The 552,750-nt window shown below is 42.2% G+C and overlaps 6 protein-coding genes and 1 long non-coding RNA gene across 18 annotated transcripts; 4 read left to right on the top strand and 3 right to left on the bottom strand.

Moving 5' to 3' along the window:
* Nucleotides 1-22,869: 22,869 nt before the first annotated feature.
* rhbg (Rh family B glycoprotein) lies at nucleotides 22,870-41,394 on the top strand. Its single transcript, XM_079561940.1, has 10 exons — nucleotides 22,870-23,185; nucleotides 30,286-30,472; nucleotides 30,671-30,821; nucleotides 32,123-32,270; nucleotides 32,413-32,579; nucleotides 34,353-34,490; nucleotides 36,860-36,993; nucleotides 37,349-37,470; nucleotides 37,542-37,615; nucleotides 40,816-41,394. Exons 1-10 carry the CDS (start codon nucleotides 22,999-23,001, stop codon nucleotides 40,888-40,890), a joined length of 1,383 nt encoding a protein of 460 aa, XP_079418066.1. The 5' UTR covers nucleotides 22,870-22,998; the 3' UTR covers nucleotides 40,891-41,394.
* A 101,401-nt stretch (nucleotides 41,395-142,795) lies between these two features.
* Nucleotides 142,796-175,847, bottom strand: LOC306967087. Of its 5 annotated transcripts, none has more exons than XR_013793148.1 (5): nucleotides 175,833-175,847; nucleotides 154,721-154,769; nucleotides 151,593-151,840; nucleotides 146,704-146,921; nucleotides 142,796-143,562 (listed from the first exon to the last, which is right to left on the bottom strand). It is a non-coding gene; the product is annotated as an uncharacterized lncRNA (long non-coding RNA). The 5 variants fall into 5 exon arrangements; XR_013793149.1 differs by lacking the exon at nucleotides 175,833-175,847 and adding an exon at nucleotides 156,461-156,599; XR_013793150.1 differs by lacking the exon at nucleotides 175,833-175,847 and adding an exon at nucleotides 156,261-156,597.
* Nucleotides 143,920-419,024, top strand: mef2d (myocyte enhancer factor 2d). 8 transcript variants are annotated; one of them, XM_079561919.1, is made up of 12 exons: nucleotides 143,920-143,929; nucleotides 257,687-257,782; nucleotides 293,075-293,408; nucleotides 310,710-310,913; nucleotides 345,070-345,207; nucleotides 363,160-363,376; nucleotides 370,632-370,688; nucleotides 386,869-387,047; nucleotides 390,747-390,776; nucleotides 395,340-395,454; nucleotides 399,374-399,551; nucleotides 418,374-419,024. In XM_079561919.1, exons 3-12 carry the CDS (start codon nucleotides 293,355-293,357, stop codon nucleotides 418,780-418,782), a joined length of 1,581 nt encoding a protein of 526 aa, XP_079418045.1. In that variant the 5' UTR covers nucleotides 143,920-143,929; nucleotides 257,687-257,782; nucleotides 293,075-293,354; the 3' UTR covers nucleotides 418,783-419,024. The 8 variants fall into 8 exon arrangements, with proteins under 8 accessions (XP_079418045.1, XP_079418047.1, XP_079418044.1 ...); XM_079561921.1 differs by lacking the exon at nucleotides 143,920-143,929 and adding an exon at nucleotides 194,515-194,752 and having other exon boundaries at nucleotides 390,747-390,767; XM_079561918.1 differs by lacking the exon at nucleotides 143,920-143,929 and adding an exon at nucleotides 194,515-194,752.
* A 15,467-nt stretch (nucleotides 419,025-434,491) lies between these two features.
* nes (nestin) lies at nucleotides 434,492-449,816 on the bottom strand. The gene is made up of 4 exons (XM_079560708.1): nucleotides 448,886-449,816; nucleotides 443,893-444,017; nucleotides 439,943-440,016; nucleotides 434,492-438,509 (listed from the first exon to the last, which is right to left on the bottom strand). The coding sequence occupies exons 1-4, from the start codon at nucleotides 449,726-449,728 to the stop codon at nucleotides 435,223-435,225; spliced, it is 4,329 nt and encodes a 1,442-aa protein (XP_079416834.1). The 5' UTR covers nucleotides 449,729-449,816; the 3' UTR covers nucleotides 434,492-435,222.
* A 4,159-nt stretch (nucleotides 449,817-453,975) lies between these two features.
* Nucleotides 453,976-465,658, bottom strand: LOC306966073 (NACHT, LRR and PYD domains-containing protein 12-like; the record flags this gene model as incomplete). The annotated part of the gene is made up of 7 exons (XM_079560707.1): nucleotides 453,976-454,276; nucleotides 456,005-456,172; nucleotides 456,250-456,336; nucleotides 457,676-459,482; nucleotides 460,418-460,468; nucleotides 460,562-460,639; nucleotides 465,331-465,658. 7 exons carry the CDS (start codon nucleotides 465,656-465,658, stop codon nucleotides 453,976-453,978), a joined length of 2,820 nt encoding a protein of 939 aa, XP_079416833.1.
* A 13,523-nt stretch (nucleotides 465,659-479,181) lies between these two features.
* LOC306967028 (sialic acid-binding Ig-like lectin 5) lies at nucleotides 479,182-499,368 on the top strand. Its single transcript, XM_079561914.1, has 8 exons — nucleotides 479,182-479,335; nucleotides 481,339-481,758; nucleotides 484,255-484,566; nucleotides 487,595-487,861; nucleotides 494,580-494,852; nucleotides 498,163-498,265; nucleotides 498,347-498,512; nucleotides 499,021-499,368. The coding sequence occupies exons 1-8, from the start codon at nucleotides 479,197-479,199 to the stop codon at nucleotides 499,165-499,167; spliced, it is 1,827 nt and encodes a 608-aa protein (XP_079418040.1). The 5' UTR covers nucleotides 479,182-479,196; the 3' UTR covers nucleotides 499,168-499,368.
* A 2,271-nt stretch (nucleotides 499,369-501,639) lies between these two features.
* Nucleotides 501,640-541,376, top strand: xrcc1 (X-ray repair complementing defective repair in Chinese hamster cells 1). Its single transcript, XM_079561906.1, has 17 exons — nucleotides 501,640-501,930; nucleotides 502,016-502,108; nucleotides 504,315-504,419; nucleotides 504,511-504,669; nucleotides 507,372-507,449; nucleotides 508,932-509,043; nucleotides 510,325-510,431; nucleotides 514,135-514,291; nucleotides 514,363-514,606; nucleotides 516,954-517,070; nucleotides 527,822-527,903; nucleotides 527,998-528,088; nucleotides 533,324-533,372; nucleotides 536,744-536,886; nucleotides 537,114-537,204; nucleotides 540,316-540,391; nucleotides 540,829-541,376. Exons 1-17 carry the CDS (start codon nucleotides 501,880-501,882, stop codon nucleotides 540,934-540,936), a joined length of 1,863 nt encoding a protein of 620 aa, XP_079418032.1. The 5' UTR covers nucleotides 501,640-501,879; the 3' UTR covers nucleotides 540,937-541,376.
* The last annotated feature ends 11,374 nt before the right edge of the window (nucleotides 541,377-552,750 follow it).

Below are 552,750 nucleotides of genomic sequence, written 5' to 3'. Positions count from 1 at the left end.
TGTATACTGTATATATGTGTGTCCGTAATATGTATTTATAATGATAATAATGATTATTACTATGCTGTAGTACTGATCATTGAAATTATAACCAAGTGTATAATGATGATAATAATGGTAGTAATAATAATAATAATAATAATGATCATAATAATAATGATTTACATTACCATTGCTGTCAAAACGTAAACAACTATTCCACCATCTCACTCATCGCCAGAAACACTTATCTTCATATTTCGTTCATTACCATATTTTCAGTCTGTCTAGTTTCACCCCCGTCCCTCCCCACATCTACCATCGCCCTCTCTCCCTATCATCATTCATTTATATCTTAAATCTATGTGTCCACTATCCCATTTATTTTATGTCACTCGTCTCTTTATTTATTGCAATTTACTCAAAGTACTTATTTACCTATGTATCTCTGTATTTGTCTCCCCTCAACATTTCCCTACAGCTGTCTTGTGTCACCGTACTGCCTCACATGAGCTAACCTACCCCCCAGCTGCCCAGACTGTAAGAACTACATTACCGAGGACTTCCAAATGCACGCAAAATCACACTATACACACCTCACTACACACCACACCTCCACACATGTCTTACTTAAGCTTTGTTTTGTAATGTCCTATATGATATGTATGTAAACGTAAAAAAAAAAAAAAAGCGTTAACCAAAAGTGTTAGCCTGCCATCCATGAGGCATTGCATGGGGTTATAGTGCGTAAACAAACACGCAGAAAAAAAGGGGAGACAAAAAAGCAACGGAAAAGAAACAAAATTAAAGCCGCAAGCGGCATCGAACGGCCCTCGCAGGCCGTGCCTCCTTTAGCGCCTCTATTGCCGCGTCATAACTCTACCGAGGGCCCAAGACTACATTGTATTGCCCTGATGTGCCATTAATCTTTGTCAGCAAACATCAAAACTACATTTTTCTCCTCTCCATTTGAATAATGGCTCCAACCTGGCAACCTCTAGCGCGCCCATAATCTTTTTAATTTCACAAGTAGCATCAAACGGCCCGAACGGGCCGTACTTCCATGACCACTGTCCACAAGCTCCTGACAGGGGGCGCTAACGCGCTGTAATTTTGTATAATGTGAGATTTATGTGTCAGCCCCATTAGGATTACATGGGGGGCCCCGGGCGTCACTATGGCAACACCGTACAAAATACGATATGGGTCTCATTGGCTTTTTTGATCGGGATGCCATCACCTATTTTTACAATAGGCCCTTGCGACGCCAGGCCGCTCGGGCCTAATAACGAAGGGGGGAAAAAAGCAATTAAAAACACAACAACAATTTGACAAAAACGGGATTAAAAAAAGCAAGTATGTGGAGTGTTTTTCCAATTCACTTGTAAGATGTGAATATTGTAATTGCTTGAACCGGACCCCGGGAAGAGTAGCTGTCCATTTTGGACACAGCTAATGGGGATCCATATAAATAAACAGACATTACTGAGTTAACATTAATCTCTCTGTTTTGGCCAATAACATTCCCTCTCACTGTAGTTGCCAAAGATATTTAACATCTTTAGTAGTTGCTATAAAACTGTAGGACTGAGTTCATCATGTGGCTCCTAAAGAGCGTCATAGCATAATGCTAGTACAGTAGCTTAATCCGATAGTATTCTGGTTATCCTAGAGTTGTTAAACTTAATTTGTTCCATTTTGGTCTTAAATAGTCGTGAAAATGTATAATAGAATTTAAAAAATGTATGTAAAAATGTAAAGTGAAAAAAAAGAGCCATGGTACAGCTCTGTTAGCTGCTCTCTACCATAGCGATATTATCCAAATCTTGAAAGTGTCCGTCTCCTAATGTTTCTGTGTGAACTCCAGTATTTTTACCTTCTAAAATCTCCACTAGTTAATTATGAAAACCCACTAAATTAAATTTTGCTTTGTGATGTGACATCATCGTTGCCATGGGGACCAGTGTGTTAACAGTATATAAGGCTCAGAATTCTCAGGGCTCAGTTCTCACTTGGACTTCGAGTGTCGCTGCTACTGTACTGGTGAGTATCATTTTAGCATGTTCTGCTTTAAATACTGTCTCCACATTTATATGTTGGTAAATTAGAAGCAGTTTAACCAACAAATGTTTCATATTTTTCCAGGTTTGTCAAAGCAACTGTGGAAATCGTTGAAGATGGCTCCGTTGGACTTCGCTCCGGACCACGTCGTGGACCTGCAGGTTGGAGGTAAGTTTCCCGAACATCCTTACTTATTATTGCTTACTTATTGTAGAATATGACAGGTTGTGAAAGATAGTTTTCCTAAGAAGTCTGTTTGAGCTAGGCCATTGTAAGGTTTAGATATGTGCTAACTGACATTAACACTAAGCTAACGCTAGCGATTTTTTTGGACAATGAAAAGAAAAACCTGGTGAAAACAAGTAAAATGTAGAAAATTATCAAAGTAATTGCAAATGTACAGTTATATTTCATAACTTTGCAGAGAAAAAAGGGACTTGTGGGGCTAAGAAGCTAATGTTAGCTAGTTTGGTTAGCAGACAATTCGATAGCAGACAGTTCATTCGACGATTACTTCAAAATGGCCCTATAAAACCTGGATAAAACATCAACATTTGAAAGAAAAGGGCACAAACTAGCAAATTAGCGAAGAATATGTGGGAAATTGTTTGGATTTTTTGTGCAGGACGTTGCTGAATGTCATATTTTAGTAGCAACATTTCTCAACAAAATGGCGCCCGCTTTGGAATGTTTGCTTTCAAATGCTCAGATGAGCAGACAGTTCATTTGACGATTACTTCAAAATGGCCCTATAAAACCTGGATAAAACATCAACATTTGAAAGGAAAGGGCTCAAACTAACACATTAGCGAAGAATATGTGGGAAATTGTTTGGATTTTTGTGCACGGTGTTGCTGAATGTCATATTTTAGTAGCAACATTTCTCAACAAAATGGCACCCATCTTGATGTAGTATTTTGATGCAGTAGTGTGTACAGACTTCAAATGATTTAGCATTTTGATTCAAAGATTCTTTATTTGTAAATGATTTGAAATGATATTTCTCTCATCCTTGATGTGGAAAACAGAAACAAATTAAATACACTAAAAAACCTTTTTGACATACTTTTCTAAATAGTTGCAGTACAAAGCCGGTTTAGTCGGACTAAGTTTATAAGTGAAAAGTACAAATCAGAGCCGACTCTGACTCATGTTTTGTGTGTGTTTAGGAGACGCCCCCTGGCTGCCGCCTGTGGACCCTCCTCCTCCTGCGGTCCTTCCCTTCGGTGCTGGGGATGGAGGCCCCGACCCAGGTCAGCCTCTCCCTCCGTCTCCTCCGCCGGCGGCTCTTTCTTTTCTTCCCCCAGGCCCTCCCCCCGGTCTTGCTACAGGCCCTGGTCCTGCCCTTTCTTCCCTTTTCTCCTCTCACTCTGTCATTTCCTACTTTTCCCCTGATTTCCTCCCCTCTCCTATTCCCTCCTCTTTGGATGTGTTTCCGGACCTCATCTACCCTCTTCCTTCCCCCCTTGTTCCTGTCTCTCTGTCTCCTTCCTCCCCTCCTGCCTCTTCCCAGGTGCATCCCGTTCTTCACGGCGTCGGACATCCCCAAGAGCCCTTATATTTTGTCCTGGCTTTCCCTTTCCCCCCAGGTCCTCCTGCTCTTGTCCGTCCTACTCCTATCTTTCCTCGTCCTGTCTTCCCTGCAGAGGCCCTCTCTGGCCCTGCCGCCCCTTCTCTTCTGACCCCGTCCGCTAGGTCTGCCTTTTCCCCTTTCTCTCCCCCTTCCCCTCTTTATTCCCCTATTTCTTCTTCTCCCCTTCTCTCCCCATATTCCTCTCCTCCTTCCTCTCCCTGCTCACTTTCTTCTTACTCCTCTTCCTCTCCACCCTCTCGTCCTTGGTACGAGCTTCTACCATCTTATGTGTCTCCGGCCTCTTCTCCCTCCTCCTCTTGTCCTTCCTCTCCCTCCTCACTTTCTTCTTACTCTTCTTCCTCCCCTTCTCCTCCTTCTTCTCCGTCTCCTCCCTCCCCTCGTAAGCGTTTTAGGGAGGACGATGATGACGCTGACCCTGCTGCTAAGAGGTCGCGTCGTAGGTTTTAGATCCAAAACTTTTCTGCTGAGGACATGGTCCAAAGTAGAGTGTAAATAGTTTGTAAATAGTTGGTTTGCTGTGCTGTGTTTTAGTAAGTAAGTTTGTACATAGTTGGTTTGCTGTGCTGTGTTTTAGTCAGAGGTAAGTAAGTGCTTTATTTGCCAATGTTCAAGTCTTGTTTCTCGTTTGACCATCAGGTTTTAATTTTAGGGTTCTGGCTCAGTGGCGCCCTCCAACACTCTAAAGTATTTCCTCTGTTTGCCTCGCTGTTAAAATGTGTGTTATTTTTCCTACAGGAAGTGACGGCTGTTCCTCTGTGGTGCCTCCATCAGCACACGTTGTTCACCTGCCCTGGAGTGATCCCACGCAGCCGTCAGAGCAGACTGCTCTTCATCCTCCAGGCCTTTTAAAAGGTAGAATCGTTTGACCATTATGTTTTAATTTTAGGCTCCTGGCTCAGTGGCGCCCCCTGATGCTCTAAATGTTTTCCTCCGTTAGCCTCGCTGTTTAATAGTGTTTTCTTTTTCCTACAGGAAGTGACGGCTGTTCCTCTGTGGTGCCTCCATCAGGACACGTTGTTCACCTGCCCTGGAGTGATCCCACGCAGCCGTCAGAGCAGACTGCTCTTCATCCTCCAGGCCTTTTAAAAGGTAGGATTGTTTGACCATTACGTTTTTATTCACGGCTCCTGGCTCAGTGGCGCCCCCTGACGCTCTAAAGTATTTCCTCTGTTAGCCTCTGTTAAATTGAACCTGGTGTTGTCTTTCCTACAGAAGTGACGGGCTGTTCCTCTTTGGTCGTCTCCAACTGCACGCTTTCTACACTTCACCTGCCATGGAGTGCGAGTTAAACACTGTCCACGTCACGACAGAGAATCTATGGATGGGTCTCGCTCTAGCGGAAACTCCATGCCGCAACAGCGGTCTGCAGGAGAAAAGCCACTGCTGTGCATCATCTCACCACAGGAGCCTGTCCAACCCACTTATTGCACCAGGTATGAAGCTGAAGATTGTACAGAGCGCCCCCGTCTACAGTCTGAGATTACAAACACAAGAGTCTCCTCCTCCTCCCCGTGTCCCCACCACACCACCGTCTCATTTTCTTAGTGTGCAATAAATAAAGTCTGCATTTGAACTGTGACCTTCGTAGGTTGGCTTTGTCGGGTCAACGGGCAGCTAAGGTTTCTCAATTGGTCTGTGAGTTTTTATTTCAGGAGTTTTACAAAGGGATAAAGCAGGAGAATATCGTGATGAAATTCATTTATTTCTGTAAAACAACTTAAAATGTGAAACATGATATAGACTCATGGCATGCAAAGTGACATATGTCAAGCCTTTGTTTGTTAGAATTTTGATGATTATGGCTTACAGCTTGTAAAAAACCCAAATCTAAATTTCAGAAAACCCCGGGAAGAGTAGCTTTTTTATTTTGGACACAGCTAATGGGGATCCAAATAAATTACCAAATAAACAGACATTACTGAGTTAACACCAATCTCTCTGTTTTGGCCAATAACATTCCCTCTCACTGTAGTTGCCAAAGATATTTAACATCTTCAGCAGTTGCTATAAAACTGCAGGACTGAGTTCATCATGTGGCTCCTAAGGAGCGTCATAGCATAATGCTAGCACAGTAGCTTAATCCGATAGTATTCTGGTTATCCTAAAGTTGTTAAACTTAATTTGTTCCATTTTCGTCTTAAATAGTCGTGAAAATGTATAATAGAATAAAAAAAATGTAAAGTGGAAAAAAAAAGAGCCATGGTACAGCTCTGTTAGCTGCTCTCTACCATAGCGATATTCTCCAAATCTTGAAAGTGTCCGTCTCCTAATGTTTCTGTGTGAACTCCAGTATTTTTACCTTTTAAAATCTCCACTAGTTAATTATGAAAACCCACTAAATTAAATTTTGCTTTGTGATGTGACATCATCGTTGCCATGGGGACCAGTGTGTTAACAGTATATAAGGCTCAGAATTCTCAGGGCTCAGTTCTCACTTGGACTTCGAGTGTCGCTGCTACTGTACTGGTGAGTATCATTTTAGCATGTTCTGCTTTAAATACTGTCTCCACATTCATATGTTGGTAAATTAGAAGCAGTTTAACCGACAAATGTTTCATATTTTTCCAGGTTTGTCAAAGCAACTGTGGAAATCGTTGAAGATGGCTCCGTTGGACTTCGCTCCGGACCACGTCGTGGACCTGCAGGTTGGAGGTAAGTTTCCCGAACATCCTTACTTATTATTGCTTACTTATTGTAGAATATGACAGGTTGTGAAAGATAGTTTTCCTAAGAAGTCTGTTTGAGCTAGGCCATTGTAAGGTTTAGATATGTGCTAACTGACATTAACACTAAGCTAACGTTAGCGATTTCTTTGGACAATGAAAAGAAAAACCTGGTGAAAACAAGTCAAATGTAGAACATTATCAAAGTAATTGCAAATGTACAGTTATATTTCATAACTTTGCAGAGAAAAACATGTTTTAAAAGTGACTTGTGGGGCTAAGAAGCTAATGTTAACTAGTTTGGTTAGCAGTGAATTCGATAGCAGACAGTTCATTCGACGATTACTTCAAAATGGCCCTAGAAAACCTGGATAAAACATCAACATTTGAAAGAAAAGGGCACAAACTAGCAAATTAGCGAAGAATATGTGGGAAATTGTTTGGATTTTTGTGCACGGTGTTGCTGAATGTCATATTTTAGTAGCAACATTTCTCAACAAAATGGCGCCCATCTTGATGTAGTATTTTGATGCAGTAGTGTGTACAGACTTCAAATGATTTAGCATTTTGATTCAAAGATTCTTTATTTGTAAATGATTTGAAATGATATTTCTCTCATCCTTGATTGTGGAAAACAGAAACAAATTAAATATACAAAAAAACCTTTTTGACATGCTTGTCTAAATAGTTGCAGTACAAAGCCGGTTTAGTCGGACTAAGTTTATAAGTGAAAAGTACAAATCAGAGCCGACTCTGACTCATGTTTTGTGTGTGTTTAGGAGACGCCCCCTGGCTGCCGCCTGTGGACCCTCCTCCTCCTGCGGTCCTTCCCTTCGGTGCTGGGGATGGAGGCCCCGACCCAGGTCAGCCTCTCCCTCCGTCTCCTCCGCCGGCGGCTCTTTCTTTTCTTCCCACAGGCCCTCCCCCCGGTCTTGCTACAGGCCCTGGTCCTGCCCTTTCTTCCCTTTTCTCCTCTCACTCTGTCATTTCCTACTTTTCCCCTGATTTCCTCCCCTCTCCTATTCCCTCCTCTTTGGATGTGTTTCCGGACCTCATCTACCCTCTTCCTTCCCCCCTTGTTCCTGTCTCTCTGTCTCCTTCCTCCCCTCCTGCCTCTTCCCAGGTGCATCCCGTTCTTCACGGCGTCGGACATCCCCAAGAGCCCTTATATTTTGTCCTGGCTTTCCCTTTCCCCCCAGGTCCTCCTGCTCTTGTCCGTCCTACTCCTATCTTTCCTCGCTCTGTCTTCCCTGCAGAGGCCCTCTCTGGCCCTGCCGCCCCTTTTCTTCTGACCCCGTCCGCTAGGTCTGCCTTTTCCCCTTTCTCTCCCCCTTCCCCTCTTTATTCCCCTATTTCTTCTTCTCCCCTTCTCTCCCCATATTCCTCTCCTCCTTCCTCTCCCTGCTCACTTTCTTCTTACTCCTCTTCCTCTCCACCCTCTCGTCCTTGGTACGAGCTTCTACCATCTTATGTGTCTCCGGCCTCTTCTCCCTCCTCCTCTTGTCCTTCCTCTCCCTCCTCACTTTCTTCTTACTCTTCTTCCTCCCCTTCTCCTCCTTCTTCTCCGTCTCCTCCCTCCCCTCGTAAGCGCTTTAGGGAGGACGATGATGACGCTGACCCTGCTGCTAAGAGGTCGCGTCGTAGGTTTTAGATCCAAAACTTTTCTGCTGAGGACATGGTCCAAAGTAGAGTGTAAATAGTTTGTAAATAGTTGGTTTGCTGTGCTGTGTTTTAGTAAGTAAGTTTGTACATAGTTGGTTTGCTGTGCTGTGTTTTAGTAAGTAAGTTTGTACATAGTTGGTTTGCTGTGCTGTGTTTTAGCCAGAGGTAAGTAAGTGCTTTATTTGCCAATGTTCAAGTCTTGTTTCTCGTTTGACCATCAGGTTTTTATTTTCAGGTTCTGGCTCAGTGGCGCCCTCCAACACTCTAAAGTATTTCCTCTGTTTGCCTCGCTGTTAAAATGTGTGTTATTTTTCCTACAGGAGGTGACGGCTGTTTCTCTGTGGTGCCTCCATCAGGACACGTTGTTCACCTGCCCTGGAGTGATCCCACACAGCCGTCAGAGCAGACTGCTCTTCATCCACCAGGCCTTTTAAAAGGTATAATCGTTTGACCATTATGTTTTAATTTTAGGCTCCTGGCTCAGTGGCGCCCCCTGATGCTCTAAATGTTTTCCTCCGTTAGCCTCGCTGTTAAATAGTGTTTTCTTTTTCCTACAGGAAGTGACGGCTGTTTTTCTGTGGTGCCTCCATCAGGACAAGTTCGCTGTACCTGCCCTGGAGTGATCCCACACAGCCGTCAGAGCAGACTGCTCTTCATCCTCCAGGCCTTTTTTAAGGTAGGATCGTTTGACCTTTTCGTTTTTATTCCTGGGTCCTGGCTCAGTGGTGCCCCCCGATGCTCAAAAGTATTTCCTCTGTTAGCCTCTCTGTTAAATTGAACCTGGTGTTGTCTTTCCTACAGAAGTGACGGGCTGTTCCTCTGTGGTCGTCTCCAACTGCACGCTTTCTACACTTCACCTGCCCTGGAGTGTGAGTTAAACACTGTCCACGTCCTGAGAGAGAATATATGGATGGGTCCCGCTCTAGCGCAAACTCCATGCCGCAACAGCGGTCTGCAGGAGAAAAGCCACTGCTGTGCATCATCTCACCACAGGAGCCTGTTCAACCCACTTATTGCGCCAGGTATGAAGCTGAAGATTGTACAGAGCGCCCCCGTCTACAGTCTGAGATTACAAACACAAGAGTCTCCTCCTCCTCCCCGTGTCCCCACCACACCACCGTCTCATTTTCTTAGTGTGCAATAAATAAAGTCTTTGCATTTGAACTGTGACCTTCGTAGGTTGGCTTTGTCGGGTGAACGGGCAGCTAAGGTTTCTCAATTGGTCTGTGAGTTTTTATTTCAGGAGTTTTACAAAGGGATAAAGCAGGAGAATATTGTGATAAAATTCATTTATTTCTGTAAAACAACTTGAAATGTGAAACATGATATAGACTCATGGCATGCAAAGTGACATATGTCAAGCCTTTGTTTGTTAGAATTTTGATGATTATGGCTTACAGCTTGTAAAAACCCCAAATCTAAATTTCAGAAAATTAGAATGTTTACATGAAATCAATAAAAAACAGGATTTTAAACAGATAAATGTCAGTCCTCTGAAAACTATCATCATTCATTTGTACTTAGTTATTGGTTTAGGCCCCTTTTGCTTGAACGACTGCCTTTAGACTTTAGAACAACAGAGAACAAACAGTTTGGAGTACATTCAGCGGGGCCTGTTTTTAAGAAATTTGATGACTCAGGCTTCTTTTAAAACGAGCCTTCGCGCTTTAAACATCTGACATAAATGCAGCGGCAACGCAACAAAAAAGTTCAGATCAGTCTCATAGGTCTCCATCCATCCATCCATCCATCCATCCATCCATCCATCCATCCATTTTCCTCCGCTTTATCCGGGGCAGGGTCGTGGAGGCAGCAGTCTCAGCAGAGATGCCCAAACTTCCCGATCCACACACACCTCCTCCAGCTGTTCTGGGGGGACCTCGAGGCGACACCAGGCCAGCTCGGAGACATAGTCCCACCACCGTGTCCTGGGCCTTCCACGAGGCCTTGTCCCACTAGGACATGCCTGGAACACCTCCCGCGGGAGGCGACCAGGAGGCATCCGGAACAGATGCCCGAGCCACCTCAGCTGCTCCTTTCGATGTGAAGGAGCAGCGACTCTACTCCGAGCTCCTCTCGGGTAACTGAGCTCCTCACCCGTTCTCGGAGGGTGCGCCCAGCCACCCTGCGAAGGAAACTCATTTCGGCCGCTTGTATTCGCGATCTTGTCCTTTCGGTCATTACCCAAATCTCATGACCATAGGTGAGGGTGGGAACGTAGATCGATCGGTAAATCGAGAGCTTTGCCCCGACTCAGCTCCCTCTTCACCACGACAGACCGATACAGCGACCGCATCACTGCTGATGCCGCACCGATCCGTCTGTCCATCTCACGCTCCATCCGTCCCTCACTCGTGAACAAGACCCCGAGATACTTGGACTCCTCCACTTGAGGTAAGGCCTCCCCACCGACCTGAAGAGCGGAAGCCACCTTTTTCCGGTGGAGAACCATGGCCTCGGATTTGGAGGTGCTGATCCTCATCCCGGCCGCTACACACTCGGCTGCAAACCGCCCCAGAGCAGCTGAAGGTCCTGGTTCGTTGAAGCCAACAGAACAACATCATCTGCAAACAGCAGAGATGAGACTCTGAAGCTCCCAAACCGGACACCCTCCGGCCCCTGGCTGCGCCGAGAAATTCTGTCCATAAAAGTAATGAACAGAACCGGTGACAAAGGGCAGCCCTGGCGGAGACCAGGTCATAGGTCTCAGCTTTCAAATACCATATGAATGTTATGCGCATTCATAGCCTACCCTAATCCTAACCTTAACCCTAACTTGAAATCCCTAAGAAGATTACTCATGCATTCATAAAGGTTTAGATGTCTGGTAAATCCCAGTCTTGCGATAGTTAATTAAGTTAAAGCTTCTATACAAGCATGAATGCAGATTGATAATTAAAGGAACAGGCCACTGTTTTTTCATGCTGATGTATGTTCTTACCTAAACTCAGACCTGAGCTTACCGTACCTGTCTGGTCTTTGTGCGTGCCCTCAGTCACGCGAAATGACCAAAGATGTTGTTAGCATTTGGCCTCTCCCAATGTATTGCTATAGCTCCAAATGGGGGTGAAGTTGGAAGCTACCACGCTCTTCCACGGGCACAAAGACCAGACAGGTACGTATCAACTCGTCTAAGCTCAGGTAAGAACATATATCAGTATGTAAAAGCGGTGGCCTGTTCCTAATTAAAGGTGAGTTATGGAATTTTCTAATGTGAAAACCAAAAAAAAACAGCCAGCTGTGTGTGTGGTCATTTATTTTCAATCACCAGTGGCCTCTATGATTCTCTGAGATCAATTTTCTTTTCAGATCTTTTGAGAGTTTTCCCTGCTGACGGACCCTCTCACCAGAAAACCTACAAAACTAGCAACCCTGAATCCATGCAAACCACCCCCCCACACACACAATGTGTCACAAAAAGGTAAATTATGCTCAAATATCATTTTTTTCTCCCCCACATAAAAAGTTCCACAATGCACCTTTAAAAAAAATAGAGAAAAAAAATAGCATTTTTGAATCAGACTTGTAGCAGACAACAAAAGTCTGACACAGGAGCAAATGTAGGAACATAAGCATGAACAAAGGATTGTGGATACTTCCTGAACCCACTGCAGTTGATGTTCAAAAATTGTCATTTTAGAACAAAAAAAGGGATGTATTTATTCAATTTATTGCACTTCTCGCTTTAAAAACATAGACCCATCTTTATAGTTTTGCAACAAAGAGTGAAAACATGTTTACACGCTAACTGAAACCTGTGATGTTTATCAGGCAGAAAACCTGCTGAGTGTTGGACCTTTGTTGTGTGTGTAAAAAGACCTGAACTTGTCTTTACCCCTGTTTTTGCACTATAGGCTGCAATTCCAAAGATATTATATTAAATATTTTGAAAAAAGGTCAAAAGGAGTTGTGCTTGTAGATGAAACTCCTGAATGCTCCGGTTTCATCATCCACTACATGCCTTTGTACAACGGCAATAGTTACACTGCTTTAATGTTTTTGAACATTTCGGCGGCGTGACCCTCTGACCTTGAGTTGAGTAAGCGCCGAACCGAAGGGGGCGTGGCCTCAGACATGTGCGGCCTTGTGACAGTCACAGGTAGATTGATATCAGAGCGCAGATGGGAGCGCGCGATAACTCTGCATTCCCACAGTCGTGTTGACTCTGCAGCACATTCCCAAAGCGCTGAAGCAACGCCGGCTTCTAACTGTCAAAATATTCAGAGACGTGCGCCGTCGTTTCTGTTGGCAGAAGTATAGAGACGCGATCAGGTGTTTGACAAAGTGTGCAGCTTCTTAATGTAAGTGTATTGGTTACATACTGTACGTGACAGGTCTGGTCTTGCATGTGTATCGCTTGGATCTGGGGCCAAAGCTCTGAAAGCCAACTCCCCCCCCTCGCATTCATCTGATACTAGTGTGTTATCAGCGCTGCCCCGGAGCCAGTCTGCCCTGAGCGAGAGGCGAGAGACATCCTCTCCCACTGTGCCGAAGCCTCCTGGCATGCACACTTGCACTTGACAGATCCGCAGCAATCCAGGCTTTGTTAAACGATTGTGATTTGTGGTTTAATTAGACATGTTGTTTTGGTTCAGCATGTGTAATGACGGCAGTAAACTCGAGAGTCTACTGGGGGCATTCGGCCTGGCTTGGTGTCAAAAGTAGTGCTGTCAATCTATTTTTAATCAGATCAGTTGCACTTGTTCATTTTTCTGTAGTAATTATATGCATGATCAATACTTGGCCGTCATATAAAACACTCATGTTCAAAGCATTTGCTCACATTTCATTAACCTCTTGACTCCCGCCTGAACCGAGAGGATCTTTTTCCTCACGTCATCAGATTTGTTTTCCATCATTTTTTTTTGCTGGGTGTTCAACTCATTTTTGTAACTTTTTTGTCATTTTCTTATTTATTTTTTCGTCAATTTTTTTTATTTTTTTGTCAAATTTTTTGCACATTTTTTTCATTTTTTTGTCACATTTTTGTCATTTTTTTGTCATATTTTTGTCATATTTTTGTCATTTTTTTGTCAGTTTTGTATCAATTTTTTGTCCGTTTTTGTCACATTTTTGTCATTTTTTTTGTCCCATTTTTGTCATTTTTTCTTCCATTTTTTGTATTTTTTCGTCAATTTTTTGTCATTTTTTCGTCAATTTTGTATCAAATTTTTGTCCTTTTTTGTCACATTTTTGTCATTTTTTTGGTCACATTTTTGTCATTTTTCCTTCCATTTTGTGTCAATTTCTTGTCACATTTTTGCCACTTTTTCATCCATTTTTCTGCACTTTTTTTGTCAATGTTTTCTCACTTTTTTGTCACATTTCCATCATTGTTTTCATCTCAGTTTTGTTGCTATTTTCACAGCTTTTTTCCAGAAGCTTTTGGACTGGGGTAAAGCCAAACTGGAGAAAATGTGCTCGGTTCAGGTGAGAGGTAAGGGGTTAACCAAACATTCAGTTTCAATGATGGAAATTATGATTCATTTCAACTGTTATTTTTGTTGTGGTTTCAAAAGTGTGTTATTCCAGTCCTGAATCATCCCGCTTTGTTTTTTGTTTTGTTTTTTGAGGATGACATTTCTGCTCAGGGCGGTAAAATGACAAGCAGCGGCAGTTGTTGATGCTAATTTAGTGTATCTAAATCAAATCTAACAGTGAGTCATTATCTCTGTATATCTTGTCCACTGTTTACAGCCTAAATGTCGTAGTTCTTGGAATAAGGCCCTTTTCTACTTGAACTACTTCCACTGAAAGAATGATAGACATGCGGTGACTCCATCGTGAATCAGTAGGTTAGGGTGACGGCATTTGAAACATCTGAGCCATCGTTGGTTATCTGTCATCTTCGACAACAATTACAGTCACATGTTGCAGGTTTGGACACTTTGTTGTTCGTTGATGAGTGAGTAGCGGACGCAAAGCAGCTGATCGTTTTCATAGTTCCTCTGGTGGCGACACAAAACCGGCTGACTATGTTGTAAATGATTATGAGCTTCAGTTTGACCAGATTCCGGTTTTGTTGAAGACCATAGATTTACAACCAGCGGCTCAGTCGACATAATAGTTTATTATTATAATTCGGACAGTGCTCGTATTTGCCCCGAGGCAGGTGGTCCAGAAGGGTTTGCCATTTCAATGTTGAGATTTTTAGCTTCTCCCTTAACACGGATTTCCTGACAGAGTAAGAAAAAAGACCAAACTCACCCTTTACAATAGATACAGACGGCATCTCTGGAATCGCCCATATATGGTCATTTTTGAAAACAGTTAAGGGAGAAAACAATTTTGAAAACATGTAAATTTTCTCTAATTATTCAGAAACTACTACTACAAATGCTGAATTATGAATATAGTTTCTACTAAATAAAGATACAAAGACATGGAGAGGAGCAAAGTGGTTCAACATCCCATAAATACATGAATAACGGAGAATGCTAACTTGATGCTGCATGTTAGCATCGGGCTAATGCAACTGCCGTTTTTTCAATTCTACTGAACAATCTGTTGCGACAAAATATCCATATGGGCCCGATTTACACTTGACTTTATATATGTGTGATAAATAAGTTGATATTCCACCAGAAAATGGCTAAAAAGAGGGAAAATTGTGTTTCTCTAAAGATTCTATTTTCCCCCTTGGCGAAGCCACACCCCCTTGTATGACGAGATGCCGTCTGTATCTATGCTTATTTTATTAGGTTTTGTTGCTAGGGAGACGTAGATATCCAGGAAGTCACTACAACATCGCTCCACAATGGCTTTTTATCCCACGTGTATTCATTCATAAATATAGACATATAAAGTATCTACGTGTACTGTGAAAGGCCGCCGAGATGACGCTGTAATCCAACTACCTCCATTTTCTTTCAGGGACACATCCGCGGCAAAAGATGGGAGAAATGCACAAGCACATGAGCAGGTGTGGCAAAACTTTACACCTATTTTCTCAAAATGAGGTTTTCTTTACACTCTGGCAGCAAAATCTCCACTTTAGTAGCTCCTACAGGCTCCAAACGGCAGGGGTCCTCAAACTTTTTACTCTGGGGGCCACATTATCGCTCCTGACTGTGATGGGGGGCCGGGCCGGGTTGGCTATAACACAGAATTGTGTGACCCAGACCAAAATGCAGCAGAGCCTCATTGTGAAGTAGAGATGACTCGCCTGCACAGTCGTCCACACGACTATATCCACAAGATCAACACTTGATTCCAGGCACATATTTGTTTAGCCGTAGTAGTTTGCAAAAATAGAAATCAAGTCTTCACACTTTCTTAATTTGAAATACCACATGTATTCCATTTATTTTTATTTTCAAATAAAACATCATTGTGTAATGTGACCAAAGTAGTAACTGCTTACACTTGTATTGTGCTTTACAAGCCTGGGTCACAAGTTTCTCAAAGTACTGTAGTCATTATTCATTCACTCCTCACTCTGTAGCGGTAAGCTTCATTTACCACGTGACTATGATGTGTTGTTTATGTCCTGATCTCTTATGTCAGTGCCCCTGCTGGACACGTGTGGAATTATTTACTTTAAAAAAAAATCATCACCCTGCACAGGAATGGGCTAGAGACTTTTTTTTACATCTGGGATTCGAGCTCTACAAGTCAGGGGCCGGGTTAAATCATCACGGGCCGTATTTTGCCCGCGGGCCATAGTTTGAGGTCCCCTGCGTTACAGTCTTGGACTTTGCAATATTTTGAATTTTTAATATCTTATTCCTACTTGGATTGACTGGGTTGGAACAAGCGGAGCAAGCTTCTTCCAAAACCTAACTATCCAACATGACCAGATACAGTGATAAGTTCCTACTTTTGCACAGAAAAGCAAATCATAGAGGTGAACCTTCTGCGTAAACAGCAGGACATGCTGTAGTCTTTCGTTTCAAATCCTGCATTGGTTCCCCCTGAGACAAGACCCAACAAGTCCTGGGAAACAAAATTTGCGGGAGAATTCATCTTCATTGGCCGTGCACTAAAAAGTTAGATAAATGTCTCGATTGAAGCGGCATTCCCAGCACATTTAAAAAGAAAGTTTCCAGTGTGGTCTGATCATTTGGAAAAGCAAGGCATGATTCTACACCAAGACATCTTTATCCAAGCTACTTATGAGATTAAGACGCTCCTCTCACCGTGCACACTTCCATCGTATCCCGTTGCCTGTATCATCTGCACCCGGAGGCCCCAGCTAATTGGCCCATTGAATGAAGCGGTTTGCCTTTGAGCTTGTGTTGCCACTCAAGGTGACACTTGTAACTCAAAGTGTCACAGTGAGGTTCTGAGAAAGAGGGGAGCTGCTGGTGGAGGCAGGATGAGGCGTGTTGGTGCAGAGGTCTCCCACTACACGCCCTGGGGTCTGATAACTCTTAAGTTATTGCTCTGAGGAGAAACTGACAGTGGCTAATGGAGCCGATCCAGATGCACTTGACTTATGTCACTTTCCCACATAAACACAGTGGCAGCACTTTGATTAATGTTTTAATGTACAGTGGGTGCATTAGTTCATCACATGTAGACGTTTGTGCTGTAATCCAGGTGGTGCTTTTTGCCTGGATCATCTGTAATAGTAGACTTTGTTGTGTTAAAGATCATTCCCTTTTTTTATATTTTTACTGAAGTAATGCTTGTTGTGAAAGGTTTTGAGTATTCTTTGGATCTTCACTGATGGCTGTTCTTCACATCATCGCAGGAAGTGAAAGTACTGAAAGGTTGCTACTCGTTCATAACGCACTGTGTGTCCAGCATCAACTACTTTTTTTTTTATGTTGTCGCCAAAATACGGCCATGTGTTCAATGAGAACGAGAAGTGGAAGAAGAGATTAACCCCTTAACGCCCACGTGAACCGAGCACATTTTGGCTTTACCCCAATCCAAAAGCTTCTGGAAAAAAGGTGTGAAAATAGCGGCAGAACTGAGACGAAAACAATGATGAAGATGTGACAAAAAAGTGAGAAAACTTTGACAAAAAATGTGACAAAAAATGTGACAAACAATGACAAAAAAGACAAAAAAAATGACAACAAAAAATTGACAAAAACAAATGACAATAAATTAACAAAAATGAGTTGAATACCCCCCCCCCCAAAATGGAAATAAATCTGATGACGTGAGGAAAAACATCCATTTAGATGAGTTTTGCAGGTCTTAGCTTTCAAATGAGGTGTTACACTGGCTACAGGATTTGGGTAAAACTGAACTGGAGAAAATGCTCTCGGTTCAGGCGGGAGTTAAGAGGTTAATAGAAAAGCAATAAAAATGCTGTAAATGGACTGTGCCCACAGCTGCAACTTAGCAACTTAGTGAGAACTGAGTAGATGTCAGAATGTAGGCCTAGTTTGATGCATCTGTATCACTTTAAAGGTGTGCTCAATGAGTATTAATAAGCATTAGTAATCTTTTTTAGGGCAGGGTGAGGGTGAAGGGGAAGGTTAGGGTAGGCTATAAATGAGCATATTATGCATGACCTTTTTGCATGGTAGTTGATAACAATGTAATGATCAGCCTATTAATCAATCAATTATTATGTATAGCCAATATCACAACAGTTGCCTCACAGGACTGCACAAACATTAGGACAATGAAACCAAACAATTAGCAAAACAGTGTAAAGTTCCGGCAAACATAATAATCAACAACGGCGATAATATATTTATAAACATATTATTCATGGTCTATTTGCATGGCAGTTGAAAACAATATTATTAATGGCATAATATTAATGGCATTGTATGTTAACAGAAAAGTATAATAAGTAAAGGAAAGGACTTTATTTGTGCAGCGCTTTTCAAAAAACATGGTCTCAAAGCGCTTCACATGAGAAGACCTCAGACTCCGAGCTCAAGTGTAGGGCTGGATTCGGTCAGCAATGTAAACTGGAGCCTGTCCGTGAAGCGCCTGAAAGTCAGAACCAGTTATTTGTTTTTAGTGGTAGGGGATACTTACCGGAGAACCCGAAGGAAACCTACGCAGACACGGAGAGAACATGCAAACTCCACACAGAAAGGCCCAAATCCAGGTGCGAATCGAACCCGGTACCTTCTTGCTGTAAAACAAGAGCGCTAACCACTGTGCCACCTTGCCGCTCGAGCAGCCTTTTACTACTTTACAAGCATAATTACTAATGCTTTTTAATGTATTATGAATTCTCAACGAGCACACCTTAATATAAAGCATTACCGATGCAACCACAAAAGAGAAAACCATGGAAGAGACTTGAGCTTGGATCTCATTCTGGAAGAGGCTTAATCTATCTTCCATTATAACTTCTTGATTGTTATTATTGCCTAAATGTAAATCAGGGCTCTCCAAGTAGCTGAGGAGATACCAATAGCTCTTTGGTACTTTCCAAGTATAGCCCCCCAAAGACTTTCTACACGTTCCTGTACTTACTTTTGTCCTGTCTGTAGAGTTGAAGTCTTTTTCCCCACACGGAGTCCTCTAAATTGAACTTAATAGTCATTAGGGAGCCCATAAAGGGACTCAGAGCGTTGTATTTGGACAGTCTGCGAATGTGCCAACTCTTTTTTCATTGAGGCGGGTGTAGAGGATGTTGCAGTCGTGTAACTGTGAAGGGAGCTGAAGTCGAGGTTCTCACTGACGGCCGATTTAGCTTTTGAACCTCTGCATCAAGCTTTATACATGCACTTTTCAAAGCATCGTAAACATAGCACTCACCTTGCATACTTTGACAGATATCATCAGAAAGTTGCAGATAAAGCGTCCTCATTCTTTTGCACAGCCGGCGACTGTTGCCGTAGCATTAGTTGCAACACGCAGAAGCAGCAGGATGCCCCGCAGACGCTCCTGACGCCTCGAGTCTCAAGTGGTCATAGTTCACATTCCCCAAAACCACAGCAGCATTCTTCAGCCATTGTGAAAAAGGACGTTTTCGTAGATGGAGGATGATAGTGGGGTGAGTGACATCTTATCTCGCGGCAACACCTTCCCCATTGAAGGGCTACGCGCAGAGAGAAGTGTAGAAAACAAAATGAGATGGCCAGTGTGGAAGTTGCAGTGGAAAGGGTAAAAGTGCGAGCGGTTGGTAAAATGTGCCAGTTTTGTTGTAAGCACTGGATACGTTTTGGGGGAAATCGGACACAAGTGAAGCCTTTCCAAAGCATTTTTACTGTAAATCTGACAGAGGCAACACGGCCTTCCCAATTGTAAGTTATTTTTGAAACAAACGCTACAATAGTTGGAAACAAAACATGCCCCACATCCTCCTCAGTTTGGCCTCAGTTGGAACGCATCATGTGATTGCTGGCTATTGTCTCGAGTCCGGTTATCTACTCACTTCATACTCATTTTCCTCAATATGTGTCCGCTCTCTCAGCTAGAGAATGCTCCCATGTCATGTTGTCATGTTGAGAACACATTAAAATAAAGGATAAGACAAACGGAACTAGGCAGAGTTAACTAAGAGTTATTTTCCAGATTTGCCAAAGTTTTCAAAAAGGTCATCCGGAGTGTCCAGATTGTTGTATGATCATATGACAACGACAGACCACAAAATAAAAGAAAGAGATAAACATGCCGAAAGGTAGAGATCATTCATATGAGCTCTGAGAAAGAACAAAGAAGAACTCTGATGAGGATCTCTACAACAGAGGAAGATGTGTATGAGAGGTGAGAGATGCAGCCAGTTGTGCCGTTAACAGTTTGTAACATGTTTGTCCATCTCTTTTGTCTTTCAGCGTGGTTCCTCCCTGGGGGTGTTGACTGACCTGTTTGATCTTTAAAGAGGAGTGGGGGACTGGACCTGAGGGCAGCTCAGAAGAATACGTTTCCACAAACAGTCAGCTCCTGGAGAAGACAAGCCCACTCCCGTCACCGCCTATTTATCATTTTGCAAACAGTCAAAGCATAGTCACAGGTGAAGAACTGTCAGTTGTTTACAGAGTCTTGGATGCGACGACACCAGGACACAGCTTTTTCTGCGCAAATAGATGAGCAATTCCAAACATATTGAACCTGAACAGCTATTCAGTTCACAATTGGGTTGTGTTTCCAGTTAAAGCAGTACTAACTAACTCTTGCCCCTAGAGGCCATAAGAGCAACTGCAGGTGTCGGAACAAGTTGCGATTTTTTTCACTTATTAATTGTCCGTGAGAGTAAATACTAAGCTGACAGAAAAGACAAAGGAAGAGAGGGATATTGTTCATCCAATTACACAATGGAAATATTTTTTTTCACTCAAACTTGGCTGTAAATACTATTTAAATTGTGGCTAGCCCGGAGTTAGCTTTGCCCGTTAACCTGTTAGCTTCTTCTTTGTGATTCAATTAGTGTGTTTTGGTGCTCCGGTCTGGTGGCAGTCAAGTTGCAAATGTGGTTTTCTAGCCAGAGACGCCAGGGGGAGATGAATGACCCTCCAATCATCCAATGTATTTATTAAGGTAAACAAGTTACTTAGTGTTGCATTAAAGGAATAGGCCACCGTTTTTACATACTGAGATATGCTCTTACTTCACTTTAGCCGAGTTAATATATCCCCGTCTGGTCTTTGTCCGTGCGCTCTCAGGCAAACGGAGCACATACGCAGCCTCTCCCACATGTCACATAGCTCCAAAAAAGCTCACGATAGAAGCTACCAAGCTCTTCCACGTGTTCCCTATTTAAATAAAGTTACGTGAAGTGTTTTCATGCGAAGTATATTTACACAGAAATGTAGCATGTCGATTTTATAAGCAAATAAAAAGGGGGACTATATTGTGAGGCGTAATGATACGAGGAGCAAAACGTCCGCGCAGTAACTCCTAAAGACTTCCCCCGCTCAGAGCTTGGTAGCTTCTATCGTGAGCTTTTTTGGAGCTATATGACATGTGGGAGAGGCTGCGTATGTGCTCCGTTTGCCTGGCAGAGCGCACGGACAAAGACCAGACGGGGATATATTAACTCGGCTAAAGTGAGGTAAGAGCATATCTCAGTATGTAAAAACGGTGGCCTATTCCTTTAAGATCTGGTTGAAATAAACGATCAATATTTATATCTTGGGATTGACAGCTCTGACATTCTCAGCAACCGTTCTGACCTGGGGCTGCTGCAGTTGGTCAGGTCTAGATTCAGCAACACTATGAGCCCAAAGAATGAGATCAGCTGACGACCTGTACACCCTGAATGACCGGGTTATTCCATCAGTGGATTTCTTCATATTCTTTAACATTCCCAGATGACGATGCCAGGATTTGCTGGGCCCACATTTAGAAATATTGGTTCACGAGACATCATGTTCACACTACACATGGATTGTCCACCACAGAGTCCAGATCTTAACCCCATTGGAAATCTTTGGGATGTGCCGGAGAAGGTTTTGCACAGTGGTCTCACTCTCCCATCATCAATACAAGATCTTGGTGGGAAATGAACGCCACACTGGAACGTTTGACATTGCTTATTCATGAAACAATTCCACTGCAAATGTGAGCAAAGCCTAGAGCAGGGATCACCAACCAGTAGCTCGGGAGCCGCAGTATCTTGCCGACCCTTTCACTCCCCAAAGGCTCTCTACATTTCTGCATTTCTTTATAAGTACATTTTTAGATCTATTTGTTTTGAACATGTTGAGCACATTCCCCAAACATTTAGGTACATATAGTAAAATTATACGATGAAAACTACTACCCTACCTAAGATGCGTAGAAGAAGATTTTCCGTGAAGAATGAGTAGCTCTGCCATTTTTGTTGTGTAAAAGTCGTTCCCGGGATAAAAAAAAAGGTTGGAGTCTGTAGAGCACGTGACCTTTTTTTTTGTTGTGACTTGTTATTTTGTCGAGCAAGGTAGTATGGGATAGTTTACTATATAAAATTTAAGTATAGTGGTATCTTTTTATTTTATTTTTTATTTTTTTACAAATGACATAATAGCAGTGGATCCTTTAGTATTAGCCATGGGACTGCTGGAATATACAACCTGTTCTCGTACATGGGGCTGGGTACAATACCTGTTTCAAGGGGCTAGATGCAAGTTAGCCATTTTATACTCACTACTGCCACCTCAGGTCATACTTGTAACTGCACCTTCTATATGAAGCTCGTGCATGACGGCAATTCGGACCTGAAGTAACACTGTTTTGAGTGACAGTGCAGGATTTTAGAGGCAGTTGTGGTGAACAGGTTTGAGCTCATTCTACACAGTAAGACATTGTTGGAACATGAAGGGGGAGGAAAATACATAATTTTAGCATTTATAAACTCTGTATAGTCATATACAGAGTCATATATATATAGTCATAAGCAGGAACTGAAAAAAAACCTTTTATCTTTAGATGCAAGTTTTGACTCTTGGTCCAGGGACAGGAAGTGACTTGTTTTTTTCAAATCAAATAAATGATTTTTTCCCCCCTGTTTTTTGTTTGTTTTTTTTTTTCAATTTTTTGACCAATGTTTGAGCAATTTTTCCCATTTTTTTTTTCATTTTTTTTTTCTTATTAATGTCCCACATTTATCTAGTTTTATTTTTTTGCCAATTTTGTATCAATTTTTTGCCAATTTTCCTCCAATCTATTCCCAATTTGCGTTCCATTTTGCCCATTTTTTTTACTCTCTTAATCTTTTTTTTAATCTAATTTCCAAACTTTTCAACACATTTCTTGAACCAAATATTGTAAACTTTAAGATCTTCCACACATTATTGTTCTGTTTTCTGGTTCAAATATTTTAGTACAGGTATCCGAAAAAGCATTGTTCAGGTATCGGCATCAAAAACCAAGTAACTGGCATTGAAAAAAAATGTAACGGTGCTGAGCCCAACCAATCACAAAGTCACAAGGTCACAAAGCAGCACAACAGTACAAAGCCCCGCACCTGAGCAACACTCCTCCTGCCTGTCTATGGTCTTCCTGGAGGAGGCAGGCCCAGGTGGGAGTGTCCCAGCCGGCAGCACAAAACCCCACTGTCAGTGTGTGCGCTCCGCTCCTCACCACAATCCTACCTCGCTACTTTCTGTCACAGTGGTCCTGGCTGACTACTCAACACCGAGTTTTTCCTTCTTCTTCTTCTTCTTCTTCCGGGTCGTCTCTGAGCAGCCCTTCGCCATGACGGACGCGGCCACCAACATGCGCGTGAAGCTGCCCATCACCTGCCTCATCCTGCAGATCATCCTCATCATCCTGTTCGGGACCATCGTGCAGTATGACAGCGACACCGACGCCAAAGAGTGGCACGAGCACATCCACAACGGGTCCAAAGACGCAGACAACGAATTCTACTACCGCTACCCAAGTGAGTCACGACAGCCGGGCGAAAAAATGTGTCCTGACGAAACAGTATTATGCCGTTAAGAGTACTATAGGGTTGTAGAAGAGACATCAGGTTCTCGTTCTGCATCCCAAGTGACTGCCATGACAACCAGTGGTCACGATGTCACCTGGCAAGAGTATTATGTGTGTGGATGTATGACAGAGTTTTTTGACTTCAACTACTATTTAAGCATTTTGAAGTTTTACAAACATTTCTCTTCACATTGTGGGAAGAAATAAAGCTTTGTGTTGATCTTTTTTTTAAGTTGTGGTCAAGAACTTTTAGTAAAATGCTTTGTTGGCCCCCTTCTTTTTTAACGTGAGTACAGTACATACTTCTGATAGTATTACTTCTATGGCATCTCCAGGGAGTGCTTTCACAATAGGTCAAAACGCTGCCGTTAATGAAGTAAAGTGCAGTATACAGCAGGTAGTAGTGATGGTGACAATGATGCATATACATCGGCTACTCTGACTGGATAGGCGCTGTCAACAGCAAAATGAAACTGCTGTGAAATGAAGTTGTAGTAGAACGTGTTTTTATTTCCACTGCTACCACCGCAAAGTACAGTAAAGAGTGCTGTAACAGTTGGAGAAAAAGCATCATGCGGTGAAGGCTAAATCACCTTTGCAATAACTACGTCAGTGTCAGTGTCAACATTTGGCCAACGACTGTCGACCTCCGGCTTTCTGTCACGCAGTTTGGCAGTAAGTTGCAGGGCTGTGGTTGTATTGTAGCATTTGTAGCATTCATTCCAAAGTGCAGTATAGCAAAGTCACGCTTAGTTGTTTTTGAGTGTAGTAGTAGAGACGTCGACCCCTCCTCCTGCTATTCCACTGAGCTTTATGGCGACGACCTGTCAAAGTTTTACATGTCAGGCCATAAAGCGGAGAACTACAGTGAAGTCTGGAGTAGCATAGTACAGTCATGTATGGCCTGGTGGTAAATAATGTTACAGTTGCATTAGCATGACATCTAAACACTACTGTATTCGCTGCGTCCCGTCGTCACAGCCCTCTCTGTGCCGCTTACATAACCGTATCTTTCGCGTGAACCCCCACAACCCCGGGAACAATCTGGGGAAACGCTCCATTGAATTTGTGTGGAAAACATGGCCCAGCAGCCTCTATCCGCTTTACTAAGTGCTCCTTTATTAGGAGACGAGGCGGTGCCGGTCCCCCCGGTGTCCAAAACAGACCCATCCCTTCACGCATGTGGTGACCCGGGCCGGGGACAAACTCTTTATGCTAGGGTCGCAAGGTTAATCACAGCTAAATTGAAATTGAATGTGTGGAGGGTGGAAATTGGCACACGTCCTCTGCAAAACCTTCAACATTGCAACTTGAATGGAAAATCAGTGAAAAACAACGCAGTGATGTTTAGTCGTGTGTGTCAAACCCCACAAAAAGTAGAAACTTGACTGGATTTAAGTTAGCATTGAGCTCAGAGGCCATGTTTAAAAGCTACACTGTGTTCCAAATTATTATGCAAATTACATTTTTCTAAGATTTTCTAAATTGTCAACTCAAATGAGAGTCAGCATAATTTTCAAGTCTTTAACTGGTAGAGGATCATTTAAATGTGGTGAAAAAATTTTCCTAGTGATAACAGTATTTTTTTCAAAAATAAATATAGTAAAAACCTCAAAATCCACTGTTCCAAGTTATTATGCAACTCATCGTTTTAATACATTTTAAAGCTCGTAATTAACTGAAAATGGTCATTTGTTGTATTTGTAGCATTAGGAGGTCATATTTACTGAAATCAAAAGCTATTTCAATCAAAAAAATATCAACAGGTCAAGTTATATTTTAACATAGGAGCCCTTGTGTGATAGCAGCTTCAACATTCTTATATCCATTAAAATTGTAAGTTTTTGGACACTTTCTGCTTGGATTTGTTTGCAGGATGTTAGAATAGCCTCCCAGAGCTGCCGTTTGGATGAAAAGTGCCTCCCACCCTCATAGAAGTTTTTTTTGTTGAGGCTCCAAAGGTTCTCAACAGGGTCGAAGTCAGGGGAGGAGGGGGTCCACATCATGAGTTTCTCTCCTTTTATGCCCATAGCAGCCAGTGATGCAGAGGTTTTCTTTACAGCAGGACATGGTGCGTTGTCATGATGAAGATGATCTTGTTCGGGAAAGCACAGCTCTTCTTTTTGTAGCATAGAAGACAGTGGTCAGTCAGAAACTCCACATATTTTTCAAAGGTCATTTTCACACCTTCAGGGAGCCTAAAAGGGCCTAAAGGGGCCGACCAGCTCTCTCACCATGATTCTGGCCCAAAACATGACTCCGCCACCTCTTTACTGACGTCACAGCCTTGTTGGGACATTGTGGTCATTCACCAACCATTCACTACTCCATTGATCTGACCATCCAGGGCTACACGGCGCTCATCAGTGAACAAGACTGTTTGAAAATGAGTCCTCATGTATTCCTGAGCCCGTTGCAGCCGTTTCTGTTCATCAGCATTCAATTAACCATTTAGGGGAGGCCCGGATAGAAGGTTTATGCACAACTGCAGCCTCTGGAGGGTCCTACACCTTGATGTTTGGGGGACTCCAGAGGCACCAGCAGCTTCAAATACCTGTATGCTGCTTTGTGGCATCTGTTCTCATAATCTGATGTGTTTGTCTGGCAGAAACCGTCCATATTGTGCCCTTGTCGGCACAAAACGGAGTGTGCTCTGAATCATCCACAGATCTCTTATATGTATGATGATTAAGCTTAATCTTTCATGAAATATCGAAGGTTTTCATACCTAGACCAAGGCATTCAACTATTTCACACTTTTCATCAACAGAGAGACCCTTTTTCTTTCCCATATTGCTTGAAAATGATGATCTGCATAATAAAGTGGAACACCCTTTTTCAGGAGTTTTTCCCTTAACTGGGCTTAACCTGAAAACTAATCATCCCAGGTCTCTGAGAATAATGTCAGTGATTCATAGAGCCCCAAGACACAATACCATCATTGAGTTTCATTATTTTTTTTATTTTTTATACCTTTTTGACACAAAAATCCAATTTGCATAATAATTTGGAACGCAGTGTAATTTGCATCTGAAGTAAAATCTCAAAAGGTCTGTGCTTTCATTAATGATTTCTAACTAGGCTTTGACGTCACCTAAATGTGGTCGATGGGTTGACAAGAGCCGAAAACATCTGGGTCGTTCATAATTTGCCATGATTGATGATTTATGCTAACGGCTAATGAATTGTGTACAGTCTCCCAGACTAGCGGACTCGCTAACCGTCCGCCTACGTTAGCATCGAACGCCGCTTCTCCTTTTTATTTTTATGGCCACTACTTGTTTGAGGAGAGAGAGAGAAATACATTTCAGAAGTTAACGATCAAGCTCCCTCTTCCCTGACAGGCCGGTTCATAGGAAAGCTCGTCTCATTGGTCAAAGTGATGGCACCGTGGATTCTGATTGGTTGCTGACATCAGTAAAGGGAGGGACTTTAAAAAAAATATATACTTATCTAATATTACTTATGTTTCCTTCAAATTGCAGGCCCAGGTCAATTATACACAATGATTTTTTTTTTTTGTAAATCATTTAAACTCACAGACGTCATTTAGCAATTATTTTAGTCCTCCTCCAAAGGCAAAACCTGCTTGAATCTTGTTTAAAATGTGCACCTGAATCCCCTTTTACATCTCAAATCTAATCACATGCAGTATGTTCTTGGGAAAATCATTTAAGCGATACAAGGAATTCCTCGTACAAAAACATACAGTCTCATGCATATTAATATTCACTGTAGGCCTTGAGCTCTTCTCATTCCAGTCACTTGCAGATTTACTCGTCTTCTCTCTTGCCAGCAAGTCTGAAGCTGTGAAGAAAAAGCTATGACTCAACACTTTTGACTTGCTCATGTCGCTTCAGGGCTGCTGGCACTTCTCAGAATGTGTATAGACCGGTTTACTTGTAAAGTCCACTGCGCTATCTAAAAGTTGACTATGTGCAATACTAAGTAACTCGTTTACCTTTATAAATCCTTTCCGTAGTCCCTCTGGGGGTAATACAAGTGTTAATGGGATGATTGGGGGGTCTTTCATCTCCCCCTGGTGTCTCAGGCCAGAAAACCACAATTGCAACTTGACTGCCACCGGACCGGAGCCACCAATACACACTAATAAAATCACGAAGAAGAAGCTAACAGGTTAACGGGCAAAGCTAACTGCGGGCTAGCGCCACTTGGCTGCATCAGGAGAATGTCAAGTAAGGTTGCATCGGAGGGGGCATACAGTGTTCAAATTTGTTCAAAAATACAGATACAGACGCGTCATACTGGGGGTGTGGCCTCGCGAGGGTTTAGGAAGTCTGTTTCAGAAAAGCAATATTTTTGTTTCTCACTCATTTTTAGACGTTTTCTGGCAGATTATGAGCATACTTAGCACACACAAATAACGTCGAGTCGAAATCGGGTCCACTAGAAGTTAGCCTGTTACCTTATAGCATGACACTAACATTAGCACTATGGCTAGCATTCTCAGTTATTTACGTATTTATGAACTGTTGAACCACTTTGCTCCTCTCGATCATGTCTCTGTATTTTTATGTGGTAGAAAATACATAATTAATTCAACGTTTGCTAAAGTAGCGGTGGAGTAAGAGGTAAAAGAGTTTTTCCCCCTTGACTTTGAAAATGTGTGGGTGTTCCTGTATATTAGCTGCTGTTTGTATCTATCCTGAAGTAATGTTATAACTTGTTTTTCACAAGTTTGCCATAACCTTTAAAGTTGCTATACCTCATGTTTACCCCATGGTCAGATTTTGACTAAAATGGTATTATGAAGAGAAATGCCTTTTTTGTCTAAAAGGGCACCTTTTGACTATAAAGGCAAATCCATACATTTTGCATCCTTATATGCTCCCAATAGTCATAAGGCTGGCCAAAAATATGAACTAAGTGTACACCAAATACTACTTTTAGGACAGAAATAATGTACCCTAGAAAAATGTTGCTTTCAGAAAATGACATTACAATCAGTTCTTCTTCTTGGCCAGCCTTAAGACTATTTCCATAATCGCCATTTTGAGGTGGGTGTGTAGGCCTCAACCAATCACAGCACTTACACATTTCAAATAAAGTTGCTATATGCGCACTAGACGGCAGCTTTTTGAACGGCTCATAAAAGAAGCGTGCACAAAGACTCTGGGGTCAAAACACGGGTCTAAGGTCCATTAGCTTCGATAGTTTGCAGATAACGGTTAACCTTGTCACGAGACGCCTTCATGTATTTACACACGGCACATCCTGATTGCATACCTGTGCGTTGTGTCCACACCTGCTCAGACAGTGGCCGTGTGTCTGCAGGTGCGCAGCGCTGTGGGCCGCGAGGCAGATAAGAGCACTCTCACAGACACTGTATGTCTGCATGTGTCGCTGATAGCATCGTATGTGGCCGCCTCATGACACTTTCTGCAGGAGTTATGAAAGGTTTGTTTTGCCAGGTTTGGGGGGAGGCATCTTGTCCCATGCGAGGAAAGGCTGTTTAAGATGAGCTTAGATTTTGCTTTGCAGCTCGGTAACAACATTGTAAAAGGATGAAAAGAGCTTGGGCTAGTAGATTTTGCAGCCCTGTTTCTTTATCAACAAAGTGCACATTATTATTTCACTTTTTGCTAACGGGAAGTGAAGCTACCAACATCTCATTTATAAGTTCAAACATGCAAAACTGCAAAATTGGTGATTATATTGTAAGGCAAGGCAACTTTATTTATACCGCGCATTTCGTACACAAGGCAACTCAATGCGCCTTATTGTAGACATAAATAAAAAAATACTGTTGGCCAAAAGTAAGATGGTAATGGTTGTTTACATTGTTTACATTTATATGTGGGGCTTAGTATCTTTAATACCTGTATGGTGTTGGAGGAAAAAGGTGCTTCTGGTATTGAAAAAAGGTACTGAAGACAGGTTCCAAAGAAATATTTTTTCTTTATTTGAAAAGTCATGAGGAAGCACAAAACAAAGTTACTTTTATGGTTATGTATTATGGTTCTAGATAATGAAAAATAGCAGCATTGGCACCAAGAAATAGTTAAAGTATTTTGAAGTACTGGTATTGAAAAAAAGGAAGAGAGGTTTCATTATCCTTATTAACATTCCACTAAAAGACGAACAGGTTAGAGGGTAAGTCCCTTTTGCAGCCTCAGCAGATATACGGTGGACTGAGATAAATGTGCCTGCCATTATACGCCAATGGCCACCACCAATCACAGTCACTTAAAGCATCTAATAATAATAATGACAATAGTAATGTATTACTGTTGTGTTGCACTTCCCAAGCCTTTGTTACCAAGTTTCTCAAAGAGCTACACTGTACTCATTCATTCACTCGGTGGTGGTAAGCTACTATTGTAGCCACAGCTGCCCTTAGGGTAGACTGACGGAAGCGAGGCAGCTAATCTGCGCCATTGACCGCTTCCCCACTACCAACCACGCAATTGCATACTACATGTTTTTAGTAGTAGGGGAAACCGGAGTACCCGGAGTAAACCTACGTACACACAGGGAGGACACGCAAACACACAGAAAGGCCCCCTCTGACCTGAGATCGAATCCGGGACCTTCTACATGTGAAGCACGAGCGCTAACCACTGTGCTACCGTCCCACCCAAAATACATACAATGTACATCTACATAGGTGATAGGTGAGTGAAGTGTGTTGCTCAAGGACACAATGTTGGAAGTACATTTTTTCCTCTGCAGTGCTCAGTTCCATTCCAGCTGAAGTATCACAGTAGTGGTATTATTTCAGGTTTCATTTCATATTTATTTACAGCTAAACATTATGAATTTACTGGTCAACAGTGTGTGTACTTTTTTTGTACCAAACCACATTGTACACATTCTTTTCAATCACATTAACTCGAAATGCTCTATCCTACTGACAGCCATGTCTAAACTGAAGCCTACTCTTTTTCAAATACACCTGGTTTGCTTTTTGGCTCTTTTTTTTTTTTGATGAACCATATGTTGCACAGGAACCCCACACATCTCAATAACTAGACTCTGCCCTGCTTTATGTTTGAGTACCTCTTTCCTAATTCTTTCTCCTCTCTGCAGGTTTCCAGGATGTGCACGTGATGATCTTCATTGGTTTCGGGTTCCTCATGACGTTCCTGCAGCGCTACGGCTTCAGCAGCGTGGGCTTCAACTTCCTGATCGCCGCCTTCGCTCTGCAGTGGGCCACTCTCATGCAGGGCTTTTTCCACGGCATGCACGGAGGGAAGATCCACATAGGAGTGGAGAGGTACTTGATATACATGGGGGACAACAAGAAGTTACGAAGCATGTTCAAAGACAGACCTATTTAACCCAATGGGAAGGTGGATTTAATCTACTTTAAGAAACAAACTCCCAACACCACAGCCTTACCTTTTAGCTGAAAGTTTCTCGTTGGTGGTGTTGAGGAGGTTGTTGATCATTCTCCCTTTCGCCCTCTCTCCAGTATGATCAACGCTGACTTCTGCACCGGCTCGGTGCTCATCTCGTTCGGAGCCGTCCTGGGGAAGACCAGCCCTGTGCAGCTGCTCATCATGGCCCTGTTCGAGGTCACTCTGTTCGCAATCAATGAGTTCATCCTTCTCACGGCTCTGGGGGTAAGAAAGACTGACTCTTGAACAATGTAAAGTACGTTCTTCTATATTATGAGTGTTGAACTGGCATCCCGTTCAAAAGTGTCTTAATGGTCATGGTTCAAGTCTCTTAATGACTTCTTAACCTCTTAACCCCCGACTGAACCGAGGACATTTTCTGCAGTTTTAACCAAATTTAAAAGCATCCTGACTGGAGCTTTCAGCCTATAGGCCAGAAAAACTTTTTGGTTGTATTTTTGTCACATTATTACCACTTTTTCATTGCTTTTTTGTCACTTTTTTGTTGCTTTATTGTTGACTCTTTTATGAATGTTTTTTGTTGTGTTTTTATCCTCGTTTTCGTCGCTATTTTGACGCTTCTTTCAAGAAGCTTTTCCATTTGGGTAAAGCCAAACTGGTGAAAATGTGATCGGTTCAGGCGGGGGTTTTAAGAGGTTAACCCAGTATGAACCCTGAAGGCCTTTGAGATCTACTGGCAGTTCCCAAAGTACGGTCTAAACATGGTGAAGTCGCTTTGGCCTTTTTACTTCCCACCTATGTAACTCACCATGAACTAATCCTCGCCTTGAGACCTGATTTGATATTTCTAGCTCTAAATTAAGAACACTATACCGGATTTTTGTCTCGTCGTGGAATATAAAATGAGTTTTGTCCTTCAGTATATTCACTGCAAAAAGTATTTAACTAGATCAGTATAAACATCTCAATTTGAGCATAATGATCCAAATTGTAGTTTTGACTAGTTAAGAAGTTGTTGGGCATTTGTCCTAGATTATTTCACTTGTTCTGAGTTGTTTCTGACTCATTTCGATACATTTCGTCCTTATTTCAGGTCATTTTCTTTGCCAACGGGGTAAGAAAATTGGTCTTATCTCATTGGCAATTTTACTTTCTTATTTCAAGCGAGATTTACCCTAGAACTGGTCTGAAATGTCCTCAAACAAGCAAAGTAAACTTGGTCCGATCAGGAAAAATGTCTAAATGAGTGAAAACCGCTTAAAACAAGATACATTTCCTCAATTCAAGTCATTTAAGCCAATGCTTGATATTTACTTTTTGTGGTTATGTAGAAAGAAGCATTTGTGGGAATAAAAAAAATCTTTGTGTGCCGTTTTATTTGATCTTCAACTTCAACATCACCATGACGTTTTTGGTCTCTAAAAGTTGAAGTTACTACGATGTTGTTACTTTCGAGTTGCACCTGTACATTAAAGGTGCTCTATCTAAATTGACTTGAGAGCTGTGTAAAATAAGAAAAGAATTTGGCATGCAATGTGTTTTAATCCCTCTTTAAACTTTGTCAGGCCAAAGACGCTGGCGGCTCCATGACCATCCACACCTTCGGAGCGTACTTCGGCCTGATGGTGACCCGGGTCCTGTACAGACCAAACCTGGAAAAGAGCAAGCACAGGAACTGCTCCGTCTACCACTCCGACCTCTTCGCCATGATCGGTGAGTCGTCCGGTTCTCCTACGACCGGCTCGAAGGACCATTTTGAGGGATCTGGAAATGTTCTTCTCATGGATGTTTGTAGGAAAGTAGATGGAAATGCTTGGTTTCACTGCCCCATTGTCAAACCCATGTATCTGTGTAGGAACCATCTACCTGTGGATGTTCTGGCCCAGCTTTAACTCCGCCATCACGGCTCACGGAGACGACCAGCACCGCACGGCTATGAACACCTACTACTCCCTGGCAGCCTGCACCATGTCCAGCTACGCCTTTTCCTCCCTCACTGCCCACGACGGGAAACTGGACATGGTACGGACGCTTGATGTTTGAATCTTCTGGCCTGAGTGCATTAGAAAAAGGCAAAAAAAACGAGTTATGTAGCACAGAACCGAGACGAGGCTGTGGAAATGAAACTGAAATTGGCTAAAGGAGTACATAAGAAGGCACTGGAGCTTGAGGTGGCGCAAAATTCTCACATGATTATTGTTTAATACTTGTGCACTATAGCATGATGGCAATTACTGTAGAAGCATGCCGTGAATGGTGACTGCAGTGCCATATATGCTTCTTTTGCAAAGGTATTATACTTATCAATTATGAAAGACTCTGACTGAAAATTTCTTCCTCTTCATGTCCAGTACCTTTGACCTTAATGTCAACCAATTTTACCTTTGAAATCATGAGTAAATTCGAATAGAATGTGCCATCAATGGTGACTGTATCGCTAATCCGCAGTGCCATGTATGCTTCTTTTGGAAAAGGATTTTAGTCATTTCTTTTGAGGGGACACAAAACTCTCACTAGATTATTCATCAAAACCATGTCCAGAGTCAAGGTACCAAATCACATCAAAAATTTCTGTAAAAATTAGTGAACTCAAGTAGGGCTGAAACAACTATTCAATTAATCGATTACTAATCGATTATTGAAAGAGTTGACAACTATTTTAGTAATCGATTAATTGTTTTCTGGTTCACACAGACTAAAATGGAGCAAAAATGACATAAAAATGTTTCTTTGTTCATATAGTTAGGGTCTGTGTACATTTTGTTCATTGTAAATTTCATGAATAGAGCCTCCAACAAACATTTCCCTTTAGTTTACTCCAACAACACATGTTCAAGCAGCGCACTTAAGCTATATGTGATTAAAAAAAAAATTAAAAAAAATACAATTTTCCTACACCATTCACAGCCAAGCGATTACTCGATTAATCGTAAAAATAATCGATAGGTTAATCGGTTACAAAATAATCGTTAGTTGCAGCCCTAAATTCAAGTTGATGCTGTGTGCCATATACTGTATGCTCCTTTTGCAAAGGCATTATAATAATCACTTCTGATGTGGCACAAGTCTTTTGTTGAATTATTCTTCCTCATCATGTCCAATACCTGTGTGTACTTTATCACAACCAATACTGCAGAAAACATGAAAAAAATACTGCAGAAAACATGAAAAAATTGAAGTTGAGTGTGCCATCAGTTGTGACTGTATAGCTAGTTAACAGTGCCATATATGTTTTGTTTTGGAAATGGATTTTAATGATAATGATTTTCTAAATGAGTAATGACTGTAGATTTGACCTACCACATACCAGTATTGAAATAAACTATTCTCTGATATAATCTCACAGCTAAAATGCTGCTCACTCTCAGCGATAACGGAATCATCCCTTTTAATCTGTACTTGGTTGTAAATCATTTTGAGCCTTACATACGGGCCTCGGGGGAGAATAGTTCACTGAAGCCTAATCTGTCATCTCCGAGACACGCCTCTCGCGTCGCGGTCACATGCCTCAGGTTCAAGAGTTTACGCCGCGCACTTTTCAACTCATCGCCGTGTCTCAGACCGTTGTCACCGAGCGCTTTGTGCCGGTGCAAAAACACCTCAAAAGTCAGAGCGTGCACACACCGTGACCAGCCTGACGGGCGCTCCGATCAGCGCACAGGATCAGTGTGCGGCGGCCCCGTGTCTATAGGCGTACAGAAGACGAGTCGGGGCGTGCAGTGGGAGTCTGTGAGGGTGGTCCCCCCCCACCCCTCGCGGTGCGTTTGCTGATGTGTGCTGTTGTGTTTTGTCCAGGTGCACATCCAGAACGCGGCCCTGGCCGGGGGAGTGGCTGCGGGCACGGCTGGGGAGATGATGCTCACTCCGTTCGGGTCCATGATCGTGGGCTTCCTGGCCGGCATCATCTCAGTGCTGGGATACAAGTACCTCACTGTGGGTTTTGATTATTGTTGTTTTGCCTGTGCAGACCTGATTCATTGCTTGGTAGATTTTATTCATCAGTGATTGTAGTTCTGAACTCAAAAATTCAAAAGTGGAAAATCGTCTGCCTGCTAATCCAGCTCCCCAATCTCTTCTTTTCTTCCAAAGCCATAAGGGTCTGGCATCTTTCAGGCATATTTAAATTCCATTCATTTATTTATTTCATCCATAAGAGACAAAAATACATAATAAAACTATGCAGCTTAAAGGCGCACTATGGAACTTTTCATGTGAGAAAAAAACAACTTTTTTTATTTGTGCGTATTTGACCTTTCAGTGATCCAGCGGCTGCATGAGAAGTTATGGCGCCTTTCCTTTCGCTCCAGAATCAATTGTTTCTAGAGTTTCTGGAAGGTTTTCACTGCTGACGGACCCTCTCGCCAGGAAACCTACAAAACAATTGATCCTGGAGTGTCGTCGAAGCCACCGTGATGGAAAGTAAAGGCATCATGCTGACCGCCCACACAGCCTGGGTCACAAAAAGGTCAATTATGTGCAAATATCAGGGTTTTTTTCCACACAAAAAAGTTGCATAATGCATCTTTAAATGACAAAGGAGCAGATTTTGCTGTATTTACAAAATATTAACATGTTATTATATATTCAACCCCTTAACTCCCACCTGACCCGAGCACATTTTCTCCAGTTTGGCTTTACCCCAATCCAAAAGCTTCTGGTAAAAAGCTGTGAAAATAGCAACAAAACTGAGACGAAAACAATGATGGAAATGTGACAAAAAAGTGAGAAAACATTGACGAAAAAGTGACGAAAAATTGATGAAAAAGTGGCAAAAATGTCACAAAAATATCACAAAAAATTGGCAAAAAAATTACATAAAATTGACCAAAAAAAAGACAAAAAAATGATAAAAATGTGACAAAAATGTGATAAAAATGTGACAAAATGTGACAAAATGTGACAAAAAAATTACAAAAAATTGATTAAAAATTTATGAAAAAATTACAAAAAATGGACAAAAAATGACCGAAAAAAAGACAAAAAAGTTACAAAAATGTGATAAACAATTGACGAAAAAATGACAAAAAAATGACAAAAAAGTTACAAAAATGAGTTAAATACCCAATTAAAAAATGATGAAAAAAAAATCTGATGACGTGAGGAAAAATATCCTCGGTTCAGGCGGGAGTTAAGAGGTTAAAGCACAGTACTCATCTACTTTCACCAAATCTGTCAAAGCCATTCATTGTGCAGTGCATCATTCAAAACTGAATGCCCCCCCCCCAAAAAATGACCCATAGTCTTTACATTTTAGAGGAAACTGTGTTCCAGCCTGTCCATCCGCTTTACTTTCTCCATTTATTCTACTCAAAGTAAGACAGACTCTGGTAGTGCTTTCATTGAAGGCTCAGGATGCACTGGAGGGAATCCAATCTCTATGGAGCAGTGCCAGACTGTCTTACACTGAATAGGACAGGCTAAAAGGACTAAGTCAGGCCCATTTTTCTATTGGTCTCCTTGAGCAGAATCAGAATACAGGGTTGTTTTGCCAGTCAATGAAGGTACATTCACAAACTAGGGATTTTTTGCATACCAATTAGCTTAGCAGTTATATGTGTTTTATATGTATATACAGGTAGAAAAATAGACAACAAAGACAACCATATCTTATACAGTATCTATTTCCTTCAGGTCTTGACATTAACATTTTTTGGAATATTTTAACAATTTGTCTGCATGTAGCCAACAAAAGGCTTTTATCATATGTCTGGTAACACGTTATTGCAGGGGTGTTCAAACCTTGTTCACTGAGGGCCACATACAGAAAAATAACTTCACCTCTATTGTATTAAAGTTAGCAAATTCAATAAAATGTTAACTATGCTTTACAATTTGCAGCGGGCCAATTAAAAGTGGGCCGCAGTTGGCCCGCAGGCCGTAGTTTCGACACCTCTGCTTTATAGTAACTACACTTAATTTAGCCTTAATAAATGATGAGTTAACACTTAACAATTCCTTAATCAACTGTGACTTACACATAATAAGTACTTGAATGAATAAGTGAAGTACTATGTGAAGAACTATTCAGTATGAGTTAGGCTTTAACTGTAGTAGTTGAGTGGTTATTAAGTGTTAGTCACACTTAACTAATGAAATGTTCATGAGAATGATGTTAACTCATCATGTATTAAGGCTCCATAAGGTGTGGTCATTACCAAGTGTTACCATGAATCTAAAATAAGCAAACTAATGGTACTGTGGATAGTAAATAATCATCAAGTGTCTATTGGTACACACTGGGGGGGGAATAGCTGCTGTTTACCCTGTCATGACCATCCTAAACCTGTTTCTTTATTGCGCAGCCCATCCTGGAGGAGAAGCTGAAGATCCAGGACACCTGCGGGGTCCATAACCTCCACGGCATGCCCGGAGTGCTGGGAGCAATCGTGGGGGCGGTGACTGCTGCCCTGGCAACTCCTGACGTGTACGGGAAAGGGTAAGCTCCCAGGGGAATCCTGTCAGAGAAAGACAGACTGTTCTGAAACCGAGACGAGACATTTCACCCCGAGGAAGCAACAGCCCGACAGCCTACAGCGGAGCCAGACTTAGTGTTGGGTGCTTGTATCACGTTGCAATGGATCATTTCACAAATTACAAGCAGAAAATCACAAAGAATACAATTATCACCACTACATATTTATATAATGTCGTACTTTTTGCATTATTGGCTCCTATATCAGATACCAGTACTATCCTTTAGACCACATGTTTTGTAATAAACAATCAATCCATCAATCCACTCCCATAGACTGAATGACCTTCCTCAAAATACACCCTCTGTGTCTGTGCAGAATGGAGGACGTGTTCCCGGACATCGCCAGTGGGGACTTCACGGCCTCTGTTCAGGGCGTGCGTCAGGCCATCTCTCTGGCCGTGACCCTGGGCATCGCTCTGCTCGGAGGGCTCATCGTCGGTATGTACGAGTGACAGCGGCGCTTTAAACATCACTACACTCTCTCTTCATGAATCATGTCCCCTCGTCAGGTTTCATCTTGAAGTTGCCCATCTTTGGAGCTCCCTCAGACGCCATCTGCTACGAGGACAGCATCTACTGGGAGGTGAGTCTGAGAGATTTATAGGAGCGGTGGTTTTAAAAAGAAGAAATGAACCTTTTTCCTTTTTATTCAGCCTGCAGTTATTACACTTTGTAATTGTTGTTTCGGAATTTATGTGTAAAAACATTAAAGATGGTTTTGAGTGGAGTGAATTATTTTGGGAAGGAACTCTCTGGACTTATACATGGGAGAAAAATGTCATAGATAAGAAAAATATGGATATGGATATGTTGCCAACTAAAATGTTTCAAATCGTGCATTAACCTCTTACCACCCGCCTAAACCAAATGCATTCTGTCCTCTTTGGCTATTATCATGGCCTGTGTAACACCTCATTTGAAAGACCCACAAAACATTTTTGTTGAGTTTTTGTGACATTTTTGTTGAATTTTTGTCACATTTTTGTTGAATTTTTGACACATTTTTGTAGAATTTTTGTCACATTTTTGTTGATTTTTTGTTGAATTTTTGTTGAATTTTTGTCACTCTTTGGTTGAATTTTTGTCACATTTTCGTCACATCTTTATTGATTTTTTGTCACATTTTTGTTGAATTTTTGTCACATTTTTGTTGAATTTTTGTCACATTTTTGTTGAATTTTTGTCACATTTTGGTTGAATTTTTGTTGAATTTTTGTTGAGTTTTTGTCACATTTTTGTTGAGTTTTTGTCACATTTTTGTTGAATTTTTGTTGATTTTTTGTTGAATTTTTGTTGAATTTTTGTCACTTTTTGGTTGAGTTTTTGTCACATTTTCGTCACATCTTTGTTGAATTTTTGTCACATTTTCGTCACATCTTTGTTGAATTTTTGTCATTTTTTTTGTTGAGTTTTTGTCACATTTTTGTCACATTTTTGTTGAGTTTTTGTTGAATTTTTGTTGATTTTTTGTTGAATTTTTGTTGAATTTTTGTCACATTTTGGTTGAATTTTTGTCACATTTTTGTTGAGTTTTTGTCACATTTTTGTTGAGTTTTTGTCACATTTTTGTTGAATTTTTGTTGATTTTTTGTTGATTTTTTGTTGATTTTTTGTTGAATTTTTGTCACTCTTTGGTTGAGTTTTAGTCACATTTTCGTCACATCTTTGTTGAATTTTTGTCAAATTTTTGTTGCGTTTACATCCTTGTTTTCATCCTTGTTTTCTTCTCATATTTTGTGGCTATTTTGGTGTTTTTTTCCCAAGAAGCTTTTTAATTAGGGTAAAGCCAAACTGGAGAAAATGGGATCCGTTCAGGTGGGAGTTAAGAGGTTAATCACACAAAGGAACACTGCAAAGTCTTATTTCCAACCACCAGAGGGCGCACTTGCTCCATTTAAGAACTCACATCCCTCATCTACCAGAACCATCCTATGTCCAGCAGGTGGCGCACAGATATTGCAGTATTCTGTACTCGTGAAGTCAGGCCTGCAAGCTATTTTTCTTTGTAGATGATGGCAGGAGGAGACTGACACCGAGGTTCTCTTGGTTCTTGGAATCTTGTACAAAACAGACAAAAAAAGCATTACCACATATTTCTTTCCCAGAATCAGATGACCATCAAATTTAAATTGTAGTATCCTCAGTGGAAGTAAAAAAAAAATCTTTTATTATGGCGATATTATACACATAGTATTTCTTCATTGAACAATAATAAAACCAGTCAAAAGAATAATAATGAGGAGGCCAGAGTGCTGCTTGGATGTACCTCCTGTCCTGCAGAAATCAGGGATGGTTTGCCCTGATAAAGGCCTTGTGTTGGGACGTTCTGCCATGATCTCATCCAGTCCAGTCATTTGTTCATAAACGCTCATTATTGATAGTTTTCTTGGTGAGTCACTTGACAAACAAATAATGTTTCTAATGCAAATAAAGTCAAACTGAACCTGAATTGACATCACAAAGCTACCAACTGCTCACCGCTCCTGCCTTCCTCGCTGTTTCACTGTCACAGAGCGGCAACAGGAATTTTTAGTGTGTTTTTTTTTTTTTTTACTGAATGAGATTTAATGTGCCGTGTTGAAAGTCTCTTAAGAAAATACCATAAAGTTCTATTTTATTCAACCAATGCAGCATACATTGAAGCACACCTACTTAGCTAGATTACAAAGTATGCATTGCATGATTAGCCTACGGGTCTAACATTCTGCAATATAACAAAGTCGTATGTAAACAAACGGCTAATGCTACAACAGTTAGCCAATAAGATGCGTTGATCTATGGAACGGTTTATCTATTCAACTTAAGGGCTCCAAAACTATTAAAGCATTAGAAAAGAAGTCGATCGAGGATACATAGAATAATTTCTGATTGTTGAAGTTTACGTTTTGTGCTTAAGTGTTTCCATTGTTGGTGTTAGAGAAAGTGTATAATGTGTCTCTTTGGACACAGAGTCACAGTTTGTAAAAGGGGTTTAGGCAGAATAAGTCTTCAGCCTAAACCCCTTTCGGTCAGGCATCATTTAGATTAAATTCTTAATGTATGTGTTTTCTTATTGTATAATGTCTAAGATCTTTGGAAAACATGTGACATGTGATTTAAATGTTCATAATGACCGAAGAAAATAAACTAACTAACTAACGTTACCGTATGACGGCTACAAACTCTCTTACTATTTTGCCGTCTCCTAAAGACAATGCATAAAAAGTGTGTCCACTTTTTTTGTTCATTTCATGCACTTGTTCATGGTTTGAGAGATAAAACTATAATTAGTTAGTAGGAAAACTTAATTTTAAACTGTCGTGTCGTTATAAATCGCTAAACAACCCAAACCTTTTTCTAACCTCCCCCAAACCATTTTCAATTGTTTTCTTGTTTTTAAACTTAAGTGTTGTCCAACTCCTGGCCCTAAACTTAACCAGTTAGATGCTGTCAAAATCAAACCCATGTGACCCATGTGACCAAAAGGCTGATGCAGTGGTTTTGTTAAAGTCTTACCTTTAGCTACGCTTCTCCACTGGGGGTCGCCATTGCTGTCTTCATCTCGTGTCTGAACTCGGAGCACTCTGATCATCTCCGAGATTAGAAGTTGTAATTACCAGGCGTTCCGAGGCGTTTTTCCCAGTCGGAGGTGGGAAATTTACCAGCTACCTGTAGCCTGGAACGCATCATGGAAAGCTTTCATCTGTTCTTTCTGTTTATCCCCCAGTATTTTGATTTTTTGTGTGTTTTTTTCTGCTTTTCGGTTACCTCTGAGTTGCATTGAATTGTGTTTGCGTGTTGCAGATGCCCGGAGAGGAGTCCCATGACAACCAGCTGACTGCAGTGAGGACGGAGGAGGTCGAGAAACTCAACGGGTAGAGACCAAGGAGAAGACCCATCTGAGAAGACCCACTGTTTGACCAAATGCAACAAAAAGGGGGGGGGGGAAATGGTTCTGTTAATAATACGGGAATGTCCAAAGTTGACCTAAATTGCTGTTTTTATGGATTGGACAGGGATATTTTTTTTTAAATAGGCTACAAGCAATATGTTCATCTTTCTTTTTCAGTTTTAAGGCCACGTTCGTCTTTGTTTTTTATACATTTTTGCCCTTTTTACTGATAGACATTTGATCAACTTCCCTCTCGCCACCACTAGAGGGCGGTCCAGAGCTGCCACGCCGAGCCGCAGGGCCTGAGGGAAGGCTGCAGGAACAATGGTGCCTCATGTGTAAACTGACCCTCGCCCCTCTGTTACAGGATTGAGACCATTCTTTTTCGAAACCAAAGACGATCCTTCTCCTTTTTTTTTAATGTTAAACAGGATGCTCTTTCATATATTTCCAATTATTATTAGTTAGAAGAATGTGTAAATTTGGATTTATCTGGATACTGGGCATTTTCTTTAAGCTCAATATTTTTTTTTTTTTAGTAAAATAAAATAAAAATATATCAAGTTCAGGGGTTGCCTCAATTGTGTTTTTTGCCCCACAATATTAGTAGACGATATGCACGGTTAGCAATTGATTTTTTAAAATTTTGATAAACAAAACATGGCATTATAATTTTTAAAGGCACTGTTTTTTGTTGTTTTTTGTAGTGGAACGAAATGTCTTTTGTCCTCCTTTGGTAAACTCGGACACTTGTGGTAAAAACAATGCGCATCTAATTATAAAGCATGAATTTGCAGATTTGTTGTCGAGGATTTTTGTGAAATTTGACCCCGCCAGTTGTGAAATGTGCCTTTTAAGAATTGTAATGCAACCATTTGTTGGAAAAGCTAGGAATGAGTCTGGACCACAACTAACCCTTTAATTTAGTGGCATCCTCTTTCATGCCTTGACTTGACTGACTTGAAAGCTAAGACCTACAAAAAATGATCAAAACGTTTTTGTCGCGTTTTTGACCATTTTTTTTTTTACAGGTTTTTGCTGCTTTTTTATTGTATTAATGTTGCTTTTCAGGCACGTTTTTTTGGTCACATTTTTGTCACATTTTTTTGCGTTTTCGATGCTTTTTTGTCGCTGTTTTTGTCCCCGTTTTGTCACGTTTTTGTTTACAGCCTATAGGCCGGTGCGATGCTTCATTTGAAAGCTACGACCTTGCCGTTTCTTAAAACATGTGTAAGATCTATGTGAGTAAAACACGACTTACTGGTGGTGGATTCACGAAAAGCAAGGATCAAGTCGCGGTGAGATACGATATCGAATAAGCAAAACGAGATCTCCATTGTGAGATCAATAAAATCTTATCCTTTCTTTTAGGCAATTCATTTCTGACCTATTCATTGGCTGGTGGGCGGGATTAGAACTACTTAAAAATTCTAAAAACGTGAATATTTTTTTTTTACATTAAGGGTTTGAATAGGGCTGCTCGATTATTGAAAAAATAATAATGACGATTATTTTTGTCATAATTGAAATCACGATTATTCAAACGATTATTTGTTGCCATCAAAAAAGTGACAAAAATCCATCAAAAAAGTGACAAAAATCCAGCAAAAAAGTGTCAAAAATCCAGCAAAAAAGTGACAAAAATCTATCAAAAAAATAACAAAAATCCAGCAAAAAAATGACAAAAATCCATCAAAAAAATGACAAAAATCCAGCAAAAAAATGACAAAAATCCATCAAAAAAATGACAAAAATCCAGCAAAAAAATGACAAAAATCCAGCAAAAAAATGACAAAAATCCAGCAAAAAAATACAAAAATCCATCAAAAAAATGACAAAAATCCATCAAAAAAATACAAAAATTCATTAAAAAAGTGACAAAAATCAATCAAAAAAGTGACAAAAATCCATTAAAAAAATGACAAAAATCCAGCAAAAAAATACAAAAATCCATTAAAAAAGTGACAAAAATCCAGCAGAAAAAAGACAAAAATCCATCAAAAAAGTGACAAAAATCCATCAAAAAAGTGACAAAAATCCAAAAATTAAAAATTAGAAAAAAATAAGAAAAGAAAAAAAATATTTGAAAAAAAAAATAGAAAAAAAAAATATATATAATCGATTTTTTGCGATTATGCTAATTTTGTAATCGTTTACTGTTGTAATCGAAATCGTAATCGAATTTCGATTAATTGCACAGCCCTAGGTTTGAATACTATTATCAGTGGAATGAGATTTGCTTTGTCCTCCTCGACTATACTATACAACTATAGTTCCCTGAAAGTTGTAAACAAGCTACCAAACTCTACCCCTGTGAAGGATCTGGACGTCAAGACGTGTCTCAGGAAAGGAATGAGTTGGGACGACGGCTAAATGAGTGAAACATTTCTTTCATTGTTTGCAAACGGAAAAACAGGGCCATTAAGTTGCCCGATTTTGCGGTGTATTTGGTTGAACACAAGAGCTATAGTTAATGGACTTTGCTGCTAATGACGAGGATTTCCTTCTGATAATTCCGTGTAGTTTGATCACATTTGACACAAAGACGCCGTCATTCTTCTCCCGTCTGAACCAAGTCATGTTTTTTGTTCCATTTTTCCCTCCACAAAGTCAAAGTCCACCTTGACATGCACTTCCTCTCCTCTCCGCAGATAGCCTGATTGATTATCCATACTCCTCTGGGGGGGGATTAATTGTTTGGGGCCCCCCGTCACAGGCTGCAAAGGGGCCACTCTTCATTTGCCCCCCCCCCCCAGCGCACACGACGGCAACCTCTGCGTGAACGGCCCCCCCGGCCCTTTCCCAGGAACGGGCTGAACAGGTGGGCAGCTGCTCCCTCAATGGAGCTTAATGGAACTTCATAAGACTAATTAAAACGCGGGCGAAAAAAATAATCATGATTATGCTAACTACTCCATTGTCTCAGGCCGTGGGCTTTTTGCACGTCGCGTCCCCCCCCCCCCCCCCCCCCCAAACCAAAAACAAAAAAAAACTCTGGGCCAAAACAGGACATTTGTTTCCATGGAGGCCATTGTCGCCGGAGCTCGTCATGCTAATTGTTTTGATTGTGCAGCGCTAAGCTAACGTGCGTGTATCAGAATGAGCTGGCAAAAGTGAGCTCACGGGAGAGGAATATACTAGGTGTCTGTCGTTCGGAATGTCAATTAGAGCTGCCAAATGTACGGGCTTAACCTCTTAGCCCCCGCCTGAACCAAGAGTATTTGCTCCGGTTCAGCTTTACCCAAATCAAAACGGTTACAGCCTAATAGCCCAGAGTAAACGCCTCTTTTGAAAGACCTACAAAACTGATCTGGAAGGATCTTTTCCCCCGCATTGTTGCCGCTTTGTCGTCACTTTTTTCACATTTTGTTTCATTGCGTTTTTTGCGACATATTTTTGTCAATTTTTCAGCATTTTTGTCAGATTTTTGTCACCTTTTTATCATTTTTGGTCACTTTTTTTATCCGATTTTTATCATTTTTTTGCCACTTTTTTTATCGTTTTTTTGTCTGTTTTTTTTTTAGTTTTTGTAATGTTTTTGTGGCTTTTTTGTTCCATTTACGTCCGTTTTTCATCCTCATTTTCTTCTTGTTTTTGTCGCTGTTTTCACATTTTGTTTCATTGCGTTTTTGCGACATATTTTTGTCAATTTTTCATCATTTTTGTCAGATTTTTGTCACCTTTTTATCATTTTCGGTCACTTTTTAATCCGATTTTTATCATTTTTTTGCCACTTTTTTTAAATCATTTTTTTGTCAGATTTTTTTTTACTTTTTATAATGTTTTTGTGGCTTTTTTTGTTCCATTTTTGTCCGTTTTTCATCCTCATTTTCTTCTCGTTTTTTGTCGCTATTTTGACAAAGTTTTTTTCAAGAAGCTTTTAGATTTGGTTTAAGTCGAACTGGAGAAAATGTGCTCTGCTCAGGTGGGAGTTAAGAGGTTAAACGGTCACCTGGGAACGTTGTGTAAAATACGATCAAACATCAATCAATACTTCAGTTTGTTTCTGCACTCAATATCGCAGCAGCAGCAGCAGTGGGCCTTTACAAAATGTGTCGATTTGAAAAAAACAACAACTGAGGTCTGTAGAATTTCACAACTACTTAAAGGCCCTGTACCTGATTTATTTGATATCAAACAATGAAAGTAAAATGAAATGAAAAGTCTTCCTCACTTTCCGAAACATATTTGTACCGCCCAATTCTTCACAGGCAGATTTCACAACTTGCAGGGTCACTTTCCCGATACACTTTGACAGAAATGCTAATAAACTAACCTGTAAGTTCATGAAATTGTTCCAAATGCTTCATAATTAGAGGCACAGGTTTTTTTTTCCCACCACAAATGTCTGAGATTACAGTGGACACTCGAGGACATAACCAATTTTGTTCAACTACAAGAATGTGTATTGCCTTTAAGACACTTTAGCCTTGGTATTTTTGAACCAGGGCTAAATAATTCTGATGTATGTATGGATGGATGGATGGATGGATGGATGGATGGATGGATGGATGGATGGATGGATGGATGGATGGATGGATAAAGAACGCATGTTGATTGGTCTTCAGACGTTCTCAAATGCGATTATCACCTTCAAAGACCGGGGCAGCAGTGCAAAAATGAAATTTAACTTCAAAATACGTGTAGCTATAGGCACTGGAACAATTGCTAATCTCCTCCCAAGAAGGATTGACTGCATAGACAGGACATGAACAAGTTTCAAAGCTCGGAGGAACTTCGGGGATGTCTCTATGTGACGTATACCAGAGTGTGGGCTGTCGTAAAAGAATAGAATTGTGTGAATGAAACGAAACACAGGCTCTAATGAAGTCAAACCAAAGCCAGGGTTGTGTCCAGACTTTTATTTTGGAGGCACCAGGGTCTTGAAGGCCTAAGCCACAGTTTGGACTTGGACGCATAGATGTTTGTTCATATTTAATGCCATTTCCTCATATTTGCCGCAGGACATTTATGGAGGGAATGCAGTCTATGTCACAATGTGCTAAAAGCAGCCAAACGAGTGAGGGTTCTGTTGAGATTGTAAACGATGCAAGTGCAGACTCTCTCCAGACCTTTCCGTTGTTTGCCTTGCGTCCATTTTGTGTGAATGCTCGTTCCGCTGTTAATGAGGTCTCCGATCACCACCGTACTTCACACTGTCGGGCCTGTGAGATTCCTGTGGCCAGTCCAGCGTGCGCATTTTAATTGATGCGAGTCATTACCGATCTTTTTTTGTTGTTGTTGAAAGAACCGAACATTCGTTTGCCCCTGTAAATCTCGAGGGATCTTTCTGTTTTGCTAACCAACCATGAACGCACAGAACACAGGTCGGAATGCTATCATGCTTCTTGCCTTTTTGGTTGCAAAGTTACCGATTGTTGAAGCTTTTCCGTTTTTTTGTCGACAATGCTACTCCATTTGGACTGTCCCTTTCATTTGGGTTTATTTGGAGCTTTCCCACACAGACCTCCTCCTGGGAAAAGAGCCCCGGGCCCGGCTGATCGTCCTTAACCCTGCTCTGGACAGTTCTGAGTGGGACATAATGGGTTAATAGAGTCCCCCGAGTGCTCGCCGTCTCCCACGGGACCCCTCGGCTGCGCCCTGTCCTTTGAAGGGCCATCACTCTGTGTGGCTCTCCATGCTTTTATCATTCGGATTTCACACTTGTTTTCAATCTATAACAGTTAAATGTAATGGACGGTCCAGAGGGTTCAGAAAGTATTCATACTGCTCGATTTGTTCCTATGTTCTCCAGTTGATGAATAGTTTAATTTAATGTTTTCTAAAGCAAAACGCCACAGGGTGACTCGGGGAAACATTAATTTAGAGATATCAACTTGACTTGTTTGCTGTACATTTGTGATATAAATATGAGGAAAAAAATGTATTGCAAGTTTTCTGCCATTTTATGTTTTAATATAAGGCGCTTTATGCGTAAAATTAGAGGTCGACTGATATATCGGGCCAATATTTGGGGATTATATTATATCGGCCGATCTCGCGCTGATAAAAGCCACTATTTCTGGGACCGAATGATAGAGACTCCCCATTTTTTGCATTGGAAAGAGTGAACTCGGTGCTCAGGAATAGGCCTCGATTTTTTCCAGACAGTGATATGTTCTTACCTGAGCTTAGTCATACTAACTTCACTCCATTTGGAGCTATAGGAATATGCTGGGACGAATGCTAACAACATCTTTGGTCTTTTTGCGTGGCTGAGGGCACACAGTTCTTCCATACAGTGATAGTTGATACGTACCTGTCTGGTTTTTGTGAGCGTGCCCGTGGAAGAGCGTGGTAGCTTACAACTTCACCCCCGTTTGGAGCTATTGGAATAGGCTGGGAGAGGCTAAACGCTAACAACATCTTTGGTTGTTGTGCGTGACTGAGGGCACACACAAAGACCAGACTGGTACGCATCAACTCGTCTAAGCTCAGGTAAGAACAGGTCTAAGTATGTAAAAACTGTGGCCTGTTCCTTTAAAACGAGTCTCCCCACAACTTTTTTGTTTTTTTGTTTTGTTTGTTTTTTGTTTGTTTTTTATTGCAAAATCAAATGACAATGTATCTTGATCAAAAAAGGCAATACAAATGACTGCTGTGCATGAAAATCTAAGCAGCATCAAAAAATAAACAAAAAATAAACAAAAAAAAATCATCAGGGCATTAGCTCATATATCCAGATAATTTTTCACATAGTTTTAAGGCACTTTCACATTATAGAATTTTAAGAGACTTATACAAGGACATCAGTTCATTTTTAAAAGGAACACATTTGGGATTTACATTCAGAAATCTACATCTATGTAAATAAAATGTACTCAGAATTATCAAATTATTATACATATATTCTATCTTTTTGTCTTTCATAAATACTCCAAAAGTCTCCCCACAACTTCCTCAACCTCAGGGCAACAGAGAAACATCATAATTAAACCTTAGCTACAAGTTTGTTAAATACAAGTTTCACTAAACCTCTGTCAATATGGACATGCTACTTGTCATATTGAAGCACAGATTCAATCGCTGAGTCGTTTTAACCTCCACAAGTGTGTATGTTTGTTGTCTTTTGTTCCCATACTAGTTTTCTGAGGGGGATTTGGGATATAGGCCTATTGATTAGAATTGGAACGAGCAATGTGACAAAATCTTAACACAAAAACATCGCCTTGTATTTTACAAATCAAAGCTCAATAAATCAGGCTAAGAATTACATATTTCTCCACGACTGGAAAGTTTGGAGTCTGCAGGAGCTACTGAAGTGGGGGTGTTGTTGCATGAGTCTAAGGCCCTGTCTATACAAAGTCAATGATTTGATCAATCCAAACGAGGTCTCAGAGTGGAAAGATCTCAAAATGGAAAGATCTCAAAGTGCCGTTTACGTGGCTCCATCGTTACAGTGTCTCCACAACTTTTACTAAAACCATGACAGGACAGTGCCAGTGTTGTTTATGTTATCCGTAATCTCCTGACCTTATAATGAGTTTTTCTGCACAATCCTCCGCTCCTCTGCGCCACAGCGAGCCACAGGTGACAAAACACTACAGATAAAGCTTCCATTCAGTCTGTGTTTTTGGACTGACAGTAAAAGTCCAATCCTAGACCTCCTCATCTCTTCCATAGATCCTAAACCCATTGAGAAGTTTCATATTTACCAGCGGAGGTTTTTTTTGTAATCCAGAAAGTTTACTGTGCATGCTCTATCTACAGTCTTCTATTATCTGTAGTAGCCCCACAGCGACTCACACAGGCCGATGTATCGCGGCGTTTTCACAGAATAGAGACAATCCATGTGGACGCACACATTTACTGAGGTGGCTCTGTGTTCATGGGGAAAGTATCTGAAATTATAAGTCACTTCTATTTGTGTGGATATACGGAAAACCTCATTTGGAAAAAACAGGAGCTATGAGCTAAGGTTTCGTAACGTCGGCCCATGTGCTTGTAAATTCATCCTGTCTTTTTCCGCTGCTGTTTCCCAGAAAGGAAATTACTATATTACAGCACCATCGCGGGCACCTTTTGCGACACTAAACAAGCACAGGGTGAGATGACACTTTTTCTGTTTTACTCTGACATGAAAACAAGGATGTTAAGGGAGAAAACTAGCTAAAAAATCTCAACAGGAGAGATGTATGTTTCCACCTGCTGAGTCCCACCTACCACAGACCTTATGGCAGAGAGTGCATTTTTCTTCACCCACTTCACTGTCTCCAGTGGGCAGAGTAAGAATGTTACTCATTCTAGTGTCTGCTTAGACTAATACCACCCAAACACTTACATTTTATCATATTTTTATTGGTCACAACATGTAAACATTCACAGGACAGCGTGGAATAAGTAAGTACACCGCCTGAGTCTCATCTCTTCCTGATCGTTGTGAACGTCTAATCTGCAACTACAGGAAAGCAGTTATCGCTGCAAAAGAAGGGTCAGCCGGCTATTTAATACAAGGGTTCACTTACTTATTCCATGTTGTTGTGAACGTCTCAGGTTTTACTGCAAAATATCTTGCTAAACGTATTATTTTTTGATGATCGCAGGTTGTCCGGATTGCCCTCCTGTACAGCAACACAACGGGAACGAACCTTCTTCCTTGTTGTGAGTCAGTGGCATTTGATAGTACATCTCCCACAGCGCCATCTACTGCCTTGGAGTGTGCATATAAGGCTTTTAACCTCTTCACCGCCACGTTAACCGAGCACTTTTTCTCCAGTTATTATCCAGGCATTACCCAAATCTGAAAGCTTCTTGGAAAAAAGTGTCAAAGTAGCGCCGAAAACGATGTAAACACTACAAAAAGTGACAAAAACGCAACGCATGGAAACACGAGGAAAAACTGAACTGGGGAAAATCCGTTACAGTGGGTGTTATGAGGTTAAAAAGAACAAAAGCCATAGTCAAGAAGGGGAGAAGAAAGCCTGATATTCATCTTTCAAATAGTAAGTAAAAAAAAATATCATTGAAAACACTACTCTAGTAAAGTGTAGATCCTCAAAAACTTGACTTAAATGTTCTTTGTTTAGGTCTAAATCTAAATAAAGGATAAACAAACAAACGATTGCGGACAAGCCTCCCATTCATCAGCGAACGTCAAGTTTAGCCAGTTAGACGCTGCCTGAGGATTTTAATGCGTGAGGTCAGGGGTCAAATTTTCCCCAGAGGGAGACGCGGGCCCAAACAAAAGGGAGGTCAGCGTCTCTGTGTGAAGAGGGCGAAGTGTCTTGCTCGGTGCCGGTTTTGCGGGTGAAAGCTTAAGCCACTGGCGGTTGGTTGCCCCTAATCCCTAAACAATTGACAGTAATATTAGGATAACTGACACTTGACTTTTCGTGCATGGCTGGACAAGTTTATGTGGTGAGAACTGTGGTACTGGAGATCGTTGGAGTTCGGAGGGGCTGCTTGTTTTGTGAAACTGAAAGCTTTTTGTGCACTTGTAAAAATCATTTGGCAGACAGTAGCCTATTTCATACAAGGTTATGCTAGCCAGTGATAGGTTCTTAGATAACATATGTGTTCTGACTGGTGTCATGACATCAATATCAAAGTGCATCTGTCTTCTGAAAACTCTCTTTGATCAGACTACTATAAAGTCTCCTTAAGGACTGGTCTACAAACACGTCTTTAACACCATCTTGCACTTTGTCTGTGTAGGCACTCAGTCGTACAGGAGTTTTCCATCTTCAGTGAGGGTATCTTGAGTCATCTTCTGTAGTTGAAGTACTGAACTTTTTGCCTCTCGTCCAAAAGGCTTCATCCGCACAGTAAGGATTCAGCTCAGCCCGCAGACTATATATAGACCGCTGGGAGGAGTTCAGCTTGGCTCAGTCCCTCCCCTCCATTAATGGCTGCTCCCACCTGTGGTTAAACATCTTGACACCTGAGTTTCAGTCTGATCACTGCTAATTACCTGCCTATTGATCTGTCCTGGGCTGAGTTGCAGCCTCATTAACATGACAGCGCTCTCCAGGCCTGGGTGCCGCAAGAGGTTATTGTACAGTGGAGACAAGTGAAATCTGAGTTCGCCATTCCTGTTCATGGATGGATTCTCCTTCTTCACAAAAATTGCTTCTTTACACTTTGTTGGTCACAAAATGCAATATTGATCTAAATCCGGTAAAGCAAAAATATCCAGGAAAAATAGCTAAATATCTTGATTTTCAAGCTTTCTCACCGTAAACCCCTCCCGCCCCACCCGGAGCAATTTCAATGAATTTTACTTTGCGATGAAAGGATTAAGCTTAGGAAGAGATGGAGAGGTGAGGAAAGTATTTCCTTTGGGATTTTCTGCTGCGATGCTAAGAATAGCTTCTGGGGAAGATTCAAAGATTCCTCAAAGATGCACGAGATTCTTGGTAACATGGTAAGAAGCAAAACAAAACAAAACAAGATCTTATAATGAATAGCAGCGGTGATAATGACATGGTAATATGTATTGGGTATGGAAGTGAAAAACTATAGAAATGCTATTGTTATTTTACTAAAAAACACCAAGCTATGATTTGTAAATATAAGAAAAAATATCTCCGTGGTCAGCTCCTCGTCTGCTCCATTCTGTAAAGAAGAGACAGAAAAGGAAGTGGAGTTTAATCGACCAATCACAGAAGCGTGTGTCACTGTCACTTTCCTCAAGTACACATTGTAAATATTGTATATAAATGTGCATATCTGTAAAAGATCTTCTCACAAAATTTTATATAAGTTTATATTGTTTATTGTTTATTGAAAGGATCCCCATTAGTGCAGTCATGCTGTCGCTATTCCTCCTGAGGTCCCACTAAATCACTCACAAAATGTAAACAGTATTTAAATCCATACAAAATGCAAATCAATACATTTGTATATCCAATTATAATCCAATAAAAGCTGTATATAAGAACAGGACATATTTGCTTTTTAAAAAAGGAATATCACATAACATGTTCATTAGCTCAAGTCATTACATATTCGTTTCTAAGAGTTTTTTCAGTAAAAATGTAAATCTCTTATTGTCCTCCACCCGCGTTTGACTATCTGGAAGTCCATTCCATGCATAGCTCTAAAGGTCCTCATAGTGCTATTTGATCTTACTGTTGGCAAGAGAAATGTTCTGGCCATTGCATGTCTGGTTTTGCATGTCTGGTGAGGCCCCTGTTGAAGAAGAGCAATTTGGACTGTAATGATTTTAACAATTTCAGACCAGTATCCAACTTACCATTTTTAAGCAAAATCTTAGAAAAACGTGTCTTTATCCAACTTAATGATTTTAATACTGCACATAATGTCCTTGAGAAATTCCAGTCTGGCTTTAGGGTAAACCACAGCACCGAGACCGCCCTCTTAAAGATTTTAAATGACTAAATGATTAAATTCTGACTCACAGAAGGTCACAGTGTTGGTTCTCCTGGATCTGAGCGCTGCTTTCGATAGCTGCTTTTATATGTTGTAATCTGTAAAGCACTTTGTGATACCTTTCGGTTTGAAAAGCACTTTATAAATAAAGTTTGATTGATTGATTGATTGATTGATTGATTGATTGATTGATTATATTTGTGTTTCTCGTAGCTTAACAGGAGATTTTCATAAGTAATCCTTGGATATCTTTGCCCCGACAGCCATTTTAGTTTACTCAGCATATCTAAAGTCACTTTTATTTTTCTTTTCCTATGCATGACCAAATTTCCTAAAATCGTATATTGCTGCTAGCATATATCCAATTCTTAATCATTTCTATATTGCGAACCCATAACCTTTTTCCTGGCCTCTTTATTGCTAAAATGCACATTTACTTCTTCCTATCCGTCATCCTGCGGGCCTGGTAATGTATGATAAATGAATATACGTATAATGTGATTGCATACATTTAAATGATAGGTAAACATTGCCTCATCAAAGCTCGTGCCGTCTAAGTCATTTACTCCCTTACGGCGAAGTGATATCTGCTGATTGCATAATTATCCACATGCTTATGTTTCTGATCGGCTCCTTCACTGTAAGATTACCCGTCGAGATGGCTCTGCTTTTTGCAAACATCAACACCCGACCGCCGGCTCATCAGCGCTAATTTCAGCGTCGTTAGGGACTCTCCAATCAACGCATCAGCAAACTTTAGACAACGACGGGAGAAAAAATGTGAAAAACCCGAACGAAACAAAACGTAAGTCTTCCATTTTGTGGGCCGATGCCAGGGGACGGAGAGGGTGTTTGTCGGGAGGGGTGCGGGCAGGAAGTTGTTGAGCTGGAGAGGCTGTGGGCCACTTGACTGGGGAGGGGGGGGTTAAATTCGGCCTTCAGCGGTCCACGAGTGCTGCTCTTAAATGTCCCCTTAAAATACGACGGGCCGTGTGAATGTACAATCCACAAAAGCCGAGGAGGCAGTGTTCATTTGGTGAGCGGAGACGTGCCTCTTCCAGGGATCGGCAGCGCTCCACAAATCCAGCGTGTGAAAGTGAGGAACGGGCCATCTCCACCACAGGCCACTTGTGCCCGCGGACAATGGCGAGTGTTATAGCTCTTTGGGGTTCAAGTAACACAAGCAATTATTTGGCGGGATCGGCAAAGTGTACAGCCTGAATATCTGCGTGACGCCTGTAATGCGGTTTAAGGGTTTTGCAATGTCGGGGCTGGGAAATTATCGAATTATAGCCGAAATCGCAATCCCTATTTTGGTCGATCTCAATAATCGTTATGGGACTTTATAGTTGTCGGGTTTATAACCATTTCATTGGCAGAAACTGACCTAGTTTTGGAGTTTGGACGAGACAATGGGGAGATTTGTGTGTGTGGAAAACGGGAGGAAAGCGTTTATTGTTTGAGCTGAGGTTTGTATGAAAGATGTGTTCAAGTTCATGAATCCGCTATATGTATTTATTTTTATTATGAAAAAATCAAATCGATCAATATGAGAACAAAAAAGTCTTTTTTTTATTGCAATATCGTTCAAAGTTTTTTGCCGACCTCTGGCTGTGGCCAAAGTGTTGAAGCAAGACTAATGTGACGTGAACAGACGCTGGCCTCTGATTGGCAAACAGGAGAGAGGACGGCCAAGTCATACGGATTTAATATTTCACAACATTGTACCGCTGTTCTAAAAGGGGATTTTGCTGATATTAGCATTTAGCCAATGTTAGCACAACTTTAGTTGGTGTTAGCGTAACGTTTGCATGTAGCTTACATTCATAGTTTGTGTTTTAGCGGTTCCTTTCCTCAAGTATTTGCCTTGGCACCTCTGAATGATTCCATCACCCCCACCAGAAGGCAGCATTTGTCCACATTTGTTCTCATCGGGGCTTGCAAAACTTTTAATGACAATCTGTACACAGTGCACATCTGTGGGGGCGCCGCCAACAACAACTGTCATGCACTGGGTAGAGTCAATACGTGACGAGGCGAGTACACAGACCGTGGAGTGCGCGGTAGAGCCGTCTCCAGTGGAAAGGTGGCCATGGTGACACATTGGGGCGATTTGTTCAACTCAGTTTGAGACCAAGGATGTGTCCAGGGGCGTAGTTTGCCAATAGGCAAGGCAGGCATCTGTTTGGGACCCATAATCGGCAGGGACACCCAGAAGAGAGCAAGCCCAATCAGAAGGTCATACAAATCAACAAGTGACAGACGACTGAACTGGTGCAGTTACATCACCTCACCACCATCAAACTTTGCATTGCATTCAGCTATGGTTCCAAGTCATTTTCTCAACATTATCATGATCCAGAAAACCCCAGACCTGAGACTGAGGAGATATGCATCTTGGGACATTGTCAGTGATGTGCTTCAATCATGTTTTCTAAATCATCACTTTTTTTTAAACTATATTGTGCAATTTCATATCGTAAATTTTGACTGAAAAGGACCTCAGAAAGACTATAGCGGCCATTAAATGGACAGCTAATGGGGATCCAAACAATAAACATTTCCGAGCATTTTCTAAAATGCAGGTGATCCTTGCATTAATTTAGCAGTAAACTCACACGAGTGGTAAGTTTATACAGGGTGAATCTTGATACAAAATTCACGAATTTTGCGGTTGCAGTCTTACAGTCTTGTCAGAAAAATTGCACCCGTCCAACAAGTGCATTCCCTCACGTCGCTCTTGTCTCACTTGTCATCTGTCCAGAGCCCCCTGATCCCCCCCGGTGCACCACCAACCCCATGAATGGACTCACTTAATTAACCGGCCATGGAACCCCCGACCTGTGATGACCCCCGAGAACCTCCCCCCTCCCTCCAGCAATGTGGAAGCCAGTGAGGCAGTGTTCATTTGGCAAAGAAATGTTAATGTAGTGGTAATAATCAGTTTATCTTTGGTTTCAGAAACCAAAGATAAACCAACAGACCAGAACTTGACCTTTTTTACAGTCGCAGGACTGTAAAAATCAACGCCATTTGGTGGACTTTAGACTAAAGGCCTATTCATACTACACAAGACGCAAGAACTTTGTTTCTCGAGGCCAAAAGAACAAGAACAAAGTTTGGGCTCCAGCACTTCATACTCCATAAGACGTGTTGTTGCTGAATTGCCATGCTCGATTTCTCGCCAGGAATTTTTCGCCATGTGTGTGTCCTTTTAATCTTTCAGCGAGGTATCGTAAAGATATTTATACTGCTAAACCATCTCCGTCAGCTGTGCCTCAAAACTATCCATTTTTGTCTCTTCCGCACCGACAAGGAAGTAAACATTGAATTCTTGCTAACTGGTTCTGGCAAATTAACCCCGCCCACTCCTCAGCCCTGCCGAAAAAGTTCTGCTTAGCAGAGGTGTCAAGAACAACCTAAAAGAGCTGCCGAACAGGCGCTGCAAGAACAAAATGGCATCATTCTGTTCTCGAGTCTTGTGGAGTATGAATAGGCCTTAAGGCTGGACAATATATCATAACAGCACTAAAGTCTTCTTCGGACTGAGATGGACATATTTTTTGCAAACTCAGCCATAAATAAACAATGAACAGAACTTATAAGTGTGTAAAAGTTCAGTTTTAGTTAAACATTTCCTAATTTAGTTCAATTTTACCCTTGTTTTGATCTTGTGTTGAAATGTTTAGGTAAAACATCACATTAATATCGTTATCCCAATATTGCCCCGCCGTATCGCAGATCGTGCAATATATCATGCAGCCCTTTCTTTAGACCATTCAAAATCATTCAAATCATAGGAATTTAAAGGAGAAGTGGCGTTCAATACAAATGTATGTGTACAGCTAGCATGAAAGTTAGTCAGAGTATGTTCGCCTGCTCAAAGTACTTCTCCTTTAACCGTTAGCATTTAGCCATTAACCACATTTAGGTGAAGTCAAAGCCGAGCTCGTACTTGTTAAAGAATGTACAGATCTTTTGAGATTTGACTTAAGTTAAGAATTGGCGTATCAAGACGTCCTCTGAACTAAATACTAAATCATTCATAAAGTTTACAATAACAAGCACAACTGTCACTTATTGTATGGTATCTCTTGTTTTATTGGGAGACTTCAGCTTTTCAGAGGATTTTGTTTTAAAGCTGCACTTCCCATTTCCTAACATTTTTTCGTGCCGTGAAACTCCGAGGTCATTGAGCAAAACCTTTTAACTGATGCCCCAAACTCATTTCTGGCTCTCACGATACCACCCTCTAGCACATCCTGATTGCTCACATTAACGGATGGCTGTAGAAAAGCATCAAGCAAATGTATTTTTTCACTTCTGATGGTGATAATGGTTGATAAAAATGGCCCTTTAACACACTTTTTGGGGAAAATGTGTCCTTTATTCCACACAATATGTTGCTTTGAAGAATGAGTAAAGCCTGTTCACCAAATCTTTCATAAATGGGCCCAAACCTGTGAAGTGGGGTGTGGGTGTGATTACCAGGGACTGATGGGTCAGGGGCCACCCGTTGTCCGACCAATGTCCACCTCTTCCCCTTTGGCCCTGCTGTCTTTGATAAGTAGTGAGTAATAAGTGTCTTTGTTGGTTTTTGCTCGTGTAATGGCTCCGGTGGTAGGGGGGCTTGTCAGTGCATGGGGTGCCCAGCCGGGGGACATCGCCGCTGGGACAGGGATTAAAGGCCTCACCCCCGCTGGTCCCTAAATGTGATCCGGCCCCCGGTCACAATGCACATTCATGAGACCGGCCTGGACATAATTTCCTTAGATCTTTATAAATCTTTTGTTCCACACGAGGGTCTTAATTTGGGGTTTACTTAGTCATGTCATGCAGAGTGAAAGGGCGACCCGGCAGTTTGAGGAGGGGGCCGAGGAAGTGTGAATTACAGAGTGGAGCATCAATGGCTCCGTGACCTTTCCAATCAAAGACCGACGAGCCAGAGGAGCACTGCGTAGTTAATGAAAGACCAGATCTATTAAATCACATCTTTAACTTTCAAAGGGGCATGTTTTTCCCCCTAATCAAACGGTCTCTAACTAAGACAGTTTGATAAAGGGGGTGAGGGTCTGAGGACATGCAGCTCATACCAGTTTTTCAATAACTTACAACGTCATATTTCACTGTTGCTAAATCATCTTAAAACTTAAAAACTAAACTGAATTTATTTATCGTTTATTTTATTGATTTGACCTTTAATTAACCAGGAAAGTCCCACTGTGCTTCATGTGTCTCATTTCCAGGGGAACCTATTGTACTTTTTTTTATGACAAAAATTAGAATGAGAAATGTATTCATCCATTTTAATTATTTAACCATGAATCATCATGCTGTTGGACATGTCTTTAGTAGAAGGAGAAAACAGAAAAACCAGGAGAACATGCTCATCCGTCGCTGGGTCAAAGGGACATCAGTTTAAGCTGCCCGTGTCACTCTGCACCAGCCCGGCCTGGCTCCTCCAGCAGGCTGGATGGTCCCCATAACACTCCTTTGGGCTCAGCCCAGCTGGGCCCCACATACGGGCTACCGGCCAATCCCTCTGTGATTGGAACAGTTTACCTTTATGTTTGGTTTATTTAGATCCTCCTTATTTTCACACCTTAAAACGCCTTGTTTATGTCACTAAGTTTGCCTCCCTACCCCCTCAAAAACGAGATGGCACATCTCAAGAGACACTCCATTAATAAACTTAACTCCATCCAGATGATGTAACAGACCTTGTTGATCGATCAATCAATCAAGTTTTCTTTCTAATGCGCTTTTCAACAACCAAAGTCGACCAATGTGCTGTGCACAATAAAAAATACCATTTAAATTTCATTTTTCATTTAAAACAGACCATTATCACATTAGTAACAGTTGCCACAGAACTATGTGTCAAATGCTTTTTTAAACAGGTGATTGTTCCAGAGTTTTGGACCTGCCACAGCAAAAGCCCGATCAGCCCACTGTTTGTAACGTGACCTGGCACCTCCCACAGGTGGTGTTGGGCAGAACGTAGGGCTCTGCTGGGCTGGGGGTCAGAGTCTCACATAAATATGCAGGTGCATATTGGATGAAAAGGACCGGCCAATGCAGGGAGTAAAGGGCAGGTGTGATATGGTCATGTTTGTGAGAGTTGATCTCTTAACATAAGGGGCTTCTGAGCCGCTCTTCATATGACGCGTCAGCTATGACCTGTTTGCCCTCAGAGAACAGAGACATGAAGCTCCAAAAAGAAAACAAAGCTCCTATAGGATCATTCTCAAGAGAAATGATGGTCATGGTCACTTTCAGCATCGCACACGCAAGCAGCCGATGTCCAAAAGTGAATTTACTCAAGATAACGTTTCGGCATTGCCTTTTACAGATCATTCTTTCTTTTTTCTTTAGTGAACTCAATTCTTTTTTGAACCACATTTCAGTGCTAGGGCTGAGTACTGTTAAACGATACAATTGTGGTGTCGGAAAAAAAGCTTAGGTACCGTACTACTGATATCGAAGTATCGAAAAAAATGAAAGTATCAAAAGCAGATACAGGAAAAAAAAATATATATATAGCTTTAGATCCAAATTTTGATGATCTTGGTCCAGGGACAGCATTAAAGGAGGTGACTTGTTGTTTTGCCCCTATTATTTTTATTTATATATTTGTCCAATTTTTTTATATTTTGATTTTTGCCCCAGTTATTCTCGTTTTCCAAATTTGTCCAATTTTTTTATTAGTAAAATTGTACCTACTTTCCCCGAATTTTCACTTGATTTATTCCCAATTTTCCCCCTTCAATGATTCCCAATTTTTCACACATTTCTTGACATAGGAAATGAACCCGATATTGTAAATGCGCATTTCTTCCAAACATCATAGTTCTGTTTTGTGGTTCTAGACATATATTTTAGTACAGGTATCGGAAAAAGTATTGTTCCGGTATCGGTATCAAAAACCAAGTATCGTCGAAGTACTGGTATCGAACAAAACGTAACGGTACCTTGATTTATTCAGTGCAAATACTTGTAATCAGAATCAATCCGGCTCCAGAACAACCTGACTGAGGGTGATTTTCATTTTAAAGTGAAGTTGCCCCTTTTTGCCCCCCCCTGTAGAACCGGCCCTGCTTCTACCTTCCACACCCCGCTGTGCCGTGCATGCTCCGGGATGATGAGAGGAAATCAGCTCATTATGTCGTGAACGAGGATGCTCATTTTTCGCTTCTCCCCATTGCCCCTTGATAAATAATAGCTCCATTTTTCCCCTCTGCGCCCGGAACTAGCTTACCGTGTTCTTTGGCAATCGCTCTGTCGAAAACAACCGTCCCGAACCCCGCTAACCCCTCGCCGGTGCGTGTCGTCTCATTTGGCAACGCTAGCGCTGCTCACTGTACCCTACTGTACGTGCACCGGGGGACCCATAAAACAGGCGCGCTCATTGTCACGTCATGTCGGAGCCCCCTAAAACAAGAAGAATCACCAAAGCTTCCCCCCCACCCTTTCCTCCTCCCCTCCTCCTCCTTCCTCCTCCTATCCAATCGGACGGAGGGAAAGGGGTGCTTGTTGCCTTTATGCAAATTGGCATCCGATGTAGCTTTTTTTTTTTTTTTCTCCGGTGGTTTCACAAAGGGGGCTTGTGACGGCGCAGAATGGGAGAGGTTAGGAGGGGTTATGGGGAAAAGAGAGCGCCTAAATTCCCATCGGCTCGTCCTGGTACTCGGGGTTCCTTTCAGGCGTTCGGTCGGCGAAAAAAAAAAAAAAAAAAAAACGCAACCGGGTTATTAATTTGGTGCGTTCTCGTTTGTAACCAATAGGGGGTGGGGGGCTCGTCTTTTATCAGCGGCAGTCTTTTCGCTGCGTTTCAGCCGATGAGGTAATGTGGTCGGACCCCTCCTTCCCATAACTATCCCTCCCCCCCCCCCAAGGGCTTCTCCCAAATCGTATAGAGAGGGATTAACAAATTGATATATGGGTAAGGTCTTGTGCAGCGGAGTTCGGGATTAGGCTCCTGTGCGGCTAAGATTAGCGCTAAAATGCGCGGTCCTCCCGTTAGATTTGTACTTTTTAATTTCAGGCTAATTTCAGGCCAAGTGGATTGCGTACGGGGCTGAATTTCTCATTAATTCGTCCGGCGGAATGACTACAGCCGCTTTGCTCGACATTGTCTCCGACAGCGAAACAGTGGAATTGGGTTGAGACGCGCGCACCCAATTCCACTGTTCGCCACAGCATGCGGTCATATTTGCCAACTAGATTTCATTATAACGAGCGCGGGGGAAAAAAACGTTTTGCTTTGCTGAATGGACCGCTTTTCATCAAAGAAGTGGTTTTCCCTTTCAAATCTTTACTAGATTTAATGGTTCCTTATACCTTTTGCTGCAAAAAACTGAATGTTGAGCGTGGTTTTAAATGGTTTTAAATGACTTGAATGCAGGTTTAGATCAATATGAATGCTCCATTGGCAGATAAATCAACTTGAAGAGAAGGGTCTGGATGCAGCCGATGGATGGCGTGTGATGAGAGCCCTACAGGAAGTGACATCACCTCCACAGGACAACGCAAGATCCAAACTATCCCTAAACCTAACCCCAACCTTAAAGGAACAGGCCACCGTTTTTACACACTGAGATATGTTCTTAGCTGAGCTTAGACGAGTTGATACTTACCTGTCTGATCTTCGTGCGTGCCCTCAGTCGCGCAAAACGACCAAAGATGTTGTTAGCATTTGGCCTCTCCCAATGTATTCCTATAGCTCCAAATGGGGTGAAGTTAGAAGCGACCAAGCTCTTCCACGGGCACGCACAAAGACCAGACAGGTACGCATCAACTCGTCTAAGCTCAGGCAAGAACACATCTCAGTATGACGGTGGCCTGTTCCTTTAAAGCAGTACTAAGTAACTTGTTTACCTTAATAAATCCTTTCCGTAGTCCCTCTGGGGGTGATACAAGTATTAATGGGATGACTGGGGGGGGTCTTTCATCTCCCCCGGTATCTCTGGCCAGAAAACTACAATTGCAACAAAGCTGCCTACAGGTCAGAGTCACCAATACACACCAATGGAATAGGCTAACGGGTAAAGCTTACTGCGGACTAAGGCCACTTTAACAGTATTTACAGCCAATTTTGAGTGAAGAAAATGATCTCCATTGGATGTACATGTATATGCTCTCACGGCCAATTAATGTGTAAAAAAAAAAATGCTACGACACCTGCAATGGCGCATGAGTTACTTAATACTGCTTTAAGGAGAGTTTACTAAAGGCCTCTTATTGAGACTCATTTAAATAAATGTAGTGGGGGGAAAAAGTGGAGGTGGCATCATTCCGTGTGGAGAAATGGCGCTCCATTACGTGACTCTCCATCGGCTGCATTCAGTCCCCTCTTGACTTGAATAGGTTTCATTCATGTGACGTCACAACATTGAATACAGCCTGCAATTTAAAATTGAGTCGGTGCAGATTTCTTTTGTTGTAGCTGACAAAAGCTGTCAAAATGCTGACTTGGTTCATGGTCAATATCTCTGTAGCGGCTGAACCTATCCACAGGAAACAGAACCTGTCACAAAGTCCAACGGATTCTCCCTATTGCACAAATGAACTGAGGTCACATGACTGTCTCGTATATGCGTCCAAAAGCCCATATTGACGATATTCAGCCATAAGATGAATGTGGCAGGTTAGTGATCACTCTCAAATAAAGTCTGTCTTTCCAATACAAAGTCGGTTAGTGGGATGGGCACCAGGGCATCAGCTCGAGGAGACTGTGAGGTTCCACACAGGAGAACCTCCTCTGGACAGACTGTGCTCTCTGTAAAAGGCACCAAGTACTGGAATAGTCTCCCTTTATCAGTCAGAGAGACTCCAACTCTGGCCACTTTTAAAGCATGTTTTAAACTGTGGCTAAAGGAAAACCAGGCCTGTGAACACTTTTAGTTGTTACTGCATGTATTGTTGTCACATTATGTAATTGTGAATTGTAAATTGTGTATGTGCTGCCTGCCTAGGGACTACAGATGGAAACTAGCATCCCCGCTATAATCTGGCATATTTACAGTGGTCATCTGCAACTGTTCATCAATATGCATTGTCCCTATCAAATAAATAAATAAATAAATGAAAATTGAGTCGTATCGGCCTCTGCTCCAACTCAAATTATGACTTGATGCCGTTGAACGCAACAGAAGCAATGCATTAGAACAAGCCCAAAACACACTGAAGGTCAAATAATGTAGATCAGTGGTTTTCAAACTTTTCGCCTCTTAAAATGTAGAACTTCCAAGTACCACGAGGGCTGGGTGCTGTTAAACGATCCCAGAGTGGCATTGAGATGATCAGGTGCTCCTGGTATTGAAAATATAAACCTAATGGGAAAAGAAATGTGATAGCTTTAGAGACCAACTTTTGATGCTTGTTGGGTTCAGGGACAGCATGAAAGGAAGAACCTTGGTTGTTTCACTACACTACTATGACTTTCCTATTCCAAGTACTACTTCTACTCCAAACTTTGTCAATAGTGTCACTCTATACTCCGTTCAAAGTCATTATAAAATGTTCCACATGGTATGCCGCGCAGAAGAAACATAAAGTGAGCTCGGTCGGGTTAAACTTTATTGTCTGTAAGGGTGAATGTGTCCTGGACTTGGCCGTGCCGTGCTTCCTGGTGCAATAACCCTGAGTGCGATGGGAGGAGCTCGGGCTAACCATTAACAAAATCTTCAAATGTTAATATCAAAAAATCGTTTCATTCACCGCACGGACACACACACAGTCCTGCTTTGGAGCGCAATTAAGCCAGGAGGTGCCCGACACAATGCGCTTTTGTCTTTGCAGCCCGGCGGAGGAGGAGGAGGGGGAGGAGGAGGGGTGTGGGTACGGGGCACTTCGGCGGGGTGAGGGGAGGAGGGGGGTGTTGCATATTAATTAGGACGAGCGCGGTGCGGAAGCCAATCAGGCGTGTTAAACAGATGACACGCAGGGACCAAACAGGGGCACTACTTTTCCCCCGCCCTGTTCGTCGCTCCCACGCCGGCGGAGGGATACATCGAGGAGGAAACCGCCGGGGCTGCCACTTCCGGACTCGGCGAGCTGCCAACCGGCGGGGGGTGGGGGGGGGGTGGATGGGTGATACCGACAATGTGCCCAGGCTGTGGAAGGAGGAAGCAAGGGGAAGGGAGCAGGCCGGTAGGGAGCGCTGGCGAGTCGGTGGGTAAACATGGTGCACAAGCCATCTTTTGTTTTTTGTTTTTTTTTTGGGGGGGGGGGGGCGTGAATTCAGCGCCGCGGTGTAATTAATCAATGCCAATCCGAAACGCAGTCTGGGGGTTTTACGTTTCAATAGAGTCGATCAATCACGGGAATCTAAACGGATTCAAATGGATGTATAGTGACTCGTAAATGATTGTGGGATTCATGCGGTAATCATGCTCTTTATATTACACTATTGTACATCACACTAATGTAAAGAATATACTGTAAATGTACCGTAAATGCAAGTAGATTCAATGAAATGGCCGAATATGTGTAGGAAAATAGGGTTTGGCTACTGTTAAATGGTGCCAGTATGGTAACAGAAAAAAAAAAAGTTTAGGTTCTACTGGTATCGAAAAAATCTTTAGATAAAAGTTTTAAAGCTTTGGCAGCATTAAAGGAAAGGAAGTGACTCGGTTGTTTCAGCTTCAATTAAAGATAATAAATAATGTTTCCCATTTTTTTCCAAATTATTTTTTTGACCCCATTTCTCACAATTTTTACATTTTTATTTTTTTATTTTTACACATTTTTCTCCTCTTTTTTATTAATATCATCACTACCCCCTCCCCATTTTTCCCAGTTTTTGCCCCCCTTTATTTTATTTTTTTTACACATTTTTTTTTATTATTTTTGCCACAATTTCTCCCATTTTATTCCCATTTTTGCCCAAATTATTCTGCATTTTTCCACACATTTCTTGACATGAGATGAACCCGCTATAGTCAATTTTGCATGTCTTCCACACATTATTGTTCTGTTTTCTGGTTCTAGATGACAAATATTTTAGTGCAAGTATCGAAAATAGTATCGGAAACCAAGTATCGCTAAAGTACCGGAAGTGAAATAATTTAACCCCTAACCCAGACATGTCAAGCTCGCGGCCTGCGGGCCAAATCCGGCCCGCGCGATGATTTAATCTGGCCCCTGACTTGTAGAGCACAAATTCCTGAGAATGTAAAAATTAAGTCTTTAGCCCTTTCCTGTGCGGAGTTATGAATTTTTAAGGAAATAACCAGTATACTCATTCCAGCCACTAGGGGCAGCTTAAACAAAAAAAGGGAAGAATTCCACACGTGTCCAGCAGAGGGCACTGATATAATGAGAGATCAGGATATATACAATAAAGCCACGTGGTAAAAGCGCAATAAGCCATTATTATTATTTATTGCAATCCTTTCTTGCTTTTATTTTAAAGTCACAGCTCATTATTATTAATTTATAAGAAACATATTTTCTCAATTTGGTATTTTCTTGTTAACATTACATGTGACACGCGACCCGCCGAGGAAGCTAGATTTCGGCCCACCACCCAAATGACTTTGACACCCCTGCCCAAACCCAAGAAGCCTTTAAAGTTGGGCTTAATTTAAAAGCTTTGAAGAAAACGAGGAAATTAAAGTCGTAAAAGAGCAACAAAAAAGTGACAAACAAAGCAGTGACACAGACGCAAGAGCGGGAAAAAAGTGATGACCAGGTGAGTAGAGAAGCCAAAATGTTTACTCAAGTAAGAAGTAATGACCCAAACAATTACTCAAGTAAGAGTGTCATGCCTGTGACCTTACGTGATACTAAATGACAAGGTGAAAGGGTCGGTCGGCTCATTTTTACCGTCATGACCGGCTCCACGGTGACGGCTCACCTTCCAACAGGACAACGACCCGAAGCACAGCCAAGAGAGGCTTCAGGACAAGTCTGAATGTAAGGCCGATGCTCTGTATTTTCAGGATTACGTTCTGCTGAGTAATGCTGAACGTAATCTTACAGCTGCAGCTTCCTCTCCAGCTCTGTGTGGTTTCGTAGAAAAGCCTCGGATCACAATCTGACAGGGCCAAGAGTTAGAGCGTGTCCATTTCCCGGTCTTAATTCATCATGAGGTCCTGGAGGCTGTGGCTGCTGTGGCTCGTGCTGCTGGACGCCTGCACCACACTCACCGCTGTCAACATTTATAAGCAGCCTAAAGGAGCCGATCTGACGGTCAAGTGTTGGTCTAACGCAAGTCTAAAAGGGACTCGGAGGGTCTTCTGTAAAAACGACTGTGAGGAGGCGGACGTTTTGGTGCAGACCTCAGGAAGACGCGAGACAAATGGCCGATACAGCATCGAACATGAGAAGAAAGGCTCTCCTCCGCAGGACATCATCAGAGTGACCATCTCCAACCTCACTCTGAAGGACTCAGGACGATACCGATGCTTCTGGGACAGGTCTTTCTCTGAGTTTAGGATTGACGTCACGGACAGTCTGGAGGAGAAATCAAAGAGTGTGATCTCGGTCGCTGCAGGAGAAGACTTCAGGCTCTCTTTTAGTTTCTCTGAACCTGGAAAGGAGAAAGTCTTCTGTAGGGGCGTCTGCTCTGAGGAGGACATTTTGGTGGCGACGACGGGAGACGAAGCAAAAAGCGGCAGATACAAGCTTGAGTGCAAGAAGTACGCAGACGACCTGAGTTATATCGACGTGACCATCAGAAACGTGAGCGTCGCTGACTCCGGGGCCTATCGCATTGGGCTGGACACAAAGTATCGGGAGTTCTGGATCGATGTGGCTCCGGCGCCTCCCAGTGGTGTCCCAGCGACGTGGCGTCCCTCTGCACCGCCCCCCAGTGGTGCCCCAGTGATGGTGCGTCCCTCTGGAGCCGCCCCAGAGCAGGAGCCGTCGGTACGCTCAGTAGGAGCTCCAGAGACCCAGAACCTGGCGCTGATCCTGGGCCTGGTCCTCATCTGTGTGGTGAACGTCATCATCACAGGAACTATACTGACCATCTGCTGCAGGAGATGGACAGGTCGGGGGACAGGTCGGGGGACAGGTCGGGGGACAGGAGCTGGAGGACGTCGAGATCCTGAGAAAGAACACGCAAACTGTCCAGAGTCTGAAGAATTTACGAAGATCTGTGTCTGGAGGAAATGGAGCCGACCTACATTCACCTGAGCCAGGACTAAAACAAGCGTCGTACAAGGGGGCGTGGCCTAGCCGAAGGGGGCGTTACTATTTTTATCTGTTTTCTGTCGTATAAACATGTTTCCACACACCGATAAAGTCAAGTCAAAATCTGGTCCATGTGAATGTTTTTTAAGCAAACTGTTCGGTAGAAGCGAGAAACGGCGCTCATTGCTCACGTTAGCTTCCTGGTTAGCATTGTCCGTTTTTTAAGTATTTATGGGCTGCTGAACTACATTCCTCCTCTCCGTGTCTCTGTATCTTTATCTAGTAAAAAAAATACATTCAGAATTCAGCGTTTGCTAAAGTAATGGTGGAGAAATGGGAGAAAGTTCAGTTTTTTCTTTGAACATGACCCTATATATGATAAACTCCTAAGATGATTCCTGTTAGCATTAGCCTGTTCTATGTAATATTGTAAATTTGGACCATTTCAATGTGTAAACTGTAGAGTGAATCATTTTTATATGAAAACGTAAAATAAAATAACATTTAAAGCGAATAAAAGAAGTACAAAGTGTTCAAAGATTACTCTAGTGCATCACTAAGTGTAACTGAGTACTACCCGGTAACTGGTGACGTTAGCACGGCAACAATGCAAGGAAAAAGGTCTGTAGTTTTGTAGGTCTTAGCTTTCAAATGAGGTGTTACACTGGCCTTTTAGATTTGGCTGACGCCGAACTGGAGAAAATGCACTCTTTTAAAGGGACTAGATGCAAGTTGGTCATTTTTATACTCACTACTGCCACCTCAGGTCTTACGTGTAACTGCAGGTTCTATATTAAGCATGACGGCACTTCAGACCTGAAGTAACACCTTTTGAGTGATTTTAGAGGCAGTTGTGGTGAACAGGTCTGAGCTCATTCTACACATCAGGACATGGCTGGAACATGTAGGGGGAGGAAAATACATAATTTTAACATTTTTAAACTCTGCATAGTCCCTTTTTGGTGGGTGGTATGAGGTTAATGTTGAACTGATGAATAATATCAATGTTATTGCCAACTATTTGTTGCTTCAGGCTAGGGCTGAAACGACTAATCGATTAATCGACAACTAATCGATTATTGAAATAGTCGACAACTATTTTAGTAATCGATTAATCGTTTTCTTGCTCACACAGAATAAAATGGAGCAAAAATGACCAAAAAATGTAGTATTTTTGATGAAAACCTACTTTGATTTTATATTTAGGGTCTGTAGTGGTTTGTACAATGTAAATTTCATGAATAGAGCCTTCAGAAAACATTTCCCTTTAGTTTACTCCATCAGCACTTCCTTAAACAGCGCGACTTAAGCTATAATGTGATAAAGAAAATTGAAAAAATAAAATTTGACTACACCATTAACAGCCAAGTGATTACAAAATAATCGATAGTTGCAGCCCTACTTCAGGCGCAGTCAGGGTCAAACAAAATTCCCCTAAGAGTTTCCTGAGAGGCTGGCCACACAAACTATGGACTAAATACTTTTCATTATTAGTTTTGCAACATTCATGACAATCAGTTTAAGTCAAATCTACCAGAGCTTCAACAAAAAAAGATATTTTTAAAGCTTTTTTTTTTTCCAACACCGATGGGATGCATATAGTGTTTTTGTTTGTTTGTTTGTTTTTTAATGTATTTTTCTCTGCATAAAAAATGTCATGTGGCGCAACCGAGGTTTTTCTAAAAATTGTAAGTGAGAGTGTCAGAGAGTGTAGTGATCAACACACACTATGTTTGTGTGTTTTTGCTTGTGTTTTTGTATATGTGCAATAATTTAAGATGGCTGCATTCTAATAATATTTACTTTTTTCAACATGATTTTACAATTAAATACAAAACATATATATCTAAATATGCAAATGATTACATTCAATATACCTTTTCTTCATCATAGCTCTTTGTTCACTTAAATCTATGTTTTATGACAACATGTATACTGTACCTGGTTGCACCACCTGACAATACTAGTTGCAAGAATTCCCTTCAGAGGCCAAAAATATTCCAAAAATGGCCCAATTTCTACACCCCCCAAGAAAACAGCAGACAATTCAACCCCAACGACAAAACACACACAAAACAAACCGTTACTTTCCAAGAACCAGGAAGCCGTCCTTTCTCGGCCCATTTTCTGAGGCTTTGAATGGGTGAAAACAATCTCGCCCCGGCCGGAAAGACACAGAAACCCCAAAACTTCCCTTCTTTTTTCTCCCGCCTGTATAGAGCTCGCTCCTGGCTGCCACTGTACCCCCCCCCCAATGTCAAACAAAAACCGTTAGCCGCAGATTTAGCGCCGCGCGGCCATTCTCCGCCGGCGAACACATCTGTTTAGTTATCAATAATGGTCAACACCCCCCCCCCCCCACTACATTCAGAAACAGAGGGACAATTCAGGTGCTATAAATCATTTGCCCAGACTTTTTTCTGAGAAGAGGGGGGGTGACAGGCTGTACAGTGGCACCCGAGGGACCTCTCTCTCTCTCTCACACCTTGCTTTATAGTCCAAGGCCACCCAGTTTTCTCCTTCTTCTGCTCTCCCCCCCCAAAAAAAAAACGTGGGCGATCCCTTTTGTTTTTTCCTTTTTTGCGCTTCTCAATTTCCATCGTGGGGGTACGGAATTTCCGAAAGTTTTTTTTTTTTTTGTGGCACTTCCGCTTCTCTTTCATGCCCCCCTCCCGCGCCGCAATTGAATTTACCCCCTTTTCTGCCGTTAAGCTCTTTTGCCACTTTTTTTTTTTTTTTTCTAGCTATGCCAACCCGCTCCTTTCTCTCTCTCTCCCCCCTCTCTCCCTTATTTCTTAGTCATCGCTCATGCTGCCATTTTGGGTCGGGAGGAGGTGGGGGGAGGTGGGGTGGTCGTGGTGGCTCTAAAGGGGGCACTTTGCCGCGCCTGTCTTCCCATCTCCGCTGTTGGCACGCAGTTCTGAGCGGCTATCCCCTCCGACCCCTAAAAAAGAAAAAAAAAAAAAAGAAAACAGGGGGGGGAGCGTTAAAAAAAGAAAAAAAAAAAGAAAAGAAAAACCTGGGGTGCCCATGCCTGCCCCCGGCTCCACAATAGCGCTTTTCTTTGCCCGTCAATGCTCTCCATTAACGGTGCGCCCGGGCGGCCGGGGGAGGGCCCGCAGAGATGGCACACAGCGGCGGTCATTAAGAGGCAGGAAGCCGGGGGCACGTCAGGAGCTGTGCCAGGATGAGGCGCTCTGTGTGTGTGTGTTTGTGAGGGGGGGGTGAAGGGAAGGGACGGACGATGCCAGGCAAAAGGAGGTGGTGAGGGGGGTGGGTGGCGGGGGCGATCGGGAGGCATGAGGCGGCGTTTTGTGTTCTGACCCCGAGAGATCGGCATCAATTCACACACAAGTGAGCCCCCGCTCCCTCCATAAAAAAAAAAAAAAAAAAAGGCGCACTGGTTTGGCGGCGGAGCGCGACCGGTAACTGTTGTGGGATCATGTTTGGAGGTTCTGCGTGTGAGATATTAAAGCACAAAAACGGTATAAGTGTTGATTTCTCCTCATATCTCTGGATTCGGGACATAAAAATGGCCCAAATTGCCAGTGACAAAATCGAAATAATGGGTCGAGCCAGAATGAATGAGAGTGAATGAGTGGAGGGCCCGATGGCACAGATTGGAAACTTCGCTTCTCAATCAATCAATCAATCTTTATTTATAGAGCGCTTTTCATACACAGGTGCATCGCAAAGTGCTTTGACATTAAAAAAAAAAAAAAAAAGACATTAAAACATGATTGCCCGACAAACCCCCCCAATATATACAGTTGTTCTGCCCCAATGGCTCTGACTACAACAGTAGGTTCATCCCTGAGTATGATGTGAATCAATCATGACTACAGTGTGGCGCTTTGAGATACTTGGTAAACTGGGTGTGTAAAGTGCAATACAAAGGTGAGACATTATTTTTATTAAATGCATGCATGCTTTTATTGTGTGGATATATCAGTTTCAAAGATTTGCAGGTTTTCGAAGGTTTTTTTTTACTGTTCAAAGCTCAATGAATCAGCCCGGAATGAAATATTCATTATCCTTCTTAAAGGAGCAGGCCACTGCTTTTACATACTGAGGTAAGTTCTTACCTGAGCTTAGACGAGTTGATGCGTAACAGTCCGGTCTTTGTGTGTGCCCTCAGTCACGCTAAACGACCAAAGATGTTGCTAGCATTTGGCTTCTCCCAATGTATTCCTATGGCTCCAAACGGGGGTGAAGTTAGAAGCGACCACGCTCCTCCACGGGCACAAAGACCAGACAGGTACGTATCAACTCGTCTAAGCTCAGGTAAGAACATATCTCAGTATGGAAAAAAGGTGGTCTGTTCCTTTAACAAACCTTCAAAATATTCAGTCCAAGACTGGAAAGTTTGGAGTCTGCAGGAGCTGCTGAAGTTGTTGAAAGAGTGGAATGAAAACCTCATTTTGAGAAAAAGGACTCTAAAGTTTTTTTAACGTCTCCCAAAAAGGAAATGGCCATATTTGGATGAGAGCATCACATCGGTCGGATACCAAACAACAACATGTTAATTTTTGTGAATTAATACATAAAAATAAGCATCGCAAAGGGTGACTTTCATATTAAAACTTTCCTGCCATACATTTATAAGATCCTTTTCCAAATGTTTTATTTTGATGAACCACTTCAAAAATGTTCTATCTAGTTGAGCATGATGAGCATGTTTGATTTGAGCTTTGAGTTATACTGACGAAGCACACAATGTGGCTTCAACACTGCACAGTGAGCTTAGACAATGTTTAAAAGTAGAAATTTTATATCATGTCCTCTATGTTCTGGATAATTGTTCATATACTGAAACTAAAACGAGCCTCTTTCCTCGCCAAATGATGTCAGCCATAGCTATAAAAGAGGAACATTAACACCCAAGCATTATATCACATTCCACTGGGTTATAACAGCAGCCTGAAAAAAACAAAACGAGTCAGAGCAAGACGTGTTCCTTTCATGGGCGCACGTTAAACATAAGTTTGACAAAAGCCATGGCTTCTCATCCCACAATCCAGCCAAGGTTCTCCAGTGCCATCGCCCATTGCTTCGGACAGGTCTCCATAAGAGTGCTGGCTGCAGGATGGGTCAAATGGAAGGACAGAGGGGCATGCCGCTCGCCAAATGTGCGTAAGCAAGCTCAGAACCGAAGAGTCATGCACTGGCACTAAATTGGATCATTTTCACATTAGTATAAGTATTCAGTCCTACGTACACAACCTTTTCCTACTTCTTAATTAGTTTGACTCTATAGTTTTAGCCCGAACACTGACCTTGTTAAACATCCACACCCTTCGCTTTAACATCTACAGTTCCTTCCTCCCCATCCTTGCCCGGGACAGCGCTGTCGGCCCGAATTGGAAGGGGGGGCTTGAGGGGGGGCGGGGGGGGGGGGGGGTCCCTCCTGTTCTCATGCTGGGCGAGCAGGTGGACCCAGTGTCCCCATGTCCACTGATCTAATGACCAACGGCACCGCGGCTCCTTTAAACCAGCGCCAATTAACTCTGAGGGAGGGGAGCGCGAGATGGACAGGCCTATTATCAAGGGGCATCAAAGAAATCTAAGAACCCATAGTCTTCAAGGAGTGGCAACGCAAAAGCGATCGGTCCGGTATGCTTCAGCGGGCCAATTGTGCTCGGGAGAAGAAAAAAAACGCGGCGTCGCTGTAAAAATGTCAAACACAACAGCACAATGCCACTGATGCAAGTTTTCAGGGGGCAAGGGAGAGGAGACCCCGAAGCCCCCTTTTTGGACACCTTCGTTTGTGAGATTCATCAAAGGAACAAGGCCAGAGAGCGCGGGGCTAACGCAGTTTTGGCTCGACACGGCTTTTAATTAGTGGCGTTAAAGAGAGCTTTAGAGACAAAAGGGAAACGTGGCAGCGTTTGTAAGAAAGCAGTCTTCGAGATAGAGTTCGGTCGGAGCTGCTTCTTGTCAAAGACCAAAGTGCGGAACTCCGTAGAAGAGTCAGTTCTGTCTGTATCGATTTTCTGTCCTTGGCTTGTTTCCATCCGTTGTCCCACCGAAGTAATCCCACTCTTCCTGGGCTATCGTACGTGTTTTTAGGGGAACGCTGGAGGACGCCTACGCAGACATGAACAAGAAAGTTAGACACAGAAAGGTCCCGTCCACCCGGAACCCGGAACCTTCATTTTCGTCTTAAAGGAACAGGCCACCGTTTTTCCATACGGAGATATGTTCTTACCCCGTTTGGAGCTATAGGAATACACTGGGAAAGGCCAAATGCTAACAACAACATCTATGGTCGTTTTGCGTGACTGAGGGCACACACGAAGATCAGACAGGTACGTATCAACTCGTCTAAGCTCAGGTAAGAACATATCTCAGTATGGAAAAACAGTGGCCTGTTCCTTTAAGTGTTTCGTGACTAAGCGTGCGAATCATTGCCCTAACCGAATGGCAAGTCCATTATCTATCTGACGAGTATCAAGGAACAAAAACAGTTGAAAAATCTGTACACAACAATCAAGATTGTCCTCAAAATGGTCTGGGGCTGAAACTGCCCAAGCAATGGGTCTTTGAAGACCTTTTGTTTCACCATCCTGAATGACCAGGTTATTCCATTGACAGATTTCTTCTTCCCTGATGGAACAGACATTATTCCAAGATGACAATGCCTGGATTCATCGGGCTCACACTGTGAAAGAGTGGTTCAGGGAGTGTGAGATTTCATTTTCACACAAATCAGCCATGGTTTCATCAGCAGAGAAAACCTACCAGCAACCCCGAAAACAGGTGATCCTGGAGGCGAATTATTTCCCCCCCCTTATCGACTAGCTTTTTTATACTCCACTATCCAAAAGGTTAGAGCTAAGGTAAGGTCAAACTCCACTATCCAAAAGGTTAGAGCTAAGGTAAGGTCAAACTCCACTATCCAAAAGGTTAGAGCTAAGGTAAGGTCAAACTCCACTATCCTCAAGGTTAGAGCTAAGGTAAGGTCAAACTCCACTATCCTTAAGGCTAGACCTAAGGTAAGGTCAAACTCCACTATCCTTAAGGTTACGGCTAAGGTAAGGTCAAACTCCACTATCCTTAAGGCTAGAGCTAAGGTAAGGTCAAACTCCACTATCCTTAAGGTTAGAGCTAAGGTCAGGTCAAACTCCACTATCCTTAAGGTTAGGGCTGAGGTAAGGTCAAACTCCACTATCCTTAAGGTTAGAGCTAAGGTAAGGTCAATCTCCACTATCCTTAAGGTTAGAGCTAAGGTCAGGTCAAACTCCACTATCCTTAAGGTTAGAGCTAAGGTAAGGTCAAACTCCACTATCCTTAAGGTTAGAGCTAAGGTAAGGTCAAACTCCACTATCCTTAAGGTTAGAGCTAAGGTCAGGTCAAACTCCACTATCCTTAAGGTTAGGGCTGAGGTAAGGTCAAACTCCACTATCCTTAAGGTTAGAGCTAAGGTAAGGTCAAACTCCACTATCCTTAAGGTTAGGGCTAAGGTAAGGTCAAACTCCACTATCCTTAAGGTTAGAGCTAAGGTAAGGTCAAACTCCACTATCCTTAAGGTTGAAGCTAAGGTAAGGTCAAACTCCACTATCCTTAAGGTTAGAGTTAAGGTAAGGTGAAACTCCACTATCCTTAAGGTTAGGGCTAAGGTAAGGTCAAACTCCACTATCCTTAAGGTTGAAGCTGAGGTAAGGTCAAACTCCACTATCCTTAAGGTTAGGGCTAAGGTAAGGTCAAACTCCACTATCCTTAAGGTTGAAGCTGAGGTAAGGTCAAACTCCACTATCCTTAAGGTTAGGGCTAAGGTAAGGTCAAACTCCACTATCCTTAAGGTTAGAGCTAAGGTAAGGTCAAACTCCACTATCCTTAAGGTTAGGAATAGGGTCAGGTATACGGTTAGTTTGGATTAGATCAAACTAGAGTTCTTTGGGGGGGGAACTCGGAGTAGAGTCGCTGCTCCTTCACGTCGAAAGGAGCAGCTGAGGTGGCTCGGGCATCTGTTCCGGATGCCTCCTGGTCGCCTCCCGCGGGAGGTGTTCCAGGCATGTCCTAGTGGGACAAGGCCTCGTGGAAGACCCAGGACACGGTGGTGCGACTATGTCTCCGAGCTGGCCTGGTGTTGCCTCGGGGTCCCCCAGAACAGCTGGAGGAGGTGTGTGTGGATTGGGAAGTTTGGGCATCTCTGCTGAGACTGCTGCCCCCGCGACCCGGCCCCGGATAAAGCGGAAGAAAATGGATGGATGGATGGATGGAGAGTTCTTTGTTGAGGTGAGGTCATGGTTGGAGCCCCACTCATCATCGGCAGCCAATGTCGGCGACTGGCTTTACCCATCCTGGGAAAAACAAAAAAGTTGCAAGCATTCTCGAGGCCACCGTGAAGGAAAGTAAAGACGACCTGCTGACCACCCATACAGCCGCTGGGTCACTAAAAGGCCAAACCCGCACTAATATCAACTTTTTGTTTCCACATCCAAAGTTCCATAAGGCACTTTCAAAGTAGAAGCCAGTTTCTTTCTTTTTATTGTTTAGTTTTAAGAGCTTTTGACTGCGCAGAACCTGTTTTTTTGTTTTATTTTATTGGTAAACAGTCGGTCTCAACCAACTCTCCTTCCAAACAACCTCTATTTGTCTTTCCCAGTGTTTTATTTTGTCATTCCGTGTGGCACCGACGCGCACAAACACCCCAACGGCACGGCGGCGCATAAGACGCCTGTGCCTGCGTCTCCCAACAAAGGCAGAGGCCACATCCATGATGGTAAACCCCGGGATAATCTCATGTGCCGCGCTTTTGACCACTGTCCCCTTACTTTATCTATTCTGTTGTTCTTAAGGTATATATATGTGCTCCTCTTCTCCGGCGCGAGCATTAGCCTAATCTCTGCATACATAGGCCTCTCTCCGATAAAGCCCCGCATGCATCTGCCACGGCCTCTCGGTGCCGATGAACGAGGGTTTTGGGGGGGAGTGGGGGGGGGAGGTGGAGTAGGGAGGGGGGCGAAGGGAATGCGCAAAGGCGAAAATAGCAGCTGTTTGTTTACGCGTTCCCACGACTCCATTGCCAATTAGGCGTCGTCATTTCGTCAGCCGCTTGTCTCCTCTGATTAGACAGGCCCCGAGCAGACGAGGCGCGCGACTGAGGGGCCCGAACAACCAGAGAGAGAGAGAGAGAGAGAGCGATGGAGGGGCCCTGTGGATTGGAGAGGCGCAGTGAGAGCATGGGCTTTTATGCATGAGTCTGCAGACCGGAGCAGCTGCACATTCAGGACCACATACATTTCTTCTTCTTCTTCACTCCGATCTGTGGGTCCTGGGTTGTACTGCATCCAGGGAAATGACAAAAAGTCTGTACATTGCTGCAAGTCATTCCCACTAGGGTTGGGCCTAAACATGCATCACGATGTTGGTTGGTATGTATCACGATATGACGATATGATATAATCAAATTCACTGATTTGTATTTTATTTTCATTTAACCAGGAAAGTCCCATTGAGATAAGTAATAATTATTATTATAATTTCAAGGGAGTCCTGGCCAAGAGGTAGGGATGGGCGATACCACATTTTTTGGAATCGATGCGATACCGATACTTTTGGGGTCTTTTTTGTTGATAACGATACCGAATGATAGGCCTGGCTCAGTTCAATCCTTTGCTGTTGTGGACTGTTTTGGCTCAGAACAAAGAAATAAATCATCCTTTTGTGTTGATAATTGCAGCCCCGCCTTCCTTTTACATATGCATACTAGTATCGATACTTTATGCCCAATATCGATACTTAAAAAGTAGGTGTTTGGTATCGATATATAGATACTTTGGTATCGATCCGCCCATCCCTACCAAGAGGCAGCAAAGGAGTTGAACATATTCCCCTCTTCATGTCTGGGCAGTGGTCAATCCTCTGTAATGGGCCTAAAGCTGCTGCTCCTGCTCGTAGTGATATTCTTCCATCTGACTCTTTCATAATAAAGCTCTTCCAGCGGCTGGATTATTTATGGCTTTTATTTTGTAGGGACAACAGGAAGCGTTTTGCTGCTGTTAGCAGATCACTGACATCGTTGTCAGTGCAGATTTGTGTAGTTTAGTTTTTACCGCGGACTCGGATTATTTGCTGTTTTCTGGTGTAAAAGGCGAGTTTGTGTTTGTGATCGGTCATAAAACTGACCCGAGAGAAGACGAGACGCTGGCGTTGATCAGAGGAGTTATTTTGAGGCGTGGGACTGACCTGCACACGGAGCAGCTGGATGTGCTTCCAGGACGCAACCTTGCTTGTGCTTGCAGTGGCGCAGCTGGTAGAGCGGGTCGTCTCATAATCGGAAGGTCGGGGGTTCGAATCCCACCTCCTGAAAGTGCACACTGTCGTTGTGTCCTTGGGCAAGACACTTCACCCACATTGCCCCACATTGCCCCCAGTAGTAGTAGTGTCTGCGTACATTGGAGTATGATTGAGAGTATGGATGGATGGGTGAGTGGATCCTTACTGTAAAGCGCTTTAAGTGCCTAATGTAGGTGGAAAAGCGCTATATAAGTTGACACCATTTACCATTTCTTAAAACCCTGGAGGGTCACACAACATTTGTTGCTTACCCTGATCCCAAAAATAGTCACAGGAGGTTTGAAAAGTGGCTTCCCAGGCCCTCAGAATAATGTTTTTAAGCCACTTATGAAGATTATGTCCTCTTTAAATGTCTTGTTACAGGAAAGGGGTCACAAACAAGAATGTGTGAATGTGAGGAGCAAAAGTGTCTGGAAGAAATGGTCTGGAACAGTCCTGTAACACTCTGAGCAGCAGAGCAATGAACAGTTTACAGAAGGTAAAGACGGTTCATGTGTGTTTGAGCGTATCCACGTATGTTTCAAAAGTATTAACCATTAATAGTCGCACAAAGTCAAGAGAACTTGAAAAGAAGAGCATCTTACAATTTATAATACTGAAAAAGACAAGCAAAAAGTAACATACGATTTTAAAATGCCCGTCGAGCTTTTCGTTTATCATCGTACACAAGTTCATTTTTAAAGCAGTACTAAGTAACTTGTTAACCTTAAAAAATCCTTTCCGTAGTCCCTCTGGGGTAATACAAGTGTTAATGGGATGATACCCTGATGTCTCTGGCCAGAAAACCACAATTGCAACTTCGCTGCCACTGGGTAGGGGTCACGAAGAAGAAGCTAATGGGCAAAGCTAACTGCGGGCTAGCACCACTTTGAACAATATTTACAGCCAAGTTTGAGTGATAAAAAAAAATCATTTTTGTAACTGGATGTACAATATCCCTCTCTGCCTTTGTCTTTTCTGTCAGCATAGTATTTACTCTCATCCACAATTAATAAGTTAAAAAATCGCAACGACACCTACGGGCAAGAGTTACTTAGAACTGCTTTAAATAAAAAAGACCATATCAAATGCTTACAAATAAATGAAAAATATTCCATAGTTTTTTTGACTAAGGTCATTTGAAAATAAATTAGAATGAAATGTGTATATAATATGTAAACAGATTAAACAGACTTAATTTAGTCGTGGTCCACTCCTGATTTGGGTCCTGGTTTAATCCTGCAAATCATACTTACATCCTGGCTCAGTCTTTGAAGTCAATGAAATAAGTTACCAGGAGTGTCCTCCATATTTTCTTTTCGTCAAAGTGCAGCGAACCATGTTTTCATGCCTTGCAGTATTTGCATATGAAACAGGCTTGAACCTCTCCCTCATTCACTTAAATGTGTGGTTGTAGAAGTGCAGCCCTGGATAAGCTGCTGCTCCGGTCTGCAGGAGGGGACTGGGGGGGGGGGGGGCACAGAGGAGCCACCTCTCCCTCCTCATACCTACCGCTCGCCTCTTTCTACTCACGGCACTCGGGCGCTCTAATCCACTTTAAGGAAGCGTTTCAAACCGTTTGTGGGTATTATACAAGAGCGCCGCGGGCATGGGGGGCGAGGTGAGATCATGAAGGGGCGAGGTGCCAGCCCCGGGGCCTATCTGCCGGGGAGGAGATACCACACAGGAGCACATCCGTGGACTCAACAACTGATCAAGTAGAACTGCAGACTGTTTCACATGGGTTTAGTAGTGTTTTTTTTCTCATTTTCACACAGTTACAGAGAACTACCACGCCATGATATTGTTTACAACAGCGACACCCTGCATCAAGGCACAAAATGGATTCCCCTATGTCACTCTAATTAAAGAGGGGATGAAAAAGGGTGCAAGTGTGAGTGGGACTGGTGCAGTGTGTGAGATGGTTGCATAAGTGGGTAAAAGTCATGGAAAGAGAAGCACATTTTTTCATATAGATACAGACGGCATCTCGTCATTGAAGGGGGCGTGGCTTCGCCGAGGGGGAAAATAGAATCTTTTGGGAAACACATTTTTCCACTCTTTTTAGCCATTTTCTGGTGGAATATGAACTTATTTACCACACATAAATAAAATCAAGTGTAAATCGGGCCCATATGGATATTTTCTCACAGCGGATTGTTCAGTAGAAGTGGAAAAACGGCAGTAGTAGCTAGCGTTAGCAAACCGTTAGCACTAGCCCAATGCTAACACGGGGCATTCTGTTAGCATTCTCCGTTATTTAAGTATTTATGGGCTGTTGAACCACTTTGCTCCTCTCCATGCCTTTGTATCTTTATTTAGTAGAAAACTTTATTCATAATTCAGCGGTTGTTAAAGTAGTTTTTGAATAATTAGAGATAATGTTAGAGACCATATATGAGCGATTCCAGGGATGTCGTCTGTATCTATGGGATATCGGTTCCATGAGAGGAACATGAGTTGTTTCGGTCGTTGCCATGGCGACACTGTCAAAAATATGGCAAGGGTTGCATTGACTTTTGTGATCGGGATCCCGCAAAGACATTTTCAGCAAAATTTCATCAATTTCCGAGAGACAGATTTTTGGACCGCCCCATGCAAATGTTTGTCTCACTCTGTAGGGGGCAGTGTCACGCCCAACGTCACAGGGGTGAAGGGTCAATAAGTGGTTAACATTTGGATTTAAAGGAACAGGCCACCGTTTTTCCATACTGGGATATGTTCTTAACTGAGCTTAGACGAGTTGATGCGTACCTGTCTGGTCTTTGTGCGCGCCCTCGGTCACGTAAAACGACCAAAGATGTTGTTAGCATTTGGCCTCTCCCAGTTTATTCCTGTAGCTCCAAACGGGGTGAAGTTAGAAGCGACCAAGCTCTTCCACGGGCACGCACACAGACCAGACAGGTACGTATCAACTCGTCTAAGCTCAGGTCAGAACATTTCTCAGTATGGAAAAACGCTGGCCTGTCCCTTTAAATGGAGTTTGTTTGTGCAAATGAGCTATTTTTAGTTTACGGAAAATCGTGAAATTCTTTGTAAAGTTTGCGGCTTCACTGTTCGCAAACTGTGCCCTCTTCTGTAGACCAGGTACGGTGATTTTGACCTCGTTCGCAGAGATTTTTTTTAATGTTTAATCTAAAATGGTGGTCTTCCGTTTTGTCAGGGGGCGTGGCTACAACAATAGTGGAGACCGGGGTCAGTTGAAACATTTTTTGCTTTTTTGCTGGAACTCACTGATCTTTTGAGCTATGACTCGTTTACACAAAATGCCCACACATGTCGGCTACAGACTGAACCGAATATAATTCCTGAAACATTAACACAGACGCCATGAGATGGAGTCAAAAGAAAGAAATTCATAGCATTATGTGTCTCTGTGTGTATTTTGTGTCTCGATGTGAACATGTGTCTTTGGTGAATGAATGAGAGAGTGAATGGGTGAGTGGTTCTTTGATGTAAAGTGCTTTAGGGAAAAGCTGTAGATAAGTTGATACAATTTACCATTAAAAAAACATTGAAACAAGAACTTGAACTTAAAGGAAGGAAAGGAAAAGGAAAGGAAAGGAACTTAAAAAAAAGAAAACATTATTTTCTTTTTTCTTTTTTTTTTTGCACTGCGGACATGCTTTACATGATTTAACCCTCGTGTCGCCTTCGCGGGTCTTTTTGACCCGCTGTCATGTTCCGGGCATTTGGATACAAGGTGACACAAGGGGGCGCCCTTCCAACCTTCTCAGTGTAAATGTGAGTTGACTTTCTTCAGAGTTAGACTTTCGGTCAGACACCATGAGTGACAGTAACATGACGCTAAATACAGTGAGCTCTTTGTTTGCAGTAAAAAGTCATGTTAAAGTCAAAGTTATGTCATATCAAATGTTGTAATCTGTAAAGCACTTTGTGATACCTTTCGGTATGCGAAGCGCTTTATAAATAACGATTGATTTATCATATTCTGAAACTCAAATCTGTAGTAAAAACAAAATATATGTAAATAATTATTACAGTTACAAAAAGATAAATATTTGAAAATCATGTATCTAATCAAAAAAAGTTTTATTTACTCTCATTCAAAAAATAAATAAAAAAAATACTCACCATTTGTATCTGCTGTAAAGTCATGTTTGTTCCAGTTCCTCTGAGTCATGGTGGGTCATGGTGGACCATGACAGATGTGGACAGGACTGTGGTAGATCTACTTTTACTTTGGAGAAAATAGTTACTATAGTAACTGTTGAAGAAATGAACCTCACAAGCTTCTCCTGTAACATCTGTCCACATCAGTCCTGCTGCACCACGACTCAGAGGAACTGGGACAAACATGACCTACAGCAGTTACAAATGGTTAGGGTTTGTTTGGGTTTTCTTTTTTAGAATGAGAGTAAATTTTAAAAAAAACTATTTTTTATATTAGATACAGGATTTTTGTAATTGTAATTATTTTCCATATATTATGTTTTTACTACAGATTTGAGTTTCAGAATATGATCAATCAATCTTTATTCATAAAGCGCTTTTCATACCAAAAGGTATCACAAAGTGCTTCACAGATTTGATATGATGTAATATGACCACTACATGCAGCAGAATTCTGAAGTTCTGTCTAAAGCAGAAGCTCCGTGACTTCCTTCTTCACTTCTCAGTCTGTGACTGAAGAGCAATGAGGCCTCAGCCTTTTTACTGCAAACAAAGAGCTCACTGTATTTAGCGTCATGTTACTGTCACTCATGGTGTCTGGCCTAAAGTCTAACTCTGAAGAAAGTCAACTCACATTTACACTGAGAAGGTTGGAAGGGCGCCCCCTTGTGTCACCTTGCATCCAAATGCCCGGAACATGACAGCAGGTCAAAAAGACCCGCGAAGGCGACACGAGGGTTAAATGAAGAATTAAGCATGTGTTTTAAAATGGTTAAAAAAACAACATTGTTTATAATGTAATCTGATGTGTTACCACCGACCCCGCCCCTGTTTATTTTGTTTAATTAACTGTATCAGCGCTAGCATGAAAATAGAAAATGCATCACACTTTGTCTGAGAAGCTGTATTTGAATATAATATACGTCTGGTGACCTCCATGAGCTCATTTAAAGCCTAAAACACAAAGTCAAGTGTGAGCAAAAAAGTGCATTTTTGACCTCAAAATTGTTTTTTTGGAGATAAAATCTGCAGCAAAGACTTTCAGACTTGAAATTTGCTGTGTGCGATCAGAAAGAGAGGCGCTACAGACTGATGGGATCTGGTGCTGTTCCAACTCACCCTGGTCTCCCCTGTTTTTTGTTTGCTGTCACGTGACCCATGCCTGTGCAGTGTTTTTACGTTACGTTGGCCCCGTCCCCATTGTAGTAATGTTTAATCACTTTTTTATAAATTTCACTGCTATGAAACATGTCTTATTGTTATTTCTTTTCTTCACTGGACCTGAATCTTGTGCAGGTCCTGTTTTTGATCAAGTCCATGGGGTCAAATTCCTGCTCAAAGAACAAAGAAAAAAAAGACAAAATTCTCCACATACTGTATTATATATTTATATACTCAAGACAGACTCTCATTAGTGTTTCTGCAATAACACGAGGGGTCCATACTAGGGGTGCTTGATCACTGTGAGTTTCCGACAGCACAACACAGGACGTTACAATACCAACACCCTGACACTTTTCTGGGCGATCAGGCTTAACAAGTGCTACATTTATAAATACAGTCTTCCTCTGGCTTGGAAATCAAACCTAAGACCTCCTTGTTTTCTGAGGGTGCCACTCAGTTACACACTGTATTACGTTGTGCATAAGAGTTAAGATTTCCACTTGCCTTTTCCCCCTTTCAATTCAATAGTAGTACTTGTTTTAATGACGAGTGACTTTTCTTTCTTTTCTTTCTGTTCATCTAAAGTCTCTTGAGGACTCCATGTGGACCTCAGCCCTCGGTTTGCCCGTGTCCTTCAGTCTGACCATGCCTGTGCCGGCCTGTGATTGGATCCTCCACGCTTTAATTCCTCATCATGGCTCCGCTGACTCCCCCGGCGCCCCCCCCCCCCGCACATGTGTGTGAAATGACCAATCACTCCTGCACTCTGTACATGCTCCGTTCTTCATTACGCCTAATCCTCCTGGCAGCCGTGTCCTTCCACTATAGACACTGTGAGGCACTCGCTCGGCCCCGTGTTCTCCACCTCGTGTACCCACAGTCAGGACTCGATGTAGGGGCTTCTTCTACTTCCTGCTGTACTGCTTTTCTTTTGCCCACTTTGACCTCCAGGGCCGGACTGGGACTGAAAAACAGCCCTGGACTCTGACCAGCCTGGCCCAAATCAGCGTAGTTGTGCAATTCCACAAATACATATTTTAACCTCTAACCCCCCGCCTTAACCGAGAGCATTTTCCCCAGTTCGACTTTTTTATTTTTTATTTTTTTTTGATTGGTATCATCAGCAAAAAGAACTGGAAAGGTGGTCGTAGAAACACAAGCAAAATCATTAATATAAATAATAAATAATAGTGGTCCCAAAATTGAACCTTGTGGTACACCATACTCCACGGAATTACTTTTAGATTCATGTTTTTTTATACTGGGCTTTACCCAAATCTAAAAGCTTCTCGACTGCAGAGCAAAAGGAAAGCTAAGACCTACAAAAGTGATGGTAACTTTTTGTCACGTCATTTTTTTCTTTTCTTTTTTTTTTTCTTTTTTTTTTCTATCATTTGTGTGTGTTTTTCTCACGTTTTTGTCGTTTTTTTTGTCCGTGTTTTTCCTCATGTTTTTGTTGCCTTTTCATCACATTTGTTGTCACTTTTTGTTGCTTTTCCAGCACATTTTTGTTTTGTTTTCGTCCTCTTTTTCTCGCTATTTTGATGCTTTTCTTTTTAGCTTTTAGATTTGGGTAAAGCTCGGTTGAGGCGGGACCGGGGGCCCTAGAGCCAGTGGCCTTTCTGTGCTCTTCCAGAATGGACACATGGCCAGTCCGCCCCTGGATGCGAAGGTCCCGGGTTCGATTCCCACCTGGCTGTTTTTGCGTGTGGAGTTTGCATGTTCTCCCCGTGTCTGCGTAGGTTTCCTCCAGTCACTCCGGTTTCCCCTCCCACTATAACATGCACAATAGGTTCCCCTCTAGAAAAGATATTCTTAATCTCAGTGGGGCTTTCCTGGTTAAAACCTCTTAACGCCCGCCTTAACTGAGCACATTATCCCCAACGCGGCTTTACCCAAATCTGAAAAGCTTCTTGACTGGGGCCAATGTAGCACCTCATTTGAAAGCTAAGACCTACAAAACTGACCTAAGATTTTTCCTGCTTTGTCACTCTTTGGTCATATTATTGCTGCGTTTTTTGTTTTTATTGCTTTTTTTTTGGGTCCCTTTTTCTTTTCTTTTTTTTTCTTTTTTGTCACATTTTTGACATTTGTTACTTTTTTTTGTGGCTTTTCTTTTGGGTCGCATTCATCCTCGTTTTCATCTCATTTTTGCTGCTATTCTGATACTTTTTCGAAACATTTTTAGAGGGATTTTTAGATTTAAAAAAAAAAGAAAAAAGAAAAATGGACTGAAGAGTTTAACTGCCAAAACATTTTGTATTATTATTATTTTTTTATTTTTTTTTGCGAGACAGCAAACCATCAAAAATAAATACATTAAGGGCGAATTACAGGCTTTTTTTTTCTTCTTTTTTCTGAATCAGACTCTTAACAGGACCAAACGTGACTAAAACAAGAGTCAGCCCAGAAATCTCTCAGTTCTGTTAGACTTTTTTAACTTTAGTTTTGTTTATTGTCACACACACCTTACACACAGCATAACTTTCAGTGAAATTTCCTTTTGTACCGTCCAGCTGCACAACAACAACAACAACAACAACAACAACATAGACAAGACAATATTACTACAGGAGGAGGAGTCAGATTTATTAAGCAGTGTCCTCTCAGTTGTGGTCTCGAGAAGGCGGCACCACCTCTCTGATGGGAGCCGAGAGCAGGTGGCTGGTGTCTCTCACGATCTTCTCGTCCAATTTAGGAAAGACTGATCCTCTGGTTTTCACTTTCTTGAGAGCCAGGCGATCCTCCTCAGTGCAGCCCCCTCATCCACACTGTGAGGCTCCTGGTCAGGATGCTCTCGGTGGTGCTGGGCTGAGAGTCTAAAGTCTCTCAGTCGTCGGAGATGGTACAGGCGTTGGCGAGCCTTTTTTTTTTTTTTTTTTACAAAAAGGAAGAATGCAGGGAGAAATCAAACTAGAATTGAAAGACTCTTAGCTGCCGAGAAGCGTGTTTACAGCTGCCATATTAAAACCTTTGTGAAAGATGGAAATAAAATCCGATTTTGTTTTGCTAAATGCTGTGGGAATTTCATCTGTAACTCCTTCCTTCTTCTTCTTCTTCTTCTTCTTCTTCTTCTTCTTCTTCTTCTTCTTCTTCTTCTTCTTCTTCTTCTTCTGTTTCTTCTTCTTCTTTTTCTTTTTCTTCTTTTTCTTCTTTTTCTTCTTCTTCTTCTTTTTCTTTTTCTTTTTCTTCTTCTTCTTCTTTTTCTTCTTCTTCTTCTTCTTTTTCTTTTTCTTCTTCTTCTTCATCTTCTTCTTTTACTTCTTCTTCTTTTTCTTCTTCTTCTTCTTCTTTTTCTTTTTCTTTTTCTTCTTCTTCTTCATCTTCTTCTTTTACTTCTTCTTCTTTTTCTTCTTCTTCTTCTTCTTTTTCTTCTTCTTCTTCTTTTTCTTCTTCTTCTTCTTCTTTTTCTTCTTCTTCTTCTTCTTCTTCTTCTTCTTCTTCTTCTTCTTCTTCTTCTTGTAACTCCATGTCTTTTATAGGTCATTGCTGTATTTCTAAACAAAGACAAAAAAATCCTCCCCAAAAAACGAACTTTTATTTAAAAAAAAAAAAAAACGAACCCCAAGTACTAGCCGGAGTTCTATTCTTCTATTTTTCATTTATTCTTTTTTTTTTTAATCATTTGATCCAATCGTGGTCACTTGTGCATCACGTGACACCTCAAAACAAAGCCCAGTTTGTGCCACTACACGTTAAATGCTGCGTGTGCTGGTGCGGTACCGCCAGCGTCCAGTAGATGGCGCGTGTATAAAAGCAGATGCAGACGAGCTCCGCCGCTGCCTCTGTACAAACGCGGGTCTGCGCCGCAAACAACGTGATGCTCTCAGACTGACTCACGCTTTGCCATGAAGGTGACAAACACGGGCATCATGAGGGGACGCGCGCCCATATTAGGAAGTTCCTGCTCTGCCCGTTTGCAGCTGCTGAGCTAAAAAAAGGAAAAGAAAGAAGAACAAAAAAGAAAAGCATTTCCATAAGTGTGCTGATGAATGACCAAAACAACCACTGTATTACGCTTTGAGAGCGGCTTTGGATTTGGACCGATTTCGTTTCTGATGTTTTGGATCGAACACTGAGCTGAATCCATGCGTTTGCCGTGCGCTGTCCGTGGTGCTGAAGTCATTTACAGTGCTCTTTTTGTGTTCTGCTGGCTTATCAGTCAACAGTAACGAAAAAAGAAAATCAAATGAATTGACACTACACTTACTTTATTTTGTTGTGAGCGGGGCATTCACTTTGACCACAACTGATGCTGTACATACATTACATCATTACATCAGGTGGATTAAGGAATGTAGATAATGATTTTAACATAATTTAAACTGAGGTTGATGGGCCGTGGTTTGTTCTTTGTATGTTGTCAATGTTTGGATCTGTCTGCTGTGGTCACTGGTGTATTTGTGTACTCACTGCAAATGAATTTCCCCACGGGGACAATAAATTTCTACTACTACATCCTCTCATCCAGATATGACTGGACGGACGCTGTAAACCTGTGTATCCAGTCAGAAGATCTCAAAGGACTCCTTTCCCTGGATGTCATTTGCCTCAAAGGGATTGGTTGCTCTAGGTTTGGCCTCTTTGTGGATGTGGATGTCTGAAAAAGTCTTACACTGTACCTGCTTTGATATTTCATTTTAAAGGAAGCAGCATGGACTGTTGTGCAGGAAAGAATGAAGGCTCAGCTGCCATCATTTCCCCATATTTACGCTGATTAGGTTGATTGGCAGAAGAAATGTACAATATCATTATGTTTCTTGGGTTTAAATAATAATGATTACTGGGGGATAAAAGCATTGTTCAGGTAATGGCAGCCTTAACCAAGTCCTTTTACAAGTCCCTACTTCTAAATGTATGGGTTAGAAAACAAGAGCACGCCCTTCCCAAAAGGCCTGCTTTGAAGTATTTGATTTATATGTATTTATGTATTTATATTTCTTTGTGTTACAGAACCACACCCATAAGGACAACTATTGTGAGGTCAAATCCTCACAATAGTGCATAATAGAGAGCATAATAAACCAGTCAAATCAGCTCTCCCGACGTATTGGTTCATTTTGTTTTCATTTTTCAAGACCATACTACTGCACTTCCTAAAGGTACAAAGAAAAAAAATAATCTCTACATCCTTAAAACGCCAAGCTGCCCAAAAGTACAAGCTATGGAGTAATTATGGATATGAAAAGCGGAAGAACTTCACTACTAGTAATTATGGCGGTACATCTTAAGTAATAACAGTGGTACTTAAAGGATGCTATAGTGGTATATATATGATACTTCCAGATACAGGCGGCAGTAACTCTTAGTAATAAAGGTGGTACTTCCTTGGTGTTTGCCTTGGTACTTTAAAGGGACTATACGGAGTTTAAAAATGTTAAAATTATGTATTTTCCTCCCCCTACATGTTCCAGAAAAGTCCTAATGTGTAGAATGAGCTCAGACCTGTTCAATCAATCAATCAAAGTTTATTTGTATAGCACTTTACAGCAACACCAGGAGGACCAAAGTGCTTCAGAGAAAGATAAAACACATTTAAAAACACCAAAATAATTACAACCTCGACACAATTCAGCGCTCTAAGTATTAAAAGCAAGTCTTTAATCTTGATTTAAAAAGGGACAGGTCCGTGAGAACACGCAGACCGAGGGGCAGGCTGTTCCACAGTTTAGGCGCGGCAACAACAAAGGAACGATGGCCCCACTGTTTGTACCGGTGACCTGGGCACGTCCAGAACCATCTGATCGGCAGACCGGAGAGCTCTGCTGGGGCGATGTACGGTCAACAACTCAACTCAGACCATGGAGGGCTTTAAAAACAAGCGTTAACATTTTAAAATCAATCCGGAAACGGACCGGGAGCCAGTGCAGGAGGAGAGGACGGGAGTGATGTGGCTGAGTCTGGATGAACCGGTGAGAAGGCTGCTGCTTCTGCGCTAACTTTAACCGGTGGAGTGACGAGTGTGGGAGGCCAGAGCGTTGCAACCGAGAACTGATACATGCGTGGGTCGCCTTCTCGAGGTCTTGGCGTGAGAGAAAAGGCTTCACCTTGGTCAAAAGGCGCAGCTGGAAAAAGCTGGCCTTGACCACAGCATTTATCTGTTGTTTGAAGTTCGGTTCTGGGTCAAAGATGACTCCCAGGTTCCTGACGGCAGCTCGGACTGGACCCACGACCCTGGACTGAATCTGAGGAACATCCTTGGAGCCAAAAATAATACATTCAGATTTAGTTTCGTTGAGGTGGAGGAAGTTCTGCGCGAGCCGTCGTTTAATGTCCGAAAGGCAGCTATGGAGGGAGTCACCACGACTGCCTCTAAAATCCTGCACTGTCACTCAAAAAGTTGTTACTTCGGGTGCAGTTACACGTATTACCTGAGGTGGCAGCAGCGAGTATAAAATGGCCAACTTGCTTCTAGCCCCTGTAAGTTCCTCATTTTGGTCATTCCAAAGATCTGCCCCCTCCCGAGTCAGGAACAGTCTCTTTAAGGAGGTGCAGACCGGTTGTTTTTTAAGGTTCATCTTTCCTCAGAGATTGTATCGTTTATCTCTATTGCTGAACATCTTCTGAATATTTGAAGGAGGCTGATTATGTTTGACTTTATACATTATCGGTAGAGTTTGGAATAAGATCAAACCTTCTACTTTTAATGCACTCGACTTTAGAAAAAGAGGGTTTGTGTGATCACGAAACCCTGTTTTATGAACAATTCTCTGAGCTTTTTTTTCTAAAAGGATGCTGCAGTGGTACGTATGTATATGATACTTCCAGATACACACAGCGGTAACTCTTAGTAATAAAGGCGGTACCTCTTGGTATTTGGTACTTTAAGTGGTAGTTTCTAGTAAATAAAGTGGCTATGTTTACATGGAGGCCAAAAATCTGATCATAATCTGACGTAGTTCTCAGATTATTGAAAAGACATGTAAAGAGCATAATCTGATATACATATAATCTGACTTCTTCCTGATCTTTAATAAACTAACCATGATGATACAGCAGAATGACCAAGATCACGTCAAAGATTACAAGATCAAAATAAATAAATAACACACTGAATACAAATACTAATAAATACTGTAATCACAAAAAGCACCCATGTCATACATTTCAAACAGTAGAGTAAGTGTGCTGCAGACAGTCGAGTGGTTAAGGCTGCAGCACATATGCAGAACATTACTACTTCCTGAGTGTCCCTCCATTCTTCTCACCCTTACATTTTTAACAGAAGTCTGTGTTTTACTTTCTTTAATTACTTCAGAAAACAATGTGCAGTGAACTGGAGTTGAACCCCAGACCTTTGAGTTGCTAAACCTGTGCTGTATCCACTCGGCACTGAGCACAAGAAGCTGCTGCCACGTGGACGACACATTGACTCCAAGTCCAAATTCTGCAGGTGCTGAAGGAAGGGGCGGGGAGATATTTCAGTTGCTCTAAAAATCCAAATCTGCACAGGCTCATGTAGAATCAGAGTTTTGGATTCTCTGATTTCTGAAGTGGATATAAACTCATCAGATCTGATTATTGGGTTATTTGATCTTCCGGACCATGTAAACGAAGCCACTGATACATCTTTGGTACTTACTGTGGTACTTCAAGGATATTACAGCACCGATTCCGAGGTAATAACTGTGGTGCTTCTGTACACAGAGGTCATTTAATCATTTAAGGCGAGACACTGCAGGTGAAAAGGGAAAAAATGTATATTTACAGATATCAATTTGAAACTTTTGCTGTCGATCACTGGCATAAATGTGAGAAAAAAATACGTTCTGTCATTTTATCTTTTCAAATTTCCCCAAATTTCCCATCTTTTCGGCGACGAAATCTGAATAACGCATAGAGCTACATTCAAATGTATGATTTCATTTTATTGATTAATGAGTTGCCAAGACTTTTTCAGAGTGAATTTTCAGAGTTTAGTTTTTAAATAAGCTGTTTTTTAGTGGAAAAATTTGTAAACACTTAATTTTCACCTTATTTTTTGACATTCAAAACTCAATAAATGGGGCTTAGGGATTAAATAACAAAAAACCCCTCTGAAAAAATCTTCCAAATATTGTTCAGTCCAAGGCTGGAAAATTTGAAGTCTTTAGGTCCGACTGACGTGGACGTAGTGTCGCTACAATGACAGAAAAATGTGTTTTGAGAAATAGGCCCTTGAAATTGCATTCTCCCATATAAGTCTATGGGGGAACATTGAATCAGCGCAATATCTAAACATGTTATTGTGAAGATTAGGTATATTTTCTGTTTCCGGGTGAAAGCTTATATGTTCAGAGACCAATTTGGCCCAAAACCTGAAAACTGAAAAAATGGAGTTTTGCCTGTAGTGTCTCCCCTTAGAGCAGTCGGGGATGAACCCTTCATTGCGATGTTATTCCGAAGTGACACACGTTTTCTGTCCATGGAAACAATCCTAATATGAAACCCATGGGCTTGACCCGTGTGTTCCTTTAGCGCTCGGATCTCAGGCCTCGTTTGTCATAATGGCGTCCCCTCCTTCCACCTGCCAGGACGCCCTAAACGGGGCCCGGGGAACCTCGCGGGGCTTGTTTGGCTGCACGGCATTAACATGAGAAAGCAGGGCCCCGCTCAGTGCACTTATTTGACCTCTGGCCCTTTGCTTTGTGGCCCCCAGACTGCAAATTGCTGAGGTAGAAGGCCGAACCCCACCCCCCCCACACACACACACTCCCTCAGACGGGCGCTCCAGGGGTCCCCCGACGAGGAGATGGTGAGGACTGTTGGGAGTTTTCTGTGGATGAAGGATGAGTCAGTAAACAGCGCTAACTCGAATCAAATGAATTTGAAACAAAGTGAATGCATTCCACGTGTTGAATTGTTTTGGCCCGATTTCTCCTGGCGTGTGGTGTGTCCCCCCAGGACAAACAAGCCTAAACTAACTAAAATGATTTATTGGTATACCACGTTTGATAAGCGTGCTTTTCTCCACACATTTTCTGATACAATACAAAACACTGTGCTAAAATGGCTCTTTATCAGGTCACAGCACAGTGGCACAGTGTTTAGCACTCCTGGGTCCTGTTCTCTTGAGGGAAAAGTTTGCAGGTTCAGCTCCTCTAGGTGCTCATAGTCCATACCCGGGGTCCATACCCGGGGTCTCAAGCCCTTTTTAACCATATTTTGTTACTGTATTTGTCATTTTACGAAATGTGTCCTCCGCATTTGACCCATTCTACAACGCCACTGGATGACCCATTCCCATCTACATGATGTGGAGCCAGGCTGATGGTCAGAAACACCTAGCTGGAGGATTCACCTATTGCACATGTTTTTAGTGGTAGGGGAAACCGGAGTACCAGAAGAAAACCTACATGGGGACAACATGCAAAGTCCACACAGAAAGGTGGGAATCGAACCTGGGACCTTCTAGCTGTGAAGCACGAGCGCTAACCCCTGTACTTCCATGCCGTGTATGAGCTATTTTTACACAACTTAATTCACAGAGAGCTGTTATGTTTTAGAGACTCTTTATAGTCTCTGGTTGTCAAGATGATTTCAACTCATGAGAGTTACTGCTGTTTCTTATTTACAGTCCGTAACACACCAGCCTGGGGTATTTATCCCCCACCTCCCTCTTTTATACAAATAACTTTACACACATGCATGTGATGTCATAACACAGCAAAGTGTAAAGTGTAAAGACCATAGAAATCGCAGAAATACTGTTAGCGATCTGAACCTGTACTTAGGCAAAGACTTCCTGCACCTGTTTGAATTGAACGTTCTCTCCCCATTGAAATGAATAGTGAAGCCAGTCCCTATGTTAAAGTGTGGCATGTCCATTTCATGGCATCATGGTTTCCCCATCATTAACATATTATAAGGTGATGTTTAGTGGCCTTTGAATCTGAGCCCATGAAAGCAGAAACTTAACTGAATATGATTTAGCATTTAGCTATAGGGGGACACTCTGGGACTTATCTAAAGTCCCAGAAGATCTGTGCATTCATTAAAGGGTTCTCAGTAACCCCCTTAAATATGGTAGTCCCAGTAGCAGAAAAATATATTGTCCTGAGGAAATTCATCACATCGTACACACACATTGTACAACATGCAAAGGCAACAGGCTTGAGCACAAAACCACGGCCATCCCATGGACCTCAGGGCTCACTGCCAGACGCCACAGTGCCCAAAATACAACTTCACGTATGTTTTTGGCAAATGAATAACATTCTAACATGGTCACTAGAGAGAAGAGGTTGGTTTAGCCAGACAGTGATCCAGTAGTTAAGGTTATTTCTCGTTCCTGAACCCTTTTATAGAACCATAACTCTTTTCCTATGACATCGTTAGTACCATCATGCAAATTCGACTTTTGACGTGCATTTCCATTCCCCAGGATTTCCGTGACTTTCCGTGACGTCCTCCATTCTCAGAGCTCAGTGGGTGTCTCTCAGTGACCCTCCTCGCTCTAATAAGTCAGCCCCCATATCCCGCACGCTCCCACACTCCTAAACAGACTTCAGGCACCCCCTTTTCTTGTCTGGCCTATAATGATGAAGACGGACGCACCCACGTCGGAGCACCCCCCCCCCCCCCTCCCTTGTCACGACCCCTCTATGGGTGTCTGGGTGCGCGCTAATCCCATGCGATCCCATAGTTACAACATATGCGGCATATTATGGGTCGCATGGCATTCAAGCGCCTGCATCAATGGCGTCCTGTGTTTTTAGCTTCAAAGCCTGGGAAGGGCTTTGTTAGCGCTGCGGCTAGCATATGGTAATCGGAGGGCTCGAAGCTGGGCTTGATGAGCACAATGTTGTTTTTCAGATTTTGGCGGCGCCGCTGATATATGCCCGCTTTTAATGTGAGACCTAATTACCATCCAGAGAGAGTGAGAAGGTATAGCTGTTAGCTGTAGCACGTTTACTTTGTAGTAATATGGGACTTCATTTAGCTTGAAAGTTTAGCATTTTGATGTGCAGTTCAGTGGAGATTATGTTATGAAAGGAGTGTTCTGATTACACTTGAACTGAATATGAGGGAATTGTCTGTTGTTGTTGTTGTACTCCTCCTAAAACCCACAGTTGCATCGGGGATCGGGACACTTCCGGGAGTCATGAGGCCAGGGTTGAAGGGTCCTTTGGGCAGCTTTTTAACCTCCTACTCCCCGCCTTAACCAAGCACATTTTCTCCAGTTCCGCTTTACCCAAATCTAAAGTGACCAGGGTAATTAACTTAAGTTAGTTTGATTTACATAAAACAAACCCAATGCCCCTCGACATAACCAGGCAACATGGGTACGTTTAACTAATGGACGGAGACATTTTATTTAATTTAGGAATGTTACTCTAACAGAAAACCCAATAAGTATGACAGTTCATATGGTTGACAGTTCATATTTCACATTTGCAGGTTCACAGTCCATAAACCAAAAATCCATCCATCCATCTGCTTCCACTTGTCCGTTGCCGGGTCATGGGGTCAGCAGTCCGAGCTGCCCAAATCACATTGCACCAGCCCCTTATGGCTCCTCCTGCAGGTGGTGGGTCCAGGGAAGGACGGCCTCACGTTTATTGGCCTGTTGGTCTCTCATAAGGGGCTTATGGGGGACCCCGGACCTGTTTGCCATGGGAGATCATACCAGGGGCATGAAGCCCCCGACAACAAAGCTCCCAGGATCATTCGGGTGCTCAAACCCCTCCACCACGTCAAGGTGGCGGCTACAGGAGGGGTAAACCAAAAATAAACCTTTCAAATGTCCGTGATGTACGTCCTCTTGCCCGTTCCCCAAATGCTTTAACCTCCAGGTTCTAGACCACCAAATGAACGCCTATTTATCCACTTCCACACGACTACGTGGAGTAATCTGGACCATGTGCCTGAAGCCAACATGAGTGCTCTTTAGCAGCAGACGACATGGAGGATGTGCAGGAACAGAAGTAAGGAGATACAGTTTACGCAGTGCATAGTTAGTACTCTACATTAATGATCACATCACATACCAACAAGTTGATATACACATTTCTCAAGACGTGACCTACTCACCGACGATTCCCCACAGCACTGCCTGCTCCTGGGTCTCCAGTCTTGCACCCATGGTGGCGTGGCTACAACGGCGTGTGACATCGAGGGTTGAAGGTCAGCTGAGGGGGTGAACAAAGATAGGCGGGTTTGAAGGGCAGACAAACCCATAGCCCTTTTCTACCAAGCTGGTGCCGGTGCTGGTTCTGGGCCAGTTCCAGTTTCAGAACCGGTTCTTTCGTTTTCCACTGAAAAAACGCTTGCTCTCGGTTCGAAAATCTGGTGCCGGTCGGGAACCAATTAAAAGCTGGACCAAGAAACGAGCACCAGTGATGTCAGCGGCTGGGGGCGTGGCTCTCTCCTCCAACAAACAATCAATATTAGTTAGTTTGTGCTTAGAACTTCCTGGAGAAGCCAAAACCGTCTCTGTGGAGGAAACTGTTGTTTTGCTTTATGCTCTTCAGCTAAAACAAGAGTTAGAAAGGAGAAATCAGAATATTAACGGCTGCTGTGACTGAAACATAAACTTATTTTTCTGTATTTTATAACCAGAAGTGGCTGTAGTAAGATGTTAATATCCATTTTTGATGCTGACTTCCCAAAGCGTTGCCATGACAATAGGCACAGCTCTCATTTTGGTGGAAAACCAAGTCAGTATGGAACCAACCCGGCACCAGAACCAGCTCTGAACCAGCCCAGAACCAACACCTTGGTGGAAAAGCCCTATCATAGACTTAAAGCCTACAGGCCAGGGTAACACCTCGTTTGAAAGCTAAGACCTACACAACTGATTCAAACTTTGTTGTTGCATTGTCGCTGATTTTATGTCATGTTTTCATCACTTTTGAGTCGTATTTTGTTGTTCTTTTGTTGCGTTTTCATCCTCATTTGCCCCCCCCCCCCCCCCCCCCCCCCCCCCCCCCCCCGCTATTTTGACACTTTGTTCAAGAAGCTTTTAGATTTGGGTAATGTTCCACTGGAGAGAAAATGTGCTCGGTTCAGGTGGGGGTAAGGAGACTAAAGTGCATATGACACATGAGACACATTACCGACCATGTTATGTGAATGGAAAATGAGCCAAACTGCTGTGGAACTTTATCTCCTGGACAATCCCCAAAGAGTACACTTGATTATGGGGGTCATCTCTGGTCCTACAGCAACTGAAACACTATAGACAGTATACAGCGCATTTCCCCCTATAAGTGTTACAGCAAACGTGTATTTAAGAAGTGTCTTGATTGGGAGCTGTGTCTTACAGTGTGAAAAGTTGATTGTGGGGGAAGTAAATAATACAGTACAGGTTAATTATAATAACTGTTTTGTTCAGTGCGCAGATATCAATTATGAAGGGAGGAGTAAACAGAGGAAGTTGTTTGTGCATTTTATAGTGGTTCTATAGAAGAATATGGAGCAATACAACTAATGTAATCTGTTTATCGTGAGAAGCGTGTACGATCATCCCAGCAAACTAGAACTGCGGCGAGTTGGACATCAAGGCTAGTGCTAAATAGCGGGGACAAGCTGAAAAGTGACTTAGTGATGCACGGATCTGAAGGTCAGTGGTTCAAATCAGTTCGATTATTAATAATGTAGTTGGAAAAAGTGCCATTCCAGGTTCCGGTATCGTAAACAAAGAACCATTTAAGTGCTGGTATCAAGAAACAACTCAACTGTCCCTCCCCCCATCCATTCAGGTTAAAGGGACAGGCCACGTTTTTTCTATACTGAGATATGTTCTTACCTGAGCTTAGACGAGTTGATGCGTACCTGTCCGGTCTTTGTGCGTGCCCGTGGAAGAGCGTGTTAGCTTCCAACTTCAACCCAATTTGGAGCCATAGGAATACATTGGGAGAGGCCGAATGCTAACAACATCTTTGGTCTTTTTGCGTGACTGAGGGCACACACAAAGACCAGGCTGGTATGCATGAACTTGTCTGAGCTCTGGGAAGAACATATCTCAGTTTGGAAAAATGGTGGCCTGTTCCTTTAAAGGGCCTGGGTGTCATCCTGGGCAGAACACACTCTTTCCAGTCTCATATCAATAGCATCTGCAATACTTCCATTCGCAACATCTCTCAGCCCTCACGCTACCGCCATCTTTGTCCCTCTTGTCACCTTCCGGATTGAGCGCTGCAACTCACTTATCTTCTGCCTCCCCAACAAATCCTTCCAGAAACTGCAGCTCCGCCAAAACCCTGCATCACGGCTCATCACATGGACCCTACCACCCACTCCCTCCCTCACTCACTGCCACTCTTCAGATCCAGAAGCTCACCTGAGTGTGTACCACCTAGCTACACACTCACCATCTGAATGTTGAATGTTTTTAATATTTCCGTTGTCTCCTGGGCGTATTATTATTGTACTGAACATGTTGAACGCAATCTGCAATCTGCTGTGTTTCCCATAAGCATCTCTCTGCCATTTTTCTTACACAAAACATTGGACATTTCATCAATGAATGAACCAAATGCCAAACCAAGCGATCACTGAAAACAACCAAAATGGCACAAACCCAATGGCATTCCCTTCACTCACAGTGGGACAATATCGATGGTTACCGTATATTCTCTAATACTGGCCTGTATTCCATTAGTGGCCGGGTCTCTAACAGAGGCCGGGTTTGCGGCTGGCGGAGGCAAATTAAAGCCGGTCTCTAAAACAGACCGGGGCTTTTATTAGAAACTATAGCGGTAGAAATATTCCCCATGTTAGGAATTTGTCTCATACTCATGTAAATGAAAACTCACGCGCCGAGAGTAAACAAACGGGAACCCGGGTCGATGGGGGGACGCTGCGGAGGAGCTGATCCAAGCGTAACTTTGACACAGATTTAGCCACTTTTCAAACCTCCAGTGACGATATTTGGAAACAGGGCAAGCAACAAATGTTGTGTGACCCACCAGGGTTTTAATAAAGTCACCATCGCAGAGTGACATTGATGTCAATGCTCTGCTAACAGCAACGAAACACTTCCTGTTGTCCCAACAAAATAAAAAGCCGCTGCGAGAGGGTTTGAAATGTTAATAAATGAACCTAATATTTCAGGTGCAAATGGACACAAATCTTGTTTTTCTTCGTTTTTCTGGTCGTCCGTTTTGCTCAAATAGAAATAAAGGCCTGTCTCTAATTGTGGCCTGGTTCCAATAAAGGCCTGGTCCGAGATGCCCTTGAGTAAATAAAGGCCCCGGCCTATATAAGAGCATTTACGGTATTTAAACAAATCCCAAAATACAGTCGCCAGTTCTTGAAATATATTATGTCAAAGAATATTCCTTGTGAAAACTTCTGTGTAATTGACAACACATCTAACCTCGAGTCCACCCAGTCCTGGCTGTCAGAAATGGATGTTGCCATTGTGGCCCAGACCAGTTTGGATAAGTGTCTCCTAATCACCCACACTTACTTCTGATTGCTCATTGTCCCGCTGCCTTCCTCGTTCCCAGGGGTGAAGTCAGTCAGTCACACATGTAGAGGTCAAGTGCCCTTCCTTCCCCCAGCACTTTCACAAGTCCATTCTGCCCGTTGCCTTGTTCCTTTTTTTTTTTTCCGACCGTCGGGTCAGGAGAGCATTTGTGGCAGCCTTGGACTGTCGTGGCGAAGCAACAAAGCGCCAAAAAACCACTTCCGGAGTCCGTTTCCGTAAGAGCGAGGTGCTGTTGAGGTGTTAATGACCGGGCGGTTGCTATGACGCCTGAGGAGAAATGTCACTTGATTTGGAGGGATGGACGGCGTGAAGAATGGGAGTGAGTGGTGTGACCTTATGTGTTTGACCTCTCGGGCTTTGACGTATTCAGCGTTGTGTTCTTGGACTTCCGCTGAGGGTCCGTCTGAAAGCTACGGCCGGACAAAGACTAGAACTTGGTCACACGGTGTGCAGGTCGTGCTGAAGCTGAATGTAGGTGTTCCCAGGCCGGTGTCCCCTGGGTATTCCCTGATCGGATCTCTTGCGATGGGACATGCCCAGAACGAGATGCCCACCTCAATTGGCTCATCTCCACTCTGAGCTCCTCCAAGGTTACCATTTCCTGTTATTCACTCTTTCTACTCAATGGAGCAAACTAATTTCAACCACAACCACAAAATCTCCCCCTCCCTCTCGTCACTCGTGAACAGGGCCCCCGATGCTTCTTTTCCTGAGGCTATATCCACATGAAGACATAACAGATATTGTTTCAAAACGTTCTCTCAGGAGTCAGCCCCAGTAAATGTGCCACATGAAGCCAGTCATGTGTGTAAAACCGCTGCGATTCACCCACCAGGCCTGTGCGTGGAGCTGTGATGGAGCGGCTTCACGGGGCGACGGCGGCGCAGATAGTAGCGCAGGGGGGGGGGGCATCTTGTGACCGGAGTGTCAGCATTTGGAATCCCGCGGGGGCACGCTGTCGTCGTGTTCTTGGGCAAGAGACTTCACCTAACGTGCCACCAGTGTCTGAATGTATGAATGAGAGTGTGAATGGGTGACTGGTTCCTTGATGTAAAGCACTTTGCAGGTAGCAAGGCGCTATATAGATGTGACCTTTTACCATTCATGGATTTATGCTCCACAGAAGAGGAGATGAAATTATTCCTCAGACGTCACGGGTCAAGAGGAGAATTACTGTCAGTGACCGGATTTTTACTGGCAGTCCAAAAACATCGACTGAATGGAGAATGACTCTGATGATGCTGGGTTTTTTTCCTTGTCACCTCAGGCTCGCGGTGGAGCTGAGGAGTGGAGTAACGTTATAGTCAGTAAATGCGAGGACAACATACACAGTGGTGGCGCAGTGATAGTTTTTGTCTTACGAAAAGCTTTCGTATGGATGATACCAGTGTTCATTTTGACAACATATTTTAATTTAGTTTTAGTCTTAGTCTTTTGACGAAAATGTAATTCGATTTTAGTCTAGTTTTAGTCGACTAAAATTGCAAGTAAATTTAGTCGACTAAATTTAAGACGAATTTAGTCGACTTTGCATTGATAATATTCATTATAATCATATTTAATCTTGTTCCTCTGCTTCATGGAGCTGCTCCACATGAACCAAGCTCAGAGCTGATCATTTGGCAGTGAATTGACATGATCTGAGGCTCTTTCAGACGGTCAATAGAAGTTTGAATGATTTTAGTCTCTCCCTTTCATTTTTATTTAGTCTTATTTTAGTCGACTAAAATATCTGGACATTTTAGTCGTAGTTTAAGTCTCATGAGAAACTTTTAATTTAGTTTTAGTCCAATTTTAGTCGTCAAAAATATCACTTTGACTAAAATTAAGACTAAATATTTTAGTCGACGAAATTAACACTGGATGATATTCTGGATATTTTTGTCCTGAGTTTGACTTCATGTAGCCTGGTTTTACCGTACCCTCGTACTCATTGCGTTTCGTACAAGGGTCTGGACCTTCACAATTGAGCTCCGTTATCAGGTGGGAGGGGTGAACTCCTTAGAAACGATTAGATCAGATTTTCGCTAGCGTTTGGTCGTGACATATATAACGCGCCCGAGTGAGTGAAGCAGCTACCATAACTCTATTATGACTCTATCTTAACTCGATCATAACTCTTGAGGGCCTTCCTTTCACATTCCAAGGCTTCAATTTTAATTTCTGGATATTTGGGAGCCGAGCCAGAAGGGATTGAAGAGCTTCCATTACTTTCGCATCCGCCGCCATTGCCAAACTACAACCAGCAAATGCTTGACGTCACCTACAACACCCGCCTCCTCCGCTCGCTGAATGGTGTTGAAATTAAACTGATAACGCGGCCACTGAGATCAGACCCAGACGTACATGTAGGGTAATTAGAATTGACCGGAGTTTACGGATGGCTAAGGCCAGGCTAGACTTTATGTGGACTGGGCCTGAGCCTCTACGTTGACCCGGAGAGGTCAAGCCATCGTTCTCCAAACAAGAACCGTGTCCTTCCATTTGGAGGCGCTGATACCACCACCGTGTGTACTGAAGGTCCTACGACACACGCTACTTCATCTGCAAAAACAGACGGTAAAGCCAGTCACATGTTACAAAGCCTGGATTAAAAGGGTTTCATCTGAAGCTGGTATCATTTTTTCTTAATGCAAGCTATAGAACACAAAGGTCAAAGCTACAGCCGGCAAAAAAACACTGCCCATGTACAAACACCCGCTCTGGATGGCAGAAATCTCACATACAAGAACGACACTTCACCGTCTCATTCAAAGAAAACCGCAAAGCACTTTGTCCGCGTCGCTTTATTAAGAACAATGCATATGTCAACCTATTCACAAGATGTTTTCATCCCGAGACGTGACAGGCGGCTTGCTGCTAACGTTTGGTGTTATTGCTATGGCGACGGAGGAGAGCGAAGGGGGAAACAAAGTGTGGAAGCGGATACAATGAGCAATTAAAGCGTATTACTTGCAGCGAGCTCTCTGACAATGGTTTGCTCGACGCACGTGTAATGGGAGAGAATGGACGCAGTTAATTGTGTGATTGGAACCTCTGACCTCTCACATACTGGACTGTTGTCTCTGCAGTACTGATCATTTACCCAACGGATTTTATGGTGAACACGAGTGCGGAACGTACTGTACGCAAACCTTTCCATGTACTTCTCCACTAATTGTTGTTATGGCATACAAATTGACAGGGAGATTAATGGGTAAAGATTATTATTGCTTTATGATAACATTGACTTGGTCACCGGTTTTGTTCATTACTTTTATGGACAGAATTTCTAGGCGCAGCCAGGGGCCGGAGGGTGTGCGGTTTGGGAGCCTCAGGATCTCATCTCTGCTGTTTGCGGATGATGTTGTTCTGTTGGCTTCAACAAACCAGGACCTTCAGCTGCTCTGGGGCGGTTTGCAGCCGAGTGTGTAGCGGCCGGGATGAGGATCAGCTCCTCCAAATCCGAGGCCATGGTTCTCCACCGGAAAAAGGTGGCTTCCCCTCTTCAGGTCGGTGGGGAGTCCTTACCTCAAGTTGAGGAGTTCAAGTATCTTGGGGTCTTGTTCCCGAGTGAGGGACGGATGGAGCGTGAGATCGATAGATGGATCGGTGCGGCGTCAGCAGTGATGCGGTCGCTGTATCGGTCTGTCGTGGTGAAGAGGGAGCTGAGTCGGGGCAAAGCTCTCGATTTACCGATCGATCTACGTTCCCACCCTCACCTATGGTCATGAGATTTGGGTAATGACCGAAAGGACAAGATCATGGATACAAGCGACCAAGATGAGTTTCCTTCGCAGGGTGGCTGGGCGCACCCTTCGAGATCGGTTGAGGAGCTCAGTTACCCGAGAGGAGCTCGGAGTAGAGTCGCTGCTCCTTCACGTCAAAAGGAGCCAGCTGAGGTGGCTCGGGCATCTGTTCCGGATGCCTCCTGGTCGCCTCCCGCGGGATGTGTTCCAGGTATGTCCTAGTGGGACAAGGCCTCATGGAAGGCCAAGGACACGGTGGTGGGACTATGTCTCCGAGCTGGCCTGGTGTCGCCTCGGGGTCCCCCCAGAACAGCTGGAGGAGGTGTGTGTGGATCGGGAAGTCTGGGCATCTCTGCTGAGACTGCTGCCCCCGCGACCCGGCCCCCGATAAAGCGGAAGAAAATGGATGGATGGATGGATGAATGGATAACATTGACTGTTGTACAATGTTCTCTCATCCAAAGCAGACCTGGAGTTGTGTTCTGACCCACTCGTGCATCTTTGAGTTATCGTTTAATCTTCTCCAGTGGTTGTTTTTAGCACCGCCTCTCTATCTCTTACTAAACTAATCTTTTCATCGCAAAGTCAAAACACTTGCCATAGTTTCACTATAGCCACACAGGCTTCTGGTTCTATTTCTTTAAATTTTTCTCCTCTTTGTTGAAACAGCTGCACAGCGAGAGGGAGCAAGAGAAGTGGGAGTGGGCGGGGCTTACGGCGCGATCACGTAAAAATCAGGAATTGAAACTACTGGATTTTTAGTTTCAGCCATTTTAGATCAATATTGCATTTTCTAACCTACAAAGTGTGATGATGTGTTATTGAGATTATTACCAAATGCCTGCAATTTAACATAACAACCTCAACTCGTTTCAAGCTCTCACAATACCAGCCACAAATCTCAATTGTTAAAGTCCATTAGAGGGACACTGGTGTGAATGTGTGTATCTGGGTGGATCGGCATAGACTGAAAAAAAAAAAAAAAAATCCACTGTTATGTTGATGATGGTAAAAAAAAAAATAAAAAAAATATTACAAACATATGACAAGAATCCCAGCTGTAATAATAATGTGATGCTAAACATATGAGTCTGTCCTGCTCTCATGTCGTCTTCTGTTGTATGTGTGGGATCGGGAGCAGGGCGGTGGTGTAATCCAATCACAGATGTGAATGAAGCAATGAGGAGCTCTGCGCAGGATTAACGTACAGCCCCAGCCCTCTGTGGATTAAATAGCAGCGCACAGGCCCCACACCCTGACAGGGGCCCACGGAAGAGGCCCCAGCACTGCCACCGCATGCTTGTGAAAGACGTGACCAAACCGAAAATCCACAGATGTTGAACCTTCTTATGTCCCTTTGTTAGGAATTGGGTTTACAGATTTACCATATTACTGTCGGCGTCTTTCAGCTTCAAACCATCGTGCTTCTATGATTTAATAATTCCACCAATTTTTATTGTGTTATTACAAAAATCTGCTTTTTATTATCATTATCATTATCATTACACCCTCATCTAATACGGATCAGTCTTGTAATCCATTTGAGCTTGTTTCAGTGATACGACATATTCAGTCCATCAAAAACGCCAGCCCACACGCCATACATTCCTCGCCAAACTTGCTCAGATTCTATCTGTGGTCAAACTGTTGCTTGCACAGATTAGCGCGGTTGCTATTGCCATTTTTGCTTTCTTACACTGGGTTGCATAAGTATCCGCCCCCCTTTAATTGAGTTAATACTCTACCAGTCCTGCACATCTTGAGACTGGAGTTTTTACCCATTCTTCTTCATTCTTCAGTTAGATTAGATGGAGAGCGCTTGTGAACGGCAGTTTTCAGATCTTTCCACAGATTCTCGATCGGATTTAGGTCTGGACTTTGACTTGGATCAACACATGGATATTTCTTTTTTTTGGTCATTTTTTTGGTAGCATTTTTTGTCTTTTTTGTCATTTTTTCGTCACTTTTTTGTCAAAGTTTTCTCACTTTTTTGTCACATCTTCATCATTGTTTTCATCTCAGTTCTGTCGCTATTTTCACACCTTTTTTCCAGAAGCTTTTGGACTGGGGTAAAGCTAAACTGGAGAAAATGTGCTCAGTTCAGGTGGGAGTTAAGGGGTTAAAGGGGGGCCGATACTGCATACCACTGTACTTTGGTCATCAGTGGATAAGAAGCAGTGCGCCCTGCCGACATTCGGAATAACTGCATACAACTACATCTTCATAACTATGGGGATTTTCTAGGGCCGGGCATTTTTCCATTAATTCCGATTAATTAATGACAGACATGAATCAAAATCAATCCCATTTTACTTCAAGTAAAGGCCCTTTTTTCAGTTTCCTGTTTCCTGCTGCCGTTGCTTAGGGACAAACACGGCACAAAGCCAATAACAATTTCACTGTCAAACTTGTTTATTTCCACAGTTAAGCCAAGATAGTCTTATTTAAAAAGGTCATTCTCCAAAATAAATCAAGCTGCTATTGTCTTTGAAGAGTTTGAAATGATCACACAGACCTCACGTCTCCACCAAAATAAGTTCAAAAGAAGCATTTGATATATAAAACTAAAAAAACAATTACAACCCCGAAATAAAATATGCTTGAATGTGATTAATTGCGTTGAATTTATTACAAAAGTCATATTTAACTTGATTAAAAATGGTCATGTCCCACAATTAGTATTTTCTAAACATTTCATTCAGCCTACACTTCAATACCAAGGCTAGTAAAAGCCTAAATATCACATAATATATGGGACTTTCATGCCTTTTTGACAGAATTCTAAAATGAAAAATGCCAAAAAGAATCAAAACAGTCCACAAGAAACAGTGAAGCGTCTGAAATCCATGAAAGCAGACTCTTCAGAATGTTACGCCGTCGCATGAAGGGAAACATAAAACACAACAATAAAAACCCTATAGATAAACAGCCGTTTTACTGAGCAAACCAAGGGCAGGGGCGTTTAGATTAGCATCGTTAGCCTAGCATATCAAGATAAAGTATAGAGTAATAAAGGTTAGCATAGCATAGTATATGACTATGCGTGATGGATCATCAACCAGGCCCCTCCCGAGAGACAACCTTCACTTTAACGACTTTACTGGGACAGAGCCAGGGCGGCATTATGCTCCACTGTACCGCTACAGCTGTGTGGATCTGAACTCCAGGTCCCAGGTTTGATTCCCAGACAAATAGTGCCTGATTTGATGCACAAGAAGAAATGTTTTTGAAACGAGCAACGGCGCTGACTTAGGACAGTGAAGCGGATCAAACAAACGGAGTGTCCCCAATGAACAGTTGGTCGCGGGGTTGCAGCAGATGGATGGTTGCCCCAGGCGTCCCCTGTCCTCAAAAACCCAGTGGGAGAAAAGGGAAAACTCGAGGAAAAACACATTGAAGGAGAAATCAACTCACTTGGTCGGTCAGGCTAAGTACTAAGAAGAAATGGGCCCAGAGCTGATGGGAGTCTGTTGAATCTGCGCTGAAGATTCCACTACAAAACCCAAGCTACATGACGACTACGTCTAATGGCGGTGCCTTTCGGAGCAGCACAACTCCTGGCCAGCAGGGGGCAGGGGGTGGATGACTATGCATTGTCTGGCTCATGTTTGTTGTGACAGTCGGGCAAGCTCCGATGTCCCCCAGAGTCAGAAGCAACAGAGGCCAGACATGGGCGGGTCCACTAGCATGCGGCACTTGCCTTGGCTAAACTCACGCCGTCTGAAGCCTGAATCTGCTACGACAACCCTTTGGTCATAGCTACAAGTCTCAGAGGAGTGCAGCTCACGATTTTACAACCCCCACGTCGTGGAATGTCCATCCATCCATCCATCCATCCATCCATCCATCCATCTTCTTCCACTTGTCCATTGCCGGGTCGTGGGGGAGGTTGTTGGAGCTCCCAAATCACATTGCACCAGCCCTTATGGCTCCTCCTGCAGGTGGTGGGTTCACAGAAGGACGGCCTCATGACTCAAACCGGGCCTGTTGGTCTCTCATAAGGGGCTTCTGAACTGCTCTGTCTGACCCGTCACCTATAGGACCTGTTTGCCCTGGGAGAACCTACCAGGGGCACGAAGCCCCCGACAACAGAGCTCCCAGGATCATTCGGGCGCTCAAACTACTCCACCATGTTAGGGGGTGGTTCCAGGAGGGGTCGTGGCATCCCTATCATAAGATACACAATTCCACCACTAGAGGGATGTGACACCTTTTATCCCCTTCTGGTGGCGCTTTCTTGAGTTATGGTTCCCAGATAATCTAGCAATGGGCCTCTCGGACAAAACACTATATAAGAGGAACTAGTTTATTGCAACATCCTCCAGGACCCACAGAACCTCAGACCTCTATTTTTTATACATTTTAGACAAATGTTTGCAAAGAAGTGCACGCTGGGAGTTGTCAGGTGACTCACCTTCCTGCTCCTCGTCGTCAGTGGGCGCAGTTTGGAAATCTTCTCGTTTCCATTGAAAGGATTTACAATGTTTGGCCTTTTTGGTACTTCTATTTTCACCGCACACCTCTCTAACTCCGTGGTGAGTTTTACCTTTTCATTGCCTAAATCTACAGTGGGATCATTTGGTCGGTTTTGAGAAGTTTATTTGAGTTGCAGTCGCGAGAGGAACCTCATTAACGGAACCTGCATTTTAAGATTGTTTAGTAATTTTGCACAAGTTCCATCAAGTTGTAAACGACAACATTAAAGTCTTGAGTGCTATGAGGGGTTAGCTTGACTTCGGCAGAAACAACATGCAGCTATTGTCCGCGATTCATAGCGGAGACAGAGAAGTGTCCGCACGAGTGAAGAAAGGAAGGGAAAAAGGCAAGTAAAAGACAGGAAATGTGGACAAATAATATATATAATCATCTACATAACTTGGTGCTGACTGTGGAGATGTATCAGGGTCGGACTGTGTGTGCAGCGGCCTTTGGGAAAAAAGAGGGAAGTGTGTTTGATCTCTTTTGATCTTGCAATCTCTAGCTCTTGAAGCCAACACATTCTATAACTCAGTAGATACGTTGGCCGGTCTAAATCGATGCATTCCTGGACACTAAAGTTAGCTCCCCTGTCAACACGACGTTGTGCTGACATTTCGTTTCCAGGGCAGGGACAGCATGTGCAGAAACTTTGAGCCAATTACACGCTGCTCTACCCAGGCAGGTCGCCGATGGGCTCAGGAAAAGTCAAACCATCGCGAGTAGAAATAAAAAGTGCTGTGTGATAGATCTAGTCAAAGAAGTACAATATCGCTGTGTTCCTCTCCATTTGTAAATGACCACAGGTGCTCAAACACCGCTCCAGTGTGAATCAATATTTGCATGTTGGTGATAATGGATGGGGTCAGCAGTGGTCTGGGAGGGTGGGGTCATAAGGCCCCGGGCCCCGCTGCTGTAATTAGGGCCCCATTCACTCCGGGGCCAGCAGGTGAATGCCATTAACCACAATTAGCCACTCGGCACCGCGGACTGACAGGGATATCTCCATATTGTTCTGGCTGAAAAAAAGAGAAAATAATTTTCATTTTCATACGCTAATAAGGAGTGGCTTAAACTCGCTTTTTTTTTTTTTGCTTCATTTGCCTCTGAATTGTGTCTGCGATGACATTTAGAAAAAACATGAGAGAGATCCCCAAAAGCCTTAATGCATAGATGGAGTCATTTAGAGCAGTAATTATCACAGTCTTACAAATTCAAAATGTCACTCACACAGCTTCATTGTGGATCTGTCATCTTAGAAGCGTTGGAGATGGCAAAAAAGAGCAAAGTCTCGGGAATATTGTGAACAAAAGACGAAAACATTACATAAATTGGAAAAGGGCCCGTAACAGGAAGTGTAAAAGTGCTGTTTATCATGTAAAACGTTACGATGATCAGGGACTTACGTCAACAATCAATATGTTAAACCGGTCATGCTTTTTGACAGTGGCAATTTTCACAGCTACATTTACCAAAACGGGATGGAAAAAGTATCCAAGCAAAATGTGCCTGTGCCAAGAGTTCAGGGATTAAAGGAGTGAAGAGTGGGTAGAGACATTCAGCAAATTGTTGGAGCCTTGACATGAACCAATGATGCTGAGGGAAGAACAGTTTTTCCGTCATATGTGCCGCTGCCACTGTTGGCTGCACTGTGTCATAGAGTGGTCTGTGTCACTGCAGAAGGGTAGAGGGTGTTTTCCTCTGCGGCCGCATCACCTCATCATAGAAATATGATGAAGCTGCGTTCCACAGTGTCTTGGTGTGCGTTGGCTTTAATGCCTTACACAAAGCGCTTGGACTGAGGGAGGTTTTGACAAATTGAATTCACCTGCGGGGGAGGTAACGGTGGGTTTGGGTGTAGTCCTGCATCATCCCAGTGTCCACTGGTGGTCATGCTCATGTCCACACGTGTCTAATACGCTGCTGTCTCCTCTATTCGGGTCGGACAGGGTCCTGTGTCCCGCAGGAATTCCCGTCCTGTGCAGGTCTCTAATCCTTAGTCCTCGACAAGTGCACTGGGGAGAGACCTGACATCTAGAAGAAGAAGAAGAAGAAGAAGATCTTTATTTATATAGCGCCTTTCACAGACATATAGTCACAAAGCGCTTTACATGAGACAATTGTACATTCACTCCATACTCGGTGGTGGTAAACTACGTTTGTAGCTTCAGTTTCCCCTGGGGGAGACTGTCAGAGGCGCTTTCGCGACTACACACGTCTGCGCCAACAGTCCCTCTGACCACCACCATACATTCACTCACATCATTCATCCTGGCCTATTGTGCATGTTTTTAGTGGTAGGGGAAACCGGAGGAAACCTACGCAGACACGGGGAGAACATGCAAACTCCACCCCGTCCAAGTGGGAATCGAACCTGGACCTTCTAGCTGTGAAGTGAGAGCACTAACCGCTGCGCTACCGTGCCGCCATTCAGTTGTTTGTTTGCATTGTAATAACGCACAACGTTACAAAGGCTATATATGTTGAGATAATCGATATCTGTATAGCGCAGCAATTCAGAGATTGGAACCCCCCCTAGTGTCAACAAAATGAACCCAAAAAGTGATACTGGAACACAAGTAGACACAATGAACGTTACGAAGTTGATGGGAACCCCCCCTCCAAATGTTGCTGGGTATTTGGCACACTGCGTACTGGTCTATAAGTTGCAGCTGTTCCAAGCGCATTCGAAATACTGGACTTTTCTCTTCATGTGCGGTCCTATTTTCGGTGGCCTACAGGTACATTTACTTTTATCGAAGTGTGTTAAGAACTTTGATTAACTTCTTCAAACGTGCGCGTGTTCAGTGAGGCCAAAGCACTGCCGCACAGCGACCCCTCCTCGGGAGTGTTTAGAACCGCCCTCTTCGGGATGTTAGCGCACACACACACACACAACCTCGGGACGTCAAGGCTGGCTTTTGAGACCAACACTTCACTGGACCCTCCGTAATATTTCAGCAGTGAGAGAATTAAACTCAAAGCCATGTTCGCTCCAGCACGGGAGGGCATCCTGCTGCATCCGTGGACAGAAGACAGCGATAGAGTAACACATGACACAATATTCAGTATGACCATAAAAATCAATAAATCAGCCACACCGTTTTTTCAGCCGCAAAGGTTCAAAGCATGGGAAAAGTAGCGGCTTATTGTTCGGAAATTACGCTACGCTTTTCAGTAAAAAGGTTTGAATTTGAGAGCATTTCATCTTTATTTTGAACACAATACTCTACTAATCGGTCGATCACAATTTTGAAAGGATCCCCAAGTTGGGGGGTACTCTTGAGTGTGAATAAACGACTCGAGTGACAAATAAGTTCAGGGGCAGACAAGTTCGCTTGATGGAGGGCCGATTTTTTTCATTGTCAAAAGACCAAGACCCCCCAATTATAATCCGAAGTAAAGCATCACTTTCTACAAATACCTGTGTTGTGCGTCATTATGGCCTAAATGGGTGTTTTGCAAAGGAATTTTGATGGAATTGACAGTCATTTTCTAATTTTTAGAGCACTTTGTAGGCTCTGATCTCTGATTTGTGTAATAATTTCCACCTGTAGTCCCTTGGGTAGGCTGAAGTTTGAAATGTGCACACCAGTGTTAGAAATACAAGCAGTCGAAGCAGTAGTTCATTTATAGTCCACACACACAAACATGAAGATAACAAAAATACAAATAAAAAGTGAGATATTTGGATCACAAGTTTATGGGATTATTTAATACTTCTTAACCTCTTAACCCCGACCTTTACATTTTCTCCAGTTCGGCATTATCCAAATGTAACAGTCAGTTGAAAGCTAAGGCCAACAAAAGTCCTCTAAGCTCTTTTCTCCTTTTTGTTGTTGCATTTTCATTGTCTCTTATACGCAATAAATGCAATGAAAAACAACCAAAAAAAAGTCCAAAACGTGACAACAAAAACAAGGAAGAAGCTTAGATCAGCTTTGTAGGCCTTAGCTTTCACATGAGACGTTACACTGGCCTATCCACCTTATTCCTACGTCCCATGAGCCTTTGCGTGAAAGATGGGGCGGGTTTTTGGTATGACCGGGGCTGAAAATCGCTCTGTAGTAGAGTTTTCTGACCCGAGGGCGTGTTGGCCGAGTTGTCTCCACTTAACCTCTGTGGATATTTCTCATTCTGCGATCTTTCACAAAGACTTTACTCAGACGTGGCGCTTTAGCCTTAAAGAATGAATTGTCAGCATAAAAACAGTCTTTTTGTTTCGTGTTGATTGATCAAATATCCGTGGAGATCTTCACATTTTCAGATTAAACTGAGCTACAGTTTGTTTATGAAGCCTTGTTACATACGCCGCATTTACGCGTAAAAGAGCCATGTCTGCAGTTAAATCAGGTCAAAGGTTTTGCACGAAAACGACCAGAAAATTGTTGGAATGCACTTGTGTAACTAAGAAATTTAAAATGCACTGTATTCAGACCCAGTTGAGCTTGTGTGGCCTCACGGGGCTCGGTTCATGTCACTCGTACAGTGTGAGCGGGTCAGTCAGTCGTGTGTTAACAGTGTTTGTTTTAGCATGTTCAAATCGGCCCAAACATGTCACAGTTTGAGCCCAGTTTTAGCATGTTCCAAACACTGCATGTTCCAGACCGCGAACAGTGAATCGTGTTCCAGAGCTGTGCGAGGACATCTTTTCAAATGTTGCGAAGGCTGATCGTTTAGAAAAAATCATCTTAAAATGTGGAATTAAATCGCTATGTAAAGCGAAAACTCGCCCTGGAAACCAATGTAAACCAAACCAGTGCGACTTCCGGCATCTCACCCTGAAATTCCCCCCATCCTCGTTTCTACACGATCCACCCCCGGAATAAGGTGGGTGAGGCTATATCCACACGAAGACAAAACGCTTATATTTTCAGAAACTGTTTTTGTAAGGACGAAGCCAGCTTAGTAAATGTGTGCGTCCACATGGGTCGACTCAGGTCTGTGAAAATTCATCTTCCAGGCCTGTGTGAGGCGCTGTGACACTAACACAGATCATAGAGCAAGATGTAGAGGCGCATGTGCAGTAAACTTTTGTGGAATGTAAACAGTGAAAATGAAACTGATTCATGGATTTAGGATCTACAGAAGAGACGAGGAGAAGAGTTTATTCTTCAGACGTAAAAACCTGTCAGTGACTTTTACTGTCTGTCCAAAAACACAGACTGACTCGGCCGTGTTTTTCTACTTGTCACCTGTGGCTTGTGGACGGCAGTGGAGCAAAGAGTCAAACCATCACATATCCATGAGTCAAACTCATTCTAAGGTCAGTAGATTATGGTTAACAGACACCACTCTGTTGCTGTGATGCCATCATTTTAGTAAAAGTTTCAGAGACGTAGTATCAACGGTGTCCCGTAAACGGCGTTTTGAGATCTTTCCACTCTGGGACCTAGTTTGGAAAATGGTCGTTTACAGACCCCCAAAACACCGGCTCATATGGACGATGCACTGGATTGATAAAATATCTATACCAGGGTTGTCCAAAGTGCGGCCCTCAGACCAATTTTTGGTGGCCCTCAGCCTTCTTGCTGAATCGGTACATATCATCAGAGATGGACCTCTATACAACTCTAACCAAACAACTAAAATGTTATTGTGAGACAGCTGGCATGAAGGTTCAAAGCTTAGGTGTGGGGCGCAATTAACCTCTTAAGCCCCGCCTTAACCGAGTGCATTTTCTCCAGTTCAGTATTACCCAAATCCATAAGGTCCATAAGCCTATGGGCCAGTGTAACTCCTGATTTGAAAGCTAAGGCCTTTTTCCTTGCGTTGTCTCCATCGCTTTTTTGTGGGTTTTCATCACATATTTTCTACATTTTCATCACTTTTTGTTGCTCTTTTGTTACTTTTTCATTGCTTTTTTTGTGGCTCTTTTGGTGCGTTTTCGTAACACACTTTGTCACTTTTTCATTGCATTTTTGTCACTTTTCTGTTGCTCATTTTTGCCCCTTTTGTTGCATTTTCATCCTTGTTTTCACCTCATTTTTATTGCTATATCGACATTTTATTCAAGAAGATTTTAGATTTGAGTAGAACATGTGCTCGGTTCAAGTGGGGGTTAAGAGGTTAAAACCTCTGCTAGTCAAAGGTTTCACGGCACTAACCAACGACCTGTGGCCCTTCACCCCGTGTACGCTTCTGTATGCGGCCCCCCATGAATAAAGTTTGGACACCCCGATCTATACATTTGATCTTCAGCTTCACTTCGCATGGACAGGGCCTTAGATTTGGGTAACGTCAATCTGTAATTTTGAGGAAAATGCAGTATCTTGTATTAAAGTTCAATTTTGCTGTCCGCATAGATAGTCTGAGAAGCACTGTTTCGGAATGCCTTTTATCCGTGGTTCTTCAGTATCTTCCGGGATCCAGATGGCGGCAGTCTGCATGTTGTCCTGAAGCAGCATGGCCCTGAAGTATCAGTGTAACACCGGGCGTAATGCTAATCCAGCACTTCTCACATCTCCATAAATGAATATGTGTTTGTCCACGCTGCACCGCACCAACACACACACACATGCGCGCCGGAGCCAGTCGTCATGGAAACCAGGAGCTAGCATGGAGGCTACGAGCCGAGGTGGGCAGACAGCGACACACTGACACCATTTGTTTGTTTATCTGCTGTAAGGGCATGTGGTTGCGGCCTCTTCATGCACTAATATGTGTTTTTGAGACGAGTTTTGACCGCGAGTCAGACTAAAAGGCATCGGCTAAAAGCATGCTTCCATTTCTGTTTACCCCGGACTTTTCTCTTTTTTTTGTGCAGGTCGTAGTTTAAATCCATGAATGCTGAAACAATTTGGCATGGCTGGCATGATGGATAGTGTTACATAGCGTATAATCCTGACAGCTCAAGTGGACTTTTTGACCTACTTGCTTGACTGCATCGTAGCCTGTATGTTCACATTTAACAAACACACAAATACACATGTTATAACTGTCTTTACTTTAACCATTGACAATATGTTACCGACCCATCATCACTTTATGTTTTTAAGGTGGTAGTGCCCAGGCTAAAGGTCAGAATGTCCTGGCTGGAGGATACACCGTGTTTGTATTGTGCATTGGGCCGACTTGTTGACCATACAGGAACATGTCCTTAAAGGAACAGGCCCCGTTTTACCATATTATTATGTTCTTACCAGAGTTTAGACCAGTCGATACGCACGTGTTAGCATTTAGCCTCTCCTCCTCCTCCTCTCTTCTATGGGGCCAAACAGGGGTGAAGTTAGAACCGACCAAGCTCTTCCACGTTTTCAATATTTGAGAATATGTGGATTTTCTAAGCGGATTTAAAGAGGTGCTATATTGTAAGGCGTAATAACACCTTAGGAGCGCTTTGATGTTACTGCGCGGACGTAGAAGTGCTCCTAAGGTATTATTATGCCTTACAATATAGTTGCTCTTTTTATCCACTTAGAAAATCCACATTGTTTAATTTTTCACCCCTGTTTGGCCCCATAGAGGAGAGGAGGAAAGGCTAAATGCTAACAACATTTTTCAGTTCAATTATTTATTCATTTGAGCAGAAAAGTATTTCAAACATTTTTTACAGAGGAAAACCAAAAAGACTTTATGCTCAAAAGGAGTAGGAGGAAGTTCAAAGAACTTGTAATAAAGCGTCATTCAAGTAATCATCACATAAACGTTCAGCTACACTCATGCAAGAAACCAATGTATGAGTCTGTGCTTATGTATATAATGATATAAATCATTTATGATCGTACAAAATGTCATAAAGGATTTATCATTTACACTTGTACAAAAATAAATACACCATATGGTACTTAAGATATACCAAGGCACTTCTCTCTTTCATTGTGATCATACAAAAATATACACACTTCAATATCGCTCAGCCCTGCCTATACCAAATACACCCATATGTACAAACTCTGCATAACCATGTAGAAATAGAAACTATTTGACATGAAAAGGGAAAAAATAAAAAAAATAAAAAGAAATAAAAATGGCATGTATACATACAGTATACATAGGCATATGTAATCAATGAACATTTAACAGATATTGTTGAAAAATAAATGGTAACGTTATGGTAAAGGTTTTCGTTTTATTTATTTTTTTACAATTACAAGAGGGGCAAAAGTTTACACTTTTGTGTCCAAACCATCGACTGTGAAATTAAGAATGGACTGAGGAAGCGTTCTGCGCAGGCTAGCTGAAGCTCAGTCATGCTAGCCACTTGACTGGCTTTTTGGAGCCATCTCCATTATCTAGAATAGGGCCATAAATATAATAGGACGATGTTACGGCAAACCTCTGAAGGTTTGAATGACAATCGCATTTCCTTATGGTTACAGGAAGAAGTTGGCCATAAGTCCCTTCTTCATTTTACAGTCTATGGTCAACATTCCTGATGCATCTCTGACAACCCAGCTCTTCACAGGGATGAGTTTTTAATTATGTTTCACAACTTTCAGGATCACTTTTCAAGCTAAATGTCACAGTAATGCTAAGAAAAACTCACACGCAAGCTCACATTGTATAAAAATGCTTTATAACTCACAAAACTCTGCATATTCAGTATACTGAAGGAGGACAAAACCAATTTACTGGGATTATGATACTGATTGAAAGAATGAAAGTCTTTGCATGTTATTGTGCCAAATGTTTTTTTCTGATCTGGCAACCCAAAATGTGCGTTTCATTCTGTTTTCTGATTGGATAAAGGACTTGAGAACTACAACAAAATGTAAACATGACCAACTTTTGCACAACATTACAATTGTTATTATTATAATCAGTATTTGTTCATAAAAAATAAATCAAAATCATACACTTTTCTGCACTCTTTCCTCCACCAAGCCTCCGTGTCCACTCCACTTGTTCCTCCATGTTCACGTAGCCTGCGTAGCCTCACCCCGGACGTCCCTTGCGGCCCCCGTGGGTGTGTGGCCGGCGGCCGTCGATCAGGGGTCAGGCGTGGACATGCTGTGGACACGCTGTGGACATGCTGCGGCTTGTCTCGTCCATTTGGGAACAACAAAGCCAACACAAAGACGCAAGACTTCCAGCCAATTGACCTCCCATTGTGGCGCGGCTGGAGAGGTGGCGGGGGTCAGAGCTTTTTATTTCCGGGGGGGGGGGGGGTCTGAGTAAACTGTGACCTCGGGCTGGTCACACGAGAGGAAGCAAACATATGGTCGTGTTAAATGGCTTTTAAATCAGGACGGACAATGGGAAGCGAAGTTCATGAAATGGATTTGAACCTCGGCTCTGGGGACGGACGGCGTCAGTCGGCTTAAGTCAACACGAGCTCCAGATGAAAACAGGTTATCACTTTAGAGTTTTAATGCCAGCATCATTGTTAGTTTGAGATAATGAATAATGTTTAGGTAATAAAGGCATACAAATAATGAGATCAGTGAATTAGTTTAAAGGAGTGTTATGGCGCTTTTTATGTGAAAAAACAAGAATAAAAAAAACAAGTGCATATTTGAGCTTGTAGTGACCCAGCAGTTGTGTGAGAGGTTAGCATGGCACCTTTATTTTCCATCAGGGTGCCTCCAGGGTCAATTGTTTTTAGAGTTTCTGGTAGGTTTTCTCTGCTGACGGATCTTTTCACCAGAAATCAGTTGATCCCGGAGCGTTGTCGAAGCGATCGTGATGGAAAGTTAAGGCCGCCATACTGACCAATAGAGCCACTGGGTCACTTCGCTCACAAGGACCACAACCTCAGGTGTTTGGTTTTTTTAGAACGTTGCGTTGGCGTTTTGGGGCTTCAAATAGGGAAGCTCACGGGCTCTCGTCCCCTACCTGTCGGAAAAGCAGAAAAATATTAGTAAAAGGGAGGGAGTGTGGGGCCGGAAACTCCGAACGAGAGGACGAGGTTAGTAGACGGGGGGCTTAAATAGGCCGGCGGCCGGAAGAGGCGTATAGGAGGTGTGGTCCGGCTCTCGAAACCTCAGATAAATATGAATACTTATCTCCATAAAAAGTGACTCTCTTACCCCCGCCTTAACCGAGCACATTTTCCCCAGTTTGGCTTTACCCAAATCTAAAAGATTCTTGAAAAAAGTGTCAAAAACAAGACGTGACGATGACACAGCGACAACGTGAGGAAAAGTCTTTGATCAGTTTGTAGGTATTTCAAATGAGGCCTTACACTGGCCTGTAGGCTGTGAGCTTCAGTCGAGAAGCTTTTAGTTTTGAGTAAAGCTGAACTGGAGAGAATAGGGTTAAGGGTTTAAAATACGCATAAATATTAACTTTTTTTTGCATAAAAGTTGCATAATGCACCTTTTAAAGATACAGTTTGACTCATGTAAACAAGTGCCTTTGAGGGTTTGCTGGTTGTTCTCTGGAAATGGAGTGAATAATAAAGATAATTTTTGACGTCTTCTGCCAGAGCTGCGCCTGCTGCGGCTGAGTAAATAAAATGTGTCTGGATTTTAATAACGGAGGAAACTCCACTGAAGGTGAAAGGTGAGAGCAGGCAAGAGGAGCGTGAGTCAGTCAGTTTCATACCTGTAGTGATGTTAAAAAGCTCATCTGAGCACATTTTCATTTTAGACCTGTGCGCACTGTTTACAGGTCCAGAGGTCTTTGGTTTACACTGATAAGAGTTGGTGAGGGGGTGTGATGAGGTTCAGGTCAGTCGAACAGGTGCGACTAAAGCAAAACAAATGCGCTGCTGAAAAGAGCTGAATTTGACATTTCAATGTTTTTTTCGTCAGATACTTACTGGAAAAACAATGCATTAAGAACATGTTAAATTCTGCACGGATGCTTTCACCAGATATCAATTGATCCCGGAGCGTTGTCGAGGTGATCGTGATAGAAATTCCGCATGGGGATTGAACCCGGGACCATCTTGCCTTGAGGGGAGAACACAACACCGTTGATCACATGTTTGTCACTCTCCGTCTCGAGGACGTACTTACATGCCATCGTACTTTCCACCTTGTCCTTATGTCTCCCAGTTTGGACGTTCACGACTAAGGAAAACTTGAACCTGTGGCACAACAACAGAGCATTTAGGATCCACCACAGGCTTCCTGGTTCGACCCGCCATCGCACTGCTCTATCACAGTCTGGGGCCTTGACTTTCCAGAACTCGAGCCGTGGGATTAAGCTCTACTTCCATCTGCTCATCAACTGCCCAATGTCTGACCTCACTGTCTGCTCTGGTCCCGAGACCCAGCTCTCGACCCGAGTGTTCAACCAGATCCACCACAAATCAAATCTCACCCAGACCTAACTACAGGACAAAATGAGTCTCTATGGGGGCTGGGGGGACGTGCATCAGTTTTCATTAGACTATCCCCTCGTCCCCCTGTCCCTCCGGATTTGTCCACGCTTGCACAGTGGTGGAGCGCAGAGACTCTTGGACATGTGTGCTGCTGGTGCGTCCCGCTCGGTGCTGAATTGTTTTGGCACGGCGCCGTGGCCTCTGACATGACGGAGAGGCAGAGAGAATCCACTTAATTGGTTCATTATTCCATCTTCAAATTATCTAGCGCACAATCAGTGATGCAAATGGATTTAGATTTAGATTTCCCAACACCGCAGCCATGTCTTTGAGCGTGGCACATGGGCACATTTGGAAGAGGACGTCACGATAAGTGTAATTTCTGGCGTGCACAATGGACCCTAGTGCTGTGGTTTGCAAGGGCTGCCATTTTGCTGTGAGGGAACGGGCTCCGCTGAGGTTTCCAGTTCATGTACACTTCCTCCAGCTCCTTCAGGGGGATCGCAAGGTGTTCACAGGCCAGCCAAGAGACACTTCCTCCAGCGTTTGTGAGGTCTTTGCTGGGGCCTTCTCCTGGTGGCATGGGCATAAGAGAAGCACACTGTGAGATCTTCCAGCTCCAGATCTGGCACATTAAGTGGGCTGTACATGGGCTGGACGAACAGCCGTGGTCAATGGCGATGTCACAGCGCCTCTCGAAAGTACTAATGCGCCTTGAACTTTTGCACATTTTGTCATGTTTGTTTGTCATTTTATGAATGATGGAATGAACCGTTTGCGCCGTGAGATGTTTAAATCTTGGGAAGTCTTTGTATAACTTAACGCTGCTTTAAACTTCTCCACAGCTTTATCCCTGACCTCTCTGGTGCTCCTTGGCCTTCATGATGTTGTTTAGTGACCAATACACTACACGACCATAGCTCTGAGGCCCTCACAGAACAGCTGTACGAACTAAGGGTAGATCGTAGTAAATGAAATCTATTTAATGGTTAAGGTAAGGTGTGAACATTCTGCAGTTTGCTTTCACTTCACAGTTGAACTTTCTGTCAAAATAAAATCTTTATGTTTATGGTTGTAAACATGACAAAAGGTCAAGGTGTATTAGTACTTTCGAGAGGCACTGTGTATAGAACAGTCTTTTAACTCCCGCCAGTCCAGAAAGGGGCGAGGGAGAGAGGTTGGGGGGAGTGAGGATGAACATGTGTTTTTATTTTTGCATTTCAGCAGACCCGCACCAAAGCGCGACGAGCTGTACATCTCTTCCTCTCAGGACAGTGTTTAAATAACGTTTTTAGTTTGGCCTGATCGAGCTCATAAAAGCCTAGGAAGAGCACGTGGCAGCGAGATCTAAACTAGGAAAGAATGTGAGGCTGCTATAGGAGAGCAGCCCTCTCAGCTGCTTGTAATAAACCACGGTCACAGTCACATGGCACAACAGCAGCGCACATGCAACATGACTGTCTTGTTTGAAGCAATGCTGTCCTTGCGCCGGGCTGAAGATCACACCCAATGTCTTTTAAATTTGTATCATTTATTTGAGCTGAATCAGCCAATGTTGTCCCTTTTTTCGGTACCTGCTTTAGGGGTATTAAGTTACCTTGTGTGTGAAATGTGCGGCATAGATAAAGTTGCCTTGCTTTGCTTCCTATACAGTAGTACCTAAGCTTTTTTCGATTCCATACTGGTATCTTTTAACAGTACCCAGGCCTATTTATAATATTGTACAACAGATACGTCTTTGTCTACTCCTCTGACACAAACATTTCCATATGGATTAATGAATTTCCATCTCATCTCATGCCTACAGTTCAAAATAAGTAAAAAAAATGAATACTTTTTTTGTTGTAACACAATCATCAAAGCGCCGCTGGGGTCAGAATTCCAAACCCGAACGCGTGAGAATGCGCATCATGTGTTTACCTCCAAAGGCCGTCCGTGAGCTCGTCCATTGGTATGGATATAGCTGTCTAGATTCCTCCAGTCTAGACGGATCTGTGAGTGACTGAAGACTTCCCGATGTGTCTGGCACACGCCTCCTCCTGACCCTGGAACAAGCAGAGGCCAGGAGCAGTTCACCATCGCCCCATTACCATAACACCAGCGTCGCCTCCTCCGTCTGAGAGCAAACTCCGTGACTCCAGGGAGTCAGCTAGCACGGTCAATAGCTGAGAAGTCAGGCTACTTTCAGTTGACATATTTCAACTAATAGGCTTATTTAAATGAAAGACGGGATATTATAGTTTTTGCAGGTGTTTGGTAATCATCTCAAACACATATTCATCATGATCAAGGTTAGGCACTCTGAGAGATAGGATAAAAGTCTTTTATTAAGCAGCATATTCATTATGTTTGAGATGATTATCCAGGCTGTTGCTCCCAGGTTTTGGAACGATCTTCCCCCTTTTTTGCACTTGACTCTGTTGACACTGTCTGTAAAAAGTGCTATAATAAATAAATGTTAGTTACTTACTTACTTACTTACTTACTTACTTACTTACTTACTTACTTACTTACTTACCGACTCACATACTTCATCACTATCTTACACTTTGTTGGTTGGAAAATGCAGTATTGATCTAAAACAGCTGCAACAAAACATCCACTACTCGCTGATGCCCCCCCCTCCCCCCTCCTCTTGCTCCCCTTTGCTACACCGCTGTTTCAATAAAGAGAAAAAAAATGCACCGCTCTGATCGTGTTGCTATGGTGAAGCTATTGTAAGTGTTTTCACTCTGAGATGAGTGGATTAATCTTAGCTAGAGACTGAGAGGTGAGGAAAGCTTATCCTGGACACCGGTCGAAACAAACGTTTTGTTTTTTTATTTTGTTTTATTCTTCAACCTTATGAAGCTCCATGAGAAAAAGCCATGAACAAAGAGTAACTAATTAGAATTCAAAACAAATTGAGTTATTTCACCCTTTGTTTCCTTTATAATACCATGTCTTCATGTAGTTTTGATGCCTACAATGTACAATAAAGAGCGTTTCCACATTTTTTTATGAGTACTGCAGGACCTGAGGAGGAGCTTTTTTTTGGAAACAGTTTGTTGATTGATTTTTAATCCAATATCCGAATGGTTTTATGGGTTAGAATTCACATTGTTGCTTGTGTCAGTGGGTGCCCATACCTAAGGCAGTGTAAAGAGGATAAATTAAATGCAGAGGTCAAACTTCCCTTTGGAGACAAATGCATTTATTATACATAAATACTAAAAGCATTAAGAAATGAACAAAGCTCACAATGTTTTTTATTTTTTAGTCTTCGTCATCATTCATCATTCAGAAATGACCCCAATTCTCACTGAAGAAATAACTAAAGTAATAACTAAACCAAGACCTTGTACTGTACGGCGTGTTATTCTAAACCTACTCAGAGAGCGGCGTTGCGCTACATGCTAATGCGCCGCCGTTTGTCGCCGCTGAACATCGCATGCAAAGTGACCGGGCGGCGGCGGGGGGGGGGGGGGGGGGGGGGGGGGGGGGGGCGTGGCTCGGCCTTGAACTTGAACCCCCAGAGGTCCCCTTGACCCCTGGCCTGTTCCCGTGCTCCGGTGCCCTCAGCGGCGGTGGCGGCCATTGTGGAGCTGTCGGCATTAACTCTTGCTGCGCCCCATGCCTCCTCCTCCCCCTCCCTCCTCCTCCCCCTCCCTCCTCCTCTAGCCCTGGCTCTCCTGGTTTCCCCTTTCGGCCCGGCCTGGTTATTCCACCCCACGTCTCGCTCCTCACCCCCCCATCTGCTTCGTGGTGGTGGGGACATTTTTTTTTTTGTTTTCCCAGAATGCTAATCTGACCCACGGGGGGCTGGATTCCCGCATACTGAGGTTTTTTTGTTTTTTGGAGGGGCTGCGCGGCTGGAGGCCTGTCATCTCCTGATAAGTAAAACTGTAGCGGCGTCCTGTGAGGAGGGGAGAGCGCTCCGGGGCGGCGATTCATATTCATATTTGGGAGCGGATCAGAGGCAGGCTTAAAGATACAAGTGTTAGCCCTTTGACTTCAGATGTGTCATACAAGGCATTGTCCCAAACTGTACACACGGCATCATCAGCGTCGGCACAGTTTGTCAGAGGGTGCCACCAAAGTGAGTCAGCGTGTCTGGATTTGTTCTATGTCCTCTTCATGCGAGACACGGCAGGTGAAAATATAGATTTTTCACACAGTTGTCCCATGTTGAGAGTTTTACCTTAACCTCTTAAAGAAACGGGCCACTGTTTTTGTACGTGCCCTCAGTCACCCAAAACGACCAAAGATGTTGTTTGCATTTGGCCTCTCCCAGCATATATAGCTCCAAACGGGGGTGAAGTTGGAGGCAACCACGCTCTTCTAAGGGCACGCACAAAGACCAGACTGGTACGCATCAACTCGTCTAAGCTCAGGTAAGAACATATAACTGTGTGGAAAAACGGTGGCCTGTTCCTTTAACGTCCACCTACACGAGCACATTTTCTCTCGTCCTTATCCAAGCATCCAGGCACTACCCAAATCTCAAAGCTTCCTGAAAAAAAGTGTCATAATAGCAAGGAAAACAAGACGTAAGTGAGGATGAAAAAGCAACAAAAAACGTGATAGAAAGTGACGACAAGGCGGCAACAATGCATGAAAACACGAGGGGGAAAAAAGAAACCTAGATCAGTTTTCAGTTTTGTAGGTCTTCAAATGAGGCGTCACATTGGCCTGTAGACTGTAAAAAGTTTTGGGGATTTAAGTAAAGCTGAACTGGAGAAAATGGACTCCATTGGTGGTTAAGAAGTTAAGAAGAAACGTACCCATTACAACGCCTATTTTGTGGCATTTTGTCCTCGACTGAGATGACGCTGTAATCCAAATATGGTTCTTTCCTTTCTGAGAAACAAGAAAAAAGGTCTGCACAGCTTACTTAGCTCCAAAGCACAACAATGTATTGCTTAAACCTAGGTGACTTTCAGGCGTCCTGGCCCTTCATCAGACAACATGTGCCACAGATGTACCTGTATTTATGTGGACTGATTGGCTTGGCATGTGACAATTGCAGGCCAGTCAGAATAAAGGAACATTTTTCATTTACAGTATTTCATTTTCATAAATAACATACAAAGAGTGTGTGTCTCTATGCAAGTTGCAGTAAATACATATTAACATCGAGTGGATAGAAATACAGACATCAGGATGACCAGTATTCTATTGACGATGCATCTTTTACACCAACAGCTAAAACAGGAGAAATACACACGTGAATGTGCAGACAATACAAAACTTTTAGGCCGTTCTCACTCAAGCAACAACATCTCCACTTTAGTATTTCCTACAGACTCCAAACTTTCCTTGGACTTGACAATATTTTGAAGGTTTATTCAAAGGGATTTTTCCCATGAATTCCTGCTTGATTTATTGAGTTTTGAACTGTAAGAAACAAGGCCAAATTTGAATTTAATTGAATTTATTCAAAAACAAAACAAGAGTCAAAAAAAATCTTTATATCTACAAAATACACCCATAGATTTACACCTGGCTCCACAAGAAGCTTCGAGGATATCTGTGTTGCAGACAGTGGCGGGAAAAGTACTTGATTTCATGACTTGAGTGACCTGCTGTTGGTCAGGTCTAGGTTCAGCAACACCGTGAGCCCAAAGGCTGAGATCAGACGACGACCTGAACATCCTGAATGACCAGGTTATTCCATCATTTCATTTCTTCTTCCATGACGGCACGGGCGTTTTCCAAGATGTCAGTGCCAGGATCCATCGAGTGCACACTGCGAAAGACGGAAAAAGTGTGTGACAGTTTATAAATTGATCATGTTTATATTCATCACTAATACGGCAACATCACGGGTACAAAACATGCCACTCATTTTATTCGTTTTACTTTGGAGCAAAAATCACACTGAGCCTATGTCTTATTTTTTTCAATTATATTCCATCCTCTCCCCTTTTCCCATCTGGAACCAATCAGCAGCGAGCGTTTAATCAACCACTTAAATGCATTACAACTGTACACGTTTGTTTTTATGCCACCGATACATTACATTAAGCAAACCCGGCGTACAATGAACTGTCTAAATATTTAAATTTTATGTCTGGAGCCCAGATCGCGCCCCTTTATTTTGAGACGATTTACAGTCGGGCCAATACCATTTACACTATGCCTATCAATTACAGACAACAATGGATACATGTCTTTTTACCCGCGCATAATGTTACCGTAGCACATGCATGTAATTAAAACAAAGCAGCGTCTGCGGGGCAAGTACAGTAATCCCCTCACTGTCACGGCCGTTAAACCCCCCCCGCCCCATCCGCCATGTGTGAACTCTGACCCCTGACCTCATAAAGAACTCCTGACAGCCTGCGATCACTCTGTTATTGGGTTTTACAAGAGCGTAAACCCGTGACCGGATAGTGCCCCGTGGTGACTTGGTTTCCCCAGAGATTTGAACCAGTCGCGGGCGGCGCTTGGAGACGGAGTTCCACATTAACGGAACATCGGGGTCCTGACATCCCGAGTGATATCGTGTGTGTGTCGCCACCAGGTTGACAAAGTTCGTCCCCAGAGGTGGAAAGTACAGTTCAACCTCTTAACTCCCGCTTGAACCGAGAGCATTTTCTCCAGTTCAGCTTTACCCAAACCCCGTAGGCCAGTGTAACACCTCATTTGAAAGCTAAGACCTACAAAACTAAACTTTTCCTCACATCATCCGATTTTTTTTCATCACTTTTTCGATTTTTTTTGGCCATTTTTTTGTCACTTTTTTGTCCATTTTTTGTCACTTTTTCGTCCATTTTTTTGTCAAATTTTTCTCACTTTCCTTGTCCTCGTTTTCATCTCAGTTTTGTTGCTATTTTCACACCTTTTGTCCAGAAGCTTTTGGATTGGGGTAGGGCTGGAGAAAATGTGCTCGGTTCAGGTGGGAGTTGAGGGGTTAAAAAGGAAGCTTGAGAACATTTACGTTTTTGAATGTTGCGTTTTGGAACACTTTCGTCATGGTTTCAATAAGCTTCTGTAATGTCAAAAGATCCAGTGTCGCATTCATTTCCCACCAAGCTCTTGTATTGATGATGGGAGAGTGTGACCTCTGCACAAAGCCTTCTCCTGCACATCTCAAAGATTCTCAATGGGGTTAAGATCTGGACTCCGTGGTGGACAATCCATCTCATCCTCCCTGAACCACTCTTTCACAGATGAATGAGCCAGATGAATCCTAGCATTGTCATCTTGGGATAAGCCCGTGCCATCAGGGAAGAAGAAATCCACTGGCGGAATAACCAGGTCTTTCAGGATGTAGTCGGCTCATTCTCATTCTTTCGTAGGCTCATAGTTTTGCTGAACCTAAACATTATCCCTGTGGTAACTTTTCTGACACCTGCTCCTTATGGGTCGCCCCAGCGGCATCGAAGGCTGGGTCAAATTCAGAGAGCGACTTTCCCTACGGGGACAATGAAGTCGACTTTAAGGGGAGACACTACAGGCAAAACTCAATTTTTTCAGTTTTCAGGTTTTGGGCCAAATTGGTCTCTGAACATACAAGCTTTCGCCCGGAAACAGAAAATATGCCTAATCTTCACAAAAACATGTTTAAATATTGCGCTGATTCAATGTTCCCCCATAGACTTATATGGGACAATGCAATTTCAAGGGCCTTTTTCTCAAAACACATTTTTCTGTCATTGTGGCGACACTATGTCCACGTCAGTCGGACCTAAAGACTTCAAATTTTCCAGCCTTGGACTGAACAATATTTGGAAGATTTTTTCAGAGGGATTTTTTATTATTTAATCCCTAAGCCCCATTTATTGAGTTTTGAATGTCAAAAAATAAGGCGAAAATTACATTTTTACAATTTTTTTCCACTAAAAAACAGCTTATTTTAAAACTAAACAAGAAATCCTAAATCCCCTCTGAGAAAGTCTTGGCAACTCATTTATCAATAAAATGAAACCATAAATTTGAATGTAGCTCTATCCGTTATTCAGATTTCGTCGCCGAAAATATGGGAAATTTGGGGCATTTTTAGGCATAAAACACCTTGTTCTTATATGAAAAGATAAAATGACAGAAAACTTGCAATGTATTTTTTTCTCACATTTATGCCAGTGATCTACAGCAAAAGTTTCAAATTGATATCTGTAAATATACACTTTTTCCCCTATTCACCTGCAGTGTCTCGCCTTAACATGACAAACTGCAGCAACCCCAGATCAAATGGTAAATGGACTCAACTTATATAGCGCTTTTCTACCTTTATCAGCCCCAAAGTGCTTTACAGTGAGGAACCAGTCACCCATTCACACTCTCATTCATACACCAATGAAGCAGACACTGAAGGCAAGTCAAGTGAAATGTCTTGGCCAATGACAGTGTGCATTTGCGGGAGCTGGGATTCGAACTCACAACCTTCCCAAACAGTTAGTTCATCCAGGTAGACATGTTTACCTGGTTAGACCTAGCTCAGGTTTTTACTTAAAGGCCCTGTACACTATTTTTTTGCAACAAGTAGTGAAATAATGTGTTGTCTTGTTTTTGATGGACAGATCGTTTGACAGATTGAATTGAGAATGTGTTTCTATGGCCGTGGTCTGGGAGCTGTCTGAGCCACTCCCTTTGTCCGAAAGTCTAGACGGGCCAAACTTCATGGAAGTTGTGAGACCAGTGAATGGATTTTTTACAAGTGGCTGAACATGTCTGACCTGCCTCACGCAACGTCATCCGCCCCCAGAGCCCCGAGACGACCAAGCGGCCATTGTGAAACACATTGTTTGAATATTTCCAATACAAATACGCGGCACCTTTGTTTAGGAGTTTATATCTGAAATTAATTCATGATGCAACACACGAAGAAGATCAAAAGAGTAAATACGTGAAATAAACATAAACCTCGATACACATTCACTTAAAGCAACAGTCTGTAAGATGATTTTTTGAAGTTCGAGTTTGAAATTTGATGGAATAATATTCAATAACAAAATGTTTCCCTTCATTTGCTGATTTTAGCAACTAATTAGAATTCCCGGTGCCATCACTTTGACCAATGAGACGAGCTTTTCCCGTGATCCGGCCTGTCAGGTCCAATCAGGAGGCGAGGGGGGAGGAGCTTGATCATTAACTTCTGAAAATTTGTTCAAGCTCTCCTCATTTTGCAAACGAGGAGTGGCTTTCTTGTCAAATAAGGGGAAAAAATACACTTTTTTCCACACCAAATAATAAATATAGTCTTCAAAAATGTGCATATAAATGTAATGTCGGGGATCACTAACCACATACACTAAAGCTGTTTATTGGTTTTGTTTGATGGCTGAATACATTTTGTTTTTAAGGCGAGACACTGCAGGTGAATAGGGGAAAAATGTAGATTTACAGATATCAATTTGAAGCTTTTGCTGTCGATCACTGGCATAAATGTGAGAAGAAAATACATTGCAACTTTTCTGTCATTTTATCTTTTCATATAAGAACAAAGTGTTTTATGCCTAAAAATGCCCCAAATTTCCCATCTTTTCGGCGACAAAATCTGAATAATGGATAGAGCTACATTCAAATGTTTGGTTTCATTTTATTATTTTTGGATTTCTTGTTTAGTTTTAAAATAAGCTGTTTTTAGTGGAAAAATGTGTAAAAAAATAATTTTCGCCTTATTTTTTGACATTCAAAACTCAATAACTGGGGCTTAGGGATTAGATAATACAAAATCCCTCTGAAAAAATCTTCCAAATATTGTTCAGTCCAAGGCTGGAAAATGTGAAGTCTTTAGGTCCGACTGACGTGGACATAGTGTCGCCACAATGACAGAAAAATGTGTTTTGAGAAAAAGGCCCTTGAAATTTCATTCTCCCATATAAGTCTATGGGGGAACATTGAATCAGCGCAATATTTAAACATGTTATTGTGAAGATTAGGTATATTTTCTGTTTCCGGGTGAAAGCTTATATGTTCAGAGACCAATTTGGCCCAAAACCTGAAAATTGAAAAAAATTAGTTTTGCCTGTAGTGTCTCCCCTTAATCAAACCCAAAGTTGATTCATTGAGGAAAACAATCACGCTTTAGTCTCTTCGGCCGCACCACCAAACCCTCCTCTTTGGACAAACCTGCGCCACCGCTTTTCACGCTTGTTTTTACCCATCTTCATAAATCACAAGCGATCACGTCAGCTGAGACCGTGCAGCTTTGGGGAGTGCGGGGCGTCAGTGAGTGCAAGAACGGGGCGGAGGGGCAGCGGCCGGGGCGATTGATGTGGGGCAGCGGCGAGGGACAGCGGCAGGCAGAGGAGTGATTTAATCTGCTAATTTTTCCCCGCTCTTTTGCTTGTTGACAGGCAAGCGTAATGGTCCTTCAAGTAATGGAATCAGCCACTCAAGCAAGCTCCTCCAGGCAACCCCACCCCTCTCTCCCCACGCGGGCGCGCACACGAACCGGGGGTCTGAAAGCACGCCTGTTTTACATATGAATGACACTGAAGTTTTTTTTTTTCTTGTTTTTTTTTTTTTTTTTGGCGGGTTGGCGCGGGGACGGAGGACGGAGGAGAGAAAACATTAGTCAAAGGCACTTCCCCGCTTCCAGTCAGCCGGACCATGGGAGAGGTACTTGGCATTCCAGAGCGGCGCTTCCCCCCCCCCCCGGGTGGCTTTGCCCCTCGCGCACACTATAGCGCGGCGGGGGGGTGCTTACTTAATTATTTAGTTAACGAACAATAACGCCGCCACCAATCGCCAAACATTTACCGCGGGAACAAACGGAGATAGTGTCAGAATAGGACAATGTGTTTTCCGGTGGTGCGGTGATTAACGCATGTGCCAAACCAACCGGAAGAGGCGCCGGTACAAGACTCCACTGTGGTTATTATTCCGATGATGAAGATTGGCAACATACAGGGCTGGACTGGGACTGATCAGCAAAAGTATCAGTATCATCAGCAAAAAGAACGGGAAAGGTGGTCGTAGAAACAGAAGCAAAATCATTAATATAAATAATGAATAATAATGGTCCCAAAATTGAACCTTGTGGTACACCATACCTACCTTCACAATTCCTTTTAGATTCATGTTTTTTTAATACTGGGCTTTACCTACAAGACCTACAAAAGTGACGGAAACTTTTTTTGTCATATATATTTGTCATATATATTTTGTTGTTTTTGAAATTATTTTTTCTATCATTTTTTGTTGTCTTTTTCTCACGTTTTTGTAGGGTTTTTTTCCCCCCGTGTTTTTCTCCTGTTTTTGTTGACTTTTCATCCTCTTTTTCTCGCTCTTTTGATGCTTTTCTTTTTAGCTTTTAGATTTGGGTAAAGCTCGGTTGAGGCGGGATCGGTGGCCCTAGAGCCAGTGGCCCTTCTGTGCTCTTCCAGGACACATGGCCAGTCCGCCCCTGGTAACAAACTGATGTTAAAGTGAATATGACACATTCGACAATTTTTGCTAAAACACAATTATGTTTAAGATTTTGCTAAAATTGTGCCCAGTTTAGTTTGACAATTTGTGTGATGTTTATAGTTTCACTTCCTCATTGGACAGTGACGGTGACCATTTTAAACTGTTGCCGTGCCAACCGTGTTATGTCAATGGGAAATAAGTATACTATGAGTCCTATGAACTTTACCGTTTTCTGTCACTTCCTGTCAGTAGAGTAAAAATTCAAATAAAATGACTTTCTTCCCAACGTTTTTTAATTAAATTCACTGAAATAAAATTATAATTATTACTCACAACAGATGTTATCCATCTAAATAGGTCAAAAATTATATCTTCCCAAGCGTTCAAACCTACAGTGTTAATTTCGTCGACTATACAAGTCTTCATTTTAGTCAGTAATATTTTCGCTGTCTACAATTGGACAAAAACTAAATTACAAGTTTTTCATGAGACTAAAACTATGACTAAAAAGACAAAACAAAAATGAAAAGAAGAGACTAATATCATCCAAACTTGTGTTGACAGTCTGAAAGAGCCTTATATCATTTAAATTCACTGCCAAAGGAGCAGCTCTGAGCTTTGTTCATGTGGAGCAGCTCCATGAGAGAGGAAGAAGATTAAATATGATTATAATGAATATTATAAATGCAAAGTCAACTAAATTTAAGTTACTAAATCTCGACTAAAACTGAATTACATTTTCGTCAAATGACTTAGATTTAAACTAAATTAAAATATGTTGTCAAAATTTACACTTGACATTGGCCACTGCTTGCAAAAATGAAAGTGCATATGACCAGATTTTTAGCTATAGTTTTATCCCTGAATATCTTAGTTTTAAAGGCAGAGTTTACAAAAAGATGAAACTTACCCTTTAGATTGTTTATTTTATGATCTTTTGTCCGCTAGTGAGCCAGAGATATCCAGAAATACTACAGTAGATCATCGCGCAAAAAGGCAACCGTGATGATGCTGTACGTGATGATGCTGTAATCCAAATATGGTCATTTCCTGTGCGGGAGACAGCGGCGGCTAAAGACGAGAGACATATACACATGCATGAGCAGACGCTACAAAACGGTACGAACTGTTTTCTCAAAATGAGGTTTTCATTCCACTCTCGCAACATCACTTTACTAGCACTGATTGGAAAATATTTAGATTTTTTTTTCTAAGTTTATTATTATTATAATCCCGGCAATTCCCGCGTGATTTATTGAACTTTGGAAGAGAAAAAAAAGGCACAATTTTAATTTGTACAGATTTTCTCACTTATTCAATAACAAAACAAGATCCGTTGTATATCAAGAAATTAAAACCATGCATTTAACCCTGGCTCTATCCATTATTTAGATTCCGTTGTTGGAAAATATAGGCACAAAATGTCTATGTTTACATGAAAACATAAAATGACAGAAAACTTTCAGTAGCCTACATTTTTCCCCCTCATATTTATGGCAGTAGTGTACAGCAAACGTTTCAAATTGATATCTAATTGATATCAAATTGATAATTGATAACTTTTTACTGTTTTCCCCCTATTCACTTAGTGTCTCACCTTAAGGCATATATCCATTCACTTCTCTGGCAGTCAGGCAGGCGGAAAAAATCTTTTGGTCAAAACTAAAGGGTTTGGGGGGGGGGAAAAACCTCCATTACCAACTAATGTGGTTTCAGTATCCTTCAACGTATCATCCCATGCCCCACAACCCAAACAAGAATTGTATATAATCATTTTCGTTTTTACATGCATGTGATCAAAATACAGTCTTCTCTGAGCTCTGCTACCGGGATCATTTGCCGTTTGTTTTTGTGATTTTTGTGACTTCAATTAAAACGCAATAGACCTAGACTGTGTAGCCCGAGTTGAGCAAACGTGTGTTAATTCGCTGTAATTGTTCGCTTAAAGCACTTGAGCTGACGACCACAGCTGACACCTTAAAAACACAACATGATTCACTTCTATTACAAACAAATTGGATAATTGGGCCGGCTTTGCCATTAAGCTAATTGCTACAAGCCTTACATTACATTAACTGTATTTCATTTGCAGCCGTAATGTTTGCTGTCACTATCAAATAAACACAAAATATGCATGTCTCCTCCCATACTTATGCACTACCATAGCTGTACTGCGTATCACTTCACCCATAAGATGTTTTTAAATGATGAAAAATACCTTTACCACCGTCATTCCAAACTAAGGCCATCTATGGTTAGCCTGGTCCAGCGTGGCTGTGAAATGACAGTGCGAGTGTTCTCCGTCACTCCGGCCTGTGTCGGTGAGCTTGACATTGACATGCGTTTCATTTAGGCCTATAGCGCTCCTTTTGGCAGCCGGACAAAAAGTGTGAATCAGATTACGAGGCCTGTATAAGCGAGGCAAGGAGCCATATATATATAGCCATGGGCCAATGGGCACCGCTAGCTGGCTACGCGCTAACACGTGCGTCCTTTTCCAAACTGCTAGCCTCGGGATATGAAGGGACTTTTTTTGTTTGGTTGTAACGTAGCCAAAGGTACTGTAAGATGCTAAAGTGAAGAAAAATGCAAAATAGGCACAAAAAAAATATGTATGTATTCTAGGAAATACTGTATCTTGCTAACCCTTGTTCGAATGTCCATTCCCATTTTGTAGGGGTGTCCAAATGTCCAGAGATAAAAAAGTAGTGCACTCAACGTTTCCCACAATGCATTCTGAATAGTAGTGAGCAGCGAGACGGCATCTCTGGAATCGCCAATATATGGTCTTTTTTTGAAAACAGTTAAGGGGGAAAACAATTTTGAGAAAAATCTAAACTTTCTCTAATTATTCAAAAACTACTTTAACAAATGCTGAATTATGAATATAGTTTCTACTAAATAAAGATACAATAACATTGAGAGGAGCAAAGTGGTTCAACTGCCCATAAATACATTAGAAAAAGCGGAGAATGCTAACATGATGCTACATGTTAGCAAAGTGCTAATGATAGCGCTAGCTAGTGCTTATAGAGTTCGGGAATGTGATGTCATATTGCTAAGCATTATGGGACTAGCAGCAATTGTAAACTAATGGAGATTTTAAAAGTTACAATACTGGAGTTATTGTTCACATTAAAAAACACTTGGAAACCACAGTGTGTTAGATTTACCAGCAGCAACTCAGCAGCTAACGGACTTTTCTACGGCTTTTTTCTCCACTTTTTATACTGTTTTTAGCTAATGCTAGTCAACGGAAATGTATGCTAACAGCTACAAAGGTGGCCGATCTCCATGGTAACTATGGACTTTCCCGAACTCCATTATGACTGCCGTTAGCTGCTTACCTAGCTCGAGCTGTTAAATGATCGATAGCTTCCTCTCTCAGGCAAGAAGGCATGAATATGAAATTATGTAGTATTTATCCATAAATATACCACTTTGTTTGTCTTTATCGCAGAAATAGCCTACATTATCCCCGGAATTTAGCAAACTTATAGTAGCTGTAGTCACTCATTCTGCTGGCGTTTCGGACACCGGGCTCCTTCTCTCTTCACACCGCACGTGACAAGCAAGGCAAGGAGAATATAGTGGGCTGCACGTCCTTATCGCCAACACAATCAGTGCACTATGTAGTCTAAATAGTGTAGGCCTTATAGTGAATGAGGGGTTAGGGACTCAGGTGGACACAGCCTATATCTCGCTGATCATTAGGAGCACATTTTGGTTTCGCTATCCACTTAGTTGCTCTCGACATATAACCTGATGGATGTAAGTTGTTGCTTTACATGCAATCAATCCCGCTCAACAAACGGATTCAAATCCTTTGGCGCCATTTTGTCTGGGCACCAGTGGGGCAGCTGCAGCGCACGGAGGTGGACCATGCGCCTGGACACTTGCCCACTTTTTCTTGGCACTGACCACGGTCCAAACCAACGGCACACACATATCTTTCTTCCCCTATAGCGACGCCTTTTCCCTCCCCAAAAAAAAAGCCACACAGAGGAGGAAGGCCCTCCTGTAGCTAGCATTCCTGCATACCAATGACCGTTCGGAGAAACCAGAGAAAGAGTTTTGGAGACCTTTGGGACCGGAGGTTCGAGCCACGCCTTCCCCCCGCGGCGACCCGTACATTTCACCGCCATGAGGTAAGTAAGGCGCCATCTTGTAATTGTTCCACAGCGCAGGCCTGTGAAAGGACGGCGAGGGCGGCCATTTTGTTAGCTAACGCAGGGGTTCTCGGTGCATAAAGACGTCACGGTCTACTTTTTTTTCAAACCATGCTTATTTGACCACCTGCAAATTGTCTTCAGTGCACAGGCCTTTAGTGCAATTTGTAAGCGTAGGTTAGTGTTGAAAAATGAAAAAAAAAAAATGAAAAAAAGACCTTTTAAAGTTACTTGAGTGATGTGATTTTTGAAATATGACTGTTCTTGTAAAATGGTTACTCCTCCCGCTATGCGTACGTTTTTGAGTGACAAAAGCTTCATGTTATAGAGGAAAACAGTGTAAGTAAAATGTTTGTGACAGTATGAATGTTTTAGCAAAGTTGTTCTCCGGCCATCCACTGGGGGCGCTACACTTTACTCTAAAAAGCCCTAGTTCCCCATTGCTCATTCTCTAGTCCGTGCACTTCCTCTGCTTTGGTCCCACTGGGAGTTGCTGTACGAGAACGGGTAAAGATTGGTAGCCTTTCATTCATTCCAAATAATTATTGAAGTAGTTCTGACCCGAGCTATCCCCTGCAGTATTGCTTTGGTTCTGGGGATGAGCCGACAGCAGCTGTAGATTGGGTGTGTGTGGTGCTGAAGGTCCAGTGTAGTGCTGAGCATTTGCCCTGTAAACGGACGTAGGAGCGCCCTGTCACCTCTATGTAGTACTAGGTTAGTATTCAGGTTTAACAAAACTTTTTATTTGGGTTCTGCCCTGCAAGAGCTCCATTCCCAGTATAGACCCACCACGGCTGCCTTGCCACGTCACCTTGTTGTTTCCTGCCTTCACATCTATCAAGTCATGTGACTCAATGGACTCAAACAATGTAACCTTTAAATGGTGCTGTTCGGGGCAGCAGTGGTGCAGACGGGAGAGCGGATCATCTCATGATCGGAAGGTCAGGGGATCGAATCCCTTCTTCCTGAAGGTGCACACTGTCGCTGTGTCCTCGGGGAAGACACTTCACACACCTTGCCTCCAGTGTCTGCGTACACTGGTGTAGCTGGTGTATGAATGAGAGTGTGAATGGGTGAGTGAATCCTTGCTGTAAAGAGTGCCTCATGTAGGTGGAAAAAGCGCTATTTAAGTTGAGACCATTTACATGTGTACGGTTTAAAATTTGGAAAATGTTGTCCTGTGTCCTTATTTTATTTTACTGGTAAGACCTAAGGTAAAGCTTAAAGGGGCTGGATGCAAGTTGGCCATTTTATACTCACTACTGCCACCTCAGGCCATATGTGTAACTGCACCTTCTATATAAAGCTTTTGCATGACGGCAATTCCCGAAGTGACACCTTTTTAAGTGACAGCGCAGGATTTTAGAGGCAGTTGTGGTGAATAGATCTGGGCTCATTCTACACATTAGGACATTGCTGGAACAAGAGAGGAAAATACATTTTTTTAAAATCATTTTTAAACTCCCTATAGTCCCTTTAAACTACTGCAAGTTCTTGAGCAATGCTCTCCACTCATCTTGCCTTGGTATGACCACAGTGTCGGCGCAGATTGACGGCCCAGCTTTCATCAGTTTACCCAAGGGCATAAGTATCTCACCTTGGACTTAATGTCAATAATGAAACCGATCGATATCTATCCCTAAAAGTTTGAAATTGCATAGTTGCACCGAATTTTGTCCAGCAGCACTTCCAAAGGTTTCAAACCTTTACTCGACATCCTTTGGTCGCCACAAGACCTTTTGTATTGCATTATTTTAGTTGCTGATCATTCATTAGCATTTTAGTTAAAATATTACTTTTTTTTTGGTTGTAGTAATTCCTGTCGCCGCTCTTTGACAGTAAAAAAAGAAAGCGATCACGTCAGGACAGATGACCGGTTGGTACCTTTGTGATCCTACATAACTGTGAACAAACATCATGTCGTTCCGGGGAATCAATGTACAGTCTGGCGTCCATCTTGTGCCTGACCTTAACCGCCTTCCCTTTTCCCTCTCCCACCGTCATTCCAAACCCAAACCATCCACCCGCACATTAGCCTGGTCCAACATGGCTGCGGAATGACAGCGTGCGTGTTCCCCGTCACTCCGGCCCTCCCGTCGGTGTGTGCGCCTGACATTGACGCGCGGTTTCATTTAGGCCTATGCCGCTCCTTTTGGCAGCCGGACAAAAAAGTGTGAATCCGATTACGAGGCCTGTGCTATAAGCGAGCCGAGGAGCTATAGCGACGGGGCCGATGGGGAGTTGTCAAGGAGCCGCGCGCCGCTATAGCCGGCTACACGCTAACACACCCGAGACATAATGTAATTGCAGGCTGCCCCCGTTTATTAATAAGGCCAATGGAATATTTGCATGGAGGAGCTCATTTGGACGCACCGTGAGGCTGTAAACAACAAAAGGGTCTTGTAAAAGCGTTCCGAGGGCCTCTCGTTGAATTGCACAGGACTTCATAAAAGGATGGAGTGAATGGACAGGGGTGGGTACAGTAACGGGACGCGTTTTATTAGTTTTAGCGGGATTGGTTTTGGCTATCAGACTATGCTCATTATTCCAAAGGGGAACATGTGTTTTTTGATGAACTATATATTTGGGGCGAGCCTACGAATGACCCAGGCTACTATATGTTTCTGATTGTTGATGGGGTCTCATGTAAGAGGCATTTTCGTTTGACTTTTGGACAATAGAATGACAAATAAAACAACTTCTTTATGACATGATTTTCATTTTATCCAAAAGGTTATTTACAGAGTTCCCAATAAACGCTTTACTTGCTGTGGCTTGTAATGAAAGGAGCCCTTCATTCCAGTGAGAGGGTGCACACGCTGGAATAGTCTTCCCAACTTTATTCTTTAACTAAATTCTTAACTCGAACACATTTTCTCCAGTTTTAACCCAAATCTAAAAGCTTCCCGACTGGAGAGATTGCAGCCTACAGGTCATTCTAGTGCCTCATTTGAAAGCTGCTATCACGTTGCTTTTGTCACATCCTTGTCTTTGTGTGTGCAAAAAAGCAACAAAAACGTGATGAAAAAACATAACCGAAAAGGAAATACGAAAATACATAAAGTTATTCCGTCTTATGCTTCTTAGACAGCTTAAAATCAAGATAATATGATTTTTTTTAAATATATATTTGAACTGATTTCACAAATGATATGCTGTTCTACGAGAATATACAACAATACAAGTGGCATTTTTATTTTTATTTCATCTTGAAATCATCTGGGGACCCCCACCCAAGGGCTCGCAACCCCCACTTTGGGAGCTACTGCCCTAACCCGGATAACCTAAGTTAAGTTAAAAAAAAAAGTCTCTATATAAACATTGAAAGAGGCTACAAGTGAATTAAATTGTTAGATGTGGTTCAGACTCAGTGTTAACTCTCCTTACACATTTCTAACATCCGTGTTCTAAACAGGGATGAGTTTGCAGCATGTTTCACAACTTGTAGCAGGGTCACTTTTCAAGGTCACTGTCACAACATGCTAGAGAACTCGCCTGCAAGTTCATGAAATTGATACGAATGCTTTATTATTTGATGCAGAGTTTAAAATATACTGGAGGGGGACAAAAAATGAATCAGGTTTAGGGCCTTTGACTTTTACAATTCAGGAACAACTATTTGTTTGCCCTAACTCACATTTTTGCCAGGCATTACCAAAGCACCTCAGCCCCTTTACCAATGCAAAGATCCCACAGGCCCCTCGATGTCTATTCACTCGATTAAAACAAAATGCTTTACACCTTAACATTACAAATGTCAATCACTGATATTAAAGGCACTATACCCGATTTGTTTTTTCTTATTAATTTATTTTCTAATAGTGGGACACATTTTATTTTGTCCTCTTTTAGTATATTGTAAACTCACACATTTGTGGGGAGAAAAAAAAAACACTGTGCCTCTAATCACAAAGCATTTGTATCAATTTCATGAACTCTTAGGCTTGTTTTCTAGCATTTCTGTGACAATGACCCTGAAAAGTGACCCTGCAGGTTGTGACACATAAACTCATCCCTGTGAAGAATCTGAATGTTGCAAATACTGTATGTTAGAAAAGTTAGGGATGAATTCAGACTGATGGTTCTTGACTTCTGAAGTCCTATGTAAACTGATAGGAGAAAAGGGGCGGGCACAATTCATGGCGGTGCCCACGGAAGTGTCTGGAATATTCAGTTCATATTTTGTGAATTGGACTACAGCTGGTGTCACGTCCGCTCATTGCTGTTTATTTCACTGACAATGTGTGCGTCAGGCCCGCCCGTTCAAACAGCTCCAACTGCTCCGTGACCAGACTAACATGGCAGAGCCAGGTAAGGCGTGGTCAGGTGTTCACATCATCACTCGCCGCCCAAGTGCTGTTCCAATGTTCAAGTGGTCCAGAGTCCCAGTGTCCTCCCTTTGGTTAGCATGTGGCTAACGCTTGTTTCATGGCTCTGCAGCCCATCTTCATTTCATTGTACTTGTAGTCTTTTCACAAAACAAGCAAAGGTTTTTTTGTCAAGATTTGGTCAAATAATGATTTTTTGTAATAATAGAAAATTGTGTTTTGTTTACTTGAAATCTATATTATTTGATTCAGACATTAAAAAAAAATGTCACTGTTTTATGGAGCAGCAAAGGACATGATTTGTTTTGTTTATTTCTAAGGTTTTTAGTCCCCCTTTTGAGTTTTATTTTGTATTTTCAGATCATCATCTCTGACTGCGTTTTATTTATTTTTAGTTGGTAAAAATATAATTACTTTCACCCCCTCAGCAGACCCTCCCCTCTCCCACGGATGAAGCATAACCTCCTTTTATATTTAGTGATGTCACTTCCTTTACCTCTGAAGTGTGTTCCATTCGCAGCTCTTTTTGGACCAAGGCAGGACCCTTACCTTGGACTGGCAGGAAGTGAGTTTGGAGGCACTGCCTTCAACACCAAGGCAAAGCACCCAGGCTTTGGGAAACAGAGTAAGGACCTTTATACATTTTTTCCCCAATGTACATAATTCGTATAAACAGTGGCTCTGACCTCACTTTGGAAACCGTGTCGGCTAATGTAGTGTTGCAATGGCTGTAACCTAAGTGAGCCATAGTCACAGCCTTCAAGTAAATACTTATTTCTATGATACTGACATGCACAACCTCAACATGCAGTTTAAACCTGTGCTTCCTGTGTGTCCTTCCATGTGGCCGGTGCTGTTCTCACATTCCACCTCTGTAAAGCACTGTGAGTTTCTTTATGTAACTCTATATAAATAAACTCCTCCCCCTGCTTTGCCTGTATCGCTTTAGTACAGAAACACACCGTAGTCAGGTTTAAGAGGAAAGATGCGTTTCCATGACAGACACTGAATTACCACAACTACAGTAATCCCAGTCAGCTATTTGGCCGGAGCCGCCGTGCGCCTGTAAACACGAAAGAGGAAGCACCTTGTAAAATCCTCTTTGCATTAAACGTGCTGTTTGATTGAATTACAGCGAGCTTCATAAAAGAGGTGGAAATGGATGAAAAACGGCCGTGTGATGTGGGCGTACAGTACAGCGCCGTATTCCATTTGTTTTACAGTGGGATTAGCCTCGTTTACATGACAATGCTAATGAATTGCGAGAGGCCCATATGTCGGCGTTGGCGCGGCTGCCATATGGGGTCTCGGCAGAGGCGGCCGGCGCTGCGGTTACTCGGTTACTCTTACTGGAGTAACTTATAGGCGTGTGGTCACATCAACGCAGCATCAATACATGAATAAATACAGCACACTCTAGCAAAAGTTATTTTTCCAATTATGATGGTGTGGTTCAAAAATGAATGTTTTATCAGATGTTTTATCAATATCGTGTAAAGAAGGAGGAGCTGATGCCTCTGCTGACCCACACATACACACTGACCTCCCACTTCGTGCCTTTTTTGTCCTAAAAACCTAAAATACATTTGAAAATGTTTTTTTTTCTTTTGTTGGGGGTTCACACTCCAATGATGCGAGGAGGACAATGTACCACACATTTCTACAAAAAAGGAAAGGAAAGGTCTTGCCACTCCAGCTGCCATCCCATTGATGTCAGCCAGGTTTTGTCCTTGTCTGGAACTGTCTAAATTCTAGTGTAGTCATCAACCTGGCACTTTTAGTACTTTATTGACAGGACAAAGAACAACTTTATAGCTAAATAAGGACCTAAGTGTCAACTCCTATGGCTCCTTTTTATTTATTTATTTTTACAAAATGTTAAATTTTTTCTTGAGTAAGAAGCCCCTACTTATATTATGGACAATGCTACTATTTTAACGGCAAAATTGCCTTGTGATCAAGCAAAGCTTGGGTACTCCTGCTATAAACATTCGACATTGTAAAATGTGGAGCCACCCCAGAAGTTATCCCTGACCCTGCTTGCCACTCCGTGATTTTTTTTCTAGATCCGCCCCTGCCAGTCAGTTATATTTCTCCTCTTAAACCTATACATTTCTCTTTTAAAGATAAAGGAATGCTTCAAAGGGAAAACTTTATTGACTAGGCTGGCTTTTTCAGGATGAAATGTGATTCTCTATATACTGCATTGTGCAGTCAGGATTGTCATCAATTTATCACGCAGGCGGGTGGGGTTTGCTCCTTGTGTTTGTCATCATGTGACTTTCACAATATTGTGAAAATACATTTTAAGTTTACCAGCTACAAATCCCACCAACACTGCTGTGTAGAGTTTGCGTCAGTGGTGATCTGGGAAATTGGTAGAGCCAGGACATTTCCTAATGGGACACCAGAAACACTTATGGACTGTCATTGGGTTGTTATTCACCTTATTCCGCCCGCCCACTTTTGCCTCTTTTTGCTTTGTCTCTGCACTTCCGTTGTATTGACACTTTCGGTAGGAGAAAAGGGGCGGGCACAATTAATGGCGGCGCCCACGCAACATCCGCAATAAGGTGAATAGGCCAAAAGGTTGCCACAAGAAGCCTGGATTACTGTTTAGAAAAGTTAAGAGACATTACTAGACTTGCACCATTCGTTGCCATGTAAACCTACCAAATAACGACTTGGGTATTCAGATCTGAAAGAAAATAATTGCCCTTTGACGTCCTGCCACACGGGCTCAAGTTGGCTGAGTCCATTGCTCTCCATGGATGCATAACTAGTGGGGTAGGTTGTACATATTGGAGTATATTGGAGTAGAATGACGGAAGCAAGGCTGTCATCAGAACCAGACTGATAAAGTTTTGCAGAGTGTTGTGGTCTCATTCTACTTCTCTGGTGATCAGTTAATCTGCCAGATGTCTTATAACCAGCTCTAGCTCAGAACACCAGTGTTCTCCACCCGTCGCTGCATGATCAAAGCCTTATTGTTTCATTCCTATTGCAGCTAACGGCGTGCTAATGCGCCGATGTATATTGGCCCATTTTTTATATCGCTGCAAAAGGAGATTAAGATTTCATCACTTGCTATATTGAGCGCACCGCGGCCGTGCTACTACTGTCTATACCGCGGTGGCGTCTGCCTCTATGGTGATGAGCGCCACATGCTTCAGCAAATAAAGCCGCGTCCCTCTTGGTGATGTTGTGAGACGCGTTTGATCTCGGGAGAGCGGTGATAATCTTTTCATTTGGCCGTAACGCTTTATTGGAACAGCGCTTGATTTCTCTAGATGTGATGGATGTAAAAAGCAAACATGTAAAAGAGTGCAGCAGCCGTAGCACTGTGGAAGAGTCATATGTACAATAAGCAGGGTGTTCTAATGGATTAGAGTAATGATATATGACAGAACATGAAGTCCAATGTGGTAGCACATACATTTGGAATGTTACAACACACAGGAATTCTATTTCCAATAAAGATTCTTGCACACAACAAGTTGACGTAACTCCTTCTACACCAAAATATACATTGAAAAGGGGTTTTCTGGGCGCTATAAACTTTTAAATGTTTTTTCCATAGTCAATAATAATTGATTAATTTTATTTTTATTTATTTGACCTTTATGTAATCAGGAAAGTCCCACTGAGATTAGGAATCTAATTTCCAGGGGAGTCCAGGCCCCAGAGGGGAACTATTGTAGATGTTTTTAGGGGAAACTGGAGTACCAGGAGGAAACCTACGCAGACACAGGAGAACATGCAAACTCCACAGACTCTGAGACCTTCTTGAGGCGCTACCTGCTGCACCACCGTGCATCAGAGCATGAAGTACATATGCACCTCAGCATAACCGGGGTCCCATTGAGGACAAATTGTATGTGTATTGTAAGTGGTTTGAAAATTCCCCCTCCACCACTGGCTCTGGTCAAAGGGAAGTCAGTGCCATAATATTAGTTTATTTGCTCTTTGGCGGCACAGTGGAGCTTGTGCTTCACAGCAAGAAGCTCCCAAGTTCGATCCCCGCACGGGGCCTTTCTGTGTAGGTTTGCTCTGGGCACTGCTGAGCGTGAATAGCTCAGGTTGAGTGAGTGTGTCTGTGAGTGCAAGTGGAGGACCATGGATGGAAATGAGCCCATAGCTACAATCCAGTGTGTTTACATGCATGCATGAGTCCCATGTGTGTTCATGAACATGCTCTGTCCCAACCAAATAAACAATAAATAGAAAACACATCCTTCATGTTCTGACAGAGAAACTGGTCCATATCCAGGAGTTAACCATGACTTTGTTCAATTCGGTTTCAAACCATGTTTGTTTACTCATGTTGAGACGGAGATGTGGACTTAAATAAAAAAAATGAAACCATATTGCTCCCCAGGGCTCACAGACTTACTCATACAGAAAGATATGGCTGTGTGCAGGCAAGGCATAAGATTTTGAGATGCAATGCACTGGATTGGCCTTTTCAGTTCTAGAACAAGTCCTTAGTCATTATACCTCTTGGTTTTAGGTTCTTGAATAAATTCTGGCTATGTTCAAAACAATGAATATTTCCTTTGCATTGTAAATGTATGTCCACCCAGAAGCAAGAGCATCTCCTCAACACTGGACTATGTGAACCATGCCATTGAAGTTGAGACAGATCAGTATCTGTAATCTTGAATGTTCATCGGTTTTAGTGCATTGCATTTGTCTGGCTAACACCATTTCTCCAACACATTTGCTGTTTTCAGTGTAAACCTTTATTATGATTACAACATACAACAATTGTCCATTCACAACAAGGCACATAGGGTGAAGACTCATTCACAGATCTTATTACACACATATCACAGACAGACGATGTGTTGGATCTGGATCTAAAAGGAAAGACAATCTAATTTAAACCTGACTTGATAGTTTCCAAGCCTCTGGCCTGATATGAGAAGAGTGACTTTTTGTGCTGAAGATTAAAAACATCATTTCAAGCTTATCCAGACAGATAAGTAATTGTCTCGAGCACTGCATGATTATCAAAAGAATACATTTTCCAAATTAGGCCAAGATAGTCCTCCTTTGAATCAATTGCACACGCATAGATTGTTTAAAGTCATATTTAAAAAGATTTGCATAGATTATAAATCGTAATAAAAAATTTGCCACTTCCCGAAAAATTAATATCAAATGAATTAGGCCATGATAGTACGCGCTTTATTACATTCCGGTGTGTGTATGGGAGATTTTAATGCCAGGGACAGGAAATGAAGAGACTACTTGAAGCCGATGTATTTGTCATTTGTCCCGCCCTGTATCATTAGAGGAAAGCAGGTGTAAAGCCCCAACACTCAAAGCACGCTGGGAAGTGTAGTGTACACATGATCAAACGCGCCCGTGCTGTCAGGAATATTAAAAGCGCGAGCCCGGCGCACGCTGATATAGACCGTCTCGTGGGTGCAGCGCCGGAATCAAAGTCTGTTAAGGCGGAGAATGTGGGAACCAATATATCTGGAGATGAGACTGCGCTGTCATCTGTCACACGGCGGATTTTCATTTCTGTTCAACTATATTAGGCAATGTAGCACTCCGTAATAAAACTGGAAGCCCCAAAAAACAAAAGTGATTAATGCCTTAGGATTCGACGGTCAGAATCTCAGATGGAGGGGCTGGGGTGTAACTATGTAACTTTAAGGATGAGCTTTGAGAGGCCTGTCAACACGGGCTTGTAAAGCGCAGATGAGGTGCTACCCACTGTGGGCTGCAATAGCCAGGGCCGGCTCTGGGAATAGGCGATCAAGGCGGTTGCCAAGGGCCCCATCTACGGGGAGGCACAAAATTACACATTAAATTTGATGCTTTTACTTTCAGCTCAGTTTTTCTTTTACTTCTAGAACTGTCCTATAATGCCTTAAAGGGACTATACGGAGTTTAAAAATGCATTTATTTTCCTCCCCCTACATGTTCCAACAATGTCCTAATGTGTAGAATGAGACCAGACCTGTTCACCACGACTGCCTCTAAAACCCTGCACTGTCACTCAAAAAGGCATTACTTCGGGTCCGAAATGCCGTCATGCACGAGCTTAATATAGAAGGTGCAGTTACACGTATGACCTGAGGTGGCAGTAGTGAGTATAAAATGGCTAACTTTCATCTAGCCCCTTTAAGGTTACTGATACACTAGTATGCCAAAGCCAAAGCCCAATCTTACCCCGGGCACCAAATTGGTTTGAGCCAGCCCTGGCAACAGCACCAGTATGGTGACAAAGACTACATTGAGCTTTCTGCCAGCGTTTGTTTTATGTGGATCACCCCTGTAGCTACAGGGATATAACCCAGAATGCAAATGTAAAACATCAGATTGTTTTTTTTATATTTAGTAGCAAATCCAACCGGAGAATTCTGACCTCTCCTCCTTTGCCATTTTAAAATATTTAGCATGTTAAAATGTGAACCTATTTGAAAAGGAAGCAAAACAATAAGGAAAGTTCAGTTGCATAGAGTATAAAGGGCGACAGCTCACTCCTTCGCCATTGTGTCATGTGACACACGGAGCCGTCCAATCGCAGTGCAGTATTATTCACTGCTGCCGTGGGTCTCACATTCACTTGTCCTAGCAACTAAACAACAAAAAACAAACTCGACAGGGCTACTCTTCAAATAAACAATACAGGAGCTAGTTGTTAGCTTAGCTTAAATGACGACGCATAAAACAAAAGGTTAGGTTCACAAATTCAAAAAAAAGAAAACAATTCATCTTCGCTAAATGCAAGTGTCCATATAGCTGTTGGCGTCCATTTTGTCTTGACTGCCATCCCGAAAAAGTGTCCATCCAAAGATTAGGCTACCGTTTGTCCAGCTAGCACGCTCTGAAGCTAAAGCGTAAGCTAGCAGCCCAAAAAGAAGATGTCCTCTTGTCCCTCTTCACGCGATTGGTCCATTTTTCTTTGCGTGCGTCCAAAGTATTCTGAAACCCAAAAAAAGGAGAGGCATTTTAGTTATTTTTTTTGTGTTTGTGCGCTATTTTTTTTCTATGTATAATTGTGTGCGGGGGTGAGGTGACAGAGTGCACTGTTCTAAATGAGCGGGGATTGGGGGGCTGAAGTTGAAAGGCCTAGCTTACGGGCGCCTGGTACGCTACGAGCTGCTAATACAAAGTGGAAGCATGTGATTCGCGGTAAGCTAGGCTGAGGGTGGACTTCACAAGCCTATTCTGTAATACTTTTTTTTTGGTTTGCGTTTTTTTTTTTTCTCCTCCCGGCAGCTCAGACAAGCAACTTAACATATTATGGAAGGTCACGGAGTGCAGAGACTGAACCGCTATCACGGCTCGTGTTCGCGGATTATAGAGGCTATCGCGTTAGCATGTAGGGCTACACAAGTTAGCAAAAAAATAGATCCGTGTGTTTTTTCTGGAAATTATTTATTATTTATTACTTGAGTTTGGTTACTCTTTTCACTGTGACAGAAGCTTCATGTGATGTATGAAAATGACTTAGAAGTTTAATTCATTAATCATTTATTAATCATTTGGTTGGGTCTTATAAGACCCAACCAATATATACCATCTTTTTCTGGTATGTTCTTTTAGAAAATTCACGTTTTTTTTTGTATTGTATGTCTTACCCGTCCAATTACACTTCATTGAGTGAATATTTTGGCTACTCTACCCACCTTGGCTACAATGCTACTGCCTGAATGCTACAACCTGATATTTCTTGTAGCTTTGTACTGGAATATATTAGAAGAAGTATGGGTATTGTGTATCTTAATCTTAAGCCCTTGCCCCGTACTCTTCAATGTAAATGAGGCAGGCAGACAGACAGGGGATATTGATGGGACAAATTACAGCAAATATGCTCCAAATCCGTGGGTAAATGGGAGGGCTCGGAGGGAGGGGCCCAGACTGGGGTTGGTGGCATAAAGGGTAGTTTCGGGTATTGGTGTCGCTTTGAGTTATCGGCTTCATGCTCTTGTTTTGTTGAGAGGACTACAGTGAATAAGCTTGTTAATGGTAAATTTACAGCCCCAGCATGTGGCCTAATAAAACCAGGGGATGGAGAGGATGATGAGAATGATTGGGATTTTGTGCGTGTGTGTTGGTGGGATGTGTGTGTGAGATGGGTGGGGGGCTCAAGGGGGGTATAGTTGAGAGAAAAAAGGGGGGAGAAAGTGGAAGGTGCCGGTAATTAAGAGTCTAAAAGAGTGTGAGAGAGGCGCGCACCGCTCAAAGCAAACTTTGAGCCTGGAATCCTCACTTTTTATTTATGCACCCCCATCCCTCTTCGCCGTGTCCCCTCCCCGTCTGAATGAATAGCTATCACAGCTCTGTCCCATCCTGCCGTACTCCTCCCCCAGTCCTCCAGAACCACTCTGAATAGGGATCCGAATTGAGCAAACAGTCAGCCTGTCAACTCAATAGGAGGTCTGGCCGTGAACTTGAAGTCCTTCCCAGGCCCCGAGCCTCACATTAGTGTGAGAGAGGAGGAGGGGGGTGCAGAGCTGGTTCGGGGAGACAGGAGGGAGGAGGGCCAGTCTTGGTGGCAATGGCGGAGATGGGGGGTTGCAGACAGACTTTTTTTTTTTTTTTTTTAGGGGCCCCTCTGTGCCAGTGTTCAGGAGACCCCTGCCATAGGGGTTCCCAAGGCTGGTGCTGAATGGGGGCAGGGTGCCCCAGCTGCCTGCCACCTCCCTCCCTCTCTCTCTCCGCCGTCTGATGGGACAGTCTGCAGCCCTGCCAAGCTCCTCCAGACCCTCGCACTCTCCCAGCGCACAAGCAGACACCACAACCCCCTCGACTCAGCCCTCCCAGGCTTCTTCTCATCATCTCATTAGCCAACGCCAGCCACTCCACTGTCTACTGTTTGTATTGTTTTGGGCTCTGCATAATTTACACAGTAAATTGAGAACGGCCCTGGCCCCTTGGCTCAATCTACCACCTGTTTATGGAGGCCTTTCTGTGATTAGTGCACACTGCCTTTGACACAGTTACCAACACAAGTCTCAGCAAAGCAAAGCGACGCCTCGACAACAACAAAAAATAATTTTGCAGAGCTTGGCCTCATTTGATAACAAGATATTGGATTCCGCCAAGTGTTTTGGCCAAAAACTGATTCGCTAAAAGACAAAATGTGTGTTTCCTAAGCTACGCCGATGTGCCCGGAGAGATAATACATTCTTATTGATAATACCTTTCTGATCAATGTCTGCCCTGACCTCTCAAAAGTAGGTCCCTTTCCCAGAACAATAGCAGGCACTGTTTACGGCTTGGCCCGATTAATCAAGTCTGGGCAATACTAATTGGTTGTTTCGGTTTAAGCTGGTTTTTAAACATGCAACTTTTCTGGGAGGAATAATAGGCTGCTGAGGCAAGTGCACTCGGGAAGAACAATACTTGACTTGTCAGCCAGCTCCAGCCACTAAAACTAATCTTCCCCGACTCAGACTATCAATGTCCCACTTTCCAACTTCCAACTGCCATTGATCTCCTTCAGTTGACTATTTTTAGCGGTGATTTTATATTGGTCATATTCACGTGGTTATCGCTCTCTCTTCTTCACACAGTGACCTCATTTCCAGGCACACGGCGGAGTCCGACTGGCACGATTCTGCGCGCGAGGAACAATTACCGCAATTACAGAGTCATTCCTCTTGTGTAAAAAAAAAAAAAGAACCGCCATTCTACAGTGTTGCGCCCTTTCCTGCAAAATGGCAGCTGCCGCCATGTCGGGGCACGTCCTGTGTGCGAGGCTGGCACCAGAATTCCCAAATGAGACGAGATGGCGTTTCAGAGCACAGATGCCCAATAAAGCCTCCTGAGAGACTGGAGTGATTGGAGTGATTTAATGCTAACGAAGATACAAAAAAAAAAGAAGAAATCGCCCCGCCCACAATCACGCCACCCCCTCCCTCCCTCCCTCCCCCCGCTGCCACTGAATCGCGCAATTAACAAACGGTGATTAGGAAAACGAAAACCCCGCCGAAAACAGCGTCGGCGAAGGGCTGGCGAGGAGAGCGGGTCGCGGGCTCTCCCGAGCGCCGAGACGATCGGGGGGGACGCGATGTGTGGCCGTCGTGGGTGTTGTTTTTTTTCCTTTGCGAACGTTACCTGCTCTGGTCCTCCTCTTCCATTTCGTGCCAGCGCTGCTCTAAGATGGTGGCGTCTTGTTGTAACAGGAAAGAGGGGCAGTGCGCTGAGGACGGAGGAAGCGAGGGAAGGGAAGGGGGGGGCGAAGGGATTGGAATCAACAGCAAACCCCTCCTCCGTTTTTCCGTTGTTCCCCTTTGCCAGCTTCCCTTCGGCGGCGTGGGCACTGGTACTGTAGCCTGCAGAGCAACACAAAAAAAAACACACACACACACACAAAAACAAGAAAAATTAGAGGGCACACATTTTAAGCATCGGGTATCCGCTCTGTGTATGGCGCGGTACAGATGCGAGGCGACCACGCGCACACACACACACACACACACACCTTTTCATGTCTGTTCTCATGGTACAGTCTGCCCCTGAGCATGCAAATGACTTTCATTATGCAAATGCATGCAAATCAGATCCAACCATCTGAGAATCAAGGGTGGGAAAAAAGAACTCGACACAGAGATTGAATGAAAGAATGAAAGGGAAAAAGGGACACAGGGAAAAACCCGTGTGAGTGGCAGGAGGCGGTAAGTTAGGTAAATGCTCGCCGGAAAACAACAGTCGTCCAATTGGGCAAACATGATTACATTCTTTTATTGTGTCGAAGACTTCATTTTTTTTTTTTTATGTGATTCTCTGCATTGCTGTGATTTTACACACCGCCGTTAGGTGCTTGAAGATCGAGCCTTTTGTTGCCGAGATGTAAACATTCGATTACCAGGAACAGAAGACATCGACAATCTCCTGCGGACTTATCACTTTGTGTTAGATAAAATAATCCCGCTTTTTCAGGATCACAACAGATGCAAATAGTAACTACTGAACAGCAGAGCAAATCAGGACTCGCCTTAGCCATGGCAAATCCAGTAAAAAACAGACGTGCTGTCGATTGAGGCGGTGTGTGACAGCGCCTATATCCACCTAATAGGATGTGGTATAGTTGGATGTAATACCATTAGCACCTACAGAGAGTGATGAGTGTGGAAATCAGATGTCTCTACTCTGCTCATGCAAGCCTCGCTGCAACAAAACAGCCCTGCCTTTTTTCCCGTAGCAGGTGGAGTGTAACTCTCAGGTTAAGCCACATAGATACTTAGCGCCTCTATTCAAGCAAATCAACAAAGGAAACGGACTAATCGCACAACAGAGCCTGCTGTCTGCAGGAGCCAACACAGTGCAGCCGGAGAAAGGATCCTCCATTAGACAGCCGAGGAGGGAGCAGCTTTTGTCTCCAGTGTCTGTGAGTCTGAAATGGCCAGAAGAAGGTGACAGAAACAGGGGTGACTTGGAGTGTAGCTGGGGTGGGTAGGCAGCCAGGGGAGCGACAACATACAGGGGTGGGGTCCTGCTGAATTGTGGCAAACCTCTCCTAATTGGCACTTGACATTTTTTGCCATTGGAGCTGGAGTGGGCCAGCTTTCAAGCCCTCTCTGGGTTCTTGTTGGAAAAGTGCCTTATGCAAATATGGCGAATGGGTCTATTGTGGAGCCTCTGATATTAACAGCTCGCGCAACAATGAAATTGTGTACTTACTCCGGACTCGTAGGTGTGAGAGCGAGCTGCACAATGGCAGCGGGAGCAGCTTCAGTCTGAACAGACCCTTCACCAGACACTTTGCCAAGTCATTTCACTAGAATGAGCTTTTTCTGTAAAAGCTGTACGACTGAAACAAACAAATGCATGCACTGTTTTGCTGAGCGTCTGAGAGACTGTTTGTCCTGCAGCTCAATGGCTTGATTTATTGTGCTCGACGGTGTTGATAAAAAGAGGTTCACTTATTCTCTTAGTGAGATATTTCCTTTCCTCAGCATCGGTGTCTGGCCTAAATGTGGAAATATATTCATGCTTTGGCGCTGTGCAAAGCCCACTCTTACAGTTTCTCTTTCTCTGTGTGTGCCAGCATTGTTTACCCTTAACTCACTCCCCTGGGTGAGCGCTGCTGAGATCTAAAGATATCTGCCGGATATCTTTAAAGAAAACTTTGTAAATCATAACCAGTGTTGGGGGGGGGGGGGGGGGGGTATGCTATGTGTGGGCTTTGAGAGGTCCACTTTGGGCAGCTGGACCAGCCATGCTTTTGACAAGATTGACAAGGCCTGCAACAGTCCAAAAGCACAAAGCCAATTCAATCTTTATCTCAGCGAAAATCCCAAGTAAATGGGAGCAAACAGCGCGGTGGGTCAGCCAGAAGAAGTCGCCCCCCGTGTGGTCCAAACACAGTCAAAGTACACCTGTTACTGCCAAGTTGCCAAACCTAATCTCCTTTGTCTGGGGGGGCTCATTGACTTTTGCAACCGCCTTCGATACATTCATTCGGTGTTGAGGGAAAAGGGGTGGAGGGAATGCCACTGTTGTACAAAGTAACATTCTCTGGCCTTCTGCTCAGGCCCAACAGCGAAGCCATTTTCCAAACCCTGTTGGTGTGGTCCGTCCGGAGAAAGCGAGGCAGGAAGAGGGGGGCAAGAATCAGAGGGTCTTATTCAGAAAACTGTCTGGCTGCTCGGACCCGGCTGGGCTGAAAGGGAGGCAAAGGGGCTGCATTGTCCCTCCGTGACAAGTGGACTGGCTCTATTGACTGTAAAGTGTTCTGATGAGGGGGGCAAGTTGGGCCAGTCCACAATAGCTGTTTTTCTATTTGACACTTGGAGTCTAAATCTGCTTGCCCAGTGCATGAAAGCAAAGACAAATCCACCAAACACCTCCTCCTTCCCCCTTTCCTTCTGACTCGCTTCCTCCTTGTTTCGTTCCAATTCTCTTTCCAGCACTATACCGCGGGACGCACAGAAAAAGGGGGGATTGGAACGGGGAACAGAGAATGGGCCCCGGAGGTGGTTTTTTCCGAACTCTCCCATCTCCTTTTGCCGTTTGCAGGGAAACACAAACTAGGACCTTGGCCACCCCCGGGGTACGCAATGTGAAGTGTTAGTGAGATAACAGTGCCACACAGCGAGCTAGCACAAAGACTTAGCAACATGACATGCATCTCCCCGGGCACTGCTCAGGGCGCGATTCAATATGTCCATGCAGGACTTCCATTTAGCCCTGAACAATGTTCCTAATTACAAGGAAACTGCGAGGAAGACGGAAATCTTAATCTCTTCAAGGTCAAATAACTTTTTAACATTCATTTGGACATAAAGTTTGCCCATAATTAGCCACAGATTGTGATATATTCTGCATACATTTGAATATCTAACAACAAGCCGGTCAAACTTAACCAACTCGCTATTGCATTGCAGGAAGCGCAGCCTGGACAACTCCAAATAAATTGCAAGACTAACACATGTGACAGCTATTCACCCTCATTTTCAGGGTCACGAATTCACAAAGGGACATGCCACACTGGTCACAAACACCAGCGTTATAAATAGCTTAGTGTAATTCTCAAGTTTTTCAATCCATGTGAGGAACCCAAAAGTTTGACGAGCTCAGTGCATTTGATTTCAATAACTCCAGCTCATGTTTGATGACTATCTGGCCTCAGAAACGCGTGGGTAAGGTGTTACGTTGCGGCGTCCCTCGCTGTCACTTCCTGTCAGGGCCCTTGTTTCTCTCTCACAAGAGCTCAAATCTCACACTCAGCACCTGCAATGCACCAAGACCAACTGCTTCAGCTGCGGGGCTCGACGAGATTGACACAGCGAGGGGAAAAAAAGGGGGTTGCCATGCGCGCATTTGGGGAATTTAATTTCGCCGGGCTAGAATGTTCCAAAACTCGCGCCGCGCCGAATATTTGGACTCTGGGGGTTGATGCTTTAGCCGCGGCGTGTTGAGAAAGCATTGTGGGGCATGTATTGGAGCTTGCTGCTAGCTTGTTCGCTCCAAATCAGGAGGGGAAAGCCTTCAGACCTTGGGAACAATCGTGGGCGCAGCGGGAGTGACCCCTCCAGCTTTGATGGTCAGAGCAGAAATCACACCTTCAATCAGCCATCACGGGCCCGGAGGTTCGAGACCTGATTGACCAATTACTCCTCACCGCGGGCCCAGGCAAAGAACCTAAAGGCTCAGATTGTTCCCCTTCTCTCGCCCGTGGACCTCGTCACTGGGGGTACTTTCTGCTTGATTGCCCCTGGACCACTCCTCCACCCCACCCCCCGCCCCCTGCGCTTTCCTAAGTCTAAGCGGCATTGGAGTGTGATCCCATCAGGCCTTTCCACATGGTAGCGCCTCATGCCACGGGAGCGCTCGGCTACTGGCCCATTCACGGCCCGAAACCGACTGTCACGTCAAATCAAACAGCGGCCCGGACCCCAAATCAAACATCTTTACACCGCGACGGGAGGCAGAGGAGTAAGGTGGGAAGGGGGGTAGGAAGAGGGAAAGAAAAATCCACAACGGCCAACTTAACAAAACTGGCCTTCAACAAATTCTTGCCTTTTCACATCAATGCCAGCAAGGCGCTCGGATTAACTCGGAAGGGGTTTTTCTTTACCGCGAGGCCTGCGTTCCCCTATACCAAGTCAGCACACATGCATAATTCAAAAGCGCCGTACGCACCACCACATTCTTTTCGCCTGACACCGATGAGGCTAACTGATTACGATGCCAACCGGGCTAGCCTTAAACAACTTGTCAAAGTCCAGCTGCTTCAGAAGTAAAAATGTGGGTTTCGCATGTGATGGTAAGACTAAGCCTCGGCATGCAGCCCCGTACACACGGATCACAAGGCTTATTAGATTAGGGGTGATCCTGTTGCACCAACGAAGGAGCATGGCCGGTGGCTGCAAGTTAACATTTCTATGACCACGACCATATTTTTTTACAAGGTCCCAGAATCAACACGAGATTTGTATGGGTTGCTTTTCAAAGTCATTTAAAACAGTTTTCGATTCCATCCACACAGTAACACAACTCACCTTTGCTTGCAAATGTGCTCCAAATCCATTGAAACGCCGTTGGTTGGAGATGTTTTTGCAGAAGACGTGAACTTTGGGCTCTTGAATGCCTTATAAGGAGCGTAATGGGATTCTTGTTACTTTCGGTTATCTAGCTTTATGAAGAATGTATAACACTCATACAGCTAGATAACCAAAGATAACAACCAACCCCGAAGGCTACCCATCCTCTCAAGTCGCAGCCGGAGCAACATGGCCAACAATTTGACCTAAAAAGGAGAGATGCGTTAATAATGAGCACGAATGGTTTAAAAATGTAAGATATTAAAAGAAATACATGAAGTGTTGGAAGGAAACGCCATTCCGAGATGGGACGGAGGAGTGCCGGGCACGGACAAACCGCCCCAGTCTTTGGGTTTGAGGCCCACAGCATCCTTTAAATCTTTCACCCCTCGTTTTATGACATCGCCGAGCGGCCCCCACGGCTCCGCCTCGCGACGCCGCTGCCAATCAGAGCGCTCGCTTCGCCCCACAAAAGCCCTGATTGGATTGCCGTGCTAATTGTTCTTTACAAAATCAGACAATTAGGAGAGGGGCACTGGATTAACAAAAAAAAGAAAAGAAAAAAAAAGCGCATCCAAGTTCAGCCGCGGCGGCGATGACGGCATCCACGCTTTCCGTCAACCTGGCACCCGGCCACCCCTACACCCCCCCACCCCTCGCTCACGCACAAACCCCGGCTCTGACTGGCACTACAGGAGGGTGATGGCTTCAAAGGCAGCCCCCCGCCATGGCCCAAATGCATTTTTAAATTTAAAAAAAAGATCCGTGCTGTTTGGATGCAAAATGTCACCGGAAAAAATAAGCAGTTCTTTCTTAATTTGTGCTTATCTTATCCATCTATCGTGATGCCAGGCGAGTCTGAAGCACGACACGGCACACTGAATGGACAGAACTGAATCCACAACCAAACACACCAAAAACTGTCCAAGGTAATGCTCCAGTCGTCCGTAATGTTGCATTTTCCCTAATACGCCGGGCCCGCTAATGAGAGCTACTTGCTAATTGCTATTCTAACTAGCAGCTAGGACTAATGGGGGCGAAGCAAAAACTATAGCACTATTTAGGTTCTTCAGTATAAACTTCACAAACGACAGATACAATTGAGTAAATTTTGTGAAGAATCCCGAATCAGCAAGTCAAGCTAACTGCGTTTGTCACACGACTAGCTAATAGCCTACCTTTCGTTTTTTTTTTGCTAATTGGGTAGCTAGGTGTAGCCGCTAAGAACAAGCAGCTTTGTGTTAAGCTAGCAACAAGCTCGGCCAATTCTGGAACAAACGAATTAGCCTACACTCATAACGTTAGCCACATAGCGTAATTGCCTAACTCATTTTTGTTTTGATTTTGGAAAACATGTAAAAAGACGTTTTATAGGAAACACATTGTTTTTTCTCTTATTGCCATTTTAACAATACACAATGACTTAGGCAGTGATGCTATGTGGCTAACGATAAGATTCAACATTTTTATGACCGGTCAGTTAGCGACGTCTTGCTTTTAAGAATTGGCCAGTCGGCTAGGCTAGGAAAAAAAAACACACAGATTTCCTTGCAGCTATATCGGCAATCCCTCATTACCACCTCGATGGCACCGGCCCCTGTCTAATTCCTGGCGCTGCTGTGTGCTGTTATGGTTGAGTCTAGTCCCCGCCCACTCCAATCGCAGAATGATGGAGAGACGCAGAGAGCAAATGAGAAAAGGGCAACGGAGGGGGGTGAGGCGCTAGGTTTTTTTTTTTCGTTTTTTTTCTCCCCCTCATCACACAAACCACATACACCTCGAGAATGCACGGGACTGATGAGGCTAAATGCTAGCCAAATCAGCGTTAGCTAGCATCGTTTCCCAGCTAACTGTGTGACGTGTGGGCAATTAGCCACGTTAAACCGCTCTCGCTTTGCACACACACAAAAAAAATAATAATAATACCACTCACGCAACACCTTGAACAATGCTAATCACACGATAGAAAATATTACCACTATTCTCAAATTCTCAATTCCTTGTAATATAGCTCTCGTCATATGCCACATGAAATAAACCTGCTGCGTTTAAGAACCCACTGCGATTTCTGGTCGCTGAGAAAAATTGCATTCGGTTAAAAACTGCTCAGAGATATTTATCCCAGCCCGCCTCTTAATTCCGCCGGCTTAATTCTGGCTAATTCATCAGGCTAACGTTTAGCAATAGGAATTTCAGCGCCAGCTCCATGACTCACATCAGATCTGGGCCACTCTCTCCATGGCAGCAGGAGACAGAGCGATAATTATATGCAGATTGCACTTATTTCCCCATTATCATTAATAGTCCCTTCATTAACGCCGGCTTATTCCGTGACTGTGCTGTTGTTATATAATCCTAATGAATTTATTCCATTTCGATAATTGACTTCAGAGCGTTTTTTACTGCTCCGTGCTATATGTGTGTGTTTTAAAAGCGACTCATTTAGGTTGGCTGTGATAGATGGTTTTCAGAATTTCTTTTAATTCTGCCCGGGCTCCTTTCTTTCTTATCCAAAGCCATTATAATTTTTATACAGTCATTTAAAGCTTACACTTGACCAAAGCTTTCGCACCATAATTTGGTTAAGCATTATGACCCCTTTAAATTGGAACATAAAGCACTTGTAGGCCTGTTGATGATTACGTAGGAGTTTCATCTTAGTTCTACTTTAAATCAGTGAAGAAAAAGTACATTTAAGATGGTAAATATATTTTAAAACATACAAGAGCTGTCATTTTTACACACTAGATTTGACATCAATATTACCTGCTGTCACCTTGAATAATGCAAGCATGGAAACCTTTTTTTCTTTTTTTTTTAATCTGACCTTTCTGTGTGTGTTATAGCACACACATATTGCCATTAAAATGGTATATTCCTATCCAAAGTAGATTGGCTATATCTAACAATACGCCATAATTGCAAAACCACATTATTCCAACGTTTCCACCACCAAAAATGGACGCTTTGTATTTATTTTACGAGTCGAAACGTTCTCCATGTAAGTCCATAAAGCAGAGTGTGTGCTGTGTGCGTGAGTGTGTGAGTGTGTGAGTGTGTGAGTGTGTGTGTCAGAGAGACAGTACCTCAGTGAGCCACGTGTTGAGAGGCCGCTCAATGTCTCTCCGGGGAACCCTGAAAAGCAGAAGAAACAAAATATATATATTATTCTCCACAACATTAGACAACAAAGTGCCCCAGTTTACGAACACAACACACAACACACCCTCGGACAATTTACAAGGTGCATGAAAAAAAAAGACTTTGATGAGGGACTGCGAAAAGAGTGTGTGTTATCGCGGGGGAACAAACACAGTGAAGATGAAAATCAAAATATTACGCACAGCCTGGCGCCATTATCTTTGCACACATTAGCACTAGCTTGGTGTGTGTTGTCTTGTCTGCGAGGAGTTGGAAAGTAAATCAGTTTAGAGATCACAGCATCGCCGCCTTGTTTTGTTTTTTGCTCTGTGTTTCCCAAAAGCTATAGGGACAACATTTTCAATAACGTTCGTAAAGATATTGAAGGTCGTGGGTGAAACAAACTAGAACATTGTCCTCCCACAAACAATGGCCACAAACTCATCCTGTGATCCACCATTTGAAAACATGACTGATTTTACGCAAAGCAAAATTACCCCACACACATCCCTCCCCGGTGTACAGCCTAACGTTGCGTCATGCCCTGACTCTTTTCCTCGCGTTTGGATCCCTTCCGCGCGCGTGTCAAGGCCCTCGGTCCTCGGTGCCCACGTGCGCTCGCGGATCTTTGGCCTTGGGTTGTGAAAGTGCTGATCCGCGGACTCCGGGTGCGAGCCGTGCGCGCCGCTGCCCGCCACTCCACTTCCCGTGTGCCATTACGCGCCGATGGGGCCTGGAGTGCGCTCCCCGCGTAATCCTCGTATCGCGAGCCACGTGGGGGGCTGTAGGGCTCCAATTAACACACACACACATGCAACACGACGAGAGCTGCGCGCGCGTGCGTGTGTGTGTGTGTGTTTGCTTGGGAGGAAATGGGCTGAGGTTTTGCCCAATTCAAAGGAAGCCTAATTTACACGGGAGATGGTGCCCATTTTCGCAATGAATCGCTGCGTAATCAAATTGGAAGAGATAAAACGCGCTCATGAGTGTGTTCGAATGACACAGTCTTAGTCCTATATAGGCTTCATCTCACTAGTCAACGTTGCGTTTTGTCCCATCAGCACAATGCATAACTTTTTTTTTTTTTTGCTTTGTTTTTAATTTCTGTCTTTACGTAGCCATACGGTTGATTTTAAAGTTCAAACTCTGTGCGCACGATCATTTCATCTTCGGGGCGCTCTTTCAATACTCGCTGCTGCTTGAAACAAACTTGGAGGCACGTGTTTGAATTAATAAAGCACTGCATGGCTAAGCGTCAATTCGTTGTAGGAATATTATGGTTTCACACAGCGCAACTGTCATTGCAATCCTCCATAGTTCCACACGCCTGGCAAAAAACAACAACAACGTTTAACTGAAGAAAAATCACAATGCCTTTCCCCCACGCATCATCCACACACTCTTAATTTGAGGCGCGTAAACTGGAAGAGCAAAGAGTGGAGGAGAAGAAAAAAAACCACCCGTGCCACCAGCGCTCACACCTGCCTCCTACATGTCGCAACAGCGCTACACGTCCTCGCCGCGCGGTCCCCCCTCTCCTCTCCTCTCCTCTCTCCTCTCCTTCCGAGCGCGCTCCCCCGCTCCGTCTCTCCATCTCCATCCGCTACACCCTCATCAACCTTCTCGCGCGCGCCATTCCCTCCTCAATCACGTCCCATTACATCCCATTAGCGGCCAATACTCACGTAACGAAGCCCGTGCGCGCCGCTGCCGTGTGTCCTCCTCGGCGGGCGGACGGCGGAGAAGCGCTCGCGGTTGGCTCTCGCGCTCTTCATGGCTGCGCTGCGTCGTGACGTGGCGCGGGCTCCGTCCACTCAGCTTCTAACGGCGCGCCCTCCGCGAGGAAAGGGAGAAAGGATGGGTGTCTCTTTTGGGGTTTTTTTTATGAACGTCCCCATTATTTCAAAAAAAAAAAAAAAAGAAAGGAAAAAAAAGAGTTGGATCAGTCAAGCCTCAGTCAGAGCCCTTTCCCTGAGCTCTGCGCGGCTCCCCCATCTCTCTTTCCCTCTCTCGTGTCGCGCGCACTCGCCAGTCCCCCCTCGGAGTCAAGGATGTGAAGTTTGGATCATGTCTGCGCGCAAAACATATACAGCCCTATAGGACCCTCCCCTTATGACATGGCGCAGGTTCGGGCAGAGTCTCCACCCCCTCTCGTATTAAAAAAGCTTAAAAACTCAAGGGCGAATAATGATGAGGGGTGTAACTATACGTGCAGACGGAGCAGATGCGCAAGGGCCGAACAAGCAGGGGGTCCCCATACTGAGGCAGCCATAAGAGGCGGCGTTCACACGGTGGGGAAAAAGTGGCCTGCGTGGTCGAGGCTTCCAGTCTGGATGTTGGTATTCACAAGTGGACAAAGTGATTAGGCACATCCGCTAATAAAGCTTTTCGACATACCACCCAGATTAACTATAGCTAGCTGGTCCCATTCCCTAGAAATACGTCCCCACCAAACCGTCAATCCGTCTATTGACTTAGATAGATGGCGAACAGTTCTCAACGTCAAAGTCGGCGGGCACCCCTTGACTTCATCTGTGCCGGACTTACTGTCGCTGAACTAACTTACAGCATCAGTTTTCCTCAACAATTTCACATGTTCTAAATTGCTCCGGGTTTACAGAGCTTCGGTCGCTGAGTTCAAATGTACGATGGTTTTGAAGAAATGAAAAGCCGTGCATGCTGCTTAGTTGTTTTTTTTTCCATTCTGAACCCTGTGAACCCATTCCCGAAGCTTCTCTAATGTGATCGGGTGAAGGGGTGGGATCCTACTGTGGATTGTTGAGACACGAACTGCCAAATAACGGCCGCGATAGATGCTTGACCGTGTATTAAATGGAGTAATTGAGCAAGTTCTCTTTGAAAGAAAACGTTGTATATAGTGCTGCAGGACAGGTAGGATTCTGGACTCCTGTAATATCTATTCATGTGTCGCATACGCAGTCACATATGGTAAAAATGTACACTGACATGTAGTTTTGTCTGTCTCCAAAAGCCAACAAGGAGAAGAGTCAACCATTTAGACAGCAGATCCCCGGATTATCTTTCAATGCTCAAACCTGATGAAGTTTGGTTTGGAGCAAAGCGCTGCAGAAATATGTCACAAAAAGTGAGATTTCTTTTATGAGATTAGTATTCTAGCCTTATACACACCTGTTGCTTCCTAGGTGTGCCAAGTTCACCTTGAAAGAACTGCTATAGTACAGAGAGTGTGCACTGACCGACATGTAATGTTCAAACAGAACCCTCGACGTTGTGAGTGCCAAAATAAATAAAGCATTTCTTGACTCCACAGTGACCTCCATTTGGCTTCTGTGTCTGTGAATGCACTCTATGCAATGAACAGAACCATATTTTGTAAACGTTTGGACAGATATGACATATAATACCTGTCAATTTTGGTATTCATGCCTAAAGGTAGCAATTATAGTTCTCTTTCTACGCTCTCCAGTCAATACACAAGATTTGGATATGCATGATTGGAGAAAATAACTCTAACCCTAAGATGTCAGTTAACAGGTTTAGCTATTGGGGAACCTATAGTTGGAGGATTGGCCTATTGTGTACATTTTGGGTTGATGGGGGAAACAGAAGCATCCAGAGGAAACCCAACCAGACACACAAAGGACATACAAACACCAAACAGAAAGAACAACATGGAAATTGGATCAGGGAACTTTTTGATCTCAAACACCATGTTGCACAAACTTGTGCTTTGTGTGTGTTCAGGTATACCTTTTGGGCGTATGTCAATTGAGCTCTCTCAAAGCCATTTCCTTAGGTCGTTTTGGGGATTTTATTGTCCGTTACCAATTAGTTTTCCCATTCTCGACTCATCTCTCTTCAGCCTCATCCCAGGCAGCTCCTAATTTCTCCCTCAGCCATCTCCGCCAGTCCAAGGCCAACCAACATCCTCCATCTTGAAAGCATCTGATCCAATAATGGGCCGTAATAGACGGCGCGCCTTCTCTACTGTAGCTCTGCTTTACAAATCAAGTGGGATTATAAAAGTTTCATGTAATCTCGTCAGGTTACTAGTATTCGTTTGACACAAAGCCACCTTTTTTTTTTTTCAACCCCCTCTCCCTCCAAAATCCAGTCTGCCTCCTTCGCCTTCACCGGCGCAGCCTGCGCAGATCAAGTGCGCCACATCCCGCATGTTCTGGGCCTCATTGTTGCCTTTCTTTGATGGCCAATAGTCCAGGAATGTGACCAGGGAGGCTTGAAGACCGTGCAAATCGGCTTTCACTGTCCCAAGAGCGCGGGGTAGAGCCGTGGCGGAGGGGGCCCGGGTTCCCAAATTATCATAATAATCACATCGTGGGGATAAAACTCTCCTTTGAATAAATTAGTGCTTCAATAGGAGGCGCGACTGCCAAAGAGACAACTTTGTCAGCCCCCCAGGTCCATGGTGAGAGAGAGGGAGGGAGAGGGGTGGGAAGGGTTTGGAGGGATTGTCTAAATTGCGCGACTGTTGGGATGCCTGGAGACAGCGGAGGGCACGGGAGAGGAGGAAGGCTGGAGCAGGGGCTGGGGAGTGGCACAAAGACTAGGCTAGACACCAGGCATTAGAATGCACCTCCGGTTGGGGATAGAAGAGTGAGAAAAAAGCGTCTATGTGGTCAAAGTCTTCAACGTTCGCATTTGCTTCGTATTTTGTCAGTCCCTTCTCGGGTCACACACAACAACAAACTGTTGGGTGTTGACGGGTCAATGGCTGAATGTTATAACATCGCACTGTCTGACCCCTCAATAAAGTGGATTGGACTAACTGTTCTGATCTGGGCTCGCTGCAGTTGGTCGGGTCTAGGTTCGGCAACACAACGTGCCCAAAGAACGAGATCAGCTGACGACCCAAACATCCAGAATGACCAGGTTATTCTATCAACAGATTTCTTCTTCCCTGATGGCAAGGGCCTATTCTAAGACGACAATGCCAGGATTCATCGGGCTCATGTTGGGACAGAGAGGTTCAGGAAGCACAAGATGAATTGTCCACCCCTGAATTCAGATCTTAACTAATCCTTGGGACATGCTGGACAGGGCTTTACACAGTGATCACACTCCCCCATCATCAATACAAGGTGAAAAATGGACGCAACACTGTATCTTTTGACATCGCAGAAGCTTACTGAAGCAATGCTACAGTAAAAATGTGCTGTAATCAGAGCTAAAGGTGCTCCAACCAACTTTTTTTTCTCGGGCATTGCAAATGATTGAATTCCCTTCAATTCTGCTCGAAAGACCTTCCATCCATTGACCAATTAATCGTAATCCGTCCACTTTGTGAAGCTTAACATGTCGTTGACCAAATCGAGCTCCTTGAATGGTCAAAGCTTGCTTGCGATCTCCTGATGTGAGGTACAGACGAACCCAAATTGACTCTTGACCTCCCTGTCAGGAGTAGAACTGCAGTGCTGCACCCAGAGAACTTTCCCCATGTCAGTTTAGTTTCTAATAGGCAAACAGACATCGACTAAACCAATCAGGCAATACATCACCATAGAAGCGGCACAATCATGATAACGTGCGGAATTGGTCCCAGTCTATATCTCCTTAAAGCAGAATATGCTCTCGGTAGCTCCCCTTGGTAGCTAGAGATTTTGACCTATGAGGTAATCCGCTTCCATTCGGCACGTCCATCAGCGCATCGAACAAAGATGATTCCGTGATAGTTTTTGTTTTGGTGATTGGCTTTGCTATAGTGGAGAAAATAGTGGTAAGCTAGTTCTTTGACCCTGTTGCAGTGACAGAAACTTGGCAGCCAGTCTTTGCCGACGGCATCTCCAACCAGTGCAACATGTTCTCTAGAATAGTTCAGAGACCCATTACTTCCCTCACATTTTTGTGTAGCCTTGGTAACATATCCACAGTTTTCTGATCCACTCTATGTGACAGGTCATCGGTCATCTTTAACAGCCATTCGCACACGCAAGATTTAAAAATGTCTGCATATCTCATCATATATTAATCTATCCACGTGCCACTGTAACCAATGGGCTTGTGCTCGTCTCATGTCTCCATCAAGAGTTTCAAAGTATACGGTCAATTTTCTGCTCGTGCCACGTCTCTTAGCCACTGTTAGCCTTTAGCAACCTATTCTTCCGTTTGTCTGTTTCTAGCCTTTCCCATTCGAGAGCCCGGCTTCCTTCGGTTAGCTTATTACTGCAAAATAGTTGTAGCTAAATGTCATTTAATTAAAGCGTTATCTGTTATGCTTAGCCTCAGTGTTCACTGCTGCGATGGTCACACACACAGTCTGGTGTCTAAACAATAAACATGGAGCAAAAATACCCACCAAGAACTGTCAACAATCCCAACAAATCATGATGTACATTTTAACAAACACATGTGGGTCAATTATGCTAATTTATTGCAGAATAAAAAAAAAATTTTATATGGAGCATTGCCTGCCTGTGATTACATATCAGAACAAACCTACAGTATGAGCCTTTTATTCAATAGTTTGATTTGGGTTTTCTTGCTAGGTGAAATTCTTGGGCTGGCATTGTGTAAATAGTTTTAAGCCCCGCCTTTTGATTGATTTATTGACTGTTTATTCCGAGCTCGATGTACTTTATATATACACAACCTTTATGCATTACCATGTGCAGTTTTTACAACATATTCAACATACATCCATTCATCCATCCATTGTCTTCCACTTGTCCGTTGCTGGGTCGTGGGGGCAACTGCTGGAGCTGCCCAGATCACACTGCGCCAGCCCCTAATGGCTCCTCCTGCAGGTGGTGGGTCCACAGAAGGGCGGCCTCACGATTCAAACCGGGCCTGTTGGTCTCTCATAAGGGGCTTCTGAACCGCTCTTTGTCTGACCCGTCACCTAGGACCTGTTTGCCATGGGAGACCCTACCAGGGGCACGAAGCCCCCGACAACAGAGCTCCCAGGATCATTCGGGTGCTCAAACCCCTCCACCACAATAAGGTGGCAGTTCCAGGAGGGGTACTTTCAACATACAATACTGTACATCAGGGGTAGGCAATCTGAGGCCCGGGGGCCAAAATCGGCCCTCCATCATCAAACTCTGGCCCTCGAGATGATTTTGAGAAATATTATGACCCAAATCAGAGATCAAATGCCTGTTAAAGTATTCTAGAAATGTTAAAAATACTGTCAATTCCTTAAAATGTCTTAGCAGAGCACCCTTTTAGGCTATAATCCTAAAAGACTACTCTAAGAATACTAAGAAATGATTTAAATCTACTGGAAATAAGAGATTAAATCTAAAGATTGAGTGGATTTGGTCTCGCCTTAAAACAGATAAAACCTATTCTTGCCAATGGAACAAGCACAAGTTTTTTCTTAAAGGGACTATAAGGAGTTTAAAAATGTTAAAATTAAGTATTTTCCTCCCCCTACATGTTCCAGCCATGTCCTAATGTGTAGCTCAGACCTGTTCACCACAACTGCCTCTAAAATCCTGTACCGTCACTCAAAAATGTGTCACTTCGGCCCGAATTGCCGTCATGCACGAGCTTAATATAGAAGGTGCAGTTACACATATGGCCTAAGGTGGCAGTAGTGAGTATAAAATGGCGAACTTGCATCCAGCCCCTTTAATTCAGATTATTTTGTATAATTGGTCCTTTCGGCCCTTGGTCTTTTGACAATGAAGAAAACCGGCCCTCCACCGAGCAAACTTGCCTACCCCTGCTGTACATAAATAAACTCAAGCGGGTTCGGGTAAGGGCGGGTTAGGCAGTTCCCACCCCTGTAAGTATGATAATTCCATTAATGTGAAGCCAATAGCAGGACAATGTGCAATAACATGACGACAACAATCGGCACAATGATCCCAGCCAAGCCCAGATGTCGCAGCACCTCAAACCACGACGCGCAACCACACCGGAAGCGGAAGTTCAGGTACACAACTGGAATTACCTGAAGACCTCGGAGTTTGTCGATTTACCCAAAAGGTAAAAATCTTGTTGAACTTTACGACCTGACACGGCAGATTTGCATGGGTCGGTAAATCTAATCCTTGTGCGAATAGAGAGCCGATCTGGTGGGCACACTGATCCAACACACACGAGCTTCTCTTGAGTTACAGCTAAATAACAGCTACGGCGCGAGCACAGTATTACGCCTTATGTATTATTCAAAACGCCTTATTGTGCACCGTGAAGAGGACCAACCACACATGATGAGGCGAGCAGTGGCCTGGGACCAATAAGTGGGATAGTGGGGAATTATTGGGGTCATCATTAATACAAAGCGCTGCAGCCATCGAAAACAAAGAAAGGGCTGTTAATGGCGAAGGCCCTGAATATCTCTGTGACCTCCTGAGAGCCGTGAGATGTGCACGTGGCTCCCAGAGTACGGACTGAATATGGTGTCTCATTTTTTCCGTTATGTTTCCCAGTTATGGAGCTCACCGTGGAAATGAAAAACAGAAGCGGCGTTCGATTGTAAGCAGACAGACCAGAAATATTTTTTATAGCATCCGTTAGCCTGCTACCCTATAGCCGTTAGCATTTAGCCTTCAAACACTGCAAATTATGAAGGTTCCATGGGTTTTCAGGTGTTGTCAACCCATCGACGATTCTTTGAGATTCTACTTTAGATGCAAATTAGCATATAGGCTACAAGTGTCCTTTGAGCCAAATGCTAAATCAAATTCAGTTTCTGCTTTTTGTGGTGTCGGATACACATCCAATGGCCACTAAACATCATCTTATAATGTGTTGATGACGGATATGAATATCATAGCTCGCCATACTTTGGCTTTATTCATTTCGATGCAGATTGAACCCTCAGTTCAAACAGGTCCAGGAAGCCGTTGGCCGACAGAAACTTGTAGGAACCGGCTCAGAAAGCTAACAGCGTTTCTGTAACTTCTCTGTAACTTATTTGCCTTGAGACCACAATTTGTATTCGTAATTCAAATTGTAATGAAGCTTATAACGGAGTCTTATCTATTCTATACCTGAAGCACTTTGAGTTGTATCTGAAAGGTTGCCTTGAGCTGAGTTAAGTTGATTAAAAATGTCAGCCATAATTCTGAATCAAGTTGGTGTTGATTTGTTTTTTAACTTTATGAGCATTTTGAATGAAAGTAACAACAATGTGCTCCTTGTGGCTGACTGAGGATAGTCTCGCCGACCAGACTCCGCCTCTTTACAGAAGAGGGTCTGGCAACACTCCATTGCGCGCTTTCAAAGGAAGTGACGCAGCGATATGGAGCCTACTGACCAATCAGAGCAGCTCCCTGAACGAGCGTCACGTTGTTGTGCCTTTGTTTTGTAGTTTTTCAACACAAGCAACCACTTCACGTAATGCTCCGGTATGCTTTTATTCTTAAGTTTTTCTGACATAAACGACAGAAGTCATTTACTGAACTCCGTGTGGCAGGAGCGCCATTGTTAATGTCCGAATGATACAACTTTCATGTCGCTGTTTCTGTCGTCACATCCGCCATGTTCTCATTGGCTGCTCTGCGCTTCGGTTGTCCCACATTAGTTCCGCCTCAAGCAGTAGCTTTTCTACGACAGGGTCCCCAGACTAGTCTCCTGCTTATTAATTAATAAACATCGGAGATTAGTCCGGATGCCAGGCTAGACTGAGGATCCATAAAACGGGTGGGAAATGGAGATCCTGGTCATCAAAGTACAGGTGATGCAACTCAAAATGAGGGAGTGGCAATGCACACTTTATTTACTGGCATATTTGGTTGGGACAGTGCATGTTCATGACGAGCCCACGGCTACACCAGATTGTAACCATGGGCTAATTTGCATCCAAACACACTCTCAGTCATCCTGGCTTATTGTACATGTTTTTAGCTGTCAGGGAAACCGGAGTGCATGGAGGAAACCTACGCAGAACATGCTGTGAGGTGTGAGGTATGTGTGTGAGGTACGAGCACTAACCACTGCGCCACCGTGCCACACTTATGCTCCTGGGCCTGGTTTAAAGATATTTTGCAACGATGACAATCCGAACACAGCGACTGTGGCTCAGATGGTAAAGCGGGTCGTCTTATGCCTTGTCTCCAGTGCTTGTGTACACTGGTGTGGAGAGCAGTGTTGGGGAGTATCGGAATACGTGAATTAGTAAAACTTATTTTGAGTGACAATACAGTTACTCTTTTCTTTGAGGCAGATTACAGTTACTTTCCTAAACTCAAAGGAATACATCGAAGTACTCAATCAATCATTCAATCAATCAATTAGCAGTAAATGTTTTATACAGTGCTTTTCTGGACACGAAGAGGCTTTACATTGCATTATTCATTCACTCCATACTTGGTGGTGGGAACCTGCTATTGTAGCCACAGCTGCCCTGGGATATACTGAGGGAAGCAAAGCTACCAGTCCCTCCGACCACCATCAACTCACTCACTCACTCGCTACATTCACCCAGACTTCCTGTGTTACCAAACGGTCTCCATCCAACCAGGCTCTTCCTGCTGAGCTTCAAGACCTGACGGGATCAGCAGACATGGTAGTGCTCATTTACATTTACTCTACTTGACTAAATTGTAGAAAATTTAAGAAATTAGAGTATTAGAGTAGTTTTATGATACGGTACATTTTACTTCTACTTGAGTAAAACGATTATGAAGTATCTGCACTCTTACTTGAGTAAAAATAATTGTTACTTTTACCGCTCTGAGTACATATTTAAGTGGCAAATGTTTCATTTCGTCTCTCTCGTGCTCCCTGGTCTTTATTATTTTTACGTCATTTTCTTGGAATTTAGATTTATCGCGATCTCCACATTATTTATATTTTGTTTCACACTGATTGATGGCGTCGTGGAAAATAAATCAGTTACTAAGTACTCAAGTAACACTTTCTCCAAGTACTGTTTAACTTTTACATGAGTGATTGTTTGGATCACTTCTTTTTACTACTTAAAGGGGCTAGATGCAAGTTCGCTATTTTATGCTCACTACTGCCACCTCAGGTCTTACGCGTAACTGCACCTTCTATATTAAGCTCGTGCATGACGGCACTTCGGACCTGAAGTAACACCTTTTTGAGTGACAGTGCAGGATTTTAGAGGCAGTTGTGGTGAACAGGTCAGTCTACACATAAGGACATTGCCGGAACATGTAGGGCGAGGAAAATACAGAATTTTGACATTTTTAAACTCCGTATAGTCCCTTTAAGTAAAATTATTTGAAAGCAACTTTACTCTTCAGTTAATATTTTGTCTACTCTACCCATCTCTGATTATTATTATTAATAATAACATGTATCATTTATACAGGTAGTCTTTTGAGACTCTGTGAATTTGAAAGAGAGACCTGTTTGAACAGTTTTCTAAATTATTCAAACATACAGCATCACAACAATAACAACGTAAACATTCATCCAGTTAAAACATTTACAACAGCATTAATATAATAGTTAAAAACAAGACATTCGCATGGTGGATGGTCCTTTACAAGGGATTTAAACTGTTCATGACTGTCCAGACGCAAAGCCTTCTGTGCCTCATCTCAAACATACGGCCTCCTTTCCCCATTCCTCAACTGGTTAGCATCTGACCTGACATTTATTCAATTTAACAATCAGGCAGGACACCAAGAAGTTTACAACAGGTGTTCCAACAAGCGTATCCTACAGGTGTATAATCAAACGCCACACAATTCAGAATACAGTGCTCTGATTGGACAAAGTAATGGAACACGTTACAAAATGCATTTTACGATAAGTATTAAGTAATCAGGAATTAAGTACAATTTCTGAGTTTTCTCCCCAACACTGGTGAGAGTGTTTTTGTGAGCGGGAATGCAGAATGAAAATGATCTCATCCTCTCATGGCTACAATCCAGTAGGTGTGTTTGTGAGCATGAGTCCCGTGTGTCCCCACTGAAGACAGTAAAAAGATAAGGCATTGTATTAGTCCTATGTTTTAAAACTGTTAGCGAGAGTCTGTCCGGTCTCTATAGTGTCCTGTGTCTCAGTGAGCGTTAGTCCACATCCTGCGCTGCATATCAAACACTGAGTGAATGGACCGGGCCAGTTCAAACCAGACGCTTTACACCACTCATTCATTCACTCGGTACTGCTGTTACAAAAAGAATATTGTTTCTGCAAATGTTTACTGTAACCTAAGCCAGTACACCAAAGTGAGAGCTTAGACTTCTATTGTGGTAAATATCTATCCACATGAAATCTCTCAGCATCTTCTTTCTCAGCGCAGAAGCATTACTGTCTCACAAAGGTGTCCAAAAGTGGAGACGATATCCAGAATGATGTGTTGGTCAGATGAAAGGACTTTCAGCCACAAGATGAAGGTTTGTGAATCCAGTAACAAACATTTGCACATTTTCCGTTTGGAGATTTCTTTCCAAACGATAGCATGTCGTAGAACATCGCGAACGAAGCCACTTGTTCCAATTTTTGTGCCAAGTCTACAAGTTTGTAGATATACAGACATGTCGACTGCATCTGTCAGCCATGTTGGAGAGTTCACACACTGGCCTTGTCATATCACTTTGACATGATGGGTCATGACTGTATTGCATGACTGTTTGTTTGTTTATTTACATGTTTATCTGATCGGGACAGAACATGTTAATGAACACGTATGAGACTCATACATGTAAACACGCCATGCCGGATCGTAGTCTTGGGATCATTTCTATTCATTGTCCCCCACTTGCACTCTCACACACACTCTCACTCAGCAGGGCCTCTTGTGTATGTGCTCATTCCATAAAGTCCATAATAATAGACTATTTGCTGCTACCCTTGCAAAAGCTTAGACATTAAAGGCACACTGCGCAACATTTTGGACTGCACTGTACCATCAACACAAAACTTGCTCTCAATGACCAGCTCGACACAGAAAATGCTATTTTTTTTGCAGTGGGTGATCAAAGAATGGATCTGGACGAGGGCCTAGCCTGTTTAACTCTCAATTCTACTGACTTTAGTCGACGTCTCCATGGAAACCAGCCAGAGACGTACCCACTCCCGGTAAAGTTGTAGTCATGTTATAGCAGAGGTGAGCCGCTCAGAGCAAAAGGACGTGAAAATATCTATCATAAAATAAATGCTTGGATTTCAATTTTGTTTATTGGGTCAAATCTTACTCGGTGTGGCTTTAAAGCAGTACTAAGTAACTCTTCCCCCTAGAGGCCATAAGCGCAACTGCAGGTGGCGTAGCAAGTTACGATTTTTTTAACTTATTAATTGTCTTGGAGAGTAAATACTACGCTGACAGGAAAGGCGAAGGGAGAGAGGGATACTGTGCACCCAATTATACAACGGAAATATTTTTTTTCACTCAAACTTTGCTGTAAATACTGTTTAAAGTGACGTTAGCCCGCAGTTAGCTTTGCCCGTTAGCATTTTAGCTTCTTCTTCGTGATTCCATTAGTGTGTATTGCTTTCTCCAGACCGGTGGCAGTCAAGTTGCAAACATGGTTTTCTGGTCAGAGACACCAGGGAGAGATGAAAGACCCTCCAATCATCCCAAAAACACTTGTATTACCCCCACAGGGACTACGGAAAGGATTTATTAAGGTAAACACGTTACTTAGTACTCCTTTAATGATGCACAGCTTTTTTTTTCTTTTTCTGACCAACGCCACCCCAATGCAAATCAAGCCTGACCCGAAAAAATGGGTCTCAATTTTTCGAACCCACACATTTAAAAGATGCTGTCATACAAAGGGGGGGCGTGTCACGTGGCCACGAGTTTACGCTGTGGAGAAACGGCGCTTGTTGCTACCGAGCCTCTGAGGACACCTTTATAAATCGCTCATGGACTTATCAGGAAACGAGGAGCAGAAACTTTCACGAGGCTTCACTTTAAACACGTCACGGACAACTCTTTCTGTCCAAAGTGACCCGGTAGCAGCCGACGTGATGCCGCGAGAAGCTGCACCCCAAAAATAGTAACGGAGGCCTAAGCAAATCAACTCTTCCTCCACACATACTGTAAGGATGCTACAACATGCACGGACTGAGAGGAAGTGGGAGGAAAACGCCGCCTTTTGGAGCGCAACCGCCATACATCGACGACAGCAGTTTAACAGCGCCATTACTTTCCACTCCTGCTCTAACTTCTGCCCCTGGACAAAGCTGCTTGACATGTTTACGGCGGAATCCGTCCCCTCCTGCATCTGCGAAGCCCGGACAAGTCTCACGGTTTCAGCCCGTGGCGCGGTCTAGACCCCGGTCCCCGATCCCAGCCTAACCCCAGTCTGGGGGCCGTGACGTGCTCGGAAAGTCAAAGTCCAAGGCTTTTGTCCCAGGCTGATGCGCGCATATTGTTGGGGCTCGATTGGGGGGCCACACAGCCAGACAGTCCACCCCCACACTCCCCCACCGCCACCCCTTCCTCTCCCATGTCATTCGCCCCAGCGCTAATGCGACGCAGCATATTGTGGAGCTAACAAGTGTCCGAGCGTAGATGTCGAAAGTCCTCAGCAACAGACTGGACCTGCCTGGCTTGAGGAATACATGAATACACAGTCTGACCACATTTTAAAAATCACCACAAAAAGAAAGGACAGATGCTTTAATATTTGGTTGTAGCGTCTTTAGCTTTGATTCGAGATAATAAAAGAGGAGTGTAGCTCGATGAGTAACCCCTTCTGGCAGCTGGCTGACCAAACAACCTTTTAAATATCTACATTTACACACCAAGTATATTATTTATAAACCCTTTTCCCCCCATCATGCTGTGGTGGCTTGGACGCTGCAATTTTTGGTGGACCTCAGGCGTCTTGTTTCGCCAGAGATGGTCATTTTACTGCAATCCTAATGATTCCACACAATTAAAACCTCAAAAAGTGTATGTATTGTTAGACAGAGCTGGCATTACAGTTCCAAGCCTAAATAAAAGTGTGGGGAATGGTTTAAAGGGACTGTACGGAGTTTAAAAATGTTTAAAATGATGTATTTTCCTCCCCCTACATGTTTCAACAATGTCCTAATGTGTAGAGTGAGCCCAGACCTGTTCACCACAACTGCCTCTGAAATCCTGCACTGTCACTCAAAAAGGTGTTAATTCGGGTCCTTGAGCTTAATATAGAAGGTGCAGTTACACGTATGACCTGGGGTGGCAGTAGTGAGTATACAATGGCTAACTTGCATCTAGCCCCTTTAAACATTGCTTAGGCCTATATACATGCAGTTGAATGTTTTAATGCGTTGACCACCGATCTTCCATGCCGTATACATGTCAATATATGGCCTTAGGTGAAAAAAGTTTGGACACCCTTGGTTTGAACAGAACAATATACGCCGCATTTAATTTGGACAATCATAGTGTCTACAATTACTCAACCCCCAAGTTCCTCCCTTTTTTGCTTCTTCTTTCTCACATTTTTCTGTTTTTCACAACAGTCCAACATTCGCATCACACGTACACCACACACGGAACATTTACACAACCAAGACAGACTTCACAGCAGCCTGAGGACCACGGCCAAAGTCTTCGCGTGGATTTGGGGACCAATCGCAGAACGAGGAGGGACGGCAAGACGATGACGCACTATTCCACATACGGAAGTTTGAGAATCCAGCAGGCGCAAATCATTCTTTCCCTTTAGACCGCGTTCTAAATAGTTTAGCTCGAAAGTTATACAATTGATACCACTGGCTATGGCAGACACATGATAGACATTCATAGTGCCCAATAAACGGCTATGGACGATTATAAACCACACCTCTTCTACGAGACAATGAATTGGGGGTCCCCAGACTAAATATGACTTATATTTTATATCTTTGGCTAAGATCGCTGTACAACCTACAAGCCGTACTTTGCTTTGCTTTCATTGTACATCTCTTGCAGTACATCCTCCACACCCTCATCCCTAACCCTGTCCCTCCACATTGCAATGATTTATCGTGTGTAACTCTTCTTGTCACTTGGTGTTGCTTAAATAAAGGAGAATACATTTTATTTCTAAAAGTCAAAAGATCCAGTGTTGCGTTCATTTTTTCACCAAGATACTTGCATTGATGATGGGAGAGCGTGACCACTGCACAAAGGTTCTCAGTGGGGGTACGATCTGGACTCAACCTGAGATTCGTTTCTGTGACGTCAGATACCTAGGAGATCTCAAAGACACTCTATACGACTCTTTGAGATCTCCTTGGTATCTGAAAAGTCAGGGACGTCGGAAACATTGCACAGTTTGAGGACAACAAATTTCACTTTCAGACTGCGTAGACCTCTCGGAGACCGTGCCGAGACGCCGCTGAAATCGAACCTGTTCGTTTTCACCGAGACTACCCGGAGACTCGCCTTGTTGCATTGACGTCTCCGTGACTAGCGGCGAGTCCGGTCTCCAACTGGTCTCCAACACCGGTGCTGATGATTGTTGGATGGCAATGGAAACATTCTTAAACAACATCAATCTAAATGCCAGTCCAGCTGATTTAGTATTTTTTGCTGAACATAGCAATAGCTCGTAAATGTTCTCCTTAAAAAGTTGACACCCCGATATTTATTGTACATAACGACGTATGGATTCAAACCTTTTGTCACACATACAATTTAAGGGTCAGCATTGGGAAAGAGCGACATTATCTCGATTGGATGTGGCCGACAATGTGGAAAGAAAGAGGTTCTGTCTGTCATGCTACTGACTGACACAGGAAGTGATGAACTGAAGGGGTAGATTCTGCTGTTCTGGTGATGGCCCAGAGGAGAAGGCTGGCAGGATAAGGGGAGCTGATGATGACGATTTAACCATGTTGCTGCAACCAAACAACCCTAAATGCTCACCGAGGAGTATAGTTTCTAGGTTCACGTCACATCCCCTACTAAAAGTGCCATTACACTACATTACACGACAAGTGGCTACGGCGCAGTCACCACGGAACTGTCAACACACCCGCTTATCTCCAGCTTTCACTCTGACATCTTTCATTCCATGCAATTTCATCAATGCTCCACTTATATTCCACACGTAGTGCCAGAGGGCTATAGGCAGCTCCTTTTTATGTAGTCATCAATCTATGGCTAGAACGGTGGGTATAGCGCATTCATCATTCACCTATCTAACAGCAGGCCCACATCCTCAATGTCAATGTATATATGACAAGGAGCCAGTCGCTAATAGCCACATAAAATATGCATTGCGTCAAAGGCTGAATAGAGTGCGGACGGGGTTTTGGACAGTTGGAACACCACGGGTTTTGGCGCTGGAATCGATATTCTTTAAGGTTGTGGTAAACTCAGCAGCCTGTGCACTTAGCTATAGCTGAAACAATCAACTATAGCATCACAAAAATCACAACAGTGTTTGAGAACAGTCATCCAGTCCAGAACTAGAACGAAACCTCATAAGGTCAGTTATTTTCTCATTGGATATCGTGTTTAAAATACGCTAACAGTTTCAAGCATAGAGATCACAGAAACGCTTTTAGCTAACCTGCTTCTGTTTGCCAACGACTTCTCAGACCCGTTTGAATTGTCCGTTTCATGACATTGATCAAATTTCTCCATCAGTACCATACTATGAGGCAGGGGTAGGCAACGTCAGGCCCCCCAATATGATTTTGTGAAATATTATTATGCAAATAAGGGATCAAATACCTGTTAAAGTACTCAAGAAATAGTGTCCTTTTACATTGTATTTTTTAAAGCAGTACTAAGTAACGTGTCTACCTTAATAAACCCTCCCCGTAGTCCCTGTGGGGGTAATACAAGTGTTTATGGGATGATTGGAGGGTCTTTCATCTCCCCCTGGTGTCTCTGACCAGAAAACCATGTTTGCAACCTGACTGCCACCGGTGCGGAGAAAGCAATACACACTAATGGAATCACGAAGAAGAAGCTAACAGGCTAACGGGCAAAGCTAACTGCGGGCTAACGTCACTTTAAACAGTATTTACAGCCAAGTTTGAGTGAAAAAAAAATTTCCATCCACCAATTGGATGTACATTATCCCTCTCTCCCTTCGCGCTTCCTGTCAGCGTAGTATTTACTCTCCAAGACAATTAATAAGTTAAAAAATCGTAACTTGCTACTACACCTGCAGTTGCGCTTATGGCCTCTAGGGGGAAGAGTTACTTAGTACTGCTTTAAATGTCTTTGCAGAACATCCCACTTGGTCATATATAATGTAAAACAGTGATTCTCAACTGGTGGGTCGGGACTCAAAAGTGGGTCGCGAGCCTGTAGGGAACTTTTTTTCAATATTTTCCATCTGAAACTACACAGAAACACACTGGAGTCTGTTAAAATGAATATTATTGGGTTGTTTTGATCATAATTTCAGTCTTAAAAGCAAATCTACAGCTTGTTCAATAAAATATTTTATGAGATATATGACAAATGACAGTTTTATTTGGGTCACAGCTTGTCATAAAGGTAATGGCGGGTCTCGGAGCCGGACCACTTTAGAACCACTGATGTAAAACATTGGCATTTGCAGAAAATGGTTCTTAACTTTAGGCTACAATGGTGAGGGTCGGCCCTTGTTGTTTTGGCAAAGATGAAAATCGGCCCTCCATGACACAAACGTGCCTACCCCTGCTATAAGGTGATGTTTTGTGGCCACTGGATGTGTGTCCGACCCACAAAAAGCAGAAATTTAATTGAATATGAGTTAGCATGTAGCGCAGAGGCCGCTTTTATACGCTACGCTAGTTCTTACCTAAAGTAAAATGTCCAAAGTTCTGTACATTCGTTAACCAGGCTTTGACATCACCTAAATGTGTTCGAAATGGTTGACAACAGCTGGAAACATCTGGATTGTTCATGTTTCATTGCTATAAATGCTTATGGCTTTAGTAAAAATAAATTGAGCAAGCTAACAAACGCTGAAAAGTTTCCCAGACTCGCCGGTTTGCTAGCTGTCCGCACTGTTAACATACAATACAAACACACATACAAAAATCGCATTGACTTTTTGCAAAATTCTACTATTAAGTGTTTAAAAGCACAGCGGAGGCTACGTGCTTTTATAACATGTGATTTTTTTAAAGGGAGTTACCGCATAGCTGATTAGCTGCTATCATTCTTTTAAACTAGGGGTCCTCAAACTTTTTTTCTCTGGGGGCCACATTATCGTTCCTGACTGTGATGGGGGGCCGGGCCGGGTTGGCTATAACATAGAATTGTGTGACCCAGACCAAAATACAGCAGGCCTCATTGTGAAGTAGAGATTACTCGCCTGGCACTGACGTCCACACGTCTATATTCACAAGATCAACACTTGATTCCAGGCACATATTTGTTTAGCTGTAGTGGTTTGCAAAAATAGTAATCAAGTCTTCACACTTTGTTTTAATTTGAAATACAATTAAAAAACACAGGTATTCCATTTATTTTTATTTTCAAATAAAACATCATTGTGTAATGTGACCAAAGTAATAACTGCTTACACTTGTATTGTGCTTTACAAGCCTGTAGTCATTATGCATTCACTCACACTCTGTGATGGTAAGCTTCATTTACCACGTGGCTATAATGTGTTGTTTATATTATGATCTCTTATGTCAGTGCCCTCTGCTGGACACGTGTGGAATTCTCTTTTATTTATTTAAGTTGCCCCCTAGTGGCTGGAATAAGTAACCCTGCACAGGGATGGGCTAGAGACTTCCTTTTTTTTGTTTTTTTGACACACTCCGAGATTTGTGCTCTACAAGTCAGGGACCGGGTTAAACCCTCTCACGGGCCGGATTTGGCTCTGATGATTGGACCACTTGGATCTTGAAAATGTTGGCGTATTTTAAATATGAAAAGCAGTGAAAAACAAACTGACATTGTGATGTTTACAATTACCTGGAAAAAGAATTCGAGAACAAAGCCTGCAACACTCTCTACACTCCCATTAGTGAATGTCAACCTGAGCAATGAAACCCCTTATTCACAACCTTAAACACACAATCCTTCATCTTGTAAGTACTGACCAAAAACCTGCTCATGATTCTGTAGAAATTGTAGAATCTATAGCTGTACAGACTCCTGAATGAGAGGGGCCTTTGTCGCCAATAAGTTTTCTCTTCATAGTACATTTAAACAGAAACTTTATGCTTTTAATTTCTGCGGTCAAAGGAAACTCACAGCATTAAATCTGCTTTCTTTTTTAAGGCAAGGGGGATCATTGCCTATTAAGGGACATTACAATAAAAGTGAATACAGTATACCAGAAGGGCTCATTTCAATCTGCAGACCCCCTGCAGGTGATGTTACAAAACATGAAAACGTAAGAACACATACAAAGACTCTATGTGTATATACAGGTGCACATAGCCTGCATAAAAAAAAACAAATGAAGCCAGAAAGGGACAAATGATAATCTCCCATTGTGCAATATTCCCCTGTTTATATAAAGCACACTACGCTGACAGAATAAAGCAAACATAATGACTGGTGCTGCACTGTCCATGCTTGTAAACAGTGGTTTATAGGTCACACACGCTCACATGTTTGTGTGTCTCTTCCCCACAGTTTAAAGTGTTCGGGGGAAACACTATTCCAGATCTTTGACTGGCCGTTTTGAGGAAAATTGATGGCAGTTCACAATAGTGTGTCATTGCTCCGCAGTCACATTCCCCTTAGATCTGTGTCAAAATAAACCTTTCACGCTAAAAGACGAATATCAAGAGTTATTCCAAATGCACAGTTCGTCTTCACCATAGCCTAATATATTCAGCTTGAGCTCACTGGGTGAATGTTCTTTGACATTAAGATTTCTCCTTTTGGCTCTGGCTTGTTAAGGGGATTTGGAGAGGTGCCATTTGCTACCATGGAGCCACTTTGTACAGTGTTACTCCATTTTACGCGGGTGATGTGCCCTCTTCAGCCGAAATACACAAAATGAGTCTTTTGTGCGGATACACTGGCAGCAAATGTGACTGCACTGTATTTAAAGTTCCTCGTTTATGAATGAAATGCTTCCTATAATAGGCTATATATATATATATATTTGGCACATCCACTCCTCCTACTTCACATTTAACGACCTTTATTCAGAAGTGTCATTCTTTTTTTTCCCCTTCTTGATGAGCATGCCTTTTTTTTTTTTTTTACGCGCGGCCACTTCGCGTATACCCCCGCGTTGTGCCACGGTGCCACAGGCGTGCGTACCAAAAAAAAAAGGCACCACCACTCACCTCCAAGTTCGCCTCCTTTCTCCTCTCTTTTTTTTTTTTTTTTTTTTTTTAACTGTAGCGCGCGGAGAGCACAGTGGAACCGGGGGGGGGGGGAAAGGGGGCACGTCTTTTGTCCCGGCTGGCACGCAGCACGTCCCCTCTCTCCCTCTCTCTCTCCATCACTCTCACTCTTCCTCTCTTCCAAATTGAAGCGGGATTCCATTCCGATGAACGCCTCGGAAGAAAAAAAAAAAAATAACCCGCTTTTTGTTTTCGCGCAACAACAACTACAAAAAAAAAAAAAAAGAAAGAAGAACGAGAAACGAAAGGCATCCATACAGTATAGAAAAGCCTCCGCCGAAACAAAACAACATGGCGGACTGGAGAGGGAAAGGGGGTGAAGGGAAGAAAAAAAAAATCTCCCACGCCACAGTCATTACGCGTGCAATTAGAAAGTGATTTGCATAAATGCTAATGAGGCAGAAATGCATGTCCGCGCCGGAGGGAGACGGAGGGGAGCGCTCTCCTCTCTCCTTTCTTCTCCCCCTGACTTTGAACGCGCTGATGGATGCTCTCACGCATGTTACAGGCCCCAAAAAAGAAGAGAGTCTGCGCCATCCGAGGGCTCCCAACGCGTAAATCCACGAAATCTATAAAAAACAAACAAAAAAAACGCACGTTTAGTAGGCCTATACTGTCTCTTTTTAAAGCGTAATTTTTGGGCTCAAAGGTGAATGGATGTGACGGGGGCTGCTCTAATGACAGTGAAAATGATGTGACCAAAAGCGGGCCGAACACTGTGTTCCTTACGCAAACGAGTCGCAATTACCGCCTCCTAATCTGTTTTAATAGGACGCCCTCGTTGCCATTTGCGGGCGCGTAAACAAAGAAATAGGCCTGAAGAATAAAGGCTGTAAAAATGCAGCTACACCTTTAAAAAAAAAAAAAAAAACGTGCCCAAGGCCCCGGCGGTAAAGCGACCGAACACGCGAGTATAATCACTGTAAACGCGTGGGAAACGATCTGCTTTAAAGGCACACTGCGTAACATTTTCGACTGTTCCGTTGCCAGCTATAACAAAAAATGTTCTCAAAGCCGGGGTACCTGGCTTTTTCTTGTTGTTGTATATAATTATTTTTTTGCCGTCACAGAGTATGTTGTAAACACAGCAACAACGATAAAAACTGGGAGGATAAATGGAGAAACTAAATTGCGAGGGCTGGACACGAGTTTGGGCCAAAACTAAAAATGAAAAAATGTGAACAGGAAAAAAAAAAAGAAATCAGCTTTAATGACCAGAGAGACACAAACACAGGTATCACGATCTCTAATGAAGCACAATTCTTGTTCATTTATTCCGGTCATGAAAATGGTGCAAATGTTACACGGTGTGGCTTTAAATTTGGAGCGTTTGAGAATCACCAGGCCGCGAGTGCTGGAGGCTACAGTTGCAGCGTTTTTAGGTCGTGTGTTTGCGTGTGGCACGGTCACAGTCATGGGAAATGGATGATACTTAACGAGAGACTAGCGGCGATGCTACACGGTATATAAGGTTTATGTTTGTTTTTTTTTCTTTAATGATGTGTTGAAGAAGAAGCTACAGGAGGATCATCATTTCATCTCATGCACAGACAAATGTAACTCCTCCCACCATAACCAAGTGCATTTTCTCCAGTTCAGCTTTACCCAAATCTTAAAGCTTACAGCCTATTTAAAAGACCTACAAAAAAATGATCGAAATGGATCTTTTCCTTGCGTTGTTGTCGCGTTGTCATCAGATTTTTGCCACTTTTTCATTGATCATTTGTCGCTTTTTCGGGGCTCTTTTTACTGCATTTTCGAACCATTTTTGTCACTTTTTAAATATTTTTGGTGTTTTTTTGTTTGTTTGTGTTTTCCTTTTCCCCAAACCTTTAGATTTGGAGACTTGGTTAAGGCTGGGGTCAAGAGGTTAAACAACTACATCATAATAATATTGCATAAATCCTCCTATAAAAGAGCCAGAGGTTTGTTATGAAGGCCTGCAGTGATGAAGCTCCCTGAATGCCCTGGTCACGGTGAACCTCCGTCTGCCCCTGGGCCTGTCCGTGACACCGCTGTCATTTTTTTTTTTTTTTTTTTTAATTCGCTTCATTTCTTACTACACTTCTTCTACTAATTGAGCGATAGGTGAGCCGCACATGCGCAGTGGGGGTCCCCCGCGGGGAGGCAGGCCGCGTGTGGAGGAATGACGAGTGTGTGAGAGACGAGGCTGTCTGTGCATGGACTAACCGGGCGCAACAGCTCCGGAGTGTTTCCGCGCGATGTGGGCGTCTCATTTACGCAGCGCAAATACACACTCATGTCGAGGTATTCAATGATCAAAGACAATAAAAAAAAATAAAAAAAAATAAAGATAATTATGTGTTTTGCAAAGCTTTACACATCTATGTTTAAGATCTTGTGCACGTGGATGAGCTTTTACGCGCAGCCAGTGCCTATAGAACAAGCCGGAAAGCAGCGCTGATCACATCAATTTAAAGTGCAAACCGTTATTGTGTTTAATGCAGAAACCTCAAATGTTTAAATCCCACGTGTTTGGGCTGATGTCTATTTAAAGGTCTCCTGAGACCTGTTCCTGAACGTGTCCCCGGCCTGGGCCTCTGTCGAAAGCAACGAATGGGTAGAGTTGGTGACGCATAGCCTAAATAAATGATTGGCTTTAAATGCGTAATTTCAGTTACAAGTTAAAAAACACAATCACAGTCAACAGGTCTGTTTTAAAATAGGTTCAGTTTAGCTCTATTTGGTGATCATTCAGAAAGGTGACTGTGACTTGACAACATCGCACTTGGACTGAATTATGAATGGTCAAAGCGATTACTCTAATGTAATGTAATGTAATGTAATGTAATGACCCGCACTGCTTTACTCATTCATTACTCTTCCGTTTTTATTTTACCCATTTTCTTGTTTTATTATATACCCTGCTATATTTATATATATTTTTTTATTTTGTCTGACAATTCGTCTTAGCCGCTGCTGACTTTAAAAACACGTTGTATTCGTTTTATAAATGATATACAATATCCCAGATGAATTTTTGGGTAAAGAATCATTGTCGTGATGAACCGATCCATCCAAAGTCTCCCTTTCCTGTTCTATGAAAGATCGTAACTTGTTCCTATTGCTTTACGTTTCTTTCTTGCGGCCTGTTTCATATACAGTAAGGACCAATAATAGTTTCCTTTATTCATATTTTATGTTGCCAATGTTTAAGCCAATAATCCAATCGCCTTTACGTTGAACCCCCTCGTGTATTTTGCGCGTAAATCCATTCATCCAGCCCTGCTTCAACTTTCCTCATTTTGTTCTGGTTTGTCTCATCTAAAATGTGATGTCGTCTCGTGCATTTTTATTTCCATAATATTGTCTAAAATGATGCAACCTCAGTGAAAATAAAATAAAATAAAATAAATAAAATACAGTTTCAGGTAGGCTATAATAAGCACCAAGTTTGGCGCTTTACGCACGGCCCTTTGGGAGAACGCGCTCCTCACCCGTGCGCGCCTTGATGTGAACGCACGCTCGACGGTGCACTGGCGTGCGCGCGCATTTGCATGTCGTATCCCACGGTGTAGACGACAATGGGGAGCAATTAATATGCGCATAAATTAAAAGTGAGAGGAAAGGAGGGAGGGGGGGGTGGGAGGGGTGTGTGTGTGTGTGTGTGTGTGTGTGTGTGTGTGTGTGTGTGTGTGTGTGTGTGTGTGTGTGTGTGTGTGTGTGTGTGTGTGTGTGTGTGTGTGTGTGGGGAGCAGCTAAAACTCCGCAAACAAGCTGCGCTCTAGAAAACGCGCGAGGGCCGCCCTGTTCACACGGGACACGCGCACGGGCACGGGGGTAAGCAGGAGGAGGAGGAGGGAGGGGGGAGAGCAGAACACGTGAGAGCGTAAAAGGGTTGAGACGTAGAAAGGTGATGCCGGGATTGGTTCCACGTATAAAGACACATTGTTCTGTTAACCTCTTAACCCCCGCATGAACCGAGCTTGTTTTCTCCAGTTTGGCTTTACCCAAATCTAAAAAGAAAAAGTGGCAAAAGAGCGACAAAAACGTTCCGGAATTGCAACAGTGACACAATAAAAGCGACAAAAACACACGACTAAAGAGTGACGAAAAAGCAGCAAAAAAACAGCAAGACCCGAAAGAGTGAGAAAAGAAAATGCGACGAAAGAGGGACCAAAACACGACCAAAGGAAAAAAACAGAACGTGACAAAAAATACGAAAAGTTCAGTTTTGTAAGTCTTAGCTTTCAAATGATGCGTCAAACTGGCCTACAGGCTGTGAACTCCTGTCGAGACGTTTTTAGACTTGGGTAAAGCCGAACTGGAGAAACTGTGCTCTATTATAAGGTGAGGGTGAAGAGATTTAAGGGCTCACGTTCTGCTGAACTGACTTTTTTTTAAATGTCGGCGTTTCGTGTCATCATGTTGCTCGTCATCGGACTATACCTGCAGTTGTGCATGTGTGAAACAAAAAAGAAACCCTGCACGCTAAGTCTGTCTCTTTCCCCCGAGGGTGCTCGTCCACCTTCTGATGTCATTAAGTGGTGACCTCAGTGCATTCTTTTAAAATTCAGACACCTCAGGCAGATTTTATTCCCTCATTTTTGACTTAATTTAAGGTGGTATTCTAATCAAAATCCAAACTGTTCAGGTTGACGCACACGACACCCTAAGAAATGAGAATATGAGGTATATTAAATCACACCCTGAACTTCTCCATATCTTGGTGCAAAGTTATAATACATTTCTGAAAGGCAATGGTCAGAATGTGTCTTTCATTCCATAGAAGTTAAATCAAATTTGGTAATCACTTCTTTCTTTCTTTTTTACCGTAGTGATTTCAGTAGTGGTGACTGGACTGTGATTCACTCGAGGGCAGCTCACTTCCATCTTCAGAAGCTTCATCTCGTTCATGAGTCAGACTGGCGAGACACACAAGAGGCCCTTTTAAACTCTGGTCTCAAGCTTGTATGTTTAATCAGAGAAAGAATCTACTGAAGACCGAAGCCAACAGTCCTCAACGCTATCAACCCAGTCCAGTCGACCATATTTAAACGCCTATTACAAGGTTCTATCCACTCCTTTTTGATCATGGACATGTTTGAATTATTGCAAGAGTGGCATGAAAGGCATAAAAATGTAAATATTTCATTGTCTTAAAAAATACTTTATTAAACTTTAGACTTTATTAGAATATATCCTAAGTGTTGGCTTTATTTTAATCCAACAATCCAATACAGGAAATGCCAAGTGATTCCTTCCTTTAATCTTGAACTGGTCTGGAGCCTTGAGAATTTTTAATATGATTGTTATTTAAGGATTTTTTCATCAGAAGGTATTTCAGAAATATGTGGCGGTGCTGCTGGATTCCTTGGAGGAAGCCACTGTCAGGATGAGGAGTGGTTCGGGCCGGTCTTGTGCCGACCGTCACGCTCTTTCGGCGTCAGGGGGCTCAGATGAGAGATTACTCACAGCCAGAGTAGATTAGAGACCCACGGTTCAGCGGTGTCGCCGACAAAAGGCACCAAATCCTCCTCTATCATTCTGTGCCTAGACCGGGCCATCAGTGAGATTTACTCAAGGCCATCAAGTAACTATAACTGGACTTATCTCACCTGAGGCACAACAAGAAAACATTGGCTTGTCAGGGCTAAAAGTGCAACCCTGACTCGTCCCAAGAGTTCATGGTTTGACTTTCTTGCACCTTCTACTAAAATTCTTTTTTGTTTTCCCTCTTTTTTCATGTTGTTCTTATGAATAACAGAAGTAGTATAGTAGTATTTTAAGTCGTATTTTTACCGCATGATTTTTCATTCACTCATTGGCTTCTTTGCACTTCTACTTGAACCATTGTTTTGATGTCTTAACCCCCACCTGAACCACATTTCTCCAGTTTGGCTTTACCCAAATCTAAAAGCTACTTTATAAAAAACAAAAAAAATTGCATCGAAAACGGGGATGAAAATGCAACAAAAACTAGACAGAAAAGTTGCAATCGGTTTTGTAGGTCTTAGCTTTTAAATGGCTGGATGTCGAGAAGCTTTTTAGATTTGGGTAAAGCCGTACTGGAGAAAATGTGGTCGGTGTGAGGTGAAAGTAACACAAAAAAAATAGCTCTCCATCTCTCACTGTTGGCAAACTGTCGTACATGTTTTTAAAGGTGTAGGTGGTCAGGACAGATGATCGCAGTACGTGTCTTTGTTGTAGCACGAGATGTACCGTCAGAGCAGCTCCTCAGCGCGTTGACCGGGAATGCAGCGCCACCCACAGGGCACTCTGCGCACAGTTTCTTTTAAATATATATAAAGCAACACCACCCTCTAGTGGCGATTGTTGTGCAGTACAACATATGAAAACTACTCAGTTCACTTTATTTGCACAGAGAGAACGTGAATCAAGTGGCAGCTTCAATCAAATTAAAACCAATGATAAAGTTGCGGTTCTGGATCTCCATTTGGGGGGGAAAAAGAAAGAAAGAAGTAGACTGCTGATGTGATGAATAGTGTTTAGCTGTTGTTTCTCAAGCATCTATTCTGGCCCCTTCATGTTTTGAGAATCATGACCTTATTAAAACACTAAATATATCTTAAACACCGGACCTGATGAAAAAGTTTAACACTTTAAGAATTTACTGGAGAATGATAGGTCAGACTCATGAACCATAAACTTCCATATATGAACATGACAAGGGCGTCATAATGTACTTTTTGTAGTACACTGTACTTTTTACTTTTTAAAGGAACAGGCCACCGTTTTTCCATGCTGAGATATGTTCTTACCAGAGCTTAGACGAGTTGATACGTACCTGTCTGGTCTTTGTGTGTGCCCGCTTCTAACTTCACCCCCGTTTGGAGCTATAGGAATACATTGGGAGAGGCCAAATGCTAACAACATCTTTAGTCATTTTGTGTGACTGAGGACACGCACAAAGACCAGACAGGTACACATCAACTCGTCTAAGCTCAGGTAAGAACATATTTCAGTATGGAAAAACGATGGCCTGTTCCTTTAAGCAATATCATTTTGAAACAAAAATACTCTTAAATAATATATACCTGTACGTAAAAACCTTTATGTGACACATGAATACAAGTTATATGTCTTTTAAACTTTACTGTTATCTAAAATAAACAATCTATTTGATTTAAATAGCTTTTATTTCCTCCAATTGCAGAATTTTGTACTTTGTTTGGTTTGTCTGATTACATCATCACAACCAAAATCAATCCCTGTTATTGATCACTGTCATTCTCCGCAATCATTTAGTTATAGATGAAATTATTTGTAGAAACATGTTGTTGACCATGAGAGAGGAATATGAATTTTTGTGTCCATTTTGACTGTGACACACCTTCAGCTCAGAACAAAAGCTGAACCAAAAATCTACATAAGAAGGCCTTAAGAACAAATTTGTGTAAGAACATTTCATAAATGGGGTAAAACATTATCAACTCCTTTATTTTTTTTTTCCGAGGGAAGGACCGCCAGATCCCTACACAGCCACTTGCATACAAAAACAATGATTGAATTCTGCACTTGTTTGCTATACTCAGTGTTGACTCATCTCCTCTCTCAGTTTTTAACCAACAAACATCTTGCCCTAAACACCTTCTGTGCTTTGGATCAGCCCCGGTCCAACATGCAGACCTCGCTTTCCGTTCCGCGTGACGCCGTGTGCGCCGCTGATTTCCTGATTGCCTCTCTTTAGGCCTAATTGAGGGGTACCGCTCGAAGAGGATGGAGAGCGGAGGGGGCGTTTGTTGAGCCCCGGTTGCTGTGGAGACTGGCCGTTGCTAGGAGACGGGATGGATGCTGAGGAAGAGGAAAGCAATGGAGCAGGGGGTCACAGAGAGAGGGAGAGAAAAACATGGTTCCAACATGCACACGGGCAAACAGTGTAAACAATCGGACAGGCTGCCGGATGAAAATAGTTTTATGAAAGGCGAGACGATGCAGGTGGATGGAAAAGAAACACAAAATTGTGAGTTGTTGATGTTGTTAAGTTTAGCTGCGTGTATTTTCAAGGACAAAAACTGATGAAGGGTTTTTAAATGATTGATTCATTTTGTTGATGCAAATGTTTTGAAAGTGCCAAACTAGTCTTTTTTGAAATACCAGGGGGAAACAAAGGTTATAACATTTGGTTCTATACCTTCAGAGTGTGAGAAAAATACATCTTCATTTTATAGCTGTGCCCTGACAATGAAGTTTCGTTTTAATCATGCCAGTGTCTTCACAAGACAGAATGATAACATGTAGCACTCCAGTTTGTTTTTGTGAGGAACACTGTCATTTCATTTTCAGATTTCTTCAGTCTGCAAAGCTGAAGATCAGAGTTTGTAGCACGGCCTGGTAAAGGGTTCCCTCTGACATTGACAAACATGGCTGTAGCACTTGACTGTCCTGGCTTCCTCAAAAGAAAAGGCAAAGCATCATTATGAGCCACCTGCTGCCTGTGCATATTGGCTTCCTCGCAATAAGTCCCGAGGTGAGCTGTGTGCAGGGGAGTACAGTATGCTTTGAACAGAGTCAGCTTTACATTCTCTGTATAACAGCCAAACCTCCTGAGTGTAAGTCAGGGCACTGTCTGTAAATGTACTCATCCTTTATTTTTATTTATTCATGGTTTATTTGGTCGGGACAGTGCATGTTAATGATCATACATGGGATTCGACTCATGCGTGTAAACATGCCACTTGGGCTAATATCCACCTGTTGTCCCACACTCTCATTCATCCTGATCTTGTACATGTTTTTAGTGGTAGAGGAAACCTACGCAGACACGTTGAGAACATGCAAGCACCACACAAAAAGGCCCCGTCCAAGTGGGAATCAAACCTGGGACCTTCTAACTGTGAAGCTGCACCACTGTGCTGTACACCATCTGACATGTCCTCAGTGATGATGTGGCCAAGGTGCTTGATTTTGTTAACAACATGAGGTACATAATTTAAATACATTTAAATGATGTACTGTATATGACATTTAATATGTCATGTACTTATCTTCGTTGTTTTTTTTACAATCATACCCATGCTTTTAGTAGTATTAATGTCATGCTCCAGACCATGGGCTGATCTATTGCAGTCGACCAGCCGTACTTGGACTAAACACAACTAAATCATCTGCAAACAACAGAGGATTTGGAATAGGGATTCAACCAATAGCCCGGGAGCTACCAGTAGCTTGCCAGCCCTTTCCAAGTAGCTCCCCAAAGGCTTCATTTCTACATGCTCTTGACAAGTCAGATTTTAGATGGATATTCTTTTTGTTTTCAGCATGTTGAATACACTCCAAACATTTACTTAAATATACTAAATAATTAAAGTGGAAAGTCAATATATTTTCTTCAGTTATGCTGAAATATCGTTTTGGATCTACTTAAAGGAATAGGCCACCGTTTTTACATACCAAGATATGTTCTTAGCTCACTTTAGACGTGTTAATATATCCCCGTCTGGTCTTTGTCCGTGCGCTCTGCCAGGCAAACGGAGCACATACGCAGCCTCTCCCACATGTCACATAGCTCCGAAAAAGCTCACGATAGAAGCTACCAAGCTCTTCCACGTGTTCCCTATTTAAATAAAGTTACGTGAAGTGTTTTCATGCGAAGTATATTTACCCAGAAATGTAGCATGTCGATTTTATAAGCAAATAAAAAGGGGGACTATATTGTGAGGCGTAATGATACGAGGAGTAAAACGTCCGCGCAGTAACTCCTAAAGGTTATTGACGGAAGTGAGCGGGGAAGTCTTTAGGAGTTACTACGCGGACGTTTTGCTCCTCGTATCATTACGCCTCACAATATAGTCCCCCTTTTTATTTGCTTATAAAATCGACATGCTACATTTCTGGGTAAATATACTTCGCATGAAAACACTTCACGTAACTTTATTTAAATAGGGAACACGTGGAAGAGCTTGGTAGCTTCTATCGTGAGCTTTTTCGGAGCTATGTGACATGTGGGAGAGGCTGCGTATGTGCTCCGTTTGCGTGACAGAGCGCGCGGACAAAGACCAGACGGGGATATATTAACTCGACTAAAGTGAGCTAAGAACATATCTTAGTATGTAAAAACGGTGGCCTATTCCTTTAAGTTGCGTACTATTAAGAGTTTCATCAAAGCATAATAAGCTCTCTGCCACATTTGTTTGCCACATAGAACTAGCTCACTAGCTCCACAGGTTGGAGACCCCTGATTAAGAACAATACTTCTGGCAACAGGTGTTACAGGTGTGAGTTTAGTCGACAGTTTATCTAAATGTAAGTTAAATAGCACTGGGGACAGAGTACACCCCTGTCTGACCCCAATTCTAACTTTAGAAGGGGCAATTAAGGAAAAGTACCTTGAATTCACAACTTTCCATTCTATTGAAGGAAGAAACATTGATTCAACAAAGTAATTAAACACTAAATTGTGTAAACGTTCAGAGCTGGGACATCTTGATCTTTGCACTGGATTAATGTCAAGCTAACCTTAACCCTAACGGTTTTCTGTCGAACTTGAAATGTTGTCTTGGACAGGTTTGTGAGTCTTGCGTTGTGAGACTTCATTTTGTGACACTGCACTATTTCAGCCAGCATTGATACACTGATTCCTTTTTAAACTGATAAAGTGAGGCAGGTGTTGGTGCACAGCTCTGCTTCTTTACTGCTTAAAGGCAATGCGTGCATAATCATGAGGTTGCCCAATAAAGACTTCTTGCACAATAAACTGCAAAACGTCATCGAGAAAAAGTACAATTTTCTTGAAATAAGTAAACTTGTCCTTTTGAGAAAGTAATTTTGAGAAATCTGTCAGTGGGCAGGTTTTTTAACACCCAAATTAAAGGAATGAGAATTTACTCTAAATTGTTATTATCGATAATCTTTCCAGTTCTATTGTCATTTCAAAAATTCAAAAGTTCAATTCAAAAGATTATACTTATTACAAACTCCAGTTCCTCTATATTTTGTTTGGCGCCTACCACCAAAGATAAAAAAGTAAGGGAGTTAAACTAACATGGGAGGAGATGGCTAGCCCTTGACAGATAAGAAAACTAAACATGATCAGGATAAGGGGGTAAAATGAGCGCCTGGAAGTACATTTAGACCGACACTCAGCGTATATAACTGTGGTTTACTGGTGTGGCTTGTGCACATTATTGGAGGGTCAGCGGCGCACGCTTGGGTCAGGGACACTGTGGCTGAACGCTGAAGTGCTTTTGTAGCGTGCATAGATGAGCTCTAATCCACAGCAGCTCCAAATATAGTTTCCAGTTTAGACCTTATATCCAGACAAAAACATTAGTTTGGGTGAAAGTTTGGGTCAACATGGCTAGCCTACATTGCATAACACTCCCTGCAACAGATGTTATGTAATCATAGAAGGGCACTTGCACATAATTTATATAAAACGTTAATCGTACGAGATATAGGAACCGTGTTTAATGACATCAGATTACACACATTAAAATAGGAGAGTTTTTGACATCAGCCTTTGTTCTATTCATGAGTAAATTACAATGTTTTGGACAAAGTTAACAACCCAAATTTCGATAATGCAATGTAAACTTCCACATTTCAAACACAATTTGTAGTTCTCTAAGTCCAATTATTAAGACTGGCCCCCTTCCATTATGAAAGCCTGAAAGAGTATACTTACATTTGTCTAGCCTCTCTGAGCCTGAGTCTCGGGGCGTATAGATCTCGGAAACAGCTCTGAAAAAGCTTCAGAAACGACTATAATTATACCACGAGGACATGAATGATTATGTTCAAGTGGAGTTCTCAACCGATCAAAGTGCATTCATAAAAATAACTGGACAAGGGCGCTCCATAAATGCACCATCCAACTTGATGTGCAGACCAACCTCGTAACCTGTTTTTATCCTGTTTCTTCCCCCTTGAAGAACATAGTACATCATCTTTGTGTAAGGTTTTATTGTATTTTTTCAGGCTTTGAGAATATTAGTATAATCAAATTTGGTTTGGTCTAATATGGATATTGTAATATTTCCAAAGAAGGCATAAAAAAGACAAAAGAAATCATACTTAAAGGTGCATTATGTAACTTTTTATCTAAAAGGCTGTATGGATGTTCAACAATACATCCCATCCAGAAAACCTACTAGAAGCCCCAACAAATTGATTCTGGAGTGTTGTCAGTGCCATCGTGATGAAGAGTAAAGGCATCATGCTATTACGCACAAACATCAAGTTTGGGTGGTTGTTTTTTATTCAGTTCATTGAGTGAAATGTTACACTGTGTGGCTTTAATGATAATATTACTCTCGTAAAGTATTGATTTGTCGACCCCATGAAGTACAGGTATTTCAAAAGCTTTTCGCTGTTCGTCCCACAGGTTCGTTGTCACATACAGTACCTCTCCATAGCCACAGGGGGCTCTGTGACTTGATATTGTTATTGAACAAATCAAGTTTGACATCCTGATTCTCCTGCTGTGATCAATGAAAGGAGAGCACTTCTGTGGTTAGTCCTCATGGCAGGGTGCTGACATTGCTGCGATACCATGCCCTAGTGGAGAGGGATGACTCCAGAAGGCTCGCTGAAATATGGAATCCTCTGGGGACTTTACACGTGTCAAAAACAACTTTAAAGAATTCAGAAACTGTTATTGTTTCTAAAAATAGAGGTTCCTCCGTGACAACACTGAGAGGAGTATTGTATTTCTCACCACGCTGTTTTTTGTATTTAGTTTAGTATATTTAGTTTTCTAGCTGCTGCTAATTTCACGCCTTTATGAAACATGACTGAGCTGCCGTCATGTATTCTCTCTCGACTGGTGTTGTTAATGTAAACAGGGGGGAATGAGGAATGACGGTTTACTAATAGCTAATATGTTTATGGCTGTAGTACATTTTCATTCACTCAAAAAAACAACATTAAAATAAGGATTTGTCTCTTTCAGGGGTTTGACTAACTTTCCAATGTTCCATGTTTTTGTGTTAAAAGCATGTAGGTCATTAGTTACTTAATCATGTCAAAATCAATGATAAATTTTGAACTTTCAAGCTGAAGTCACGTGAGAGCTAATTCAAACCTTCTGTTAGGTGGTCAGTTGGGGCTGGTTGTCACATGGGGTGATAATGGTGGGAAAATGTTTGTGCTTAATATGTTTTTGATCATAGAAACTTTACTATTGTTTGTTGAGTACATACTCGGGCTGGGCAATATGGACCAAAAGTCACATTCTGATATATTTAGGTTAAACATTGATATACGATGTATATTGTGATATTTTTTCTGCAAAGTGAGAGCTGAGAAATTATATGTTTAGTCAAAATCAAACCCAAATATGAGTAGTTTTATTGAAAACTCACTATAAAATGTAAGCATAGACACTGTATAACAAAGCTCTGTAAGGTGCACATTTAAATAAAAAAATATCTAAAATAGAAATAGCCTATAAAATATAATAGGTCAATCTTTTTCTGAGGGCAGCATTTATGTATAAAGAGATAGAAAAAACAAAATAAAGTGCTCAGTTTAAAGCAGTACTAAGTAAATTCTCCTTTCCGTAGTCCCTCTGGGGGTAATGCAAGTGTTAATGGGATGACTGGAGGGTCTTTCATCTCCCCCTGGTGTCTCTGGCCAGAAAACTACAATTGCAACTTGACTGCCACCGGGTCGGAGCCACCAATACACACTAATGGAATCACGAAGAAGAAGCTGCGGGCTAGCACCACTTAAAACAGTATTTACAGTTTGAGTGAAAACAATTATTTACATTGTGCAATTGGATGTACAATATCCCTCTCTCACTTTTGTCTTTTCTGTCAGCGTAGTGTTTACTCTTGTTACGACACCTGCAGTTGTGCTTATGGCCTCTAGGGGCATGAGTCACTTGAGTCTTTTTTAAACCTCAGCTTGAGATTGCCTGTTTCTTTTTGTTAACTTAATAGCTTATCTGAACAGTCTCAACCAGTTGCACAAGAAAAAGACTATTAGAGCGCAAATTTGAACGATATCGATATATACGATATGGTCTAATTCCATATCTCATTTAAAAAATACGTCGATGATATCTTAAATATATCGATATATCGCCCAGCCCTTATACATACTGTATGTTAGTGCACTGGGTGAATTCCTACATTTTTCAGCTCATAGTATTAGCAGAGACCAATTTCAAGTACGTGTGACTCTGTGGGGCGTTATCATGAGCAGTGGAGTCTAAAACATAAGTGTGAAATAAGTATGAAACTATCGCTCCACACGCCCTGCTTTTATCCGGAGCACTCCGAGTTGCATTGACAACACTCTGTATTCTCAACCATTCAATCAAACGGCGTTTCCGCTCGATTGCATAAGTACATGCCATTTTGTGTGTTGCGACCCTGTGACCTCCCACTCATTATTAGCGGGATACTGAATCTGGCGGAGCGGCGTTCGTTGAATATTGCGGCCCCCCAGAAGAAGGAGAGCGGAGGGTTATTGAGTTGTTGTTTATATCAGGGAGGGAGACCAGCTCTAACTAGCCGGGCTTATTGTTCATCTCTGCAAACAGGCGCTAAGGCAATAAAGCAGCGCTCAGCCTGGAGCTCAGACAGCCGGGAGAATTACAGGATGTACTGTCATTGAGAGAACCTTATCGGAGAATAATGCGGATGCTGTGCTATAAACCAATACGGTGATCAAGAAATGTAAGAGGAAATTACCTCATCTTTTACTTTCTCCATGTCTTTCCCATTCCCTTTCTTTATTTTTGATCATAATGTGTGCATAATCATAACTCTGTAATAAGAAAAACATAAACATAAAATAAAAAATAAAAAAATACATGATCAAAAGGGAGTAGGAAGAAGTTAAACTTATTTCTTCCCTTTCGAGCACACCCCAGGCCCACACATGGTCCGGGGATAGAACTTCCTTGCTTTGAGGGAAGAGAACTTACCACTCAGCTACTGCACTAGTGTGGGTGGGCAAACGTATCACTGTAAAGGTCGCCATGAAATAATAAGTACCACTATTTTTTAAGCAATACTAAGTAACTTGTTTACTTTAATACATCCTTTCCGTAGTCCCTCTGGGGGTAATACAAGTGTTAATGGGATGATTGGGGGTCTTTCATCTCCCCCTGGTGTCTCTGGCCAGAGAACCACAATAACGACTTTGCTGCCATCGGGTCGGAGTCAAAACACAATAATGGAAATCATGAAGAAGAAGCTAACATGCTAACGGGAAAAACTAACGCCGGGCTAGCACCACTTTAACAGTATTTACAGACAAGTTTGAGGGAAAAAGATGATCTCAATTGTGTAATTGGATGTACAATATCCCTCTGTCCCTTTATCTTTTCTGTCTGCGTAGTATTTACTCTCACGAACAATTAATGAGTAAAAAATGCAACTTGCTACGACACCTGCAGTGGCGCTTATGGCCTCTAGGGGCATGAGTTACTTAGTACTACTTTAATAAACTAAGATTCCGGGTGGTCATTTATAAAGACATGTGCTAAATAGCAATTGCAAGCTGGAGAATAGCATGATTCACCTAATTTGCCTTTTGAAATTACGCATTAGAGTTTTAGAGTCCCAAATCTCAAATGTGAATTAGATACTTCCGCATGAGTAAAAAAATGCGCAAATGAGTCTGCTGCTGCTGATCCACTTTGGCACTTGAGCACTTGTTAAATGACCCCCCATTATGTTTTGCACTTGAAAATATTATAAATGCTTATTACATTTTACAGCGGTGGGTCCTGGTTTGTTGATTTTGTGGCTTACGGCTGTGGTTAATCCGACTATGGTACGTGTACCAAAGGTATGTGGACTTTTTCAAGTGGTATGGGGTCATCTGCAATGTTGGACTTTATTTAGATCATTCCCTTTATGCTTTGTAATGCATTTTGCTCAAGTGTTTTTCTCCATTTTAGATCTATTTTATGCCATAGGGCTTTAGTTATTACTGTTACTGCTTTCTTTAGTTTATTACATTTGCCTGACTGAAAAAAAGTGCCTTTACCTTTAAGCAAGACCACAACTGAAACTTCAAAAAGTTATGGAACCGTCAAACTATTAAAAATCGAATGTATATGTATTAAGAAAAGTACAATTTAAATAACTTTTTTGTTTATACAACTGCATGTATTACTGCTTCAACAGGGAGCATGAGAGAGAGAGAGAGAGAGAGAGAGAGAGAGAGAGAGAGAGAGAGAGAGAGGGCGGAAACGGGACGCCAGCACTCGTCTCTCTCACACACACATCCCATGATAATCCTCTTATGTAAAGCATAAAACAGAGTGTAATCTCCCGCACTCCCTCTGTCAGCCCCGAGCCTGAGCCCTGGGCCCGCTCTCCGTCTGGACACCCTTTAGACGGAGTTATTGATAAAGATATTCAATTCGACCTTGGCGTGCACAGGCTTCACCTTCCACCTGCAAAATAGTCTTGTGTCTTTTGAGTCATTTGTGCATATTTCAGGGCACAACTTGCCTTAAAACTGGCATCTTTCAGTTTGTCCAGTGCTAAAGACTGCTCATTTCAACACACAAGTGTCCCGTGTTGTAGAAGACTATCTACAGAGTTGCATCTCAGACTGTTAAAAAAACGTCACAATTACTGTTGCCGACCTTTGAAAGACTTGCCAAGTAGTCTTCTAAATGAAGTTTTGGTTTTATATTGTAATATTAGTAACAATAATGACAGCACTTTTGTGGAGTGAGTCATATCATTTTGGAAATCTAAGCAATCATGCTACTGTAATGGAGGGCAAAAAGACTCCTTTGTTGTAGTTGACAATCTGCGAGGTTATAAACAGTTATATCCAGGTGCACAGGAGTGTACAAACATACTGGTCTGATCTGGAGTTGCTGCAGTCGGTCAGGTCTAGGTTCAGCCACACTATCTGCCCAGAGAATGAGATCAGCTGACCACCTAACGAATGACCAGGGTATTCCTTCAGTGGATTTCTTCTTCCCTGATGGCGCCGGCATATTTGAACTTGACAATGCTGATGGTTTGGGATGTGCTGGAGAAGGCTTTGCACAGTGGTCATGCTCTTCCATCATCAATACTTATCTTGGTGAAAAATGAATGCACTGCATTGACATCGCATAAGCTTTTTAAAACAATGCCACAGTGAATGCTACTGCAATCAAAGCTAAGAGCGCTCCAACTAAATATTAGGGCATGTGACCCGTTTTTTTTTGCAGCATCTTTTTCTGGCATCAAGCAATGAAACACGGGGTCCCAAACCTTTTTGGCTATAAACATCTCGGGACCCCCATTTCATAAAGTTTTAGACATTTTAAAATTAAGTTAATATGTATTTAAACTGTTTATTTGGGATATTTTGGAAAGATTTCACAAATTCTATGCTATTTTACGCTCAAAAATAAAACTGTAGCATTTTCTTATTATGCTACGGACCCCGAGGGTCCCGACCCCCACTTTGGGAACCACTGATAGATAATGCCCTATGACTATTATCTGACAATCCAAATATAAGTGATCAATAAAATGCAGGCATTGTTATGATTCTATAATTAGTCTTTCTTGCATAATATCTAATTAATTACCCTGGTTTAGCCACTTTGGCTTCCACAATTGCTTCTAATTATGGCCAGATTGGCCTAATTGATGTCACTGTCATTCATCCACACCAGACAATACGTCTGCTGTTGATGTACAAGAAACTATAGCCTATTGGTTACAACAGAGCTGTGACAAAAGGTCCAAACTAATGTTGTAATGAGATTTGATTGTTTAAATGCATAGGCTATTTACAACATAAATCAGCCTATAAAAATATATATGATTTTTTTACACAAGAAAAGTAAAAGTATTTTTTTTTGTACTTTTTTTAATTTACCATTTCCAAAACACTACCACACTACAGCACACATCAAATGTTTGCAGTGTTGGGGAGAATGCTGAATACTTAAAATGTATTTTGTGATGTAGTCCGTTACTTTGTCTAACCAGAGTGCTGTATCCTGAATACTTTGAATATTTTTTAGAATACTTTGACATTGATTGTCATTATATTTATGTATAAATATGGCGTATTATTATAAAAATGAAGACAACGATTGATGGAACACCTGTTGTAAACTCACTTACCATTCATTAGGAACTCTTTAACTCTCAGCAGCAGATACAGCGTCATGTGACACATGTGCAGTGTTTGTATGAACTGTGGCATAAGGCGTTTTAAATATTTATTTTATTTTAGGGGGAAAAACAGGTCAACATTACAAGTTCTTTCTCATTAATGTCGCGTAATATGGAGCTAAAATGGAATGATTGATACTGGGATGTAATTCCCTTGATATTTGGAAAATGTAACTTTACCAGAATAGTTATTCAAAATGTGTATCCTCTCAGTTACTGCCCTGCACTGACTACAGCGCACATCAATTGTGTGCTGTGATGTTGGGATTAGATGCGAGTTGTGATCCAAAGATAGCCTATCAGCTGTATGAAAGACCCCTCCAGAGTCTGAAAACGACACTTCTTTCATAATCTTGAAAGCCGCCTGTAATAAAGCAGTCGAAACCACAGCAAGCGGAAGCGCATCCTCCTCTCGCCGCGCGGTGTCGCCCTCGGCCCTCTCTCCTCCGCCGCGCGTCTTCCGCCTTTGCTCCGCGTGTGCGCCGCGATTGGCGGAAGCAATGAAGGCATCACGCCGATTGGCCGAGTGGCTGTCAGTCCTCCCAAAGCAGTGCCACTCATGCTCGGGATAGATTAGGCTCCATTTGCGCACAACTAAAAAGAGTTCCCCCCCTCGTAACGTGGAGAAAGGGACGTTTTTCTAACTGCTTGTGCGCGCGCCTCGCTTTTCGGGGTTTTGTCTATCCCGTCTCCAGCGCGCGTGGCTCGTTTTGCATCCCCGACGAGTGCTTTTGAGAAGTGCTGCGGGCTTTCGTAAACAGATGTGGATCCTCGGCTCGGGTAAGTCACTCTCTCTCTCAGTTTGTGTCGTACATGCCAACATTTCACGCTTTTCTCCTGCACAACAACCCCCCCCGCGCGCGTCTGTTTGTTTGTTTTGTGAGCCCTGACAAACGCGTCCGGGCGACTCGTCGGTAACTGCGTGTTTTAAATCCAGATTTGGACGCGTGTAGCCCCGTGCTGCTGCTTGTGACAACTCCGAAAGAGAGGAAGAGGAGGGAGGAAGGAGGAAGGAAGGATGCGTGCTCCCGCTGTAAAAACCACGCAGTCTCTCTATCCCTAATGTTTTCGAATCGCTTCTCGCTTACTTGTAGTTTGGCCAAGTTCAGCCGCCGCCTCCCGCACGAGCTCCTCGCTGCCCTTTTCTTGCGTGCGTAACAAGAAGAAGAAGAAGCCGTCAGTCAGGAGCTGTCAGGAGCGATTTACGGCGAGTGTCATCCGGCTTTTGACGCGATTTCTCTTCATTTCGGCTAATGGATTGCGCCGGAGCGGAGGCACGTTCGCACCTATTGCTAACTTTTACCGCGCTATCAATTGTAGCGCGAGTGACAGCTTTATATGCTAACCAAAGAGGGCAACGCGGTTTGCCTTAAGGGAAAAAAAACATGCTTCTGGTCAGATTGTGTGGTTCTTAGCTTCAAATGTTGATATCTTACCCTCTTTGTCACGCTCTGAATCACTGCAGAACGAGCCAAGGGGTTGTTGTTGTTGTTGTTGTTGTTGTTGTTTTTCACCACGCTCGTGAGGAGAAACCCTCAAACTTTTTTTTCAAAACACGATTGCAATTTGGTCAAGGGACGTCCAGCAAATCCAGTCAAGTCCTATGAAAGCCAAAAGTCCAAACACAAGTTCTCATGACAGGCAAATAGTTGTGAAAGTAAGTTGTAGACTCGTTTACTAGCCTACATGTGTTATAGCTAGGGCTGCAACTAGCGATTATTTTGTCATCGATTAATCTGTCGAATATTTTTTTACGATTAATCGCTTGGCAGTGAATGGTGTAGGAAAATTGGATTAAAATGTTTTTTAAAATTATCACATAAAGCTAAAGTGCCGCTTGAGGACGTGTTGATTGAGGAAACTTAAAGCATTACTAAGTAACGTGTTTACCTTAATAAATCCTTTCCGTAGTCCCTGTGGGGGTAATACAAGTGTTTATGGGATGATTGGAGGGTCTTTCATCGCCCCCTGGTGTCTCTGACCAGAAAACCATGTTTGCAACTTGACTGCCACCGGTCCGGAGAAAGCAATACACACTAGTTGAATCACGAAGAAGAAGCTAACATGCTAACGGGCAAAGCTAACTGCGGGCTAACGTCACTTTAAACAGTATTTACAGCAAAGTTTGGGTGAAAAAAAAATTTCCATTGTATAATTGGATGCGCAGTATCCCTGTCTCCCTTCGCCTTTCCTGTCGGCGTAGTATTTACTCTCCAAGACAATTAATAATTTCAAAAATACTTGCTACGACACCTGCAGTTGCGCTTATGGCCTCTAGGGGGAAGAGTTACTTGGTACTGCTTTAAAGTACATGTTTGTCGGAGGCTCTGAGTGCTAATTCTGCTTTCTGATTGAATGAGACACATACGGATATTTATGAAATTTACAATGTCCAAAACACTACAGACCCCTATGAAAAGCAAAGTCATCAAAAATACTACACTTTCATGTCATTTCTTCTCTATTTGAGTCTGTGTGAACCAGAAAACGATTAATGGACTACTAAAATAGTTGTCGACCATTTCAATAATCGATTAGTCGTCGATTAATCGATTAGTCGCTTCAGCCCTAGTTATAGCATTGTTTTCACTAGCTTTTGAACCATAGCCTTTGGTCAATCGTCGCTTAATATTTTTGCCTGACTCATTTGTGTTCGCCATCAGTGAAGTTGTCTGTGTTGCTGGTTGTGTCTGTAGTCTCTAGTGTGCGATATCACTGTTTCAGCTTCTGCCGCTCGTGCCAAAGCTAATAAACGAGTTATGCCACACAATTATTTGTTGCCGGGCCAACCCTTGATGTTTTGGTAAACATTTTAAAAAGAAATGACCTTGCACCCAGATATGAGGTTAAAGGAACAGGCCACCGTTTCCCGATACTCAGATATGTTCTTACCTGAGCTTAGACGAGTCGATGCGTACCTGTCTGGTCTGTGTGCGTACCTGTGTATGAGCGTGGTAGCTTCCAACTTCACCCCCGTTTGGAGCTATAGGAATACATTGGGGGAGGCTAAATGGTAAATGCTAGCAACGTCTTTGGTCTTTTTGTGAGACTGAGGGCACGCACAAAGACCAGACAGTTACGTACGTATCAACTCGTCTAAGCTCAGGTAAGAACATGTCTCAGTATGGAAAAACGGTGGCCTGTTCCTTTAAGTTCTCAAGGTGATCTCCCATTTTTTTTTTAAAGAACGGGTTGCCAGATCCTGTATGGCAAAATTGTTTCTTATTTCCACAATCCCATCACCTGTCCCCAATCAAGTAGCGCTAGCGCAGTCCAGTGACCAAACTCCGGGGGTTCTTAGCTTTCAGTTGAAGAGTGCCGTGCCCACATATGGTGAAACGTCCGACTCATCCTCAGCTCGAAGCAATCCAGGTTTAGTTTTGTCATCTTTTTAAAGGGAAGATTTGGATTGGCAGTGTGCACATTTGGTAGATTCTGTTGCTTTTCGGTGGGCATGTTTGGTTTCCTTTTGGTTCTAGCGCTGACAAACCAAATTGTGCCAATGCGTACGGTTTTTCTGTAGCACTTTTCCTGTCGCTTGACAATCCCACGCAATATTCTGTCCCTCTCCACATTCGGCGGCGGTACTGGAGCTACTTCAGCCACTGCCGCTCGTTGTCAAATCTGTCAGTTTTAGTTGAATAACTTGATTCGGCGACGCGACGGGGACAAACATTCTTCCTCGTTGTGAAATCAGTGGCATTTGACAGTAGCTCTTCACAGCGCCACCTACTGTTCTGGAGGGTGTATTATGAAGCTTTTGAAATGAGCATGAACCAATTCACTTTTTACTTTGAAACCTTTTTAGAAATGTAGTGGAGTAGAAAGTACAGAGTTATAATCAGACTTTTACAAATGTTTACATATATATTTACTTTAATGTTTTAGACTCGTGTTACTTCTACTCTACTCTGGGTTTTAGCTGCTCTTTGGTCTGCCTCCATTATTTCATCTTCAGACAAAAAAAAAAAAAAACAGTTGTCGCCAAAACCATATCTGATCCTCTCCCTAATATCTCCAAGCTCTGGTGTCAGTGGGATTTGTAAGTCTTTTTCACGAGCCCATTTCCTACGATTGTGCTCTCATTGCAGTGTGTGTAATTGCTTTTCTCCCGGGAGAGTGTGCCATCAAACTTCTAATTTCCTCCTCCAACCCGGAAACCATTTTGCCCGCGGTGGATGCAGTTCTCTAACGATGGCATCAATAAAGCAGATTTCGAGCTTCCACACTTGTCAAATCATTTCACGGATTGTTTTTGCTGCATGGAGAAATGTTTTGCTTTCCGACACGAAGAGGTCTCAAAATGACTGGTATGTTTGTTTTGAATGTAGACCGTGGACTAAAAAAAGGAAAGGATGAACTTAGGTTGAACTAAGCCAGGACTAAACCAGGACAAACCCAGGTATAAACAGGCCCAAACAAGTCTATGGCAAGTTCTATGGAAGGGCAAAACCAAGAAACAGCAGACATACACGAGCCAGAACTAGACCAGATGTGTTGATAAGTTAAAATGACTGGAGTTAAGAATATTTTACATGAGTGTCAGAAATCTGCCAATGGAACGACAAATCTTTGCACATAATATATATAGTATGTATTTTTATACTGAAATTAGGCATTGTACATAAACATGACCTAAAAAGATTATATTTGTGTGAAAAATCTGAATAGTTTAGAGCCAGGGTTTTAATTTGTTGCATTCCTAACTGCCCCTTTACATCTCGGATGAACTCTGACAAGTTGTAGCATAGCCTATTAGCTTCACTTAGCATGGCACCAAAAACATCGGCAAAGAAAACCACTACATAAAAGTTAGAAGTAGGGATGCACCGGACCGATACTGGAATTGGAGCCCATACCAGAAAAAACACAATATTGCCATCGGCTACAAATATCCGATACTGAACCGATACCAATTTTGGCCCTCAACGCTTTATAAACACTTTCTCCAAGAATTCAATTCGCAAAGGCATGTTTTTCCACTAATAGGCAGCCTATAATTGATAACATCATCTTTGCAAGAAAAAAAGAGACTTTATTGATCTCACACTGAAGAAAAGAGGACAACTTTTTTCATTCACTTTAACTACTTTAAAGAAAGTCAATTGGTATCGGTTAGTATCGGATATCGGTAGATACTCAAACCCCCAGTATCGGTATCGGAAGCAAAAAAGTTGGATCGCTGCACCTAGTTAAAAGATAACATGCCTTTTATCTGTGCCGTCTTCATCCCGATTTCACACAAGTCTCAAGATTAGCTCATCGGCCTCTTCTTCTAAGTGCGTAACCACGTGCTCTTGGTTGCAGTGGCACTGGCAGCAGTGAGGGAGAAATAGGGACATAGACACTTTGAAAATGCAAAAATGTTATGTTGCAACCAAACACTTGTCAGATATGTTTTTTGTTCTTTTTAAATGGCTTTAAAAAGCCATGAAATAGCCTTAAAGGGGCTAGATGCAAGTTAGCCATTTTATACTCACTACTGCCACCTCAGGTCATACGTGTAACTGCAGCTTCTGTATTAAGCTCATGCATGACGGCAATTCGGACCCGAAGTTGCACCTTTTTGAGTGACAGCGCAGGATTTTAGAGGCAGTTGTGGTGAACAGGTCTGGGCTCATTCTACACATTAGGACATTGCTGGAACATGTAGGGGGGTGAAAATACCGATTTTAAAACCCTGTATAGTCCCTTTAAATACATTTACCCCATATGTTATTATTATATTATATCGCCAAATCAAGTTTCGATCATGATATTAATTTTAAGCCTTATCACCCGGCCCTAATGGGGATTCAAATGTGAGCAAATAATCTGACGAGAGGAAGGACTGGAAGCATCTCAGGAGGAGAGTGTCATATCTGTCAGAGCGACGGGAGAGTTCTCTGTTACATCATTATCCGGCGCCGAGGGACGATCAGCGCCTGCAGGTGATGTCCGCTGTGATGGGCAGGATGCTGGCACAAGCTCACCGGGGACAGGCCGCACAGAGCCACCACTTAGTGTCCCAGGACGGGAGAGGAGCGCTCCGATTTTCAGCCAACGAGAACTTTTGGAGTTTGTAAGCATTTTGTCAAAGTTTAAATGCTTGATTAAAAAAAAATATATTCATGTTTTATATCTTTATGCGGCAATAATAATGAACCCGAGGGGATGAAGCTGCAAACATGCACGATATTAGCTAAACTCAACAGTGAAGGCAATTTGAGAAAGTCGGATAAAGGGGTTGATAAAATAACGACCACCACATGACAGCAGCAGGTGGGGTGGGGGGGAGTGGGTGTGTGTATGTTTTTAGCTTCTTTTAACCTTTTTTTTTAATGACATAGTAAAAAAAAAAAGAAAAGATGAAACTTACCTTGTACAATACATGTTTTATGTTGTTTTGCTGTTAGCGAGTTGGAGATTTCACGAAATACACAAATACAGAATCACAAATATTGACACATTTAGTGCCCATGTCTAAAACGAACGGCGGCTGAGATGACGTTATAATCCCAATATGGTCACTTCCTTTCTGGAATACAGTAGCGGCTAATGATTGGAGAAGTATGTATGTACGCATGCGCAGATGGTGCAAAATGAGGAATTTAAGATCTGATTTCTGCCTGATTTATTGAGTTTTGAACCCAAAAAACAACGTGAATTTAAAATGTTGAAAAATATGTTTTTTCTTATAAAATGACTTGGAAAAAACAACAACTTGCTATTCACCTTATTCCGGAAGTTCTCGTGGGCGCCGCCATGAATTGTGCCCGCCCCTTTTCCCCTATCTGTTAACATGGGGCTGGAGAAGTCCACATAAAATCAGTTACTGCACGAAAACACATGTTGGTGCAAATGAACATTGGCCATTTTACACAAATCAATCGACTAAACCAGTGTTTTTCATCCTTTTTTGAGCCAAGGCACATTTTTTTCATTGAAAAAATCACAAGGCACACAGAAAATGTTAAAAAATGTAACTCTGTAGCCTATATTCAGTCATTCTCATCAAATTGTCTTGAATAGGAACACCGTATAGTCTCGCTAGCCACAGTGCCACAGTCACTGCTACCTGCCGCATCCATGCATCACTAATAATAATAATAATAATGCATCGGTTTTATATAGCGCTTTTCTGGACACTCAAAGATGCTTCACATTGCACTATTCATTCACTCCATACTTGGTGGTGGTAAGCTACTATTGTAGCCACAGCTGCCCTGGGGTAGACTGACGGAAGCGAGGCAGCCAGTCTGAGCCATCGGCCCCTCCGACCACCACCAACCACTCACTCACTCACTACATTTCTCTTGTCTCAAAGAAATTAGCTTCCTGATATGGAAGAGTATTATATGGTTACTCTGCCGATCACTAGACAGTAGAGACACTTGAAAACGGTACATTATTTGCGGATAATAATGAATTTGTTTTCAAAAAATTGAAATTGGATAATTTCCCAAGGCACACCAGAGAATATCTCACGGCACACTAGTGTGCCACGGCACAGTGGTTGAAAAACACTGGACTAAACATCAGATTTGAGCGGAGAATATTTTCCCTCGTTCCCTCGTTTAAATGAACGGGCTTCGCGCTCGACCGTCAGTGTCTGTACAACGGAAGTGCCGAGACAAAGCAAAAAGTGGCAAAAGTAGGCAGGGTGGAATAAGGTGAATACATTTTTTCCTCATTCTTATATCAGTAATCGACAGCAAACTTGATATCACAAAATATATTTTTTCCTTTTTGCAGCGTCTCGCCTTAACTTTTGTAATGCACAGAAAGCAGCTTGACATGCGAAAAAGTATTTTTTCTTACTTTGAAATCCGAGTGATTCATCATCATCAAAGCATTTAAAAACACATTACGGTTTTCTTCTTTTCTCGTCAAAGTTGCCAATTATCTCCCTGTCAGGCAATTTCTCCCACTTCAAAACTCCGTAGCTTCTCGCGACCCGCGATTTAACTTATCAACACACGTCTAACAAATGATTTGCTATGAGGCGTTGCCACGGGAGACGGCACGCCTTGTGTCAGAAACTCATCTTGGCTGGAAACTTGGCTGACGAACGCGAGATAATGCGATGCTATATCTGCGACGTCTTTATTTTCAATCTTTTGTGTCGAAAGTGGCCCATTCTACTGTATCCACTCGGGCCGAATCAACTTTCTTGCTCATAATCTCCCCAACAGCTCTCACTTTCACTTTCCCCGCTCAGCCCAAATCCCCAGGGACTCCCAGTGACACCTAATCCCTAAATTGGACAAATAAATGTGACTGGACTTGTTCGGTGAAAAAAAAGAGCTTAAGCTTCAGATAACGCACGGGCTCAGCTACAGTAATGGGCTTTTGTGTGCCTTTAGAACCGTGACTGCAGGCTGTACGCACGCCGACTTAGAGCGCCCAAAAACTCCACCGCCTGCCTGTCTGCGCGGCTAACAAGCATCACAAGTCTCCGAGACGTGGCTCTTTTCAGTGGCAGCAGAAGTGGACAATATATAACGTCTGAAAGATAGTGTCAAAATTGTTGTTTGGAAGATATGTGGATTTACAATATTGACTTTATCTCCAGTATCAAGGAACCCGACAAAAATAATGCGCAAAATCGGCTGCTTGAATTGCAAAGAAAATATGTTTAGTGCGTTATTCAGCTTTTTGACAAAGACTAAATTAAGTCGTTTGCCAGAAGCATTTTTCAGATGCTTTGCAAGTAATATTGCAAGGTTGTAGTTATTGAGAAAGTTGCCCAAAATAGTGGTTGTCAAAAGTATTCAGTTTCTTGAGTAAATGTACTACAAATAGGGGAGGGAAATATGGCAAAATTAGAATATCATTTTTTTTAATAAACTCTTTAAAAATGTAATAAATATTCTCATTGATTCAACTCTGTGATAATCAACACATGCGGCATCGCTGTCGGACCCTTTCACAATAAGAGTGTTTCTAAAACGATAACATGCATTGACTTTTATTGTGTTAAACTCAAACAGGAAGCAGTTTTTCCTTGTTAGACGACTTGACGATAAGGACGTGAGAGTCACGGGCCCCTTCCGAAACGAGCAGATTGTTTTTGAGGTCTAACGACAAACCAGATGTGCGTCAGCGTCCGCCATGATAAGAAGCTTCCGAATAGTGCCGTCATTTAGGAAGGAGCTAGGAAAAGGAGCCTCAATGCTAACTATCATAGCTACTTTATCATAGGGACCTCTGGTGCTAACTAACCGGTGATTAGTTAGCACCGGTGGCTTATGGTGGCATACTGTAGCTTTATGAAACAGCTGTTGAGGGAAATCTGGATTTTTTTTTCGTCCTTAAATGTCTTTATTTTGACACTATGTTGTTGCATATGTTGCATGGCAACATAAGCTTTTGTTTGCCTGCAGTCTGCCAGTAACCTTAAAGAAGAAGAACGGCAGCTGTCGGTGATGTCACTTCCCCTTCCCCTGGGTAAGGACCCCGTGAAAGGTTAAGGATTAGTTGCTAGTGTTAGTACTTAGAGGCTATAATTTGATGGTTTAATAAATGAGAAGGATGCAGCGTCTGACCGAGCTGTAAGGACGAAGGACACACTTCTTCACACATGGTCCAGGTGAACAAAAACCACGCTAGAATCCACGTGTGGAGGAGCGGTGTTAGGGAGGTAAGACACCGCTGAAATAGAGACAGAAGGCTGGGTTTAAAAGCTCTGGAACGAGGAGCCTGGTGGTATATGCACTCTGTAGAGGACCGGCTCGCTGCCAAATGAGTAACTCGCATTAGCGTCCAACAGTGTGTAGCAGAAAGTTCGCGGCTTGGGTTTCCTTCACAGACAGTAGCGAGAAAAGAGTCAACAGTGCAGGAGTGCTTTGAATGGAGCGGGATTAACATTGGACTTTTTTTTTTTTTTTTAAATAGGAGAAATAAATTGGGGGGAAAAAACATTTATTTGAGCTGAATTCACTTTCTTTAATGCTGTCCCTGGACCAACAGCATCAAAACTTGCAAGTAAATAAACAAGATTTTCCTGAGCCAGGATCTTTGTCAGATGGGCGGCGGGAAGCTCCGCCCAGAAAGAGCCCACACAGTTTGGGGACTCAGACGACCTCCTTGCAGGCGTAAGTGAAGCTTGCGGTCAAATTCTCCAAGGTCAGGTCGTCTTTGAGATGCCTCTGTACAGTCGACTCTCATTTGTGGGGGCATCAAAGCGTCTTCCCCTCCCTCCCTGCCTTCGCGTCTCCACTAATTCGAGGAAACAATTAGTGTCGGTGCTGAATTGCAAACACGCAGTCAGCTGCTCCTCTCGCCCCGACCTCTCCCGGACTGTCAGTCTTGTTGGAAGACGGATGTGGACAAATGGGCCAAAGTGAGTGTCCTGCTGTGCATACTGATGAAAAAAAAAAAGTTCCTCGTTGTGTGATTTCATGAGTTGTATCACGATTAGATTGGCAGTTTGTGTTAGGAATAGTGAGGTCAAGATGAACCATTTATACTATTGCCACGGATTTAAAAGGTCACGGTAGGCTATTTGTAGGTATTTTGGACCCACGGTAAACCACTGTCACTTCCTGCATTCTTATTTGTCCACACAAAGGCCAAAGAAACAGCGTCCAGTGTAACTTAAATCCACCCCAAAAATGCAAGTCAGCGGTAGGTTCAATAATCCAATGTGCAGAGAGCAAACTTTATCATTTTTTTTCTATGATAGTTGCGTAACGTGGCCAAAGGAAGAGTCCCAAAAGAATCATGTGGAACACTGCATTTATTTTGTCAAAGGAAACATGAAAGTACATAAAAAACGGCTGATAGCTGATCTAGGTCTCACTTTTGTAATTGTTGTGCATTGATAAGATAAAATGGTTATTTTTGTTGGGATCTTGAGTGTTTTCCCCAGGGGGTGCCCAGTCAAACAACCAACCCACCAAATAAAAAAAGGATAATTGTCACGCTCAATCTTACAACCTTCTGTTTGTAGGTCGGACGCTCACCTTATGAAGCTAAATGGGTGGTTCTTCTGCATATGAGTGGCCGCTCTTGCAACTTCCACAGCATTGAATCATTTTGTGATCAGGGCAAATTCACCTGGGTGCCCTGCCCTCTGGATCGCACCTGTCTAAAAAAAAAAATAGGCCTAGTTGTATTGTTTTAAAGCCCATTTTGAGCATTAAAAAAAAATTGTTTAGCCTTAAAAGCCTGGGTTTGATACAAGGGACTCACTTGATTGATTGATTGGGCTGTTTACCTCGTCCAATCACTTTAAGTTTTCACAACACCATGCCGAAATATGGTTGGGCTGGATAGAATGAGAAAAGATGACATTCTTTGATAACTATCTTTAATATTCCAAAACTCGTATTATTGCAATAATCCATCAACACTGTCTGCTGCATCACATTTAAACAAACATTGTTAGCAAGTTGTTTTTTTCAGCAAATTGTAAAACAGTGAGACTTGTGGGAATAATGTAATGGGCTCCGAAAGCCAAAATAATCTTTTCCTCCAATTTGGGATTTATTAGGTATGAAACCTGCTAGCGCACCTCTTCAAAACATGTTCTGAAGTGCATGTGACTTTTGTATTATTCCAGCACAATTAGCAGTTCATATTTCAATCCCATCTCGAGGGTTAGCGCTTCTGAGCTCGTTCCAATGTCAGAAAAGAGTTGTATTTGGGTGATTTTCTAAGTGGTGTCTCGATCACCATCTCTCTCTACCCTTCAGTCTGTGTTTTCCGAACGTGTACGTACGTGACCTGTGACCCTGACCCGCCGCGGCTGAAAAACGCCTCTTGTAAGTCGGTCGGTCAAGTGAAAGGGCTTACATCCGCTCTGGGACCTGAAAGAGCCAATCTCCAGGGCTGAAAGACCCCTCTTATTTCAATAATAGAATATAGAAATCGGTGGCAATAGCTGTAGATTGGCTCAATAACATCAGTAGGCTCCAAGATCTGAAAGTTGGTCCTTCGGTTCATCGCTAGTCCTGGAAGGAAATGCAGAACAACTTTGTATTTGGTGTTCTAGTTATTTGTGTTTTTCATAGCAAGGTAGTGACGGAAATAAATAGTTGCTATCCTCAGAGGCTTAACAGTCTTCCTCGTGCTGATTAGCATGTTTGCCGCTACATAGTTCTTTTCTAAATATTGCTTTGCTCAAAAGGAGGAAGTGAACCAATAAAAATCCCATGAGAATTATGTTATTTCCAAACAACAAACCGTAAAATTAGAAAGCAATAGATCGGAAGAGCTTAAGATCTGTTGCTTTCTTGGGTTCTTATGACCATTTGCCTTCTTAAGTTCTTAAAAAAGCCAAAGGTCATAAGAACTTAAGAAAGCAATAGGTCTTAAGGACTCTGTAAATGGGCCAATCGACGAGGAGCTGAAGAAATCGACACGGCGACGGATGGGTCACACAAAAAGAAAAGACAAGCAAGACAAGGCGCACAAGGGAAGACACCAAGAGTGCGGCCACACAAACACTTGGGGACGAGAGCTTCACATACCGTAAGAGAAACGAAAACCTCCCGGGGCGAAACAAAAAAAAAAACTGCCCCAGACGAGACCCGTTCACCAGATTGTCAAATAACGGTCAGAGCTGAACGATGAACCAGATACATTTACCTTTGAGAGGGATATATATGACCTGCCACCTGCGACTTCGATTAGATTAGCCTGTTTCAGTCCTTGTTAAGTCTACTGTTGCGCAGCGACAGTATACAGGTCAGACGCCCCAACCACCGCTGACGACGTGAAAGGTCTAATCGCACCTGCCTCGCTCTCATAAGAGAACCACGCTCTGACACCGAAAGGAGCAATTACTACCTGCGCCGACTGGTGTTTCTCCGCGGCCTCTTTTCAACGCGCTGATTTCGGGGGCCGACTTTAGTGCTGGGCCGTCTCCATGCTGAGAGCGAAGAACAGGAAGAGCTCAGGCGCGCAGCGGGCCCCCAGCCTTCTGCTATTATGGCGCTGATTCAATCGCGCTCTTGCCTGGCACATTGGAGGAGGCAGGCGGATAGAAAAACAGCTCTCGCCGGCCTCCCGGTTAATGGAACTTATAGAGCCAGAGGTGTTTTTTTTTTTGCCTGTGTTAGCGAGAGGCACTTAATGTTGGGTAAGTGGCATATATAGCCTCGCCCTTTCACTGTGGTTTCCAAATGGACGCCCCCCCTGTGCTTCATCTGAAGGGGGTTGACATCTGAGCACCGCTGCTGAGGAGAGGAGCCGGAGAGAATAGGCCTGTGACAACGGGGCATGTGCTCCCTGTGCCCGAGACGAGCTATGGCAGGTTACAAATCCACTCTTTGCTGATGATTTGTTGTCTGTTTTTATTGGACTGGTGCTCAGTGAAGGGAATCTCTCCATGAGTTGTTTCAGCGTTGATTCACAATCAAAACAACAACAATTAGCATTATTTTTTTTTACCTTTCACGCAGAGTTTTGCATTACACATTCCCGCGGGCAAGCTGGTGGGAGTTTTAGCTCGAGTAAAGCTCCACTTTCTACAAATGCCAGTGTTGTACATCAAAATGGGGTTGTTGAAAACGTTAACAGGTACCAAAACTTGTCTCTAAAGAGATCATATTTTCTTTGGTGTCTGTTTTTGATGCTTTTTTTTTTTTAATTCCATAATGGTTTCGTTTTGTCTTCTTGGATTGATGGAATAACCTGGTCATTCAAGGTACATAGCGTCGAACCTAGACCTGACCAACTGCAGCAAGCTCAGATTAGAACAGTTTCTTAAATCTAGCTATCCTTTATTTTGTGTGGTCTGGTTAGGCAGTGTACTTTTGAGGTTACATATGGATTTCGAAGGGTAGAAACTCTGTGTTATGAATATACATTATGTTCGCCTCAAAGTCCGACCTTTTTGAAAGTCATAGCCGCTCTGTCGTCCAACATGAGCAGTTTGTAGCTGCTACTGACACACGATATTTTGCAGTTTCTATAGAAAGTCGCCAGGCCTAAATAATTGCAGTCGTTACAATTTGCTAATTGCGTCCATATTGCAGTGACTGAGTCTTTGGTCTGTGACTGAAAAAGTTCCTTGCGTCCTTAACTCCGAATATTATGAAGAACAATTTCAGCCATAGCTTGAGAAAATCGAAAAGAAAAGCGTTCTAAAGAGTGTGTAATTAAAACACATTGCGGCACATTTTGGCGCAGCGTGTTCCTGTGCGTGCTGCGCGCTCAGCTGTGATACTCCTTCAGTTCATTTACAGAGCAGCTGCTAGCACTTGAAGAAAGGGGGGGAAAAAAACCAAGCGATTTGGAGCGTTTGGCCAGTTCGTGGTTTGTTTGGGCGCCTGTTTGAATTGCCAGCTGTTGCACGCGCTTTTTCACACCCACTCCAGTCTTTAATTCTTTTGTCTCGGGGCTGGAGATGCGGGAGATTTATTTGATTAGGCTATTTGACGGTGGGCAGATGTCATGGAGGCAATTGCCAAAAAAGATCCAGGGTATCAATGACTAATCGCGGGATATAGGTTTATGTAACAGTTGGCAGTGGAGGTTGAGGTTTGTAAAATGCATTAAGTTAAGTCTTCTCGTGCTGAATCGCCCGTTTCTCATAATGTAGTTGGTGGACGTCCTGAATGTTACAATGCTAAAGCAATCTTGTAAAGCTGTCCACTTATGGCAGAAGTCTGTTTTTCCAAAGAAACCGAGGTAGACAAGATGAAAAGTATATTGTATATGGGTGATACTTGAAAGCCACTCAGAAGCAGAGAGAAGGTTGCCCACTTGAGATTGTAGATTCGATCCGTGCGACAGGCAATGCCAGAGACTCCCGCTTGTGCAGGCCCTTCACCGCTTTTCAAAATGGGGGTGGAACAAGTCGGTTCTGCTGGATATGCCCTGTGCCTCCTCCATGATGCGACTGAAAAATGCACTACACGTAAAAGCCTGGGCGATCCACCACGCGCAACACATGTGCCTTCACTTTTCTCTGATTTGGAAGACGGCGAAAAAACCCGTCTTACTTTGCTGCACAGTGACGCCTCACTACAAACGGTAATCTAAAAAGAAGTACATTTGTGCTCGTTTTAGTAACTTTTTCCAAGAAAGTCGTTTTTACACTTGAATTAAGGCAAATATACTCATTTAGAGAAAATTATACTTATTTGTTGATTACTTTTTGCTGGGTAGTGGAGGCTTCGCAGCAAGTGTAGGTCCTGTGTTTGATTCACGGACCAATGGGGCCTTCCTATGTGGAGTTTGGATTTTTCCCTGTGTCTGCATTGTATACATGCGTATCCCGTGACGTCACACATTGTTGTAGCCGCCATTTTGAATACCGAAACAAGATTATTTTGAGCTTCTTCACCTGATCTATCTTGGCATCCGAAACCCATCCTGAGATAAAGCAGCGATGGGCCTCCGTGCTCTTAAAAGCCTTGAGGGGTTCACCGGTGTATGGCGAGGGATGATGGACCACATAAATGTAGATAGATGTCTGCAAATGTTAGATGCGGCGAACTGTCACTGGTTTCAAGTGGGGTTCAAAAAAATCTCCAGACAGTTAATAAGGATCAAATCCCAAGGTTTCGATCTTCATTGTGTATCTGTTCAGCTCATCTGCGGTCAAGTGTGCAATTTTTTTGACGTAGCATCTTGAATTCAACTAGTTGAGACGCAGGTAGATGCACTGTTGCACTAGCCAGAGGTGTTCAAAATGGCGTCTACAACTACAAAAGTCACATGATTGAAACACATAGGTTTCCTTCAGGTGCTCTTGTTTTCCCTACCACTAAAACATTTACAATAGACTTCCCTCTAGGGCAAGAACTTCTCTGAAAAGTGAGATTCTGAATCAGTCAGTGGGACTTTCCTGGTTAAGTAAAGGTCAAATTTCTTGCAGCACGAATACATATTTTCACTCCCCTCCCGGCACTAGGAAGAGCCCCTCATGTTTTCAGAAAAATACTGATATACGCTGGACTTTATTGGTATCTGCTGTTGAATCGCCATCGACAGCAGCCCAGAAAGGAGCCACGTGTGCCGTTCACACAGCCCTGTACATCGTCCGTCCTTGGGAGAGACAGTACTCTCACCTTGCCTCCAGTGTCTATGCGCTTTATGAATGACTGAGGCCACACTCAAGTGCCTACATAAATCTCATCGGCTTGTTTACGGTGTACATGGCTATTACAAGAAGCGTCCACTTCTGTGAAACCCTATATACCTGACTACATAATATTGCGTTGTTGGATGGACCCCTACAGCCACTATTGTGTCTCTGACCGGGCTCTACGCAAGCCGCTTGTCCTTTCACCTCTTGCACTTAGTCGGATTGGAGCTATTTGCCCAACACACTGTCCCCTGCTTGACCCCAGAGGGCAGAGTGAGGGATTAGAGTCCAGGGAGGCCACACTTAACACCACCCTCATCCCCCGTACGCCAACAAGCTCTTAATTGAACCATCATCAGCCGGCGAGGCGAGGGTTAAACGTCAATTACAGTAATGAGGGGAGGGGGAGGGGAGAGGAGAATTTCTTTCAGTCATCCACGGCCCGCAACATGTGGCTTTCAACCGTTAATGCTCACTCCACTTTTTCTTCAAATTTCCCAGCCTCCTCAGCCTCTCCGTGAGTCGGCCCCCAGGGGAGAGGTATTGGAACAAATCGATCATTCCCTTCATCTGACCTCTGACATATGAGAGAGATCAGCTTTTGAGCGTCAAGGACCTTCTGACTGTCATGAATCACTGACCGACCGACCGACCTTCAGGTTTGGGAATCTGAGCCACTTCTGAGCCACTTCTGTCAAAATAGAAGATTTGGAAGACTGGTAGATTGCAGAGTTCAGACGTTTTCTTGCAGCATGAATGAATAAGAAACGATTTCTGAGGCATTCTGTTAAAGACGGCGTTCTGTAATTTGAGGCAGCACCCGTTGCTTACGAAAACTCAAACGGGCCCGCGCCATCAGATTTGTTTATTTGCCGTCAGGTGTTGTCGCTCTAGGGACACGGAATTGAATCCAATTGGCGGTAAATGACCAAAAACACATCAGCAGTAGGTTCGTGATTTCATAATTCTGCTCACATGTTTTTCTGTAGAACCACGAACAACACCGCAACAACAACACACATCTGACCCCGACACATCTGTCACTCATTGGTTGCGCCGCTTCCGGTTTGCTCGCATTTGCTCCGCCCCAGAACGCAGTACATCGCTGGTACACCTGTCTGGAGTCTAGGTTTTTCAGCAAAGAAATTGGATGTTAAATAACCCTTCAGAATATTGTTAAATCCAAGACTGGAAAGTCTGTTGGAGCTACTAAAGTGGAGATGTAGTTAAAAGAGTGGAATGAAAATCTCAGGCCCTAAAGTTTTGTATTGTCCATCTTTAGCTTTTTCTCTTATTTTTAACCGGGGCTATGGCCACGGCTGTCTCCCAGAATACAGTGGATAGCAACCATGTGCACCACAATGTTTTAGTTATTGTGGTGCAAATCTCCGGATCGCTAGTGGACAAAGCGTCAGAAAATGAGCAAAGGGTGAGTTTGGTGTTTTATTGACGCTGTCATTGAAACTAAGATGAGAGAAAACTAGCTAAAGAACCAGATAACTAATTATAATGACAGGCTATGGACATGTGTTGAGGAGATCTTTGCAGCATGGTGTTGAAATATGTTTCGAGTTTTGTTCGTATCATCGAAATCGAATCGTTTTCCCTCGTTAATTCTCCTCTTTCCGCCCGTACATTAAAATCAGGCTTCTGCTTTTGGCTTTGAAAACAGAACAGCTGCCAATTATCCCGGCAAAGCGAGCACCATCAAAAGGCGATGTAGAAAGGACGCAGACATGATTCGCGCCCACGCACTCTGACAGGTGATCTCCGGAAGCCAACCGTACCAGCGCGAAAGCCAAAGGGGGCCGAGAAAAGCCACGTTGCTCAAATATGAACTCTCAACAACGCTCTCCCTCTCGGCTTCCGCGGAATAAATTCTTTTGGTATTCAAATGAGATCTTTCCGGTTAAAAGGGGCTGTGTTGTGTCATACCGCCGCTGGGAGAAGCACGAAATTTCAATGCTGCGGGAGTAAAGGTTGAGGACAATTATTGTTTTAGCCGAAATATCAGACACTGTAATTTGAGAGAGATTTGGGATAATCATTACAATTTGCCCTGTAGCGTTCCAGTACAGCAGTAAAACATTTAATCATATTTTTTTTGACTTGGCTACCAGAGCTGCTTGATTTTTGGAAAAAAATATATGTCATTGGGACATTTTTCAAACAAGTATTTTGATGGTGGTTATGTTGTTGTTCAAATCCAGGTTTAATTCAAAGCGCACATTCATGGACACAAGTAGGGCTGCAAGGTTTACCGATATTGAATTGCAATCAAGGTTTTAACTACTGCAATTATTTTTTTCTTTTGTCTCTGGCTTTTGAGTGATAGATGTTCACCATTCAGAATCGTTGAGGTCTGAGTTTCCATCAGGCAGAATCTAAAGTGTTGAGATAGACGCTGTGTGATTCTATCCCTGACTTAAAAAAACATATTTTCGAATGTAGATTATTGTGTATTGTTCTAATGTGGGGCAATTTGAGCAAGAATATGTTGTTTGAATAAAGTCTAAAAGTAGCATCTAACAAAAATAGCATCTTCACTTATCATTTGAGCAGTTTATGCATTTAAATGTGTGAAATATAAAACTTGGAAGGGAATAACCTGGTCATTCAGGATGTTCAGGTCTTAGGCACATAGTGTTGATGATCCAAGGCCTGACCAACTGCACGACCCCAGATCGTAACAGTTAGTTAAATCCTTGTGGACACTTTGTTTTGGCCAGACAGTGGCCAATGAACGAATTGACAAAAAAGTTGTGTAATGCCATTATATATTATTACTATTTATTATTTTTATTTTTATTGTTATAAACTTTACTTTTAATGCTAGTTGGAATCCAATTTGGAGTCCAAATTTCAACATTTATGGCATTAAATTTTGCACAATTAGTTGAATGGCTTTTCAATTTTAGTACCCCGTGGACAGCGTTTGGGGTAATGTATTACAAAACAGAAGTAGCGAGTTACATATTACTTACACAAAATACGGGAATATATTAGTTATTACAATTGAAGTAACTCGAGTTATAAGTGCATTTAAATGTACAAATGAAAAAATGCCAAATAAAATGCAGCATGTCAAATCTAATACTGGTGTATAAGATTTGCAGTTGTGTGTTGTTAATGTCGTCAAAATAACATCATCAACATGAGAGAATGGAAAGGAAATCTATGCACTGTTGTTCGGTGGCATTATTACTATTTTCACTTTATATTTTGCCAAAAATAACTCAAAAGTAACTCAAACTACATTTTTGAATCAGTAATAACATATACATTTTTTAACGCTGTAATCGCTAATATAGAATATTTTACAATGTTTAAGTAACTTGCCCAACACTGCCCGTGAAAACCCTGTATGCGATTTTGTGACTGCAATCCTTCGAAAAGTTGTGAAATTGGCCTCACTATGGCAAGAGAAATTAGATCTGTTTTACCAGTGCCAGTGGAATGTCAAAAGCTTGTGTTAAAACCCTTTGCAATGCTAAAATCCCTATTCAATATTTAACCGAGATGACTCAATCTTTAAATCCATAACTATTTCATAAAATCTTCAGACGACTGAGAGACGCTGTAAAATCGGGCCTGGCTTTCATGTCCGCCGTACTTTTTCATGCCGAGTGAAAGTTCGACACCGCATTTTGTTTCACGATTCACAAAGCCGTCATGTTTTTGTGACGTTGAGTTGTTAAAAAAAACAGTAAAATATTTACATTTGATCTCGAATTTCAAACTGGGGGACGCGTGCTTGTATTTTACAAGACAAGTGTGGGGAAAATGGTTTTAAGAATGCAGAAAATTTACGAGTCTTTGTTTTAAATTTAATGAGCTTGAGGCTTAATGTTGCGGTCATGGCAGTAAAATATAACAGGAAGAAGCGGCGTCTCCTGTTGCGCAATCACAATAATAATAATAATAATAATAATAATAATAATAATAATAATAAATAACATGGCTGCAAATCTCCTAAAAGAAAACTGACCTTCTAAATGAACATATTGTACTACGTTGTAAAGAGGCCTGTCAGTCCGGTTCATCGCAAACAAGTCCAAATATATTGAAATGGAAGCAATTATCTAATTACAAAGGCTACAATTATGTGATTTATAAACTATCCTCCACAGAGAATCCAAATGTCCTAACAAGGTATGGAAGATTTTTTTTGTGTCATCAGAATATGAATATTAGTTTTCAGTGAATTTTCTGCTTTTTTAACACTGACATAACATGTTTGATCTATTTCTGGTCCTCGAGTATCAGACACAGAATATTCATTGCAGATTTGTTGTGTTTTAAATTCAAAATTAAATATTCACCTTTAAATATATTCATTATATTGTCAATAAATATTTCCAATTCAACAGTCTAAATTCGTACTGTATAATTGGTAGTAGACAAAATCCAAAAGTCAAGTCCTTAAATCCAGCAGTAGAAATTCAGAGTGACATTCGCAGAGAAAAAATTCTCACAGAAAGTCCTGGACATCAAGGATGAGCAATCGATCCAGAGTGAGTCAAGCCAAATTCTGGTTCAGCAGCAACCAGGGCCAAGGAACCAATCAAATTTCTCAGATTTGACTCTTCGACTCCTCTTTCCTCATCTGTAAGTCCCGCCCACAAGACACAAACCAATAGCTTCTCGGTTTTCAGTCACCCAGGATCGATTGCTCATGTCTTGATGTCCAGGATGTTTTGTGCCAATTATTTCGCTGCGAATTTCATTTTCTGAATTTAGAAAATGTTGGAAAAATAATGTTGTGAATATTCAAAAAGGGACACTCTGAAAATTGTGTAATGACTTTTCAGTGATTGACATTCAGGGACCAAAAAAAAAAAAATCAATGTTGAAAAAATAAAATATCACATTTTGATGACAAAAAAAATCCTCCATAAGTGTCTCCATGGAGACTCAGGCTGCAGCCGAAATCAGCAGATTGGTGAGAGGTCTTTGTCCAAACCGGATGGGCGTCCGCGTCAACCATGATAAGAGGCGTCCGAATCGGCCTGTCAGTTAGGAAGGAGTTAGGGAAAGGAGCCTCAATGTTTTTCAATCATACCTCCTTAAGCATAGGGACCTCTGATTGCTCCCCATTGGTGATTAGGATCTGTATTCAATCCCATAAACCACCACACCACCAATCCCCCCATGAAGTATAATAATAATAATACTAATAAAAAACATTCTGGACAAGCCAAACTTTATAAAAGTGACAAAATACATGTGAGAGTCACCACAGCACAGTCACTGTTATTGAGATGTCTCAGTAAATGGCCTAATTGAAGGCAGTTTGTGCTTTTGCTTTCATTTAGAGGAAACTTAAAGCCACATGGATCATTTGCAGACATTGCACAGCGGCGGAGCAGACCTCACTGTGTGTTAATGCTGCATCTTTCTCTGACGATGAACCAAAGGACAGGATTCGGTGGAATATTTGACCAGAGCATTTTTTATTTCTGCGATGAAGCTGTAGCTGTGGAGGATAAATCTGAAACAGCTTTTAATCATCGTTTGTTTTCTGTGTGGCTTCATATCGTTATTGTGGTTCATTAAAGTCAGTGGCAGCAGTAGGAGTGTTTTGTTTGTAGCCCAATACTATATGGGTGATGTATTTTTTCATGAAACAGCTGTTGGTGATGTCACTTCCCCAGTGTTTTACGCCCTGGGTAAGGACGGTCGGACTAGGCAAATGCTGCAGAAGCTCTAGTTCCTAACTGCATAGGATCCAACAGTTGACCTTATCACGTGACAAGGGTTAGGAGCTTGGATCAGGACATAGATGCTACGTAGTTGAAGATTTCGGATGGACTCTTATTACTGTACCTGCTAACCCTGAAATGTAACCCCCCACAAACTTGTTACAAAATAAACGTGATTGCATTAGTTTAGCACATGCCTTTTCTATGGCTCATATACATTTCAAAATAAAATGCAGACCTTCTGGGCCTGATTATGTGTGAACCTTTGCACAGGGAACGAGGAGGGGCTTTCTGGTCCAGGCAGGAGAGAGGGAGTTAGATTGTTGTAGCACCCTCTCTTTCTCCTCATTTTGTCATCTTACAAATGTCTACATTAACCAGGACAGTCCTAAGGAGAAGTCAGAATAGCCTTTTCAGGAGAGTCCTGGCCCCAGAGAGAGTAGGCCTACGTGTTTTTTTTTGTTGGGGAACATGCACAGCAGGAACATGCAAACTCCACACAACGAACAAAAAAACTTTCCACCCACTTGTTGCAGCATAAGCAAGATAAACAGAGTGGAGTTTGTTGGATAAATCACCCAAAATACAAGCACTAATATTTGAGAGATGGCTAATGCATTTGTGCTAAAGTAGCATGCGATCAGTTGTACAAACACAACATATCTTGGAAAAGTTTGATGCTGTCCTCGGTCCATGGGGAAAAGGGGCAAAACTGTTCAGAAACATCCTAAGACTTTTAGCATTGGAAACTCAACCCCGGGCTCTTCTTTAGAAACGAGGAGCGTCTCAGGTGGGCTGCCTGGGAAGAATGGGTCAAGTCACTTGAATAAATGTTTTGTCTGTTCGTCAGGCACGAAGAGAACCGAACTAATGAACTGCTGAGCTCATGAATGAGACGAGTATTGTTCATGCGGTGCTTTTACTCAAGCCTGCTGGACCCCAACCGGAAATCCCTGAGCAGGTTGTGCCGCCACCATGAGCTTGGTTGACCCTTCAGTTTGGCAGTCTCAAAAAGTGTAGACTAAACTAAAAAGGGCACAATGAGATGCTTAGGTTTGATTACGACTAACATGCTGCATGTTTCCCTTGACATCTGACCTCTCAAGTCTTTATTATTTCAGATCGGATGTGAATAAGCCAAGGTTTAGCATCGTTTACACTGTTTTTACTCTGCATAGAAGGTTACGGTTAAAGATAGGAATATGAACAGCTAAACTAATTTGAGAATCACTTGTCTACAATGTTTTCAGCTTTTACACCACAAAAAGTGACCTAAAAAGTAAAAGATATCACTTTTCTTGCAGTTCATACATGATTAAACCTAACAGACACATTTTAAAAGACAGAAGTATTACTTATCCAAACAACCAAGTTCAGATTATGACTTCTGAAAACGCTAGCATGAGCTAATGCAAAAACGGATGCCCTTGTGCTTTCGTAATTGCAACCATTTACATTTTGTTTTGTTTAAATGTTGTGCTTCCATTCCACATTAGCCATGTTGATTTTTCACTTTCTCTCTGCTGAAGCTCGAAAGCATTTGACACTTGCCTGCCTGTTAAAATAAAGCATTGCTGTCGACTTTTTGTTGTTGCTACAAGGTCATCAGTGTTTTGCGAGTGTCTTTTTCATGCGCCGTGATTGTGAAAAATGGATCGGGGCTTTTGGCACCGTATGGAAAACAAATAGTGCCTCGTATCCGTCGGACAGCGGCATTCAACCTCCAACCCCTGAGGGAAAGCCTGATTTACCGTTGTTCGCCACTCCGGCCAAATCGGGCCTCCGAGGTTTACCGCGCGATTCCCCATTCATCTCTCGGAGAGAAAAAACAAAACTCCGAACACCACACAATTCCTCTTTCACGATCCCCCGATGATGGATTCTTGTAAAAGTAGGCCAGCGGGATGCCTTGGACTAAGACCGTCTCCTAATCTGAAAGGTCGCAGGCTTTATCCAAGCCGCCTTCCACAGTGTGCCCTCGTGCCAGGCGATCAGGTTTATACCTGCTCCATTTTGGGGGGAATTTACATTGATCCTATGCATGAAAGTGTTTGGACAGACAAAGCTTTTTTTTTTTTTTTTCATGAAAGACGGAGCACTCAAGCAATAGATTGATAGTTCTCTACTTTTTCCTTTTCTCACGCATTTCTGACATCCCAACATTTCACAGGAATGGGTTTACAGGATGTTTCGCAAATAATACTAACGACAACTAGTTCACCATCGATAAAAAGTCTTTATTCTCAAATATCTGCTTTTGCAATATGACAAAACTAATTTGACTTCACTTCTGTAGAAATAGTTATTGCCGCGGTAATAGCTAATGGGGATCCATAATAAAGATTTGAGCATGCGTACATTATCTGACTAAACAGGACTCCATGTTTAAAGAGACTAGAAGCAAGTCTTGCAGGAAATAGTAATAGTGTAATAGTGTTTGCTTCTGTTATTATGTGAATAGCTCATACAGTGGTTGTAAGTCAAAAAGCTGTTCTGAAAGGAAACGAGTTCTTCATTTTTTGTTTTGTTTCTTTGCTATTGTTCCTTGTTGTTGTTTTGTTTACACTGATTATACTATGAGAAATGAAAAGTTCATCATTTTGAGTTGGGGGTAGGCGCTCATAAGCTTTTGCTTCAGCCTACTCCTTTTGAGCAAAAATGTATGCTCAAATAAATAAATAAATAAAAATAAATTAAATAAATAAATAAAGTTGGTCATTTTACACTCACTACTGCCACCTCAGGTCTTATGCGTAACTGCAGTCTCTATATTAAGCTCGTGCATGACGGCACTTCAGACCCGAAGTAACAACTTTTTGAGTGACAGTGCAGGATTTTAGAGGCAGTTGTGGTGAACAGGTCTGAGCTCATTCTACACATCAGGACATGGCTGGAACATGTAGGGGGAGGAAAATACTTTGTTTTAACATTTTTAAACTCCGTATAGTCCCTTTAATAAACCTAGAGAGCTGTGTCTCGCTGAAAGAAATATATATTGTTTATTCAAGTTTTGTTCTGTTTAAAAAAAAAAAAAAAAAAAAAAAATGTTGACAGGAAGTAGTCTGTGCCCTACACTGGCCAACAGGAAGTTAGCCAAAAAGATTCTGTGCACAGAGCCCATGGGATGTATGAAATGTGGAATTGGGGAGGTTTGGATATAGTTAGCATCGACCACAACGGTTATAAATTCCCACACTCACTCTTTTATAGTTTGTTAGTAAAATAAGAATCCATGTAAAGGGCTTTTTATTTAGATGACGACATGCAAAAAATACTTATTGATTTACTTTCGCTGGTGCAGAACTTGTTGGCGTATGTTGAAAAAGAATTAGCCAGAGTGAAAAGCAATCAAGAGAGTTAAGGGAAATATCAAAACAATAGCTTTAGCCGCTCGCAGGCTAGCATTTACAAATACTAAAAAGTACATTCATTGAGTGTCTTGATTCAAACTTTAGCTATTCCACCGCTTTTCTTCTCATAAACTAGGTCACAGTCAACCAGCAAGCTATCCGTTCTGCCGTGCCTTTGAGCCAGACATTTACCACCTAGACTTTACTGAAAGCGTTTCCACGACGGCGAGTTACGCAAGCACTTCCGGAATCTAAGGGGGAAAATCCTGACTCGTAGAATTTTCACGGCTAAAAATAATCTGCTTGCTAAAATTATCCACCCCTTATCACGGAGAAAGTGGTTGCAGCCAAATAAATCCGGGCTGACCTCATTCCGGCTGAGGTAGTTGTGAAACACGAGTGCCGTGTGTGTTTTGATGAGAGATTATGAAATATGTCGGAAGCCGGCCAACTCGGTGCGCGTCTGTTTTTGGGGTATTGTTTAAACTATTTTATTCCACTGCTTTATCAAAGGTTACATCTCCCTCTTATGCAACTAATCCATGACGGCTATTGTTACATGTTAGTATGATTTTTAAAGCGTTTGTCAATCAGTGTTATAAATAAATGATTGATAAAAAAAAACAAAAAAAATGTAGACTTTTGATTGCATCATTTTGTGACGCCTTTAGTTGCTAATACTGAAATTACACAGACATATGGTAAATGCAATTTAGGATGCTCTAACACACTATTGATTGATTCATTTGTATTTCATGGCAAAATGTGTAACTTGTCCAATTCCTGGTTGAATTTAGTTGGTCTAATACGCAACATAACCACTATTTGTTCATTGGCCATATTTATATATATATTTTTTTATTTCATAGAAGAATATTTTGTTTGACTAAGTTTTCATCTACGTTGAGAAGCTTCTCTTGCTTGTTGTCAAATGCAAGACTGGTAACGCTCAAGCTACAGGCCCAGTTGACGATATTTTAAAGGGGGGTATTATGCAAAATCGACTTTTTCAAGTTTTACATCATGTTATTATGTCATTCCCTCATTAAAAAATGCCTGAAGTGTTGCCTTGGCACATTCACGTATTTTTGAGTAATCTGTAAAAACTCTGATGGCGGCCATTTTAGGGATAGGTTTGCCTGAGTCCTCCTAGGAACGCCCCCACCTCCTGGAGACGCCTCCGACCTTTCGTCACCAGCCGAGTAACCAACCACTGCTCCTCAGCAGAACCCCCTCCTCACTGATGCCACAGTAGCGTGTGGAGGGGGTGTGTCTGAAAGTTTCAGAGGTTCTTAAAGAGACAGGGGTCTATTTCAAGACATTTGCTACAGCCATTTTGAGAGAACAATTTTATACAAGGCAGTTATTCTAATTTACTGCATTTACAGACCAACAGAAGGTTTCGTCATCATTGTAGTGTGATATAGACTGGTGCCATGCGATATCATAATACCCCCTCTTTAAGAATGCGGTGTTCAATCTTAACCAGCTAGTCTGCAAAACCTTTCAGCGTTCGTTAGCCTGCTCAATGCATTTTTCCTATAGCCATTAGCCTTTAGCCATCAAACATGGCAAATTATGAATGATCCAGATGTTTTAGCGTGTAAAGGTGTCCTCTGAGCTAAACGCTAAATCATATTCAGTTCAGTTTATGCTTTTTGTGGGGTCAGACAAAGATCCAATGAACACAAAACACCATCTTATAATATGTTTATGATGGAGAAACTACAGAAATGAATGAAACGGACATGCCATACCTCGCCATACATTAATATAGGGCCTGGCTTCACCAATTAGACAAGTCCAGGAAGCCGTCGGCTAACAGCAGTTGTAGGAACAGGCTCAGCTCGCTAAAGGCATTTCAATGATTTCAATGGAAGATACTGTTAGTCATCCGTTGATCTAAATGTACCTGTGATTTCCATGTTTTTGACACACGGTTTAATTGTTATTGGCAATATCTTCCCACCTTTACGTCGAACTTCCAGTTGCATTATCTTAACATAGTCCCTCTGATCCATTGTTATCCATTGCTGCATGGTCCGGACAGTTACATTTGCGCTACAGCCAGATTAAGTTGGCCGTCCTTATGCAGCCGGTCATCTGCCGGACATGTCGCCAAATGGGCAGTGTTTTAGGTGTGTGCTTGTGGATCAGAGGGCAGCGCTCTGGTGTCAAGACACTGGCTACGCTATAGATGTAGGTTAAACGCAACTAAAAGCGCTCACCGTTTGTCGGATTAACCCCAAACACCGGGAGTGGAGCGCCCCATCGTCCCTCCTATGATTCCTCTGCTTCAGCGATATTTTTTACCAGGCTGACCTTCAGACTGTTTTAAAATCCACTTCAGTCCAAATCCGTTTTGTTCACTTTGGAGTCTTTTTTTTTTTAAGCTTCGGGAAGAAAATTGAGGAGTTTCTGACAGCCAGTGCGCAAACAAAAGAAGGGAGGACTCGCTTTTGTTCAGTTGATTTCGTGCGAACCCGCAGGAGCAAAAAACAAAAGGCATTGCGTTGAACGGTAGAAGAGTAAGCCTGTATTGATTTGAAATGAGAAACCGCCGGAGAGGGTCACGGGGTCAAGGTCGGCCTGGAGAAACAATAGCAACCAGGAGCCAGTTCCTCGCCTCGTGTCCCCAGGGTTTGACAGCATAATGGAGTGAGATCATTGGTGGCACGTTTGGACTCCGCACTGATGTTTTCTCGGTCGTGATTATGATATATCGCTTTGCTTCACAATGGACACTGATGTCATGGATCATTGTTCTTTTGTTGCACCCACGCTGTGAGGGAGAAGCGGCGCGGCTATGCTAACTGTCGGTTAGTTAGCCAGACATTGTGAATTCTACAATATGCTGTATATATATATAAAAAAGTGTCTCTCTCTTACTCTTTGGGCAGAAGAATGAGTTTGCAGAAATCTCTTGTTGCAACTTTCCTGGCACGTGTTGCGTTTGTGTGTGAGATTTCCTTTTAAAGTCAGAATTGAGTTGAAGATATGTCCAGGAACATAGACATTGGAGAGAGGACTGACGTATGAACTGCTAAACTAATACAACAATCACATTCAGAACATGTTCGTGTTGGTCTTAACTGAAGGGTTTTCTGCCGAGAACTAAATTACATGGCCTGGACAGTTGGTTGTTGTTGAGATATTATCCATCCATCCATCCATCCATCCATCCATCCATCCATCCATCTTCTTGCCGTTGCTGGGTCATGATCACATTGCACCAGGCTATTTGCAGGTGGTGGCTCCACGGGAGGATGGCCTCATGGTTCTAACCGGGCCTGTTGGTCTCTCATAAGAACCGCTCTTTGTCTGACCCGTCACCCAGGACCTTTTTGCCATGGGAGACCCTACCAGGGGCACAAAACCCCCGACAACAGAGCTCCCAGGATCATTTGGGTGCCCAAACCCCTCCACCACGTTAATGTGACTGTTCCAGGAGATACCAGGTGTTGTAAAATTTAAAGTTTGATATATTGGGGCAAATTATTGTGATAAACAATAAACGATAATAGGGCTGCTCGATTATAGAAAAAATAATAATCACGATTATTTTAGTAATAATTGAAATCATGATTATTCAAACGATTATTTGTTGCCTTAAAAAAAAATATATATATTTATTCATTTTTTTAATTATTTTAAACAACAACTATGGACTACATTTTCTTTGGACAATAAAAGCATTTTTTTTTTTAATATGCTCACGTTTCTAAACTAGTCCTATAGGGACACCTGCCCCCTGCTGGCCAGCCCTCACACCTGTCCAACAGAGCCGCGCGGCCTGATGACATCATCACACAGCGCTAATGTTTTTATGTCAAACCAAAGCCTGAGCCTTTAGCTCGTGAAATGCGAAGGGAACAGAAACAATCATCTCAGCAGCATGAAGTAATAAGAGTTTGTTTGAGCTCCGTTGATCTGCTCCTGAAGAAGAGTTTTAGACTTTTCTACTAAACAAAACCAGTGCCTGAGCAAAGGATGTCGAGGCTTCTAAACAGCTTTTCTTCTTTCAGCACAGGGTGAGCTCTTAACTGTGGCGTTATCTCAAGAGTTGGGTATAAAAAATCTTAGTACGATATTATTCACAGTTCTGTCATGCTGCGCTGGTATTTCAGCTGATCAGATGCGTCACACAAACCGCGCAGGACGGACTTTTTGCGCTTTGGATGGACGAGCGGGAGGGCATCCTTAATAATCGTTTGTTCTCGATTATGCTATCTTTGTGATGGTCTAGTGTAATAATCGAAATCGTAATCGAATTTCGATTAATTGCACAGCCCTAAACGATAAACAATATGAAGACCTGTATAATTCCAAAGAAACTAGCTTTAAATCTTAACAATGACATTTAAGCTCCTTAAGCTTAAATTATCACAATGCACATGAAATACAATGAGACACAACTTATTTGAGGGAAAAAATAGGATGGGATAGGATTATGTTTGAAAAATTGAGAATAAATGCAAATAAATGTACCGACGACGACGGAGGACAATGGATCAAGCCGTTTCAATAACTGGGCCAGTAGTAGAATAGAAAATACCAGAGTGTGTTTTTGTGGAACCTGAAGTTGTAGGCCTACTTCTGTTTCTTAAGACGAGCTGCACCCGCACATGTATCATTCAGTTTGTAGAGAACACTGCACTCTCAGCCTCCACAAGTCTTTCATAATCAAAGGTTTGCAGATGACTCAAGACGTCAGGAGATGCTGCTGTGTGTTTGCGCTTTCAGATGGTATTTTGCAGTGCCAGTAATATTGTTAGTGGGAATTGTGTTTTTAAAGCTCCTCAATCTTACTTTTTTCCATCGTGTCGCACTTTGTCAAAGCAGCATTTTGTGGAAGAAATGGAGAAATGAGACTGCGACGTGCCATCTGCAAGATAAAGCTGGAGGAATGCGCTGGCAGTTTTCGATGTTGCTGTGATGGCGGTATCAATGTTGTAAAACGTGCTTATAAAATCATGCTCATGAAGTATCTGCATATGTGGAAGGATTTGTGAGAGCAAAAAATAAGTTGGGGCAATCAGTTTGAAGTAACCTGGGTGAAGAAGCAGCTGTAGTATCAATACTTTGGCTTTTTTACTATTGGCTGCTGTTGTAGCTTTTATTGTCTTGTCCCCAACCAGCCCCCAATGGCAACCAGTCAGGAGCAGTATGCGACCACATGCAACATTTGTCTCTCACTTGTCTCTTGTCTCAACTGTCTCATCATAAAATAAGAAAATCCTTTTTTTAACTCACTATGGAGAAAGTCATAACTGTCTATAGGGAGGTTTTTGCCTTTTAGGTTGGTGGAGGAAACCAGAGTTCCCTAGAGATAGTCACCCTGACTTTGGGAGAACCATAGACGATAAAAAAAAAACATGGACAGCATCGGTATTAGCTGCTGAAGCCTAATAGGAAAAGCCGAATGGCTCCGGAAGCTCCTTGCTGTAATGGACTTTCCATTGAAACTTTTGTGCCTCTTTAAGTCATTATTGGACACAGGCTTGTCATCGTCCTAGTTTTTTCTTTCGCTATTTTTATATTTTCTTTTCGCTCTATTAAAAATATAGTAACTGGCTCCAGTAAACAGCCAAATTGCTAGCGTGCACAAGCTTCAGTTAGCCAAGGTTGTCTATGGGGAGAAGACTCTGCAACGAAAGGCTGTACCTGTCCCGGGTTATGGAATAGAAACAATAATGGTCTCCATGACGAAGGATACAGACGACATACTGTATCTTAATAGGGGGCGTGGCCGGGCAAGGGGAAATAGTTTTTTTTGTTGCACTATTTTTAGTTTACTGCGACAGACTATGGCCATATTTTACACTTGTTTTAGTTTAGTTTTGCGCAGACAAAGTCAAGTCAAAATCAGGTCATTAGGAATGTTTTTACAGAGCAATGCACTAGAAGTGAAGCTAGCTGTTAGCTGTAGCATGAAGCTAGCATTAGAATTATAGTTTTATTGCACTCTGTTATTCATGTATTTATGGAATGTTGGATCACTTTGCTCCTCTCTGTTTCTCTGTATCTTCATTAGGTAGAAAATACATCCATTATTCAACATTTTTTCATAGTATTGGTGGAGTAATAGGTAAGAGTCTGCGGGCCCGATCTTGTGCATCAAAACGGAGACGATAGCGTGACATTTTGCGCTCAGTAAGAGCGCACTTTGTGATCTTGCCACTCCAGACTTAGCGCATTTAAGTGGGTGGAGACACACACATTTTCCTCCAACCAGATCGACTCCGCGTCCAGGATAGTGGTTGTGTGGTTGTGTGGGGTGAACATGTGCTTTTGTTTTGCTTCGCGTTCACGCCAAGCGCGGGCTGATCTGCGCCACAGCGGACGCTGTAGCTCTTTTTCTCTCGAGACGTGAACATCGTTTAGCTCACGATGGGGTAAATAAAGTTTTTAGTTTGACCTGTGAGAGCCTAAGGCTTAAGAAAGAACGCAAGCCAGCGCAATGTAAACGAGGAAGTGAATGTCAGCCGTGTTTCCATCAGTGCAGTCACCTCCTCTTGTGACGCCCCCTCACAGGTGGCGGAGGCGAATGGCACATATAGCGCCGCCACTCGGAAAATAATTCGCCAAGAGCCTGCGGCGCCCCGTGCGCCGCCACAAGATCTGGCCCTGCATGTCTTATGCAGAAGAAGTTTATTTACCATCAGTGTGAGACCCAGGGACATTGTGCTAGTCATTCAAGTCCAGCTGTGCTTCCACATGAAGAGGGATGAATAACCTCTGTTGTGCGTCACACTGATATGCAAACCAAAACATTCAATGCCTGAGAGCCAAGATACCACAGAGATGGTACAACCGGCCATCACCCAATATGATAGTAATTTAATTTTATTCTCTTAACAGCGGGAATCAAAGTGATGCTTAATGAGAAGTCGGTCTTGCTATAGCTGTGGGAGAAGGAGTAGAGTAGCAGTGTTTGTAACAAGCAAGTACTAGTCCCAGCAGTTACAACAGATCAACTTTTTCATGCACACAAAGACCTCCGACGTTGAGTGGAAAGTCGTGCGTTGGAATAGACGTCACCTCTGTTATTCTCCGTCATCTCCAGATTTTTTGGTCAGACCGCATTCTTTGACTTTGTGTGTGTGAACGCCGGCGCCTCCCTAAATACCAATCAACTCTGTGTTTGGCTGGGATTCTCTTCTTGTTTTCTCTTTGCTGTAGTTGGCTCGGCTCGCGCTGCCTCGGTGCCAAAGCCGTGAATGACGCGATTTGATGATTTACTCAGTTGTGCCTTTTTTTTCCTTTTTTTTCTTTATGCGCTCAGATCAAGGTTCCACACAGAGTGCATCAATCCTGTTACTGACAAAGTGCCGCGGTGCTGGGAAAGAGCAGTTAGTTGTTACTAGAATATGGATTTGTCGTCCCCGTCTGATCATGATTTGCACATACTGTAGTTGCAGCTTTTATTTTGCCCCAGGCTTTGACCCATAAGTGTATAAGTGTGATATAATGGAAATCATACAGAGATTAAGTCCGATTATGCGTCAATATGCCTTGTAGCTTGCTTTTGGGTCAGTCCATGTCAAATCAACAATTTGTTTTGAAGAAAATCCAGCAGCACCATCAAGAATATGCTTCAAACTGGGCTCTATTGTTGTTGATGTACCTTAGGAAGTGTGCGTAGTGTGAAGTTGGTATATTTTGCGGAATGTGAAATATAAATAAGGTTTGTTAAAATAAAAGTGGGTGTTTCAAGCCAAAATCATGGCTTTTAATCCATCGGTTTCATAGAGTGCTTTTCTGGACATTATGGCATTATTCATTCACTCCATACTTGGTGGTGGTAAGCTGCTATTGTAGCCACAGCTGCCCTGGGGTAGACTGATGGATGCGAGGCAACCAATCTGCGCCATCGGCCCCTCCAACCACAAGCAAACCACTCACTCACTCACTCACTCACTCACTCACTCACTCACTCACTCACTCACTCACTCACTCACTCACTCACTCACTCACTCTTCACCAGGCTTCCTGGTGTTCCCAAACGGTCTCCCATCCAAGTATCGACCAGGCCCTTCCTGCTTAGCTTCCGAGGTCTCACAAGACAGGTATGGCTTTTGCAAAATGTCAGTGTCAAGCAAAACATATTGTTATGGGGTTATTTCTTCACATTATGCTATACTCTGCTGCCAGAATATAGGATTCAATTTTTCATCATTTTTTTTGGCCTAACAAATCTAAAATAAAAAATCCAAAATGTATTCCATGATTTCCTTGGTGTGCACATCACAGAGAGGCTCTCCTGGACCATGCACTCTACATCACTGGTCAAGAAATGTTCTCAGCGTCTCTACTTTCTCCCCAAGTTGAGAAGAGCCAGAGTCCCAGCCTCTGTTCTGTGCAACTTCTACAGAGGGACGATCGAGAGCATCCTGACCAGCTCCATCACTGCGTGGCATGGCACAAGCACTGCCTCCTGCCGAAGGAACCTCCAGAGCATCGTGAGAGCAGCGGAGAAGATCGGCAGAGCTCCTCTCCCCTCTATTAAGGAGATGTACTCCACCCGTCTCACACGCAAAGACGTCAATATCGCCAGGGACCCTTCACACCCATCACACAGTCTCTTACACCTTCAGGGAGGAGACTGCGGAATCTATGGGTCAGTTCCAGTCGACTGAGGAACAGTTTCATACACAGGGCCATCGGGAAGCTGAATTCCCTGAACTCCCTCCCACCCCTCTTCCCCCTCCCCCCGCTCCACAATCAAGGATGAGAGAAACATAATTTCAAACCATTCACATGGTTTGACAAATAAAAAATCTTGAATCTTGAATGATTTTGACCTACACGGCTTTACAATAAATAAAAAACCTGTCATATAAACAAACTTAAAGCTTTTCATTTTTGATGTATTCAACATTACAATAACTAAGAAATTTGATCTCTGGTCACCTTTCAAATCTACATTTTTTATTTACTTTTTGTCAGAATAGTAACAGGAATACCAAAATGAGTTGTGCAAATTGTAGCTACATTTCTTGTGGATGTTGATTTAATATGTGCGAATAGTCAAATATTTGGAAATACATGAAATAAATTGGTAACAGGAGTGACATCACATGGACGCCCCCCTCTCCAAATGTCCGGAAACAGTCCACAGTGCAAAATATCGAAGAGAGAAGTCACTGATTTGCTCTGGTCGCGTGGAATGATTTTCTGAATGAAACAATTTCATGACAACGCTGTATCATTAATATAGCTGAAATTGTTTTATAATCATGAAACATTACAACAGACAATCTCAATAATATTATGCCTTACATATTATTAAGTTCATCGGCTGCAATTTGTTCCTCTTTGGACGCAGAAAGAACAGAACTTTACAGTAAGGTGCAATGACCCATATCCCACCAGAGCACAAGTTCTAAGGGAAATGTGTAAAAGCTCATGTTGGTGCATTGAGGTTAAATATCTTGACTAATTTAAGATTATAGTAGATGTTTATATATAGATATAGTATTTTTTACATGTTTCCCCATGTTTTATCAATACACCATACAAACTGTTTGACAGAGCACAGCTGAAAGCACAAGGCGCTGGTTTCCCTCTTACTTCGCTTCGCCACCTTCGGTCTCTCTTTGAACAGAATTCTTCAAACCTAAACCCTCCCCCCCCCCAGCCCCCATATCACAAGTACAATCCTCCCACACCCCACTGCCTCGCCCCCACCCCCCTTCATGGCAACATAAAGGTTACAGCCTTACTCCAATATGCTGGAGTGTGTCTCTCAGCCTCACTAAGGGGATCATCTGTGTAGGCTCATTAAGTTAGTCAAAGGCTAATGTTGAGAACAGAGAAGAGCTGGAGGAGGAGCGCAGCCAAGGGGGTGGGGGGGGGGATTCTAATATGTGTCTTCCTTCCTGTGGATTTGCTCTATTTCGAGTTATGAAAATAATAACGCATCAACCTGAACCTTTACCTACTTCCTGTCTCCTATATATATATATATATATATATACTATATCACAGCCTGATATGATATTTTATCTACTATTTTTGCCCTCTCTCTGGTTGTAAGTTGTTTGTCAACATATATTTCTGCCAATTAAAAATGCAGAAAGAAATATAGGATTAGATTTTTTAAAAAGAAGCATGGACAGATTAACCTAAGTAATAATAAAAAATGAAATAACAGAAGGGAGAAATGGGGGAAATTCAACATTCTGTGAACAAAGCTGATCTTTTGTTCACTTTCATAAGATTCCTGAAGCTCTAGTGTGATTTGTAGCGTGTTTTGACTCACAGCTGCCCTCAGCCATTCTTTTGCCATCCACTGCTCTTTCCCCCTCTCCCACACCCCTCACTTCCATCCACACGCTGCCCTTGTGATGCATTCAAAGACAGAAGGGAAGTATCAATAATCTTGTGTGCAACACACATATGTCAGCAGAAGAAATAAGTTCTGTAGCAAGCAAACATTTCAATACTTATATGTATTTGCTAAACTGTAACTTTCATGAAAGTCTGTGTCTTTTGGCCTTTAGAACATTTACGATGCAGCGCTTTTCTTTCCTGCAACCCTTGAACGCCTCATAAACTTCCCTTTGAGTGCTTGACCTGACAGCTCCCTGTAGATATTGGATTATTCAACAAATGGACATTTCATGAGGATCGCTCAGATGATTCTTTTGTAAACCTCTGTCATAATGCTAAACTCTGCCTGCGTTTGCTGTTAGCGATCCCTGCACAGGTTTGTGTCGACATGGTGCGGGGGCAGGTGAGGGTGAGTTGGGGGTCTCTGCTTCAGCGGGACAAAGTTAACTTGCTGTTTCGAAGGTGGCGCATCTCGCGATGCAATGTGGAGTAGCTGAGGGCGGCTTCAACTTGCATGACTTTTTGTCAACTTCGAATGATCTGGAATACGAGAGGAGCCCTGGCCTCTGGTGACCCTATTGTACATGTTTGTAGTGGGAGGCAAAACTGGAGTGAAGATTGAACCAAAGACTTTTTTACTGTGAGACGGCAGTGCTCACTCCAGTCGGATCAGAGAGAGTTGTTGGATCATTATTGGTGGCTGACAGAGTGGAGGAAGGTTTTAGTTACAGCAAGAGGAACGCTGGTCCAAACTTCCTGAAGTGTGAGTGTATGTGGTTAATGCGACTGCAGCGGGTTCACACATGCACAGTTTATCATTTCATATTAGGTGGCATGCTGTGGGTAAAATTCTTCCTATATTTCAAAGTCATACAGTTTCAGGACACTTTATTTCTTGTTTCAATTATGTATGTGCTTGTGATTTTACCACCTTTACAGATTTTAGATGTGTTTTCTTGCAATTACTCTTTATTGTTCTTTATAAAATAACTTTTGTGTTTCGTTATAAGACTGTTGATTCTTTCGTAATGTCTAAAACGCACCGACAGAGACCACTTTGAATCATCCCATTGGTGGGAGGGAGAAGTGTCTTGCCCAAAGACACAGCATTACGTCCGGGGTTCGGTGTGAAATTCTCGACCAGCGCAGCAACAAACGCTTCACAGAAAATGGGATGCTTTTGTAGTCTGAGCCATTAAAAAGATGCACCAAAAACCTTCCCGTGGCTTTGTTTCATTTGTGTTTTTTAGCAAAAGCAGCCTGTGTGAGTCACAGATGAAGGAACCTTTTGATGGGAGTGTTTGCTGCATGTGTCACAGCAAAAATAGGTTTCATTTTTGTATCTGTGAAAACAAAACAAAAAAACGCACACAAAAACAGGATGCGTGTTTAACAACTTTGGTGTTGTGTTAGCTAATTCTCTTTCTTTCTCTGGTACTATTAGCTAAAGTCACAGTCTAATGTTTTGATTGCGCATGAACGGAGAAAGCAAAAGGCGATGCAGTTCTAGCTACTCAGAAACGAAAGTGATAATATTTTGTTCATATCACTGACAATTTTAAGGGAACAAATTTGGTATCTGGTTGATGTCTTGATTGAAATTCAGCATTTTCCTTCAGAAATAATGGAAAATATAGACCATTGCATTCTAAACAGCCTATATTTTATTGCTGAGTTGATGCAGCTAAGAATTATCTTGTTGTCACTATAGTAACTGTCAAAACGTTGAATTTTGGACTTGTTTTATGGTCTCTCTGTAGTGGCTGGACCTATCCAAATCAACTCTCATAAATGTGTCCAATAGTGGTGACAGTATTCCAAAATGATGTGCTTGGTCAGATGAGAGGACTTTCTTCGTCATTTCTAAAAAGTGACCAGGGAAAATGTTTGGGCATTTTCTAGTGATGGGCGAGAGAAACCTTGTGACACTTCAAGGCTTTCCTGGCAAATGTCTCATAGAAGATTCAGAGCTTCAGAGCTGCTTCATTCTGCTTAAACACTGACACCTTGTGGACAAACGTAAGAGTGCAATAGGAGTTTCAAAGAGGCGTGTGGCGTTTTCACAAAAAATCTGATATGGGTGTTTGACTGATCGGAGGCCAATGAATAAGTGTATTTTTATAATGTGGTTCTGTTCCCTGGAGCTCCAGTGGGCGGAGCCAACTCAGTCAAGGGAAGGCATCAGTTTGCAAACTTTTTGTTCCATTCAGTCAGAACTAGATTACCCAACTGTTTGCATGGCCATGGGAAACGTATGGAGTGCGATCATAGACAACTTGCGCCATGTGAACCCGGGTTAATGTGAAAATGGAGGAAATGCAGCACATTTACTTATTGCCAAAGTATGGACCAGAAAACATCTGTGTTTTTACGCCTCACCGCTCAAAGCTGTCCAAGGAAACACTCTGAACTAATGAGCTCTGAACATGACTCGCAGAGTGAAGCACTTTTCGAGACGCTCAAGTCACGTGACCTGCTCTTGTGAAACAGGCTCCTGTGCAGTGTTTCTTTTGCCCATCAGTAGCGTTTTCTGTTCGGAGATTTCTTTCCAAAACTGTATCTCTTCTATCGAGTTGTATCAGCCCCTGCTCCAACTGAGATTGTCGCATGACATACGAGAATGTCGTGAACCTTCTGCCTTGTAGTTGTTAGAGACATTTGTGCACTAACTTGAAAGATGCAGGATTGAACCCCAATACTAGCCTGGTTTTACCAAACCCTCGTGCTCATTTCGGTTCGTACAGAGGGTCTGGGTCTTCACAATTGAGCTCTGTTATCAGGTGGGAGGGGTGAAATCCTTTGAAACGATTGGGTCTGATCTTCGCTAGCGTTTGGTCATGACGTACATAATGCGCCCGAGTGAATGAATCAAGCTATCATAACTCTATCATAACTCTATCATAACTCTATCATAACTCTATCATAGCTCTATCATAACTCTATCATAACTCTATCATAACTCTATCATCACTCTATCATAACTCTATCATAACTCTATCATAGCTCTATCATAACTCTATCATAACTCTATCATAGCTCTATCATAGCTCTATCATAACTATATCATCACTCTATCATAACTCTATCATAACTCTATCATAACTCTATCATAACTCTATCATAACTCTATCATAACTCTATCATAACTATATCATCACTCTATCATCACTCTATCATAACTCTATCATAACTCTATCATAACTCTATCATAACTATATCATCACTCTATCATCACTCTATCATAACTCTATCATAACTCTATCATAACTCTATCATAACTCTATCATAACTCTATCATAACTATATCATCACTCTATCATCACTCTATCATAACTCTATCATAACTCTATCATAACTCTATCATAACTCTATCATAACTATATCATCACTCTATCATAACTCTATCATAACTCTATCATAACTCTATCATAACTCTATCATAACTCTATCATAACTCTATCATAACTCTATCATAACTCTTATCATCACTCTATCACAGCTCTATCATAGCTCTATCATAACTCTATCTTATACCATGGTCTGGGTGAATACTCGATTCTGATTGGCTGGTGGGGGCTAACAAGCGTGCATTATTTTGGTATAACCGCACACGTAGTCCGGTAGTTAAATCACTGGGATATCACTCCGCTGTGGGCATCGCTATAGCAACGCATGACACAGCTGAATCAGATAAACACGTAATTAGTGACTGACAGGAACGTATGAGATGGATTTTGTTTAATTTCAACGTTTTTGGCCAAAACAAAATGTTTGATAAATGGGAAGTAGAGGAGAGTGAGCAGCTAGGTTAGCTACTGTTAATAAAATATGAGCTTTACATTTCTATTGAAAACGGTTAAGGCACTATTCATGATTTTCAGGCGTACATAAAATGATCTCTGCATTTAAACATATTTGGCTGGATTAGTAAAGTCAAACATAAAAGTTTCAGTTGGGGGGGCCCAGGTGTGAGCGACTCCACCGCAGCTGTTTCCATAAACAGTTGAGCTGGTTGAGCTAGCTAGCTAGCTACAGGTTAAACAGCGTAAAAGTGAAATAACTCCTGCCCACGAGTGCCGCACATCGGTGTTTACTTCCACGGAAAAGTGCCGGGTTAGTCCTGTTGTGTTGTGATTCTGGCGATGCAGCGTGTGCTTATGTTGTTTCGTTGCGCCTGACTGAGATCCTCGTAGCTGCGGAGAATGACTCGCTCTGAGACGAGCCTTCAGTGACCGGCTAATAACCAACATAAAATAGTCCCGGTGGTCTGGCATATTTAGTGACTTTAGTAAATTAAACAAATATTTATTATAAATGTTACGTTTGTGGGACCCTGGTATAAGCGGATTAAACAACTCGGAGCCGTGTATTAGACGGTTATAATGCACTTCGCGGAGTAACACCACTCCGCTGCGCGTCGTGGTGTTCTTGACTCCGCGTCGTGCATTATAACCGTCTAATGCACGGCTCCGAGTTGTTTAATCCTTACATAACTCTATCATAACTCTATCATAACTCTATCATAACTCTATCATAACTCTATCATAACTCTATCATAGCTCACCTACAAGCCCCGCCTCCCCCGCTCGCTGAATGGTAGGTTGAAATTCTACCGATGTAACGCGGCCACTGAGACCAGATCCAGACGTACAAGTAGGGAAATTATAATTGACCGGAGTTTGTGGATGGCTAAGGCCAGACTACCCCAATACAGGCATACTAGATCGAAGTTGAGCAGCGCCTTCATGAGGTCTAAACAAGGACTAAATCAGCTCTAAACTAAGAATAACCATGTTGTAAAACAGAACTAAGCCAAGGCGGGGGATTGGTTCACTTGTATTGATCGTGAACGGGCAGGCTATAGTTGTTTTCATTCCTGTGATAGTATTGCTCCTTGACAGCAACAAACTCATCCCTCTTCAAGGGCTGTTTTTTTCAGCAACTAACAATTTGAAACGTACACATTCCCTCTTACCTTGTTTGTGAAAAAAAAAGAGGAAGAAAAACATATGCTGGGCCTGTAAGCCTGCTTCAACCAACACCCTGAACGGAAACATCTCTGATTTCATCCATCTTGCCAGCGTGTCTGAGCATACATCATTTTCACTGCCAGTGCTTTCTGACCCGTGGCTGCTCATGTTGGATAAATATTCAAGCTTTTGCCTAAACATTTCCTGGCACGCAGCGCTTCCCTTTAGCTTCAATTATCAAGGTCTTCAAACTTCTCCAGACTTTACGCGCACAACATTTCGAAAACCCCCAACCGTCCACCCAACGGCATTTGTTTTTTTTCTCCCTTCATTTCTAAGTTGTTTTTTTTTTCTCTCCCTTTTTTTTCCACAGATCTGGAGTGTACTTTTATTGTGTCGGGCCGTGTCAGCGCTGCATTAGATAACAGTTTATTTGATGGCGTTGAATGGCTGACTCCTGCTCACCTCTCCTTGCTCTACAGCCCACACACGCTCCCCATGTTTCAAGCGATCCACCCACGGACTCCTCTCCTGCTCTCTCCTCTCCATCCCTTCCCGTTCCCTCCGGAGAATTCCGCACACTCTGTTTATGTTATTGAGCCGCCGTTATCGCATTACGGGCTGCAGTTGGAATCGGCGCTTGTGATTTTCGGGGAGAAAAGGAGCGAAGACGGCAGCGGCGGTGGCGGCGGCGTTGTGATGATCATGGAGGGGAGGGGGGTTATTAGCGGACGGAAGTGGAGATTAGACGCCGCTGAAGATGTTTGCTCAGGGCTCATTAGCATTAGCGGCAGGCTGCGTCAGGACAGGCTGCGGAAATGGCATTTGTGAAGTGCAGTTGGCGCAAACCCACAAGCTGACGGCGTCTGCGAGATGTTTCTGAGGTTTGTTTGAACGTTCTCAGTTTGTTTTCAAGCCCAGAGAATCGTTGCTTTAACCCTTTAATGGTTCGCCCAACCGTTTGGTAGAGCCCACTTTATCGAATCATGTTTTTCTAATACTGCCACTACCATTCGGTTCAAGTTTGTAATACTCAAAATATCCAGTTTGGACTAGTATAGGTTGGGGTTGGACTGGTTAGGACTGGTTTATGCTGGTTTAGAGCAAGTTTGGGCTGTTTTTTTAAATTTAGTTTGGACTGGTTTAGAGCAGTTTTAGACTGGTTTGGACCAGTTTAGAGCAGGTTTGGACTGGTTTATGCTGGTTTTGACAGGTTTAGAGCTGTTTTTCACTGGTTTAAAGGAGGTTTGGGGCTGTTACGACCTAGTTTGGACCGGTTTAGAGCAGTTTTGGACTAGTTTAGAGCAGTTTTGGACTGGTTTGGACCGGTTTAGACCAGGTTTGGACGGGTTAGACCAGGTTTGGACTGGTTTGGACTAAGTTTTGGACTGGCTTATGCTGGTTTTGACAGGTTAGATCTGTTTTTCACTGGTTTAGAGGAGGTTTGGTTCTGTTCCGACCTAGTTTGGACCAGTTTAGAGCAGTTTTGGACTGGTTTAGAGCAGTTTTAGACTGGTTAAGACCTGGTTTGAACTGGTTAAGGCCAGGTCTGGACTGGTTTATGCTGGCTTTGACAGGTTTAGAGCTGTTTTTCACTGGTTTAGAGGAGGTTTACATCAGATCTGTCTGGACTGGTGTGTGCTGGTTTAGATCAGGTTTGGACTGGTTTAAGGCAGGTAACTCAGAGGTCTATCAAAAAATAAACATAGACTAATAACATTGATGTTTGTCCTCCAAATGCTTAGAAAATACAATAAAAGGGTGTAGGGAGTAACATTAAAGGGTTAACCGAGTCTGAGGGCGTAGGCTGGGCCACATTGTTTTCGGAAGTCGTTGGTCCGTCATTTGGGCAGCCCCCCACCGCCATAAAACGTGGAATTCATTGCCATCAAGTAGAATGAAACATAAAAAAAAGTTTAATTATATTCCCGCATTTTTTATACAGTAATTCTAGCTGTGACTGGCACTTATTATTTCAGCCCTGTTGCCGTTTAAAGGCCTGTCCAGCTCTATTGTGCTGTACTATTATGAAGGCCTGACGCTAAGCACACACCAGAAGCTACTTAACTCTTAGCCTGCCAGCCTTTTTCTCAGAATCAACTCCCAGCCTGCCAGGATTCGTGCTCATTTTTCAACAATCTTCGCCGTCCCACAGAAAATGTTGTACTTCTCTAATAACCACATGCTCCGTACCAAAGCAAAGATCGGAGTCTCTACTTTCATTTCACAAGTATTTTATTATAGATGTTTTGGTGACTTTTTAATTGGCAAAGGAATGACTCTGGTTTTCGGTTAACCTCTTACCCCACGTCTAAACAGAGCGCACTTTCTCCAGTTCGGCCACTGGCGGAAATAAATACCATCATAACAATGCCAAAGATGTAGCCCATGTCTGAACATAAGGACGTATTTTCGCTCGATTCTACTGGAGTTCTGACTCTTTTACAGAATCACTGCAAAGGTAGTTATAATTCACTGTAATAGTTCAGTTCTTAGCAGGTGCAGAGCCTCCTCAGTGAGAGTATGAGCTGCTAGCCACGGTAGCATGAGTTGCCGTATCACGATAAGCTTAAAGGGATATTTCAGGATTTTGGACATAGGGCCTCATTCCCTAGTCATCGTATTTTGAATTCATGCAGCCCTTATATTTGAAGAGTTTAGTGGTGCTAGGCTAGTGTTCGGCTAGCGCATGTCTATGGTAACTAGTAGCCAAATCACTTATACACCAGACTACTGATATAAATGTCTGTGTTGACTCGATCATTTTTGAAATACAACCATTTTGCATTATAAAGAACCGCATCAGCTTCCTGGTTGTAAGCTACGCAGCGGAGGAGTGATCTGCTATAGGTTTGTTCAAAACTCCAGAAATCAACAACTCTCTGGATAACTAGGAAATGAGGCCCTATGTCAATAATCCTAAAATATCCCTTTAATATTATTGATTTCTCAAGGAAAATTATCAGTGGGCCAGACCAGAAAATCACTGGAGTCTTACATTTGACTGAGATTTGCACATTTTTACCATAGCAAAAGTGCAAAAGTTCAGTTTTATTCATGATCTTCCCAGTTGTCGTCTTGTCTTGTATTGACAAACTTTATGTGGAACAACAACCATTTTCATGCTAAAATTAATGGATATAAATTAGCTACAGAATAAGCCAAAAATCTGTGTTTCAACTTTAAACTATGGGCTGTTTTTGGAATGTTTTTCTGTCATGTTTCATACTCTGGCTTTATGGTGTGCCTACATGGGAAAGAAAAGAAAAGCCATTAGTTTTATTATGGAAAGCCTAGCATATTACAGGCTGACAGTTTGTCTGTTCTATTGGCTGTATAATGCAGTACTCTGTGTATTATGCGTCCTCCAGTCTCGCATTTGTAGTTTTTAATGAGTGCTTGTTTTGCTCTGACATTACATCTAACTCATCTTCAAGTAAAAGCAAATAACAAGACCCGCACATGCCGCCTTTTAAAAGTTATCTCACTTCTGAAGTCGTGAGAGCTGAAAATGTTTCTGCACACATAGCGAGAATGTGTAATCCAGATATTGTGTCTCTTTTCCACGCTATGGTTTTCTGCTCCAATCCAAAGAAACGCTGCGCTTTCAAATCCCCTCTGTTCTTCGGAGCTCAAACCCATAGTGGTGCTTAAAATCCTGCACGCGTCCCACCACCACCACCACTGCGGCGGCGGCGCACTGTGCGAGAAACTTTGTCTGACAAAAGCCTTTGGAGAGTGTCATCCGAGGTGTCATCTCCGACTTCTACCACAGAGACTTGAGTAGACTTCCCTCTTTAAGGAGTGTGAGGCGGGGTTCAAAGGTCTGAGACTATCAAAACTCCACTTATAGAAGCTTTGTAATATATTTTACCTATTGCTGTCACGTGTTATGGCATTCTGAGCCTGTAGCTTATGGTAGTTATGGTCTAACTGTTGATTGGGCCTGGGTTTTGTTTTGTTTCTCAGGAAGTATTGGGCTTATCCAGGTAAAGCAAGAACAGGAAGTAACTCCAACATCGTGCTGTAGTGGCCTTTTTCTTACACTTATTCATTCACTAATACTGACATATGTGACATCCACGTGTATAGCGAAAAGAAACATAGATGACACATTAATCCAAATATGGTCATTTCCTTTCTGGGAGACAGCCGTGGATAAAGACGGGAGAAATATACATGCGTGTGCAGACAAAGTATGAGGTTTTCACTCCACTCTCGCAATAACATCTCCACTTTAGTAGCTTCTACAGACTCTAAACTTTCCAGTCTTGGACAAGTCTTAACAATTTGAATGGTTTTTTTTCAGGGAGATTTTATTTAGTCATTGAAAATGCAGGCAATTTCGGCCATTTTCATGCATGAAATGTGTTATTGTTTATATGAAAACATAAAATGATAGACAGCTTGCAATGCATTGTCTCATATGATGCACAGCAAAAGTTTAAATTAGAAATCTGTAAAATGTGTTTATTTTTCCCGACTCACCTGCAGCGTCTCGCCTGTGTCTGTGAAATGGCAAGTTTATGAGCCCGGTGCAACAAACTGTCAAAGATTCAGCATTTTCTTTCTCTGCGTCTGAAATTGTTCTTGTAAACGTACTCCATTACAAATAATTACTAAGTCTCTGTCTAAAATACGCTTTTATTCTGGAAAATTAAATTCCACATAATCTGGAAACTTTTATGTTAGCGAGTTACTTTATTACTGATTGAGCTTTGTTGCACAGAAAAGCATGCCGCGCAAACGCAATATTTGTTTTCATATACTTTAGCTTCTTGTTGATGCTTTATCTTTAAGATGCTAGTCTGAAATCTACATCTTCATGGTCAGGTGCCTTGGTGACACATGGCTCTATTTCTTAAGATTTACATTTGTTTTTATTATGAGTCTTGTCCCTCTTTTTTTAAATAAATAAGCAGATGATCACTGATTCACTCACTGAATATGGCCCGAGTGATCATCTGGTGTCATTGGCATCATTCACATTGAAATAAACAGGAAGTCCTTTTGGAATGAGTGTGTTTGACCAAGGGCTTAAATTGTAGTGCTGCCCTCTACTGTCCTGACTGTAATCTTGACCATTATTAGCCTCGACTGACTCTGACAGCAGTAGCATGACGTTCTATCATGCGACTGCTTTCACACTCAGTAGATATCCGTTTAGAAAGTATCTGTATCGCATCGTGCCGCAAAATATCGCAATATATCACAAAATCGATGTAATGTTTAACCCCTACTCTACAAAAAGTAAATATCAAGCATTGGCTTAAATGTCTTGAATTGAGGAAATGTATCTTGTTTTGAGCGGTTTTCACTCATTTAGACACTTTTCCTGATCGGACCAAGTTTACCTTGCTTGTTTGAGGACATTTCAGACCAGTTCTAGGGAAAATTTCGCTTGAAATAAGAAAGACAATGAGATAAGACCAATTTTCTTTCCCCATTGGCAAAGAAAATGACCTGAAATAAGGACGAAACGTATCGAAACGAGTCAGAAACATCTAAGAACAAGTGAAATAATCTAGGACAAATGCCCAAGAATTTCTTAACTAGTCAAAACAACTAAAATTTGGATTATTATGCTCAAATTGAGATGTTTATACTGATCTAGTTAAATACTTTTTGCAGTTTAATCAGGACAATGTCAAGAGACTTCCCAAAAATCTGTTGCCAGGAGGATGGGCATGTATGAATTTGGCTATAGAGTAATAAACTCACTGGATTTGTATCCAAGAATAATTGGTGACTCGTGTTGACTCTTTGGTCAGTCATTCTACGCTGTCACTTAACCCCAAGATTAAAACCTACATCCTCTTTGGCCGAAACTGCCATCGCGTATAATATGATTGTGATTGCAGCGAAAACCTTGCTTCGAAACAATGACGGACGGATTACGGCAGCTTCATGTCCTCCTCGCTGCCGGCTCCAGTCAGGCCCGGTAAAGGAGCTTAAGCGCTTTCAGCCCCGCAGCGCTATAGTGCAGCGCGGCATCTGTCGCTCTTCCAGGACACATGACTGCCACCGACACATGCCGCGGGGGCCCGGAGAGCCTCGCGTCATGCATAATGTCCGTGCGCGCAGCCCCGGACGTGTTGGCGGCGAGGCAGGCCCGTACAGCATGAGGCGCAATTCCTCCGGAGTCACAACAGGTGAAAGGGGTTTATGAGCTGCCATCCAGGAGGGGGGAGGGGGAGAGGCGAGAGAGAGGGGGGGGGGGGGGGGGGGGTCTTATAAGTGCCCCCCCTGCCCGCCCCCCCTGGCCCCACCTGTAGCCTGTGTCAGCTGTTGTAAGCCTGTTAAAACGTCAGCTGTTTCCGAAGTGTCTGTGCGCTAGTCAATGTCAGAGGGCGCTGATGAAGGGCTGGGGGAGGACACAGGAGCTGCTGTTTGATGGACTGATTGCCAATATTAAATAGATAGTAAGATAGATAGTAAGATAGATGGTAAGATAGATAGTAAGATAGATAGTAAGATAGATAGTAAGATAGATAGTAAGATAGATAGTAAGATAGATAGTAAGATAGATAGTAAGATGGATAGTAAGATAGATGGTAAGATAGATAGTAAGATTATCACAGTTCAAAAGAGAAATATCATGATAACAATATGTGTTGTCTAGTTGATACTGGACAAAATATGGGGCAAGGCAACTTTATTTATATTGCACATGTCATGCACAAGGCTACTCGATGCGCCTCAATGCACAAAAAGAAGCTGTATGACCAATATAAGCATTTGTGACACGTGTTTGGCCCCAACGTGACATTTTTGTGGTTTTCAAAGCATCCACCATTCTACTGTACATCTGAGATCTTCTTTCAATATGCCCTGACAGCAGTAGTCGTATCCTACATTTGGACAATGGATGCATTTAGTATTAGAACTTTGTCCATCATACAAATTATCTGTTGAAACATGCCCAAGATGTGTGACACAGTTTTTTTTTTATCATTCATTCAAATCACCAAACATCAGACATCTGTCCTCCTATAGTCCAGCAAATCTTAATTACACTATTTGTGGAATTCGACCTCACATAATGCTGTTCCCCAAACACAGAGCACACATTTAGCAGCTGCTGGAGACCGGCTGATCTGGGACCGCTAGGTCGTCTTTTGACTGTTACATCTCCGACCATACAGTCACCTTAAACACATGTTTAACTGCTGCGAGAGGTCATTCGTATAAAGAGTAAAAAGAGCAGGGGATAACGAACAACCCTGCCTCACACTGTGTAGAATAATTTCCTTGGCCTATAGCTTAAACTACATACCGTGTGGAATTTAAACAAGATGTTATAGAGAAAATCAGCCCATAATTATTTGATTAAAGAAGGGGATGCCTTTGGGTAAATCACACTTTTGTTGAATTTTGTATAACCTAATTTAGAATCTTTAATAGAGCTAGTAAAGAGTATTATAGAGTCATTGTTTCGCAACTGTTGAAATGAACCTATTTAGTAACCTATTTACACACCATAAAATACAAATTATATTATTTTATTATTTTGTATTGTAACTGATTTTTTACCATGGCTTCTTCTGGAAAACGTTCATTTGGAGTCACATGTCTAGATCATGTATATGTGTATCATAACGCTACACAATCAAATCGAGAAAGCTAATTTCTTGCATGGGCACAAAATCGCAGACTGCAATTATTTACAATGGCCATGTTATGTCTTATGTAATGAACACATATTCTGCTGTCATTGTGCTGTATATTGTAATTGCACTGCTTTCAATGTACAGGCATTTGTGACATGATACGAATCGTGTTTACAGTCTTCAAGCTTAAAGAGAGTTTCCGCGATCCTGTTGTTTTACCCCAGTGTCTGTAGTTTTGAGTGAAGCGTCGTTTCGTCTGTCTGGCCTCTGCAGGAGGGCATGCTGGGAGTCACAGGTGCGGAGTGATTTATGGCTTTAATTTCCCTGATAGATTAAACATCATAGAGCAGTCAGGGAGGAGCATTAATTGGAATAACACAGCGGAGTCCGGTGTGGCTCACGTCGTGTGGCGGGGAAATGGAAAAAGCTTACTTCAACACTATAGTTTACTAAACACAATTTGGGACTACACGGGGAGTTGGGATTCAGAGGAGGATTCTGCTGCTATTAAAGATGGAGAGTTTGGCCTGGCAACGTTTGGATGCTCGGAGATCAGGTCAGCAATAGTTGACCATCATAAAGAAGTTTGTTGAGGCTCTATAGCAGGGGTCCCCAACCTTAGGACCATGGCCCAGAACCAGGCTGTGGGCTGTCCGGTACCGGGCCATTACCGTGAGCTGGATCCGAAATTACCCCGCTCACTTTTTAAGTTTAAAGGTGCACTAAACAACTTTTTATGTAAAAACAAAAAGTTGATTTTAATACGTATTTGACCTTTCAGTGACCCAGCGGATGCTTGGGTGGTTAGCATAGCGCCTTTAGTTACATCCCGCTGGCCTGTAGGGCTTGATCAATTGTTTTTTTTAGGTTTTCACTGATGATTGAACTGTCTCCATGGTTACATATACATTCTATTCCGAAAACCTGTCCGAAATCCTAAAACCTGAATAAAATGTATCCTAAAGCATCATAGGAGCCACTGGGATTTAAAGCGAAGATGCTAAGCTCACCACCCATACAGCCACTGGGTCACTGAAAGGTCAAATATGCACTAATATAAACATTTTTAACATAAGCTGCATAGTGCACCTCGAGTGTAATCGACAGAATCGGCACAGCCTCGAGCCCAATGTGAATCAAAGAGCCGATCTCTACGCTTCAGAAACATGACCCATGGTCTTCCCTAAACTTTTTTGGTCAAGAAAAAACCCCAAACTTGCCGCTGTAAAAGAGTTTTTACCTTTTATTCTTCTTTAGGGTGTCCAAACATTCAACATCTGGTTTTCATGATTGATTGGTAGGAAGTCACGGAGCTTCTGGGACTGGGACAAACATGACCTACAGCAGATACAAACGACCTGGGTTTGTTTTTGCAGAATGAGAGTAAAGGCCCAACCAGGGACTGGCGTTGAAAATTAGCACTAGCTATAAACTCTTTTTGCATCGCATCAGTAACAAGCTTGTTTTGTAATATGTTGACTTGCAATGTCCCTGCCAAATTAATCAATAAATAAAATAAAAATAACACATTTTTTGATTAGATACATGATTTTCAAATATTTTTCTTTTTGTAATTTTAATAATAATTGTCCATATATTATGTTTTTACTACATATTTGAGTTTGAGAATATGATATGACTCTTACATGCAGCAGAAGTCTGAAGTTCTGTCTAAAGCAGAAGCTCCATGACTTCCTTCTTCACTTCTCAGTCTGTGACTGAAGAGAAATGAGGCCTCAGCCTTTTTACTGCAAACAAGGAGCTCACTGTATTTAGCGTCATGTTACTGTCACTCATGGTGTCTGACCTAAAGTCTCACTCTGAAGAAAGTCAACTCACATTTACACGGAGAAGGTTGGAAGGGCGCCCCCTTGTGTCACCTTGCATCCAAATGCCCGGAACATGACAGTGGGTCAAAAAGACCCGCAAAGGCGACACGAGGGTTATCCCCATCAAAAGGAACATTAATTTGTGTTCTGCGCATGTTCTATCCACAAGGATTCTTGGCCCATTGAGCTGTACTCAAGTGCTTGTATGCGCCGTCTATGTCTGGCTAGACGTAGTGAAACTCAGATGCAGCACAGCAGCACACTTTTGGAGTGAGGAGGAAACCGAGGACTTTATTAGTGCGATGAAAGACATGATTATGTGTCATGATGTTCTCTGTGCGTCATTACAAGTAACTCTGTCTGCTCATGCATGTAAACGGGTTGTTCCGAATGTTTCAGAAACTGGCCTATTGACCTGAACCCAAATATTGACGGCATGTGAATGTAGTCAATGACTGCTTGTCACAAATTGTATACTGTTTTACTTGACAATCTATAATAAACAGTGGCATGTTCAGTGACCCACACTTTGCCTTCATTTATACTGGATTATTGTATGTTTGCACTTCAACACACCACAATTAACCACCAATTGAAACATGCACAAGTATGATCACACAGTAAAAAGTTTAACAGTAAAAAAGAGTTTAGTTTCCATGAGTTCTGGAGTAGAATGGACAATCCCTCTGCGGCCGCCAAACTGCGTAGCGCTCCTGGCATGCCGAGTCTTTGTGGTGGCAGCTGAGCGCCGCAGACAGTTGAAGGGAACAGGTTGCTCCGTCTGTCAGGGCTCGTCTCGCTGCTCTTGATCTTTGACCTTTAGCCGTGGCAGCCCCCGGGCCCACCAGATACCGAAAGTTCCACTGTTTACCAGAGCCAGCGCGAGCTAGATTAGCCTGGTAGCTACACGCTGGCCAAAGCAATGTGGCGCAAATGAATGACATAAGGCTTTCCTGGCAGTGGCAGTTTGTGTTGTCTCAAGTTGTCCAGCTTTTTCTGTAAGTGTTGGTAGTAATAAAAAAAAGCAGTGTCCACTTGTAAAATAAAGAAAAAAAAACATATCAAGACCTCCGTGCGACTTGATGACACACAGTTGGATTGCTCCGAGATTTACTCATGAGTCAGAACTATTCTTTTAAAGGATGTGTAAACAGTCATGGTTAAATATTGGATGCTGTTGCCATAATAATGCTGCGAGTGCAAAACTGTAATATAACATTTCTACGTCATTCAGACCATGTTCATTGGAATGGTTTTATTTTGTTGACCGAAAAGTACTGGAGTTGGAATTCTGTTTATACTCGGCCGTTGGAAAGTAAAAGAAAAAGTTCCAGTTCCGAGTTTGCATGACCACTGAAGGATATAATAAAATTCAATTTATATTATACGTTACCACATACATACAATATACATTTGTATCCATTATTATGTAAAATTAAATGGCTGTGATTAGGCTTTTGAGTCAAAATGAATCTCCACAACCATTGATTTAAAGGCACATTGTGTAACATTTGAAGCTATACTGTTGCCAATATAAAACATGTACCACAAGGACCAGCCGGACACAGGTAATGCTGTCTTTGCATCGGGTAAACAAGGAATGGATTTTGGATGAAGATCTAGCCTATTTAAATCTCATATTTGGCTGCATTTAGTCAGCATCTCCATGGAGACGAGCTGGAGACGTCCCGCTCCCAGTAAAGTTACAGTCAGGTCTGAGGAGTGATGAGCCACTCACAGCAAACACGCATGTTTTTTTTTTAGGTATTTTTCAACCATAAAATGATCTAGAATATATTAAGCTTGATTTTATTTCTAAATATTGAAGTTATGTTACACAGTGTGACTTTAATGAAGGATACGAGGCTAGAACAGAACTACAGTTGATCCTGCTAACAAGTCGAGCAACATATTGTAAACACTGTTCAGTTGTAAACAAATACAAATGAATATGTGCCCCTCATTTTGATCTTTTTTTTCATGATAAAACCCCCAAAATGAGTTTCTTTCTCTTATGTGGTTCATGAGGCCTATGTTTCAGAATAAATATATAAAATAACAAATGGACGCATCGCACTCCCTGACCATTCAACCCAAAATACGTTAATTCTATACCTCAAAGTCCAAACAATGAGCCCACACTTGATACTGACCATAGATTTAACCACGATTCGATGAATTGCACAGCCCTAGGTGTTCGGACTCTGTGAACCTAATTAGAAAACCTTACATTTTTTTTTTCACACACATCAGTGGCTTGCTATACGGCATTCCTAGCACAGTCGTATGTGGAAAACATAGCAGCGCGGCCTATTGTTAGCGCGTGATGAGAGCGTAAACGCGGCGCATAATGTTGTGCTGTCAGTGGAAGTGGTGGGTGTAAATGGACTGTGAATTGGTTTGGACTTGGTCGAAAGGCTCCCCGGGACAGCTGTTCCCTCTGCGGATCAAAGCTGCTGAATGGTTTTAGTTCCTGTCTAATTGCACATTTTCGACCACGGCGCTGCTGTGTCAGAGCTACGAGTCTTTATTTAGTCAAAGGTAGACCCAAACCGTTACAGAAATACAGGCTTTCGCATTATATCACAATCACGTGTTGCGGTGAAAGCAGGCGGGAAACATGGGCCATTGTTTGATCCCATTCATTTCTTTATCTCCTCTTTTATTTCCTGTGTTTGTGTTGTGAATGCTGCAGCCTATCCGAATATATTTGACGATAATGACTAGCATGAGCTGCAACTTATTCGTTTTGGTTACTGTTCAAAGCGAGGTGTGCCCAGAGAGTGGCCAGAGTTCGAGTTGGCCGACGATCGGATGCTGGCCAAAGAAAAGTCGCCACAAAACATAGTTGGTTGTTTTGCCTTTAGCTTTGATTACAGCACGCGTTCGCTCTTGCATTGTTTCAGTAAGCTTCTGGAATGTCCAGAGATCAAGTGTTGCATCCATTTTTCACTAAAATCTTGTATTGATGATGGGAGAGTGTGACCAGTGCAAAGCCTTCTCCAGCACATCCCAACGCTTCTCAATGGGGTTACGATCTGGACTCTGTGGTGAATAGGGCTGGGTACCGTTTTTTTTTTTTTTCGATACCACCATATGTTATTTTAATTGAGTTAAAATAATGTGCATAGGAAAAGTATCGTTCAGGAAAAAGTCCAAACACAGCACATCAGAAAACAGGAGCAGCAGCGTCACCTGTAACTTCATTCTCTGAGCAGAATTCCCACTAAAGCAGTGATAAAAAGAGAAAGGACATTATTACCTCCTGAGCTGAAGGAACAGACCAGATCCACATCAGGCACCGTTTTCTTTCAGATAAACTTTTCTAAACTCACTGAGCTGTTCAACAGTGAAAGCTCCTCACACGTCAAAGATCTGTTACATAGTGAGAGCGCTCACTCTGCCACTAAAAATGTACCATAACTGTTCCAAACATGGCTAATGCAGAGTGAGCGCTCACCTTTTCCAGAAACAATCTTTGATCCCAAATGCTCCGGTGCAGCCATTTGGTGCAGCTGGAGTTTAAACAGGAGTAACTTCAGGCTCTGCGGGGCTAAAGCTAAAGGTAAAGCCCATGTGTTTCTTGTTGTCATACCGTGTTGTCACTGCTTTTCTCTTTGTCTAAGAGTCTAGTTTCTTATTCAGTCCTGGTTTAGTCCTGGTTTTTAACCAGTTTGCCGTAAGTCCTGGTTTAGTCCTGGTTTTTAACCAGTTTGCCGTAAGTCCTGGTTTAGTCCTGGTTTAGTCCTGGCTCAGACCGCGGCTCTGCCATCTCTGATAATGACTGAAGTGTAACTAAGTTATAGCTTTGCATTTACGCTGAAGCTGCTCATGAGTTCAGGCATTTTTAGACTCACTGTGGATCATTTATTGACGTTTGGAGAGAAAAACTACCGAAAATTAGCACCTAAAAAAAAAAAAAAAAAATTTTTTTGATACCGCCCCCTACCGGAGCTTTTCGGTCGGTACCAAGTAGGTACCGTTTAACGGTACCCAGCCCCAGTGGTGAACACTCCATGTGTGGAAATGAAGTCTTGTGCTCCTGAACCACTCTTTCACAATGACTGATGAAGGAATCCATTGATGGAATGACCTGGTCCTTCAGGATGTTCAGGTAGTCAGCAGACCCCTTTGGGCACATAGTGTTTCTGAACTTGGACCTGGCCAACTGCAGCGATCCCAGATCAGAACAGTAAGGTAAGTCCAGTGAAACCAGACATTTCCAGGCTGTTTTAAAGAACTGCTATGGGGGGCTGACCAATGGAAATGTGGCTGCCAAACTGAGTCGATGGCGTCTCCAACCGTCCCCGAACTGGCATGCTTGGAGAGCAATCAGCCCTGGGACACAGCAACAGTACAAAACAGGCGGGATTCGAGCAGCCAACCTCTCAGTCATCGCAAGGTTCTTGGAAGTAGCTGGTTACACAAAGCTTCTATTTCGGTTGGAATCGTTCACATCCGGAGCCTTTCATGCGGTGATTTGTCTGAAGCGTGACAGAAAGTAGTCATTTGATTGTGTAATGTAGGTCACACACGAGGAAGAGGCTCAGAGAGGAGCGACTCTGGAGAGCGGCTTTGTCATTTTTTTTTCTTCCTCCTTTTTTTTTTTTTTCTCCCTTCTAAAATTTAGCCCGTTCTCAAGAGAAGGCAGATTTACATAATCACTGTCAAAGCCTTGAAAGCATATCATGTTTATTCACAAAGCTATTAGTCATTGGGTACAATGACTGAGCACGGAATAAGCCAATGTTGGACAAATCCTCCCGTGTTTTTCTTTTGTGATGGGACAACAGCCGGATAAGTCAGGTGATGTACAGCACCACTCGCGAGAAGCCGAGTCTGAATAGCACGGTTCAAATTGATTGTTGGGTTATTTCTCACTCTGACTATTACTTTTCTCATAGATGAAGCTTGTCTTGCTCATCGAGATCCAAGCCAGTATTGTTTCTCTTCCACCCATTAATTCATTTGTTCGTATTGTATCCAGTAATTGAGAAATGAACCTGTAAATGCTTTGAAACTTCATCTGCGCACACATGATTGTCCCCAGAAAAAGTCTTTTGCACATGCCCCTTTCATCCATGCAGCCTGGGGGGGCGTCCTGTCGGGGCTGACCTGGCCATAGGACACTTCTGGTTCTTAAGTTCCACAACATTCTGGAGGGCCTAGGGTGGGAATTCTATCTTTATTGTGTATGTGTTTTATGTTGATGGAGCAACTGGAGGAGAGTTTCCAGGAGAATGGTATATCGAGAATCAGTCAACATGTTTCAGTCAACCAAATATCCGATACTGAACCGATACCAGTTTTGGCTCTTTCACCAACTACATCTAAGTGAATTTCGGCCTGCTGTATGTTATGGAGAATCGTTTTAACCTCCGCAAAGGTATTTTTGAACTTTGTGAAAAATGCCACAGCTAGCAACAGTATGCTAAAGCTAGCGGCAACATGCTAATGCTAACGTCAACTAGCTCTAACTAAAGACTGGGACTGAAGCTATGGATCACCTAAAGTTAATGTAACCTAAATAGCCAGTCATATAAAGTCCAGTCATTCTTGTTTAAAGGGAATATACAAAGTTTAAAAATGTTAAAATAAAGTATTTTCCTCGCCCTATATGTTCCAGCCATGTCCTAATGTGTAGAATGAGCCCAGACCTGTTCACCACAACTGCCTCTAAAATCCTGCACTGTCACTCAAAAAGTTGTTACTTCGGGTCCGAAGTGCCGTCATGCACGAGCTTAATATAGAACCTGCAGCTACACGCAAGACCTGAGGTGGCAGTAGTGAGTATAAAATGGCCAGCTTGCATCTAGCCCCTTTAATGTTAACCCATTTCTTTATTAATAGATATGCTGTTTGCAAGAAAAATGAGCACAATGGAGACAAGAGGAGCAACCTTTTTATTCACAGCAACAACTTTCAAGAAAGTCTTTCGATATTGGTTAATATTTGCAGATTCTAAAACCCCCAGTATTGGTGTCTGTATCGGAAGCAAAAAAGCGGGATTGGTGCATCTCATTGCAAAAACGCTTAAATCTTTACCACTTCACGATGTTGCCAAAGACGCTACTTGGGCAGAATGGTATGGAAACTGTTGCCGTTTTTTTGTGACCAGGATTGAGATTTGAGCTAGGATAACCCAAGGCTCACATGCCTCTCAGAACTTGCCTGTAGATTTCCCACTTCTGTAAACATGAGAGACGGCTTCCCTAAGTAACTACAATCTTCTCCGATTTGATTTTGGACGCCATCCAAATGTTGACTCGATTGCAATTAACTGTGCAACCCTCCCCTACTTCTCAAAGTACTCCATCCTCTCTCCAAAACCCCAGCCCTGATTGTCCTCCCGACAGAATCACCCCCCGGGGGGCCCCCTCATACTCGACACACAGCACTGGCCCTTAGCCTAAACCGGCGATGCATTGTATATATATTCTCCTACCTCCGCGCCGCTCTTTCCAAACGTGAACGCCGGCCAAGACCGCGGTGCCGCTCGAGCCGTGCGGGGGGAATCAGAACAGAGCGCCCAGCGGAGAGGGGGAGGAACATACACCAGCGCTATTCTTCAGCCGAGCGGGAGATAAAGATTCTGCCCAGAGGCGAGTGTATTTATGTTGAAAGGAGACGGTGAAAGCGGCAAACCATAGAGAGCGCAACAGCGGCGAGGCATCTTGAACCGCGTCTTGAAGTGTTGTTGGTAGGGATGTGCGATACCAGCTTTTGCTTTTTTGATTCCAAGTACTGACAAATCCAATTCCAGAAATTTGTGTCACTACCCTCATTTTCTCTCTTGACTCTTTCTTCATTTGTGGTCATTTCTCAAAGCCCTTTATGCATTCATGTTGTTTATGCAGCTCCATTATCCCACTGGAGCAGCAGAACTCGTGTAATCGGTAAAGACATGCCCTTATCAGAATAATAAAGAGCACACACGAGCAGATTTCTGCAATTTGTAATAGAAAAATAACTTTCTTGCTACTACTCGGAATGAAATATTTCCCATGGGTATTGATTCCAAAATATGGGTCACTTTGGTATTGATTTGCACATCTCTATAGTTGCAAGAGTGCTAAGAACGCAAAACAGATCTGGAGAATACGGGTTAAGATTGTATCTGATGTACTTTTGTGTATGATTTTTTTTAAAAGTTGGTTTGTTTGTCGTTTTGTCCTCCAGCAAGATAGATACAGACGGCATCTCGTCATAGAAGGGGGCGTGGCTTCGCCGAGGGGGAAAATAGAATCTTTAGAGAAACACAATTTTTCCTCTTTTTAGCCATTTTGTGGTGGAATATAAACTTATTTATCACATAAATAAAGTCAAATGTAAATCGGGCCCATATGGATATTTTCTCACAGCAGATTGTTCAGTAGAAGTGAAAAAACGGCAGTTGTAGCTAGCGCTAGCTAACCGTTAGCATTAACCCGATGCTAACATGTAGCATGAAGTTAGCATTCTCCGTTATTCATGTATTTATGGGCTGTTGAACCACTTTGCTCCGCCCCATGTCGTTGTTTCTTTATTTAGTAGAAACTATATTCATAATTCAGCATTTGTTAAAGTCGTTTTTGAATAATTAGACAAAGTTTAGATTTTTTCAAAATTATTTCCCCCCTTAACTGTTTTCAAACATGACCATATATGGGCGATTCCAGAGATGCCGTCTGTATCTATATCCCAACAATAAATGATTGTGTATTTTAAGGGCCTAGACAATAGGGATTTATACGCATCCCTACTCCCAAGCAGTACATTGAAAAAGTTGGGTTTCTGGAAGTTATCAACAAATATTTAGCTAATTTTTGTTTGTTCTGGAGAAAAGTTTTGGAATGTTGTCCTAGTGCAAACTCCTGCCTTTTCCTGCCCTGGCCTAACTCTGGCCGGACCAGGGGCGGACTGGCCATATGTCCATTCTGGAAGAGCACAGAAGGGCCACTGGCTCTGGGGCCTTAACCGAGCTTTACCCAAATCTAAAAGCTAAAAAGAAAAGCATCAAAATAGCGACAAAAAAGAGGATGAAAAGAAAGCAAAAAATGTGCCGGAAAAGCAACACAAAAAGGGATGAAAAATGTGATGAAAAGTCAACAAGAACACGACAACAAAGTGAGGAAAAAAGCAAACAAAAACGTGACAAAAACGCAATAAAAAATGATACAAAAAAGTGACAAAAAAACAGCAAAAAATGATGGAAAAAAGTGACAAAAACACAACAAAAAATGATGGAAAAAAGTGACAAAAAAACAGCAAAAAAGGATGGAAAAAAGTGACAAAAACACAACAAAAAATGATAGAAAAAAGTGACTAAAACACAGCAAAAAATGATTGAAAAAAGTGACTAAAACACAGCAAAAAATGATTGAAAAAAGTGACTAAAACACAGCAAAAAATGATTGAAAAAAGTGACTAAAACACAGCAAAAAATGATTGAAAAAAGTGACTAAAACACAGCAAAAAATGATTGAAAAAAGTGACTAAAACACAGCAAAAAATGATTGAAAAAAGTGACTAAAACACAGCAAAAAATGATTGAAAAAAGTGACAAAAAACAGCAAAAAATGATAGAAAAAAGTGACAAAAACACAGCAAAAAATGATAGAAAAAAGTGACAAAAAACAACAAAAAATGATGGAAAAAAGTGACAAAAACACAGCAAAAAATGATAGAAAAAAGTGACAAAAACACAATAAAAAATGATGGAAAAAAGTGACAAAAAACAACAAAAAATGATAGAAAAAAGTGACAAAAACACAACAAAAAATGTGACAAAAACGCAATATAAAATTGACAAAAACACAATAAAAAGCCACAAAAAAAGTAATGAAAAAACAACAAAAATATGACAAAATGTTACAATAACTTTTTCAGGTCTTAGCTTTCAAATGAGCCGTTACATCGTTGCTCTCCAGTCGAGAAGCTTTTAGATTTGGGCAAAGCCGAACTGGAGAAAATGCGCTCCGTTAAGGCGGGTGCTTGGGCCAGGCTGGTCAGAGTCCAGGGCTGTTTTTCAGTCCCAGTCCGCCCCTGGGCCGGACCATTTTGTGGCCAAACTTAACGACGAAACAGTCTGAGCAGCATCATTAGTACACATGATGTAGATAAAATATGGCGACAATAGCTTTTTAAAAGGAGCAATACAACAAAAAGTTTCACAGCCCCAAAGTTCAGCAATGAATCATCCGTGTCATTGTTCTATATCGGGTCGCATTGGAAAGACTTCACCTGTCACCTGTTCTTTATTCATCTTTAGTTCCGGAAAAAAGGGGGGGGCGACGCTGACACGGTAGGAAGGGCATACCCCGCGAATGCAGTAACTAGATACCGGAACTTTTTTTTTTTTTGGCGTGAAACTCAAATTTGACAAATTGGACCACTTACCCCGAAAAACCTTATTCCAAACCCAGAACTTCCAGCGTTTGCAAGTTCATAACGGCTGAGCGAGACCAGGACAGGAATTCCGTGTGTGACTACATTTTCACAGATTGCTGAAGTTTGTTTGTAGAGCTGAACTGAAAAGCGCCCCTGGGCAGTAGTCCTTGGATTAAACAAATGGAGGGGGGAGGGGGGGGGGGCGGCTTGGCAGAAGGCGGCGAGATAAGGCCCTTGTGTTTGCAGTGGAAGTAATTGGCTCCGCAGTATTAAGCCACATAGTTTGTTGTCATTAGCCGCCCTGTATGTTTTCCCCCTGCCCGGCCAGATCGCAAGATAGGGGCGAACCGTTCCCTCCACTTTTTACCCATATAAGTTAGGGACCGCGAGAGATGAATTGGCCTGTGAATTGTTGCGTTTTTTTTTTTTTTTTTTTTGCCCGGTGGTTAACCCTTCCCTCTCTGGGGGCATAGCTGCGCCTTCTGACCAGACATACAGTACATGCAGGCCTGGGTTTTGGAGGGGTCGGGGGTGGGGAAGGGGGGGCAACTGTGGAAAACTCAATGACACAACTGTCGAGCAGACTCCGCCGGCCTCAGCCGTTTCCCACACAGCGCCCGGCCCCCTCGGAGATTCCAAGGTCGGGAAAGGTCGCAGACGGGGAGTCATTGCTTGGGAAGAGAAGAAGAAGAAGCCACGGTTGCTACATTTAGTCAACAGTTACCCAAAAAAAAGAAAAAGATAGTTGGATCTTAAAGGCTTTTGGGTTGGCCTGGCTGTGCGAGGGTTTAGAGGCACATGGCTGCTCCGTGCCGGGGTGAAACTTTGAGAGCAGACGGGGATAGAGCAGCACATCCTGAGCTTGTGTCATCACCGGGTCGGGCTGCATATTACAATATATTCAATGTGTAGTCTAGTACTGAAGGAATTTGTATCAGAAGCCGCAATAAATCACTCATGTCTTAAACTTGGCACATTTTCTTGGTGTGATTGTTGTTTAAATTTGACAGACCATGTTGAAATGGTTTCGTAAAATATCACACCATTCAAGACGGCTATGAAATATCGCTACTTTTGTGCAGCTCTAGGATTACTTTTTGAACACAGTATTTACAACTGACAAATCTCCGACGCTATGTGAAGCACTTTGGGCGACTTGTGCCATGTGAAAAGTGCTATACAAATAAACTTCCATTCCATTGCACAGGTCAGAATTAGGGCTGCACAATATATCTCCTCCACTTGAGGCACTTGTCTCAGGAGTGGAAGAGTTCAAGTATCTCGGGGTCTTGTTCACGAGTGAGGGACGGATGGAGCGTGAGATCGATAGATGGATCGGTGCGGCGTCAGCAGTGATGCGGTCGCTGTATCGGTCTGTCGTGGTGAAGAGGGAGCTGAGTCGGGGCAAAGCTCTCGATTTACCGTTCGATCTACGTTCCCGCCCTCACCTATGGTCATGAGATTTGGGTCATGACCGGAAGGACGAGATCGCGAATACAAGCAGCCGAAATGAGTTTCCTTCGCAGGGTGGCTGGGCGCACCCTTCGAGATCGGGTGAGGAGCTCTGTTACCCGGGAGGAGCTCGGAGTAGAGTCGCTGCTCCTTCACGTCGAAAGGAGCCAGCTGAGGTGGCTAGGGCATCTGTTTCGGATGCCTCCTGGCCGCCTCCCGCGGGAGGTGTTCCAGGCATGTCCTAGTGGGACAAGGCCTCGTGGAAGGCCCAGGACACGGTGGTGGGACTATGTCTCCGAGCTGGCCTGGTGTCGCCTCGGGGTCCCCCCAGAACAGCTGGAGGAGGTGTGCGTGGATCGGAAAGTTTGGGCATCTCTGCTGAGACTGCTGCCCCCGCGACCCGGCCCCGGATAAAGCGGAAGAAAATGGATGGATGGATGGACAATATATCTTAAAAAAAAAATTAAAAAAAATTGTATAGCGATATTAGGTGATATAATATCCGTACCGCAAGAAGCCACAATATATCGCAACATCATTTAAGTCTTCACCTGACTGAGATCGACGTACTCTTTTGCAAACTCAGCCAAAAAGGGACAATGCATTGAATTTGAAAAAACTAGTTACTTAAGATTGCGGTTGAATTAAACATATCGTGTTGAAATGGTTCAGTGAAATATTGCAGTAACGATGATATTGCGATATTCCACAGCGGCATCACATATCGCAAGTTACTTCAAATGGTAAATGGTCTTAACTTATATAGCGCTTTTCCACCTACATTAGGCACTCAAAGCGCTTTACAGCAAGGATCCACTCACCCATTCATACTCTCATTCATACACCAATGTATGCAGACACTTGTGAGAATATCAACAAAAGGAAGTAAACCACAGCGTTGTGTGTTTAGTACAATCTGTGTGTATGATGGGCATATTTCACGTCGCCTGGTTCGTCTCTGACTATTCGCTACAATTCAATTCAATTCAATTCAATTTTATTTGTATAGCGCTTTTCATACATGTCATGTAACACAAAGTGCTTTACAGATTTAAAAACATTCTCTCACACCCACTTCCTTCCAGAAAAAACAGACACATTGTAGCATTCACACTCCCCCCACCCACCTCCCCAGAGACACACTGCACAAGCACACAATACACACTCAAGGTAAAACAGTGGAGATTATGGACAAAAGGCTAAGATAAGGCTAAGAGCTACAGAGAAACAGTCCGAACGCACAACAGTTGAAGCCTTTTGAAATGGCGGGCACAGATCGTCGGTGAATTTAACCCAAACGGCAAACGCGAGGCCGGGCAGAGTGCTGTAGTCCGGTTGCGTTTGCCGGGGGCTGCTCTCCGCGGTAACACTAACCTGTTAGGTCTGCATCGATGCGACTCGCTGTGAAGGAGCTTATTAGCGAGCGAGTGCAGAGAGGGCTGACGCAAACATTTCCACCCTCACCGGCTCTGTCCCCGGTTTGTTTTGGACTGAAAGTTGACGTTCTCTTGTTAATTCCTCCGACCGCTGTGATCGGTTTGGCCACACCACAGCCGCCGATCCTCTTGTGCGTGTCCAGACCCACGTTCGTCTGAGCAGGAAGAAAGTGCTCGTAGGATCGATGGCACAGGCTTAGATGTTGCTTTTCTCCACTCAATGTTCCGGAAATTAAGCATTAAAAGTGCACTTATTGTCCAGACTAGTGATTTTTTTTTTAAATGGAAAAAAATACTCAAATTCTTAAAACGAGACCAAATGAAAATGCTGCTTGACCATTTGGATTTTCCTCAAGCGCGAGGTCATCAGGGTCCTCGTACCGACTGTGCCAAATTGGAGATGTGCGTCTCTTCGGCTTTCTAAACCAATGCTTTTACAATTGGCATGTCAGGCCCCAATCTGGGCTGTGAAAAGAATAAGCAGCCTGCTTCAGATGAATGCAAGAAATCCGCCTTTGGAATCGTTCCATGTGAGCACAATTTTCAGGAATAAAGCTGGACTATTTTGGACATGACTGGAAATAATCCATGTCCATAGACTGACCGAGCACGAACATTTTACAGTTTCCTTTTGTTCTTCCAGTATTTCACAGTTGTAGGGTTGTTATTTAGCGTTATTTTTCTTTTCTTTTCGACATAATTAATAAAAGTTCCATTTACGACGCACGTTTCCTTAAAGGAACAGGCCAAGGTTTTTCCATACTCGGATATGTTCTTACCTGAGCTTAGACGAGTTGATACGTCTTTGTTTGTGCCCGTGGAAGAGCTTGGTCGCTTCTAGCTTCGCCCCGTTTGGAGCCATATGAATATACTGGGAGAGGCCAAATGCTAGCAACATCTTTGGTCTTTTTCCATGACTGAGGGCACACAGATCTCCTATACTATGATATGTTCTTACCTGCGCTTAGACGAGTTGATACGTACCTGTCTGGTCTTTGTGCCCGTGGAAGAGCTTGGTCGCTTCTAACTTCATCCCTGTTTGGAGCTATAGAAATACATTGGGAGAGGCCAAATGTTAACCACATCTTTGGTCGTTTTGCGGTACTGAGGCCACGCACAATGACCAGACAGTTACGTATCAACTCGTCTAAGCTCGGGTAAGAACATATCTCAGTATAGAAAAACGGTGGCCTGTTCCTTTAATTCTCAAACATTAACCCACACTCTGATGTACGTCACACAGAGGAGAGTCATTGGATTCCACTAAGTTGGCACTTTCGCCAAACCTGTTTTGATCCAGTTTGTGGTCAAGTTCTCTCCGTTCGTGCAGATTGACGTCATTGTGTAGCGTTCACTCAGCGGCTCATTAAATCCCAAGACGGCACAGAGTTGGGTCTTGTGCTGTTTTGTCTGTTTTGTTGCACTAAATAACCCGTTACCTACAACCTTTTCTGATTCAGGCTGTTTTCACCAGAGCAAGAGGAAAAAATGTGCCCCCGTTTTTTATACACAAACACCAAGGTTGTGGTTTCTAAAGTGTTGTAAATGCTGGGGGGAAAAATCGCCTAAAATAGCACCTTCTGCTGCTATTTTGGGCTCAGAGGAAATCATTTGACTTATTTTTGTTTTTCTTCCCACAGACATGGTGTGGACTCAGAGCTGAGGCCTTCATCGGTGCTGACGGGACGAACGACAGAAATGCCCTCTCCGACTGCGCACGTCTCGAGCTGAAGTCTGTGAGTAGCTCCCGGAGAAGGAGGGGAAGCGGGAGGGAGGGGAAATGGGCGGCTGGCACGAGACCGGAGAGCGTGAACCCTGACAGCTGAACATGCGCGTGCCTGCCTGAGCGCATGCTTCTCAGCCTCACGGTGCAGGGCTTGGAGGGTGGGGGGTCTGTGGGGGGGGGGGGGGGGGGGGGGGGGGGGGGATTGTGGGTAGGAAGGGGAGGGCATGGTGGAACAAAAGGCACGCAGACAGCTGACACCTCTCTGCCACCAGCGTCTGATCCAAATGGAGGCGACACACGCACATGTGCAGAGAGAGGTGGGCGAGAATGACAAAAAAAATATATATTGTATGTTTCCTCATTATTGCAGGTTTCTCTCAAACACAGGTCATGGTTTGTGCACAGTTCCCAAAACTCTATTCTCTTTTCGCTCAAACACATCTGTGATTTACTCCACACAACACCAGCTTGATTTGAAATTATAGCTTCGTATAAAGACGTCGATCGGACAATGTTTTCCAGGACAGTCTGCAGGTTTGATGACAGATTTCTCTTTTAGTCAACAATAAAGTGTGCTTTAACCTAAAATTGCTGCATTGCTTTGTGAAATTGGTCCTATAGATCAGTGTTTGACACCCCTGCTTTGAAAGCAGGGGTGTCATCAAACATATGGCCCGCGGGCCTGATCCGGGCTGTGAAATGATTTAATCTGGCCCCTGCCCTGTAGAACATAAATCCCAGAGCATGTAAAAATAAGAAATAAAGAATAACCAAAATGCTCATTCTAGCCACTAGGGGGCAGTACATTTAAAAAAGGAAAGAGCTCCACACGTGTCCAGCAGAGGGCACTGGCATAACAAGAGCTCAGGATATGAACAACACATTACAAAGCCACGTGGTAAATGGACAGTCTGCCCCAGGGTGGCTGTGGCTTCAATAACAGCTTACCACCACCGTGTGTGGAGTGAATGAATAATGACTACTATGTAGCACTTTGAGGAACTTGTGACACAGGCTTGTAAAGTGCAATATAAATGTAAGCCGTTGTTATTCATGAAGCTACAGTCAAGTTGGGGCTTTGACCAAATCACAGCTCATTATTATTCATTTATTGGAAAAAAAATTGTATTATTGCGGCCCGCGACCCGCCGTGGGAGCTGAATTTCGTGACCCAAAATGAGTTTGACACCCCTGTTTTAAAGGAAAATCAAAACTGCAGTAAAAGGCAGGTTTTTAGAGTATTTAGGCTTTTATTTGAACAACACATTGTCTTTTTTTACTATTTAGGAGTTGTAGTGCCTTGTGCACCCACAATGTAGAGGCTACTACACACTACTCATCATAATTACTTATTGTATTGCAATACGTATCAGATTGGTCCCTGAGTATCGTGATACGTATCGGATTGTGACAAAAGCGTATCGTCCCAGCCCTAGTAGCTTCTCCTTTTTCAATCACATTTGATGATTTTTTTACCATTTAACACAGGGACTGGCTTCACTATTCGTTTGTATGGCGCTCAGTTCAATCAGGTGTACCCATTTGAAGGAAAAGGCTCAGATTGCTACCACCGTTTCTGTAGTATAAATGCAGTCTTATGCTGTGTGTTGTTGTTGTTTTGTTTTTTTAACAGATGATCTTGAATATCTTCAAAACAACAATATGGACACCAAACTGTGCATTTCTCCTGCCCCACGTTGTCAAAGTTTCTTTCATTTTACTGGTTCGTTTTATTGCCTTCTTTTGTTTCTATTTTTGTTTTCACCGACAGTGGTGATTTTTGGCTAATAACTGTGATTATTGAAGACGCTCTAATGTTGCATCGTGTGCTTTGCTCACAAATGAGAAACTGTTAATTTGGAGCGAGATGAGCTGGAAAATGTGTAAAACACCTCAAGTGTTAATTGGAAAAAGTTTGAGTGTTGAAAGTGATAATTTAAAGCTAATTGCTCGGTGTTAGCCAACCTGGGACTTTTTAGCTTCGAAGATAAGACTAAATGGAAACAGTTAAACCTGTATCTACAAAAGAGAGAAAAAATTGAGAGTAACAGGGCATTTGGAGAGAAAGGGCTAGGCATGAGTCTTGTGTTGTTTTACAGCTATTTCGTGAGAAGGTTATAGTTTGATCCCAGGTTTCAGCTCCTGGTTCAACCAAACATCCAAAGATACGCTGGATTGGTTTGTCCTATTGCACTAAAACTGAATCTGTATACTCTGTCCACACACTAGCAACATATTGAATTGTCGGATCTTGCTTTTGTTGCATTCTGGTTAGACGCTAAGCTGCCTCTCATTGTTCTGTGCTTGAACATGTGTAGTAAAAACTATATTTATTCCAGAATAATCTACTGTAGTTGGTTTTCAAGTACCACCTCAGGGATTATTTGCCCTTCCAACTGCTGCCAGATCAATCACGACTAAATCAGGTCCAAAGGGGAACAAAAACAGACCCAAATTGCACTAAATTATCATCCTTTTAGAATGATATGGTTCCAACTTAGATTTTTGACATATTTTCGTTCCTGGACAAATTCTGTACCCATTTCCATTTCGCTTATCATGAGCTTGTCTGAGGCCGATTACTGAGCATTTTTATTGACCGATGCCGATATTCACAGCCAATATTTTTTCCAAATGTCTTGTCATTTTCATCGCAATGTCTCCATCACTTTTGGTTCCAGAGATATCAGCCTTTAATCAGCATGAGATTAGCCGATAGCCGATATTGTAAAATACTCAAATATCAGCCCAATACATCGGGCGATTTCTAATTAGAAACTCATCTCAGCAGGAGTTCAGAGTTGAGACGTAAGCTCGGCAGACCACCACCAACAGACTGCGCTAATTTAGCCTTTCACTTCCTGGTTCGCGCTGGAGGAAAATGCGCCATATTTTGCCAAACAGCAGCGCACACGGTTTGTTTTTCTTTCGCAAATTTTGCGTTTTCGATTGTAGAACTGTTGTGCCAAATGAAGTTCATTCTACTCAAAGGAAATGATGTGATTACCACAACTTTAATTAGAGAAAGCTAACAACTGGAACTTCCTCAGTTGTGCCCTGAGAAGTGAATGCCCTTACTTCTGGTGTGAGAATTGTAATTTAATATTTTAAGTTCTCAAATTTAGTGACACAAAATATCAAAAATAAGATAAATCATGCCTTGTAGTTTGAGCCTTACCTCCCAGTGAGCAACACGCTGCTTGATCCACCATTGTTCCTTGGACACGGTGATGAATTGGTGGCAGTTGCCGGAGACATATTAGGGCAGAGGGTGGCACTGCTGGGAGGGGTTTGCGCCTTGGGGAGGGGGGGGTTGTCGTGGAAGTGTGGCTGGTTGGGTGGGGTTGTAGTGGTGGTGGTGGTGGGGGGCCCAGTTGGGGGGGGGGGTGTCCGGTGATGGGGCAGTCCGGGTGAGAGAGCGAGCTAGCAGTTGGGCAGTTGACATTTGAGCACGGGAACGGTAGGACGCTAGCTGCATGTGCTGCCGGGAACTGGACACTGACTCGGAACTTTATTGGGACATTTTCTTCAACTCTGCCAGCCACGCAGGAGCTTTTTCCACGGTAAGAACGTTGTTTGAACGAGTGTTTTGACGCTGACGCGAGTGTTTCGTCACTTTTGTCATGATCGTCAACCCCCGTCGAATACTCTAGCCCTCTCAGATTTCCTCTGCTCGCTATCGACAACCGCTGGTCTTAAAACTTTATTCCCCCCCCCCTCTCACACCCGTCCCAGCTGTTGTGGTCCAATCAGCCCAGGAAGCGATTGAGGCGGGGGGTAGTGGTCGTAGTAGTGGGGCTAGTACTGGCGCCTATGGGAACTTTACAAAAGGAGATAGCAAGGAGTGCGAAGTGACTTGCAGAGCTGGGGCCTGCTTTGTATCGTCAGCCGCTGTGAGCTGACACCTCCCCCTGGGCTGGGGGACGAGATCGGAGGGGGCGAGGGGGGTGGGGGTGTTGTCCTAGTGCTTGGGGGTGTGGGGTGCAACAATCCTCAGCTATGATTTACGGCCATGGCGACTTGTGTTGTTTGGCATCTCGTAACGTCACACCTGTTCAGTTTTACATCGGGGCCTTTAACAAACGGATTCAGTGCTCTTTGGCGATTGTGGAAAATACAAAACGAAAAGCTTTGGGTGTTGTTTTTCAAGCTGAACTGCTGCTTTCTTTGGTTTAAAACGGCTCAATATTTGGTCACTTCTCATCTCGAAATGTATTAGTGATTATTTGTAAATGTTTCTCTGCTTTTCTGTGCTTACCTCAAACATTCGTTTTCCTTCTGAGTCTGAGTTCCACTATGCTGCTTGGTATTTATAATTACATCACGCCTTGACACTTTTTGACAACTTGTTATTACTATCATCTTTCGGTCGTCCTTTAGGTCACACCGTTGCTTCTGAAACTCTTGCTATCCATATCACGTTGATGATTTTATCCTCTATCTATCAATCCTAACGTTTCTCGTCGGTCTCGGTCTGGAAGCGGGGGGCAGGAGGACTTTTGGAGTTGTTGGGAACAGCTGTGCCCCACTTGTTTTGGAGGGTCACTTGACAACAAAGCTGCCTGGGCCTGATCTCATGCGATGGCACTGAAAGACGTCTGTCTCTAAACTCATGGGGACCTTGTGCGACTGACTGACACGAGTAAACAGAGGACGCCATCTTGGTGCGGTCTCACTGCACTAGGAACCACCTGTTCCCAGTGCAAGAGTTTGACGATCGTTGACGATGGCTCTGCCTGAAGACAAGTCGATAGCGTTTTAGGAGCAAACAAAAAGAACACGGCTTTGTTTGAGAGGACGGTGCGCCAAGAGAGATTCACCCGCAGGTCGATCTTGAAATTCTGGTCCTTGGCAAATTGCCCGGCATATGTACTGCAACCTTATACATTACGCCAGTGGTTCTCGAACTTGTCTCATCCAGTGCCTCGTCATATTTGACTTTTCAAGTTCCCACCTCATTAAATATTTGACCTTTCAAGAGTTCCCAGGCCTCGATCAAGATCTAATTAGCACTAAACCAGGTCTGAAATAGAACTAAATAGGACCAAATTAAGTCTGAACAGGGTGGAAATGTTCAATCAGAAAAAAAAAGACTTGAAATGTGATACAAAAGCACAAATAAAATGATCTCAACTTAAAATGAAAACACTTAGCGTATGACCTTGAGTACCGTTTGACCGAGCCTTCAGTGTTGCTGCGGCAGAACTGTCCGGAGCAGTTTTCTCATAGAATGATTGGTTACGCCTTAAAGTGATAGTCTGTAAGCTTGCAAAGCGAGGAGAGAGGGAGTGAAATCTGAAAGAAAACAATCAAATTCCTCCCCTCTTTAACCGGAAAGCCCTTCTTAATTTGCAAAATGAGGAGAGCGGGAACAGAGTTTTCAAAGTAAATGATGAAACTCCTCCCCCTCCCTCCTGATTGGACCTGACAGGCAGGCTCATACGAAAAGCTTGTCTCATTGGTCGACGCGGGAGGATTCTAGACTCTGATCAGGAAGGACTTTACAAAGAATAATATATACACCATATTATTACTTACTTTACATCAACATTCAAGACCAGGTGGTTGATAAAACATTTAGACTTCCAGACTATCACTTTAAGACAGGAACATAGTATAAATTACGCTCAAAACAATGTGGTTTTGTGCAAACTAAATCCAAACTTTCTGTGATTTTAAAACGAGTCATAAAACAATGGTTAAGTGAAGGGAAGATGAATCGATGACAATGTAGCTCGAGGGGGTGAGCCTACATTTATATAAGATGAGAAGTCATGTTTTGGTCATTTTGAGTCAATATTAATCTCCAGATCTTGAGTGAGGTTTGGTTGTGCATATTATCTACCTGTATTTCATGTAAAGTTCGATCAGGGTTGATGAAGAAATTCCCCACATCTTTAGTGGAAGAGTTCAAACGGAAGCCAGAGATCAACCTTAACCATTCCCAGATTTGAATGTCTGATTGTGTCTAATGTAAAAAAATGTCTGTCATACGCTTTTCCATTACAAATATCTCCCCTTTAAGACATTGTCAGTGCCTTCTTTACTCTGCCTAGAAAGTCCCTCAACTTTGATTTCAACAAGACGCCGCTAATCTCCCACATGCCCGCGCTCCGCTCCTAACGAGCCTCGTCTATAATTATCCCTTCGTTTTTTTTGTGTTTTTTTTTGTTTTCTGTAGCGACATCAAACATGAGACTTCCACCCACTCACCTGCGTCTTTGATAAGAAAACCTGCTCGTAGCCATGTGCCGAGTGCATCTGCGCGTCTTTGTTATGGCTGCGCGCGGTGATTATGTAGATTGATAATAACCTGTTTAACTCGTGATGCGCTGATGTCGTGGATGTTTGCTTTTCACGCCCTCCATTGATGTCAGCCCTGGTTTTTTGTCTACGGGGCATATTTCTGTAGCGCGCACACACCTTTTGTTTTTTTTATGGCACAGCGGTCGGTTGTAATCTGTTAGCGAGGAAATTTTAACGGCCTCGGAGAGTTTGTCTTGCGTCCCAGGGGAGCCATTTACTTTTTTTAGTGCCGGAGATGGCAATTTTTCATCCCGTACGCTTTGTTGTTATAGGGTTTGTCTGAATATTAATAGGAGAGAACAGTCTACTATTCAGAAACCCGTAATATAGATGTTTAAAGTGATCTTTTACATAATTGCTGTTTTAGTATGTGTTTTTTTTACTCCTACCTATACGTTTATTTGTTTGTCTTCTGTCTGATATTACTATAGTGCCTGAAAGTCTTTGCTTTTAATCAAATTGTCATTAAACTTACAGCAAGGTTTATGCAGTTTAGATTTAATGCTTGTTTGAATCCAGTTTAAAGCCTTTTAAAGACATTTAAGGCCTCACCTTAAATATCACAGCAAAATACAAGGTCACACGCTGTGTTAAATTGAATAAACTAAAGGTGCAGCTGCAGCTGACAAACATACAATACAGGAATGGACTAAAACAACAATCAGTGCATATTACTTTTAATCAAATAAATGTTTGGTTGCAGCGTCTTAATCAATAAATCAATAGTGTGTTTTGTTTTGTTTGTTTTTTGCCATATGGCGCAGCTGGCTATGAAGAAAATAAGTTATAGCCTAAGCCATAGTCTGCTTTACTGCTTACGAAATGCATATTAGGAGTAGAATAGCAGTTAATTCTTAAGTTATTGCACTAACAATGTGGAGAACAATAATGGCACATCAAATACTGGCAAGCATGTACTAAAAGCTTTGAACGTACTGTTCCTTTTATGTGCCAACTGTTCTAGCTCGTGACAGATGATTGCTCAGTCAACGTACTGGTTAGAAATGATTGCATGTAATTAACCAGTTTGATATCAAAACAAGACATAGGTAAAATATATATATATATATATATATATATATATATATATATATATATATATATATATATATATATATATATATATATATACTAGCAAAGGTAATCTTGAACTGAATAAGAAAAATCATGACTAAAATTTTATTTTTACACATTTTTAATGTACTGTGCGTTTTTTGTTTTCGGCTGTTAGCAAAAAATATGGCAGACATCAATGATTTTGGTTTCTTGCGATATGGATTTTGCACCATAGGTCGTGGGGAATGCCCACAAACGGTCACGTGCAAAGCTGCCCGAGGGGGAAAAAAAGGGATAAAAACTACTCTTTCACTGATTACTCTACTACTACTTTGACAAATACTGAAATATGGATGTATTTTCTACCAAATAAAGACTAAGAGACATGGAGAGAAGTAAAGTTGTTGTTGAAATACGTAACAACTTGCCTCTGACTCTGTTATCAGAGGTACAATCACAAGCTCAAAGCAGTGTTCTAGAAATATTTTCTGTTTATAAAAGATTGGAACATGCTAACAGTTAGCCTAGCTAGATGCTGTAGCTCTGCCTCTCACTCGGGCCACTATTTATAAGAACATTTCTACCAAACAAACCAATACCTATCCACATTAAAGACTATTTAAGACCATTTTTTTAATAAAGTGCAAAGCATTGGCACAAAGGTCCGTAACACCCTTTTTTATATCGTGCTGCAGTCTGTATCTATTGTGATGATGACAATACGTTGGTGATATATTGCTCTGCCCTATAGTGTACAAAAGTATGCAGTGGAATTGGTGTGGAAAAGTAAATACCTGCTCATTAGTTCTCCAACTGATCCACAGGAAGCATTTTAAAGAAGCGAGTGATGATTCAGTCAAGGCCAGGGCCATTTCTTATTAGCGCTAATTCATTTATGTATTTTTTCATCTCTGTTAAAAATACTTGTTTAATGAGCGACGTTTGCATGTACCGCAGTAAAAATGAGAATGTGAGTTGACTGCGGGGGAGCAAATGAGATTTTGGTGAGCTGCCATCCTGCTTAATTAATGTGAAATTCGAAACTATCAATGCGCCGTTGTTGTTATAAATGAACTTTGGAAAGGGGGCACTCATTCTCAAGCTGACAGATTTATTTAAAACGCTGCCCTTATAGCCGCCATAGGATGGGGCTGGTTGCTAAAGCTCCGAGTGCCTGTTCTGTATCCAGTATTCATAGCGCTCCTGCATGAGAGTGCCCCTCCACTGAGTGCCTGAGTGTAATGGAATGGAAATAAGCGGCGATCCAAAGGAGATGCGCTGTGTTCAACAGCGTTTTGTCTCTTTACCGTCTTTCCTCTGGTCATATGCGCTTTGCCGCTGTATACCTCCATTATATACCTCAAAATATGACTTGCAGCAAACTAAGGCTGCACAATATCTCGCTAATCCTATCGTATCGCGATATTAGGTGATGCAATAGCCGCACAACATCACTAAAGTCTTCATCGGACTGTGATGGAACATTCTTTTGCAAACTCTGCCAAAAACTAACAATGCATTGAAATTATAAATGTGTAAAAGTTCAGTTTTAGTTAACCACGCTCATTTTCTCCAGTTTGGTTTAACCCAAATACAAATACCCAAAACAAAAAAGTCATGACAAAAAAAAGGTAAAAAAGTGATGACAGCTTGACAATACACACGAAAAGATCTGTTTAGATTAGTTACTTGACCTTGTAGATTTGGGTCAAGCTGAACTGGAAAAAATGGATGAATAAACATTTCCTTATTTTGCTCAATTTTAGTCTCGTTTTGTTCCTGATGTAGTGATTTTTAAAGGGACTAGATGCAAGTTGGTCATTTTTATACTCACTACTGCCACCTCAGGTCTTACGCCTAACTGCAGATTCTATATTAAAGGAACAGGCCACCGTTTTTCCACACTGACATGTGTTCTTACCTGAGCTTAGACGAGTTGATGCGTACCTGTCTGGTCTTTGTGCGTGCCCTCAGTCACGCAAAACAACCAAAGATGTTGTTAGCACTTGGACTCTCCCAATTTATTCCTATCGCTCCAAACGGGGGTGAAGTAAGAAGCGAACAAGCTCTATTCCACGGGCACAAAGACCAGACAGGTACGCATCAACTCGTCTAAGCTCAGGTAAGAACATATCTCAGCATCAATTCGGACCCGAGGTGGCAATTTTTTGAGTGACAGTGCAGGACTTTAACGGGTCTGAGCTCATTCTACACATTAGGACAATGCTGGAACATGTAGGGGGAGGAAAATACTTCATTTTAACATTTTTTAAACTCTGTATAGTTCCTTTAAGTCTTCTTTTGACACAATTTGCTGAAAACCTAGTTAGTTGCGATTTGTGTTTTGATTAGAATGGACCATATTGTGTTGAAATGGTTGAGTAAAACATCGCAATGATATGGTTTTCGAGATATTCCACAGTGTCAAAAATGTGTCGAAAACAAACCGAATGTGCTGATCTGAAACGGCTCAATACTTCACGCGCACCGTTACCTTTTCAAGCTCCGGCCCGTTTATATTTTTTTTGTCGACCATGGCTTTCTTTTAGGTCGGGGACAGCCCTAAAAAGAAATCCGATCATCCAGAAGGGAACCCAGCCAAACGCAAACAACTTCACATCAATTAGTCATTTGTGACTTCTCCACCCACCACTACCATACCCTCTGCCAATAGTACCATAATATCCTTTAAAGATATAAGCTGAATTCCCAGCGTGATCCTGCGGAAATGTTGCGCCGGCATCCTCGAACATTTGCCGTTTAATCATTTATGAGAAGAGCACTCCCTCGATCCTTAAGCTTTTTCCAATGCATTCCCTCTTAGCACTTTTGCCGCCGTACACTATTCATTTGCTGCACGTGCGGCCTCAGCTTAACCCCCTTCTGCTCAACCAAAGCGGCTGTCGGCACCTCACCACGAAAACTCACAAAAACACCTACCATTCTCCCCGGCACCGTGAGAATTCCCCCCCGTCCAATGATCTTCCGGCCTTCCAGGGCGTGCTGCTGTGTCACTGATGCCGGCCAACAGGTCGGACCGCATAGTCGGCGAGCGGGGATGAGCCGGGGACAACAAAGCGCTCGCGACGCCATTGTGAGGGCGGCCAACGCTTCTTGCGTCACGCAGGTTTTTTGAATGAGAAGTATGCGGCGGCCGTGACAGGAATAAATGAGCTGTTATTGTTGATAGAAGGTTGAGGGCCGAGGGAATGTTTTTTTTTTTTTTCTCTGAATAGGAGGCACAAGATGCAGGAGTTTAAGATCGAGAAGGGCAAGCGTTCTTTTCTCATCGAAGCTGTTCGTTATAGCGACCAGTGCAAGGTAAAAGATAACTAGCATGTTTGTTCTATGTTGTGTGGGCATTTTGAGATGGAGCTTCTTTTAACCTCTTTGACCCCACCGTAGCCTGTTTAGCATTACACAAAGTAGGGCTGAAACAACTAATCGATTAATCGACAACTAATCGATTACTAGAATAGTTGTCAACTATTTCAGTAATCGATTAATCGTTTTCTAGTGAACACAGACTAAAATAGAGCAAAAATGACATGACAATTATGTATTTTGGATGAAAACCTACTTTGTTTTTTAAAGTGAGGGTCTGCAGTGTTTTGTACATTGTAAATTTCATAAATATCTGTCTTTGCCTCGTCCAATCAGAAAGCAGAATTAGCACAAAGAGCCTCCTACAAACGTTTACTTCATCAACATGTCCTCAAGCGGCGCCACTTTGGCTTTATGTGGTCAAAAAACTGAAAAAATACAATTTCCATGCACCTTTCACAGCCAAGCGATTAATCGATTAATCGTGAAAATAATCGAAAATCGATTATCAAAATAATCGTTAGCTGCAGCCCTAACACAAAGCATCTCAAAGCATCTTGACCCGAGTCTTTACAGCCCACAGGTCAGGGTAGCGTCTCATTTGAAAGCTAAGGCTAACAAAACTCATCCAAGCTTCTTCCTTGTTATTGTTGTCAGGTTTTTGTTGGATTTTCGTCACCTTCTAATTGCTTTTTTATAGCATTTTGGCCGTATTTAGTTTTTTTTAGTGTAATGTAACTGTGATGGAGCCAGGCAAAAAAAACGTGATGAAAACGCAACAAAAACGAGACAAAAACTAAAGCGCAACAAAAATGCGACAAAAAGGCCATAAAGATTACAAAAGCAAGAAAAACGATTAGGACTTAGCTTTCAAATGAGGCGTGGCACTAGCCTATGGGCTGTAAACTCTCCAGTCAAGAAGCTTTTAGATAAAGATGGATAGATTGAAATGTGCTTGGTTATGGTGGGGGTTAAGAGGTTACAAAATTGTTCGATACAAGTTTCAAAGTTAGAAGTTTTCCAGGGGAATTTACGGGAATATATGAGGCATTATTGGGAAGAAACAGGAGATACAAATCATATTTTAGTGGTTGTGGTAAGTTTGCTAAATGAAGAGAACTCGTGATTGGGCCTGACTGGCCGGTTCACAGGAACTCATTGGTCAACGTGATGGCACCGGGGATTCGGAGAAGTTGCGGAGATCAGCAATGGGAAGGACTTCAGACAAAGTATTAGCGTTTAAAGGTGCCTAATGCAACTTTTTATGCGTTTAAAAAAAAGTTGATATTTGTGCGTATTTGACCTTGTAGTGACCAAATGCTTTTCTGGGGAGAGGGTTCATCAGCAGAGAAATCCTTCTTGATCCTGGAGCGTCCAAGAGACCACTGTGACGGAGAGTAAAGGCACCATGCTGACCACTCATACAAGCCGCTGGGTCATTACAAGGTCAAAACATACTAATATCAACTTTTTTCCCCCCATAAAACGTTGCATGAGGCACCTTTAACATCACTTACGTTACATCTAATTGCAGGTCAACCATTATGTTAAATCTAAAAAGTTTGTAAGACATTTAAACTTGCAGTGTCCGGATCCGCCTGCTGTGTATCACTGAGAGTGTGAAATATTACAATATTATGTTGTTTCTCGAGTCTGTGCCCATTTGTCAGTCTGTAGAGATGCTCCCATTACTCATGTCGGTTCTGTTTAATGCAGCTGCTCAGATCTACTGCTCCCGCCCACTCCTCTGATTGGTCAGCGCCTGTTGGGGGTGTGAGTGAGTGACAGGTGAACGCTTTGTGTGTGTAACATAACTCAAAATCCGTTGTAATGGGTAACTAATAGTTCACTAATTGTTCATTCAATTAAAAATACCAAAAAATATGTTTGTTATTATATCTGCAGTTCAGCTTTGCCCAAATCCAGGCCAGTGTAGCGCCTCGTTTGAAATCTAAGAACTACAAAACTCATCTGATCATATCTTTTTCCTCGCGTTGTTGCCGCGGTTTCATCCTTTTGTTTTCCATCGTTTTTTTGTTCGGTTTCCTTCACATTTTCATCGCTTTTTGTCACGTTTCTGTTGCTCTTTTGTTGCGTTTTGGTCACACATCTTCGTCACTTCTTCCTCCCATTTTTGTCACCTTTTCATCGCTTTTTCGTCACTCTTTCGTTGCCTTTTCATCCTCGTTTTCGTCTCATTCTTTGTCGCTTTCAGATACAGAACGGGCCTATTCCAAGCCAAACTGGAGAAAACGTGCCCGGTTCAGGTTGGGGGTTCGAAAAGTCCCCCAAATTTCCGGACCTTTTCTGGAAATTTATCAGGAATGCTGGCGAGTTCCATCTCTGAGCAGCTGTAGCTAAACAACAAACAAAATCATTCACTTGCGAGTTAATCTGGACAGCTTTTATTTTGAGATAGTTCCATTGTGTAGTACACCTTGGGTTGTTTGCATAGAGCCCAAGTCTCCGTTCTGCTCCCCAGCATATGTTGCCCTGTTTATACCTTGTTTGTACCGGGGGCTATAGGCGCAGACGTGGGCCCGGGGTAGAGTTGTTGTTGTTGGTTTAAAGAGTCTCAGATGCTCAGTATTGACATGCACCGGCAGCCCAGGTGTGATTCACGGGTCTGTTTCCTCACCTTTTTTATGCTTACCGTCCTGTCCCACTCCGCTGAAGTACACCGCCGGTTTCCTCACAAGCGCCGCGCCGTGTAGAATCTCTCGACGAGGGGGAGGGACAAATGCAAGAATCGCACAAGTGAGGCCATGAACCAAAAAGACAGCAGGAGAGAGTTACAATTGTTAGCTGCGGCTACGATTTGTTTCTTGCTGTCACAAAAGAAGCTTCTGTAAATTCAGGCTTGGATGGATGGATGGATGGATGGATGGATGGATGGATGGATGGATGGATGGATGGATGGATGGAGATTTACCATATAAATACCGGGACAAAGTGGGAATTTGTGGCGGCAGCGAAAAAGTGACTTTTCCCTCCTCCAGTGAAATTGTTTATAAAAGTCTAATGTCAATGAAAACCTTTCTCCAGTTTGGGTTTACCCAAATCTCAAAGCTTCTTGAACCAAGCGTCAAAATAGCGACGAAAACGAGAATGAAAATACAACAAAAACAGTGACAAAGAAACACAAAAGAGCGACAAAGAAGCAACAATAACACCATAAACAAAAATGACAAAATCATGACGAAGAGATGACAAAAAAGCGTCAAAAATCAAGGGAAAGAAAGCGATGGGAAAAGCAAGAAAAGAAAAAAAAACAACTAAATAAACAAGACAAAATGGAGGCGAAAACAAGAATGTGACAAAAACGGTTGGAAAAAATGTGGTTATAGTATGTAGTGTAAAGCCACTGTCACCAAATCTATATATTAGATTTAATATTTCATAATCTTAAGACAACATAACCCTTTATTTAGAAAAAAAATCTGTTTTAGTTATTTCTTGTCTGCTCTCAAAAGTAAAACCTCTTAATAAGCTATGCAGTTTTTAGTGTTTTAGTTTCATCGTCTTCATGCCTCTGCTGTGATTGACAACCATCTCCATGGAGACTCAAGGGAAAGAGGCGGAGTTAAATGGTCCGCTCAGACCACACTGAGAGATAGGCACAGGAGTAGACGGGAGGAAAATGGGAAACTCGTGGAAGAGCGTGGTAGCTTCCAACTTCACCGCTGTTTGGAGCTATAGGAATACATTGGGAGAGGCCAAATGCTAGCAACATCTGCTGGTCTTCTTGTGTGACTGAGGGCACGCACAAAGACCAGACAGGTACGCATCAACTCGTCTAAGCTCAGGTAAGAACATATCTCAGTATGGAAAAACGGTGAACTATTCCTTTAAAAAATAACACGATTCAGAGATTTTAATGCTTTTTTTCCATGAAGTCTTTAGGTTTGGGTAAAGGACAAAAAAGGGCCAGTTAAGGCGGGGGCTAAGAGGTTAAGCGGCCATAACGCTAGCTAACAAAACAGTCATTCTCTGGCAAACGACTGCAATCCGCTTGAAAGGTCTCGTGGCACACTTCTGGGTCTCGAGCCCGCTGAGACCCTCCATCGACGAGTGGAAAACGAAGCGAGAAACAAGCGCAAAATGGTTAATGGGCATTTACTCTCTCCCACCGTATACGCCGTAAAACTATTGCGACATTTCTAATCAAATTTTATTGGAAAATCGATTGCCCCGCTCACCCGGCGCTGTACTGTTGATGTTACGGCTAAGATGGATGCCCTCCGCGGCCGAAAGTGGTGAGAGCCGTGTCCAATGGTTGCCCGGGAACATGAGGCAACAGGCTGTAAATACCCCCACAGCTGGTCCTGGCTGGACACCTCAAGGTTGGGCCGCAAATCGAGCCACGGCAGGGGCTGAGGAGGGGAATGTGCCGGCCCGCTTCCAGTGCGCCGTCAAATTCGCCCAACAGAACTGTATGCCTTTAATTGATCTTCTATATCATATCAAAGAGGTCTTCTACTCCTACACGTTTGGCATAATCAGCAATTCCCGTATGAGTACCTTGCTCTGGGCAGTGAGATTCTTTATGCTGTGATGTTCGGAAATATTTCACCGTCCAATATGTTTAATTATTTATTTGCTTGCAGGCTACAACAGCGCAGTAATTTGGCGAAATTTTTTGAACCGCCAACACAGAAAAATGTGAAGCAATCCAGTTATCGCATCGAATTCTCTAAACTTATTGGGCTGTTTACTGTGAAACAAAGCGATTCCAGACTTTTTGTTTGTTTGTTGATGAGGCACAGAATACGAGTCACTGCACGAAGCCATCAACTAATTTCATTGATTTGTCAAAAACGTGACTCTTTGGCTGAAACTGTCAACACAATTCATGGTTTGGACGCAGTTCCCGAAACCTTTCTCCTCTCCTTGTCAGAGCAAGTGGCAGATTTTCACACAGGATCGAGATGAAAAACTGCCTGCATGCAGTGTTAATTTGAAATATTCTGTCATGCTTTTAGTCAAAATTATATTTTTGCTGGCCAAAATTCGACTATATCTGAATAAAAAAGTAGTTCATGATGACTGAAGCGGACTAAAATCTCCAGACAGTTCTGTTTATGAAGATAGAACATCAAATCTTAAAGTGATAGTCTGGAAGTCTAAATGTATTTCAAATTTTATAAAATGTGCAAAACCTACCACGTGTTCTTGCATTTTGACGTAAAGTAAGTAATAATATATATATTATTTTTTGTAAAGTCCCTTCTTCCCGTATCTCGGCAACTAATCAGAGTCCAGTATCCCCATGCGTTGACCAATGAGACGGACTTTTCCTGCGAACCAGCCTGTCCGGTCCAATCAGGAGGGAGGGGGAGGAGCTTGATCGTTTACTTTTGAAAATTGCGTTCCTGCTTTCCTCATTTTGCAAACTAAGAAGGGCTGGTTTAAGAGGGGAGGAATTTGATTAACTTTCACATTTCACTCTCCTCACTTTGCAAACTTACTATCACTTTTTAAGTTCAGAACAGACTCATTATTTAAGTTCAGGTGTGTGCTATGAAATAATATGATTGTAATTAGACTACAACTATAAATAATTACTTGAATAAATCTTTATTAAATAGCTAGATGCAAGTTGGCCATTTTATACTCACTGCTGCCAACTCAGGTCATACGTGTAACTCCACCCTCTATATTAAGCTCCTGCATGACGGCAAGACGAGTTGATACGTACCTGTCTGGTCTTTGCGCGTGCCCGTGGAAGAGTGTGGTCGCTTCCAACTTCACCGCCGTTTGAAGCTATAGGAATACACTGGTAGAGGCTAAATGCTAACAACATCTTTGGTCTTTTTGCGTGACATGAGCGTACGCGCAAAGACCAGACAGGTACGTATCAACTGGTCTAAGCTCAGGTAAGAACAGGTCTCAGTATGGAAAAACGGTGAACTATTCCTTTAAAGCTACATTTTGTGTCAAAAGAGTGACTGAAACGTACTTAAGCTAATGTGTCTTGACTGCGCGGGAGTTTTGTTTTGCATGTTTTATTTGTCACGTGTATTTAGTCCTTCTCCGTCTGTCACAAAAAGCCTGCCCAGACTCCAATATTTGTCTCCATGAAATTCCTGTTAGTATTGAAGCCCAAACACCACAGATTAGCTTGTTTGCTAAGTAGCATGTTTGCTAATCTGCCCTCTGCTGGCGTTTTGTATAGCATCTTCAGTGGTATTTTGTTGAGCTACATTACAGATACCAAGTCCAAAGTAGTTTTAGAAGCCTGAAAAGTGTCATAGATGACTATCGAACCATAAATCGAAGATGAATCATGACTAATTGTAGCATTAAAACACCATTTGGCTGAAAAATTATTGTCTTTATAGCGTATGTTTGTACTGTTTAGTTGTAATGACCAAAGCGACCCTACGTCAATACGACAACATGATCCACTTGAGAGCCATCAGCCGGTGACACGGCTCCCAGCGGACCCCGGTGACCTCCCGTGTCCCGATAATTTGATTTCATACGATTCTCCTCATTCGGAGCATCATAGACGCATCGTCTGTCATCTCGAGTTGCGTCCGTCACGTCCAGAACTTCGAAATTGATGAATGGATATTGGTGAAGTATCGATCGGCTCGGGCTTCAAACCCCAGAGGCGAATCAGTCATTTTTTTGAAAGCCCCGCGATACAGAAGCCGGGACACGAAGCTTTAGCGCTCCGTGTAATCCGAACTCCGCGCGGGTCGTCAACGGATCTGCCAGTGACCTCAGTTCGGAATGCGATCGGCGGATTGATGAATATATATTTTTTTTGAAACACAATCCAAATGCGCGTGAAGCATTTTTCCGTGCGAGTAACTTCTACGGTCTCTCGATTTCAGGGGCCCGTCGAAAATTGCAGATTCAGCACATGCGGCAGGAAAACGCTAAGGGTCACTGGCTGGCTGTAGCTCCGCGCGGTCAATGAGTGGCAAGAGAATATTAACAAGTAGAATGAACTTTTTTGTATGCAAGCACTTGACAATGTAGCACAGGCATGAACTGTCAGCGTAGGGGGTGGAGAACATTAGCAAGATGGCACTGACCACTACACTGTTGGTTAGAAAATGCCTTATTGATCTAAAATGGCTTATTCAGAGTCTCCCTGTCTCCCTTTTCTTCTGGGTTCAACATCCGCTGCTAATCTTATTCGAATGGCTCCAACATAAATGGTTGAAAACAGAAGTCCAAGTCTGTTTTCGATAAGGAAACAGCATTGTAAAATATTGAAAAACCTGCATAATATCCCCCGTTTAAGGTCAACAGAACAGTTTCTTCGAACATGCGCAAACTGTCAGCGAGCAATTTGTCAGAGTTGGCTTCGAGGGTTGTAGTCACTGGATGCGTAAAAACTGTATTCTATGCCACTGGCGACACATTCGAGCTGTAAAGACTTGGCAGGAAACATTGCTATTAATCTCCAGAAGCATTTACTCGACAGTATGATATGACAGCACAAGTCTACAGAACCTGTGTACAGATGAGTTTGGTTACTGGCGGTCTACGAACTTCCAATTGGATGTTGGTTTAGGGGATAGGGCTCTTGTCCCAGATCCCGAAACCGGCCCAAATTGTCCCGAAAATTGACACCGACCCCGGATTACCTGTAATTATTGCCCGGTCAAAGGCCGACACACCTTTATTATCGTTTAGAGAGAGCGTTGGGTAACACTCGGGTGTTCCACTGCATCGCTCAACCCCGTGCCCCCATTTCCTGTTTTGTTTTGGATAAGGTCGTGACTGGAAGCTGCCCCTGGCTCCTCTGAAGATTATACAGGAAGTTCTCGGTGATGTACATTAGGTCCACTGTGTACTTTAAGAACACAGCGTCAACGACATTCAAGCTTTGGTGGATTTCGTCTAGAAAGAGACTTGCTAGCGATGTTGCATGTAAAGTTACATGTGTGGTAGCCAATTTTTCCGTTGAAACTATTTTTCATTCGTTCTAGCGTTTTTTGTTGTGTTGTTTTGTGGAAAAAGATGAGATCTCTACAATATGTGCTATGCTTTTAGCAAACATAAACCAGGCATTGACGCCAACGCTAAAAACAACCGCCTATGTGCTGGATTGTAGTTTTAAACATTGCCATGCCCTCTCTGTAAAGGTCAGCACACACTACACGACTTTTATGCCCGATTTCGCTCTATTTCTCAGTCGTGCCGAGTCTAATCGAGTCGCGTCTAGTCGAAGGCGGTCACACAGAGTCGGGTCGTGTAGTGTGGGGGGGGTCACGACTGGACTGACGTTCGAATCGTGTAGTGTGGGCGGTAGAAAGACGCGACTAGACTCCAGTCGTAGGAAATCAAACATGTTTGATTTTTAAGCCCGATTTTGGACACACGGGAGAAACGTGGGTGATTTTACCGTCCCAAATGTGGATGACAGAGTGATATAAAGACAGGAAAACACCGTCGCGCCTCCTTTTTTTCACTTCTCTGTTAAACCAGCGGCACAAACAACTCATTTCATGGCCACAGCCCCGCACACGAAACAGCACAACTTTATATCACCAAAAGTTCACGACGACCACCGTTTCCAGCGACATTTCAACCACGAACAGAGTTTAGAGACACTTACTGAGTTTGGAGACGAGCTGTTTAGCTTCACCTCGCCGCTAACGGTGGCTAGCCACCCCGCTTTCTCCTCTGTCTCCTCCGCTATCTCCTCCATCCTGAGGTTGACGCCCGTCTCCTTTTCTTATTAAATCCACTGAAATACGTCCCGCTTCTTCATGTCGCCAACTTTTATCTCCATTTGACAGAACTATAGCCAAGTTGAAGGCTTCGTAGTAGCAGTAAGCTAGCACTGCGGTGTTGTGACATTGTTGACACCGTTGACCAATCGGGACACACACGTTATACCACGCTCACGCTCACAGGCCTGTCTTTGCGGATTTGGGGTCAGTTTTGGAAGCCGTAGAGACGACAGACGCGCTGTGTTATAAAACATCAGCTGTTTGTCAGAATCGTGTAGTGTGTCGCTCTTACGATTCTCAGTCGCTAAGTGCGAACCCCCAGATGTTCGAAAATCGCACTGAATCCAGTCGTGTAGTGTGGACCCCCCATTCTATATAAAATCGTTTACGACTAGAAAAGTCGTGTAGTGTGTGCTGACCTTAAGTAAAACACACGTATAAACTCATCACCAATGAAGAATCGAGATGTTAGGAATGTGTTGGGAACATGTTTGGACGATTTTAACGTGACTAGCTCCCTTTTATCTCAGTTCCAAAGTGGGAAAACTCCGATAGAGGGCCGTTAGCCATAGCTTGTCCGCGCACACTTTTCGCCGGGAGAAGAAATCCGAACTCCTTCGCCATTGTGTGTTACATTCCCTGTGACATTGTGTTAAGTTCAGCACTATTTTGTAACAAGCTCCTTTGCCCACAAGTGACGCAAAGTTTATCAAATGTGATGAAATACCAACCAAAGTGGCGAGAACAACACGCTCCAGAACTGTCTCCTGCCACGCCGACATTTGCAAACAATAGGCAGTGATTTATTTGCCACCTGAAGAGAGGATGCATTCTCTCCCTGGCGTTCTGCTGACTCCGTGCCTCTGCCAGACTGTTGTTGCTGTTCAGGGAGTTGCGGCATCTCCAACAATACTTTGCGTAATAGAGGCCTCGGAGATTAATAAAGAAATATGAAGCTTTGATGGCGGCGGAGGCAGGGGCCGGATTCTGGAGGTTCAGCGCTTCAGGTTTGTCCATAAACTTCGTTGCAGCTTAAAGCAACCCACGTTGGTCATTGCGTTACCCTTTTTCTACGTCACCAACAGAGCACTGCTTCCAACAAAAGCCCGAGCCCATCTTCTGCTGTGTTTTACCACTCCGGTGCACTTTGACGCCTCAGCGCAGACCCTGATGCAGCAGGGTGTTAGCAGCCTGAGCAGATGCATGGCTGTGAGTGGGAGAGGTGATGGATTTCTCAGCAGTCCTCTGGCACCGCTCCAGCACCCATCTCCTCTATCGCTGCCGCTCCCCCTCCTCTTCACCTCACCTCTTCCCCGCACCCTGCAGCCACTAGCACCCCCCCCCCACCCCCACCCGCTAAAGACCGTTATCTGTGCGCTTCAGGCTGCCGCTCGCGCACTTAACACGCCGGGGCCATGACGGGTGGACCATAGAGCTCCAGCTACAGCCAACGACCAACCAGGCAAACTGATTACATTTATGTTGTAGGGGCTATAGCCAGGGGTGGGGGCAGTTTCATAAAACTATCTTAATATTTTTGGGACTTATTTTTCGGAAAGACTACTTTTCTTCCCATTTCCAATTCCTGTTACACACTATTCACATCAAAGTAGGGCTTTTATTGAAAAAATAATAATCACAATTATTTTAGTCCTAATTGAAATCACGATTATTCAAACGATTTCTTTATTTTATCTATATATTTATTGATTAAAAAAATAACTAAAAAACTACTTTCTGAACAGTCATAAAAGTACAAATGATTTCAAGTTTGCCTCGACGAAGGAGAGGCCTCTGTTTCACACCTGCCCCCTGCTGGCCAGCCCTCACACCTGCACATGTAAACTGAGCAGCGCGGCCTGATGACATCATCACACAGCGCTGTTTGTTTTTATGTCAGACAAAAGCATGAGCCATGGCACGTGAAATGCAAAGGGAAAATGATCCCAGCGCCATGAAATAATGCAAGTCTGCTTTGCAAAAAACTAAATATATATATATATATATTTTTTTTTTCCGATTGTGCTTATTTTGTAATCGTTTAGTGTAATAATCGAAATTGTAATCGAATTTCTATGAATTGCACAACCCTACGTCAAAGCACTCTCTCTTCCTTCGTGCCACTTTAGCTTCCTCAACCCGCAGCAGTAGAACCACCAGCCTCCTCAGCTTCCAGTGTTGCCCCCAGTGTAGATGTAGGGTAGGTGCATTAGTGATGACACTGCTGGCCAGAATCAACACCAAAGTTGTACTCCCTCTGTTTGTCATGTTTGATAATGTCTCTCCTGATTGAATACTGTACTTAATGCTCATGCAATGACCGTTTGATTCATTGTTTTCTGGGGATGCCCCAACACCAGTTTTGGGCATTGGCTCGATACCATGTGCTTGTACTCTTGTGTCAGGACCATTAATGTGGTCCCGATACCAGAAACTGATCCCACTTGACGTTCAGCATGGGGCTCACCTCTCAGCTAATCCGACCATTCCAGAGCAACAAGCTGGAGAATTCTTCAGTGTGGAAATACAATCCTTCACATAGACCTGACTTTATTACAGACTAAATCAACCCTAAACTTAATGCCTGTCTTAAACATACTCAGAAAGGGCTTTAAAAGAGATATAACATGTCCAGATTGAGGAACATTTGGCCTTGAGGAGAACAAACCAAAATGCTACCTTAGTAAGTTAATACGAGCTCACAAAAACACAAATCCACATGATGGAGATGGCTACTGCAAAATGAGGCCAATCTAATATATAAATAATACATAACCATTATATTATATTATAAAACAAATCACAACACTGGCACTGAGCAACTATTGGAGTAAATGTTACTGTAACTTTTTACTAACCCATTTGCTGTGTATGTCTGAAGAAAGTACCTTGCATCGGTAATTTGTATCGGCGAGTACTCAAATGAAAGTATTTGTATTGGCTTGAGAAAAAGTGGCATCTGTTCATCCCTAATTGTTCCCTATTGTATCCAGATATTGTAGATGCATTTTCTTGTCCACACACACATCCACCAGAGCTCTTTGCAGCCCGAGCTTCCTCCCTGCAGCCAGTGACTCGCGTGGCCTGCAGCCGACAGCGCGATGGCAGGGAATCAGCGGCGTTTAGGTCCATTGTTCAGTCTAAGGAGAGAGAGGCAGGTCGTCAAAAGGAGGTCACCAGTTCACCGCTCTGGTCCAGGCTGAGAAAATCTGTCCGACGCGCCCCCGAGCGAGCGCTTAACCTCTGCCGCCGACACTCGCAGTCACCGAGGAAGGGCCCGGGCTAGCGTAGCGGATTATTGTTGCGGAGAGGATAAGGGTAGGATCATGGTTTAAGATTGATGTGTCAGCCGGGGTTTGGATGTAAACGGTTCAAGTTATAGGACCTCCTCACTGTGGTGTGGTTGATATTTGATTAATGTTTCCGTTGGTGCCAATTGTTTATACAATCTTTCAACCTGTGGCCTTTGCCTCTTAACTCCCGCCTGAACCGAGAGGATCTTTTTCCTCACGTTATCAGATTTTTTTCCATCTTTTTTTTGTTGGGTGTTCAAGTCATTTTTGTAACTTTTTTGTCATTTTTTTGTCATTTTTTATCACATTTTTGTAATTCTTTTTCCATTTTTTTGGTCACATTTTTGATATTTTTTTTGTCGTTTTATGTCACATTTTTGTCACATTTTTGTCACATTTTTTGTCACATTTTTTGTCACATTTTTAAAAAAAAATTCTCACATTTTTGTCATTTTTTGGGTCATTTTTTGTCACATTTTTTTTATTTTTTCGTCAATCTTTTTATCGCATTTTTGTCATTTTTGGGTCATTTTTTGGTCACATTTTTGTCATTTTCTCATCAATTTTTTGTCAATTTCTTGTGACATTTTTGTGACATTTCTGCCACTTATTCATTAATTTTTCGTCACTTTTTTGTCAATGTTTTCCCACTTTTTTGTCATATTTCCATCATTGTTTTCGTCTCAGTTTTGTTGCTATTTTCACAGCTTTTTTCCCAGAAGCTTTTGGACTGGGGTAAAGCCAAACTGGAGAAAATGTGCTCAGGTTCAGGTGGGAGTTAAGGGGTTAAAGGTGCATTATGCAACTTTTTAAGTGAAAAAAAAAAAGCATTGATCTTTGTGCGTATTTGACCTTGCAGTGACCCAGCGGCTGAATGAGTGGTCAGCGCGGTCTCTAGGACACTTCAGGATCCATTGTTTGAAAGGTTTTCACCGCTGACGGAGCCTCTCACCAGAAAACCTTCCAAACTATTGATTCTGGGACGTTGCAGGGACCACTGTGATGGATAAAAACGGCGCCATGCTGACCACTCATACAGCCGCTGGGTCACTACAAGGTCAAATACGCACAAACTTTTTCCCCCCACATAAATAGTTGCAAAGTACATCTTTAAAGCAGTACTAAGTAACGTGTTTACCTTAATAAATCCTCTCCGTAGTCCCTGTGGGGGTAATACAAGTGTTTATGGGATGATTGGAGGGTCTTTCATCTCCCCCTGGTGTCTCTGGCCAGAAAACCATGTTTGCAACTTGACTGCCACCGGTCCGAAGAAAGCAATACACACTAATGAAATCACGAAGAAGAAGCTAACATGCTAACGGGCAAAGCTAACTGCGGGCTAACGTCACTGTAAACAGTATTTACAGCCAAGTTTGAGTGAAAAAAAAGATTTCCATTGTATACTTGGATGTACAATATCCCTCTCTCCCTTCGGCTTTTCTGTCAGCGTAGTATTTACTCTCCAAGGCAATTAATAAGTTAAAAAATCGTAACTTGCTACGACACCTGCAGTTGCGCTTATGGCCTCTAGGGGGAAGAGTTACTTAGTACTGCTTTGAAATCCTTTATAGCTAACTAGTCTATCTCATGGAAAAAAGCTGTGGAAATAGCAACAAAACTGAGACGAAAACAATGATGGAAATGTGACTAAAAAGTGAGAAAACATTGACAAAAATGTGACAAAAAAATGTGGCAAAAAATGACAAAAAAAATTACAAAAACGTGACAAAAAATTACAAAAAAATTACAAAAAATGTGACAAATTGACGAAAAATTTATGAATAAGTGGCAAAAGTGTCACAAGAAATGGACAAAAAATTGACGCAAAAATGACAAAAATGTGATAAAAAATGACCAAAAAATGACAAAAATGTGACAAAAAATGACATAAAAAAATACAAAAAATGTGACAAAAAATGACAAAAAAAGTGACCAAAAGAAAAAATTACAAAAAATGTTATGCCTGTGTAATGTCAAAGAAGAAGGTTTTTTGAAAAGTGGTGGCACAAAACTGAACATTGTAAGGCTGCATAAAAGCATCGCTCCTTGACATTATAAAGTGAGCTTGTAAAAGTCACTGTCAGTTATTGCTGACTCATAAACTCTTACAAAACATGACTTTTGTGAGCATTACAGTTTGCTTCGCCACACATACTGTATTGTTGCTATCTATTCTGTACATTTCTTACCTTCTTGACTTGACTTTGTTGGCGATAGAAAAGGAAAGAAACCATGCCATACCAAACCTATCTGCACTTTTCTCTTCTGCTGAAAAAAAACAAAACAAAAAGCATATGCAGGAAACTCAACGCAAACATCATCTTCATTAGCTGTTCCTGCGCTGCTGAAGCCACGATGCTGCCCTTTGCCTGCGTCCACACACCCACATGAGTGAAAGAGGAGACGCGAGCAGCAGATGTGCAGGATAATGAGGCGAACTGTTCTTTTCTGGATAATCTTTGTTGTGGTCCGTGCTCAGGCCGTGACCCGGGATAACCCCTCTCTGAAGATTAGCGGACACATCTGTACAGTAAAAGCAGGGTTGTTGTTTTTTGTCATTCATCCCATGAATCCGAGTGTTTACTGTGTGGGTGGCTTGTCTTTTGCGAATTCATATTTCACACTCATCTTATTCATACTAATCCTTGGGTGTTTCAGAGATGCTTTTCTGAGATAACTGTAGCAATTAGAGATGAGGGGGGGGAAAAGTCAAACCATGCATGTTGCGGTCTGATCCTTCCACATCCTTCAAGCCGCACCATGGAACAGCCCTGGCTATGTGTGTGCTGCTTTGAAAGAAGAACAACTGAAGTGTCTCAAAAGTCAAATGAATGTCTGAATGACTGAAAGACGAAAACAATGATGAAAATGTGACAAAAAAGTGAGAAAACATTGACAAAAGAGTGACGAAAAATTGATGAATAAGTGGCAAAAATGTCACAAAAATGTCACAAGAAATTGACAAAAAATGGACGCAAAAATGACAAAAATGTGACAGAAAAATGACAAAACAATGACAAAAATGTGACAAAAAATGACAAAAAATGTGACAAAAAATGTGACAAAAAATTACAAAAATGTGATAAAAATTGGACAAAAAAATTACAAGAATTTGTCAAAAAATGGACGCAAAAATGACAAAAATGTGACAGAAAAATGACAAAACAATGACAAAAATGTGACAAAAAATGTGACAAAAATGTGACAAAAAATGAAAAAAAAATGTGACAAAAAATGAAAAAAAAAAGTGACAAAAAATGAAAAAAAATGTGACAAAAATGACCCAAAAAAATTGACAAAAATGTGACAAAAAATGACCAAAAAAGTGACAAAAAAGTGACAAAAATGTGACAAAAATGTGACAAAAAATGTGACAAAAAATGACCAAAAAATTGACAAAACTGTGACAAAAATGTGACAAAAAATGTGACAAAAAATGACCAAAAAAATGACAAAAATGTGACAAAAAATGACCAAAAAAATGAAAAAAATGTGACAAAAAAATGACAAAAATGTGACAAAAAATGACAAAAATTTAAAAAAAAAAATGTGACAAAAAATGACCAATTTACCAAAAAAGTTACAATAATGAGTTGAATACCCTCTTGGTTCAGGCGGGAGTTAAGAGGTTAAATTTGATGTATTTTCGATTGAAAAAACAGCACCAAATATCAAAACACAGTATCCAAAGTAACATAATTAGCATTTATTGCAAATGCTAGTTATGTTTTCCAGAAGGGACTCCCGAGTTGAAAAGTTAAAGAGCTAGACAGTAGGGCTGCTCTATTAACCTTTATCGAATCGAAATTGAGGTCTTAGCCACTGAGATTACCTAACTTCAAAGCCCTGAGGTTTTTTTTTTGTTGTTGTCCTGCCTCGAGTCTCCGCCGGTTGAGTGATTGACATGTTCGTCAATCGGAATCGATCGATCCTCGCTGCATTTGGCTGTTGGCCAGTCAGAAGTGTGCGGCGTTTTGCAGCTTGTGATTGAGAGATTGCATTCGTGAAGCTGAATAGGGAGAACGAGTGGAGAGAGCGCCACATTGATTAGAGAATGATTTAACCCCTTAACTCCCACCTGAACCGAGCACATTTTCTCCAGTTTGGCTTTACCCCAATCCAAAAGCTTCTGGAAAAAAGCTGTGAAAAGAGCAACAAAACTGAGACGAAAACAGTGAAAAAAGTGAGAAAACATTGACAAAAAAGTGATGAAAAATTGATGAAAAAGTGGCAAAAATGTCACAAAAATGTCACAAGAAATTGCCAAAAAATGACGAAAAAATTACCAAAAATTGACCAAAAAATGACAAAAAAAATTGCAAAAATGCGACAAAAAAAAATGACAAAAAAATGTGATAAAATGTGACAAAAAAATTACTAAAATGTGATAAACATTCGACAAAAAAATTACAAGAATTTGTCCAAAAAAAATGAGGAAAAAATTACAAGAATGCGACAAAAAAAATGACAACGAAATGTGAGAAAAATTGGACAAAAAAATGACAAAAATTGACCAAAAAATGAGGAAAAATTGACAAAAATGCGACAAAAAAATGACAAAAAAATGTGACAAAAAAAATTACAAAAATGTGATAAAAATTGGACAAAAAAATTACAAAAAAATTGTCCAAAAAATGACGAAAAAATGACAAAAATGTGACAAAAAATGACAAAAAAAGTTACAAAAATGAGTTGAATACCCAACAAAAAAATGATGGGAAAAAAATCTGACGTGAGGAAAAAGATCCTCTCGGTTCAGGTGGAAGTTAAGAGGTTAAAACAAAGCATGTGTTTCTGACAACTCCATAAAATGCCTGTTTGCCTCCTGCAGATGTGCATCTTGTTGCAACATGAAGCTAAAATGTGGAATCGTGATGTTGAACAGCAGTTTTAGACATAGATATGAACACAATTAGATGTTGACACTGACAGAATTTGAACCCTGGGAAGTTCTGTGTATTAAAACCACATTTGGATCATCCCTCGCAATAATAACGTGTTCTTTGTGGGTTTTTATGGCTTCATTAGGTTTTTGTTGCTTGTCCAATCGCACGTTCACTATGTCAGTTACTGCTGTAAAACGAACAGCTGAAGCCAGTTCCAAATGGCTCTCGTCCTGCACACGCTGGTCCCATTTCTGCGAAGATGCTTATGAAAACGTGTCATTTTCAGATGGGGGAGAAGCGGCCCTCTATGTATCCACAGGGATTAGCCCGTTGCCATTCAATCCTGACAGCTATATTATTCACATCTATGGCGTCAAATTCTTCCGCTGAGGATGAGTTTGAGAGATTGCATGTGTTTTTTTTTTTCCCCCACCTGCGCTGAGATGTCTTTGAAATCAAATACAAAAAAAAAAAAAACGAATTCTGGTACACTTGTGTATTAAACGTTCGCATTCTTTTGTGTTGCTGCAGGCGTTCCCCAGGGATCTGTTCTGGCTCCGCTGTAGATTCCTAATTATCACCATTTGCCTGTTAATTCTCTCGAGGCCCAGTTATGGCAAAGTCAAGAAAAATGGCTTGGAGGCGTCTTACATACGTTAGGAAATGTCCTTGTCTTGAGTTTGCTTGTATTGTCTTGAATAAACGTCAAAAGGGAGTAATCTGTAAAAATCAACTCTTTGTTGTTCTCTCATCAGAAACATGGAGCTGTGTTTCGAGTGTTTCAACCCACTCGCGCATCCTTGAGTCATCTTTGAATCATCTTTGAATCTTCTCCAGTGGCTATTCCTAGCAACAGCCCTCAAAAAAAGCTCCTCCTGAGGTCCGACGTATCCAGGAACGGCTTTATTCGCCTCTCAATCTCTTGCGAAGCTTAATCCTCTCATCGAGAAGTTAAAAACACTCGCCATAGCTTCCATAGCTTTTTTTTGTGATGCTACTAAATATTTAGTTTCAGCTGTTTTGAATCAACTTTGCATTTTTTTAACCATCAAAGTGAAGATGGTGAGGTAACACTTAATAATAACTGCCCCTTATTTAGCCTTAATAAATGATGAAATAACGCTTAATTCCTCATGAACAATGAATAAGTGTGACTAACACTTAAGGGGAGACACTACAGGCAAAACTCAATTTTTTCAGTTTTCAGGTTTTGGGCCAAATTGGTCTCTGAACATACAAGCTTTCACCGGGAAACCAAAAATATCCCTAATCTTCACAATAACATGTTTAAATATTGCGCTGATTCAATGTTCCCCCATAGACTTATATGGGAGAATGCAATTTCAAGGGCCTTTTTCTCAAAACACATTTTTCTGTCATTGTGGCGACACTATGTCCACGTCAGTCGGACCTAAAGACTTCACATTTTCCAGCCTTGGACTGAACAATATTTAGAAGATTTTTTCAGAGGGATTTTTCATTATCTAATCCCTAAGCCTCATTTATTGAGTTTTGAATGTCAAAAAATAAGGCGAAAATTAAATTTTTACACATTTTTACACTAAAAAACAGCTTATTTTAAAACTAAACAAGTTATCCAAAATCAGTTAATGCCGAACTCATACTGGATAGTTCTTCACATACTTAGATTAAGTGTTGGTCACATCATGAACAATATTCATTAGTGTCAACTCATCATTTATCAAGGATGAACTCTGTGTAGGACCAGGTATTATAAAGTGTTATCGATTGGGATAAAGACGTGTTTGAGATTATGACCAAACACCTGCAAAAAGCAAAACCCCCCCTTTAAAAAAAATGAGCTGGCCCATTATTATTTAGTATTGCAATGAGTTGTATGTATTATGTCTTATTGTTTAACTCGAAAACACCAGCTAACACTCCGACATAGGAAGTACTGGAAGCTCCTTTATTACCAAATGTGTTTGAGATTTTTTTCTGTGGTCAAATTTTCCTTTTCCAAATTTCAATATTTGCTCCACTGCTTTGGTCACCGGAGAACGCGAGGAAGAAGTGCGCCCTCTGCTGCCATTTTGTGCATCATTTTAAAATTCAAGGCCCTAAAACAGATTTTTCTTTCTTTTTTAGAAACAATGAAAGGAAGCTTTTCAGGGTCACAAAAACTAGCCTGAAACTTAATGAAATTGATACAAATGCTAAATATATTGAGATGCACAGTGTTTTTTTCTCCCCACGCTTTACAATATGCCAAAGGAGAACAATTCCATTCCATTACTACAAAAAAAATACAAATAATTTTGTGCCTTTAAGCTCCAAACATATTGTGCCTTTAAGTTAAATAATCCTGAAGAAAACATGATACAGGGCCTTAAACCTGTTATTTATAGATTGTTCACAACTGTTCACTGTTCATTAACTTAACTTTCGAGTATACGATCGTTCCTTTCTTTGTGTGATACACCCCACACCCTCCCGACACAGACCTGCCTTTGTTTCATGCTACATACCCTTAGAGTATCCCTGACATAAATTAGAAAAAGACTCGCCCCGCACTTGTGAAACGAATTGAGACGTCGCTCTGTCTTGGCGGCGTTCCCCAGGGTTCTGTTCCGGCTCCGCTGTAGATTCCCTAATTATCACCGTTTATCTGCTCATCGTCATGGGGCCAGAGCAGCAGCAGGAGTAGCAGTAGCAGACACACTCCAGACCCCTGCTCTTTTTTTTTTTCCGTGTGAGAGCCTAGATTCTAGTTGACATCAGACATGGGAAGCGGGCCGCGGCGGCGTGAAGGGTAAAAGGTCACGCGCTGACCACCCCGGGCAGATAAAGCAGCCTTTTCATGTGTGATCGGCCCCCGAGCCCACAGACAAATCCCTCAGTGCGCTGCCTTTGAACCGCAGCACCAGCGCAGCCACAGACCGCGGCCCTGCTGGTGACTAATGAAGGCTATAGAGCTCATTGCACCTTGTTAGGGGCAAGTGAAGTGGCTATATGGAGCTTTGGAACTGTATAGCAAGCTGTATGGCACCTGGAGATGGCACTTTTAAAGCCATTTCTATTCTGTTATTAGTATAGAGTAGACTATGAATTTTTGTTTATGCTGTTTATTTTATTATATAGGATCATCGCAAGATTCTTAGAAGCAACAAAATCGAACTCAAAAGTAATCCAGTATCACCTATAGGGCTACAACATCGCGAAATGAAATGACATTGCTGCAATAGTAAGTAGAGGTCAACCGAGTGTAGTTTAGATCTCTACAAACAGGTTCTGAAATGCATGCAATTCTTGTATTAGTGTATTCTTACTCTGCCCAGCCCATCCTGATGAAAATGAAAGAATATTAAATCTGGAGAAATTCTGCTTTTGTTTATATCCAACGACTTGCTGAGGACACGTTCAAAATCATATATAGACTTATCAAAAAACACGGAGAAGAAACTGTCCCGAGCCCTTGCTTTTTTACCACATCATGCACAACGAAATGGGGTTTGGTACTGAGTATGCTCTCCTTTAGGCCCGCCACAAGGACAAAAGTTGAAGGTCGCTATATTGAGGCCGAAAAATATCACGATAAACAACTTTTTGCCATTAGGATTGGAATCTCGGTAATCCCTTGTTCTAAAAGTACAAACGTATACAGTATTCAATAACACCCGAGATGAAGTTTTCGGTCTTTTATTGAATTGAATGATAAAGGGCCTATCACATCAGCATGGAGACTAGTTTGCAGACTCCAGTTGCCGCTGGTCACGGATAGACTCCAGGTAGTCTCTGTGAAAACTAACAGGTTAAATTTCAGCAGGGACTGCATGGAGCCTTGGAAAAGCCTCCATGTGGCCTCTGCATGGTCTCCGAGAAGTCTTTGCATGGTCTCTGACAGGTCTCCGAGAGGTGCACGCGGTCAAGTAGTTTTGTCGTGAATACTATTTGTGGTCCTCAACCTGTGAGACGTCTCTGTGGCCTTCCTGCAATGTCTCCGAGACCTGTTGGATACTAAGGAAATCTCAAAGAGTCGTACGGAGTCTCTTTGAGATCTCCTTGGTATCTGACAGGTCTCAAAGACATTCCAGGGACGTCATATAAACATCTCACAGGTTGAGGACCTCAAATAGTGTTTGCAACATTGTCACTGCTTGAGACCACGTAGACTTCTCGGAGACCATGCGGAGACTTCGTTGAAATCAAACCCGTTTTCACGACGTATCGGAGACATCTCCATGACCAGCGGCGACTCTGGTCTCCAACTAGTCTCTAGGCCGGTGAGGTAGACCCTTTGTATGCAAGGCCCTTTGTATTTCGCTATCAGAGTTTCTGAGATGTTCTGAGATAGGCCCTTATATCAATACAGTAATTATGGTGACAGACCTACTCTCTTTTCAAGTAGCCAACTCTCGCCCTGTGTCCTGCTAATCCTACTTCTTCACGCCGCAACATCCATCTTGCCATATAGTTACTCGAAAATAAAAAAGCCGTCTACTGGGCGTTTATCAACCCTCATAGTAAAATCTAAAATGCTTTGTTTTACCCACTGCATCCTACTATCCGATCGTAGTAGCTTCCCTTATTGTTCTTCAACTATTCAAGACGCGCTTCCTTTCATGCCCACCATAATAGCGCTCGTCTTTGTTCCCCTCCACATCCGTCCGTCCATCAGTGCATAATTCATAGGCGAACCATTTTCCCAAACAGCCGATGCGCCGCGGCAAAACAAAAGGCACGTCAAAGTCCCAGGACAGACCAATGCGCGGGCTTTGTTTGTGAAGAATAGATGCAAATAGGGGTGTTCCTTTCGTCATGCAGGTGAAAAAAAAAAAAAAAAGGAATGCCAACCATGCGGGAGAGCCAGTTCTGGAGGCTCGGCTATTACGGTCGTACGTGTTTGTGTGCGTGTGTGTGTGTGTGAGGGCCCGGCTCCGCTTGTACACACTGGCTGGATGTATATATAGAGAGTGCTATTTTTAAAGCTCAACCCGTAAATAGTAGTAACAGGCCTAAATCGGTTGTTGCCATTCCTGGACGGCCGCCTTCTCATTCATTCATGAGCGTGGAGTGTATTTACAGAGCCATTAGGCTGCTAATGTTGCAGGCCCCGGCACAGACTGAAAAGAAAAAAGCTATTTATATACCACTCTGTTTGTTTTCATGTTTGCAGCGTGGCGCGCGCCATTGAGGAGATTACCTCAAGATATTTTGATTTGCATTTTTGAACAGATAAACGCGTCTCATGATGAGCTAAGGTGTGCTGTTAGTGGAACCAGGCATGCATTGTGTTGACGATGTGTAGGTTCATAATTAGGCAAAAACTGCCACACAATAGCATGTATAGGGGTCCTTTAGCAAGCGTTTGCTCATGTGCAAAGCGAGTGGCAAATGCTCAGGTGGATCAGCAGCTTGAAACATTTATGATTTTTTTACTATACAGCTTGTTAGGGGCCTGATACTGTCATACATGCAACATTAAATGGTGAATTAAGAGCAACATACCCACAAATTAAATGATTAGTGCCAAATTCAAAGCCTTAAATGTCATTATAACGTATTAAAGTGATAGTTTGGAAGTCTAAATGTATTCAAAATTTTATAAAATGTGCAAAATTGAGTCAAAAGTAATAATATATTTTTTTTTTTTGTAAAGTCCCGCTTTCCCAGATCTCTGCAACTAATCAGAATCTAGTTTCCTCCTGTGTTGACCAATGAGATGGGCTTTTCCTGTGAACCAGCCTTTCAGGTCCAATCAGGAGGGAGGGGGAGGAGCTTGATCGTTTACTTTTGAAAATTCTGTTCGTGCTCATTTACAATTTACAATTTCTCTACGGGACAATAAAGTATACAAAACAAAACAAACAAAAACAAACCAAGAAGGGCTTTCTGGTTGAAGAGGGGAGGAATTTGATCGTTTACTTTGAAATTAGGGTTAGGGATCACTTTGAATTTAATTCATACTGGCATTAAATCTGAATATTGATCTATAGTGGAACATTATGACATTGCTCAACAATTACAACTATTCATCGAAAATACCAAACTTATGGTCTCAAACATGTCGCGCTTTGGCTGAAATTGACCACATTCCTTTTGCTCAAAAGTCCGTTTTGTCCAATTCTCTTTCCTTCGTTTGATGAAATGTTTGCAAATCTTAAGAAATTATACATGTACTAATTCTTTCTGCGTTTGTGGCATTGAAATATCGTGTCTGTGCATTAAATTGTCATTAAAAAGCATTCAAATTGACTTGATTCGGCCTGTGTAAATCCTGTTTCTTAGTTACTTTATATTCATGTAATTAAGTTGCTGTTTTTCTATATCACATACTAAAATAAACTGTCCACATTTGCTACACTTTGCAATTAGAGAAAAAAAAGCTGCAATTGGAGAAGTTAGTGCAATTATGACAATAGAAAGAAGACTGAAAATTAACTTCTTCGCTCATTAGGTTGTATATAGAATCCGACCACATAAAGGCAGGGTTATTCCAGTTACTGAGGACATGAATCATTGTGAATCGCTGCCACTGAAATTGCGCTTTACTTCGCAGCCCTTAGCTATTATAACACCGCTCTGTACCATTTAATCCCAGATAAATTCTCTGTTCTGCACCTCCGCCGCTCCGATAGATCCGTCCGCAGACTGCAGCGCTCCTCTCGCTCTCGCTCGGATCGGGGGGGGGACCCACGCTGGGCATGTCAGGCGGGCAGCCGGTTGCCGCGGGCGACCTGCAGATCAGTGATGTGGCGGTGATGGCTCTAATGAAGCTGACACAGCACAGCCTCCCTGCTCCGGGCCCCCGGGGGCCTCCTGCTCCGCATGAGGCTCCGCAAACACTCCACCCACCCCCCCCACAGACTCACTCACGCTGCTGCGGCTCCTGTTAGACGTGCGCCTCTTTCAGGGGCAATTCCGATGCGCCGTTTATGATTAGCATTCTGCAGAGTATGGGGGTCACGCTGAAGTGGGTCAGAGCTGAGAAACATGGATTTGACTCTCTTGTTTTGATTGTTCTCGCTGTATTCTCTCTTTTTGTCCTTCATCTGTTCCAGTTTACATATTTGACCCTCTGAGGCTTCTGTAGTTCGGGATTGAATCAGCAGTTGGTTTCTTGCTTTCCCGGGCACTGGGTCCAGAGGAAAGATACATACAGAAAACATTTTTGTGGATGCTGTGGAGGAAGTTGAGAAAAGAAGATGCTCAGGATAGGACAAGATGGAGTTCAAGTTCAATTGTACGAACCACACTGCAAAAAGTAATTAACTAGATCAGTATAAACATCTCAATTTGAGCACAATAATCCAAATTGTAGTTGTTTTGACTAGTTAAGAAGTTCTTGGGCATTTGTCCCAGATTATTTCACTTGTTCTGAGATGTTTCTGACTCGTTTCGATACATTTCGTCCTCATTTCAGGTCATTTTCTTTGCCAATGGGGTAAGAAAATTGGTCTTATCTCATTGCCAATTTTATTTTCTTATTTCAAGCGAGATTTACCCTAGAACTGGTCTGAAATGTCCTCAAACAAGCAAAGTAAACTTGGTCCGATCGGGAAAAGTGTCTAAATGAGTGAAAACCACATTTCCCCAATTCAAGTCATTTAAGCCAATGCTTGATATTTACTTTTTGTAGTGCATTTGCAGAATAAATAAACACATTGAAATGAATGTGCAAAAGAGCCTCTTATCTCCTCAATGACATACAAATGTTTTTTTATACCAATCGAGGATAAAAAAAATATGACGAATCCCCTGTGTTTGTTTGTCTTTCCAGGAGCTGCCCATCTGACGCGACGAGGCGGGCAGACCAGCTGTGTCCCAGCGTTGACGGCCCATGATCCGGAAGCAGAACATGATCTGAAACACGCCCTGCTCCTCTCCTCCTTCTCCCTCTTTTTTTTTTGTTTTACTTTCCTTTTTTTCTTTGCGTCTCCTGGGCGTTTGATGAGCTCCGGACGTTTCCCTGGAAGCGCGGTAGACGTTCAGTGAATTCGATACATTTGTGACCAGCACAACCCCGGGCCCCCTCGCTCCTCCCGCCGCACGCCGCCATCATGGGGAGGAAAAAGATTCAGATTCAACGGATCACCGACGAGCGCAACAGACAGGTGAGGCAGCCGAGCGCACGGGATGTGGAGATGTTGTTCACGAGGCAATATGGACGTCTACTGGTTAAAAATGTTCACATTCTGGGTACGATTTTTTTTTAAACGATACTTGGTTTTTGATACTGATGCCTGAAACATACTTTTTTCCAATACCAAAACTATAATAATATATTGTCATCTAGAACCAGAAAAATTAGCATTATCAGGTCCCTCATTTTTACGATTGTGCTAACAGCAGTGCTATTTGCGATGATCGTGCGTGCATATTTAATTAGATCATTTGGGTCTCCTCAGTTTTAAAACTTGTTGACATTTTTATACATGGCAACGTGTAAACGAGCAGCAACCTCCCTCTCTCTTGATGCAGCTGCGTTTTTTGCCTTTTTCTGCGAACTGCGTTTGTGGTTTCTGTGTTCCACATTGTTTTACCGGATGCTTTTGTACGTCTTTGCCGTGATTTTTTGGGGGTTCGGTGAGTCCATAATGGTCCTGAAGAAAGCAGCTTTTAAAAAGTAAACAAACAGCTAGCTTGTGAGCTAAACCCATTTGAGACCTACATGTTTCTTCTTCTGAAAAGCTAAAGAGACACCAAGAGCCCCCCACACCTGCAAGAGGAGCTACAGGAAACAAGGAAGGGACAAAGGCAGAGGTATCTGGGCAAGATTCGCAGCCACAAATGCCTTCTATCCCTTCTGTTGTTCTTGCTGAGCTCTTCCCAGAAGATGGTGAAAGACTGTTGTGGTGCGGAGGGAGCTGCGCAGGAGGAAGAGGAACGAGGAGGTGGAGCTGACCAGTGCAGGACACCATGCTCTGAAACAGGAGGCGCTGCACCGTTTCAGGGGATCAGAGGAGACTGAAGCCAGCCAGGTTTCCTCCGAGTGCTACGGGTTCTCCGACCTCCAAAAACATGCCGTGAGGTTGACCCTCAATGGCGGCACGGCTCAGTCGCAGCGGCTCAGGACTAACACCTGAAGACTATTTTGTTGTTGTTGAAAACATCTTATTGTGCAATATTATTGTGTGAAGTCTCATCATCCCATTTTGTGAACGACTAAGTAGCATTTGCTCAAAGTTTCTCATCTACCTTTCAAAAGCACTAAAACAGTTGTTGCCACAGAAATCTGAATTCAGCGTGCGCTTCAGCTCAATGAGCGTGAAAATGATTTGTCTTGGACGTGCTATTTTCAAACCCCCCTCCCATAAACAAACTCCATAAGTACGACTGGAATCCGAGCGGGCACATTCTCACGGGGATGCGACACACATCCCGTGCCGCGGAAAAGGAATACGGCTTCCTTTCACTTGGGGGCCATAACTCAAACAATGGCAGCGAGTTTTATGAGGCTCGGATGACTGTACGGTGGCCGTGACGGGGCCCCTGAGCACCCCGGCGCTGCCTAAAGTAAAACATTCAAGAATAGCAATGATACCAGCGCAAAAACCACAAAACAAAACAAGCAAGCAGTCCCTCCGGTAACATCATTGTGAGGGGAATGAAAGCGTAAATGATCCGTCTAAAAAGTGCTAAATGGCTTTTCGCTCCATTGAGGAGATTGAGTAATGAGTTTGACTTCCCTATTGTCAGACATGGAGTTCGCACATATCCGCCAATCTTAGAAAAAAAAAGGAGTTATAAGTGTCTTGTGATGGGGATTTTAATGCATGCGCTGAAGTCTTCCCAGCTCCATGGAAAACGTCTCATACTGGACTATATTTTCTTCCCCTGGAGTAGCAGATTCTCGTCTTCACAATAAATGATGTAAGGTCACATTGGGGTCACTTTTGAAGCGAATCCTGGTGCACTCGCTGAAAAAAAGGCTCTCCTTTGGGCAGCTGGCGAACGTACACTGAGTCTGACGTGCGTTAACAGTTCAATGAGAGTAAATGTAAAGTAGCTGTTTTTTAGACGTGTAGGAGACATAAAAACATCGTGTTCAACTGACAACACACTACAAGATTTTTTTTGGCCCATATTTTTCAGTAGTAAGGTGCAGTCACAGAGAGTCGTACTGTGGGAGGGTCAACGGCTAGACTAACGTTCGAATGGTGTAACGAAGTCGGCAGAAATACGCGACAATCCAGACTATCACATCTCTTTCCTTGTCATGGCAACGGGACAAACATCAAAACAAGGCAGACCCCACCAAAAAGCCGCTAGGACCGACCAGCCAGATCTTAACTGCAAAGCAAACTCGGCTAAAGCTACTTCTCACGCGGTTGATCAGTCCAGCATTTCTTGTCTTCTCTCTAAATCCACTCGAAATACGTCCAACTTTGTAACCGCTTTTTGGAAGTGGTCATGTCATGCATATGGAGCTCAAAATTAGACTTAAAAACCTTACTTTGGTGCCTCAGCTTTGATATTTTATGTTTTTATAATTTGAAAATATGTCTCTGTGGGAATTAAATAGCAACAATGAAATGCAGGAGAAAGAGCTGGTGAAAACCCTGACTGGGGCTCCTCCTGCTGGCAGCTGTAGGAATCATTTTCTCAAAAAATAACTTCCCGGTATAAACACACTTCGAGCACAGTACAGCCCAGAGTCAATAATGTTGGATTATGAGCTTTTTTTATTGAGTTTTTTGTGTTTGATAACGCAAGTGTAGTCAGGAAGTACGAAACGAGGCGCTGACACCGTAGAAGAAGAAACGGCTAAATTGAACAGCTTTGTCCGAGGATTACTCAAGACCGTGTGAATGTTGTGAAATACTACTCCAGGTCTGTCTTTAATGAGACAACAACGTTAAAACATGGTTAAAACCTAAAGAAAGTTGATTTTGTAAGATACGTCTACTTTAATTTCCATTTGAGATCACTGCAGTGTAAACAAGCTCTGACATACTTGCTCGTAAGCACGGTGGAGCAATGCTGGGAGACACTGTTGACCAATCCGGACATTGATCAGGGGTCCGTTTGTTTTTCTCCAAAGACTAGATCAAGTCTAATGCCCTGAAATGTGCACCATATAACAACATTTCTGAGTGAAGAATTTGTACGTGTGGATTCACTTGTGAGAGATAAAAAAAGAGGAGTCTGTGCCCGGCGGCTACAAACATTTCTATATTTTGTAATCTGAACAAAGGCTACAGCCGGTGTTCTTCATTTACAATTTCAGTGTTTTCAATTTGAACTGAGATTGAGTCACATATTAGGTTAAATTGCAGTTTGGCACCAGTGAGGCTGTACAAGGATAATGCATGCCATTTTTATTATTCTGTAGCCTTCTTTTATAGCCTATATTGCTCCTTTATGACTCCCGCTTTTGACTTCTCAGGTCTTCCTATACCCTCTAAACTTAATTGCTTTGACTTTAGTATCAAAAATGAAAAAAAGTCGCTCCCAGTTTTCAAAATCCTGCTCGACGTCATTTCCATCGCTCGTGGTGGCCAAAGTCACCCCAGATTCCAGCCATGAGGAAATGGAACTTGAAAAATGTGAAAATGAGAATCTTCAAGGTGTAAGGAAAAAAAAGAAGTGGGATTGGGTTTAGCCGTAGGGTCTCGTAAATCATCTTTCACATCCTCATCAATCTTTTGCGGGGCTCATATGCGTAAAAAGAGAGGCTCGGGGCGCCCGCGGGAGTCAGAACAGAAGCCTTCCCTGTTGTACTTTTGCAGACAGAGCCAACTTTTGGATCAGGTGTCGCAAGTGTTGCCCAGTATAAAGGTGTAGTGTGTGGCTGTGTTTGTTTGTAGTGTCAAATAACAAAAAAACATTCACTCTGGCTCCAGCTATTGAAAATTGCTTCAGTAAGCTTCTGCTATACAACCTCTCATGTTGATCACAATTATTTACTCTTTTTAGCCGTTTTCTGGCGGACTATTAACATATTTATCACACACTAATAAAGTCAAGTTAGTCGTGTCTAACTGGATGTTTTTTCACCGCAAATTGTTCAGTAGAAGCGGGGTGAAAAAAGTCGGCACTTACTGCTAACGTTAGCATGTGTAGCATGAAGCTAACATGAGGTTCCTGGTTAGCATTGTCTGTTTTTTAGCCTCTTAACTCTAGTCATTAGCCAAGTATCCAGGCGTTACCCAAATCTATAAGCTTACTGAAAAAGGAGGATGATAGAGCAACAAAAATACATCAAAAAAGTGACAACAAAGTTACAAAAACGCAACAAAAAAGACCACAAAATAGTGATAAAGTAGCAAAAAAAAATTAAGAAGACACAAACTAACATTCAAGATATCAATATCGCAAAAGAAAAATATATTGTCGTATTTATATCGAGATATGAACATTCAAAATATTCAAATCGAAAAAGCAAGATATAAGCGATATCGATTTTCATCAATAAAACTGCACTCTTTTGTATTATGATTTTCACCTAACCCATAGTTATATCGCATCGATATTGAGATATCTGGCATGAATATCGAGATATGAAGTTTTGTCCATATCGTTCATCCCTAGTGGAAATTTGACTCATTTTTTTTGTAGACAAAGGACATTTTGTTCCCTAAATAGTCGCGTTCCAACCCTTCAATTTGCGATTTTGATTCCACTCTGATTTGTCAAACAGACCAGAACGCAGCATTCGGAACTTTAGAGGAGTCTGATGATATGATTACTCTCTTTTTCATCAAAGAAAAAACATTAGAACATGATTAAAATCCCCCCCCCCCCCCCCCCAAAAAGCCAGTTTAGCAAAAATGTAGGTCCACTAAGAGCAAATTGAATCATACCTAGATTAACCGTAGTGCTTATAACATCATTTCCCCCCCTCACTTTGAGAGTGGTGAGCGTTGAATCGGGAGAACATGGCGCCCGTTCCCCTCCCACGTGTTGATTCAGAGGCTGCCATAAGCTCCAGCGAACAAACAGCGCTCAGAGTGTGGGCCCCGGCTGGAAATGTGACAAAGAACACATTTTTTTTTTTTTTCTTCTTCTTCACACAGACAAAAAGCCGAGACGAGCCAGGGATTGTCAGGGAAATTGGACTCAAATCATGATTCATTTCCACTGGAGAGCTTTATGTGAGAAGGTACCGCGGCGTCTCTGATAAGGTTTGACTGCACCATAACCTCCGCCGCGCGCTGATGAAATTTGGTGTAACTACTTTGCCGGGGTTTTCTTTTGAAAGTTAGGTGAAATTGCAATTTAACAATTCCATTTAGCTCCTTGACTTTTGAGCATGTTTGGTGAAACCTAATGACGCCTTACAAAGCTAAAACGTAGTCGGAGTCATCTTTTTTATTTGCTATGATCACAGTCGCGTTGGGGGACTTTAGCAGAGAAGTGACTGGCATTCTGAAATTGATGCAAAACATTTAACTCATTGACTGCCAATGATGTCTATAGACGTCAATTGAAATCCGAACGTTCACTGCCAATGACGTCTATATGAGATCGACGTCAATGAGGTTTTTCAATGGGAACAGCTGCAGCAAAGACTTGAGCATGTCTGGTGTTAAAATCTTAGTTGTGCTGCCTAATGGTCAGAAAACAGCATTTTGGGTGATTTCACCTATTTTCTACGGACGATTACTAAAGGATGGAAAGAGGAACAAACAAGCTTTTTTTTTAGATGAAAGAAGAGAGTCTTATCTTTCTTTTGGTGGGTTTCGTGTTGACATAGACCTAGACCTAAATTTTCTGTGGGTCTTGAAAAAACAGTCAAAATCCTGAAAAGCTCTCTGATTTGAAAATGTCTGGCAGTCAATGAGTTAATTGGCGATCAGGACCTCAGTAAGATTAGCATGAGCCACAAGAGCTAGCGGTAACATAGCATCATGCAGGGAGGATGCTATCTAGACAAACTGACTAAAACCTCTTTGTTGATGTTGTCGTCAGTTGCACATGAAATTGTTCGGGTCACAGACGCACAACACGCCACAGCTGAGCTGCCTATGAGCTAGCCCCACGTTAGCCCCAGCTGCCTGCGCAGAGCGTTCGGGCTCGTTGCCCAAGTGAGCAGGGTTGCCAGGTCTCAGCAGCCAAACCCGCCCAATAATATCTGAAAAACTGGCCAAAATCCGCAGACATTCAGCGCGGCTGGATTTTTCAATGTTTTTACTATTTTACAGACAGAGAAGAGAAATCCGTCTCTTTCTGAAAACGCAGCCTTGGATTTGGATTCGAAACAGTGATCTTTATCAAGTAATAAGCTACAAATAGCCAATCTTCTATTGAAAACAGCATGGCAAAAAAAAAAAACGCTATATAATTGACCGCCACATGGTATGGGGAAGGATTATTCTTAGTCACTGCTGAATCACCATGCAGTGGATCCTCTGACGCAAAAACAGATAAATAATAGAATTTGCCAAGAGCAGAGGAAATGGATAAGAAAAAAAAATCACGGCATTAACGTTTTTAACCGCTTTAATTTATGTTAGTGGTGGAACCGTGAGCTGTGTTTGGTGAGAGCAAGGATTTGATTTTTCAACGATTTTTAGCGACGATCATTTCCTGTAATGAATGAATCCATCCTCATTCATTTATTAGGCTTCGCTAGATCATAGCCATGGACGTCTTTCCTCAGGGGAACCTAATGTGTATGTTTTTAGTGGGTGCGGAAACCGAAGCACCAACATCCAACCAACGCAGGCACGAGGAGAACAAGCAAACTCTGCGCACATCGGCCCCACCTGACCCCCTGGAACCTCAAACCGGGACCTTCTTGCTGCGGGGCGAGAGCTCTAACCGCTGTGCCACCGGGCCGCAGTCGATGTTTTTTTTTCCTCCCATCCTGATGCATCTGTCAACAATCCAGGCGTAGCGCGGCGGCGGGAGGTGAAAACCAAGTTGGGGGTCGAGGGGGAGCAACAACAGTGATAGGTGGGTGTCGGTTGCCCCTGGATACGACCCCGATATCGTTTGCTTCGCGGCGGCGGGATGCTAAGAGCGAGCGAGGCAAACTGGCGCGCGGCGTTGCAGGTTGGACGAGAGAATAAGACTCAAAACAGGAGGAGGATGGATGGAGCGTGGGAACGGAGGAGGCAGAAGGGAAGAGCTGCTTCGAAGGGCTTTATCCTCACAATCTTATCTCGTCTCCTAGCTCCTCGATGCGGCTTCCTCCCTTCTCCCCTTCCTTCCTTCCTCCCTTTCCATCCTTCTTCATTGGATTCATTCTTTCTGATTACATTGAGAGCAGTCAGAGCCGCCCGCAGCCCCGCTAATACAGAGCCCTATAGAAAAGATACTATTACCCGCGCGGAGAGAGGGAAGAGGTACTTACCGCTTTCCGAGATCTCGTTTGTAATGGATCTTAGACACGCCGTGGTTGCCGCGCACGGAGGAAAATATGGCCGATAAATTCCGCTTTATGGAGAAGGGTTGGACTATTCATACGGCGAATATTCAGTAAATAGCAAGCCAAACGGAATAGCTCAATAAGGCCTGCAATTGACTCATCCGCGCGACCAATATGATAACTTTGCAATTTAGCCGTCTTTGAGAGGAAACAAAGTTAAGTTAAATCACCTCACTGGAGGATTTATTTCAGTGACGGAGCTGGTGCGTGGGTTCGAGTCCTGGCACTGACAATTTGCTGAATGTCTCTTCCTGCTCTTCACCCTGCCATCCTATCCAATCCAAAAAGTTATTTAGAAGAATGCTTTCAATGTCGCTTTGCTCACAGGGGAGCATTTAGGCCTTTCCATTAGCGCTTGGTTAGCTCTACCTGGCTAATCTCTTTGCGTTCCCGCTGCAGAAAACATGGTTCTCGTTCGAGTTAAGATTTCATGTGTGAGACCGACTCGAGACGTCCCGCGTGACAGTCGGGTTTGGGTCAGGCTCGGGTTTCAATATAGGCTTAGTTGATTGGATCCAAAATGTGATTATAAAAGAGAGGAGTTGTCTCTTTCAGACTTTTTCCTGCGGTGCGATCGTTCTTTGCTCTTTCTCTCAGGACAATGTCTGACTCTCAGTGGCTAAATAGGCAGTTTGATTCCTGTTGGTTTGTAAAAAAGTATTTTAAATGCAGCGTGATGTTTATGAACAACGAGGAGGAAGAGGAGAAGAGAAACTGCAGGTACAGCGCGCAACCCGTCTCCCATCCAAGAACCGACCAGGCCCGTCCCTGCTTAGCTTCTGAGATCTGACAGCATCGGGCAGAGCAGAGGTGGTGTGGCCTGAGCGAGCTCTCACTTTGCCTTAATAGGCTTCCTTAGAAATAATAGTTATGGCTGGGTTCGGGTCGTGTCAGGCCTGATCTCACCTCTGGTCCTCGTGTTTTTTGTCTCTCCTCTGGGAGAGACAAAAAAAATGACTATAATATACTTTTGCCGCGGTGGAGTTGTATTGGTGTGCCTAAACCATCAACCCAAATGATTCAGAATAGTCTGGTACTCATGACCTGAAACACAAACTCATCAGTTCTGATCACCCTGCAAAAAGTTATTTAGAAATGAGTACATTTGCCCCCGTTTTAAAGTCACACTGTGTAACTGAGACAAACCATGCTCCTAATGACCAGCTAAGCACAGAAAATGGTATTGTTGCAGTGGGTAATCAAAGAATGGATTTGGATGAGGACCTACCTCATGATATGATAATAAAAATAATTTAAAAAAACAATAAAAATATCTGTAACGGAACAAATGCTTGTATTTCATTCTATGTGAAATGGGTGAAATGTTACGCGATGTGGCTTTAAATGAATCATTTCAAGGAGTATGTCAGTGGGGCAAGTTTTTTTACACTTAAATTAAGAAAAAAGTATATTTTTTCAAGTAAATTAAGCTTCTTTAATCTTGAGATCTAGGTTTAGTGCCTGATTGTTCATTTGTCAGGCTCTATCATCCATCTCCAGAGTGTGAACCCAGCTCAAAATATGGACCCAGTTCCCGAGTTTCCAACTAAAAGACAGGTCAAAGGACAAATTTCCCTTCAAAAGTGTTTTCCCCTCATCATTTTTTGTGTGAGTCTTAAATTAAAATCCATTTTCTCATTCATAATGGCGTGATTGTTTTGTGCGTTGGCCCTGGTCGTGTGCCCCTTGTGGAGGTCACCCCAAGGCCTGCCTGCTCTCCTCTCCCGCTGACTGGAGAAGGACAGACATCGCTCATGTGTCCACAATAGGACTTGTTTTAAAACACACGGCTCTGCGAACTCCAGCTCTCAAGGTGAAGCCGGTCTTTCCGCGCTCACGCCTCCTCAGTTCTATTTGATTAATTGTATTACGGCATCATTTGGGGCGCGTTACAGTCGGCCGTCCTGCTTTGGCCCTGGCTTGTTATGAAAGCCTCCAAGAACTCGTTTAGAATATTTTCAGGACTGCTGCTATGGAACAACACAAAAGCAACATTTGGTCGTTTGTAGGTTGATGATAGTCAAAAAGTGCTCTATTGTTTGATTTTCTATGGAGATTTTAGTGACCATAAGAATGTGTGTTTTTAATGTTTATGTGAGAGCAAAAGATAAATACAACACCTGTTACTACACTTCATGCACAAACATATATAACTCCATGGACTTGGCAGGACTTTTCTTAATTGTCCTTTTTGTTGTAATTGGTTTGCAGACTGGTAGATGAAGTTTTGTAGAGATATGTGCTTCATTTGTCATTATAGTAACTGCAGTAGAAACCGCACACAGCAGATGCAGGGTTATAGCTCTGTGTGCGCTCCTACTATGGCACAACCTGCTCTGTGCGTAACCAGAGCACCCATAAGAGCACCGATGCAGACGACTGAGTGTGGAGTGACTCGAGGATCACTGGAACATGAGCAAATGAAACCACTCCAGGTGTGCATGTGAAGAGGCTTTAACACTGTAACGAAATGGGAATTTACATGATGAGCCCGTTAAGAGTTCTATTGCCAAAAACAAGTTCAAAGAAAGAGAAAAAAAAGATCTTTATGTTGCATTGTTTTTAATGGTTAAATATGGTGTAAAATAAAATCAATAAATCAACGCTTTACTGTCATTGTCATTTTAAGAACAACAATGACATTTCTTTGGAGCATAACAACATATGTGCAAAAATAAACCTCTCGTTCACCAATATTAAGGTTGATCAACCGCAGTTTTCTGTTTATGCAACTGAACTCTTAATATGTGACTTTTCCAATATCGCCAACTGAACTGGGTGAAAAGAGTTGAGTAGGGCTACAACTAACGATTAAAGCAGTACTAAGTAACTCTTCCCCCTAGAGGCCATAAGCGCAACTGCAGGTGTCGCAGCAAGTTACGATTTTTTAACTTTTTAATTGTCTTGGAGAGTAAATACTACGCTGACAGGAAAGGCGAAGGGGGAGAGGGTTACTGTGCATCCAATTATACAATGGAAATATATTCCTCACTCAAACTTTGCTGTAAATACTGTTTGAAGTGACGTTAGCCCGCAGTTAGCTTTGCCCGTTAGCCTGTTAGCTTCTTCTTCGTGATTCCATTAGTGTGTATTGCTTTCTCCGGACCGGTGGCAGTCAAGTTGCAAACATGGTTTTCTGGTCAGAGACACCAGGGGGAGATGAAAGACCCTCCAATCATCCCATAAACACTTGTATTATCCCCACAGGGACTACGGGGAGGATTTATTAAGGTAAACACGTTACTTTGTACTGCTTTAATCTACCGATTATTTTCACGATTAATCGCTTGGCTGTGAATGGTGTATGAAAATGTTATCTTTGGTATTTTTTCTATCACATAACGCTATAGTGACATCGCTTGAGGACATATTGATGGAGTAAACTTAAAGTGAATGTTTGTTGGAGGCTCTTTGTGCTGATTCTGCTTCTGATTGGATGAGACGCAGATGGATATTTATGAAATTTTCAATGTACAAAACACTACAGACCCTAACTATGAAAACAAAGTAGGTTTTCATTAAAAAATACTCTATTTGAGTCTGTGTTTACTGGAAAACGATTAATCGATTACTAAAATAGTTCAATATTAGATTAGCTGTTTCAGCCCTAGAGTTGAGGACGTTATTGCTTCTCTCTTCAGAAGCTTCTTCTACTACTGCTCTTGTTGTCAAATGTCGGATTAGTTCGTTCCTAATCACAACTATTTCTTGTTTACACTAAAACACTTCCACTAAATAAAATAGTCTTCGATTTTGCTAAAGAAAGAAGAAACTTCTAAAGTCAGAAGGTCCTCAACTCTAGCAACCCAGTCCAGTCATTTGAAAATCTCTACTTCAATATTGATTTCCTGGCAAGCCTACACATACATATTTCATACAGAAAAGCCACATCTGGTCCATGATTTGAACCCAGGACCTTTTTGATACGAGATGTGCCCTGACACGTTATGATCCCGCCACATTTTATGGAGTAAAAGTCACTCCAGGACACCATCCATAGCCTTCAACCTCCTTTATATTTACCCACAATGGGAGCTCTATAATGACAATTTCCAGCCGACAAAGGCTGTGTGTTGACATTTCACAATACCTCACCGTCGCTCCATTCTCCTCCTGATCTCGCTCTTTCTCCGCTCTGTTTGTGCGTTTGCATTGTGCGCTCTAATCCAAGTAAATCCAAATCTCGGAGGATGCCAGTTGGAAAATCGCGGATACAGGCTGCGCTGGGTTGTTCACAAGTGAGGGGGAGGCGGGGACCGTGTGTGACAGAGCGCGGCGGAGATGGAGAGAGCGTGCGAGGAGGAAGGGGGGGGGGAAGAGGAGAGCAAGTGTGAAAACGCCAGCAAGGGTGGATGTGACGGAGGGAAGGAGTGTGTGGGCAAATTCGAGGAGGAACGAGCTGAAAGAGTCTTGAGTGTGTGGAAACATCTGGGGCCCTGAGTGCAGCAGCTGGTCGTACGCCCGGCCTTCACTCTTCCAGTTACGACCACCACACTCTTACAAGCTGTGACCACTCGGACTTAACCCCTTTGTGTGCCACGACAAGGTGTAATTATTATACCAATGATAGACTTGAGTCCCAGATGTGCGGGCAGTGGTTGACAGCGGCGCATGGAAAATGTCGTAGGAGAGTCAGGCTACGAGCAGATGTCCCGTGTGCTTTCCAGGCTGTCCGCTGCAGCCACCTTCATGGACTGCAAATGCACGGGCACGTCTTTGTTTTAAAACTACCAAAAAGTTGTCCAAACATTGGCGACACAAAACTGAAACATCCACTGGTGAAATACAAAGATTCCTCTAAGAGCAACTTAAAGCAGCACTTATTTACCTTAGTAAACCCTCCCCGTAGGCCCTCTGGGGGTAATACAAGTGTTTATGGGATGATTGGAGGGTCTTTCATCTCCCCCTAGTGTCTCTGACCAGAAAACCATGTTTGCAACTTGACTGCCCCCGGTGCGGAGAAAGCAATACACACTAATGGAATCACGAAGAAGAAGCTAACATGCTAACGGGCAAAGCTAACTGTGGGCTAGCGTCACTTTAAACTGTATTTACAGCCAAGTTTGAGTGAAAAAAAATATTTCTATTGTATAATTGAATGTACAATATCCCTCTCCCCCTTCGCCTTTCCTGACGGCGTAGTATTTACTCTCCAAGACAATTAATAAATTAAAAAATCGTAACTTGCTACTACACCTGCAGTTGCGCTTATGGCCTCTAGGGGGAAGAGTTACTTAGTACTGCTTTAAAGGAACAGGCCAACGTTTTTCCATACTGAGATATGTTCTTACCTGAGCTTAGACGAGTTGATGCGTACCTGTCTGGTCTTTGTGCGTGCCCTCAGTCACGCAAAACGACCAAAGATGTTGCTAGCATTTGGCCTCTCCCAATGTATTCCTATAGCTCCAAACGGGGGTGATGTTGGAAGCTACCAAGCTCTTCCACGGGCACAAAGACCAGACAGGTACGCATCAACTCGTCTAAGCTCAGGTAAGAACATATCTCAGTATGGAAAAACGGTGGCCTGTTCCTTTAAACACTTCCTATGGGACCTACAAAATAAAAGTTCATCCGTAATCCGGTTTAAGAACAGCTTCATTGTGGCGAGGTCCGACAACAGCTCACGTAGCTGCGCAAGCAACAAGATGGAAGGTAAAGTAAAGTGTGAACAATTAAAGGAATAGGCCACCGTTTTTACATACTGAGATATGTTCTTAGCTTACTTTAGACGTGTTAATATATCCCCGTCTGGTCTTTGTCCGTGCGCTCTGTCACGCAAACGGAGCACATACGCTGCCTCTCCCACATGTCATATAGCTCCAAAAAAGCTCACGATAGAAGCTACCAAGCTCTTCCACGTGTTTCCTATTTAAATAAAGTTACGTGAAGTGTTTTCATGCGAAGTATATTTACACAGAAATGTAGCATGTCGATTTTATAAGCAAATAAAAAGGGGGACTATATTGTGAGGCGTAATGATACGAGGAGCAAAACGTCCGCGCAGTAACTCCTAAAGACTTCCCCCGCTCACTTCCGTCAATAACCTTTAGGAGTTACTGCGCGGACGTTTTACTCCTGTATCATTACGCCTCACAATATAGTCCCCCTTTTTATTTGCTTATAAAATCGACACGTTACATTTCTGTGTAAATATACTTCGCATAAAAACACTTCACGTAACTTTATTTAAATAGGGAACACGTGGAAGAGCTTGGTAGCTTCTATCGTGAGCTTTTTTGGAGCTATGTGACATGTGGGAGAGGCTGCGTATGTGCTCCGTTTGCGTGGCAGAGCGCACGGACAAAGACCAGACGGGGATATATTAACACGTCTAAAGTGAGGTAAGAGCATATCTCAGTATGTAAAAACGGTGGCCTATTCCTTTAAGAGAAATGGTGTAAACATTGGGCAAAAACAAAAATTATGTACAAAAATAAATAAAAGTTGGGGGGAAAAATTGGGGGGCAAAATCATTTATTTGAACTGAAACAACAAAGTCACTTCTTGTAATGCTGCTACTAGACCAAAAGCGTCAAAACTTGGATCCAAGAATAGATTTTTTTTTTTCTGTACCTGCTTTTGATGCTTTTATTCTTTTGATACTGGTAGTACCTACACTTTTTCTTCTGATACCAGACTGGTTTCGTACAACGGTACTGAGCCCTAGTCAAAACCGTGCCAAACCAAGAAAATATATTTAAAATAGTAATTAAAAGAGTTTTGGAATGACTCGTTACTGACGCACACTGCAGCTTCCAAACACTTTATTGTAAGCGATAACTCCAGGACATAACATTTTTAAAGGAACAGGCCACCACTTTTCCATTCTGAGATATGTTCTTACCTGAGCTTAGACGAGTTGTACGTACCTGTCTGGTCTGTGTTCCCGTGGAAAAGCGTGGGAGAGACCAAACGCTAACAACGACCAAACAGGTACGCATCAACTCGTCTAAGCTCAGGCAAGAAAAACGGTGGCCTGTTCCTTTACGTCTGCATTGATTTATTATAACAGAACACGCCAGGAATCAGAGAAATCTTAGCAATTTTGACGACATAATCCCAATCTCTATCGGTTGCATTCCACAACAAATAGCCCCAGCAGAGTATGAAAGCGAATCAGTAATACAGTAATTGGCTTGTTGCACGGTATGGCTATGCTAGTTCCTCTGACCTGAACTTGTGAGCGCCAGTACTTCCTGTCTGTATTCTTTTCCTATAGAGATTAGCTCAGACCTGCTGGACTAATAATCATATTTTCTAAAGATTACGTGGTGGACAGTGAGTTTCCTGGTAGATGATCATTTACTGTGTGTTCAAATCTTGATGTAACGAGTTCAGAGGAGACGCCTGTGATCATAAAGGATTGATAGTTTGTCTTGAAGCTAAAGGCGAACATGCTATAAAAAATGGAATAAAAATATATAGCGATGGTTTATATGCAGATTAGTTTATATTTGAGGCACTATTTCAAATTTTATAATAACATACAAATATAAATGAAATTAATGTTAGCCTTTAGCTTCAAGACAAACTCACTGATCCTTATAAACATAGGCGTCTCCTCTACGGAAATATTTACACTGTACAGCAACTCTTTAACCTGAAGTAAGTGATCATCTACCAGGAACTCACCGTCCACCACAGAATCTGTAGGAAAGCATTCGAACGAGTCTAAGCTAACCTTAATGGAAATTAATATGGACAGGAAGTACTAGCGCCCACAACTTCAGCTCAGAGGAACTAGCGTAGGCACATTGTGCAACAAGCTAATTGGCTTGTTGCACGGTATGGCTATGCTAGCTCCTCTGACCTGAACTTGCGAGCGCCAGTACTTCCTGTCTGTATTCTTTTCCTGGAATAATAATCATATTTTCTAAAGATTATGTCGTGGGCAGTGAGTTTGTCTTGAAGCTAAAGGCTAACATGCTATAAAAGAATTGAATAAACGGCTCTATTTCAAATTGTAAAATGCATGAAATGAATGTTAGCCTTTAGCTTCAAGACAAACTCACTGATCCTTATAAACATAGACGTCTCCTCTACGGAAATATTTACACTGTACAGCAAACTCGTTAAACCTGCGGTAAGTGATCATCTACCAGGAACTCACTGTCCACCACAGGATCTGTAGGAAATACGATGAATCGAACGGGTCTAAGCTAATCTTAATGGACATCAATACGAACAGGAAGTACTAGCGCACACAACCTCAGCTCAGAGGAACTAGCTTAGCCACATTGTGCAACAAGCCAATACAGTAGCGCTACGACAAACCACACTCACTATGGATCATTTCGTCGCTCAACTTTCCTCCACTACAAACCCTCTCTGCATGTGAAGAGTTGCCTTGAGGTATTGATTGAAAAAGTCTAGGGGGGGGGTTTGAAAAAAGTGTACAAATATCATTGAAAACGGAATGGCCGGGCAGAGTGGATGAGACTCCTCAGAGGGGGGAGCGCCGCGTGGCCAAATGGAGGCTGAGCGAGTTGAAAGTGGAGCATGTTTCCACAGTCTGTCAGTGTCGGATTCCTCAAAACACCCCTGACTGTTGATGTTTCATTTTCTTGACTAAAAACCCCCGGCCAGGCGCTCTCCCGGCGCTGCTGCCGCTGCTGCAAAAGACGAAAAAAAGTGAGATCTGATCAAGGCCGCGAGAATGTTAACTACGAGACCAAAGGGAAAATCGCTTCAAGGAGCCGGTAACAGATTGAGTCGGTAAGTGGAACTAACGCTGGTGACGACGCAAAGTAGAGCAGCTTCAGAAAATCAAGGAGGCGAGTCAGGAGAGTTTGTGGGATAGATTTTTGTGCTTTTCCAAAACGTGCCCGGTGAAGTGTTTTTGTTTAAAGGCGTCCAAAGGTGGTGGCGATATTCAAAAGGATGTGCTCGATGTTGGTCAGATCAAATGACTTTCAGCCATGTGATGAATGTGGCAGGTTTTTTAATGTAATCACGTCCAAAATAATGATCTGGGAAAACATTTGGGCATTTCTTTCCCAAAACCTTGTCTCTTCTGTTGTGTTGGATCGGCTGAAATTATGCCATGACTTTCTACAATGTCGTGAATAGGGCACGACTGGGCGGATGTATATATTTTTTTCAAAATCAGCTATTGGCCCACATTAGACGATAAAAAGGCTGATTTCTCCGGAACCAAAAGTAATAGAGACTTCCTGCACTTTTTTGCACTGAAAAGAGCCCAGTCAAAGCTTTAAAAATGAGCCCTCCCAACTTCCTAGGCCTCAGAGAAGCGGAGAAAATCGGTCTCAAGTTTGTCCTCCTATTTTATTCATTTTATGTTGTGTGGACCATAAGAGACACAGACTTACCCTTTTTTGTTTTGGAATCTACTGACTTCTGTCTTTCAAACAAGCTGTCTTTAAGTACCTACTATACATGGATATACTGCACCCCCTGCTGTCACAGTTCAACACAGACACATTTAGAAGCATCATACATAGGATTATAGAATTGAAAAAGAAAATATTGGCCAAAAATATGATGATATGATTTTCTCCTGCCGGGTTTTTGAGTTTTTCCTTGCTGTGCTGGAGAGTCTAAGGACGGGGGACGCCCACGCCGCTCGTCGCTACCTCCTATTGGACATCATATTTGCCTGGATTCACCTGAACTTTTAATTGTCATATTTATTGCTTGTTTTATTGCCTTAATGTTTGGTGCAGCCCTGTGAGGCGACTTCTGTTGTGATATTGGGCTATACAAAACCATTAAACTTGATACTTGAAATATCAGGCATCAGCAAATCAAAATCCCCAATAATTGGCGTCGGCCTAAAATATCGGCCTATACGCTGTATCAGGTATCGGCCATGCAAAACCCCTTCATATCGGTATCGGTATCAGACCCCAAAAATCCATATCGGTCAGGCCCTATTCCTTCAAAAATTCACTGGGGAAAACACTCCATTTTAGGTCGGTATGATGTTCAATTCAAGTGTTCCATAAGTTTGGTTCACCACGAGTTTGAAAAGAGATTCTGTCAAACCCGTCACCGTCTCTCCCGCTGTGTCTGCCTTCAGGTGACCTTCACGAAGAGGAAGTTCGGTCTGATGAAGAAGGCCTACGAGCTGAGCGTGCTGTGCGACTGCGAGATCGCCCTCATCATCTTCAACCACTCCAACAAGCTGTTCCAGTACGCCAGCACGGACATGGACAAGGTCCTGCTCAAGTACACGGAGTACAACGAGCCGCACGAGAGCCGCACCAACGCCGACATCATCGAGGTAAACCGGGGGCGGCACGAGGGGGTGGCACGGGAGGGCGGCGCACACACTCCCAAAAACTGCAACACACATTATAAGGAAACAAGGAGTACTGTAGGTCATTCTATTTGTGTGTACAGGGGTTTCCGTGGGGCATTAAAAAGCATTAAATCTGATTCAAACTAGCATTAAATCTAAATTTATTGGAAAATGATGATATTGCTCAACACTTTTGACCATATAAGTTCATTGAAAAGACCATAGTCATAAACATGAAACTGAAATGGACCACATTGTTTTTGCTCTAAAGTTTCATGTCATGTTCAATTCTCTTTCCTTTGTTTCATGAAATGTTTTCAAACAATCAGCAATTAAATATTCTTTTTTTGTGGAATTAAAATATAGTAGTTGGGCATTAAAATGGCATTAAAATCATTATAATAATAACTTCAACTTCCATAGAAAGTTGACACATTTGTGCATACATCTGTTCACAAATAACTTCCCAGACCTGTTTGAATTTTTATCCCCATTGAAACTAATGGGGATAAGCCAGTCCCCTATATTAAAGCAGTACCAAGTAACGTGTTTACCTTAATAAATTCTTTCCGTAGTTCCTGTGTGGGTAATACAAGTGTTAATGGGATGATTGGAGGGTCTTTCATCTCCCCCTGGTGTCTCTGGCCAGAAAACCATGTTTGCAACTTGACTGCCCCCGGTGCGGAGAAAGCAATACACACTAATGTAATCACGAAGAAGAAGCTAACATGCTAACGGGCAAAGCTAACTGCGGGCTAACGTCACTTTAAACAGTATTTACAGCCAAGTTTGAGTGAAAAAAAATATTTCCATTGTATAATTGGATGCACAGTATCCCTCTCTCCCTTCGCCTTTTCTGTCAGTGTAGTATTTACTCTCCAAGACAATTAATAAGTTAAAAAATCGTAACTTGCTACTACACCTGCAGTTGCGCTTATGGCCTCTAGGGGGAAGAGTTACTTAGTACTGCTTTAAAGTATGGTGTGTAATAGTGATGCGCGGGTCAGGGTTTTTTTCAACCCGCGGGTCCCGCATTTGGAGCAGGTTCTAACCCGACCCGGCCCGCCCCGCAACGTTGTTCTATTTTTACAGCCCACCCCGCCCCGCCCCGCACCCGCAACCATTAAAAATTACGCGTTACAACTATGATCCGTATGAACAGCACCGGCGTGTCAGCCCCTCCTCTCTCTCTCCCTCCGAAGAGCGCTGGGCAAGAGGGAGAGAGGAAGAGAGCAGAGGTCGGCCTAACGCGAAGTCACACACAGTCGCACATACGGTGGAAAATAGGAAACATGAAAAACAAAAGCGTTCTCTGGATCACAAGCTGCAAAACGCTGCTTGTTTTATGAAAATCCGACGTATATTTACGCCAAAAACCTGCTGTAAAGACGACGGAATAAGTTGTGAATGAATTCAATTAATGCGCGTACGGAGGCATAGAGTGCCCGCGACCGGCATTTTTTGACCCGCCCCAATCCGCCCCGCGATCGAAGGAGAATTTCACGACCCGACCCGAACCGCGGGCAGACCGCGGGGCCCGCGGTGGAACCCGCAACCCGCGCATCACTAGTGTGTAATGACATGTCCGCTTCATGGCATTTAAATCATTTCTGTGGTTTCTCCATCATTAACATATTAGAAAAATGATGTTTAGTGGCTATTGAGAGAAGAAACTTTCCTGATACGATTTAGCATTTAGCTCAGAGTCCACTTTCCCACGCTAATTCTTATCTAAAGTAAGTTCTCAAAAGGTTTGTACATTCATTCATTGTATCTAGCTGGGTTTTGACATCACCTCAATGCAGTCGATGGGTCAACACCAGCTGAAAACATTTGAATAGTTTATGATCTGGGATGTTTGAGGGCTAAATGCTAACGCTAAAACTTTTCCCAGACTAACCAGCTAGCTAACTGTCCGCTTCTTCTTTTTATTTCTATGGGCGTGGCTTCACTAGGTCTTCTTCTAGTTGTTTTATTTGATTCACTTAACCTTTTTGAGGATTTGATTGAAAGTAGATTTTTCACTTCTCAATGTGGTTACTGTTTTAACATACAATTGCAGTTTGTGTTTATTTGTTTACCTCCTTATCTTTTTACTTTTAAGCACGGCACTCACAGCAACCTTCTATACATCACGGACAACACGTCGTGCAATTTAGCTTTACATAATTTGCGCTTCAAATTGCCCGGAATAGGAAAAGATGCCGACATTACCGCGTTTTCCCCCGTGTTCCTGGAGGTGTCGGGTGAGATGTTGTGTTGACGTTTCCCGCTGTGCGTGCCACCGTTAAATAAGCCCAGTGGGATCATTATTGGAGCCCATTTAAACTAATCTAATCTGTTCCTCTCCAGACGCATTCGCACTAAATGAAGTCTGGGGCCAGTCCATCAAGGCCGCGCGAGTTCACTGCAGAGCGGAGATTGTACTTACTTTTATTACCTTTAGAAAGAGCGCACTTTGTTCTGAGTTGTATACGCTGTACATTTGTTACCAGATAAAACATTGTCTCACGCTCCCTGAACCACTCTGTGAATGGGAGCCGATGAATCCGGGCACTAGAGTCTTGACTAGTGTTACTCAACTGGCGGGTCGGGACCAAAAATTGGGTCACGGATCCATTTTGGGTTCAAATACATTCCTTTGAGTTGAAGGTACTTGTGCAAGAGGCGCCAAATAGATCAGGGTGAGTTGAGATTAAATCAACCGTGATCTGTGAGGAGAATATTTTATTTATTATTTATTATTTATTATTATTAACAGACGAATACAGCTTTTCATCCAGTAGTGATGTTGAGTATCAGACAGTGGTGTTTAACCCCTTAACTCCCACCTGAACCGAGCACATTTTCTCCAGTTTGGCTTTACCCCAGTCCAAAAGCTTCTGGAAAAAAGCTGTGAAAATAGCAACAAAACTGAGACGAAAACAATGATGGAAATGTGACAAAAAAGTGACGAAAAATTTGCAAATATGTCATAAGAAATTGACAAAAAATGTACGAAAAAATGACCAAAATGTGACAAAAATGACCAAAATGTGACAAAAAAATTACAAAAATATGACAAAAATGTGATAAAAATTCGAGAAAACAATTGCAAAAATGTGACAAAAATGACCAAAATGTGACAAAAAAATTACAAAAATATGACAAAAATGTGATAAAAATTCGAGAAAACAATTGCAAAAATGTGACAAAAATGACAAAAATGTACGAAAAAATGACAAAAAATGACAAAAATGTGATAAAAATTTGACAAAAAAAATACAAACAAATTACAAAAAATGTGACAAAAATGTGATAAAAAATTGATGAAAAAATGACAAAAATGACATAAAAGTTACAAACACCCAACATAAAAATGATGGAAAAAAATTCTGATGACGTGAGGAAAAAGATCCTCTTGGTTTAGGCGGGAGTTAAGAGGTTAAAGTACTATTACTTGAGTAAAAGTACAAACACTACAGGTCAGTTATTATCCCAATACAAGTAAAAGTCACACAGACAGATTTATACGGTAAAGCATACAGTGCAAATGTGTTTAAATAAGTGGTATTAAAAATAACATGACCTTGACGAACCCTCCATGTTATGAGACAGTGGTATTGACAGTGCACCTGCATAGCGCCACCTACTGTTCCGGAGTGTGCATTTTTATTTTTGACCTAAATATGCCGCCAACTTTATGCTTTTTACTTTACTTAATATAAATATAGAGCAGTAGAAAGTAATATCTTGCAAATGTTCTGGAATAAAATTATTAACTTCTCAACTACACTACTCATTAAATGTAGTTCCTCGAAAACCGACCACCTCCAGAGCCCCACCTGTTGAGAACCATTGATCTAGACCAAGGGCTGTCGACGATGTGCAAGACCCGGGGTGCTGTGGGAAAATGTGCGATTTATATGACAAATAGGGATAAATGATCAAAAATCATTCAACTGAACTGTTAAAATTCATCTGTAACCCAATAAGATACGTTTAAGTTGTTTTTTTTTGCCATGAAATGTATTTGTAGTAGGCCTAAAGCTGTTATAGTCCGGGGTGGGGTGGCGTTTGGGCGTTTGGGTGTTACGCAGCGATCAGCAGTGGAGGAGAACTGGCACTTCTCTCTCGCTCTGTGCAGCGCGTTTGACAAAGCAGAGCGAGTTCCCATGAAATGATCGAAACAGTTGAGATTTGAACATATCTGGCTATAATCAGCCCATGGACGGCTGAAAAACACCCTGTGAAAATCTTCAATCTGAAGCGCACGTGATATTAAGCGATAGCGATCGATCAGCGGCAACGCCTGCCGTTTCTAAACGTGGTATTTAAGCATTTAGCCTCTTCCCATAACGTTTGTGTCTGTCCTGAGTGAGGAGGAGCTGGAGCTGTGAAAGGCAGAGAGAGAGGGAGAGCATGAGATCGATACCGGAGGAGTTTGGTCTTTGCTTTGCACTTTTCTACATATTCTGCAACATACTGATAATTATTATATTTAAGCGGGATATGTTTTATTTATGTTGGAAGTATATATTAAAGTTAAAACAGTGCAATTTAGACCATAGATACAGACGGCATCTCTGGAATCGCCCATATATGGTCATTTTTGAAAACAGTTAAGGGGGAAAACAATTGAAAAAATCTAAACTTTGTCTAATTATTCAAAAACTACTGGAACAAATGCTGAAATATGAATATAGTTTCTACTAAATAAAGATACAAAGACATGGGGAGGAGCAAAGTGGTTCAACAGCCCATAAATACATAAATAACTGAGAATGCTAGCTTCATGCTACATGTTAGCATTGGGCTAATGCTAACGGTTAGCTAGCGCTTGCTACAACTGCCGTTTTTTAAGTTGATATTCCACCAGAAAATGGCTAAAAAGAGGGAAAATTGTGTTTCTCTAAAGATTCTATTTTCCCCCTCGGCGAAGCCACGCCCCCTTCTATGACGAGATGCCGTCTGTATCTATTAGTAGGTTTCCTTTCCGGCCTGGAGCCTGGGCTAAAATAAGGAGCTAAAAAGTATAGAATCTGGCACTTGATTAAGCCCTATGGCGGGTGTGCACTGTACGATTTTGGCTGTCTGCGACGTACAATCCCTAGTCATGGGAAAAATCGTTGACAAAGATTTAAAATAGAACCCTCGTACGACCAAAGCTATGACCAGCATCAGACAGTGCTTGATATTTTGGAACTTTAGTCACAGAGGGAACCATCCTCTCGCTACAGAGAGGATCTCTGTCAGTGTCCTGTCAACAAATCAGTCACAAGCAAGAGGCTGGGCATGAGCGGGTCCGACTCATTTTTACAGGACTTTCCCTGCACTTTTCCGAGGAAATAAACACCGCTAGCATCTGGTGCTTGCCTTAGGTAAACACACACCAACATAACCTGCATCGTCTTATCAATGAATTAAAACAGCCGTGAGACACATTCTCACATAAGACATTAGGGTTATAGTGCAGATATATCAAAACATTATGTAGGGGTGCCGTGGAGCTGAAAAGGTTGAGAACCACAGATCTAGACCAAACTCGTTTACATTCATCCCAGAACTGTGCTTACTGCTGAAGTTCCTGACAGTGTTTAATCATTCGCCTCATTTTGTCATGTTTTGGTTGGAGTAATGTGCTTCCCCGGCCTCTCTCTCTCTCCTCGCTGTGGGCAAAGGCTTCAGTGGAGCACGTCAGGCTCCACATTGTACGCTTTGCTGACCCTTTTATCCATAATGGCCCTCTCATGAATTGAACACGAGCGGCTTGGATGTGAATCAGCGCGTCCTGTGCGGAGCCTATAGAGCACTTCCACCACACATTACTCCACATATGGGCTGTTCGAGGCTAGAAATGTGATTCACTCGGATTCGCATGGCAAGTTGAAGAACGGTCAACCACAAAATGGTAGACACTCTGACCACGAAAGGCAAAACAATACGAGGCTACTAGCTTTTCATGACATTTCATAGATTAAATTGTCTTGTTGTGGTTGGCCTTGTGCGCCTTGCTAATAAAAGACATGCATGAAGGATAAATCACAAAAAAATGCCTTGACTTGACAAAGTTGAACAATTAAGGCGAGATGCTGCCGATGAATAGGGAAAAAATAATTTCATTTAGCAATATCAGTTCGAACGCGGTTGTGGCTTAAAGCTCAATAAATCATGTTAGGAATTAGAAATTGAAAAATGGATCTGAATCATGCTATTTTAGCCATCCCACAGTAAAGTATGGCATTTATATGATATATTGTACCTCTGCCACTATGGAGCACTATTTTTTGTGAGAAATATAAGTATTTTCTGGGGGTATTTTGCAAACCTGGAAGACACAACGCTCGATTCAGTTAACTACGCCCCCTCTGTCCGAGCTAATCTACCCATGCATTATTAGCAGTAAAAGAAATACGATGCAGTTATGAGGAGTTGACATCTGCAACACCGCTTCATAAATGGCTAACACACATTTTAATTGATTCACCGCTCTGGTCCATTGGGTGTTTACATTATGGGACTCGCGTTGGTTATAAAAGTTTATCCTCTTTGATTCTGTCGAAGGTTCACATCCATCGGAGACAGTCACTGAAAAACATTATTTTGGCTGATAGTCGCCGAATCCCGGAAAGAAATTCCAACTTCTGGCGAGTGGCCTCTTCTTCATTTAGTTAAATAAAGTCGTGTCCTCGTAGCCAAACGCGCTTTTCTCGTGACGTTATCGTTAGGTAAGAAATAATAAGCCTGGCATCCAGACTAATCTCCGATGTTTATTAATTAATAAACAGGAGACTAGTCTGGCGACCCTGTCGTAGAAAAGCTACTGCTGGAGGCGGGACTAATGTGGGACAACCGAAGCGCAGCAGCCAATGAGAACATAGCGGATGTGACGACAGAAACAGCGACAAAAAGTTGCATCATTCGGACATTAACAATGGTGCTCCTGCCACACGGAGTTCAGTAAATGACTTCTGTCGTTTATGTCAGAAAAACTTAAGAATACAAGCATACCGGAGCATTCCGTGAAGTGGTTGCTTGTGTTGAAAAACTACAAAACAAAGGTGCAACAACGTGACGCCCGTTCAGGGAGCTGCTCTGATTGGTCGGTAGGCTCCACATCGCTGCGTCACTTCCTTTGAAAGCGCGCAATGGAGTGTTGCCAGACCCTCTTCTGTAAAGAAGCGGAGTCTGGTTGGCGAGACTAAGAAATAATGTGTCCAGAGTAGGTTAGAAAGAGCTCCTCCTCCTTCACAACTTTCAGTGCAAACACGCCATCTGTTCAGGCGCTCAGGGGGTGCCTTTTTTTTTTCTACGGGTCAGTGCGGACTGTGTCCATGTTTGTGAATGAATAAGCGCGGGAAAGCGGCCCGATGCGACGTTGTAGTTACTTCCTGGATATCTCCGGCTCGTTAGCGACAACGCATCATGAAAATAAGCATCTTAATGGGTGAGTTTGGTCTTTTTTATACGCTGATATTAAAACTAAGATGTATAGGGAGAAATCGAGTTAAAATCTCAACATTGACCACCATTTTCATAAATAGTTGCATTGTGCACCTTTAAATGAAACTATTTCCTTCAAACTTTTGATCATTGTTTAAAGTTGCTATGAAAACGTGTGACATAATAATATATCGGGCCTTTACAAAAACTAAAAGTAGAAGTAAGTAAGATTGTGAACACTTTGAATAATGTCCAACCTCCGAAAAGCGGCTTATTATAAATGCAGTAGAAATACACTCATTATGAATAGTCACCAAAGCAACCCAAGGAAAACTAATCACTCTTCCTATAATGAATGTAAAACGCCACTGGCTGCACCTGCTAGCCCATATGCACCGCTCCGCTAGCATCTGTTTCTTTGATTTCCACTATGAACCAATATTCCCCTCCGTCCCCTGAGTAACGACTCACTGCGGTAAACTTTGACCCCAAATATGTTCACTTTATTCGCCTTATCAAAAACAAATATACTCGCGCAGAGCCCCGGGGCCGTAGCGTTTGCTTGTTTCATCTTCCAAACGCCCGAAGGGTTGTGTTGACCTCTTAACTGCTGGAGCTGTAAGGTACCATCCTCCTCCGTCTTCTCCAACGTGATCAACAAGCGGACAAGTGAATCAATCGCGGGCTGCGTCGCTGGGGATTCTTCAAAAACACATAAATCCAATACTACTCAGACTGTCAGTGGAGCAGTTAGGGTTGTGAGAGGGCAGGGGGGGCATTGGAAGGTCATGGGAGCTTCCAAACCGCGCTTAGTGCGTTGGAAAGGCCAGGGAATGCAAACATGCTATAAAGGCCCTGTTATTATGAATTGTTGATGCCTTTTAAAATGCTTGAACATATGAATAAAATCTCTTCATCGGTATAAACTTGCCTATTTAAACTACTGGTAGCCGGATGCATTTTCAAATTCTCTTTTCATACCCTAACCTTGTTTCCTGGTAACTTTCATTCTAACACTGGGTTAGGGTTTGGATTACCATAATTACCATAGATACCATGTTATTACACTTTATGGCAAAAAAAACATCAACCAGTTTCTTTCTTCTATTTTTTTCATATTAAAACACAAACCCTATTGCTGAAACATGGCCAAAAGACAGACCTTTCATATAAACTTCATCTCAAACAGATGAACAAAAACAAGACATTTAACACACGAAACTCTTCCCTTTTCTCATCCAAACTGAACAAGGTGCTGAGATTTTAAAGTCTCATGATGATTGTTGAGATTGACCAAAGCTAAGATTGCGATTTGGAATAAATTTTAACCTGTTTAGCTGGGTATAGATTGTTCAATTTTGACCCGTCTGCGATGAACAATCCCCAATCGTGGGGAAAATCTTAAGTCATAGTCTAAAATCGTGGGTCACAGGTCATACAGTGAGACAGGGACAGAGATTAAAGGGATGTTTCAGTATTTTTGACATAGGGCCTCATTTCCTAGTTATCCAGAGTGTTGCTGGTACCTGGAGATATTTTTTTTGTAATTCATGCAGTTCTTATATTTGAAGAGTTTTGTGGCGCTTAGGCTAATGCAAGGCTAGCTCATTTCTACGATATCAGCTAGCCTGCATTAAAAACACACTGACCCGCTCCACAGAGCACCTGAGGCAAATCACTTATAACGCCAGACTAACCATATAAATGTCTGTGTCGATAGAATAATTTTAACCATTTTGCATTTAAAAGACCTTCAGCTTTGTGGTTGTATAAGAAAATAGTCCCTGAAAATGCGATCATTCATGTGATGCAAGGTGAGTTATATTCCGAAAATTATTCTATCGACACAAACATTTATATGGTTAGTCTGGTGTTATAAGTGATTTGCCTCAGGTGCTCTGTGGAGCAGGTAAGACTGTTTTTAATGCAGGCTAGCTGATACCATAGAAATGCGCTAGCCTTGCATTAGCCTAGCGCCACGAAACTCTTCAAACACAAAAACTCAAAAAAAATATCTCCAGGTACCAGCAACTCTCTGGATAACTAGGAAATGAGGCCCTATGTTAAAAATCCTGAAATATCCCTTTAACTTTGGTACGACCAAAGACGAGCTACGACCGACATCAGGCAGTGTCTGATAGTTCGGAACGCTCTGAGTGAGCCTCCTCTCGCTGCATCGATGATCTCTGTCAAGTGCCTCGTCAATGGAATACAACATCAGCGCACGACTCGTCACTAGCAACAGAGGCCAGGCCACACTTTTCCGTGGAAATGAAACTCACTATGACAAACTTTGGTCGTAACTAAATTTCTCTCTTTGAACCATTACCATCTCCTCATCTAAAAACGTGACAAAATGGGACATCTAAAATGCAACATACACCCAGCTTAAAGGAATAGGCCACCGTTTTTACATACTAAAATATGTTCTTACCTCACTTTAGACGTGTTAATATATCCCCGTCTGGTCTTTGTCCGTGCGCTCTGCCAGGCAAACGGAGCACATACGCAGCCTCTCCCACATGTCACATAGCTCCGAAAAAGCTCACGATAGAAGCTACCAAGCTCTTCCACGTGTTCCCTATTTAAATAAAGTTACGTGAAGTGTTTTCATGCGAAGTATATTTACACAGAAATGTAACATGTCGATTTTATAAGCAAATAAAAAGGGGGACTATATTGTGAGGCGTAATGATACGAGGAGTAAAATGTCCGCGCAGTAACTCCTAAAGACTTCCCCGCTCACTTCCGTCAATAACCTTTAGGAGTTACTGCGCGGTACGTTTTGCTCCTCGTATCATTACGCCTCACAATATAGTCCCCCTTTTTATTTGCTTATAAAATCGACATGCTACATTTCTGTGTAAATATACTTCGCATGAAAACACTTCACGTAACTTTATTTAAATAGGGAACACGTGGAAGAGCTTGGTAGCTTCTATCGTGAGCTTTTTCGGAGCTATGTGACATGTGGGAGAGGCTGCGTATGTGCTCCGTTTGCGTGACAGAGCGCACGGACAAAGACCAGACGGGGATATATTAACTCGACTAAAGTGAGGTAAGAACATATTTTAGTATGTAAAAACGGTGGCCTATTCCTTTAAGGCATCGAGATTGGCGTGTGCGCTACGAGCGAACCCACTGACCATACTGCCCCACTCAGGCTCTGTTTTAGTTCGAAGCTAAAATCCCCATGCCTCCGTCGGGCGAACTAAACTGCCTGTGTGCAAGACTACCCCTGCCATCATTCAAAAATAACGGCTCACTCGACGTCAATAGAAGTCGGCCATAATCAAGCGTCTGCGGTCGCCGCCTCTCCCCTCCCTTCGTTTCTCATTTGCCTCGTGCGGCGCGTGTCTCCGAGTGTCAGCAGTAAAGCCCCTCTCTGCAGGCAGTATCTCCAGCTGCAGATGGCTCTTAAGTGTATGCCGGAGCGCGTGCGGGCCTGCGTGTCTACGGGAAAAAGAGGCGCGTTGGGGTCGGGCAGCTCCGGGCCACATCAGCTCAAGCTCCGCTGCCCCCTGTTTGTGCGCCTACATGTGTTTGTCTTTTCAAGTGTGCCGCTACGTCTATTTCCCCGTCCCCTCTCTCTCTCTCTCTCGCATGCAAGTGGACGTCTCATACAATATTCAAGTCCAGCGAGATGTGTTGTCGGTCAGGGGTGCGTTTCCTTTTTTTTTTCTCTTTTCGACATGGCTAGATTTTCCGGGCCGCAGATGCACGCGTCTCGTTTTTTTTGACCGCGGGGCGTTTAGATACTTTCCATAGCGTGTCCTCAGATATCCCTCGCCTAAAGCGCGGTCCCCAAAGTCTGGACCGCACTTGCTTGGACCAATATAAGTCACTCCCCGTGGATGTGTCGTGGCAGATATTGCTCGAATGGAAACAGAAAGAAATGGTTTGTTTTTGACCTTCATTTATCCATGAACGTCCCACAGAGATGCCAGAATGTCTTTTCTTCGGGGGTTAGTCCTGGCCTCAGAGGGAAGTCTATTGTCAACGTTTTTAGTGGTATCTGGGGAGGAACGTGCAAACTCCACTCTGCAGAAGGCTAACCGCTGTGCCACTGTGAAGAGAAAGGTTTCATACGAGGTGAAAAGTTGTGGTAAGAGATTGGCACTTTGTAGGTTGATGGAGTGAGGCTTTTTTTGTAGGGAGTGGGACTTAACAGATCTCATTTTTACTGAACATGAGGTAGGGCTGCTCGATTATTGAACAAATAATAATCACGATTATTTTTGTCATAATTGAAATCAGGATTATTCAAACGATTATTTGTTGCCTTTAAAAAAAAAACATCAAAAAAGTGACAAAAATCCAGCAAAAAAAGACAACAATCCAGCAACAAAGTGACAAGAATCCAGCAAAAAAGTGACAAAAATCCAGCAAAAAAGTGACAAAAATCCAGCAAAAAAATGACAAAAATCCAGCAAAAAAGTGACAAAAATCTATTAAAAAAAAAGACAAAAATCCAGCAAAAAAGTGACAAAAATCCAGCAAAAAAAGACAAAAATCCATCAGAAAAAAGACAAAAATCCAGCAAAAAAGTGACAAAAATCCAGCAAAAAAAGACAAAAATCCAGCAAAAAAATGACAAAAATCCAGCAAAAAAGTGACAAAAATCCAGCAAAAAAAGGGACAAAAATCCAGAAAAAAAGTGACAAAAATCTATAAAAAAAAAGACAAAAATCCAGCAAAAAACTGACAAAAATCCAGCAAAAAAAGACAAAAATCCAGCAGATAAAAAAAAGGCAAAAATCCAGCAAAAAAGTGACAAAAATCCAGCAGAAAAAAGACAAAAATCCAGCAAAAAAGTGACAAAAATTAAAAATTTGAAAAAAAAAAATATATATTATAATCGATTTTTTGCGATTATGCTAATTTTGTAATAGTTTACTGTTGTAATCGAAATCGTAATCCTAACATGAGGTTAGGGTTAGGGTTCGGGACAGCGGGTGTGATACAGGTTGTGTTTCAGAAAGGTCTCATATTTTTTAGAAACTGGAAGGTCTTGGCTTTCGAACAAACTGGCAAATCGGCAGTAAACTCTACCGTCAATAAGCTTTGAGATTTGGGTATGTACAGTATAATTGGAGAAAACAACCTTAAACCCACCCGTAGTGGACAGGTTCAAGTATAATTTTGTTGATCTTGGTTCCTTGGCAGTGTAAACATCGGCAATTATTTAGACAAAGTTGCAGATTCGTCCATTGGCGTGACTGACAACCTGGTTATTACATCCAATCCAGTTCGTGCTTAGTAAACCGCCAGTTTAGCGGAACTCAGTGGATATTGTTTGCTTGACGTGTTTGCCCTGTCAGCGCCGGGGCCATAACAACAGCTCACGGACAGCCACTGAGACGGGAGAATTGGAGGGGGGGGGGATAGACTTTAAAACGTGCCCATCCGCGCAGGGCTCTCCAGGCAAGTGCTTTTGAGTATAAATTATAGAGTATGGATGTAGCCAGTCACGCAGCCACGATCTCACATGCCGCCGCCGCTGCTTTGGGCCTGGTCACAGTGGGAACTCTCCCTTCATGGGTTTCAAGTCACATGACCACGTGTAGATGTCATTTTGTTGGATTTTTTCGAGTAGCAGTGTTTTAAATGTGTCAATACTATGGAAGCAACCCCACATGAGCGTTACCATTTGAGAGTTCTTGATCTTGGGTTCGCTGCAGTTGGTCAGGTCTTGGTTCAGGACTAGAATATCCTGAAAGACCACTTTATTCCGTCAATTGATGTCTTCTTCCCTGATGGCACGGGCTTATTCCAAGATGACAATGAAAGGATTAATCAGGCTCATGAAAGAGTGGTTCAGGGAGCATGATGGACACGTGCGCATGGATTTCCAGATCTTAACCCCATTGAGAGTCTTTGGGATGTGCTGGAGAAGGCTTTGCAGAGTGGTCACACTCTCTCTGCACTACTGGGTCTTTTGAGGCACCACAACCAAATCTTCAACCAAAAAGACATGTCATGACCTAAAAAATAATATTTGTCCCAGATTACTGTTGATTTAAAGCCACACTGCGTAGAATTTTACCCAAAAAATTAAATTGAAATACAAGCTTATATTTTATGACAGATATTTTCAGCATTGAAAAATACCTCAAACAAACATTTAATTTTGCTGTAAGCGGCTCATGACTTTACCGGGAGTGGGTGCGTCTCCAGCTCGTTTCCATGGAGATGTCGACTAAAGTCAGCAGAATTTGACATTTAAACAGGTTAGGTTCCCATCCAAATCCATTCTTTAACTTCTCACTGCAGAAATAGCGTTGTCTGTCGAGCTGGTCATTAGGAGCATGTTTTGTGTTGATGGCAACAGTATAGTCCAAAATGTTACGCAGTGTACCTTTAAGCTCTGGATCAACCCATACAGCTGGTCAAAAGAACTCCACACCAGTCATTTTAACATCAATATTTAAAAGCTTGTGACCCACTGAAAATGATCCTTCAACACACCTTTGGGTCCCGAACCATTAGTCGAGAACCAGTGGTTTCACCTACAGGCACGGCAGGTTTTACTCATGACGCTGCCCCATTGGAGCCACGGGGATTTCACTTTGCCGAGGACATGTTATGTAAACCATCACCGCCTTTTCCATTCGCGATTCCATTTCAATTGCAATTTTGACCGGATTGCGATCGATGCTACACCCCCTGCCATGGAGTCCGGAGCTGTGTAGGCTTTGAAATGTGAGATTCCCTTTGATAACTGCGCAGCGCTGAGATGCATATGCGGCGGGATGCACGTGCCGTCCTGAGTGTAAGTGTGTGGGCAGCTTTCTCCTCCTCTCCTGCCAGAACGTGTTAATCCGCTCCGTTTGCAACTCCCAATCAGGGCAATGGAAGGAAGAGCGCGCCAGGGACAGAGCCTACAGTGCACATGGGCAGCCAGCAAGGGGGAAGAGCTGGGGAACGGGAGGAGGGGGGTGAAGGGACACGCCGGAGAACAGGGGAGGCCCTCTCTCTGCATAACAGTCCGATAACAGCAGCTCTCAAACACAGTAACCACCGGGTCGGAGGGAGACTCAAGTATACAGTACAATGGAGTATCTTGGGTGATGGTATTCTACTTAAGTCCTACATTGAGGCTGATTCACTGTTACGAGAACCTAGCTGCAGGTTTAGCCCATTGAACATGTTTTGGGGTGATGGACCAGACCTGTTTGAAGTACACCCACTAAATTAAATCCCTATATTAAAGCATGACGTGGTATGACATGTCCGTATCATGGCATTTCTATAATTTATTTGGGATTTCCGATTATTAACATATCAGGGACCCTTTTTACATGCTAATTCGCTAAGGCTAGTTAAAGTGATAGTCTGTAAGTTTGCAAAGTGAGGAGAGACGGCAAAATTTGAAAGTAAGCAATCAAATCCCTCCCCTCTTTATCCAGAAAGCCTTTCTTAGTTTGCAAAATGAGGAACAGGATTTTCAAAGCAATCAAGCTCCTCCCCCTCCTTCCTGATTGGACCTGACAGTCTGGTCCACAGGAGAAGCTCGTCTCATTGGTCAACGCGGGAGGACACTAGATTCTGACTAGTTGCTGAGATCCGGGAAGGATGGACTTTACACAAAATAATATATATATATTACTACTTATTTTACATCAAAATGCAAGATTTCCAACATTTTTTTCCAAACTATCACTTAAAATCTATAAAGGCCTGCACATTCGTGAATGATTTTTAACTAAGCTTTGACGTAACCTAAATGTGGTTGATGAGTTGTCAACACCTGATAACAACTGGAGCACTCATAATGTGCAATGTTTGATGGCTAAATGCTAGCTGCTACAGGATAAATACATTGAACAGGCTAACGGACGCTAACTGCTAACTGCCCGCATACTTTACACTGCCTTTTAAACATGCATTTTATGATTTTAATCGTAAAATGCTGCCGATTTTTGTTAATTGAGGTTTGTAAAATGACGGGGGGATTTTTTGTTGTTGTTTTTTCAAGAAGTTTAGCGATCATATCACAATATTGCCACAATCCGTTTTGAGATCTTCCTAGGTTAATTTGCAAAGTAAATAAGTGAAATCCGAGTCTTCAGAACAACCGTTATACAACAGTCTCACTGCTCTAAATGATGTGCTGATTGTCAGTGAATGGCTAGTTGGCTAACACAGTGTGAAGACATTAGCTTGATTTCCATTTCTGTCTGAAGCTGGAATTAGTTCATTGGTGCCTGATTTGACCTCTGGAATGGTAAATTGTTATTATTATTATTATTTGAACCCCAACTACTGGACAAAATGCCGCAAGAGTGGAACTTTGTATTGCAGAATGTAGCTTGTTGCAGAATCTGTTTACTGGCAGAGATATTGCGGTGTTGCTAAGCTTAGTCAGCTACTGTTGTTTCTTTGTCGTGGTGCCAGAGTACAGCGAAGTTAAGTATGAGTTGCAGTACAATAAAAGATACTGACGGCTGTGGTATAATGAGGCATCGGAGGAGCAGGCTCGTGCTTTGAGGTTATTCAATAGAAAAGCTTCAACAAAATTTGGGCCCCGGTTTCTGGCAAACATAATGTTAAAACTTATTCACCCCCACCTTAACCAAGCACAAATCTATAAAGCTCCTCGACTGGAGAGTTTGCAGCTTAAAGGCCAGTGTAATGCCTCATTTGAAAGCTAAGACCTACAAAGCAAGCTCGGTTAAAGGGATATTTCAGGATTTTTGACATAGGGCCTCATTTCCTAGTTATCCAGAGTGTTGTTGATTTCTGAAGATTTTTTTTCATTATTATTCATGCAGTCCTTATATTTGAAGAGTTTAGTGGTGCTAGGCTAGTGCTAGGCTAGTGCATGTCTATGGTAACTAGTAGCCTGCATTAAAAACCTCTTCAAAATCGTGGGGTCGTCCTCCAAACGTTGCCATATCCGATTTGTAGAAAGCTCCTTTGTGAAGTCCGCGTGTAGTAGTGCCAGCCGCGGGTAAACTAAAACTACTGTAGATCCGGTAAGCTAGCAGATCACTCCGTCGCTGCGTAGCTTACAACCAGGAAGCTGATGCTGCTCAAATATAATACAAAATGGTTATATTTCAAAAATTATTCAGTCAACACAGAGTCTGGTGTTATAAGTGAGTTGCCTCAGACTGTTTTTAATGCAGGCTACTAGTTACCATAGACATGCACTAGCCTAGCACTAGCCTAGCACCACTTAACTCTTCAAATATTTTTTAATTCACTGCGTGAATTAAAAAAAAAAAATATATCTCCAGAAATCAACAACACTCTGGATAACTAGGGAATGAGGCCCTATGTCAAACATCCTGAAATATCCCTTTAAGGCGGAAGTTATGAGATTACGACGGTTACTTTTGTAGAGTAACCAGTAAGATGACGCTCTCGTTTGCGTGCCCGAGCCATTTAATGCTAGTTCCCTTTTCGGCACAGTAACTCCTTAGTTCTGGTCATCTCCTTCTCCCTCTCATCATTTCCTGCTGTTCAATTTCTCAGCGTCAGAGGTCTCCATGACCGTGTAGAAGTAGGTTATTGACCTTTTGTATTTTCCTCATAATCTGTGTGCTTTACATAATCTGTGGTGTATGTTTTTTTCTTAATCGGAGCCACTCACCGTGCTTTATTGCTTTTCAAGGATGTTAGCATGTCGACCTCTGAGGACAGCTGCTGTAGTTTGCCATAAATAAAGTTCCGAGAAACTGCTTGTCTGCAGTGTTTTGCAAACATTTTGTACAAAGTAGGCTACTACTACATCAAATATTTGACCTTCCAAGTACCACCAGGCCCAGACCAGTGTTCATTTTGACAACATATTTTAATTTAGTTTTAGTCTTTTGACGAAAATGTAATTCGATTTTAGTCTAGTTTTAGTCCAAGAAATATCTTCAATTTTAGTCTAGTTTTAGTCGACTAAAATTAAATTTAGTTGACTAAATTTAAGACAAATTTAGTCGACTTTGCATTTATAATATTCATTATAATCATATTTAATCTGGTTCCTCTGCTTCATGGAGCTGCTCCACATGAACAAAGCTCAGAGCTGATCCTTTGGCAGAGAATTTACATGATCTGAGGCTCTTTCAGACGCTCAATAGAAGTTTGGATGATTTTAGTCTCTCCCTTTCATTTTTATTTAGTCTTATTTTAGTCGACTAAAATATCTGGACATTTTAGTCATAGTTTTAGTCTCATGAAAAACTTTTAAATTTAGTTTTAGTCCAATTTTAGTCGTCAAAAATAACACTTTGACTAAAATTAAGACTAAATATTTTAGTCGATCAAATTAACACTGGCCCAGACTGAGATCAAACCAGGCCTAAACCAGGTCTGCGAAGGGTTTATTTCATTGTATTAACTGTGCAGTTTTAATCTTAAGTATCATTTCTGCTGTTATTGACGATAATATGACCAAAAACAATACCAGTTTGCAACGAATGCTTTAGTTCACCCCATGGCAGTCGTCGTTTGAAATCCCACATCAAAACAAACGCGTTTTACCGACTCCGCTAGATCTCAACTGGAGCCAAACTAATGAGAACGTTGACCATGAAATTTACAACACGGGAAAGGGGTCACGCGAGGACACGGAGAGGAAAGAGGCGCTCCGGTCCGCCAAAAGAGACGGCGCCGCTCCGAACAGATGCATTTTAACACTCCGCCGAAGACGAGACGTCAAGAGCGCAGAAACGCAGAAGGACCCGGCGCTAGACTTTGCACTTTGGGGGAAAAAAAAAAACGACAGAGGTGGAGATGAGAGGAGAGAGACGTAGAGAGAGCCGAGTGGGCGAGTGAGTGGTAACGGAGGGGAGGAAGGAGGGGGGGGCGGGACTCAGGAGAAGCCCTCAACCAGTCACAGGCCTCCGCGGTGCACGGCAGGGTGAATCCTACCCTGGCAACACAATAGAGCCCGCTGCCTCGCGGGGGGATGGAGGAGGAGGGGGAGAGAGCACAGAGGGGCGGGCAGGTGGACAGATGGCGGGACTGGCCCAGGACAAGATGGGCACTGGACTACAAAAAACATGGCACTGCGCAGAATACTCATTACTGGTGCAGAGATCTAATGATGCCTAAGTTGGACAATGGTACAAAGTTTTCCACTGATCTAGTTCGGTCATTCGCAAACTTTTCACTGTAGAGGTAGTTTAGACTGTCCAGGTGCAGCATCTTAAAGGGAAACTACACACCAACATTTTTTTTCTGCTGATAAACGTGTAACTTCCCGGAGGACAGGGGCGGACTGGTCATATATCCATTCTGGAAGAGCACAGAAGGGCCACTGGCTCTAGGGCCACCAGTCCCGCCTCAACCGAGCTTTACCCAAATCTGAAAGCTAAAAAGAAAAGCATCAAAATAGCGACAAAAAGAGGATGAAAAGTCAACAAAAACATGAGCAAAACACGGACAAAAAAAAAACTACAAAAATGTGAGAAAAACACAACAAAAAAATGATAGAAAAAATCATTAATAAAACAACAAAAATATGACAAAAATGTGGCGACGTGACGAAAAGTTTCCATCACTTTTGTAGGTCTTAGCTTTCAAATGAGGCGTTACATTGTTGCTCTCCAGTCGAGAAGCTTTTAGATTTGGGTAAAGCCCAGTATAAAAAAAAAAAAACATGAGTCTAAAAGGAATTCCGTGGAGTATGGTGTGCCACAAGGTTCAATTTTGGGACCACTATTATTTATTTATATTAATGATTTTGCTTCTGTTTCTACGACCACCTTTCCCATTCTTTTTGCTGATGATACCAATCAAAAAAATAATAATAAAAAGCCGAACTGGGGAAAATGCACTCGTTATTGTTAGGGCGGGTGGTAAAAGGTTAAAATATGTATTTGTGGAAGTCACAATTACGCTAATTTGGGCCAGGCTGGTCAGAGTCCAGGGCTGTTTTTCAGTCCCAGTCCGCCCCTGCCGGAGGACAAACATATATAGAGGGCACAGGAGACAAAAAGGTTAAAAATATATTTATTTATTTGATAGTTTTTAAATAATTTAGTAAAAACCTCCAAAAAACCCTCTCGTGTCCAACAACCAAAGTAAGAACAGAAAGCTGGACCTGGTGAGCCGTCCAAACAGAGCATAAAGATGTGGCACCGGGCCAGCTCTATACAGGGCAGTAGAAGCCGGTGCACACATCCAAACTAAAGGCAAAAAACCCAAACTATACCTTGGTTAAAGAAAACAAGAAAACAGGACAGCCGGTCCAGAGCCCAGGTGTGCAGGGTGAGGCTGGGCGGAGCCAAACACAGCAGAGAGACGGCACACCTCAGAGGGCGGCCTCGTCATCGGCTCCAGGCAGCCAATCAAAAAACACTGACAAGTAAAAGGGGCGGAACTTGAAAATTGTACAAAAATTCTGTGCCCAGTCCCATTTTTTGCCATTTTATTGTAAATAGTCTAAAACAATGTGTGCACTGCCCCTCTTGGCTAAACGGTGAACTGCAATTTGAATGTTTGGGTTTTTTTTCGGTGGAAGTCTCCGTCAGCTTTGACCCACATCAGCTGCTGTTTTTTGAAGTGCAAATGTGGGACAAGCTAGGTGTTGAGTTGGACTTTAAGCATGAAGCGGCGATAGGTCCTCCTGTACTCCTGTGATCCTGGCTGCAGGTGTGGAGAAAGAGTGCAGCAAATGAAAACCCCATGTCATACAATACCCCAATACTCCAGGTCATACAATACTTTTGATCAGTGGTTCTCAACTGGTGGGTGAGGGCCATAGATATACAGGTGCTCGTCATATAATTAGAATATCATGGAAAAAGTGCATTTACTTCTGTTATTCCATATATGATATAGACTCATTACATGCAAAGTGAGATATGTGGTCTTTATGTTATCGTTTTGATTATTATGGCTCACAGCTTGTAAAATTAAGAATCTCAGAAAATTAGAATATTTTAAAAATGGACTGTATGTCACGATGTCTAGTCTATATCATAGGCTAGTTTCACATTTTAAGTTGAGTAACAGAAGTAAATGAACTTATTCATGATATTCTAATGATATGACGAGCACCTGTAATGTACAAGAGATAAACTGACAGCCCGAGCCTCCACAGAGCTCCAGAGCCTGTCAATCACAGACTTAGGCTTCAACTTTTTAATTCTGATGCACAAAAACCAGCGTGTTTAACATGATATCCAGCCCAGCGTTGTCACATGGGTCACAGCATTGTTTAGGAAAAAAAATACTACTCTTTGGAGCCAGGCAGTGCTAAGGAGGTGCAAAGTGTCCATTGGAATCCTGTTTACAAAGTTTCTTTTGGAGTTGCCCCTTGCCACCAGGGATGGATACAGACGGCATCTCGTCACAGAAGGGGGCGTGGCCTCGTCGAGGGGGAAAATAGAATCTTTAGGGAAACACAAATTTCCCTCTTTTTAGCCATTTTCTGGTGGAATATGAACTTATTTATCTCATACAAGTAAATCGGGCCCATATAGATATTTTCTCACAACAGATTGTTCAGTAGAAGTCGAAAAAACGGCAGTTGTAGCTAGCGCTAGCTAACCGTTAGCATTAGCCCGATGCTAACATGTAGCATCATGTTAGCATTCTCCTTTTTTTCATGTATTTATGGGCTGCAGAACCACTTTTGCTCCTCTCCATGTCTTTGTATATTTATTTAGTAGAAAACCACATGCATAATTCAGCATTTGTTAAAGTAGTTTTTGAATAATTAGAGAAAGTTTAGATTTTTATCCAAAACTGTTTTCAAACATGACCATACATGGGTGATTCCAGAGATGCCGTCTGTATCTATGTGGTATTAAGCAGTGAGGACCAAAGAGAAGCACTTTGCTCACCCCGTTGGTGAGGGCTCACAAATTTCTTACCAAATTGACTGTCGACAAATGCTGTATTTTGTGTCTAAAAGGAGCATTAAATACGTTGCTTTGTATCCATCTAAATCAATCTTTTAATTGGGATGCAGCTTGACATAATAGGTTGTAATGTGGATCCCGATGCTATAACCACTGCTTTAGGTGAACTTTTGCTGAACCTTTATGTTTATGCTAAGCTAACCTAGTAACACGCTTTTCTAAATCTTAACAAAAAACTCCTGCACCCGACATTTCAATTATCCCTGGAAATGCCATTTTTAAATTTCCGACCTTCTTCATTTTACTTCAGTTCTTTTTGTTGTTGTTCATGTTTCCCCAGCGCAGCATCCTCATCCTCTCCATCTCCCCGCCACCATTTCACGGCGCGATCGAAATCCAAAACCAATTCGCCTGGCACGCGGAGTCTAGACTTCACAAAACGCTCCAAACGTGTCACAGTCAAACACAAAGAAAGCCCGCTAACAGGAAGTGATGGAGCTGCGCCCATGTTTGCGGCACACAAACTCGCTAAATATTTGTAAGGAGCCGGGCGAGGGGTTTGTGAAGTCTGCAAAACACGGTGTCTCCTTCCAGGCATGAGTGAAAGTAATTGGAGGCAGTGCAAGTGCAAGTATAGTCACTGTCAGGCTAACATCTCCCCGTAATGATGAGCCATGCGAGGAGCGTATAGAGCTATAGTGTCACATTCCAAATTTACAACTGTTCTTGTCAGCGCTATGAAATAAAGAGGACGGACTATGGCGTGTCGACTGCCACATTTTAATTTGGGGCTTGTCATTCAGGCTGGTTTGCGAAACGGGGTTGTTTCAATACGAGTGACATCCTACTTATTAGCTTGAAATGGCTCTGGATGGACTTCGGAATCTCCTGCAAAAAAGTTTTTTATAACGTCAGAACTTGTGCCCGGGGTTTATTTTAGTCATGATTTAAAGATGCTGCACCTGATTTTACTGCTTTCAAATCAACTTCTTGCCATAGTTGAGTGATGAGCCTTGTAGTGTGTTGAAAAAGAAGTGCTGCTTTCTGTGTGGGATGTATTTGTAGTGGTCACTTGTTAAGTAGCACGGACACTCTTTAGCTCCCAATCTGATATATGCTGGCTTATACTGATCTAATATACAGTTAGATTTTTTATGTATTTCTTAATGCATACACTTTATAAATATACATATTGCATATTACATTGGCAGTCTACTACAGGCCTATGGCTTGGCTTTCTATAAACATTGCAAGAAGTTTTGAATTTTAAATAAGAATGTAATGTTGGTGGTATTAAGGCTAGAATGGACATTTTACAATAAAACTAAAAAGTTTGCCTGAGTCATTTTGTATTGTTACAATAATAAAGTAACAATGTGTTTCCTAAAAACAGTGAAATATGATGACGACAAATTACAACATTTAATGCTCCTTCACAAAACAACAGCAAAGCAGCAGATATTATTCCTGTCAGCTTTATCTTCTTCGAGGCCATTCCAGGCAAGGCAAGGCAAGGCAAGTTTATTTGTAGAGCACCATTCATACACAAGGCAATTCAAAGTGCTTCACAGTTGCATAAATACAAGAAAGCAAATAGAATCAATAAAAACATCAACAATAAAAAAATAATCAATTACAGTAATAAGCAAGAGTGCAGATAAAATACTTTCAGTCATATGCACGGGTAAAAAGAACTGTTTTCAGCCTGGATTTGAACATTGTCAGAGTTGAGGCCTGTCTCACATCCTCATGAAGACTGTTCCAGATTTTAGCTGCATGAAACTGAAACGCAGCCTCACCGTGTTTATTATTGACTCTGGGAACCACCAGGAGGCCCCTCCCTGAAGTTTTCAGGGCCCGAGATGGTTCATACGGCTGTAACATGTCAGATGTACTTTGGTGCTAAACCATGAAAAGACTTGTACACAAGCAGAGCTGTTTTAAAGTCTATTATTGTTTAAGAATTGTACAAATCATAAGCATTAGGAGCACATGGCTAATTCTAATGCATAAACGCACGTCATACGTACCCAAGCGAGCGCTCTCCTCACCGCTGTTGGAGATTGGATTCTGCCAGAGTCTGACTCCTTTGTCAAAGCTAAATAACGATGGCTTAGCAATAGAATTAGCAGCGCTGCAGTAAACCTGCAGGTCGGAGCCGCCGCAGATTCACAACCTGACCCTGTTATTGAATCCAGTCGGGCCTGGACTGGTTACCGATATGAATACTGAATATAGGATCGGGATGTCCCTCCTAAACACTTTAGCTTGGGGCATGCTAGCAGTTGTAAACAAGGCCGTGCGACTCTGCTCCCTGAATGATGTGAAACATGCTTCTTAACTCATCCGCGGGAAGATTTGGGATATTAGGAATGTTTTAGGAAAGTCTGGAATAGTTTGGACCAGCATGTTTTTCTTTAACTCCTCCCGTGACAGGTTTAGGATGAGGTAGCTCAACATGCTGAAGGTTTATGCTAATTGCAGCCAGTCAAATCACAGTTTTGAGTCGGTTTGGTTTAATCTTGTAGCTCTACTTCTCGCCGTATGTGTTGCCTTTTTTAAACGACAGCGCCCTATAGCGACACACGACAATAGTCCGGTTACAGACAGACTCAAAGCCACACCGTGTTCAAACCAAGCGGCACGACTCGCTCTGTCGCAGCCGTCTCCTTGCGTTGCCCCATCCCTCGATCACATGCTGCCATTGTGATTTCTCCCGCTTTCTATTGACTTCACGCCTGCGTTTTGAGGTCAGTACACGCGCGCACACGTGCACCCTCCCCGAGCATGTGGTGGCGGGCTGCACGCGCCACCTCCTGAGCGTTAAAATTGCATTAAGCTCTGGGAGATCAGAGCGCTGCCTTGTAAACGGGGGGGGGGGGGGCTCGCAGCTGAATCAGGCCACTGTCTCCAGCATGGAACAAATGTGGCCCGCACAATACAAGCCGTTTGTGAGGAGCGGAAACGCAGGCTGGGGCAGCGCTGATAGTGGTCATGTCCGCTGCTCGTAATGAGATTTGAATCGAAAACTGCAGCATTGTTGGTCAAACCGGTCCTCAGGCTGTGCATAAGCAAAGTAATATTATTTGATGTGTATAATCCACAGTAGACTTAGTAGTGTGGCTGGTTAAGGAGTGTAATTATTGTTTCATAGCTCAAAGTATTGGACATTTGAAACAATCTACCAATAATACCTTGGCTCTTCTTAAATTCTGCTGCTCAGACAAAAAGGCCAGCAATGTTTGTAAATGAAACCCCATAATGATCAGAGTTTGGCTTAAAAGGGACTAGATGCAAGTCATTTATATACTCACTACTGCCACCTCAGGTCTTACGCGTAACTGCAGCTTCTATATTAAGCTCGTGCATGACGGCACTTATGACCTGAATTAGCAACTTTTTGAGTGACAGTGCAGGATTTTAGAGGCAGTTGTTGTGAACAGGTCTCGGCTCATTTAACACATTAGGACATTGTTGGAACATGTAGGGGCAAACATTTTTAAACTCTGTATAGTTCCTTTAAAGAGGGGGTATTATGCTTGTTTCAATCACATAGCACCAGTCTATAGCAATACAATGATGACCAAACCTTCTGTTGGTCTGTAACTGCAGTAAATTAGAATAACTGCCTTGTATAAAATTGCTCTCTCAAAATGTCTGTAGTGAATGTCTTGAAATAGGCCTCTGTCTCTTTAAGAACCTCTGACCCTTTCCGACACGCCCCCTCCACACGCTGTCTGTGGCATCAGTGGGGAGGGGGTTCTGCTGAGGAGCAGTGGTTGGTTACTCGGCTGGTGACGAAAGCTCGGAGGCGTCTCCAGGAGGTTGGGGCGTTCCTAGGAGGCAAACCTATCCCTAAAATGGCCGCCATCTTTTTACAGATTACTCACAAATACGTGAATGTGCCAAGGCAACACTTCAGGCATGTTTTTAATGAGGGAATGACATAATAACATGATGTAAAGCTTGAAAAAGTCAATTTTGCATAATACCCCCCCTTTAACTTTAATACCAAGTGACTTAATAATTGATTATGTTTTCTAAATGTACATTGAATTGAACTTGGGGTCGGCACTTAAAAGCTTATTGCTTCAGCCGACTCCATTTTGAGCATCCACACTGTATGAATTTTGGAAGATAAGATAAATGTAAAATTGCTCCAATAAATGTGTGCACTTCTGCACACTTAAACTAAAACTAAACAATGATCACCCAAAAAGACTAAAGGTTCGGTTCGGTTTTGAGCTTTATTTGTACCTGGAGGTAAATTTGTCTGGCAATTCTGAGAAGAACTAGTTTTAAAAAAAAAAACACACATTTTGCAAAGAATACAACAAATATCACGCACATGTTTAAGTATGAAGCTTGTAAGTGCTCCAGATACTAACAGGATGTGCCTTCGCTGAAGATATCATCGAAGCACTGAAAACTATAGGCTTTTTTGAAGATTAAAAATACATTCCATTAAATCACTCATCATCATCATCATATTGGTCTATATATCGACCATTGTTTTTTCCAAGCCCCTGTCGGTTAATTGTACAAACATTTTGAGAGAAGAGTGCTTCAAATGGCTCTAGAGCAATCATAAAACAGAGAAACAATGAGCCGCGGAGGACGGCAGTTACATGACATCAGCTGGTGCAGCATTCGCATGAATAACACAGCTCCATGTAGTGTTTTATAAGGGAACGACATTACAAGGTAAAGGGAGTCTTAATTGTATAGCGCTTTTCAAAAGCACAAAGCGCCTCAAAAGGGACCATTTTTTTTATTGGATCCACTTTTGGCTGTGGGGAATGACGACACAAGACTTCAATCTGCCCCGTAGGTTCCTCCGACCCCTTCCAGCCACTCACACATCACAAACCCGAGCCCATCCCAGAACAAACGCCCCACTGCTGAGCTTCTGAGATCAGACGTTATCGGGCCTTCAGAAGGAGGCATGGCCCCTCAACAACTCAAATCTGTTTCGCCAACTCTGGGCTTTTTCCCCAAACACGGAAAAATGCAAATCCTGCCGATTTCCAAACACTACACAAAACTAAAACCGGTTTTGACAAGTGTCTTTCAAACGGCATAATTGAGAATTACAGACTGAAACCCCTCCGTCAGATCTCGGTGTTTAGTTTTGGTGGTTCCAACATTTCGCCTGGCGCCGAGTTGCGTGCTGTTGAATCATCCTCGGGTTAGTTTAGCTGTGATTATGTTCTCCTCTTCCCGTGTTGGGAGCCCGCTCGACGGCGCACATACATTATAAAGAGCAGCTGGAGCCGGGCGCACGTGAGCGTCGGATAAAAAAGACTACTTTGTTCCCTAATGTGGACAATACACCTGCTCGGGAAGTGCTTTTTGTGTGGAACCGCTCTGATCACGCCCGACCCACTTTCCCGTTAGTTAGGCAAAGTCACATTTCAGGCAGTTTCACAAAGTCGGTGCGTCCTGTTGGCCATCGAGAGAGGGAGAGGGAGAGGGGGGCAGGTTGATGGGATGGATGCAGCTCATTGGATCTGAAGGGCGGACACAGAGAGGCCCTTCTTCGTCCAGTGGTATTTGTTATCAAGTGACTTTTGTCGTGGACTTCCAGAGCTAGTGATTGGTGGTGGTTCGTGGTCGGCAGGTTAGCACGCTCAAGTCAGTTAGAAGGTTCTGGGTTTGATTCCCAGGCCAGGCGGGGCATTCATGTGTGGAGTGTGAAATCCATTGATGGAATAACCAGGTCACGTAGTGTTGCTGAACCTGAACCCCAGAGCAGTTAGTCAAGGCGAGACGCTGCAGGTGAATAGGGAAGCATTTTAAATGAAGAGATATCAATTTGAAACTTTTGATGTAGATAGCCAGCATATATATGAGGTAAAGATGTATTGCAGGTTTTTTTGTTTTGCCATTTTATTATTTCATATGAAAATGCCCACATTTTCTGCGACAAATCTGAATAATGTATCGAGCCAGTTTTATAGATATGGTTTTATTTTGTTACCATGTTTGTTACAAAGACTTTTTCAGAGGGGATTTTCTTGGCTAATTTTAAAATAAGCTTTGTTTTTGTGTGGAATAATCTGTAATTTTTATTTTTTTATTTTAACTTGTTTGTTTTTTTTTTGTTCAAAACTCAATAAATCAGGTTAGGGATTAGATATTGAAAAATCCCTCTGAGAAAAAAAAAAAAGAAAAATTCCAAAATATTGTTCAGCCCAAGAAATTTAGTTATTGTGATATTTTTGTGTCCAGGTGAAAGTTTATATGTAATAATAAGCCCAAAACCTGAAAATAAAAAAAAATAAAAAATCCAGGAGATGACTTTTTTTTTTTTGGTCGGGCAGGGTCAAATTTTATTTTTATGGTAAATGGTCTCAACTTATATAGCGCTTTTCATAAGGCACATTAGGCACTCAAAGCGCTTTACAGCAAGGATCAGTGTTAATTTTGACAACATATTTTATTTTAGTTTTAGTCGTAGTCTTTTGACTAAAATGTAATTTAATTTTAGTCAAGATTTAGTCAAAAAAACTTTTCAATTTTAGTCTAGTTTTAAATGAAGACTAATTTAGTCGACTTATATTTATAATATTTTTATAATATTCATTATAATCATATTTAATCGTGGTCCTCGACTTCATGGAGCTGCTTCCACATGAATAAAGCACAAACCTGTTCATTTGGCAGTGACGGTCAACAGAAGTTTGGATGATTTTAGTCTCTCCTTTTCATTTTTATTTAGTCTTATTTTAGTCGACTAAAATATCTGGACATTTTAGTCACAGTTTTAGTCTCATGAAAAACTTAATTTAGTTTTTGTCCAATTTTAGTCTGTAAAAAATATCACTTTGACTAAAATTAAGACTAAATATTTTACTCGACGAAATAAACACTGGCAAGGATCCACTCACCCATGCACTCTCATTCATACACCAATGTACACTGGGGGCAATGTGGGAGAAGTGTCTTGCCCAAGGACACAACAACAGTGTAAGCTTTCAGGAGGTGGGATTCGAACCCCTGACCTTCCGATCAAGAGACGACCCGCTCCACCATCTGCGCCACTGCACACTAGTGTTATCTGCAACACTAGTGTACAGTGACCACCAGTTGATATTGCCTCTTGCCCAGTAACCCAATTTGGCACATGATGGTATTATGTCCTTGGGCAAGACACCTCAGCCACCTTTCCTGTGTGGGAGCGATCTGATTGGTGGGGGTTTCCGGGAGGCTCTTGGCACAGACTGACAGTTATATTTCAGGCTGCATCGGGGCAGACTGATACAGATTCTAAATGCGGACCTAAAATCTCCATAGAGACTTTTAATCTTCACGTTATTGTTTGTTTAATTCCAATTTTCGTTTGTACCGTTACATGTTAAAGTCGTTTTCCAGTAGCTGAACCTTTTTGAAATAGGTGATAATCAAAATGCTGCTTCTTCATTCTCCTGTCTGGCTCCCTCTCTCATATCCGACACTTCCACTCTCTGGCGCGCCGTCCCTTTGAAGCACCCGTTTTGCTGCGGCTCGGCTGCCTGGTCAAGAGTCCACACGGGCAAAGCTACTTACCGGCAAATCTTGTTTGGCAGAATCCTCTCAAAATAAGACCTTCTTCCTCCCTCGCTTTTTTCCCTCGCCGCCTTTTTACCTCGCAAACAGCCACTCTTACCACAACCCCGGCTTTCGCAGCAGACTGACTGTGTGCTGAGGCGCTGTGGCGTTCTGTGACTTCTGACATGCAGCATCGGGTTGAAAGACGTATAAAATACTAAGTTTCAGCTTCAAAACTGAGCTTCTTGCTTGCAAAAACAGTGGTGTTGTTGTTGTTGTTGTTGTTGTGCAGAATATATGTTGCATTACACATCAAGCTTTCTCCAGCCAGGGTTAAATTTGTAGGTTTATTTTTTAGACTCATTTGACTTTTTTTTGACGAGCTTAGTTGTTGCTGAGGAAGAGTGTGGGAAAAATCCATTCTGATAAACAGGCTTTGAAACCACGAGATCCCATATGAATCTATAGAGGAGAGTCGATTCGCTGAAATAATCGGGGAGATTTTTAGTGCGGTATCACTGCACTTGAGTTAGTTTGCAGGTGGAAGTACATTTTTAGAAAGAGGACTGCCCCAAACCCTGAACATTTGAGTGGGGGAAAAAAATAGCATGAAGGCTTGTGCGTTAAATGCGTGAATAATGCTTTATATATTTGACTTTGAAAAGGAGTAGAAAGCTTTTTACTAGAGATCAACATGTCTATGTGTTTTTCTAAAGCCGATGCCAATTTTGGGGGATTTTGCGTGGCCGATATCTTCGATCGATATTATCCTGTAAAAACAAATGGCCTACTTGGCCACTCCAGCAGCGACCGATTTTTTTTTTTTTTCTTATTTCTGGTGATTCAATCATAGTTTCTCTCCCAGCTTTGATTAGTTGTTAGCATTAGCATGCTGCCATTACAATTAGCATGCTGTTGCTAGCCGCAGTATTTTGTGCAGCGATCCAAAATCCAGTTGTTGAAGTTAAAGCGATCGCAGCTATTGAATTCTCCAGGTTCTGTGCTTCAAAATGACATGCAGCATGTCCATATTTTCTGAGGTTTCACTGGTGAAACTTGTGTTTAAACAATCTTGTAGCTAGCCAATTTTCCTTGCGATGTTTCTCTGTTTCTCTGTTCCCCTGAGGCCTCGGTGTGGGAGTGTTTTAAAGCCCTGACTTTGTTCTTTACAATGCAAGAAATGCGGCAAGTCTCTATCTCTTTCAGTTCCGGAGATATCTGCTTTTATCGGTGCTAGATCTGTGGATATAGTGAGATTCTCAAATATCGGCCCGATACATCAGACGGCCGATCTATGAGCCGGCCGATATATCAGCCGGCCTCTACTTTGTTTTACTATGTTACAATGTTGCTCTCTCAATGAAAACATACCTTGAGCTGTGTTTCGACCCACTCACGTGCCGCGCATCTTTGAGTAATCTTTGAATCTTTTCCAGTAGCTATTGTGGCAGCAGCTCCCAAAAAGCTCCTCCTGAGGAAATGCCTTCCTCACCTCTTGCTAAGCTTGAAGAGTGGGTATTTGATCAATATCTCAAACACATCTTTATCACTGTCTTACACCTTGTTGGTTAGAAAATGCAGTATTGATCTAAAACAGCTCAAACAAAAACTGCCAGTAGTTTCATTTCTGGATATTTCACGCGATCTCTAAAAAAAAAAAACCTTCCCAGGTCCTTCTGCTCCCCTTTGTTGAGCAGCTGTTTCAGGAAAGAGAAAAAAGCAATACAGAGTGGTTTGAAGCTCAGCAAGAGATCAAGATGTAAGAAAAGCCTTTCCAGTGTGTACGTAAGACCTCAGGGGGAGCTGTTTGGGAGCTGCCGCCGCACTGCTAAGAATAGCCACTGGTGAAGATCCAAAGATTGTTCAAAGATGCGCCAGCGGCTCGAAATACAACTCCATGTCTGTTTTTGATCAAATAACAACACTGTATGGTAAAAAGCTCTAAAAAGTCGCCTAGTTGCCTAATACGCCCTTTAATCCTTTCGTCACGGAGTAAAAGCCGGCACCTATTTTTTATTTATTTTTGTCTTTATTGAAACAGCTGCAACAAATGAGAACAGGAGGAGGGGGATGGGAGGGGCTTACGGTTAGATCGCTTGAAAATCAGGAAGTGAAACATAGTGTAGGATAGTGATAAAGATGAGTTTGAGATTATTACCAAATACTTGCAAATAGCATGGTGCCCCCTCTGTGACATATAATCGACCAAAAGAAAAAGTCAGCAGCCGAGACCCAATGCGCCTCATGTTTTGGCCACTGGACGGATTTTCCGCCCTGGATGCCGTCAGTATTTTCCCTCGGCCCTTTTCCGACGGCGGGTTTCCGGAGAGCACCTGCCGGGTTAGCATGTGTGGGCTCAGTGGTAATAAGTTGCTGTTCATGTGGGCGGCCCGCGCTACAAACATTGACCCGACAAATTGATCGCGCATTATCGGAGAATAGACACTTCGCCTTTTCCTCCGCTTTGTTCACGAGCGTAGACGTCAGGCCCGGGGGGAAAAGCGGCCCCGCATAGGTTTACAAGTCAGGGTCGCGCTCCTAGCTGGGAATTCCATGAGATTTTCCACATTTGCGTTTTATTCGCATCGATCGGGTTTAAACGCAGCAATGTGCACTTATGGTTATTAATGCGCTGCCTTCCGGGTACGTGTGGAACAAAGGCGATGGTTTTTGAAGGTATCGTCGTGTGTACGTTCACAGGAGGCCAGAAAATGCAAAAAGAATTGTAATACATTAATATGCAAAAGGTGAGGAATAGCATGTTTCTGGTACGAATTCAAATTAAATTATTATTTATTGATTGCATTTTACAGCATATATTACTGTAAAAGTAATATATGCGTGAAGTGTGTGAAGAAGTTATTCACCATGTTTCCTGGCAATTGACAGTTTATTCTGTGTTAGGGCTATGTAGTAAATATACACTACAAAAAGTAAATATCAAGCATTGGCTTAAATGACTTGAATTGAGGAAATGTATCTTGTTTTGAGCGGTTTTCCCAATTTTGACACTTTTCCTGATCGGACCAAGTTTACTTTGCTTGTTTGAGGACATTTCATAATTCAGTGAAATAAGAAAGTAAAATTGCCAAAGACCAATTTTCTTACCCCATTGGCAAAGAAAAATACCTGAGATAAGGACGAAATGTATCGAAACGAGTCAGAAACATCTCAGAACAAGTGAAATAATCTGGGACAAATGCCCAAGAACTTCTTTACTTGTCAAAACAACTCAAATTTGGATTATTGTGCTCAAATTGAGATGTTTATACTGATCTAGTTCATTACTTTTTGCAGTGTAGTATTTCCATGTATGTGACCAGCATTTGTCATGAGATTGCACTTTTTGCTTCTCAAGTATTATCTTCAGCTACCATGCCATATATGTGTAACTTCCTACTAAGTTAGTTGCTGTTTGTTTAAAAAAAAAAATCCTATTGTTACTGCTTTATCCATAGATGCAGACGGTAGAGTGTCGTACTAGGGGGCGTGGCCTAGCGAGGGGGGAAGAAAGAACATTATCGTTTGTTCACGTTTTCTTGCAAACCATAAATATATTTAGCACTCACAAAATAAAGCCAAGTCGACATCGGGTCATTGTTTTTTTCACAGCAGATTGCCCACAAGAAGTGAAAAACCGGCAATCTGAGCTAGCGGTTTGCATTAGCATGAAGCTAACATTAGTATTATGGTTAGCATTTCCTATTATGTGAACAAATTTGGGCCATTAAACCAGTTTGTTCCTTTCCGTGTCTGTGTCTTTACTTGGTGGAAAATGCATCTTTATGTCGGCATTTGTTGAAATGTTTGTGGAGTAATAGGTGAAAGAAAGTTGTTGTTTTTTTCCTCGTGGTTTTTCCAGTCGAGCAGGACCATTATGAGCGATTCCAGAGAATGCTGTGTTTATCTATATAATACACGTCCTTTGGTGGGATGAAACATTGACGTACACTCTCACCCTCAAAGTCATTTACCAAGGTCAATGACTGTAATAGCAATAAACGTGGCTTTGTATTTGTTTTTCCTTTTTTTTTTTACCAAATTTGTCATTAGCAACAGCTCCAAAATGTAGTGATGGGCGAGTCCATTTTTTTGGAATCGATACTGATAATTACATATGGGTGAATGCATTTCAATAAATATACATTTCTAAAACTTGTTAATATGTAAATTCAAATGATATTACTTTGACAGGTTAATTAAACAATGGCAAAGTGAAATTAAATACATAAAGCTTAAAGCAGTACTAAGTAACGTGTTTACCTTAATAAATCCTTTCCGTAGTCCCTGTGGGGGTAATACGAGTGTTTATGGGATGATTGGAGGGTCTTTCATCTCCCCCTGGTGTCTCTGGACAGAAAACCATGTTTGCAACTTGACTGCCACCGGACCGGAGCCACCAATACACACTAATGAAATCACGAAGAAGAAGCTAACAGGCTAACGGGCAAAGCTAACTGCGGGCTAACGTCACTTTAAACAGTATTTACAGCAAAGTTTGAGTGAAAAAAATATATTTCCATTGTATAATTGGATGCACAGTAACCCTCTCTGCCTTCGCCTTTCCTGTCAGCGTAGTATTTACTCTCCAAGACCATTAATAAGTAAAAAAATCGTAACTTGCTACGACACCTGCAGTTGCGCTTATGGCCTCTAGGGGGAAGAGTTACTTAGTACTGCTTTAAAATGAATACTTCAATGACGAACAGAACCTGAACTAGAATGTTAAGGGCGGCTCGGTTCAATACTCTGCTGCTGTTGAGCGTTTTGGGACAGAACTACGAAATAAATCGTCTTTTTGTGTTTTTATAATTGCTACCATGCCTTCTTTTTAGTATCAATGCGTTTTACCGGTATCAATACTCAAAAAGTAACCATTTGTTATCGATATATCAATACTATGGTATCAATTCGCCCATCCCTACCAAAATGTGTATGCGGCAATCATTAAATAATCAAACAATAATCTAATAACCCAAATAATCAAGTAACACTCCCACACTTTCGTACATCTGTCTTTTCCAAGTGTTCGCCTCATGCATCGTTTTCTTGCCCCTATAATAACATGCATATATACCTCCTCCTTCTTCTTCTCCACCCTCTGGCCACTGTAGACTTTGCGAAAGAAGGGCTTTAACGGCTGCAACAGTCCCGAGCCGGACGGGGACGACTCCATCGACCAAAGCCCGCTCACGGAGGAGAAGTACCGCAAGACCGACGACCTCGACAGCCTTTTCAAGCGCTACGGCGTGAGTACCATCTGATTCTTCCGGCCTATCTAACCTACTCTCTGTCTCTCTCTCTGTCTCTCTCTCTCTGTCTCTCTCTCTTGTCCTCTCTCTCTCTCTTACCCATCTTTCCTGTCGGTAACTAAGGCTCTGAACAAGAAAGAGCACCGGGATTCTGAGAGCCCAGACCCGGAGGAGCCCTTCTCCCTCACCCCCCGCACTGAGGAGAAATACAAAAAGATTGATGAAGAGTTTGATAAAATGATGCAGAACTATAGGCTGTCAGTGAGTACCGCCCCATTTTGTGTACCCCCCTTTTTGCTCCCTCCACACGTTGGTACGCCCCGCTGCTAATGCTATAACGCTAACGCTAGCCGGTCGACCCAGGGTTGTCCGGGTGTTTTTTGTTTTTGTTAAAAAAGGCGGCCTGAATACTCACACGGCACTTTTGGCTTTACCATCTCCACCTTCTGACCCTCATCCATGCCATCCACCGATCACTACCCACAATCCACCACTGGGCGATCATGCGTGCTTGGGTGGCTTCAGACTGCAAAACTCACACTTGGCTTTTAGCGTAACGCGACAGGTTTGTGTACAGTAGATCCCCCCCCCCCAAGGTTCATGAGAGTTGTATTCAGTAGCAGCTTTTGTACTCGCCTTCCACCTACCATCATTTGAGCATGCAGTGTGTGTGCGGTGTTCTCACGCCTGATAGTAGCAGTGGTTGAGATCATCTACCCTTGCCGTGTTGTGAACGCCCGATGTCGTCAGCTCTCGGAATCTAAGCCGGGACAGGCCTGTGCTAGGACGGAGGAGCCTGTGAGCCTCTGTGAGTGCTTTGGTGGTCGTCGAAAGGTCCGTTTGCGCAGATGTGTGCAGTCACGCCTAGGTCGGTCTACCCTGTGGGCAGCCATGGCTACAAACATAGTGGCTAACCCATCGCCATGAATGGAGTGAATGAAAAAATAGTCTCTTGTTAAAGCTGTATTAAGTAACTTGTTTACCTTAATAAATCCTTTCCGTAGTCCCTCTGGGGGTAATACAAGTGTTAATGGGATGATTGGGGGGGTCTTTCATCTCCCCCTGGTGTCTCTGACCAGAAAACCACAATTGCAACTTTACTGCCACCAGACCAGAGCACCAATACACACAAATGGAATCAAGAAGAAGAAGCTAACAGGCTAACGGGCAAAGCTAACTGTGGGCCAGTGGCACTTTAAACAGTATTTCCATTGTGTAATTGGATGAACAATATCCCTCTCTCACTTCGCTTTTTCTGTCAGCGTAGTATTCACTCTCACGGACAATTAATGAGTAAAAAAACGCAACATGCTACTACACCTGCAGTGGCACGTATGGCCTCTAGGGGCAAGAGTTACTTCTTCTACTAGTACTGCTTTAAGTGCTTTATGGCTGTGGCTATGAAAGGCCCTATTCAAATAGATTCCGTTCAGTGCAGTAACTAACACCAAGTATGGAAGAAATGTCAACTTCTAACAAATTTTCATCACTATGTTTCTCTGTTCCCCCGACTCCTAGGGAGTTTAAAGCCCTGATGTCGCTCTTTCCAATACAAATGGGAAGTCTCTATCACTTCACAGAGATATCGGCTTTTCGGCACTAGATCAGCCAATGACCGATATTGTGAAATCCCCAATATATCAGTCGACCGCTAGTTTCTTGTAGGTTTTCTTTGCTGATGGGCCATTAGCTCTAATGCTAACGGCCTGTCAATCAAAGTCTGGCCCTCATTAGTATACGAGATTTCTAAAATATTCCTTACGAAAACTAGCCTGGTTTCTTTAATTGTAACCTGAGTTATCACAGGAGTAATATCTAGCTGTAGAAAGTTTTAAAAAAAATTGGCCACCAGGCTTTATAGTTGTTTAGAACGTACGTAAAGTGTAATGCTTTCTAATCCAGAACTAGCTTGCTTTGCCGCCCATATATGGAGGTACTGCAGCAATGGCAGCCCCTAGCGTTGTAGTCATAAAGCAACCAGCGGCCATTGCGCCATGCTAGCCAACTATACAGCTGCTGGCTCACTGAAAGGTCAAAAACGCACTAATATATATATACTGTATATATTTTTATTTTATTTTTTTTCCCACAATGCACCTTTAACTAATCATGACGAAATGTGAACTTTAGTAACCTCCCAAAGACAATATGAAGCTACTAATCCACGAGATCCAAATCAATACAAGCAGCTCAAGTAAAATGATGTTATTAATTTTTGGCTTCTTGCCCACCTTTTGTCTCTGAGGAAGTTCTCTGGATGGATGTCAGAAAAAGTAAGCCCCAGTTGTCTTGTTTAACCTTGTAAAATTACAACAGATAATTGCACTGTTAATTAGTACATTATGAATAACAACTCTTTTCTTTTTTTTCTTTTTAAATGATATTACTTTTAACTACATTTTTTTTTCTTTTTTTTGTGCAAACTAACAATGTTTTCTATTCATTTTACACAGTGCTTCATTAGACAGCGCCTAATTAGGGAACACAACAGTTTATTTGCATTGTTCAGTTGCCAAAAGAAGCGGCGGCGTACTTTTTTCCCAACTACTCATTAAAACTTTGAATTAAGAAAAGAAGCAGCGGTACAAGCAAACAGCCATTTAAATGAAACACCTGGGTATTATTGCCGCGTGTAAAACAGCTTGTTCATTACACTGCAGGTCAGCGCTGTAAATCATGCCGGAGCAACGAACAGGTGAAGCCGAACGTGTGCGTTCATAAATAAGACCAGCCATAACCAGGCCCTGCGTTTCAGGGAAGTTGGCATAGCAACCCCCGTGAGCTGCACGGAGGTAATGATGCTCGCCGGTAATCATTGCATACTGTGACGATAATGTACAAAGACTGACATCCTCGCGAGTCACAAATCAAGATGGACAGGTGGAAGAGAGATGGTCAAAGTAGATGATGTGGTCAACGCGGCCACGTGTCAATAACATAACAGATTATCCTTATTATAGCGAGAGGGCAAAATCAGGTCTTTCTTGTGAGATTTACACATTTTTGCAAATAAGACAAAAAGGAAGTTACGTTTTCGTCACTACGTTATAGGTTTCTTAGCAGGGAGGGAAGGGGAGAGTTTAGTTTCGCTTCCTGAGAGCCTGGTGGGTGAAGCCGTCTTCTAATGAGGCTGTGACATGGCCGTGGCTTCTCCCCCTGAGACCTGCCACAGGAAAGCCGTCAAATGGGCCCTGTCCAGATCATTGTTGAGCACGGTCTAGTGCTCCGGAGAGCAGACGATAGCCTCTACAAGTAGAGAACGGTGACTTGTGCGGATTAGCCACTGGCAGGGCCGGCTCAGGTCTCCATGGGGCCCTAAACATGATTTGACTTGAGGGTTGGCTAGGCTAAGTATAAAGAATTGTATTATTTTGCTTACTTTATTAAGTGTTGTACCACACGGTTTTCACTATATTATTTGGAATATTTTCTACAATGATAATGTTGGCACTCTTGGGGGCAGTGTCGTCCCTGGCCACCGGTGTGCTCCGTTTTCTTTCATGTGCTTGTAGTTGGTAAAATCAGGATCAAATGTCCATAGAAAGCAGTGAAGCCAGTCCTCATATTAAAGTATGGCATGTCTGTTTCATGGCATCTATATCATTTATGTGGTTTCTCCATCATTAACATATAAGATGATGTTTAGTGACCATTACAAGTGTGTCCCACCCCACAAAGAGCAGAAAAATACCCACTTTTACAGTCTAATGCAGGGGTCACCAACGTGCTGCCCGCGGGCACCCAGGGGCCCTTTGGGGCATGTCCAGTAGCCCTTGGGACTTTTTCTAAAATGTAAAACACTTCAATTTCTTGAATCTAATTCTTAAAATTACAGTTATTTCGGTTCTTGTGACTCAGTATGAGTTTAAAATAAAGCTATTTTAATATAATATGGGGTCAATATCCTATAAGTGAACAGTGTACGTTTAAGTCTTTAGGATTTGTTTTTAACTGGTAGCCCTCGAACAACTTAATGCTCTTAAAGTAGCCCTCAGCTGAAATAAGGTTGGTGACCCCTGGTCTAATGTATGTCTAACTAAAACAATTTAAAAGATCTGTACATTGATTAATTACTTCTACCTAAGCTTTGATATCTCCTAAATGTGGCCAATGTGTTGACAATACTATAATTTGGGATGTTTGATGGCTAAATGCTAATAGCTGTAGGATAAATACATTGAGGAGGCTAACTAACAGCCGGCTTGCTAACTGTCCGCATATCTTTGGATCGAACGCCTTTTTATTTCCATGCTAATGCCAGGCCCATAACTTACAATAAAGCATTTGGTTTGCTTTTAAGAATTGTAGTTATGCTAACTCAAGTCCTAAAGGTCTAAATGAAATAAATGAATGGGAAATGGCAAACTCAAGTGCAACTCTTTCCATATTTGTTCACATTCACCGTGTCATGTCTGCGTCATCTCTGCGGTCACAAATGCCCTGTTGGCGACTAATGCTAACTCGCTAGCTTTTACCGATTTGGCGCTGATGCTAAGTGTCCGCTTCCTCTGCGCCTGACATGAGCCAGGTCCGCCTTCGGTCACTGGCGCGGGGCCACGCTGCTGATCTGTGCCAATTTCTGCGTGATTTATTCTCCCCCCGCGCTCAATATTACCATTAATGTCACTTTAATGAGAGGCGCTCAATTTACGGCCGCTCTTCCTGTCGGCCCGCGCTCTGATTGGTCACCGGGGACGCGGCGCTCTCAGACCTCAGACTGCTGTTTGACACTCGTGTAACTTACGACATCCGCTGGAACAGCAAGGGGGGAAAGAGATGTGCACAGAAAGGCGTTTGTTCTCCTCTAATGTCTACTTACCGATTAAATATACACGTTTTATTGGGTGGAGTGGGCAGAGAGTCATGCGAGATTACTGAACGAAAATAACAGAACAAAGATTTTCTTTAGTACCGATTCAGAAAGCGCTATCAAGTGTCGTACATTAACATTTACGGGTTGATAATTAGAAATGTGAAATTGGACTATCAGACATTGAATATAGTAACATTTCTACATAAAGACTCGTATGTTGCTTGTGGCGTCCTCCGCTGGCAGAAGTGGGAATTGATCATGGTTAAAAAACAAGATACAAGCCACAATTTACAGCTAAAGTCATGCACATATTAGGGGCACTGTGATAAATGTAGTTTGAGAGCAGGACAGCTCAACTGGTCCAGGCATTGTTTATGGACACAGGGACACACACAAAAAAAGACGACACTTCTATCTAATTATTCTACAAAATAGAGGCAATAAAGATCTGAGCACCTTAGCTGTAGATCAGGGGTGTCCAAAGTGCAGCCCGGGGGCCAAATGCAGCCCTCAGACCAATTTATGGTGGCCCTCGGCCTCTTGCTGTATCGGTACACATCACCAGAGACGGACCTTTTTATTTGAAATGTAATAATTCTATACAATTCTAATCTAACAACTAACATTTTACTGTGAGACTGAGCTGCATGACGGTTTTAAGCTTAAATAAAGGTGTGGGGCACAATTTAAACCTCTGCTAGTCGAAGGTTTTCCGGCACTAACGACTGATCTACGGCCCTTCACTCCGTGTACGCTTCAATATGCGGCCCCTCATGTAAAAAGTTTGGACACCCCTGCTGTAGATGATGTAACGTCAAAGGATAAGAAGATGGTCCAGGAAACTTTTCAGAGTCCGTTAGCCTATTCAGTGTACCCTTTTTTACTCTTATAGCCGTTCACATTTAGCCACCAAACGGTGCCAATTATGAACGATCCAGATGTTTTCAGCTGTTGTGCCACATTTAGGTCAGGCTAAAGACTAGCTAGAAATCATGAAAGAATGTACAGATCTTTTGAGATTTTACTTTAGATAAGAATTGGTGTTCAATTTCTGCTTTTCGTGGGGTTGGATACACATCAGTTAACATCATCTTAAAATGTCTTTAAAAGGAACAGGCCACCATTTTTTATTTTTTTGCATTTACATACATACAATATGTGACATTAGACAAAGACAAACTTTATGCTGACAAGACAAGTGTGGAAGTGTAGTGTGTGGTGGGGTGTGTGTAGTGTGGTTCTGCAAACATTTGGGGGTCCAAGGTAATGCAGTTCTTACAGTATGGGGAGCTAGGTGGCTTGAGGGTTAGCAAATGTGGATCAACATGGTGGGACAAGACCGCTGTAAAGGGATGTTGGGGGGAAACGGGTACAGAGATACATCGGTAAATAAGTACTTCAAGTATAATACAGAAACGCAAAACATCAGATAAAAGAGATAGTGGACACATAGATTTAAGATATAAACACAGTAGGCACACATACATGTAAGCAATATTAGATTATGTCAATATTATTATTATTATTATTATTTCCATCATTAATTAGTTTTAATTATGAATTTTATACAATTCAATGGGCCGTTGGACACCATTTTTCCATACCGAGACATGTTCTTACCTGAGCTTCGACGAGTTGATACGTACCTATCTGGTCTTTGTGCGTGCGCTCAGTCACACAAAAAGACCACAGATGTTGTTAGCATTTGGCTTCTCCCAGCGTATTCCTACAGCTCCAAACCGGGGTGATGTTGGAAGCGACCAAGCTCTTCCACAGACCAGACAGGTACACATCAACTCGTCTAAGCTCAGGTAAGAATATATCTCAGTATGGAAAAACTGTGGCCTGTTCCTTTAAAGACAGAGAAAACACAGATATCACATAAATGCCATGGAATACGCAATATTTTTATATAGGGTCTCTCTTCGATATTCATTGTAAGAATAGAAAGCTTAATTCAAACCGTTCCGAGAAGCCGTCGGCTAACAGATGTACGCATTTGTAGCAACAGGCTCATATCGCTGACAGCGTTTCTATAATTTCTATGTCATTAACAAAAAAATGTCAATAAAAATACCCCTCGCCCCCATTTTGTCTTATAGAAAACTGTCTTGTTCTTGATTAATGCTTCAGAGAATGAAATCCTGCCACATGCGCTGTAAAAGCTTCCCACAGAGCAGAAAGGTGCCGCCGCTGAAGAACAGCCCCCACCGCGCGGCCCCCCCGGAGACGGCCTCATCTCTTGGCATCACCTCAGAGGACGCCGGCCCCGTGTAGCGCCTTTAGCACGATGGCTTTCTCCGCCTCCCTCCGCGGTGCACCATCCTCGCGTTGCCCACCCACCTTCTCCTCCTCCCCCCCCACGGTCTGATAATCTCCCGCTAAAGGGGGGGGGAGGGGGGGGGGCCGGGATGTAACAAGAGTAATCCCATTTGGACGAGAAAACTCCTCAGGTGGAGAGCGGCGAGGGAGAATGGGCAGAACCACGTTGGCAGAAGCAGAAGCAGCGATGAACATACAGCCGGAGGGTCCCGGGGTTTGATCTTCGTTCTGCCTCGGAAGATTCTGGGAACGGGGGAATAGAATGAGAAATTGATTGTTCATGTTTCAGCAACCTCCACAGTGCCCTTAAGCAAGGCACTGCGAGTACAATGCAGGGAGGAAAACCATGGTGTCGGTGGGAGCGCATGGATAAACCGGCTGGTTAATCGCATCAAGGCCAGGACGGAGAATGTGGGGATTACACCTTATTACACTTTTTTTTGGCTCGGTTGAGAACAATTAATGTAGTAGCTTTTGAAGAGAGTTGTCGACATGCTCTTTAAGATGCTCATCCGGGCCCCGTACCTGCACAGGTGTCCTCGGGGTGCTCCGGATTTCCCCACCACTAAGAATCCTATCCTGGATAAATAAAAGTAGGTAGGCCAGTCACGATAACAGAATTTGAAGGTTGATATATTGAAAATATGCGATAATTCTCTAATAATGAACGCCTTTTAACCTCTCAACCCCCGCCCTTTCTTTTTTTTACCTGAGCACATTTCTACAGTTTGGCATTACTGAACTCTAAAAGCTTCTTGAAAAGATAATGCCAAAATTGAGATGAAGAGGAGGGGTTGACGAGGATGAAAACACAATGAAAAAACTTTTTTTTTAAAACAGGGAAAAAGCTAGGGCTGAAACAACTAATCGATTAATCAACGACTAATCGATTATTGAAATAGTCGACAACTATTTTAGTAATCGATTAATCGTTTTCTGGTTCACACAGACTCACAAATGACATGAAAGTGTAGTATTTTTGATGAAAACCTACTTTGTTCTGTTTTGTGTATGTAGTACACTTTGTACCAGTGTTAATTTTGACAACATATTTTAATTTAGTTTTAGTCTTAGTCTTTTGACTGAAATGGAATTTAATTTTAGTCGAGATTTAGTCAAAAAAAATGGTCTCAATTCTAGTCTAGTTTTAGTCGACTAAAATTGCAAGTAAATTTAGTCGGACTTTGCATTGATAATATTCATTATAATCATGTTTAATGTTGTTCCTCTGCTTCATGGAGCTGCTCCACATGAACAAAGCTCAGAGCTGATGCTTTGGCAGAGAATTTACATGATCTGAGGCTCTTTCAGACGGTCAATAGAAGTTTGGATAATTTTAGTCATTCATTTTTATTTAGTCTTATTTTAGTCGACTAAAATATCTGGACATTTTAGTCACAGTTTTAGTCTCATGAGAAACTTTTAATTTAGTTTTAGTCCAATTTTAGTCGTCAAAAATATCACTTTGACTAAAATTAAGACTAAATATTTTAGTCGACGAAATTAACACTGCTTTGTACATTGTAAATTTCATGAATATCTGTCTCATCCAATCAGAAGCAGACAACAACAAACATTTACTTTAGGTTTACTCCATCAACACGTCCTCAAGCGGATCCACTTTAGCTTTATGTGATAAAAAAAATGGAAAAAATAAACATTTCCTACACCATTCATAGCCAAGTGACTAATCGATTAATCGTAAAAATGGTCGATAGATTAATCGATTACAAAATAATCGTTAGTTGTTGCCCTAGCAATAAAGTAAAAAAAAAAAAAAGAAAAACTCAACATAAACATGAGAGTAAAGCAACAAAAAAGAAAAGTTCTATCATAACCTTTTGTTTTAGTAGTTTGTTTAGAGTAAGAAAAGGTGGTTATGGGGAAGAAAGGACACAGGAATGAATTGAAAGAACATCGGTCCAACTGTTAAAGGAACAGGCCACAGTTTTTCCATACTGAGATATGCTATAGGAATATACTGGGAGAGGCCGGATGCTAACAACATCTTTGGTCTTTTTGCGTGGCTGAGGGCACACAGTTCTTCCATACTGTGATATGTTCTTACCAGAGTTTAGATGAGTTGATTCGTACCTGTCTTTGTCTTTGTGCCCGTGGAAGAGCGTGGTAGCTTCCAACTTCACCCCCCTTTGGAGCTATAGGAATACATTGGAAGAGGCCAAATGCTAGCAACATCTTTGGTCGTTTTGCGGTACTGAGGGCACGCACAAAGACCAGACAGGTACGCATCAACTCGTCTAAGCTCAGTAAGAATCCTGTTCCTTTAAGCACGGGGGTGGAGCAATCATGCTTTGGGGTTGTTTTGCAGGAAGTTGTACACGGAGCATTTCAGGGGCAGAACAAACAATTCGTTCAATAAAATTGCAGCAAATTCTGGAGGAAATGAAAGACTATCTGTCGAAAGCTGAAGTTAAAGAGATGATGCCACGATGGACGACCTCAAGAGTTTGTCATTGAAGATCTGTGGATGAACCACCTCTTTCAGTTCGAAAACACTTTTGTAAGGAAGAAAGGGCAAAAATTACAAAATAATCGTTAGTTGCAGCCCTAGAAAAAGCAAAACAAAAAGTGACAAAAATGCAGCAATAAAGTAAAAAAAAGAAAAGAAAAACTCAACATAAACATGAGAGTAAAGCAACAAAAACAAAAAAGAAAAACAACGAAAATATAATGTTAGAAAAACGCAACAAACATGTTACAAAACCACAACCGAAAAAGTGTCAAAAATCCAATCCATCCGGTCTTAGCTTTCAAATTAGCCGTTACACTGGCCTTTAGTATCGGCGAGAAGCTTTTGGGTGTTGCTGAACTGGTGAAAATGTGCTCGGTTAAAGCTTTGTTGAATTCAATAGCATGAACTGTCCCATTTTCCCCTGAACTCATGGAACAATTGTAATTGGAGCTTCCTAAATGTAAAGATATGATGGAAAAAAGTCATCATGATATATCACAAAACGGTAAACTATTGCAACCGTGCGCTGTTCCGATTTGACATAGAAGGTTGCAAGTGCAAGCACGTGGACTAATGATCTTCTAATCCGATGGAAAAGTGCATGAAAGCGTGGATCAGTCGGGAGGGAGATTAAATCCGAAGCAAAACCTTCGCCAGCGTATTAGCCAAATTTCCATACAAACTTTCGAGATGGCCGCAGCTCTCGCTTACCCACCCCGTCCTCCCCCCCCCCCCCATTCCATTCATGAAATATTAGAAGGGACGTCTGTCTGTGTGCGCTGGAAAGCAAATGAGCGTAAAGAGACTGCAATCCCCGCGCTCTCCATCGACTGCGATACGTGATACAATACAGTGCAATCAATGAGCCCGGCGTTAGCGTAACTGAAGATGACAAACGGCGGCGGGCAAGACTTTCCCCTCGTGTCGGAGCGATTGCCGTAGACTCGGCGCTTTCAATTATTTCAAAACCCGTCACTATAGAGGTGATTCAAAATTGGAAAGACGTTGGAGAGTGTAAAAGATCAGGCGCGCTTGTGTTTAGTCTGACGCCTAAAGAGTGTGCGGGTGTGTGTTATGGAAATCCCAGGGTTTTTTCCAGGCCGTTATGAGGATTTTTAGCACACACAAATATAGTTAAGTTAAAGTCAGGTCTGTGTGAATGAGACGCACAAGTTTTGTCTCGTTCTTGGCTTTGGAAATGAAGCAGGTTTTCCAGCACTAGCGTTAGCATCATGGTTCGCATTCTCCTTTATTCGCCTGTTTTCTTTGTCTTTATGTGGTAGGATTGCGTCAATAATTCAGCATTAGTTTACCCCTTAACTCCCACCTGAACCAAGCACATTTTCTCCAGTTTGGCTTGACCCCAGTCCAAAAGCTTCTGGACAAAAGGTGTGAAAATAGTGACAAAACTGAGACGAAAACAATTATGAAAATGTGGCAAAAAAGTGAGAAAAGTTTGACAAAAAAGTGATGAAAAATTGGTGGAAAGGTGGCAAAAATGTGACAAAAATGACAAAAGAAATGACCAAAAAAACAAAAAATGGACAAAAAAGACAAAAATTAGACGAAAAAATGACAAAAAAATGACAAAAATTAGACGAAAAAATGACAAAAAAATGTAATATTGTTTTATCTTTCTGTGAAGCACTTTGGTCTTCCTTGTGTTGTTGTAAGGTGCTATATAAATAAACTTTGATTGATTGATTGAAAAAAATGACAAAAATGTGATAGAAAATTGACAAAAATTAGGCGAAAAAATGACCCCAAAAAATGACAAAAATTAGGCAAAAAAATGACCCCAAAAAATGACAAAAATGTGATAGAAAATTGACAAAAATTAGACGAAAAAAATGAAAAAAAAATGAAAAAATGTGATAGAAAATTGACAAAAAGTTGACAAAGAAATGACAAAAATGTGACAAAAAATGACCAAAAAAATGAGTTACAAAAATGAGTTGAATACCCAACAAAAAAATGATGGGAAAAAAATCTGACGTGAGGAAAAAGATCCTCTCGGTTCAGGCGGGAGTTAAGTGATTAAAGTAATTGTTTGGTAGAAGGTGAAAGAGTAGTTATTTTCCCCCTTTGTTTTCACTCTTCCAGGATCTGCTGGATTTTGACCTTATTTCGGGACACTTCTGTTTGTGGCTTTAAACTACATCTAATTGGTGATGCGTAAAGCGTTAGCATATTACAACCTGAATGAGAATCTTGCTTTTAAACGTAGCATTAATCATCTTTAGTTTTCCATTGTGGCGGCCTGGTGTAAAAGTCATTATCCAGACTCGGTGTTCTGCAAATTCTCCACTTTTGCTTCAAATCGACCCACCGCTAGTCCACCACAAAGCCACAAAATTTGATGTCGGGGGCGGAAGAAAAGAAAAAAAGAGCGTTATTCAAAGGCTTTCAGGACGGGGGTAAAAAAAAGTAGGCCATGCTCCTAATTCATTCCGATTCACCCTTGCATCCAGGAAGCACACCCTTGTCGAGTGCACTTCACCCAAAGAAAAATAGGTTAGCTCTCCTTCCCCCAAGCCCTTTGCCATGTCAATTTTTCACCTAACGGGTCTAGACGGCGACTGACGGTGGCCAATTAACCCTCGACCTGTCTGCCGTTAGGAGAGCACTGATGTTAGGCTCAGGTGTTCCGAACAGTCCTGTAAACAGTAAAAAAGGACATTATGATACTTTCTACAGCTCTTTTATATCTTTAGATCCAAGTTTAGATGCTGTTGGTCCTTGGACAGCCTTAAAGGAAGTGACTATATTTTAGCACAGGTATCGAAAAAGGTATCGTTCAAGTAATGGTATTGAAAACCAAGTATGGTTAAAGGGACTATACGGAGTTTATAAATGTTAAAATTGCAAATTTTCCTCCCCCTACATGTTCCAACAATGTCCTAATGTAGAATGAGCCCAGACCTGTTCACCACGAATGCCTCTATAATCCTGCCCTGTCACTCAAAAAGGTGTTACTTAGGGTCCGAAAGCACGATGCACGAGCTTAACCTGTTAACTCCCGCCTGAACCGAGAGGATCTTTTTCCTCACGTCATCAGATTTTTTTTTCCATCATTTTTTTGTTGGGTGTTTTGGGTCATTTTTGTACTTTTTTGTCATTTTTTTTGTCAAATTTTGTCAAATTTTTGTCATTTTTTTGTCACATTTTTGTCATTTTTTCGTCAATTTTTTGTCACATTTATAATTTTTTGTCACATTTTTGTCATTTTTTTGTCATTTTTTGTCACATTTTTATCACATTTTTGTCACATTTTGTCATTTTTTTTGTCTTTTTTATTGGTCAATTTTTTGTCATTTTTTCGTCAATTTTTTGTCAATTTCTTGTGACATTTTTGTGACACTTTTGCCACTTTTTCATAAATTTTTCGTCACTTTTTTGTCAATGTTTTCTCACTTTTTTGTCACATTTCCATCATTGTTTTCGTCTCAGTTTTGTTGCTATTTTCACAGCTTTTTTCCAGAAGCTTTTGGACTGGGGTAAAGCCAAACTGGAGAAAATGTGCTCGGTTCAGGTGGGAGTTAAGGGGTTAATATAGAAGGTGCAGTTACATGTATGACCTGAGGAGGCAGTAGTGAGTATAAAATGGCTAACTTGCATCTAGCTCCTCTTCGGTATCCAGCCCTACCCGGAGTAGTACTTCTCTTCCAATCTTCCTGGATTATGTGCCCTCCGCATTTTGAAAGTCCATAAAGCACCACTGGACCGGTTCAGTTCCTCCCGCTGGTGATAAAGTCTCCTTTCCATACTTTCAAATGATAATACTTGAAATATCACAGCCACACTTATGCACGAGGCGTCTACTTTGCAGATCGGTATCAAAGCGCCTCTACGTGAAGACATCTCAGATAACGGGATTGATCAGTCTAGCTTCTTCAGAATTAGAGATTTGAATAAATGTTTCCTCTTGAACATACCACTCCCAGAGATTTAGCGACCGTTAAAGAGCCGCGAATCCCGTCTCTATCAACCCCTCGTGCAGAGTGAGGGCAGGGATGTAGATTTTCTTAACGCAGTTGGTGTGCACTGGAAAAATTTGAACATTTCTCTTTGAGTTGAGAGCGAGTGCAGGTTATGCTAGCCATCTCCTAGCAACACCCGGCGCTGTCGTCGGGGTCTGAGGACGGATCATTACTGTATTACACATGCAGAGGAGTGCGGAGGGGACTCCAGGTTAATTAGGTGTAATTACTGCAAATGTACGTTGAGAAAGACTGATTGTGCACATGAAACCAGATTTCACTTAACGGTAGAAGCCTACATGGAGGAAAAAAGTTCTATCATAGCCTTTTTTTTTAAGTAGTTGTTTGTTTAGAGTAAGAAAAGGTGGTTATGGAGAAGAAAGGAACATCTGTCCAACTGTTAAAGGAACGGGCCACAGTTTTTCCATACTGAGATATGCTATAGGAACATACTAGGAGAGGCCGGATGCTAACAACATCTTTGGTCATCTTTGCGTGGCTGAGGGCACACAGTTCTTCCATACTGTGATATGTTCTTACCAGAGTTTAGACGAGTTGATACGTACCTGTCTTTGTCTTTGTGCCCGTGGAAGAGCGTGGTAGCTTCCAACTTCACCCCCCTTTGGAGCTATAGGAATACATTGGAAGAGGCTAGGGCTGCTCGATTATTGAAAAAATAATAATCACTTCATCAATCCATCAAAAAAGTGACAAAAATTCATCAAAAAAGTGACAAAAAAACAGCAAAAAAAGTGACAAAAATCCATCAAAAAAAGACGAAAATCCATCAAAAAAGTGACAAAAATCCATCAAAAAAGTGACAAAAAACAGCAAAAAAGTGACAAAAATCCATCAAAAAAAATGACAAAAATCCATCAAAAAAGTGACAAAAATCCATCAAAAAAATGACAAAAATCCATCAAAAAAGTGACAAAAATCCATCAAAAAAGTGACAAAAATCCATCAAAAAAAGACAAAAATCCATAAAAAAAATGACAAAAATCCATCAAAAAAAGACAAAAATCCATCAAAAAAGTGACAAAAATCCATCAAAAAAATTACAAAAATCCAGCAGAAAAAGACAAAAATCCCCAAATTAAAAAGTAGAAAAAAATTAATAAAAAAAAAAAAAAATGAAAAAAAAAAATATATAATCGATTTTTTGCGATTATGCTAATTTTGTAATCGTTTACTGTTGTAATCGAAATCGTAATCGAATTTCCATTAATTGAACAGCCCTAGAAGAGGCCAAATGCTAGCAACATCTTTGGTTGTTTTGCATGACTGAGGGCACGCACAAAGATCAGACAGGTACGCATCAACTCATCTAAGCTCAGGTAAGAATCCTGTTCCTTTAAGCACGGGGGTGGAGCAATCATCCTTTGGGGTTGTTTTGCAGGAAGTGGTACAGGGAGCGTTTCAGGGGCAGAACAAACAATTTGTTCAATGAAATTCCAACAAATTCTGGAGGAAATTAAAGACTATCTGTTGAAAGCTGAAGTTAATAAAGATGATGCCACGATGGACGACCTCAAGAGTTTGTCATTGAAGATCTGTGGATGAACCATCTCTTTCAGTTCAAGAAGACCTTTGTAAGGAAGAAAGGGTAAAAATCCTTCAAACCAGAATTGCTAGACTCTTGGCTACCTGGAAAAGGCTACGAGAATATCCAAACATTTGCTGTGGACTTTTCCCCCTTTTTCATTACTTTGAACATGTCAAAGATGAAACTTATGTTATATGTCATATCGGAATGCCTCATCTGTCTTCCTTTCCTTTATAAGAACGTACTTGTTGTAACTATTTCTCGTACAACTCACCCCGTTTCCATTAGTCGACTCTTTCAAAGCGTCCTCCTCCCCTTAAACAAGTTTGCGAAGCGTCGTCTGATGGGACGCCGGCGGATCGGGGACAGAAAGAAAGGTGCCCTTGTCCTACGGAGTTAAACTGGGTCCCAGGCTGCGCGAGTACAGTCAGGACGCTCCAGCTCTGGCCCACATTCTATATATAGAGGTCCTTCTTTTTGATTGAGTTGGAACAGGGTGAAATGGGTCGGACGCGTTGAGATCAGTGGACAAACCGAAGCCCTTGCACCCACATTTTTTTCTTCTTCATAAACTCTCCCCAAGTCCCGAAACGACCTCCGCCTGGTTATGGATGCATGACAATTTTCTGCTTATGAAAAATGGATGGATATAAACTGCATCGGCGGCGGTGAGGAACTGTCCGTGTGGGCGCGCCCGGGTTGGGAAGGGTTGGAATAGTTGGAAATTTGACCCGTAACTGGATGTAATAGCGACGCATCGGCAGGAGGAGTTTTTAAGCCGGCATGAAATGTGAAGTGGCGCAGCTTTGGCGTCCCCGAAATCACCTTGAATGTTGGGACTTTGAGAGTTGGTGAGCCGTTAATTTGTTATAGTGTCGTTGCCTCGTCAAAAAACATACCTGGAGGAGTTATTTTTATTAATCAGAAATTCAGATTCAGAAAACTTTACTGATCCCAAAGGGCAGTTCATTTGGAGTAAACCTCACTACACGCTAACAACTTAAGTAAATCAAGCAGTAGAAGTGCAAAGGCCAGTGTTTAATCATTCATTTAACCTCTTACCACCCGCCTAAACTGAATGCATTCTCTCTGTGGCTATAAGGCCAGTCTAACGCCTCATTTGAAAGCTAAGACCCACAAAACGGATATTATTCCTCACGCTGTTGCCGTCACTTTTTTCAATCACTTCTTTTTCACAGTATCACTTTTTGGGTTCATCTTCTTTGCCACTTTTTTGTCAATTATTTGTAGCTTCTTTGTTAATTTTTTGTCACTTTTATATCACTTTTTGGTCATTTTTATGTCACTTTTTTGTCACTTTTTTAATCACTTTTTTGTCATTTTTATGTCAGTTTTTTGTCAGTTTTTTTTATCACTTTTTGGTCATTTTTATGTCCGTTTTTTGTCACTTTTTTGTCACTTTTATATCACTTTTTTGTCAGTTATTTGTAGCTTCTTTGTTCATTTTTTTATTCCACTTTTATATCACGTTTTGGTCATTTTTATGTCAGTTTTTTGTCACTTTTATATCACTTTTTGGCCACTTTTATGTCAGTTTTTTGTCCGTTTTTTATCACTTTTTGGCCACTTTTGTGAGGATTTTTTACATTTTACATCCTCGTTACGTTCATATTTTTCTCGCTATTTTGACGCTTTTTTCTCCCCAAGAAGAAGAGAAAATGCGACCGGTTCAGGTGGGAGTTAAGAGGTTAAAGGGAAAGTTCATTTTGAGTTAAGTTTTTCAGAAAACAATCTTTGCATTTGGGAGATCAACATTCTTCTAAACTCTGGAGAATGAGAGTAAAGTCGACCATGTTCTGAAAATATGGTCAGAAATGTGGTCAGTATTCTCAAGGCAGGGGGTACTCGGAGTTAAAATAAATGGCTCAATGGGTTCACGAGGCAAAAAAGGTGGGGAACCGCTGCTCTTTGCTAGCGGTTAGCATGAAGCTAATGTTAGCATCATGGTTAGCATTCTCCGTTTTTTATGTATTTATGAGCTGTTGAACTACTTTTGCTCTTCTCCGTGTCTTTATTTGGTAAAAAAATAATAATAATAACAATCAGCATTTGTTAAAGAGGGGGTATTCTGCTTTTTTCAGTCCCATAGCACCAGTCTATATCACACTACAATGATGACCAAACCTTCTGTTGGTCTGTAAATGCAGTAAATGAGAATAACTGCCTTGTATAAAACTGCTCTCTCAAAATGGCTGTAGTGAATGTCTTGAAGTAGGCCTCTGTCTCTTTAAGAACCTCTGAGCCTTTCAGACACGCCCCCAACACACACTGTCTGTGGCATCAGTGGGGAGGGGGTTCTGCTGAGGAGCAGTGGTCGGTTACTCGGCTGGTGACGAAAGCTCGGAGGCGTCTCCAGGAGGTGGGGGCGTTCCTAGGAGGACTCAGGCAAACCTGTCCCTAAAATGGCCGCCATCAGAGTTTTTACAGATTACTCAGAAATACGTGAATGTGCCAAGGCAACACTTCAGCCATGTTTTTAATGAGGGAGTGACATAATAACATGATGGAAAGCTTGAAAAAGTTGATTTTGCATAATACCCCACCTGTCCACCGGGGGCCGCTATTGCTGTCTTCATCTCATATCTGAACTCGGAGCACTCTGATCATCTCCGACATGTTGTAAATACCAGTTCGAGTGACATTCCAAAACATTTTTTTTGTAGTTAGAGGTAAAAAATGTTCCAAATGTTCCAATTTTTCCTCACGCAGCCTTCTCTCGTTTACAGATTTGAAATTTGAAAACTGTAACGCAGGCGGTTTCCAGCAACATGCCCACATTTTCCAGCTTGTACTCACTATTTAGCCCATCTCTTGATAAATGAACCCCCTAAATGCATTGTGCGCACATCCTTTGAGGGTCCTTTAAGTCGACCTTCATGTGAAAACGTGTGTGAATGGCTTGTACCAGGCTTAAACGGCACTGCTGCTGATCACTAACTCCTCACTCTGTGCTCCTCTATTTTTCTTTTTTTTTTCCCGCGTGACTCCCAACACCCTTCACCGATCTCCCCGTTTCTCTAACCCCGCCTCTTCCTCCGCTCTCTTCTGCCCCCTGCAGTCCACGGTGCCGCAGCCCACCTTCTCCATGCCAGTCACCGTGCCAGTGTCCAATCAGAACGCCCTGCAGTTCAGCAACAACCCCGGGGGGGCGCTCATCACCACCGCCTCCTTCGTCAGCTCCGCCCTCACAGACCCGCGCCTCCTGTCGCCGCAGCAGTCGGCGCTGCAGAGGAACGCGGTGTCGCCCGGGCTGCCACAGCGGCCGGCCAGCGCAGGTAAGACTGGGGGGGGGTCGCCGGGGGGGACGGGCTTCACGCTTTGGTTTGTGATGAACAACTATGTGAGAGTAATCGAGTCTGGGGGGATGTGCTGGATTTTATTTCATGTTTGACCTCTTACCCCCACCTGAACCGGGCAAGTTTTCACCAGTTTGGCTTCACCTCAATCTAAAAGCTTCTTGAAAATAAGCGTTTAAATAGCGACAAAAATGAGATTGAACATACAACAAAGGAAGAGCCACAAAAAAGGCACAAAAAAAAGCAACAAAAGAGTGACAAAACCACAAACACACGATTACAAAGTGATGAAAAGGCAACAAGAAACCGACAAAGAAGCAAAAGAAGAGCAGCAAAAACGTGCCGGAAAATCAACAATAACACAATTAAAAAGTGTCAAAAACAAGACTATAAAGTAACAATAACATGACGAAATCACAACAAAAAAGCAACAAAAAAATGCTTGGAAAAAAAGCAATGAAGAAAAAATGACAAAAACGACCAAAAAAATGACGAAAAAGAGACGAAAACATGACAAAAACACAGCAACAATGCAACAAAAAAGTCACAATCAGTTTTGCAGGCCTTAGCTTTCAAATGAGGCGTTACATTGGCCTGTTGGGTGTAAGCTCCAGTCGAGAAGCTTTTAGATTTGGGTAAAGCCAAACTGGAGAAAATGCACTTGGTTTAAGGTTGGTTGAGGACAGGAAGTACTTGTCCAGGAAGAGATCCTCAGATCAAATATCCACAGTGCTGCTGCCTCTGAGCAAAAGGGTCTCGACGTGAGGCCACAGAGCTGATCACAGATGGGAAACTCTCAGATCAATTTCCCCTCACTTAATATTTATTCATCAGTCATAAATTAAATAAATACATTTATGAATTACACAAATGATAGAAACGTAATAAATAGCCAAACTTGATACTAAAGTTAAATACATCAGCTAATTAAAACAATATGAGGATGTACATGTGACTAACCATTATTTGAAAAGGAGTAAAATAGAAATAAATGCTTCATCCTTGAGTTCTGCACTTTTTAAAAGAAGCCACATTTTGAACCGCTCTGATAACACACTGCTCCTTTAGAGCTGTGTGAGGTGAAAACAATTATTATTGTTTATTATTTATTGGGTCGGACATATGAGACTCTTATTTATAATTATATAACATGTATGACTATGGAAAATGAACTGAGCAAAAGATATATAAATAATAAATACTGGCAGGGAATCTTGTTTGTAGGAAGATCTGAAACATTTCTAAAGTTATGTCCTAAGTACTCGGGCGTTTCGACACAACCAACACAGCGTGTTCGTCTGGAGCTCTGCTTTACTAGTGCAGTGAAAGACATGAATATACTGAAAGCACCAAGATGGCGACGCTCATGATGCTCTCTGTGCACCGAGACGTCCGTGCAGTTGATTACAATAACCACGTAACGTGTCTGCTCACGCATGTAAACAGTGGTTCAAATGTTTCAGAAAATGGAATATTGAACTTACCCGAAATATCTACGGCATGTGAACGTAGTCAGTGTCACAGCGAATGTAATGAAAGCTATAGGTGCTCCTACCAAATACTAGAGCGTGTGACCTTTCTATTGCAGCAACCTTTTTTTTTCTCGAGTGGGTGGATGGATGGGAGGATGTGTACAGTATATATATACAGTATGTAATAATTATATTTTGACAGACAACCTTGAAAGTTTTTTGAAGAAAGCACTTGTGTAGTGGCATTGTTCATCCAGTGACTTCTGAATCATTTTGTAACTTGTGAAAGACTAAAAGTAAATATGAAATAATCCAATGCTCCAAATGTTATTGAATCCAACAACATCAGTGGACTTAAGAGATGAACGAAAAACCAAGGTATTCCTCCCACATCATTATCCTCTATTTACATTTTCTATAAAGCCTTTATGGTGCTGGTTAAAATCTTTAAAACATATTACTAGTTTCTTCCACACGTATTGGCTCAAACAAGCCTTTGTAAAGGACAAAGGACAAAAAAATAACTTCATGGTATTGACTTCCTGAGCACTTTGTGCCTTATTTTTCACTGTTGTTTCATTTGGAACAACAAAGAAGAAGTGACTCAGTCTAAGGCGAGCCTCGAGCTTTGTCTGATCAGATGATCATAAGAGAAAGGACTAGTGCAGAAACAGACCAGGTTCTGTTCATTGTTGTATTTAAACAGTTATTGGCCATTATTTTTATGGACTGAAGGGTTCCAGCATGTGCAGGGGAGGCTTCAAGGAAAAAAGGTTCAGAGCAGTTAATGTTAGCGCTGAAATCAGACCGAATCCACTGATGACACATGAGCTTCAGAAATACTAACAAAGTTTACAGATTACAAGGTGCTGAGGGGCCGTAAGGAGCACACACATTGAGAGCGGACGAGGGAGACGGTCTAAATGCGGATACAACATTGTAAAAGCTACATAAAGTCAGTTCAGCATAATGCAGCCCCTATGAAACTTGAAACTTAATGAACTCTCCAACAAACAAGCCTCATTTTTCCTCCTTTATCCTGGCGCACACAGACCGTGGACGTACAGCACTTGTTACACTCTCCTTCCATCTCCGTGATTGTTTGTCATGTAATTTGCGTGTGTTGATTACTCTGTCGAGCTCTAACTTAATTTGCGCCCCCCCTTCCGTGAAAGCAGTTGTCATGGCGACCCGGTTCCTTTAAAGAACCGCGAGCCACACTCCTGGAGGTGTGATAGACTTTATTTTCTCCAAACAGCCCCGGTTTATGAAGCCGCCGCAAAAACAAATACCTTTACAGTTCCAAAATGACACGCTGGCAACCGCGCGCCGCTGTATAATGTCAGAAACGCTGGATTATTTGGACGCGGGTTCACTTCATATGTGCGCGCCGCTGTTTCGAAGCTTCCAAACAATCCGTCACTCTCCCGCTAAAAGGATTTGTGGCCCGTTTTTTGCTTCTCAGACGAGGTTAGTTATCAAGCCTCGTTCCGAGAAGCGTAATCGCGTTGTATGTCGAGATCAGGTGATGTAACACGCGACAAATGCATTAGAGCGGCTTTCATAACACGCCTCTCCAAGGTACCACGCTTTCACGTAAATACTGAGTGTTTCTTTCGTTCTGGAAGAGGCGGAGTTGAGTAGAGTAAGGGTGAAGACTGTTGTTTTAGTCTTATTCTAGTCATTTCTACATCTGATTATAGTATATAGTTTTAGTCCCGTTTCAGTCGATTCAAACTCAAAAGGTTTTGGTCTGGTTTTAGTCAGTTTCAGTAAAAGAATAAAAAATCATCTAGGTCAGAGGTGCCCAAATTTTTTGTCTCCGAGGGCCAAAATGAAAACGTGGCAGTGGGTCGTTGGCCAAACACGGCGATGTCAAACGTGAAACACATATAACTGCAAATAATTATAGTAACTTTTATTTTTATTTATTTTTATTTTTGCACTTCATTCTATCTATGCAAATAACATGCTACATTAAAACAAATATTAACTATGGCAAAAGCCTAGTTTTAGCAATATAGTGTAAATTGTTAACAACACCACCTGCATCTACACTACCTATAGTGACTTACCTCATTCATTTGTTAAGTCGAAGTAAATGCCATATTAGATTATTTTTAACGTCAGTTCAGCGTACATTATTTCATAGGTCAATGTTTAACATGCACCTTTCTTGATGTCAACGTTTGCAATAAAAATTGGAAAATGGTAAGGTTGATGCTACAACGCTCTGTGATTTTATGCCTGTCACATTATCGTCGCCATCGTTGATGAAAACACCACTGGCTGACGAGTTTTTGGATGAAAATGGGATGGCAAGTGATTAAAATCAAAATCCAGATTCAGAAAACACATTAAAACACATCCGGACACATACGTTGTTTTTCATTAGTGGTATCCTCTACCATGTGGGTGCTGCTTGTGGCCAACTGTGCGGTGTGTTATAAACCTAAGACACTGTCAAATCCAGACTCTTTAATGCAAAACCTTGAATTAACTTCCCTTTGAAAATGTTGCAAGGTTGAAATAAGACCACTGGACTCCCAGTTTTGTAAGTCTTTTTTCCACGGCATTGAAAGACTATCCCCTTCTTTTTTCTAGAGCTTGTGCATCTCTTCAGTAGTTTTCCACATTGTAAAGTAAATCAACTAAGCACAGCCGAGTATGATGCACTCCTTTCCGTCCTCCTCCACAATCTCGGCTTCACTCTAACAATGCTGCGATACGAACAACATGAACAAACCTGTAGCTCTCAAAGTGGAGAGACTGCCAGACGAAAGGGGACTTGGAGCAATAACAGTATCCTTGCGAAAGGAAAAGAGTATTTTTGTGTGCGTTACCATGAAGTGCAGAGCACTGCTCCTCGGCGGTGACGCAGTGGGCTGGAGGAGCGCAGTGAAATGTCATGTGCTGCTGGAACAAACAGTGGAGGAACAGCCAGTGCTAAGCTAATGCGATTGATGTGTAAAAAGACTCTGCTGTGTTTCTCATTAAAGTTATTGCGAAGAAACGCTGGGCTGATGTTTGAGATGCGATGATTACTTTGCTGATAAACTGTCGGTTAGAATCTGCGAATGGAAAAGATGACGGCAGTGAAGTCTGGGAAAGTGTTAAAGCGTGTAAAGCCACAGCACTTCTTGTTTTGATAGATTTCTGGGGTTCGCTGCAGTTGGTCAGGTCAATGTTCAGCAAAGAATGAGCTCAGCTGAACCTGAACATCCTGAATTACCAAGTTCAATGGATTTCTTCTTCCCTGATGGAACAAGATGACAAAGCCAGGGTTCATCGGGCGAAAGAGGGGTTCAGTGAACATGAGATGGATTGGTCGCAAAAAGAGTCCAGATTAAGACCTGGATTGAGAATCTTTGGGATGTGCTGGAGAAGGCTTCACACAGTGTGCAAGGGCAATGTGTTTTTTTTACAATATTGGCAATAAGTCCTCCCACAACATCCTAGACCTCAGGGGGAAACTAGTTTGTACACCTATTTTATGCATTTTATTATTGCTTTTAATTTTGAATCATAAGAGACTTGTTTAAACCCAGTTTTATTTTAGAATCTGCTGATTTTTGACAAGCTCCTTCTTAAGTACCTACTAAACATGAATGGCCTGAATGATTCAGCCCTATTCCCCTCATACAGCGCCCCCTGCTGTCACTGTTCAACACTGACACGTTTAGAAGAAGCATACACTGAATTAGAGACCAGACATTTAAAAAAAATTGGTTTGGTGCATATCGGTTGAACTTTACTAGATCTTTTTCTATGATATATAAGCCTTTACTATAGTAATAATAAATGATTAACTCTCAACCCCCACCAGACACTTTCCCCAGTTTGGCATTACCCAAATTTCAAAGCTTCTTGAAAACAGCGCCAAAATAGCGAAAGCGAGAATGAAAACACAACAAAAACATGCGACAAAACCGCGACAACAACGCAACAAAAAAGTTACAATCACTTTTCTTACAATGAGGCATTACACTGTCGCTCTTCAGTCAAGAAGCTTTTAGATTTGGGTAAAGCCGAACTGGAGACAATGCGCTCGGTTAAAGGGACTAGATGCAAGTTGGCCATTTTATACACACTACTGCCACCTCAGGTCATACGTGTAACTGCAGCTTCTATATTAAGCTCGTGCATGACGGCACTTCAGACCTGAAGTAACACCGTTTTGAGTGACAGTGCAGGATTTTAGAGGCAGTTGTGGTGAACAGGTCTGAGCTCATTCTACACATTAGGACATTGAGGAACATGTAGGGGGAGGAAAATACTTAATTGTAACAATTTTAAACTCCGTATTGTCCCTTTTAAGGTAAGAGGTTAACTAAAGGCTATATGAGAGATAGAAAAAATCTAACTTCAAATTAAATTACTTAACCTCTAACCACCCGCCTAAACCAAATGCATTCTGTCCTCTTTGGCTATTATATATGTAACACCTCATTAAAAAGCTAAGACCCACAAAACTGATCTTTTTCTTCGCATTGTTGCTGTGTTGAGTCACCTTTTGTATTTTTTTTTGTCACATTTTTGTCACTTTTTGGTTGAGCTTTTTGTCACTTTTTGTTGAATTTTTGTCAATTTTTTTTTCTTAATTTTTGTCACATTTTTGTTGAATTTTTGTCAATTTTTTTTTCTTAATTTTTGTCACATTTCTGTTGAGTTTTTGTCACATTTTAGTTGAATTTTTGTCACATTTTTGTTGAATTTTTGTCACATTTTTGTTGAATTTTTGTCAATTTTTTTTTCTTAATTTTTGTCACATTTTTGTTGAATTTTTGTCACATTTTTGTTGAATTTTTGTCACATTTTTGTTGAATTTTTGTCACATTTTTGTTGAATTTTTGTCACATTTTTGTTGAATTTTTGTCACATTTTTGTTTTCTTCTCATTTTTTGTGGCCATTTTGGTGTTTTTTCCCAATAAGCTTTTTGATTAGGGTAAAGCCAAACTGGAGAAAATGGGATCCGTTCAGGCGGGAAAATATCGGACCCCAAAAGTCCAAATATCAAGTGTCGGTTTAAATGACTTCAGTTTTTGTGCGGTTTTCACTCATTAAGACTCTCCTGAACGGACCAGAATACTTTGCTTGTTTGATGTCAGACTGAAAAAAGAAAGTATAACTTCCGATAGGACATGAGCAATTTTCTTACCTAATCGGCAGGTGAATCAACCTGAAATGAAAACAAAGTGTGTCAAATCGAGTCAGAAACATTTCAGAGCAAGTGCAATAATCTTTATGTGTCAAAACAGTTCAATTTGAGACATTTGAACCAATGTGTGGTCACACTCTCCCATCATCAATACAAGACCTGGGTGAAAAATGAATGCGAGACTGGATCATTTGGCATCGCAGAAGCTTATTGCGGTATTCAACGCTAAAGCTCTTTTATATCTGTCGCAGCAAAATATAATAATAAGCTCGTCTTTAGTCATACAACGGTTCCAATTCTGATCTTTGAGCTGCCCAGTGTGCACCCATCTTAAGGCCGATCCCTAAACCACATGCACTGAGAACGAAATTAACCTTTATTTAAAATACGATTTCGTTCTTGAAGCCATGCAATTTACCGAAGCTCTAAAGCACCTTTTTAATGAAGCCGAATTAAAGTTTGCTCTTAACACTGTGAAGTGGCTGTGGCACCTCTTTAATCATGCACTTGATTTAATTTCTCGAGTGCCGCTGCAAACTCGAGTGCCTGTCGAGAATATTTCTTAATTCCGGATTTTTTTACGGTGCTTCCGTGTGTTTGCAGGTGCACTGCTGGGGGGAGATCTGGGCAACTCAAACGGAGCCTGTCCCAGTCCAGTCCGTAAGTAAACGCTTCTTCATTTCACTTTGATTTAAGAATAAAGTTTGAAGCTGAAGCGACTTCATAGATGATGTTGAGAGAGTTTGGTGATTCTGCTGCTTCGGGGGTATTGGGTGGAGCAGAGAGGTTGTATCCTCACTTTTTGAGTCCAAGTCAACCTCGAGTGACTTGGGACTTGTCCGAGACTTTTGAATTTGACTTTCCAAAACAGCTTCCTTGTCCGTCTCCCTAAACACTAACACTCGATGAGAAGTCTGTCCGAAACAGACCAAGTAGAAAAGAGAAGAGCTAGTTAATTACTGCTACATTGATAAGCAAAACAAGCTTGTATGCTATATTAATATCATTATTTTAAGTTTTAATATTCCCTCAACTATGGACCAGGCGCTCTGTGGCCTCAATAACGTTTGAATTGAATTGACAATGGCTGGTTGCAGCTCTAAGCAGGAGACATGCGAGAAGAGATGGGAAAATGATTGAAAACAGACTGCGGTCTCGGTTGCTACGTAACGAGCAATGAGTTATGTCTGTAGATTATAAATGGAAAACAATTTAGAGTTAGCCACATAGCGCATGGATGAACCCGCGACAACTTTGTAAACGGTAATCAACTGCCACAATAGAGAACATTAGCTTGTGGCGCATTACATGGACGTTTCTGTTAGCATTTGTAGCACTACAGGCTACATGCTAAGTTTGTAAATGCTATTTTTACTCCGGATAAGTCGCTCAACTTTTTTTTTGTCCCTGACTTCAAATGTTATTTTTGTTTTCGTGCTTCTCTGGTAAATATAGCTCCGCTGCGTCACCGGCATTTCATAGTACGACAAGTTTTAGAAACGGCGAAGTGTGATATAGTGTAGCAGTAGAAGCGACGTGTGTGTCACAGTCACATGTAAACCAGTGCAGAGAGAGAGATAAACTGGGGGAAGGGGGCGTCTGAAAGCACCTGTTGATCGGCGACAGCTGAGGGCCGCAGCCTCTAAAGCGCTCCTCACAACAGAAATGCTTTTAGGCCGGGGGAGAGGACACTGAGGTGAAAATGGAGATGGACACCAAAGTATCACTGCCGCGCTCTGGAAGCTCTGTGTGTGCGATTGAGAGCAATGAGACGCTAGGATGTTTTCTCAGACGGTGTATAAAGGAGACCATTTTTCTTTGCATTCTCAAACAGGGAGGAAGTTGAATTTAAAGGGACATATCATGCTGGTCACCATGTTGTAACGTTCCTTTGTCAAAAACATCTGTGGAGGTGTACTTCCCTTCGTTCGTTTACTGAGGTCATGTCCTCTGAGCCAATAGTACGCCATTTTGGAGCTTATGTATTTCGTTGTGTAATAAGTGGGGATGCACCGGTCTGATCTTGTAGCGGATTTCAGAGCCGATCTTACAAAACGTGCATGATCGGGCATAGCTTCTAAATATCCGATGCTGAATTGGTACTTGTTTTAGCTGTCAGCATTTTAAAGACATAACTTTCACCAGCTTAATCTCAGTGAATATGGGCAGTACAGTATCTCCTTTTGAAGCCCTTGACCCTTTACCTCGCTGAAAACATAACTCCACAAAACATCATTTTGATCATTGTGTAAAATACCGCAGCTAGCAGCAGAATGCTAATGCTAGCATCAACTAAACAAGATTGAGACTGAAACTGTGGGTGACATAAGTAACGAAATAATATCAGCCACAGTTGAAGGTCTCCATGTTTTTCATTTGGTTTATGAAAATCTGTTGACTGATGTAAGATCAGGTCACTTTGTTGTTTATATTAATGTAACTTAAAAGCCTGTGTGATGATGTCAATGATGTTTAGTGCACAAGAGTCCCATTACAGCAGAATGTGTTCCCATTACAGTTTAATAAGAGAAAATTGATTGCAAAGAGGACCATTTGCTTTTTCATTCAGAGAAAGCCACTGAAAAGTGTCTCTTAGTATTGGTTGGATCAGTAGATACTCAATCCCCAAGTATTGTTATCGGAAGTTTTAAAAAAGTGGAATCGTTGAGTCTCTAATGATAATAAGATAAAATCCTTTTTTTTTTTGTGATCAATTCTTTTTATTGAAGTGTTACATTACATTGGCATTTTGCACTTTTTTGCATGTGTTACACTTTCATTTTATAGCCCTTTCTTTTTTACCCACATCCCCATTTCCCTTATGATGGGCAGAGAGGCTCAAAACTGCGTAAAAAGCAGTCCCCCAAAAATAAAAAAAATAGACAAATAAATTTAAAAAAAGACAAAAAAATAAATAAAACAGAAAATAAAACAGAAAAAAATAAAACCCTGTCCAGGTTGACATATATAAGTGAAGCAAAATGTATAGTTGAGCAATACAAGGTGCTAATTTCCTCCATCAAAGACATCCACAGAAATAGCAGTATACATATGGCTATGTACAATACATCGAACAATTCACATAGTACATATAATTATGTAATGAACTTTCTGCAACACATAGTACATCAACACATGTTCATTGTAGCACTGTAGTTTATAACGTGAAATCTAATCCAGTTTGGATGTATTTAATAAATTGGACCAGCATGAGATATTTTCAGTTTTAAGATAAGATAAAATCCTGATCTGATTTTCATTATTACCGGACCCGTTCTGAGCAGTTCTGCATTCAAAGTGTGTTCATCCATTGATTTGCTAGCACGCTATTAGCTGAAAACAAAAGCCTGTATTGTCTTTGTCCCTCTCCCATGCCCATCTGCCGAGGGCACTCCGAGTCCAATCGTAAGCCTGACCAACATAGTCCTCTAAGCAGCATCTTTTCCATACGTGGACATTATTTTAGTAGTACTTGTGCTTTAAAGCTAAATCTAACACGTGTCCAGGGATGTTTACTGTCAGCTGCCGTTTGAAGACACAGCGAAGGGATTCATTTCCATGTTTGCGACACAAGACCTGTACTGTGTGTGTACGTGTGTGTGTGTGTGTGTGTGTGTGTGTGCGTGTATGTGTATGTGTGTGTGTGTGTGTGTGTGTGTGTGTGTCCATGCTGTCCCTCTCAGCTGTTCCCCCTCGTCTGCCCTCAGCCTGCCGCCCCGCCCTGACATTAACTCACCCCTCACCGCCTCACCCCCTCTCCTGTATCCAACTGTCCCTGTTGGCACGGGCTCCTCCTCAGAGGTGACTTTGACGCAGGCCAGAGCGCCATGCATAAGCCCTATCATACGCCACACATCTCCAGAGAAAGTTCCTGTTGACCCGATAAAGGCAGACTATTATCTTTGGAGATGTGCCCAGCCTCATCAAAACAATGCTAGGTGTGATTGAAGATGTTTTTCTTTCATTAAACTGTCTGCTCGGTGTTAAATAGAAAGCCTTCATGACCTTTTTGTCTGGTGGAGACGGTTTTCATTTATTTGCAACTCAGCGTCTTCGTAATAGACTTCTCTGGGTAAAATCGACACACACAAATGCCTTTTACGACTGCGTTTGAAATATTCTCGGAAAACTTGTGAAAACGTTGTAAATTATTAATCGAGAAAAACTGTCATTAAAAATACATTATCCAATATTCCTAGCAACAAAGCTATGGGGTTTGGGTTTTTTGTGTAATGTTTCTAATACTCAAATACTGTCTTTTATATTATGTATGATCTGATTTCATCCATCCATCCATTTTCTTCCACATTTCCGTTTCCGGGTCGTGGGGGCAGCTGTTGGAGCTGGCTCCTCCTGCAGGTGGTGGGTTCACGGGAGGACGGCCTCACGATTCTCAGGCCTGTTGGTCTCTCATAAGGGGCTTCTGACCCGCTCTTTGTCTGACCCGTCACCGAGGACCTGTTTGCCCTGGAAGACCCTACCAGGGGCACCAAGCCCCCGACAACAGAGCTCCCAGGATCATTCGGGCACTCAAACCCCTCCACCACGTTAAGGTGGCGGTTCTAGGAGGGGCATGTTCTGATTTACTTTGTATTTTTTTCTAAATACTTTTATTGTTTTTTGGTAATAATCTCAAACACATCTTTATCACAGACGTATGCTTTGTTGGTTAGATCTCAAACAGCTGAAACAAAATATCCGGTAGTGCTGAAAGATATATTGTTTTCATGTCGATATCAAGATATGAGCATTAAAGATATTAATATCAAAAAGCCACGATATATCGTTATCGTGTTGCTATCAAGATATGAACATTCAAAACATAAAAACCGAAAAAGCAAGGTATAAACGATATAGATTTTCATCAATAAAACCGCACTCTTTTTTATTATGTTTCTATTTTTCTGAAAAAATGCTTGGTTTTCACCGAACCCGTAGTTATATATCGTATCGTATCGACATAGAGATATCTGGCATGAATATCGACATATGAATGTTTGTCCATATCGTTCAGCCCTAGTATCCGGTAGCTTCATTTCCTGGGTTTTCAAACAAACTAACTCTAAGCTCCACCTCTTGCTTTCCTTTTGCTACATAGCTGTTTCAATGATGAGAAAAAAAAACGGTGTGGCTGTGTTAAAGCCATGGCGACTGCTTTTACTCCACGGTGGAAAGATTAGGTGCTAAGAATAGCATCTGGGGAAGATTCAAAGATTACTCAAAGCTGTGCTAGTAGCTCCAAACACAGCTCCAGGAGTGATTTTTGTGAATATTGACTGGAAACGATCTGAAGTTGCTCCAGAAGGCCCTGGTTGTTTTCCTCCGGAGGTTTGCTGTGTCTTGTGCTGTTGCTTTGATGGATGTTGCGTCTCGCTCCGCACCGCCGCTGTAACAGGATCCTCACTCCCTCGTACATCCCTGTGGCGGCGTCCTGCTGGACTTTCATCAGATCAGATGACCCACCTCTTTCTCTCTCTCCTCTCTCTTTTTGTTTCCCGTGCGCTCTCTTCTCTCGCTCTGCGCACTGGCACTGGTCCACAGTCTCCTGATTTACGGCGCTCATATCTCCCAGCCGTCGCCGCGCGCCGCTCTTCATCTTCTCGCGCGTTTGCTTTACCTCCCCCCGGTGATGGACTCTCAGGGAAAACCTAAGAGAGAATCTGGTTACACAGACTTTATTACTCTTACTTATCCCAGCTTTGTTTCTTTATTATAGATCGGCCCACCTCTCGCTCACATATAACGATAAACTGTTTAAATGAATGTGCTACGATGTGTTTTGTCGTACAGTACGAGCTTCATCGTTTGTTTGAGAGGTTTACGGTCATTTACCCCATAACCAGGATTAGGGTTGCATTTTCGATGTTGTGAATTTTCCGAAGAATTGGGAATTAACGGGAAAATACATTTGACTATCTATCACAGCGGAGATGAAAAGAAATCATCATCTAGTATGTGACTGACCCCAGGGTTTGAAGAGGACAGTGTTTTAGGTGTTTTAGGTTGTGACTGGTAGAAAGAAGAGCTTTTGGAAATAGAACAGACTCATTCTGTGTTTGTTTCTAGGCTCACTGAGTTGCCTTGTGCTCGAAATGCGCGGTATAAATAAAGTTGCCTTGCCTTGTTTCTATCTTGTGTATATTCATCAAGGGTGTGTAGTTTTACAATTATGTTATTGTTTTAAAAGTCTATAGTTTATGTTTGTTCTGTTAAATGCAGCTCTGTTTCAGACACAGGCCCCGCCCACTCCTCGTTCAATTCTAAATTCAAAGAGGCAGGGATGGGAGGGAGTTCAGCTTCCTGATAACCTGGTGTATGGAACTGTTCTTCAGTCGACTGGAACTGGCCCGTAGATTCCGCAGTCTCCTCCCTGAAGGCATTACCTTGAAGAGACTGTGGGATGGGTGTGTAGGTTCCCTGTTGAGTCTGACGGTTTTGTGGGTGAGAAAGTCATACATGCCCTTAATGGGGGGAGAGGGGCTCATGCAGTAATGATCTGAGTTAGAGACAGGTTTGCCGTTTGCCCCACCACTTATTACGGAGAGTATTAAAGGGATATTTCAGGATTTTTGACATAGGGCCAAGTTTCCTAGAGATGTTTTTTTTTGTAATTCATGCAGTTCTTATGTTTGAAGAGATTCGTGGCGCTAAGCTAGTGGTAAATGGTAAATGGTCTCAACTTATATAGTGCTTTTCCACCTACAGTAGGCACTCAAAGCGCTCAAAGTGCAAGGCTAGTGCAAGGCGCATTTCTACGATATCAGCTAGCCTGCATTAAAAACAGTCTGACACACTCCACAGTGCAACTGAGGCAAATCTCTTATAACACCAGACTAACCATATAAATCTGTGTCAATATTGTAACCATTTTGCATTTAAAATAACTTATATTTGAGCAGCATCAGCTTCGTGGTTGTATAAGCTACGCAGCGGCGGAGTGATCTGCTAGAAAATAGTCCCTCAAAATGCGATCATTCATGTGATGCAAGGTCAGTTATATTCCAAATATTATTCTATGGACACAGACATTTATATGGTTAGTCTGGTGTTATAAGTGATTTGCCTCAGGTGCTCTGTGGAGCGGGTCACACTGTTTTTAATGCAGGCTAGCTGATACCATAGAAATGCACTAGCCTAGCACTAGCCTAGCGCCACGTAACTGTTCAAATATAAGAACTGCATGAATTACAAAAAAAAATATCTCCAGAAATCAGCAACACTCTGGATAACTAGGAAATGAGACCCTATGTCAAAAATCCTGAAACATCCCTTTAAGCAAAATGTAGGTTTAGGGAAGTTATGACATGTTTTGACCTGACGATGGTCCTCACACAATGGATTCAACTTATCCAGTATGGGTAGGGGGTGTGACATCACTCAAATGCATGTTTTATGGTTCAGAAACATAATGAGTGGGTAATTCTTCTTTTATCAACAAAAAAAATCATGTTTATTTAAGCATTTTGACAGTTTTTCCTTTTTGAAAATCCACAAATTTCCGAGCTAAAGTTCCCATGGCAAGTTTCCGCAAAATTTATCAGGAATTTTCCGCCCCTTTGCAAACCTTACGAGGATAGAGATCACCAAACTTTTCAGCTCAGTTCATCACGGGAACTTCTGAAGTAAAAGCTTCTGGTTTGAGATCTGGGAGAACTTTGAAAAGCAATATTCACCTTTACAAGAGCCTCCAGATTTAAACCGAAGTCTATAAAGGACCTACACCAAGTCTAGACTCGGACACACTCGGAAACGTCAATAAAGTTGACAAATACAAACTCGCAAACCAAAAAGGTCACACTTTCTAGTATTTGGTTGTACCGCCGTCAGTGAAGTACTAAATAAATCGTAGTTCAGTAAGTAAATATCTAAAAGAAGAGGCACTCGCTCCACAATTTGAGAACCGCTGTACTATTTACAGGGAGTGGCGTCTCGTTTGTCATCCACATCACTCTCATTCAAGCCCTGTTCCTCTGGCCAACAACCCCCACCACCTTATCCTCCTCTCGTCCCCTATATTTGTCTGGGCTTATCCTCCGTACTGTTCTGTCTGTCCTCCCCCCCTCCCCTCGGCTCCCGGTGGCCTCCCTCCCCGTTCTCAGCTGTTGTCCTGGGACTCGGGATACGGAATGTCACCATTGACGTCACGCCGCATTCCTGCCATTCCCACACCCGGCCCTGCAATCAGAAACGCCGTACGCACTCGTTTTCACTGGCCAGAGCAGGGGACGAAAAGATATCCGACTTTAAATGTCCCGTATTTTGCAGAAGGAGCTCTCTTTTTTTCACTTTTAACCGCAATATCACGAGGTTTGCTTCTGAAAAACACAGCCGTTCTTGTTCCTTCGCCAAACAGAGTCCAAACCTACTCAAATTCCTTAACTTAAGCAATTTTTTTACTCATTTAATTGTCATTTCTGGGTGCGCCGCGCTTACTGACCACTTCCAAAATAAAAACGGGATTCCCTTTACAGCCCACTCACTTCCTATTCATATCTGTGGCATAAAATAGCTCGTCTATGTTTAACTTGCCTCAGATTTGCGTCCGAGGTTACCCGTGCAGTATTACAGGATATACCACCGAAGCGCTGCCCCGCCGGACTGTTTTGGAGCTATATTTAGTGCCGAGGGAAATCCATACGAGCGCATCAACAATAACAATGTACATGTGAGTTATTTTGCAAGAATAAACGAGGCGGAGCTGAATTTCAACCAGTTTTTTTTTACAGAACAAAAAAAGTAGTTCATAAAGCGCTGCGCCTTTTCTTTTTGTTGTGGAAACCAGCACAAACGGAGCTGATGCCCGTCCGGTCCAGCTGAACTGGAGACTGCTCAGTCAGCGTGACTTCATATGAAACTGTAAGAGCAAACACGGGCCTACAAGTACTTGAAGGCTAATTATGAAAAGAGCCCACAGTCATGTAGGACATTTAGGGCCCGGTTTATAGAAAGTATAAAAGTGGTGCGAAAAGCCAGTGCAGTTCAGATTTTTGTTTCTCATAAACGCTAAAAGGCCTCAGCGCAATCTCATTTATGTTTTTTCAGATTTGTGCCACTAATAATACACACAGTTTGTAATGATGAATGAGCGAGGGGTAATTTTAAAGGTGCACGATGCAACTTTTTATGTGAAAAAAAGTTTTACATTAATACGTACTTGACCTTTCAGTGACCCAGCGAATGCTTGGGTGGTTAGCCTAGGCAAGGCAAGGCAAGTTTATTTGTAGAGCACAATTCATACACAAGGCAATTCAAAGTGCTTCACAGTTGAAAACAAATAGAATCAATAAAAACATCAACATAAAATTAATCAATTACAGTAAAAGGCGAGAGTGCAGATAAAATACGCAGTTGTAGCTCGTGGCAAAGCATCTTTGATGTTTACTTCACCTTTCAGTCATATGCATTGGTAAAAAGAACTGTTTTCAGCCTGGATTTGAACATTGTCAGAGTTGAGGCCTGTCTCACATCCTCATGAAGACTGTTCCAGATTTTAGCTGCATGAAACTGAAACGCAGCCTCACCGTGTTTATTATTGACTCTGGGAACCACCAGGAGGCCCCTCCCTGAAGTTCTCAGGGCCCGAGATGGTTCATACGGCTGTAACATGTCAGAGATGTACTTTGGAGCTAAACCATGAAAAGACTTGTAGACAAGCAGAGCTGTTTTAAAGTCTATTCTCTGAGTGACAGGAAGCCAGTGCAGAGACCGGAGCACTGGACTAATATGGTCATATTTCCTGGTTCTTGTCAGGACTCGAGCAGCAGCATTCTGGATGTACTGTAGCTGTCTGATAGCTCGTTTAGAGAAGCCTAGCCCCTTTACTTACCATCCCGCTGGTCTGTAGGACGCTCCAAGATCAATTGTTTTTAGATTTTCACTGCTGGTTGAACCGTATCCATGGTTACATTCCATTCTGAAAACCGACCTGAAATCCTTAAAAACCTGCAATCAAATTGATCCTGAAGCATCATTGGAGACACCGAGATGAAAAGTGAAGTTTTTTTACATAAAAACTTTAAAGGGGCTAGATGCAAGTTAGCCATTTTATACTCACTACTGCCACCTCAGGTCATTTGTGTAACTGCAGCTTCTATATTAAGCTTGTGCATGACGGCGATTTGGACCCGAATTAACACCTTTTGAAAGGATTGTAGAGGCAGTTGTGGTGAATAGGTCTGAGCTCATTCTACGCATTAGGACATTGCTGGAACATGAAGGGAGAGGAAAATACTTAATTTCTAAAATTTTAAACTCCGTATAGTCCCTTTAAGTTGCACTATGCAACTTTGGTATCTGGGATTTTTTTACTCTTGAAAGTGACGACTTTCGATCTCAAAGCGTTCCAGCTGAATAAGCTTGTACATAAATAAACCGGCTAATGCTACAACAATCAGCTAATAAGATGCTAACATTATATGAACGTGTCTTCACGACAGATATAAAAACATGCTAAATAGCGTTATATTGAAGGCTGTGACCAAAAGTAATGTTCACTTCACTGATCCAGTGATTTTGTTGCAGTTTTATCATTACCTGCTCTTCTCCACTGGGGGCCGCCATGACTGTCTTTATCTGTATCTGAACTCGGAGCACTCGGATCATTTACATGTTGCAGTTTGAGCGATGTTCCAAGGCATTTTTCCTAATCAGAGGTTGGAAATTTACTAATTGCTTGGAAAGCAGCATGAGTGTCTTATCAAGCAACAAAAGAAATGTCATTGAAGTGATATTCATTTTCACTTTAGTTATTTCTTCTTTTTTATTACGATATTGTTCAATAGTTAACAGTAATAGTTGTACTAGTTTAATGTTACTAAAGAAAGAGTTAGATCATTCTAAAACATCTTCTTAAGTTACCTGTGCTTTCAGAAATATACAATTGTAATATTTAGCCGCTGGCGTAGCCTAAACAGAAGTACGTTTCACAAGCGGAGCCAGATTCTCATCACTCATCGCCTCACACATGTTGCGCCTCACAGCCAGCTCTGAAGGGTGAAGCATTTCCCAGAAGCCCACTGATGTAACTGGCCCCAGGTGACACACACACAGACACAGCACCTGTCCGTCACTCTTTACTTCACAATCGAAAAGGTTAAAGGCGCACCGCGGAAGCTTCCAAGTTACGTGTTGCTATGTCAAAAGCAAACCAACGCCCCCCTGCTGCTCAGCTAGTCTCAGATAAAGCTGTTTTTTTTACTGCTGGTTATTAAAATTAAACCTAATGGTGCGGTCACGAGTGGAGACGAGCTGACAACGTCCCACTTCTTGTCAAGCTACGGGTCAGGTCTGAGGAGAGAGACATTTTCTAAAACCAAAAGAAAGGGAAAATAATGTTTATTTACCAAACAAGAAACTTTCTCCAATGTTGTCTCAGAACCCACCCAATTCAAGATTTTCTTAGTACCGTTTTGTTTTGTTTTCTTACATCCAAATTCCACATTGCGCCTTAGATTTCTCTGACATTTTCTTCGATGCTGTTGCTCTTTCGCTGAGTCTAAACAGGCTCACTGTCGTCTGGAGGCAGCGTCATGGAGGACCGCTATCTGCTATCACACGCCCCACACTCCAGTCACTGTTCCCGGGGGAAGCGCTGCCGCCGCGGCTGGGAAAGTCCCCACTGATGACCCCCCCCCCCGTCACCACCCCCACCCCACAAAATGCTAACGCTGCAGTGGCGCAGAGAGGCTGCTGTCTGCTGGAGTCCTGTTGTCATGACACCCATCAGAAAATAATTATAATTAAAAAGACAACTTTTAGTGGCGGAAAAGTCTTAATTGACTTAATATTCTTAGAAGCTACTGCCAAGACATTTCAAAAACATCCATAGGAATTGATGAGCAACATTTGTTGGGGAAAAAAGCTTGAAATGTTGAAGTTACAAAGGTTCAAGTAAATGTAACTTATCGGAAAAACCTGATTCTGAGGGGCCCGAAAACCGATTTGTCCATAAAACGTGGTAACTTAATGAAAGCTTTACGGAAAATTGTAAGTAATAAATGCGCTCCAAGTCAAGAGCGTTTCCCTCTTCTGTATTGTACGGTCACTTACACGTCCTTTTGTTTCTCGGCCCGTGACAAATGGAAAAGCACTCCTCACAGACGCCCTTGTCCTTGATGTAGCGGATAGAGAAGTAAGTAGCTGTGCAGACGAGCACATTTCCTGCCCTGTCACCGGTTATGTCGTTTGTGTGAGGATTTCTCGTGCTCTTACGTAGCGCACAGTAATCGCTGGAATGCCTTGAAGAGCTGCTTTTTTAACAGACGTAATGTGGCCTTGCACTCCAGAGAACTGCCAGTCCCGCACTTAATTCATTGACAAAAGGTTCGTATTTGCAGAGTTTACCAATGTACGATGACTCATTACTTTAAAAATGGATTACCTTTTGACAAACCAGTATCCTCTAATCCAATAATCAGAGTATGATGAATCAATGCAACTGGATATTTATTTACCTTTCGAGATTGAACAAATCTGCTCTCCAGGGCCAAAGGGGTAACACTTATACTATAATAACTTCACCTTATTTAATAAATGACGAGTTAACAGTTAATTCGTCATGAACAATTCATCAGTGAAATGTGACTAACAGAACAGAACTAGACATTAACTGTAGTAGTTACAGTAAGTAGTTATTAAGTGCTAGTCATACTTAACTAATGAAGTGTTCATGATGAATTAAAGGAACAGGCCGCCATTTTTACATACTGAGATATGTTCTTACCTGAGCTTAGACGAGTTGATGCGCACCTGTCTGGTCTTTGTGCGTGCCCTCAGACACGCAAAACGACCAAAGATGCTGTTAGCATTTGGCCTCTCCCAATGTATAGCTCCAAACGGGGGTGAAGTTGGAAGCTACCACGCTCTTTCACGGGCACAAAGACCAGACAGGTACGTATCAACTCGTCTAAGCTCAGGTAAGAACATATCTCCGTTTGGAAAGACGGTGGCCTGTTCCTTTAAGTGTTAGTTCATCATTTCAGGTCTGTCACAAATGGGCAACATTGGCACCTTTAAAGCAGTACTAAGTAACTCTTCCCCCTAAAGGCCATAAGCGCAACTGCAGGTGTAGTAGCAAGTTACGATTTTTTAATTTATTAATTGTCTTGGAGAGTAGACAGGAAAGGCGAAGGGAGAGAGGGTTACTGTGCACCCAATTATACAATAGAAATATTTTTTTTCACTCAAACTTGGCTGTAAATACTGTTTAAAGTGACGTTAGCCCGCAGTTAGCTTTGCCCGTTAGCATGTTAGCTTCTTCTTCGTGATTCCATTAGTGTGTATTGCTTTCTCCGCACCGGTGACAGTCAAGTTGCAAACATGGTTTTCTGGCCAGAGACACCAGGGGGAGATGAAAGACCCTCCAATCATCCCATAAACACTTGTATTACCCCCACAGGGACTACGGAAAGGATTTATTAAGGTAAATAAGTTACTTAGTACTGCTTTAAGTATTCTCCCACTATCTAAATGGTTCTAGCGCAGGGGTCCCCAACTTAATTAGCTTGAGGTCCTCAAACTTTTATTTCGTATCTCTCGACATAAAATTCTGTCCAGGGTCCGGACATATGCAGTCATTGCTCTTGAAATGTTAAACCACCAACAGAGGTTGTCTATTTCCATAGCAGAGCTGATCAATGAATCAATCATTTTGCCATTTTATTTCAATGTTATTCAAATTGTTTAGATCATTTTAGGGGGCATCCATCATAAACAAGATTACAATGCAACCCCACTGTGAAATCTTAGCTTAGCTTACATGTTCAACATAATGCAGTGTAAAAAGTCTTATTGGCGACTGAAGGATGCCGAGCAAATGTTTGAAATTTTCAGTGTGTGTGGAAGTGCTGCTGGACAAAAAAGACAATTTGGTTTAGTCGTGTAACTTCAAACTTTTAGGAATAAATAATGATCAGTTTCTGCCAACTTTAAGTCCATGGAAAGCTGTCTGTTATCCATCAATATGGTGCTGACTGTCCTGCGTTACCATGGAGATCAGCTGTGATAAGGAGGAGAATTTGTGTTAAGCCGTTTTAGATCATTATAGCATTCGTAAAAGAGTGATCAAAGTGCTTTTAAGATTACCCAATACCTGCAAAAAGCATGTTACCCTCTCTGGCTACAAACCATGGTGACTGTGGCTCTCAATACAGCAATGAAGAAGCTTCATGGTTTTCAGTGAAATATTGGCTTAAAGTAAATACAGCTGTTTGACTAAATGGCTGAACTGATGAGAGGAAATATATATGTATTTCATATACTATGATCCAGCCCTATTGCATTAATTGCTTGAGCTATGTACCTCACTCCTTGCCACCTTCCAAACAGATGCCTTACACAGCCCAGCTAACAACTGTAAAACGGAGGGTGTGGAGCGCAGCGTAGGTGGTGCAAAGTTCTCGTCTCAAAGCGTTTGTTTCGAAAGTACAGAGGTGGGGGAGCAAAGGAGGGAGGGGGGAGGGGGGGCAGGCAGCGTGCAGATGAGATGGTTCTGGAGAGGGCGACGAGGGTTTTGATCTGTGAGAAGCCGTGGTTTGAGACGCTAACGCTGCCAGCGCTGAGTGCAGTGACGGAGCAGCGCAGGTAATGAGAGAGGCACACAAGCTCAGGTAGCGTCGACATGGCTTTGGGAAGAGAAGAAAACAGAGATGATTAAAAACACATGGAATAGGGAAGCAAGGACTCTGTGTGGCAGTGGTATTGGTGCTTGAGAGGTTTGCACTCAAGCCTCGCAGCAAGTAGGACCTGGGTTTGATTTCCGCACCATGTGGTCAAAAATCAATGATACAATGAGTGGAGAGAGTTCCACCTTGTTATTGAGGGTTGAAAGCCACTCTTGGTGACACTTTGTTCCTGAATTTGCAATAGCTGAACGGCCTTGTATCCGTTTAGTTTAGTAGTGGAATGAGATGAGTTTTGTCATCCTTAAGTGTATTGAATACGCAGCAGTTTGTGGAAATAGACCGTCCATGTTATTATAAATTTGTATCGATTGTTAGCTTGCAGGCTAGTTTTTGTCACTACTATCAAAAATGACCCAGAAGGTTGTTAAACATGCTTATAGACACAGGCGGCAATGAGTCTGTATCTATTAGCATGAAGCTAATGTTGGCAGCATTATGGTTAGCATTCACTGTTATATGTACAGATTTAGACTGGTACTGCTCTGTTCCGATCCATGTCTCTGTATCTAAATTTGATCCTTCGATATTTTTGTCCAAACATTACTTTTTAAACATTGTAAATATATATTTCCTATGTTGAACGCTGTTATTCTGTGCTTTATTAAAGGGGCTATACGGAGTTTAAAAACATGAAAACTAACCCCTACATGTTCCAGCCATGTCCCAATTTGTATAATGAGCTCAGACCTGTTCACCACAAATGCCTCTAAAATCCTGCACTGTCAATTTGGGTCCGAAGTGCCGTCATATAGAAACTGCAGTTACGTGTAAGACCCGAGGTGGCAGTAGTGAGTATAAAAACTTGCATCCCTCGAAATAAAAAGTAGAGAAATACAGTTTATTCATTACACTTACATTGTACCAGCATTTTTATTAAGATAAGATTTTTTACTTGTTCATGAGACTAAAATGCAGAAAATTTCATGCTGTTTGGTTAAGATTTTCCTGTTGGAGCACCCCCAGACCCCCACAAAGGGATTGACCCCCCCAATATTCAACCAAACGTTACGCCCTTGTCACCTTAAAGGAATAGGCCACCGTTTTTACATACTAAGATATGTTCTTACCTTACTTTAGACGTGTTAATATATCCCCGTCTGGTCTTGGTCCGTGCGCTCTGTCAGGCAAACGGAGCACATACGCAGCCTCTCCCACATGTCACATAGCTCCGAAAAAGCTCACGATAGAAGCTACCAAGCTCTTCCACGTGTTCCCTATTTAAATAAAGTTACGTGAAGTGTTTTCATGCGAAGTATATTTACCCAGAAATGTAACATGTCGATTTTATAAGCAAATAAAAAGGGGGACTATATTGTGAGGCGTAATGATACGAGGAGCACAGCGTCCGCGTAGTAACTCCTAAAGACTTCCCCCGCTCACTTCCGTCAATAACCTTTAGGAGTTACTGCGCGGACGTTTTACTCCTCGTATCATTACGCCTCACAATATAGTCCCCCTCTTTATTTGCTTATAAAATCAACATGTTACATTTCTGTGTAAACATACTTCGCATGAAAACACTTCACGTAACTTTATTTAAATAGGGAACACGTGGAACAGCTTGGTAGCTTCTATCGTGAGCTTTTTCGGAGCTATGTGACATGTGGGAGAGGCTGCGTATGTGCTCCGTTTGCGTGACAGAGCGCACGGACAAAGACCAGACGGGGATATATTAACACGTCTAAAGTGAGGTAAGAACATATTTTAGTATGTAAAAACGGTGGCCTATTCCTTTAACCTGCTGTTGTTGCAATGAAAGCATGTATTTATTTATGAAAACAGCTGCTAGCCCATGTTTCACAGCTCTGGGAGTTGTATCTCTGGGATCCAGTTCAAACAGCCATTAAAAAGATTGGCTCCTTTTTCTCCTTTTTTTTTTATTTTGTATAATCCGACCTGGTAATTGAGAACTAATCACTGAGTGGCTAAGCTTTGATCAAAATCATTCAAGCTTCGCAGCGCAGCCTTTGAAATAGGTGTATATAGATACGAAACTTTGTGCTTCAAATGACAGGGAACGTGTTGAAGCACAGCAGAAAGAGCCCACCTCTCTCATGATCTGCGACGACACATGACATAACTTTCAACCTCGCTGGCCATTAATCCATCCATCTAACGTCCATCCTTGTTTTTTTTGTTTTGTTTTTTTCCTCCTCCAGCAAACGGCTACATCAGTGCCCGCGCCTCCCCTGGCCTCCTCTCCGTCTCCAATGGCAACAGCATGGGCAAAGTGGTCCCCGCCAAGTCGCCCCCTCCCCCCAGCCCTCAGATGGTCAACAGCCGCAAACCGGACCTGAGAGTGATCACCTCCCAGGGCGGCAAGAGCCTGATCCAGCTGGTGAGATCCACGAACCGCCGCACAGTCCAGCGCTCCCAACCTTTGGGATTGTTTACCGACGTAAACAATCCCAAAAACGAAGTTACGAGTGCGTTTGTGTAGGCTCTCAGTTTCTTCTATCTTTGGACTGGCAGGCTAGCAACTACACTGCGAAAAGAAATGTCTTGATTAATTAACCCCCGCCTTAACCAGACGCATTTTCTCCAGTTCAGCTTTACCCAAATCTAAAAGGTTTCATTTTCATCGCTGTTTTTTGTCACTTTTCTGTTTCTCTTTTGTTCTTTTTTTTGTTGCTCTTTTGTGGCTTTGTTGCTGCATTTTCATCCTTGTTTTTTTCTCATTTTGTCGCTTTTTTTTTTTTCAAGAAGCGTTTAGATTTGGGTAAAGCCAAACAGGAGTAAATGTGCTCTGTTCAGGTCGGAATTAGAATGTTAAAATTACTAAAATTTTGACTCATTTTATTAAGCTCTTAACTCCCGCCTGAACCGAAAGGATCTTTTTCCTCACGTCATCAGATTTTTGTTTCCATCATTTTTTTTGTTGGGTAGTCGACTCATATTTGTAACTTTTTTGTCTTTTTTTTGTTGTCATTTTTTGTCACATTTTTTGTCATTTTTTCATAATTTTTTGTAATATTTTTTTGTCAAATTTTTATCATATTTTTGCTTTTTTTTTTTACATTTTGTCACATTTTTGTCATTTTTTCGTTAATTTTTTATCTAATTTTTGTAATTTTTTTGTCACATTTTTGTCATTTTTCGTCAATTTTTTGGCAATTTCTCGTGACATTTTTGCCACTTTTTCATCAATGTTTTCTCACTTTTTTGTCACATTTCCATCATTGTTTTCGTCTCAGTTTTGTTGCTATTTTCACACCTTTTTTCCAGAAGCTTTTGGACCTGGGTAAAGCCAAACTGGAGAAAATGTGCTCGGTTCAGGTGGGAGTTAAGGGCTTAAAACATTTTATTTCAAGCAACAACACAAAATACCCTATAGTTTCACTTTGTGGCGATTCAAACTCCTCCCACCCGCTCCCCTTCACTGTGCAGCTGTTTCCACGAAGAGATACATAGAGAAACCGTGTGGCTTTAGTGAAGCTATGGCGAGTGTTTTTACTCCACGATGAAATGATTAAGCTTAGCAAGAAGTGGAGAGGTGAGAAAAGCATTTCCTAGAAAGGACCTCAGGAAGACATTTTTTTTATCTACCGCCTCAAATCAAGGTAAAATATGAGTTTTTGCAGTGTTCAAGAGCAAGAGAAGAATTTTCCAACACTTCACCCAGTCCTTAAATCTTCTCCAAGTAGTAGCGGTGCACAATATTGTCAAATGTGACCATGAAGTCCTTATTTATTTTCATTTCACTTCTCTTCGAGTGGTTGAAAGTGATTACTTGATCTGATCAGAGAGAGATGATTTTGTTTTTCTTTAATTTACATATTGGATGTTTGCAATCCACAAACTAAAACAAAAATGTAAAACTAAACAGAAAAGTGCATCTTCTAGCTTTCATTTCACTCCTTTACTAGTAATTGTCCTCAAAAATTATCCTCAAGACAATTATTCATTTAGAAGTAAAAAGCGCGTTGTGTGAAAACCACTTTTAGAACTTTTCTAAAAAAGGTTCAAGGCATGTGGTAAATGGGCACCTTCGGGGACCTCTGGCACAACACAACAACCGCAAAAACTCGTACTTTGTGTCACGATGATTAACTTAAATCATGGAACTTGTGAACAATAATGAGAGATAAAACGCTCGTCATTAGCAGTTATAATGAGAGTGCAAAGGAAAGGATTCGCTCTATTGTTTATAAATGCCCTGTTGAATAATAAGGTGCCACATGGGGTCAGTGCTCCAATGTTTTCTCATTCGGCGACATTCGAATGTTGGAAATGAAACAGTGTAGAGCATAATAGGTTTATTGCTAACAAGACAAGTTACAATTAGCCTGTCATTTTAACCTTTCTGCATCCTTCTCGCAGGTTTTCAGCTTGTTTTTCACGACTGTGTTCTGTAAATCACTGTTGATACATTGATAATTAGTGTTGTGATGATGCCGTCTGGGAAGAAATACTGTACCGGTGTTTTTTATACTGAAACAGAGCCAACTGCGTACTATGTGTATTATATTTAGGTCGGGCTCGTCTGAAGGTGTCAAGTACTTAAGGGATTTTAACTGAAGTACAATAATTGGCGAAAATATAAGCACTTTACAATGGATTTACATCAGATGAGAAAAGTGGTGCTGCGACAGCCACGTATGGGAACAGCAATAACTACAGAAGGTTGTTGCTGGAGTGTCAAATACAGTGCCGTGAAAAAGTATATGCCCCCTTTCTGATTTCCTACATTTGTTTAGATTTACCACACTTGAATGTTTCTGATCATCAAGCACATTTTCATTGCACGCAAAGACATTCCCAGTGAAAATAAAAAGCAGTTTCCAAATGAGTATCGCATTTCTTAAGGGGAAAGAAAAATACAAACCTCTCTGGCCCTGTGTGGAGCAAATAAACGCCCCCTGAACTGGTTGGGCCGCCCTTTGCATCAATAACTGAGGTCAAGCAGCCCCAGACCGTCACACCGCCACCTCCAGGTTTGACTTTGGGCATGGCGTTCTTTGTATCAAATGCTGCGTTGGTTTTATGCCAGATTAACAAGTCACAGACATGACAAAAAGTTCAACTTTGGTCTCGTCAGTCCACAAACCATTTCTCTAAAGTCTTATTATTGTTTTATCAGTGTTTTTCAACCACTGTACCGTGGCACACTAGTGCGCCGTAAGATATTGTCTGGTGTGCCTTGGGAAATTATCCAATTTCACTTAGTTGTTTTTTTTTTTAAACAAATGCATCATTATCCACAAATAATGTACCGTTTTCGAGTGTCTGTGCTGTGTAGTGATCGGCAGAGTAACCATATAATACTCTTCCATATCAGGTAGAATTAGCGATGCATTGAGGCATTGTGGCTAGCCAGACTATACGGTGTTCCTATTCAAGACACTTTGATGAGAACGACTGAATATAGGCTACAGGGTTACATTTTTTAACATTTTCTGCTTGTGGTGTGCCTCGTGATATTTTCAATTAAAATAATGTGCCTTGCCTCAAAAAAGGTTGAAAAGCACTGCTTTAGGTGATTCAATCATAGTTTCTGTCCCAGCTTTGATTAGCTGTCGTTAGCATTAGCATATTGTTGCTATCCGCTGCATTTTGCGCGGCAATCAAAAATACGATTGCGGAGGTTAAAGCTAACTGCTGCATGTCCATATTTACTGAGGTTTATTTGGTTAAAACCTAGCTGACCAATATTCATCACAGTGTTTCTCAGTTCCCCTGTGGGAGGAAGTCTTTATCTCCTTTGGTCCCAGAGATATCGGCGTTAGATCGGCCGATAGCCGATATTGCAAAATCCCCAAATATCGGCCCTTGATATAATGGTCGACCTCCTGTAAATATAAACAAATGTAAGAATAAGGAAGGGGGCTTGTACTTCCTCACGGCACTGTATAAACATTGAACTCTTCCATTTAAAACGACGCATCTCCATTTTTTTGGTCAAGTTTTCAAAGACAAAACCATTCCAAAAGCTACGACTTGACGCGTAAGTCGAGGAAATGATCTGTGGTTGTTGTGGGATGGTAACGGTGGTGTCTTCTCGCCCCTGTCCGCCCCCCCCACCCCCCGTGTCCCGCAGACAGAGGAGGAGCTGGAGCTGGTGAGTGAGGTGAATATAGACCTTTAGAACTCTATATATATACAGTATATAGTGAGAGACTTCTAATGAGTGTGCGGTGGTGTTTCTACTCAGCAGCATGTCAGCAGCACATGCATCTCCCCCCACAGGCATGACTATCCCCTTCGTGGACATGTCCCGACTCACACGGACCAAGCGCAGAGGATGGTTGTCTCGGGTTCTCAAAGAAATATGCCAGACTGGTATAAAAAAAAAAAAAGTACTCCACGAGTCTCACACAGAGGGTTCAGAAAGTTTTCAGACCTGTATTGATTATGTAGCAGGCCTTTCCTTAAACCGCAACTCTTTCTGTCGGTTTATTAAAAGTGACGTATCACGGCTGATTTGCATTTTAAATTTAAAAATCATATTTGATTTTTAAGGACAACAAAATAAATAACTGTAAGCTTTTATCTTGCTCTTCTATAAAGAGTTTGGTGAGGTCTTTATGAGCAAATACATGAAATATTACATTTGAGAGAGACTCCATGATGGCTGCTCAGGCTCCTCCTCGAGCATGTTCCAAAAAAGGGGCTAGAAGGTGAGAAACATGCACTTCAAGCTGTGTTAGGAAGGTGCAAAGACTCCATTGGAATCAGTTTTGAAAAGTGTATTTTGGTGTGGCCACTAGGGGGTGGTATTGCAGCAGTGTCAACTCCCAGCCATGAGGACCAAAGGGAAGCACCTTCCTCACCCATTGGCACAAACACATTATCCTTTTCCATTTGTTGTCCAAACTTTAAACCTAAATGAACACTGATAAAGCCTTATAATGCCAAATGCGGAGCTTGCCTCCACATTCTCTGGTTTCCCGACAACTAAAACATGTACAATGTTTAGTAAACAGTAGGGTTCCCTATAAGGCCAGGACTCCCATGCAGGAAAAGAGATTCTGCATCTCTGTGGGACTTTCCAGGTTAAATAAAGGCCACATACTGTATCAATAATAGGGTCAGTGGTGTTCAACTACCAACCACACTGCAAAACGTATTTAACTAGATCAGTATAAACATGTCAATTTGAGCAGAATAATCCAAATTTAGCTGTTTTGACTAGTTAAGAAGTTCTTGGGCGTTTGTCCTAGATTATTTCACTTGTTCTGAGATGTTTCTGACTCGTTTCGATACATTTCGTCCTTATTTCAGGTCATTTTCTTTGCCAATGGGGTAAGAAAATTGGTCTTGTCTCATTGGCAATTTTACTTTCTTATTTCAAGCGAGATTTCCCCTAGAACTGGTCTGAAATGTCCTCAAACAAGCAAAGTAAACTCGGTCCGATCAGGAAAAGTGTCTAAATGAGTGAAAACCGCTCAAAACAAGATACATTTCCTCAATTCAAGTCATTTAAGCCAATGCTTGATATTTACTTTTTGTAGTGCAGGAAATAGGTGGTTCAGAGCTTCCCCCAGAACCTGAGGACGGTGTTTCCACGTCACCCACATTACCCTCTTGCACCATAAAAATGAGCCAATTCACAGTGTGACTAATACGCTGCGGTGATCCCACGTGTTCTCGACTGAGCGAGACACTGTCAGCTTTATATTTGAGATTATTGTCTTTGATAGCTTTCAATTCCTTGTTCATCTTTATAAACTACTAGTCTAATTAGCAACATTTGTTATTCAGAATCATCCGTCCCTCCACGAGTGTAAAAAAAACAAAACAAACTGAGACAACCTGAGCAACCATCTGAACCATCTGCCGCTTGTGAACGCAGCTCAGCATGTGCATGTCTGGTTTCATATCAGTGATCATGAAAGAGCCACGGTGCGCCGCGCTCGCCGCAAAGTCTGTGTTCATAACGGGAGAGACCGAAGTCAAAGACCCCGCCGACCGCCTGCATGACCCTCAATCTGTCACCCATCTCGCCGGATCGTTCGATTTTTGCATTCGAAGCTGTAAAGAAAAGCTGTTGGGGGCGCAGAGGATCCTGACAAAAACTGACCCCGTGCTGTTGATTTCTCTGAACTGACGCTTCAGTCGTTTTTTTTTCTTGTGCATAGGTGTTGCTGAGGAGGTTGTGGGTCTTAACATTTGGTTCCCACAAATTGACTTGTCTCTAAATAAAGGGAAAAGTGATTCAAATCAAAGCCTGCTACCTATGTAAACCCTGGCCAGTCCATTGAAAAGCACCCGAGCCCTCACACGAAAGCCACAAACATGATCCATAATCACACCTCTGCTGCCTGCGGATGCATGCGCTGTCGTCGGCACCATGATTTCTCCGGCGCGGCGCTCACCCTTCTCCTCACACCTAACGGCCGTGACGCCACCGAACGCCGCGCTCGGTGCTCCGGCGGTTACGGTTGCTGTGCCAACGCCACCTTTTCGAGACGCGAGACAATTCCCATCCCCGCACGCCCATGTTGGAGCGTCACCGAGAAAGTTCGACGCTCTCTCTCGGAAGAAGCGAGAGGCCGGAGCCAAACGTTTTCTCTCGGCGTGGCGGGGAAGGTGTTGCAGTTCGGAGAAGGGAGTAAAAGTACAGGGTTCAAGTGCAATTTTCAGCCATTTTTGTATCTGTAGGTCTTACTCATTGTAGTAGTAGTAGAGCACTGTTCTATCCACAGCATCAACTTCTCTTCCTTTTGTCAGATAAAGCCTGTGGGCCCAAAAAATCCCCCCAAAAAGGTACTTTGAATTTTGATTTAAAACACTGGCTTTGAAATGATGCGGCATGTTTTTTTGCGTCTCCGTATTTTAAAGATGAAGAACGCGACAAACAAGCAGCCGTGGAAAGGGTCACGGAAGAGGTTCACCTGCATCCCTGCATTTAAATGTTAAAAAGCAGGCGTGGCTGAAATTGTCAAGCTCGCAGACTGTTCATTTCACTGTCAGAAAAAGTGAAATGAAGTGCTAACACTTTAGATTTACAGCCCGCGATTTCCATGTGGAGGTACAGGGAGCAAGGATTAGTGATTACACATTTAAGTAGAGGTGATTAGACATTAAAGTGCAAGGTTTAAAGGAACAGGCCACCATTTTTACATACTGTGATATATTCTTGCCTGAGCTTAGACGAGTTGATACGTACCTGTCTGGTCTTTGTGCCCGTGGAGGAGCTTGGTCGCTTCCAACTTCACCTCCATTTGGAGCCATAGGAATACATTGGAAGAGGCCAAATGCTAGCAACATCTTTGATCGTTTTGTGTGACTGAGGGCATGCACAAAGACCAGACAGGTACGCATCAACTCGTCTAAGCTCAGGTAAGAACATATGTCAGTATGGAAAAAGCACGGCCTGTTCCTTTAATAAAGTGTAACAAAGGTGTACAACGTGTAGTTGCAGGTGTTGATTGAGGGAAAATTACAGCATAGTTCACACGCAAACACAAATATACCTAATGTGTAATCTAAAGTGAGACGTATGGTGCCTACAAGAAACAAGAGGGAATAGAAAATAATAAAGAGTAGCTATACACCATACCTAATGTGTGCCTACGTCAGTGTGGGCTGTAATCTGAAATGAGACACTTTGTGCACCTTACTGTAATCTTGCACTTTAATGTGTAATTATCTGCAGTTACGTGTGTGATTGCTTTCTTGTTACCTGTACCTACACACGGAACTTGCGGACTTCAATCTAAAGTGTTTCCATTTTAGATTTTTCTCCTGTACCTTAACAATTGACCTTAACAATTTCAAAGTTTACCTTAAGCTTATTCGAGTAAAGCTAGAGCTTATTGCAAAAGTATTAGAAAGCACCTGATCAAATTTCAACGCCACTGCTGCTCTCGTCACTGTTTGCAAAGTTATACGCCGACAGAATATGCAAGAGCACAATATTTGACAGCAACCAGACTTGTGTTGTGGGATCATTTCCGATGTGCTCATGATCGTATGAGATGCTTATTTTCGATGCAGTTGGAAGACATGCCAGTGGTTGTTTATGTATATATTATTAAAAAAACACTGTGTATTGTAACAGTGAGTGTAGCTTGTAACACGGTTCTCTACCAACTGCTGTCGGTGGCAGTGCAAAGACAAATAGTTTTACAGGTGTAATGTTGGAGCTCAACAGTCCCGCCCACTTTCGAAACCTGCTCTGGGCTCCAGAAGTGAATACCTGATTATAAAATGAGGGTTGTATCCAAAGCTTCACATCCTGAAAAGGTGTGATACAATCTGGCTGTGTTTTCAAGTATTTGCTGTTTGGTATTTTCACGATCTGCTCAGAAGCTAAAGCCGATTAATCCAATCCAATCCAATCCACTTTATTTGTATAGCACATTTAACCAACAAAATGTTTCCAAAGTGCTGCACATGAGATCCTAAAAACAGATACAATACTTATTAGCTCTACCACAAAATAAATAATAAAAATAATAATAATAATTAGCCTCTATTTTTTTTTAAATGCCGATAAGAAGGAACATTTGACTTCCAGAACCAAGAACAGTTGATGTGAGCGCGACTGGAGAGCTCCATCATGTACATAGTTCAAACATTGGTCACAAAGACTTTTTTATTTTTATTTTTGATGACTCTGACACTTCCTCTTGTACCTGACCTGTTTTAAAATGCATGCCCGTCTCGTGTGCTCTTGTTCTCCCAGAATGCCCAGCGGTTAGCAGGATCCCAAGTGGCGCAGTCGCTCACCACCCCAGTGGTCTCCGTGGCAACGCCCAGCCTCTTAGCCCCGTTCTCCGGGTTACAGGCCTACAACACCGGTGAGTTTCGACGGGACATTTGGGGCGCGCAATGGTTTGAAACAACGCCTTCATTTGGGCTGATCAAATCTGCAATCAATACAAGATACAAATGCTTTATTTATGTATTGATTGTTTGTCAAATTGGTATTAGTGCTCTTTTTGCTTCCTGATTAGGCAAAAGATAACTTTTCAGGTTTTTGTTTTATAGTCATTGTGGTTTAAGTGACAGTTTGATCCATCAGTTCATCATGTTTGGGCTTCACTGGAGAAAGAGTCATCATCTTAAGGAAGAAATGACATAAATTTGCTTGAATAAAGAGATCAAATCTGAAGTTTGACAAGGCTTGGTCTAGTATTAGATGAGATAAAACCTCTTATTGCAAATGGAACAAGCAATTTTTTTCTTAATTCAGATTATTTTGTATAGTTACAAGTGGAAAACGAATCTATTCAAATGTTTAAGTGAATTTGTCTGACTCAGCATTTTTCATCTTACCTTAGATTAGTTAATATCGACTCAAACTCAACATGAAGTGCCTTAATTCAAGCGATTTTAAGTCATTTATCTCATTTAAGAGGTTGTTTTTCCAGTGTTTGTGTTCGACGTCTTGTGTTTGGTCCAAAAAGAATTCCTCAGAGAGTATTTAAAGGCGCATTATGCTACTATTTCTGTGAAAGACAAGTTGTAGTCTGTATTTGACCTTGTAGTGACCCAGTGGCTGTATGAGTGGTCAGCACGGCTTTCCATCACAGTGGTCTCTACAACGCTCCCGGATCAATTGTTTGGTAGGTTTTCTGGTGAGAGAGTCGTCCGTCAGCAGTGAAAACCTTGATCCTGTAGCGTCCTATAGAGGCCACTGTGATGGAAAGTAATGGCGCCATGCTGACCACTCATACAGCCACTGTGTCACTACAAGGTCAAATATACACTGATGTTGCTAAGTGTTGTTTTGGTTGTCAAGCTGATGATCCCATCAGAAAGCAGAATGCGCCCCATGCTTTGATTTGCCAAGGCTAAAACCAGCATGGGTAGTTTATTCATTTTCATAAACACTGCCGTTATAGCGCTTACTTTACAACAATAAAAAAAATAAAACATTTATAACATAACATTGCAGCTGTAATGCAATATATTATGGCTGGCATTTCACTTCCCTTTTGTTGGAGACATAAATCATGGAAGATGCTTATACACAGTTGTACAGTTACCCACACCTTCGAGACCGCGCAGCTGACTGACTAAACCGCCTTTTTGCCGAGTTGTAGACTGTGCATCTTAAATTGGGCCAGTCAGCAGTGAAATGGGGAATATCAAAGCCGAGTGCGAGCTCCAATATTGTCCATATCGTGGGAAGAAGAGATTTTAAAGAGTGTCATGGAAAAAGCTGCCAGCCCCACACTGTGCTTCCACAAAGCCCGATGAATATTCACTTTGTTCATTGTGTGAGAGCTTCTGGAACCATTCCACTTCAAAGGTCCCATTAATATGGATTAGAGCTGATTAATATTGATGCAGCAGAAAGTTGGATGATGTAAAACAACACCCATCCCCCCTCCCCCCCTCCTCAGCTGTCTGCAGGGTCCTCTCCTGCGCGGCATGGGACGCCCGCAAGAAAATGTTTGAAATTACATTTGTTTTTTCAAGGTCGAAAAGGAAATGTAACTGAGAAGATGTAGACTGAAGAACATTTGTATGAGGGTAGATCATCTTAAGTGTGTGTAAATGGCACTGAGGCGACCTGTTAGAGGCAGGTCCCAGGGTCTTATCTCAGGACCAGCTATGTTTGTCCAAATTTAACATTAACCTAAGAAAGAAGGACAACAAGCACTGACCAGAGCTGTTACCAAGAAGCCTATCATGACCTTGGGTGAACTGCAGAGAGCTACAGCTCAGGTGGGGGAAACTGTACACAGAATATTATACGCTATTAGTCGTACAATGCACAAATCTGGCCTTTCGGAAGAGTGGCTAGAAGGAGTCATTTTTAAAAGAAAACTATAAGAAGTCCTGTTTGTTGTTTGCCAGAAGCCACATGGGGGATAAAGCAAACATGTGGAAGAAGGTGCTTTGGTCAGATGAGACCAAAACAGAACTTTTTGGCCTAATTGCAAAACGCTATGTTTGGCGGTAAAGTAACACCGCACAAACATCAAACCATCAAACATGGTAGTGGTATGTTTGATGTGCGGTGGGGTGCTTTTCTTCAGCAGGGACAGGGAAGATGGTTGGAGTTGATGGGAGCAGTGTTAATTTTGTCAACATATTTTAATTTAGTTTTAGTCTTAGTCTTTTGACTAAAATGTAATTTAATTTTAGTCGAGATTTAGTCGAAGAAATCTTTTAAATTTTAGTCTAGTTTTAGTCGACTAAAATTTAAGACGAATTTAGTCGACTTTACATTGATGATATTCATTATAATCATGTTTAATCTGGTTCCTCTGCTTCATGGAGCTGCTCCACATGAACAAAGCTCAGAGCTGATCCTTTGGCCGTGAATTTACATGATATGAGGCTCTTTCAGACGCTCAATAGAAGTTTGGATGATTTTAGTCTCTCCTTTTCATTTTTATTTAGTCTTATTTTAGTCGACTAAAATATCTGGACATTTTAGTCACAGTTTTAGTCTCATGAAAAACGTTTAATTTAGTTTTAGTCCAATTTCAGTCGTCAAAAATATCACTTTGACTAAAATTAAGACTAAATATTTTAGTCGACGAAATTAACACTGGATGGGACGATGGATGGGGCCAAATACAGGGCAATCTCCGACGAAAACATGTTGGAGTCTGCAGAAGACTTGAAATTGGGGCAAAGTTTCTCCTTCCAGCAAGACAACGACCCTAAACATAAAACCAGGGCAACGATGAAATGGTTGCAATAAAAAAATACCCATGTGTTAGAAAGGCCAAGTCAAAGTCCAGACCTAAATCCAATCGAGGATCTGTAGAAAGATCTGAAAACTGCGGTTCACAAGCGCTCTCCATCTTATCTAACTGAGCTTGAGCTGTATAAAAAACATATATATGTATATATTCAAGCGGGTTTGACTTATTTTAACTGCAAAAGTTAATTTCTCTCATTTTAAGCAAACTTATGCTTGTTCCATGGACAATCTCATTTCAAGATAGTTCAAACCTACACAAAATCGACATATGTTGTCTTTGTTCAAGCACATTTTAATTCATTTTAGATAAGATGGCATTTTTCCAGTGTAACATTACCACAGTTAGCATTCATTTTCGGGGGAACTTACAGTGTCCATAGACTAACATGATCTGCTGCATAAACAATATCAAATAGATACAACTCATTAGCTGCTGCCGCTGCGGCACGACTGGCAAACACATGGAACACACAAATATTACTGGTTTATGTTTTGCTCACAACCATCTAAAATGACTTTAAAAAAAAAAGTGCAGAGAACTCCAGTATATAACTTTTGGGGTATTTCATGGTTTTCTGTGATGTTTGGTAAATTGGTCAAGCAAAAAACGAAATCCACAAATGTTGATGCGTACTGTTTTTGGGAGGAAATGCCTGCAGTTGTTGTCCTTTCAGCTGACAACAATCCCACGTGTGGCTTGATAATGCCACCCCAATTCAATACTATGGTGGGAAAAAAAATACCTTGGTTCATTTGTGCTCACAGTGGTGAAAGCTCAGTTCAAATGATGTATACAGTGCACAAGTGGATTGTTCTTAATGTGCAGCTTAAAGCAACTCAGGATCAGTTAACGTAGAAGAAAGGTCATCCAGCAGTCATGACAAAGCCTCTGAAAAACCTGTTAAAAATGACTCTCCATGTAAACGTTTGATCTCATGTGAACCTGAAGCTTCTGTTCAAGATTGCGTGTTAAACTTTCCCCAGTCCGGCCTTTCTGATTTGACCTGACAGTGCTTGATCTCGCCCCGGTCTGACCCTGTGTCTCTCTGCAGAGTACCAGCTGATGAGCGCGGACCTCACGGCGCTGCAGACCTTCACACCGCCGGGGCTGGTGCCTGGCAACATGGCTGCCTGGCAACAACAACAGCAGCAGCAGCAGTCGGGCATGGGCCAACCTCAGCAAGGACAGCTGCAGCAGCAGATCAACCTGGGCCAGCTCAGCAACCTCGTGTAAGACAAGCACTATCCGTACTTCAGCGTGGATGAGAGTAGTTTGGGGTAGTGTTCGACTTTTGTGGAGAAAGCCTGAAGTGACCCAGATATGTCCAGCAATGGGGGTTTTGGTGGTAAGAGCGCTTGTCCACGGATCTGAAGGTTGGCCCTAGTCTGATAGAGGCATACTGTTGTTGTGTGTATGGGCAAGACACTTCACCTGCCTTACTCTTTGTATGAATGTAGCATGCGAGTGAGTGATGGTTGGCGGCAGCATCTGCAGATCTTCACCATAGACGTGTGGTTCTCAACTGGTGGGTCAGGTCTGGACGCAAAAGTAGGTCACGGTATCGTTTTCAGTGGGTCGCAAGTAGGGCCCTACCGATATTTGGGCGTTTTCGATATCCGATATCAGAAAAAGGATATATCCCTGTTTTTGTGTTGGGAAGAGCTCTGTCCAGAGCTTTAAAATGAGCAGTCCCACAACTTCCTAGGCCTCAGGGGAGCAGAGAAACATCGCACTGAAAATCGGTCACAGGTTTGTACACCTATTTGATGTATTTTATGTTGTAGACTTTTGCTTATTATTTCGGAAGCACCCCTCTCCTTGAATCGCCACCTTAACATGATGGAGGTGGGGTCTCCCAGGGCAAACAGGTCCTATAGGTGACGGATCAGACAAAGAGCGGTTCAGAAGCTCCTTTTGAGAGACCAACAGGCCCGGTAAATCATGAGGCCGTCCTCCCGTGGGCCCACCACCTGCAAGGGGCGGGTGCAGCTGCCCCCACGATCCGGCAACAGACAAGTGGATGGATGGATGGATGGATGGATGGATGGATGGATGGATGGATGGATGGATGGATGGATGGATGGATGGATGGATGGATGGATGGATGGATATAGAGACTGTTTTTTGTTTTGGAATCTGCTGATTTTTGCCTTTCAAGCAAGCTCCCTCTGAAGTACCTACTAAAGATGAATATACAGCACCCTCTGGTGTTACAGTTCAACACTGACACATTTAGAAGCACCATACACAGGTTTATAGATGACACTTTTTTTTTTTTTTTTAATGTTGGCCAAATATATCAGTGGTACATATCTGCATCGGACAATCAAAACCCCCAATAATTGTCATCGGCCTTAGAAAAACACAAATCAGTAAACCTCTATAAGATATATTTCTATGATTTACTATAATAATAAATGTTTAACTATAGGCAATTAGAGAGATAATAATAGCCATTATAAAGGCCCCCTCATATTGGTATCGAACTCCAAAAATCCATATCGGTCGGGCCCTAGTCGCAAGCCATTTCTTTAAATATTCGTCTTCTGAAAAAGTATAATGCAGTAGCACCATCTGAGTCTGTGAAAATGTCATCAGCTTGTTTTCATCATGATGTCAGCTCTTATCGAAGGCTTTTTCAACAATCATTTGTGTGTGAAACATTTTATCATTTTGTTAGACCAAATAAATGTGTATTTGCGTCGCAGCTGATCATCTTAGTGTGATGGTGGGTCCTGACACCAAATCTGTTGAGAACCACTGCCATTGACTGTAAAACATGGACGTAGCATCGCTATTAGCTGCTGCAGCCTAATAGGAAATGGGGGCGGGCTCAAGAAGTTCCTTGCTGTTATTGAGGATGCTTATACGTCCCCTAATTCCTATTCTCATAAAAGATCTGTACGTTCATTCATGACTTCTTTCTAGGTTTTGACATGGCCTACATGTGGTCGGCTTGCTAACTGTCCGCATATGTTACGATCCACCACCGCTTTTCCTTTATATTTTGTCTTAGCTGTGATGCAATATAATCCAGGAAGGGCAAATCGAAGCACTTAAGGAGAAGCGCTATTCCAGAGTTAAAAGCTCCACGTCTCCTTTAAAATGTTATCTTCTCTCACCTCTCAATAGAAGGGGGTGAAAACAAAAAAATCTCCTCAGACGAAAGCCCCTCCATCACCAACCTCTGACCTGTGCCCGATCAGTGGATTGTGGCTAACCGGGCCCTGTTAGCCGCCGGTGAGCTGATTCAGAGCACCAGGCATGAAAGTGTGCCTACTATAGAGCCACAGCATCACCCCAGCTGTATGCGGTTGGTTGGTTGATTCATCTTTCTGGTGACCTACATACCACCCCCCCCCCTTCTCGCTCCCTCCCTCAAGCCCCCGTTCCCACCGGAGTCCCACTCTCATTTAGCTCCCGGTATCAAGGCGAGGCTGTTTTATGGTTCGCAACAAAGAACACGCGGGGTTTGAGAAAAGTAGGAGAGAACAGCTTCATTTTTTCCCCCCACCTTTTTCCTGCCGGGTCAGCGCCTCGGCCAGACACTGTCGTTAAGTCTCGTTTCGAACCAGCGCGGTTTTGTTCAGTCGATTAGCGGTGTTTGGCAGAAGCGCCTCCACTTGGAAATTTGTAAACAAAAACAAAATGTCTGTAGTAGAGCGCAAGGACTCCATCTGCTGATGCAAAGCGGCGCGGTCAAAGCAGCTGGACTGAAGGCGGTCTGAGTGTTGAAATGGGTGACAGGGATTACCACTAGTAGATGACGTTCATTTGTGTCAGTATGCATCGTGTTGCTGAGTGTCGTGGCGTCACACACATGTATCAAGGTTGCTTTATGGTGTATGCTAAAAGTGGACATATCTTGCAAAATCGACTTTCTAGAGGTTTAAACCATATTTTAACGTTGTTCTCTCATTCACAACATTCATAGTTTTGAGTTAATCCTCGGACAAAGCTGTTAAATTTAGCTGTTTCTTCTTCTACAGCGTTTATCTGGAAACATTTGTTTTATCACTCCCCAACTTTCATCTGTAGATTTTATGGGAAATTGTTAACACATTGAGTGCCAAAAACGTAAAAACTCGTCTTTGCGTTTTTTTTATTATTATTATTACGAAACTAGACACTCTGATACACCTAATGTGTGATTTTGGGAGCTCTGTGATGAACAGAAGTGAAATAAATGGCTATCAAAAACCTGTGAAAAGGTACGATCTGGACATTTCATATATATAATTAATAATATATAATTTGTCCGAGGGAGCGTGGTGTTGCGTAGCGAATGCCGTCACTTCTCTCTCGCTCTCTGAACGGCTTCCCATGTACATATCGAAACAGTTCAGAACATTTCTGAGTTTTTAAATGGTCAAAATCGATCCAAGGACGGCTGAGAAGCATCCTGTTAAAGTCTTCAATCCGAAAACCAGGCTGTTTAAATGCACACGCCATAAAAAGTGATCGGTCTGCAGCAACACGCGGTGTTTCAAAACGTGTCAACAATGATGTCGTTGAAATTTAGGCATTTGCCCTTTCCCATAACGTTAGTTCCTGTAGAGGAGAGAGGAGTTTAATCAGAAAGGAGAGTGTTGCATAAAACAAAACTAAAACTAGAAATAAATAAATAAGTGATTTTGATCAAAACTTGCCTCTGTTTAGCTTAGGATTTCTCAGGAACCAAGGCACATAGAATGAAACTGTTTCCACCTACAGAGAGCCTAGAGTCTCACCTTTTAAACGAGCCATAGCCTGTGTCCATAGCAATAACATAGAATATGCTGTAGTGCTACAAATATCATGAAAAACAGCACAGCACTCAATGTGTTAATTCTCAAAATGCCATTTTAGGAATAACATCTATTTTTAAAGTGATTGCAAAATGAGGAGAGAGAGAGAGAGAGACATTAAAAGTAAACAATCAAGTTGCCTTCCTGACTGTACTTGAAAGCCACTCCTACTTTGCAAAATGAGGTGAGAGAGAAATAAATGTCAAAACTAAACCATTAAACTCCCTCCCATCATTCACTCCTGATTGGGGATTCTCATGAGTTGCTGAAATCAGCAAAAGGAGTTCCTTTAGAAAAATTAAAATCATTGAAGATATCAAATTGCAGGCCAAGGCGGTCAATTATACACAATCTATTAACATTGTAAAACTTTAAAACTTACATTATCACTTCAAAGTTTCTTTCCCCCAGAAGGATTTGTTGATAGCTAATTCCTCGCCTGATTAATGAAGCTTTTAATCCCAAAAAGCCTATGCGAAATTTTCAGTTCACTCAAATACTAATTATATCTTAAGTTCCCCACTGAACAATTTTCTGTATCTATTACGACAACAAAATACCCTTCAGCCCTGAAATGTGTAGTTTTTATTGACATTTTTATGGATAGAATGATGACGAATGATGAAGAGCGAGAAGCCCAAACATGCAGGTTTACTCAAACTTGAGCAAACTAAACATCCTATTATTTTGTAACCATTTTTTAACCACTGTCCTGCAAACCAAATGTAAGATAGTGATCTCAATGTGTTTTAAAAGTATCACCAGATAAGTGTTTCCCTCCATGTAGCTAAACACTAACAAGATCATGACTTGCGTCTACAAAATGGCCCCGCTCTGTTTTTATATTTCAGTCTGTCTCCTCTTACCTCGCCGTCTTCAACAGTCACCGCTCTCCCTTCGCCGCCGTTAAAAGCGCTTTCTTTTCATTTTTTATTTTTTTCCCGCACACGACGAGCAGAGTGCGCGCTTGTGTTGGAGGAGTTTGGGTGGCACCTATAACACGGGGATCTAAGGCTCCTTAGAAGTGTCACAAACAAAGACATGACAGCGGAGGCAGCGGCGGCAAACAGCCCGATCCCCCCCCCCCCCCCTCCGCCGCCCCGCGTATGAAAGCGAGTCTCCGCGAGGCGTTTTTCCCCACTCCCAAGACGTGCGAAACCAGAGCGGAGCGGCGCGCTACTGTCATGTCGCTCGCATTAAAGTTTTACTCCGGAGCCATTTATCTGTCACTCTGGGCTGACGGGGAGCGGGGGGGGGGGCCTGGGGTGGGGGCGGGGGGTGTCAGCGGCAGAGGCTGGAGACGCACAGATGCATGTTGGTCGGTAATGCTTCCTGATGGAGGACTACACAGAATCACTTGGACGGGGAGAGGCTGTCAGAGAAAATGAGCAGAAATTGGTTGAATGGTGGGTGGATCAGAGGAGCTTGATCAGTGATTAAAGTGCGGAGCGGTGGACGGTCTGATCGTATTTTTCTCAGCGTGTTTACAATAAGACGTGTCGTGTGGATAAAAAACATCTCATGCTAAATATTCATCATGTAAGCCAGAGTTAGGCAACGTCAGACCCGGGCCCTCCAGCACAGCACCTCTGGCCCCCGAGATGATTTTGATGAATATTATTGATCAAATAAGAGATAAAATATTTGTTAAAGTTGCCTGAAAATGCTAGAAATAGTGTCAGTGTTTTTAAAATGAGTCAGAACATCCTGCTTGGTCATCTATAATGTTAAGCAGTGATTCTAAACTGGTGGGTGGGGACCCATAAGTGGGTCACAGAACCATTTTCAGTGGGTCGCCAGTCTACAGGGAACTTTTATTCAATGTTTTCCATCTGAAACTGCACGGAAACACTAAATGTGCCTGTTAAAGAGGGGGTATTATGCTTTTTTCAATCACATAGCACCAGTCTATATCACACTACAATGATGACCAAACCTTCTGTTGGTCTGTAAATGCAGTAAATTAGAATAACTGCCTTGTATAAAATTGCTCTCTCAAAATGGCTGTAGTGAATGTCTTGAAATAGGCCTCTGTCTCTTTAAGAACCTCTGACCCTTTCCGACACGCCCCCTCCACACGCTGTCTGTGGCATCAGTGGGGAGGGGGTTCTGCTGAGGAGCAGTGGTTGGTTACTCGGCTGGTCGGAGGCGTCTCCAGGAGGTGGGGGCGTTCCTAGGAGGACTCAGGCAAACCTATCCCTAAAGTGGCCGCCATCAGAGTTTCTACAGATTACTCAAAAATACGTGAATGTGCCAAGGCAACACTTCAGGCATGTTTTTAATGAGGGAATGACATAATAACATGATGGAAAGCTTGAAAAAGTCGATTTTGCATAATACCACCCTTTAAAATGAATGTTATTGGGTTGTTTTGATCATAATTTCAGTCTTAAAGGGAAATCTACTGCTTGTTCAACAAAAAGCTGTTTTGAAAATACGATATTTGATACGATATATGACAAGTTAGTTTTATTTGGGTCCTTGGCTTGTCATCCGAGGGAAATGGTGGGTCCCAAAGCCCTGCCACTTGGGAACCCCTGATGTAAAACATTGGCATTTACAGAAAATAGTTCTTTACTTTAGGCTACAATGTTGAGGTTCGGCCCTTGGATGTTTTGGGTGATATAAATGGCCCCCCACGATGCACACTTGCCTACCCCTGATGTAAGCAGTCACGAGTGCATTGACAGGAGGGAACATAAAAAACAAATCAAGTATAATACCTTTAAAAGCGGGATATTGTGCAAAATAGACTTTTAAGAGCTTGGTACAATGTTGCATGAAAATCATACCTGGAGCCACTCGCGCATCTTTGAGTAATCTTTGGATCTTGCGGCATCTCCCAGAAAGCTCCTCCTGAGGTCCTACATATGCAGGGAAATCCCTTCCTCACCCCTCGATCTCTCGCTAAGCTTAATCTTTTCATCGCAGAGTAAAAACACTCGCCAAAGCAGCAAAGGGGAGCAAGAGGAGTGGGAGGGGCTTATGGTAGCTCACTTGGAGGATCGGGAAGGGAAATACTGGATATTTTGTTTCAGCTGTTTAAGATCAATATTGCATTTTCTCACCAACAAAGTGTGAGATAGTGATAAAGATCCTTAAAGGAATAGGCCACCGTTTTTACATACTGAGATATGTTCTTACCTCACTTTAGTCGAGTTAATATATCCCCGTCTGGTCTTTGTCCGTGCGCTCTGCCAGGCAAACGGAGCACATACGCAGCCTCTCCCACATGTCACATAGCTCCAAAAAAGCTCACGATAGAAGCTACCAAGCTCTTCCACGTGTTCCCTATTTAAATAAAGTTACGTGAAGTGTTTTCATGCGAAGTATATTTACACAGAAATGTAACATGTCGATTTTATAAGCAGATAAAAAGGGGGACTATATTGTGAGGCGTAATGATACGAGGAGCAAAACGTCCGCGCAGTAACTCCTAAAGGTTATTGACGGAAGTGAGCGGGGGAAGTCTTTGACCGCCACCGGACCGGAGCAACCAATACACACTAATGGAATCAAGAAGAAGAAGCTAGCAGGCTAACGGGCAAAGCTAACTGCGGGCTAACGCCACTTTAAACAATATTTACAGCCAAGTTTGAGTGAAAAAAATTCTTTCCATTGTGTAATTGGATGTACAATATCCATCTCTCCCTTCGCCTTTTCCGTCAGCGTAGTATTTACTCTCACGGACAATTAAAAAATCGAAACTTGCTACGACACCTGCAGTTACGCTTATGGCCTCTAGGGGCAAGAGTTACTTAGTACTGCTTTAAGAAATGATTCATAAACACCTGCATGTGATAAGATTTCAAACGTTCAGATCAAGTGTTGGCGTTATCTATGTTAACATTTTTATTTATTTTTAAATAAGGGGGAGGGTCTACTAGATAATCCTGAGCTGAATGAGTCCCACACTTACACGCAGTTGCCAGTTCTGAGATTAGCATAAAGGGACTCCCCTACTTCCAGAATCCTAGCACCTGTCCCACTCAAGTCCTGACTAATGCTTTAGCTGAGTAGTTACATTAAAGCTGATTCGACCTCTGGAGGTTCTTAGCCTTCAAATGGGGAATGGCATTTTCATATAGTGAAACAAGTTTGTTGTTGTAGTGCCTATTTTAAACCACTTGGAGCGCACACTACAATTGTTTGCCTTTAATATTGGGTGAGTCGTGTGTCACCAAACATTTTGTACACAAGAGTCCCAGTTCTGTTATTGGGTGGAATTTTCCCTCCTTCATCTAAGCATAAGTGTTTCAAGTTTTCGATTAATCCCGCCAGCACCATTGAAGTGAGTAATAATAAGAAAACCATGAAAACCCACCGCTTGAAGCATCATATCGGACCTTTAGTTCTCTTCAAACTCACTGGGTATATTCACCAGCGCTTCACTCGCTACTGTTAGCTGTGAGTGAAGTGTGTCCAGATTGCGCAGTGTCCCCCTTCACACATCAGTGGAGCTCTGTGATGAAGCGGCCAGCTCTCGTTTTACATAAGATCCCAACTGCTGTGGACCATACTGCCCGTCCTCGTGCGTCCACCAGGGTCCGGCACTACACTGGGAGACTGGGCGATTGTTTTCCTCTCATTCATCTGCTCTCAAAGCTGTCAGACGGAAGCGCGTGCGAGTTGCTAGGACACGAGATGACAGGCTTGGCGGTTTGTCGGAAAGTACTGCGAACTAATGGCATGTTTGCTTTCATACTGCGCCCAACACGAAATGCGCTTGTATTGCGACAGTTTGATTTTTAGGGAACCGACCCCTCTTTAACTGCGGTGAAGGGTTGAATCTCTTGCCAAAATTTGTCATACTATGCTTCAGCTAGCAGGGATACTGACGGCATCATAGAAAGCACAGACATGCTTTAGCTATCTGAGCCTGTTCCTATCGTTTCTTCTTTTTTATATTATTACTTTTATAAGATGAAGAAGAAGTGGAGGAGTATAAGATGCCACAAAATGGTGAAAATCTAAATGTGGTTGATGGGTTGACAACAGCTGAAAACATCTGGATGATTCATAATTTGCGATGTTTGGTGGCTAAAGCTAACGGGTATAAGTAAAATACATTGAGAAGCTAATAGATTCTGTAAAGTATCCCAGACTAGCCTGCTTGCTAACTGTCCTAGCTTCTCCTTTTTATTTCTATGAACATTAGACGACGATGTGTCATACTAGGGGGCGTGGCCTAAAGTTAGTCATGGAAATCGCACTATTTCACTCTTTTTCTGGCAGACTATGAGCACTCATATAAAGTTGAGTTAAAATCGGGTCTATATGAATGAGACACAAATGTTTTGTCTCATTCTTACATTGGAAAATGAGCAGATTTTTCAGTAGAAGTGCAAAAAATGGCGCTCGAGGCAGGCAGTTGACAGCATTAGCATCATGGTTAGCATTCTCCATTATGTATGTGTTTATGGACTGTTGAACCACTTTGCTCCTCTCCATGTCTCTGTGTCTTTATTTGGTAGAAAATACTTCTTGAATTCAGAATTTGTTAACCTCTTACCCCCCCACTTGAACAGTTTGGTTTTACCCAAATCTAAAAGCTCTTGACGAGAAAAGCGATGAAAAAGTGACAAAAATGTGTGACAAAAGAGTGACAAAAAGCCACGAAAGAGCAACAAATGTGATGAAAACCCAACAAAAAAGCAATGGGAAAATATGTCAAAAAGATGACGACAACTCGAGGAAAAAGATGCATTTGGATGAGTGTTGTAGGTCTTGGCTTTCAAATGAGGCGTTACACTGGGACCTTTTAGATTGGGTAAAGCCGAACTCGAGAAAATGTATTCTGTTAAGGCAGGGGTTAAAAGGTTACAAGGTGAAAGAGTTGTTCTTTCCCCTCGGGCTGCTATGTCGTCTGTATCTATCACAGGAAAAGCTCCCAATGTAAAATCGGCTCGGAATCTAAACATTCGCCACATGACCACCTGATGCAGGCTGTTTTCTTCTTCTGATCTCACAATGTGACCAGGATTTGAATCTATATCAGTCATTTGGTCTGGTTGCCATTCATATCCATCATACTCTGTTTGGCAGTAACCGCTATAGCCATCAGGGGGCGGTGTGTCAAAGTTGGATAAAACGAGATACAACCAAATATACTCAACATTTTAATTCAGATATTTGCTGTAGTGTTCATGGAAGGGCACCAGGATTCGCTTCAAGTGCAAACACAACCGAAAAGTAAAGCCGTCTCTCCCGAAGTCCTACTAATTCTGCATTTTGATGTCTTGGGTAAAGATTGTCAGCCCCTTTAAGTCCAGTTCCCCTCCCTCACCTCGGCTCATTTCCTGCCCAGAGTCTCTTAATTCCACACGCACCTGTTTACTTGTTGGCCGTCTCGTCTGACCAATCTAAATGTTAATGTCCGCTGGCCCTCGCGCGCTCTCCTCTGTCTGTCTGAGAACACTACGGCTCTCCTGATGGCACTTGTCTGCTGCTGAGCCAGCGTTTGCCTCCGTCCGCGAGTTGACTACACACTTTGTTGCAGTCATGGCGACTATAGAGATAAACACATTTAAAAAAAAAAAAGTTTGTTAAGTCGGCGTCGAATACTTTTATCGCTTCTGTCTATTTTATGAGTCAATTAAGAGCAGTTTTCAAGGATGTTTTGTGAAGGAAGGCAATGAAGTTGACCTTGTGAAGTGCAGAATGAGATTATTTTGTCTGTCAGTTACAGTAAATTGTCAGTTTCACACACAGAGACCCGAGCGATTAGGGCGGCAGCATTTGGGGCAGATATCTAGGGTAATTGCTTTGTATTACATTTGCAATTCATGGTTTGAAAATTTAGTTAGTGTGTATTTTAAACATTCATTCTCATCAACAAGAGCTAATGCAAGGATCGTGTGTATGGAAGAGCACGTTTTTGGCGTCTGAAGCACAGAATTGGCAGGTTTTATACATAGTAAGTTGTACTGCATAGTAAGTAGTCCTTGCTCATCGACTGCCTTCATTTAAAGTCTAGAACATGAATTGTCCACGTTGGCGTGCCAAAATACAGGTTTGTTTTAGCATTTACGTAATAAATGACTGGTTGGCATTAATTTTGACAATCCGGTGCAAAAGGCGAACAATTGTACAATCTTTATACTCAATTTTAAACGTGTGAACCGAAAACGATGCCATTGATGAAGCTGAAGACGTTTCGTCAGCTTATCATTTGTTTTTCTGGCACTATCATGACTAAATTTCGTTCAGTGTTTGGTCTAAAACCTTTTTTTTTCTCTCAGCAGACAATATGACAGCAGTGTGTTCTTCAGTTAACGACTTCCGATTGTAAAAGAGTAGACAATCACTTAATCTGAATATTGTTTTAGCCGTATTTGGGATTTTCTTTTATCCGTAGCTTCAGGCATAGCAGTTGCTGCTTTTCATCCAAATAAGTAACTAAATATTTTACAGAAGGTAAATCACAATGTTGCTTTTAGTTTAGAAGTAACACACTGTGTTTAATTATTTCTCTTTTATTGCATAGCATTCAGATACTAAAGGTATGTTTTTGTTGTTTAATACAGTTATGGATATTATGTCCTTTTCTTATGGTAAAAAGAAATTAGTACCTTCAATTAATACATTGATCATGGAAAATAAAAAATATCCTTAAACAACTGTAGACTCATTCCTCGCTTACTTTTTTAAGAGTTAAAGGAAAAGTCATTATCAAACAGAAAGCCACACGGGAATGAATGATTACCTCCTGAACCCACTGTTTGTGCTGATATGTGTTTGGACATCGATGTTTGAAGATTACGCCCCCCCTGGGCCGCAGAATAAACCCGGCCGACAGCTCACCTGGATGAAGTGCTTATAGGCAAACACTGCGTACGGACCACAGAGTGCTTTTAGGCGAGCAGGCTGTTTACTGAAACCTCCGCTGGGAAACATCCCGACACAGCAGAACAATGCCATCAGTTAGGGTCCCTCTGTCTGCGGCCTGGGCTGCAAGAGAAGACGCTGGAACGGGTGACGAAAGGTTGAATCAATCGCTGATCACAAATACCAACAGGTCTTCCAGCAAGGCGCCGTGATAGTGCGTGGTTTGGAGTGGAGCTTGGACTTTGGAGGAATAGATTAAAACTGGGGAAAGCACAGGGCCTGCAGCTGATTTTGTTTAACTTGTCGTTAAATCTGTTTTGTCCTCGGGTATGCTGCTAAAGCAGATCTTTGTGGTGAGGAATACAACTCTCAGAGTCTCTAAATACGGAAAAGTTAGGTGTGAGTTAGGACCAGTTTAAACTCTTTTATTGTTTGTAAACCAAAGATAATAGTGGCAGGGCCTTTAAAGCCACACCGCGTAACATTTCACCCAATAAATAGAATAGAATTTTTACCTAAATACCTATGATTTAAAAAAAGACCTGACTTGTGACTTTACTGGGGAGCGGGACGTCTCCAACTCGTCTCCATGGAGATGCTGAGTTAGTTAGTTCCTCATCCAAATTCATTCTTTGATCACCCACTGCAAAAAAGGCGTTTTCTGTATCGAGCTGCTCAGTAGGAGCATGGTTTGTGTTGGCAACAGTTTCATCAAATGTTACACAGTGTGCCTTTAATTAATTAGTTGTTTAATAGGCTCTCTGCAGGGAATGTTACTTAGCGACATGATGCTAACGACCGTTTCCTGTCAGTGTTTTAATCCTATACGTTTGTTAAGTGGTGACGTCACAGCTCTACTTCCAGGTTCGCATAGACGGCAGATGTGCGAGAAACTACAGAAAAACTCTTCAATACCACAATCAACATTTGTCAATCTCAACAGAGAGTTACTGAACTTACTTGTTTATCAGGCCCATTAGCCAAAACTGCTGAACCTACTGCTATAAAAGTAATATTTGCCAAATTCACTACATCCGGGTTTAGCGGAGAAAAATGCTAACGTCCGAGTCGGTGCAGCAGCTACGCTAACCCCGGAAGTAGCGACTTATGTAAATATTACTTTTTTAGCAGTAGGTGCGGCATTTTTGGCTAGTGACTCTGAGAAATAAGTAGGTTCAGTAACTCTCTGTTGAGTTTCAGAAACATTGATTGTTGATTTTTAGAGTTTTTTATGGGGTTTTTTGCTGTTCTGCTAGGACCCGGAAGCGGAAGTCGTGATGTTACACTTAACAAATGTATTGAGATTTAGCCATGTCAGTGTTTTAACCTTGAAGCTAAAGGCTAGCGCTAATTTGATGTTAACACGTGTTATAATAATGGCCCCACCATCAAACTCAGGGGTCTTCAAACTACGGTCCGCGGGCCAAATTCCGCCCCCGAGATGATTTAAACCGCCCCCTGAAAAAAGTAAGTCTCTAGCCCATTCGTGTGCGGACTTTTTTTTTTTTTTAAATAACTAGTATACTCATTCCAGCCACTAGGGGGCAACTTAAATAAATAAAAAATAATTCCACACGTGTCCAGCAGAGGGCACTGACATAAGAGATCAGGACATAAACAACACATTATAGCCACGTGGTAAATAAAGCTTGCCATCACTATCATTATTACTTGGGTCACATTACACAATGATGTTTTATTTGAAAATAGTAGTAGTGTGGACGACTGTGCCAGGCTCGTAATCTCTACTTCACAATGAGGCCTGCTGTATTTTGGTCTGGGTCATACAATTCTATGTTATAGCCAGCCCGGCCTCCCATCACAGTCAAGAACGATAATGTGGCCCCCAGAGACAAAAGTTTGAAGATTCATCGTTATGGGACACACAAGCTTGACGTTTATTTTTATTAATTTTTTTCTTCTTTCTTTGTTTATTTTTTATTTTCTTTCAAATGTGGACAGGAAGTAGTCTTTACCCTACACTGGCTAACAGGAAGTTAGCCAACCACATTCCGTGCACAGAGCCATGAAGAGCCATGAAATTCAACATGCAAAGGCCTAATAATGCATTGGACTTTCACTCTCCATACACAGGCTGGTGGTGAGCTCCTACAGCAGCCACCGCAGCCCATGGAGTCAAATTAGCGAGGCTGCTAAATCGTGACAACCACAGTGTCCCGGTGCACCTGTGTTTTTCAGCGTCCCCACCAGCTGGGCCTCTCCAAAAGCAGGTCATTGTGGGAGAAGGCGGCTTCCATGAGCGAGTGCGCGGCGCCGCGTGTTACAGTAACTGCCGGGACTATAGGGCCGGCTCGCCGACGGTGCCTTCATCACTGTCAGGGGCAGCGCTGACTCGGCTCTTTTTTTCCCTCGCCATGGCAACAGCACCCCCGTGGCACCCCCATCCATCTACCTGCAGCGGCCAGCAACAGCCCGGGCGTGATGAAGTGTGCAGGGGGAGAGGGAGGGAGGCTGGCTACTGTCCAGGGAGCTCACACCGTCTGAGGGAAGAACATTTGGAACAGCAATAGCAAGCAAAGATTGGCACGGAATGAAGTGCATGGCAGGAAGACAGGAAGATAGTAAATAAGAGTTCTGGCTGTGCGATTTTGAAGGGTCCAAGCGCAAGATTTTAAAGGGACTACATTTGCAAAATAGACTTTAGTTTACTTTTTGTTTAATTCACCAAGTGTGCAAAACAAGAAGTGCACGCTTAAGTGGATCAGCAACATTTTCTCTTTTCAGCACCATTCATTTTTGCTGCACGTGTATTTGCAGTTGTATCCAATTTCCTTTCAAATACTCAAATTTAAAAGCAATTTTTTTTTCCATTATCCCTCTATTCACATTTTAGTGGTACAACAATCTTAAGAAATGATTAATCCATGGTTGTTGTTGTTTTTTTTCTTTTTCTTCATTTGTGGATTAAAAAAAAAGTTGAAATGCATTACAAAGTGTTAATTTGACTTTCTGCTCCTAGTATAAACCCTACATATCAGATACACCCCCGTTTCGCACTCAAAACGTCGTCCCGCACTCCGGCATACGTCACATGGAGAAACCCATGCAGCTCCTCTGTTCTCTGTTCTCAAAGCTCTCGTTGGTCAAGCTTCACCTTTGATCTCACACTCTGGTCAGTGGAGCAAAAAAGAAAGAAGTGCCCCATCTGTTGATGTTTTATATATAACATTTGTATAACTAGGGGTATTTTAGATACAAAATAATGCATGTGCACTTTTTAAACAAAGATAATCTAGCACAGAGCTCCCATTTCCATTGATGCTTTTCCAAAATGAATCTTAATGAATGTGTTTTGTCATTTGTAATTGTATACCTAATTACATTCATTCAATAACTAAGTAAACTTTCTTAAGTACTTCCTTTGAGGAGCTATACTTTACTTGAGGAGTGTTTTTGTTGAGCTCTTATTACTTTTACTCCACTTTCTATAAAGGAACCAAAGTAAAGAGTCAAAGTTGCCCCATTTAAAGCTTCATAATGCCATACCCTCCAGAGCAGCTGATGTTGAAGAGAACTGTCCCTGTGGTCTTGAAGCTGCAAAGCAACAAACCGTCACATCAAGTATTTTCTATGGCAAATACTAAAGTACTTTAACGTAAGCAATCATTCGACTGAGCGACCTTTACTTTTATTGGAGTAATATGTGACCAGTAGGGCTCGTACTTTTGCTCAAGTAACACATTTATTTTGCTTCGAATTATTTATTTATTTATTTTTTTGCGGTGGCACATGATTAAAATTTCAAATCGAGTTAATCTCTTAACCTTCACCTGAACCGAGCACATTTTCTCCAGTTTGGCTTTACCCAAATCTAAAAGCTTCTTGAACAAAGTGTCGAACAAAAATGAGCTGAGAAAGAAACGCAACAAAAGAGCAACAGAAAAGTGACAACGATGTGTAACAAAAAAGCAACAGAAGAGCAACCGAAGACTGACGAAAACGAAATATAAAAGTGGCCAAAAAAAAGTGAGAAGACCCCTCATTTATCACACACCAATGAAGTCGAGCCAAAATCGGGTCCAAATGGATGTTTTCTCCACAGCAAATTGGCAATAGAAGCGAAAAACGTTAGCATATAGCTTTTGCTTCCTGGTTAGCATTGTTTGTTTTATTGTAAGTATTTATGGGCTGCTCCTCTCCATGTCTCTGTATCTTTATTATAATAGATCCATGCCCTCACCTCACACCTCCCTTGGATTTGGGTAATGCCGAACTGGAGAAAATGTGCTTGGTTCATGTGGGAGTTAAGAGGTTAATCGAAATTAACACTTAAAAGTCCCACTCATATTTTTTTTTTACAAACTAGATAAGAAATTGCATGTGACTAAACCATGTTCTAAACCCTTGAGATGAGAACAAGTGCTATGTACATTTTTCTGTGGTGTTTGCAACTTACAGACCTTGGGATCCCCTGATGTAATACAAGAATCCCATGCATTTGTGAAGCATATAACCAGAGAATGGTAAAAAATGCTCCTATATGTTCTGCTCCGATCCCGGGTCTTGGTTTAGGTGTCACAGTTTGGCAGCGCACAAGCCCCAGTGGAGCCGCCTCCTTAAAATCCCTCTCTCTCTCTCCTCTCCTGCCAGTAATTGAGGGAATATTAGAGACGGGGCCCCGCAGATGGCTCCTGATATGACATATTAGAACACACCCCAGGGGCCAGGCGCCGTAATTGGGATCTTCAAATTCAGATCGCTCCTGTCAGGCCGGCGGGGAGGGAGCAGAAGAGGCGGAGAGGTGACAGCGCGCTATCCGGAGCAAAAAGGGGGTGGGAGGAAGAGGGAGGAAGGGGGAGGAAGGGGGAGCGATGAGGAGCGAGAGGGAGCTGCCGTGTCAACAGTGTGTGTCAGCCGGCGTGACACTTCCCATCAGCCCCTGGGCTTTTTCGAGACAAGTGTAAAAAGGTGCCGGGTCTTGATCAGGAGAGGGTTCTCAAGGCGTGGGACGGGGGCACACGTGCGCCCTGTGTGGTGGGACCTTGTATGGATATGAAGGTGAGGTGGTTAAACACTGCTGGGCATGAGGGGAGACGGGGGACGGGCGGGTGACATTCTGTGGGCTAAGCATCCAGAAGTCATTTAAGTTTTGGGAGATGCGAGTGGGCTAAATTCTTTGCTAACTTTTCGACTTAGTTACTTTGTTTTTTATTGTTTTTAATCTAATTTTTGTTGTTTAAATTTTAAATTGCGCAAAACTAAACCACAATCTTAGCATGCCATTTTACAGCAGTGATAAACATGAATTCATCTGCTTTAAAGCCATACTAAGTAACTTGTTTCCTTAATAAATCTTGTCCCTCTGGGGGTAATACAAGTGTTAATGGGATGATTGAGGGTCTTTTATCTCCCCCTGGTGTCTTTGGCCAGTAAACCACAATTGCAACTTCCCTGCTCCGGGTAAGGGCCACCAATACACACTAATGGAATCACGAAGAGGAAGCTAACAGCAAAGCTAACTGTGGGCTAGCACCACTTAAACAGTATTTACAGCCAAGTTTCAGTGGAAAAAAATGATCTCCATTGTGTAATGTGATGTACAATATCCCTCTCTCCCTTTGTCTTTTCTGTCAGCGTAGTATTTACTCTCACGGACAATTACTGAGTAAAAAAATGCAGCATGCGACACCTGCAGTGGCGCATATGGCCTCTAGGGGCATGAGTTACTTAGTAGTACTTCTTCAAAGTGATAGTCCATAAGATTGCAAAGTGATGAGAGAGTGAAAGTGAAATATGAATGTTAATAATCAAGTTCCTCACCTCCTGATTGGACCATAAAACCTCCCAGTTTGCAAAATGAGGCGAGTAATGCTGCGTTCCAGGCAATTGGTAACTTGTATCTTTCCCCCATTTTGTGACTCGGATTTTTGCCCTTATTTTTTTTTTTACACAACTCTAGTTAGGGCTCCTTATCTTTATTTGGTGTCTTTCCCACTTGAAAATGACGACTTGCGACCTCAGAGCGTTCCAGGTGAATAAACTCATATTTAAACACAGCGGCTAATGCTACAACAGTTAGCTTATACAATGCTAACGTTATATGAATGTTTCCCCAAACCAGATACAGTTAAAAACATGCAACATTATTCTGATACCTGTGACCAAAAGTAACATTCACTTCACTGATGCGGTTTTGTTAGTTTTATTATTAGCTGCTCCTCCACTGGGGGGCGCCATCGCTGTCTTCATCTTGTATCAGTTTGGACATCTCCGAGTTTACAAGTTGTAATTACCAGTTCGAGTGGCGTCCCAAGTCACCATAAGAGCAAACTTTCAAAAGTGAATGATCAAGCTCCCTCCCCTCCCCTCCTGATTGGACCGGACAGGCCAAGCTCACAGGAAAGCTCGTCTCATTGGTCAAAGTGATAGACTGGAGATTCTGATCAGAAATCATCAAAGGGAGGCACTTTAGAAAATCATTTATATTACTTGTGTTACGTCAAATTTCAGACGCAGGCAGTCACTTACATGCAATCTATGACATTTTTTGAACATTTAAACTTACAGACTTTACTCTGAACTGACTTTACTATGAAACCATTACTGCCAAATTTTTTCAGCGCACTCAACTACTGCTGCAATCTCTCCAATGAGTGGAAGTATTACATTTCAGATTTTAACACCATTGCAAGAATGTAGTTTGTGTGTGTAACTGGTCTGAAAGTTCTGAATTTAGAGATGCAATACTGCTCTCTGCTGGCTCAGTGTGTGAACTACACTGTTTCCTCAGTGGCTCTGCTGCTCTGATGGGAAATATTGCCCTTTCAGTGAGATTTCAGGTCACGGGTGTGATGCTTATAATGACTTTTGTTTGTGTGTGTCAGTGGCGTGCGCAGACATTTTGAAGAAAGGGCACTTCTTACTTGGTTACCCCGTAGCTCTACCACCTTCTTTACCGGGTACAGCACAGTCAAAAGGGCTCCATAGTTCTAGCATCGCCTGGGCTCTGTCTGTGCCCCCCTGGTGTCAGTCATGTTGTTGTTTCTTGAACATAAACTAAACTGGATGCTGTTTTTCTGCATATCTTGTTAATAGTTGTGAAAGTTTTGGGGGGAAACGATCTGAATGTTTTTACAAACATGCCCAAAGTTTTATCATAGAAATGTTCAAATATTGTCGACTGGACTGTGTTGGTTGAGTGGAGGACGTTTCGCTTCTATCTTTAGAAGTTTCTTCTTGCACTTTTGGTGAAATGCAATGGAATAAAACAACAAGCAGCAACTTCCCTCTGGAGTGAGATTTGAGAGTCATATAAATTTCCTCCTGTTTGTTTCAACTATGACTTGACAATAACTACATTTTAATCATTTCTTGTGTTTATCTTATTAAAACAAAAAACCTGTGACAAAAAAAGAAAAAATGTTAACTCTTTTCAGCTCTGTAATGATTATTATTCTCATTTTTTCCCCTCCCCAGGCAGGTGAACCACCTCTCCCCCAGTCTGACCATCAACACAAACCCCAACGTCTGCATCAAAACTGAACCAGTCTCGCCCAACCGCGACCGCAGAACGCCCAACCACATCCAAGTGCCGGGATTGGGACAACCCCTACAGCAGCATGCCGGCCTGGTCTCCATCGCCTACCCCGGGACCCTGAGACTGGACGCGGGGGGGCAGGGCCGGTCCCCCGTGGACAGCCTGAGCAGCAATGGAAGCTCCTTTGAGGGCAGCGACCGGGATGACCTGAGCAGGGGGCTGACGGGAGGGGCAGACTTCGGACACCAGCAGCAGCAAATGATCCTCCTGAGGCCCTCCTCCGCGGAGCCGCAGGACCAGGACGGGGCGAGCGTCAAGCGAATGCGGCTGGATGCTTGGGCCACATAGACTGAGCACCCAGAGTGATACAGGGCGGAGATGTGAACTTGCAGGTTGTGTACTTGGCCCATTAGAACAAAGCTCCCAATCCCATGCTTAATACATACTTACAAAGTTATTCATACACAACATAGAGTCCGAGGATGTGTTCACACTAATAGCTGGCCTATTTGCGGATTTAAAGTGGACATGCAAGGAATTGTGGCTCAAAAACCTGCTTTTTGTTTTCGATGAGAGAACTACAATATGACACGTCTAAGTAAAAGAACAGACTGGTCAGTGCAAATCTACTGTAGGTTATGCTAGATACAGTCATCAGGGGCGTAGCACCAAATTCTGGGCCCTGGGTACAAACGATCTTGGTTACATTACAGAATCCACCTCATCAAGCGCACGGTGCTGAACACCGGTGAGGGCTGAACCATTTGGCACATTTTAAAGGGGTGTCAGGGCCCTGAGATATTATCAATCATTGTTGGTTGTGCAAAATTCTGTGTAGCAACCATTGTATTTTAGCCCGGTTGTGTTCAGTTCTTATAGCATCAATTATGAGGAAACTATAGAAAGTAGAATACAGAACGCTTTTTGCAGCATTTTTGAGGGCCCCACCTTGCTCTGGGCCCTGGGTACTCAGTACCCTTTACCCCCCCAGTCCGACGCCCCTGACAGTCATGGTTAGTAATAGGTAAGGCAAGTTTTATTTATAAAGCACAACTTTTACACAGCAATTTAAAGTGCAAAATCAAATCAATCCACAGAAATAGAATCATTAATTAATAACATCAACACAGTGCAGGGGTTCACAACTTTTTTTGGTCTAGGTAAATAAAGAAAGTAAGACAATAAAAGTTATAAATGAAGCATTAATCAGTCTGACGTTTGAACAGTGTGAATGGAAGAGGCATTTTTAAAGTATTTGGTTTAAACCAGGACCAAATCTGGCATTAACAAAACTATCTTTAAAGGCCCTATACCTGATATTGTTATGACAAACAGTGGAAGAGGAAGCAAATAAATGACAAAACTCACTCTTAACTTTCCCAACACATTTCTAGCATCCCAGTTCTTCACACGAATGAGTTTATATGAATGTTTCACAACACTTTTCAGGGTCACAGAAATGCTAGATAACTCGCCTGCAAGTTCATGAAACCTATACAAATGCTTTATAATGATCTGCGCAGAATTATTTCCACAAATGTCGTGAGTTTACAAAGACTTAAGGAGGACAAAACCATTTTAGTTCCACTGCTAAAATAAAATCATGTATAGGGCAAAAGGCATTTGTATGCTTCTTTTGGGTTGAGCATCTGAAATATTGCCATCACAACAAAGACGTATTTGTGAGATATTGCAGAATGATGTCCAAGCCCTAACAAACATCCATGAAATTTGCGTTCATGTTGAGTGCAAAATAAACCCCTGGGCAAATGTATCCCGGCGAGTGTGAACACATCCTCGACGTCACCGAGCGACACTAGCATGCTAACACTTTCTATCAACGTGCATCTACATCAACACGAAACGGTTCTACCCTCACTCGCACTAAACCCCCGGGGGAAAGAGGGGGTTGAGCCAAACCAGGGAAGCCCAAGAGACTTTCATTTCCAAGATTGTCACCGATGTTCACGAACGTCCCCGAATTCAAGATGGCTGCCCGAAAAACAAGCAAAAGCGCACCAGCTTTCTCTACGTTTTCGCAGCCAGATGGCACACTTACGGGCCCCGCCGCTTTGTCGCCGTTTCTTTCTCGCTGTAGATTCTTTGGCCCATCTCGCTCTCTCCGTACACTCTTCTTCTTGTCATGACTGTCTTCGATCAAGCTTCTTTTGGACACGGCGCTATCGCTAACTGCTATCGTGGCGGCCATCTTGGCAGCTTCACAAACAAGGAAAAAAAGACACCATATATATATACAGTATATAAATATATATATATTTACAAATGAGGTAAAAGACTGCAACATTTTGAATCAGGGACGAGCTACGGCAGCTCCACGGACACGGCAGAAATTTTTCCCGGAACGACAAATGCTGACAGCGGTGTGTGTGCGTGTGTGGTGTGTTTTGTTTACCTCAACAAGGTCGCTTTTTTTAAATGGGCAAAGTGTTCGTTCACAATTGTACTACTACTACTACTACGACACGCGCGCAAATGCACACAGCTGAAATTATTTTTGTGACGTTTGTTCGGGACGGATTGATATAGTTTAAAAATGAAAACAAATGGGGGGGGGCGGGTTATGAGGGTACAATGTACATAAGCAATCTGTAACCTTTTCGTGGCTTTCGGTGTGGCGTGGAGACGGTGTTTCTTTTTTTGAGGGGTTGAAATTGCTGAATATATATTTATCACCACACTCGACGACAGGGATTGTACATAGGAGCTCCCTTAGTGAAACGCGTACGCCTGGTAGTTGTTGTCATGTGTGTAAATACTGGGTGGGAGCTGAAGTGGGGGGGGGGCGCTGAAGAGTACAGGGACGATGTAGCCGCGGTGACGTGACTGTTTTTACTGAGGTGACGATGTTCGGACTGATGTCAATGGTGGCGCGCACTTTACCGACCCCACCCTCGCACGCACACGGATAGGTGACGTATACGTACGGAACATGTACAGGGCACTAGTATGTTACCCTTTTATTGGTGATGTTTTTCATGAATCAGCCAATCGGACCCATGTTTCATTCGTTTTCAGTTAGGGGTGGGCAATATGACGATGTGCAATCAAACTGTGATTTTTCCCATTTGGAGAAATTGCCGTTCTGCCAATCGATGCTTTTTATTGAAGCTCAAACGCGGCCCGCTTCTGATTGGTCAGCCACTGTCACGCTCTGACGGACAGGTGGGTTCAACCAATCAGAAGCATGACTTTGCTGAAGAAGCAGATAACCGTAGTTACTGGATAAAGACGATATACCCTCAATGCAGAGGTAGGTAGAGTAGTCAAAATATTTACTCAAGTAAGAGTAACGTTACTTTCAAATAACTGTTCCCAAGTAGCAGTGAAAAGTAGGGAATGTTTACTCAAGAGTAAAAGAGTGCTTGGGGACAATGTTACATTTTAATTTAACTGTTTGAGCGTCTGATGTGTCAGATTCATGGTCCAGTAGTGACATAAATCATGAAAAAAAGTGAAAATTGTAATATTTAAGAAAAAAGTACCATAAAACATATACAATTAAATCATTATGAAAAATAGATCTATTTTGCACCTGGAAGATTTGTCACTTAAAGACTTACTTACTGTGTACTACTAAAGAAATGCATTTTAATACTGCTCAAGTAGAAGTAAAAAGTACTTTCTGAACAATCTAAGTAAATGTAATGTAGTACTATTCACCTCTGCCCAAACGATTTAGTGATGTCAAGACAAATGAAGGTCATAACTCAACGTGGACACTAATCTGGCCTCTGTTACGAGGAAGTTGCCGTTATATGACACGATCTGCATAGCGCCTATCAGAATACTTGGTACAAACTCACATTTGTGCCACATTTACAATTTGTACCAATCTAAGGCAAGTTTTTGACGTTTTATCCAGTTGCTGTATATCCTTGAAGAGCCCCCGATCAATAATCCGTCCAGTAAACTGAGATATTGTCGATTACTTTCTAAAGTTCTGGGCCAGGATATTCGGACCCCTCTTTCAGGTCGATGTGTGCTATTATTAGTCGAAAGTGGTGCTTGAGTTTGGGCCCCGCTCTTGACTCGGGATAAAATGTCCTGAGACCGATCGAACATGCCTGCCCCCCTGCTCTACGTTCATCGAAAGGTATCTTAATAACGCTGTTAATATTTCGGCCATATCGCTCACCCCTAGCTCCAGTGCCACTCATTTTATCGACGACATTGTATAGTTATTATCGAATTAGCATTACACACATGAGAATATAAAACCGTTTTCTATTTAAGTATTTGTAATAAAAATAATCTACGTTTACGGATAGTGTCACAAAGTTCTACAAAGGACCTTTACAAAACGCGCATTTACACCGCCACGCTACAGAAATCGTATTTAATATTTAATTTAATATTATTTATTACAAGGAAGGATGCAATCGAGTCGTTTTTGTTCCAATGACATTGTTCAACACTAGCAGCTTTCACGCGAGGCTGATAATGGGATGTTTTCGGATGAACATCAGGACTTTGTAAGTTTCCAGAAGCCCAACACACACATCAGCACACACACATTGTTATACACGTGTAGTGTATAAGAACGAGAGCCCCAGGGTGTCCTCTCGCTGCTGGGGAATCTGCGCTCTCTGAGGACAAAAGCTTTCCTAAACTAAAGCCATGTATCTGAAGGATGTCTCTTATACTGTACCTCCTCAACGACGGGTGAGTTCTGACCCTGGACGGCCACACGTGCGAAGGATGTCGTTTATTCTGTCACCACAGCCCATCGAGGGACATTGTGTGACATGACGGAGTTCAGGAACGTTCACTTTTACCGCTGAGCTTTAACATTAGCCAAAAACCGTGTAAAAAGTGGAGAAAAAGGCAACTTTGTTTACTGCTGAATCAAATGCGCTTGGGTTTCATTTCACTGTAGTGTCCAAGTGTTTTGATGTGAACAATGACCCCAGTATTTGACCTTTTAAAATCTCCATTTGTTTGTTTTTGCTCCAAATCCCATGATGCTTAGCGATATGACATCACAATCCTGAGCTCTATTAGCCTAGGTGAAAGTAGAGCGGATATATTCGTTCAGTGGAATGCAAAAAGACACCATTCTGAGGCTTAGCAGTTTTTGCATTTTACACATCACAGCTATAGAAATAAAATGGCGTTCGATCCCTCCGGACGGTTAGCAAGCTAGTAGCCTGTTAATGTCTATTTCCATTAGCATTTAGCCGTTGAACATCCCCAAAATATGAACGATCCAGATGTTGTCAATCAGTCGCCCAGATTTAGGCGAGGTCAAAGCCTAATAAGAAATCATGAATGAATTAACCCCTTAACTCCCACCTGAACCGAGCACATTTTCTCCAGCTTTACCCCAATCCAAAAGCTTCTGGAAAAAAAGGTGTGAAAATAGCAACAAAACTGAGACGAAAACAAGGATGAAAATGTGAAAAAAGTGAGGAAAAATTGACGAAAAAGTGACAAAAAAAGGACAAAAAATGGACAAAAATTTGACAAAAAAGTGAGAAAAATTTGGACGAGAAATTGGGAAAAAATGGACGAAAAAGTGACAAAATGGACATAAAAGTGCTAAGAATTTGACAAAAAAATGCGAATAATTTGACAAAAAAGTGACAAAAAAATGGACAAAAAAAGATCGAAAAATTCGATGAAAAAGTGACAAAAAAAGTCACGAAAATTTGACAAAAATGAGATGACTGCCCAGCAGAAAAAAAGTGGTGAAAAAAAATCTGATGATGTGAGGAAAAAGATCAATTTAGTTTTGTAGGTCTTAGCTTTCAAATGAGGTGTTGCCTACAGGCCTACAGGATTTTGGTAAAGCTGAACTGGAGAAAATGCTCTCGGTTCAGGCGGGAGTTAAGAGGTTAATGAATGATAAATGGTCTTAGCTAAATGCTAAATCATGCTAAGTTAAAGCTGTGGTAATAACATAATTTTCTTGTAGTAGAGCAAACTTCATTTGGCACCACAGCACTGCATAGTAAAAGCAACAAAGTGAAAGATAAATGTGTGTCTATATTGCGCATTTTCCTCCTGCACAAACCAGGAAGTCAAACGCTAAGCTAGCACAGTGTTAGCATTAGCTGTCTGTCTCGTTTGCGTCTCAGCTCCTTCTCGATATGAACTCCAGCTGAGACAAGCTTCTAGTTAACTCAAGTGAGCTAGGGCTAGAAACGAGTTCAGGCAACAGCTTAAGACATTTTAACTCAACAAGCTCTTTCACGGTTTGATGCAGGTAGCGTTAGCGTTAGCGTTTCTGCCTTTTTGGTGGGGTTTTGTGAAACTGGACAAATGACATCCTTCGCAATGAAAGGTTCTTCCCTGCGTCGATTTTTACGGAGGAGGTTTTTTCGCTGGAATCACAAAAATGACAATCGCCCGAATCCCGCTCCAGTAACACGTACATCACGAAGCTCCTCCTCCTGTTCGGGGGGGGGGTTGAGACTCACTCTTTTTTTTGTGTTTTCTCGTTTTCAAATGTGATATTATATTCTAGCGTTGCTGTCGCCGTAAAACATGAAGGATTCTGCGTTACTTTATTTTTTGTTTTGTTTTTTGTCTTTAACTTTTTTTTTTTTTTTTTCTTTTTGTTGGAATTTGACTTTTGACTATTCTATAAATATATTTGTTTCATTTCGGGGGGGCGGCGTGGGGGGGGTTTGTTTTGTTTGCGTTTTAAGTTTGCTTTTAATGGGACGTTAGCGTATAATTGCACGTTTTGTTTTTTGGAGACGCTAATATATATTTACCAGGCCGTGGTATCAGCGCATGGGGCAGAGTGACTCTAGAACGACCATATCCACACGAGTATCACACACAAAAAAATAGATAAGTTCAGAAAAATTGGGAGGCGGAAAAAAAAAAAAAAAAAAGAATCTAAATGATAGCTAATATATTGTGTTTGGCTAGTCTTCGGCTTTTTTTTGTTTTGTTTTGTTGTAAAGATAATTATTTTATCGTTGTTTTCGGAGAATGATATACAGTTTGTGTATATTTTCATAATTAAAGTATGCACTGATATGTTACAAATTCTATACTGCTTTTACAGAAGTGTTTGTTATTGTACCAAAGTACCATTGGTCCCCTTCTCTCCCCCCGTCCCCTTTTTTGCGTATGTTTTACCGTATTTTATATATTAAATAGACAAGTTGACCTACCATTGTGCTGCCTTTGTTTGTTTTTTTTACCCGTCATTTCAAATATTACCGTGCAGGACAAACCGAACTACTGTGATTGGAGGCCAGGGAAGGCATAGGCCACGTCTGCAATCCGATTGGCTGCTCCAGTTGAGGCCACACCCAGTCACTCAGGAGCAGTTTCCTTGTAGAATTAGCAAAAGGACCCGAGGTTTCGATCCCAGATGAATCAGCGCTGCATAGATGGGAGCAACATCCGGGCACTTTGGCTGAGGCCTCGCCCCCTCCTGGTGAAAATAAAAGGAGAATTAAAATGGCGGCACATGGGAAATCTACGATCTTTTCTTGTTCTGGGGGTACAATATTCCAAGACAGTGTCAGAACCACAGGAATTGGCCAGTCTCACTCAGTTCATTGTCAAAAGACAATCCAGAGCAATTCTATTTTGAAACAGAAACAGCTCCACCTGGTGGCCGTGTATCATGTCCTTTGTGGCTTCTTTAATCGGTAAATATCAAACGTGCTCAGCAAATTTATATTTCTCTGGTGATTTGTCATAACAAATGCTGAATGAGCTCAATTAATTTGATAATAAATCACAAGTTGAGTTTGTAGAAGTTAGAAAATTTAATACAGTCGATCAAAAGTTAAAAAATAAATACATTTTAAAAAATCCCAATGGCATGTGGTCCTAAGCTTTTGATCAGCTGCAACCTATTTCAGTTTTTAATAAAAAGCTTTTCTTTTCTTTTGTCTCACTCCCATTTCCTCTTGTTACATATTTCAGTTCTACTTGGAACCTTAGATTCAATCTTTCAAAATGGGAATTTTTGCCATTTTTCAACTGATTTATCCAAGAACTGGATAAATCAGTCTGACATTGAGTCAACATTTTGAAAAGTGGGAATGACAAAGGCATTTTAATAGTATGGATAATTGTTTGACCCAGTAAATCATTTGAATTCAAATAAAACCAAAATCATTGAATTATTTGTTTTAATATGTTTTCCAATGCTACATGTATATCACAACAGTTATTTACTGCGATATACTGTCAAACTATGCTTTGTGTCAGCTCTAATGTCTAGGGAGGGGACAATAACTGGTAGAATGTCTAGATATCAGCAACGAGGATGTCTTGAAGGCATTAAAACGGCATCAGGAAAATGCTCACAATTGTCTACTGATTGGTCCTTATCTAATTTTTAGTTGAAAATGCATTTTAACAGTGACAAGAGGGAATTCAAGCTCTGTAGAAGTAATGGCTCGGCTTGACTTGGCTCAAAACCTTGCTTTTAAGTATAATACCAATGATGTGCCATGGTATTACAGGGTATTATTGTGGATATCTCATATCAATGGGGACATTTTTGTATTTTTTAAGTTATTAAGTTTAATCACCTCTGGTAACTCCTGCTGAAACGGCTGAAGTGACAGTAACACAGCAAAATTTAGTAAAGACCAAAAATATGATGAAAATATGTGAAAAGAATGGTGTAAAATCCGTTCTGTGGCTCATTGTGGAGCCTGCTGTCTGTTCTTTCGCATAGTCACCAGCAGATGGCGCCATCTTCCCGTTCACTGAAAGGGTCATCCCAGGGCACGAGCGTTTCCAGAGTCCCTGTGTTTCTTTTCCCAATGAAAAACTAACCTGTGCTAAAATATGAGAAACTCAGAACAAAAACATAATGATTCCCTCAGTGTTTGTATTAGTGATGATCTGCAGGTTACATCGCGCCCTCGTGGCCCCACAGGACATGTTTTGGAGAACTACGCTCAGCATTGATTTCAACAGTTGTTAAAACGCTGAGATTTTGTCAATGACTCTGTGAACATTCCCCCGGCTTGTCCAATGTGTTGAGTCACGATGGCGCTTGTGTCAGCTGGACTGGTCAGCTGCTCGGGGCTCATGTCTCACACAGACACACTTCAGCGGGACACTAAGAATACACCGCTGAGCCCCCCTGAGCACCTCTCCACCCCCCACCCCCTGAACTGATCATATTTGTGAAAAGAAATGAAGCTGTGTTGCTCTCTCTGATGTTTTTATTATTTGTAAAAGAAGCTCCCGGAGGAAAACAAAAAAGAAAAGGTCGGAGTCCCCCGCGTTAAATGCTCATGCCCGACGGAGTCCGGTAATGGGGATGGCATTTGCATCTGTTCCGGATGACTCCAGTCCCTCCCTGTCTCGCATGTGTCCAGCGGGGTCAGTCCAGGACAGACAAGGCGATGATATCAGTGACCGTGTCTGCCAAGGGGAGAGTGACCTTCTCAAACATTTAGGGAGGGGAAAGCATTCTTGGCAACATACTGTGATGGTCGGATGATCTTATACTAACAAAACATGAATGAAACCATAACATAACAACCCAAAACATAATGCCTTACACTTGTATTGCACTTTACAAGCCTGTCAAGCTTCTCCGACCCCTCCGACCACCACCAACACTCACTACCTTCACTCTCTCTGGCCTGTTGTACATGTTTTTTTAGTTGTAGAGGAAACCCGGAATTGAGTGCCCGGAGGAAACCTACACAGACACAGAGAGAACACACACAGTCCACACGGAAAGGCCCCGTCCAGCCAGGGATCGAACCCGGGACCTTCTCGAAATATACACAAACTAAACCGAAAAATGATGTACGTGCAAGTCAGCTCTTTCTTCTTCTGTTCCCTTTGTTTTTACAGTGGCTCTCAAACGCTATTTTGTGCTTGTTCATCTGTGCTTGTTTTTATTTTGTTTAACAGGAGTTTCCCTCTTTAACTGTTTCTTTAAAGTTTGAGAGGATTTGGAGGTTCCCGTTGTCAGGTGGACGCCCCCCGACATGGTTTGGATCAAGGCCAATGAGCCCCTGGTAGTTCTCCATCCAAAAACTCCACGGTGAGCATTATCAATATCGCTCTGACTGACGGGGCAAAATCACGAGGACAAACGCGTAACCAAAGAGAGCTGGACCCGCCCCTCTCCCTCCCTGCCCTTCTTTAATGTTTCCATCTGCAGGATGGGTGCGGCCTGCCTCTCTGTGCCGGTAACTGCATTTGCCCGGCTGATTGCATTAGAGCGGGCTTCTGTGGACAGAAATAGAGACAGGAAGACACACGAGGAGGAGGAGGAGGAGGAGGAGGAGGAGGAGGAGGAGGAGGAGGAGGAGGAGGAGGAGGAGGAGGAGGAGGAGGAGGAGGAGGAGGAGGAGGAGGAGGAGGAGGAGGAGGAGGAGAGCCCAGTGGAATAACTGCCATTGTTGGTAATAAAAGAAGTGCTATAAAACACAACACAATGATGGCACGGCAAGATGTCTATTGTTCATAACTGTCCTTGTGGCGCTGTTGCTTAAATATAGCCAGATAATACGAGCGACCTTGGCCCTAGTGTACGTGTTTGAACCTTTGCGGATGTTGCTCGTGAACATTTCTCATGAACGTCCCTAATACACGAGCAGTCGCTTGTATTCCTTATAACACTGAAGTGAAAACACTTCCATATTGAAAGTGCAATAATGCATTGTGAGGCATACAGAGGTGGGTAGTACTCAGTTCCATTTACTCAAGTACATACACTTTTTGAAGAAATGCACGGGTGAAGATCAGACAGGTCCTAAAGAACTCGTCAAAGCTAAGGTAAGAACATATCTCAGTATGTAAAAACGGTGGCCTATTCCTTTAACAAATGATGTGGAAAGCTTTGTGGATGTTTTAGAAATGATAAAATAAGGATTTACAAATGCTTTCATGGTCACATTTGCACATTTGATTGTATTATATAATTCAAAATGCGGCACATTCTTACAAAATGTGGTTTTATTTTGTTGTTCCGAGGCAGGTGCGTCTCTGTGACTGTGTCGGTATCACTCAGTGGCCACTCATTTAAATCGCTGTTTATCATATTGGATGCCATCTCTGTAGTACAGTCATGAGTTAACCTTGGTTACAAAATAAATGCATCAGCTAATCGCAAAACACACTCGCTAATGCTAACGCGGCTAGTGCTAACGTCCACAGGCTACAGGCTCTGCTCCTGCTGAAAACGTCATTACCTCTGCAGTTCTTCCATGTCACCTTGAGAGCATATTAAGTAGCCATGTGCTCAGGGTGCCTTCTAAATAATACAATTGAACTGGTAAAATGCTGGGAAATACTTCATGTTTATGTCCCAACTTGCGCTCCGTTCTCCTGTGTCTCACAATAAGTTATTTCCTATGAGGTTTTCTGCCCCCAAACAGTGGAAGAACCCCTGATCTATTGCATTGTGTAAATGGTATTGCTCCAGTTTTCACTTTCAAACAACCTTGCGTTACATAAACCCCCATTATAAATGCATTATTACATCATTTTCCCGTATACCTGCCTCTATATGTCCTCTCCCCCTCCATTCGTCATCATTACTCCGCCGCTGTGTGGCCGTGGGACTGCACATGTGTTAGTCTAACCTTTGGACATGTTCATTCGTCACACAGACACGTCAGGACCCCTCACCCTCTCCGAGTGAGGACGGATGACTTCAGCCTTCACCCCACCTTCCCCTGTGATCACCGCCTGACCTGCGCACGTTCTGGCTCGATTCACCAGCGTAACTCCCCTGGATCAGAGGAGCGGCCTATTGCACCCGCCTGTGCAATCCGGCCGCTTCTATTTTTATACTCTGGTAATTGACCTGTCAGACGCTGATGCCGCCGTATCAAAGGCACACTGGTTTGAGCATTTACTAAAAATGTGTGTATGTATCAGTTTGATTTTGTTTTGATTTTGAATAACCAATACAATGCAGTTTTCCCTCAACAAAAACCTATTTCTGAGTAAACCGGTTCACGTTGGTCCTTTCTTCTACAGCAGAAGTGCTCCGAGCAGGTACTGTTCAGGGGCCTTTATTGTCATTATACAACTGTATAATGAAATGGGGCTGGAGTCTGAACTTTCACGATTTTTCAATTTGATTATATTATTTCATACTAAATTGAACACATGTAGCTGATTCATGAACACAGAGACCAAAGACACAAAAATCTTCCGTTGTCTCATCCATACTCCAAAACTAGGAGCTCTTTCTACCACAGACATGGCTGTAAACCTGACGACAAAGACCCAGGACAATTATTGAGATTGACCAAAGTAGAGATTGAAGTGCCCAGCCCTACAGCCTGTCAGGAGCAGTGGGCTGCTGCCAGAGACCCATCTCCAGATGTGGAGTCTGGCTAATGGTCAGAATCCATGGTCGGATGATTCACCTAATGTTTACTGGGGAAACCGGAGCGTGTGGAGTGAACCCATCCAGCCTCGGGGAGAGAAACATTCACAAATCCACACAGTTCTGTGCTCAATCACCAAGACACGACCCATTTGCTAGCATGCCTTTAGCTTAAAGTGAAAGCTTGTGCTATCACGTGTCACTTCCACTGCTGCCTGTAGAGTCTGTTCCTTCACTCCTTATGGTCTTGTTTTTACATTTTGAATTTTTAAAATACCCAAAATAATGTCTTTAGGCCTCAAGCAGAGGTGGATAGAGTACTCAAAATATTTACTCAAGTAAGAGTAACGTTGCTTTAAAATAAGTGTACCCAAGTACAAGTAAAAAGTAGTGCAATATTTACTCAAGTAAGAGTAAAAAGTACTTAGAGAAAATGCTATGAGTACAGAGTAACTGTTTGAGAGTAAAAGTTTGATTCATATTTCAGTTGTGACATGAATTTGGGGAACAAAGCATGAAATAATGTGTTTTCTTTTTATATGTTTAAAGAAAATGCCATAAAAAGAAATCATTATGAAGAATTAAGTAAACCAAACACAAAATACATCTATTTTATGTGTCAACATTGAGGTTTCTTTTTTTTTTAACTGAATTAAGATACTAAGTAGAAGTAAATTGTACTGTATGAAAACCTTCTTGCCACAGTTACTTCAAAAAGTTACATGTACTTGAGTAAATGTAACTGAGTACTACCCGCCTCTGGGCTTAGTGGCCACCAGAGAGTAGAGGAGGTCGTCCTGTGACCAGAGGGCAAGACACTTCACTCTGGTTGCCTCCAGTGTCTGTGTACACTGGAGTATGAATGAGAGCGTGAATGGGTGACTGGTTCCTTGATGCACTTTGAGTGTCTAAAGCAGGTAGAAAGGCCCTATAAACATCTGACAATTTTACCATCTACATTGTAAAGTCCAGAAACCTTCACCAGACTTGTGTAGATCATGGTTACTGTCTTCTCTGTTCAATTCAGCATTTTTGATGGCATCTGTAATCACTTTTCCTTGTTATTGAACAGTTTCTCCTCATGATAGACTGGTCCAGGGATCACAACATCTTTACATCTAGAACAGAAGTTACCACAAGGTTTACTGATGCTCAGGTGTCCAAAGTTGTACACAACCCCTGAATAAAGCATTTACTCCAGGGTTTAAATGACCTCATGCATCTTTAGAAACCAGCTAAACTAGCGTGTCAAACCTTCCAAAGCGAGTCCCCTCCTCCCTGTCATCACACGGAGCACCTCGTCAATCTTCCCGGCCTATAAGAGCTTGCGTAAATCAATGCAGTGCAGATGACGGAGGACAGATGGTTAGCTGAGTGAGCGCACATGCAGGCTCCACGCACCCCCCCCCAACCGAGTGAGCTCATCGGGTTTACTACTAAGACCACTGCAGAAGCCGTGCTAATGGACTGCAGCGCGAGAACGCCGCCCCCCCACACCCCAGCTTCATCAATACAAGTCAATAGTCTCTGGTCACAGCTGGACCGGGGAGATGTGGCGTGGTCAAGACTCCGTGTTGACACTGAAAGAGCAGTTATAGGGATGCCCTTATGTGACATTGTAGAGATGAATACAGACTGTAGCTATAAGTACCCTGTGTTTCATAATGACTAATAAGACAGTCCTGCGTAAGATAGAAATTCATCTTTGACAGCTTGGAGATAAAGCACTGTCAAGTACATTTACTGTATATCAATCTTCCTTTCTTTTTTGTAAACGGGGCTCCATTCTATTGCTTCTCTTGAACATAACCTGACCAACCATGAGTTGTTGTGCCAGGCTCGATACATTAAGTGTTCTATTATGATTTTCTAACCTTGAAACATAGGGCAAGGAGAGTTTATTTTTACCGCCTCAATTCTCAAGGGCCAGATTGTAATTTCCTCTCATAGACTTCATTGCAATGGACTAAGTGAGGGTGGCTTCCCCCATGGCTAACTGAAGCTTGTTCATGCTAGCAGTTTGGCTGTTTTTTTGAAGCCAGGTCCTTAATCTATAATTGGGCGAAAATTGCAAAACTAGTGAAAGGACAAAAAAAGACAAGACTGACAAGCCTGTGTTTAATAATGACTTGAAGAGGGGTAAACACTTTCAATGGAAAGTCTTTTACAGCAAGGAACTTCCGGAGCCAGTCCCCATCCCATTAGGCTTTCCGCAGCTGTTTTTCCACAATCTATGCTTCTACCAGAAAGGAAACTCCTCAAAGCAGTTCACAACAACACTAGGCAGATCATATAAACATGAGATGAGTTTAAGAGATAAGTTTAGATGAAAATATCCAAAAGAGAAATGAGTTATTTGTCAAAAGCATACCTGTGATTTGTTTGGTTCTTAGTGTGAATCTATTTGAGACCTTCTCCAGATCAGGTTTTTCTTAATATTGAAAGCACATACCAATTTGAACAGACATAAGATATCAATGCTCAGATGTCTTAAAGTATTCCCAAAAGCCTAAATGAAGCATATCAGTGAAGATAAGTTCTCTTAGTATGGCATGGCTCTGCTCCAAAGCACCTTGTTTGCCAGCAGAATGGGCACATGCCTGTGAAGTGCGGTAATGCCATTCCACCATTCCACCACTCAGGCTGGTCTGAATACAGCTGCGCCTTCCTTCCTCCTGATTCAGTCCACAGGCGGGGCATCTGCTACTGCTACCATTGTTCTCCCCTGCTCCTGATGAAAGACCACAGGGAGGGAGGGGAGGGGTCGGGAGATTCGGCTCAGGACGGAGAGGAGGCGAGGTCACAACATTGTTCTCTCCCTGTGTCCTTGGTCCTCTCGTGGTAGGTGGGTGGCTGTTTGCTCTTTGAGAATTGTGGAAACTGGGAGGACGCCAGCTAGTTTAGACTTGAATGCTCTTTGGTTATTCTCGTGGATGTTGACATTCGTGATGCTCGAGAATACACCATAACACAATAAGTAGAATAAAGCACAAGAATGTTTAGATGACAAGTGTTTTTTTGTGTGGTAAAATATCTAAAAGTGTCCTTGTCCCTCGTAGCTTTGCTGGGAGTGGGACGTCCATGGACAGCCACATGTCCATGGAAATGTGGCTGTTTCGCTTTGACATGAAGCAGGTCTGCTTTCAAGTGCTTTATTATGATAACCATTAAAATAATCATTTGTCGGTGTGTAGCTTGTCATAAGCACTACAAAAAGTAAATATCAAGCGTTGGCTTAAATGACTTGAATTGAGGAAATGTATCTTGTTTTGAGTGGTTTTCACTCATTTAGACACTTTTCCTGATCGGACCAAGTTTGCTTTGCTTGTTTGAGGACATTTCAGACCAGTTCTAGGGTAAATCTCGCTTGAAATAAGAAAGTAAAATTGCCAATGAGATAAGACCAATTTTCTTACCCCATTGGCAAAGAAGATGACCTGAAAGAAGGACGAAACGTATCGAAACAAGTCAGAAACATCTCAGAACAAGTGAAATAATCTAGGACAAATGCCCAAGAATTTCTTAACTAGTCAAAACAACTAAAATTTGGATTATTATGCTCAAATTGAGATGTCTATACTGATCTAGCTAAATACTTTTTGCTGGAGTTTGTTTGGTATCACCTGGAATAAATACACACAGACGCCGTTCGTCATATAATCTACTTTTTATTTAGGACAGAAAACGTACCGCATCAAAGTCAGTTTTACAAATGCAATTGAATAAAAGCTTTTATTTTTCATTCCTACTCTAACCCAGTCGATGTATCCTGTGTCAACATGCTTCAGGGCAGGTCAACGCAAACCAGTAAAATAACTTATTAGCAAAAACCATTAGCACATACTGTGTAAAACGGCCGCTCTACAAGCAACTGTACCCTTCTGCTCTCATCGATCCCCATCAGTCAGTGAATCAGATTAGCCTCAAATCAATGAACGCTTCGACTTTCAAATGACGCTCTTTGTTCTAGCTCCGCGCGGTTCCTTCATGCAGATAAACCTATCCAGGGCATGCATCGGGGCTAAATTGTGTGGATAAGCTTCAAACAGATATGTTGTCAATAATACGGAGGACAGAAGGGCTTGTCTCAGCAAACAGTATTGGCGCGGTGGTGGATGGGTGGTGGCGCACACCAAGGCACAGCTTTGGTTTAGCTTTTATCCTTTGAAACAATTGAACGAGAGCAATGGCGTCTAAAATCGGGCCAGAAGTTCACATGTAGACCTTGGGCTAGCATTTTTGGTCCCCAGGAATCCTGTTGAATTCACCCAATTTGTCTGTTGAAACTGTAAAATAACATCTTCAGAAAGTGCCGTGGCAGGAGTTAACACATGAAAGTCTGTCTACAAGCCCCAAGTAGAACGATTCTTGAAAGAGATCTGCCAAATTTGAGTCGAAACACATCATCACCAGTATATGGCCCTGCGCATTGTATATTTCTGAATATGTAAAACTATTGTACGTTGTTGTTTTCTTCATTATTCCTCACCAGAAGACATTCCTTCACTGTCATCTTCAGATTCTTCAGAATGGACAATCTCTCCCTTAGCAGCACTTTTAATTTGTGTAACCTCTTTCTGTTCAAATGCCATGTCTGATTTTGAAAGTAAATGTTCTGACTCCCTAGCTTCTACATCTCCATAACCTAGCCCCCACTCGGCGTGCTTTGAATCCACAACATCTGGTTGATAGGTGGCACCCGTTTCCAAAGGAGATGCCCAGAAATCATCATTACCTCCGAAGCTGTACAGATCATCCAGGTCAGCTTTGCCATTTGTTTTGAGCCGTGCTTTTGAGCCCTTGACAATAAAGAGATCCTCGTTTTCACGGACGCTTTCGGGGGACGCATTTAGGGGCTCATCCGTGGACGACGAGGAATCATAATCAACTTTGTCATCGCCGGAGAGGCCTCTTTGTGCCAAGTCTTTGGCAATCTTTTTCTCATCGCTACCAAAATTTCCCATTGGGTTTTCCACTTCAACGTTCCACTCAGTTGTTGAAACTTTAGGGAATTCTGTAGCGGCTTCTTCAGGCATAAAAATGTCTTCTGGTGTGGTGTGCCTCATTTCAACACCATTATCAGGCTGCATCTCTGAGTCTGAAGAAACTGGTTTGTCAGACAGAGTGATGCCAACAACGGATTGACTCTCTTGGTTACTTTGCAAGTTCTGGGCAATCATCTGTTTTTCTTCCAACTCTTCTTCCTCTTCTTGCTCTTTCTCTTCAATAGAGGCTTCATCAAAAGACAGATTTTGACTTGCAGAAGACTCTTTTCTTACTTCTATGATATCTTCTGTAGTGTCACAATGCGTTACCATTGATCTAGCATGTTTATCTCCCTCAACTTCTGCTAATTCTTCATTCTCCTCTTTCTCTGGTTTAAGTTCTTCAACGAGCTCATCACCCTTTTGTTCAACTTGAGCCTCACTTGTGAAGAAATCTTCCATGTCAAGGGTTTCTGCTGTGTCTTGCAGAGCTTCTTCCCAAGCTTTTGGTTGTTCCGCAAGACTTTCAAGAACCGATGAGTCGTTTGTGCCAGCCTGGCGTAGCGCAAACTGTGTGGTATACCATTCTGTCGTCAAATTCTCTAATTCCTGTTCCACAAGCTTGTCTGTATCCAGTTCTACGTCAACCACAGTTTTGACCTCCTCCTCTTGAGAGTCATCAGAATTGACTTGTGTGTTGTCCTCTCCATCTTCTCTCAGGTATTCTAAATCATACTCCTCATCCAAAACTTCTCCCTCCGCCTCTTCGCACAGATCCTCCATAGTTCCAAACTTTTTAGACTTATCCTCAATCCACGCTCCGCTCAGCATCTCTCCAACTTTCTCATCTTGCTCACTGTCGCTTGAATCGTCGACATCGCCAACGTGAGACGCCTGAGTGTTGCCGTCGGTGTCGTCACTCTTGTATCTAATCAACGGTCTGGTATCAGCGAGTGTGTTATCCTGAGCGTAGCTGTCCCCTTCCAGCTCAGTCCGCCACGACACTGAGACATTTTGGGAATCTTCTTGTTCGTCATCTTGGCTTTTGTCTGGATTTTCTTCAGTCTGGGGTTCTGTTTTTGCTTCCATCTCTGTATCTTGGATCATATCTTGCTGATATTGTTGATGTTGATGTTGCTGCTGCTGCTGCTGAGCCTCCCTTGCTGATATGTCTTCCTCTGGTTCAGCTTGTCGCCTTGTTGCCACTTCTGTCTCTTCCATATTTTCTGCCTTGACGTCTTGGTTTTGTTCTATCACACTGTCCCACGTGTCCATCTCCTCTCCATCCGGGTATAATTTCTCTTTGGGTGGACTAACATCGTCCCTTGACACACCTACACTGTCAAAAGTGAAATCTTCTTTGATAATATCACCCAGTTGGTTTTTCTGCGATTCTTCAGATGCTGGACTGCTGGACTTAGTGTCAAAGTTTGGTTCAACAATTGCTTCTGTTTCAGAGTCAGTGGATTCTTGTTGCTCTCGCATATCTTTACTATGCTCAGTAGATTCCTTCTCAGTCCATGAGCCAATTGGTGCTTGCGGTCTTTCAATTTCTTTATTTTCAAAAGGTATGCTTTGTATTCCAGATTTCACTGTAATAGTGCAAGACTCATCAATGAATGGTTCTTCAACCAGTTCTGGACAAGGCTCTTTGATTGGTTCTTCAGCGCTATATACTGATTCAATTTGATGACTGAGATTGGACTCTTCACACGATTGTTCAGTTTTGTTAGCATATTCCACCTCAGTCCATGCATCAATTGGCGCTTGTGGCTTTTCAATTTCTTCATTTTCAAAAGGTTTACCTTGCATTTCAGATTTCACTGCAATAGTGCAAGACTCCTCAATGAACGGTTCTTCAACCAGTTCTGAGCTAGTCTCATTAAAGGATTCCTCTGTGTTTGGTACGGAGTCATCTTGATAACGAAGGTTTGACTCTTCATAAGGTTGTTCCGTTTTGCTTACATGTTTCATCTCATCCCATGCATCTATTGGCGTTGGTGGCTTTTCAATTCCTTCATTTTCAAAAGGTATTTCTTGCGTTTCAGATTTAACCGTGACAGCACAAGACTCATTGATCAATGGCTCTGCAAAATGTTCTGGAACAGCCTCATTGATGGGTTTTTCCTTGATGGGTGATTCAACTTGATGACTAAGATTTGACTCTCCACATGGTGGTTCAGATTTGGCAGCATTATCTTCTCCAAACCTTGCAGCTTGTGAATCTTTTAACCTTTCTTTTTCAAGTTGCATTTCCAATAGCTCAGATTTAATTGGGAAACTAGACTCCTGGATCAATGCTGGCTCAACAAGTACATGGCCACTTTCCTCAAGAGGTACCTCGCTGGGAAGCCTAGGCTCTACCTGATGGCTAACTTCCTCAGATGGTTTATCCACTGTGTCATTCAAAAAGTCTCCATCCCTCTCTACCTCAAATGTTTTAAGATCTTCCTGTTCATCTGGTGGAGAAAGCGGCTCAGCGTAGGTCACCTTTTCATGCACTTCCTGCGGTCTGAAGTTTTCTACGGCCCCATCCTTGAGCACTTTGGGATAGGGAGTCAACTCTAGTTGTTGATTGGCTCTTTTGTCTTCAGCCTTCTCCTTTGAAATGTTCAGTATCTCTTTCCTTGGCACATATTTTTGGTAATAGGTTGGGGTGGCCGTAGATGCTTGTGGTTTCGTCTTTCCGGTCACACTACGGACCAAGGATGTGGAAGTGATCTTTGGGCTGGGAGACGTTTGGTAATTGTCTTTGACTCCCCACGGACTGAAAACTGCACCTGCGGAGGACAAAAGGGCAGGAGCCATGAATATACAATGAATTTAATAAGCTGTTTCCTTCAAAGCATTGATTCTCAAATGGTGGAGCTTCTGCAATTACCGTCGACCATCAAGCCACGACCCAAATAAAATGTTTATTCCCCCAAATCATCATCTAAAACTTTTACCCTGGTATATCACCAATTAGGGGGATACACAGTTCTGTAGTTTAAACTGATCATTTATGAAAATCAAAAACTGTATAAGCAAATCTGTCAATAATCATTTTTGGAAAAGGCTCTGGACCCACGGAGCCTTTGCCTTTTGGGTTCCGACCAGTAGTAGTGCTTTAAAAGTAATGCAGTTTGGAGTTTGCAGCCATGTTATAATGTAGTTCCCCGTCATTACAAACATGTCTGGAGTTGTCTTGTTTTTTTTCTTGCATGTTTATATGTTTCACCTGCTGAGTTGGTGCTCTTTTTTGTTTTGAGAGATGGGACTAGCCCAACCGTTCATTCAATCTACCTAATTTCATTGTACATTTAAAATGACAATTAAAGCATTTTCCTTTTTTGTATTTGTATATTGGATTTGTATTAGATTTCAACACTCCCTTGTTTATGTCTTGCTAAAATCTAGAAGTTATTAGCAAGACTTATAGCAAATATTGAATCTAGACAAATAATAGTAAACCTCGCCTCACAACGAGAAGGTTCCGAGTTTGTCCCATGCTCCGTTTACTAGTACAAATCGATAAGTTCCCCTCTTGGGCCAGGATTTCCCTAAATTAAGAGTTTTAGAAATCTCGTGAGACTATATAATAAGATAGAACTATAATCAAGAACTAACTACATGTATTAATTGTGTGCTACAGTTTGGCCAATGGTGTTGTTTTAAAAGTACAGTATGATTAAGTTGGATCTGACTGGGTAGAATGTGTTTTACCCATTTGTGCTGTATATGGATTGTTTTAAGTTGTTTTACATAAATGTTCAATTTGAGTGAAACACCAAAACACTAGCTTCAGTAGCTTGCATGTAAATTTCCACACGATAGCTGTGGCCTCCATGCAGCTCCACGGCAGCCTCAGTGAACGCTAATGGGGAGATATTGATCACCATTTCCTCCTCCGTTGTCTGAGTTACCAGAAAGCATAGCCATCTGGTTGAGTATCCTTCGGGGACTAGGTCGCTCGTGGCTTCCATTACAGCCTGAAAAGTGCCCAGCTCAGCCTCTCGGCACCGACCCCCTCCTCATGAGCGGGCCAGGTTAACGTGATTAAGTCAATATGTCCCCCCACACCAGGGCTTTTAGTTAGGCTATGAAAAATTACACTCAAACTAGGCCAACTAGGGAGGGGATTTCGTGATACAAAGACCCAGCAGTGACAACAGCACAAAAGAAGGTAAATGAATGAAATATTTGAGTTTATTTATGTATGGTGTGTAGCTACCTTTGCTGTAAACATTTCGTGGATGCGTTTTCACAGAGATGTCCCCCCTGAGGCCGTCACTGTCCAGGAGCGCTCTGTGAACGTAGAAAACAGACAAGTCATTCACAACCCAAGAGGTCCACAGAGAGTATGTGATGACGTAATTCACATAAAGTAACAATGCTCTGACATCATTGCACTAAAATGGTTCTTGATGCGAGGGCAGAGTAAGTAAAGTAGCTTTTAAGAATGAAGATGGGTGGTACCAATAACAAGCTAAACCCGTCCCTAAAGGATTGGTGTATATTTGGCTCGGTGTTAGCAAATCATTTGTTACTTCCACCAAAAGGTCACACTCTCTTATAATTGGTTGGACTCTGTGGTGGCCAATCCATGTGTGAAAATTATGTCTCATGCTCCCTGAACCGCTATTTCTCAATGCGAGCCCGATGAGGAGAGAAGAAATCCACTGATGGAATAACCTGGTGGTCTTTCAGGATGTTCAGGTCGTCGGCAAATCTTATTCTTCGAGTTGCTGAATCTAGACTTGAACAAGTGCAGCAACCCCAGATCACAGCACCACCCCCATCATCTTGTACAGTTTCAAGTTTCAAGTTTAATGGTTTTGTATAGCCCAATATCACAACAGAAGTCGCCTCACAGGGCTGCACCAAACATTAAGGCAATAAAACAGAGCAATAAATATGACAATTAAAAGTTCAGGTGAATCCAGGCAAATATAATGTCAAATAGGAGGTAGCGATGAGCGGCGTGGGTGTCCCCCGTCCTTAGACTCTCCAGCACGGCAAGGAAAAACTCAAAAACCCGGCAGGAGAAAAGAGAAACCTTGGGGAGAACCATAGACGGAGAGATCCACTCCCATGGACGGACAGGCTATAGAGACCCAGGGCCGAAGGAACATCAGGGACTATGTGTACAGTAGGCACAAGGCATGATGGGTGCGTCACTTCACCTGCCTCTCTTTTTTTACCTTGATGCTCCATCACTCTGGAACAGGGTAAACCTGGACATATCAGACCACATCACCTTCTTCCATTGCACCAAAGTCCAATCTTTACGCTCCCTCACAAACTGAAGCTTTTTTTGCAGTTAGCCTCACTGGTTTGAGTGTTTTCTTGAGGCCATACAGCTTTTAAATCACAATCCCTTGAGGCTCTTTCACTATTACGCTTAAGTGATCGCCGAATAAGGATTTTTATTCGGACCACCGCTCTTCCTTGAAGACGATTCCCCACTATCCCTCCAGCCATAACCTTATCCAATGGAGGGCGCGTAGGTATTTGCTGAGATAAATCCAGTTGGCAACTTATTTGGCAGCGTGCTAAGCCAAATCAAGATCTTATAGTGAGTGTTGTGTTATGGTTTCAGCAAATCTGAAGCCACGGCTGGGAGTCAGAGTTGGGAGGCGAGTCTGTTGTTATGGTAATGCAGGCCAGACCCCGGTCATTGAGACACCATCTGTCCCTGCCCTGCCATCGAACGTCCACACATACGCACTGACAGCGCATGTGAAGAGCAGTCCATGCAGCACTAATACCTCTGTCGCAATTCACACGTAGACAACCCACATTCCTATACAGACCCTTTAGTTTGGGGGGAAAAAAGCTGCTATTTCTTTGTTACACGGTGGAATGTGTCAGAAAATAAGATTGTATTTGACGGCTACTAATTCTATGATGATATTGTTTCAACTTGATCAACATTGGATTTCACAATGAATGACCTTCAAGTGTATCCTTCCCCTTGTTCTCCACTGCTACCCCAGACTCCCATCCCTCCTGAAACCGCACTTCTCCCTTTAGGTGAGGCCGGGTCGATAAGTTTGAGGAGGGGGCCTGAGAAGTAACGGGACGCCACAATGGAGAGGATTCTCGGCAATTGGAGACCACGCATTGACCTCTCGTCTAGACAGCTGGACTGGCCTCTGACTCGGATTGTGGACTAAAGAAGGTTTTGTCCCCATTGGGTTTCTCTATGGGGCTCTATTTTGAATGGGTTTATTAATCATGAAATCTGAGCTGACGTGGATGATAGATCTACTCGTGCTGTTCAGATTCCCAAGCAATGGAACACTGATAAGTTCACATCACGTGCTGCGATGTAAATGGGAAACGCAGATGTTGATGACTGATGTTTTTTTATTGCCTATTTATGTATGGCACAGTTTTAAGATAATCCTGCATCGTCTTAAGTATCTACACTGCAAAAAGTGCCCGACTAAAAACAAGGAAAAAAATCTTAAAATAAGACATTTTGTTTTGAAAAAATTCTGCCAATGGGGTAAGCATTTTTTCCTTGCTAAGAATTCTTTTTTCTAGAATATTTTTCTCATCATAAAACAAGAAAGAAACACTAAATTTAAGCAATTAAATAGCTAGAATTAAGCAAAATGGAATAATTTAAGGAAAACATTCTTATTTAGTGAAAAAGTGTGGGTATTTTACTTAAATGTTGCTTCATTTAAGCAAAATGTTCTTAATAAATACTAATATTTAAGGAAAATATTGCCCGCGCCTGGGGACCCATCTCCATGATGTGGAGCCAGATGGTCAGAATCACCTGGCTGGAGGAGGCACCTATTGTACATGTTTTTAGGTGTAGGGGAAACGTACGCAGACATGGGTAGAACATGCTCCACGAAAGGCCACGTCCTGGTGGGAATCGACCTTCGAGCTGTGAAGCTGAGGTTCTAACCGCTGTGCCACCGTGCCGCCCACTTTAAAGGATGGAATGTACTATCTCTCTGTGAGAATCAGTTCTTAAATTAAGAGTTGTTGTGATCTTATTATTTCTTAAAATAAGAAAAAATATTCTTTGTCTAAAAGCTGAAGAAGATTCAAAAAGTCTTTCTTTCTTGTTACAAGATAAATTAGCATGTTTTTTAGCAAATATATCTGAACAAGAAATGGCTAGATTTTATTTCCTAAAACAAGATTTTTTATTCTCAAGAATACTTTGCTAGGCAAAACATTATTACTTTTAAGGGAAAAAATAAGAACTTATTTCTTAAAGTAAGACATTTTTTACTTGCTTAGAATCCACTTTTTGCAGTGTATATTAGATTTTTTTTTTCCTTTGTAGGACTGGACAGACAAGCGTTGAAGGATGTGAAAAGCTGTGAAAGAGTGTTGGGGCTTGGAGGCGAACTGGCAACGCTGAGGCTGGTTAAGTGTGTGGAAATCATAAATCATCAATATTGTTCAAATAGTCAAGACCTTCGCCTTGTTTCATCTGTAATGGCACTCTGAGAAAACAAAGGGGATTTGTACATTATAAATGCAGCAGCTAGTACTACAGCATTGTTGTTTATTGTTTTTTGTACTTCTTTCTTTCACGAGAAAAGTCCTGAGAGACGACCGCCCTCACTAAAACAGGCAGGTCCTAAGAGATTTAATATTTCAGAACATCATACCGCTGTTGAAAAAGGGGATTTTGCCGATGCATTTTACCCAGTTAGCACAACTTTAGCTGGCATTAGCAAAACATTTGCATAGCTTGCCTTCATAGCTCGTCCTTTAGCTGCTTCTTTCCTCTACTTTTGGCCTTGGCACCTCTGAATAATTCCATAAACCCCACCGAAGGGCATCTCCACGCTGTTCTCAACGCTTACAAAATCATCGGCTTACAAACGTTTTCATCGTCATTCTGTTTTTCCTTCAGTTTTGTGTATTCCAGCGTGCCCGTCCATGGGAGTACTGCCCACAACCACTGTGGTCCTTTGACAATGGAAATTTTCCACAGGTGACACAGTCCCATGTCACGTGCTGTGGCCAAACAGTGATGGGTTTTATTTTTTGTCTAAAACTACTACCGAAAACTAAAATTTAACTAAAACTACATTTAAAAATGGTTAACACGACTGAAGCTTTGGTTAAAATGTGTGTGTCTTGCATGTCGTCAAAATGAACACAGAGCCTGATGTGTACGTTTTGTCTGTGAAGGACATTCACCTGTACGTGGCCACCTCCATGCTGAGCGACATCTTCATCTGCAGCAGGCCTCTGTTCTCCTGCAGGAGTTGCTCCATTTTCTGGGCCAGCGCCTGCTTCTCCCGCTCCAAGTCCTCCAAGTGCTCCTGGACCAGACAGAAACCAAACAGGAAGTCAGGAAGGAAGAGGAAGAGGGTCTCAGTAGCACTCATTGTGTGGCCAAACTTTGTGAAAATAAATATGAACTGTGTGTTTGGGTCTGTTGGACAATACGAGGGGATTTAGGCTACAACATAATCGTGCTATTTTTACATGACAAACATTGTTCATTACATACGGTTGCAATGAAAAATATGAATCAAAATGAATCCCACTTTACTTTAGCAGCACAGACACTTTTTCAGTTTACTTTTTCCTACAAGAAGTTGCTTAGGGACAAACATGCCGTAAAGCCAAAAAATGTTTTACTGTCAAACTTGTTTATTCACACAGTTAAGCCGACATAAACTTATTTAAAAAGCCCATTCTCCAAAATAAATCACACTGCTGTGGTTTTTTGCAGTGTTTGAAATGATCACACAGGCCTCACATGTCCACAAAAATACGTTTTTCACTAGAAGCATCTAAAACATACATCTAAAAAATAAATACAACCCCTAAATAAATGATGCTTAAATGCGATTAATTGCAATTAATTCGTTACAAGGGCCATCTTTAACTCGATTGAAAAATGTATAAAAATATACAACACGAATAACATTTGTTTTGCTTTTGACAAATCAGTTAAAGCAAATCAATTCCAAATGAAATTATATTTAATTCAGTTCAAAACGTTATGTCCAACATATGTTCTTATATAAATACAGTGCACTTTTCTGTTATCAGGCGCCATAATGTACAAAACTGACATTTTTGTCTGACAAAAGGTCACCAGAAAACTGTCATTTTTGGTTGTAGCGCCTTTAGCTTTGATTACAGCACCATTTGCTGTGATTTTGTTTCAATAAGCTTCTGCGATGAGCCAGTGTTGCATTCATTTTTCACCAAGATCTTGTGTTGATAATGGGAGAGTATTACCACTGTGCAAAGCCCTCTCCAGCACATCCCAAAGACTCTCTTTTTCTTGAACAAAACACATTTTTCACTAAAAATGTCGATCACTTCCTAAATAACGGAGCGCTCCCTCGAGTGAACGGGATACCTCTGATCTATAAGATAGTGATTACGTAATGTCTGTGTAAGAGACGACTTTATCGATCTCGCAGGATAAATGTACGTGTTAGAGCTGCTCTTCACAACACTTTAAGGTTCACGCAGTTCGTTTCCACCATCACAAACTGGAGTGAGTTGTTTACATTAAGGAAGCTTCACCTCCTCATCAAATCTGATCAGTTTCAGAAGCCCTCGTTGAAGAGACAAATTGTCCCCAATTCAAACAACCCAGTCCACCTGAGAGTCACCAGCACTGGCCAAGCACAGACATCAGAGTGTGGGTGACTGGCTGTACATGAGAACAGTAAATGACGTTTCCTTTATTGATTTAAAGATTATAATCCAATATTACAGATGGCCCTGATGTCAAGGGATGATAGACTGTCTTTAAAGGTCCTTTTAATAGCTCAGGTACAATGTGAGGACTCACCACTATGATTTAAAAGAGGAGGCCAGGTGATGGATCGAGGCTAAAACAAAGCTAAAATTGAACTAAATTTGGAAAACCATGACTAAAAGTGGATTTAAGATGACGTGCATTTTGGTTTTAGGCTGAGTTTGCCAAAAAATGTGTAAATCTCAGTCAGATTAAAGACCTCAGTGATGTTGTGACATATCTTGCCTTTTTGCGACACGGATGATGCATCACCTAATGTTGCGGTAACCAAAATGCACCGATGAAATGAGGGAGTCCCGTATTGAGCCGTGACCCCTATTATCTATTCAGAATCCCCAGCAACAAAATCCACAGATCAATGCCTTGTGTCCGATTGCATCTCTACGTCGTATATTGATCATTCTCCTCATAAGGAAACGGAATCTGTACAAATGAGACCCCCTTCCCTCATGATTATAAACGATCAATATGCTACTTGTAAAGATAGAGCATGACTTTGCATTTATCCCTTGTCTATATTTGTTTGATTGCGCTGTCATGGGCAACAGCACACCCCCCGTCCCATCACATAGTTTCCCCATTGACACATTGGTTTATTTCGGGAGGAAAATAAGACCAATCACAAGGCATCAATTTGAAACCTTTGTTGTGGATTACGATGAGCATGAAAATAAAAGTGTAAAAATTAAGGCATTTCATGTCCTAAATTGTCTATATTTTCGGTGCCAAAATCTGAATAATGGATCAAGTGTATGTGTTTATTTTGTTGATATAGCGGTAAGAGGTACATAAGCTATTTATTAGTGGAACAAAAAGTCAATATCAAGCATTGGCTTAAATGACTTGAATTGAGGAAATGTATCTTGTTTGTAGCGGTTTTCACTCATTTAGACACTTTTCCTGATCGGACCAAGTTTACTTTGCTTGTTTGAGGACATTTCAGACCAGTTCTAGGGTAAATCTCGCTTGAAATAAGAAAGCAAAATTGCCAATGTGATAAGACCAATTTTCTTTCCCCATTGGCAAAGAAAATGACCTGAAATGAGGACGAAATGTATCGAAACGAGTCAGAAACATCTCAGAACAAGTGAAATAATCTAGGACAAATGCCCAAGAACTTCTTAACTAGTCAAAACTGCTAAAATGTTGATTATTATGCTCAAATTGAGATGTTTATACTGATCTAGTTAAATACTTTTTGCAGTGTCAAATTCAAATTTCGCCTTGTTTTTTTGAAATTCAAATGTCCATAAATCAAAAAGTTCCCCTGAAAAAGATGTGAAATTTCAAATTCCCAAATTTAATAAATCTATGGAGAAACTCTGAATCAGTGCAATGACTAAATGTGTTAAAGTGAAGATTATTATTTGATGATTTTTTTGTTTCCAGGTCTAAGTTTATATGTTAACCTCTTAACCCCCACCTGAACCGAGCACATTTTCTCCTTGTCCTTACCCGAATCGAAAAGTTTCTTGGGCGAGGGAACATGGCTGCGTAATCAATCTTGATTCAGAACGTGAACCTGCTGCACACGTCCTCTCATTTTTCCTTTCATTTTTGTACACAGTTTGGAGTTTGAAAATGTGAAGAAAAATATGGTAAAAAAAATAAATAAAAAAAAATAACACAATTATGTATTAGACCTAGACATTGAAACCATGCTCTTTCCATGAATCGGATTTTGTTCCTCAGAATCGGCTATTTTGGCCATTTTAACGCACATGAAAATATCACCAAGAAATCTCACAATGCATTTTTACATTTCCATCAGTTTTTTTTTCCTGCTCACCTGCAGCGTCTCACCAGAAAAGTGTTTGTCAGATTTGGTTTCGTCCGCTACATCCACTCTTGCGGCTGATGGTGATTCTACATTTAGTTAAACACCTGCCTATAGGACGGGGTTAGGCAACACCAGGCCCAGGGGCCAGAACCGGCCCTCCAGCACAGAACCCACTGCAAATAGTAATTAACTAGATTCGTATAAAAGTCTCAATTTGAGCACAATAATCCGAATTTGAGTTGTTTTGATGAGGAAAGATGTAGTCGGGCTTTTGACCCAGATTATTTCACTTGTTTTGAGGCGTTTCTGACTCGTTTCAATACATTTTGTCTTTAAGTATTTTTCCTTGCCAATGGGGTAAGAACATTGGTCTTATCTCATTGGCAGTTTTACTTTCTTATTTCAAGCTGGATTTACCTGGAACTAGTCGTAAACGTCCTCAAAAGAGAAAAAAATGAACGTGGTCAGATCAGGAAAAAGGTCTAAATGGGTGATAACTGCTTAACACAAGAACTCAACTCAAGACATTTAAGCCAATGCTTGATAGTTACTTTTTGCCTCTGGCTCTCAAGATGAATTATAGAAATATTATTATGCAAATAAGAGATCAAAGACCTTTTAAAGGAATAGGCCACCGTTTTTACATACTGAGATATGTTCTTACCTGAGCTTTGACGAGTTCTTTAGGACCTGTCTGATCTTCACCCGTGCCTTCAGTCACGTAAACACAGCGCAGACGGCGTTAGCATTTAGCCTCTCCCTCTCTCCACTATAGCTCCAAAACAGGTCAAGATAGAAGCTACCAAGCTCTTCCACGTTTTCCCTATTTAAATATGGTTACGTGAAGTGTTACGCTACAAAGTATAATTGCACAAAATTAAACAATGTAGATTTTCTAAGTGGATAAAAGGGGGAACTATATTGTAAGGCGTAATAATACCAGGAGTAATTTGGCATCCGCACAGTAAAGTGAAGATTACTGTGTGGATTTCGAACTACTGGTATTATTACGCCTTACAATATAGTCCCCCTTTTATCCGCTTAGAAAATCCACATTGTTTAATTTTGTGTAATTATACTTTGTAGTGTAACACTTCACGTAACCATATTTAAATAGGGAAAACGTGGAAGAGCTTGGTAGCTTCTATCTTGACCTGTTTTGGAGCTATAGAGGAGAGAGGGAGAGGCTAAATGCTAACGCCGTCTGCGCTGTGTTTACGTGACTGAAGGCACGGGTGAAGATCAGACAGGTCCTAAAGAACTCGTCAAGGCTAAGGTAAGAACATATCTCAGTAAAAAAAGTTAGTTAAAGTGCTCTAAAAGTGTCAGTATTTATAAAATGTCCTCGCAGAACATCCCACTTGGTGATATATAAACTAAAACAGTGATTTTCAACTGGTGGGTCGGGACTCAAAACTGGGTCGCAAGCCTTAAGGGAACTTTTTTTCAATATTCTCCATCTGAAACAGCCCGGAAACACACTGGAGTCTCTTCAAATCAATGTCATTGGGTTGTTCAGTTCATCATTTCAGTCTTAAAGGCATATCTACATTAAGCTTGCCTACACCTGCTATAGTTGAACAGATGGCTTGTGTGTCAATCCCTCATCATAACGAAACGCTTACCTGCAGCATGTGAACATCCCGGCAGTGACTCTCCCTCTGCTGGTCGACCGTGCTCTCCAGGTGCCCCCTCAGCTCCTGCAGCCCCAGCAGCTCCCTGTCCAGGTTCTGGAGCTTCAGCGCGCCCTCGCTCGTCTCTTTGTTGACCCGGACCAACTTCTGCCTGGTTTCCTCCACCGACTCCTCCAGGCGGGTCAGCTGGCCCTGGTAAGCCTGGGCCGCCTCCTGCCACGCTCTGGCCGCCCGCTGGCTGTACTCCTGCCCCATCTCCAGAAGGTTTGGCCCATGTTGGAAAGCTGCTGCTGCTGGCGGCGGTCTCACATCCCTGGGTTGCATCAGCAGAGCTTCCACGTGAGCCACCTCCTCTTGATGAGACAGAACGAGCGATTTCATTTCACTCTCCAGCTGCTTGACCTTCTCCCTCAGCCACATCTGGGCTCGGCGCTCCTCCTCCAGTTCTCGCCGGCTTTGCTCCGCCATCTTTCTGGCTTCCACCTGCGCTTGGTTCTCCCTCCGCAGCTCAAGGTCCAAACTCTGCAGCTCCTCGCTCAGCCGGGCCACGTCCGCTTCGGCGTAGACCCTCTCCTTCCACATCTCCTCGACTTCCAGCCTCGCGCCCCGGAGCTCCTCGTCCAGGAACTTCCGGCGCTCCAGATCGACGTGGTGCTCCTCCCTCCTGGCTTGGATCTCCTGGGCCAGCTTGGCGTTCTCCTCATCCAGGAGCTTGACGCGGCTCAAGTAGGTCTCCAGGCGTTGGTTCAGGTTCAGCATCTGCTCCCTCTCGCTCCCTCCGAAGCCATGGACGGGAGGGCGGGCGGTGGATCTGTGGAGGCCCCGGAGCTCCATGGTGGCTGCGAGGAGGAGGAGAGGTTCTGTGGAGACGCAGAGTCGAGGTGGGAGTCAGGGTGAGCGTGTCTGCGTGCGGGATGCAGAGCTCGAGAGACGAGGGTGGGCTGGTGGAGTGCGTTAGGCTTGCTTTTGTAGACGGGATGGAGGGGCCGGGCGAAGGCGAGGGGAGGAGGAGGAGGAGGAGGCAGGGGGAGATGGAGAGGGAGGAGGCAGCAGGCGGAGGAGGGGACATGGGCAGAGGCGAGACAAAAGCTTAGAAAAATCAGTTTACTGTAGTTTTTGTTGATTTTCTCGATAATAATAATAATGCATTGGTTTTATAGACTCTCAAAGACGCTTTTCATTGCACTCTTCATTCACTCCATACTCGGTAGTGGTAAGCTATTGTAGCCACAGCTGCCCTGGGGTAGACTGACGGAAGCGAGGCCACCAGTCTGCGCCATTGGCACCTCCAAACACCACCAACCACTCACTCACTCACACACACAGTACACACTGGCTAGGCTTCCTGGTGTTCCCAAACGGTCTCCCATCCAAATACCGACCGGGCCCTTCCCTGCTTAGCTTCCGAGGTCTGACGGGATCAGGAATAGCAAAGGCGGTTTGGCCCGATCCCATTTCTTCTATCTTATTTCTTTATATCTTTTGGAAATCTTCAGAATTCAGAAGTCTGTCCTGGTACATCAACTCGAGAACTTTAATCGGGCTTTTACGATAACAATCAATTATGACCAAGTATGTGCTTTCTGCGGTGGCTGTAAATTGGGTTCTTTTCTTTATATTGGTACTTTAACAATACTTTTCGATGCCGATACCTGAGCAATGCTTTTTCCAGCACCTACACTAAAATATTAGTCACGCAGAAGCAGAAAACAGAGCAATCACTTGTGGAAGATCTGCAAATGTACAACTAGGAAGAATTGTGTAGAGAAAATAGGGGAAATATTAATCAGAACAAAGGAGAAAAAATAACGATGACACTTTATTTATTTTCATTTGTTTGAGCTGACACAATCAAAAGTCACTTCCTTTAAAGCTGTCCCTGGACCAACAGCTTCAAAAGTCGGACCATAAGATATCAGATACTTTCGATACGTTGATACTTTTTTCCATACCACTAGAACCTATACTTTATTTTTCAACACCATACTGGTTTAGGTTAAGGGTACCCAGCCCTATAAGGTTACATACGCAGATACACCAAGTACACAATATCAGTGCATGATTCATTTTATTATTTTTGTTTATTTTATTTATGGTTTATTTGGTAAGGACAGTGCAAGTTAATGAACAAGCCACACCGGATTGTAGCCTTAGGCTAATTTTCATCCGTCGTCCCCCATGCGCACTCTCAAACATCCTGGCCTATTGTACATGTTTTTAGTGGTAGGGGAAACCGGAGTACCCGGAGGAAACCTACGCAAACACGGGGAGAACATGCAAACTCCACACAGAAAGGCCCCGTCCTCTGTGGGAATCGAACCCGGACCTTCTAGCTGTGAAGCACAAGCACTAACCGCTGTGCTACCGTGCCACCCACATTCATAATTATATATAAAAAAAAATCTGTCAAGAGACAATATCAAAACTAAACCACATAAACTGCAGAGATACGTTTACAATGAAAGCTTGTAAATGGACCTAGAGGATGGATTATTTACTATGCGATACTTTTTAACCTAAACTAAAAAAAAAATCCTGGAGTCTTAATAGAAAAAGAAAAGCATCAGTTTATATTACAGCTTTCAAACAGGTTACATTTCCTACACTGTCTACATGGCGCCATCTGGTGGGCGGCGCTTCACACTGCAAATCTGATGTCGCTTTATATTGATTATTTTTCTTTAAAAGGCTGCTTACCAAGTTTAACCTCTTAACTCCCGCCTGAAGCGAGAGCATTTTCTCCAGTTCAGCTTTACTCAAAATCCTGTAGGCCAGTGTAACACCTCATTTGAAAGCTAAGACCTACAGAACTAAATTGATCTTTTTCCTCACATCATCAGATTTTTTTCCATCACTTTTTTTTGTCTCTTTTTTATCACTTTTTCGTCAAATTATTAACATTTTTTTGTCAAATTCTTATCACTTTTTCGTCCATTTTTTCCTAAATTTTTCGTCCAATTTTTTTCCAATTTTTGTCATTTTTTTGGCCATTTTTTCATTTTTCCCCTTTTTTTTTTTCATTTTTCGTCCAATTTTTCTCAATTTTTCGTCCAATTTTTGTCCATTTTTTCGTCCATTTTTTCTTCCTTTTTTCACATTTTCATCCTCGTTTTCATCTCAGTTTTGTTGCTATTTTCACACCTTTTTTCCAGAAGCTTTTGGATTGGGGTAAAGCTGGAGAAAATGTGCTCGGTTCAGGTGGGAGTTTAAGGGGTTAATGATGGCCATGCTCGCATTAGAAACCATTTTATTAAAATAAAAGTTGTCAGTCAATCAATCAAAACTCTGCCCCGAAGCTCTTCACCCCCAGTGTATTTGGTTCAATTTAAAGGCGCATTATGGAACTTCTTATATGGAGGAAAAATGGTTATATTTGTGTGTAATTGACCTTGCAGTGACCCCATGACACGGTGGCCTCTACAACACTCCAGGATCATTTGTTTTTACACTTGTTTCTGGTAGGTTTTCACTGATGACGGACCCACTCACCGGAAACTTACTTAGCAATTGATCCTGGGGCGTTGTGATGGGAAGTAAAAGCGCCATGCTGACCTCTCATGCTGCCTGTGGGTCACTAAAAGGTCAAATACACAAAAGTACAACCATTTTATTTTTCACCTAAAAAGGTCCAGCACATTTTAAAACAACTTCAGCTACAAAAGTGCTTCACAATAACAACACAAAGAAATCAAAGATAAGCAGCAAAGATACACTCAGCCAGCTCGTATTGGAGTCCTGTGGGAATACTGCAGGTGTCAGTTAGGACATTAGCATTAACACTAGCATAGCATTAGCATTAGCATTAGCATTAGGGCATTAACAACATTTTTTTGCTGAGTTATAGAACAGAATGTGTAATAAGATGGGCCCAAAAAGTGCAGATATTTAAAAACAATCAACAAAACCCTAAAGGTGCATTATGCAATTTTTTTTTTTTTGGGGGGGGGGGAAATGTATATATGTGAGTGTTTGACCTTGTCGTGACCCAGTGGCTGTGTGAGTGGTCAGCATGACGCCTTTACTTTGCATCACAGAGGTCTCTAAGGCGCTCCAGAATCAATTGTTAAGAAGGTTTTCTCTGCTGACGGAGCCTCTCACCAGAAAAAACAACAAAACAATTGATCCTGGAGCGTTGTAGAGACCACTGTGATGGAAAGTAAAGGCGTCATGCTGACCACTCACACAGCCACTGGGTCACTGCAATGTCAAATACACACAAACATCACTTTTTTGGGGTATAAATGTTGCATAATGCGCCTTTAAATTGGACACGAAAGCTGACAGGGAGCCAGTGTAAGGTGCGCAGAACAGGGCTGATGTGCTCACGCCTCTTTGTTTAATCAGGAGGTGGGCTGCAGTGTTTTGTACACTCTGGAGAGCAATCCAATATACAGGGGATTACAATATAATAATAAGAATAATTACAAATGAATGGATAACCTTTTCAAAATCATTTTGAGGATGATATTTTTTGCAGGAATCCTCAGATGAAATAGCTGGACTTGATGACAGTGTAAATCAGGGGTCACCAACCTTATTTCAGCTGAGGGCTACTTTAAGAGCATTAAGTTGTTCGAGGGCTACCAGTTAAAAACAAATCCTAAAGACTTAAACGTACACTGTTCACTTGGATATTGACCCCATATTATATTAAAATAGCTTTATTTTAAACTCATACTGAGTCACAAGAACCGAAATAACTGTAATTTTAAGAATTAGATTCAAGAAAATGAAGTGTTTTACACTTTAGAAAAAGACCCAAGGGCTACTGGACATGCCCCAAAGGGCCCCTGGGTGCCCGCGGGCACCACGTTGGTGACCCCTGGTGTAAATGCTTTGGCCCCAAGAGGATTTAGATGAATACACATCAGAGATCAACACACCTACTAAAATACTGAAAATATCTCCATTAGATCATATTAAAGTTTAGTCTTTCATCTGAGTCACCAGAAAGACTCGCCTTTTAGAGCTGAATTGTTTTTTTGTTTTTTACATATATTTACACGTGATCTAAAAGGTTCATATTTTACTCCTTGGCTTTGCAACCTCATGCCTTTACTTCATGTACTTTTGTTTCCTTGTTATCTGAGCGGCTCCAGCAGCTGTGTGATCTTGGTCTGCAGCTCCCTGGCCTTCTGTGCGTTCTCTGCCTGCACCTCTCCAGCGACCTGCAGCCCCCGGAGCACTGAGCGCAGGGCGTCGGCGTTCTTCACCGACTCCATCTGGTCGCGGTCAGCCCGGATCTCCTCCACCCAGTCCAGATAGGCCTGCAGCAGCCCCGCGTCGTCCACGAAGTTGGCAATGATCCGGAGGTGTGGTCTGCACCGCTGGAGCTGCTGGAGCCTCCTCCGGCCTTCTTCTCCAATGTCGTTCCCCACAACACTAAAATGGAGGAAAAGAATCATCATTTACTGTCAAAATGATTTAAAATATTCATAAAGATAGATCATCTCTTGAAAAGCTTTGCTCACATTGAAGAGAAAATGTTCAAAGGTGCATTATGTAACTTTTGTGTGACCTTTTTGTGACTGAATGGATGGTCAGCATGGCGCCTTTATTTTCCATCACAGTGGCCTCTATGATTCTCCAAGATCAATTATTTTAGGGTTTTCATGGTTGACGCACCAGACAACCAGAAAACCTTATTATTGATCCTGCAGCGTTGTAGAAGTTGTAGAAGTAAAGGCGCCATACTAACCACACATACAGCTGCTTAAAGGGACTATGCAGAGTTTTAAAATGGTCAAATAATCTAATTTCCTCCCCTTAAATGTCCAAATGTGTAGAATGAGCTCAGACTCGTTCACCACAACTGCCTCTAAACTCCTGCACTGTCACTCAAAAAGGTGTTACTTCGGGTCCGAATCGCCGTCATGCACGAGCTTAATATAGAAGGTGCAGTTACACGTACGACCTGAGGTGGCAGTAGTGAGTATAAAGTGGCTAACTTGCATCTAGTCCCTTTAAAGGGGGGGTATGATGCAAAATTGACTTTTTGTTATTATGTCACTCCCTCATTAAAAACATGCCTGAAGTGTTGCCTTGGCACATTCACGTATTTTTGAGTAATCTGTAAAAACTCTGATGGCGGCCATTTTAGGGATAGCTTTGCCTGAGTCCTCCTAGGAACGCCCCCACCTCCTGGAGACGCCTCCGAGCTTTCGTCACCAGCCGAGTAACCAACCACTGCTCCTCAGCAGAACCCCCTCCCCACTGATGCCACAGACAACGTGTGGAGGGGGCGTGTCGGAAAGGCTCAGAGGTTCTTAAAGAGACAGAGGGCTATTTCAAGACATTCACTACAGCCATTTTGAGAGAGACATTTTATACAAGGCAGTTATTCTAATTTACTGCATTTACAGACCAACAGAAGGTTTGGTCATCATTGTAGTGTGATATAGACTGGTGCTATGTGATTGAAAACAGCATATTACCCCCTCTTTAAGCACAAACAATCAAGCTTTGTATAAAAAATTCCACAATGCACCTCTAATGTAAGATTTGGTTTAATGTAAATAAATGATCTTTAAATTCAACAGAAACCAATTTAAGGCACTGTATTTGGTAATGAAAGAAAGGCGTTAGAGAAACTGTGGTCTAGAAATCAGATTTCTGGGATCATCTTCATGAGAAGTTGACGAGGAAAGCTCATATTGTAAATTGCATGTAAAAAATAAGTTGACGAAAAACAATTATTTTGAATAAAGTTTTACAGTTTACATTTTTCGATGAGAATGTTTTATAGCTCCTTATTTCAACTATTGTGGAAAAATGGGGTAATAAATATCACAACATAATGCCATTTCTTCTATTACAGTAAATAGTCATTAGTATAATTTTTGCTGGTGAGCCTCGATTATAATGTTAATCAAGTTAATTATGGCCTTTGTAATGAATTATCACAATTAAGCATCATTTATTTAGGGGTTGCATTTATTTTAGAGGTATATTTCAGACGCTTCTTTGTTTTTTTCCTACATTTGCATGTTCGAGGAGATATGAAAGAAACTATGCACTTGCTTTGAGACATAGACTCGAGCATGTGAAGAGGTGTTTCAGTGCGGATCCAGCAGAGGGCGGTGTTTGCTGGGACATGAACAAGTGTCTTACGTCAGTGTCTTCAGAGCAGTGTTTTTGCTGAGACACTGGACGATGTTTTGTGTCCCCCTCTCTGTGATGCCTGTGATGTCCAGGTACAGCTCCTCCACCGTGGTGTTGTGCTCCAGGGCGTTCCACAGCTCCAGCACGCCCTCGGGGCCCAGGTTGTTCCCACACATGCTGCAGGAGAACAGGACAGAACATCAGTTTAGCAGTGACCACTTTAAAGACAAAACAGGAACCCGTGACTGACTTACAACAGCTTCTTCACTTGACATTCGTTTGACTTCAAAATGGCTGATTCCAAAATAGCTGCTTGTCTGTCTAAGCAGTTGTACCTCAAACTGAAAGAGAGAAGATGAAGATGATTTCAGTAAGACTCAATTGTTGTTTATAAAGTGTCTACTACCTTTTAAAATGTAGTGTAGCCTATTTCACACATTCTGTTTTTATTTACTGGTTTATTTGCACTGTGCATGTTCATGAACACACCTGCATCTCCTGCAATTTTAAAAGTTAATACAAAAGTAAAGGCTGGGTGGGTTGCCCTTAAGCTATATAGGTTTATTGCCAATTAATTTCACCCTTCGTACTAGGGTTGGACATCCCTCACAACTCTTTCTGGCTGGAAATTGGCCTAGAATATTGCTTAGAATATATTATGAAAATATATATATATAATCTTACACACAAACTACATCTACATGTGTGTCTAATTGTAAACATTAAAAATCTCATACGAGTTCAAACCAGTGTTTACTTCATATCTCGCGACTGTAATCATCATGGAATAATATTGCAAAAAATACTATGCAACCTATGTTAAAAGTTGTGAGATGTGGTAGTATCTCATTTTAATCTACTTGAAACTTGTTTATTATCAGTAAGGTGCTAGATTAGGCCGAGGGGTAATGTTCAGAATAGATTTTATTGCCTTTGTCAGTGAACAGGTTCACATACTAAGAATTTTTTTCCGGCGCAACATGAAACATAACACCTTGTGATGTAGATAAATAGTAAACTATAAAAACTTTACAACTACAAAACTATAGGGGCATGCATAACAATAGAAGAAGATAATATTCTTTAAAAAACAATTTAACACAGAACAACAGCATGAATGGATGTTGCCATTAGACACTATTTGTCTATAGACTAATGTTGTCATTAGACAAATAGTACATTGTCTGAATAGGTTTATTTAAAGGAACAGGCCACCGTTTTTTTTTCCATATTGTCTTACCTGAGCTTAGATGATTTGGACGTCAAAGTGCTCCTAAGGTGTTATTTTTCTTACCATATAGCACCCCTTGCCTTTACTCATGTAACCATTTTTAAATAGAGGAAGTGTGGAAGAGCTTGGTCACTTCTAACTTCACCCACGTTTGGTCCATAGAGAAGAGGAGGAGAGGCTAAATGCTAACAACATCTTTGCGTTCGCTCAGTCATGCAAGAAGACCAGACAGTTACGCATCATCTAAGCTCAGGTAAGCTCAGGTATGAACATATCTCAGTATGGATAGATTGGGAGAGCCAGAAATGATTTTGGGCTGCAGCTAATAGTTTAAACTCCACTTCTTCCTGCTTGATAATCTGCCAAATTAGTTCTCGCTCCAGATTTAATCTAGCCCATGTCCATCTTTCCATACAACCTAAAACTGCTTACACAAGGCGAATACTCACTAGAGCGACTCGCAGCGGTGCAGGATGGGCCCCAGTCGGCTCAGCCCTCTATTTCCAATATTGGAGTATCCCAGGTTGAGCTCCTGTAGCTTGTGTGGGGAGAACTGTAGGACATAATGCATGGCGGCACAGTCCACAACACTCAACTTCATTTTGAACAGGTTTAGTCTCTTGATCTCTGGCGCCGCGACGCTGGTGGTGTCCTCCATGTGGAACTCCATCAGACAGTGGAGAAGGTTCAGAGCTTCAAGGTTCTGCAGCCTTCTCTCTTTAAACTGATCTCTGAACCACGCACCGACCACAGCAGGGAGACCGTCGGCTTCCTCCACCGGACAGTCCACAAGACCCTCCAAATGTCCTGCGAGCCGTGCCCTCAACATGCCCATGAAGAAGCGGGTGAACATTTGCAGGCCCTCCAACTTGTCCATGTGGAGCTCTGTATCACGAAGAGGGGACGCAGAAGACGATGGAGGTTTCCCAAAACACCACAAGTCCAGAGCTTGGAGTACGTCGTCTTGGGTTGAAAGGTTGGTCGCGCAATACAGCGCTGCCAAGTGCTCTTGGACGGTCAAGTGGAAGAAGGAATACATCTCCACTGTCTCCTCCTTGAGCGGCTGGAGAATCTGGCAGAGGAAAGTGCTCTGAACATCAGCAGGTGAGACCCCATACTTCTCCAGATCGTTTTTGTCGAACATGATCTTTTTCTGTAAAAGATTCTCATAAGCCAGTTTCCCCAAGTTGGCGAGCTGCTGTTTGGCAAGAGATAGGACCTGGGCTTTTGTCGTGTTTCTATCTGTGGTTCCCTTCAGCGCGTGGTGCTTGACCGCTGTGAAGAGGTAGCAGAAGTAAACCTCGCTCACAGTTCTCGGTGGATTGAGCTCCAGAGATCTCTCAACTTCGCCGTCTTGGTTTTGGGACGAGAAGAACTCAGCCATGGCCGTGCAAATGATGTAGCAGTAGAGCGGGATGAAGGACAAGACGAAGAGACTGTCATTGTTCAAGATGTAGTCGTAGACCTTGTCAGCCACTTGAGTGTTTTTGTAGAACTTGTACGTGTATTCCTTCACTTGCTCCTCTTCGAAGCCCAAGACGACGCAGCATCTCTGGAAGAGGCGCTTTGGAGCCTCGGTGGAGGGTCTCGATGTGAGAATGACCGAGGACTCGGGGAGAAGGCTTCCCGTAATCAAAGCGACCATTAGCTCTGACACCGGCACCTTTGAATCGATTCCAATGTCCTTTGCTTGGTTGTTCCAGCTGAGGGGGAATTTAAACTCATCCAAACCATCCAGAATGAAGAGAAGGGAGCTTGGTGACGTGAAAAGATCTCCGAGAACTTCTTTAAGGTACCGGAACCGTTCGCTGAGCAGTTCCATCAAGCTCACCGGACCGTTGGCAAGGTTGAGCTCTCGGAATCGCAGGTCAAAAACACAATCGAACTCGCGCATGTTCTTCCCGATGGCCCATTCGTACAGCAGCCTCTGGACCGCCACGCTCTTGCCAATGCCTGCTATGCCTTTGACTTTGACTCTTTTGGGGGGTCGACCCGACGGCTCCTGCGGCGCGAGCAGATGGCTGGGCCGGATGCGCTGACAGGCCTGATGGACGTATATGCGGGCGCGTCGGCTGGCCAGGTCGAAGTACTCGTGCCGATTGCCGTCCACAAACTCGTTGTCTTCCGTGACGAAGAGGTCGGTGTAGCGGATCTCGATGTGGGAGGCTGAGTTCGCGGAGCCGCCTTCCCCCTCTGAGTAGCTCTTGAGTTGCTCGGTGCGCTTCAGTAAAGTGGTTTTGTGGGCAGATATAGCAACTGGGGAGAAATAATACAACAAGGACAATTTAAAGGACCATCTCGGCAATAGAACTTTGGGGTGTTCAGAATAACGTTTATTGTCATTGTCGGGCAATGTTTCACAAAGTAGGGACTCTCTTCGCTGCAGTGGTCTAAACTGAAACATCGACTTGCAATAATGGTTGATAACTAGTAGGTAAGCAAGTAGAAGTGTTCTTCAGTGTTTTATCTGCACTCTTGCCTTTTACTGTAATTGATAAATTTTTATGTTGATGTCCAGAGGAGAAGGAGCGACAAAACAGAGGTTAGGTAACTTTGTGTGAACGAGCAAGTAAAAATAGTGCTCAAGACAGAGCGAAATAGTGCTCAAGACAGAGCGAAATAGTGCTCAAGACAGAGCGAGTCAAAACAAGACTCAAAAATAGTGCTCAAGACAGAGCGAAATAATACTCAAGACAGAGTGAGTCAAAACAAGACTTAAAATAGTTCAAGACAGAGCGAGTCAAAACAAGACTTAAAACTAGTGCTCAAGACAGAGCGAAATAATACTCAAGACAGAGCGAGTCAAAACAAGACTTAAAACTAGTGCTCAAGACAGAGCGAAATAATACTCAAGACAGAGCGAGTCAAAACAAGACTTAAAACTAGTGCTCAAGACAGAGCGAATCCAAACAAGACTTAAAAATGCATGTAACTGAAAGTATTTTATCTACACTCTTGCCTTTTACGGTAATTGATTCATTTTATGTTGATATTTTATTGATTGTATTTGTTTTTCTTATATTTTATGCTGCTTTAACTGTGAAGCACTTTGAATTGCCTTGTGTATGAATTGTGCTCTACAAATAAACTTGCCTTGCCTTGTCTTACACATTTTACCAGATTATTGTATGTGCAGTATATAAAGCAAAGTGCCCAAAGTTAAGCATTGATGACATGTCGCGTGCACTTACGTCGGATGTTGCCGGACTTCATGTTCTTTCTTGCGTTCAGCTCATTTTTGCCTGTACCCAAAATACACGCGTTACGCACATGAAAAACCACTTCGAACCAAATGTACTGTGGCGCTATTAGAAGCTCTTTGAAATTTGAAGTACCTTGGTGTTGTGCCGGTAGTGTGAAATCCATGCTCTTTCCTTTGAATAGCTTGGAAAAGGGACTCTTCGGTTTCTTGTCTGTGGATAGAAAGGAGCCTGTTAAAGCTGCACTGCTTTTGTGTTTGTCTATATCGATTCAGAAAGTAATTTGAGGCCAGTTTGATGAACAGTTTTAATCTGTGCGGAAGAAAACACATTAATACATTTTGTAGTTGTCAGACGTTATTGACTGGTTGATTGGAAAAACAGCATCTTCACTTTTGCGATAAGTGCATTTCCCAATAAGATTACAGAGAAAATGTGTCTGATTCTTGTATATTTCCATCTTAGTTTTAAAACATTCACTTCCATCTTTCTGTCTATACCCAAATGTGTCCTTGAGTGAATTTGACTGTGCTCTCTGCTCGTGTGATTATTGCGCGTCTGTTTGCTGGCTGCATTGTATGTGGCGAGTGTCCAAGTCCGGCCCTGTCCCCGCGCTCATAAATATGCTCGGCTGGGTTCCAATGCTCACAGCTCCCAATGAAAAATGCAGACGACAACAATAATTAAACTTTGTGACACCTAAATAGCTTGTAATGCTTTTGGGATTGGATTGAAGACGTTTTTCTCTGCTCGCTGGCTGGCCAGTTTATGGTGGCCTAAGGACAGACTGTTTGCGGAGACGAGAGCATGCGTACAGACACTATTTCACTTACAGCCTCACCATATGAATAGCAATATTAAATACTTATGCATATGTGCGTCATTGCTCTACTTCACAGGTCCAATGCTGCTCATAGTGATAGTCTCGAAGTCTATATGTATTACAAATTTTATAAAATGTGCAAAATCGACCACCTCATTTTGACTAGAGAAGAATCAACAATTATTATTAGAAAGTGTTGTTTTTGGCTGCTGATTTGTTGTTATGTCATAAGGATCTTAAAGGGATATTTCGGGATTTTTGACATAGGGCCTCGTTTCCTAGTTGTCCAGAGTGTTGTTGATTTCTGGAGATATTTTTATCTTAAATTCATGCAGTTCTTATATTTGAAGAGCTTAGTGGCGCTAGGCTAGTGCATTTCTATGGTATCAGCGAGCCTGCATTAAAAACAGTCTGACCCGCTCCACAGAGCACCTGAGGCAAATCACTTATAACGCCAGACTAACCATATAAATGTCTGTGTCGATAGAATAATTTTTTAATATAACTGACCTTGTATCACATGAATGATCGCATTTTGAGGGACTATTTTCTAGCAGATCACTCCGGCGCTGCGTAGCTTAAACAACCACGAAGCTGGTGCTGCTCAAATATAAATGCAAAACAGTTATAATGATTCTATTAACACAGACATTTATATGGTTAGTCTGGCGTTACAAGTGATTTGCCTCAGGTGCTCTGTGGAGCGGGTCAGACTGTTTTTAATGCAGGCTAGCTGATACCATAGAAATGCACTAGCCTAGCGCCACTAAGCTCTTCAAATATAAGAACTGCATGAATTTAAGAAAAAAATATCTCAAGAAATCAACAACACTCTGAATTACTAGGAAATGAGGCCCTATGTCAAAAGTCCTGAAATATAGAAAAGTTTTTTTTTTTTTTGCTTTGTTTGTCAGAAGTAGGTCACAATTAGTCCATTCTTGATTTTGCAGACTATGGTTATAGCACATAACCCAATAGTGGGAAGCAATGGGAGGGAAGGGGAGAGTTCAGCTTCCTGACAACCTGGTGGATGTACAGTATTTGTGCTGTCATATTGTTGATGGTTTGATTCCTTCAACTAGAAGATACAAAAAATATTTAAAGTTGTGACCTGAATAATTACTCAAGTAAAAGTGAAAACTACGTTCTTGTCAATTGAGGAAGTGTTTTTACTGCATACAGCATGCACCCAATTTCTTCAGAAATACATGCACAGCTGTATCCGCAAATATAAATTGTCCACAGGGACTTGCAGCTGCTTGATGGATGCATTGTCAAGAGAAACGGGACTGTGGTCTCCAGTTCGTTTTGGATCAAGTCTGATCTCCTCTGTCGTATTGATCCCCGTAGGAACATTTTTTTTTTTGCACTTGAATTAATGCTTGATTCTTGATGAACTGATGCACGAATTCGTCATGACGTCATTGTGAAATGATTAGAGTTCATTAGGCTGAGGAAACACTCATTAACACAGTTAGCTCACCTGTGCCTTTAATCTCAAACCGGGATTTGAACAGCACGGCCTGCTCTACCTCTGAGCCATCATCGCCCCAGAAAAATAACGATTGTCGACAGTTTAAATTAAATCACATCATGAACATTTCCCGGATGGATTTCAAATGCAAAACGCCAAAGGGTAACTAACAGGAAACACAGTGCATACAAAACTAAAAAAACACATTGAAAATAGAGAGGGCTACCTTGCAAAGATAGGTATGTTGGATTATTCCTTTTTTTTTTTTTTTTTAATTATTATTACGTTAATTTGCTTAGAAATAATTAATTGCTCTCTTAACTCACATGTTCATGTCTTTGAAGTTAGAGGAACACTCATGAATGAATTCATGATAAAGTGGTGAATTCATTTATGCTGTAAGTTTATGTAAAGCTTGGTCCTCGCTCCCTTCTGCATCTTCTGCACAGAATTCTTTGTGTTCTGCGTCGGTTTCCTCCAGGTACCCCGGTTTCTCCTACCATTAAAAACATGTACAATAGGTCAGGAAGAAGGAGAGTGTGTTTGAGAGTGCGCAGTGGAAATTAACCCGAGGCTACAATCTGGTGCGGCTTATTTACATGCATGAGACCAATGTGTGTTCATTAAAGGGGGGGTATTATGCAAAATCGACTTTTTCAAGCTTTACATCATGTTATTATGTCATTCCCTCATTAAAATCATGCCTGAAGTGTTGCCTTGGCACATTCACGTATTTTTGAGTAATCTGTAAAAACTCTGATGGCGGCCATTTTAGGGATAGGTTTGCCTGAGTCCTCCTAGGAACGCCCCCACCTCCTGGAGACGCCTCCGAGCTTTCGTCACCAGCCGAGTAACCAACCACTGCTCCTCAGCAGAACCCCCTCCCCACTGATGCCACAGACAGCGTGTGGAGGGGGCGTGTCGGAAAGGCTCAGAGGTTCTTAAAGAGACAGAGGCCTATTTCAAGACATTCACTACAGCCATTTTGAGAGAGACATTTTATACAAGGCAGTTATTCTAATTTACTGCATTTACAGACCAACAGAAGGTTTGGTCATCATTGTAGTGTGATATAGACTGGTGCTATGTGATTGAAAAAAGAATAATACCCCCATGCACTATCCCGACCAAATAAACCAATAAATTACTCATGATCATTAATAAGTTAATTGCCTTTGTTTAATTGTGTGATACAGGATTTATTATAAATATTTTCCGCGTTTTTCATATTGGGGGTTGTTTTATTTTAGTAGGTTTAATTATATGTGCACAAATGCAACCAACCTCAGTGTCACCCGAACTGTGGACAGACAGAGACGTTATAAAGACAGTACCCTCTGGCAAAATATGGCCGAGGGGTAAAAAACTGACCAGACTGAGCAAAAACAATGTGATTTTCCGATTCATCAAAATGGCTCGAAATCAGCTCACAAAACCAACACCAAATTTGTTGCAAACCAGTGTTGATTCATGTACCCTTATTATAGCCTTATCACCTGAAAAAACTCACATTACACTAAGGCGAGACACTGCAGGTGAATAGGGAAAAATGTAGATTTACAGATATCAATTTGAAGCTTTTGCTGTAGATCACTGGCATAAATGTGAGGAAAAAATATGTTTTCTGTCGTTTTATCTTTTCATATAAGAACAAGGTGTTTTATGCCTAAAAATGCCCCAAATTTCCCATCTTTTCGGCGACGAAATCTGAATAATGGATAGAGCTACATTCAAATTTATGGTTTCATTTTATCGATAAATGAGTTACCAAGACTTTCTCAGAGGGGATTTTGGATTTCTTGTTTAGTTTTAAAATAAGCTGTTTTTTAGTGGAAAAATGTGTAAAAATTTAATTTTCGCCTCACTTTTGACATTCAAAACTCAATAAATGGGGCTACCCTGAAGTAAATATCAAGCATTGTCTTAATAATTTAGACATTTTTCCTGATCGGACCAAGTTTACTTTGCTTGTTTGAGGACATTTCAGACCAGTTCTAGGGTAAATCTCGCTTGAAATAAGAAAAGTAAAATTGCCAATGAGACAAGACCGTTTTTCTTTCCCCATTGGCAAAGAAAATGACCTGAAATAAGGACGAAATGTATCGAAACGAGTCAGAAACATCTCAGAACAAGTGAAATAATCTAGGAAAAATGCCCAAGAACAACTTACCTAGTCAAAACGACAAAAAATTGGATTATTATGCTCAAATTGAGATGTTTCTACTGATCTAGTTAATTACTTTATGCAGTGTAGGGATTAAATAATAAAAAATCCCTCTGAAAAAATCTTCCAAATATTGTTCAGTCCAAGGCTGGAAAATTTGAAGTCTTTAGGTCCTACTGACGTGGACATAGTGTCGCCAAAATGACAGAAAAATGTGTTTTGAGAAAAAGGCCCTTGAAATTGCATTCTCCCATTTAAGTCTATGGGGGAACATTGAATCAGCGCAATATTTAAACATGTTTTTGTGAAGATTCTGTATATTTTCTGTTTGCGGGTGAAAGCTTATATGTTCATAGACCAATTAGGCCCAAAACCTGAAAACTGAAAAAAAATGAGTTTTGCCTGTAGTGTCTCCCCTTAAAGTTGAAGTCACAAATCCTCACCTTGTCTGCCCGCAGGTGCCTCTTGGATCTTGGGCGCCTCGTTCCTGCAGTGCCTCTCCACCCACAGCTGCAGGTCACGTCCGTAGTAGTCCTGCACCTCTGCCAGGACTTGGAGAAACCTCTGGCTGCTCTGCTCCGACGCGCTCACTGCCTCCAGGGCCTGGGCCACCGCGTTGGAGGGCGAGATCTCCAGGAGGGACAGGTAACGGGCGCGGGGGAGCACCTCGGCGTCGTGCAGCCAGCGCAGCAGGGGGGCCGGGTGCTCGCGCGTCCAGGACAGGAGCAGGTCACGGTGGGAGCGGAGGAGCTGCTGGGAGGAGGAGGTCATGGCCTCCAACGATAACGGAAAGAACTGAGGCTGGACAACAAAATGAAATGACAGGGTTTCAGTCGCGTCTACATTACGCTCCCGCTTCTTTACTCACTGCCACATTCCAGACCAAGTGTTGTGTCTCCAGATAAGCAGCTCTGCAATAAAAAAAAAAAGTCCATAGTCCATCAAACACAAGTCTTGAACGGTTCTGTTTGAACTACTTGGCAGCAACACAGTCGGCGAATCATGAAGAGATTGTTTTTATCACTTAAGAATCAAAGAATTCAAATGCTAGTGCTAAAAGTTGACAACCTACCTTTGGTGTATCCAGTTGATGTTGTTTAACAGTTGCTGAGTTAAGATATGGTGGTAATAAAATGTGCTATAAACCATCAATGGGTTTACATTGGAAGATTGTGCAGACAAAAGGGAAAGGAACTGGGTCACACTAAGTGCTGCGGTTGTGAAATCCATTTGATTTCACTCAAGTGGAAATTGTGTTAAAAGGCAAGTCACACAAAGGAGAATATTAATCATAAACGTTTCCCTGGAACTTGCCAGAAACAACAGAAAAATCTCATGAGACCCAACAAAATGGTCACAAAAAGTCTATTTATTAATATATATATAGTTAACATCTAATCAAAGTCTATTCACTTGAGAGGGAAATCTGTGAGTGGGAGCTAAGTTCAGTTTCAGCAAATTCATAGTGGGAAATTAAGCTACAATTACTGTTAATTTGGTTGATTCATTATGTAAGTTTAAAGAGCTAATGTGCACGGTAGTTTGTTCATTTTTGGGGATAGCTTAGGTCTATTCCTCCTGTAAGAAGTCTAACAAACTGGAATACATTTTTGTTTTTTAAGACTTTAGAGTTATAGAGTTATAGGGAGACCAGCTTCATGGCCTCACACTGTGCCGGTTTAGTTAAACACATGCTGGTGCCCTGCCGACCCCGCTTGTTATCAGTGCTGTAAGTAGGGCTGGGTATGTTCTGTTTTTTAATATCAAATGACACAGCGATCATGCGAAATTGGAATAGCCCAGCCATTCGAGACTGTCCTCCAACAGAAAACGACACAAGTGGTCGATTGTCTTATCCCTGAATTACGACCATATATAACGTTTGCTAAAACAGCGCCCCCAAGCTCCCATTGAGGGTATGTACATTACATTTAACCGATTCAGAAACGACTTTATTCTACGTAGTGTTTTGACCACTTGCAAAGACGATTCCAAAACTCAAACGCAACGAAATAAATCACAAACTTGCAAAATATTATCCCCACGTGCAATAAGTAAAGCAGTCCCAGATGTTCACCCCCGCCACACCTGTGGAGGAACTGAACGTCCAGCTGTGCCAAAGGCTCTCCAGGCGCGCTCTGCGCTATTACACATCACACCTCCCCAACCGCAGCAGCGGCTACAGGTCACCACCCTCATCATTTATTATATTATATGTGTAGGCTATAGGTTATCACCATTTCACTGACAACAGCGACACCAAAGCACTCCTCACCATTAATGTCTTTGTGAGTCCTTCTTCTCCTCCATATTTAATTCCCATACTTTATTAGGCATTTTGAAGCACACCAGATGTATTTAAAAGAAGTAAGAATGTATGCAATGTATTAGTATAAAAATACATATTAAAACACATTTCATCTTTCTGCCTTTACTGCACTAGTGCCCCCCCCTCTCTCATCCTCCCCTGACGATGCAAGTGAACGTGAGTTGTCTCCACGTTATGTTCACGGAGAATGACAACAGAATAATCATTTCATTTTAACAGTGACGCACAGACGTTTGACGAGCATTTAATGTAAAACTGGGCCAAAACGCAGACCAGACTGACAGTGAAAGAATCACTAGCAGGACTGCCCTTTTCCCCAAACTTTGGAGTGAGACATTGGTCGGTCATGAGCTGGGGGGCTTTTTCATGGCGATAGTGTCTCGTAATCGTACTAAATTCTAAGCCAAAAGCAAGTCTATGATCTACATGACTGAGCACATCAGGAGCTGCATATGGATCAGAGGGGGTTTGGCACCACCCCACATGGCCATCAGAACCTATTGAAAGTGTGGGAGGGTACTCTGAAGGGGGGTTTGGGGGTCCTCCCCCAAGAAATGTGTTATTTATAGCCCGGCCTACCACAACTACTAGATGCACTCATGCAGTGTTCATTTTAATTGAGTTTTAGCGCTTTGAGATGGAGCACCTTTTGAGAGAAATCATTATTAGGGGTGACAGAGGTGCAGCTGGTGGAGCGGGTCGTCTCATGATCGGAAGGTCGGGGGTTCGAATCCCACCTCCTGAAAGTGCACACTGTCGTTGTGTCCTTGGGCAAGACACATTGCCCCCAGTGTCTGCGTACATCGGTGAGTGAATGAGCGTATGATCCTTGCTGTAAAGCGCTTTGAGTGCCTAATGTAAGTGGAAAAGCGCTTTATAAGTTGAGACCATTTGCAATTTTCAGTTTTAGCCGCGTTGGTGTAATGTACCATGACCTTTGACCTTGGATAGTGGAATCTACCTTGTAACCTAGCAACAGGTCATATTCCAAAGTGTGTCATGACACATTCCTTCCTGCTTCATATGGAATGCTGTGTCTGTTGCTATGGTGAGTCCAGGTCATTTCTGCCAAACTGTTGGTTTAGTTCACACTGCGACGCCGTCTTAGCAAACGCTCAGCACTTTCTCACAGTTTTTGATCGACTTTTACAAACATTTGTGACATTAGCAAGATGGAAAACGCCCAAGACACTTCTGACAGTGTTACAGAAGGAGCTGAAGCGTTTTCTGAAAAAGACAAACTCAAACAAGAGATCCAGGAGCTCCATGACAGAGAGCGTCAGTGGAGAGGGGAGAGATCAGGTCTCCTTCAGAGAGAAAGATGGAGGCTGGAGCGGGACAGGCTCTGGCTGTCGTTCTTTCATGCCAGAGAACGACAGTGGTCAGAGACGCAATTTGAGAATGAAAGACGTTGGTGTGAAAGTCACAGTTACAAGACTTTGAAAGCGCCGCACGAGAGTCTGCAGTACGTGAGGAGCTTCTCTTAAACGTGTTAAAAGAGGATGAAAGGCATCGCATCATCGAAGCTGAAAGAACATCAGAAATATGAATCCCTCAGACGACGACACAGGGTTCAGGAGCAGAAAACGTCCAGCAAACATTTGAGCCAGCGAACAGCGCCAACATGAGCGAAGGCCACAATAACCACGCTTTGCTCACATTTGGGGATTTTCCCCCAGAACAAGAACAATTTCTGAACGATCCTTCAGTGACAGTTGTAGAAATGGTGCCACTAAGACCAAAGCATCAACAAATTAATATGTAAATAAGTAAAAATTACTCAAAACTTTACTATAACTTTTACTATTAAGTCAAATGAAAACTGTGTCTTCTAAAATATGAATATATTCTTCTCAGGGATAAACACACATCTCAGCTCCCGTTGGTTTCCTCCGCAGGCCGGAGGACTGAGGCACCAGGCGGCCGTCCCAGGAGGAGAGCGCCCCCTACAGGAGACCAGGGCCCAGACAACGTTGAGCTGAGGAAACAGCTTAATGCAGGTGCAAGGACGATGCTGCTCGATCGACAGCGGGCCACAGAGCGAGGACCTGCAGCTGCGTCTGGAAGCCTCTGACCCCGGGGTCCCGCACAGTGGGGTGGGAGGGGCCTCTGCGGCGAGCGGACCCTACGAAAAGCTGATGAGTCGTCAGGGAGGTAAATTTGCTGCCATTGGTGTGACAGGGCCGGTGTTAGGACAGGGCGGTGGTTGTAGGACTTGAGGGCGGGGGGAGGATTAGGACAGGATGGTGGTCACAGGAGTGGGGGGGGGGGGAGGATTAGGACAGGATGGTGGTCACAGGAGTGGGGGGGGGAGGATTAGGACAGGATGGTGGTCACAGGAGTGGGGGGGGGGAGGATTAGGACAGGACGGTGGTTACAGGAGTAGGGGGGGGCGGTTCTCTCACATCAATGGCATAAAATTTGCTTTTACTGAGCTTAGCGAGGGGTAGGACATCGCGCGGCCTTTAGCGAGGGCTAGGACATCGTGCGAGAGCAAGGACATCGCGTGGCCTTTAGCGAGGGGTAGGACATCGCGCGAGGGGTAGGACATCGTGCGAGGGTTAGGACATCGCGCGAGAGCTAGGACATCGCGTGGCCTTTAGCGAGGGGTAGGACATCGCGTGGCCTTTAGCGAGGGCTAGGACATCGCGCGAGGGGTAGGACATCGTGCGAGGGTTAGGACATCGCGCGAGAGCTAGGACATCGCGTGGCCTTTAGCGAGGGGTAGGACATCGCGCGGCCTTTAGCGAGGGGTAGGACATCGCGCGAGGGGTAGGACATCGTGCGAGGGTTAGGACATCGCGCGAGAGCTAGGACATCGCGTGGCCTTTAGCGAGGGGTAGGACATCGCGCGGCCTTTAGCGAGGGCTAGGACATCGCGCGAGGGGTAGGACATCGTGCGAGGGTTAGGACATCGCGCGAGAGCTAGGACATCGCGTGGCCTTTAGCGAGGGGTAGGACATCGCGTGGCCTTTAGCGAGGGCTAGGACATCGCGCGAGGGGTAGGACATCGCGCGAGGGGTAGGACATCGCGCGAGGGGTAGGACATCGCGCGAGGGGTAGGACATCGTGCGAGGGGTAGGACATCGCGCGAGAGCTAGGACATCGCGTGGCCTTTAGCGAGGGGTAGGACATCGCGTGGCCTTTAGCGAGGGCTAGGACATCGCTTGGCCTTTAGCGAGGGGTAGGACATCGCGCGGCCTTTAGCGAGGGCTAGGACATCGCGCGAGGGCTAGGACATCGCGCGGCCTTTAGCGAGAGCTAGGACATCGCGCGGCCTTTAGCGAGAGCTAGGACATCGCGCGGCCTTTAGCGAGAGCTAGGACATCGCGTGTCCTTTAGCGAGGGCTAGGACATCGCGCGGCCTTTAGCGAGGGCTAGGACATCGCGTGGCCTTTAGCGAGGGCTAGGACATCGCGCGGCCTTTAGCGAGGGCTAGGACATCGCGTGGCCTTTAGCGAGGGGTAGGACATCGCGTGGCCTTTAGCGAGGGCTAGGACATCGCGTGGCCTTTAGCGAGGGGTAGGACATCGCGCGGCCTTTAGCGAGGGCTAGGACATCGCGCGAGGGCTAGGACATCGCGCGGCCTTTAGCGAGAGCTAGGACATCGCGCGGCCTTTAGCGAGAGCTAGGACATCGCGTGGCCTTTAGCGAGAGCTAGGACATCGCGCGGCCTTTAGCGAGAGCTAGGACATCGCGCGGCCTTTAGCGAGAGCTAGGACATCGCGTGTCCTTTAGCGAGGGCTAGGACATCGCGCGGCCTTTAGCGAGGGCTAGGACATCGCGTGGCCTTTAGCGAGGGCTAGGACATCGCGCGGCCTTTAGCGAGGGCTAGGACATCGCGTGGCCTTTAGCGAGGGCTAGGACATCGCGTGGCCTTTAGCGAGGGGTAGGACATCGCGCGGCCTTTAGCGAGGGCTAGGACATCGCGCGAGGGCTAGGACATCGCGCGGCCTTTAGCGAGAGCTAGGACATCGCGCGGCCTTTAGCGAGAGCTAGGACATCGCGTGGCCTTTAGCGAGGGCTAGGACGTCGCGCGGCCTTTAGCGAGGGCTAGGACATCGCGTGGCCTTTAGCGAGGGCTAGGACATCGCGTGGCCTTTAGCGAGGGCTAGGACATCGCGTGGCCTTTAACGAGGGCTAGGACATTGCGTGGCCTTTAGCGAGGGCTAGGACATCGCGTGGCCTTTAGCGAGGGCTAGGACATCGCGCGGCCTTTAGCGAGGGCTAGGACATCGCGCGGCCTTTAGCGAGGGCTAGGACATCGCGCGGCCTTTAGCGAGGGCTAGGACATCGCGTGGCCTTTAGCGAGGGCTAGGACAACGCGCGGCCTTTAGCGAGGGCTAGGACATCGCGAGAGAGGATAGGGCGTGACAGTATGGGGCGTGAGGGTACTGCGTGTAACCGGACTGAGCAGCGACAAGATAGCTTTTCTGAGTTCAGCTCTGGGACAGATGAGTCACCAAACCCCCCCATGTGCAGGACCCGGGGCAGGGCTCCACGCAGCTGCAGTGGACCTCGTTCTGTGGCTGCTGTCGCGGGCAGCATCGCTTTGTACCTGCATTTAGGTTGTTTCTTCAGCTCAATGTTGTCTGGGCCCTGGTCTCCTGTAGGGGGCGCTCTCCTCCTGGGACGGCCACTTGTTGCCTTAGAGCTCAGGCCTGCAGAGCAAAATAAGGGGAACAGCTGGTGTGAGTTAAATCACTCCTTCCCTCTTAAACTCTGTACAGTTTGGGTAAGAGAGTAAGAATGTATGACAAATGTTTAGAGGAACTGTCTGTTTTTGAAGTTACAAAGATGCTTTTACTCAAGCAAAGTGCTTGAACTTATTTTAATAGTAAAAGTTGTTCGGTCAAATGAAAACTGTGTCTTCTAATATGAATATATTCTTCTCAGGGATAAACACACATCTCAGCTCCCGTTGGTTTCCTCCGCAGGCCGGAGCACTGAGGCACCAGGCGGCCGTCCCAGGAGGAGAGCGCCCCCTACAGGAGACCAGGGCCCAGACAACGTTGAGCTGAGGAAACAGCTTAATGCAGGTGCAAGGACGATGCTGCTCGAACGACAGCGGCCACAGAGCGAGGACCTGCAGCTGCGTCTGGAAGCCTCTGACCCCGGGGTCCCGCACGGTGGGGTGGGAGGGGCCTCTGCGGCGAGCGGACCCTACGAAAAGCTTTAGTCGTCAGGGAGGTAAATTTGCTGCCATTGGTGTGACAGGGCCGGTGTTAGGACAGGGCGGTGGTTGTAGGACTTGAGGGCGGGGGGAGGATTAGGACAGGATGGTGGTCACAGGAGTAGGGCGGGGGGGGGAATAGGACAGGATGGTGGTCACAGGAGTAGGGGGGGAGGTTTAGGACAGGATGGTGGTCACAGGAGTAGGGGGAGGGGGAGGATTAGGACAGGACGGTGGTCACAGGAGTAGGGGGGGCGGTTCTCTCACATCAATGGCATAAAATTTGCTTTTACTGAGCTCAGTTTGGTAGAGATTTGATAGTCCAGGATGGGACGGCATGAGGTAAATTAGCGAGGGGTAGGACATCGCGCGGGACATTAGCGAGGGGTAGGACATTGCGCGGGACATTATCGAGGGCTAGGACATCGCGCGGGACATTAGCGAGGGGTAGGACATCGCGCGGGACATTAGCGAGGGGAAGGACATTGCGCGAGGGGTAGGACATCGCGCGGGACATTAGCGAGGGGTAGGACATCGCGCGGGACATTAGCGAGGGGTAGGACATCGCGTGGGACATTAGCGAGGGGTAAGACATCGCGCGGGGCACTACCACGGGGTAGGATATCGCGCGGCCTTTAGACATCGCGAGAGAGGATAGGGCGTGACAGTATGGGGCGTGAGGGTACTGCGTGTAACCGGACTGAGCAGCGACAAGTTAGCTTTTCTGAGTTCAGCTCTGGGACAGATGAGTCACCAAACCCCCCCATGTGCAGGACCCGGGGCAGGGCTCCACGCAGCTGCAGTGGACCTCGGTCTGTGGCTGCTGTCGCGGGCAGCATCGCTTTGTACCTGCATTTAGGTTGTTTCTTCAGCTCAACGTTGTCTGGGCCCTGGTCTCCTGTAGGGGGCGCTCTCCTCCTGGGACGGCCACTTGTTGCCTCAGAGCTCAGGCCTGCAGAGCAAAATAAGGGGAACAGCTGGTGTGAGTTTAATCACCCCTTCCCTCTTACCCAAACTGTACAGAGTTTAAGAACGTATGACAAATGTTTAGAGGTGATCAGGAACTGGGTCGTCTTCAGAAGTTTACCGTCATATTTTTGAAGTTACAAAGATGCTTTTACTCAAGTAATGAATTCTTTGGGACTGAACTTAGAATTAAACTCCTAGGATCTAATCAACAAGATGGATGACTTCCATCCTCTCCAGACTGGCACTCCTTTGTTTCTCCTTTTGCCAGAAGCAAGACCCCCACTGGGATAGCAAGGAACCCGCTAAAAGTAAAAACAGGAACTGATACTAATGTTAAAACTCATTCACAAAGATGAAACTTCCTTGAGCTTTTAACATCTGCTGAAAAGCCTCACTCCTCTGGATTCAGGATTGAAATGGGGGGAAGGTGGCCAGCCCTGACTGCTAAATCTCCAACATCTTGGCCTTGTGTTTGAGGTCAGACAAAGTTCCCCCACAGACAGTGGATTTCCATGCAAAGACTGTCCTGTCACAAAGAAAGAAACAGATTTCAACTATTTGTTTCTTTTATGACAATCATGAAACAGGTCTGAAGCTGCTGCTGGCCATGGACCCTCTGGACGAGACCAAAGACTCTTTACAATGTGACTAATGTACATATTAACTGCCTCACTATGTGTGTCACACAAATGTTTGACTCTTTGTTGAATATTTATCAGTAATTGATGGAGTATTAATGTTGCCTTCAAAATTAGAGGTACGGCCTGATCTCGCGCTCTTATAAAACTTCTCTTTGTTGTGTTGACCATCCTCGTGGTTTCAAACCTCGTGTTTGTATATACATTTTTGAGCTCAGTATAATCGTATACGCTCCTTTTAAGTCGACAATTTACCATTTGGAGCAAATCCTGGTAAAAAAAATAGCTTTACAAATTTAATTTTGTCTTTAATTTTGTAATTAATTAATTTATTGGTTTATTTGGTCGGGACAGTGCGTGTTCATTAACATACATGGGTCTCGTGCATGTAAACATGCCACACTGGATTGCAGCCTTGGGCTAATTCCATCCGTTTTAGTGGGAGGGGAAACTGTTTTTTGATCACAATTGTTAAAAGCACTTTTTGCAACATAATGAAGCCCTGGACGGGCTCGACCAAGCGCCGGCCGCAGTAGCTCTAAAGAGCAGCTCAGCGCGGCTCCACGAGAGTACCCGCGCTGGGCCTGAGCGAGTATACTGGAGAGCCTCTGGGGACCCACACAAGGAGAGAAGTGGTCAAACCAGGCGCACCTGGCTCCTCTCGGGCGCCACCAGGCTGACCACCACGGTGCCAAACCCGTCCTCCAAAACAAGTGCTGTCCACCTCCATGGCCTCCAGGTGAAAGATCGCCTCCATCCTGCGGTGTCTGTCGGCTTGGTGTTGAGCGCAGGCTACTCCAGCTCTGACCAAAATGTCCCCTTTGACCTCGCCATCGCCATCCGTAACTCCGGCCGATGATTATGTCCCTACATGTTTCGTGTGGGTCTGATCTCAGTGGCCGCGTTACATCGGTTGATTTTCAACCTACCAATCAGCGAGCAGGGGAGGCGGGGCTTGTAGAAGTAGCATTTGATCGCTCTCTTCACTCACTCGGGCGCATTACATCGCCTACGTGAAATCAGATCCAATCGTCTCAAACTATAAAAGGAGTTCACCCCTCCCACCTGAAAATGGAGCTCAATTGTGAAGATCCAGACCCTCTGTATGAAATGAGTATGAGGTAAGACCAGGCTACCTTTGACCATTTTTATTACATTACTTTTAAAAACCCTTTGTAAATCGATCAGGCCAAACCGTATTAAAGATAATTAGACCAATGTAACAAAGATACTCCATCCACTACTGTAATTGTCATTCACCCCATTTAAGACCTGTTATACATTAAATCTTAATAATGTTGATGCTTAAGTGTGTGTGTGACCTCAAATTTTGAATAAATATTCACATTTGCATTTAAAGTTTGGATTTCTACGTGTTATTGTGCTTTGATTTCGTCAGTATAGTTAAAAGATTCAAGATTTCATTCCTTCAGATCTGTGTTAAAGGAATAGGCCACCGTTTTTACATACTGAGATATGTTCTTACCTTAGCCTTGACGAGTTCTTTAGGACCTGTCTGATCTTCCTCCGTGCCTTCAGTCACGTAAACACAGCGCAGACGGCGTTAGCATTTAGCCTCTCCCTCTCTCCACTATAGCTCCAAAACAGGTCAAGATAGAAGCTACCAAGCTCTTCCACGTTTTCCCTATTTAAATATGGTTACGTGAAGTGTTCCACTACAAAGTATAATTACACAAAATTAAACAATGTGCATTTTCTAATCGGATAAAAGGGGGAACTATATTGTTAGGCGTAATAATACCAGGAGTGGTTCGAGATCCGCGCAGTAATCTTCACTTTACTGTGCGGATGCCAAACTATTACTGAGTCACTAAACGGGTCAATATAGACCACAATGCATTGCGAGAGTCGGAGAAGAGCCTGACAGCGACAGGTCTTTGAACTAAACAACACGACTGAAGAAAATCAGCTGTTTCAGTCGTGCGTTGCGTATTTCTCATGAATAAACGACCAAAATACAAACGGTTACGGTGAAAAGATGCTAACGTTAGCTGCTAACCTTTAGCTTAAGCTGTTAAATGACCGACAGCTTCCTCTCGGATAATCCAAGCCATTCACGTAAAATCCATGTGAAGTAAAAGCGTATCTGACTCGTATTAATCCATAAATATTCCACTGTCTCTGAGTCTGGTTGGTCTTTATCGCAGAAATACATTATTCCCAGAGTTTCGCGAACTTTTAGCAGATGTAGTCACTCAATCTGCTGGTGTTCGGACACCGGCCTGTGACCTACTTTCACGTCTCTGAGCTAACGCTGGGGTGATGATAGTAACGCCTGTAAAAGTGCCAAAACAGTCGTTCTGTTTCATAAAATAAACGTTTGTAACAATAAATAAATTCAGATAAAAAAATAAAAAAACATATCTGCAGCCGCAGCGCGCGTGACGTCACGCAGCGCGGAGAAAGTAGTGACTTGTGTCCGAATCACCAACAGAATCAGTGACTATATAGTCGACTATATAGTGCGTGCCTATGTAGTGAATGAGGGGTTAGGGAATAGTGTGGACATTCGGATAATGATGATAATTATTAACAAATTCTGCTGGATATGACGTAGCTGACCCTTCAGCCAATCAGAGCGCAGGCTCACCTGCCCAAACGCCCTCGAGCTGATTCACTTGTTTTCATTGGACAGAGCGCGTGTCTGTCAAATCTAGTTCAAAAACCCGCGAGCTAAACACAGCTGTTTTATATGTTTTATCTTTAAATGACGAAACTGCGGAGAAATGAACGAGCTCAGTTTGATCAGGACATTTGGAGCACGTTCTCCAGAGGAACTCTGACAGAGACGCAGGACTTTGTGGAGAACAGCAGCGGAGCTGAGGCCCGGGATGACGTGAGGTTTTTCCCCGCATCATCCCTCGCCGCGGTCACCGAACAACCGGACACACGGGTGACACGGAGTCTGAGACATGAGGACGTTTGAGGACAGAGATGGAAGTGACAGGAGAGATATGGAGTTGGCAGTGACGCATATGGAGGAGAAGAAGGACTCACAAAGACATCAATGGTGAGTTGTGCTTTGGTGTCGCTGTTGTTGTGAGTAAAATGGCGATAACCTATAGCCTCACATATAATATAATAAATGATGAGAGTGGTGATATGTGGCTGCTGCTGCGGTTGGGGAGGTGATGCGTAATAGCGCAGAGCGCGCTTGGAGAGCCTTTGGCACAGCTGGACGTTCAGTTCCTCCACAGGTGTGGCAGGAGTGAACATCTGGGACTGCTTTACTTATTGCACGTGAGGCTAATTTTGCAAGTTTGTGATTTATTTCATTGGAATCGTCATTGCAAGTGGTAAAAAAATACTACGTAAAATAAAGTTGTTTCTGAATCGGGTTAAATGTAATGCACATACCTTCAATGAGAGCTTGGGGGCGCTGTTTTAGTAGACGTCTTATATGGTCGTAATTCAGGGATAAGACAAACGACCACTTGTGTCGTATGGATTTGGAGGACTTGTTGAGCCGTTCCCAAAGCCTGGAGCGCAGTGGCCCCATAAAGTTCTGAAAATCTGCTGGAAGCCGAGCCTGGCTATCACCAGACTAAATATCACAAGTGATGTTTAGTCTGGGGACCACCAGTTCATTTTCTGGTAGGAGAGGTGTGGTTTACAGCCGTTTATTGGGCTGAATGTCTATCATGCGTCTGCACGGAGCCACAGCCAATCATATCATGGTATCAGAGGACGTATGACGAACCCGCTGTAAACTTCTGAGCTAAACTGTTTAGAACACGGCCTAAAGCTTGATCAAAATATGGAGTCGCTGCTGTCATAATAAACTTTTGTTTTATCCGTAGATATAGATAGAGATAGAGATGTAGAACAGCGCGTCATCGTCTTGCCGTTCCTTTCGGCCATGGTCCCCAGACTGTTGTGCAGTTTGAAATGATTGGAGCACACACAGCAGTCGGAGCATTCCCAGGCTACTGGAAGCACAATGATATGGATTCACTCAAAAATGTATAAAAACATGTATAATGACTGCAGGACAAATACTGATTTAAAGAGACTAAGTTTAGACAATACATGAATGCCACTGCAGCACAGCGGTTAGCACTCTCGCTTCACAGCTTTTCTGTGTGTCATGTTCTTTCTGTGTGTCATGTTCTCCCCGTGTCTGTGTAGGTTTCCTCCAGGTCCTCCGGTTTCTCCTACCACTAAAAACATGTGCAATGGGCCAGGATGAATGGAGTGTTTTTGAGAGTGTGACTGTGGGACAATGGATGCAGATTAGCCCATGGCTGTGTCCATTAACATGCACTGTCCCGACCAAATAAACCAATAATAAAATAAACAAATAAAAATGTCCTTCTTTATCTTTTTATCTTTAATGTACATATCTTTATCCGTCTAATCATGTCTTAAATCAGGTGTGTCCAAACGTTTTTCATGGGGGGCCGCATACTGAAGCGTACACAGGGTGAAGGGCCGTAGATCAGTAGTTAGTGCCACAAAACCTTTGACTAGCAGAGGTTTAAATTGTGCCCCACACCTTTATTTATGCTTAAAACCTTCATGCCAGCTCAGTCTCACAATAAAATATTAGTTGTTAGGTTAGAATTGTGTAGAATTATTACATTTCAAATAAAAAGGACCATCTCTGATGATGTGTCCCGATTCAGCAAGAAGGCAGAGGGCCACCAAAAATTGGTCTGAGGGCCGCATTTGGCCCCCGGGCCGCACTTTGGACACCCTTGTCTTAAATGCACTATTTTTCTTATTTTTTTTATTTATTTTTTTACTTTGGGGCCTCCTTGCAGTAGACCCCTCTTTGGGAACCACTAACCTAAACAATGTCTGAACCACCGTGCAACATGAAACTGAAAACGGTAAAGATTTCTGACGTTATTACAATAACCAGTAAGTACTTCCAAAGGCCGTTTCCTTAATCCTTTCTTCTTCTTATCCGCGGTGCAGACAGAGCAGGAGCTTTAGAGGAAATGGCCCCAACATGAGAGTGACTCACGCGCTCACATGGCCGTCTCACAAAAAAACGCTGAGCTTTTCTTTCCCCTCAGCCTCTTCTTTATATTCACACATAATGCAAAGTCATTTCGTCAACTATTCAGGATTAGTTTGTGGTCATGATTTAGAATGCAAGATGTTTATGTAGCATTAAGTGAAAGAAAGCGTTTGCTCTTGTTCTTAGCAGTGGGTTACGTTAGATGGATGTTGCATGAAGGATTCTGAAACTGCGCACTTCCCTCTTTGCGGTGGTCATCCTTGTGTCCAGGGAAGCAGGGCCGTGCAGAGCGGGGCGGACACGGGAGCCATGCACACCGACGCCGGCTTTGCCATGTATGCGCTGATATTAGGTAAGTACTTTACATCTTCTGCGCGATCCCGGGAAATATCACAGAGATTTGGACAAGCTTTAACGTTATACAGGCTGTGATATTACTACTAAATGTCTGACGCAATAACGGTCCATGTGTTTGCTTTCTCCTGTGCATATTGTATTTGCTCTGTATATTTTGGGGAGATTGCTTCAAAACTTTCTCTGGGATCTTTTTTTATTTTTAATTTTACAATACAATCTTTCATGCAATTATTTTAAGCATTGTTAATTCGAGTTCAAGTTCAAGTCCGATTTATTTTCTGAACTTTTGCTTCCGTTTGCAGTCAGAGCCGCTTCAATCCGCGGTCATTAAATGGTGTAATCCCGTTAGCTCACTTCCAAAAGTGCTGCCTCTGTGTTCCGCTTTCCAAAAATAGCTTCATTACAAAACGTCCTTTGTCTGATGGTCAGACAACACGGGAAATGCAAGACCTTTTTCATTATCCATTATTCCTTAGTTTATTATAGGTTTCTAAACACTTTTATAGACCAGCGGAGCAATAGTACTTTTACTTTTAAGTGTTTTTTTTGTGTTTTTTTTTAAAGAGGGGGTATTATGCTTTTTTCAATCACATAGCACCAGTCTATATCACACTACAATGATGTAAATGCAGTAAATTAAAATAACTGCCTTGTATAAAATGTCTCTCTCAAAATGGCTGTAGTGAATGTCTTGAAATAGGCCTCTGTCTCTTTAAGAACCTCTGAGCCTTTCAGACACGCCCCCTCCACACGCTGTCTGTGGCATCAGTGGGGAGGGGGTTCTGCTGAGGAGCAGTGGTTGGTTACTCGGCTGGTGACGAAAGCTCGGAGGCGTCTCCAGGAGGTGGGGGCGTTCCTAGGAGGACTCAGGCAAACCTATCCCTAAAATGGCCGCCATCAGAGTTTTGACAGATTACTCAAAAATACGTGAATGTGCCAAGGCAACACTTCAGGCATGTTTTTAATGAGGGAATGACAGAATAACATGATGTAAAGCTTGAAAAAGTCAATTTTGCATAATACCCCCCCTTTAAAGAAATGAAAAGAATGAAAGATTACGTGAAAATTCAGTGTTTTTGATGAAAGACTACTTTGTTTTTTTAAAGTGAGGGTCTGCAGAGTGTGTACATTGTAAACTGCGTAAATATGATGTGTCTGTGTCTCGGGACAATTGTCCGAATCCGAAAGCAGAATAGGCTCCACTCTTATTGTTGTCAGGTCCTGTAGTTTAAAGTGATAGTCTGGAAGTTTAATGCAATACAGATTTTTATAAAATGTCCAAAATTGAACACCTGCTCTTTCATCTTGCTGTAAAGTCAGTAATAACATATATATTATTTTTTGTAAAGTCCCTCCTTCCCGGATCAACAGCTAATCAGAGTCTGGCATCCTCCTGCGTTGACCAATGAGACGAGCTTTTCCAGTGAACCAGCCTGTCAGGTCCAATCAGGAGGGAGGGGGAGGAGCTTGATCATTTACTTTTGAAACTTCAGTTCCTGCTCCTTATTTTAAACTAAGAAAGGCTTTCTGGTTTCTGGTTGCAAACTTGCAGACTATCACTTTAAACCAGTTTGGAAATAAACTTCGCTGATAAAGTCCCGGTCAGTGCCAGGGCAGCCTCCAGTCGTTACAGATAAGTGGCTAAACTCTGGAGGTTCTTAGCTTTCAAATGAGGAATGGCCTGTTCACAGAAACGCAGCTTTGAGTAAAGACCACATTCAAAAATTTATTAGCTTTTTTTAATTTTATTTTTATCTTTCTCTAACTATTTTTTGGGGGTTATTTTGATCACATGCCCGTATACTTAAATTATATACTTTAATTAGTTTGCTTGTTTCATGTTGCACCATTGCACTGGAGAAAATCCTTTGTTTGTGTAACCTTTTTCCTACAATAGCAATAAAACTTTTGAATAAATCAGATTATTTTATTATATTTGACAGATTTGTGTCTCGAGAACTTCCTTTGGGTGTAACTGTTTTATTCTCCTCATTGCAGTGTCAGGAGCTCTGTGGAGGTCGGTGCAGGCCGGGTCCCCTGTGCCCTCAGTCCCAGCCCGGGTCTCCGCCCTGGCCGGCTCCTGCGTGGTCATCCCCTGCTCCTTCCCCCTCCCCTCCGCCCCCCTTCCTCCCCCTCCACTCGGCGGGAGGAAGGAGCGCGTGGACGTCCGGGTGCGCTTCAGGGGCGGCGGCCACCTTTTCCCCCTGCGCAGCACGGCCTTCAACAGCGAGGACCGGGACCAGGTGAGCAGGGACTTCCTGGGACGCGCCTCTCTGGAGGGGCGGACCTCCGAGGGGGACTGCTCCGTGAGGATCGGCAGGGTGAGCCGGGACGACGCGCGCACGTTTGAGATCGCTCTGAAGGGGGGAGGGGAGCTGCTGTGGGGCAAGCCGAGCACCTTCAGTCTGCAGGTCACAGGTGAGGTTCTGCCGACGGCCCTCTCGGTTTTAGACGTCGTTTTTGATTGATTTCTGATTGTGAACGTCTGACAGAACAGACACTTTCTTACTCATTCGACTCGTCTCGACACAGAAAACTCGTCTCGACAAAAACGTCTTTGTCGTGTTCTTTGATGAAAACAACTCTGGCCATAAAAGTTGGATAATGTGTCGAGAATTTACATGACTGATAGAAGCCAACCAGCCATGTAGTAATGAATCATAATAATAGGAATCATAAATCACCCTTTCAATCATTTATATTCCACCTTTTATGAATCGAAATGGTTTAAAACATGGGTTAAAATTCTCAGTCGCTACAGTGGATTTCTGTCATTTTGATTAATTAGGGAATATAGAAACTGTCAGAATTGTTCCTCTCCTTCGTTATCCAGCAGAAAAAGAGCGTGCGGGCTGAATGGCTGGAGTGAAGCTTTGGCGAGAGGATTTGCGAGTGGGTCGGAACACAGCCCCAGGGTTAATTTATTTTAGGAGACAACAGAGCTGTTAAAAGCTCTAAACAGTAGATTTTGCATAATACTTCGCTCTTTTGCATTTGCCATCCATTTTCCATCCATCCATTTTCTTCCGCTTTATCCGGGGCCGGGTCGCGGGGCAGCAGTCTCAGCAGAGATGCCCAAACTTCCTGATCCACACACACCTCCTCCAGCTGTTCTGGGGGGACCTCGAGGCGACACCAGGCCAGCTCGGAGACATAGTCCCACCAGCGTGTCCTGGGTCTTCGCTCTTTTGCCTTTGCATTTTTCCAAATGTCTTTGGGAAAAATGAATGGAGATTTTTTCCTCCAGAACCAGAGTGGGCTTCAGGACCGGAACAGGACCGACCACTGAGACCAGTTAGTTTTGAGGGGGGGTCATCCCCCACAGGTTTGCATTTCAAGTGCCTATAGAATAAAGTGGACTGGAGCAGTATGGAATTAGCCAACAGGAGGCGCTGTGGGGCTTAATGCCGATTATTGCAGAGTGAGAATTGCTTAAAGCGGGGGTATTATGCTATTTTCAATCACATAGCACCAGTCTATATCACACTACAATGATGACCAAACCTTCTGTTGGTCTGTAACTGCAGTAAATTAGAATAACTGCCTTGTATAAAATGTCTCTCTCAAAATGGCTGTAGTGAATGTCTTGAAATAGGCCTCTGTCTCTTTAAGAACCTCTGAGCCTTTCCGACACGCCCCCTCCACACACTGTCTGTGGCATCAGTGGGGAGGGGGTTCTGCTGAGGAGCAGTGGTTGGTCACTCGGCTGGTGACGAAAGCTCGGAGGCGTCTCCAGGAGGTGGGGGCGTTCCTAGGAGGACTCAGGCAAACCTATCCCTAAAATGGCTGCCATCAGAGTGTTTACAGATTACTCAAAAATACGTGAATGTGCCAAGGCAACACCTCAGGCATGTTTTTAATGAGGGAGTGACATAATAACATGATGTAAAGCTTGAAAAAGTCCATTTTGCATAATACCCCCCCTTTAATGCATTTTGATAAATTACTTATACCAATTTAAACTCTGTGCCCCTCTGTGCTACATTTTAACAAGTCATAAGGCAAAGTAGTGGATTTTACAAATGTTAAGTCTGTCTAAATGTTTCCAAACAAGAGATGAACGTATAGGATTCCCAGACCAGAAACTACTGTTTCTAATGAGTTTAGTGTAGTTTAACATTTACATTTACATTTAGCTCAACATTAAGTTGCCATTCTCTTAGAATAAGACTCTGATCACCAGAACAGGTCAGCACTTGGTTTAATATAGGGCTGTCATGATAATTAGTATCAACTTATCGTTCAATAAATCACAGCTAAACTATTTATTTTGGGCTCGATATTGATCGTCTGTTCATTTATTAGCATTTCCCCCTTATTTTTTCTTTGTTAAACTTAGATTTCTAACTGAAGCTAATTGAGTTGCATTATATTTCATGTTTATAGCAGCTTGTGTGGTGCTTTAGGATGTGATTATACACGTTTAGAACAAAAGTTTACTGTATTTTTATGTCTAGTGTTTTAGTGTCTAGTATCGGACGAGTCAATAATATCGTTTATCGCGATACTTTCCTGCCCCAATATATCGAACTTCAAATGTGTTTATCGTGGCAGGCCTAGTTAAATATGAAATGTATATATTTGCTTTTAGGTTTGTGGCATTTTTTTGGTTAGTGCATTCTCCCTCCCCCTAAACTGTTCCAACAAGCAAACTGACCCAAAGGCTGAAGTGGTCTGGGGTTGGAGCACTTTGGACCCCCCTGTGTGGGTGTGGAGCGGTTTACTTTTGGCTGTGGAAACCTGCCCGTCCCAATCCGCTCCTGTCAAAATGTGACTATTGTGTCTGCAAAGGAGGAGCTGCTGTTTTGAAAATGCAGTGTCCCGTTCAACCAAAGCTGTAAAACTGCCTAATGTTGTTATTACTTTGTTCAGAACATGAAGGTCATTTTTACCGCCCCTCCCGTGTCCTAACAGATCAGCCAGCCGCCCCCGTCATCAGTGGGATCTCGGCGTTCACAGAGGGACAGCTGGTGACTCTGAACTGCTCGGTGAACTACTCATGCCCGTCCAAACCCCCCTCCCTTGTCTGGACCTGGGACAGGGGGGCGCAGCTGAACAGCAGCGAGCCCGGGGGACCGCTCACCCTGCTCCCCCAGCCCCACCGGCCCGTCCTGGTGTCCGCGCTGTCGTTCACCGCCACGCACAAGGTCCAGCCGCGGGTCCGCTGCGAGGCCCAGTATCCGGGGGGGAAGGTCTTGGCAGCGCTCAAGGATCTGCATGTGACGTGTAAGCGCTTTCCGAATCGCAATCACCCCCCAGCTCTGTCAGATGTGATTATGACCCAGTTTAGTGCACATATTCCATGTTCCATATCATCGACAAGGGTTGTTTTTGTCGTCACCTGTGCTGGGTACGGGCATAAGTTTTCATATGGACCATAGGGGCACGTGCACTGTATAAAAGTGTATTGTGATAGGTTGAAATTACTCAAATCAATAAGTGCAGTCTATGGTGCTCAAATAGTGCTCAAGACAGAGCGAGTCCAAACAAGACTTAAAAATAGTGCTCAAGACAGAGCGAGTCAAAACAAGACTTAAAAATAGTGCTCAAGACAGAGCGAGTCCTAAAAATAGTGCTCAAGACAGAGTGAAATAGTGCTCAAGGCAGAGCGAGTCCAAACAAGACTTAAAAATAGTGCTCAAGACAGAGTGAAATAGTGCTCAAGGCAGAGCGAGTCCAAACAAGACTTAAAAATAGTGCTCAAGGCAGAGCGAGTCCAAACAAGACTTAAAAATAGTGCTCAAGACAGAGTGAAATAGTGCTCAAGGCAGAGCGAGTCCAAACAAGACTTAAAAATAGTGCTCAAGACAGAGCGAGTCCAAACAAGACTTAAAAATAGTGCTCAAGACAGAGTGAAATAGTGCTCAAGACAGAGCGAATCTAAACAAGACTTAAAAATGCATATAACTGAAAGTATTTTATCTATACTCTTGCCTCTTACTTTAATTGATTAATTCTATGTTGATGTTTTTATTGATTGTATTTGTTTTCTTATATTTCTGCAACTGTGAAGCACTTTGAATTGAATTGAATTGTATGAATTGCGCTCTACAAAAAAACTTGCCTTGCCTTGCCTATGGGAGTCATACATGTAAAGTATTGAACGTTTATGATGCAAAACTCAATAACAACATGATTAAAAAAAACACACAAAAAAACACTCAAATTAAGAAAGTTTGCAAATGTGCATTTTCCCCATTACAGCTTTACCCAAATCTAAAATTCCTCTTGACTGGAGCTTGCATCCTAATCTAAACTTTTCCCTTGCATTTTTTTGTAATTTTTTTGTAACTTCAAGTAAAAAAAGCAACAACAAAAAAATCTGCTAGTGGAATAAATTAGATAATACATCACCATTTGCTTTTTCATTTTACTTTTTCTGTTATTTTCAGTGCCGTGAGATGTTTTTTTAAATATTTTTTTATTTAAAGGGGCTAGATGGAAGTTGGCCATTTTATGCTCACTACTGCCATCTCAGGTCATAGGTGTAACTGCAGCACTTCGGACAGCTTTTTGAGTGACAGTGCAGAATTTTAGAGGCAGTTGTGGTGAACAGGTCTGGGCTCATTAGGACATTGGAACATGTAGAGGGAGGAAAATACTTCATTTTTATATTTTTAGACACTGTATAGTCCCTTTAAGTGCCTATAACTTGCCCCACTTGCAGATCTCTTTGACTTACTCAAATCAAGGGCGAATGTGCTCATTTCAAGTATATTTGACCAAGTTTATTTGAGGAGCAAAATTCGTACATAAGGAAATTTAAAGTGCTTCACAGTTACATAAAATTACGAGAAGGCCCATGAGATCAATCCATAAAATTAACTCATTACATTAAAAGCGAAGAGTGCAGATAAAATACTTTGAGTCGTCATATACGCAGCTCAGCCTGGATTTGAAGATTGTCAGAGTTAAAGCCTGTTTCAAATCTTCATGAAGACTGTAAAGCTGAAATGCTGCCCCGTGTTTAGTCCTGACTCTAGGACCAGCATGAGGCCACTCCCCGTCACTCACGCCAATTTTTCAGGATGACCAAATATTCTCTGCGGTCTCACCTAGACATCCTTCTCATTATGTCAATTTGAACGTGACTTTAATTTGGTTGTGATGCATTCAAATCACGTTTATTGAAGCAAGTTCTGGATCCAAGTTCTCCAGTTCGGCTTTACCTAAATCTTAAAGCGTCATGACCGGAGCTTGCAGCCTTTAGGCCAGAGTATCGCCTCATTTGAAAGCTAAGATGGTGACTTTTCTGTCACATTTTTGTTGTGTTTTCGTCTTGTTTTTGTAATTATTCAGTCGTGTTTTTGTCTTGTTTTTGTAATTATTCAGTCGTGTTTTTGTCTTGTTTTTGTAATTTTTCAGTCGTGTTTTTGCCTTGTTTTTGTAATTTTTCAGTCGTGTTTTTGTCTTGTTTTTGTAATTTTTCAGTCGTGTCTTTGTTTTGTTTTTGTAATTTTTCCGTCGTGTTTTTGTCTTGTTTTTGTAATTTTTCAGTCGTGTTTTTGTCTTGTTTTTGTAATTTTTCCGTCGTGTTTTTGTCTTGTTTTTGTAATTTTTCAGTCGTGTTTTTTGTAATTTTTCCGTCGTGTTTTTGTCTTGTTTTTGTCTTGTTTTTGTAATTTTTCAGTCGTGTTTTTGTCTTGTTTTTGTAATTTTTCCGTCGTGTTTTTGTCTTGTTTTTGTAATTTTTCAGTCGTGTTTTTGTCTTGTTTTTGTAATTTTTCCGTCGTGTTTTTGTCTTGTTTTTGTAATTTTTCCGTCGTGGTTTTGTCTTGTTTTTGTAATTTTTCCGTCGTGGTTTTGTCTTGTTTTTGTAATTTTTCAGTCGTGTTTTGTCTTGTTTTTGTAATTTTTCAGTCGTGTTTTTGTCTTGTTTTTATAATTTTTCAGTCGTGTTTTTGTCTTGTTTTTGTAATTTTTCCGTCGTGTTTTTGTCTTGTTTTTGTAATTTTTCCGTCGTGTTTTTGTCTTGTTTTTGTAATTTTTCCGTCGTGTTTTTGTCTTGTTTTTGTAATTTTTCCGTCGTGTTTTTGTCTTGTTTTTGTAATTTTTCAGTCGTGGTTTTGTCTTGTTTTTGTAATTTTTCCGTCGTGTTTTTGTCTTGTTTTTGTAATTTTTCAGTCGTGTTTTTGTCTTGTTTTTGTAATTTTTGTTGATTTGTAGACTTTTTTTTTTCTTTTCTCCTACAGATTGTATTTCTGTCCTCTCTCTGTCTTCTAAATGGCCCACTCTCTCCTCTCTCCCCTCCCAGTCTCCCCCAAAGACGTGAAGGTGCAGGTGCAGACACTGTGGGTGCGCGAGGGGGGCAGTGCCCTGGTGTCCTGCTCCTGCAAGGCCGACCCCCCCGCCTCCGAGTACCGCTGGTCCTACGTCCAGCACGGCCACCCCCCCGTCCACCTGCACCAGAGGACCCACACGGTCCGCCTCCACAACGTCACCCGGGACACCAGGGTGCACTGCTCCGCTCTCAACCTGATTGGACGAGGAGAGTCCCCGCCCCTGCTGCTCAACGTACAATGTAATGTGCCGCTCATAACACAGCCTGTGGGTTCTCGTGATGGGGGAAACAAATGACTTTCCAAATTGCTTGATCCAAGACCGTGTCGACACTGGGCCACTTGAAGCAAAACACGGTGCAAATATGTTTGTTTAGGCCCCAGTAATTGTTCATGTCGCCGACTGGACTGGGTTGAGGATGTTTCGCTTCTGTCTTGAGTAGCTTCTTCTTGCTCATGTAGTCAAAGGTAAGACAGGTTAACTTCTTACCAACGGCTTTAACCAAGTGCATTTTCTCCGGTTTAGCTTTGCCCAACTCTTAAAGCCTCTGGACTTGAGTCTTTAGGCCCGTGTAATGCCTCATTTGAAAGCTAAGACCGACAAATCTGATCTAAACGGATCTTTGTCCTCACATGGTTGCTGTGCCTTCCTAACTTTTCGTAACCCCATTGCTTTACTGTGGCTTTTTGTCGCATTGCTTTTTTTTTGGTTGCTTTTTTGTGGCTTTATTTTGTGGCGATTTTTGTGCAAGTCCCATTCATTCGTTTTTGTTGCGACAGCGACTAAACGGCTGTTTTTGTCGCCGTTTAGTCGCTTTTTTCAAGAAGTTTTTCAATTCGGGCAATAGCAAACTGGAGAAAATGTGCTTGGTTCAGGTGGGGGTTAAAGGAATAGGCCACCATTTTTACATACTGAGATATGTTCTTACCTTAGCTTTGACGAGTTCTTTAGGACCTGTCTGATCTTCACCCGTGCCTTCAGTCACGTAAACACAGCGCAGACGGCGTTAGCATTTAGCCTCTCCCTCTCTCCTCTATAGCTCCAAAACTGGTCAAGATAGAAGCTACCAAGCTCATCCACGTTTTCCCTATTTAAATATGGTTACGTGAAGTGTTCCACTACAAAGTATAATTGCACAAAATTAAACAATATGGATTTTCTAAGCCGATAAAAGGGGGAACTATATTGTAGTGGAACACTTCACGTAACCATATTTAAATAGGGAAAACGTGGAAGAGCTTGGTAGCTTCTATCTTGACCTGTTTTGGAGCTATAGAGGAGAGAGGGAGAGGCTAAATGCTAACGCCGTCTGCGCTGTGTTTACGTGACTGAAGGCACGGGGGAAGATCAGACAGGTCCTAAAGAACTCGTCAAAGCTAAGGTAAGAACATATCTCAGTATGTAAAAATGGCGGCCTATTCCTTTAAAGCAGTGGTTCTCAACCTTTTGGAGCCGCGACCCCCATTATAACAGGTAAAGGAGTTCGTGACCCCCCGCCCGGGTTTTACCGTGAAAAATAAGAACATTAGCCTTCATAATTCTTAAAAAACAAAGAAAAAAACAAATGGCTGAAATAAAATTCATCAAACTATGATCAAATAATGGTACTCTGGTAAAGTAGCAAACACATGCTACAATAAAACATTTGATTATATGCTAATGAAAATATGTATATTTTATCTAAATGATCTGGCGACCCCCCAAATTTGTCTCGCGACCCCCAGGTTGAGAACCACTGCTTTAAAGGAATAGGCCGCCATTTTGGCATACAGAGATATGTTCTAACCTTAGCTTAGATGAGTTGATATGTAGCTGTCTGGTCTTTGTGTGTGCGCTCAGTCACGTAAACAGGCTACAATCCGGTGTGGCTTGTTTACATGCATGAGACCCATGGATGTTCATTAACATGCACTGGCTCCCGACCAGATAGACCAAAACAATATGTCAATCCAGCTTGTTAACATTAGGCAAACACAGAGCTATGTTGAAATAAACGAACAAACAATTTTGAATACACATTCTCACTTTTAAATATGTGTTTTAGTTTTGGCTTGTGAATCAGCAGGTGAATAGTAAACCACAGTAAGCGAAAGAGCGAGAAAACAAGCCATCAACCCCGTCCAGTTAACGATATTCAGTTCTCTACAACAATTTCAAGGCAGAATCAACAGAGAGCGCACAATGACTCTGGACTGGAGACATGAAAACAAATGACACTATTATGCTGTATTGTAGGGCTGAGATTACTGTTCATTTTAAACAAGGAGACAGACTTTTTCTAAATTCAAACGTCACACTCGGGTTAGAAAAAGTAACAAACCCATGCATTATTTCACTGTGTCATCACATTTGAAATGAGAGAAACTTTGGAGTCGAGTGGAGCGATTTACACTCTATTAACTTTATGTTGCCTCAAAGACTAGATTGAACACTATTAAACGCTCAGCTGCACACCAGGCACAGCAGCGCTACTATAAAAAGTTGGTTTTACTGAGTGTGACCAAATTACTGTACCATGACTGTTTCTACCTGTGGGCCAAAAGCACGACACCGCTGCAAAGAAACTCCAGAGCAGACCATATTTTAGAGTGGAAGCACTGTACTGTATGCTCTCACAGTACTCCAATGAATTTGTAAACATTTTTGTTAAAGAGGGGGTATTATGCTTTTTTCAATCACATAGCACCAGTCTATATCACACTACAATGATGACCAAACCTTCTGTTGGTCTGTAAATGCAGTAAATTAGAATAACTGCCTTGTATAAAATTGCTCTCTCAAAATGGCTGTAGTGAATGTCTTGAAATTAGGCCTCTGTCTCTTTAAGAACCTCTGATCCTTTCAGACACGCCCCCTGACGAAAGCTCGGAGGCGTCTCCAGGAGGTGGGGGCGTTCCTAGGAGGACTCAGGCAAACCTGTCCCTAAAATGGCCGCCATCAGAGTTTTTACAGATTACTCAAAAATACGTGAATGTGCCAAGGCAACACTTCAGGCATGTTTTTAATGAGGGAATGACATAATAACATGATGTAAAGCTTCAAAAAGTCGATTTTGAAAAACACCACCCCTTTAAATTACTACTTTTTATTACTTAAAGGCTAATCTTTCATGAAAGAAAATACCAAATACTTGAAAATATAGCGTAACGTTTCGGCAGAATCCATTATTTTGGAACGCTTTAAAATACTGACATAGAAATAAAAAGGAGAAGTACAGTTAGCAAGTAGGTTAGTCCAGGAGACTTTTCAGAGTCTGTTAGCCAGCTCAATTATAGCATCGCAAATCATGAACGATCCAGATGTTTTCAGCTCTTGTCAACCCCTCAACCACATTTAGGTGACGTGAAAGTCTAGCTAGAAATCATTAATGAATGTACAGACCCTTTGAGATTCTACTGAGTATATAAAATGTTCTCTGAGCTAAATGCTAACTCAAATTAGCATCAAGCCTAAAAGATTTAAGTTTTTTGTGGGGTCGACTGCCCTGATCCTCCCCACACCCCCTTCGTCAGATGAGTTCATCACTGTAAGCTCTGATCAGGATGTGCACAGCTCCGACACAAAGGAGAACTTACTCAGAGGAGCATTTTGAGATCATGACAGTCGTGAAAAAGGACAGACTCCTCGTTCCAACACCTCAGAACAGCTTCAGACGATACACAACCTCAGGCGCAAGACGGACAATACTTTATTTATCTCCCCCTGGTGTCTCTGGCCAGAAAACCACAATTGCAACTTCTTTGCCTCCAGGTCGGAGTCACCAATACACACTAATGGAATCACGAAGAAGAAGCTATCAGGCTAATGGGCAGAGCTAACTGTGGGCTAGCACCAATTAAGCAGTATTTACAGCCAAGTTTGAGTGAAAAAAATGATCTCCATAGTGTAATTGGATGTACAATATCCGTCTCTCCCTTTGTCTTTTCTGTCAGTGCAGTATTTATTCTCACAGACGATTAATGAGTAAAAAACGCAACATTCTACGACACCTGCAGTGGCGCTCATGGCCTCTAGGGGCATGAGTTACTTAGTACTGCTTTAATTAACTATTGACTAAATATTATTGCCTTTTTCATGGGCTTTTCTAACCATTGAAGTCGCTTTGGTAGGGATACCAAGTCGCATGAGTAGCATTTTTGTTAGATATGTAGAGGCTGTGAAAGTATTGTGAGCCAATACAGGAAACTATATATTTCACTTTTACAGCCACGTCTTGTACTTGAGAGAAGTTGAAGTACCGCTACAGATTTGAAGCGATAATGTCACTCGTACTGTTCTGGAGAGAGAGAGAGTCCACAGTCATCTTTGTGTTTCGTGTCCGGATAGATACAGGCGCGGTCCGGTCAGATAAGGCGACGCCAGCTCCTCGTTTACCCAGCGGCCCAAACAAGACACCGCCATCTGCCTCCCCGGCTCATAACCACAATCCAGTTTGCAGATTAGACCCATTTAATCAGAGAGCCACACGAAACTCAAAGTGTTGGTGTGCACTTCTGTTGCCCTTCTTCCTGTCTTTGCCTTTGGAATAGTATGCTGTCACACTGTCATGTTGAAAGTATAACGTCCTCTCATTTGTGGACATAATGAGGATTGGGAAGGTTCTTGAAAGAGCTGTTCTTATGCTTTTCTGCAGGTATTCAGTCATTATTTCCAACATGATTAAAACTATACAGTGTTGCTTATCCAAAACTCTACAAACCAGAAAGTTCTAAAAGCATTTCACCGTACTTTTGGCAAGCCCTTAAATCAGTTGTGCCAAAATGAAGGCCTTAAATGTCGTCAAAAAGCATCAAATTGCTTTTCCAACTGGCATTAACCGCCCCCACATGAACCGAGCACAGTTTCTCAATGTTTGGCTTTACAAAAAAACAAATACGCAGTGGAGAAAGAAAGCGTTGTGAGTGACAACAACACAGCAACAAAGCGATCCATTTAGATCAGTTTTGTAGGTCTTAGCTTTCAAATGGGGCGTTTACACTGACCTGTAGGCTGTAAGCTTTTAGATTTGGGTAGAGCTGAACAGGGGGAAATGCACTCCGTTCACGTGGGGGTTAAGAGATTAAATCAGCATCTTATTTCTGAATATTATGTTCAATCAATTTTACAAAGCTCATGGTTTAAGACACATTCATCGGCAGGTTTGGTTGAACTTGAACCCCATTTTTCAAGATATAAAATAATATATTTTTTCCCCCCCGTATAGATATATTACACAGGGGATAAATAGGAGCCATTCTGCACCATTAATGGGCTTGTGTCGTGTGTGAAAGGGGTGCCATGCTCCTCCTACAGAGCATCGTCCTATAAAAGGCGGGAAACTGAGTGGTAACAAGCCTCCGCAGTGATAGTCAGGGGGAAAAATTAAAAACGTGCACACCATAGCTAAAAAATCAAGGGCGTGTCAATCGTATCCAATGACGTATGACGTACCCGCTGTAAACTTTCGAGCTAAACTGCTTAGAACACGGCCTGAAGCTTGATTGAAAGATGGCGTCGCATCTGCTGCTGTCTTGTTGGATCTGTAAATAAACTTTTTTTTAATCGTTTTTTATCCGTAAACAAACTACAAGCTCCCGTGTGTCCAATAGCGCGTCATCGTCTTGCCGTCCAACCTCGTACTGTGATTGGTCCACCAAATCCATGCGAAAATCTCGGCCAGACTGAGATGGGTATTCCCTGGCTAGTTTTAGATACCACCCCCTTACGGCCCTTAGCCACTAGGGCAGGGGTGGCTAACTAGTCAGAGACCAAGAGCCGAAATTTGCAACCTTGATCCTGTGAAGAGCCACAAATGCATCGACCATTTGCGAGATCCAGGGGTGGTACTTTATTGTGATTAAATATAATGTGACTGTTGGCTTTACTCCTAACCAAGATTGAAATAAATATATATTAAATAAACTGACATTTTGTTCTGTTCTGACTGGGACAGAATTCGATTTTTTTTTTTTTTTGTGCTGGGGTGTGTTTGTATGGGGGGCCCTGCCCACTGAGCCCCCTCCTCTGATTCGCCCCTGGCCCATGCGCTCAGTGCCTGCAGCTCGGTCCTGACTGGACTGCGCAGAGAGAAGGCGCTCTTGCCTGCACAGTGCACAAAGTTCATAAACTTTAATCAGGAGCCTCTGGAGGACGTCTGAGGTTCTGTTTTAAGTTGTATTTGTTACAGTTTCAGTCACATGTGAAAGAAAAGTCAATGACTTTGCGTATTTCCGCGATACACATCATATGCTTCGTTTTCCATTTCCTAATTTTGATCTTTTTCTGTGAATATGAGGCCAAATTTCATCAAATAAAGAGTAGGCTGATCAGAAACCTGAAAAGCACAGAAGCTGATCCCAGAGCCACGATCTGCCTGACTGTTGTTTAACCCACATCCTGCTTTGAGTGAGGCAGGCACCTTTTCACGCCTCCTCGAAGGCTCTCATTCATGTGTAGAGATGGAAACAGGGTCTGTAGGACTATGGTTGGATTTTTGGTCAAGATTCGTAAAGACTGTTTTACAGTTTATGGGAAATATGTACCAATAGCATTGTATCATCCAGTCATGCAAAGAGCCGCACTCTGATTGGCCAAGAGCCGCATGTGTTCGCCACCCCTGATCTATACAATGCATTTGGCTTGACTTGAGAATAAAAATGTCTGCGTGGAGACTGGACAACTTATTTCTACATGGAATAGTGTGCATTGTTGAGACAAGTTGTTTAAGATTTGCTGGTGAAAACCCTTGAATGAGTGGCTGATGCATTATTCTTTTTTCAAACCATTGCTAGTTCACTGACAGTTCACAACACATTTCTCTGACAACCTGCCTCTGAATGTGCTAGAGAAACATAAAAGCCAGAGTCGTAACAGGGCTGGGGACTTGCAGGAGGGAGCGAAGCCTCGACAAATGAATTTCAAAACTCCTGCCCTCCACCGCCTCACCTTCTCGCTTCTAAAATTGCGCCTGTCTCTCCCAGATAAGCCGACCATCCTGGAGCGCTCGTCCTCGTGCACTTGGGACGGCGCGGAGGTCCTGTGTCACTGCGTGGTCCAATCCAAGCCGGGACCGTCCGTTACCTGGAGCGTGAATGGCAGCGTTCCACCCGAGGATTACAACGAGACGGTTGCGAGCCAAGCGCACGGGCTGAGGGCCACACTGAGGGGTCGCATGGACGCCCCTCTGCCGGTGGCCTGCTTCGCCGTCAACGCGCTGGGGAACGACTCTGCGCTGTTGCTGCCGGGAGGAGAAGGTGTGTGAGAGAAAAGAGTTGAAGATAATCATTTTTCCATTAAGTTGAAACTTTATGGTGACTTTTGATAGTCACTCCACATGTCAAGCTTTTGCAATTACTTATTTCAAAATGTCTATAACATTTACGAAGATTCTCCAAGTCAGGTGTTTTTCTAAGCACCTAAATTGTGATCACCTTTATGTCTCTCATCATGAATATCTTTAGATCCTATAACATAGCTGAGGTGGGCAGCGTCCGAGATCAGGTCAGTTCTTATACAGTTTGGAGGTTAAGTAGTAACAAGTAAAAAAAAAAAAAAAAAAAAAAGTGTCCCCCCCAGTTTTACCCTCTTAACTTCCGCCTGAACCGAGAGGATCTTTTTCCTCACGTCATCAGATCATTTTTTTGTTGGGTATTCACACATTTTTGTCATTTTTTCATCCATTTTTTATCACATTTTTGTCACATTTTTTGTCACATTGAAGTCATTTTTTGTTATTTTCATTACATTTTTTTTTTCATCAATTCTTTATCAATTTTTTTTAAAATCTTTTTTCATCCATTTTTTATCACATTTTTGTCACATTTTTTATCACATTTTTGTCACATTTTTTATCACATTTTTGTCACATTTTTTGTCACATTGAAGTTATTTTTTTGTTATTTTTCATTACTTTTTTTTTTCCATCAATTTTTCATCCAATTTTTGTAATTTTTTTTTAGACAATTTTTTATCACATTTTTGTCACATTTTTTGTACATTTTTTTTCATTTTTATTTTATTTTTCACTACATTTCTTTTTTTTTTTTTTTTTCATCAATTTTTTATCAAATTTTTGTCATTTTTTGTTGCATTTTGTCACATTTTTGTAATTTTTTCGTCAATTTTATGTCCATTTCTTGTGTTATTTTTGTCACATTTTTGCCAATTTTTCATCAATTTTTCGTCACTTTTTTGTCAGTGTTTTCTCACTTTTTTGTCACATTTCCATCATTGTTTTCGTCTCAGTTTTGTTGCTATTTTCACAGCTTTTTTCCAGAAGCTTTTGGACTGGGGTAAAGCCAAACTGGAGAAAATGTGCTCGGTTCAGATGGGAGTTAAGGGGTTAAAGGGCTTTTGACACCCATGCTTATAACAATGTACAGCTGTGTAAATGTTTTATAAATGACAAGTGAAGTACTTAGTCATTTATTGCAAATTACTTAATAGTTAGTGTGCATAGTTACAGGAGTTATAGGGCTACTAAATCCGAGAGTTTATTACAAAATGCACCTAAACAGTTGAATAATGAAGAAAACAGGTGTTCCTTTATGCGCTCTGATAGGGCGCCGCTGAGATGTCTGTCAGAGCCTGCAGTGTGGAGTCATTTCCAAGCAGGAAGCACTTATTTGCGCTGTCTGTTCAATGAGGCAGGCAAATATGAGTTACAGAATTGTAATTTAGATTAGGCCTGAGCTTTGTCTTTACTGGAGCTTCAGTTGAGAAGAGGTATTAGCTTAAGCTTTTCATTCCACCTCTAAATATATACCGGTCGTCTCAGGACAACCTTCAAATCATTGTCTGAGCACAAATTGTTTACAGTCCACAGTGAGACAGCAGTAAAAGTTACTGAAACATGCATGAGTGAAACAAAATCAAAATCAAGCTCCAGTTAAAGTAGAATTGATTGTAATTAACTTTATTTTGAATGTTCACATCAACAACAACAACAAAAAATGCTTTACCGTAAAAGGGCTGCGACAGCTGGATATCAGCTCGTCTCTGTTTACACTTTATACAGTAGATTCGGCTGCACTGCTGAGAAGACGGCTGTAAACATTGACACTCGTAGAAATGACATGTCACATCTCAAGGAGATTTCCATTAAATAAAAGGATGATATAAAGTTGATGCCTGCCGAAAAATGCATCCCCTGACCATTTAATAACCCGTTCCCCCTCTGGGTGAAAGCACAAGGAGAATTATTATGGCAGCAGACAGGAATCTCGGCTCATTTCTTGTTCTGGGGATAAAATATTACAAGCCTGTGATCAGACGCAGAGGAAAATAGTCGGTTTTTCCCCCTTGCAAATCAAAACATCGGGAGCTATTTTATTTTGTATGTCTTGGGTCTATTAGGCTCTGTACTGTGGGTTTGTATCATGCTCTTTAGGAATTCTTTAATCAGTAAATTAATAAATAATCAGGCTCATTAAACATGCTCAGCATTAGGCCTAATTCATGATTCCTCTGCTGATTCTCTGCTTTGAATGCAGTGTGTGAGTGTGTCAGTGAGTGAGTGGTTGGTTGGAGGAGCCGATGGCGCAGATTGGCAGCCTCGCTTCCGTCAGTCTACCTCAGGGCAGCTGTGGCTACAATAGTCGCTTACCACCACCGAGTATGGAGTGAATGAATAATGTGATGTAAAGTGTCTTTGAGTGTACAGAAAGCACTACATAATTATTAATATTATGTTATTGATGGCAGCTGACTGAACCATGTATATGTTTCTCTCACGATATACACTCACATTGTAGGCTGCTTACATTTTATCTATTGACAATGTGAATGGGACAGAATAAAAACTGTAGCTATAATTACAGTATGTTAATTGCAGTATTTCAGTGTCATAAAGGTAAAAAAAGAAAAAAAAAACCTCATGGATGTTATTGTGTCTCAAGGCTCTTTAATCTCAGACGCCTGTGATAATTAGTTTTCATGTTAAGCCCAGTTAAGGAAAAAAAACTACTGAAAAAGGATGTTCCACTTTATTAAGCAGACCACCATTTTCAAGCAATATGGGAAAGAAAAGGGATCTCTCTGCTGATGAAAAGCGTGAAATAGTTGAATGCCTTGGTCTAGGTATGAAAACCTTCGATATTTCATGAACGATTAAGCGTTATCATTGTACTGATAGGAGATTTGTGGATGATTCAGACACACACAGGTTTGTGCAGATAAAGGCACAAAAAGGACGGTTTCTGCCAGACAAATACGTCAGATTAAGAGAACAGATGCTACAAAGCAGCATACAGGTATTTGAAGCTGCTGGTGCCTCTGGAGTCTCCCGAACATCAAGGTGTTGGACCCTCCAGAGGCTGCAGTTGTGCATAAAACTTCTATCCGGCCTCCCCTAAACTGTTAATTGAAGCTGAAGCAGAAACGGCTGCAGTGGCTCAGAAATACATGAGAGGACTCATTTTCAAACATCTTCATCCTTAATTTAGATGCCGTCAAACTGTGCTGAACTGAGACTCGAAGGTGGAAGTCAATTAATGATCATTTGTGGTGACCCGTGTTGAAGTGGATTAATCATTAATATTGTTACATTTTTTTCCCCACTTACAGTGAACTCACCTCTGCTGTGGCTCATCGCTCCAGCTGTGGCCATCTGCCTCACGATCCTCATCTTTTCCGTCGCCCTTTACTGCATCAGAAACAGGGCTAAAAAGTAGGAGAAGTGACTGCTTCATATATCATTAGTAAAAGCCCCCATCATGCTGTGTACTAAATATACATCTTCTTTTATTAGGCGAACCCTGCGCCGCCATCTCGCTGCATATCCTGAAAACCTGGGCATCTATCAAGACCGGATGCCTCTCTATATTAACTGCACCGAAGTGACTCATATTTACACAAATGGAAGCTACCAACTTGTATACCAGAACTGTACGCCTTGCTTTGTTCGGACCAAACAGGTATGTGACCGTTGTGTATGTACCATTTCACATTTCATACAAATTAACCTTGTAACCCCTGCCTTAACCGAGCACGTTTTCTCCAGTTTTACCCAAATCTAAAAGCTTCTCGACTGGAGCTTACAGCTTACAGGCCAGAGCAACGCCTCATTTGAAAGCTAGGACTGACAAAACTGATCAAAACCCCTTCCTTATTTTTGTTATCACGTGTTAGTCATTTTTGTTGGGTTTTTAAATCACATTTTTGTCTCGTTTTCGTTCTTTTTATTGCCACATTTTTGGTGTGTTTTTGTCATGTTCTCACTGCTTTTTTGTTACCTTTTGGTCTGTAACTGCGATAAAGCCACAAAAAAGCAACAAAAACATGATGAAAACACAAACAAGAAGGACGAAACCGTGACAATCATAACGAGAAAGAAGCTTAAATGCTCAACTGGAGAAAATGCGTTCGGTGAAGGTGGGGGTTAAGGAGTTAAAGGTTCAGTAACGTTTCATCACAAATGTGCAGACTCGTCCGATGGGCAGAAGAGGAGGAGAGAGGAGGCGGGTGGCCGAGCGCGGTGCCAGAGAGAGGGATGGAGAAAGCAGACCGACAAGAGTCCAGACGAGCGCAGTGGCCGATGCTGACACCGCCATATATGTGGAGATCCTCTGAACCATTCGCCTTCATTTATACACAGACTTTTGCAATGACACGAAGGATAGTAGTAGAGGTTTTCAAATATCGTAAACTCGACTGGGTTGATTGAGTTGAGGTCAATTCGGTTCGATCTTGAGATTCTTCTCGCTCTTGTTGTCCCCGGAGAAAAGTTTAATATACAAACTAGAGGCCTGTTAAAGAGGAAAAGCCGTAAAAACACACACATTTCTTGTCTACTCTCAAACAGATCAACTTCTTAAAGGTGCATTATGCAACTTTTTATGTTAGGATGAAAAATGCTCTAGGAAGGTTTTCTCTGCTGACGGAGCCTCTCACCAGAAAACCTACAAAACAAGTGATCCTGGAGCGTTGTAGAGACCACTGTGATCAAAAGTAAAAGCGCCATGCTGACCACTCATACAGCCGCTGGGTCACTACAAGGTCAAATATACACAAATATCAACTTTTTTCTTGTCCAGGCAATGATATTTGAAAATCTCTGTTATTATGGAAAGTTCCTGGACTACTGAGAGCCTACGTAAAAACAAAAAAAGACAGCAAGGATAGTTCATGCTTTTTTTGTATTTCATATTACTTTTGTGTGTAATATTAACAATCTTTTGAAAGGCGCGTAAAATAAAATAATGTTACACTTTTGCTGTAGTAATTTGAGGTGTAATTGTGGTGTGTGGCATTGGTATTTGTATTATTACTTGAATAATACTTTGAGTACGTTTCTATACACATTTCGCCTCTCATCACTCTCAACACGTTAAACTATGGTACCAAGTTCAAATGACGACTTAAAAACTTGTGTCTTCCACAATAGTAGAAAGTACTGAACCCTTCTCTAAAATGTAAGTAATAAATTGTAAATTATGTCAATTTATATTGCACTTTTTCACTTAAAGCAGTACTAAGTAACTCTTCCCCCTAGGGCCATAAGCGCAACTGCAGGTGTAGTAGCAAGTTACGATTTTTTAACTTATTAATTGTCTTGGAGAGTAAATACTACGCTGACAGGAAAGGCGAAGGGAGAGAGGGATATTGTTCATCCAATTTTACAATGGAAATATTTTTTTTCACTCAAACTTGGCTGTAAATACTGTTTAAAGTGACGTTAGCCCGCAGCTAGCTTTGCCCGTTAGCATGTTAGCTTCTTCTTCGTGATTCCATTAGTGTGTATTGCTTTCTCCGCACCGGTGGCAGTCAAGTTGCAAACATGGGTTTCTGTCCAGAGACACCAGGGGGAGATGAAAGACCCTCCAATCATCCCATAAACACTTGTATTACCCCCACAGGGACTACGGAAAGGATTTATTAAGGTAAACACGTTACTTAGTACTGCTTTAAAACATTAGGCACTCAAAGTGCTTTCATATCAAGGAACCACACCACTCACCCATTAACACTCTCATTCATCCACATTGTACAGACACACAAGGGGCCAGGTGGCGGAGACGGGCGTAACGTTTGGTAAAATATTGGGGGAGTCAAAAGTCAATCCTTTTTTTAGGGGGTCTAATTAGTTACATTTGTATTATACGCCTATGGCTGGAGTGTCTGGCCCAAGGACAAAACAACAGTGTGTAACCTGTGGGAGCTGGGATACCCTATACTTGATTTTTTCATTTTAAACAAAGAGGAAACCACTAAATTAAAATCTTACTTGAGGTACAAACTCATCCTTTATTTTCCTAACAGATTTGTAGCATCCCAATCGTTCACAGGGACATGTTTATAGGCACATTTCACAACCTGCAGGGTCACTGTCACAAAAATGCTAGAAAACAAGTTCCTGAAATTGATATGAATGCTTTAAAATTAAATTTACAGTGTTTTCCCCATAAATGCTTGACTTGACAATACACTAAAGGAAGACAAAACACATTTCATTCCAGAACTAGAAAAAAAAAGCTTCTTGATAAAAGTGTCAAAACAGCAACAAAAATGAGACAAAAACAAGGTGGGGAAAAAAGAAAGTGACAACAAAAAAGAAAAATGGGAAAAAAAAGTGACAACAATGCAAGGAAAAAGATCAGTTAATGATTTAGATGAGTTTTGTAGGTCTCAGCTTTCAAATGAGGCATGACACTTGGCCTAGGCTGCAACTTTTTAGATTTAAGTGGAACTGGAGAAAACGCACTTGGTTAAGGCGGGGGTTAAGAGGTTAAGAAAAGTTTAACTCCGACTATACTTGTAGCAGGTTGTTTTCCGCCAGTCCAGCAGGGTCAGTATTTATTTCATACCGCTTTGATTCGACGAAGAAGACGTTCTGCTCATTCATTGGACAGAATGAGCGCGTTAGGGGAAGTGACGTTGTGACGTTGTTCCCAAACGTCAACCTTTTGGTGGGAAAATTAGTGATTATTGTAGTTTTAAAAATAGATTCAGGTTTGTCCTGACGCCCATGTTTTTGCCAAACGAAGCGGGTGTGGCAGACGTTCATAATTCTTTCGTAACAGCAACTTATGAGCGTAAAAGTCGCTCATACCGATGAAAGGCTAGCACTGCCTACTACTGGCCATTGTTTACTAGCATGTTAGCACGTTAGCTACACCCCAGTGTCGGCATTCGTAAATACATTTCTTTTCGTAGTTTATTTTTTGCTATTTATTTTTTTAGCTGCGTTGGTGACTGTTGGGCGTATCGTCAGCGGGGCATTTGTCTTTTTTTACTTTGACATATTTCCGAGGCGTTGTCTGCTACAGAGAGAACAGCTGCAACATGCCAGAAATAAAACTCAAGCACGTTGTGTCTTGCAGCACAGAAGACTCTGTAAGTTTTCCCCTTTATTTTTTTTTATTGTAAAACCCTGACAGAAAAGTGGTTGCTTATTATGCACCTGTTTGTTGAACTGCAGACTCATAAGGCTGACAACCTGCTGAGCTCAGACACCTACAGAAAGTGGAAAGCAGCGAGAGCAGGGGAGAAGCAGACGACAGTCATACTCCAGGTAAACAATCAAGAAGCTGTTTAAGCTTGCTCTTGCACATCCTGCTGTGTAAGAAGAGTGCGTGTTGAGTGTAGTTCTGATGCTTTCTGCAATTTCATTTTAGATTTTATTTGTACTTTAGTAGTATTGGTTGTTTTTCTGGTTTACACCTAGTATAAACATACTTGAGTCCGATGTAGGTCTATTCTGCACCTAATTTAGACCAACTTTGATCAGTGTCTAAGTGTTGCTTGAAAGTGTGAAAAGTTTGAGAACCACTGCTTGAAGAAATTTAGCAACTGTTGGCTTTTTATGTGTTTACATTATCATCCCTGTGACTCAGTAAATAAATGAATACCCTACTATGACAGCATGATAAGTAACCACCCGCTTTGTATCATGTAACCTTTATACTTAAGGTTACACACTCAGAGAAACAAGTTGTCGTGTGCAGTAGCCATAACAAAACTCATACTGAGGCAATGTTTTGCATTGTTGTTTTCAATCCTACATTTTCTAATCAACCGTTTAACATTGTTTTATTGTTTATCGTGTTGTTCGCATTTTAATTACGCATCAACCTGGCCGTTATCTTTTTTTTTTCTTTTATTCTTTACTACCCTAAAATGGGCAACGGTGCATTAAAAGGACAAGAAATGCTCACCTGGGCAGATATACTGTCCCTGTTAGCACCTTCCCACCGACCTGAGAGCTTGTGTATCATTTGTTTGTGTGTGTGTTTGCGGGTTTTGTTTTGTTTTTTTGTACTGTTCCACTGTGATGCATTAAAAGACACAGAAATGGTGGGGGAAAGACGGAAATCGAGTTAATATGCAATATGTTACTACCACTATTACTACCACAACACTAAGCACCAAAGAATGAAAATGTTACTATTACTCAATACAGATCGAGATCAAACTAAGCCACAAAACTGAAGGGGTGGTAAAAAAGATGATGAGATAATAATGACAACTAGAAATGATTGACTGCGGAAATGCGGGAAGCGAATGCAGAAATTGCATAAACTCTTCAAATTGCATAATCAAATTAGCATAAACTGGTAAAATGCATAAAATGTCATGTTGCATAAACTGTATAAACTGCATAAACTGGTAAAATGCATAAATGGGTTAATTTGCATAAATTATGTAAATTGCATAAACGGTTTAAAATGCATTAACTGGTTAAATCCCATAAAGTGGTTACTTTGCATAAATTATTAATGTTGCATAAACTTTTATATTCCATAAACTGGTCAAACTGTTGAAATGGCCTCAGTGCTTGATTGGCAGAAGCTGCACAAATGGCTGAAAGGCCTGGGGTCTACCGATTGGCTGGATTCCCCCATACACACTAATGCAAAAATTTCAAACTCTCGTATAAAAAAACTGGAAATCTGCAGAAGGACAATTTTTTCTCAAAACCCACAAGTTGCAGAAGCTGAACATGCACAAAGTGCAGAAATTGCAGAAAATGCAGAATAAAGTGCTGAAAAGCATGGATTTGCGGCAGCCCCATTATAAGTCAATGGGAAAAATCTCCGACATTTTGGCCGATTGCGGAAAAACAGTAAGTTGCAGAAGTCCCAAAAGTAATAGCACCTTCTCCTCAACATGCGGAACATTTGATGCATAACTTGCACAAAGCATGAAGGTGCTGAAAGCTGGAGAAAATCGGGAAAAAGATGGAAGAGGAATAACAATAAAGAACATGAAAACCAATAACAATCAAAGAAATACAAAATCAACTGCATGGAAATGGGTTAGGAGTGCGTGCATGTGTGTGTGTGTAAGTGTGTGCGTGTGTGTGGTATAATGAATGGCGTGGAGAGGAGTTACAAGGAGTTAGCTCTCAGACAGAGGAGAGAAAAATTCGGGACAGAAGAGTAAGAGACTGAGCAAAAGAAATTAGTTTAAAGCAATAACAAATCCAAAAGGGTTCGATTATAGGGTTCTGAGTTACTGTATGGGGGTGGTGTGTATTCCATTGTAATAAAGTCGGTTAGTTGATTTTTCCAATGATTAATATGAATATCTTTTTTCTTTTTGATAGAAAGTTATGTGTCTACTCTTCAATTTTGAAATTCAGCAAATATCTGGAGCCAGAAGTCGATCTTTGACTGAATCTTACACCAAAGCCTGCAGCCTTAACTACTAGTGGCTATTGTACAGTCCATGTTTTATTTTAGAAGTAAATGTAATGATAATGTTGAATATGTTCGCAGTTTGAGAAAGAGGAGCAGGTGCACAGCATTGACATTGGAAATGAAGGGTCAGCATTTATTGAAGTCTTGGTTGGAAACTCGGCTTCAAGAGAGCAGGACTACGAGGTATCCATTCACATATACTGTGCGCGAAATCATCTGCCAAACATTACGTCTCCTTACTTTATTCTACTTTTTTAATGTTCTGTTTAACAAGGTCCTTTTGGTGACATCATCTTTCATGTCTCCGACCGAGAGCCGAAACGGCACCAACTTGAACAGAGTGCGATTCTTTGGACCCGCTCAGCTGCACAAGAGCTCTGCACAGGAAAAATGGGACAGAGTGAAGATTGTGTGCTCACAGCCGTATTCCAAGGTAAGTTCAACAACTAAATGCCGTCATTTACAGACTTTTACAGATTTTTGCGGTCATACTGACTATTGTTATCAATAACTTTGGACCTACATTTAATCATAGAAAGAGCACTACACAAGTGCAAGATGCCTCCAAAAACACTCGGTTGAAGAATGTGACGCAATATGTAAACTGCTCTAAATCCAAACATAAAGTTGTGTGCATGGAGATAGAGAGCTGCAGGGGTCACACGGTTCCTTTCGGACGAGCACCACTCATCTGCACAATAATTCGGGCAGGTGGCAAACCCTATCGCTGTCTGACCAGAATAAATGTGATAAAGTCTCTCCCCACTGGAATATTATGGAGGGACAAAGCAAAACGTGAGCTAAATTCATCAAAAGTCAGCCTCGAGCGATTCACCATGGACGCAGCGCTTCAGTTTGACAGAACACAAACGGGCTTGTAGACAAGTGCAGCCTTTGAAAGAAAGAAAAAAAAATGTAGTCGGTGCAGCTTGCATTCAGATGCTACATTAAGGGATCAGTGCTGTGCTTCTCAAACTTTTCAGTGTTTACCACCTTGTTAAATATTTGTATGTAACTTGAATAAAAAGTGGTGGCACTACTTTCCCGCAACTATTCCAATAATCCGCAATTTCCTTTGTAACTTTTCCTTAACACCGCAACTTATACGCAACAAAAGTGAGTTTCTGATCATTGAAATATATTTTACTTGTTACATTGTTGCGTATATGCCCAGCACCTCCGCCTCAGACTGAAAGACTTTGGCTTCTGCTCCGCCTCCTCTCACTCGCCTGGGCCTGAAGCTCCGCCTCCTCTCACTCGGGCCTTTACAGCCTGAGCCGCTGTGTGATCCTACCGCACTCTGTCCAAGTTGCTTCTCTGCTACTGGATCTTTATTTGGCGATATAGGCTTTATCTGACAGATAAACGCTGCGTGTGCATTTGGACGCTTCTCTCCCCCGTGATGCGGTGGCGTGTGTGTGAGCGGTGCTTTTACTGCACGAACTTCAGGAGTCACAGTTCTGTTGAACCGGAGCCGAAGCTCGAGGTGGATGTGTGAAATAAACATTCGTCCTTTGGTCTGTTCTCCTCGGATTCTCATTCGTGGCTCTGTCTTATCAGATTTGTGTGGAGTCAGACCCTGCGCTCACAGAAACAGGCCTGTTAGCCCCGCCTACTTTCTGTAGCTGAGCTGAGGGGCGCACATGGTTCTGTTTTTTTAATGATACAATTATCTAAAATAACTGATATTTTAAGTCTTTTATTATTACCCAGAGTCTCTTTGATTAAAACTGTTGTAAAATACAAAGAAAAGTTAGTTTTTAATGTAAAAATATACTGTTTTAAGCAGAAAAAATCGCAACTTTTGGAAAAATGGCCCGCGAAATCAGGCGTTTTACCCCGCAACAATCACATAAAATGCCCGCGAAATCCTGGAGGGACTCTCTATGATACTATTGATTATTTTGTTGGAGAGTTTGTATTCAGTGATTTGGCAAACTCTTTTAAAGAAAAACGCTAATCTTTCGTTCCTCACTTACTGCAATATAATAATGTGAAACTTGCCGTGCCTTTCATTCAGAATATACAAACGCGTATCTTTAAGTCGTCCGATGACGTTCACATTGTGCCTTTTCTTTTGCTTTTGTCAGTTTACTTCAGTTACTCAGGATAAATGGAGAGCTTAACAACAAACACACTCTGAACCTTTTACGTCAGTTAAATCAGAAAAATAAATACACAACGTTATGTGAACAATCGCAGTAAACAGCTTCGGCATAGCTGCCGACAGAGCACAAAATAAAGCAATCTCAAGTCGAAGGCCGAACTGCTTTTATGTCTGACAGCCACATAATTGCTTAATTCACATAAAGAGAAAAAGAATGCAGAGCACCGATGGAGCGCATTCAGGCTTTTTTAGCCTGATCAATGTCTCAACTCTGAAACAGCCCCATTTTGAAACCTTTCATTGTGAAAATAATGCCTGTTCTTCTTTGTTTGGTTTTCTGTCACTGATTGAACGCTTATTTCACTGGAACATTAAGATGAGTGTTCTATAGGCAAATGAAAACGGTCCACATCTTTTGTATTATACTTTTAGACCAGTAAATCAAAGCAAAAACTCATTACTAACATTTGCAGATCTCAGTTATTATATTGCAAATAAATAAGCTTTTACAATTATGATCCATGATGGAGAAGATAGAATTTAGTCCATGTTTTTGGCAAGTCCATTTTTTCGATTTGATTTTTCGGATGTCTACAGTATTTTCTGAGGTGACACTTGATGTGAAAATTAAAGGTACAACTTTTCATGCGGAAGGAAAAAGCTTTCTTTGTGCATAATGGTTAACATGGCGCCTTTGCTTTCCATCACGGTGGTCTCTGCAATGCTCTAGGATCAACTGTTTTCGGTTTTCTGGTGAGAGGATCTGTCAGCAGTGAAAACCCACCAGAAAATCTAAAACAATTGATCCTGGAGCACCATTGCGGCGCCTGAGATGGAATGTAAAGGCGCCATGCTGACCACTCAAAAAAAGTTCCCGAATGCACCTTTTAATCTAACTTGCCTCTTCGAACATGATCGGTTATTACCTTTTCACTTGTTCTGCTTCAGTTAAGTGAACCCGGCACTTTTCTTTATATTGTGAAATTGCAGACATTAACGTCACATGTCTTTGTCCCCGTCTTGAACAGAACATCGCGTACGGTTTGGCGTTTGTTAAGTTCCACTCACCTCCAGACAAGAACGACCCTTCACCGACAACTCCCCCCGTAAGTGCAGCCAGTCCTCTTTTCTATTTTTTTTCATTTAACTTTTGTATTTTTTTTATATTCGGTGACTTCTAACCCCCGCCTTAACAGAGTGCATTGTCTCCTGTTGAGCTTTACAGTTTGAAAGCTAAGACCTAAAGAATTATCTTCCTCGTTATGATTGTCACCACTTCGTCCTTTTTGTTTGTGTTTTCATCACATTTTTGTTGCTTTTTTTGGACATGTTTTGGCCATCTTTTTGTGGCTTGATCAGTTACTTAAAAAAAGAAATGAGGCCAATACACAACAAAAAAGCATCGACAGTGATGAAAATGTGGCAAAAAAACAAGGAAGAAGCTTAGATCAGTTTTGCAGGTCTTAACTTTCAAATGAGGCGTTTCTCCTGCCTTTAGGCTGCAAGCTCCAGTCGAGAAGCTTTTAGATTTGGGTAAACCTGGGGAAAATGTGCTTGGTTAAAGGAATAGGCCACCGTTTTTACATACTGAGATATGTTCTTACCTTAGCTTTGACGAGTTCTTTAGGACCTGTCTGATCTTCACCCGTGCCTTCAGTCACGTAAACACAGCGCAGACGGCGTTAGCATTTAGCCTCTCCCTCTCTCCTCTATAGCTCCAAAACAGGTCAAGATAGAAGCTACCAAGCTCTTCCACGTTTTCCCTATTTAAATATGGTTACGTGAAGTGTTCCACTACAAAGTATAATTACACAAAATTAAGCAATGTGGATTTTCTTAGCGGATAAAAGGAGGAACTATATTGTAAGGCGTAATAATACCAGGAGTAATTTGGCATCCGCACAGTAAAGTGAAGATTACTGCATAGTAAAGTGAAGATTCCTGGATTTCGAACTACTCCTGGTATTATTACGCCTTACAATATAGTTCCTCCTTTTATCCACTTAGAAAATCCACATTGTTTAATTTTGTGTAATTATACTTTGTAGTGGAACACTTCACGTAACCATATTTAAATAGTGAAAACGTGGAAGAGCTTGGTAGCTTCTATCTTGACCTGTTTTGGAGCTATAGTGGAGAGAGGGAGAGGCTAAATGCTAACGCCGTCTGCGCTGTGTTTACGTGACTGAAGGCACGGGTGAAGATCAGACAGGTCCTAAAGAACTCGTCAAAGCTAAGGTAAGAACATATCTCAGTATGTAAAAACGGTGGCCTGTTCCTTTAAGGCGGAGGTTAAGGCAGGTAAAATATAATTGTTGTTTTTGAACTAGACGTCTTCCATTGTTGTAATTGGCACTGTTGTGGCTTGGTTGTCCGTTTTACCATCTATTGCTGTCTTCTTGCTCCATATCTGTCATCCAGCCTGTGCGGTAAATTGTCCACCCTGGTCATAAATCTCGAGCCGAGCTGCCTTTACTCGTACTGAATGATAAGCCGCGCTCAAGCCTTGTTTAATGAAACGACATTTCTGCGAGGCGCTGCAAAATTCTCCATCAATCTCCTTCATCTTGTGACTGCTTCCTCAACAGAAACTGACGAAGCTGGGACAGTTTCGACTGAAGGATGAGTCTCCCTCAGCCGGGCCCAGCCTTCAACCCGGCAGCCTCTTCAGCGCAGCCAAGTCGAGTGGCGAGCTCAAAGGTAGTGTCATTAATCATGGATAAAAACCTGCTGTCAAACTAACAACCTCTTGAAATATAATGCATGTGATTCTTGAATTTGTTTAGCAGCTCCTGTTTCAGCCCCCTTCATAATTAATTGTGCTTCTGGGCAAATTTTAAGTGGTTTGAATTTAATGCGTGCAGAGTGAACATGATCTTTATTCTAAAATGAAAAGAGAAACAATTGGTGTTACAATAGCGTCTTATAGTTTGCAAGTAGTTATTTTATCTCGAAGTCCAGAACGTGCTTATCAGTTGTTTTAACCTCTGGACTAATTCTACTTCGTGTTAGACAATTGACACTTGTTTCCTCCTGTTTAAGGTTTCATTAAATTAGATTTATCTTTTTTTGAGTATTTGAGTTAAACGTTTTTCTCTTAATCTGGATACACAAAGTAGATGAATGTCCTGGGTAGAGTTCGACCGATATGGGCATTCTCTGGGCAATTTTTGGGGATGGTGATTGGCCGATGCCGTTATTCAGATTACTCTAAATGTCTTTAATCCTGTGTGTGATGCTTCTAAACTGTAAAACTGTGTTGACAGCAGGGGGCGCTTTATTTGACCAATAAGGCTGATTTATTCAGGACATTCAAGTTCAGTAGATACTTCACAGGGAGCTCTTTTTAAAGACAAAAATCAGCAGAGACCAAAAAACTGCAAGTCTCTATCTCTTATGGTTCCAAAATTACAAGCAAAAGTCTGCAACATAAAATATATAAACGTTATATATATATATTTACGTTTTTCACCGTGATGTTTCTCAGCTCCTCTGAAACCGAGGAAGTTGTGGGACGACTGACTGACCTCTTACTAATGCCAAAAAACATCCCTTTTAGCGGCACGAAATGTATTTATTTATTTGATATGGACGTAATAATATCATTGGACAAACCAGATTTATCAGCCAATTGAGCTTTCTATTTGCTGACAGCTGATTGCGGATATATCGATTAGTCGGTCGACCTGATTACTGACTGCCAAGTTAAAAATAACTGCTAGTAATTACATTCCTTTTTCTTCTCAGTTTTAACTGTAAAAATAACTTGGGCCAATTCACATATATTTAATTTCTTTTTCAATTGTACTTTCAGATTTAGTTTAAGTCTTCATGTTGGACACCACCTGTCATGTAGCACATTGGATGCTGTTGGCTTTTAAGGGAGAAATAAATTGAGCCTATGGTTGAGCCCTGTTGCACACCTGTGCTTTCCATTGCATTTGACTTTGTTTGAAAGCTTTTTTCCTCGTTTCTCCACAGCATCCCCTCAGAAAGAGAAGTTGAGTTACGCAGCTGTTGCTCTAAAAGCCGGTGGTAGCTCCCACTCTGCAAACCAGGCCTCCTCCTCCAGCACTGCCTCTCCACAGGTACTAATCACTCTACCTGCTCAGGAGCCTGAGAACACATACTGCAGTCACGTAACAGCTGCACAGCGCTTATATGGATATTACAGTCCAAAGCATAGTGGATACAGAAACCTCTGTAATACACAAATGTCAAGAAACTTAGTATTTGTGAATGCACACAGGTTAATTGTTATTCTTTATTAGGATCTCCATTAGCTCCGACACAGTGGTTGCTTCCTGGAGTCCTGACATAATATAAAATATACATTTACAAATCAGTGAAAAATACACTTTACTAGTAGTGTAGTGGTTCAGCTCTCTCACGGTGCAGGACCTACAGTTTGGTGCATCACGGTGCAAGTACGATATAAAATAAAGTTGGTCTGAAATAAAATAGCCAAATGTTCATCTTTTGGCAGTATTTATAGTCTCAGAATTAAAAAAAAGCAATGCTTTTTCAAAGCTGCTTTACAATAAAAGCTCACAATACAAAACAAAATAGAAAACAAAATTGTTAAAAAAATCATTATAAAAATAGCAGCAGTGCAGGCCATGTGCTCATTAAGTGATAAGTTTCAGTTTCGATTTCCAGCAGCTCAAACCGTCACAGCAGGGCATCTGATGTGAGCCTCATGTTTGGGCTGTTCCTGGACAACATGACGCTTGGACTTCATTGGAAACAAAGCTTTTGAGGCGGGTTATGACCAAGGATCTTACGCATTTGTCTGGCGCACTGGGTCTTCACTCGTGGCAGCCTGGTCGTCTGCAGGACTCAGAGAAACCTTTACAAAGCCATGTAGATTTCAGGGGATGTAACAATACAGGTGTGGAGAGTCCACAGCCGTCAGTTTAGCAGTAAAACTAAAGCTTGCACCGTCACTTTTGTATGGTGCATATCGTCAGACCACAATACGCAATGAATGTTACACATTTCATAAATCATACAGCCATAGGAAGCAGAGGACATGGATACTTTTGCTCACATGTACTGAGCTAATTGTCCTTTTTCTTTCAGCATGAAATGCAGTTTATTTTTAATGTTTCTAATATTAAAAGGAAGTGGGGTCCAGGCATTTGCCCGTCTGTACAGAACAGTTCTTTTCATTGAATTACTATTGGGTCTGGGAACAACCAAAGAATTTGTCACTTGGCGAGTCACATAACTGACAAAACCTGCTGAATTAGTTTTTAAACAGAAAACTGGGCTCTCTATCCATCAGAGCTTTGTGCATGAGCATGAGGAGACTTGCTGTAGTTTGGCCTCAATCATTAACCAGGGTAATTATCCATTATTAGATTAGCGAGATAGTGGAGATTTTTAAAATAATGACTGGCCTGGGTTGGTTGTGCAGGTGATGATGTTAGAACATTTCTTCTACACTGAAGCACGTGCAGTGCACATACATGGGCTTTGACTGCACTGCTTAAAGATCTGTACCCTAATGGTAGATAATTATACTTGTGGAAAATGGCGGGTCGTGTCTCTGTGATTTACTGTGCCTGACATAACTGAGGTAGACTTCACATCACCAAGTACCACATTTATACGGCAGCTGGGAACAAGTATAATCTGGTTAGGGAAGCATCTATGATGTATAAGCTAATGATCTTTAAGAGTTTTCATCATCCAAAATCAACTTTTTGAGCTTTAACTGCGTTATTATCCTGTTTCGTCATGATTAAATACGTGCCTGAACTAATGGTTGTTTTCACTGCATATTCTTTGACCTGGACAGGAAAATGTCACGTAAAAGGATGCGTATAATCTGGATATCAATATATACAGTAAATGAATATACACTTTGCTGCAATGCCAAGTGTGGATACTTTATTGCAATACTTTCAATACTTATTTGGAGGCATTTCCTTTGTTTTCCAGTAACAGTTTCCCTGCACTTTGTTACATTTTGTGTTGTGGCACTTTTCACACTTAACACACAAATGTCAAATGGCATTTGGTTTATAAACTTTGGACACATGACTGTTTCCTTTTGACGCAGGTTTGACAAGGTAAACATATTACTTCATTACTCTCATAATTACTCTGTACTGTATCGCAATGCGTGTTGGATCAGCCCCTTATACGAATATGCATATGCGTATGCATACGCATACGTATACGCATACGCATACACGTGTATGTGTATGTGTCTGTGTCTGTGTCTGTGTATGTGTATGTGTATGTGTATGTGTATGTGTATGTGTATGCGTATGCGTATGCGTATGCGTATGCGTATGCGTATACGCATACGCATACACGTGTATGTGTCTGTGTCTGTGTATGTGTATGTGTATGTGTATGTGTATGTGTATGTGTATGTGTATGTGTATGTGTATGTGTATGCGTATGCGTATGCGTATGCGTATGCGTATGCGTATGCGTATGCGTATGCGTATGCGTATGCGTATGTGTATGTGTATGCGTATGCATATGCATATGTATATGCATATGTATATGTATATTAGGGCTGCACGATATTGAAGTGACTTGCGATATGCGATACGGCTGTGCAATATCACGATAACGATATTATTGCGATATTTCACCAAACACGATATGTTACATTTTTTTTCAGCAAATTGTGTCAAAAGAAGACTTAAAAAACACCCAATCAGGACCAAAACAAGGGTAGAATTTAACAAAGCTAGTAAATGTTAAACTAAAACTGAACTTTTACACATGACTTCAATGCATGAGTTTGAGTTTACAAAAAAAATGGGTCGATCTCAGTCAGATGAAGGCTATGGTGATGTTGCGATATATTGTGGCTTCTCGCGATACAGATATTGCATCAGCTAATATCGCGGTACAATATTTTTCGCGATATATTGTGCAGCCCTAATGTATATGTATACCTCTCTGTCTCTATCAGACGGAGGCTGTTTTAAAAAAGATGTCAAGCTCATTTGGAACCGCCCCCAAAAATGTGAACATAGTGATGGTCGGGAGCCGTAACAGAAAGTCTGTTTTGATAGAATAAATATTAATTTGACAGTGACAGATTTTTTTTATTTTTATTTGGTATAAAATTTTAAACAGACTGGGCATAACCTATCCTAATTCTTTAAGCTTTCAGGGCTTTATCCGATCACTATTTATTGTTCTTGGAAATCATTTGCCACAAACTCAACTTGTGTTTTGTGACAAGCTCCTGTTGGCGAATAATCCATGTATTACTAGTTAATTACGCAGTGACCTCATCAGACTGGTCTTTCACCAGCTGATGGAAAATATAGTGTTTAGTTAGTAGTTGGTAACCATGTCAGGGGCCAACAAAAATGTGTGATATTTCACCAGCGGGACAGTTTATACCTTTGAATTATGTAAATAAAATGTGTGCCACAACAGAAAAATAGCGGGTTACTGCTAGGCCAAATCATTTTGGATGAAAAACATAAATTTGTGCTGCCTGCTCTCCTGTTGTTCCTTGTATCTGTTCCGTTAAACATCTTTATAAAATTGCATAAAAGACTGGAAAGATAAAAAGTAAGATTTGTGAATCCTTCATTGCTCACTGATGTTGCTAATTGTACATAGCTCAGTAATTATCTTTATCTTCTCTAAGGAAACATGATGAAATATACTGTAACAAGGCAAATTAAGCAATTACCGAACTGTAGATAGGACTTGGATAAGCACAAGATCAGTGTTTGAGGCTGAAATCACTCAGGGGCAGCACAAGACTCCTTTAAAACACTTTTACTCTTTTATTTGTTTTTATAGCCTCCTGGGAAAAGAAAATTTGAGTTCAGCCAAGAGCGTCAGTCAGCGCCCGGCCCTCCTCCTGCGAAGAAAACCAGCCCCATGGGATCGCCGGAGATCAAAGCCGCTACACCCAAACACAAGCCAAGTCCGGTCAGCACTCCAGGCTCTGCTAAAGGTAACTCTTCTTCAAATTACTCCTCTTTTCATCAATAATGTACTTTCATTGACTCTCCAACTCCCTCGCAGCCTCACCAGCAGCGAAATCGGCTGAAAAGAAGAGGGAAAGTCTGCCCAAGCCCGAAGCCAAACCCAAGGCACAGACAGTGAAAAGCCCGGGTGGCCAGCAGGTGCCGTTCCACCGCATCATGGAGGGGGTGGTGTTCGTGCTCAGCGGCTTCCAGAACCCGTCCAGAGGAGAGCTGCGGGAGAAGGCCATCGAGATGGGGGCAAAGTACAAGCCGGACTGGACGCCAGACTCCACGCACCTTATGTAAGTTACTGCAGAGTGCTGCAAGTTTAATGGCCGTATCCAGCAAATAAACGGCTATAAATGAGATGATTGCTTTTTCAATGAGACAACAATGACATTTTTTCAGTTTGCTTAGTCTATAATTGACAGAAGCTCTTGCTTAAATTATTTTCATGTTCTATTATTCTTTACAAGTACCGGCATTTGTTCCTTATTTAATGGTTTTGTCCTTCAGATCATATTAACGCTGAGTCATTCATCAGATGTCCCTTATTTCGCCAAATGAAGTGGTTGTTTTTTTACCCTTCTTTTTTCTTTTTCTGGCAATAGAGCAAAATCAAGCAATTTGCGGAAAAAAGGATCTGTGTGCATCTGTGACTTCATCGTATTTTGAATGATTTTTAGCGATTGCAAACTCCCAAGTATTTGAAGGTAGTTTTTGGCCGTAGATGAAGGTTCTTGAGTCATCATCTGTACTCTGTAGTAGAGCTGAAACAAGTATTTTAGTATTCACTTAATACTAATTTTTTGTTCTTAATTTAAGAACAAAAAATTAAAAATGAGTCTTTAGATTATTTTGTAAATGTCACAAATATAGATCATATTGTGTCTGTGTCTGAAGACAAGTGACCAATCAGAAAGCAGAATGAGCTCCGCTCTTATTGTTGCCAGATTCTATCGTTTAAACCTATTTGGAATTTGGATTTTCCAGTTCCTGTTCCTGATCAAGTCCCAATCAGTGCCAGTCCCAGTCGTTACAGCTCAGTGGCTGAACTCTCGAGGTTCTTAGCTTTCAAATGAGGAATGGCCTGTTCACAGAAATGTGTGCTTGTGTTCATGCACACTTTGAGCAAACCAAGTTCAGCTGCAGTGACTTTTTTTTTTTTTTTTTACAGAAATAAAAAATAAAAAGGGAGGTGGAGAGTCCTGGGAAGTGGAGGGGAGCTGCAGTGATGCTTTTAAAGCATTAAAGCAGTACTAAGTAGCTTGTTTACCTTAATAAATCTGGCCCCTCTGGGGCTAATACAATTGTAGCTGACCGATGTGAGGTGGAGAATAAGGCAAAGCAGAGGGAGGACAGGTCTGGACCGTGTCCCTGTTTTATTGAAGTGGAGGCAGAAAGCGGGAACCCGCACATTTATGATGACAGTTCATGGGTCACCGCCCATACGCACCTGATTTGTGGCTTACACAATTGCAACCTCACTGCCTACGTGTAAAAGGCCCCAATACACACTAGTGGAATCACGAAGAAGCTAACGGGCAAAGCTAACTGCGGGCTAGCACCACTTTAAACAGTATTTACAGACAGGTTTCAGTGAAAAAAAATTATCTCCATCGTGTCATTGGATGTACAATATCTCTCTCTCGCTTTGTCATTTCTGTCAGCGTAGTATTTACTCTCACGAACAATTAATGAGTAAAAAAAAACAACATGCTACGACACCTGCAGTGGCGCTTATGGCCTCTAGGAGCATGAGTTACTTAGTACTGCTTTAAGAGCCTCCTACAAACATTCACTTTAAGTTAACTCCATCACCATGATGTCACTTCAGCTTTATGTGGTACAAAGTTTGAAAAAATAACATTTTCACCCTCCCTTTTCTTGGCTGTGAAACGTGCCATGTGATTAATCTGGAGAGGAATCGATAACCAAAATCATCCTTAGTTGCAGCTCTACTCTGTAGTCTGTGCTTAGTCCCCCTGTGGGCAGAAAGCTTTAGTGTCACTGATGAAGCCTTTAGGATGAGAGGTGAAACGTTCTTCCACCACAGAGTACAGATGATGACTCAAGAACCTTCATCTCGGATGGGCAACTCCTGTGCGACTGAGAGCCTACACAGACAAGCAGTCTTTAGAGTTGCTTAGAGACAAAAGATGAAACAATACCACTTTAAAGTTGTACAAAAGAAAAAGCACTTCTATTTGACACCTCCTGATCTGAGCTTTTTCTTGAAAATACATCGTTTTAGAACATTTACACCATTTTTAAAAAGGTTTATTCAAGATCTGCAATAAGAATGAGGCAAAAAACATGTTAAAACTGTTCTTCACCTCTTAACTCCCACCCTACCCAAATCTAAAAGCTTTCGCATAACCCTATCCCTGCAGTTGAGAAGTTCGAACTTTCCACAGTTTCCTCCCCATTTACTCGTTCTATTCTTTTGCCTCCTCTCCCCGACACTCTGACATTGATGCGCTCTATTGAGTAACGAGAGCCCTCTTACTTGAACTCCTGAGTAATTCACTTCAATCCCGTCTTCATCAGCGCTGTCAGCTCCGGCTCATGGCCCTGTCAGTTTCCCTTTCTTTCCCCCCACCCATCTAACCTTTTGTGTGTGTGTGTGTCTGGTTCATTAATCTCCAGCTGCGCCTTCGCCAACACGCCCAAGTACAGCCAGGTGAAAGCAGCAGGGGGCATCATCGTGCGTAAAGAGTGGGTAATGGACTGCCACAAGAGGAAGCAGACGATCTCCTACAAGAGGTAAGGCACACGTGTGTGGAGAGAGCAGCGTGAGGGGATAATGGACGGATATAATGGCGCTGACATTTTGGAGCTCGGGTTTTTCAGACTGTGTGACTTGTTCAAATTTGTTCTAACACAAGGACAAGCTCCTGGCTGTAATTGGATTTTTCAGAATGATTTTATTATTATAATTTTTTTTTTTACACTATATCAGGTCAGATTATTTTAAAATCTGAATAATTATTGATTCCTGAGGAGAAATTGTTTTGGTTTATAGGATTCAACAAAATGGCGCCCCTAAAAGTGTAGGCGTTGGAACCTCTGGGCACCTCATGATTTGATACAATATGCAATACATGGCTCATGATAACCTTACGATACGCTGATAATCGGTATATTGAACATAAGAAAATATAAACTTTTTTAACATATACGTATGATTCATAGTTAACATTTCTTTTCAATGTGTTGGACCAAATTTTCCCAGATATCCCTGACTTACTGAAAATGGATTTACCGATCCGTCAGTGACTTCATTTACATGTAACAAGAAACCACAGTCCTGTTTCAAAAGGAATAAATCAACCACAAATGAATCTTATTTATAATTAAAAGAAACTACCAGTGTTTGGTTACTTAACTTGAAAAAAGTCGCGGTATACCACAAAATTGATATATTGTCACACCCCTACTTAAAGGAATAGGCCACCGTTTTAAGGTGGCCTATTCCTTAGCCGAGTTAATATATCCCCGTCTGGTCTTTGTCCGTGCGCTCTGTCACGCAAACGGAGCACATACGCAGCCTCTCCCACATGTCACATAGCTCCAAAAAAGCTCACGATAGAAGCTACCAAGCTCTTCCACGTGTTCCCTATTTAAATAAAGTTACGTGAAGTGTTTTCATGCGAAGTATATTTACACAGAAATGTAACATGTCAATTTTATAAGCAGATAAAAAGGGGTACTATATTGTGAGGCGTAATGATAGGAGGAGTAAAACGTCCGCGCAGTAACTCCTAAAGACTTCCCCCGCTCACTTCCGTCAATAGAAGCTGCGTGACTTGTACAGAGCCTTTTACAACAAGCAGAAAATATATTTTGGGAAAGTGCTCTCGCATTCCTACCTCATGGTCGAGGTCCTGAGTCCTGTGTCGTCATCCGGGGTGAGTTGGAAATCTGTGAAACATTACTACACTATATACTTTCTGCTTGTTATCATAGCCCGGCACGATGCACGTAAAAGGCATTGTTCACAAGTTAGACGTTTCTTCAACTGTTCTCTGCGAGCTCTCTACAAGTCACGCAGCTTCTATTGACGGAAGTGAGCGCGGGGAAGTCTTTAGGAGTTACTGCGCGGACGCTGTGCTCCTGTATCATTACGCCTCACAATATAGTCCCCCTTTTTATCTGCTTATAAAATCGACATGCTACATTTCTGTGTAAATATACTTCGCATGAAAACACTTCACGTAACTTTATTTAAATAGGGAACACGTGGAAGAGCTTGGTAGCTTCTATCGTGAGCTTTTTTGGAGCTATATGACATGTGGGAGAGGCTGCGTATGTGCTCCGTTTGCGTGACAGAGCGCACGGACAAAGACCAGACGGGGATATATTAACTCGACTAAGGTTAGGTAAGAACATATATCAGTATGTCAAAACGGTGGCCTATTCCTTTAAGTGTACTTGTTTTGCTGTTGAAAGCAGATGACTGATCCAGTACGGCGAAAAGACCGTCTATTGGATTAAGCTAAGATCTAAGAACTCTGTCGATGTACCGAGTATACCCACAGTGTTTCCCATTGAATTCTGAGAGACTTATGGCGGTGAGGGTGCCAGGCTGGGACCATCGGTTCAGGCTGTTATCTTTCTTTCGGGACAGTGTTTATCTCAGCTCATGTGTCTAACTCGCCCTGCAGAGCAAGCAAGTGCATTCACACCACTCCGTGGAGAAATGGACTCATGAAAGTGTACGTTTTCCTGATAATGTAGAGCCTGAGGTTTAACACAAACTGTGCATTCACGTTCAGTCTCCAGAATCAGAGTAGAAGACGCACAATTTCTTTTTTGTCTTTTTGTAGAATCAATGATCAGTATATTAACAAGTCAATCAAATCGCATTGCTGCACTACAGACTTACAGGATGTCAAAATGTCATTCGAAACAGAGTGCAGCAAACAAAGATGATTTATTTACCCACGTGTTGCCAAAAAGAGCAGATTAAACTCTCCAAATCAGCGCAATGACTTCAATGTCCAAAATCTCGAAAATCTTAGCGATCGACTGTGTCATGAGGCATCAAATCAGGGGCATGTCTAAGCGGTGACAAAAGAATCAGTTTTAGTGTTTCGTTTTCTTTTCTTTTAGCCTCGTTTTGGTCCTGATATAGACCTAGACCCGCCCCGGCATCAAATCTTTTCCACATTTCCGCGACATGCATTTAAACCAGGTAGTACAATACGTTGCAATACACAGCTGTACATCGACTATGGGAAAGATTACAAAAATGTGCAGGATTCAAACTTACACAGAGTCACATAGTGTCGTTCCCATGGATTTCAGCACGGTGTTGTAAAATACAGACAGCGTTCCAAGAGCACTCGCACCTGTCGCTGCCTCATGGCCACTGCAGGAGGCAGTACAGCAGCGACACGGGCCGACATTACACAAGTCGTCCAGCTGCACACAAAGAGCTTCATCACAGCCTTTTCTCTGAATAGTTAGAGTGCCCGGTGTCAGACATTTATTTCCAAAAATATAACCCGACAAATGAGACTGTGGCGGCTAAAACGAATGTATTAATTGGAAGCACTGTGTCCATGTTTACTTTTTTTGTGGATTGGCAAAGAAGACGATCGCATAAAGAACCACACAAGAGTTTATTTCAGCATTCGCATTTTGAGGACCATGAACCACATACAATGCCCCGAGTGTCTTAGTATAAAATCAGAGATTCCCGATATGCCGTCCTTCCATTTGATTATTGCTTTAAGCCGTGTCTCGCTCACTATGCAAATGGCTCTCAGGGCGATTGAAGCGTCCAAAAATACACTGGTCTCTATAGCGATGCCCTTGCGTGCAGAGATCGTTGTAACCTTGGACAGCTGATGCCTGCTGTGTTGTCCAATTGACGGCAGTCGTCCTGTCTGAAAAACGACCTAATTACATCCCTCATTAAGGGGAGGGCTTCGGCATCATCAAAGTGCGGTGCCATTGCTTATTAATCCCTGTTCACTAAAGATTGTACAACTGAGCACTCGACCGGGGAGTAGCCCGCTCCTCAGTAATTGGACCGATGCTCATCTGTTCTCGGAGGAGCTTTGCATCATTCAGCAAATTCCTTCAAACTCGCTGCTTTCTTAATAACTAACTGCTTTGCAATTGCACATCCCACACGGTTTCTCGGCACGGTTATTTAGGGCCACTGTACAGTCTCTGGCGGTGCCTACTGTAAGATGAATGCAATAATTTATACAACACTGTGTGGCAGATTGTGCCATCCAGTAATGACTCAAAAGTTCCACTTTTAGTTGGAAAGGTTAGTTTAAAAGAAAAGTTCATGAGTCATATAGCAATTATATTTGTTGTTTGTTGCTAAATTCTTATAGCAAATACTTGGTGGTTGGATATATACTTTGTCCATAGCTTCCAAAATAATGCACTACTTCTTAAATATTTTACACTTGTTTTATTTTGTTGGCAGAATGTTGCTTCTGCTTTTCAATCGTTACCAAGAATTATGTGGCACAAACAAAACCGACTTAGCACATGTGTTGGGCGCTGAAGCTAACAGCCTGTTGTGGGGATCGCTTTCCCTCCGCTGTTGCATTGAGAAAGCTGTGGAAAGCTTGTTAAAAATACAGCTCTGGGGTGAATGTGTGTGGCGCATGGGGCTCCAGAAATGTCCTCCTTACATAAATTTGCCCTAAAGTTTGCACCAGCCAGTTCCATTCTCTCAGATGTTGGCCTTTTCCAGCGCAGAGACCTCAAATTCCCCTCTCGTCTCATCTCCCCTCGCCTCGCCTCACCCCTCACTCTGAAATCCATTCCCCTGACCAGCTCGGCTATTGTGACGCTGCCGGGGCCTGCGGGGCTTTGATGATCTATGCTGTATTTAAAATCTGCATCTGCTATGAGTAATTAAAAGGAGCACTTGCTTTGATGGTGACAAGTGGCTGACAAAGAAAGGGCACGCACAGGCTCTCGAACTGTCAGTCAGGCATTGTCCTGTACTGCCGGAGAAATGTTCAGGCTGCGTGGGAGTGGTGGCCATGTGTGAGGCTTCTTAAGAGAACACAGATATGGATAATTAAGCTAAGTGCCTATTTAGCATTACAATGAAGGCTATAGGGATTGGAGAAGCTGTTTTCACCCAAATCGTACCAGGTTTCGAGGTCACATTCACATAAAAAATGGCCTGTAAACAAATGTGTATTGTTTTTGGCTAAAGTTTCCTAGGTAATATTATTATTCATTGGAAGTTTATTTGTATAAGTCACCCAAAGCGCTTCACACTCGCATGAAGCTTCAGTTTCCCCTGGGGTAGACTGACAGAAGCGCACAGCTGGGCCATTTTTCCCTTTATGATTTGATTTTTTTCCCCCACCCATTTAAAACAAAATAACTGCTGACTGTAAACGTGTTTTAACCTCTTAAACCCCATCTGAACCGAGCACCTTTTTTTCAGTTTGACTTTACCCAAATCTAATAGATTCTTCAATGAAGTGTTAAGAGTGACAAAAACGACACCAGCTCCCTGCCTCACTCCTGCATCTGCTGCTGTACATGTGCTGTCCATACATCCATATAATCCAAATAAAGCAGTAGTTCTTCTTCCATCATCGTCCCTGCTCTTAAATGTTCTCCGGGAGGGGTTTCATGCTTTTTGCAGATATTTGGTAACGATCTCGAGCACATCTTCATCTCTATCTTACACTTTGTTGGTTAGAAAACACAATATTGATTTAAATGTGCTAGTGGCTCCAAACCCAACTCCAGGTCTGTTTTTAATGAGAGAACAACATTGTAACATGGTAAAAAGCTCTAAAAAAGTACATTTTGTATAATACACCCCTTTGAATATGTTTGACATTATGGTCAGGGATTAAACCCGGGGATTGGACGTCTTTTTAAGCCTTGCTGCGGGTGACAAAAACGGTCCGAGGTTTTTGCCATGCTGCTCTCATTGTAAAATAGTCTATATTTAGACCAAAACACTTTTTCGAATGAGAAAATCCCCAATCCAAGGCTCTGGGAGCTGCTTTTTCAGGGACAGAGGGAGAAAGGGGCGGTTTCTCATCATCGCAGCCTTTTTTATTTTATTATATGGTATTTTATGGTCTCCCTGAACTTGTGTGAGTTTACCTCGTTTCATGCGTTTGCTCAATAAGCTACTCCAAGAGAGAGAAATAAGTTGATCTATAAGAGGCAGCTGATGAGAATTAAGATTAGTTTGTTTAATGAATACAGAGCAAATAGGTTTGAGTGGCTTAACTTTGTTGAAAAGCGGTGTTCACAAAGAAAAACAAGCCAACGGCGTCAAGATTGATTGCAATCAAATCAACATTACATTTGGCGCGGGTACACTTAACAATCCACATACTGTGGGCTGCATTCTGAGAGCTGTTTCCTCATCTCTCTATGGGGTCTTGCTATGTATATGTCACATGTCCTGCGAATCCGTTGTTCATTTATACCTCCAGGGTGCTGCCGGTTATTTGCAAAGTAATCAACTGAACTCGGATGTTTAATGTAAAAGATTGTTACGTTCAAAATCTAGCTTTAATCCTCTCACTACAAAACCTTTAATAGGAAAACATCCATACATTTGACATTTGAAAACAACACAGAAATACTCGCCCCCTTGACTGATTTTAATCTTGGTTTATGCATGTGATTGTTGTATTAGTTTAGCAGTTGTTTATGCTTCTGACTGTGTTTTCAAATAGAAACTATGAGAATCCTAATTTTAAAGCCTACGTGTACGGGTCTTATCGGTCTTCTAAGCTGGGCCGCTGCATTCATGCATTGACCACGTGCGCTGAAATAAGCACTAAAAAAGGCCATCCCCGCTCTGTGCCTCCCATGCATTCGTGTGCGCGGTCACGGCGGGACAAGACACGCGGTGTTGTTAAACATTAAAAACTTGCTTATTCTCTCTGAACCCCCCCCGCCGAGCTGCTGCCGCTAACCCGCTGTAAAAAAGCGACGCGTACTGATTTCGTATTGAACAGACAGACGAGCCACGCGCACATTTCTTCATTCACAAACACCCAAACTGAAGAGTTTCGGGTGGAGGCTAATTTTTCGTATCGATAAGAGTAGTTGTATTGATAAATCCTTTAAAGAGGGGGTATTGTGCTTTTTTCAATCACATAGCACCAGTCTATATCACACTACAATGATGACAAACCTTCTGTTGGTCTGTAAATGCAGTAAATTAGAATAACTGCCTTGTATAAAATTGCTCTCTCAAAATGGCTGTAGTGAATGTCTTGAAATAGGCCTCTGTCTCTTTAAGAACCTCTGACCCTTTCCGACACGCCCCCTCCACACGCTGTCTGTGGCATCAGTGGGGAGGGGGTTCTGCTGAGGAGCAGTGGTTGGTTACTCGGCTGGTGACGAAAGCTCGGAGGCATCTCCAGGAGGTGGGGTTTTTACAGATTACTCAAAAATACATGAATGTGCCAAGGCAACACTTCAGGCATGTTTTTAATGAGGGAATGACACAATAACATGATGTAAAGCTTGAAAAAGTCCATTTTGCATAATACCCCCCCTTTAACGATGCCCATTCCTAGCCCAGAAAAAAGAAGGGAAGAAGAACCCTGTTTATACCCAGTTGCTTGTCGATTGCAGCTTTTGCAAAGATTCCAATGCAGTGGCAAGAAGCCTAATGGGAGAAGGAACTCGCTCTCAACTGTAACACGCATTCATAGTTTTCTCCCAGCCGAGGTCAAAGCAAATCGGTTGCCCTTACTCTCACTCCCGCTCGTGTTCTTTTTTTCATGCGCAATTTTTTTATAGGGCTTATGATCGTAATAGCCCAGCATAGATCAATAAAATGTGCCCCCAGTGCACGCAAGGAAATGACTCCACCTTAAGGCCGGTGCTCCACTCCTCAAACAAACTGATAATTTCCCGATGACCTCCCTACGGCCACGGGGAAAACGCCACGCAAAAATGTCATCGCTTGTCGCCGGGTATTCGCTATTGCGCGCTTGACGTATCCACTCCGCGCCCTTGCGTTACCGGCAGAGAATTCATGTGGGGCTTTGCAAAGTATATTTTCATTTCCCCGGGCCTCATCCGACTTCGTTACGAAATAGATAATGGCTGCTTTTTGACTTTACTGTGCATCGTATATCTTTGGCTCCTGTCGATCTTTAGCCATAAACCATGATTACTGCCACTGAGGGTACTGTTTTGATGGATTTCAGGGCGGGTTAAGGTCAAGGAAGACATTATTAGTTTTTGAAATGGTCTCGGTCTGCAACGATGTAGAGAAAAATCCCTTGTGACTGGGCTTTGTTGTTGGAAAAGTGAGTTTGGACTTAGTACTGTTGTTAGAGCTGTGCTATCAATTTGGATTTTAACCAAACGATGATACAAATCTGTCTGATTTCACTTAACGGACAGGGGCTTTTTAATCTGCAGAACCAGCCTGATTTTGAGTGGGCTTTGGATGAGTAAAAGCCTTAATTTGTTTTGTCAAAGATGAGATTAAAACTTGTCAATGTTTCTGAACCATCTAGTCAAAGCCAAATGCGTTTGTATATACGAGAAACTGAAAGCTCATTGCAAAGATAAATCATTGAAGCTAAACACACAAACATAATAATAATATAATAATACATAATAAACATAATAAAAACATAATAAAACATAGTAATATTATTATTTTTTGACATAATAATGATATAAAGTAGGGCTGCAACTAACGATTATTTTGGTAATCGATTAATCTACCTATTATTTTTTTACGATTAATCGATTAATCGCTTGGCTGTGAATGGTGTATGAAAATTGTATTTTTTCATTTATTTTTAATCACATAAAGCTAAAGTGGCATCTCTTGAGGACATGTTGATCGAGTAAACTTAAACTGTGTTGTAAAGTGTTTTTGTAGTGCCAGTTCTGCTTTATTAATTGGATGAGACACAGACAGATATCTATGAAATTTTCAATGTACAAAACTCTACAAACCCTAAATTGAAAAACAAAGTAGGTTTCCATCAAAAATAAAAAATGTTCATGTAATTTTTCCTCTTTTTAAGTCTGTGTTTACTAGAAAACGATTAATCGATTACTAAAATAGTTGACAACTATTTCAATAATCGATTAGTTGTCGATTAATCGATTAGTTGTTTCAGCCCTAATATAAAGTTTAACCTCTTTACCCCTACCTGAACTAAGCACATTTTCTCCAGTTCGACCTTACCCAAAACTTTAAGCTTCTTGAAAATAAGCGTCAAAATGGTGACAAAAACAAGGATGGAAACAAACTAAAAGTGCCAAAAACCCCACAAAATAACAACAAAAAAGTGACAAAAATGAGATGAAAAAGACGTTACACGAGCCTATAGGCTGTAAGCTCCAGTCCAAAAGCTATGATGTAAAGCTTGAAAAAGTCGATTTTGCATAATACCCCCCCTCTAACTCCTTATAACTGCATCGTGAAGTAACTTCACTTATTGCTGTTTATTTATTTTACGGTAAAGTTATATGTGCGGAGAGAGGGGGCGGAGTTAACTGAATCGAAGCGTTGTGTCTTCCGGGTTTGAAAAATACCTCCAGAAAGCACTTATATTTATCACAAAAATGAGTGCTCCAAAGTGATAGAGGTACATGATATATATTCCTATACTTAACTTTGGAATGGCTAAAATAGCATGATACAGATCCTTTAAAGATGTATTCACCTTTTGGCCATTCTAGGAACGGGAGTAATATTCTGTCAGCGCTTACAGACATTTTAATAATAAATCCATTTATAGTTTCGATGGACGAATATAATTTGCATATATTATTCCAGTCCACACAGCGGAGCTCAGATGAACAATGATTAAACCTATGCCAAAAGGATTACATTATATTCCCTCTAAACGAGTGCGTCTCTAAGATGCTCGTCTTCAATTTCTGGCCTCGTCTCAGGCGTGCGGTCAGCTTCCTCCCAGGCTAAAGCAGCCCATGGGCATCTGGGCCTTTGAGGCAGCAGCTTCCCCGTCTGTGGAACATCCTCCAGGGCCACCTCCAGGCTTCACAGACGGTGGACTTTTAGAAGATGACTGAAACATAGGAATAAAAAGGGAAAACCGCGTTTGTACCTATACGGATGCAGACAGTTGGGCTAGTCTGGGGAGTTTTTCAGAGTTCGTGTGTAGGTATTTTCCTTTATCCGATAACATTCTGAAATATCCCAAATATTAACGATCCAGATGATTTCTGCTGTTGTCAACCCATCGACCACACTTAGGTGAGCCTTGTTAGAAATTATGATTGAATGTGCAGACCTTTTTAGATTTTGCTTTAGGTAAGAATTAGCCCCTGAGCTAAATGCTGAATAATATTCATTTATTGCATTTTATGGGGTCGAATACACATCCCATGCATACCAAACCTCCCTTTAGAAAATGTTATTGATAGAAAAAAACGCAGCCAAAAATGCCAAGAAACAAACATGTCATACCTCGCTATACTTTTATATAAGAACTGGCTTCACCTTTTCTATGAGGATAGAACGAGCTGGTCCTATTGTACGTCACAGAAATGATTTGCTCCTCTTCAGTGTGCTAAAGCACCTCTCTGCTTGGGCTGATGTGACTGGAGTTGTGTTGGCAATAGGGGTTGACTATAATGTCTCTGAAAATGCATTCTCAAGGTTGTTCTTTGTCAACATCTCCAAAGGAGACGATGTGGTCTTTAACCCTGAAAACTCTGCACCGCTAAAGAGCACAATGAGCTTTTCACTTTCTCTTTGCAGATCATAGGAAAATATTTACTTGCATTTAAGAGCTATTTTTTCTGGAAACTTGACCTTAAACTGCACGTAGAGATTGGAATCATATTTATTTATTTGATTGGGACAGTCCATGTAAACATGCCGGACTGTAGCCAAAGTATGTTTCGAAAACTGCAGTCGGTCAAGTGACTTTACTCATTTTTATGCTTTATTTTCTATTGAGCAGCAGTAGACCACTCTCCTTTGATAATTGCGGGTGGAACCTGGCATGAAGTCATAAAATAAACATCTTTTGCCTTAAATTGGAGTGTGTGTGTTAAGATCAGCTCCTACTTGCAGCATGCAAAACATGACTTCACGACATCCACCTTGGAGAGTTCCAAAACCGGTTGTTGAGATTTTATGCTCTATTATGAAGTGGGAGTTGCGCGGTGGCGTAGTAGACTTGTCATGTAAGGCGTAGAAAAGACATCTGCTCATTATACACAGATCGGGCGAGAGACGCTTTTTACACTTCAGATAAAATGTCACGGAACTCTAGGGATTCAAGCGCACTCCTCCCTCCTATTCCAACAATGAACATCAGGTACACGATTCTGTAACTTGAAAGACTCCCGTGTACAGACAATGCATTAAACATTAGGGCTTTTAATACTTGCCTACATAAAATATTCCCATTATTTCGAGCCGTGCTGTTGTCCTGCTTTGCCTAGTCTAGCGCTGATTGAATCCCGATTTTGTATTGTGCTGGCGTTTTTCTTGTGCCTTTTAATCATACCTTTTTTTCTTCCCCTGCTGTTTCCCAAAGGTACTTGATGGATGGGGCCGAGTCGAGTTCGGAGAGTGAAATGGAGGTTGATGACCAGAGTGACGAGGAGGCAAACACGAGGGTACGGGTGAGATTTTTTGAGTGGGCCAATAAATGTTTAATCATTCCTTTTTGCATGCTAACGGTTGGAATGCTTTGTTGTTGTGCTTTCAAAGATTCCACAAAAGAGGCAGGTCACCCCCAAAAAGACGCCGGTGAAGAAAGACGATGATGAATACGGCGGCTCAACCGACGTGGATGAAGCAGGTTTGCATTCGTGAATGTCATGAATACAAAAATGTACCAGTGGGACCGATTAGGAATGCATTTATCTGTGAAGTCGAACTTTTTGAGTTCGTGCCTGCTCGTGCTCCGAAGCCCTCGCTGTAAACGCTTCCACCTTGCAGACTTAAATTGTGTTTCCCGATCAATGTACAGCCAGAGTTGGCCCGGAATAGACAGATGGGCTGGGTAAATGGTAAACAAAGGTAAAGTAGAGGAAGTAGGAAATGACAGTTGGGATTTAAGAGGCCTTTAGACCAAAGCAAAACAAGCTAAATCAAATCTTTTTAAACATTATTCACCTCAATGACCTTCTCAAGCAGGGCAGACAACAACAAGCAAGCATCTATTATGGGGGTTTGTGGTCACAAAAGATAAACCATGTTGTCCGCAGTGTCCTTTGTCAAATGCTGAGTGCAGGTAATGCTCTGGCACTCAAGGTAACCTTGCACAGAATTCTTTTTTTTTTTTTTCCAATATTCGCAAATTACAGTTAATGGTAGTTACATATAGAAAACCATAACAAGCTTCATCAGTTCATATTATGACTCCATTTGGGCTATGGAAGTTAATCCACAGCCGTTGGGCCGTGGTGATGGGTCTTACCCTCTTCACTAGGGCTGCATATACCAATACCAATACCTGAACAATACTTTTTCCGATACCTCTACTAGAATAGTTCTAAAAACCAAAAAACAGAAAGATAATGTTTGGAAGATCTTCAGAGTTACAATATCGGGTTCATCTCCAATGAGAGGAAATGTGGGAAAAATGGGGAATAATTTGGAGGAAAATTGGGAAAAATTGTGTAAAAAAATTTTTTTTTTTAAAATGGGTCAAGAAAATGGGAACATATTAGTAATAACAAGTTATGCAAATAAATTAGAAAAAAAATTGAGCAAAAATAAGAAAACAAAAATGTGTATATTGGAAAACATTTTTTTCCAACATGTTTTGCCCAATATTTGTCCAACATTAACTGAAACTACAGTCACTTCCTTTAATATCGTCCCTGCACCAACAGCATCAAAACATTGATCATTAAAGATAGATTTTTTTTCTGCTTTTGATCTACATTTTTCGTGACCGGCAGCACCTACACTTTTTTTGAACATACCGTGATGGTATTGTTTAACGGAAACCCTACTCTTGACTAACATGCCGACGCACCAGAAGTGGATCAAACTGCTGACTAAAGCTGCTCCCATCCCCATTAACTGCACTTATTTTTACTGATGACAAAATGTCCCACAGTGACCTTTAATGAGTCCAAATTTATAACGTTTTAATGTATTTCTCCAACTAGGCTGTAAATCAATTGCAATCTCTGCGAACAAGTCGATCACAATTCTATATTCTATTGAGAGTATAAAGGGTATTTCGCACACTGCGTAGCTGTACTCCGTTTCAATCACTACGCAGTTTTGTCTGCTTTGACCAGAGCTCGAGGTAAATAAATGTCCTGTAGGCTGTTAAGAGAAATGCCTTGGTTTTTGTCTGCGACTTTTTGTGCCAACAGATGGTACAAAAAGTCAAAGCACTCTCCACAAAACTACATTTTCAACTTTGTTTTGTCACCTTAAAGGTCTCCAGTTTCGCAAGAAAATAGTCTGTTGATCCTTTTTGCGTCTGTGTTGCTGCCTGACTTAATTTGTCATCTAAGATCACGCTTCTCCTCTTATTATGGTTGGAGTTGGACAGTGTGTCGACTTCCTCCGCCTAAAATCGATGGTCAGCTCCTTTATCTTTGTTGTGTTTAATGGGAGATGGGAGTCATCACACCGGGAGGTAAACTCAGCAGCAGTCTGATTAGCACCCTGCCATTTAATAGTTTGGTCAAACCTATTTAAAGATATTTTATTCTTCTTATCAATCTAAATAAGATTAGACCCCTCCTAGAACCGCCACCTTAACGTGGTGGAGGGGTTTGAGCGCCCGAATGATCCTGGGAGCTCTGTTGTCGGGGGCTTCGTGCCTCTGGTAGGTCATTAGCTCTGGTTAAATTCAGCACAGACTCTGATTTAGAGAGCACAGTCTGTAATATAATCAGCTCTATGTGGATTATTGTATTTCCACTAAAGAATTCTCCAGTTTGTTGCCATTTTCAATCCTCAGCTGAGAGGTGTGGCGCTGGTAACGGTTTCTTCTACGAGTATGAGTACAAGCATGTGGTATCGGCCTGATACTGGTATCAGTAACGGTGCATCCCTAGCTTAGACTATTCTAGTTGGCTACATTGTGCTCCTTGTTACATGTGCTACATGTTTATAACAGTGATTAGGAATGGGCCGAGATGAATAATAATAAGTAAGGGATGATGTGTAGAACGCTGGTCATTATTGGGAAAATAAGTACTGACAGGGCGAACCGCCCTGAAGGTACTTATTTTCCCGATAATGACTAGCGTTCTATACATTTTCCCGCTTATTATACAGCCATTTTCCAACTGAACACACACAACATAAACTTCATACACTTCATTCAACGGCGAAAGGGCGTTCGCTCGCTTCACGAGCGATTCCCCCAACTTCTCTCACAGTGACGGGGACAGAGATAGTGTCCACTACTACGTACGCGCGGAGTGATATGAAAGACCTGCATTACAAGCACGAACTCCGTTGCCATTGGCAGCGGTCAGAATTTTTTTTCAGAGGTCCTCTATCAAAAAATAATGACCGGTAGAACGTTGGAAAATCCCAAGTCAATGGAGCGTTCTACTTACGTTGTGAAGAGCCGTATAATAAATAGTAAATAAATACTGTGAATTTGTCCTTATATTTTACTGCGCTGCTTCCAATACTCATTGTAGACTGCTTAAAGGAACAGGCCACATATTGAGATATGTTCTTACCTGAGCTTAGACGAGTTGATGCGTAACTGCCTGGTCTTTGTGAGTACCCTCAGTCACGCCAAACGACCAAAGATGTTGTTAGCATTTGGCCTCTCCTAATGTATTCCTATAGCTCCAAACGGGGGTGAAGTTGGAAGCTACTACGTTCTTCCACGGGCACAAAGACCAGACAGGTGCTCGTCTAAGCTCAGGTAAGAACATATCTCAGAATGGAAAAACGGTGGCCTGTTCCTTTAAAGGTGCTTCAAGAAATATTTAGTTAATAGTTACTCACTACTTTGTTCATTAAAGGGTATTGTTACATCTTTATTAATACAAATTATACCAAAATCTCATCTGGTCTCGTTCTCATGAACCCAACCTCGTGTCTCGTCTCGTGGAATTTGTGTCTCGGCCCATCCCTAACAATGACATGGAAACACTAATGCCTTGGTTAAGTTCTCTTTGCTTCGAAAGACCAAGATTATTTTAAAATATAGCCTGTCAAAAAGCCTCAGGCCGCAGCATGTCTAGTTAGCAAATGTAAACAGTCCGTCCAATTGTGAGTTGGCATTGCAGTCCTCGTTCGCAAAGTTCTGCTGCTTCATCTCTAAAGGCTAAATGCAGAAATTATATCCTGTCTGGAGTTATTAAAAATTGAAATGTTTATATTATGAATGGTATGATATGGAAACATTGGAAAACAGTTGTTATACTGAGAATATGCATTAAGGCAAAAGGTTTTTGTTCAGTGCTTAGGCGTGAAGAGGAGAGCGGGAGTCGCTAAAGTGGACTTAACGAATCGAAGGGTTGAGGCGCTTTGGTTTCGGACCAACAGAAGCACATTGATGAAGTACCTGCAAACCGGCGCGCATAAAAGTTTCATTACAAAGGACAAGAACGTGGGAGGGCGACGCCAAGACGGGACGGTGAAAGTTGTAATCATCACGCCGGGACTTGAGCATGATTCTCATTTCTATGTTAATGCGGGGCCAGACGTGAAGTGCCGCGGCGCATTAGTGAGGAGACACAACAAACATAACGGGGAGGTGGCGTTTTAATTAGAGCCGCTACTTTTCTGTCAACAGCCTATGAGGCATGATCCATCGTTATTTACTGTGCAAGACGTAAAAGTGCCTGCAGATTCTGTCAAAACTACAGTTGATTAATTTGCAGCGACGAGACCAAGTGCCGCGAGAGGGGGTCAGGGATGGAAATGCAGGGAAAAAGAGAAAAGGGGAGAGAGAAATGGATAGCGTAGCTTCTCACATACACAGAACTGAGTCATGACAAATCATTATGGTAGAGGTGTTGAATAAAGTTGTGGTCCAAAGCAAACTCAGAGTAAGGCATTTCGAACTTCTCAATTCATCACAGGGATAAATTTATACGCACAGAAATAACAGAATTGTTGTTTCCTATCCGGCTTCCCAGACCTGATTTGAATTCAGCGTTTTATCCGCATTGAAATAAATGGTGTCCGTTTTATTTATAGAATTTCTGTGCGTCTCCTAGCCTGGATATCCAGACTCAATCGCTGGTGGCATCAGGAAGTGGTGTAAACCAATCAGGGAAGGGCGTGTGATGTTGCAATGTAATTTGTGGTCCTAGCTACTACTAGTGCAGGATTATAAATCCCAAAACTCACCTCTTTTTGGTGATATTTCTCAGATGTGGGTTCTTTAGGAGAGTGGATTGTCAGCATAAAAACACTGATTGGTAAAATATCCACAGAGATCTTCACATTTTCGGATTACAACTGAGCTACCGTCTGTTCATGAAATCTATTTTCTCAGAAACACGCAATGTCTGTAGTTTAAGTAGGTAAAAGGTTTTCCTCAAAAACGTTCAGAAAGTAGCTGGTACGCTCTTTCTATAACTTACTTTTATTGGCAAGTCATGCGAGAGCAGAGCAGCACGGAGAAGTGACGGATTTACACTGACTTTTAGGTATATAATAAATAAATAAATAAATTCCATTAATATGTTTGAGTAAGCTAAACACATTTAAAATGCCCCATGAGACAGACTCAGCTCAGCTTGTTTCACCCCACGAGGCTCGGGTCGTGTCATTCCACCTGAACAGACTCTGAAGAGTTTCCCGGAGTAGCTGTCCACATACGTGAGGATCGAACACCGCTTCTCCTTTTTATATCTGTATATAAGCATGTTTCACGAGAACTAGCCTGCTTGATTGCATTGATAGAAAATCTTTGTAATTAGATGCTTTTTTTAGCCAGTGTTTACTATTGCAGTATGCCACACAACGACAAAAATAAATGTCATTCCGCTTCTAGAGCAAAACAATTAGGTAAAAGGTCTTTTTGATTAAGTACAATGTTAATTAATTAGTCCATGAAATAACGCTGCAACGATGTTTGTGTTGACAGGGCCTGATGATGATGAATCCGCTGTGGACACTGAAGATGAACTTCAGAGGTAAACAGCCGATAAGGATGACGACGCAGCTAATGCACAGCGGGGTTTGATAGTTTCTCGTTAACAGTGGCTGTATAACATCGGCGGAACAATTCCACTTAAGACTTGGAGGGAAACCAAGGGTATCCAAGTTCAGCGGGAAATGCTCTGTCCAATGAGCTGCGAAGAGCTTACAAAAGATGATGGTGAATTTTCATTCCGATGGCTAATTTGGCTTGTCAAGATACGTTTTCTTCAACGTGCAACTGAGTGGGCACTTTGGGGATGGTCTTAATTCGATAACCACATACGCACAGATCATAATGCAATGTGATGAGCTCTAAAAGGGAATACGCGTACAGTGAAAGGATGTTATTGTTTTTGCCAAATGGTAATAAAGTTGTTTATGTGTATCTGAGGATTAATGGAGAACATAATATAAACCATCGTTTAAATCCTAACTTCATTACCTATTGCATTGTAAACGCCGCCATAAGCAGCTTTCCTCCAACATCTTACTATAATGGATTTCTCTTCTTAATCTCAGCCGTTATTTGACCAAAATATCTGTATCGCACATCAGTATATTTGGCAAATGCCTCTCATGGAGGCTGACGCGCCGTTTTGATTCATTTTTATGTTTGGTTCAGCGGTTGCTGTAATAACTTCAGGGTTAACCTTGTCTGCCCACTTACGCAGCAAAATGACTGACTTTCACCCAGACTAAAGAGAACACACTGAAAAAAGTCATCTTGGAATAAGTCTTTGATTTGAGACTTGAATTTCAAGAAATCTGTCCATGGGTCAAGAGATTTACACTTAAGTTAAATGATCTGTATCATGCTATTTTAGCCATTCCAAAGTAAAGTATATGCACTTATATGATCTATTGTACCTCTACCACTATGGAGTACGCCAAACACGCATTTTCTCCGTGACTTTATCGTTAGGTCAGAAAAAAGAACAGGTGTCCAGAGAAGGTTGGAAAGAGCTCCATCTTAACAACTTTCGGTGCAAACATGACATCTGTTCAGACGCTCAGGGGTATGTTTGTTTACTCCACAGGGGCAGCGTCTTCATTTCTTTCTTACAACAGAAACAATGAAAAAGCTGTTTTACAAATTAAAATCCGGCCGTAAGGCACTACATTACAGATGTTGGGCACTTCCAGTTACAAGTCAGTCGTTTACCAGGAGAAGGCGGAGCAGCTGCTCAGAGCAGGATTCAGGAGGATTGTTGAGAACTGCGTGAATGAAGTCAAAAACCACTCTGGGGTGTTTTTGATAAGGAGCTTAACAAAATGGTTATAATAAGAGCGGCCGATTTTGCATGATATAAAACCTTTAAGACAAAACACCTACAGCAGTTTTAGTTCAAGCAAATTAAGATTTGTGTAGTTTTGAGTGCATTGATTTCTTCATAATTTAGGTGTTGATATGGACAGATAGACAAATGTACTTGGTACTTATTTCAAGATTACCTTTTGGCAAGAGTGGTCCATGGTTCTTGGGCAAGGCACTTCCCTCACTTTGGCGGTGTAAATGAACATTGGCGGTCGTAGGGGTGTCTGGCACAGATTGGCCGTCTCGCTTAAAGTGATGGTTTGTAGTTGTAGCCGTGTGGGAGCTATAGGGTTTTACATTATTATTTGAAGTTACTTATTTAGCTGTCCCCCATGTTAGGATAAGCACATATGGGGTATAAGGCTCACATATCCGTAGACTGAAACAACAAATAACATTTTTGTTAATTTTATTTGTAATAATTTAAAGTTGGTTTTGAGTTCATTTCTGATTTTCCGAAATAACAAATGCATTCAAGATTAGATCCCGTGCAGTCCATCCCATTCATTTTAATTGGCCATATTATTGTTCATATTTGCGCTCCAAGAACGAAAGCTCCATAGTTTTTGCCTTTGAAGCAGAACAGTCTTTTACTCGGAGATTTGATACACACATGGAGCAGTGGAGGACGACATAAAAACAAAGAGTACGCCCACTGCCAGCAGGAGCCTAATTAAACATAGACTAATTATAAACAACTGCATTTTGTATATTTTAAAGATAGTAATCGTAGCCAGGCAGATTTAGCGACACACCGAGGTCATGGCGCCCCTTGTGTTCCCCGTGCCAACAAGGCGGTGGTCAATTATATACAATCTATTACATTTCTAGAACATTTAAACTTCAATAAGCTTCAATAATCGCTTTCCGTCACCTATTTTTTTTACGGTGGCCTCGAGAGCATTGTTCACTTAATAGCAATCTTTAAATCTTGGCTGTGCTCTTGCTGACAACAATGCCATCAGCATGAAGAGTGTTTTTATTAATCTCTTTTTCAATTGTATTGTTACTTTCGCAAGAACTCTTCAAGGCCAAAACACTTGAATGCCAATTAGATTCAGTGGCTTAATGGCGCTTGTATTTAGCCCGTTGCCAGTGTCGTCAAGAAATATTTTTCAGCTCAGTGTGCACACATGTTTCCAAGCTTGCTTTTTATTATTTGGTAAATTCATGAACTGGATGTTGTGCCGTGAGAAAGTATATGCCCCCATCCTGACTTGAAATTGTTTATATTTATCACACTGCAGTGTTTCCGATCACAGTGTTGCCCTTTTAGTCTTTTAGTTTTAGTCACACATTAGTCAGACAAAAGCTCAAAAGGTTTCAGTCAAGTTTTAAAATGTAATCATTAATTTTGATAAATATTGGAAATTGGGATAAATAATAATCTACAATCTCCTATCGGTACTGGCAGACAAACCACAATGGCAGAAGTGTCATTTTGAACAAGACTTTTCCCAAAAGTGCCTACTCTCCTCTCTAATCATCGCTTCCAGATTTATTTTTACCAACAGCACCGTCTGCACCTTCACACATCAACATGCTTTCTGCGTTCATACACTAAGGTATTTGACTGTCCTGCGATGAGATAAAGTCCCTGTGACATCGATGTCAGACGTGCTCCATGGAGGGCGTACGCTGATTGTAGCGGGGGAGAGAGAAAGAGACTCAACAGTGTTTTTCACTTTTTAATTTACTTATTCACACGAGGCCAGGGATTTTTCTTTCCCTTAATAAATGTGATAATCATTTGGAAACTGCATTTTGTGTTGGGAACGTCTTTGATCAGAAACATTAACCTCTTGCCTCACTCGCCTTAACCGAGCACATCATCTCAAAATCTCGCCATTTTGACGCTTTTTTCCAGAAGCTTTTAGGTTTGGTTAATGCCAAACTGGAGAAAATATGCTCAGTGTGGTAAATATAAACAAAAGTAAGAAATCAGGAAGCGGGCATATACTTTTTCACGGCACTGTGTCTGTATTACTTCAAAGGGCTGAAAAGCAGATATATTATATGTGCAATGTGTGGTGGTTTTGTCCTTGCCAGAGTGGAGAAGGAGAACATGCAGAAGAAAAAGGCAGCAGCAGTGAAGGCGGTGAAGCAGGAGGAGGAGGACCCGTACGGAGGGTCAACAGATGAGAACACAGACGCGGAGGCTGAACAGGACTATCCCATCCCCGAGCTGCCAGGTAGGAGCCCTTTATATCCGCCTCGCCCCTGTGTTGTCCCAGTCCCCCCTGCCCGCCTCGTCTTTTCTCCTGCTTCCTTCACCCCTCACACTGTGACAGCTTCCAGCCTTTCAGAGCAAATCTAAACGTGTGTTGGTGACTCTTTGTGCGCCATGACCTCGAATCGTTTCTCGCCGACCACCTGTAATTGCACTTTTGTAAAGCCCTGTTTGCGTCATGTCTTTCAGACTTCCTCACCGGAAAGCGATTTTTCCTCTACGGGAAGTTTCCCAACAATGAGCGCCGGCTACTTCTGCGGTACATCGTGGCTTTCAACGGGTAAGCACTGAACAGAAAGTACACCCATTTATGCAAGAGCACAGGACGAAAGAAATGCTGCAAAGGAATGGGATTGCATTCAGCGGGCATTTCAAAAGAAGATAAATGCGTGAATTCTGTTGTGTTGTGTTAATATTTCACTAGATTGTTGTGTAAAGATGGTTAACCTCTGCAAATCAATGTCAGGGATAATACTTGACTGCACTTCAACAGCTAGCCTTGCTACAGTAAATAAAAATTCCATTTATTCAATATAAAAGAACGATTAAATGCATTTTTAAGGCTCAATATTGTCTGGGCTTCCATATTCCCTTTTGTGGAACTTATCAAATTTCATTAAAAAAGTCATTTTGTGAGTTAGATATATGAGCACAGTGAGTATTATTACTATTATGCTTTAGGACAGGGACAAGGCAACGTCAGGCCCTCCATCATTGAACCTCTGGCCCTCTAGATGATTTGGAGGGATATTATTTCTAGGGATGATTAACCGGTTATACAATCACTGCGGTTATAAAAGCTTTATACAATATTTAGCTCAATTTGCCCAATTTAGTTTTGAATATCTAAATTTCTTCTGTTTGATTGAATGTCAAGTATCCCGCGCTATTTTGCATTTGTGGCATTAAAAATGATGTATTTAGGCATTAACCTCTTACCCCCCGCCTTAATTGTTGTCTCCAGTTCGACTTTACCCAAATCTGAAAGCTTCTTGAGTGAAGAGCAACAGTGTAATGCCTCATTTGAAAGAAAAGTATCGTTTTTGTCACGTTGTTGGCGCGGTTTTGTCACATATTTGAACAGTTTTTGTCTCTTTGTATGTCACACTTTTGTCATTTTTATGTAGCTCTTTTGCAATGCTTCTTTGTTGTTTTCTTCACGCTTGTGTCACTTTATTTTGTTGTTGATTTTCTGGTATGTTTGTGTCGCATTTTTGTTGTTTTCATCCTCGTTTTCGCCGCTATTTTAACGCTTTTAGATTTGAGTAAAGCCAAACTGGGGAAAAAGTGCTCGGTTCAGGAGGGAGTTCAGAGGTTAAAATGTAGGGCTGGGACGATCCACGTTTGTCACGATCCGATACGTATCACGATACTCGTGGGCCGATCCGATCCGTATTGCGATGCAAGTAAATAAGTAATATGTTTACCTGAAAAAGTGTAAAAAAGTAATGTGTCCAAAGTATTGAAGTGTGAAGATTGACAAGTGCATTAACACAAAGTGATGTGTAACTAGCTGGAAAACAAAGGAGTGCAGGATAAAAATGCCTCCCAACACAAAAGTATTGAAAGTATTGTGATGCTGAGTCGACATTTTGTCCCAGCCCTATTAAAATGGCATTAAAAAGCATTCAATTTGACTTGCTGCCATCTGTATAAACCCTGCCCTAGAATGTGAAAAATACTGTCAATTCCTTTAAAACACCCATTTGGGCCAAATATGATGTACAACTCTGGCATTTGTACAAAGTGATGCTTTACTTCAGCCTTTAATTGGAGGGTCCAGTCCTTGGTCTTTTGACAATGAAGAAAATCCTTCCACCAAGCGAACCCTTCTCCCTACTCCTGCATTAGGACTTTGTATCAGTGGCTTTAAATATTGTTCAGTATTGTCTTTTCTTCAGCAGTATATGGCACTTCAAAATTGTCACCTGTTTCTATCAGTCAATGAATTAACCTTTATGAACCGCCAACAGAGCGCCACAGGAATACTGATTTTGAAATAACAAAGAGCTTAAAATCAATGAGACAGATGGCAAGAAGATAAACAGTGAGCAGTGAAGCAGCGGACAGTTGTCCCCCATCCCCTTCTCAGTTTGAGAAATGACAAATCTTGAGGAGAACCACATTGAGGGTTGAACACAACGTACTTGGTGTGAAAAGTTTGAAGGCTATAGAGACAAAAGACAAAGGGAAAGTCACAATTCAGAAACGGCCTCCATTATCGCAACACAAGTATGGAGTGCTTTTTGTTTCATTTTTTTATATTCCGCTTAGTCTGTTTGCTCACTCAACCAAGCTGAACCTCGCATTCAAGTGTACAGACAGTTGTAGTGAGTCACTGGCAAAATGCAATTGTTTCCAATATAGTCAGGTATTAGTAGCCAATAGCCAATCACAAATATCTGAGAAATCGACCTAAGTCCATCGACACAGATGTTTCAAATGTTTTCTGTAGCCACTTTGATGATGCGGGATGCTCTTTTCTCCATCTCACACTGAAAGAGCAGCTTTGTGAGTCTTGGATTTGAGGTTTTGTCTAGAGGTCGACTGATATATCAGCCAGGCAATATTTGGGGATTTTGGCTGATCTAGATATCTCCGGGACTGATAGAGACTATAGCAAAGTAAGGGCTTTAAAACGAGTTCTCCCACACCTTCCTAGGCTGCAGGGGAACAGACAAACATCGCGATGAACATTGGTTAGCTAAAAGTTTGTCAAGCACACGTTTCACTAAACCTCAGTCAAAATGGACATGCTGCACCTCATTTTGGGCACAGAACCTGGGAAATTAGATAGCAGAGTTAGTTTTAACCTCCGCAATTGTATTTTGGATCACCGTGCAGAATGCCGCGGCGCAACACTATGCTAGTGCTAATGGCAGGATGCTAATGCTAACAGCAACTAATCAAAGCTGAGACAAAAACTATGACTGAACCACCTAAAGTAATAAAATGAAATTGGCCACCGCTGAATTGGCCAAGTATTTATGTTTTTACAGGATTATAGACTAGATTAGGTAAATTGGCCAAAAATATCGGTCCCACATATCGGCACCGGCCAATAAAAAAAACTCTAGGTTATTTCTTGATGATCTATGTAAAAACTAAATATTGCAAACTTTACATGGAAAACAGCAGGACCAAAGCACTGCCAATTTTAGTTATATTGAATCAGATTTCTATACTTGATTAAATTACTTGTTTTCATTCTGACAAACGCAACCTTACATTACTGTTTAATGCCATGTGCGTATTACACATTTTCTTTTTTGTCTGTGTAGAAGATTTTTAGATTTCAAGCCGTGGGAATTGAGAAATTGCGAGCGCACTTTGTTGTTCAGAGTATCTTCATTACGTAGTTCGATTGACATGATGTACTTTCCATTTGCAGGGCCATCGAGGACTACATGACGGAGAAGGTGCAGTTTGTGGTAACCAGCGAAGGATGGCAAGACTCCTTTGAAGACGTGAGTTCTCTCCTCGCCGAGCCGTAATCTCTGCACTTTCCCTTCATTTCTCTCTCAGCTGTGCATTGCGAACAAACCAGTTTTCTAAAGGTTCATTCCCCCAGTTAAGTGCCCCACAATTTTAAGCACTCAACTGATGTGTTTTAGTATTTGTTCTGAAAAAATAAAGAAAACCTTTACGAAAGCCGAGAGTGACTTCAGGCCATTTCTTCTGAACGGAGAGCTCGTATCTATTTGTGCTATGAGGAAATGAAAGTCCCGAAGCAACTGAAAAGGTAACATTGTCTGCACCTTTTCAGAAAAAGGTGCTGGGGAGGGTCGCTCTTTGAAGCTTTCAGACTGTTTAGAACACACTCCTGTTGTACCTGTGGATGTTTTTCACAGAATTTTAAATCATATGCATTTGTCATGTATATTTTTCTTTTCAATCTTCCCAGGCGCTGATGGAGAACGACAATCTGAACTTCGTCAAACCAGCTTGGATTTACGCCATCAATGAGCGCCAAAAGCTGCTGCCCTACCAGCCGTACACCGTCGTCCCGTAAACAGTACACACAAACAACTTTGATGAAAACGCAACGAGCGATCCTCCCGTTTGGCAGAAGCAATACCTTTCCCGGAGCCAAAAAGAAAACTGCTTTTTCACACTCACGATCCGATTTTTGTTTGTTTGTTTGTTTGTTTTTTTGGCTTTATTTTTTCTAAAGGGAAGGTCTCATCTTTTTCGGAGCCACACTTTTAGAACGGTTTGTCCTTCTCCGGGGCGTCCGTTGGCCTCTCTTCACCTCTGCGTCCTCAGGCGGAGTCTGGGAATGAGTTATCTCCCTGCTCTGTCTGTCTGCAGCTCTGATAAGACCGTTGCTTGTTGTGTAAGCAGGGAGACCATACGGGAGACAGAAGGCCGAGTTCAATAATGTATGGAGACCTCCAACGCAGTAATAGTACGTAATGTGAGCACTGCTAAACGAGGGTTGGATCAAATTAACTCTGCGTTGATAAGCTTTGACTCGAGCTGGGATTTTCTGACAAGCAATTAAATGTTTTGATTCAGGTTTTAAGGCGAGACTCTGCAGGTGAAAGCTTCGACTGGGTATCGAAAAAAAAAAAAAATCGATACTACTTATACTTGCTTTTCGATACTTATACCTGAACTATACTTACTACTTCCCGATACCGATGCTAAAATATTTGTCATTTAGAATCAGAAAACAGAACAATATTGCGTGGAAGATCTGCAAATTTATCGGGTTCATTTCCAATGTCAGGAAATGTGTGAAAAATGGGGAATAAATTGGGGGAAAAAGGACAATATTTGTGATTAATGTTGTCTGGACCAACTTTCCAATCTTGGACTCAAGAATTTCTCAGCATCAAATTCGTGCCTAATTTATTTAGAAAGAATCGCTTATTCAAAAACTAAACAAGATCCAAAATCTTTGTAACCAACAAAATGAAATACAAAAAAAACAGTATTTACATTTTGTGGCTGAACAATATGCCATTTTTCTCATATTTATAACAATAATCTACAGCAGAGATTTCAAATTGATACCACTGAGTTATTAACTTTTCCCTCTTCACCTGCAGTGCCTCGCCTTAAAGTCACAGTTTCAGTTTTCAGTGAGAAGATTGAAACGTGAACGGCTAAACCTATTCTAAGATCACATGTGTTGGAGAACATGTCACTGAGAGATTCAAACAGTTTTTTGGGGCAATATCACCCAAAATTGCTATTTCAATTGGATTGCATTTAAAGGTGCATTAAGCAACTTTTTAAGTGTAAACATTTTTTTTTTTTTTAAATTGATATTTGTGCGTATTTGACCTTGTAGTGACCCTGGGCTGTATGCGTGGTCAGCATGGCACTTTTACTTTTGATCACGGTGGTCTCTGCAACGCTCCAGGACTGAAAATCTTCCAAATAAGTGATCCTGGAGCGTCCTGGAGACCACTGGGATCAAAAGTAAAAGTGCCACGCTGACCACGCACACAGTCCAGGGTCACTAGTGTCAAATACGCACGGAAAGTAAAGGCGCCATGCGAAGAACTCATACACTACAAGGGCAAATGCGCACAAATATCAACTTTTTTTTTTTTTTCACACATAAAAAGCACCTTTATCTTCAGCCCAAGTCTTAACTACTTTGGTCTTCCATGTTTTTGTAACAAGAATCGACATAATGCGTTTTCTTCTCGTCAATGCACATCATAAGCTCTTTTGTGGCTTTATTGTCCACTAAAGACCTACTGCGCTTTATCGTTTTTTTTTTTTTTTTTTACTATGCCACTCACACACACACAAATTGCAGCCATATTGTTTACATATGACGTGTTCATGGGGAGGGGCCGATTGAGTTTTGAATGTTTTATTAGAGATTGGATTTGCGTTGTTTTTTATCTGTTTGTCTTTGTAATTTAGTTTTATTTGTGTTTGTAAAATAATCAGAAGGCGGATGAAGTTGACTTTATTGACGGAAAGAGCATTGAAAACATCCCAAGTTGCCCCCAAAGCCTGGCTCGCCACACCACGTACACAAAGCAGGCATTTTTATTCTCCTCACTCTAAACATCGGCAATGAAATCTTGACACACGTCATTAGATTCAGAATTTTTCCATGGACACGGCCTCATGAGCGCATGTATCAGGTTGCTTTCAAAGGCCCTGTACGAGAGTGTGCAAACTTACTCGTCTGCCATTTATTGAATAAGTCGACACAGTGATCGTGATGGGCACACAAATGTCTTTTACAATACACAAGGACAAATCAAATGTTATATTCATAATAGAAGAAAAAAAATGGGGGCTCTTTTTCCAAACTACTGTCACTTGGGTAATGCCTTCTTCCATTAATGAAATGCGAACTGTTAGCTTTAGCTGCTCTTCAGTCCAAGACCATTTCTGTTCAGGACTCTTTATTACTTTTTCTTACAGTTTCTAATTATTTTGTCTGAATAAAATATTTTTAATTATTCATATGACTTCTCATTCAAACGCCCGTCTTTTCCTCTCAGCTCCCACATCCTTTTTTTTTTTTCTTCTGCTGCTCTTGCCTCTGCTTCTCAAGAGGCACTCTCTGGGCTTTTCATTCCTCCTCCTCCTCTCCAGCCAGCCCTCTGTAATTTGTTTCTCCTCCTGTTTTGTACCCTGAAGCATCAGAGTCCCGCGCTCTTCAGTCAAGCGGATTAGAAGGCTGCCATGTGGACAGGAGCTGAGGTTATAGCCTGCAGAGACGATGTGTTCCAGCAAAGGAGCACCTCACATGGCCGCACGTTTTCAGCTGGGTGTAAGTTTGCACTCAGGCCCACCTTTAAAGACATCCATTTCTGACGTTTCATTGCATTCAAGGGACCACATTGGGTCATTCAACACAGTCTTCGCCAACCAGGAATAAGGTTTTCTAAGCACATTTCAAAGGTTTACTTATAAGGTTGCCACTAACAGTTCTAGAAAATGCTTAGTTTGACAATATTCTTTCAAAAACTGGTTTATGTGTCGTGACAAAAACACCACCTGCCGCCATATTGGATCATGTTTCCAATACAAATAATGTCAACCTGAATTGAAGTCGCAAAGCTACTAACTGCTCATGGATACTGCCTTTTTCACTTTTTTACCATCACAGAGGGGCAACAGGGTTGACTACAACCACGGGTACAGCACAAAATGTAACGACATTTTAACCTCTTAACCCCCGCCTAAACCAAGCACATTTTCTCCAATTTAACTTGAACTTAATCTAAAAAACTAAAAAGCACCAAAATAGTTACACAAATGAGAAGTGATGGAAACAAAATAAAACCGCAAAATCAAAGCGACAAAAACACAACAAAACAAACAAAAATGTAAAGCAGTAAAACAGTCTTAGCTTTCAAATGAGGCTTTACTCTGGGTATTAACTGTTGTAGTCAAGTAGTCATTAAGTGTTAGTCATACTTAACTAATGAATTGTTAATGATGAATTATGCGGCTCTTCGGCCTCCTTGCAGTGGCTCTTTTGTCCCAATGGAGCAGCACCGAGTTTATCTACAAGGAGAACCGGTTCTGATGAGTAATCCATCAGAACCGCGTGACTCCTTCATTAACGACGCCTCTTATTGACCTCGCACCATCCCAAACGTCTGCGCTGTTTTAGGATCCGCGCTACACTTTGTAAAAAGCCCGCCTGAATCTGTCCTCTTTATATGTGCCCTTACGTGCAGCTGCTACGTTATTAAGAACCAAAACAAAGCTCACGTGCTGAAACATGTGCTTTTGCGCGCTCGCTCCTATCATTCAGAAACAATTCTGTTAAAGCCCCGGGGTCTATGGGTACATTAAGGTGGGCCTGGTGGTCAAGCAGGGGCGGAGCTGGTGTCCCATTTACAGTGTTAGAATTTATGAGTTTTGTAGATCAATGCAAGCAGCAAAATATATTACATCTAAAATGCAACAGAATGCTGGAAGTGGCATTTTATTATTAAAAACAAAACATAATTAATACTTTTTATAATTATTGGGAATTTTCTTGTATATTTCCAAACAGAACAACAATACTATTATTCAGTTTGTTGGGTTGTTTGAATGTTAAAACTATTGTGGCTCTTTGAGACTTTCGTTTGGTTTGAAATGGTCCAAAATGGCTCTTCTCTGGATGTTGAAGGTTGCAGACCCCTGGGCTAGATGCAAATTTGCCATTTTATACTCACTACTGCCACCTCAGGTCATACATGTAACTGTAGGTTCTATATTAAGCTCGTGCATGACGGCCCTTCAGACCTGACAACTGAAGTGAAGTGAAGTGACAACTTTTTGAGTGACAGTGCAGGATTTTAGAGGCCGTTGTGGTGAACAGGTCTGAGCTCATTCTACACATTAGGACATGGCTGGAACATGTAGGGGGAGGAAAATACTTACTTTTAACATTTTTGAACTTCGTACTGTCCCTTTATGGTTAAAGAAGAGCCTATCAATTAGGTTCACAGCTTTTTCTGTCTGTCACTCCAGAAAAGCAGCTAGTGAAACCTTATCTGTCAATCGGATCCGACCAATTATTTTTTTTACGCACGTTCCTCTCTGGCCGCGTGAATAGCAAGTGATCAGTGGCTTTTGAGTGAATTCCCCAGGCTCAGAGAGTACCGGAAATTAGCAAATACAGTCATGCTCGCTTAGTATTCTGTGCATCTGATCGAAAACTTAAAAAAAAAGACAATCCCAAAATGCATTTCCAAATTCAAATGGAATGTGTGCTGTGCTTGCCTGGGGGTATATTATTTGATGAGTGTTGCCTGAGTTGAGGTATATATTATTCATTATTCAATTATTTGAAATACAGCACTGAACTTTTTAGTTTTTTAAAAGTTTGTGTGTGTTGCATTATGTTTTATTTATGGATGTTTGTATAATCTTCTGACAGAGTCTTCTCACCTAATGTGCTTTACCCCACCTTCGCCTGCTGATGTCATGAGGGGGAGCTCACCTGGCGTTTTTAAAGTCCAGACTGCTTTCCTGAACTAGTTCTACTCATTTCAGTTCAAACTGCCGATTTCTGGTGACTATTGTTTTTCGACTTTTTGTGCTATTTATTTGTGTGAAGACTGAAGGGAGCTGTTCTCTGACTTGCCTTTTCCTTTTCCGTAAGACTCACTTCGGGGCCAATTTAAAGGATGTTTTTGCTCTACCGCTTTTTATTGGGGCGGCTCTCGCACGTTCAACATTTGTGGGGCTTTATTCCGCTTGATTCATCTCAAAGGGAGACAACCTGATGAACAAAGTGATGAAACTCACGCCTCAAACGCCCCAAGGTCAAGACTAGAAACGTAGTGATGATTTCGGTAAAGAAAAAGTTCTGAATTCATTACTATGCTGTTGTCGTCTGGTGGCTCTCCATGAAGGTAATGAAAGTTTTAACCTTATGTCTAGCTCAGAATATATATATTATACTGCATGAACCCAATTATAATAAATCTCGTAGGAGTGAAGTGATTTCAGGATTTAGCTGAGCTGTCTCTCACGTGACCTTAGTCATGTGACAGCTCTAAAGAACAGCTACAAAAAACACAGAGCGCTATACATATGAGCGACATGATTTCCTCTACTGTTATTTCCCTGTGAGGGTTTATTTGACTTTATGAAGTGGATATTGAGTTGAAGTAGTACTAAGTAACTCATGCCCCTAGAGGCCATAAGGGCAACTGCAGGTATCGTAGCATGTTGTGTTTTTTAACTCATTAATTGTCCGTGAGAGTAAATACTACGCTGACAGAAAAGATAAAGGGACAGAGAGATATTGTTCATCCAATTACACAATGGAGAACATTTTTTTCACTCAAACTTGGCTGTAAATACTGTTTAAGTGGTGCTAGCCCGCAGCTAGCTTTTCCCGTTAGCCTGTTAGCTTCTTCTTCGTGATTCCATTAGTGTGTATTGGTGGCTCCAACCCGTTGGCAGCGAAATTCCAATTGTAGTGTGACATCAGGGAAGATGAAAGACCCCCCCAATCATCCCATTAACACTTGTATTACCCCCAGAGGGACTTCGAAAAGGATTTATTAAGTTACTGCTTTAAAGACTAGGTTAAATGACTGTCACTGGCAACAACACTCGTAAGTCACGAGCCGTTCCTGCGCTTAATATAAAACACCTGACCAAATGTTTGTTTTGTTTTCTGTTGTTAGGGTAACTGTTGTTGGTCTAGGTTCAGCAACACTATGTGCCCCAAGAATGAGATCAGCTGACGACCTGAACATGAATGAACGTGAATGACCAGGTTATTCCATCAATGGATTTCTTCTCCCCTTATGGCGGGGGCATGTTCCAAGATGACGAGGCCAGGATTCATCAAGAGGCGCGAGACATCACTTTCACACACGGATTGGCCAGCACGGATTCCAGACCTGAACCCCATTGAGAATCTCGGGGATGTGCTGGAGAAGGCTATGCGCATTGGCCACACTTTCCCATCATTAACACAAGATCTTGGTAAAAAGTGAATCATTGGAAAAACGCCACTGCTAAAAGTATTGGCAGAAATGGTTTACATAACTTCCCCTGCATCTTTTTAATCTCAAATAATTTTATCCTGGATCAAAAGTATCCAATTTGCTTTTAGATATCAAAATGTTCATTCCTCTGTTTGATGGAATGTTTGCAGATGGCAAATCTTAAAGGAATTGGCCACCGTTTTTACATACTGAGACATGTTCTTACTTTAGCTTAGACAAGTTCTTTTGTACCTCTCTAGTCTTCTATCACGTAAACACAGCACAGACGGCGTTAGCATTTAGCCTCTCCTCCTCTTATCTCCACTATAGCTCCAAACTAGGTCCAGGGGATAAAAGGGGGAACTATATTGTGAGGCGTAATAATACCCAGGAGTAATTTGAAATCCGCGCCGTAATGTCTTCTCTTTACTGTGCGGATGCCGGTACAAAAGAACTCGTCTAAGCTAAGGTGAGAACATTATCTCAGCATGTAAAAACGGTGGCCTATTCCTTTAACCCCTTAACTCCCACCTGAACCGAGCACATTCTCTCCAGTTTGGCTTTACCCCAGTCCAAGAGCTTCTGGAAAAAAGCTGTGAAAATAGCAACAAAACTGAGACGAAAACAATGATGGAAATGTGACAAAAAAGTGACAAAAAATTGATGAAAAAGTGGCAAAAATGTCACAAGAAAATGGACAAAAAATGGACAAAAAAATGACAAAAATGTGATAAAAAAATTGACAAAAAATTACAAAAATGTGACAAAAAGATGACCAAAATGTAGCAAAAAATGACAAAAAATGGATAAAAAATTGACGAAAAAATAAAAAAAAAATGTGACAAAAAACGACAATAAAAAGACAAAAATTCAAAAAATGTGATAAAAAAATTGACTACAAAATTGCAAAAAATGACAAAAAAAAAATGACTAAAAAGTTAAAAAAAATGAGCTGAATACCCAACAAAAAAATTATGGAAAAAAAAATCTGACGTGAGGAAAAAGATCCTCGGTTCAGGCGGGAGTTAAGAGGTTCAGAAATTGCAGTAAATATGCACAGATTCTTTGGAGCAAATAAAATGGCATTACAGGTGCATTATGCAACTTTTTTTGTCAGGGGGGAAAAAAGCTGATATTTGTGCCAATTTGACCTTGTAGAGTGGTCAGCATGGCACTTTACTTTTGATCACGGTGGTCTCTCAGTAGTGAAAACTTTGTAAACAACTGATTCCACTGTGGTGGAAAGTAAAGGCGTATTGGTGACCACTCATACAGCGGCTAGGTCAAATACACACAAAAATCAACTTTTTAAACTTTTTTTTTCCTCATAAAAAATTGCATAATGAACCTTTAAAAAGCATTACGTTTGATTTGCTGCTACCTGTACAGATACATAGATCCTGTATTGTAGATGTAAACTATAAGAAAACAGCTCACCATGCAATACAAGCTATAGTTACATGTAGAACAATGTCTCAAGCAACATAAGTAGGGGAGATAAATTACAAAAAAGAAGTTAAAAGTTGAAATCCCCAACATGAGTCTGTGCCTCCGCGGCGTGCACTTAACTTGTTCTCTCCTTGTTTTAGAATAATGGCTCCTATTCATCAAAAGCTATCCATTCGTTTCTCAGCGCTTCAGTTATCAATCTCTTGTCAAATGATTCATAGCCCCCCTACTGTTACAAATAATGGCTTTGTGGGAAGACTCGTCCGGAAGCGATGTAGGATGCTTGGATCACGGCCGATGCTGCGCGCCTTTCAGAATCACCGCTCTGATATACATGGTTAGTTTCTGTGTGAGCATTTTGTCTTTAAGAGTAGAGCACTGTCACTTTGCATTTGTAAACACAAGCTTTGCAATTACATATACGGTAGCTACTGTGTCCCAAAACACTCGCCCACTATCTGTGATGTTATGGGGTGTGTCTGACTCCTCGAGTGTGTTCTGGCAGATTTTGACAAGAAATAAATACAGTCTGTAGACTTATTTTAGTTGAAGAAAGTTGAAAGCGATAAGTTGTGTTGCTTCCACATTGTTATGCAGTGTTTCTGAACTATTGGCCCATGGTAGGACCTGCAGGAAATACAGGCTATACATGAACTCCCTGTTGAATCCTGATGTGAAAAAGGACAGGAGTCAAGTGTGGACAAAAAACAAAACAAAGCTCTCTTTTCTACTGTATTGTAATGGAATGAAAAGTCGTAATGGATTGATTTTTGGCACTTTGCGTGTTAGCCAATAATAAAGCCATCATCACGAGACAAAGTCTATTACACGTGTCCCAACAGTGCATCAAAATGCAATATAAGTGGCGCCTTTAGCTTTGATTACAGAACGCATTCACTGTGGCTTTGTTTCAATGAGCTTCTGCAGTGTCAAAAGATCCAGTGTTGCATGAATTTTTCACCAAGATCTTTTATTGATGATGGGAGAGTGTGAGCACTGAGCAAAGCCTTCTCAAGCACATCCCAAAGATTCCCAAAGGGGTCAAGATCTGGACTGTGGCGGCCGGTCCATGTGTGAAAATGATGTCTAATGTCCCTTAGTTATACAATACAATCCGTCCCAGAAAACACTGACATTGCTTGTGTTTCTGTAATTCTTCTGTCTAAAGTGTGTTCTGTGCTGTAGTCTTTTTTGTTGTCATTTTTTCCAACTCTCCCCAACAAACTACATTAGTGTGTGTTGTTAGCAACAGAGCACAAGGTTGGATTTGACGTCTGTTCACGGCTTCTGTGATTGTTATAGAATTTTCACTATGTGCCCATTGTAGCCGACAAATTTAAGTCTTTTGTGTAAAGGTTTGAGAGTCATAGCTCAAAAACTCAGTGAGTTTCAGCTGTAAGAAGTGTTACAATCCTCCCCTATTTACAACATTTACCAATATACTGTTCTATGCATTATGAGTATTTACATCGTAGTGCAATATCAAGAGCAAAAAGTACACAAAAGGGATTTGTGTTCTGTGTTGATGATGAAATAGATTCGGTACCAAAACAACAGAGTTTTTGTGGTGCATTAAAAGGCATTAAGTGAATTGTGTCAAAATGAAGGCTTTAAATGTCATTATAAAGCATTTAATTTGATTGAAGCCGCCATTAAGAGTTGAAATTACCTGGAAAATAATTGCATTGCTCGACTTATCTTGTTGCATAAGGTCATCAGAAATAAAGAAATTATGGTCCAAAACACATTCACTAGTCCTGATGAAGACCCTGTGAGTCGAAACGCGTCGTCAATAAAATCACACAAATTCAGAGCGCTTCAGCTTCTCAATACAGCCTTCCACAGATCTCATGCCCTCAAGCCTGAAGAGCACCTGTTTGTTGGAAGTGTTTTCACTAGATTTCTACTTTGACTTTGTTGATCCAGTGCAGCGCTCTGTACCTCTTTTCTATTCCTCTTCTACAGACTCGGCTGTAGTTTTGGCCGAAGTGATCCACAGTCATCCACTCAAAAGTTCCCTTTACTTTTGAATTTAAACATTTCCCCTCATGAATTTATTTGACGGAATATTTGCTTATGTTGAGAAACGATTGTTTGCATTGTGTGGCATTAAAAATCCTTAAACTTGTCCTGATGCTGCCTGCCTGTATAAACCTTGTATAAGGATACAATGGTGTGGCTCAGTGCATGGTACCAAATTGAAAAACAGCCCTGGACTCTGACCAGCCTGGCCCAAATTAGCGTAATTGTGACTTCCACAAATACATATTTTAACCTCTTACCCCCCGCCTTAACATTAACGAGTGCATTTTCCCCTGTTCGGCTTTTTATTATTATTTTTTTTATTGGTATCATCAGCAAAAAGAACGGGAAAGGTGGTCGTAGAATCAGAAGCAAAATCATTAATATAAATAATAAATAATAATGGTCCCAAAATTGAACCTTGTGGTGCACCATACTCCACGGAATTCCTTTTAGATTCATGTTTTTTATACTGGGCTTTACCCAAATCTAAAAGCTTCTCGACTGGAGAGCAACAATGTAACGCCTCACTTGAAAGCTAAGACCTACAAAAGTGACGGAAACTTTTCGTCACGTCGCCACATTTTTGTCATATTTTTGTTGTTTTTTTAATCATTTTTTCTAGCATTGTTTGTTGTGTTTTTCTCATGTTTTTGTTGACTTTTCATCCCCTTTTCTCGCTATTTTGATGCTTTTCTTTTTAGCTTTTAGATTTGGGTAAAGCTAGGTTGAGGCGGGACTGGTGGCCCTAGAGCCAGTGGCCCTTCTGTGCTCTTCCAGAATGGACACATGGCCAATCCGCCCCTGATTGTCCACATAAAATCACTTACTACACGAAAACAAAACCGTTTTCAGGCTGCGTAGAGAAACGGTGCAGCGCTGACTTGTTGGTGCAAATGAACATTGGACATTTTACGCAAATCAATCGACTAAACATCAGATTTGAGCGCCGAACATTTCCCCTCGTTCTCCGTTTAAATTAATGGGCTTCGCGCTCGGCTGGAAGTGTCAATACAACGGAAGTGCCGAGATAAGGCAAAAAGAGGCAAATAGTGGGCGGGGCGGAATAAGGTGAATAGTCTATAGCCCGTCTTTCCCCACTTACCCCCCGCTTTAAATGAGTGATTTTCTCCAGTTCAGCGCTCAGCCAGTGTAACGCTTCATTTGAAAGCTAAGACCTACAAAACTGATCTAAACAGATCTTTGTCCTCACGTGGTCGCTGTGTTGTCTTATGGGTAATGGCAAACTGGAGAATGTGCTCGGTTCAGGTGGGGTTAAGCGGTTTAGCCAGTTTAAAGTTCGACAGTCCTCAACCAGGGGCGGACTGGCCATATGTCCATTCTGGAAGAGCACAGAAGGGCCACTGGCTCTGGGGGCCTTAACCGAGCTTTACCCAAATCTAAAAGCTAAAAAGAAAAGCATCAAAATAGCGTCAAAAAAAGAGGATGAAAAGCAACACAAAAAGTGACGAAAAATGGGATGAAAAGGCAACAAAAACACGACAACAAAGCGAGGAAAAAGCAAACAAAAACGTGACAAAAACGCAATAAAAAATGATTCAAAAAAGTGACAAAAACACAACAAAAAATTATAGAAAAAAAGTGACAAAAACGCAATAAAAAAGTGACAAAAACACAACAAAAAAATATAGAAAAAAAGTGACAAAAACACAACAAAAAAATATAGAAAAAAAGTGACAGAAACGCAATAAAAAAGTGACAAAAACACAACAAAAAAATATAGAAAAAAAGTGACAAAAACTCAATAAAAAGCCACAAAAAAAGTAATGAAAATACAACAAAAATATGACAAAATGTTACAATCACTTTTTCAGGTCTTAGCTTTCAAATGAGCCGTTACATTGTAGCTCTCCAGTCGAGAAGCTTTTAGGTTTGGGTAAAGCCGAACTGGAGAAAATGCGCTCCGT

Source organism: Gobius niger (assembly GCF_951799975.1).
Source record: "Gobius niger genome assembly, chromosome: 8".
Taxonomy (NCBI): domain Eukaryota; kingdom Metazoa; phylum Chordata; class Actinopteri; order Gobiiformes; family Gobiidae; genus Gobius; species Gobius niger.
This window is presented reverse-complemented; position numbering and strand designations above follow the sequence as displayed.

Coding starts and splice junctions, on each gene's coding strand:
- rhbg (XM_079561940.1), top strand. CDS start 22,999: ATGACGGACGCGGCCACCAACATGCGCGTGAAGCTGCCCATCACCTGC. Junction 23,186..30,285: donor ATTCTACTACCGCTACCCAA/GTGAGTCACGAC, acceptor TCCTCTCTGCAG/GTTTCCAGGATGTGCACGTG. Junction 34,491..36,859: donor TGGGATACAAGTACCTCACT/GTGGGTTTTGAT, acceptor TTTATTGCGCAG/CCCATCCTGGAGGAGAAGCT.
- mef2d (XM_079561919.1), top strand. CDS start 293,355: ATGGGGAGGAAAAAGATTCAGATTCAACGGATCACCGACGAGCGCAAC. Junction 363,377..370,631: donor ACAGCGGCCGGCCAGCGCAG/GTAAGACTGGGG, acceptor GTGTGTTTGCAG/GTGCACTGCTGGGGGGAGAT. Junction 395,455..399,373: donor GTTACAGGCCTACAACACCG/GTGAGTTTCGAC, acceptor GTCTCTCTGCAG/AGTACCAGCTGATGAGCGCG.
- nes (XM_079560708.1), bottom strand. CDS start 449,728: ATGGAGCTCCGGGGCCTCCACAGATCCACCGCCCGCCCTCCCGTCCAT. Junction 440,017..443,892: donor ATGGAGGTGGCCACGTACAG/GTGAATGTCCTT, acceptor CTACGTTCACAG/AGCGCTCCTGGACAGTGACG. Junction 438,510..439,942: donor ACGAAATGTTTACAGCAAAG/GTAGCTACACAC, acceptor TGTCCTCCGCAG/GTGCAGTTTTCAGTCCGTGG.
- LOC306967028 (XM_079561914.1), top strand. CDS start 479,197: ATGAAGGATTCTGAAACTGCGCACTTCCCTCTTTGCGGTGGTCATCCT. Junction 494,853..498,162: donor GTTGCTGCCGGGAGGAGAAG/GTGTGTGAGAGA, acceptor CCCCACTTACAG/TGAACTCACCTCTGCTGTGG. Junction 498,266..498,346: donor ATCAGAAACAGGGCTAAAAA/GTAGGAGAAGTG, acceptor TTCTTTTATTAG/GCGAACCCTGCGCCGCCATC.
- xrcc1 (XM_079561906.1), top strand. CDS start 501,880: ATGCCAGAAATAAAACTCAAGCACGTTGTGTCTTGCAGCACAGAAGAC. Junction 504,670..507,371: donor GCTCACAGCCGTATTCCAAG/GTAAGTTCAACA, acceptor CGTCTTGAACAG/AACATCGCGTACGGTTTGGC. Junction 536,887..537,113: donor TCCCATCCCCGAGCTGCCAG/GTAGGAGCCCTT, acceptor CATGTCTTTCAG/ACTTCCTCACCGGAAAGCGA.